Genomic DNA, 576,716 nt, shown 5'->3' on the forward strand with positions numbered 1-576,716 from the left:
GTGATAAGCAAGCAACAGGGGAGGAAGAGAGGGAGAGAGTTAGGTCCATGGGTTGCCAGCCGCTGGCCCTGACAAGGGCTCCCCAGGCATCTGGGGAGGGAGAATTGGCAGGGAGAATATGAGCTGTGGTCTGGACACATCTGTGGACATCCAGGATTCTATTAGTTCATTTTCCAGTTCTGATAAAGAGGGACTAATACACAAGCCCAGCCCACTAAAGTCCAGTCTGTATGCCAGTTTGTGAGTTTACTGGACAAGAGATACATTTTCAGTATTCAGAGCTTTAAAATTCTCCCTCCTAGGTACTCCTTTCTCAGGATAAAGGTAACCAGTGAGCCATGAACTCACTAAAGGCTCATGTACAGGCAGGCATTACAGGGAGGCAGAGTGCACACAGATAAGCAGTATCATGCATCGCTCAGCCTGGCAGTCCAGGCAGAGTCCAGCAGTCCAGCACTGCCATGCAGGTTCATTCCAGAGGTAAAACTGGGTTGGATGAGGTGGATACTCTCTCTTTTGCATGTAGGTGTATCTGCTCTCTCCTTTCAAGTGTGCATCAATTAGCATCAGTCACAAACCATCAAGAATGCAGTTGATCTCAAATTACGTGTGATGCTTTCTTGAGGAGATTCTAGGTGCAGTCTTGAGCCTTTAATTTAAGAAACCTCTCAGTCTCCTTATCCAAAACATTATTCTCCACTTTCACTGCCTTTATGGCAAGTGTCCCCATATTATGGGGTAGCCTTACTTTAGATCCCAAAAGTTCTTGAGTCTTCATTGGATCTTCATCTAATTCCTTTCTCTTGTATTTATCTTTCACCATGTATTTACCCTCTTTTGCAAAGTTATACTCTTATACAGGTGAGTAGGTGACTTCTCTGCAGCCCAAAGTGGTAGAAATGATTGGGACCCCTGTCAGTGATTTACATGGTCCCAACTAATATGTGAGAGGAGTCTGAGAGAGATTTTTGGGAAGATTTCTTGCTGACAATAGGAAATAACCTCAGAGTGAAGGGGCTCATTTCTTTACACCGAACAGTTTCCTTTTAAGGTGAAATGCATGGAACTGGAGAGAGACATGAAAAGCACAAAAGAGTGAAAACCCTCAGATTTGCTGAAGTCCAGGTCACTGAAAATGGTGAACCATTGTATTACTGAAGCCTGGTGCTACTCCCTAGTAGCATTTCTTAGTTGAGACCATCCCTTCATTGTTAAAGGTGCACTGAGTTGATATTTCTGACCCTTCCTGCGGGCAGCCTTCCCTAAGTGTGATAGATGGATAAGGGGTTCTCACCCTACGAGCAGTTATTCTATCTACCTGTCAAGGTCACTGTGGACAAATCATTTCATCTTTCTAGACCCTATTTCTTCATCTTTAAAATTGACAATTTAAGGAAAGGCTTTCAGCCTTCCCTTTTCACCTCGACATTTGGAATGTGTGATGACACTTCTGTGGTATTATGACTTAGATCTAAAATGTCCCACAAAAGTCTCACATGCTCGGAGTTGGGGCCTTTACAGGGTGATTGGATCATTGGGGTTCTGTGCTTATGGATAAATTAATCTACTGGTGAGTTTGTAGCTGGGTGTGTGGTTAGTGCTGAGAGTGCTGGTTAGAGAAGGGGGGTCACTGGGACTGTGACCTGGAGGGGTGTCCTCTTGTTCCTGGTCCCTCCCCTCCCCTCTTCTCTCCTTTTTTTCTTTTCCTCTCCTCTCCTCATTTCTCTTCTGTGTCTCTCTGTTTCTCTTTGTCTGTCTCTCCATCTCTGTCTCCGTATCTCTGTCTCTAGCTCTCCTCTCTCTCCCTCTCTTGCCGTGAGGTGAGTAGTTTTCCTCCAGCATGCTTTCCTACCAGGCCATTTCTGCCTTGCAGCCAATCAACCATGGAAATTTGTGAAAACTGCACAAAATAAACCTCTCCTTCAAGTTTCCAGTGCTTTGTCCCAGAGATGGCAAAATGACTAATACATATGGTGCACATGTAGAAGCCCCTACTGTATCTCTAACTTTTCTTTCTTGCTACCCTGAATTTTGAGGTTTGAATCCAATTTCCTCTAATTAAGTAATTTGTTCTTCTTCAACTCTATGGGGTCCTCTCTGATCCAAAACTGTAGAAAGTCAAAATGTGCCATCCAAAATACGCTGCTTGTCATAAGGGTTGTTATGTATTACAGGAAAAGGGAAAACAATAGATGTAGAGAAAGTTCTTTGTCCCCCTCTTACCGGCCCAAATCTGAGCATAGGTTTTCCTTTGAGGAAGGTGCTCCCTACGCTGTGCCGAAGAGGAGACTGATTTTTCCCACCAGACTCAAGCAGCCACGTCAGGATGAACCTGCACAGACAGACCTCATTTCCATAACCCTGACCTTCTATGCATTTCCTCCGGGTATTCCTGGTCCCTTCCGGTAGTTCCTCTCCCTTGTCCTTTGCTTAGTTACTTCTCCACAACTTATTGCCCATTTTAAAGTTGGGATACGCAACCTCATATGTAACTGCTTCTGAGTCTTGGCTTCTTATCTGTGAAGGTGTTGTGCACATAAAAATATTAATGTCAGTAAGTGTTGTGCTTTCCCCTTCTATAACTCAGCCTCTTATCAGAGTATTTCATGAGCTTCACTGAACATAGGAGGGCGGAGGAAATGTTTTTATCTTCTCACCAACTTTAACAGTCCCTCAGTTTCCTCGTGAATAAATACAAGGGCTTAATGACACCATTATTTCAAGCAAATCAGATTTTTGAGAAATAATGTTAGCTTACTCATGAGTAATAATTTCTACCCCATATCTCTATGGAACAACATCTTCATTTATAGTTGTAAACATTCAAGCAAAGGGTGAGTTCTAATGCCACCTCTTTCAGCTCAGCCAGGTGAGTCAGTGGCGGACTAAATGTTGATCACCACACCCGTTAGCCCTTTCCTCAGCTTTTCTCAACCACAGAAATGTACTTTCTCAAGAAGTAAAACCCAGCATGGAACAGTCAGTCTGGTCAGCTCACAGTAGACAATATGGCGCCAGAAGAAAGGAAAGTGAAAATGTCAAGTATGTACAACTGGCAGCAGAGCAAACAACAAATTAAAGAGGATATATTTCTGGGTGTACTGTAATTCCCAATCCCATAGTCCTCTTCACAGACAAAAGAGCAAAACTTTACCCTAAAAAACAGAAATACTCCCTTAAATGTCATCTCTCGCCTAATGACAACATCTGTCCTTCAGGGTACAACCACTTCACTGAGGAGAAACCAGCTGGATAAATGATCTTGTTAAGCCACAGAGAAAACCTAGCCATGCTAAGACCTGTATTTCCCTCACAGCCACACAGATGACTATTTCATTTTCACTTGAGAAAAAAGTCCTTTTTATCTAAATAAGGAATCTAAATGCCAGAGATTTAACAATAGCTTCAAAAGTATAGATTTAATATCCAAAAGTATTTTAATATCCAAAAACCATTCTTTTATGACCTCTAGTTTCCTTTGCATATACTGTACAAGACTTACACTCTTGCTATATTTTAGCTTATTCAAAGGATTTAGAATTTTAAGTATTGAATAGGCATGGTCTTAAAGGAGAGTTCAAAACAATGTCAGCAGAAAATAACATAATGCAGTGAAGCTAATAATTATTTTGGCCACTCTGATATAAAATCTGAAATTATGTCAGGGTTCTATGAATGTTTAAATAACAGAAATAACATGAGCCTCTCTTCAGAGATTTGTTTTTAATTTTGATGCTTGTGAATCTGTCCCAGATAGAATACTTTTGGCTCTTCTGCTCCACAAAGATGAGTTTTAGTGCAAGCAAATATTGACAATGGATTTCTGCTATTTAATCTATCTGGGGTAACATGGACAGGGGAAATTTGTAAGTGCAGGGCTGCTGCTGATTTTTGATATTCAACTCATGTGAAAAGATGATAGAAGGGCATAATTTAGTATTTTAAAACAACTATTCTCTAAAACTGAGGCCACAGGAAGCATAACTCAGAATACTCTTAGTTTTAGTTCTATAAATGAAAATATAAAAAGTTACATGTTAGTCCATTGAAATATTGGATGTCCCAGTGGAAGCTGATCTGGGCATCTGAAGAGATCACACTGTTGGTCAGCCCAGACTTGGCTCATGAGGACAAGACTACAGTGAGGATGTGAGGGAATGTGAGGATGTGACAGGCCTGGAGTCCCCCAGAAGCTGACCCCAGAGGAGTGTGTGTATGTTCCTCTTATATTTCTTTCCAGTCATTACTGTGGCCAAGTCCCATGACACTGGAGAGAGATTGTTTAACATGCAGATGGATTCTTTGATGATACAGGTTATCTGTGAAAGCATTTGAGATCCAGCCAGTTTTGGTCAGCCCACCAGAAAAGGGACCTCTAGCATCCAGGCATCTTGTCCTCAAAGATAAACCAAGACAAGGGCAGGGCAGATTAGAACTGGGTCACCTAAGCACTGAAGGCATAGGCAGGGTAACACCAGATAAAACTTTGTTTGTCCTTCTCTGCCCTTTTGTTTCCTGATTCGGATGCAGTTTTATTGCAGATGTTAGAAGTCACCATGTGCCCAACAGAAAAGGATGCACTGTGGAGGGGTAAGTGTTTGCAAAACGATTGGAAGGATAGTTCACTTCCTCAATCTGTACAGTGGGTATGATAACAGCAGCTTGCTCTGTGTTATGGTGAGAGGTAAATTAGATAGTTTATATAAAATTGTTGCAATTGTTGAGAGTGTTGTTCTTATCCAATACAATAGTTATGTGTATTAATTTCCTAGGGCCACTATAATAAATCATCAAAGTCCAAAATCAAGGTGTTGGCAGAGTGACCTCTGGAGACTCTGACAGAGAATGAAATCCATGCATCTCTCTTCAATTCTGGGAAATTCTGGTGACCCTTGGCAGGCTTTGGCTTGCCAAGCCACTCTAATCTCTACATCAACTTCTTCCCTGAATTTTTATCTCCCTGTGTGTCCTCTCCCCTTCTTATTAGGATGTCACTGTTAGGCTTAGGGCCCACCAACCTCAGTACATCCTCAACTACTGAGGCCTTTTTTCTGTCCCTGTTGGGAAGTTTATATTTGTAATACTTTGGAAACATTATTGGAATTCTAGCAAGTTAATTCCAAATTACTACCTCCAGTGAAATCCCTTTCAAGAGTAAAGATACTAACACACAGTTGCAGTTAAGGGCAGCCAAGAGATCTTGAGTCCAGTCCAGATGAGGGTTCATGAAACAAAGGCCTCAACCTAGGGCCTGACTCAGATTTTATTAATTTGTGAAGAAGTGAGTGGCTTGAAGATGAGTGAAACTGAGAATGGTGGGAATTATGTGAGTATCACGAGCTGAGCTAACTAGGAGACCTGAAAGCACCTCTGCAATATGCAGAAAGACCAATCTGTGTAACACAATTGAGATAGCATTTAACATTTAGGGGGCTGTTGCTTCAGTTTCTGCTGTGTAAACATTTGTGCCCTGGGAAGCCATAGCCTCTCATCTCAAGTCTTAAACCCAGTTGACAGCCTGAAGCATTGCCCCTGCCATCCCTCTGGGCTCAATCATTTAGAGGGAGACACTGAGGCAAGGAAACAGTCCTGTCACTTGGCTTAAAAGATTACACATCAGTACCTCAGCCAGCCCTATTTACTTTGCTTAGACACAATTGAAGGGTAAAGGAAATAACTTAGCCATCTCTTAGCCACACATCAGTATGTGGAGATAGGGCCAGGTTTATCTAAAATGGAGGTAATTGTTCTGTATTCAAGGAGGACTGTCCATATGATCTTCTCAATTTAAGGAATTGCAGTTGCTATGACCTTATTTCCAAATAAAGTCATGCTCTGAGGTTGCAGACAGGCATTGATGATGGCCAGTTTTGGACCTGCTACAGGAAGCTTCTTCATCTGGTTCTAGTGCCCACAAACACATAAAGGCCAAGGGCAAGGGAGGTCATCCTCCCAGGAGGCAGCCCGGAATCAGAATCAGAATCATCACTAGGTACGCAGTACTTTTTGATTTTCATTCACTGTTTTTAATAAAAAACCTAAAATGCCAAGGGAGGATAAATCATGAAACTCCTCGATGATCCAGCCTGTCATCCTATGGCAATACCATTTCATATAAATAAAACACAAACTTTTTTTTTACCACAACCAATAATAAACAAATATGAATCTCCCAAGTCTTTTGTAAACTCTATTTGTTTTCCCAGATTTTAATAGGCAAGATTCTGTGATACTTAAAGTTGCTTTTTAAATGCGTCACTAGAGGGAGAAAAGGTTGTGTGCTTATTTTTGAAGTGCATATTGCAGAATAATGAGATTTTCTTTGTGCAATTACTACAGATCTGAGCTCTGTGTTTGTGATTGCAGGGTAATTTCATCTTAATGTTGATGATGCAGACCGCACTGCAGATCCAGCGAACTCATATAAATCACGAACTGTGCTCCTATTAAAAGCATATTGTTTGGATAGAGATGGGAATCTGTAACAATCCAGATTCTGTAATCACTGAAGTTCAAACACCATCGTTAAGCTTGGACCTTTGCAAAGTGAGGATGGGCATTGCATTAGGTATGGAAAGATTTCTAAAATAACTATGGTACAGAAATTTAAAAAGTTGCAACTTGCAAAGTAAAAGGCTTTATGGTTTACTCTTAGAGTCTGAGGTGTGACCTCTTCACTTCCTTTTTCTGCAAATTTGGCACCAAGGTAGCTATGAAGGGTGATTCAGCCCTTAGAAAAATAATAGCAATGATAATTAACATTTAAGTACTTGACACATATTAACTCACTGAATTTTGGCAACCTTTTAAGATATATATTGCACTATTGTCCTCATTTTACAGATGAAGAAATGGAAGCCCCTGTTTGCAAAGGTTATAATCACAAAATCTGACTGAAGAGTCTGAATTCTTTTTCTTTTTAAAATTTTATTAACACATGTTTGCCATTCATATGGTTCACATACATCATAGGGAATTTGTACCTGTATGTAACATATTTTAATTCTTTTTTTTTCTCATTCCCTTTCCCTTATTTTTAACTCATCTTCTCCATTGACAAAATCTTTGTCTACCTTCCATTCTGCAGATAAATAAGGAGCAAAGTGAGCACAACTATTGGGGAGAAGGAAAAACTTGTTCAAATGGGAAAGGGAAAAAGGGAGGAGGAGGGTAAGAGAAGAAAGGGAAACTGGGTTGAAAAAAAGAATGGAGGGACAAGGGGTTCTGAATTCTTGGTTGTGATGCTCTGCAGTCCCTGGATGAACTTACATTATTCACCCGGGTCTCACATCAGTCCACACCTATTGGATGACTGCAGCAAGAAACTGGCCATGCTGGTGCTGATTCAGGTGTGGAACCAGCAGAGCTCTCATACACCACTGGTGGGAATGCACAATGACTCAACCCCTTTGGAACTCAGCTTCACTTTTCTAGTAAAGTGAAATATACTACATTTATCACTTGATACATAATTTCCACTTTTAGGAACTTGCCCAAGAAAAATAAAGACCATACATGAATGTTCATAACCTCTCAATTCATAACTATCAAAAACTAGAAAGAACTCAAATGTCTTTCATTTGGTGAATGGAAAAATCTACTGTCCATCCATCAGTAAAGGAATACTGATTAACAACAGGAAAGAAATGGATTTTGTGTACAAAAGCAAAGATGATTGTTTTAGGAGTTATGCTATGAGTAGTTATGCTAAAAGAAGACAAGCCAGGGCATGACAGTGCATACCTGCAATCCCAGTACTCTGGGATGCTAAGGTAGAAGGATTGCAAGTTTGATTCCAGCCTGGGTAAATTGTGAGACCCCCACCTCAAAATAAAAAATAGAAACGGCTAGAGATGTTGCTTATAATGAATGACCTAGGTTCAATCCTCAATAACATAAAAATAAAATAGATACAATAGCAAGGCAGACTCAAAAGGCTACATTCTATACTATACAACTTTCTGGAAAACCAAACTTATAAGTATGGATAATGATGAATGTTTGCCAAGACTGTGGGAGAGGAAAATTTAACTGTAACAGGCTTATGCCAGGAAGCTTTGGAATTGGAATGGAATTGTCCCTCATTATGGTTACACTGGTGGTTACATAACAGTAAATTTCTAACGCATGTAATAGTCCACAAAGGGGAGAGTTTTGATGTATGCAAATTAAAAAATGAAAACAAAATAAACAATGAGGAAAGAGCTCCAAGACAAGCTTCTGATCCCTATATATAGTCAGCCCCCATACTCACAGGCTCAGCATCCACGGACACAGACAAGTCAGGCATCTGTGTTGAACCCCTAAAGACATTTCTGTCATTGTCACCCAGTGCAATATAACAGCTTCTTACATAGCATGGCATTGTATTTTATAAATATTTTCTAGAGATGACCTAAAATATATCTGATGTTATAGGTGAGTTACACACTAATTCTGCCCCTATTACATGAAGAGCTTGAACATCTGTGGATTTTGGTTCCTGAAGAGGGGACTGAGAGATGACTGAATGGTCCTCTCCACTATTCCTAGACATGTGCACTTGGGAAAGCTACTCAAGATTTCTCTGTGCCATTTTTCCTCACCACAGCGTAGCTAAAGGATGCTGTAAGAGTCCAGTGAAAAAACAAGGCTCACAAGATATTTTGACAAAGACAAGGTAATTGCTAAGGGAAAGTAAAAAGGAAATACTGAGGTCATAACTGTGGAAAATAGCTACCATCCTAATGGGCAAGGGAACAAAGATAAGAAATCATACTGCTAGAACCCAGAAGCAATCTATAGACCCTCCAGGAAGGGCAGGCTAACTGCTACTGCTGGTTCTTCTTTACTCTCCATCTTACTCCCAGTCTTCCTTGGAATCTCTTATTGGGAGAACCCACCTGGTAAAGGAGCCATAGAATTTGTGGGCTGCATATAAGAAGACAGAGCAGAGAAGGGTGAAGCTACAGTGAAGAGGTGTCTTTCAAAGGTCACAGGTTAGAAACATTTCCCAATGCAGCAGTGTTGGGGTGAGACCTTTAGGAAGTGATCAGGTCATGACGGCGCTGCCTCTGTGGAGTGGCTGAAAGCTGTTATCACTGAGTGATGCTATAGAGAGAGGAAGGTTGAATAAAGATTGAATTTGGCCATCTTCTCTCCCTCACCAGTATGATGCCCTCTGCCATGCTGACTAAGTAAGAAGTCGTTTCTGAGATACAGCTTCTCAATTGTGGATTTCCTGGCTTGCAGAGGAAAGAATTGCAAGCCAATAAATTTCAATTTTTAAATAAATTGCCTGGTCTTATCTACACCATTAAACAGACCTGGATAGGTAGGTATGAAACAAAGAACATAATGAATATCAGAGGTAAATTCTCCATATTAATTTACTCACTCGACAAGTACTTGCTGAGGATTGAGTACTCAGATAAGCAAGATGCTGGTCTTTAAGGAGCTAAAAGTAATTAAGCAAATAAATAAAGCAAGCTAAGCAGGGGTCTTGGTGTGTAAATTGGGTTGGATACTGGGATTAGACACAAGACTATTTCTGCAATGAAACTGCCTCCTTCTGTGTCAGGTGCCCCAACCAACAAAGCCAGGACATAACTGCTCAGTATGACACTGAGACACTGGCTCTCTTCCCAGGGAAATAAAGTATCCTGTGCCATCTCCTGACATTCCTGAGTTATCCTGAGATGAGAAGGATTGGAGTGCTGGAAACTGTTCCATATGGAGTTCTTAGCATGACAAATCTTGCTAAACTTCCCTGGGATCTTGATCACTCTTAGATAGGATCCTTCATGATTCTAGAAAAAGAATCTAAAAAGTTCAGGTCCTACTTCAGAACCAAAACAGAGTTCCATATATGTGTTTGTCTGCATTTTCCAGCCTCCATGCTAGTCTGATTTTGCTAGCATTTTACTCTGCAGTCAATATACGTTTAGGCTTAGTTATCCCTCTTACATTCATGAGGGGCCTTGTTACCTGACCCTATAGAAAGTAAACTCTCTGCCAATGGAAGTGGGTGCTTTGGGGTCCTACCCAGATGACTTTCACTGGTCAGTGCATGCACCCCTAGAACCCCTAAAGTTGAGTACTAATACCTCCAACTTTCCCTCCAGGAAATTGCCTCTGATCAGACATGAGCCTTCCACATGTGAAGATTCCCACTCAAAGCAGTACAGACTTTGTTAAAAAGTGATTAGCTTGAATTACAAAGGGCTAACCCTATTCTCTAAACTAATGCAAATTCTGCTGCAATTCATGCTCCAGAACTTTCTGTAGGATCAAGTAGAAACCAGTCTCCAACGTAGACCATCACCTTGCTCAGCCTCTTCCCTCCACATTCTGCATCCCTGTCTGCCTCACACATGTGTTCCAAGAGCTCTCCCACTGCGCTACTCACACAAGGATTCCTGGCTCAGACTCTGCTTCTAGGGAACCTGAACTAATATCAGTTCTCATATGAGCTCCCAGGTGAATCCTCATCTATGCCCCTCAAAGCAATAAGCAGCCTGGTGGAATCATTTTCATAATGAAAAACATCACTTCCCATACCAAGAATGGCATCACCAGGTGTGCTTGGTTCTATGTCCTCAGACAACCGAATTCTGTGCTGGAAATCAGATGCAGACTGTGATGGGTGGGCTTCCTGGAATGGCTCTTTGCTGTGTTTTGGTCCTCAGTGGCCCATTTATAAACTGCTGTCAATGCAGCACAGTGACTAAATTAAACTGGTCACATTCATGTGTCAAAGCCAAAGACTTAATATCAAGGGTGTTCAGGCAATATCTGGCCTTCCTCCATGTTTAGATTTGGAAGTTTTTATTCTCAATAATTCTGAATCATGTAACATTCTGTAGCTGTAAGTGTGTGGGTTGTGGATCTACTTTTAAAATGCACAAGTGGTGACTTACAAATCACTTATTGTGCCTCAATATTCTCATCTTCCAAGTGGAATGATAACACCTAGAGTATAGGGTTCTTGAGAAACACCAAATGTGAGGCTTAAATCACCTTAAATTGCAGTAACCACTACAGTCTCTACTTCCCTTTGTCATTTCTGCCTGGTTTCATTATCACATAAGTGAGCACAGTTGTTGACAATATAATTGGCCTACAGTAGTACAAAGACATTTGCTAATACCATGAGCCACACAGGGCTTCCGCCACTTACACTCCTTCCTTTTCCTCCCCAGTGTGTCCTTCTTTTTCCTTTTCCAGCCCTTGTCTGTCTTCTTCTACTTCCCTTCCTTTTTGCCCTCCCATTCTTGAGCTCTTTTCCAATCTTATTAGGAAGATTGGGCAGAGGGTGTCTAATATTTGGGCCCAGGTAAAGCCCCTACTGCTTATACACTTGATTTGTGAAAGATGCTACTCACCCCTGTCACTATCCCCTTAGCACCTACCTTCTGCTGTCACGCACTACAAGCAACCAGGACCCTCCAAGGATTCATCTGTCCTGCTCACCTCTCACACCTGTCAATGCCAGGGATGCGCACCAAAATCAGCTGTCACAGGTAAAAGCTCAGTTTTGTCTCTTGTATCTGAAGCCACAGTCTTCAAGGTGTTCCCAGAGAGACTGAGTCCCAGTGGGCTCTGAGAGTACACGATCTTGTGTCCTTCAGAGTGGCTGTTTCCCTTCCTATCTCACTTACCCATTCCCCTCCTGTTGCCTTCAAATCCTTATCTTAGGTTTCTCTTCCCAGGGGCCCAATGCAACACTAGATGTGACCCCATGCCCTCAATAGCTTTAAGCTTGGTGTCATGATTTAAGTCAGGGACCAGGCAGCCCAAACTAAGGAGAAAAGAAAAGTAGTGAGGTTCTCTAGCTGGGCACCTGGTACCAGTTTCCTGGCCTCAAATCTGCAATGTGATTATAGTCATAACTCACTGGTGTTATTAGATCTTCCTGGCCTATGTTTCCACATGCATTTGTCACCCAGCATTATCTGGGTATTACTTAACCATAAGAGTCATCCCAGTTCTCAAAAGACAGAGCAACAGTTTTACAAACAATGGAGACAAAATTGGCTGATAGGGGAAATATATTGGAGGTATCAAAAGCTTGCCAACCAAGAGTTATTAAAACATCTCCCTGGTACAGTTAAGAAAGCAAACCAACAAATCGTTCCATTTCTGTTGATGTGAAGGAGGGAGGTGGGAGAGCAAGGGAGAAATTCATTACAGACGTTCTCATTTTTCTACTCTAGCTCTGCAGCAATTAGATGTCAGCCGTGAACACCCATTCTTCATTTATTCCCTTATGTATTTATCTCTAGTCAACATTCTTGTTGGAAATTGGAAAGCTGAAAGAGATATATTTTATTTTCTGGGAAACTAACACTAATGGTCAAATTTCAGTGACAGACAAACATTCCTCATGATAAAAATAAAGCCCAAAGCTCCCCCATAAGATATACTTTTTATTTTTTTGATTCACTTGAATCTTTAGTTTTAGCAGAACTTTACTTGTATAGTGGGTGAGGACTTCCACTAGATGTGGTCACTGTGAATCATTACAGAAAGTTAAGCAAAGTCATCAGTAATTTCCCCTGCTTGAAGTTTATGAAAAATAATATTACCTCTTCCTCCCCTCTCAGGGACACTGGACAGAGTCCAAGGTTTCCTGCCTAGAAGAGATCTAACTACCCTTAATTAACAAGCCTCCCCTGCAGAAAATGCTCTTGATTTGTCACAGTGGAGGGTTACAGGACACATCAGTGAGAGACATAGGGATCTTTATTAAACACAATCAAAGAAATACAGTCTCAGAAGAGAGTTCAGGTGCTTGAGGATGAGGTGAATGATGCAGTGGGGTTAGGGCTGTTCACACGGTCTTAGGGTATTCTGCAGATAGGTGATCTAGGATGCTTATTTCTGAGTGTTACTTTCTTAGTATCTGTTTTTTTAAGGTTAGGTGGCTCATTAGTGGGTCAAAGAAAAAACTGGTTTTATTAACTAGGTTGAGATGCAAGCTGTATGTCTTTGAAATTCAGAGATATGATACCCAAATACTACTAGTACTGTTTTGTTGAGAGTAGAAATATTTGCAATTCAAGAATTTAGAGTATCGGAAGAAAATGTAGACAAAATAATGGGCTTCTTCCAATCTTTAAGACTCAGGAATTTATGAAAAGAAACCTGGAAGTAAAAAGAAAAGGCATAGAGATGTAAAGGGCATTGTGACATTGGATAATTGTGCCTTGAAGCTGAAGTTTTCCCTGAAGTTCAAGTTCAGAATTATAATCTGTGTCTCCTTTGTCCTTATCTTTATTTCTTCTGCCCTATCTCACAACCACCCTTCCTGCCTGGTAGGAAGTAGTCTATCAATCTAATGTAACAGACAAACCTCTGGCCTCTTTTTGTGTCTACTAAGCCTATCTTCTTTCACCTACTTACACTTCTCCCTGCTATTTTTCCAATAAAAATGAAATAATTTATATGTTATTGAGAAAATAATGTTTTTACCCAATATGTCACAGTTTCCTTAGAAATAATGTATAAACTTATTTTTGTAACTTAATAGGTATGTAATATCGCAGTATTTGAATCTTCATTTCTCAAAGAGTGTCTAGTGACAAGTGACTCTCTGGCATGTATTTTTTGTCTCTCATTTTACATGTGGCATGAGTTATAAATTCAGCTTAATCTTTTGCAGATTTATAATGTATTAAACTGTTAGAGATTGACATGTTCTATAAGCCAAGTGACTTTTATTCTAGTGTAATGAAATGGCTTCATATAGAATCCTCTTATGGAAATACGTGTTTGTATTAATCACTTTCTCATCACTGGGATAAAATACCTTCCACCCTCAACCTAAAGGAGGAGAGGCTAGTGTAGGCTTATAGTTTTGGAGGTTTCATTTCATGATTAGTTCCCCAGTAGAAGCAGCATGTTGGAGGAAAATTGTTTGTTCTATAGCAACCAGGAAGCAGAGAAAGAGAAATGAGAGTCCAGGGACAAGAATATGCCTTTCCATGTCGTGGCCCTTGGAACCATCCCTCCAATAGTCCCCAACTCCTGACAACACATTCAACCATGAACTTATGAATGTATTAACCCTCTGATGAGTCTAGCATACTCCCAATGAGTACAGCACTCCTATGAGCCACTCACCTTCCAAAAGCCTCACTTCTGAACCAATTAGACTTTTGGGGAACAATTGAGTCTAAACTATAATGCTTATTCTACTGGAAAACATACTCTTAAAATGGTCTTTTAGTTACTTTTCTCATTGCTGAGACAAAATATTTGACACTCAAAGTTAAAGGAGAAAAGGTTTATTTCTCTTACAGTTTGTAGAGGTTTCAGTTCATGGTCAGCTGACTCCAAGTCAGAGTGGCATGGCTGAGGGGCATTGTAGGCAATAAAATAACACAGAGAAAGCAGACAGATGACAGCAGGCTAACCCTCTTTCTGTCCCTTATATTTTATGCAGGATATCTGCCCTAGGGTGGGTGTAACACTCACTCCCTTAATTCTAGCCAGAACTATGCTAAACCAATTGGTAGCCTGATTTAGTAATCACACACCCTTGATTCCAGTAGCATACACTCTACATCCAGCCACCCCTGAAAAGCTTCCCTCCATGACTGCATGAATCTCTGGGGGATATCTAGATACCAGCCATAACATCCTACCCCTGCTCTCCCACCAAGTCTCATACGCACCTCTTTATGCAAAAGGCATTTGGTCCATCTCTAAAAACCTAACATTTTCAGTATTGCTGAAAAGTCCAAGTCCAAAGTCTGATATTGAAGGGAACTTTGAGCTACAACCCCCTGTACAAATGAAAAGAAAGTTAAACACTTCCAACATTCAATGATATGCTATAGACATTTCCATTCTAAAAGGTACTAATAGGGAAATACGAAGAAATGGGACCCAAACAAGTCCAAAACCCAGCATGGCAAACATGAAGTCCTATAGTTCCATGTCTGACATCTGAGGTAATCTGTAGCAGCATGTGAACTCCAAAGAGCTTGAGTGGCTTTGCTCTCTGCTAATAATTGTAGCCCTCATGGATGTTCTCATGGCTCGGCTCCCTCTTTGCAATTTTCCTCAGATGATTCTTGGATTTTCCAAACTTCTGGGATCTCCACTGCACCTTTGGCTTCACACTGACAGTTTCACACACTACTCTCAGGGGCACACTGCCTGGCCTCCAAGGCCTTATTCTAAAATCTCAGTGTAAATTGTCCTGATCCTACAACTCTTGCATTCTATGTGCACCAAAAACCAGCACCATGTGAATGGTAATTGCAAGCTGCAGCAATAGCTAAGCTTCTTTCTCTTGGTTGTAAGGGTTCAGTGCCAGTACTACTGAGCACTCTGAACCCAATACCAAGGAAAAATTTTCTAAGCTCCTGCCATTCTGGAACATGTTTCTCTTGGGCTTTCTTCTCAAAACAAAGTCTTTTACCTTTGCAACTCTGAGTCTGCAAAGCATGGAGTCCTGCTGGTTCTTGTGATGCCCTCGGCTGTTCTTTTCTGTTATTTTTTTCTTAAATATTTGGCTTTTTCTTCTGGTATATTCAGTCACCCATTTCTTTATATTCCATCTTTGCAGGATGCAACTTTACTGGAATTTCCAAAAATCTTTCTGGTGGGCTCTTTTCTCTTAATTCTCAACATAAATCTGGCTAAAAAGTCCTAACAGTATGCATGCTACTGCCTTCATGTTTGACTGCCTTAAAATTTCTTATGCAAGATTAATTAGTCCTCCACTCTTCATCTAGGTCTCAGGCAAAATCTCTGGACATGGGGAAAGTGCAGGCAAATTTTGTGCCAAGCCACAACACACGTGTTCAGGAGTTAGATAGCCAATGCAGTCTTCTTCCCAGCAGAAACCTCCCACGACTGGTCTCTGCCAGCATCATTTCTGTCAGCATTCTGATATTCTGAGCTCTGGCCACAATCTCCCATCAAGCACAACCTAAGGCATTCCAGCTCTGCTTTTTCAGTTGGCATCTCCAAATCTTTCCTAACTCTTAACTCTTCCACAAGCCAGCTCCAAAGGTTCCAACTCCAAAGGTTCAGATACAATCACAATACTCCCTCTTCTGGTACCAAATTCTATTTTAGTCTCTTTGTTTGCTAAAGCAAAACACCTGACATCCAAAGTTAAAGGAGAAAAGGCTTATTTGGCTTACAATTCATAGAGATTTCAGTCCATAAGCAGGGTGGAATATTAGAGGGGCATCACAGAAGGCAAATAGTCCATAGTAAATAAGCAGGTGAAAGCAGATTAGACTTCTTTCTGTCACAATTTTAAGCAGGGTACCTGCCCTATGGTAGGAACAGCACTCACAATCTTAATTTTAGCCAGATTTTGTGACAAATCAATCAGTACACTGATTTAGTAATCACACAGCTTTAAACCCAGTGACACATATGCTAGATTCAGCCACCTCTGAAAAACATCAACCACCGTGACTGCATAATGCTTTGTAGGGAAATGTGGACATAAGCCACAACAGTTAAGGAAACACTTACTAAAGCTCCCTAGATTTCTTCTAAAATTAGAAGAGATTGCCTTTGGGCCATCTGGAGTGACGAAAGGAAAATCGAGAAAGGTCAGGAGCTAAAAACAAAGGACAAAATGTGGCTACGAACTGGAAGAGCAGCTCACAAACACTTGTGCTGCTTCCTGCCTCAAAAGTATTCTGAGCAGTTTTATCAGGTCCTCAGGTGTCCACCCGAAGTAACAAGCGTGAGAAAGCAGAAAATTTCTTTGAATGGATACTAATGACCAACAAAAAGATAACTTCTTGTTCATGATGCATTTGGGAACAGTTTATATCCAAGATGGAAAAAACCTGACTAGTATGTTGTGTTGCTATTTTTTTTTTTTTGCTTAATTTTTAAAAACTAAAGCTATATATACCAAAGTTTATGTGTACAGGCCAAAGCCTGCTTCATCATCTTCAATTGGCTTCACCTAATTCACCCCCTATTAGGAAATAACTTGCTTATTTTTAAAGAATGAGACCTGTGGGAGAGACTGGCTATTAATGAAGAAAATGTTTGCAGGCTTCTACCTGAAAATGAGGAAGGATTTTGATAGCACTGGGGTAAGGGAATTGGAGAGAAATCTGGATGATGCTTCTGCACATAAAGTTGGAGGAACTTGGAGGATCTGGGAGCAGCCTGAAGATGAAGAAAAGCAAATGCATACTTGAGATAGAACTGAAATTCTGGATGAGGGTAGTAGAGGAATTTGCAAAGAAAACCAACTGGTGAGAAAGTTTTTGTGAGGGACCATTTCTAACATTTTTCTTGAAGTTAACTTTATTCCTCTATGTAACAAATGTGTATTGTGTACCTCTTACTGGTGAAGGAATTGAAGGGACAATGAGACCAAATCCGTGCCTCAAATAGCTTCCTTCCCACTGCTTCAGCAAATAGTCACCACACTAAAGTAAACCTGCTGTCAAAAGACAAAATTACAACAATTTAATTTGCAGATCTTAATTGACTTCAGTTGCAATTATAGAATTGGGCAATACTTCATTCCATAAAATAAAGTGAGTGTTCAGATGGCCTGAGCAGAAAAGTTTGGTTAAATAGAAGTCTGAAGAGAGGAGAAGCTAAGAAGAAAAAGTGAATTGAGCCCGGCGTGGGCCAGGAGGAGAACCAGCGCTCCCGAGACCCTGCCATGGTGGGACTTAGGCAGCTTATTCTTCTACCCTCTTGGTAAGCGCCCCCAGAGTGGGTCAAGAGGAGAACCAGTGGCTCCTGTGAGCTTACAGGCACGCATGCTTAGAATCAAACACCAACCTCCAGCTACTGGGGATAGATATATCAGCATGTCTTGGGAGGATGACCATATGCAACATAGCAAATGTGGGGGATTTCCTTCTATCTTCTGTTTAAAGACAAAGGTTGTTTTCACTTGTTTTGTTATTTTTTTTTTCTCTATTTGATATTCTCAATCGGTTTTGTAATGTTTTGTTTTTGGTTTGATTTCACTATACCTAGTTGACTGGACAACTATTGTGAATTTAATGAGATATACCATAGTACCTATTACTACCACACCTGTATCCTACTGTGAAGTTCTGTACTGATTTCACTGTATTATCTCGATTGACTTTGTTCTGTTGTATTTTTACTACTTTCAAAATAAAATTTTTTAAAAAGTGAATTGATCATTTCGAAATCACTGTCCTTATAAGGTGGCGACAAAGAGACAGACTAGAACAGCAGTCCCCAATGTTTTTGGCTCCAGGGACCTATTTTGAGGAAGACAATTTTTTCCACAGACCAGCATGAGAGGATGTTACTAGTTCATTTTTGATTAGCATGTTTTCAATACATAATAATTATATTTCCCAGTATCACTGCTTCAGTTCCATCTCAGATTATCAGGATTAGATTCTCATAAGGAGTTTGTGCTGCTCAGATAGGGCTCACATTCTTATGAGAATTGAATGCTTCTGCTAATCTGACATGAGGCAACGCTCAGGCAGTGGTGTGAGTGATGGGGAATTGCTGTAGATGAAGGTTTGCTTGATCCTCTCTTGCTCACCTCCTGCCGTTCAGCCTGATTGTCACAGGCCATTATGGAGTGGGGGCAGGGATCCTTGGTCTAGAAAAAGGACTGATTGGTTAATGTCAGTTTCCTCAAAGTCACTTAGTTTGTATAAGAACTAAAGCAGAGGGAACTTCATTAATTTGAACCTGGCCTGGCAGGGAATTTGTTGGTTGGCTCTCATTTCTCCTGATTTCTTGTAAGGTCGACTTAGTTTCTGCTTGGTGACAAGAAATTTTACTGTGGATAGCACTATTTTGATTTTTATTCTGGTTTGTTGAGTCTCATGGAGGAGTCTTGCCCAAAACAATGGTCTCCTTCAACTTTACTTAACATTACCTTCAGCAAAAATCACACAATTATTTGTTTTGTGTGGTTTCCCCAGAAGCCAACCTGGAGGTAAGAAATATATTTGGAAGTTGATCTCAGGACATATCTATTAAGAGAAAAAAAAAATGAAGAAAGGAAGAGTAAAGAAGGGATGGAAATCAGTGAAGTGTGAATTGCCGAGTAGATTTCTGTTCGGGACAGAGGACTCAGTCCTATTAGGAACACTGAAAGGCAAAGTATAATGTGTCTCAAGTTTCCTACAGCAGGGCGAGATATTATTCACTGGCTGCTCCTCAAGAAACAAGAGGATGATAATTCTTCAGTATTTACAGCCACACATACCCAGGTCAAAGCAAGTACCCCAGTATAGAAAAGCCTTCAGTAAGAGATGGTGGTGCTGGAAGTTGGCAATTTATAAGGTTTATGATGGCTTCATGGTCTCTTAGGGTTCAACCCTGCCTAATTACTCCACCCCCATGACTTAGTCACTTTGCTTGTCACTGAGACACAGTAACTGACACCCTCAACTTAGAAGGGAGGACATTTATTTTTGGCTTGCAGTTTGCAAGGTTTCAGTTCAAGATTGGTAGGTTTATGGGAATAGCATGGTAGAAGGGCCTGAGCAGAGGAAGTCTGCTCATGTCACGGCAACCAGAAAGCAAAGAGGGAAGGGCAGAGCCTGGGAGAGAGAAAGAGACCCTCTCATGCCAAGCCCCCGATGAGCTATCTCCTCCTAAAAGGCCCACCTCCGAACAGCACATCTACTATGAACCCATCAGCAGACTTGTCTATGAGGAGTTCAGCACCCTATGGTCCAGGCACCTTCCAAACACATTAGACTTTGGGAGGCACATTTCCAATCTACACTATAACACCCAGCCACCATCACCACCCGTGCCCCCATCATGCCCTCAGTCTGTGTTGTAACATAGATTCTCAGTTTGCTAGACACTTGACATTTTTAAGTGGCCTATGGTGTGTTTCACCATCAAGCCTTTCTTCATTCCATTCCCTGTGCTTTCAGGGCCCTTTCCACATATCTAAGTAATTCTTTGTCAACGCTCTCCTCAAAGGCTATTTCCTTGATGAGTATGTTCTAGTTCTCCCATGTAAAAATCATGAAAACTGCCATTCCAGCCTTGTTCTTTGCACAGACATACATCTTAGCACTTGTAATGAGGCATTGTGCTCACTTCCCTGTGTTGTTCACACCTTTTTAATGGAAAACTTCCTTGAACATGGGGACCCTAAGAAACTCCTGAATACCAAGCAGGTGGTACAAAGTCAGCACAAAACAGGGATAATAAATACACAACATATAAGTGTAGGCCAGTGCATGAGAACTGGCGAATAAGCAAAATCATAAAGATGGGGAGTAGGAAACAATTGGGGAAAGTAATTTGGGTCCAAATTGTATAGTCTTTCAGCCTGTCTCAGCCTTCCTTGTACCTAGATGTGATGATGGGATTAAGTTCAAGGCAATAAAAGTTAAAATACTGTGTGCAACTCCTAGGAAAAGCCCTTAAAAGGCACGTGTCCCTGCTCTTCTTTGCCCTTTCTCCTTTCTGCTAATTGGACTCTGGGTAGAATAAAAAGAAAGGAGAAAATTGTGTGGGACTGAATGCCAATTTTTTAATAAAGGTGCATTATAGTGGGTGTGAAACATCCATGTTTATTCTTTAGAATATTTCTATTGATGAATTAGTAATTTCAATTTTATGAATTTTATTATATTGAACAATGAGTACTCAACAGGAAAAATAAAGTATTGCATTTTTATTATTTATTGAATGCTTATAAGACAGCATCAAAATTTTCAACATTGACTGTTTTCTAGTGTACAAAGCCTAAAAACTAACAACAGAAATAAATTCCTACATGAACTACAATGAAAATACCAATAGGACTCTACAAAAAAAACTTTATTTCAATTATCACACCTATGGCTGTCTTCATGTATAACAACAATGCATTCCACACACACGTATCACTGACTGACAGCATATTTTTTGTTTTCCTAGTCTTTTTGTGGGACACACTTGACATCTCGCTGGCCTTGCTGTTTTGTTACAAGGTTCTAACTGTGTTATGCAATGTGTAGTTAACAGGAACATAAAATATCACTGAAATAAAGTATTAAATTCCTAATATGTATTGTGTGTTTAGAATAAACATCACTATTTTTGCACCAGTTGTGTACTTGCTTACAAAACCTAAAAGATAACATCAGAAATAAATTCCTATATGAACTATAACAAAAATACCAACAGAACTCTACCACAAAAATAAGCTTTGCTTCAACTTTCACACTCAAGGCAGTCTTCACACATGACAACTGCGTGTTCAATACACAAGTGTCGCTTACACCGATAGCACATATGTTTTGTTTTGCTGCACTTTCCTGTAGGGCACAGTTGACATCTTTTTGATTTTCCTGTTGTCATCATAGGTCTTGGTGATGCTGTGCCTGCCTTTTCACCTGTCAGCTCAGCAGTGTGCTCTGTAAGTTTTTGGTAGTTCTCTGGGCAGAAACATATTGTTTTCCTCTGTTGTAAATAACTTCTTATGAGTTCCAGTCCCAACCCTCTAAGAAAATTTCTCCATGGTATTCTGCAGTTTATATTTTCTTTGCAAACTATGAAACTATTTATGTCACTTGTTTGAGTAAAACACAACCATTGGCCAATGCCTTGTGTTTCAAGTGACATCATAGCTGCTGCTTCACTCACTGGCCACACCTACTCTACCTTTGGATTTGCTGTAGGAAGTTTCCATCTCAAGCTTCTGTTTTGTTGAGGTTTCCTGATCAATATTTCCATCATAGTGCAGTGTTGACATCATCAGTACCAGTCTTGCTTTTCCTTGCCATATATGAGGCCAATATTATATCACAAATTGTATCATACAATTCTGTTTTCAAACTGCAACCTTTCATTTGGAATTTCTTTGTTCTGGCATACAGTTCCTATGCCGGTCAACTTGTATTCTGTTAGCAAATGTAACATCAATTGGAAATCAGTAAATCAATTGTCAAATTCACATTCTGATTAGTTTGGGAGATGGGAGCAACAAGTCTGTTTATATCATTCAACTTATTACTGTATGAATAAGGACTGGTGACTGAGTTCCAGGATAATTTCTAAATTGAAAGCTTAAATCTCCACATCTATAAGGGTATACATTTTATACGGTATTTTGAAGGTTTTTTTTTTTTGGTGTACACCACCTGAACCTACAGTGACCATGAAGTGCTAGATGTTCATCAGTAGTCATGTATTCAGATAATTTGTAAATTGACAATTATCCACAAATGTCTCAAGCAATGAGCAGATAGCAGCCAGATTATAAATTCTTTTTCTTTCATGGTGGGTCGTTTTGTCACTGTTGTACTAAAATGCTAAAAACTAAAATAGTTAAAAAGATAGTTATTAGCACTATTGTCATTCTATGCTGTGCTAGTTACCCTAGCACCAACCACATAGTTATAGATTAACTGACCACATTGTCCTCCGAGTAACCTGTTTGCTGTGTCAACCTTTGTTCCCTTTGTAAGACACAAATGATGCTGTGTCAACCATTGTTCCCTTTGTGAGAGACAAATGTGCCTGGAATTGGCAGACCAAGGGCTATGAATTGGCTAACCACCCACTGTGAAATGCCTCTGACCTCAAGCAAAGGGAAACAAAGGCCCACCTTGTTTCTGTTTCTCATCGCTATGTACTTAATGGTCAATGAACTAATCAGAAATGAACTATAAAAATCTGTCAAAATTATAACCTAGTTACACAGCTTTGCAAACTCCATCTGCATTGTGTCACTGGGTACCAGCTTAAATAAAGCACTCTTTTAAAGGTGTCTTGCCCCCACATTTTAACTTGGTGCCTTGTTTCGGAGTACAACAATCATCAAATCCTAGACAAATTTGAATGAAACCAAATCTCCTCAGTATCATTGTTATTCTGCAAACACAAGTCTACACCCATCACTTTTCCATAAATTTTTTACATCCCTGTAATTACTATAAGAAAGCCCTGTAAGTACAGCAGACCTGTAAATGCTTTTGGTGCAACTAGTAAGGTATCAAAATAAATACATTTTTGAGTATGGCTATTGGTGCATATTGTATTTGAGCATTTGTGTACTTCACAACATCTTGTAGCATTTCATCTGATACAATTTCCAACACTGAATGGCAGTGCTGGCATTCCATCCAAGAGGTTTCACACTTGCTGAGATCCTCACTATATTTTTTGACCTAGTTCTAACATTGGATCATTGCACTTGGTTGCATGATCATTTTGTACCATCTCCACAAGTTATGTACTCACATTGCTGTTTGTTTTCTGTGTCAAGAGGGTCTGCATTCCTTGTGTCTATATTGGCCAATTCTTGTTCCAGTTCACCACCACAAGAACTTTGGCTCACATGGCCAGCATCAAAGTTATCATCTTCATCATCCATGCATGAGTAATATGATGACTCACTTTTGATCACTTCCAAAACTTGTAAATCTGGTTTTTTATGTACTATTGTACTGAATTGGGCTAGTTCTATCAGAAAAATCAAAAGAAAAGTTTTTTTTAAAAATACTAAATGCATAGAAATTTAGCAGTGAGCATTTCATGGGTAAAGTCACCCATTGCTTTTTATAGATCCTGTACACACTTTGCTGTTTGTCTGGCAAGTGTGTGAATGCACAGATGGGTTTTTGCTTTCTCCAGGCATAGCTGCATCCCCCATGTGAATCACCCTCATGTTCCGTTATGGTAAAATACATGTTTACATAGCAGCAGAGTTGCGTGGGTGTATTTTACCCCCTATAATGCTCAGGTAAACATACGTATAAAACCTGCTAGATGAAGCATAATGTGGATAAAACTCCAGGTTTGACAGTTTTGCACATGGCACACACCTTGCCATTTGCCAAGTGGTATGACAAATACAAAGACTGCTTGTGGATCATACTCCCCAGGTGCCACTACTGTGATGCAAAGCCAGCAATTATTATGCTAAAGTACGAATTTACAGTAAAAATAAAATGTGGGATGGATTGTTGCAACCTAGTGTTATTCAGGGCAGGTTTTAACACTTAATGATCTCTCTCTCTCTCTCTTATCATGGTATGACTTCAAAATCTGATGTGTATTTAGCACAGCACCTCTCAGTCAGGATGAGGCATGTTTCAGCAGTAACACAGCCTTACACCACATAGAGCAAAAGACACTCTGGAAATGACTGAGCAACAAGCTAGACATAGCCTGAGTCCCTGAAGATTATAGTGCTGCTGACAGACTGACAGACTTCTATCCAGGCTCCATTTACATTAGAGGAGAAAAAACTTCCATCGTCTTTTATTTTTCATTTTCTGTGACCTTCAGCAGCACTGAATTCTAATGGATTCATTGTGAAGTTAGTGAGTCAAGGAAAGCTGCTCTGTGCTGCTGAGGTGGGGCACCAGAGACCACAGGAGAGTTTACTGGGTCTTCCTCGTGCTAGCCAACATTTAAATCTATCACTTTCATGTAAATATTCAGACTTCTGTTTCTTCTCAAATGTTAGGATGAAGCAGCAAAATGGAACAGCTGCATGTGGCTGATGCTGAGTTCCAGGTGGTTTTAGGAAATAGGACCCAGTGTCTCCATTTGCCACCATCCCCTCACACCTTAGAATTTTCACCACTAATGCACCTGATTCAGATATGTTTAGATGGTGGCTGTAGCCTGGTCCAGTGGCCCCATCCTCCAATTTCTATGAATAGCTGAGCTCAATACTGCTGTTTTCCAGATAACCATTCTCAAACAGGAGCTGCCACTCTGAGACATTATATACCCTTTTCTATTAGGGACACTCACAGAATAGACGTGCAAGAGGTGGGCCTTTGAGTATCAAGGGAAGTCCAACTCTGTGGTACAATCCACACTCCAGAAAGCCCCATGGTATCAAGCTAAAGCACAGTTCCACCTGAGAGGGTGCCCTAGTTCAGCATCTTCACCTCTTTACCCAGCTCCCCTTACTGCTCTCCTGACTATATTTCTGCAATAAATCAAATGTGCCAAATTCCTCTATCAGCTCAGCTTCTAGGGAATAAATTCCTTTAAAGACTGAGTTTTTGTGAGTCTCTGGCATGTGTGGGGAGGAGAACCAGGGACCTCACCAGAGATCCTCATTTGGAAAGCAATGCCATGCACCAGCTGCTGCTGCCGGAGAGGGGACAGCCACACCCCAACCTCTCTCAGTGAGTCAGTGCCATTCCTGGGCTATGCTGGGGGAGAGATCCAGGCCTTACTAGGAAGTGATCCCAGCCAGGAAACCATATCATTTTCATCGTTGTGTTGTGTTGTGTTGTGTTTTGTTCTCTTTTGTTTTGTTTGATTATGTTAAATCTGATGGCAGGAACAGCTGTTTAAAAGATGTAAGACATATTATGGCAGCCATTTTGGATTTACTAATGGCTTGTTTTGAAGGCCTTTATTGCGTTCACTATTTGGCTTTATTGTTTCTAGTCTATTCTGTTCTGCTCAATTTTTACTATGTCTAAAAGTATCTGCAGCTATTTTGGAAACAACAAAAGGCATTATGGTAACTATTGTTGGTTTCATAAGATTTGAAGTCCTGTATCACTTATACTGGTTTATTTTCTATGGGTTTTACTCTGTTTTATTTTCCTTGTTCTATCCTCTTTAAAATAAAATAAAATTGGTTATTTAAAAAAATCTGAGCTTTTCAATCCCTGAATCTGTTAAAATGTACCCTTTCTTCTAGGCTGTGCTGACCAGAAGAGCTCCAAGTAGTCATGATCAATCTTAGGAGATCAATACAGACTGTCAGACTGATGGTTATCATGAAGGACCCAGAATCCATTGCTGCACTGGCATGACAGTTATAGTTTTGGAGCAAGCACATGATTTCTTGTTCCACACACCGCAGGCTTACTTGTTTCCTAATTAGTGCTTATGCTGACTTGGATGTTCTTCCTTTATTGTCAACAAAAACAAATAGCTCATCCACAGCCAATGCTATAAAACCAATATGACTCCTGACTATTGCCAGAAAGGCCAATATGGGTGTGCAGTGAGGGTGCGGGGAGGGGGGGGGGTGATTTCCTCAATATTTGTTCTAATAGAAGAGCTTAGACTATAGGCATAGAATGGCCAGCCCATTGCTTTAGACTAATTAGATTTGACTTATTTATGTACTATAGGATAATGCAGTTCTGAGAGGCCTGTTAGAAGAATGTCCCTGGCTAAGTCTCTCTAGTGGATGCAGCTTCAGATCCACAGCAGTATTCCCACTGAGGGGCGGCCCCTCCAGCGCTTGAGAAAAGGATCAAGCAGTGGAGGGAGAGGAGGGGAAGCGAGGGAAAGCAGCCGAAAAAAGAAATAAAAATGTGCTATCAATGTATACCAATACCACACAGGAAATGCACACGTCATGTACTGCAAACACGTACAAATAAAAATAAAAGATTTTTTAAAATCATGAAAAATCTGGGAAATGAAGTGAAAAGCCATTGAAAGAGCTACCTTATGTCACACAAGCCACAGACTTATTTCAGAAACCACATGGGGTTTTCATTTGGAGAGGAAGCAGAGCCATCCCAAGTCCATCTTTGTTGGTGCTCAAGACAGAAAGATCGCGGCAGTCTTGGTTTTGCCCGCGCTCCCAGACCTGCCGCTGCGTGGGCAGGGATGCATGAGACTCCCCAGCCTGGTGGTGCAATTGGTGATTGAGACCAATTGTGCTCAGTGTCAGAGATCAGAATCTTTTTCTGCTATTGCAAATTATAAAGAGCTCCAAAGAGCTTCTACTGATTTGGGTGATAATATATATACTTACTAAGGTAGAAATGAAAATGGAACTGCTTAAAAATATTAATTGAAAGAATAATTATAAATTCATGAATGTTATATTCTTATAAAAATAACTTTTTTCCATAGTCAAAAATAGTGACAAGTGAGATGTTTTTCACATTTTTGTAAATCATTTTAAATGTCCAGTTCAACTGAAGACAGGCAACTATACTCTCCATCTGTTTATGCATTCAGTCTGGCCAGTCCTTTGCAACCCAGGTAACCTCCAGAGATCAACCGTGCCCTCGAGAGTCAGAGAAGTCTAGTCATCAAAAACAGTGTGTGAAGATCATGAACATTGTTTTGAACTTGAAGAACTTGAAAAAGCTCAGTCTGTGGACTGTTACTAGTCCGTGATGATGTAAGAACAGAAACTGATGAAATGTCTAGAAATTTTTACAGCTTTTTATGTTTATTGAACATAATGATAGGTTAAGGCTTTTGTCTTTTATTTTTTCCTTTTATTAATGTTATAGTTATTAAAGTATATTTTACTATATTTATAATTATAGAATCAATCTATAATAGATTGGTAATTAAGGAGAAAAAAGATCTTTTATCGTAGTTTCTGAAGTAATAGTTTAACTTGGTGCTGCTCAGCAGGTGGTTCTGGATCAACAACATCTGGACCAAGCATGAATTGTCAGGCTCCACCCAGAGCAAATGAATCAGAGCCCCTCCCCCACCCCCACACCCCCTCACCCCCGGGGAGTGCAGAAGCAGGGTTTTGATTCACCTTCCAGGGACTTAAGCTCACTATCATTCAAGAACCAGTAAACACCACGGAATTTTTTATCCACTTTAACAATTTAGGAAATTGGAAAACAGAGGCAGAAGACATTAAAATCAATATAATTGTTATCCTCCAAAGTATGCCGAGGATTGTAACCATAAAAGAAAGATAGGCTGTTAGGAAAAAAAGTTATTAAGACTCTGAGTGATTAAAACATAGGATCAGAAAAACGATTCCTTTCATATATGACATGTTTGTGAATGGACATGCACGTATGTATAGGCTCAATGCATTGAATAAGTGTTTGGTAGGAAATGCCTTATTGATAGGCAGGGCAAGAATGAGAATGTGTAGTTCTCCTCTTTGTACTTAAACACTGCTTGCTTTATAGCATGGATGGGTGTGGAGGACTACTGGATGGCTCTCCTTGAAAAAAGAGCATCTGGCCCTATCTCCATGTATTGATATGTACAGAGCTCACTGGGATATTTCTTGATTCCCTCAGATGGCTTTAAGTAACACAAGTGGGTCTAGCTGGGTGCTGATGTGTGATTTTTAAATCAATGCCACAGGTTGCAAATGCCCCCGCCTTTAACTCCCTAGTAGTATGTGTGAGCTAGGCCAAGTGGCACAGTGCTGTCGGGGAGACTGAGCTCTGGAAAGAATCTGTGCCGCCTTAGGGCAGGAAGAGTACACAGCAAAGTCAAAGCACTGACCCCTAAACAAGAGATACTTAGTTAGTCTGTGATATGCAGGTTAAACCATTCGCCAAGGTGCTATCTAGCCTCCCATCCTGTCCAGGTCACCGGACTCACGTACTTCCCGCCTTTCTCTCGGTCACTCATCCCTGAGCCACCCTCCTGGTCGCAAACCGTTAAAACCTGGGTTTGGCAGTGGTTCAAGACCTCTGTTCTCCTTTAGTCATTATTCCCACTGGACTTAGGACCCCCTTGGCGCCCCACACCCACAACTATAGATATGTATTTTTCTCTTTACTCTCACCGTGGATTGCACTGGAAGTGGTAGACTGGAATTATTTCTTGGAATTCCAATGACTTTTCTCTGGGATTACAAATAAAAATTTCACCATCTAGTAAGCAGCCTGGGGAACATGGCAGCTGGTGGGCCTTGGCCACGCTTTGCGCGCAGAATAGAAGAGCGCCTCCTGGTGTTAAGATAGATGAAAAACACTGTCCATAAGGATGGGGCCAAGTAGCTGGGCGCTGGAGTCTGTAGAAGGCCGGGAGGCTAGGGGAGCATGATCCAAGGAAGGCCCAAGGACGACCAGAGGCCCTCTTCAAAAGGTGGGGTCTTCATATTTTTAAACCAACGTCAAGGCAACAGTGAAAGGGGCTGTCAGGCAAGCACTTTAGCAGAGTCTGCTTTCCTCTTGGCATCAGGCATGAGACCATGAGAGACAGCCTGATGCAGGGTTCCAGCAGCCTGAAATCCCTAGTACACTTTTCCTCTCTGAACCACCTTGCTGGCATTTTGAATCTCTGCTGCATTAACAGGAACAAGTTTATTGAAAATGTTGGAGAAGTGATGACTCTAGAAGCAACCGCTGCTGTACCAGCAGAGCTGGCGCTTCTGCCAGCTCCCCAGGAAGCCATGCCTAGTGTAGTAGGTCCCAGCGACTGTCAGCTGACCTTGAGGAAAGCAGAGCAGGAGCTGAACCTCTCCAGATCCACCTAGCTTGTGAGTCTAGGCCAGTATCAACACCAGTTCCTGGCAACCAGCATACATCCTCAAGCCAGCGAAAGAACTGAGTGAGAATAAGCCTTTTCCTGTCTCTTCCCTCACCGCAGGGGGCTGCATGCCATTGGGCAGAATCTTTCCAACTGATGACTGTCCATGAGTAAATCCACTGATTTTAACGTGTGCCTTCATGGATATCATTTATGATAATTTTCCTATGAGAATCCCCATTCTGAGTTCCATACAATTGCTTTACAAACAAGTCTTTGGAAGATAAATACATCAGATCTAGCATCCATCTGAACCAATATGCATTTAATCCTTCCAGATTTGGAGAATAAAAGCAGATGGCCAAAGCACCCTCTGTGCAACATCTTTGAAACTCAAACTTGGTCCCAGATAACAGTTTAATGGTTTCTTATTTCTACCACTCAGTCCATTTTAGTGACTTCTCTGCCCTTACTTCGTCGTACTCCCTCATTCCCTCTAACCCCAACACTACTCTTCTCTTCCCAGTCACTTGTGCCAAAGCTAACAAAACCTCTGCGAAAAAGCAGTCATCACTCAGTTTAAGTGATCAAGACAACATATGCTCCCAACAGCTCCCCATTACAGGTCACAGCTGGGGGGTAGTGGGAGCAGTAACTTAAGAAAGCAGCCAACAGGCAGATCACCTGGGATGGTGGTGAAGGCAGGACCTCCCAGAGTGAGGCAGGATTTCTGGTCAAGCAGTAACTGGGCTGGGACCAAGGGTAGAAATCAAGATGTGATGACTTGCATCATTATATGTGCAAGTCCTAAAAGTGCAACTAAGAGAAATCAACTCTAGCTCATGGGACAAATGTAATTTATTAGAGGGATCTGATTCCCCTCCAAATAGGAAGAAACTCAAACTCAGAACTCAGTTCTGTCTCAGGCAGGAATCAGAATGGTTTTGAGTCTCTAGACAGAAGAAACCATTTCCTGTCTTTGTGAGATTCATTCCAGTTTTAAATGTTCCAGAGTCTGATTGGCCACTTCTGAGAGCTCAGCAGTACTCTGCAATGGAGGGAGAGTGATTTACCAAAGAAAAACTGAAAGGCTGTTATCAACAGGCAGCTATTAATTCCCCCCTGCACAGGCCACATTGCCAGGTTTCTAGTTTATACTCTAGACCTGCCACTCTGTGCTGTTTCTTTCTTCCTCAGTGAGAACCACAGACAGAAATTCATTCAACAGTGACATTCCCTAGGGAACTTACCAAGTGGCCCTGTGCTCGCAAATCAGGCATGACCACAGCCACTTATGTTTAGAAGGTGGTGATAGACATGGACCCATCCAAGATAATTGTGTGGGAGAGCTATGATCAGCCACAGCGGGGCTCTGGGGAGGTGAGGCCAGCTGCACTCGGACGGGGACACCCTCAAGGAAAGCAGAGGTTTGACAGAGGGACCAGGCCTAAGGTTGGTGGTTTGCAAAGTGCTAATCTAGATGCATGTAGACACTTCCGAAGCAGGGCAAAGGCACTATACATCCTGCATAGTTAAAAAGTAATATCTCAGATGCTAAGGGGAACATAAAGGGCAGCCAGAAACAAGGTTGGAGTGGAATCACAGGCCAGGCCAGGCCAGGCCAGGCCAGGTGAGGGAAGGACTGCACAGAACACACTGAAGACCTCAGACTGAATCTGCAGGCAGGGGTTTGAAACAAGTAAGTGATACAATCTGATTATTATACTAGAATAGTCCTTCTGGCTGGGATGAAGGAATAATGAAAGGGTGAAAGAGAGCTGGCGTGGCAGCACACACCTGAAATCCCAGCACTCAAAGAGGCTGAGGCAGGAGGACCACACAAGCCCAAACCCAGCCTGGGCAATTTAGAAAATTAGTGAAATTCTGTCTCAAATTTTTAAAACAAATTTTTTAAAGGCAGGGGATACAGTGTAGTGTTTCCACTATACTGCTGGAGTCAGTGCTCAGTGCCACAAAGGAAAGGGGAGGAAGACCAGTAGAGACAATAATTAAAAGATTTTTGCAAAAATCTGGGACATGAAAGGCAGGGACCACAAATAAGGGAACAGAGTGAGGATGATAGAGAAGCAACATGCAGGCACAAGGCTACACAGGAATCATCCGCAGGACTTAGAGCTGGTTTGTCGGGAATGGTAAGAGGGAGACCACCACTGTGGTTACCCCAGCTTTATGGCCTGGGTGAAGAAGAGGACAGTGACACTGTTGTCCAACACTGAAGTCTTCAGAGAAGAATAGGAGTGAGCTTCAGATGAACAAACATAAGCTTGGGGTTAGACATAGGGTCTTGGGGTGTCTGGGAGATGCTCAGGAAGAGCTCTGCCATAGGATGTTGGGGTTTAGCTCTCCAGACGTGGGAAAATCAGCATGTGGAGCGAGGAGAGAAGGTGGCTTAGGCTTCAGTGTGGGGAGCAGAGAACCAGGAACCAGTAGATCAGACCAGGGAGGAGCTGTCAGGAAGGTAAGAGGAGGGGCTGAGAAGCCAGCAGAGAGTGAGTGAAATACCCCACAATAGCTTTGAGAAATGCCCATTGGATTTGAGGTTTGAGTTTCAGAGAGCTTTCAGTGAGGTTGTAGGGCCAGAGTTCAAACAAGGGTGAATGCTGGGCAGGTCAGACAGCAGAAAGCCCATGAACCTGGGAATCTGAGTCCTAAGACACTTCCTTTTCCAAATGGCATTCTCAGTCCTTGGGTGCCCGTGGCCCCAGGCATGAGCTGCTATTGTGAGGATCACCTGGGGCTTGGATGAGGAGTGGCCATGAAGGCACTCATTCATTCATTTGCTCATTCATCACCCATCTGCTTATCACATGGATGGAGCAGGTAGCAGGCTACCCACCAGACCAGAAGATGAGTAAGACCCAGTTGCTATCTTTGAGATGTTTGTGATTTATTTGGTGAACACACATAGATCAGCCACATTGCCAGCTGATAGAGTCTTTATGTGCTAAATAAAAAAATAATCTTCATGGAGAAGTAGCATTGACTCACACATGGCCAGCCAAGGAGCACTTTGGATCAGGGCTGTAGAAGTGTGCAACATAATTAAATACTGGTGGAGGTTGTTTCATGCAGAAAAAGTGATGATTTTTCACAAATCTAACATCTCATAGCCCCTAAAAGCCTCTCATGTCTTTCTCTTTATCTGATCAACATTACTATGACTCACGTCTCTCTGGACCTTTTGCCTTTTCTCAGGTAAACAAGTGAACACAGTGCTCATCTGGGTCTGCTCTCTTTTGCTCAACATGAAGTTCATAGAATCCTTCCATACTGCAGCACACAGCAGAAAATGATCACCCGGAGACTGTTTTTATTTTAGGGAAATGCCGAAGATTCGATCTTGTAGGTAGATTATGAATATCAGCCTTTTCTTTCTTTCACTGTCCTGGTTCACTGACTTAACCAACCACCTTGGCTCCTAAGCACTCCCCAAGTTGGAGTGGGAGGAGCTGCCTCCCTCCACTTTCATTCCACCCTTCTTTAAAACTCATTTCTCAGATTGCTTACATGGTGTTTTTCTGAATGCAATTTCTCTTCCACGTCTGTGTATATGTGCATACATTCCTCTGTGTGTGTGTGTGTGTGTGTGTGTGTGTGTGCGAGCGTGTGCATGTGTGCATCAGCAAACAGAGGGGGAAAGAAACTCTGCAGGGCTTCTTCCTGTCTGTCTCCAGTTTGGGGGATGTGGGCAGAGTGGCTGTCTGCTTGTGCCAGTGAGCTAACAAGCCAGCTTGGAGGCTACAGGCTGTTGGAGCCTCCAGTTCCCTGCTGTGATGGACAGAGGGGAAGAAAAGGGGTGGAGTGGCAGAGTGTGAGTGACCGTGGAGCTGGAGCGTGGGCTGGCCCAATAATGAAGGGACCACCCTCAGAGGAGACCCAAGTCATTACTGTCATTCTGACTGCCACCCTCCCCGTTGCTCAGGCAACTTGAAAATCCCAGAGCAATCCATTCCCCTTTTCTGCTGGAAGAAAAATGAGAACTCATATACCAGGAGGAATAAGTAATTTCTGCCTGTCTTCTTAAAAATACATCAAGACCCCGATGAGAACAGCCTTTCAAATCAAGGTCTTTAGATACCGAGCAGTCGGGCAGCTTCTGCTGCTAAATCCATACTGCCTGACAGCTCCCCATAAAATTCCTGAAGGAAGAGGTTGTGTTACTAATAAAACCTACCCTCCAAGTCCCTTTTGGCTGGGCCTTGTTTTAGGAGTGCTTGCTTCTTTTCTTGGCCTGTATGAAGGTTAATAAGCTCGCATTTTCAAGGAAGCTATAAATGTAAAGGAGAGCTGGCTCTTACCCCCTCTGTCGAGGATGAAGATTTATTCTTTCCAGCCCCTGTTGTTGAGCCCTGGCCATCTACCACCACCATGGACCAGGCCACAGTACTGGCACACAACAAGTACCAGCACCTCTTGGCTAAATGGCAGGGAGCATTTGTTGACTTGAAGGGCACAGGAGAGTCCAGAAACAAAACCAGGCCACCAAATGCATATTTTATTCCCCTTTAGGGCCAGAAACCTCCAAGCCATGTGCCCAGGGACGCCTGCCTTGTGACCCTGTGATGGCTAGTTTATGTGTTAGCTTCACTGGATGAGGGAAAGCGTAGACAGCTGACAGAGCATAGTTTCTGGGTGTCTTCAGACTGATGTGCGATTTGCTGGACTAAAAGGAGCTCTACCCTCAGTGTGAGTGGGGAGCTTCTGAGCTTCTGGGGGCCCAGACAGAAAAGGATAAGGCAAAGAAGGCAAAAGTGAGAGCTCCTGCTTCCAACCCTGGTCTCCAGGGTGTGATGCCTGCTCCTCCTGCTCTGGAACATCAAAACCCAAGTTTCTTTAGTTTCTGAACTCTGAGACTCATGTCAGGGCCTCCTAAGGGCTTGTACCACTGGTTGGAGCCTACACTAAGGGGTTCCAGGGCTTGCTGACTTGGACAGAGCTATGCCATCAGTTCCTCTGGTTTTCTACCTTGCAGACGGTCTATCCTGGGATTTCTCATTGCCCATGACTATGTGAGCCAATTCTCAAATATGGTCCCTCTCTTATGTCCTATTGGTTTTCTCCCTCTGGAAAACTCTAATACAGACTTAAAGCATGATCATATAGTCCAGGGTGTAAGCAGATTTTTGAATTGTGCTTGGTATTCCTTTGTCCTAATTTGTTTTTTCCTTTTATGGGTTAAAAACTAACCAACAATTTATATTCCTTTTCTGTAAAAATTATAAACATATCTCTGCAGTCAGTGTTTTAGAGACAGGTAAACTGTCCTATATATTCTGAGTCCTTAAGTCCTTTGCTCATTCCAGTTCCAGAATTTTATCAAGAGTTTACTATATGCTCTCAGCATTAGTTCCTACTTTAGCATTTGCAACCTAGCAGAGAATAACAGTGCATTAAGAAGGAACTCAAACAAAATATAAGTACTGCATATCACCCATTTGTTACTGAAAGTCATAATGCCCTAGATAATGGAAGTTGTAGAAAGTACAGATGAACAAAGTGTTATGGGAACCTTTGGAAGCAATTGCCTCCTTCCAATGTGAAGGAAGTGGGCTTGTGACCATTGTTTTTAAACTCTATGATCCCATGGGGTGGGAGTGCATGCAGAGCACTGTGGGGATGGCCAATGGCTGCTCCTTAAACTTTTGAAAGATACTGAGGCCAACAGTGATGTAGTGGCTGGGACAGGAGACATCTGGAGGCTCCTTTGCTCATGTATGTGGAACATGGGTTGACAACATCAACTGAAAGGAAGCCTGAAAGGAAAGATTTATTTTGTTCACAGTTTCCCAGGTTTCAGGTCAGCTCAGCTGACTCCAAGGCAGGAGCATCATGGCGGAGTGGCATAGTGGAGCAAAGCTGCTCATTTCATGGCGGTGGGGAAGCAGAGGACAGGGGAAGAGTGCTAGAGGGAGATACACCCTCCAAAGGCACTCTCCCATTGCCAACTGGGCCGGAACATGAGGATTCATCCGCTTATGAACGTAGTGCTCCCATAATTCAGTCCCCTCTCCAGGAAACTCAATCCTGTCAATTTGACAAGTAAGATTAACTGGCAAACCATATATTATCTTTCACTCTTTCCCAAGAATTAGTAATAATTGATGTTGTTTGAACACTAACATGTATATTAAGATTTTCAGTGGTCCCAACAACTCTCTGAAACAGGAGCTATATCTTCTCCATTTCCAGATAAGGGACTGAAGTCAGGAGAACTTAGTACCTTGTCCAAAGAAGGTCATGGTAGGTTGAGTTTCCGTCTCCATGTCAGACAGTGTTGGGAACTGGGTCCCACAAAGGCCAGCAAGACGCAGGATCTGCGTGGAGATGTGGGGAGCAAGGATATGGGGACAGTTCAACCTGACACACAAAAAGGCCTGGGGGAAACAGTAGAATTGGAATCTTACTGCCACCAGTTGGCTGGGCTGTGCCCGTCACTTTATCATTTCTGTGCCAGTGGCCTTTATCTCTGCCTCTTCTCTCCTCAGGAGGCGTGAATTGACAGCTGTCTGCACACTTCTACCAGATGAGGCCCAGTACTTGAGACTCAGTGAAACCAAGCTCCTCGTCTCCTTCCCCATCGCCATTCCATTTCTGTTTCCTTCTCATTCCCTCATCTCCATTTATGGCATGAATTTCAGATCTGTCTTCAACATCTCTCACCTCTATCATGAAGTTGCTTGCAAGATGAATTGATTCCATTTCCAAAGGATCTTGTTTAACCCTAAGGTTATCTAATCCTGTGGCTCTTGTTCTTATGATTGTGTAATTCCAGAGTCTCCTGTGATATGTTTTCCCCTGCTGACAGCCCTCAAAAACCATGTCTTTATGTTTGAAATGCCTATACATTTGCCCCCATGCCGAGAACCAGATGTAAACCATTTCTATTTGGCATGTAAATGGCTCAAGTCACTATAAAGACCCCATGGGATTTATGAACAGAGAAGTGAGTCAAGTCCTCCTTTGGGGACAGATGCCACTGGTAGCAGGTGCACTACTTTTTAAAAATTTAACTTGGCAGTTCTTCAAGAACACTTGGATCTTCCCCAGTGGCCTGCTACCAGGCCTTCCAAAGAAGCAGCCTTCCCAGCTGTCCTGAAATAATCCATAAAGGAAGCCAGATGCTCACAGAATCCAAGGCCAGCTTTACAAGGGCCATTCCAGGTTCCACCTCTGTGCAATGTATGTTTCAGTCCCTGTTGATTTAAATGGAGGAGGCTATGTATATGTGCCTGGGTGAGTGAGCTGGTGGTAGCTAAACTGCCCGGGGAAGGGGAAAGTTGTCCAACAAGGAGAGGGATGAGAGTCCTAAAAACTTCTAATTGGGACACTTTTTGAAAGACTACATTTAAAAGGAAACCAATTTCTCCATTTATATCAAATATTTGGGGGGGGGTATTGGCAATTGAACTCAGGACCTCACACTTGCTAGGCAGGCGCTGGGCCACTGAGCTAAATCCTGGCCCCCTACATCAAATATTAACATCTGCCAGCATTTGCCAAAATTCAGCAGATTTAAGAGCATTTCACACAGAGACTCTTACTTAGTTCTTCTACAAAGTGCATAGGAGTGCTTATTATCCCACCGCAAGTGCCTTTTCTTCAGAATATTTGTCACAATGACAAATATTCATTTCTTCTGGGATTTCTTTAAAAGACTGCCTTCCCATTCACCTATAAGGACCAGGAGGACAGAACCTTGCATGTGCTTACTCAACATTCTCTGCACAGTATTTACAGCGTTGCCCTTGTGTTATTCTAGGTGTTTAGTTAATCTGCAGCGGATGAAGGAACTTGGTTTGTAAATGAATGGCTGTATGCAATGTTAGGAGGACAGTTCTGTCAAAACAGCATCTCAGGTTAAACACACCCCAGATAAATATGTATCCAGGACTTCATGAACCCCCATTAGTGAAGAAAGATCCCTTTCTTCCTCCTTTCCTCTTCTTCCTTTTTCTCTTCTTCTCTTCCTCATCCTCCTCCACCTCCTCCTTTCTCCTTCTCCTCTTTGTACTTGTACTTTATGGCACTATAGCAACAAATTATTTTTAACTTTGAAATAATTATAGATTCAGAAGAAGTTGCAAAGAAATGAGCAAGGAAATCCACATACCCTCCACCTTCATTTTTTCCATTGTTGAAATCTTGCGTAACAATAGATTTTTAAAATACTGTATTTAAAAAAAGAAGATGTGGTGAACCATATCCATCAAAGTGCTCTTTCTTTACCATGGAACTATAGGGTTCCATCTGAAAAGGCTCCTGGTGTGATGGAGAAGCTCCCTGCTCCATTTACCCAGGAGACCAATTGACAGAGGTCTCCAGAACCGCCATATGCACGTGGACCTGGGCTCCAGTAGCTCACACACATGCTCCCAGCTCCATCCCTGTGGCCTCCTATGCTCCGCTTATTCTACCCCAGGACTGAGCTGTGCCCTGGGTTTGGTTTTTCTGCTTTCTTGCAGTGATGGATCCTGAGGCGTTTACTCACAGAGATGTTGGTGGTGAGTTAGGGAACAAAGCTAAACTTTTCTCATTTTTGTGACAAGTGTTTAATGGATGGAAGGGTGGAGCTCTGGAGGCTGAGGTGTGGTGCACTGTGTTCCCTGGTCCTAACAAGCAGACCCTGGAGAACAGCAGAAGAATGCGAATCCCAGCATGTTTTTCCTTCCTGTGCAGCCACAGTGCTCTAAGCAAGGTCAGCAGACTGTTAGTCTGCCATCTCTGTCTCCACCAGCCACACCACAGCCTCCTTCACTTCACAGGGATGAAATTCAAAAATGGTTTCTTCAAATCCCTGCGTAATGTCCTGTTACCATAGCCCCTTTCTACAGTGTTACTTTGCATATTTGTCCCCTATACTCCTTCTTCAAGCAAACTAGAAGATGGGAGCACTGACCACACCTTCAACAGTTCTCTCAGGAAGTGTGTGTGGACTCAGGGAAGCATGTGTTTAACCTATTCTGAATGGAGAGTTTTGATTTGAAATGAGAACAATCCTTCATCAGCCAATTAACCTAGCCAACTTGAACCTTAGGCCCATTCTTCCCTCATGTCTCAACTCTCCTGGTGTCTTCTGGGCACTATCTGGGGACAGAATAGGCAACACTGGCTTTCTGATATGCTGTCTTTTGTCCATCTGCCTGCAGCTGCTGTGGGTCAGGATGCCAGGAAGCTATCAACTGCAGACCATGGGGAAACGGCTCTACCATTTTGGTCAGAACACTGGGGCCTTCTAGGTAGCTGAAGCTGCCGGAAACTTAGACACATGCAGGATTGTCTGTGTCCAGATGTCCAAGGGTCATTTGAACATGGTTGTTCCCCAAATGGGACTTTAAAATTTTTTCTGTTCTGTGTGTCTTAAATTATCTGACTTAGTTGTCCACCGGATGATCAAACTAATCAGGTAGCAGTTTGCTACTAGTTATGTATACACAATGGGCCAACCTCAGATTTTAAAAGGAAATTTGAATACCTTTTTTTTTCTGGATTATTTAACAGTTTTTAAATCATAAAAATGCAGACTTTTTCATTCAGTTTATTTTACTTGTGTCTACTGGGATATATTGTGATATTTCTGAATTTTCACCCCAAGGCAGTCTGCTAGGGTCACAAAACCACAAATGTAGACACTGAATAATCTTTCATCTGTATTTGTGATTCACCCAGAGATGCCAAAAATGAAAATTAGAAATTCTTCAGGCAAAGAAAAATAAACTTGTCAATTTATCTCCCCAAATAATGCTAAGTCATATTATTTGAAACCTTTTTTTTTTTTTATGTCTAGCTACCAGTCAGAATTTTGTGAATAAATGCTGGTCTTCTCTGCAGTGAGCCTTGGGCTGTAGGGAAACCCAGGACCTCTGAAGCAGTATGCCTCTAAGATGTGTCTCTGTTATTCATTTCAGGTTTTGGAAGTCTGTTTTTCTGTCCCTTTGGTATATTTCCTTGTCAGCCTTTTAAGTGCATGTTTGATTGACCTCATCCTAAATTTCAAGGATTTAGGAGAACATTGAAGAATAAAATACAGAATTCTGCGTCCCAACATGCTTATTAATTTACTATAGACTAAGTTACGCACATATACTACCACTACCAAGGGAGTTCTTCTAGAAAGGCCAGTATGTTAACTGTGAAATGCATTGGGTAGTAACTCTAACACCAGCCACTCCACATGGACACTTGCTGGATATTAATTGGTGAAAAAAAATAATGCCTTGTAGAAAGATGACACAGATCCCTGATTTGGATTTCGGCAATTTCTTATGTAACATGAGTCACAACTGACTGCTTTCTGTGACCCAAGAAATGGGACGGAGGATTCTTTTATTATCTTGATACCAGTGACTAAGTCCGTGTGGATGTGGACCCTATCTTTGTAGTGCAGTCATTTACTGATGGATTTTTGTTGCTGTCTGTCCCCAGTCAAGGGATAATAACCTCCTAAAGCATGTCAAACAGATTCTTTTTCATATTTCTTTTCTGGTGCACAATAGCCTTCTCTTTGAGGTGATTAGTACAAGGATTAAATCTAAATAGCCAGTTTGAGAGGCCTTTTTAATATGTGCTCTAAAACTCTTCCTGGTGCTGTTAAACATTGTTGGGATTTTCTTTCTCTTTCCCATGACAGTCAAGGTGTTCATGCGTGCAGCAGAAGGAGTAAAATATTTATTTCCATATTTATTTTGTGTGTCATTTCACCCCCAAGTGATTGAACATTTAAAGCAAGGTATTTGGCATCTCCGGTGCTAACTCTCAGCAAAGGGAAACAGAGATGTTAAAAACAAAATCAAAATAAGTGTTTTTATGTTGTTTTCATAGCAGTTTTACTGAGATTTATTTCACCTATCATACAGTTTACCCATTGAACATGTACAACTCAGTGGTTTTTAGTATATTCATAGACTTATGCAACCTTCCCATAATTTTAGAATATTTTCACACCCAAGGAAGAAACTTAGTACCCATTAGGTAGTCACTCCTGTTCTCTGCCTCAGTGCCCTGGAAACTATACCTGTCTACTTTCTGTGGCTAGAGATTTGGATACTCAGCACATTTCATGTACATGGAAATCATATAATATATGACCTTTTGTGATTGGTTTATTTCCCTTAGCATAATGTTCCACATTTCATTCATACTGTGGTTATATGTTAGTGCTTCTTTTTATTGCTAAGCAGTGTTCCATGGAAAGGCTATATCACATTTTATTCTTTCAATGCTTATGGATATTTGGGTTGTTTCCAACTTTTTGGCAATTATTGAAAAATGCTGCTGTGTATATTTGTGTGTGTTCAGAAGACATGTATTTATATATCTCTTAAATTTATACCTAAGCTAATTACTAGGTCATGTGATAACTTTGTTAATATTTTGAGGAACTGCCAAACTGATTTTTGAAGTACTAAACAACTTTACTGTCTCACCAGCCATGAAATGCAAGTTTCAGCTTTTCCCCATCTTTGTCAACACTTGTAATTGTAAATCTTTTTCATGATAACTGAATGGTGCATCTAGCTATGGTTTCATCTGCATTCTCCTAACAATAGTAATATTGAATGTTTTTTTACATGCATGTTGAACACTTGCACATCTTCTTAGAGAAACAACTATTCAGGCTCTTAACTCCTTTTTACATTGTGTTTTTTTAATTTTGCTGAATTTATTGTCTGCTTCCATTACTGGATACACAATTTGTAAGTATTTGACAATATTTTCTTTAATTCTGTGGATAGTCATTTCAATTTCTTACTTACATCTTTTAAAGCATGAAAGTTTTATATTTTCACACAATCCAATTTATTTTTTCTTTTGTCATTTGTGCTTTTGTTGTCATATCTAAAATTGTATTGCCTGACACAGGTGAATTAAGTTCACTAAGATTTACTCCCGTGTTTTCTTCTTCTTCTTCTTCTTCTTCTTCTTCTTCTTCTTCTTCTTCTTCTTCTTCTTCTTCTTCTTCTTCTTCTTCTTCTCCTTCTCCTTCTCCTCCTCCTCCTCCTCCTCCTTCTTCTTCTCTCTCTCTCTTTCTCTCTCTCTCTCTCTGTCTCTCTCTCTCTGTCTCTCTCTCTCTCTCTCTCTCTCTCTCTCTCTCTCTCTCTCCTCTCTCTCTCTTTTGTACTGGAAATTGGACTTACGACCTTGCACTTGCCTGGCAGACACTTAGATCTCTGAGCAAACCCCTGACTCAGTCCCCCTCCGTGTTTTCTTCTAGGAATTTAAAAATTGTTCACTCTAACACAGGTCTGTGACTCATTTTGAGGGTCTAAGGAAGGAGTCCTACTTCATCACAAGATCCTGAGCTCAATTCCTGGTACTAAATAAATAATAAAATAAAATAAAAACCCTTGTAGAGAAGTTGATGACTAGGGAGATGAATGAAAGCAATTTTGATTCTGCCAGGAATACAAGGCTGCTGCTTGTGTGGAGACGTAAGAAGCTGGGATGAAGCCAATAATTGGGAAGTCCCTAGATGGGGAAACCCCCTCTCAATGTAGAGCTAGCAATTTGACAGCTGGAAACTGGAGAGTATGTCAGGCTGTGGGATTCTTCCTGGGCTAGCAGGGGTAAGAATGTAGAGGGAGGATTCTGGGGGCTCTCTTCATTCCTACTCCTGCGTGTGAGGACCCTTCACTCCTTCAGCAGTGAGCACATCCATAACTCACCCTCACTGTGTTCACATGCCTGTCTCATTTCCACTGACCGCAGCTCCCAGGGCTCTCAGTTTCTCAGAGGTGGAACTACATATCCCCATGTGTGCTTGGGTCTGTGATGCAGACAGCTCTCTGCAGCTAAATGGGTGACTGCAGCAGTGTCTGTTTTGAAAGAGAATGTACCCAGGACCAGATAGACCCAGAAATCATTTCCTTTGGAAAGAAATTGGAGGTTGACTGTGGTAAGGAACTGATCTATAATTGTGACAGGTTAATATTGTTCCCTGGTTCTGCACAGGCTTCAAAGAACTCAGGAAACAATCTCTTTAAAAAAGATGAAGCACAGATAATGGTTTTATTTTGTCTGAACCAAATAGGAAACCACATTCGAAACCCTTTCAATCACTTTGCGATATCATTACTCTACTCTATCAGTGTTGCTCATAACCTCTGATGGCTACAGGAAGACCTCCATGATGGCTTTTATTTTGGGGAATAGATGGATTGGCTATTTGTGTGACCTCAGAGAGGAAACATCTGCGAGCTGAGAAGCGGCCACAGGAGCCATCCCTCTTGCTGGCTGTGTGTGGGAGTGAAGCTGACACTTGGTTGCTGGAATAAGATTTTTCTTGAACATAGACGCATGGGAGAAAATGCCAACCCTGTCTTTTTACCTCCCCCTTCTCCACTCAAGTTCTGTCTGATTCAAAATCTCTCTCTGTACCATCAGCAGAGAAAGAAATGGGAACATGAGATCCTGTGGAGCTTCACCAGCACCTGTCACCTTTTGGGGGACTTTGGTGTCCAGCTGTGTGGTGAGCCTGCTCTCATTCACCTGTACCATGGGCCACTGGTCACTGGGAGACCCAGAGAGAGCTCTGCTTGTGCTGACCCCAGGGAGAAGAAGACACAGTGGGCAAAGCCTTCCTTTCCGTTTTCTTGCTCTATTACTATTACTTTTCTACATGCAAAATCTTGCTCACTTTCCCAGCCAATATGAGGAATATAAAACATTGCACCTCCACAGTTCTCTCTGTAAAAGCTAGAAACATCCCTAAAGGGGTTTCCAGATCTAAGCTCTGAGGATTAGCATTTCCAAAGACACTTAAATGTTCCTCCCACTCACAAGGAAGAGGCAGGGAAGAAAAACACATACAGATCAAGTGAGGTAGACACAAATAAAATAAATGACAGCTCTAATTGTATGAGCATCATGCACATCTATATATTATATGTGTGCACATACATATTTATCATTTATCATGATTTGTTTATAATACACACATGTTTATGAGTACACTGAATAGGTATAGATTTATCACTTAAATCTGAAAAATCTTATGGAGCAGGTTATTATTTCTACTCTATGAATGAAGCACTTACAGTTTTGTGAGTGCAGACTACTTAACCAAGGATACTCAAAGTGAGACTGCAGTGCTCATGGCTCAGTGGACAGGTGTGGAGGTGCCTGCCCACTACTCATTCCCCTTCATCTAGCAATGACATCTCATCTGGCCTTTCAGGAACCACCCCTTCCCCGTCTTGTGTAGCCTTCCAGGGACTGTCACTCGAGGGTCTATGCCTTTCTCTGTTCATAGGACAAGTAGGTGAACAGGGTTAGGTCAAATATCTCTGTCCCCTGAGATCTTAGAAGGAGTAGCCTAGCGATAGTTGGTGCTGATCCAGTCCAGTGGCTGGTGTCTTGAGACACTGTCCTGCTGTTTCCATACAAGGCCTGTCAGATTGTCTTTGCATGCTGTAAACTTCCCTTTTATCTTTCCAACAAACCCCTCTCTGCTCAGGTAGATATGTTTAGATACCACCTCCTAGGACAGAGGCACTCATTCTCCCCCTGCCAACTGAGTCAGAAGCTAATGGTCACAGCTGACTCCCTCTGAGCAATTATTCTCAGCCACATGGAGCTACTCCTGCCACTTCAGACTCTCTTCCCTGAGACAACCGCTGGAGGAGAAACAGCAGCTGCCTTGCCTCAGTCTGGATAACCTGAAGGGCCATCTCAGCTCCAGAGCATCCCCTAGCAGTTTGCTCCATTGCAATCTCCAGTTCATCATTTCCTGGTTTCCTTTCCTCCCCACAGGTGCTGCCACAGGGAGCACAGCACATCTGTGCAAGCAGCTCTCCATAGCCGCAGAGTCCAGGAAACATGACCTAGGGCGCTGGACCCAGCTAATTACTAAGACTCACAACCAAAGACTTGTGAATTGATTCAGGTCTGTGTGCCACAACATTAGTTTGCTAGGGCCATAGTAACAAAGTACCCCATACAGAACTTGGAAGTTTCAATGGCAGACGCTTATTTGTCCATAGTTCTGGAGGCCAAAATGTCTTAGATCAAGGTGTCAGCAGGCTTGGCTTCTCTGAGCTCTCCGTGGCTTGCAGATTGCACCTTCTGTGTGTCTGCCCATGTTCTTCTGTGTGTGTCTGTGTCCCAATTTCTTTTTCTTTTTTTATAAAGACATCAGTCATGCTAGATTAGGGACTACTTTCCCGACCCTGTTTTAATTAGCTCTTTTAGACTTGGTTTCTAAATACAGCCACATTCTGGAGTCCTGGGGGTCAGGATGTTAATGTGAATTTGAGGGGGCCTAGTTCAGCCCATAATGACCTCTGGTCTTCCCCAGATGCCTCCCTGTAGTTCCTGCATTGTATGAGTCAGTATCTCAGCTAAGATCAGCTAAGTCTGAATGCTTGAAGTTCTCGTTGTCAAATTGAATATACTGAAATAAGTAACTCTAAAGCACAATGAATAATATCAGTGACAGTACAGTATATGTCAACTAGAAAGGGGAGCTAAGAGAGACTCATTTTAAGACAAAATGATCCATTACCTCCTTTATAACATGCAACCTAGATGCTAAATAAGTGAGGGGAGAGGAATGATTCTGAGGGGCCAGGGTACCCAGAAGCCATCATCAAATAAGTCAAGATGTAGGATTTTTATAGTTGGTGTTACTGTGAAAAAGAAAATCATGAGAAAATTTATTTCATAATGTTAGCGAGGGAAGTAATATTCTGAAAACCCAGATATGATTTTTAAAGAGACATAAATTCAACAGCTTCGAAAACAACTCCCCTTGCAATCCTGAATGCTGTGGAGCTAATTGAGCCTGAAGGCTGAGTGGAAGCACTGGAGCTGCCACCCCACTGAACATGCCCTGTAGTCCCCTTTGCCCTTCTGCTTTGGGAGGATCATTGAGCCCACATGTGACAAAGGCAGCATCTGCAGCCAAAAGGCTTGAATCACAGCATAAATTTCATTGTCGTTCCCCAGAGGGTGCGTGCCATGCTGCTTAGCATACGTCCACAGATTGGTCACCCTCTTGTTATTCCAAACTCATCTCTGTCATTACTGGGCAGCGGCGGTTGTCTGCTTTATCTGTGGAAATTGGTTTGCCCTGCTTACCTGAGGAAAAGGCCAGAGCTCCACCTGTATTTGTGGCTGCAGCCCCCATGGATCCCACACCTGCTGCAGCTGCAGCCAGAGACCCAGCCAAGGTCAGAGTGAAGGGGGACTCAGGGATTGGATGAGTTATGAGATTTGATTTCTTTTGATTAGACATCAAAAAGCCACTAATTAAGCCAACTTTGTTTGTGAAATAGGGAAATAAAGATTCCTATTTAAAACAAAAATAGTTTTTTTTCAAAGCTGTTGAAGTCTCAGCAACCCTCAAGGCTGATGCAGGAGAATTATATGAGGTTATGCATTAAAAACCAGTCTGGGCAACATGGTAGGACCTCATCATCAAAACAATCAAATGAACAACAGCAACAACAAACCTCAGATATCTTCAGGGAAATAAAAATATAATGAACCGAAAACTATGAAAATAATTATAATGAATAACAATGAAAATGTTTATTTCCGCAATTTATAAACAACTTCTACAGAGTAACAAGAATCAGAGGAGTAAAAAATGGAAATAGTTACAAAAATAAGGAAATACAAGTGGCTCCCAGATATTTGAAAAAGTTCTCAACTTCACTACAAATAAAAGAAAGACCTGTGAGTCCCAGTCTTAGCTGCCATATTGGTAATGATCAGAGAGCATAAACTCGCCCAGGACCACGGAGCATGTGGGAAAACAGGCACCCTCTCTCCTGACGTTGGTTCACTCATCCCTTGAATGTTTTCTTTTCTGAGATGCCCTTTTTCCCTTCTGGTTTCTGCTGAGAGTTGAAGTAGCTTAAGACTCTCAGCTAAAGTAGATGCAGATTTGTAGATTTCATGCTTTTTTTTTCTTCATGATCTTGCCACCTTCCAGCACTGTGAGCTCAAGTAAACCTCTATTTTTAGTAAATTACTCCAGTTTCAGATATTATGTTATAGTTACTGAAAATAGACTAAGACAGGTACACACAGATGAAATAACATACTCAGTTGTACATGTAACATGTGCATGATTTATGCATACCAGTGAAGGTACTTTATATCTTGTTTTCAAAAATAAAAAAAAAAAACTGCCTTGCAAGCAGGCCATCGTGAGTTCGATCCCTGGTACCGATAAAAAGACAAAAAAAAAAAGTCTGGGTGTACTTTGTACTTTTGAGAAAGGAGAAACAGGATGCTGGGGAAAGAGGATTAAATGGGCCCTATGACTCTGTAGGGGTGGCTGAGGTCTTGAGTATGGTGCCCGATAACAAAAGGAAGGAATGCTGAGGACACCAAGACAAACGTCACCAATGTCACCATCTTGCTTAATTAAGGTTGACTTTGTATGAATGCACACTTCTGTTTTTTTTCAGTGGCTTCATTTGACCCTGCTTCTGACATTGCTTTTCTATTGTTAGCAATTTCTCCAACACATCTGCACTGGACATGTGGGGCTGAAGAAGATCCAAGTCTTAAGGAGTCAGATATCTGGGTTTAGATCCAAGCATTCATACTTAAGAAGTCTTCAGAAATTTTTCCATAGTTTCCACCTGGCAGTTTCCTCTCTATGATTCACATATGTGTACATAAATCTCACTATCTGGGGATCTGCATAAACATGACAAATCTCTGAGCAAAGTCTCTGAAACACTTCATTTTGCAATCATACCCCTTTGCAACATTTGAAAAATTTCTGTAGTATATGTTCCAAGGCAGTAACAGTGAGCTCAAAGGATTCTGTGTCTTCACTGGCCAGTCTACACATGGTCAACTGATTTGGATAATATCAGTTCTGTTAATCCTTTCCTGGGGCAACAGAGCAGAGTCACACTTACTTACATAGAACAAAGAACCCAGCTTCTGGAAACATGCAGAAGAGCAGGTGTGTACCTGTCCCCTCCTGCAACCCACTACATTGACTCATGAGCCTGGGCGGGGGGTCACCTCTTGACATGGACACTGACTCGCATGACCTCTGAGACCAACAGGGTGTGAAAGTCAGCTGAATTCAATATGAAAAGTAGAATTTTTGTGGGGGCATGGGGTGAACAGAGAAAGAGAACTTAGTTCTAGGTTGTTAGTCACTTGAGTGTTTCTGAATCAGTGTCTTTAGGGCACTCATGTAAAGCAACTTCACAGTTTAACCTGCTGCCACCAGAACTTCATCCCAGAACTACAAAACGAGCTCCAGACCTTGGTTGCCTGACTTAAGCCTGAGCACTGCTTTGTTGTAAACAGTACCACTCTCCCTCGCTTTTGTCCCAGGAAGACAATGAAGCATGTTCCTTGGAATGATGCCCTCAGTTGCCATACCCAGTGTTTAAGCAGTCACTTGGCGGGTTAGCAAGGTTAAGTTTTCATCAGATGATACAGAGGAACATGTTATTTTGTTTCTTGGCTCAGTTTTGAACTGTAGCATTTGTCTCCTTATATAAAGGGTACAAATTACTATCCTGCTGTCTTCTATAGTGTATTGAATTACCAGTACAGTTGGAATCAGTGCCTCTGAAAAGTGCTGATGACCAATTTTGTACTCATTTGTGTTAATCAATGTTAATTACAAAGCAAGCACAAGGGTTAATGAATTATAATGGGCTTAATTAAAGTTGACAGTAACAAATGTTATAACCTCTCTGTTGTGGCCTGTTTAAAGGAACAAAAAAGGGACTAAATAGGCCAGAAAATCATCACATAGAAGTTCATGTTTGTCTACTGGTTACCTACAGAAACAGGATAGCACAAGGAGTTGTGCTGCATTGGTTTTGTTCATGGTCAAGTCGAATACGGAGGAACATAGAGAATTGTGAGGCCTGATCTTTATCTTTGAAGGATGTATATTCTCATTGAAGGGCAGAAAATAAAATTTTTAAAATGCTCCAAGGAGTCACAAATGAGTGAACCATGCTTCAAAACATTTAGAAGAGGGAGTATTATGGTTTGTGTCTTAATGACCCCCCCCCCCGCCAGCCTCATACAATCATGGACACAGCAGAATCCAGTGTTCATAACTGGTTCATTGTCTAACACTGGGATTGGTGATATGACCGTTACACCTTCCCAGGAGTGGAGCTGACATACAGTGTAAGGGCAGGAAAATGGTTTGTCTTATCTTTTTTTGTGACTTTTGCAGTTGCTGTTTTGCATTGGCCATGAATGGCAGCCCACCATGCCACCCTGTCAGCTGAGAATGGACTGAAATCATCCAAATTGTAATAAATAAACCTTCCCTTCCTTAATCTTGGGTGTCAGGTATTTTGTCTCAACAATGAGAGAAAAGCAACCTAGATAGGAAGTGATTGTCATGACTGGTAAACAGGGCTTGTCAGAAAACACAGTGTGTGTGTGTGTGTGTGTGTGTATGTGTGTGTGTGTGTGTATGTGTTAAAGTAAAAAAAGTCTATTACAGTAAAAGACACACTGCTGTGAATCTCCTATAAAATACAATCTCTCATTTCAACCCTAACTCTATCCCTATCATCCTCCCACTGGTTTTTGGTGCCAGGGATCAAACTCATGATCTCATGCTTGCCAGGCAGGTGCTTATGCCACTGAGCTACATCCCCAACCGTATCCCATTGTTCTAAAAGTTCTTTTTTAGGAGCTTCTTTACAATACATGCTCAAAATCTGATAAATACTGTTGCTGAATGTCATCCAGCAGAAGGGCAGGGTTGTAAAAACATTACAACGTGATCTTACTCACTTTGTTCACTAGCTGTCACACCGTGTGGCTTCTGGCTCTTTCCCAAATTTGAAATGACGATGAAAGGTCAACGTTTTGAAGTGATTCAAAAAACTAAAGTAGCTGAGAGCACAATGAAAGACACTCATGGAAGAGAACTTCCAGAACTGTTTCAGAAAATGGCAAGAGTAATGGGATAAGTTGTGTCTGAAGCAAGCGAGAATATTTGGAGGGGGATTCATGGCAATGTGTCTTTACAAAAATTTATAAAAATTCAAATCTTCACTGTATTGAAAAAAAATCACATCTGATAGCCAGTGGTGAACCGGGGAGGTAGAACTGAGAGAAGAAAAAACTATGTGGAGGAAAGGAAGAGAGAAGCCATTCCTGCTTGTTTGGAGTGCCGTTTTGAAGATGGGAGCTTGGATCATGTGTTCAGAGGTCATACTTGGTTCTATGAATCTGCTTCACTGATTTAAGTTTCACACTCACATTATTTTTCTGAGCTTTGGCATCCTCATGTGTATTTTAAGAAATAATCTTGGAGACTCTGTTAGTTCCCAGTTGCAACTCGAAGGGCTGTTGAGTAGGGTCATAGGTCACAGGTGTTTTTACATCACTCATATTTCCATGTGGTTATAAAGACTCCTGAAATGGCTTTTCTATTATATAAAATAGGATGTAATTGCGTGTGAGTAGTAACAAACACACCTTGAAAAAAATGTTCAGACAACAGCCACCCATTCATTTCTCATAAGACTGCAGGTCTGCCTGGTGCTTATCAGCCTAGTGCTTATGCTGGGATGTTTTCATTCATACATGTGATTTGCTAATTTGCCTGGACCAGTCTGGCCCAAGGTGGCCCTGTTCACAATCCTGATGGTTGAGTAGTTGTTGGCTATGGTGCTGGGTTTAACTGGGTCACATCATCACTCAGTGGCTGGCCTGAGCTTACTTACATGACAATAAGTAGATTCCTAGAGTATGAGTTCGAAGGCATTTGAGGCCTCTTGAGGCCAACGCTTAGAAATAACATGAAGTCAGTTCTACAGCATTATGTGGATCAAGGTAAATTACTGGGCTGTTTGTATTGAGGTGGAGTGAGAGAGAGATTGTATTTGTCTGTGGGGTTGCAGAGTGACACTGTAAGGCTTATGCACAGGGTAGGGAAGAATTCATAACTTATTTATGTATTCTATAGGTTGAATTTAGGCCCTCATGCATGCAGATAAGAGCACTACCAATGGGCTATATCCTTAGCCCCTAGGAATGTTTTTTGTACCAGGAATTGAATTCACAACTTCACGCTTGACTGGCAGGCGCTTACACAGCTGAGCTAAATCCTTGGCCCCTAGGAATGTATTTTTAAGCTTCCTATAAGATGCTTCAGGTGAAGAGGCATTCTCACTATCCCAGGAGTTGGATGTACTTTTTCAGCTCTGAACATTTTTTTTAAGTTACTTCTTCTGGCTCAGAAGTCTCTCTGTGCTTCTACCCTGGCTGTTCCAATTCCATCCCTCTGCAAGGCCCATTTCCAAAACTAATGAACACGTACGTGAGACTTTTCCCTATCATTTCAACCAAATGCAGTTTCTCACTCCTAAGAAACTGAAATGCTGCCACAGACTTTATAAAGCCTATCAATTCTGAACAATTTGTGACCATAGGTATAGTTCTACGCAATTGAAAATAATCTTTCTCATTTTAGGATATAAAATGACTATGATTTAGAGTGATCGTTTCTATTAAATCGAATCTGCTATGATTTCTTCATTCACTTTGCCGTAAGAGAATTCTGGTATTCATGCTCTTGCCCATAACTTTACCAAAATTACTAAGTACAATTTTTCCTATTAACCTTATAGTTACTTTAGAGGGTAAAATTTCTCCCAGGCTCCCGAGTATATTTTTCAGATTACTTTGAGTTTTAATGTTTAATATGTTAGAAGATTCTAAATACACTTTAAAGATTTATGACTTAAAGAACAAAAACTGCTGTACCTGGATATGACATCTATGATTTCTGTTTCTGATACTATCATACGTTTGTTTGAAAATCACGAGAATGCTTGTTTTATTGGCTCCCTGCATAGCTCCTAAATTCAGCTGAAGTCCTTTGTTATAAGATAACCCATATGGAGATATTAAGTGTTCAGTGTGAATAACGCTTATAGTCAGTGCTTCTAGCATATAGGGAGATAAATGAGTTCAGGAGATGCCAGTTATGTCCTGTCCCAAATTAAATGTGCCTATCTACAGTTTATATGCTTTAAAAAAATAGTGTTTGTGAGAGAGTAAATCAGTTTTATTCCTTACAGGCTAGAAAGTAAACAGCAAGGTTGATGACAATGTAGTATCTTCTCTCTGATGAGAGAATTTCCAGATGATGCAAATGTTTTGAGGCAGAGTGAACATTCCCTTGCAGTGCTCATTTTGAAGCAAGGAAGCTAAAATGCAGGGACTTTAGTGATAATAAGATTGCTAAGCATTTAAGAAAAAAAGCCCTACAATAAATGAAGATCAAAATAAATTACATTAGAATGAAGAAAAATTAATTTATATGTGCACAAATGCACACACTTATACTCATTTCTGCTCTATTCATATTTAACACCATTTGGGTTTTATTTTATTTTTTTATTTTGTGGTCTTTTTGAGACAGGGTCTCCCTGTGCAGTTCAGGCTGGTCTTGAGCTTACTTTGTAGCCCACATTGGTCTTGAATTTTCAACAGTCCTGCCTCAGCCTCCTGAGTGCTGGGATTACAAGCATGCATCACTATGCCCAGCTCTTAGGTTTCAAGATCTTCTCATTTTGCTTTTCTATCACAATTTGATTTTTTGAAAAATAGAAATACTCTCTACCTTCAATTAAATTTCTAAATTATGAGTTCTTCTTTTGTGAGACAGATTCCTTTGATTGTTTAATAAAAGCAAGTTTAAGTGTAACACTTTTAAAAACACAAAATAGATGATATGAGAAAGAAAGTCAATTACATTGAAACACAACTATCAAAATGCTGGAAAAATTAATTTATTATGGTGTCATACAGTGCTTATGTTAAATAAGTTCTAGTGGCAGTCTAATAACTAACGTGGTTGCCAAGTAGTTAGAGATTAATAACAATTCGAGCGCACAGGACCTATTATAATTTAACCCTCAAATAGCAGTGATTTCTGAAGGCATCAAAGTCTCAAGTTTTTCTAAAACTAATATATTTTCTTTGGGAGCAATTAAAGATGTGTATTTTTCCTTATACAAGTTCTTGGACCACACGATAAGATTTGTCACTTTTGTGTCTTTTAAGAATATCCAAGTGTTCCAGGGGTGAGTGTCCCCTTCCACATTGACCCTGGGCCTGGTCATGCGACTTCCTTTGGTCAACTGGACTGAACATAAGCAACTGTGATTCCAACAGCAACTCTAGCATTCTGGGAGGCTAGTGCAGAAAGACTGCAAGTTACAGCACAGTCTGGGCAATTTTGTGACTTAAGGAGGCTCTCAAAATAAGTATATAAAAAAAAAAAAAAAAAAGAATGGCGGTGGGGATGGGAATGCAGCTCAGTGTAGGATCTGGGTTCAATCCATAGTACTGTACAAGGTCAAGCCAAGCCAAGCCAAACCAAGCCCCAGTAACACCAGCAGAGGTTTGTGCTCTGGTCATTTCCCCATAGGAAAAAAATATGGTCTAATATTTTTAAAGATGAGAGCGGTACCATCTTTTCATCAGTCCTGGTGAACTGAACCCCAGCCCAATAATTTAGGCGAGATCCACAACCTAGGAAATCCTGAGAAATAATGAATTTTTTTGTTGTAAACAGCTTAAGTTAGGGCCATTTATTATCCAGCTATTTACTGCTACATGATATGGAATGTAGAATGCTGTTACCCACTGGACTTTTAGAATCCCATGGATGCTAGGTTTTCAAAAACTCCCAGTTTGCTTGGGGATCCTTTAATCCTCGCTCTTCAAAGCGTGGGGCGTGGCTAGGCAGCGCGCCTGTGCCCAGGAGATGGCTTCACCCCAGAACTACTGAATCAGATTTTGCAGTGCTACAAGATCCCGAGGTGATTTCTATGGCAAACAAGTTTGTAAAGCATGGTAAAGCGTGCACATTAAAGTTTGAGAACATCAGCCAGCCTTTCACAGTTCTTTTCAAAAACATTTTTCGTTCTCCAAAAGGAAATATTTTCTGCTGAGTGCTTGCCCTGTTAGACCCATGGCGTCATGGAGACACTTCATAAGTGTTCGGCTCACTGAGCTATACTTGTGACCGTCCCGCGCACAGGTCCTTAGTTGCTTTTAGGGAGTGTTGGGACCCTGCCTCGCGGGAGGAAGGTCCGCGAGGTTTGTCCCTACGCAGCCCCCTTATAAGGTCAGCCCCGCCCTCTCCCCGTCTCCTTGCGCTGCGCGGGTTTCTTCGCGGCTCCTGAAATCACTCTACTGCTAATGCGCATGCTTGATCCACCACCGGCTTCGGAATTCCGCACTCCGCGTTTTCTAGCTGCCCACTGGTGGACAGTGCACCCAACTCTGTGCTGTCCTTGGGGAATAACACAAGGTTTTCAGAGTTCAGGAAACGAAGCGATTGCCTATTCAGACTGATCGTAGAGTTCTGAGGATGGTGATGAAGTAATGACTTTTGGGCTACGTGCTTGCAGGCTTAGCATCTAAATGCATAAACTAAGGCCATGCAGTTGTCCAGATCCTCAGGCGAGACAGGTTTAGACGCGCCAAACTCTGCAGACTCGGGATCCTGGGCTCTGCCCCCAGATTGGCTTCCCGGGGCGCCAGCCTAGGCCTGTCTGGCAGCTGGAAGGGCAGCCGCCTAGTGTTGGGTTGGCCAGAAGGAAAAGAAAGGCAGGAGTAAGACTGAGCTGAAGCAGCTCATAGGGATTCATTTAACTTCAAGGGGTTCTGTGACTCGCAGGTGGATTCCTGGGCTGCGTGGAAGCCAGGCAGGAGCTCACCAACACTGGACACCTTAAATCCCTTGTGCTTAAACCGAAATTGCAAACTTAACAAGAATGCAGACACTCCCACGAAGAGCTGACTGCAACCAATGTGAGAACATTCCCAGTTTGAGTTTATAATGCCCAGTACCCTTTTTGTTTTTTTGGTGCCCCGGTTGCGAAACACGCTAGAAACTTCTTACACCAGCGGAGAAGGCCCAGTAGAGTTCAGCACTGGGTTCGGAGCCTCATTTGTTCATCTGTAAAATCGATGAGCTGCTAATTCACGCACAGCGGATAGCCTAAAATTCAGCGACCCTGTCCTCCCAGGTTTTTTTGGGAGATGAGGCTGTGTTTAGTTTTCCTGCAATCAGCGCACCAGGCTGCCCTGCCTGACCTGGGGTGTAGCCCAGGACTTGCACTGCCAACCAGGCAGCTCCAGAGGCAACCCTGGCCCCGCCCCTACCCTCCTGGTCCCGCCTCTACCCTCTTGGCCCCGCCCTCTATCCCCCCCGTCCGGGTCTTTCGGCCCGCCAAGTCACCATCAAAACCAGGATAATGGATTTATCCGTGGGAGGTTGTGGAGCCGACCAGCGCATGCTCAGTGGCCCAGCAGGTGGGGCGGCTGCCCGACTCCTTGTTCGGCAGTGCTCAGGGGCGGGGGCAGAGGGTAGTAAGTGGGCGGGGGCCGCGGCCCGGACGCCTGAGTCGCGGCGGTAGCTGCGTGCCGGCCTGGTGCGATCCGCCCGTGTCGGGCGGGATGAGCTATGGCATCCGTCAAGGTGGCCGTGAGAGTCCGGCCCATGAATCGCAGGTGAGTGGGGCCGTGACCCCCACCCATCCACTGTCCCCTGGAAAGTCAGCCGCAGATCCTGGGCGAGCACTTGGCCCACCCGGCCCGCGCCTGGCCCCGGAGCCAGCAGTACTTCGGCTTTGCTGCCCCTGGCGCACAGCCCTGGAGAGGGCCGGGCGGAGCGCGCACTGTCCCAGCGCAGTGACTTCGAACTTGCTTATCCCCTTCCTTCACAACCACCCAGGGCTCATCCGTGAAGATGTGGCCGCTCCAGGGGACACAAGAGGGGCCCAGCAGCTGTCAGGCGCGCTCCTCCCGGGGCCAGCTCCGGAGTTCCCTAACTATTAACCCTGTCACTGTGAATCTCTGAACCGTGATTTGCAGTCCCTGGATGTTGACCCCCAGCTGGTAATCCTTAATTCCTGACTTCTGGTTAAAAGGGGGAAGGAGGAAACTTGAACAAAGTTTTGACTCCTAGAGAAAAAGTCAAGGATGCTACACACATGTTTGAAATAGTGCTGATGTGAAGAGGGGAAAAGTTATGATCACCTTTAAAATCTAATCTTGTTATATGTCTCTACAAAGTAATGCTTTTCAGAAGGGTTCCACTCTTCCCTCACTCAAAAATAATCTGTGCTTCCTTTTGGGTGACCTTTGGCAACCCATTTAGAAAGATGCTTTGAAACAATTACTTTTAAAATTGGTTTAACTTTATAAAGAACGAAGTGGTTCTAACTAGGATGTCCAAATTGATGGGCGCAGGTCACACAAAGCCATTTATCTGTTTTTTGACGTCTCAGCCAGTTATTGGTCTTTGAACTTAGCATGTGATCATTCTCCTTTAGTCATGCTGTCAGCTGATGGAGGTATCAATAGCAGCTGATTAGGGCATCTGAAAACCCTAAAATCAAGATCGTTCCAGGCCTTTATATGATACACCTGAATCTGTTTTTCTGTTGACAAGGAGGGACGCATTTTTCTGATTTGTAACCAGTGAAAACAAGTGGTTTTAGAAATCTGTGATTTTTCAGGTTACTTCTAAAGGGGTTTAGGGAAAGAGCTTGACTTTTTAAATCTTTGTGGAGTTATTTATGTTTATTTGTACACTCAGTCATACAGAGTAAATAGACAAAGTCATTTTGCTGTTTCAAAAGAATTACTTTTTCACCTTTGGAATAATTTGAGCACATACTACAGAATTGTGTTGGATAACTTCTTAAAGCATTTATTAAGCGTCTTTCAAGGGCAAAGCATTGTGCTCAGTGCTATCTGGAGGGGATGTTGAGTTGGACTGGTGTAAAAGTGTCCTTTTGGACTCCACTGTCTGGTGAAGGAGGTGGTTTTTTTTTTTTTTTTTTTTTTTTTTTACATGACACTCATGAAACTGGGCCTATGGGAGAATGCTGTGAGTTCATTGTATTCCAGTACATATCTTGAGCCCTGGTTGGTGAAGAGGTGACAGGCCACAATGCACAGCCCAGGTGTTTTGAGCAGACTGATATTATCTGGAACTGGCCCATCCCTTTCTTGTCCTGCATTCTTTGTGCCCTTGCTGGAAGAATTCAGTCAAGATGCATTAAAGTAGCTAAGCTAAGCCTTCTGCCTTCAAGCAGAAGGTGGGCACAGAGTGCGAGCTTGAATACATTTTTTACACAAACAGAAGTTACTCCTGTGGCTCATAGAACTAGGATAATTAGGATGCTCATCAACATTTTAGTTTGAAATTACTTTGGAATTTACTTTGGAATGGCAGAATATCTTCCTGTCCTTTTTAGATGGTCAGTGTTTTCTCAGAGGCTTTAATCATGTAAGGAAGTTATGAAAAGTAATTTAGGAAAGGCAGATTGTTCATTTAAACTAGCTCCCAGCCCAGGGCAGGTGGGTCTTTGATGAACATATCACTGGGCTGTTGGCACTCACAGTCAGGAATGCTGGCATGGCCTGTTTTGGAGTGAGATGGCCAGGTAGTGAGGTATCGGAAGGACTATGACTAGCGTGTTCCATTAGAATGTCATTGTGCTCTGTGGGATCACTGTGGATGAGACCTGAGGAATTATTATCATCTATTATAAGCAGATGTATTTGTGACTTTACTCAACTGGCAATGCATGCTCTTTGGGAACCCCCTCTGCATTTGTCCCTCAGACTCACTGATGCCTAATGGTGTATGTTTGTGCTTGCCAGACAACTCTGGTGGCATCAGAGTCAGGACAAGAAGTCAGGAAGCAGTGGTCTGAGCCACAAGTGGGCATGGGAAGGTGGGCTGGATACACCAAGAGACTCAACAGGACTTGGCAGCTTGTTGGATGGGGAGGAGCGGGGAGGGAAAGTGTGCAGAGTCACTCACTGATGTTTGTTGCTTTGAAAGGTGGACTGCTTAGGGAGAGTAGATAATAAGCTTGGTGTACTCTCTCTCAAGTAAGTAGTGGCCCATGAGGCACAGTGAGAGTCAAGGACAAATTCAGTGTCCGGAGCAGAGTAAATTTTCCATGCGTATCTGACTCTGTTATCAGAAGTGTGGGATGAGGCCGAGCTCTGTGGCCCATGCTTGTAATCTGAGCACTTGAAGGATCAACAGTTTGACCCAATCAAACCTGTGCAACTCAGTGACTTAGTGAGACCCTTTCTCGAAATAAAAAAGGAAAAGGGCTGGGGATATAGCTCTGACCCTGGGTTTAATACCCATTATTAAAAAAAAAAAAAAAAGGGGAAACACCCATCTCGGAGCTAGAAGTGTTCAATAGAGGGTTGGAGACCTGGGTTTAGGTCTCTGATGACTCTAGGGCTGTCATTTGGAAACCTTTTGCATATAGACAGCAGTGGAAGAATGTTAGGTGAGAAGTCAGGGAATGGACATTGAGTCTGCTTCTTCAGGGTCCCACAGGGAGAAGAATGGCTTGCTGCCTAGGGGAGGACCAGCGCAGCAGATTGACAGATTGCGTGTGTGGGGACCTAACATAGTATTCATGGGAGAAGAGTCCATGCGAGGTGGAGGTAGTTGGTGATGTCACATGCTACCAAGATAATGATATGATGGTTTGTCTTAGAAATGAGGGTCCTGATAACCTTTCAGGGACCAGTTGCGGGAGAGACAGTGATCTGGAAGTTGGCAGTGAAGTAGGAAAAAGGGATACAAATGTCCAACTAAAAATACTTGACCTAATTCAGGGAAAGATATGCAAGTTGTAATGGCCATTAGAAGCAGTTTTACCAGTGAGATTGATAAATATTAAATGAGTATCAGTTTCTTGTGAAACAGACACTTCCAAAATTGTCCAAAGAAGCATGAAGGGTTAAAACTTCCGAAACATTCATTTCGGAAAAATTGACAGTAGCTATTAAGATTTGAATTAAACCCTTTGGGCTGGCAATTTTATGTTTAAGAATTTATGATATGTATTATATTCCTACCTACCAAGATATAAGTGTGAAAATAACTGTTGCCTCATTGTTTGTAACAAAAAAATTATTAATGACTAGAATATAAAAATATGGAGAATTTGTTAAAATTATGACCCAGGTCATTTGGTGGAGTTCTATATAGCACTTAGGAAGAGGTGTTGAATCCTAAGATAACCGAGAAAAATAAGGTACCCACACATACTGATGTAGTGCGTGGACAACAGTTGTGTGTATGTGTGTTAAAAATGGACACACCCAAAGAGCTGTGTCTATATAGAATGATATATATGGAATGATCTATAGGAACTGTTCTCTTTTTTCAGAATACAAATGCTTCCCACCAAAGCTTGGTGATTTTGTTCTTACCGCCTTATGTCTTGTGTGGAAGAAGTAGTGTACTAGGTGTGATTGTGTGGGATGCCTCTGTGAATTGTATTGTGTAGGCCTAATAGCAGCTGCCCTTATTGAGAGTCTGCAGGAGCCTGGTGTACAGAATCTACTCTTTGCCAACTATTTTAGCAGACTTACTGTGTCATTTTATGTACAAAGATTTATTTCTCCTGCTTCCAGAGGCTGGCAAAACCAAGATGAAGATGCTTGCAGGTAGAGTTAGGGCAAGGGGACCTCCCCACTGGGTCCACACAGCATCCCAGGGGCCAACTCCTGGGGCCTGTTTTACCAGAGTGAAGGTGATGATTTCAGGAGGGCACTGCTGGTCAGGACCAAGTCATTTCCTGGGGACCCCCAATCCCTTAATAACATTGTGTTGGGGGGTAAGTTCCATGCAAACTATAGCATATAGTTCTTAAAATGGATGAATAATTAGCAGAAACAATTTTGTTAGCAATTTTATGGGCAGAAGTTTTAACAATTTATTCTCTGAGATTTTTGTTCTTATGTCTACTCTCGTAAAATAAGGCCCCCCTTTGTTACAGTTTTACAGGTTTTAATTTTTTTTTCCTCTGAAGAGACAACTGAATAGCAATTTGGTAACTAATTTGTCCATTTCTTGTTAGTTCCACTTCCTTGTTTTTTTCACGGACACAGTACATGACCCTTTGGGTCATGTGACACTCATGTTGGCCTGCTCAGTGCTAGAGGGCAGGGGTTTAGGGCAGACTGCCTGGGTTTAAAGTTTTGGCTGTCATTTGTGAACTGAGTAAATTTGAGCAAGAGACTCTCATTGTTCCAACCTTCAGTTTTTGTGCCTCTAAAATAGTGTTAATAATCACTACATATCTTACAAATTATTATAAATAAAGCAAAGTTGTTTTTCTAAGTGTTTTTGACTTTGACCTTTGTACATAAGTTAAGGATTCATGAGATATTTACATTCATGGTGCATAGTTCCCTCATTTTGCATCCTGTCACATTGTGTTGTTAGAATGCTACTTCGTGATCATTGCATTGATTTCAGGGTGCACAGTCAAGTTGCGGTTGGTAGTGTGAAAAGCACATGAGGGTTTCAAATGGGAGAATGTGTGAGGATCAAGCACAGGGCTCCACAGGGCCTGGCACCTAGCAAGGGCACCATTATGATTACTTACTGTTAAGCTGGGAGTGTAGTTTGGTGTCAGAGTGCTCGCCTAGCACGTCCCAGGTCCGGGGTTTACCCACTGCACCATGCACATGTACGCATACAGGAAACCATTGTTTGTTATTACTGTTATGTTTGCAGTTTAATGATCATAACTTTATTCCAAAACAAATCTTTTCCCGATACTTACCAGGTGTTGGCAGTGTACCAGCTTTGGCTGTGCTTTGCCAGGTCTGTCTGCTTTAAAGCAGGTACTTTGCATTCTCCCCCCTTTCTGCCTCTGAGAGCAGCTCAGGTGGAATTTAGCCTTCTTAAGTTCAAAAGAGAACAAAAAAGTGCCAGTGGGATCTGCCTCTGCAGGGGGTGAAGTCTCCCCTTTCAAGAACAAGGTGATGTCAAGGGAGGCCTTTTAGGTCGAGCCTTGGGCACTTCCTGCATGAAGGATGGAAGGTGTCCACCCACACACTGCAGTATTCTGGCGCACACCTGTTTGCTTTGCCAGCTGCATTTCTTCTGCTACCAACTGACTGACTAAGAGCATTCATCCTTATTTTACAGGGAGCTGCAGCACTTTGTGTTCCCCAGCATCCTCTGTATGGACACTTGTTGCATCTGGGTTCAGGTGACAGAGGCTCAGCCACAGACACAGAGCAGTTGCCTTGGAGCTGCTATAGAACTGCAGGGAGAAGTCTCCAGGGTCTCTTAGATAAGAGCTGGAGTCTGAGTTGAGTCTCAAAGGGCCATGAGCCATATCTCCATCCCAAAGGAGGAATGAGTGCATGTGAAAGTGTGTGTGTTGGGGTACTGGAAGTTGAACTTGCATATGCAAGACCTTTCAAGTGCTGTGCAAATGCTCTACCTGTGAGCTACACCCCCACCAGGTGCATTTGCATCTAGCCCTTTCCTCCTCTTTGTGTTTTGTAGTTGCAAGAGACATTGTGAAGACCAGTCTATGACAGAGGGGCAGAGGAGTCCAAGGTGACTCCAAGTGCTTGGGGCTAAGTGGACGAGTAACTTTCCCGAAGGTGGGAAGGCTGGATGTGTTGCTGGCTGGCTTGGGTGGAGATACATGGTGGTGGCTGGCTTGTTTGATGATGCAGGTGGAGATTTAGGTCACAGGGTTGAAGGCAAGTGACTGGCACGTTTGGAATTCACTCCCTGGAAGGCAGTAGCTTTTGTGGGGTATTGTATGTGTCTCTGGGAATCAGCTCAGTAAAGAAACGAGAGCAAAGGAGGACCGCAGTGCTCAGTAACCAGCATCATGGATAGCCAGGGCTCTTCAGGTGGGCAGAGTGGTCTGGTGTACTGATTGTCTTCTGGAAGGAGAGTGTGTGTGTGTGTGTGTGTGTGTGTGTGTGTGTGTGTGTGTTTTGTACAAAAGCATTTCTTCAGGTGTGATCTATTGCAACCATGTTGTAAAGTCAAAACTACTACTAAAGTACACAGTACTACTAAAATGATATTTGCCTTTTTAAAAAAAAAATTCACTCTTTCTTGGGTATAAGGCAGAGTTTCCAGAACCTGTGTGATGTTCCAGCTTTGTGCGTTTTGGCTAAAACATTTCTCAGTTTTAATTTCTCATGCAGTAACTTTTGATAGCTATGGTTGATGTTCACAATGGCTCTTTGGACTCCTCAGTAACTGCTAAGAGTGTCAGAGGGTCAGGAGGCCTTGCTGTTGAGAACCAGAGCTGTATTGTGATGCAGCTCCGCCTGTCAGGGAGATAAGATGCAGTAGTGTGTTGAGTGTGGGTGTGTGTAGTGACCTACCAGTAGCCACATTTCCTGTCATTGCTGCTGTTATTGACAGCATACTAAGGTGGCTTGAGTGGAGGACCAAGCGGTGGAGAAGCCAGGGAGAAGCATAGGTGAATAGATGCCACATCCACTCTAGGCCCAGGCTTCAAAGTGGAGAGCTCTCCAGAAGTAGGCTATGCATGTCAAGGCCACCCAGCAGCTGAGGCTTCAGAGGGGAAGGTGTTTTATTTCAACCAGGTCGAGAGGGCCATAGCGGAGCCTAGGAATTATGAGCTGGCCTTTGGGGATTGCAGATGCCTCCTGCTGACTGCCTTTGCAACTGATGGACAGAGGGAGAGATGATGATTTCCTGAGGGAGAGAGTGGCTCTGCACTGCCATCTTTTCAAACTGCTTTGCTCCTTGCTTTATCCACACATCCTGGCTTGGATCCTGGTACTCAACCGGGCATTGCAAAACCAGGCCTGGCAGGGGATTCATGTTTTTGTTTTAAAAAAGAGAAGCAACTGGTGGGGATTGAGGGGGTTGGAAGAAAGAGGGTTAAAGGGTAAGGGGAGTAGAGGGGCTGGCTGGAGAGATGGGGAGCTGTGGCTTCAGTAGGTGCCTGTGGAGGCATTCTTTTTGGTGAGCTTAAAAAGTAATGTGAAGCAAATGGGTGATTTGGGGGCAATATAGTATTTTAAAATATCTCAGTGTGTTTACTGAGGTGTGGTGTGGTGGTGGTGTGGTGTGGTGGTGTTTTACAGTGCCACCCCTTAGAGACTGAGGACTTCAGTTTATTTCTTACCTGTGCTTGTGTTCTCTCAAGCTCAAGTTGTGAAACGATGTAAAAACGCTTTGAGGGAGGTTGGTCAGTGCTGATGATGCAGACCTGGGGTCCAGCCCCCTTCACCGCGGGCCCTGGGCTTAACAGTGTGTCTCCTTCTCCCTCTGTTCCAGATGAGTTCAGTATTCATTGTTGCTGCCCAGTGGAGGGAGAGAGCTGTTTCCATCATTAGCAATCTATCCATAGGCATTCCAAATAAGTTTTAGTAGGAAATGTAGAATGTAGAGTAAATTGAGAAAATTAGTGCTTTCTCAATTTAGAGTAAATTGAGAAAATTATATAATGGTCTTCGTAAGTGATTTTGGTTATTAATGACTTTTTGGCTACTCATTCACCTATTAGAATTTGCAAATCCTGAGCCATCAATATCTAATTCTTAATAATCCTATGGGGTGAATATTATAAGTTCTGGCTTATAGATGAGAAAATTGCAGACCAGAGAATGATGAAATCCTGGCTCAAATGGCTGCTGCTAGCTGGGCATGGTGGTGCACACCTGTAATCCCAGCACTTAGGAGCCTGAGGCAGGAGGATCACCATGAGTTCAAGGCCATCCTGGGCTACATAGTGAATTCAAGGCCAGTCTAAACTACATGGTTGGTCTTTCACTTATAACCTTATCTCAAACATAACACCAATAGCAAAAAAGACAGGGACCATATCATATGCTTTGGTCCAGGCAGATATATCAGTGGCATGGACCCTGCTTGAATTTGATTCCTGGTACCAGAATAACACAAATATTCTGCTTCTGAGATGTCTATGTGACATCACTCTAATTTGCTAGGGTTGGAGCATTGATGTGAATTAACTGTGTGCACCTATGAATTTATTTTTGTTTGCTGTTCCTCCTCTCTGTAGGCTCCACTAGAGCCAGTAACTGGTCTTGTTCATGGCTGTTTCCCCAGGCCTTAGCACAATGCCAGGCAGATGTGGGTGCTCACAAAGTGGCACTTGGTACTGCTCCTTCTGGCCGTTTGTGCTTGTAAGCAACTAGGAATACAGCCTCACCATTGAGGAGGCTGATGATGTCACCTGTGAGGAGGAGAAGGGAATCTCCACAGTACCAGTGTGAGGAAGAAGGCTGGGGTAGAAGAGCACTGAGGAGGAGATGGGTGGAGAAGGCAGCCTCAAGCTCTTTCCCAGGGAATCAAGTTTGTTAAGCGTAACTCACACTGCCAATGCTCCAGTATTTGTCTCTGAAGTTGAGATACTAGAGGTGCAATGCTGTGTCAGGTGTTGCATAGCGTGCGGGATAGAACACTGTGTTGTCCCTTTCTTCAGAAAAAGTGTCTTTAAACCTTTTACTTTGAAACAATTTTAGGTTTAAGTGCAAGAATGTACAGATTACCGTCAATATTTTAACCCATGTTTCACTAATGTAGACATCTCTCATATGCTGATCCAAATCAAGAAATGAGAATTGCTATATCAGGTGAACATCATTTGGATTTCACATGTTTTTCTTTTTCTGGTCCAGGATGCAGTATAGGACCCCCTGTTTCAGTCAGTTGGTTGTCTCTCCGGTCTTTCTGTTCTGTGACAGTTTTTCGGGCCTCCCTTGTTTTATATGACCCTATCTTTTGTAAAGTACTGGTCAGTTAAGTTTTAGAGTGGTCTTCAATTTGAGTTATTCTTTAGTTTTATTGTGATTAAATTGAAGTTTTGCCAAAAGTACTACATAAATGATTTTGTGCCCTTCATAAGTCTCAGTGGCATATCAGGTCAGTATCAAGGGCTTATTACCGATGATACTGACTTCAGTTACTTGATAAAAGTGTTGTCTGCTGAATTTGTGTATTGTAATGTGTGAGTTTCTCCTTTTGTAATTAATGCATTGGGGAAATTACTTTTTCAGTAGTGTTTTTGACTTCCGTTTGCCATTTTCCTTCCATGGGAACACGTCAGTTTTCCTAGTAAGTTACTATGGATGTAAGATTCATTTAAGACCTTTTTTCCTCCTTTGACTTAATGAATAAGGATCTATTCTATTGTTTGAAAGGAGACTCTTGTGTTTTGGAAGGCTTATGAAGTACAGAAAGGTATATTCCGAACAAGATTTGCAGCAATACCAGCTCAATGCATGCTGATAGTTTTTGCTTTCTAGTGCTTCATTTTTTTTAAAAAGAAAAATGGGTACTCAGTTAATTTTATGATTTGTAGCTTGAAAAATACTGATGTAGTGAATTTATTATCCAAAGATATTGGTAAAATCTGAGTTTTTAAAAAATGTATGAGAACACTAAAATTAGGATGCTATGCAGCAGGTGCCAGTTGTCTTCCTAGGAAGCCGGGGTGAGTTGAGGTAGCGATTAATATCCTAAGAGGATTAATGAAGCTCAGAGGGAGAGTTTCAAGTGTTTAGAGTTGGGACCCACCCCGGGGTGCCGGGCTCTCCTGAGCTTGCTTTCCTGGGCCCTGGTGGCCTCGTGGCACCTTACCTGCTGGTTCTTATTTTCCGGGTCCTCTGAGCAGAGTCTAGAGTCATCACAGCTGCCTCACTTGGAGACTGTGTGTGGGGCACAGGTAAAGTGATTGCCGAGCTCCTTCCAAAGGGGTTTTGGAGTCCCTCAGGGAATTTCTAAGAAAAAAATTGACTCAGGTTGATGGAGACTTAGCTCAAAAGTGAAAAATTTGCTGAGATAAAGTTTTTCAAAGTAGATTTTGGTCTATTTTCTTCCTTTTCTAAGGTTAGTATTATTATGTGGGCTATGTCTGCTTATAGAAAGGCGATTGTGAGAAAACCTGAAGTAGACCAGGGCTGGTGCCCACATGACATGATTTAATTAAGTGCTTCTCTTTCATCTCTTTTAGAAAAAAAAGTTACTGTTCATTTTGAAATATTTGCAAGTTACAAAAAGTTCTCATACTTTTTGTTCCTCTTCTCTAAATATGGTATAATGATCAACACAAGGAAGGTAGTATTGACACAGTGTTACTAATGGACATGCAGACTTCATTTGAATTTTTCAAATTGCCCCAGTAATGTCTTATTATCTAGCCCAGGGGCCAGGACTCAGTTTAAGATACCACAGTACATGTAGTATGATGTAAAACATCTCATTCTTGATTAAGCTTTTCTTGTTACCAGGGTTAACTTTGCCCATACTCCTGTGCTATTAAGGCTAAGAATAGATGACATTGTCCCCAGAATAGCCCTGCTCATTGAAATTACTTGTATTAAGGAGTTGCACCTCTGCCATTGATAGACACTTTGAGCTGTGATCACTGTGGTTGGGTTAATTGCTCATTTTCACAGGTCAAATGAGAAGGAGACTGGGGACTCTTAATCCTTGATGGGATGTGAAGGACTAGAGTTTAAGGGTGAGTAGGGGGAAGGCATCTCAGTGGTGTGTCGAGGATCGCTTTTAGGCAGAACTAGCTAAATTGTAGTACAGAGGCCATGAGCTTAATGTCTCCAGGGGCCATGCAGGCCACATCATAAACCTGAGCACAGAGCAGAGGTTACATGGCAGCAGATTCTCAGCACCTGAGTTAGGAAAGTGACAGGGTGTGCAGAGGCTTTCCTAAGGAATTTACTTCCACATTTTAGTGGCTCAGCACTGAAGGCACCAAAGAAAGGCATCTTTTGCTCTTGAAGGCAGACAGCAGCTGTGGTTCTAGGCCAGCCATGACTTTTCTTTTACTTCGTGGAGCCTCCTGCTCTGTCATCCGGCCAGTGCAAGGAGCGAGAGGGTGCAGCTGGCTCATCCATTTCTTGAGTGCTTTGGTGTGGGAGGGAAATGCATCATGGGTGCTCACCTGTTGGTAGAGACTGGTCATGCGGCCACATTTGGGTGTAAGGAAGCCTGGGGACTGTAATTACTGGCTCAGATTCACTTTCCAGTGACAGTTCTGTGCTATAAAAAGGAAGTTGTTGATTTCTTCTGCATCCTACATCTGGAGAGATGGTATTGCATTCTAGCGCTGCTGTTCAGACTCTCAGTGTTTCCTGTTCTATCTGCTGAATGTATTTTTTCCCTCACGTCCACATGTACCAGTCCTCCTGTCCTTTGTTCGGATGTCCCCTCCTCTGTGTGGTCTTACTTCATTAGCTTACCGAAAGTAGCATCCTCACTCCTGGCATTTTCTGTCCCTCTTGTCTGCTTCTTCTCTTTGTGGCACTTACCACAGTTTGACATATTTTATATTTTCCTTCCATACTAGTTTATTGTCTGAATGCTTTCCTGAGAACTGAGGCTGTTTTTGTCTTATTCTTGGATTATATTGCTGATACATGGTATGTAGCAAGCTTTCAAGTATTGACTGAAAATGGGGCCCTAGATTGTAAAAATCCCTAAAATTTCAAATTTTGGCAAGGATTACAACTAAAATAAACAACCAGACAGACTACTGTGCAAGCCAACTGAGTCATCTTTGTGAGTGTGATGCTGTTTGCTGGCTGCCAGGCTGGACCCTTGCATGGAGGCCTGGAGCCGGGAGCTGAAGCTGGAAGCTGTGGGTTTGCATCCTGGGTCTGCCAACTGCTGATGTCATGAGTGTGGGGACATTGTCTCACTTCTTTGGGTCTCAGTTCCTTCTTCTAAGACATTAGTCTAACAGTCTACCCCCTTCCTTCTCTTAGTGCATTACTGTGACACCTAAGAGAGGTGGATGATACATAAAAAACAGCCACTTATGGTTGAGGCTCAGCAACTGCTTGGTTAGTGGCTTTGTTCAGTATGCAGATGTGCCAGGGGCTGGGGGCAAGTCCAGAAAACTTCCTGGAGGAGGAGGCTTGATGTGGACACTGAAAGATGCAAAGATTTATAACAAGGGGAAGACTCTTCAGTTGTGAAATCTGTACTGGGTGCGTACACAGCATTGGGCTGCCCCAGGAGCTTATATTCTCATGTAATGCAGTCTAATAGAAATGCATAATGAGGCATAGATTTAATTTGTTTATCTGATGGCTATATTAAAGAAGTAAAAAAAATAAGTAAATTAACATTAATGATCAATCTAATTTAGCCTAATCATTCAAAATGTTATTTCAACATGAAATAAATATAGAAGTCCAATACTATTTTGCGTTCCTTCTCTTGTACTGTCTTTGAAGTCTGGTGTGTGTTCTGTGCTATAGAGCAGCGAGTCTGGAACAGCCTCATTTTAAGTGCTCAGTAGCCACACATAGCTGCCACATCAGACGGCACAGGTGTACTGAATAAGGGATCATACGATAGAGCAGGTTGTTATGGTTTAGATCTCAGGCGTCCTCCCCTGCCCGCAGTTCTCAGCTTTGGAGGTGAGGCCTGATTGGAAGGGGTCGGTCACTGGGGATGTGACCTGGAAAGGGCATATTCTTGTTTCCCTTCTCTGCTTCCTGGCTGCCAGGCTGTTCTGCGATGTCATTTCTACCTGGGAGTGTGCTAACCATGGACTGAACTACTGAAACTTTCAGCCAAAATTAACCTCTTCTCCTTTAAGTTGTGGTGATGGGTGTTTTGTCCTAGGCATGGGAAAGCTAATACACAGGTGTAAAATTCTGCGAAGAAAATGGAGTACAGTACTGTGATAGATAATCTTAAATAACAGTGATCAGGAAAGGCTACTCTGTGCAGATGATATTGATGAAAGAAGTAGGGTGAGGGATTGTGAGAATATCTAGGAAGATTGTTCCAGGTGGGAGTGTCAGGTACTAAGGCCCTATGGCCAAAGTGTGCCTGAGATGTGTAGTGGACACAAGCAACCTTTTGGGCCCAAATGCAGTGAGGAGGAAGACTCTTGTATGACCTAGTGACCCATCATAGGGTAGTAGGCTTTTTTCTCAGTATAGCTGTGGCCCCTGGAAGGGGATCATGGGATGACTGATCTAACTTATGTTGCAAAAGCCCACTTGGGCTGCTGGTACAGGAGGGGATTTCAGGAAGGCTTTAAGCAAGAGGTGTGAATGTGTGTGATTGGACTATGGCTGTTCACTGAGTGAGCATTTTTTGACCACCTACACAGTGTAGGATATCAGGCACTAGACACTAACCATCAGCGTGGTCCCTGTCCTCAAAAAGCCTAGGACAGCAAGTGAATAGGAAATTTGAGGCAAGGGGCCATGGAGAAGAGGGGAGGTCCTGAGGAGCCAGGTTTGAGGCCCACTGGCTGTGCTGGACTTTGCTGGACTAGTGAGCAGGCTGGAGCCTTAGGTAGCAGAGCTTGTGCTTAGGTGACCTGTAGGTTCCTTCTCGCACTGCGGGTGGCAGCTTCGATTCTATTGGCAATAGGCAGCCCAAGAAGTGAGCTTGGGAGCAGGGCTCCATGATGTTATCACTGTCTGATTAGGCTCCTGCTGGAAAGATGAGGGTGAAAAGGGAGGGGCATAGGAATGTATCAAAGGCAGGCCATCCCCTAAGCTCCTTGCGTGTGTCTAGTGTAACTTACACTGCTATGGTGGCTCAGAAATAGTTTTCAGATTTTCAGATTTTCTGCTCTTTCTAGCAACTCACAAATGAATTAATGAATCAGTGTTAAACATTCGATCCTTCTGAGTTGATTGTCTCAGATTTGATCTTTGAATTCTTTTCTCTTTTGACTTTGCAGGGTCAGTAGATTTTGTGATCATTTGTTTTAATTTTGCCATCTTCCTCTTTTTCCTCTGTTCTCTGACTTTTGAGAGGCATCTGTCACTCATCAGTACTGGATAAAGCTGATATATTTTCTGTATAATCTTCTTAGCCTTTGAAACATGTTTCTATAGTTATTGATTTGCTATTTTATATCCATTCATCCATTTGTTTATCCATTCAGCACACTCTTAAATGCTTTCTCTTTGAGAGAAACTTTTGGCTTTTGGACTGTGACTCAATTAAACAAATGATATTTCTTTGGGAATGTCACCTACCTGTTATCCTAAACTTTTTGTACTGAGTTCAGCAGAATGAAAGGTGCAATCTAGGCATGAGTCAGAGGGTAGGGAAATCAGATGGTCCTAAAGTTGCAACATGGCACTGTCACTAACTTCCTGTATCATTTTACAGTGTTCTGGTCTCATGTTTTCTCTTCTGTACAACCAGGAGAGTAACACCTTATTTATAGGGGTATATTGAGGGCTGAAAGAACTAACGATTATCAAGTGGTTGCCCAGAATCGACACAGTCATTGGGAACTGTTAGAATTTTGCCTTGTACCTCTTAGGATTTTCATGAATCTTGTGTGATGTGGGATGAAATCTTACATAACACAATAATGCATCATCAAGGTCTACTCCTCTCCAAGTACTCAGTTCTGCTGTGATAAAGTGCATAGCTTTTGGAGAAAAGAAGCTCAGTGTGAGCTCAAGTCTACAAGCAAAAAAGTATTGCAGGGAAGTTGAACTTCGAAGTCTGAGTAGGCTTAGCATCTGAAGAGTAGATGTTTCCTTGGTGGCTTTGTCATTCATCCAGCCATTGAGCTTTCACTGAGCCCTTTCTTTGACTGGGGATGAATAAGGGCATGATTTCTACTCTTAAGTAGCTCATGATCTTGTAGGAGCAACAGAAACAAAGCCTCATGGGTTCTCTGGATGGTAGAGTTGAGGTCAGAGCACAGTAGCATAGGTGAGGGGTGTTTGAGTGGAGCATCTTTTGAGCACCAGGATACATCCTAGAACATGCAAACTCTGGCCTGTGCCTTGGGAAGCTGCTTACTTTCTTGAAGTGCTGGAACTTCAGGTGGGTGGTGAAGAGGGATTGAAAAGGCAGGAGGTCCAGATATCAGGGCCTTGTTTGACCAGTTGTGCACTTCAGTTTTGTTGTTCCTGTGCCTTGTCTAAAGATGATGTAATGAACAGAACCCCAGTGGCACAAGAAATAGTACCACTAATCAACAAATGGGATCATATCAAATTGAAGAGCTCCTGGAAACCACCAACAGAGTGAAAAGAGAGCTTAGCTTACACAATGGGAAAAATTTTTTGTCAGCTATTATTTAGACAGAGGACTATTATCTAGAGTATATAAGAGCTCAAAAAAAAATTAAAGTTTCTAAAAATAAAAGCCCCAATCAAAATACAGGCAACTGAAATGAATAGACATTTCTCAGTAGTACAAATGGTCAATAAATACATGAAAAAATGTTTCGTATTGATGGCTATCAAAGAGACGCAAATTAAAGCAATCCTGAGATTCCATCTCACTTAAGAAAGAATGACTGTCATAAAATTAACAAATGCTGGTGAGGTGGGGGGAGGAGAAGGAACACTTCTGCATTACTACATTCTTGGTGGGAATGTAAACTAATATAACCACTTTGTAAGTCAGTATGGAGATTCCTCAAAAAACTAAAAGTAGAAATTCTGTTTCGCTAAAGTATCTCCCTTATAGGTCTCTTTCCCAAAGAGTTAAAGACATTGTATTACAATGATGCCTATACACCTATGTTTATAGTAACACAATTCATAATAGCTAAATCTTGGAAGCAGCTATATGTCCATCAGTAGATGAATAGATAAAGAAAATGTGATATTTATACACAATGAAGTATACACTGTGCCATAAAGAAGGATAAACTTGAGTCATTTGTAGGAAAATGGATGTACCTTGAGACAATAAGTGAGATTAATCAGACATACAAGCCTAAATATCACATTGTTTCTGTTATGCAAAACCCAAAATATGCATAAAGAGAATAGGAAGTTGGAGGATTTTATTCAAATGAAAAAAGAATCAAGAGGTGGAGGGTTAAGGGAGTTCAGAGGGAGGGGATTAAAAAATTAGTGTGTTGTGTCCATGTACCAACACCACACAAGGAGTGGAATCATTATGTAACATGTACTCATGAAAATCAAAACTGAAAAAAAAAGTGATGTAACTTTAAGTGGGTTCTGTAGGCAGTGGGACCCATTTTACAGATGAGTGTACCCAGATAAGCTTTGTGTACTCTTAAAACAAAGGAATGAGGCTGCCAGCTGCCAGAGCTGTAGGGGGCTGCTGTTCTGAAACTGGACAAAGATAGGCCTGAACTGGTACGCTGCAGTTGGATGGGTCCACTCACTCCATCTGTCAGCTCTCTACCACGTGCCCTACCCACCTGCCAGCCAGTTGTCTAAACCCCTTTCCCCTGTCTACCTAACCACTCACTTGTCCAACTGTCCAAATCTGTACAGAAGCCAGCTACCAGGCCAGCCAGCCATCTGTTATTTACTAAACTCCTTTAGTGGTGCCATGTGCTTGGGGGAGCATGGTATCCAGGGCCATCACTTTCCAGGTCTGCTGGACTTACTGTCTAGGGAGGGGGCACATGTCATGGGAATCTCACAGCATGCCTCAGAGGTTAACAGAAGTGCCTAGAAGATAAAAGGCTTGTACATAAGCCTACAGCAGAGGGACCTGATTCAGGTTGGGGAGAGGGGCCTCCAAGCTTGCCTCCTGCTTTCCAGAGATAATCGAGAGCTGCATGGATAGTGACTGCCAAGATGGAGGTGCGGGAGGAGGAGTGGGTGACAGCTGCCAGGTGGCGGGGGACAGGCTGGGTAACATGGTCTCTGCTAGTTTTTGAACCATCTAGGCTGTCTTGTTCATTGCACCAAGGCATGCTGCCAGAAGGCTGTGTGGTGGGTCGTGTGGAGTCCAGCTCTTACTGTAAAGCCCAGTGGTTCCCCAGTTCATGGTGGTTCCCCAGTTTTCTTTTGCTTCTTAACAGAATGGACTGACCTCAGATACTCCTTTTTCCTCTTACCCATAACAGACCATGACCTGGACTTCAGAGTCTTACAGAATTGATTGGTGGATCAGTTCAGCATTCATAAAATATTTAACTGCTAGATCTGTGCCAGGTCTTGTGCTTATCTAATAGTTCTTAAAGTTGTGATTTTGGGACTACTTCAACTCTTAAAATTATTGAAGAGCTTCTGTTTTGTGGGCTCTACATTTGCCATATAAATTAAAACAAAAATTTAAATTGTAGGACCCATATGCACAGGTTTCCTAAGTAGTAAGAGAAATGAGCAAGATAGTCATGTCCTGGCATCATTACAAAAATAATTCTGACCCTACAGGCCCTCCTCCCCCACCACCCGCCTTTCACATCTGCCATGCTGCATGTTGGGGCCCAGGGGTGTATGTGTCAAGCACCATCTTTGTCTTCTGTCTTGGTTGCACTGTGGGAGCCTGCAGTGGGGTTTGTCCCATACCTGGGCATTGAGGAAGGTGCTTGCAGGGAGATATCCAGCCAGACATACGGTGTGGGTTGGTCCTGAAGGATGAATAGCATGGAAGGGGCAGCTTGTGGGGAGCCAGCAACCTCCGTGGGACCTGAAGTTCGTACTACATTTGCTGGGGTAATGGCAGAAGCTTGTGCCTTCCTATGACTGCAGCAGGATGTGATTTTATCCACTTGTTTGATTTCACGAGCGCATGGGCTTCTCTCAGGTCCCAGCGAAAAGCCTGTTTGTGTCAGAGCTTCCTATTTCAAGTGTTGAACCAGGCTCATCAGGCTCTGAAACTGCAATCAGGCCCCATGCAGTGGGGTTCAGAGGCCAGAGCAGTGTGCAGGGGAGGAGGCTGAATGAAAACGTGTGGTTCATTGTAACATATGGGAAGAGTGACATGGAGAGCTGAGGATATGAGTGAGACAGAGGTGGCATTGCTCACCGATGCTATCCTGTCATTCGTGCCAAGGCCTCTTGGCCTGACAGTTGGTGAGTGCCATTGTTTCTGCCTTAGCTCCAGCCCCTGCCTCACCTTTGCAGTGAGTCCATTTAGAGGGGTAACTTTGCAAGGTGCATTCCAGACCTTTTTGAGGGCCCTCGGACGGCTGAGCCAGCAGGAGACCCTTTCTGGCTGAACACAAACTGGACAGTCAAAATGCAGAAAGGAGGCCAGTCCCATTGTGCCATCAGTCTCTGTTTTATTGTGAAGAACCCTGATGGTATCACAGAGCTTTATCTTACCTCAGGCCCTTCTGGCTCCTTGACAAGATTTTTCCTTTTGTTTCTGCCTGTAAGTTGTAGTATTCGGTTTCAGGCAATCTGGGGTGACTTGTTGAGTGCTAAGAACCTGCCAGAACCCCCCTGATCTATAGCCCTTGGGGATCAGCTTCCTTCTTCAGAGAAGTTACACCTCTCTGGGGTGTCAGAAGGTGAAAGCGAGTCAGAAGAAATAAAAGCGAGTTACGCACAGCTTGCACTACAAAGACAAAGTAAAGGAGAGGGATGCTCACTGCACTGCTGGTGATTTCCTTAATAAATCCTAAGTAAGAAATTGGAAAAACTAGGGATTTAGCTCAGCCGCATAAGCACCTGCCTTGCAAGCAGGTGGTTGTGAGTTCAATCCCCGGTACTGAGAAAAAGGAAAAAGGAAAAAAAAAAAAATTGGAAAAACCAGAATCAGAACAAGCCAGACCTTCTTTCCCAGCTCATTACTTGAGGCTGTATTCTGTTTCAGCAGCTTGGTTTATTTTTCCCTTTCCCGTGAAAGCCTCATGGATGGGAGAAGAGTGTAAAAACCAACAGATAGTTCAAGGTGGTGGTTTGAGTAATCAGCCAGATCTTTAGCTTTGCTGTAGTTAGTCATTCAAGGAAGTTTTTTTCTACTGGAAGTGTTGTCCCCTCTCTGAACCTTGGGTTTTCTACAGGGGCCTCCACTCTCATGTCTGGGGAGCCCGGCTGGGAACCTGGGGTGGGCCGGGTTGGACGTTGGGAGCTGAGTGCCCATTCTGGGGAGGTCACACTCAACACCTGCCCACTGCCCTGTGGAAAGTGGCCCTCCTGGGTCATGTTCTGTATCTCCCACTCTCGTGTTTTTAGAAAAGTTAAATTCTAGATTCTTATGTAAAATCTTCTGATTTTTGAAGTATTAGCTCCTAATTGCAGATGATTAAAATCATAGCTCATTGTTTATACCATTTTCAAACTTCTGGTTTGGAACAGATATTTAAAAATCTTTCAATTTGTTTGCTTTATTTAAACTCTTTACTTTTAGTGCTGCCTCTTGTACTGTCCTACAATACTGATGCTTCTTATGTCTTAGGAAGGTGTCTCTGAGTGGCCTTTGCTCATCCTCTGTTGGGCTACAAGTGCCCTTGGGTTTCACATAATGCTTTAGAGAAGCTGATCCAGTCCTGGTTGCCTGGATGATGTGGAGATTGGGATTTCTCAGGGGCAGGAACAGCCAGGAATCTGAGCCTCCCGGGCTGTGCTGTGAATTGTGCTAAGGATGCTTCTCAGCGCCCTGTGGCCTGTAGGAGTCTTGGCCTTCAGCAAGGCATCTACCTGAGGTCGGTGGAGCAGGCAGAACTCATCCCATCATTGTCAGCACCTTGGCCAGTGGCAATGCAGACCCTGAACAAGGTCCCTGATGCTCTCAGCTGCGCTGCCCCAGCACTGCACCCTCTGTGAAGCATGGTTTTTGCTGAGAGTCCTATTCCCCCTTTCACATCTGGTTCCCCTCAGGCCTGCCTCATGGTCAGTGTTCTCCTGAGATTATGGAGTGAGCCTCAGGTGCGCTCTGTGAAGTGTATTATGGGCCAGCGGAGAAGCCAGGACACACTGTCTTAGCTGCTCTTCTTTTCCATCCCACAGAGGCTTAGGGTGCAGCCTGGGGGTTTTAAAGCCCTCAGGAATTGCTGCACACAGCAAAGTGCTGTGCTGGAGTTGCTGAGGGAGTGGGTGCTCTGCCCTGAGTTGGGGCTGCTGGAAGAGGTCTCCTTGTGTGATGCCTAGTGTCTCTTGGTGCAGAAAAATGAGCAGGAGCTGAACCTGGGTGGCCTCATGCTCTAGCCTTGTTCCTTGGCTGTCATAGTGAGCACTCTGCTCACAAAGCCCCTATGGGGAGTCAGATAGGCCAGAGCAGGTCTTTATCATGTGAGGCTCTCTGGAGTGTGGGAGAAACTGGCTCAAAGGATGTCCTGGAAAGGACCTGTCCGAGGACCTCCTCCAGTATAGAGAATGTGATCTGGTTCCTTTTGGGAACAACTTTCTTACCAGGCCATCCAAAGTTAGATCTCTCCTTGGTCTGGGACCCATGCTGGTGTGGCAGATCCCTCCCTGGACCCCAAACTGGCTTTCATGGCCATTTGCTGTTACCCATGTGGCGTTGTTGTGGGCTGCAGAAAGGCACAAGCCATGATTATTTGGTCTGATTCCCTTGCAAGGCCTCATGAGGGGAAGCATGTGTTTGCCACCTGTCCTGCCTCTGTGGCTCTTACTGAATGTGTGAGTGGGCACCCAGGATTGCTGTGGGGAATAGAGGAGAAGGTATGACCTGCCTCAGTGCCTTTTACACTGGACACTTGGCATGCAGTCAGAACAACCAGGATTTAAAAATGAGAAGGAGCCTGGTATTTCTTACAGTCCTATCTTTTCAGTGAACTGTGGCCTCTGGGTTGTTTGGATGAAGAGAGCGTTTCATACACAAGAGGAAGATCCTTATAAGATCCTTCACACAGTGGCTCTTCATTTCTGTGAGATCAAGCCTGGAAATTTAACAAATGTGTTTTTTATTTTCTCACTGTTTCTACCCATTTCATGAAAGGATGGAAGGGTTATACTGAAATGACTTTCCCCTCAAGCTTTGGAGCTCTCTGAGGGCAGGACTCTTGATTGGTTATATTCTCCAATGTATCTTCAGAGCTTCAAATGGTGCTGCCACAGAGAGTACTGGCATAGTGCACAGTTGCTGGACAGATGGAAGGATCTTGATTTCATGATGATCCCGGGTATTCACTATGCTGACTTGCGTTGCTTGCTTGCTTCTGTCACATCTTACAGCAGAAGATCCTACATCCATGTAGCTCAGTAACCTGCACAGCTCAGTGGCTGTGTAGTCAGTACTCTTTGAGCAATAGTGTGTAATATATAGCCTTTATTTAGCATCATTAGAGCAGAAAACTAAGGGTTAGCAAAGTTATGTAGTGTGCCCAGTTTCTGAGTGGCCAGCAGTTGGGATTTCAGTGCAAGTCCCTGTACACAGCCCCCGACACTGAGTGCTAAACCACTGGGTGACAACTTACTAGATGCTCTGTTCCATGAAAAGTCACAGAAAACCATGATCACATCATATTCCACTGTGACTGGAAGTGAGGTCTTTTGAAGAAAAACTCGTGTAGTTTACTTGGGATTTATACCTAAATGGGGTATTTGGCAGTGGTGAAAAGGGATTCAAACTTCATTTTTTCAGGTCAGCTGTTGTTTTTTTTTTTTCAAAAGTTATCACTGAGTATATTTTCCTGAAACCCTTTGGAAGAGGGTTGTGGTGATGGCATGAAAGGCAACAGAGAGAGCATGCTTCCTGTGCAGTGTGCCTGCCCAGTGTGACTTTGGGTGTGGAGTAGATGACTTAATTTCTGAACACAGGAGGACGACTGAAGTATTAGTGGGTGTTCTCACATTCTGAGTGTTTACACTTACACTTCCTCTTTAAAATTTCACCTTTTAAAAGATTGCTTGCTAGTATAAGTTTTGGGGAGTACATTGAAGAATTTTGGGAATGTACACAGCCTTTCTTTCCCTCTTTCCTGTGACTTGAGAAGAGTTGAAGGCCCTCTACACCCTGTTTCTGGAGCCACAGTTGCAGGTTGCAGGTCTGCTGCACTGACAAGCTTCGTGCTGCCTTTGGAGTAACATCTGGCAAGTTCACTGATACATAAGAGAAAGGCACATCTGTGTGTGAAAATGCAGAACAGGTATTAAAGTCAGAAGTGCTGGCTTAAATTTACTGCTTGAGTTCACACAGGATCTTGTTTGCAGATGAACCACTGCATTTATTCATGCGCTTCTCTGTGGGGAGCATGTTCCGTGACTCCTGTGCACAGTCCCACACTCTTTATGTAAATATATTGTTTTTCTATACATCCATATCTATGCTAACGTTTATAAATTATGCCCATTAAAAGAATAACAGTAACTAATAAAAGCAAACAATTGTAACAAATATTATGAGTTATCGATCTGTGATCTTTTGAAAGAGTCAAGACACATTAATATTTTTAGACTGCATTCATATACAGGTAACTGAAACTTGGGTAAGAGGGGACTCCCATACATACATTCATTCATCCATCCGAGTGTTTGCTCTGTGTGGGGACAATGCTAGTGTGGTGAGATCTATAAAAAGCCAGGCACCATCTCTGCCCCTAGGAAGCTTCTAGGCTGGTACAGAGGATAAATGTTTAGTTGTGTCATAGTCAACAGGTCTGCTGTGTAACTGTTGGGGAATGTCACATGGAGATGTTGGCTAGAGGAATGCGGAAAGGCTCTGGAAGGATAAGTCAGATGGAAGAGAAGTGCATATCTTGGGCAAAAGGACCAGCATGAGCAAGGCCAGGGTAGGCCTTGTGGGTTCTGCAAGAAGGAGCAGTTTGCAGTGGGGGAGCATGGGCGTTGCTGGGCTGTCAGGTGAGAGGTGAGGCTGGATGGACTTCTTGTACCTCTGCCAGTGCCTGGTCCATTTGGCGACTTGCACCCTCTTGAGAGAGTGGCCTTCTTGTAATTGGCCCTCTGTGTCTCTGAGGCCCATGCTAACCTAATTCCCACCTTCCAGAGGATGTAGCTAACTCAAAATGGGGTGCCAACTCCGCTGCTGCCAGTTCCTCATCACTTTGAAGTATTAACTGCTTGTGTAATTCCTGTGACCTTCTGCAGTGTTCACTCTAGAGCAGCAACTCACAGTGAGTCAGAGACCTCCCTGGGCCTCAGTTTCTCTCTGAGGTGAGGCGATGGGCTTGATCTCTTGCTGTCTTTTTGTCCTTCTATTGTCAAGTGCTCCATTCTCCTGAGCCCCTTCTCAGTCCTTCAGCCCCCTTTTCTCTTGGTCCTCAGTTATTTCCCTGTAGAATATCAAAAATTTCCTGTGAAAATGTCAGCTTTAGTCTTGAAGAGCAAAATGTAGTCCTTTATCCATTTAGGCTTGAGTTTTGTGATGTATGAAATTCTGTAACTTGTCTGTCAGTTTTTCTCGGCTGGGATTGGGCTTCCATACTAGAATTAAATTCCCGTGGTCTGAGCAAGGCATTCTTGACATGTGATGAGTTGACTTCTCTCTGATGTTTTTAGAGTGGATCCAGTGGAGTACCTTGCTTAGGAGAAGTAGGAAATAGTCACTCACATACTTTTGATGTTCTGGGCTGGAGAGACTAGGTGAGAAGCGGGAAGTCAGCAGTGGCTATACAAAGGCTTCATCTTGTGGGGACTCTGCTGGAACGGGGCTGCGGTAGGTGAGCTTCATTCAGAAGAAGGGGTTGACATTTTGTCTGGCATTTTGTCTCCCTCTCAAGGGGAGTCAAGGGGACTCAAAAGGTCCCTGTCTCTTGGAGCTGAGGCATGAGCACACTAGACCCCAGGCAGGGCACCCAGGCCTGCTGTGATGGTTGGCCTGGTGCATTCCTTATCCCTGTGCTGGACAGTTTTTTAGGCTGGGGTTGTCCAGATGCTCAAGTCAGTTGGTCTCAAGCCTAGGGCATTACTGAGCTGGCGTGGTCATCATGGGCATGACTTCGTGTTCAGGCTCTGTGCCAGCATCCCTTGTGTGGTCTCCCAAGTTGTTCCGTAGCTCTGCCCTCATCCCTGATAGAGTCCAGGCAGTGCAACTGCAGGGGTTTTAGGAACTGTAAACATGACCCTGCTGCTTTTCTGTACATGAAAGCTGCCTCTCCTGTGGCTTCCCATCACATCTAAGTTCTCGGTTCAGCCATTCAGCCGAAGAGCTGATGCAGTCTGGCACCTGCAGCAAGGTTTTTCTGTCATATCCTGCCTCTGCTTCCTTTTCTTCTGTGTCCCCATCGTCAGCTTCCTCTTCCCCAAGGCTTCGAGCTGCTTCCCACCTCAGGGCTTCTGAACCTGCCGTTCATGTTACCTCAGCGGACTTCCCAGATCTCTGCCTGGCCCTGACCTCACAGGTCCTCTCCAGAGAGAGTTCCTTTCTGGCTACCTCCCCCTCGCACCCCAGCCTCTGCTGTCATCCCTGTTCCAAGACACCTATTTTATTTATAGTCCTTACCATTATAAAAATTGATACAGCATTTTCCCTTAGATAGTAATAGTAATTACTTTTTCTCTCACTGAAACATGGAGGCTGTGATAGCTGGGCCTTTGTGCTGGTGGCCACCTTCCCCCTGCACCGAGGCCATTCTCTGGTCTGGGAAGGCATCCCTAACCATCTGTGGGATGGACAAATACATGACTTTCTCTAAGGAGCCCCAGGCAAGGAAGGATTTTTTTCTAGCCTGCAAATGAACCTCTTTGGTGGCAACTGCATAGCTTGAGGCATATTGAGACAATTATTCTTTCTAGAAACTGAAAAGAAGGCATCCTCTTCCTTGCTTGGAGCCCCTGGCAGGGCAGTAAGGATGGTGAACGCTGCCAGGTGTGCCCTGTTTCCCAGCGGTCTGAAGAGGGTAGCTGGATGCTACCCTCCCTGGCCTCTTGCTGTCATGTCCCCAGGGATGGCACAGCTGCCTGATGCCTATTCCCAGGCAGCCACTGGTCCCTGCCAGTGCCTTGAAGGGCTATAGAGGCTTGGCCGCCTGGGCTGTGCGTGGTTCAGTTTTGCAGCCTCTTGTCCCTCCCTTCCCTGTGCTGACCCCAGGGCACACGGAAATGAATACTGTGCAGGCCGAACTCTTCACTGGGGCTGCTTTTCTGGGATCCCAGCCTGTAATCTGGACCAGCTGGCTCTTTGCCTCTTGTCTTACTTAGGTCTGTGACACCATCCCGGGGCTGGGGACAATGATAACGGCTCACCTTAACAGCCCCTGTCTCTGTGGCCTGGGTCAGCTGAGGATTTCACCTAGAACATGGCTTGTGATACCCACAGGATTATGACAGCACGTGTGGTCCTTGGCGCCTCCAGTGTGGCAGCCACCCAGGAGTGGAGAGGAGGTGGTGCCAGTTTCTTGATCCCCCCCCCCCCAGGTTGGCGTCAGGGTGTTGGTCACAGTGCCACTGGCCTGGCTGAGTGCTGAGGAGCCAGAATGAAATTGAGGTGGTGCTGGGGAAAGTACAATGGGATTCCTCTTCAGGACTCTCTGCCTGGGTTTTTTGCCCCCAAAATTGAGTTGAAGGGTTTTGGATTTCATGGAGAGCAGTGGAGAGAGCCAGCAGCCTATTCTTGCAGTAGCCTCTTGTCAAGTGTTGGGATCAGTTAGAATCGGGCTGTATAGGAGGCCATGGTTCCTGATGTGGGAGATGGGTATGAAGTGTGCTGGGTTCCCAGGGTGAGGCTCTGCCCACACTGGGAGGCAAAGCGCTGGGGGGCTGTGTGGTCCGAGTCAGCAAGCAGAGATGCAGTGTGAGTGTGCCTCATGCAGTGGGTAGGATGGAGTTACGCTAAGAGGTTCTTTGCTGGTGATTTAAGTTTCAATTTAATTGGGCACCATGTATTTTATCTGGAACCCTAATAAAGAAGAAAAGAGTCTTTTGGTAGAGGTGAGAAACAGTAATTTGTTGAGCGTAAGAGGTCAGGAATCTCCCCCCAGCCCACCTCAGAAGAATCACGCATGCCTTTGTGTCTTGGGCACTGTTTTGTCTGGTGGAAAGGCAGAGGTGTGGGAAGGGAGAGGCAGCGTCAGGGCAGCGATGCAGACAGGGAAGGTGAGGATGCATGAGGCCAGGACCCTGACTTCTCCATGGTCTAAAGCAGGAGCAGCCATCCACTGTCTCAAAGGAGGAGACTTTGTCTTTTAATTAGCTAAGTTTATTTTAATTATGAAAGTAATATTAAATCTCGCTAAAATATTTCCAGTAGCAAGATGGGTAACTTCATCTTCTCTTCCCCAGGGCCCTGCTGCCGCCCTCTCCAGAGCAGCCACTGCAGGCAGCTTCCTGTGTTCTCTTTCTGAGCAGCTCTTATGTATCTGGAAATGCAGGCACACATATTCTTCTGGCATCCTGTATTTATGGAACCGCAGACTTGATCATCTTCAGCGTGCTCTTTTGCTGCTTTACTATTTCTCTCACTGACAGTGTTGCTTGGCCTTCTTTCCATAATATAATGGAGAATGTGTGTTCTTTATGTTAGAAAAATAAAACTAGTTTGAAAAATTTTATTGTTGCTATTATGTATCCTGCCATTGAGATGAAGGCAGTTAAATACTGGCTCATATTATGCAATTTTTAAGGTGCTAGGAGGAGGAGAAGGAGGCTGGCTTCAGAGTTCAGGGTGGAGAAGCACCAGTGTGCTCTTCTGTAGAACTGTTACTGGCTGGTGGGATATAGTGTCCTGAACAAAGAACAGGACAAGACACACAGAAAAGGCGCAAAAATGTACGGAGGTGGAAAAGAGGTACACTGTACCTGGAAAGAGCAGGTCAATGTCAGATTCAAATGAGGAATTGAGAATATTAGGTTTTGGTTGGTTCTGTGTGGCAGGAGCAATGGAATCATCTTGGGTCCTGTGTTCTGTGCATGTCCCCTGGTTTTTATGACCTTTGACACATTCCACCAACTCAGTTGCATCAGCCCGAATCTCCTGCCTCATTTATGGTTAAGTTGGAGAAGGGGATCTCTACCCTTTCCAGTGTTCCATGTATTATGGAATAACCAAACACCATTAGCTGAACGGATGAAATCGACTTGATGAATAATTTAAAACATTTAAAAAACATATTTGGAACTGGCTCGTGGAATATAGCGTCCTGAACAAAGGCTTTTCTTTTTCCCAGTAAGTATTTTCCTGCTCACATGACTTGAAAACTGACATAGTTTATCTCCTTCTCTGATTGGATATTTTAAGTCTTTTCCTTCCCTAACCCTCTGATATTGATCTATAACTCAGTATACTTCAGCTGGCTCATTTGTGACATCTTATGATGTAGTTTCCAGACCTTTCAAATAAGTTAATTATTTATATGACAGAACCATAATTGACTTCTCAGTTGAGAAACCCAATTTACTAGAGTGGCTGGGGAGAGACATAGTTCATTTTTGCTCTATTATCAAATCAATGTTCAAATAATATTTTAGGATTATTTATTTTCCTGAATATAAGAAAAATGTCAAGATTTATTTCCCATGTTTCTTAAATGTCAAAGGATATTGACCTGAGGCCAGAGAGCGCTCAGTGCCTTGCATTGTACGGCTTGGCTGAGGATGAAAAGGCATAGCACTGGACAGCGCTGCCCATGTGTGACGGACACTGTAGGTATGGAGCAAGATTATTGCTTCTCTGGGCTCTCTGGACTGATCAGAGAACCAACGTAGCAGGGGCCAAGCCCCTATGAGTGGGATTCATTGAGAAGGGGCAGGAATGTCATTTCTGAAAGCCCTTTAGGAGGAGGGGGGGGAGGTGGCCTGTGGGAAATGGGTCTTGCATGGGGGAGGCGAGAACCAAGAGTGTTGGGTCAGTAGGAGTTCAGTGTTGGTGGATGATGGGCATTGCTGGGAGGCTGGCTCATTAATAATTCAGACAGCTTGTCCAGCACAGGCAAGCAAGTAGCTGAAGCATGGCAGAACTGTGGGCACTGTGCCCAGGCGGAGGATGTTAAAGCAGACGGACAGCATCCTTTCTCTTAGGTTCATGGTCCTATAGCAAGGCAAGCAGCAGTGCTGTCTAACCAGGTGGTGGGGCGGTGGGTGCTCTCCAGAGGGAGTATAGGCTGAGCTAGAGGCTTGATTGGGAGGGGGACTGGGAACTGGCTGGATAGGATGCAGTGCTGGAATGACAATATGAGTTAGTGTCAGATCACAGGGTCAGGTTAGGAAGAATTTTGCATGCCACCGAGACTGGACTTTATCCTGTAGCTTCACGATATTGCTGAAGGGATTTAAAGCTGGGGAGCTTCAGGAAGTCCCTGTCTTCACAGCAGAGGATGGAGTGTGGATGGAAGGGGCAGAACCTCAGGCAAAAAGGCCAAAAGTGAGAGGAACCTGTGATCTGACCTGTATCTGTGGGGTAGGGAGATGTGGCCACAGTCAGTAGGTGCTTAGGGGGATGGGAGTAAAGCTGTTTTGTGGGTGTCATACAGACCTTGAAGCCACCTTAGCACTTAAAGGCCTTGGGAGCGAAGAAAGACCATAAGCAGAAAGAGGCCAGAGTCTCCAGTGGAGTGTAGGAGCTGAGCAGGATTGGTCAACAGGGCATGGAGAAAAGAGATACTAGAGCCTTCTTTATCCTGTCATATTTTGATGTTTGGACTCCCATCCCCCAGTCTGTGAGGAATGCATACAGCAAAGGGTCAGTGTTTCAGCCAGCTGGGAGATTCCATTGGCTTTTCTATAAGTATCTCCTGGGTTCTTCTGGTTCGAGGTGGGACAGGGACGGGAGTCCTGTGTGGTGGTGGTGGGACTCCAAGTAGGACACCCATTAGGCATGGCTGTCTGTGGAGGTCAGGGTAGCAGCCCACAATGGCATTGCCTAGGGCCATAGTGATGAGCCTGGTGTGCAAGCCAGTTCATCCCAGAGAGCCAGGTCATGCCAGCATTGTCCTTGCAGCCAAGCATTCAGGTTTAATGGCAGTGTTGGCACTTTGTGTTAAATAAGTGGATGTTGGGTTGCAGTTTGGACACTCATCTCTAAAAGGTTCCCCATTACTGCCCTAGTGCCATCAAATCACCCACGGTAGCAAAAGAATGAATGGTGTTTTAATTGTCAGACCTTCTTCATCTTTTGCTGGTATATCCCTAAAATAGAAACAGCCCTGAAATAAGCAATTACTTAGGAACTGTGGTGTGTGTGGTTGGTTCTTTTTACTTACCCATTATTTTCAAGTTTTCATTAAGACTGTTTCTTGGGTCTTCCACCTGGACCATTGAGATCCTAGTTTTTAATTAAGAGTTTACATACTTCTTCATGTCGTTTGTGTTCTTGTTGCAATTTTGAATCCTTTGCTCAAATTTCTCAACTGCCAGTGGCAGTTTATTCATTTGGCACCTCAAGCCTTTTGGCATGATTTGCATATTAGTTTTCTCTCTGTGTTATACATTATCCCAAAACTTCTAGCAGCATTGGTAATCTCATAGTTTCTATGGACCTGGTCTCTGGGCCCCTCAAGGCTGTAGTTGGGTGGCAGCAGCTATAGTGACCCTTTGACTCAGCTGGCAGCGCGCATCTCCGCGCTCTCAGTGGTGTGGAGCAGACCTTAGTCCCCAGCACAGGGGTCTCCTAGCGATCCTTGCAGCATGGCAGCTGTTTCCATAGGGCTAGAGATTGATGAGAGCACAGGAGAGCCAGCAACGCAGAAGGGACAGTCTGTGTGTCATCGAGTCCTGGGGGTAGCAGGCTGTCACTGAGAGGAAGTTTTGTTACTTGTACACATTAACTGTATTCTGAGTTTAATATGCAGCCTGGCCATAGCCCAGGACAGTGGGGTGTGTCCAGCGCATGGTTGTCTCTATGGACACAGCTTGAACACTCCTTACCTGAAAAGCTTCGGATCAGAAATGTCTCGGAGTTCAGATTTTTGTTTTGGCTTTGGTATATTTGCATATACACACTGGATTATTTTAGTGATGGAAAAAAAAAGTTAACTATGAAATTAATTTGTTTCCTAAATACCATGGCGAGAGCCTGAAGGTATTACACTATTTTTAATGTGCCTGCATTTTTTAATTTGACTTTCAGCTCATGACTTAATGCTGATGCTCAGAGACTTGAATTTTGGCCATTTGGGTTTCAGATTTTTGGTATAGGGAAAACCTGTGAGTTTTTCTTGTTTTTCAGTTTAGGTAAAGTTCAGCTACTATTTCCTGTTCAGAGTTAGGATTATTAATTTTTATTTAAATATGTTAATTTTATGTATTGTCTCTTTCAATTTGCAGGACTTCTTTCAGTGATGCCAACATAATTGTGTATTATCCCTTAATATACACAAAAAGTCACAGAACAAACACCAAAGGCAGTTACTAAAACTTGAGGATAAATGTCACAACACTGCATAGTCAGACTCCGGATAGTCATAACTGAGATAGTTCTCTGCTTTATGATGTGCAGTTTGCTTCATTTGCTTCAATTTACATTTGAGTGTCAGATCATTTTATAATATTATTATTTCTGCTTACATTATTTTCATCTCTCTGAAAATGATTTACAGATTAAGTCATATGAAGAAATTTGGTTTCTATTACCGCCTCTTCTACTCTATTTTCTTGTTTCTCCTTTTAAAAAACGCTTAGGTTGTTATTTTTCTGATTAAGTGGTAGCATTTTATATACTGGTACTCCTTGACTCACAGTGGATTATGTCCCAAAGTGGAAAATGTCCACAGTTGAAAATGTGTTGAATGCACCCTGCCTATGGCTCATCAGAGCTGAGTGACACAAGATATTTTGGAGTCCTGTGGCTAGTTCACCCTTGTCAGCAGGGGCTGTGGTTGCTGCTGCTGCTCAACATTACAGGCAAGGTGTGGATCAGATGTACCCCTAACCTGGGAAAGAACTGGAACCCAAAGTATGGTTCCTACCGAGTGACACTGCTTTTACACTGTTGTGTAGACCGGAAATCCAAAGTCAGACTTTGTAAGCTGGGTACTTAGTAAGGATTTGAAGGGAATGCTGTTAGGATTACTCTTTAGATGCTTTTTTGTAACAAAAGCCTCAAATGTAAAAAGTAAATGAAATAAAATTTTATAGTTTCTTCTCTCCTAACCAATATTGTATCATTTACATTGCAGGGAAAAGGACTTGGAGGCCAAGTTCATTATTCAAATGGAGAAAAGCAAGACAACAATCACAAACTTAAAGGCAAGTGGTGACCTGGGCCTCCTGCAGCAACATGTGCCCCCCTGTGGCTCTCCGGGTGGGGTGGCTTCTTGCTGTTTATGTACCCCTCTGTCCTCAGTTAAGTGAGCCAGCTTGGCTTGCTTTTGACCAGGGCTCAGTCCTGCAGCAGAAACTGGTTCCTCTCCATCACTGGTTTCTTTGATCTGGAAGACAGACCCACAGAGTCACCCTGCTCTGTGTTCCTGAGTAGGCCAGCTGGACACGGGCATTTTCATCCTGGGTGCTTGAGGTAGAGTCAGCCTGCAGTTGAAGAGCCAATACTACATTATTCAGAACTCAGAAAATGAAAGCTCAAAAAAACAAAATAATAAAAACATGCATTATTTTTTGGAAAAAAATAGATAACTACGGTTTCCTAAAATGGCAAATTCTTCATTTTGCTCTTAAAATATCCTATTTGTTTCTTTGGTCAGCACATTTCTTAGTGGCCATGAGTGCTTTTCACTTGGAGGCAAGCGGGGTGTAAAGTTAATAAGGAAAGCGGGTGCTTTGGAGCTGAGGTGCCTTCTGCATTGATCTTTGTCCTCATGGGTTTCGGTTTCTGAGCCTGCTGCTCCATGGCCAAGTACAGGCCAACCTCACGATCACTGAGGAGTGGATTGCTTCTAAGTCAGGCCTAAGGGCCGGGACACACGGAATCCACTCTCAGAGCAGCAGAACTTGGTGTCCGGCAGTGGATGCTGGGGAAGCCCCCAGCTTCCTGGTGCATGGTGCTCTCGATGATGCGGTGGCCCCATCTGCATTGTGATGTCCCTCGACTCGAGGCATCTGCTGGTTTCTCGTTTACTGCAGTCCCTGCAAGCTGGCTCTGCAGCCATGCTGTCTTCCTCCCCTGGGCTCCTGTACCCTCTCAGCTTTCCCTCAGTCACCCTCTGTCCATTCTCTGCTGCTGGTTCCCTTTTCTTTGCCTTGTATGCACTTCCTTTGCACATTGTGGCATTCGTTTGCCTTGATTACTCGGTTAGTTTTTGTGTTTTATAAGCATTTCCTCCTCTGATGTTTGAGTGACTGGAATAGATGCTCAGATTTTTAAAAATGTTTTATGTATTGTTAATCTTTTACCAATTGTCTCTTTACAATATATAAATTATGTTGAAAAATATGGTGCTCATGGAAACTATTTTGCTATGTCCAAGGAACTATGTGAGATTTTGAGGTTCTAGAGATTTTTAAATATGATTTTTGCGTTCATTTGAAGCAAACAGCATGGTAGACAAGACATAAGAATATCTGTAATAAACTCAGAGTATGATGTGTCCTAGGAGACTTTCTCATCTCAGATGGGGGAAATTACCCCTGGATATAGTGCACTAGGGAAGCTTCCTGCGGAGACATCTGACCTGAGGTTTCCACAGGGGCCGGTAAGTGGCATGGCTCTGGGGGATCCCAGCCCCATCACAGTCTGTGTGAATAGCGTCCTGGAGTTGTGCAAAGCCCTGTCCTGGTGATTTCAGTGGAGCGCACAGTAAAATCACTGGAGATAGGAAAAGTGTCTGCTTAGAGTGCTGGGTTGGTAATACATGAATCATAAAAGGAAAGGCAAGAATAGTAGTCCTGGGTTGTAGCACAGTTTGGATTAGTAAGGTAGGGGGAGTTTTAAGTTGCATTTAAATTTTATACATTTGTTTATTTTTTAGACTGGCAGGAACTTCTTAGGGTATAAATATGAAAACATGTTGTAAATGATGATTATTTTGTATGTTTCAGGGATACATCTTTCTCTAGTGTGAGTCACTTATAAAAAAAGTAGCGTTTATATTATCGTTCTCTTGTCATTCTTATCATTATGATCTTCCTCTCTTTCTAGATACCAGAAGGAGGGACTGGGGACTCAGGAAGAGAACGCACCAAGACCTTCACCTATGACTTTTCTTTTTATTCTGCTGATACAAAGAGTCCAGATTATATTTCACAAGAAATGGTATGATATATTCCTAATCTTTGTTTTATTTTTCACACCAGGAAAACATGCCTGCTTTAAAACACATTCAGACAACTTGCTAATTTCTTTTTCTGAATAGAATTTATATAAAATTAGCCCTTTTAAACTTAACTTTTTCGGTTACTGTAGAAGACCATTTATTTAAGGCTAAGAAGTATGCAGTTCTCAAAGAATTATTTTTTATTTTCACCTTTGAATATGGTGAACATAACTTTTACTTGGTTTCAGAATTTGGACATGGCTACTATTTTGAAGGAGCTCTAAGCATTTAGAGGAGGCATTGTGCAAATACGTGTCATGACAGCAAATAAGTCACTTGGCCTAGAGTCCTGCTGTAGTACCGAGCTTAGGAAGTAAATTTCAAAGCCAGGTCATATTTCATGTGCTGGTGTGGAAGGGAGTCCAGAAGAATGTTTCATCTGCAGCCTTTCTGAAATGTAGAATGATGCTGGAGTCTGTCCAAGAAACTCGTGGAGTGAGCAGATGAGAGCAGACACAGGTATCCTTAGAGACTATCCTGTTGGACAGTGATGGTGCCATTTCAGAGGACAGGTGTGTTTCCCTGGGCGAGGATAAGTTGGGTGTGCATGCAGAGAGAGCAACACTGGCATAGGAGGAAGAACGCAGCCTCCTCTAGGCCTGTCACAGTTTTTCTGGACACACTGCCTCCGAGCTCCTCGTGCTAAAATGGGTGGGAGCTGTTATCCTGCTCACCTGGGGTGTGACCCAGGCAGTGGCTTCTTGAAAAGTAGAGCATGAAAAAGGTTCTGGTTCCTGGTAGCTTGAAATGTGACTGTGTAGCAGAATTATGGAGTCTAGGGACCTGTTCACATTTGTTGAATCAGAATCTTTTTTATTTTTTATTTTTGGTACTGAGAATCAAACTCATGACCTTGTGATTGTCAGGCAGGTGCAATGCCCCTGAGCTATAGCCCCGGCCCTGCCTTCTCTTTTTCTCTCTTTCTGTTTTTCTGTCTGTCTGTCTATCTCTCTTTTAAAGCAGACTGCTTTAAGGACTGTTTTTTAGGAGCCCAATGATTTGTTTGCATCCTAACAGATTTGAGAAGTGCGTTTTGTTTAGAGGCGGTTGATGGAAGAGGCTGGCTTTCTTAGTGTAAATGTGATTTTTGGAGGACTGGAGTGGCTCTGTTCAGAGGCTGACCCAGACATCAGGGAAGAGTCAAAGGGACAACAGCATTGGGCACAGGAGTCATACAGGGAGGAGGCACCCTTCAGAAAAATGAGCTATCATTGCCTGGATTTTAGCGTCAGGCACTCTGCTTCATGTTCGTTTGTGCTGCCTTATTTAATTCTCATAGTAGACAGTGGGGTGAATTTAAACTCCATTTTTCTTTTTCCAAGGGACTAAAGAAGCTTAAATAACTTGCTCAAGTTCATGTAACTGGTCAACTCTTTTTTTTTTTTTTTCCCTTTTTGCACGGTGTTAGGGCTTAAACCCCAGGCGGTTCTGGTATTAAGCTGTATTCCCAGCCCTTTTTATTTAATTATTGTTAAATTTTCAGACAGTCTTGCTAAGTTGCCCAGCCTGGCTTTGAACTTGTGATCCCCCTGCTTTAGGTACCTGGGAATGAGTTGTGCAATGACGCACATGGCCTGATCAAGTTTTAATAGTAGCAGAGTGCAGACTCTATATATGAAGTCTAGGATGGTTGGGGAGCAACTGGACAAATAAGGACTTGGGAGAGAAATGGGGCGTTCTAGATGATAGATGAAGAGGGTGGCCTGTTGGCCAAATGATGGCCAAGGGATGACTTTGGAGTCAAGGTGAATGGATTAATGGCAAATTTATGACACATGTGCCACCGCTGGCCTTTTGTTATCCTTGAAAGCTCTAAATGGTTCATCATCACTGGGTTAGTAAGTAGGAATCTGGTAAGGAATTGAATACTATAGATATTTAGATCTACATTTGGCTTTTAATGTAGAAAGAAGAATTAAGTGGCAGATAAGAGGGAATTTGTGAAGGGGAAACCAGTTTGGTGTAATGATCTCCAGAATGTCTTCAAGCAGGATAAATGAACAGCCTCAGAGGGCTTCTTTTTTTAACTAACATCAATTTGGAGGACTGCCCCCCACCCTGAACCTAAACTGAGGTCTTTTGGGGACTGCGGGTTGTACAGTGGGAAGCCCAAGGAAGCAGCAGTAGAGTGTTGTGATGGCAGGACCTGGCCCCGGAATTGTTTGCTCATCTGGTGACCTGTTTACAGATGGTGACTAATTTGTGGAAAACAGGTGACATTTCCTAGGCTCTACCAGGAGTCAAGATCAGGGGAGCAGGGATAAGTTTAGTTCATTTGGAAGTTAATAATAAATGCTCAGAGTTTATACATCATTCTAGATGGTGAGAAGCCTTCCCTGATGAGGGTGACATACATGCTGTGCTGGGGTGCAGGGCTCCTCTTGGTGCCCCACGCCCTTTGCTCCAGAGAGTGACCTGAAGTGGCTGTGTCAAGTTGCAGATCTCAAAATAGCCTTGAGCGGTGTCCCTTAGACAAATCCTGTGGAACCACTAGTTAATAAGCCAGTGTGACACGGGGAAATACCTGTCTTGACAATACTTTAAGAGTTCGTCCTTCACACTGAATTTTAGTATCTATTGCTACAAAAAGGGGCTTCAGTGTGACTATTGACTAAAACTGTCCTGCTGCGTTTGCAGGCACAAAAAGTGGGCAGTGGACAGGTTGTGTCCCCTGTAGTTTATCAGGGAAACACTCTGGCTAGGGTTCTTTTTTTAAAAAGTGAAACAAAAAAACCAAACAGTTGAATATAAATGTTCAGAAAATGTATCATTGCTATTCATATAGTTCAAATACACTTTCCCTTGATGTTAAAAAAAATAGTAGGTAAGATTACCATTATTTTAAAATTAAAGAAAATCAGTGGGCAATTTAAATTCAGTTATGTAAATTAAAGATCATTTAATAAGGTCTAATTTTCTCAATAGTTCTTCAAAACTCTAAAGGGAGGCTTTGATCTCACCAAACCTGTTTCTTCATTCAACCCTGGAGAAACTTGAAACCTGCAATTTCCAGTTCCAAGGGGGATGGGAGGGCCTTTGCCTCAGCAGCCCTTCTCCTGGGTGGGTCCCCTCTGGAGAGGCCCCTGCCTGTGTGTCCTACTCTGGAAGCAGCTATGAGGTCTGCTCTGTGCTTTCACAGGCAGCGAGGTGACTTGGCTAAGCAGGCCGGATGAGGGATTTTGACAGGTATTCAATGCCAGTGGAATTGCAGGTCTCTTAGGACTGTCCTCTCCTTGGTGGCAGATAATGAATAAGACCTTGGGGAAGCAGGATGGAGTCACCTGTGCCTGTTACCATTCTGGTCCCATGCTGACTATGGATGGATACCTGAAGCTGAGGGTAGGCCAGGCCTGTTTTCTAGGTGTCCAGACACGAAGTTTTTTGACTGTTCTTGTTACAGGCAGCTGATTTAGTTAAAAATATAGACAAAAGGAGTCAGTGCAGAAGTTTGGAAGAGACAAACACCTTCTGCTGTGAGCCAGATCTCAAGATAAAAGGCAAAGCAAATACAACCACATCCCAAGGATTGATAGTCCAAATAGTTGTCTGTCACCCTGAGGAAGCCGGGACTCAGCCTCCCACCCACTACAGAAGAGTCACTGCTGTTCACTTTTGCTTTGTTCAGCCTGCCCGCTCACTACTTGGCTTGCTCCCCCATTTGCTCCTAATGTAATCAGTTTTACCTGAGCCATTAATCTGATTGTTGACCACAGTTCTGTTCCCGCCTTATGCCCACCTTGCCAGTTCCCATTTTCCCCACCTTGGATCCATCTAACCTCATGATTTTACTCCATAAAAGTTCCTAGAAAAGTCAGAGTCTTTGGCAACCTGCTTGGGACTCCTTCTATGGGTCTCTCAGACAGCAGCTTTCTTTCTCTCAATAAATATAGCCCATTCTTAACCTCCATTGTTTCTAAAATTCATTCTTTAGTTTTAAAGAACACAAACTCATACTGGACATACAGTAGGTAGAGAGTTTCTCCCCCTGTATCATCCTGAAGTCATGACTTCCACTCTCTCTCCCCAGTGTTTGAGTCAGTCAGAAGAGCTCCTGGGTTGCTTTCTGCTGAATTAGTAATGAAATGATGAGTGTGAATTTTTTATATCAGTGAAGAATTTCATTGTGGAAACCTTTGGGTTTTGTTTAAATAAAAATATTCTCTATGACTTGGTTTTAACTCCAGATCTTTTATTCTCTGAGAAGTTTCTGGAAGGCTGTTTTTTCTAATCAGTGAAAGTGTAAAAATGATACCTGACTTGCTTTTTGTTTACTCGGAGAGTTTTTACCCGTATTCCACACAGTGGTGAAAAATGAGCTGTAAGCCGGGGGGCTGGAGTCCTGTGTCTCCCTGTGATTCTGACTTTTGCTTTGTAATAGACATGTGGGGAGGAGGCCTTTGAGTTAGGACTGGGGCTTCGTGGCTATGGGATGAGGACGTGTAATAAGGCCTTTGGAGCCCGTCAGCACTGCCACTCCTTGGAAAAATGCCCATCTCTCTCCGCTACCATTTCAGCTTCATCTGAAAGCCTAGCAGTGCTACCAACCCGGCAGTATTTTCATGAGGGTTAATCCATCACACGTGAAGGGGCTTGGCAAGTGTCCAGTAAACATGAGCTGCTATTATAGTCGTGAACTAAATCATCAGAATGTGAGAATAAGATTAGAAAATAAGAGCGCCTAAGCCGAAATGAGTAAACATTAACCCAGAATGAGTGGCTTTGGCCATTTGTGGAAGTGACTCACTTGAAACAGCAGTCTGTAAATCTTTTACTAATGAGAATGAGGAAATAAAGTCCAAGCAAGATGGTGGTGAAGAAAACCGAAGTCCTTTTGGTTGCATTCTTCTCGCATCCTTGGATGACAGCTCTGTTATTAGCAGGAATTTTTTTTTTTTTTTTTTTTAATGTAGCACTGAGATGGCCAGGTTTTTCAGTTCTGCAGAACTTTGAAACCACTTGGAAGGTTGAAAAATACTGCTTCCTGGGTTCACATGCTTCAGATTCTGGGCCGGGTTACTGGCCTGGCAGCTGGGACTCCTCAGACTTTTCCTGTGGGCCAGTGATTTTCCTGTGGGGCCAGTGTGACAGTCACAGTTGATGGTGATTTTCTGGTGGATCTAGCTGGCCTCCTGATTTTGCAGTGTGACTCCACTCTCAGAGCAACAGCACTGGGACCCCTCTGTCACTTCTTAATGCCTCCCTGAGCGTGACTGTTGAGATGTCTTTAACATCTCGTGGGTTGCTGGTGTTCCAACTTTTTGAAGCAGAGAGCTCTATGTGCCCCGTTGTGTGCTGGGCTTAGAGGACAGGAGATAACAGGACTATGGTTGTCTCTTCCCAGCTAGGTGTAGCAAGGATGACCTCTTGTATTGACTTGTTTCATTTATATCAATTGTCTTCCTGAATTATTTGTGTTTCATCCTCTTTTATTCTCAAAGTTGCAATTATTTTGTGCTTCTGACATGACTCAGGCGGTTGCAAGTGTAACCCCTGGCTCCACACAGCATGCTCTCCATCCCTCTCCCTCGCTCCCGCCCCATGCCATCCATCCTGGGTAAATACCAAAATGGGAGAAAGTGTCGGGACTCCATCATGAGAGCTCAGCCACTCCGGCATGGTTCCTTCTCACACACCACCTGGAGCCGGAGGAGGCCCGCCTGCGTGCATTGCGGGCCCTTGGAATGGGAACTTGATGTGGGCATGGTCCAGGCAGCGGTTCCTGGGTACCGTGACTTTCACTCTTTAATGTTTAGTTTCTGGAGATTCTGGTGGAATGAACAGCTTTGTGATCCTGGATGGTAAATAATCATGTTTTAAAATCATCTTCTAGACTTGAGTGTCATTTTGCCTTGTTTATATTTTTTTATATTTTAGGATTGATTTGTTAAGCAGGAAACAAGATGGTCTTGCTTAGAAAGTTTACTTTTGATGAGAAACTGGGGTACATGCATATTCTGTTGCTAACAGCTCCACAGTGATTTATTTATATGGTACAATCCTTAAGAGAGTAAAGTAACATTCAAGAATATTGCCAACCCTGCAGGGGCTTTTATTGGCATCCATAGTAATGGTATCTTTTGTGTTTGTGTTTTTCTGACTTTCAGGTTTTCAAAACCCTGGGCACAGATGTCGTGAAGTCTGCATTTGAAGGTTATAATGCTTGTGTCTTTGCATATGGGCAAACTGGATCTGGAAAGTCATACACTATGATGGGAGATTCTGTACGTTGTTTATGCTGTGTGGGAAGGAATCTTATTATTTTTCTCTAGACTGATAGAAATGTCTCTTTTATCTAGTCAGTCTGTACTAACTTGCTTTTCATGTTCTGATCATTTTTTAGTAATAAGATAAAAGTAATAAGTTGGAGTAAATTTCCTTTGAGAGATTTTAAATTAGAAATTGCTTTAACTTTATAAGCATGAATAATGGATGCAACTCCCAGTTCATTTTCTGTTTTTAAAGGCCTTATAATCTTATCAAGAAAGTATGCTGGGCCCACAAGTAATTTATTCTCCTTTTCTGCCAACACAACGGTTTGAATAAAATTACCAAAGTCTGTTCTTTTTAAAATAATTCAAAACATTTTTTTCCTCAAGAAAAATGTAAAAAAGAAATCCAACTTTTTGATAGAAAGGTATAACATAAATTTAGTAAATATATTTAAAAAGTTAAGTGCTACAAAGCCTATAAAGGGTTATGTGATTATAAACATAATATGGACAGTTTAGTAGTTAGTCTATGTAAATTAACAGGCATTCACATTACACTTGTCCCAAAGTATGGGGAGTCAGAAGTGGAGATTACTACAGAACTTCATCGCATGCTGTGTTTTCTGCAGATTTCGAGGGTGCTTGTGCATTTTATTTTTCTTAAGTTGCAGTGGAAGCACTCTTCAGTGATAGTCTGGCCTGCAGCACGACCCAGCCACTGTGGGCTGCTGGTCCCAAGGTATGGCTGTGTCCTCTAGCTGCCGGCCAATGGGCTCCCAGCAGCTGCGCAACGGCAGACAGCTGGATCTGGAAGGGCATGGAACCTGCCTTTCTCAACCCAGGCGTTTCTGTTTTACCAGAAGTCTGGTAGTGTTGTGCTGTATACCCTCATTGTTGGAAAATAGGAATGAGCAGATCATTTCAAAAGCTTTGTATTTGCCTTTCATTGTTACTTTCCTCCTCTCCTACTACTGTGCCTTTGGAAATAGGTTCTCTAAAAATGAAATATTTTTATCGATTCCCTGGAAGTTGTTTTATGTAGGTCAGACATTTATAAAGTACTTGTAAATTATGTTTCCCTGGGTCATAGGTAAATACTCCTTGGGTATTCTTTATTTTGAAATAAGGAACAAAAATATGTGAAAGGCTGTTTTCCTTGATAAGAATTTTCACTGACTGCATAGTATAAAGAATAAAAAAAAAATCTCCTGTACCAGTGATTCTTGCTTTGTTCTTTGGGTGGGGAGTTGGTCGGGTGACAGTAGGAAGGGGCTAGGAGGTGCTGAAGTTTTGGTTTCCTGATGAGAATACTATGCCTGATCTTGAGGGTCACTGTGAGGGTCACCAGCCTGCTAGTGCTGAGTGAGACATGTTTATGACTATTACACCCCCACTGCATAATCGATATGATGAACTATTAAAATCTTCTGTGGACTGTCAGTGTAGGGGTGCCTGTATTGAAAAGAGGGTTGTATCATGCTTTAATGTGGCCCTGTCACCAAAGTTTTAAGATGGTCATTAACTGTCTTAGGGACTCACAAAGATTTTCTTAGTATTTCTTTTTCTCCTTGTGTACATTTTTCCCTTTTTTGGTCATTTAACCAGATAGCTTAAACATTTATTCTAGAGCTGTAGACTGTCTTGTTTGATAGCTCGAGAATAAGTCTGTATGTTTACAAGCCATGATTTAGCTGAACAGCAGCTCATGGTCATATTTTACTTGAGTGCCACCATGTAGGAATGAGAAGGCTCCGTCCAGAGTGCAAGAAGCGGTTGGAGGGCCTGGAGGTGTGCCCGGGGCTTACCTGGTAGGATGGGTGTGGCAGGCCTCTGGAGTCAGAGGCCTCTCCTGCAACAGCTGCATTCAGGCATCACTTGATTGCGTTTCCAGTGACATCTGCATCACTTCTCTTTTTTGTACAGGGTGATTTGGGCTTAATACCTCGGATCTGCGAAGGGCTCTTCAGTCGGATAAATGAAACCACCCGGTGGGATGAGGCATCTTTTCGGACTGAAGTCAGGTAGGACTCATGGCCAGGCAAGCGCACAGCTGGCCGTAGCCCAGCTGGTGAGGAGCACATAGCTACCAGGAAGGGGCGAGGCCTGCAGGTTCCTAGTGGGGGCCCTGTCTTCTGTAGTATGGTGGTTGAAGTAAGGCTGAAACACTAGGTTTTCAGTAACTTTTTTGGGTACAACTTGGATAGGAAATAACATAAAGCTTGGTCAGAAATGGTAACATTCACTGTTTGTCTCAAATGGGGTGAGCCCTTGACATGTGTGGAGTATACCAGTTACTGCCTCTTTGGTTCGGCTGAAGGAGGCTTGTGTTGTCCTTTGTGATGGTAGGACCGCCATAAACCTAACCTCTGAAAAGTCCAGCTGTTCTTTGAAGTAAACTTGTGTGGGTAGCCAGTCTTTTCACTGGTTTCGAAGATGAAGTGTCAATCTCTGCTGCCCACCGCCGTGTGGCCTCAGTAGCTCCGTGACTTTATGTCCTTTGGATAAGCTGTTTAAATCACTTGAGGCCTCCTCCCTCTACTCCTTGTCTATCTGCCCTATAAAATGAAGCCAGTAGAAAGTGAGATTCTCTGAAGTGCTGTGTGTCCTGTGTGGCACAGCCACTGCCATACATGTGTGTGGCTGCTGTTGTAGGTGTTGTTGCTGTTGTTATTAAGATCTCAAAATTCTGCTTCTGAGTTCAGTTCTATTTAAAATTTTTAGCTACTTAGAAATTTATAATGAACGTGTGAGAGACCTGCTTAGGCGGAAGTCATCTAAAACCTTCAATTTGAGAGTCCGCGAGCATCCAAAAGAAGGACCTTATGTTGAGGGTAAGAGTGAATATTTCACAGCCTTATCCTTTGGGGATTTATTTAAATGTAAAACTTTCAAATAAAAGAGTGTAGCATAATGAAGATTTAAAAAGTTTCCTTTCTTCCGGAGTTTTATTACTGTCAAAATGGTGTGTACTATCACTACAGTGTTCATTTAATGATACTTCACTAGCATTCACTGATTTTTGTGAGCCTTACTAGAGATTTCTCCTGGCTTTATGAAATCTCTGGCAATTGTTTCCCAACATTCTCTGGCAAGGTAAGTATGCTTGTACCTATCTCTTTCAGGGCTTTATATCTTAGCAGTGTGGTGTTACTGATACAATATGACAAAAAAAAAAAAATGTATTCTAGATCTCTTGCCTGTTAAGAAAAACTTACAGGATTTCCTCTCAGCTGGTGCGTTGTGATGGATTAGTTGTGGCGCAGTCATTTGTGAGGAATATCACACCTAGTGATGGCAAGGACTGGCCCTCGCTAATTGGCCGTTACTACTCAGTGGTTGGCAGGAGTTGCACCTGGAAAGCGTGCTTTCTGGTGCATGGTGTCTTTCAAAATCTGTTCATCTTTTTGGTTCCCTTTTTCACTTTAAGAAATTGGGTACACCAGTAAGAGCTCCTTTATATTTTATTAAACTTCTGTTAGTGCATTTTCCTTTCTGTTGCCTAAAGTAAGCTATGTGCTTACATAGTTGTTTGATGGCATTATTGTCAATAGATTTTAGCTTAATACCGTGTTTGCGTAACATCATGTGCCCTCATGTTTGCCTTTTAATTGCCTTATCAAAAGTTAGAACATGTAAAACTGGTGTGTGAAGAAGAGACACAATCATCAAACTGGGTAAACCATCTAGAGTCAGACCTAGGTACATGGAGGTAGTTAGCTTTTATTCAAATGTTGGGGGAATATGGATTATTATGTTTTCTGGGAGAAAAATAAATTGGTATCATTGTGTAGATTTTACACTAGGAGAAATGATAAGTGAATTAAAGATTTAAATGTAAAAATTGAAATAATAAAATAACCAGACATCATAGGTTATGTTTTCCCAGAAACTTAGAGGATGGAAGATTTTAAAAACCTAAAAACCCAGAAGCCATAAAAGAAAAGAAGTTAAATTTGAAATAGTTTTAAAAAAAAATCAGAATTTTAAACTTGGTAGGAACATTGTAAACAAAGTTAAAAGCTTAATTACAAAATGGGGAGTTATTTTTAATTTGTGTTTCAGACAAAGGACTAACTTCCCTTATATATAACGAGTACCTATAAATAAGGACAGATCAGCAACCAAATAGAAAAATGGACCAAGGATGTGACTACATCGTTTAGGCAAATAGAATTACTCATGATTTTTAAAAGTAAGAGAGACTCGAACATAATCAGTGCCTTGAGGTGACATTTGTCAGCTGTCCTTGGCTGAGATAAGTCAGTGTGTAAGACAGTGTTGGGAGGTTAGGGCTAACGTTGTTCCAGCTGGGTGTAATTCACCCTTTGTGGAGAACAGTTTTGCAGTATGCAGCATTTCAAATGTGCATTTTTTTAACAGTTGCACTTCTAGGAATTTTTTCTGTGGAAACATTCCCACACATTTGAAAAGACCCCTGTGGACAATTATTTTTAGCTAGAAGCATTGGTATTGGAAACAAACTGTGAACAACTTCTACAGTCCCAGTAGGAGACTGGTTAAGTTGGTTAAAGTGCACACCTACAATTGAAAGCTCTGTAGCCTGAAAAATGAATGAGAAGTCCCCTTAAGTGGTACACAAGATTCCTTTTTGTTGGTTGGTTGAGTGCTTGAAGTGCTGGGGATAGAACCCAGCTTGTGCGTGCTGACACATACTCTTGTCACAGAGCTGTACCCCCAGTCCCAGAACATCCTATAATATGTCATTGCATTTGGAAAATCAAGCAAGGGACACAGTAATGCAGGGTGTGAGTTCTGCCACTGAGTTTTATTCTCAGCCTCAGATGATACTATCTGCGTGCAAGGGGAATAGGTGGTTTTGTGTGTATTCCATTTCCTTTAGATGTATGGGTTACTTTTAGAGGGGATGCAGGTACTGGTAACACTTGATGGCCTGAGAGAAGGTGGGTAACTCAGGTTTTTTTGTTGCCGTGCAAAAACATTCTGAAATGAACTTAAAGGAAAGAAGGGTTTATTTTGGCTCATGGTTTCAGTGCTTTCAGTCCATGGTCTTCTGGCTCTTGCTTTTAGGCTGGGGGTGAGGCAGAGTCATGGTGGAAGGGTAGGATGAAGGAAAGCTCACCTCAGGGCTGCGCAGAAGTGGCGAGAGCGAGGAAGAGCTTGTGCTGCCGGCTTCTTGGTCTCACTTTTATTCCCCCTGGGTCGGTAGCTGATGGTCGCGAATGGTGCCACATTCAGGCCATGTCTGCCCTGTCAGTGTGCTGTCCTGTTGGCTCAGGAAACACCCTCACAGCACCACACAAGTGTGCATTGCTAACCTCCTAGCGTATCTCAATTCATCAAGGTTGATAGTTGAGAAAATCACAAAAGGGACATGGGGTGCTGTAGGAGAAATAGAGGCTGCCTTGCACAGTGGAACTTTAGAGTTACCTAGATGAATGCTCCAAAAATCTGTTTTTTGTTTTGTTGTTTTGTTTTTCTGGCACCAGAGATTGAGTCCAGGGCCAGCCCATGTTAGGTAAGCTCACCACACACTAGGCTTAAACTTAGTGATCTTCATGGCTCATCCCCCGAGAAGTTGGAATTATTAGTTTACTTCAGTACTCCTGGCTCTAAAAATTTTTTAAAGGCTTTAAAAAATGGCTTTTAGCCAGATGTGCATCCTGTAATTGCAGTGCCCTTTGAGGTAGAGGCAGGACAATCCCAAGTTCAAGCCCAGCCTAGACTCCAGTAACCTAGCAAGACCTTGTCTCAAAATAAAAATCAAAGTAGAAAAATAAATAAAAATAAAAAAGAGATAAGAATTTGCTCAGTGCAAAAGCCCTAGCTTTAACTGCTGGTGTGGGATGAGGGTGGGTGGAATTTTAGTTTTTGCATAAAGGTAGTGCTTTTGCATTGTCTTTCTTTCTTGTACCATGATTAATCTTAACAGGTTGATGTTAGTACCTAGCATCTATCCTAAATACAGTATTGTATAATAGCTACACATTGTCAGATGGCATAATTGAGGTCAAGTGATGCTAACCAACTTGTCCTGGCTACAGTCTGTGTCCCTGTCTGTACCACCACCCTACAGAAACACAGAAAACCTTTGAACAGTCAGTAGAGTGGAAGTGAATTATTCTTGCATTATTGCGTCAAGAAGAATTTTTAACTCCATTTACTGTATAGTGAGAAAATTTCTTTCCTCCTTCCTTTTTTCTTTTTCTTCTAGATTTATCCAAACATTTAGTACAGAATTATGGTGATGTGGAAGAATTGATGGATGCAGGAAATATCAACCGGACCACAGCAGCGACCGGGATGAACGATGTCAGTAGCAGGTCTCATGCCATCTTCACCATCAAGTTCACTCAGGTAGGGGCAGCTCGCGGTAAAGGGGCTAGCCATCTCTGTCCCCATCCCCGCATGGTCCTAACCTTCTGATTAGCACCAACTGAGGACTCATCATTGTTGAATCAGACTTGGCAGCAAGCAAAGGTGACTGGCTGTCATTTTCTTGTTAATTAGAGCGGAACTTGTGCTGTGCTCAGGGTTTCATGATGGCTACAATCACAGTAATTTTTAATGTCCTGATGTGTACCCTTCAGAAATATTTAGCAGGCTTCCACTTTGTTCTAGACATTAAAAAAAAAAAAAAAAAAAAAGAAAGAAAGAAACCTTACTCTATGCCTAATTGAGCAAGAGTTTTCATTGTCATAACCCTGTGGGATGTGATGGATTATGAGTCAGACAGCTGGAGGCCAAGGTGAGGAATCTGGGTGGCACATTGTCACTCTGTGGAACTCACCCTGCCATGGCGGTTATGATTATAAGGATGACTTTACAGCGCCACCAGCATCTCCAAGTTCTTATATAAGAATTCAGTGTGATCCGATGGGGGAGCACATCATAAAACCGAGTGGATGTGATTGAGGGCACAGAGAGCAGAACTCACAGATACAAAAAGGAGGCACCTATCAGGCCTCACCCACTTTGACAGCTAAACACATCAGAAATGATGAGGAGGCTCAGGTAGCAGGGAAAGGGAAGGTTTCTCTGAGGTTGCTGTGAGCGCTCCTTTGTACATTCCAAAGGCTTCATCTCCGGTAGACTTGGCTTTGGCTTAGGCACGTTTGCTGTGTTTCCTCCTGCTTGCTTGTTAATGCCTGCTCAGGATGTTAGGTTCTGGTTTCTAAGAGTAAAATCATTGTAGTAAAATCTGTTTTGCTTTTTTTTTTTTTCCAGTAGTGTTCAAAACATAAAACAAAAGTCTTTGGAGAAGTAATATATGAGTAGACTTCAAAAGCAAAGAATATCCTATTTAGTAGTTTACATTTTTTTTTTTAAAAAGTGAGACAATGTTTTAACATCAAATAACAGTGGAGTGATTTTCACCTTGTCTGCATTTGTTTTGGAGAGCCTGCCATGCTGCAGTGCTGGAGATTCTAGCTGAGAACTAAGAAACTGCCTGTTTTCTTACACTCTGCCTTCTGGAGTGGCCCTTAGTGCCTGGTTACATATCTCACCACCCTTAGCTCAGCTGGGCACTGTTGCTGGTGACAGGAGGGTTTCAGAAGTGGGATGGTTCTCTAGAAGGCTTAAGAGTCCCACATGGCCAACTTCTGTTGTATTGGATTTAATTTTGGAAGTTTCTATTATCAGTGTGAAGGGCAATATAATAACAAAATGAAAAGATCCATGGTGAGAAATCTCAGCAAGGAATGGAAAATAATTAGAATTTGCATTGTGAGCAGCACGAGGGCTCCTTGTACTCCTTCAGTTTTACTTTTATTTTCCACCACAGGCAAAGTTTGACTCAGAAATGCCGTGTGAAACCGTGAGTAAGATCCACTTAGTTGATCTTGCTGGAAGTGAGCGTGCCGATGCCACCGGTGCCACAGGAGTCCGGCTCAAGGAAGGAGGGAACATTAACAAGTCCCTTGTGACTCTGGGAAATGTCATTTCTGCCTTAGGTAGGTGTGTGCTGGCCTCCTGCTGCCTCTTTTTCCTCATGGTACTGTATTAGTGTGAGCCAATTATGTTTAATGGTTGTCTAACAAATAGACAACGATGTCTTTAGTTTTTGAAACAAAATTGGAGGAGAAAGAAAATCTTTAATAATTATCTTTTCTTCTCCTTTGTTTTTTCCTTCCCTACAGCTGATTTATCTCAGGATGCAACAAACCCTCTTGTAAGGAAGAAGCAAGTTTTTGTGCCTTACAGGGACTCCGTTTTGACGTGGTTGTTGAAAGATAGCCTTGGAGGAAACTCTAAAACTATCATGATTGCCAGTAAGAGTTTTCAGTTATTTTCCTGAGCATCCAATGTTTTCTGTGAATTAACTGTAAATATTTCAGTTGAAAGTGTCTCATTAGGATATAGCACCTTTTATTTCTTCAAAATATAGTGGTTTCTCTAGTCATTAAAGGTGAGCAGTTTGCAGCTGGGGTCATTAGCTGTTGCTTAGCCCTTGTCCTGTGGTGGAAGCTGTGATCACATGCGGAGATGCTGGCTTCTCTTTGTATAAAGCATGTGGTAGAAACATACAGCTTCATACCTCACAGGACAAAGGCACCATATGAACAGGAAAGAAAACTCAACTTTGTTTTTCTACTTAAAGCAGTAGATGTGGAATTTAAAATAAAATTGGAGTGAAAAAAAAACTCTAATAAGTAGGGATGAATAATATACTTTGTTTAAAAATTTTGACCAGTTAACTAAAAGAAACACAAGAGAGAAAAATGGTTAGAGAATGTGAATACTTATTGGGGAGAACTCGGGACTTCTTCTGTATTCACCCTGCTCTCTTTCTGCCTCCCCTTTGGGGTCTCCCCTCTTGTCCCCTTCCCTCTTGTGCCCATGCCCTGTGGTTAACTAGAAAGCTGGGGATCTTGCCTGGAGCACAAGCTACATTTGGAATTGCCAATCAGCTCATCCTTAAACTTTGGTGGTAGGAGTGGGGGGCGGAGATTAGAGCCTTCCGGAAGGAAAGAATTAATGAGTCTATTGACTCTTTTAAAAATTGTCATGCTCTAGATTTTTACAGATGGTAAGCTTGGCCTGAAATTTTAAAATTATTTTAATTCCTGCCTAATGGTTTAGAAGTACTGATAGTCTTGAAATCCTCTTTTTATATTTGGAACTGAGAAAACTCTTTAACTAGGGTGGGATATCTCATATCTTATTTTAAACTTTGTTGAGTGGTTGATTCTTGAGAAGAGCAGAACTACATTTGGTTTGGTATCGTGAATGTGCTTTCCTGTAAGTCTTAAAAAACTTTTAATATTCATTACTGTTGCAATGAATATTTAGTTTACCCAGTGACCTGGGGTTAATCTGACTTTCAAATTATAAACCAACTTTGTGTTAAATGAAACATGGAGTGCTAGATAAATGATTTTCTGCATTCATTCTTCACAGCCATTTCACCTGCTGATGTCAATTATGGAGAAACCCTAAGTACTCTTCGCTATGCAAATAGAGCCAAAAACATCATCAACAAGCCTACCATTAACGAGGATGCCAACGTCAAACTTATCCGTGAGCTGCGAGCTGAAATAGCCAGGCTGAAAACACTGCTTGCTCAAGGAAATCAGGTTGGATTTTTCTGAGATTTATGGATAATTTTCTTTGAGTAATGGTGTCTATTTCTAGATCTTAATGAGACAATTATCTCATAGTATTGATTTGAGTAAATAAGTGCTAAGTAAAGCTTTGAATGAGTTAACCAGTCTCTCCTCTCCATCAGCCTTTTCTTAGCCTTTGCCTTCATTATGTGCTCTGTGAGGAAAATTTTATCCACTAAACCTGAAATGATTAACTATCTAATAGTTATCAATTATGAATAGAAATTTAGCATGCATAGGATTAGCAGCATAATCTCCATCAGTGGAAAGAAATTGAGATGCTCAGAGTAATATTTAAAATTCTACCCATGCATTTTATGACTTTAAAATGTGTTTTAATGGAATGAAAGGCTCCTTTGAATACCTTTCTGAGTCTCCAAATCACCCATCAGTGACTTAGTATTACGTGTGGCCTGGCTGTGATGCTTTCCCTGGGGTCCAGTTTGATTACTAAAATGGCCTCTCTTCAGGAGCATTTGGGGTACTAGAGAAGAAACCTGGTCATTTTGTGATTTTTATTTTTTGTGGTTAACTTTCTTCCAGGGTGAACAGCGTACATACATTTATGTTCTATGTACATAGTATGCAGGCAGTTGTGGTAGGGCTAGAAGAGAGACTGCCCTTGAAAGAGAATCACGGGTGCCTTTTTAAATAGATGAAGGCAGAATGGAGTTGGAAATTAATAAAGACATATTTTGTCATGTCTTTGTGCCTCGTGAATAGGTTTAAGTATATCATTGAAAGAAAGACTTCTCTTAAGTACAAAGTGATTTCTAGAGCAGTGCTTCCCATGTAAACAGCTGTGGCACTAGAAGCTCTTGACCTCCTGTAAGTGGTTTTGTCTGTGAAAATATTGACAGGAAAAGAAACTGCCCTGAGTTACCTGCATCCTGAAATAAACTTGGCTGTGCTTTCCAGAAAGATGGTGAACAGCAATCAGTAGGGATCCTTCTTTATGCTTAAAAACATTTCTGGTCCTTGGATCTGTGAGGCGGGGCTCCTGGGTGTGAAAGTTGTCAGCATGGACAGCCAGCTGCGTGGATGTTGCTGGCTGATAGATGAGCCCCAGAATGTTACTTATTTGTTTTGTTAGTGGGATCCTTTTCTAGTGTTTTAAAAACATTGTCATCTAAGTAGGCATTTAAAGATAATTTCATAATATCATTGAAAGAAGAAGAATATTTGGAAAATTGTTGGTAGAGCATCTTGTACTTCATCCTTTATGAGGTGAAGAGAATGAAGGGAAAAACAGAGACATCTTTTTTAGCTAAATTGAGAGAAGCCTCATCACACAGCCAGAAAAACTATAATTTATTAAAACTTTCACAAATTATCTTAAACTATCTTTGGTGGAATTGGTATGCCCTCATTTTGCCTTACATTTTGTGATCTTGTTTCTTTCACTAACAGTAGAGTTTCTGACACTACTGCTAGAGAAAAGGGAGTATTCTTGTTACTGTTGTTTTGGAGTGAGGATGGGAAAGCCTATTTTACAACATACTGAGGGTAGAATTCTTTGATAAATTTAATATCTACACCATAATGAACATGGGCATTGAATTTAAAATGATTTACTCTGAAGCTATAAATTATTGTGAGACAATAATAGAGGCTTGTTCTCAATTACATTTGCAATGCTTAATGAAATTAGCAGGTGTTCTTAAATGCTCATTAAAAATCTCTGTATAAATCTTACTGAAGACAATGCTATATTCCTGAAGTATTCTATGCCAAATGCTGCTCTGGTTCATCAAAAATTTCTCGGGTTATTTAAGCATACCTAAATCAAATTCAGCTTTTTACTTTTAATAATTTTATGTATTTGTCATTAGAAATGGTCACGCATCAGAGTTTTAAAAGCAGTTTTCAAAGTAGAAGATTCTGACATGTATTTGTTTTTTTCATTGCATAAATGTAGATGTGATAGTTTTTATGTATGTTTACATTAAATCTCTATTGAAGTATTATATAAATATATAGAAAATGATATCATTCTGTGAATTTTCACAAGCCGAATTCACTCATCTACTCAGCAGCCTTAAGAAACCTAAGATCACTGCATCCTGGAAGCTGCCCTTACAGCTCCTGTCCAAGAGCTTCCTGCCCTTCCTGTCAGGGGTAACACTTTCTTGACTTCCAGAGGCAAAGCCTTGTGTTTGTGCGTTTATCCACATTGCTGCACAGAGTTGTTGGTCACTACCCTTAGTGCTGTTTTGTATTCTATTGCCAGCACCTGTCCAAGCTCAGTATCTATCCTACTTTTGAGTGACATTTTCCTATGTGTGACTATTCATGCTGCTAGAGACTTTCTCCTGTGTGTCTTTCAGCAAATACACTGGTATGATTCTGTGAGGTCTGTGCGTAAGAGTGGAATCGGTGGTCAGAAGGTGTGTGCATGTTCAGTTTTAGTAGATACTGCCAGTTTTTAGAAATGGTTATACAGCTTTGCACCACCATCAATATATGGCGGTAGGCGGGTATAGTGGTGCAAATCCCGGCACTCATGAGGCTGACACACGAGGAAAGTTGCAAGTTTGACCAGCTTGGGCTACAAAGTGAGCTCAAGGCCAGCCTGAAACACATAGTGAGATCCTGTCTCAGAAAGACGTAAGATATACAAAGTGGTGCCAGTTGTAGTTGCTGCAGATCTTTAGTTGCTTGGTTTTGTCCATTTTTCATTGTAACCATATTGACAAGCATATACTAATACCACAGGATGATTTTATTTTATACTTTGCAGAGGATTAATGAAGCTGAACATTTAAATATCTTCTGTTATCAAGCATTTATTCTTTTATTATATTTTGACTTTTTAAAAGATACTTCTGTCTTTATATTGGCAGAGAGAATGTCTTGACTTGTCTCTTGACTGTATCAGGAAACAGATAAATTGAACAATACAGAAATGAAATAAGCAGGAAAAGTTAAGCAGCAAAGAAGATACTGAGGAAGAGAAGATGAAAGTAGAATGAATTCCTGTTTTTTTCAGCTGGGAAGAACAAATTTTAAATAATAGAAGTATTCCTGGGTAGAAACTTTTAAGATGGACACATCTGAGATAGTATCACAAAGTAGAACTCAGTTGTGTTTATAAGAATGAGTGGAGGCTTCTGGTCATCCAAAGGAGAAAAAGTGATGTAGAACCAACAGTATGAGCTTAAAAAATGATCACATTGTCATGACAGAGCACAATTCTCAAAACTAGAAATGACTTCAACTTTCAGAAGGGGAAACAACAACAAAATTATTGGAAAGAACAGGTTATAGAGCAATACAAATTTGCCACAGGAAACATTAACTTTTCTTTGGCATTCTGTCAGCAAAGGTAGATAGAAGTAAGTGAGAACATGACATATGTACATAACAGTGTGGAAATTATTTAGTAACATACAAAGTAGGGCAAAGGTTTTAGTTCAAATAATGAAAAACTACTTTCCCTGATACAACAGTGTCTATAAAAAGATAAAAACACCATAACCTGTGACAGGGTAGAGTATCAATTTGATTGACTGTAGGATCCACCTTGGATGTATCTGGGTGGGTCATAGAGACATGGCCTCGGTGTCTATTTCTGGTCCCTTCCTCCTTCCTCCTCATCACTTTTCTCCTGCTGTTTCCTGGCTGCCACAAACTAAGCAGTTTTGCTCTACCATGCCCTTCTGCCAGGCTGTTTATGCCTTGAAGTGAGCTGATAGTGGACTGCAATGCCTTTAGATATGAGTCAAACTAAATCGCTCTTGTATGATTAAGTTGTGAGTGTTCGATATTGTGTCTAGCAAATAGGCTTTGGTTCTAGAGAAGTGGAATTGTTGCTTGGCTGTACCTGAGGAACTGTTTTTCTGGTAGTTTGGAAAGGTTTGGAGATGTGGGCTAGAGAAACTTTAGAATGCTGTAGAGTCTGATAAACGATTCTGAGCTCAGAACACCTGAATACTGATGGGAAAGCAGACAGTAAAGGCCAGGTTCAGGAGATTTAGTTGGGGACAAGGAGTCCATTGGCATTTGGGCTTCAGGTCATTTGTCTTAGTCTGGCAGAAAAATTTGTCTGTATTTTGCCTATGTTCTGAGATTTTGTGGGAGACTTTGGGAGATTAACAACAGTGGACTAAGAGCTGATGAAAATTCAGAGCAACACTGTGTTTGGGCTGTGGCCAGATTTATAGTGAGAGCTGGAGACAGAAAGGCAGAGCAGAAAAAATTGGAGAAGTTAAACCTTGGCCTAAAAGGTATCATGTGTAAAGTTGTAGCCAAAGGAGGTACGGTTGCTGAATACATCAGCACCATTAATAAGAAACCAAGTACTTTGCACGGGGAAAGACAAAAGATACCTTGAGAGCATCTCAGAAATCATCAAGACTCATCTACTGAAAGCTCAAACTTATAAAAGTGTCACTCTTGAGAGCAGAGTCCTTTGGACATCTGCTTGAGAAGGGCAGACTAGGGAATTGGTTCCCTAGGATTTATTTCACTGTTCTCATTCATTCAGGCTCCCAGAAGCTGCTTCATCTATGCTCCAAGGGGACCCTTGCTGCATACTGTATTGGTAGCGGATGTTGGCATTGCCCAAATGAAACTGATTTTACTGGCATGCAAAATACAAGTATGGGGCTAGGAAGGCGTTTAGCCACATTTCCAAGCCCTGGGAGTCCAGGCAAGGAATCCCTGAGAGGGCAGTGTGAAGCTGTGGAAATGAAGCCAAAGTGCACTGGGGACTCCAGAAAGCTGGAGATGACAGGAAAATGGGAGTTGAGCTGAGGAAGGCTGTTGTCCAAGAGTAGATGTTGAAGAGAGAGTATATGGGTTGCAACCAGCAAGATCATAGGGATGCGGCTGCCTGAACCATCTGGAACTCACATTTATTCCTTTGTGCCCTGGACATACATGTGGAATTTGGAGTTACATGACTTAATGTTTGCCCTGCTGGATTTTAATCTTGCATTGGTTCATTTGTTTTCTGTCGTCTTCCTCCCTTTTAAGATGGGAATGTTTCCCCTGTGCTATTGTATCTTGTTTTTTATTTTTACAAAGACTCACAAATTTGCCTTGAGTATCAGAATAATCTTTAACTTTAAAAAAATGCTGAACTACTGTTGAGACCTTGGGGAATGGATTGTTGCATTTCTGAATGTATGTGGAATGGTTGTCTTATGTTAGTTGGAATAAGTTTATTGACTTTGATTATTAAGGGTGGTATAAGGAGATGTGTTTGGGCATGAAGTTGAGAAAGGGTGGGATGTGGTACTTAGGGGTGGAGTGTCAACTTGATTAGCTTTGGGATGTACCCAATGTATTGGTGGAACACACTTCTGAGTGTGTCTAGATGTGTCATGGAAGTGTAATCTCATGATCTGTCTGATCCCTCACACTTTGCTTTCTGATATTGGCCCCCTACTCTGGTTGCTAGTCTCGATGAACTGAGCAGCTTTGCTTCCCATCGCCTTCTGCCATGATGATCCTTCCTTGCATACAGTTGACAATGGAGGCAATTGTCTTAAAATATGATCAGGTATTGCATGCCAGCAATGGGAAAGCTGACCAACCCACAGCCCAACAGAACAATGTAGCAAAAGTGTGGTTCACACCAACAAGCCAGTAGCTGTACTTCTCCCTAATACCCCCTCTTCTCTCTGCTATGCACATAGGTGTGGCATTTAACAGAGCTTAACGAGATCACATTGTGGGTGTTTTTGTTTGAATAGAAGTTGGAAAGTTAAACAGTAATAAAATCTGTGCTGGAGTTTCTGGGTAGGACACCTTGACCATTAAAAAAGAATCATCCACATAGAGGACTCCCAAATATCCTGCTAGGAGTTTATTCTGTTGATACAGCTGTGTATACTGAAAGCAGTTGGTACAAGGATAGTCATTGTAGCATTGCTGGTAAAGCAGAAGATTAGAAAAAACTATGTTAACAGGAGAGTACAAAATGAATTATAGACTGTCTATACAGTGTGATACTATATTACTTCTTACTGAATTTTGTCTGTCTATTGAAAAAGCAATAGTCAGAGTAGTATTTTTCTTTTACTTATGTTTAAAAACACAACAAAAACATGTTTGCATGAGACTAGACTAAGTGCAGGTTTAGAAACAAGCTAGGAAGAGGGTGGCTGCCAGCGGGTGGAGAGGGATCTTCCCTCGTAGCTTCTTCACGTGATATCTCAGGGAGAAAGGTGGTCAGAACTGAAATGTATGGAGTGCAGTTGGAGCCCAGACGTGGTTCCACTTGCCTCTCCTGTCCACTTGTCCCTCTCTGTTCTAACCTGAACCCCGGTAAAAAAATAAATAGATAAATTGTGAGACACCATGCCGAATGCTAAATGCCATCCAGCAGTGAAAGTAGTTTCCTTCGCATGTTTCACCATGGATACAACTCAGAAGATGTGGTTCTTGCCTTTTGGATTTGCATTTTCAGCATGTTCAAGTAGAAAGGTCTTTAAGACCAGGGGCCTTAGGTCGTGTTTGATTTTTGCACTGGTAGCATGTCTGTTTTATAACTTTCGTGTCACTGATTCATATTGCAAATGTAGGTTTATCAGGAAACCCTAGTTTTGGATATTGTGAGATGTGTATACTACAGACCAGAGACTTGGTGACAACTGATACTTTGGGTGGGGGATGTGGCATTACTTTTCACCACCAATAGTTTCTGTGGAAATTTGTTAATAGACTGACTTTATAAGTGAAGCCTTACTGCACATGATTGCTGTTTACTAATTGCTGCCATCTTTTGTGACTTAAATTCTAGATCGCCCTTCTAGACTCTCCCACAGCTTTAAGTATGGAGGAAAAACTTCAGCAAAATGAAGCGAGAGTAAGTGATAGTTTGATTTGTTACTTTAAAAAACAAATTATTAGCACAGTACGTTGGCAACATGTAATTATTCTATTCACTGTGGAAAGTTAGTACATGTGTGTAACACATCTTAATCCTTTTTACTTTTCCTTCCCATCCTTTTCTGTTGTCGTTTTGGTGGTACTGGGGACTGAACCCAGAGCCTTTGCACTAACTGCATCCCCAGCACACCTCCCTTTTTTATAAGCCTTAGTATTTTTTTGTTAAGATTAGTTCATCATCACCGATTCTCTCCTGTACCATCTCTTTAACTTGTCCCAACATTGTAGCTTCAAAAGTTTTTTTATTGTATGAAAAAAATGAAACAAAATTTTTCAAAACAGTATCATAGTTAATACACTATGTATTATCATTTTCAAAGTAATTTTTTGGGTTTGTTTGAGAAAAGAGTTTCATGAAGTCACTGACTTACTCAAGTTGGTTTGAGCTTGTAGTCCTCCTGCCTCGGTCTCCCAGAATGCACCATTACGCCTGACTATACACTAGTATTTTTTTTGGTTCATACATTCTAGTACTTGTCTGAGACACGCTTTCTTTTTTAAATTTGTCCTGCACTCAACCTCATGGTCATTTTAAAGATGCAAAATAGTTGGCTATTTAGGTATTGGATGTGTTATCTATGACTTCATAAATGGGATTTGAGTGGCACAGGATGACGGAGGCCAGGCCCTCTGGACCAGGGAATAGGACCACCCAGGAGTCCCGGGGCAAGAGGCTGTGCTCAGCCATGAGCCCTGGTAGCACTTAGTCATCCCTTGTTCCCAGGGGGCTGGAGACCACCCTGCACTCTGAATAACCTGGGGAGATGCATAGCTGAGCTGCTCACCAGGGAGCCAGCAGAGTGTGCTGGGGCTTTTGAAAAGTCAATTTTGTGGCTAACCGAGTTCCAGGCTTTAAAAAACCCAGAAAACAGAACACTTCTGGGGAAAAAGAGAAACAAATTTTTGGAGTCAATTTTTTTTTTCTTGATGCTAAATGATTAAAACAGAATGAAGGGGGGAAAAACGGAGTCTATTGGTAAAAACTCAAAAATGCACAATATGGAGAATATAAAAGGAGTCGTAGTTCCGAAGGTCTTATTGACACGTCCTTGGGTAATTATGTTAGTTAATATGCTGATAATAGCATTAGTAAAACCATTAGTTTCTTAGTCTCAGTTTTTTTCTTGAATTGTCTAATTTAGTGCTTTAGTTCTAATTTTGAGTGCTATGAAATATCTGGATCTGGTCTTAAATTATCTCTCAATTATAGTTTTTAGGAATACTTGGCAAGTTAATAGAAAGTAGTAAACATTTTAATATGGATGCATTAGACATGCTGTGACAGAAATGACTGCTTATCTTGTTTATATCATTTTGTCTAGTTTCTTGCTGACCTTTATAAACTGTTTGCCATCTGTTTAACTATAAATCTCATATCTGATCACTTTGCTAGAGGTAGTATCACATGTATGCATTTTTTGTTAATGTTTCCAGTGAAGCATTTTTGATTTAAATACAGTGATAAAGTAAATCCAAGGCATACTTGTAACTTTTAAAGCTGGAGTTACCTGACTGAATTTGAAGAGTGTTGATTGGCGTGCATTGCTTCAGTGAGAATGTATCTGTCAGTGAAATACAGAATCATTTGTTGAATGATTTGTGTTACTGGAAAATGAATTATCTGTTCACTGGTTAGTATAAATTAGTAAGTTCACTATGCCAGTCTTTTTCATGCTGTGGGGAGAAGAAACACAAGTGAATCCTTTCTTTGATGGTTTTTAGAACTTTAAGTCCTAGTCCCCAGGGGCTTTCACTGTGGCCCAGAGCCTGGGGCTGGTTTCCGAAGGGCTTGTAATGTGAGCTGCTTCAGGTCAGTCAGAGTGGTTTTTCCGGGACCTTAGAGACAAGGAGACAAGCAAAGCAAAGTCAAAGAGGCTCTTTCTCTCCTTTTTGTCTGATGCAAAGAATAGAGTTTGATAGTAATAACTGGTAAAAGAATCATTTTTTTTAAACTCAGGAATCGCCCCCCACTCCAGTCCCCCTGGAGGTAACTAAGTTGGGGACAGAATGAATGGGCGCTGCGTGGCTGGCATGGGTGGGTGAGATATGTGCTTGGTTTCTTGCTTGGATAAACCATGGCTTCCCAGCCTCTGGTGTCAGCAGCTCACTTTCTGGTGTCAGGGCTTCCTATTTGCTGCCCCAGGAAGCACTTTCCTCTTCTCAGCGAGAGCGAGGAGCAGGAGGTGTAGGTGGGATGCTTTCTGCTGCTGGGAGCAGGAGGGGGGGTGGACACAGACACAGAAAGGCAAAGGCCCCAGGGGACAGGGCCTTCCTGGTGAAGCTGCTTTCAGCCCTCCATATTTCCTTCCCACAGAATGCATTTTTCATTCCTGTTTATTTCCTGCCTCTTGACTGAGGCATCACTTTTTGATTCTCAACAAATTAATCACTAAGATCATCTAAAAAGTTTTCTGAAACTAGCAGGAAATTCACATTAAGTTTGAGAAGCAGTTTCCAACTATGCTGTGTTTAATAACTGGTGATGTTTTTCCTAGGTTAGCGGTAAAAGCTAGAAAAAGCTGATTTTTATCAAAATGTTTTTGGTTTTACTAAAAGCCAATTGAAGAACAACTTTTGAAAAAAAAAAAGAATGAGATTTATAAACCCTGTTAGTTACAACAGCAAATTATTTCCTAAAAGAAAACTGCAACATCGAGGTGATTTAATCACCACATCTAATTAGAAAGGAAAGTAAATCAGTGTTTCTTAGGACTTAGAGTATAGTCAGGAAAAATTATCCCATGTAATGGGGCCCTGTCATCCTTGAACTTGCAATTTTGCTTAATAATCCAAAAAGCGGCTTTTTGTGAAGTATAGCATGAAAAATATTTTTCTAAATTTTAAGCAACTTGACAAATTTCTGTCAGCCCTTTCCTTTGTCATAACATGGGCTGTAGGTGAGATTAGCTTATGTGATTTATACTTGGTGGTGGTTCTTTCCGGAGTAGAAATTGCAAGCTAATTTAAAAAAATTTATAGTACCTCTTTCCATAAGGTTTAAAGCACTTGGAACCTTTCTAAAGAAAATCATAACTAATGTTTTCAATGAAGTGATGTCATCTGTGTGTTTTTCTTTTTAGGTTCAAGAATTGACTAAGGAATGGACAAACAAATGGAATGAAACCCAAAATATTTTAAAAGTAAGGACTGTAAATGGGTATCTCAGATATACTGTGCTGGCTTCAGTAGGTAAAATTTGATTTACTTATTGTAATCAAATGCAGCAGTTGTGTGCTTTGCTTAAGGTAAAATCAATGGAACTGATTAATGCCTGGCTAGAGGGAGTTTCTGGCTTGATTCTGAAGCAATGGAAGACAGGATAGTAGAGTTTAAAGCTGTGTCGTAATGTGCACAGGTCACAGAGCTCTTTCATGTTCTCCATTTTTGGCTCAGTGTGTATTAGGGCTATGCTGAAGGCTGTCTGCTTTGTCTTTCCGCATTTGTTAGAGTCAATATAAAAGCAATATATTACGTGAACAAACTTGTCCATGACAATATTATTGAATGTGCTTGCTTAGCATGGCTGGATTTCAGAAATTTCTAAACTCATAATTTGCTAGGAAAATATTTTTCTGCGTCTCAAGGACTAGACTGTGATGGTGTATATTTCTGGCAAGACTCACTGTGAAAGAATGTTGGTAATGGCCTTCATTTTTCATTGCCCTGTGCTTCAACGTAAGTCTTTCTTTTTTCTCTCCCTCCCTCTTTTTATTTTTCTTACCTGCTAGGAAGGTAAGAAAAATTACCTGCCTCTGTTATCTGTTGAGGGGCAGCCACTCCAAGTTTGAAGTTCAGGTTCTAATTTTTTACTTTGATGGTGTTGAGCTGACTTTATACACAAGAGAAAAGGATAGAGGGTCTAGAGGTTTTGAAGTCTGAGATTTGGTTTTGACAGCCATTGAGGTAGAGCAGCCTTACCAGGGTGAAAATCTCTGTTTGAGGTCGGGGAGTCTAGACAGATGAGCTGTGTCCAAAAGTGTTGGCAGAGTCCTCACTCGGATGTCCTTCATGTGACTATGGCACATTGGTCACCATAGGGACAGACTTGAAGGCCTACATTAGCTGTTGAGGTCTATATCTAACTCCTGTCTCGAAGGTCAGACTCAGCTCTTCACATAAATTTCACCTTCTGCCCTCTATGAGACTTGCCCTGCTCTGGGGTCAGAAAACCTGTTTCCCATGGGGTTAGAAGTTATGCTCAGGTTATAGATGACAGTGGGTTGGATGGTCCTAGGGAGTCACTCTGGGCTTTTTCATCTAGGTTTTCTTCTCCCTCATCTTGGCTGGTGAGTGTGTCTTAATGTTTTGAGTTAATAATTTTGCAGTATTTTCTTTGTTGATAGATTGAAGCAGCATGGTGGAGGTGGTGCTAGGTGTTGAACCTAGGGCCTTATGCATGCTAGGCAAGTGTTCTAATGCTGAGCTATACCCCAGCCCACTTTTTGTTGGAGAAGTTTTAGTGCGTGAAATTGAGACAAAGGCATGTGCCTTTGAGAATATTCAGGAACGAAGTATATTTATGCTCTTTCAGTTGTAGCCACCATAAGAAGTTGTTTCACAGGGCCTAAAGCCCAAGTTGTTTGCTCTTCTGTGGTTGCCAGAGAGAGAGGCACATGTCCAGTTCATTTAGGGAAGAAGCAGGCACTGATAGCACTTTGGAAGGTCACTGGTACGAAGTCCAGTAGCACTACAGCGTTCAGTGGAAGGATTTAAGCTGCTGCTGCTGCTGCACTGTCTACCTGTGTCACTGTGACGGTTTGTGTGGTTGTCTTCCAGTAGTGCTAGGCTGGTACACAGGGTCTTGCACATGCTCGGCAAGAGCTCTGTTAGTAGCTATCCACCAGCCCTGTCTCTGTGGTTTTATCCTGGGCTTTGTGACCTCTTGCAGAGTTGAAAGCTCTGAACTTTTTCTTTTGCTTTTTTCTCATGAGGTGGTTCTAGGGCCTGGAACTAAGTACTCCTCCAGTTCCATTTTTCATAAATTGCATTATCTTTGTTCTAACAACTTTTTAGATGAGAAGAAAAATATGATGCATGCTAGGCATTAAAGATTATGAGGGCTGGGGATTTAGCTCAGTGGCATAACCAAGCAGGCAGTCGTGAGTTCGATCCCCAGTACCGATAAAAAGGAAAAAAAACAAAACAAAAAAAAAAAAGATTATGAGAAAAGGAAATGCTATTTCATGCCTCTCTTCTCTCAACCTCACAAGCCCATTTTAGCCTTTTCTGCTGGTGTTTGTGCTTTGTATCTGTGGTCATTTTCTGCTGTCTTCATCTCTGATTAGAAGACAGTGCCTTACTTCTAAAGAAATTACCAACAGAGTGAAAAGAAAACCCACAGCATGAAAAAGAATTTTAGCTAGTTGTCCCTCAGACAAAGGACTTATATCTAGAACATATAAAGAATTAAAAAGCATCAGGCCCCCCAAATTCAGAGACCCAATCCAAAAATGAGCATCTGAGATGAAAAGATACTTCTCAGATGAAGAAATAGAGATGGCATATAAATAAATGAAAAAATGTTCAACATCACTGGTCATTTGAGAAATGCAAATTAAAACAACACTGAGATTCCATCTCATTCCAGAAAGAATGGCTGCCATAAAAAAATCAACAGATACCAAATGTTGGTGGGGCTACGGGGAATAAGGAATGCTTCTTTACTGCTGGTAGAAGTGTCGACAATCAGTGTGGAGATTCCTCAAAAAACTAGGATTGGAGGTCCCATTCAATCTAGCTATTTCCCTTCTGGTATTTTCCCAGAAGAATTGAAAACATCATGCTACAGCAATATATGTACATTCATGTTTATAGCAGTACAATTTGTAATAGCTAAGCCTTGGAAATGACCCAAATGCCCATCAACTGGTTAAAGAAGATGTAGTATCTTTATACAATAGAGTACTACTCAGCTACAAAGAAGGGTAAACTTGAGGCTTTTATAGGTAAATGGATGCAACTTGAGACCAAATTCATAAGTGAAATAAATCAGATTCACATGTGTAAATATCTTCCTAGTGTACAAAAACTGAGACAGTAATAAGATCCAAATTGTACAGTAGGTATTGAAAATGAAAGGGAGGGGCTGGGGATTTAGCTCAGTGGCATAAGCGCCTGCCTTGCAAGCAGGCAGTCGTGAGTTCTATCCCCAGTATCGATAAAAAAAAAAAAAGAAAGGGAAAGAAAGTGCTCAAAAGGAAAGAACAACTGGGATAGGGAAAAGGAGAAAAGAAAGGAAGAGATTATATGTATATAGGTATTCATATGTATATGTGTATATATGTATATACAAGATAGATACTAATAATATATGTATATACAAGATAGATATGCTACTAATTTCTATAAGTTCATCAAAAAAGGTTTGTGCTTTTGTTGATTGTTTGATCATTTTATTCCATGCCTGAATCTTGTAATCTGAATAACTACTTCTAAAATGACAGTATATAATATAGTAACTGGTGTTCATTTCCTATTTTTCTTTTTGAAATTCTGTATCCCTTCTGTCCATTTTTTTTTTCTAACAAAGGGGTTTTTAATTTTTATTTTAAAGAGGGTAAAATTAAACACAACAAAACGGAACAAAATAGGACATACTAAAGCAATGTAAGATATGAATTTTAAACCTAAATGACCTGAGATCTTCACTATCTATCATGTTGTCTCTTGTTTTCTTCCAAATAGTTGTCCATGTCTTCACATACAGAGAATTTATATAAAACAGCATAGTATAAAACTGATCCAAACAGAATGAGGAAGGCATTTTAGGTCTTCAGAACCAGACAATAGGGAAGTCACTAATGGCTGTCGTAGTCTCTCGTTCTCTTCAAAATAGCTGTCCATACTTTCATGTGTATTGAAGTTCAGCAAAACAAAACAGGCAGGCAGGGAGGGGTTGCTTGGCTTCCTGGTGCTCCAGGTCTCAGCATGGCGTGGGTTCCAGTAAATACCGGTGGCTCCAGTCCTGGGCCACTGCAGTCTGCCACACTCACAGCCGCTCATGGGGGCGGGGTGGGGAGAAGGTTGCTTCAAGCTGTTTCTTTCTAATGAATTGACCATTTCACTGCCCAAGTTCTGAAATGGCCAACAGACCATAGAAAGACATCTCTTTAGGCTCCTGCTTGAAACCAACAGTGTCAGGAAGCCGCTGGCCTTGATTCAGAGCCAGCGTTTTGTTTTGTTTTTAAAAAGACAGTGCCTGTGGCTGGGAGGAAGGAGCCTACTTTGTTCTTTGGAAAGCCTTCCTTAGAAATGGTTGTTCTGCCTTGCGCTTATCAGTTCACGGTTGTCGCAGCGTACCCACCCTGCCTCTGTGGCAGCTACTTGTGCTGTGCACTCATGTTTCCTGTGTTTGTGATGAGAGTTGGGGTTATTTTATCAGCACACATCAGGAATGGCTTCAGAGTATAGGGGACCCATTCCTGTGCATGAGTAGGCATCTGAAGTCAGTGTGGAGAGTGGAGGTTCCTTAACGTCAGGATGGCCTAGGAAAGTCTCTTCCGTTCACCTAGGCATCACCCATTGTGCTCTTGGGTGCTCAGAAGCAAGGAGAGACTTCATCCCCATCTTCTTCCAGCTTGTCCACAACTTCCCTTGCTGTGGATGGGTGAAACCTGTGGCCTGTCAGGTGAGGGTGGAGGGGCAGCAACAGGCTTCCGGCCACCAGTGTGCTTGGCTAACAGCACTGAGCGTGTGCAGCCCAGCTGCCTTCAGCGTGGTGCATTGGCGCCTCAGGCTTTGACCTGAGGAACTCAGAACTTGATCTCAGGATTTGTTTTCCATTCCAATTCCCTGTATCATGACACTCGTCCATCACCACCCTGTGCCCTGGCTCCTAATCTGGACTTCAGGTTGCCACAATAGCTTCCTCACATGCAGGTTAACAGTTTCAGAGTTGCTTTGAAAGCAATGGACAGCAAAACTGTGCTTGTCCACAATGGGCAGGGCTTGGGTGGTGGGAGTGAGGGGGAGTTGCATTATTGTGTTGTGTGTCTGCCTCTCTTGCCTCTTCATCTTTCTTCTTCATTTTTATTCATCTTTGTTTTTTAATATCCCCAGTCTCTTGCTGGCTTCTGAAGGCATGGGTCCCCAGTCAGCTGTATCTGACCTGTCATGGTTCTCTTGGCCCTATCACCCAACCTGCAGTGGCCATCTGGAGGCCCTCTGGAGGCCGGCAGGAGGATACTTGGGTATCTTGGTGTCCCTTGGCCTTCACTGTAGTTGCTTTTTCGTTAGGGACACTTTCCCCTTTCTGTCCTCTGTCGGAATCCGCCTTGAAGTCCCAGTCACCCCTTGTCTCCCTGCATCTCAGGATGAGTTGTGTTTCCCCTTGTGCTGTTATAGCCTTCGTTTTGCATCTGGCACAGTATTGGGCATCATCTAGGTTAGTGGGATCAGATTCTCCCTCTCTGTGCCAGCATCACGCACAGAGAGGAGCAGGCCAAGGATTAAATCTCCTTATCATCCTGTGAGCCCGTTCCTCCGGTTTGGCTTTCCAGAGTGGGTATGTGATGGAAATTTACAGGATTAAGTTAGTAACACGAAACAAAAATGAAATCCTGCAGATGAATCCACTAAGCCTGCATAACAAAATACAGCCTGGGTGGCTTAGACATAGGAAACCTGTTTGCTGCAGGCCTTAGTGTGGGCAGGCTTGCTTTCTCCCGAGGCCTCTGTCCTCGGCCTGGCTGCCTTTGCGTCCCACATCTTTGGTCTCCCTGTGCGTCCTTATTGCCATTGTCTCATCTTAGAAGGACAGCAGTTATGTTGGACTTGTGCTCCCGTTGAGGGTCACATTTTAACTTAATCCCCATAGTTAATTAATTTTAATTGAAGATCCACTCTCCAGATATAGTCACACTCTGAGGCAAGTGGGGCTTAGAGCTTCCACATTAGTTTTGGGATCACGAAGTGCAGCCCAGGGCCCCCCTGAGCATACGCATCTGACGTCCCTGCAGTGGAGGTGACGTGGAGAGCTGCATGGTGCAGTCTGCTGGGAACACTTGCTGTGCACTGCAGCTTACCTCCTTGTACTGCTGGACTATCTCTCACAGACTGCAAGGTTTATTCTTGGAAGGAGAATACTTGGGTTCCTCTTAAGGGTATCCCCATCCTGCATGGCATCGGTTCCATGCCAGGCTACTTGTGGCCCAGCAACATCTGATCTTCCTGGCACTGTTGTGGGGTCCAATCTACGAGCGCCTACATAGTTATGAGCTCTTGCAGTGTATGTACTGGCATCTCTGAGCGCTGACTTGTATATGCTGAGCATGGGTGGAGCAGTCCTGGGCCTCTCCTCCTCTGCCCTCTGCTGTGAGCAGTAACCACTAGGCTGTCCTCATGAACATTTGAATGTCAGTGCATGAAACCCTGTGAGGATGGGCTTCTAGGGCTGCAAGACCCTCACGGATGACAGGAGAGAGCAGTAGACCACACCCTCCTGGCCTGTACAGCCTCTCTGTGGCAAATGCTGTTTCTCCAAGGCCAGGTTCTATGGCCAGTCCGGGCCTTGGTGGCTACATGTCTGCCTGGAGACCTAGCCTTGGGCTCCAGAAATGTCCTTTGCTGTCCGTGCTCTTGTCCAGCAGTGATGCTGGTTTCTGCTGTTGCCTGTTTGTGAGTAGTCTCATGGTCTCCATAGCTTTCTGTGTTTTTCCTTAACTGAGTGGCTGATTCCCTGTATTGACATCCTTGGGTTTAAATACTGAAGTCCTTTCTGTGTTGTGGTTGGATGTTGTGTGGTAAACTCCATATCCAGTTTCTTGGCTGCATGGCCAGCCTGACAGGGGCTGCATATAAACCTTCTCTGCATGGTCAGACTATCTGGTCTTCTCCTAGCTTGCCATCTGGTGCCATCTTCTTTTTGGTTGACTTTTGTCTTCCACTGAGATGACTTCCTTGGGACCCGGGAGCCGATGTTGTGATAAATTCAGCTTTTACCAGCCTTGGTGTTGGGGGCCCCCTGTGACCAGCAGCAGAATGTGTGGACTGCATGGTATTTGAAGCTGTGAAAGTGGGTGCTCAGCACCCCTCCTTTTTACAAGTGCTGTGTGCTGTTGTATTGCTGGTGAATGTTTTCAAATGACCGTTGGAAGAGGAGGATTTCAGACTCTTTTCTCCCATCTTTGCTTCTCTTTTTGCACCCCCACAGTTATTCCAATTTCTGGTTTATCTGCTTCATACACATTTTGGTTTCTCTATTCCAGCATTTTATAGACAAGTGGTTAAAGAAAAATGCCCGAGGTATGTTATCTGACTCCCAAAGAACTCCTTGAGCTCTGTGCTTCAAAATAAATCACAGATGGCTGGGACTATTGCATGGTGCTGGTGGCCATCTGACAGATGGCTCGGCAGAAGGGGAGCGGCCGGTGAGCAATGTCTGCCCAGGGCACAGCTGCCTGGTGCTGCCTGTGGCCCTGCCAGGGTACTTCCTGTCCCAGGAAGCAGGCTCCTCCTTGCTGAAGACGTTGATTCCCAGCATGTACCTGGACTGTGTTTTAGCTGCCCTGCACCTGGCTCCTGACTGTGTCCAGGAGGGGGCCACAGCTCACATGTGGGCGGGCACCATAACCCGAGTGGGCTTCCTTTCCACTGGGTTGAGATTGAATGAGTCTGCTCAGATGAGTCTGATGTGAATACAAGGTGACTGTTCAGACTTGAATTCAGTGTCTCACACACAGTGACAGTTGGTGTTTGCTGAGCTGCATTTGGATGTCAGGGCATGAAACCCTGTGAGGATGGGCTCCTAGGGCTGAGGATTCCAGTTGAAGCCATGCTGGTGCCTTGCTGTCCCTTCCCCGGGGAGCTGAGAGAGGCAGGCAGGGCAGGGGTGGACGACACACTGACAATGATGAAAGAGAACATTTCACTCTTTCAGAGTGTTTTAATTAATGAGAAATAGAATAAAATGAAATTGGCTTAAGGTTTCAGGGTTCAAATTTCACAGAGAGAAGAGCTATCCACCAGTTATTTCTGTTTTGTGGTAGAATCGTTCAGTTGAACTTTTTGTCTCTGGAAGAAGATGGCAATCTATAAAAAAATACTTTTCCCCTGGCTGTTGACAGTTTTCCCTTTTGTGGGAAGATGCACACTGGGGGGTGTAATGGATTTGGAATCAGTGCTGTGTTGCCCACAGGTGTGTGAGAGCTTAGGTTTATGGGACAGGGTTCCTGGGGTCCTCTGCATTCCTGCAGGGCACCGCGTCCCCTAGTTTCTGTAAAATCTACAAACATACTTGGGGAAAGTATTTTTTTTTTTTTTTTGGTGGCCTCTCATCTTTAAATGTAGTTCATCTTGATCTCTTTCTGGTACCAGAATTCATCCTGGGTAGGTCTGGGTAGTATTGTATTTATGAACATCCGTTCCCCCAGAATTTGAATCGGGAAAAAGTCTCTTTCAGCCATGGGTTGTAGGCTTCCTTGTCAACAGATAGGCATTTGATGGTTCAAATTTCTGACTTTAATTACATATATAGTCATTTTTACCATCTTAAAAATATAAAGAACAATCATGCATTGCTTATAGAGAAAAATGCAGTCTGAAAAATACATGGTTAGACAGTTTTATCATGTTGCTAATGTCATAGCGCTACAGCTCTGTCATTATTAGGCCATGTAGTTAATGGGACCACTGTCATATGTACAGTCTGCTTTTGTTCTCAGTGTCATTACGCATCATATGACTGTATTGACTGCTGAGCTCATTTGGCCCCATTGACTTTCCAGGTGTTCAGGAAAGCCGAATTTGGCTGCAGAGGGGATTTTAGAAGTCAGTGGTCTTTGCTTTTTCATTGCACAAATAGCCCCCATCAGCACCTGCTTACAAGGCTAACCATGTCTGGGGCACCTTTAGGATCTCAGTAACTTTCTTATGAGCTGCACATTTTTATAAGTTTTTAAAATGTGATTTTTAAATTCCTGAAAGCTTTTTTGGGTAAGAAGGGATATAAAGGTGATACCCATACTTTCAGCATGCTGCCTTTTCTGATCAACTAGGATAGCTGCCTCTGTTGATAAAGAAGTTCCTAGAATTACTGTAAGTTTGAAAATATCCTCCCAATGCTAGCTTATACAGTTTATCCCTTTTGTCTCCATTAGTTCTTTCATCCTTTTCCATCCTTCATTGATTGCACGTTTATTGAGAGCATCCTATAAATCAGATGTAGCACTAGGTACCAGGCAGATCCAGTGAACAAAGCAGGTAGTCCCTGGCCCCCTGGAGATCGTGCTCTGCTGTGAGATTTTCTCCCATGCCCAACTGTGCTGTCTTGCCTTGTCCCCTGATTTCTACAAAACTGGCTTAAAATCCATAAATCAATGGAGTTCTGTTCCCAGGTTCAGTTCTTTGAGACCTCAGAAGGTGCAAAGTCAGTAAGTTTTACTTTTTAGTTTTAGTATTTATTAAATTTACTTAAAAAGATAACTTCTATTCATTTACGTGTGTATGTGTGTGGCTGTGGCATCTATATATATTCCTGCACACACATGTGTGCACATACACCTGTACTTGAAACACACTTGAAAATTGCCTGAAATATAGAAATCATTTCATTGATTTATGTCCACCTCTGTCCTGTTCACTGTTTACCAAGACATGCTGGCTGGGTGTTGCCAGAAGGCTGTGTGGGAGTTCAGTTCATGGATGTGGTGTGGATGACAGGAGTCCAGAGCCCGGAAGGAGTGACAGCTCAGTCTTCCTGTTGCTTCATAACTGTCGTGCTTTTTGTTAGGGGGTCAGAGACTACATTTTGCTTTTGTTTGTGTCTGATGAATGCTAATGTCTTATGTAATAGTTCCTTTTAAATAGGAAGTGTTTGGTGAATAATTATATTCTCCCATTTCTGAGAAGTTTTAGGCAAATGAAAAGATTTTACAGCCTACCAAACTGTCCTAAATCCTAGTGGCTTCCAGTAGAACATTACCATGCCTCATGATTTTGTGGTCCAGGACTGCTTAGTGAACTTCTCCTGCCCTCCCTCCTGCCATGGGGCCGAGTGGTCCAAGGTGGCCTCACTTCCATGGCTGGAGGTTGGCACCATGACAGGCAGGATGATGGGGCCTTGTGTTTCTCATCTACCATCAGGTTAGGTCTTTACATGGTGGTCTCAAGGTTCTCAGAACTGCAAGATCAGTGAGTGCCAGTGTCCAGGCATTGTTTAAGCTTTTGCTTGTGTCTCATTCATAATATCTCAGTGACCAAAGCTAATTATCTGGTTAAAATCAAAGTTAGGCTTAGAGGGTTATGCAAAGCTTGAGTATGGGAAGAACAATGATTTTTGCTATTTTTGCAAAACATCTCCTGGAAGCATCTTTTTCCTCCTCCTTTATTCTCTCAGGCCCTTGGCCTTCCCAACTTGCCCCTCAGCTTTGCAGCTGTATGTATGCATCTGCACCCCTCTCATCTGTAGAGGAGACTATTGAATGGAAGAAGAACTTGGAGAGAGACTTGAGAGAGGAGTTTTGGAAGTCATTTGTCTCCTTTAGGCTACTTTGGATCACTTTGTGCCTGTCTCTACAAACTCCTTGTCAGTACCCCCATGTGCTTTATCTTTTGCTAGTGCATTCACACATATTGTCTAAGTGGCTCTTCCTTGATTTAAAGCAGGAGAAAAAAAGGATGTCGCTGCACTTCCTGTACTATGCAGTTGCTAATTTGTCAACCTTTCATTAAAGTTAACCTCAGTTAATTTCCATCAAACTATGTGTTTTCCTTTTTCTAAACTGTTTTTGTAGCTTTTTAAAATAAGGATGAAAAGCAAAGTAAGAAACAAAGTTCATTATTCTCTGCAAGGAAGACTTGATGGTTATCAGAGGAGATGGTTGTCAGTGCTGTAGCATGCGGTAGAGTCAGGCTACTTCAGGCACCGGCTCTGATGTTATTAGTTAGGATAGGCCCACCAGATTGTCGATGGCAATTCTCAACTTGTGGGAATTGCTCGTCAGTATCAGTGTTCCAAGTGTGTGCTGTTTCTTTTGAATAATGTTTTTGTAGCATAAGACTCAGAAATAAGTCAAATGCATCCTATTGAATGTTGGTATTGCATGATAAATTATTTTGAATGCATAGGGATTTTCTTTTATCTTTTGCAGTGGAACCTGTTCAGTGTTGGGCTCTTAACACATATTTATTAGCCACAGTCAGGAAGGGAAGGATTACTTGGTCACGTGGACGTGTGCTTTATGTATACCTGTGCTCACTGGGTGCTAAATTATAGGAGCCTGGTTTTAGTTGGCAAAGCAGTCATTTCATGGTACAGATAAGTTTATTGTTCATGTCACTCAGGCGCTCCTTTAGCTTGCCTGGGGTGATTTCTAAGACTGGTGGAGGTGAAGTGACAGCCTGGGTGTGTGAAGCTTCTCAGCCTTCCAAGACTAACGCCCTACACCTATATAGTACTTTGAATCTGTCGCTTGTCACTTTGCTGAACTTGCCACTTTGACCTGTTTCAGTGGAATGTGAGCTTCTGCAGTTGTGCAGAATGAGGTCTAGCACAGCACTGGCATTGTGAGCAGTGCAGCAGTGCCAGCCAGTTTTTCTTACTTTTGTTTTACCTGAATCCATTCACTTTACTGTATGACACTGGGTCATCAGTAGTATCTAGTTGGGCTGAAAAAACTTATGTGTATGTAAACTCATTAAAGTGCATGGTTTTGGCCAAATACAGTGTGGAGTTACTTAGGAGATGTTTTATAGCATAGCATTTTGCATTGATTTGTTTACTTAAATAGCAAAATTCAATTCTAAACTGACTTAAATGGTGAGTTTAAGGATTTCATAGAAAAGCAATGGCAGGGTTAGATTTAGGCATGTCCTGATTAGGGCTTTTTTTCCTCTGATTATTTTTGGTTTTTCCATTTTCATGATTTGTGATTTTATGTTCTGGCTTCAGTGTATTAACTGGTGAATTGCCTTGAGAATTGCAAAGTGAGGGTTAGCAGTTCACCACACTAACCAAATTCAAGTCTGAGTTTCTGAATCTCCAAGCAGAATTTTGAGCTTTGCACTGACTGGTACATTTCTAACCGACCCTGAGGTCAGGAAAACAGTGTGTGTGCCTGGGGTAGACCAATGGTGTCTCAGCCATTCCCTGTGGTAAGGGGTAGGTGACCAGGGATAGGTGACCCTAACTGGCTGAGATGACTCAGAGCTGGGGTGAGGTCATACTTGTTACTGTACCTGGTATGTGCTGGATAGGTGGAATGGGTGAATCTTGGTGACATGGTGCAGTTTCCACCACAACCATGGAACCCTGTCACCAACTGTAGTGTGAAATACATTCAAGACAAGGTGGAGATGCAGATTAGTTGAAACATTCTTTTATTTCTTGAGAAAAGCCATTTTTGAGTACTTCCTTTATAACTCCAGAATTTTACGTTTGGCTGGAAAATTCTGTGAGAGGGCCAGCTGAATATCTATCATGGAGTGAATAATCCATAACTGGAGAAACCACACTACTGGTGTTAGAATTGAAAAATAGCACAAAATTAATTCCATGTATTTATTTGCATTTTCTTTTTTCTCTTTTGATTGATTTTGTGATTTAAAACCGAGTTCTAAATGTGGGTGTATTCTCCTCTCCATCCTTTCATATGGTGTTCTGAATTTGGCTTACTTTCCAGCTGACCCCTTTAACTTGATGTTTCCTAGCCCAGCCTCCCTAGCAACAGTTGCTGAGTGGCAAATTGGCATCACCCTGCATTCATATCACAGCAGCAGGTTTGAAGAGATTACTTTTCCTAAGCATTCTTGTTGATTTTGCTTTTGCATTATTTAAGGATGACAGTAGTTTCTCTTAACTCTACGCAGCAGAGCTCCAAATCTCTTAGCAAAAGTGATGGTAAGACATATATTTCTGTAAGACTGTATAATTAGTAAGTGGGCAGCTACTGAAAAAAGAAGTATAGACCTATGTGGATATTTACCACCAGGATATTGTGACTCTTGTGAAGGGGAGATGGTTATAAATTTCTTATCTATCAAGTTCTTTACCGCCTCAGCTTTGCCTGCGAAAAACAGCCTTCTGGAGCAAGTTGCCTTTCCACACAGATAAGAGGAACTTCCAAAAGGTTCTGCTTTCTCCTGGAAAGAATCTTAAGAGGACATCACTGCAGGTGGTCATTTTCATGCAGATCTGCCATGCTGCCTACCAACATATTTAAACCTTGCTTATGCTTGCAATTAAAAATCTGTTTTTAAATGAGTGCTCTGAGCCTCACAAGAAGGAACCAAAGCTGTAAAACATGGAAAATCATCCATTAAAGTATATCTTACATTCAGTGCATGGGCCTAGGCTCCCAGAATAAAAGGCTGCCATGTTCACACCCCAAGCTGTCCATGCATGCAGTCATTTAGCGACACAAGGTGATGCTGATGGAAACACACAAGTTCAGCTGAATCAGTTCACTTTTCTATTAAATACACTTTATTCACGAGATCTTTTTAAAAGACTATTTGAGTTTGCTTTTTAATTGCTAGTTTATATATACATAATGCTTATAATAGGTGCAGCTTATGAATTGTGACATCTGTTGCACTCATGTGACCTGCAGCCAGATCAGAATTTAGAAGCCCTCTGGCTTCCCCCAGGTCTCCTCTCTCTTCCTACTAGGTTGCTTTCCTTCCTCTTCCCCCAGAGGCAGTGACTGCTCTGAAGTGCTTTGTTGCATAGACAAGGTTTGCTGGTTCCTGGCCCTTGGGGTGGATGGGATCCTCCAGAGTGTTGTGTTTAGGTGTTTGCCTTGTCTGTGGGATTCATCCACCCTATTTAGTACCTTTGTTCTTCCTGTTTCCTGTTCTCTGATTAGTGATCCCCATGGGGTTGCAATCTCTAGTTTTTGGAGGTTATGCATAGTGCCTCTGGGTACATGCTTGAGTCCCCTGTGTATGTACATTTATAGGGCCTACTGCAAACACTCACCCTGTCTTTTCCTGCCAGTATTCACTCAGTCTCTGCCAGAGCAGAACCCATCCCAGTGGATCAGGTGTGGGCCCACCTCTATCTTCTGAGCAAACTCTTAAGTTTCCAAATAGCAAGCAGGCCTTTACCTTCATTCAGGTTGGTCCTTCTGTGTATGTTTTTTCTATTTTGGTCTGGATCTTGATTGTTTGAGTGATCTTTACGGTGGCAATCTCAGAGATTTTTTGGTGAATTGCCTGCACTTCCTGTGGACTTTTTCCCTTTGGAAGCTCTCCTTTTTCACAGCTAGGTATTTATCTAGGTTTTTTCACTAGGCTCTGAGGTTCAAAAGGCAGAGATACTTTATCTCAGACTCAGTCAAACTGCCTTGAGTTCAACAATTAATCATGATAATATTAGTCCAAATAATAACAGCTAATATTTATTGTTTTCTTAGCCTTTTGCAGACATTGTTTCAAATCATTATCTTTTATTTACACAAGTGTAGATAAATATTACTGTTTTGACATATCTTTAGTATAGAAAACTATTGAGGTGCTTTATGATTATTTTTTATTAGTACATCTTTGTTAGCTGGTATGAATTATATACTTATAGTGTATTCAAATTCAGACACTATGTTTGTATTAGATACATTTAACCTGTGTTTTGATTTTAGAAAATTTATATTTTAAAAGTAGTTCTCATACTAAATGCTGTAAACATATTTAAATGTTTTCTAGTAACTCAATTTTCAGTTTTAACATTTAAGCCAATTGTTTAAAAAAATCACTGTGCTTTAATTGTAAATGTTTGCTTATTTTCCCTAGCAGCAATGGGGGTGGTATTCTTATTTTCCCACTTTACAGATCAGGAAACAGGACTAGATGGCACATGGTGAAGGCGGGAAGAGGTGAAGGGAGCATTTGAACTGTCCTGAGCTGTGTGGTTTTGGCACTCTTCTATGTTGTCTGGTACTTACCATTTGCAACTGATCTGCTTTAATTACTGTATATCATTTCTACTTTTTCCATATTCAGTACACTGACTTTTGTTAGTCTTTTTTGTCCTATAAAGATTGGTGGGTAAAAGTAGATATTAAGAGTGATTCTGTATTAGTAGTGAATTTGGTTGTTTATATTTTAAAAAACGAAATATGGGATAGCCATTGCAGAGATAGCCCCATCTGCGCTGTTATCTCCGTAAATGTCAAGACGAGATTTACTTCCTGTGAAATAATGGCTTGGATTCCCCTTTGTGTTTTGTAATGCTTTCTTTAATCATGACTTGAGTTTTGCTTTTTACCAAGGTTGTGCTTCTTCCTTTCATTTGCCTTGGCTCATATCTAGCCTATTTCTTAAGCAAAGAGTCTTGGTTATTTACCTGGGTGTTATTTTGTTTTTCTAATGTTATTAGTATTTGTTCTTACTTTAATGGGGTCTCAGGGAATCTTTCAGATTTTATTTCTTTTTGTGAAATATATGCAGCCAATGCTGTTGCTTACCTTTATAGGTAATTTTTTATTTCATGAAAATTGCTTTCATGTAATTATTCTGTTGCCCTTCGCTTTGATGATGGTTGTTTCTAAAAGAGATATGAAGTGTGCTCTTTGGTGAGGCAGAATGGCCCAAATGTGCAGAATGCTATCACATGCCACCTCCAGAGAGTGGGAACTAGAGATGCCTCAGAGTTTGCTCTGCTTCCTTTGCATGGTGCTGTATTCCCAGCTGTTCCTTCCTGCCCCTGCTTTCTCTTTCCCAACTCGGAGCTTCCCCTTCTCCTCCATGAGGATATTGTGGGCCCCATGTCTCCTTTCACTGCTTTTCTCAAGAGAGGACCAAAGTGTGTCCTGTCTTGAGTTCCTACATATTCTGAGTGGTGAGCTTCATTCTCATTTTGAGACTGTAAATTGTTTGTCTTACTATTGCGCTGGCCCAGTTTTACTTCTGGCTCTATCAGTGGGTCACTGTGACTCTACCAGATTATACTTCTATTGGTCGCATAATCGGGGCAGGGTATCTAGGTGAGACCCGAGGACTCCTTCCGAGAAGGATTTGGGGAGTGCATTTATAGAGATTATTGTGCATTTTATAAGTGTCTCATTGATGGATCTTCATGAACTAAGCACGTCTGTGTAGCCAGCAACCAGGTGAAGCAATACAGTATAGCACTCAGAGTTCCTGCCACGTCCTCCTTAGGTGCTCTTTCTGAGGCTGGCTGGTCTTCTGTGTTGTGGGGTCAGCTTGGCTCTTGTATTCTCCCCAAGAAGATTGCTAAGGAGGTCCACAGATTGAGAGTCAGAGTCAGAGAGTAATTTTCAGCAGGCGTGTTTGATGAGGGACAAACGTAGTGCACTGTAGACAAAGCTAGCTTTTGTAAGGGAAGCTAGGGCACTCAGGGAAGTTCCGCTTGCTCAGAGCCAGCAGTGGCAGTTGCGGGTACTGAAAGTACATCATCAAGAAGGGTAGGCAGAGTCCAGGATGGCCGCTGCATGCAGATTGGGATATGTCTAGAATTTGGGGAGTGGCGAGGGGTTGTCCACACACCTTCTTTCCAGTCAGGTGTGATGGGGACTTTTTGAGTTTGTGTGCTTTTAGCTGAACTAGCATAGTAACCAAAACCCATGAGGAGGGTGAAAAGGTCACTGCAAGTGCATATAAATGGGGACTGCTTGGGGTCATCGGTCTCTAGTGTGTTGCATGTAGTTGTGTAACATTTCATAAGATGGCCCTGTCACGGATTCTTCGTTTTCTTTGTATGTGGGTTGTTGCTGGCTGCAGGGTCTAGAAGCAGTGCCTTGCAGGGCCTTCCAGATGTGCCTGTTGGCCAGTGCATGCGCATTCCTCTTACAAGAGGGCAAGGAGGTCTAGTGTAGGCTGTCAGACCTGCAAGTGGCAGGCACTGAAAATGTTTTGCAAAGCAGTCGTGTTGTTTGTCCTCTAGCAACTCCGAGGCCCAGTTACTCCATGTACTCACCAGTATTTGCTGTTTTTTGTTTAACCAGTTCAGTGCATGTCTTCTATCACACTGGGGTTCTGCTTTGAACTCCTGGAAGGCAGGAGAACAACTTCCCATTAATTTTAATTATCACCAATTCTCAAATGACTTCCCCCTCAGGCCTTGTCATCAAGTGAATTGTCCCTGCATTGAATGTCCTCCTCAGTGGATCACCTCCAAGCTTTCTCCTGCCCACTTCACTGTTGGATATGAACTGGCCCCTCTGTCTTCCAGGGGAGCTGTGGCAGGTGACAGCGACACTGGCTCATTGCAGCTGCTCAGCGGGGATGTGGGTTCCTGGGGTGTGCTTGCCCCGTGATCTGGAGCCACCACAGATGGTGTTGTGGGTTCTCCTTGCTTTGTTGATTCACCCATTTCTTCTGCTGCTCCCCATCTCTTCCCACTTTTACCTCTTTTTAGCTATTGCTTAGAGCCGTAGCTCTTTTAGCTAGATTGAAATTATTTCTGCAGAAGAAGAGATTGGTGACCATTACCATAGTAGAAAATCCTGGGTCAAGTACTTAGAGCTCTTTCCTTAGCTTAGGAAACTTTTTTGACAAGCAATCTCTAGAAGCTAAACAAAGACTTAAGCTTACTACACTCTCAGAACCTCACTTAGCTGGTGTTCATGAATTTCCTGGTTCAGCTGCAAAGCACACTTTAATGATGTATTCCTCAAGATCTTTATTCAAAGGCTTTTGATAGTCCATACTGGTTCAGAAAGTGCTGAATGCACTAGATGCAGTTTAATTAATGTGTCTTTGATCTAGGTCTGAAGTCATCGTGTAAACATGTTAGCGAGATCTTTGTATTTTCCATGCTGATTTCAATTCAGATTTTTTGCCTGAGTCTTAACTGTTTCCGCACTGTCTTCCTCAGAGTGCTGGATTAACAAAAAGCAATGCTTACAGAGATTTTAGCGATGAACTTGTTCATAGAAGGTAGAGTGTTAGAACAAGAGGCCCAGAAATGAGTCTTAGTCAGCCCCCTACATCTTTGCTTAATTTTTTTTTTTAAAGTGGAAATTGAAGCCAAGAGAAAGTAATTTGGAGTTCTAGATGTAGAACCCGTGCTAGGACTGCTTCTCAGTTTTCTCACTGCTAATCCAAATGCTCTTTATTTATGCCTGAGTTATTTCTAAAAATGGCATTCAAACACCTATATTCTTAAGACCAAATGGTCCTTCACTTCAACTGAAGAGAACATGGCTAACCTGCATCTTTTAGAATAGAATGATTTTAATATGTAGAATTGGAGACAAGATATACCTAACTCAGAAACCATTCTATAATAGGCTTTATTTGCATTTATTCTCCTTCAGAGATTTTGAAAGCTATTTTTGAATAAATGAATTATTATTGGTTATTATTGTATTAAACCAAAGTGCTTTTTGTTAAATTGAAAAAGAAGTCTTAGTATCTGCAGAATCTCCTAAAGTTCTGGGGTGCTGTTAGGAAGTGAAGAAGATATAGTTGCATTTAAAGCTAAAACCAAGAGAACAAAATGACTTCACCTCAACCAAACAGTTGTATTTTCTCAATGATTTCATTTTATGCAATATTTTAAATTTTGGGTTAGAAGACAATTGTCAGTGCCAGTTATGGAAAAAAAACACTTGTCTTAAGAACAGTACATATTCCTATTTTCTAATATGCATTTCATGTAATAATGGGAATAAATGTTATGTTACAGAGTGTGTTTTAGTTGCTCAGCACTAGATGTCACTGCAGTTAGAGAAAACAATTTCTATTTCTAATCGCAATATTTTTCAAAGTAAAGTCCTCTGGAAGGACATTGTGGATATTGCTAAGTGGAATTGGACCTGCCTATTGATGATTTGCAGATACTGTATCTGTGTGAGAGATAAATTATGGTGAATTAAATATAAGTAATTATTCAGATGGACTGTCTTCTTAAAGCTGTCTTGCAAATTTCTGTAGAAGATAAAAATGCATCTTTGTAGTAGTTTTCTCCTCATGCTGTTGAATAGTTTCTCTGAAGTTACTTCAAGAAATTAAACTTTCCCATGAAAAGGCTTTCTTAACTCAGGTGTCAGGTGGTCATTTGTAACTTACTGTTGGGAAACCTTCTTCATTATTTGTTTGTCTCTCTCTTTTTAAAAACTTTTGTTGTATTAATACTCTAACACTTTCCCTGTCTTCAGAAAGTTCGAATGAGACTTGAAATAGGTACTGCCTTATCCTCCCTTTGTCCATCCATGATCGGTTTGAGGTCTACTCTGCCAGAGAATTATGAAGATGGAGTTCTTTCCCTTGGTTTCCTGGGTTTCAGCCGGTGGCAGGAGCTCAGAATCTTCATATTTACGCAGATCAAATTTTCTCACAGCCTTTCTTGTTTACGCGGAGCAGGAGGAAGGTACTGCCAGAGACCCTTAACATTGAACTAAGGCAGAAACTCTAGAACCCAATTAAGTGTATAGAATCCAGTCCTAGCTCTGCGAGTTCTGGTTGTATGATCGTGAGTGACTTGTTTAACTTCCCTGTGCCTCAGTTTTCTGATCTGTGAAGTGGAGTTAGTCATGTCTAGCTCATCACAAAGAGCTTCCTTGTGACTGCATTGTGAGCAGCAGCTGGCACATTTGTAGCAGCTTGCTAGAGAAGTAACTTTAGTTCTGAGCACTCTGTGATCACTTTCACATATGGCCAATACACTAACTAAAGACTCTTCAGCTTAGAGAGGGAAGAAAGGACATCTTTTGTGAGGCATGAGTATAATGTTTTTCCTTATAAAAAACCGGAGGCAAACTGTGATGGCAATTATTGTCAATTCTTTTTTTTTTTTTTCCTGTAGAAGACAAGGCCTTTACACTGAGTTACCTCTCCAACCCTTTTTAATTAATTAATTTTTTGAGACAATCTCTCACTTGGTTGCAAAATTGCCCGGGCTAGGCTTGAACTTAAAATTTTCCTGCCTCGCCTCCCAAAGTGCTCGTATTATAGGCGTGTTCCATTATGCCTGGCTCCTTCAATTAACTTTTAACAAGCATTTTTATCTAGTAGAAAGTGTTATATAAACATAAGAAAGACATTTCTCATCTTCTAGAGAAGGTAAACTTGTAAACATGTAATGAAATACATTGCATTTGGTGCCAGGTTAATGATGAGAGTGAGCTGGGCCAGGGAGTACACATGGCTGCAGGTAACAGCCATCTGAGAAACAGCTGCCTCATCCAGTGGCTGTTGTGTTAAGTCCTCCCTGAATGAGAACTACAGTGACTGGTTGCTGGTGGCACAGGGTTATTGTTTGTGGCTGTCAGAACTGTGGTCTCTGTAATTCTCTTTGTCATCCCTTCTGGTTCTGACCAGTGTTTGCACCACTTTATTGTATCTGAGCAGGTAGAAGGGGCATCTGAGAGCTAAGTTTACTCCTCGTTTCATCCCTGTGCAATGCCTTGGGCCCCATTTTTTTTGCAGAGCTATGCCATGTGACTTTTGCCTCCTGCAAGGCTAGGAAATGGTTTCTGCTACATCTCTGACAAAGTCAGGTTTCTGTTAATAAGGAAGGCAGGAAAAGCAGGACAAGCACATGTTATGTGCCAGGTTTTGTTCTGAGTGTTTTACATGTAGTGATTCATTTTAGTCTCATAACAGTCCTGCAGTGTGGACATTCATTCTTCTGTTTTGGAAAGTGGAGGTTGCAGTAGGTGACAGTTAAGTGAGAAGTCAGAGGCAGCACAAATGGATATAGGAAGGTCAGCAGCTTGATTGTTTTGGGAAGTCATAGTGAGGATATCAGGAAGAGTTCCTATAAGAGTTATCCTTGATGATAATCCCAGAAATAAGCTGGAATGGGAGTCCTGGGCTGGATGAGAAAGGCTTTCTGATTGTCCCAGCTTAGATGACTCCATGGGCAGGGGAGAGGGGGTGACTGGGCCTCTGGGGAAACCTGGGAGAGCTGGGAGCATGGCCTGGGGGATTGAGGTGCCCGTACTGGGGAGAGATCATACCTAACTTTAATTTCCCCATTAAAGCTTTTTTGCTTCATTATTGCTTCAGAAAAATGTACTGAACTAATTTATATTCTGGACATATATTCTGAAGACATTCTTTCCGTTTAGTTTCATTATCTGAGCCATCAGAGTTTCTTTTGAAGTGTCTAAGTAGTGTATTGAAGTTTCTCATTCGTTTCTCTCATTTCACATTGAATTAATGGCAGGCTATTCAAAGTGGATGGAGTCTCTGATCTGATCTGATCTGATTTTGTCTTGTCCCATTGGGGATCTGAGACTCCACACAGTGCCTGCTTTTCTGAGTTCTTTCAGGTTGTGCGGGGAACCAGTGCCCAAACAGAGGGTGAAGTCTAGTTTTCTGATTCCCGGTTCAGCACCCTGTTACTCTAGCAGCATTTTCCAGGGGGTGCTCCAGCCCTGTGCTCTGGCTACTGCTATTTGTTCTGTAATTTTCAATTAGTATCTAATATCCATGCATCATTAGATTATAGTTCCAGTTTTTAGTATAGACACTCAGAAAGTGTTTGTCGATGACTTTTCTGATACTAATATTTTTCAAGCAAGCCTGGAAAACAACAGATTAAACTCAATTAAATAGGTTTGTGTAGAAAGCTGGGGGAACATGTAGTCTATGCTAGTGCTTTGTCGTCATAAGGAGGAGGGAGGGGGCTAAATGCCCCAGACTTGATTTGTCCTCTAGACTTCTGCTTGACTGTTAAGTCAGATGCCTTTCTGCAGTTGTGGTGTCCTGAACTTAAGTTTTATAGGGTTTCCTTAGCACAAAAGTGCTTTTGTACTTTTTTAAGGTTGCCTTTTAGTCTTTTGCTGTTATTAAATGGTGATGTTTTTTCTGTGTGAAAATATAACTGCTGTCTTAGAAGATGGTGGTGTTCTCTGTGGGAAGCAGTTACTCTGTTCAGCTTCTCAGGTCCCGAATCCAGGGTAGGTGCGCATGGCGTGAGCACTAGGATCGGCACAGGAAAGGCTGTTTAGCTCAGGGGAGGAGTGGTGTGCCCGAGTTAATGGTGCGCTGGTTCTTGGCCAATGGGTTGGCATGGTAGCGCCTGTAGTATAGGTGGACGTGGCCAGGGCAGGATGCAGAGGCTGCAGGCTGGTGGTGAGCATAAGTTGACCCGTGCTGGCCTCACGGGAGAACTGGTGATGCTGCAGTCAGGCAGTTTGGGAAAAGCTTCTTAGGAGTGTGTGGAGCTCTGTGTTTCTGGGGTTAGGTTGGCCTTTTACCTTTGTACTAAGGAAGTTATATAAAATTAGGATTCATCTCCTTCCCAGTAGAGCTTGGCAGTGTAGGGTCCATCCAGGAACCTGTGTTTGGTGTAGAAACCTGACTTTACTACAAATAGTTAAATCTTCATAAACCCCAGCTTCCACCTCCAGAAAAGGTGGTTGTGACCCTTTCTACCATTGTAATAATCTATGTAAAAATGTAACTTTTACTAAGTGCCCAGCACAGTATCTATAAGAGGAACTGGCAGCCTTTTTTTCTGTTGAGGACCAGATAGTAAATATTTTAGGGTGGGTGGGCTGTGGTCTGCTGCAGACATTCCATTCTGGGAGGGAGAACACAGATCCAGGCAGGGCATAAACAGACTGGCCCGCTGTGTCGGGAAAGTTCATAGTGGAAGGCAGAGTGCTAGAGTTGGTTCTCAGACCATTAGTTTGCAGATATTTTGCCTAGAAGACCAAGTGTGCACAGTAGATGAAATTTTTTTTTTTTTTTTTTTTTTTTTTTTTTTTTGTCTTTTTGAGACAGGATCTCACTGTGTAGTTCAAGCTGGCCTTGAACTCACTTTGTAGCCCAGGCTGCTCTCAAACTTGCCACGATCCTCCTGTCTCAGCTTCCCATCTGCTGGGATTATAGGCATGAGCCACTGTTCTGGTTACAAATTCTGTCTGAGAAAATCCTATTATCTTTCCTGTAAACAGGAAAGACAATTTCACAGGAGGCTGCCTGCTAGGTTGGTGGGGTTTTCTGTCAGTGCTTCAGATATGCCCTCCACTCTTGGCCTGTTTGAATGTTGGAGGAACAGTCTGAAGTTTTGTTCCTCTGTGTCAATGATGTCACATCTCATAGAGCTTTCAGTGGTAAGAAACAGTTGACCATGGTATATGTGCCGTAGGTTTGCCACCATGATTCCATATGTTGGGTGTTTTTTTTTTCTTTGAATTCTCTCAAGAGTTTTTCCCTATTTTTGATTTTTCTGAGGCTTACTTACCATTTTTCCATTTGACCTTTATCCTGCTGCAGGCTACCTCTTTCAGTGTTCTGGTGTCTCATGTTAACTGGGAGGAAACTCATTTGTCATTGCTTCAAATACTGCTTCTCTTTTTTTCTTTTTCTCTTCATTTTATGCATACCATAAAACTCTTGTTCTGGAATATCCTGTTCTGGATCCTCCTATCTCCCGGTTTTGCTTATTTTTTTTTAGTTCTGGAAATTTCCATAGACCTGTGCTCCATTTCAGCCATTCTTTCCTCTGCTGTGTCAGGCCCGCCAATGCCCCTGCCACTTTCAGTCTTCATTTCTGTCACAGTGCTTCTGGTTTCTAGCACTCCTTTTCCTGTCAGAGAATTTCTGTCCTCCTGCTCTTGTGATCCATCTGTGTGTGTATGTTGCATACTTTTTACATCAGTGCTTTTAGCATATTAATCATCTTTTATATTTCTTGGGCTGATAATTGCAACATTCTTGCTGTAAATATGGAACCCTGGCTCTCATGCTTATTCAGTCTTTTCGCACTGAGTTTCTTCACACAATGCATGTGTGTGTGCACATGTATGTGCATGTGTGTGCACATATGTGTGTGAAAGTGTGGAAACCCAGGAGCCACCCATGCTAAGACACAGGCATGCTGGTGGTAGTAGTGGCTGCCGGCCCTAAGGCCATTAAGCCTGTAGTAATGTGGATGTGAACTTCACAAGTGCTTCTCAGCCTCCCCTTCCTTGCTTGAGTGGGACAGTTAACTACAGGGGCGCCGTTGAGTTACTTCCTGTACTGTAGGTAAAATAGGCTCCAAGTGTACACCTGGTGAAATGAATTCTCAAAGGCAGGCCTGGTCCAAAAGAACCAAGATCTCTGTGGGGTTGGTTGGTGTTTGTCCCCTACCTCTCTGGGGGTGTGAAGGATTTCCTTCCCTTTCCCTGGGAACTCACAGAAGCATCTGCACTCCTGCCTCAGCTTCTAGGACTGGGTCCCCTGGAGTTTTTAAACGCTCAGACCTTTCACACTGAGCTTCTAGCACTTTGTCAATTACTATTTGTCATTCTCCCCCACCTCTGTATGCTTTAAAATGACATGTTTGAAGAAATTAAATTAAGGAAAACTGCACAGGTCATTGGAGCAGCTGTGTGCAGTGCTGCAAAATTCCTGGCTTGTGGCTATGGAGGACAGGACTGTCTGACAGCCTCCCAGTTTGAGAGGCTTTGGACTTCACAAAACTCTTCTATTTAAGGAACCTCTTGACTTCCTGTTCTTTGTAATTAAATACGAGGGCAGCCCCCCCGCTCTGTGGAATTGGTTTGTTCAGGTTTATCTAGAGGCAGGAAATACACTACAGTAAACTATGTCTAAAAATCCCTTATTCTCCCAATATTAAGCATTTCTAGGAGCTGGAAATGCTTCTGCAGGCATGTATTAATCCTCTTGAGGTTTCTTGGAGGTAAGGTGAGAGTTCTTATCTCATCACATTTATTTTTCAATAGACAGGTGCCTGCATGAAGCATCTGTGACTGCTCAGTGATTTACCAAAGGTCACTTCCAGAATTCACGGTGCTTAGAAGCTCAGCTCCTGGCCTTTCTTCATGTAGTCCAGAGTTCATCCCAACTGATCTCCTGCATCTGATAAATATTAAGCTTGAATGGGTTCTCAGAGAACCAAGAATTCATCTATAACCTTTGACAAATAGCAGTTTATTTCATTTTTAAAGACAACACTTGTAGATTGTTGGGATACAAGTGTGAAAAAATAAGCAAAGGAATTCGGAGTTCAATTTGTTGCAGTGGGTGCCAGTGTGCTCCAGGAGCACAGCTGAACCTACAGGGTGGAGAATGTGTCTGCCCGCCGTAAGGGTCATCTGTACTGGAGCCTTCAGACGTAGCTGCTAATGGATGGGGCCCCATGAACGTTTTTGTCTTTTGGCATCAAGCTATAAGGTATGATCAAAATACAATGTGAACGCTTCAGTTAAAAAAAGTATTACAGTAAAAGAGACATTGCCACAAATACTCCTCAAAATATTCCCCTTGCTTTGATCACACTTATCCCATTGTTCTTGCCATTTTCTGCAGCAGTTCTGAAAGTCCTCTTTCCATAGTGTCTTCATGAGGTATGGTGAAAAATACAGAGAATGCTGCTGCCCAGTGCCATGCAAGAGAAAGGCAAGTCTGCAAAAGCATTACTATGTGCCATGTGCCCACTTCTACCTTATTCACCCGGTCTGCCATCATGTGACTTCTGGCCCTTCCCTGCAATTAAAATTACCACAAGAGGAAAATGTTGTGAATGGCATTCATGAATTGAGGCAGCCCTGACTGTGCAACTAAAGATACGCCTGAAGGATGACTTCCAGAACTTCTTCAGAAAGTGCTAAGTGTGAAATAAGTGAGTTTAAAGTGAGGAGGAGGATTTTTGAGAGGGATTATTTTGAGGGCAATTAATGCCAAAGTCTTTTACTGAAGTAAGTTTTAAAAAACTTTTTAAACACTGGCCATATGTTGCATTCGTACCTCAAATGCTTTTAATGTTGAATGTTTGCACAAGATGGAATTTTGGTTGAATTTTAAATATTGATATTTTAAAATAAAATTTACATCACTCTTAAGGTACATCAGTAGAATCTAAAACCAGAGCTTTTTTATTTTATGGAAAAGTAAAATTTCTTATAACAGAGTAATAATAGAATAACAATAGTTAATACACCATGCATTATTATCTTTGAAGTTTTTACTCAGAGTACAAGACATAAACAAAGATTCTGACAAAAAAGAAACAATCATAAAAAACCTTTTCAGTGAACTAGTATAAACTAGTAGTAGAAATGAAATAAATTAGCATATATATTGACTTATTTTTGATATAACAGAATGTGTAATTTGGGAAAGCAGACCTCTCCCTACTCCCTATTTATCTCTCTTCTGCTTTGCTTTTTGTGTGTGCGTGTACATTTATTTTGTGTTTCTCATATAAGAGATACCATGTGATATGTGAGCTTGTGTCTGATTTATTTCACTTTGCATTACTTCAAGTTGTATCCATTTACCTGTGGATGCCTCAAGTTTCCTTATGACAGTGTAATACTCAGTTGTGTATTAATACTACATTTTCTTTATCCATTCATCTGTTGATGCACGGATATGCTTTTTCTAAGATTTAATATAAATTATGCTGCTATAAACAGCTTGCATATATTCCTGTAATCCGATGATTTTAACTCTTTTGGAAAGCCATCCAGTAGGATGATAACTGGATCAAATGGAATTATATTTTTAGAAAACCATAGAACTTTGATATCCACTGTTGCCCATGTAAGAATATGTTAATATTTCTAATTTTGCATCATTTTCTTTCCTTCTTGAACTTGTGCATCCAATTTAACCATACAAAAGATTTTCCTAACTTAACATTTTTGTGCTTTCAAGTTTTTCTTTGATCTGTTTTAATCCCTTGAAATAAAACCATCCAAATAAATTTAAATGTAATTAAAATATTTCTTATAACTGCAAGGCTCTCATTATTTAAACAATTTCTACCAGCGTGAATTACCATTATAATTATTAGTGGTATACACATTTTTAAAGCAATATGTCTTACACATTTTAATAACTAATTATTAAACATTTAAAATGCTGTTACAAACATGTCATTTAGCAAAATGTATGAGGGATTTTTCCCTCTATTATCATGAAACTGTTGATGGCACTTCCGAAGAACATTGATAGAGGCCCAGGTTTGCCCTTGATAAGCCTTTTCTAGCAAATGAGTTAATAAATTTGGAAGGAGAATTGCCTACCAATGTCTCTCAATTCTTTGAAATGTCTTTGTAATAAATTAAAAAGTCACATGGTGATCTGTCATCAGAAAGGATTTTGATACTCTGTGTGCTGCCAGCTTGAGATCTGGTCACCAGTTTTGTTGAAAGCCAAGGACTGGAAACCACCTGACTTCCACAAAGGCTTTGTTACCCAGTTGTTGGAAATCATTCACTTTCTTGGTTTCTGGAAAATTTACAAGGCTTTACCTAGATTTGTCAGAAGTCTATTAATCATACCTGTTATTTTTTTTACCTTGTTAAGTTCCATGTATTCTGCAAAAGTGGGAATGCATTTTTATATCATGGACTTTTTTTGTGTGTTTTTGTCTTTGTGGACCATGTGTTTGTGTATGTGTGTGGAGTGTCATTGGGCTGAAAAATTATTTTCATTTTAGGCTTTTTGAAAACATCCGACTTCACTCTTCAGTTTAAACAGAATGCTGATACACATTTTCCTGGTACCTGTGCCGGTTTTGTCTTCCAGCCTGATATACTTAGGAAAAGCTAGGTGCAGACCCACCCTGCACCTTTGCTGATGTGAAATAAGGAAACTGTGTCATCCCCATATCTGTGAACTCCGTTTGCCTTGCTCCCGAAGGACTACAAGGCCTCTAAATTCAGAGCATCTTGATACAGACCAGTTCCTGGCTCCCGTTACTAGGCTTGTTCTCAGGTGACAGGGACGACAGGGAAAGAGAAGTTCTGGCCTGTACCTTGATGAGTGAGGCAAAGCTTATAGCCAGCCAGTCTTGCTGTGTTTGCCATTTTGAGTGCACCATGGAGAATTTACAGTGAGTGGCAGGTACGGTTTCCTCTCTAGTAACACGGAGAAACAGCAGTGGGAAGGAGGAAGCAAGAATAGAAGAATAAGGGTGAGGTCAGCTGTGGCCTTGCAGGTGCCCTGAGCCAGATGCGTTTCAGAAGAGCGTGACTGTGGAAGATCTGCAAATTATTTTCCTTGAAACTACCTATTAGTTCCAGACCTTAGAAAATACCCACTTTGAAGATTACTGCTTTGGAACAGTGATTCTTAAATACTTACCGCTGTTTTAGTAGACTAGACTACTTCATGTCTCTTCTCTAATTCTTTGGCCCTATGGTACACAATTCTGTAGGTTTTTGTTCTTTTACTTCACTGTTCCTTCTTAATATCCTAGGTCACTAAACTTGTGTATTTATGAGGTTGAGTTGGGTTACTGAAAAATACTGTTGCTGCATATTCCATTAAGAAATCTGTAATTTTCAGATAGGAGCGCCACTGTCATTCTTCGTATTTTCAGTATGGCCTTGAGGTAATTGAAACATTCTTGTGCTTTTAATGTTCAAACGCTAAATTACCTTTTACTTTGGCTCTGCTGTGGGTTAAAAAATCCATAGGCAAAGTGGGCTTATTTTAAGTTGCGTTGATACAATTTTTTTATTCAAAGTTGTTAGATTTTTACAAGAGAAAGTGGAAGTACTGGCTTTCATGACTTTCTGGGTCTTTATTATAATTGGTGGGAGAAGATGAAAGATTTGAAAACTACTGCTCAAAGAGTATAGAAAAAATATTAGTAACAAAATATTAACACCTCAGATTAATATTTGTCTTACATAATATTTAGCTTAGGCTATAACTTTTATTGTTTGTATTAATTTCTGATTATATCTTATTTACCTACTCTTTTTGCGTATTTTAAAAGTGTGCTTATTCTGCCCACTGTGCTGCACACGTGTGACCCCAGCTCCTGAATCCTAAGACAAGAAGAATATTTGAGCCTATGCATTTGAAGGCAGCCTGGGCAACAGAGGAAGACTCTGGCTCAAAAACATTTTTTTGTTTGTTTGTTTTTAGTCCTTTGGATAAAAATAAAATTATTTAAAGCTATGCATTTTTCTTTTAGTATACATTTGTCAGCATCCTCTTCATCTTTGTATATAATACTGAGTTTTTTTGGTTGAGATTTTCTAGAAGTTTATAATTTTCCTTACTGTTCCATGCATTTCCATGACTTTTAGATATATGTTAGGAATGTAATTCCAAGTTACTGACATTATTACAATATACTCTGGATCTTTTCACATGGTCAGTGTTTTCAGTATTCTCTTTGTGTCTGGACTACAGTTAGATGAATAAACTCTATTCTTTCTGACTTTTGCAGCTTTCCACTTGAGCTCTTGGCTACTGGTTAACTTCATCCCCGCATCAATTCAGTCACCTTTTTGGATGAATTGGTGGTGGTGGCAGGGTCCTCTCTGAGATGACCTTGGCTTCTGTTTTGAGTGACAGCTTGATTGCATTCATGGTTCATAATGTTTTTTGTTAAGGCTTGGATATACCTCAGTTTTTTTCCCTAATGTTAAACAGAAGTTGTGAACTATATTTCAAAGTCAAATTGCATTTAATTTTATTTGTACTACTTTGTAGTGTTTTCTATTTATCTTGAAAGCATTTTGCTGTGATGTGTCCTAGTATTAGGTCACTTGGGTCTTGTTCTATCTGGACTCACAGCAAGAACAGCTAGAAATTTCTTTGGATAGATGTTGCCTTTCCTCCCCCATTGTCTTAGTTACTTTTTACTCACCGCTGAGACAAAATACCTGAAACCCAAAGTTGGGAAAGGAAAGGTTTATTTCTTACAGTTTTTGGAGGTTTCAGTCCATACTCAGTTGGCTCCAAGGCAGGCTGGCATGGCGGGGCCTCAGTTCATGGCAGTTGCAAACAGCAAGGCCGAAACCAGCAAAAGAGTGAGATACACCTTCTTCCTGCCATTACATCATATCCTGGCTCCACCCTATGTGGGTATAGCACTGACACCATCAATTCAAGCACTAGACAATGAACCAATCACAAATGCACAATGCGAACTCATGAGGCCTGGGGGCCACAGACATAAACCTTGACACCCATCCTGCTCCCCAACCTCCATACATGGTGGTAGGGGTCAAACTCAGGGCCTGGCAGATGCTAGGTAAGTGCATGTGTGACATCTCCAGGCCTCCCCATGTCTATACTCTGCTGTTCTTTTAAACCAGGTACTGTGGCACAAGTAGAAGGTCGGGCGTGTCCATCCTGCACATGTAGCCTCACAAGATCCTGAACTTGGTCACATCACATATGTGACATAATTATTCATGATATTTTTCATTCCTTTGTCTGTGTAGGTGGATAGTGGTGCCCTGTAGAGGAGGGCATAATGCAGGATTCACTCCATCTCCTGTGCCCACCATCCACAATCAGTGGGGAGAAGTATCAGATGCTGTGTGTATCAGATGCTGCGTGTACTGATGCAACTTGGGGCATAAAACTCAGAGATTACTGATAGTAGTAGTATTTCAGCCTGCCTACACATGCCTGCAGATGAGTGTTTTCTCATTTAGTTATTAAACTTGGACTTAGTATGTTATTTTGCAAAATAATTTAATAAGCTAAACTCTTAAGTTCTGTTACGTATATACATTAACTATAGTATGTATTTTATATGCGGTCCAAGACCGTTGCTCTTCACTCATGGTCCAGGCTAGAGAAGAGGTTGGATGTCCATAGGCTAGAAAGCATTGGAATGTTTTAGAAACATAAATTTATAGAAGAGACGGTGCATGTTTTAAAAGAGGATTTTGTAGTTTCTGAGCCTGCAGGAGATTAGTAAAAATCAAATTAGAAGTGGGATAAGAGTTATATGGAGCAAGCTCAAGATAGCAGGGATAAGTGACAACCTGCTGATTTTAAAAGAGGCAGCATAATTTAAAATTTGAAGCATTCTGATGGTTCCTTGGTTTGAATGAAATTAGCCCACATGCCGCCTTCACAGGCCCTCCCAAGACAGGACTGAACTCTGCTGCACTGCGTCATTTGAGGTCGACTGCTGACCCAGAGACCCAGGGATAGAGGACACTGTACTAGACCCAAGAGTCTAAGGAGGAGTGCCACTGATTTTAGGAAAATTAACCTTGAATTTTAAGTACATTTTAGTGATAGTTTGGGACATTAGAAAAAAAGTGTGGGCTTTTGGGGAATTTTTTTTTTTTTTGGTAGGGAACACCAGGCAACAACCCCCAGTCAGGATGTAAGTTGGGTGTAGTTTTAATGGATAGTTTTTTTTTTTTTTTTTTAATGTGTCATTCCCCTGTACTCACAGACTTGCTAAGGTCGGGGACTGTATATCATTCTCCTCTGTGGTTAGTCAATAAATATTTGTGATGATTATCTTGATGGTGAGGGCATCAGATATATCAGTCAAAAACATCAGTATACCTACAATTAAATTAGTTTGGTGAGAAGTCATGACGGCACCTAATAATGTTAACAAAAGCATTAGAGTTAGAAAATAAGTTTGTGTTTGCTCAGTGAAAGTTCTAAAAACTTTCTGATTTGATTAATTTTCATTGTTAACAGTAAGCAGTCTGGATATTGTATTGTGTTTCATCCTGCAGTGAATGGAAATGCCTTTCAGAATGAGAACACTAATACCTTCCATTTATATAGTACCTCTTTTCTAAAGAGTTCAGTGTGCTTTCCAGAAATCCTCTCATTAATCTCTGGTCTTCTTGCAGAGAGGGTAGTGGGAGTGTGTGTGTGTGTGTGTGTGTGTGTGTATTGGTATATATATTTCTATGTGGATTTTCCCCCCTCCATGGCTTTGTATTTGATATAACGGAAACTATTTTTCTGAATCTAATCTTGGAATTTTGTTAAGCCTCATGTTTTAAAAAATTGCATACCACTTTTGAGATATTAAACCACATTTATGTACAAAGAGTTTTCTGGAAAACAGCTTATGCTACCCATACACATCAGACCATTAATCAAAAATTGATATCAGAAATGTGGTCAGAACATGGATACCAACAGCAGCTTCCTGTTTTGACTTTTAAAGAATTCAGTTTCTTAATAACTGCTCTTATGTTGATGCCCACTCTTGGGTAAGCATTTGGCAAGGAGACAAAACCAAGTAATTGATAGGAAAAGTGAGAATTGTGAGAAGGTGAAATTATTCTTTATTTAACATTTCGTCTTTATATAGCACGATCGTATTAATTTTCTGTCTTCTTTGTTGCTTTGCCAGAACTCGCTCATTTGGGCAGTTGTTTATGCTGCCTGTGTCATTTCTGTAATTGATATTCATCTTCAGCAGCCATCAGTGCCTTTGCAGATCAGTCTTGCACCAGCTGTTTTGGCAGTAAAGTGGCTCACAGCAAAAATACAGCATGTTGATCTGGGTTGTGGCAGTATCTTTAATGGATTTTTTGATTGATTAGAGTAGAAGATCCTCATGAAGCCAAAGGAAAACTATCTCACTTTATCCATCTCCTAGAATACTGATTCTGATTCATATAGGACCTGTCCAGCTGGTGATGATGTGTTCTAACCACACCCAAGTTCTCATGAGCGACACAGGTGAAGTCTTCCAAAGACAAGGGATATTCACTCCTCATGCAACTTGTCATGTCTCCTGGAGTAGAAATGAAGGGCTATGCTGACTTTAAATCATAAGTCTATAACTTCATTTGAGTAGCATTAACCACTGGACTTTCATTAGCAACTAAACAGTACTGTGTGTGGTTTTGACAGAAATGCTGTCTGTCCTTCTTAGAATATGTATAACTTGTCATTTGTCACTGGAGCACACAGGTTATATGTGGAAACTATAGATTCTTGGCACAGTTTGCTAATATGTTTTGTATTTCCAGCAAAGGAAATGCTTGCATCACAATCTCGAAAGTAGACTCTGAGCAAAGGTCTTGTAGAACATGTTCCAAAATACAATGCTGTTTATTATTATCCTCTGCATAAGAGATGCTAGAATTCTAACCTTGGATTCTGTAGTTCTTTTGCTCTGACTAGCTTGGGAATAGCCTAAAGCTGTCCTTAGGCGGGGGCTTTGGGCATATAGTTGTGTGCCCTCAAGTCTAACCTGGCTGTGGAGACAGGTCTGGCCACCTTGGGAGAAGTCTCCACTGTCATGTAGCCTGCAGGGCACCCAGATTTGAGGTCTGTTACAGTGTTAGCATAGCACTGCGGTGCTCAGAAGATCTCACCTGTAAAAATCAAGTTGGTTGAGGCAGTACCTAAAGTGTGTATGTTTTGGATGGAGAGTTTATGTGTGTCTGGGGAAGGGAGCACACGTAAGCTTTCACTGGAATAAGAAAAAAGCAGGTCTACTTTTGCAAGATTGTGAAGACCTGTTTGCATTTTTGTTTAAAAGGGAAAAAAAGCAATCTACTGAAAATACATTCATGTCATGTTGAATTTCAGAATTTAAGTTTTGAAGAATTGTGTGTTCCAAAATTGGACCCCCAAAGGAAATGTGATTTTGCCAAGGGGTTATATGAGTAAAATATCATGAATTAGATTCCAGATACCCGAAAACCTTCCCTTTAGATTAAGCCAAATCATCGGAATCATATATCTGAGTGGGATCATACTACTTCCTAGTAGAAGTCTGTCCCTTGAACTAACTTTTGGAAAATTATCATTGACCTTTGTTGAAAACCACAGTATGCAATATGTAGAAATGAGGCTGCCCTGTGTAGTTTGAGTTGTCAAGGATAGGCAGTGCTCCCCTGAGAACCCATGGGACAATTCTGACAAATCATGAAGTACAACGGCATCTGGTGATGACTGTGTTCTGGGCGGGGTCGGGGAGGATAGGAAGGGCTCCTCTCACTGGTGGGTATGAGGGGGGTCAGAGGTTTGTCCTGCCCTAGACTGACACCTGCATAGAACTTATTGGCAAACATTTTGTAGCCTGTTCTTATTTCTTCATTTAACCACTGTCCCCTCTTTCTTTTTTTTCCCCTCCTTTTAATTTTTCTGTTTTTACTTCCTGAATCTTTTTGGAAGATTCAGTAAAGGCTGTGTGCCGGCCGTCACTTTAGCTCTCATGAACTGTTTATCAACAAGAGTTGATAATTCTTGCCTGAGTCAGTGATTATTCCTTAGAAGTTACAGGATAATGATTTATGAATGATACCAGCATTCTGCATTGACCACTGTTCTTTTCTGAGCTTGAGTTTTATCTTACCCTCAGGCACACTTTGATCCTCTTGACAAGGCAGAATAAAAACTTACTTTTACCCTTTAAAATTTTAAGATAAGAACTTGGTTTCACAGCCCTTTCAAATGATGGCAAATACGTTTACGCCCTCCTCTCTCTGCCTTTTTCTGTTTTTGATTATTAATGCAGAATCATGGAAGTTCCTAGATTCAGTGTTTTCCAGTCAACTGCACACATTCTTTTTTTTTTTTTTTTTTTTTTGTCTTTTTCATTTTTATCGGTACCGGGGATCGAACTCACGACCGCCTGCTAGCAAGGCAGGTGCTTATGCCGCTGAGCTAAATCCCCAGCCCCCACACATTCTTTTTTAACTTACAAACTCTAATAACTCTTCAGGGGCTGTATTTCAGCTGATGTCCCTGTACAACCTGGTAAATCTTTGAGCGCTTTCTTGCTTTCTGCCAGAAAAAGATGTGCCAGGCACACATTGAGCTTCTTCTGTCTGAGAGTTGGATCAGCCATTTCTTTATGAATTCTGGTTCCTGTTAGGAAGGAACAGTTTTGGAAACCAACTTCAGAATACTGGGTTCTATTGCTTCTAAAGTAGATCAGCACAGCATTTGTATTAAATCTGATTTCATAATCGTAAGTTTTTTCCTTCACACTGAAAATCTTGATTCCTGAGGCCATTAAAATGGTTTTATTCTGTTATTTGTTTGGAAGCATATTGACTAAAATCCTCCTTAATGAAACCATGAGTGCAGAAGATCCATAAGGATATTTTAAGCTTTATTCAATAGTTTTATCATTAGTCCTATTAGTAATGCTGTTTCAAAATATGTAAGTAATAAATAGAATGAATCATTTATTAATGGTCTTAGGAATGAAGGTTACCAGGTTAGTTGTGAGGTGAAAAATCAGATCTATTTGTACAACTTTTCTACATTGATTTAGACTATAAAATTGCATAAATGTATATTGATACATAATATATATTGAACCATGTGCTTCAGCAGTAAGCATATTTATTATTGCTTGTTTTATCTGAGTTTTCTTTTGGAAAAAATATATATACACACATTTAGAAAGCAAATTTGAATATGTTTTTATTCCCATACTTGCTACAAAAAATAAACTATACATTGTTCTGAATTTTGTCTTTATTCATATGGTTGTATAACCTAGTACTCATTAGCCATTTTACTTTTTTGTATTTCTGTTTTTACAACTTCATAGTACATCATTATCTGGATGTATTATAGATTACCTCCAAATTTCTTAATTCTGGACATGTTTGATCTCAATTAATTGAGTCTTACTGGTTTTGTAAAGAATAACTGCATAATTTGTGTGTTCTTGAAGTGAGATTGTTGAGTAAAAGACATATGAATCTTAATTTAGAAGAGTGTCCGCATTTCTTTGTGTAGGGTATCCCATCAGGCTTTGCCGCATCCTCTCAGCCTTGTAACACTAAAATTGGGTTCGGTCTGATAGATCCAGAATGGATCATGATGGTTTTGATTTGTATTTCTCATTGAGTGAAACTAAAAGAATCTATAAAGAACAAATACTTTCCTTTTCTGTGAATTGTCTGTTCCTGCAGATTTCCCGTTCTTCCACTTGCATTTTGGTCAGTTCTCTGTTCCAGAATGTCTCCTGACCAGGATTGTTCAGATGTTGTACGTTTCTTTCCTCTATTGTTTTTGGTGTTTTCATTTGTCTTTGCGGTAAACTTAGAGTACATAAGTAATGTAGAAGTTTACATTTATGGATGCATGTGTGCGTATGTATTACAATATACAATATAGTCACTTGGTTTAAGAATTAAACTTATATTTTCTTTTATGGCTTCTGGGGTTTGAATTATAATTGGAAACCTTTTGTTATTATAAGAATGAGCTTTATATGTGTAGTATTTTTCATATTTTAAATTTGTCTTTAATCCAATTAGAGTTTATTCTGTGTAAAGTTCATAGTCAATTTTATCTTTTTCTAAATGGCTGATGTCATACCCCATATATTTATGGATTGATCCTACTTACTGTTTTGAGATGCTATCAATTTTTTTTTAAGGTACTGGGGATCAAACTCATGACCTCACGCTTGCGAGGCAGGAGACTGTGCCGCTGAGCTAAATCCCCGGCACTTGATGCCATCAATTTTTAAAAATTTCAGATATATTTTAGTCTTCGTCTAAACTTTTAGGTCTCCTCTTTTGTCAATTCATCTTCTGTATCACATTTTTTTATTCTGTATAGTTTGATGTCAAGATACTGACCTATATATATAAACTTTTGTTTTACGTTTTTTCTTGTTTCATTGCCCCCTCTTAATTTTGAATCTTTGTGATTTATTCAGTGTTAAATGTCTCTTGTCTCTGACATAGAAAAAGATGTGGTCACTAAATTAAGACTTTTTGTATATATTGATAAAATTTCCTACGATTGGCTTATTAGTTCTATGATGTTAACTTATGCGTTACTTATTTATGTATGTATGTTTGCATATTTAATGGCTCTTTCCTTGTGTACAGTTTGTTCAGTCGTGCATTTTTATACTTCTAATACTTACGGGTATGGAGTTCCATGTTGATAGGTTTATGACAATAGAGTAAGGAAAAAAATCCATTAATCTCTGTCAGCACATATACTAGTCAGATGCCAGTGGTCACTGTTGACCCGTCTTCTCTTGGAGTCTGAGTTCTGTGGGGAAATACACCATCAGTCCTCCTCATTACAGTTCCTTGTTTCTTGGCTAGATCACGCTTGGCCTCAGGTAGATCCTCCTGGAAGTGCTCTCAGGTGAAATACGCCCCCGAATCACATATGCCTCTTGTCAGACTTTCCTTTTTTTGTAATTATGACTCATTTTTTTTTTCTTGCATTAAACATTGATGTCAAAGTTGGATGCCAAATTGATTTTTTTCTGTGCAAGTGGCTTGGAGATTTGCCCAGCTGTACAGGGTCCTTCGTCTTCCAGTCCATCCCTTTTTCTCATGTCTGCCTTTGTGTATCCAGGCATATGCTGAGCTTTCCAATTCATAGGTTAAAGCAGGGATCACTAAGCTCTTTATGTAAAGGAGCAGAGAGGAAATATGTTCCACTTATGGGCCATGTGGTCCCTGTCAAATCTACTCATCTCTGCCGCTGCTGTGAAAACAGCTCCAGGTGATGCATATGCAAAAGGACATGGCTAGATTGGCCCAGTGGACTGCAGCTTGCCAGCCCTGGGTTAGAGTGTTACTTTATTGCAGGGAGTTGTGCTTGCATTATTTTTTGAATATTTGAAAAATACGTATATATGTGTATGTATATTTCTTTTTCCTTCGACTGGTTTTGTATCTATCGCTTTTTACATTTCATTTTCACAGCTTCTCTACCATCCTTTGTTGTCTTCACTGTGTTCTCCAGGGTTCTTTCTCTCCCTGAGTATTCCCTGTACTTTTCATTTCCTACTTTCTTTCTCCTTTCCTGAGTTCTGTGCATTTTCTTCTTTCCTCTTTTGTTGTCTAGTTATATCTTCACTATTTTGGAATGTTTCATGGGAACTTTCTAGCTTTGCACTTATCTATTCCAATTATTTTTTCTGCTGATGGGAAATACTTTTTTAAAAAAATCTTGGCTATTTGCTCACTTTCTTGGTTGTATTCAAATCCTTTGTTTTCTGAATGATCTGCTGGCAGGAAGGCCCTGTGAAGGTGGAGGGCTGGGCCGCCAGCCTGGTGCTGAGCAGACTGTGGAATGGGTGATTTCTTTGCGTAGAGTGTGGACTCTGCCCTGGGGTTGCTTTCCTTTTCTCTCTACCTTTCTCCGTGGTATGTCGTGGTATGTCGTGTGTGTCGTCCCCGTCTCTCCCACCCCGCTGTATCCTGTTTGTCCTCAGCTCTGCTCAGAGCAGTTCCTGTTGAGCCTGCTGGGATACATGTGCCAGTAGTCTCTGGATTTACAGGCAGTAGTGCCCTCTGCAGCCCCGCCCCGTCCCCACCTCTGTGCTGCAGACCATGATGGATGGAGCAGGCTGCCTCCACTTGATTATTTGAAATAAACATCATGGGGTTTCATTTATTCTCCTAGTTGCTTTCCACAGTTTTAGAAGCAAGAGTTAAGGCTGGGAAGTCCCATTCTCCTTCCAGAGCATGGTTAGACTGCACGTATACCTTATAAATAAGGAAACGTGAACTTAATCTAAAAATACTGAATGGTGAAATAAATGAAGCCAAGATCTGAATAAAAATTTTCACTCTCCAACCTTTTCTCAGATGTTAGGGATATCCCTTTACATTGGCCTTGTGATCTTGAGCATAACATATAGGAAACCATGAATGCAAGGTTTGTTTAGCAATTACTTCCTGTTCTGGCTTCTGTCTGTGAAGTCTGCAAGATATATCTTGAATGTACTTGACTAAAATTTTCTAGGAACTAACACTTTTTACATGATAGTAATTATTTCCACTTAATGTAGGTGGTCTAGTGATTCAAAGAAAGAAGCTTTGAAATTACTTAGGAGAGCTGTTTTGGGCCATGTATCATTTCTCAGGAATCACCATTAGAGAAAATTTAATGCCAAGGGAAGTATATTTGTGTATGCTTCATAAACTTTCTAAGTGGCTAGAAGAGGTTCATTTTTCCCCTTCTTTCCTCTTGTCCCTCATTATTCTGAGAGGAGTTTTTATGTTTCCCAAGTCAAGCAACAATTTACATCTGGTGCTATAAATTTCTCCCTTTAAGAGACCAAATAAGGGAATTATGATTACAGAAATGTTTTCCCTAACCATATGAGCCACATGCGATGCTAAATAACTTGGTCTCATTTGTCATCTTTAGACCTACCTTCTGGGTGAGTTTGGAAAAACAAGAATGTGTGCTAGTGTGTTCACGTCTAGGAAATGGGAAGAAATGTTGGTACGGTTTGACCCGAGCCTGTCTGAGCCTGTGCAGAAGTGGTAGACGATGCTGCCGTCACCTGGCCATGCCACACTCCATTCGTACCCTCTTGTTACTGGTTACTGGAAACACATTCTGGTAATCTTGGGGAAGGTAAAATCTGCTCACATCATTTTACCATTCCTCCCTCTCCAAAGTGTAGCACTTTGAAGTTTTACTACTGAACTCCTGTCCTAAAAGTATGGATGTGGAATATGAAGGTGTTTGTTTCTAACTGTCCTGGGTATCTAAATGATCTTCTAAATGTTACTTAAAGCTTAGTTCACCCTGACTCGGTGTATCGAGTTTACACTGTAAACTGGGTGCTGGCTTGGCCTGGGTTGCAAATCCAGTGAGCGGTGGGCCCTGTTTTCCAGGCAGGCACAACCCAGGTGGGGAGATGGCATGTGACTGCCATTCAGCCAACCAGGAGGACCATGCGACGTGGAAAGTGAGAACTTGAGCACAGGTGGAAGCACACCTCTGGGTGTGTGTGTGTGTGTGTGTGTGTGTGTGTGTGTGTGTCTGTCTGTCTGTCGTCTGTCTATGTGAATGTGGGCCAGTTCTCAAGTCTGCTTGGTCTCTCCTGCACTCCTTTGTCTGTCTTGTACTAGAAAGCTTTCATAGCAGACCTTTGACGCCCCGAAACCCCATAACCCAGCATTCTGATACACAGGCTGAAGGGTACCTGATAAGCCTTGGAACTCTGTGTGGAAATGTTTGATGTCAAAGTTGGGTTTTTTTTTTTTTTTTGTTGTTGTTGTTGTTACATTCATTTCTGTTGAAGTCAATTTCAGGTTGTGGGAACACTAACCCTGGGGTATATGGTTACGTATGTGTGCCTTTTCTAGATTTATATTGATTTCATTTGTGATTTGAATTAATAAATATCTGTAAAATAGCAAGAAGTTAACACATCTAAACTTTACCACAGAGTGACACTGAAACAGGCTGGCTTTGCAATTTTCTCGTCTTTTTCTTTTTTCTTTTTTCGAGACAGGGTCTCGCTGTGTATTTCAGGCTGGCCTTAAACTCTCTATGGAGTACAGGGTGGCCTCAAATTTGCAGTGATCTTCCCACCTCAGCCTCCCTCCACCATCCTCAAGCCTGTCTATAGTATGTGAATTTATATAGTTTTCTTTTTGAAAGGTAGAACTTATCTTTTGTTTTGCCTCTTAATTCTGAAATTTTCTTCTAACATTTCTGCTTACTATTTAGTCTTATAGTGGCCTTTGTTTAAATAGTGTTTCTGGTCACCTGCATGTCTCATGGTGCTGTGGTCCTAGAGGTTCTCAGGGAATGTTTGTTGAGGCAAATCTCATCCCCTCGGTGCTGGCCCCCCAGCTGCCTTTCCAGTCTCTCCTTGTCACACCTCTTATGCTGTCGCTGACACAGTAACTGTCGAGGGTGTTGTGCCCTCTCACCCAGCTTTACTTTCCTTGTCTGCTGCATGCATTTGACACTTGGCATGCAGGGCGGAGTGTCAGTTTCAGCTGGCTTCAGCGCTCACGTGCCCGGGTTTGGGCTGCCATCCCCTTCTGCATGTTGTTTAGACTGTCTCTTGTTCATTGCCTCAGTGGCAGTGTTTTCAGAGTAAGAGTCTAGAGTATGTAGGGTTCTTTGGCTCATCTTGGTAATTTTGCAGTTGAAAAGCCATGTGAGTGGCTCTCATTCTTTTCCACTCAATATGAATATCACATCCTTAGGTGTGGGTTTGAGTTTGCACAGGCAGATTCTCCCATCAATAGCAGTCTTTTTCTTTTGTAAATATCGTTTTGTCTGGATCATTATAGAACTATTAAATTTATTTTTCATATTTAGAGTTTTCAACAGGATTCCTCCTTTTGGCTCCACATTTGGAAAACTTATTGTCAGCTCCTGGCATCTTTGGCTTGTTTGTGGTGACTGTGTGTAGCTTCTCTCTTGGTTGGTTATTCTCTTCCTCTCCTCTGGAGTCACCTTTCACTTCCATCACGTGCTTTCCTCCTCCTGTGTCTGTCCTTCTGTGCACTTTTCATCTCTTTCTTTTTGACAGTTTACATTCTTTGACTATAGCTCATGTTTGTTCTCTGATTTCACTCATTTGTATATTTGAAGTGTAGATTTTTTCTTCCCCTAAAACATAATTTTTAATTCTGAATTATCCTCACTACTCAACGGTTTCATTTCTCTCTCTTTTCTAGGATCACTTAATTTTGAATTAGCTCCTGTTTCTCATTGTACACTAAGTAAAACACTTTCTGGTACCTGGATGAATGTACTGTTGCCATTTCTTTGCTTTGCAGAGTCTGTGAGGAAAGGCCCCATGGGTCTTGCTGGGGAGTGATATTATTTGTTTAGGTGTTTTGCTAGTGGTCATTGCTTGTTATTGTCATGGATGCTGATGGATACTACCCCATGTTATTATTGTTGCTGCTTTTATATTCTGCTTGTTTTTGCTTTTGCCTCAGTGAAAAGTGGCCTCTCCAAGCTTTGAGACTTTTTTGTTTGTTTTTGTCTATGATAGTGGACAGTGTCTACCTTCTGGCTCTGAGGAATCTCTATCAGAACATGAATTGCAGGGCTGGTTTAAGTGGACTGCCCTACGCCAGATTCTTGGTGTCACCTAGTCATTGTTCAGCTTGGCTTGCCTTTGTGCACAGGGAAGATGATTCCCATTTTATTTTGTGGGAGGTTACTTAATGGTTGATGTATTCATTACATAGAAGCATTTGCGTTTTTTTTTCTTGATGTAAATGCAGTGTGAGAAACTGTCTTTCTTTTTCTGGTTTTGAATCCAGCATCTTTTTCTAGGCAAGTGCTCTACTGTTAAGCAACACCCTCAACCCAGAACCTCTCCTTTGTAGGACATTGCATGGAGAATCCCCTCCTCCTGCCCCTTCCTATTGTCTGTAGCATGTCCCCAAGACGCTGTATAAGTGCCCTGTTCCTCTCTCCCATGATGATGGCTATCAGTGAGTTGATGGAGAGAGAGAGAGGGAGCAGTGGGTGATGAAACAGCCCAGGCTACTTCAGGAAGAGGCTCTTCCTGCCAGTAAGTGGCAACAGGGACATGGAGCTGTGTGGACAGGAGTTTGCTTTTCTTCTTACTGTGCTGTTTTTCCTCACGCACCTGTCCATTGTCTTATTGATAGAGTCATCTTCTGGGATGTATACCCTCTGGGACCCAGTATTCCCAGTATTTCCAATTCTAGAGGATCTACTTTGCATGTCTTTCTGAGGTTCATTAGCATTTAGTTGATAGATGAGGCTTGAACAGTTGCCCTGTGGCACCTGAAATCCATAAGCCAGGTTTATTAAAGCTGCTAAGTGGATTGTATATTTTCAATGGACATTTTCTATCTGCCTTTTCATTTTCTAAAGTTTCAGGTCATGCTCTAGGATCCCCTCCCCCAGCCTCAGGGTCAGTGGACTTGAGGGCAAGTTTTTCTGATCCCAGTTCAAGACGGCCACCAAAAACATGAGAATATTTTCTCACATTAGTATCAGTCTCTGTGATTTGTTCCTTTGTCCGCAACATTTTTTGATGATCTAATTTAAGCGGATTTAGGCCATAGTAAATTTTTTTAGAGTGAGAGGACCTTCAAGTTAAAAGATGTTCAAATGGGTCCATCTAAGATAAATCAGACAAGTCTCCCTAGAGACATGTTTTTCTTTTCGTATTTTCAAGAATGGTCCTGAAGCATTAGTTTCTAAGGAAGCAGTTGTTTCTTGTACGAGTACATGCCCAGTGCTCCACTGGAAAGGCTGGTTTATGAGAGAGAAGGTTCTTGTTCAGGAAAAGTATGGAGTAGACTTGGGGAATATGGGTGGACTTAATTCAGCACAGAGTTGAGTTGAATCCTAATACTTTTTCCTCAAGTTTGCCTGTTTCATGTGGGTGCACCTACTGCCAAGTCTGCACAGCTTCAGGAATCCAGTTTTACCTCACCTACGGACTAGTGTTAAAGCCTGTTAAAGTGCTAAGCCTTTAAATGGTGTGTTTTCTTATAATTAGAGCAGCCTTTTCTCTGTTTTGTGTTTTGAACCTATGGACTTTTTAGGTAACCAAAAGTCTGATATATATATATATATATATATATATATATATATATATATATATGTATATGTATGTATGTATGAATGAAAGTGTCTATATTAAGGAATTACAATTTTGTAGATTTCCTTTACCTAGCATTTCTGTATTTTAATTGGGTTAATAAAGCACAAATTGACTACATTATCAGGGCATATGAGGATGCAGATGCAAAATGTCACCGTGGGCAAAAGTTAATGAAATCAAGATGGTGCAGGAGAGCATGCCACCGGTTTAGTTGCAGCCTCGAGCTTGGCAGTGACATTTAAGAAATGGCTGCTGAAGGCAGACAACCGGTTCATTAAATTAATTAAAGTAAAAACTAACCCTGATCCGGTTCCTTGATAATGACCACAGGGCTATTGCAGTTGGAATCATCTAATGTTTGACATTGTTCTTATTAAAACCACAATGGAATTCTTGTATGGTTTTCCCTAAACTTTTAAATTTACCTTTTAACATAGACAGGAATTTTCAACTTTCCTAATTATTTTCTCATGCTCTAACAGATGCACAAAGGTAAATTTTTTTCTTGTGAAAGACTACAACCTCCTTTTCCCTGCCTTAACTCTTGCACTGTTTCTAGGCCATTGGAGAAATCAAGGCAGCAAACAGACTTCTGCCTGTTTGGGCAGAATCCTGCAGAAAGAGAAAGTTATCAACATTATCTAAGGTCAAATGCAGGTCTTGTTATGTTTTTTCAATTTTACTCCATTGTCACCTTTAGTTCTGTAAAAGACAGCATAAATATATTACTGAAATAATAAAATGGAAAAAGAGACACACAAAAGTGTGTCTCAATATTTTATTAAATTCTATGAGCATAAATGACTCCATTAAATTTCTCTTAAAATTTCTGAATGTTTGCATTTCATTTGTGAACTTATCATGGATTAATGGCAGACCATACTTTGAGTCATTCTGCTCTGGACTTAGAACTTGTCTTGTGTGAAGCAGGACCTGACTCTGCCCTCCTGCTAAAAGTGCAGACTTGGATGAAAAGCATGAGAAGAACTTTGAAGTGTATGTTTTCAGAAAAGGGTCATTGAGGCTGCTTAAGATACTTGAGAGAATTTAGAATTCTAATCTATTTGTGACATCTGTTCAAATTGCTCACTTAAAATATAATTTGATTAGGTTCTGTGGAGTCCTTAGTTTGAATTGTAGATTTAAAAAAATGTATACATGTATATTATATATATATATATATATATATATACACACACACACACACACACATATATATGTATATGTACCTACATAAATGCTTATGTCATTAGAATGAATAAATGTATATGCTCATATATACAGTTATTTCTGATGGTAAAACCTCTCAAGGGTCTTCGTTTATGGAGTGTTGCCTGTCACATGGCCATCTTTTAGAGCTATTTTTGGGAAAAAATAGAAATAAGAATGAATAAATAAGTAAGTTCACATCCAGATAGTCTCTGATGTGCAGTGGTTCTACTTAGGAATTTTCGATTTTACAGTGGTTCAAAAGCAGTGCACCTTCAGTAGAAGCTGCACTTCGATTTGAGTTTTGACTCTTGCTGCACCAGCGCTGTGCTGTACTGTGGTCTCTTGGTGCTGGGCGCTGGTAGGGAGCTACCCCACACAGTCAGCTACAGGATCACAAGCGGAATTAACCAGCGCCCTGTGGGGCATTGTGTTCCTATGATAGGGTGCTCAATAGGTCGAGAGGCTGGTAACTGCATTTTGACTTAAAATATTTTCAACATGTGATGAGTTTCTCAGGGCATCATCCCATTGTAATTCATGGAGCATCTGTGCTTTTCTCTTCCCTTTCTTCTTAAAAATTATAATAAATACACGTATGATAACTTGACTCTTACTACTTTGACCCTGGGAACAGGAGATTTTGGACTCAGTTGAGCTACTGTAGAAGTTAGTTCGTGGAGAATGTAGCCCTGAGGAAAGTTTTTGCATTGTTTCTGATGTACAAATGAAAATTAATTATGAATGTCTGTGGTTTCCCTCTATTGCAAGGGTCAGTGATACTCATTTCAGCATCATGACAGTAGCTGCTGATTGACCGATTCTGAGAATAGCTTAAATTCCCATGAATAAGGAACAGGTTAAAGAAAATTAGGATGTGGTCACAAGATGGGATTTTTCATAACTGTAAAAGCTGAGGAGTATCTTTATGCCCTCATGTGGAATGAGCTCCCAAAGTATATTGAAACGGAGGGGAAGGGAGGCCTATAGTGCCATCAGCAGCGTGCTAATCTTTGTGTATGAAATGGGGAGACAGGCTTGAAGGTAATCTATGAACATCCGTGCCTGCGTCTCTGAAAGGATGCCTAAGAGCCTTATGGCAGCAAAGGAGCAGGAAGTAATCCTTTCCTTACAAACACCTTTATATAATATGAACTTTGTTCCATATGAATATCACCAGATACAAAGTTATTTGGAGTTGTATAATCTGCTGATTGAAGAGTAGATCAGAGTCATTGACATTCAACCTGCTGCAAGCTTGTGCTGAGGCTGCATAAGACTCTATCCAAGAGGATCACTGTTACAAGGTAAACTCATGTAAACCTTGGTTTTTCTGAGGAACCTTGGCCATGGTGAGAAAGAGTCATGTGTTACAGTGATGAAGACACAGGTACGTAAGGTCGCTGGAGCTCTCGCTGGTTCTGGGTGCTCTGCTCAAGGGCATTGAGTGCTTTCAGTAAGAACTGCTGTCCCCACTTTACAGAATTGAGCCAGAGGAGGGTTTAGAATCTACATGGGGTCTACCAGACTTGAGTGTGAGCCCAAGATGCTTCCAGACTGGGGTACAGTGGGCCAAGCTTGCTCGACATTGCTATGGTGGAAGGCCTGTCTGGAGAAATAATGCATCCTTGACACTGGATGTTGGATTTCATAACCCTCCTGGGGAGAGGACCCAGGCATTGGCCTGAGCATAGCAGCCCCGCGGTGTTTATCCAGTCCTGCAGTATACACTGGTCCAGGTTAAGAAGTGGCATAGGGGTCTTGCCCGGAACAGTGACAGAAGTATCAGGATAAGAACAAAATTGCTGTTTCTCAAAAGCAGTTGTTTAGACACAGCTGAAACTCTCACCCTCCTTATGTTAATGTTGCATCAGATCTTGTGAGAACCTATGATACCCATTCATTAAGCAAGTAACAGTGAAATGTGCATGCCAGGTGCTGCAGTCTGCAGGGTGTGGGCATCACCTTAACCTTGGTTAGCCTACTAATACAATTGGCTTGAGGTTGTTAAATATTTTTTTCTTTTCTTTTCTTGGTGCTTTTTTTTTTTTTTTTTTTTTTTTTTGCCAAGCATGTTGGCAAAGCTGGGAGACCCATCTTTTTTGATTGATAAATACAGGTCCTGTCCTCTGCTGGGTTGTTGTATTTTCTAGTTTTCATAATCTTCCATTTTTGTGTAGATTTATGCATAGAATGGATGAATATATTTCCTTGTTTTCTGTACTCAGCTGATTTTTTTTTTAGTCCAGTATTAAAAAGTAAAATTTAGGGAGTGGGAGGAACAAGTTCTTTAATACACAGCCAATGCTGTCTCCTTATACATTTTAGAGTGTACTACTAAATTAAAACAGACATGATAAAAGTGAGAGCTTAATCTGTTGATGCAATAGGATATTCCTCTGTATAGGTTGCTTCACTACGGGTGCATGGAGATACACTTTTTCTTCTTTGTTGGTTATAAAACAAACAATAGAAAAAAATGCTAGTTTAGTTTTAGATAACTTTAGTTCTGTGAAAATTCAGATTTTGAATATCCCAGAAGAAAAACAATACCAGTTTATAAAATTGTGAATGTCTTCAAGAAGCAAATAAGCTTGTGTTCGCTTTTGGGGCCCAGGTCCTGTCTGCTCTGGTGCAGGTGAAAGGGGGAACATTATGGGATGTCACCCGGTGACCAGGTCACATCATGTGGGCCTCTGCCTGGCAGCTGGAGAGTGTCCTGCTGGCCTGAGGGATAGGTTGCCCTTTGTGAGGACCTTTGGCTGGGAAGTTTCTGGGAGGACCTCTGGGAAGTTTCTGGGAGCTGACATTGTCCCGTAGATGACAACTGACTCAGATACCCCATCCCTCGCCCACACCTTGATGTAGTCCTGTGAAACCCTGAGCAGGGAACCCAGGATACCCACTTCCAGATTCCTGACCTGTGGAAACCATAAGATAATAAATTTTTATTGTTTTAAGCCACTGCATATGTGATTTGTTACATAGCACCTGAAGATTAATACAGCATACCCCGCAAAGTCGCAGTCAGAGTTACATCCTCAGTTAGAAAACCTAATTAATAATTGTTCACGGAAATCTTTTCAATTTTGCAGAAACCACAAATATCCTCTGCATTTCTGTGTGTGTGTATGTGTGTGTGTCTGTCTGTCTGTGTTGGAGGCTTGTGAGTAGCCTGTCCAAGAGCATTATGTAGTTCTCCTTGCTGCTATCAGCTGCCCTATGAGCACAGCTTTCATGCCTCATAGCCGTAGCAGAGCATGTTGCTGTACCACTTCATCCTCTTTAAAGCCCTAAAGTGTTCTAAGATGCTGCCAGAATGCCCTGCACCTTTTAAGGCTTTGTTAATATAGTGTTTTATCAAATTAAATTATAGAACTGTGAGAGATAAAGCATATTTAAGGTTAAACTATAAAATAGGCATTTTTCTGATCTCTCTGAAATTCAATTTTTCACATTTTGTAAGTGCTCTAGGAACAGAACACTGGCAAATTTCGAGGGTCCACTGTACATTCTTCATATGTACTTTTACCTTTTACAGAATTGCACATGATGAATTATCCAGTGGTTGCTTAATATCTGTAGAAGGAATTGTCCTCCTGTCTATGCAGAGCCTTCATTATGTGATGCTATTGGGAGTGAAGCATTTGCTCTAAGAATCTTTTGTTTGTTTCTGGTTGTAGGAGTTTACCCTTTAGAGCAGAGAAACATGTGCTATCCACTGGGGGTGGAATTTTTTCAGAAGATAGACCATGCCCATGCCTGTGATTCTGAAAGCAGCATAGCAGTAGAATAATTGCTTTGTACTTGTGATGCTGAGCTTGTTACTAATATTAATATGAACAAAGAAAGAAGCATAGAAGCAACACCTTGGCAAGGTTGGAAATGGTCTGATCTTGATGGGGACACCTGGAGAATGACCCTTGGCATGAGTGGGTCTCCTGCTCTGACTAGTTCTGGTCTGAGTGGATCTCCTGGCATGGATAGTTTTGGGGTATATAGGTCTCCTAGAGTGGGTGAGTCCACTGGTATGGGTGGATTTCCTGGTGTGGATGGGTCTTTTCTTGGCATGGAAATTATCTGAGAGTAGGTGGGTCTCCTAGTAGGGAGAGTTATGGATGGATGGGTCTCTCATTGTTGATAGAGAGGGTGTGATGCCCCAAGCACCACACTACCAAGAGGGATGGAGTGAGACCGTGCTAAAGGTCAGGGCACAGCCACTGTCATATAGTAACCCAGACCTTCATTATTGGGAAGACTTGGTACATTCTCTGTCCACGTCGCATATTTTGAAGTCATCATTAGCATCACTGTCTTCAGTGCTAAATGTCCTAGTACCGCCCTGCATTTTGCTCTTCACACTACAGAAGCAGCCATGAGTATGGATTGCATAAAGTATGTCTATCCTGTGCTCAGGAGTCATTTCCCTTGTGCTCTGGACACATGGCCTCAGAAGGTCCTGTTATTACCCAGCACTTACCTATCCTGGTCACACCCTTCCTCATTTCTTCTCCACCATGTCTACTCTGTTGTGGGTCAAGATTTCATATTGTTGAGATGGCATAACTTTTCTTTGAAAATTATGGGCAAAATCTTGTGTCCAGTTTGAGTCATTTTACAAAGTATGTGCATCTCATAACCAAAATGCAGACAAAAAGCACTAGAGCATTCTAGCTCTAGAAGCCCCTGCAGTGTCCCCTCCTGCTCACTGTTCCACTTTGAAAGGTGGCCATTGTCCTGATGTGAACCCTGTACAGATGGAGTCTCATAACATTTTTGCTCATTTGTGTGGCTTCTCAATGTTATATTTGGGTTATATATCCTTGCTGTTTATTCTCATTACACTTTTCCCTTGATTTCCATGGATGATTGAGTCCAGACTCCTCCATCTAGGATACCAAATTCTAAGTGTGCACAAGTCCCTTACACAGAAGGATAGTATTTGCTTAGAGCCGACACACATCCTCCCGTGCACTTTAAATTAGCCGCGGATTACATGTAACCTAATTCAGCATAGATACCGCGTGGGTAGTAGTTATTCTGTCTCATTTGGGGAATAATGTTGAGGATAAACATCTGATCATTTGATGCCTGTCACTCAAGCTTTGGGGAGACTGAGGCCGCAATGTGGGCTGTGCCTGTTCATCACCTCATTGCTAGACGCTCACTGTGTTTCTCCATGTGCAGCAAATTGTTTTGCCTTTTGGAACTTTTTTCCTGAATTATTTTTGGTCTGCAGCTTGTTGAATCTGCAGATATGGTCCGTATGGATGTAGAAGGTGCACTGCGTGTTTTTGCCTTGAGCAGTCACGAGTATCTGTCTCAGTGAACAGCGAGACAGATCATGGCCCCTTTTCAGCCACTCAGCCACACCTGTTGTGATCAGTGGCTATCATGCACAAGATACAGTGAAGGGATGAGGCCTTGTGTTTCAGTGGAACTTTATTTATGGACACGGGAAATTTGAATTTCTTGCAGCGTGTGCTTCTCACAAAGTAGTGTTCTTTTTATCTAAAAATGTCAAGACTCTTCTTAGTGCTTGAGGCATACAGAAACAGGCAGCCGGCCCAACTCAGCTTAACGTTGAGGTTGGCAAAGCACAGTGGGTCACAGGGGAGGAACTGCCAGGTGTCCTGGTGTAGGCACCATTTAGCCATGGGAGACACTGCCAAACTGAGCATTGTATCCAGTTTACAATGTGTAAGTAGGCTTTAAGCAGCGTGATTTTGGCGGGGAGGTGGGGTCCTAAGGCTTGAACCCTGGCTATTATGATACTAAGGAGCCACTTTATCACTGAGTTCTATTGAGGGACCCCTGTAAATGGTTTTTAATGTATGAAGTCTTCACTTTGTGATGGTTTAGGAAAGAGTTTGCTTTGATTTCCAATGGGTTATGGTTGTGTGAAGTTAGATGTTTAGGTAAGTGGCTTACCCTGCACCTATTATCAAAAATAAATGAAGTGTGTGATTGAAGAATGTTGCATTTACGTCTTGTATTTAAATGGTTTACTGCTTTACTATTAATAGACTGGATCAGCAAACATAATTCATGTTTTATCTTGAATTTGTTGTTTCCTTGACAAGGTCTATAACCTTAACCACATATGCTGTACTTTTGAAAAGCTTTCAAATGTAACTTCTCTTTTTAAAATGGATTGTTTTTTATTTTAGTAAACTTCTCATGCAGTCAGGATTCAAAGTTATATTTAGGCTTTGGAACACCCTCTCCCGCATACTCTGAGTGAATGTGCCCTTTTGATTTACTGCACAATTTATCCTGTTAAAGGTTTATTAATGTTTCTAAGTGTAACATGTCACTTACAGGAATGCTGTTTAACATATGGTTGACTATGAGTATTTACGCAACCAAGGTACACAGTGATGCTTCTACTCGTTGGAATCTTTGGGGGTTGGTGTCCATATTAAAAGGTTGTACTATAGTGTCAGCATGAACTCTGTCTGAGAGGCACAGACCTCCAGTGTCCGGTGGTTTGGGGAAGTCTGACCTCATTGGGTTTCTAGAGGACAGATTTAGTCATCTGCCTGGTCAACATTCTCTCTGTGGTGGATTCCCTCATAGCCAGACATTGACTTCTTGGCCAGAGCAGAAAACACTTTTCTTTGCTGAGGTGCATTCAGGACCTGCCCTCACTCGGCCTGGTGTGAGCAGCTGCTTGAACAGTTTCTCTCCTTAGACTGGTTTGGTTTTACTGATAGGACTGGACATTTGACGAATGGAGGGGAGGGGTCTTTTGTATGAAAAGCAGATGGTACTGCTGTCTCCGAGAAGCAGAAGCTGGTTCTTCAGGGTTGGCCCTTGCTTTCTAGCATATCTTGCCATGAGGCATGAACCCCTTTCAGAGAAGACTAAGAAGCAATTAGCCTTTCCCTTTCTCCCTCTTTCTACCACCCTTGTTTCATCCCCATCTTCCTTTTTTCCTAAATTCTTTTCTGACAATGATCTTATAAGTGGCTGACAAGCAAATGAAGTCTGTACCAGGCTAAAAAATTCTCCTCCTCTTAGAGAGGGCCTCCTTTTGCTGGTTTCCCCTTTCCCTCTTCTACTTTATGTAAAAAAAGTAAACACCAGCTTACCAAAAAACAAAACAATAAAAAAAACTTATCATAGAAGGCAAGCTGACAGACCTTTGCTTTAATATCTGTTTCTATGCTGTATAATTAAAGAGCTAGGAATCCAGATGTTATGTGATACCACAGCATCATGCCAAGTCTCTCAGATTCCTGCATAGAATTTTAAATTTTATTTTCACAAGTGTGTTTGATGTCAGTGAAGAATGGTAGATTTTTACTGAAAATGTAAATTGGTCTTGTAGCGATGATTTCTGCTAATAAGGAAGTGGTTGAAAGTTCCTTTGGTTTCAGGATACCTGCAGGTTTCCTTAATTGAGGGCTTTTAGAAAACTGGTCTTTGGGCTTTAATTTTTGCTGTGCAATTTTTTCCCTCTGCCTTATCATTTTAGAGTTGCAGCTTCTAAATATTATATACAATAAAATTTAGCCTTAGAAATACACTTGAGATTAAAGCATATTTTAAATAAAATGAAATAATGACTCAGGAAGTTTTTAACCTATTTATGCCATAGATGGCAATATTTTGAATTTTTGTATGAAATTCATATATGCTGCCTAGAAAAATTCAAGAAATAAGAACTTTTTTTTTTTTTTTTTTTTGGTACTGGGGATCAAACTCACAACTGCGTGCTTGCAGGGCAGGTACTTATGCTGCTGAGCTAAATCCCCAGCCCCAAGGAATAAGAACTTGAAGAGAAAAAATTTTTATTATGTTCCATTGTTAAGTGCATTCCAAAATGGAACATTAGGCATAAAAGGGTTAAAATTTTGTGTGGAAGTATGTGCCTTTATTTTAAAATTTTTTATTACTTGCAATGAATCATTTTGTTTACAGTGCACTCGAACTGGAACTTTGGAAAGTAAAAAAGTATAAAGAAAAATATTAGCCAGAGAGAACATCAGTTCTGTGCTGGAATATGGAGTGGAACATCTCTGTCAGTCTGTCTGCCTTTCCTCCTCTTATATATACTTATTGTAACTATAATATATTCTATATGTTGAATATAGAATAAATATTAGATACTTGTGCATTAATGTGTTACACACACATTGCACTGAGGTGTGCTTCAGTATGCACACACTGAGGCCCTCGTATCCATCATGAGTGCGCTTGGATACAGGGCGTTGAAGAAACAAGCAATTAAAGTTTAGTTGATCAGAGTGGGGCCTGATCCATGGAACAGGTGACCTGGTAAAGAGGAAAACTAGCTAACCCTGTCACGTACCCAGGAAAGGCCACTGGAGCACCCAGAGAGGTGACAGCCTACCATGAGCCAAAGGTGGCCTCAGACTGAAATTTACCTTATCAGTACCTTAACGAGGACTTACCTGCTCTCAAAACTCCCACCTGTGTTATGTCTGTGGTTTAAGCCTCCCAGTCTCTGGTATTTCGTTATAGAAGTCTAACCAGGATACAATTCATGTGCATATGTATGTGTGAATTAGACACACAAACACAGGCACACATGCACACACATACATACAGAGTGAACAGATTTTGAGATTGTTTTTTATGTAACCTAATGGACAGTTGTTAAATCATCTGTCTCATGTATCATAAATTGTGCTACGGTGAATATTACATATACTTTGTATGTGCCATGTGCTTTCCTGTACTAAACCAACTGAGGCATTGTTTCCTGTATTTAATCAACTGAGGAAAGTTTAGCTTTTTGTGCCATGAAATAAAGCATTAGGTAATATTAAGCCTGGGCATTATATTGAAAGCTCTGAATGTATTGATATTTGAATGGTTTTTCTTTACCTCTTAAAATTCCCCTTTATTTACTGTAGACTTAGAATACACATGACTGAGATCACTTAAAGACCAGTGTATCGTATGTGGGTGATATAAGTGTAGGAGTCATACATGGAGTGGCATTGCAGACCCTGGCCTGCACCTTGAGAGCCATTCTGAGCCCTTCTGCAGCTGTGGCATCAGCAGATGATGTGTGCCATTTAAGGCTTAGTTGCTTTATCTCTAAACGTGATAACACCTGGTAGTAACACCTGCCCTACACGCAGCCACTCTGAAGGCCAGCCCTGAAGCGTCCTGAGTGTGTCCTTTATTTTGACATTGGTGGGGGACCACATGGAGCCCCTTTTTCTCTCCCTGACTCTGGACTGATACAGATCGGCAAGTCTGTGGGGTTGGTGGAGAGGAGGCATCGCCCCATGCCTTGTGGCCTGTTGAAGCAGGTTTGATGGTGAAGAACTGGCATCAGCCTAAGCCATGACATTGCCCAGAACAGGACAGCAACAGCCTTTCCTCCACAGGGCAGTGTGGAATGAAGACACCTCCGCGTTCCAGTGGCACAGCACAATCCTTACTGGTATGCTGGCTGCAGCTAGTCCATGAATTCCATGTAGTTTGTGACTGGATGCTGGCAGCTTCACCCTGTGAAGCTGAACTTTGCCTCAGCTCTGCAAATTTCACAGGAGATAGAATTTTGGTGGATTAATAAATAGCATGTTTAATAACTCAGTCATGTTCTAGGACTTTGAAACTTTTTGGATGAACTAAAATACTGGTTATAGGTCTTAGGATTTTTGTTTTAATGATAGTTCAGTAAACCTGATTATTCATAATTGAAGGCAACAGAGTTTGTATACAGTGATAATAGCTACTTTCTATAATATTAATAAGTAGATATAGGTAAATCTGTTTAAAGGTTGATAGATTGTTACATAGAGATACATCTAGATATATTTATGCAATTTACTTATACTATAAATATAGATGTAGCTGTAATGATATACAGAAAATAATATGTGAGGGATATGTGTCTTGCTAGGTGATATGTCCCTAGTTTAGACTAGCACCTGACAAACAGTAGATGCTTACTAGGTATTGCTCGAGTTAATCACAGAAGCAGGAATGAGGTCACAGCACTTGTCCTTTTGCATGTCCTCAGAAATCACATAGGCGAAAGTATCTTACTTTGGCCCTGCCCTTGAAGTACTCATTGAAAGAAGCAAGCGTTGGTTCAGGCATGGTGATTTGGAAATCTCATTGGCAATCCACTGGTTCAGTACAACAAGCAAGGTATGGGTGTAGATCACTGGTTTATGAGTAAAATCTAGGAGATTACCCTGAGAGCTGTGATGAGTACAGAATGAAAGACCAGGGAGTGCCCCAGTAAGTTCCAAGTGATTCCTGAGGAGGTTCCCTGAGGGAGGGAGGGAAGGACTGGGTAAGACTGAGACCAGCTGGGAAAGAGGAGCTGTGCAAGAGGATATTACTCTGGAGCAGAGGCTCTAAGGCAGAGATGAGCTTGGTGCATTTCCACAGGTGACAAATGAGCTGGCCAGCTTTGAAGATCAGAGTTTAAGACCACTGCCAGATTGACAATTTCTGGGATACACCATCCCACTTAATCCTATCATTCAGCTATCTCGCTGTATGTAAAGTTTGTACCAAATGGAAAATGCTGTTGTAGCACTGCCTGGTGAATCTTGTTGGATATTTTAGGCTTCCATTTAGGTCAAATGTGCTGTAAGTACTTGTGATCATAAGATCCTGCTCTACTTAAAAAGCCTAGTTAAATATTAATGTGAGTAAATTTGCTCTTGCATATTTTCACACATAATTTCTTTAATTGGTATTATGTATTTTGCATAATTTAAATACCGGCATCTGGATGATTTGCTCAGCAAAGAGAACTGTTTCATCAGAAAGATTCCATATAGTCTCTTCTCGGAGCTGCCTGCCAGCAGTTAGCTGTTGGTATTTAAATAATGATGTTTCTGCAGTGGGAAGTGCAGTGGAAATTGAGCTGCCCCAAGAGTTTCTGTTCATTAAAAGGACGTTGATTGTACTTACTGTTTCGAGGCTGACTGCCAGTAATGCCAGATAACTTTGGTTTGTTTGTTCCACGGGGTAGGTGGGAGCCAGGCCCTTCTCTTCCTATGCTGTCCTGGGAATTCTGGGAATTCTAGGGCTGCTCACCATCTGTTCTAGATGTGTTTCTGTTGACCCTAGGAATGGAATATGGATTGTTTCATACAGGGAAAAAAGCAAGGCTTTTGCATTCCTATCTCAGTTGTTATAGCAGGTGCCAATCTTATCACTTTTGTGATAATAGGCACAGATACTTGGGACACATTAAATTATTAATGCTGATATTCAGTGGAATCAAATCTTGATATCATAGCTGATCTATCAGCTTCTGACCTGTTGTGGCCATTTCAACTCTCCTTTGAGGTTCAGTAGCTGCTTTTGCTCAGGAAGAACCAGAGACAGGACTGATTAGAGAAGTGTTGACCCTGGAGACTATCCTGACAGCTGGTCCTCACTGACCATGCAGATCACTCCTTCCCTGGGTGTGGTATGTTGACCTAGGCACTCTGTGTGCTTCTTAAGGAGGTGGGGCACACAGTACACTGCCACCTGAACTCATTGCCATAGCCTGAGTGCCCTGAAGACAGAAAGCCTGTGCAGGAGCAGAGTGGACCTGGGCCAGGGTGGGGCCTTGGGTGGGAAGTGAACTTTATCAGCACAAAGACCTTGTTGTCTCATCCACTGGTGCTTCTGCTCCACAGAGAACAGGCAGCCTGTGCAAAAGTGCAGGCTCACAGGCAGAGCAGCCACCATGGGCTAGGGGAGAACCCTAGGCTGAGGACACAGCTGGAGAGGTCTGCAGTGGGCGTGAGGAGATACTGGCTAGAGGGAATGCTGAGTGTGTGGAGAGCAGAGGGCTTGAGCTTGGAGATGTGAGGGCTGTCTTAGTCTACATCCATGGGAAGCCCTTGTAGAATCTGACAGCTGGTCTCTTGAGACTCTGATAAGGTGGCGCTGGCTGCCATGTGGTTAACAGATTGTAGGGTGACAAGAGGAGCAGCAAGAATGAACAGGAGATCTCAGAAGTGCCAGGCAGAGAAGGGAGTGGTGGGGCCCAGAGCAGAGGCAGTGGAGAGGAGAGGAGCAAAGGGTCTCATGTGCTGGGAGCCAACAGGAATTAGCACCAGTCTGGGGTGTGGTTTGAAAGAGAAGTGAGCGGTGACCCCAGGTCATCCACCTGCCTCCAAACTCTTTTCCTCCTGTGGGTTGAGCCTGCACCGCCTTCTTCCCAGAGGTCCCCTCTGTGGTGGTTGAGCTCCTCTAATTGATGGTAGCCAGGCCATCAGAGCTGTGCGCCTCTACTTCTCAGCTTTCACAGACACCACTTCTCTTATTTTGTTGCTGTTTGTTTTATAGATCTGATTAATCGTCAAATGGAATAATCAGTAGAGCCCTCCATGAAGGATGTGGCCCCTCAGTATTGTAGGCATATAGAACATGTCTGCAGATTATGTTTCTAACTCACTTGATTATTCTCTAGCTGAATTAAAGGTTCTTCCTGCAGGAATTTGAAGGGCCCTCAACCTTCCATGGCTTGCTCTGGCTGCTTGTTGGAGGCAGGGTGGGAGGTGGGGCAGTTGGTTGACAGCTTTGTTGACTTTTGATAATTTTGGTACCATTTCCTTTCTCTGTTCATGGGTAAGGTTCTATGTAGAAAAAATATGCAAGAATCAATAGTTTCTGGGTGAATTTCAGCTTGTGGTTTACTTTGAGGATTTTATAGCTAATTTTTTGTTATGACAGTAACTAGGATTTGTATATCATTTAAAATGTTAAGCTACTAGACAACACTTCTCAAATTGGTGAATGTATTTTTAATAAGTACACAGTATCTACTTACTGAACTGCCTAGGAAGTATTACAAGGAAATGTCAGTCTTTTTCCCTAGCACTAAAAATCTTTTATACATTTATCAGATTGTCTTGAAATTCTCTAATTTCCACATTCTCATTAAGAGGAATAAAGCAGTTGAGAATATCTTTACTGAATTGTTGGTCACAGAGTCCATCTTCCTGCAATGCCTCTCAAGCTGTTCCTCCTTTCCTAATCCTCTCTGCCTTTATTCCTATTTGTCTTACACATCTTCATTGGACTCATCTGAAGTCACAACCAGCTCTGACTTTGAAAATCCTCAATCTTCTTTCGGTCTCTGACTCTAGTAGTCACCTCTCTACCTGGCCTTCTGCACCATCTTTCCAGGTGTTTCAGGTAAACTAGATGCCCAGCAGTTCCTTGTGTTTATGTCATTGTTTCCAGCTTCCATGTCTGTGCTGAAGGAATCCACCAGACTTGGAGTATGCTTTCTTTCCTTTTCTTTTTGTAGTTTGCTGAAATCTTATTCTTAACTTTGATGCTGGAGAAGCAGCTGGAGAGGAAATCTGTGGAATCTTTCACAGATTTCAAAGAAATGAGATGACAATAAGAACCAAAGCAAACATGGAGCCCACAGCAGCATCATTGTGAAATCATGCTAAGGGGAGGCAGGTGGGCGAACGCTGCGAGCTGACCATGGAATAGAGGGAGGACTCTGATGAGGTCTTTCTAAGAGGGAGTACTCCAGAGGTCAGTCTGAGAGGATTCTACAAACTCTCCTCCATACCTTCCAATCCCCAGAGCAGTAATGAACATGGTTGTTGGTGGTCATTGGAATGAACATGGTGAATAGTGGAGCTGGCCTCTCTTGTAAGTGGATCCATGGTAAGATAAGGGGAAAGTAGGGGTTCCCATCCTGGTTCTTTCCCAGGGGACCGGCTCTCTTCCCAATCAGTAGGAGAGAATCCAGCAGAGGTTATTAAAGGACTTTTGGTAAAAGAGCAGAACCCAAGAACTTGAACAGGGGTTTTACAGCACCTCTTTGAGGTCTCCTGACCCTCTGTGATCCCATGTGGCCAGATAAAAGTCAGTGGGGTGCAGATTACTGTCTTCTGATGAGAAAGGACAAGAACCCTGTGTTATAGCATATAGAACTTTATAGACATAACTAACCACATACAAATCAAAGAGAAGTTGTACCAATAACTGAACATAATTTTGCAGCCATGAGTGAATAGACAGAAAAAGGAAGGAAGAAAAAGAATAGTACAGTATGGAAGAGGCCTTAACCTAGATGGAAATATCTTCAAGTATAGAAGAAAATTCCTTACAATCATTTCATTGCATGGAACAAGTTAATGAGAAACATGAATCCAATAAACAAAGATGATAATAAAAAGCAGAATGAGATGAAAAAGGGGAGATTACAGACTAAAGAAAGAATTTGAGGTTCAAAACAGCATCATCACAGAACTAATAAATAAAATTAGAAACATCAAGGAAAAGACTAGATGCTGCTGACAATTAAGTGAGTAAGAGAGTTTAAAAGCTGGTAGTCCTCACAGACAATGGTGATGTGAAAATAATTGTTATTCCCAAAGTACACAATCAAATGAAACAGAGAGGGAAATAACAGAAGACAATTTTTGTGAAATGTGAAAAAGGAATTGAGTTTTCAGATTAGCAGAATGTATTGTGTTCCAGGAAAATACAGGGTACAGCATGTTCAACACTGAGGCCTAGCCTCATTAAGCTACTGAGTTTTAAGGAAACAGTCATTAGATGTGTGCCGTGGAGTAAAAGTCAGACTAACTTAGTATTTTTTTAGCAGCATTCAATTTCTGAAGAAAATGGAGCCCTGTCTTCATCATTTTAAGGGCAATGAGAAATGATCCACCATGTGGCCTCAGATTGACACACCTGTGGTACCACTCAGTGTCAGGGTGGACCTTCTCAGCCAGGTGTTAGCTCAGGTAGTGGCACTTAAAGCCAGAGCCCGGGTGGCAAGTGTGAGCAAGTGGAGAGGCAGCAAATCGGTTTCAAAATGCCTTTCTTTAACTTAGAGGGATATTTTGGGAAATACCTCTTGTAGTAAAGAAACATTCGGTTGGTATACAACAAATACTTCAGTTTCTTTTCCATTTGTTAAAATTTAAATAAAATCACACGCAGTTTTTTCCTATATTGAAAAGTAGCCCTCAATTTTATTTTATTTTATTTTTTTTATAGAAGTCTGCCTGTCTGCTTGACTTTCTTCGACTCTGTGGACACTCACATGGACATGTGCTTCTGTACCCTACTGTGATACCTCCCTCAAATCACACACATGCACACACACACACTCAACACACCGACTTGTGTTCAGTGTTTGTGCGTGGGGTTGTAAAAGTTAGGTGCACTTAATAGATGTGAGTCAACTCTACAAAATTCCAATCATTAGTTACAAATGTAATTACCTGTAGAATAACGTTTCATAAAAAGATTATAGTACTTAATTTTCCTCTGTTGGAGGGGTATCCACTTAAAAAATCACTCTCTGTAGTACCAGATAATTAGCCATGATTGAATGATTGCCATGTACCAGTGCCACTGTGTCCACCTAGCAGACTCAGTGGGAGAAAATACACTTTCACCGAGTGTTCTTAATTTGATTGGGAAGACCTATTGCCAGTGTTTTCATAGTTTTTTGTGAGCCAAATGTAGCTCCCAGGTAGGAGCTGCAAAAGTGGGGAAATGTTTTTGTTGTTGATGAGTTGCTGTGTTGCTTTATTTGGCTTTGTTTTTCAGTGTTGGGGACTGAACCCAAGGTCTGGTGCATATGTTTAAAGCTTTGCTCTACTACTGAGCCCCACTCTCAGCCAAGTTAGTTTCTGTATTGGTCTTCACTTCCTCATGTATTTTAGAAAGTTGTCCAGTTGCACAAGGTACAGTGCTACTTTAGGCCATGTGATTGCTTAGTCTAAGGTACAAGCCTTGTTGTATGAGTGAATCTCCCATGAACCACGACTTCACCCAGAGTCCTCAGAGTCCCCCAGATATGGCAGAGGTAATTGTGTGTCTGCTCCAGCACTGGACGCATTTTAAATTCAGTTAGATTTTACGTGAATAGGGGTGTGTTGTGTAGTAGGGAGAAAAATGTATTGAGCGCATTATTTGCAGATGTGATGAAGTTAATGTTTAGCATAGGCAGATGCAAGGATGTTTCCATCGTCTTGATCTGTGTTTCCTTTTCATTCTAGCAGGGTTGTCTGCCGAAAGTTTTGTTTCTGTGCTGGGTTTGTGCAGTTCTTTGCCTTGTTCCCTTTGTGGGACCCAGTGAGCCTGTGGGAGTGCGGGCAGCTCTGCCATACCAAGTGCTGCTCTTACCCACGAGATGTTTCATAAATTATGTATAACAGTAGATGCCACTCAATAAATATTTTATACGTGATAGATATTTTCTTCTAAAATTACTTTTTCACTCGAGCAATGATTTAAACCCTCATTTTCAGTTTTACGAGATGACACTTTTATAATATCGTGTAGTTGAATGCAGCTTGAATGTCATAGAGCTTTAGGGCAACATTAATCATAAATTCATCTACCCCCACTTTCAGGCCTGAAAAACTTTCTCCTCATTCAGGTGCTATCCATTAAACGTGTGGACGAGCATGTGAGAGTGTATGAGTGTGTTTTTGTGTGTTGGGGTGTGTGTGTTGGGGATGGTTGGGAACAAGTAATGCTTTTGACCTAATGGCTTTGAAGTTACACATCTCCAGTCTCAAAGTCTGTGAGACTTGGTTCAAGGAAGAAAAAGAAGTGTTTTTCAATTTTTAAAAAAGAACACTAAGCTAAACTTGGATGGAGTCCAAAGCAATTTCCCCACCTTGTTGGAAGCTATTCTAGTTTATTATTCTGCCTTTCCTTTTTCTTCTTTTTTTTTTTTTTTTTTGAGGGGAGGAGAGTAGCATATTTTTGTACAGAAAGAAAATACATACGGCCCTAGGGTTATGAAGATAGTCACTGTCTTTCTCACATGGACCTGGAGACCTGAAGCAGTCCGTCTCATGGGTCTCCTCCCTTTGTGTGCACTTCTGACACAGTGAAGAGCCCCCACACCTTCCAATGGGGACATTGTGCGATTAAGTTCTCTTCCATAATATGTATTTTTAAAAGGAGAAAACTTTCTACTTATGTTTGAATTCCATGGGCAGGAGGGAGAGCATGAATTCTACCAATGTTTGAGTGGGAGGAGGTAGGGGTTGTTTTATGTAGAGTGCTGTTTTTAGCAAAGATTTGCAGGGGTCTTGGTGTAGTAAATCAAGGTCACTGAAGTCTCCCACCTCACAGCCTGAGGTTCTGAACCATGGAATGGGAGCCTGGCTGATAGGAGGAGTAATTGAAGAACAATGATACGCTTCATTTCCTTTTCTTGAATCTAAGTTACGCATTGGTCATTTTCTCTGCATATCTATTTAATGGTTGTTAAATTAAATTGCTTTCTTTCAAGTGGTGATTTTTATGTTTTTTTAAAGCCATCTTTTTTTCTCTTGCCACTTCATTCCATTGCCCTTTCCCATGACTCTACTCCAAGTCTGCAGCTGTGCATTTGAGACATAAAGGTTTGCAGAGAGGAGGTCTGAGGAAGTCTTCCATCACCACCCTGTGCTGGAAGCCCTTAGGAGTGCCCTTGTCCGGAGGATTTCAGTTCTGCTTTGACTCTAGCTTAAGCAGTTCTGAATCCTTTGCTAGAGCATGGTAGGCTGTGCGTTGTTTGCATATTTGAATGACAGCAGAATAACATGAATCCATGCCGGGAACATAAATAATAGTCTGCACCCTCTGGCAGGTAGGTGTGTAGGGAGGGGAGATTCACCAGGAACAGCTCTGACCAGTACTCTGGTTAGCAGCTCAGAACTTACTCCCAAAGTGCCATGCTTTGGGGTGTGATTCAGGCTGAACTCAGCATTGCTCAACCTTGATCTTGAAAATTTCACCATTTCTCTTACAGAATTTGTCTGCTTCCCACTTTGAACTCCCGTAATAGCCTGATATTAGAGGTTCTTTGTCCTGGGCCAGTTGGGCCCGACATTAAGACATCGTCCAGCCAGACTCCTCTGTGAGGAAGGCCATGCAGAGCTTGCTATGAGCCTCGCCCTTTACTGTGTGCTCTTCCCATTCATTTATGGGCTGGGGAAGTTGGCCACTCACTGTGTAATGATCCCTGGGGAGAGAGACAGGACTGCACATGAAGCCTGGTTCTTGCTGTTCCGTGCAAAGGGCTGAGGGAGGGGGCTTTGAGCAGATCATGAAGGAAGTTGATGGTCCATGGTGCATGTGTAACGGGGCAGTGATGCTCACCTGAGGCCTGTTTGACCCCCAAGGAGACATTTGGCAATATCCCCACCTGGGGGAAGGGCAGTTTTGCTACTAGTGTCTATGGGTAGAGCCTAGGGATGCTGCTAAGTGTCCTGCAGCGCCCAAGAGTGAAGACCTATAGATGTCAGCAGTGCTGAGCATGGGAGACCCAAGCAAGAGCAGGAATCAAACGACACAAAAGTAGGAGGAACAGCATCGACTGAGACCGTAGGAGGGGGCAGACTGATAAGCAGGAGGCCTCGTGAGCAATCACTGCCTAGAGAGAAATGAGCATTGGGGGCGATAGACCATGAGCAAGGCCTGAGGTCTGCCAAGCTTGTGAAGCATTGCACAGTGTGGGTTTTCAACTCAGTGAAATGGGTGGCCACTTAAGAGAGCTGAGCAGAGGAATAACCTGCTCTAACCTCCTCTGGCTGCTAAGTTGTTCTGTGTCATGGGATTTAAGTGACAGCCTGGATTACTGCGAAAGATGGTAATGATTTGGGCTGGGACAGAGTGGTCACAGGTGGCTTGACATACTAGATACAGAGCTATTTTCAAGGTAAGAGTCAGCACTATGGGTTTAAGGTTTGGACTAGAAAAAGAAAGGAACAAAATATAGCTGTGAATTTTGGTCTGAGTAGGTGCTGAAAAATTGGCATTTCCTGTGAATGGATCTGTCTGGGGGTCAGGGTTATGCTTTTTAACATTAAAGATGGGCTGCCTGTTGGCCATCTGCACAGGTATATCGAGTTATGTGGGCATTATTATGGTTTAGGTGTAAGATATTGCTCAGAAATCTCATGTCTTTGGAAGGAAGTTGGATCATGGGGATGCTGTAATCATAACCTGATTATAACCATAATTATAACCTGATCAGATGGGGCTGTGATCTCTCTGGCTGGCTCCTCCTTCCTCTTTGGATGCTGTGGTCTGAGCAGCTTTCCTTTGGCATGTCCTTCCACCATGCTGTTTCTACCTTGGAGTTGGCTACCCAGAGATTGAGTCCCTTGAAATTGTGAGCCAAAGCTGGGTGTGGTGGCTCAGGCCTATAATCCCAGCACTCGGGAGACTGAGGCAGGAGAATCGTTTCGAGTTTGAGACCAGCCTGGGCTACAAAGTGAATTCAAGGCCAGCCTGAACTGCATAGAGACCTTGTCTCAAAAAGACAAAAAAAAAAAAAAAAAAAAAAAAAAAAACAGAGAGAGAGAGAGAGGGAAAAAAGAAATTGTGAGCCAAATAAACCTCTGTGGCTTTAAGTTGCCAGTGCTGGGCCTCAAGGGTAGGATAGTGACTACTGTATAGATCTGTAAGTGCGGGGCTTTAGAGGAAAATGATCCAGAAGACAAGAGAAGCTGGTGACACAGGAGACAGTTACCTCTGGTGCCGGGGATGCCAAATGTGCACCAAAGAGTCACTTTCTGAGAACATGCAGAGTCCCATGGTGATGGGTGAGAAGAGCCACCAATTGAGGAGATTTTCATTTTGAAGTGAAGTAAAAGGTTCTGAACAAGGGAGAAAGATTACTTCGTAATGAGTGATCCTAAAATCTTTCCTGGGGAAAGTGGCCTTTGAGAAAGTTACAGATCAAGCTATATAATTCATTTTGTATTGGGCTTCTTATATGTCCTGTGTTCACTGCAGATCACCTGCCAGGATTTCAGTATGAAGTTTTAAGTCCATTTTTCTTGCATTTGTAAAATAAGAAATGAAGTGCTTTTTAAATTTAAACAATCTAAGGGACACTTAGTATGAAGTTTTCTTACTCCAAAATAACCTTTACCTTTTTTCCTTTCCCTAATTTCAGGAACAGACCTTGGCCCTTAGGAAGGAAGGGATTGGGGTGGTTTTGGATTCTGAGCTGCCCCATCTGATTGGCATCGATGATGACCTTCTGAGCACTGGAATCATCTTATATCACCTGAAGGTAGAACCTGCTTACATAGGACATTTATTATTATACTTTATGGCTATGAATACAATTATTAAAGAATCTATACAAATTGCCAAGCCCTTTGGGAATTCCCAGCAGTTCACTGGACTTCTGTGGTCTTTAACATTCCCAGGTCCATGTGCAGTGGTTTGAAAGCTAAATGATGAGTTGGTCATTTCGGCTTCATTTTGTAGAAGCAGGAAAAAAGATGGTAGGAAGGAAAAGGCAGAAAGACAGGAAGTAATAGTTAAAATGCCCAGGGCTAGGATGTATTGCATGTACTATTCCTGGGTCCTTGTAGTCATTATAAGTTTGCACTTCCTGCTGTTATTGCTGGGTTTGGTTCTGAGTAGTTTTATTCCTGTCCAGCAAGCAAAGTTCCACTTCGGTGGTTGTGCCTGTGACGTTGATTTTAATGTCCTCTCTGATCCATGACCTAAACTGGGAAAGATGCTATGTGACTTCCCATGTACCATACCTTCAGATACACACAACGAAAAGTCAGCCTGGGCCATGGGCCCTAGCACAGATTGGGGAAGTTGGTGACACTGTTGGCATGAGTGAATTGGTGACATGGGCCAAGTAGAAGCCTAACCATGGCCAAGCAGCAACCTCAGCAGTGACACTATCATTTTCCATACTTCAGGGCTGTGCGTGGTGCCTTAGTGAACTTCCCTGTGTGGAGAAAGTGCCTATTTCGTTGGCTGTTAAAAGTGCCTGTGTTCAGTGGGGAGAGGGAAGCAGGCACCCTGTTATCACTAAGAAACATTATTTCACTCTTCTTCCCAGGAAGGTCAGACATATGTTGGAAGAGAAGATGCTTCAATGGAACAAGATATTGGTGAGATTCATCAGTTTTCTCTTCCCACTGAATTTTTAAAGTATATTTAATGATGAGCTTTGTTTTCAGTGACACTGGAGTAATTATAAAAGAGAGTTATTTTCAAATATGGTATCGTTCAGTACAGTATGAATGTCTCTATAAGTGTGAACAGTATTCAATAAACAACAGTGATTCATTTAGTGAACAAAATGGAACTACAAATTCCTTCTGCCACCCTGCATACATTTCTCCCCCTTGGGTCTTTCATTTGTCGTAGCAAGATAGTGATTGATGAAAATATGCCAAAGGCTACAGAAAATCCACAGCCTTTTCCAGGAAGCATGTAGACACTTCTCTGTACTTAGATGGCGACATAGTAGAAGACACCATAGCCCTCAGATGCAGGAAGGTCTGCCTTGGTGCATTCTCAAGGGGTTCTCACAAGGCTCACACACAGCCAGTGGCTGGAGCTGAGCAGATAAGGGCCAGCCGGGTTTTCCAGGGCATCACGGAGGCAATTTGTAGAGGAGAAGCCAGTGTGGTAGATGCATATGTGTGTGGGGCAGGATGGGGATTGGCAGGGGAAAAGTTGTATTGTTTTGGGTGTTTTGAGAATTGCTGACTGTGAACCTGTAGTGTTGCCCAGTGTAAGCTATTAATCAAGCAAGTCCCAGAACGTTGCTATGTGTATTTCCTGTTAACTGTAAATAGCCTGGGAGAGCTGAAAACCAACCCCAGAAGCCCACAGGTACAAGCATTGAGTAGGCCTATTTGAATTATGCATCTGACTTTCAGGATAGCTGTAAATGGTGACGATTGGTAAGAACACATTCTCTCCAAGCCTGGAGAAGCTCAGTAGTGCAGTGTGTGGAGGGAGCAGAGCTGTGTGGCCTGTATTCCCGAGTTACTGACCAAGAACGTGGCTTCTACCCATACGTTTCCTCTGTGCTGGGCCATTCCACAGGCAAGAGTAACCAAGGTCAGCATGATGAGGGGAACCTTAGCAGCCCTGTGCTCCAAGGGGCCTCAGAATCGGCACAACTTATCGCCAAGGATCTCTAGCACAGTTTCTTGGGTGGCTTCTAGAAAATATTTATTCAATATCAAACAGAGCAGCTCAGTGGTACTGAGTTGTAACAAGCTACTCGACCCTTCTCTCCCTGAGGAAGAAATAAGTGGATGCCCTAGAACTTGTTTTCTTGTGCAGGTTCTTTCTGGACACTGAGCCAACAGTTAAATGGTTCTTCCATTGTCTCAGGAGTTCTACATTGTAATTCTCTTGCTAAACATAATAAATATTCTCTTTATAATCCTTTTGAAGGAAAGAGAGTATTCCAAATATAAAATCAGTAGCTAAGTGGTTGGGCACCATTGTGGTAGACACCAAATGGGAAAGTAAAGGCTTTCTTCTTCGTTTTTCCAACTTAGTTCTTCATGGCCTTGACTTGGAGAGTGAGCACTGCATCTTCGAAAACGTTGGGGGAACAGTGACGCTGATACCCCTAAGTGGGTCCCAGTGCTCTGTAAATGGTGTCCAGATTGTGGAGGCCACGCACCTAAATCAAGGTATGTATCTGGTCTTTGGTTTTCAGAGTTCTTTGTATAGAGTGTTCAGGAAAATACGGTGATGAGGCAGTGTGAGAACACGTGTTTTAAAATTAACTACTGAGTAGGTGCAGACTGTTTGCTGTATTGTGCTATTCTCTTCTGTTTTGCTGGAGGGCTATTTTGTAATATCCATTTTCTTCTTGAATTAAACATGAACATACATGTAGTCATCTTAAAAGTTGTTGCTGTTGTGGAAAATGATATCAGGTGGTTTTTTAAAGTTAAAACATATTTCTCAAATAGAGGATTTGGTGTTAGGTCTTTTTGTCTTTGGAAATAATTTCAATATTAGAGAAAAGGTGCAATAATGGAAAACAGTGTTTTAATTGCAGAACTGTTTGAAAGTAAATTTCTGTGTTAGCTTCCACCACTGTAACAGTCATAGAAGGTACTTTACCTGCAAAGAGAGAAGCTGTACTTTGGCGCACAGTTTTGGAGGATCCCATCCATGATCAGCTGATTAGATGGGGCCTGTAGAGAAGCAGCACACCTGGACTGCAACAAAGCAAATCTACTTCTCTCATGCCAAGAACTTAAAGAGAGGAAGGGAAAAGGCTAGGATTCTGCGGTGCTGACCAAGGGTGCACTCTGTTACCTGAACTCCTATCACTGGGCCCCACCTCTTAACACTTCTGTCATCTCTCATTCCTGCAATCCTAGGACCAAGTCTTCCAACACATGGGATTTTGGGGAGCACTCAAGATCCTACCTGTAGTGTTACTACATCACCTCTGAATATTTCACTGTATATTTTCTTCACAAAGTGACATTCTCCTGTATAGCTAGAAGACAGTGTCCAAATTATGAAACTGAAGCTAGAACATTTCCACCATCTCTAATCCTGAGACATTACTCACATTTTGCCATTTGTCTCAACAGTGGGCGGTACCAGTCCAGCACTTTGTGTTAAATCTGGGTGACACATCTCTTCTGGCTCTTTTGGTCTGGAACTGTTCCTTGGTTTTTCTTGGATTTTTTTTTTTACTTAGGCTGTTTTGAAAAGTATAGGCCAGACACACTGTAGAATTCCCACCTACCTAGATGTATTTATCTGATAGATTATCATAATCTTACTGATATATATATATCCGATCCTGTTTTTCCTTTCCCATCACATGATTCTTATGTGCTTACTGTGGTCCTTGGTTGAGGCAGAACTGGCTAGGCTTCATCAATGTGAACTTACTCTTTACCCCTTTTGTTGTTAATCAACATGTTGGTAAGGCACTTGGAGATCACAAATATCCTGTATCATACATTTTTTTATCCATTGGTTTTAGAATTTATGTGTTTTTCTTTTTCTGAATTATTATTTTGATGATTGTCAAAAGGTGGTTTTATTATTTTCTGTACATTTATCAACTGACCTTGAAGCTTCTTGCTATTTATTTATCTAAATCATCTATAGTCATAGAGTTTGTTGTCTTATGTAGTAGGCTCTGGTATGTTTTTCCATTATGTATTTTGATGTTCAAATTGTCCCAGATTTGGCCACTTGTTCCTTCAAGCTGTGTCCTTTGGGTTTGCCCTCCTCTGTGAGCCTTGTTTGCTTTCTGACATGTTGTATTCTAGGCTCATCTTGTGCTTCCCATGCTCATCCTGGAATCAACCAGATCTCCAAAAATCACTAGTTGCTTGTAGAGTATGTAATGTTTAATGTGTGTAATGTCTAGAACTTAAGATGTAGTTTGGGGATTATCTTTTTGCCCTTTCCTTATCCTATTTAAAAAAAAAAAAGGTTCTAGCTTATATTTAGTTTTGAAGAAATTGCTTATGTCTCTAAGTCTCTTATGAATTAAAGCTTGGCAGATAAATAATATATCTCATGCAGTATTTTACTAAGTTTTTTTTTATTTTAAACTTTTGCCTAAATGGAAAGTCCATATTAAGAATATACATACTCAGTTTAGTGACTCAGGTTAGAAGCTACATTTTGATTTTACTGTCATAGATACGACTTAAGCCACTAAGAGAGTGGTAGCACTAATTGATATTGAAGGTTAATTGTTGGACTTGTCTTTCCCTGAGGGGTGCTCTTAATTGTTTTATTACCACAGTGGCATGGTTTTCAGATCAGATGAGCTTGAGTTCCTCTGGCATTCAGCTGTGCTGTGAGCAGCTTTCTCAGTATCACTGTTAATGAAATTGATATAAAAATGCTTTGTTCCAAGGTGTTAAAAAATGCTGTGCACTGAGTATAAATGTCATTAACAAGTCTTAAGGCAGTGAGATGCAAGATGACTTCGTGATTCAAGGCATTATATGAGCAGAGCAAGATTGTAACTTTATTTTTCTAGTTTTACTTATGCAAACTTTAACAGTGAAAGTCCTATCCAAGGGAAAATATCTACAGTCTTTTAGAAATTATGGATTAGAATTGTCTACCTAATGTATCTCTGTGTTTAAGGACTATCAAAATGAGAATGAGAGCACATTTTTAAAACGCAATGGTATTCTGTGTTGTTTGTGAAAAGGACAATATATAGTTTAAAAAAATGTGAATGAGGCTGAAGAAGGGTGGCTGCTGGAGAGGAGGAAGTTGTATTAGGGTTTGCAATTCCTGGGTAAAGGTTGCCACCTGAATCTGTTTGATGTTACTAAGGAAAAAGGCAAAAGCAGAAAAGTACACAGACATTAGAACATAATAAATGTGGAACAAGATTAAACACAACAGGACTTTTGTACCCAAAATCCTGCCTTGGATTTTCCCCACCAAAAAAAATTTTTTTTCAAGTAAATCACAGCATTTCTACATAGTCATGCACTCACCTAGGTAATTTGTGCCATCCAATCTGCTGAATTAACAAGTGGATCCAAGACTTTTTGAGATGAACACTGGAGTAGCTATATAGCTGCTGTATTGGGGCAGAAGACTGGACCAAATAATTACAAATTATTTATTATCGCTCATGCTCACATGCATGCCTTATCCCTCTGAAATTTAATTCATAAGTCTGTACTGAATTATCTCTTTAGCTTTTCAGGCCATATATGCATTGTATCCCTAGAACTGAGGATCATGAAGTCCAGCCATCCTGGCCTCCCACATTTGTCATCCTAATCCCAGTACCTGACTTATTAAAGTGGTCAGTGGCCTAGGACCCTTCCTCATCCAGTGTCTCTTAGTACTTAGAATGAACCTCACTGGTATCTGGCCCATTGATCAAAATAGAGACTTCCTTTTATAGAAGGAAAAAAGTATATCAAGGACAGAAAATGCAGGCCCATGTTAACCCAAAATACAAGGATTTCTAGCTATATTGAGTGTACAATTAACTGGCTTACTGGTCTACCTCGTATTATCAGCAACATCCAGTTTCACTGCCAATTGCTAGTATATGCTAGTATTTTATGTTCAGATTTCTATTTTCAAGTAAATTACTTTCATTTAAAAATGTGTTAGTTGGGCTGTCCAAACCAGAATTAGTAATTACCACTTCTTTATTTAGGTCACTTAACACACAAGACTGTCAGGTAATAGATTTATCTGAATTTAACAGATTGTCACTACTAGGTACAAGTTTTGTTCCTATGTCTGTTAATTGTCTTCTAGATTCATGTACTATTTCCCCTGTATTACATTGCAGATTTTTTTTCATTTCACTAAAATGAAGAGCACTTGCTAATGCTGAGAGCATGGATTGAGCAACATATGTATTATATATTGCCAACACCGGGTGTATGATGCTTTTCTCCTTGTCCTTTTGGAGTGCATAGGAAAAATAACATTATATCTGACCACACTCTTTATTGATGTTTTCTGCAAAGCTTGGCTCATCTCACTCCTACACTCCCATAACCTGAGTCCACAGAATGGTTCCATGGAAAGAGAAAAGTATGAATTTGACCATGATGTTTTATCCATAGACTTGGAGCTCTTATTGGTGGAAGTTTAGACTCCAGAATTTTCCTTTTCTCCATATACCTAATATGAAATGGTACAACAGTCAAGCATATTGTAACTCAAAAACTATTTCAGCATTTGTCCTAAAATTGCTAGGAATAACTCTCTTGTTTTAATTATTTTTTCTTTTTACTATAACATTATTTTAAAGCTGATAGTTGTTGAATGTAATTAATTTTTCCATTCCCTTCAGTGGACTCCTTTGGTCTTCTAGCTAGTTTGTCAGATCCATTGAAGATTCATCTCTCATTTGAGAAGTGCCACAGAAACTTCATCTGGGAAATTCACACTTAGGTGCATTTGAATGTGTTATGCTTGAGTGCCAAAATATATTTGCATCTATTCAACTACTCTGAAAGGAGAAGCAGGTGATTGTCTGCAGAGTGGAGCTGAGGCGCCTTTGATAAAATTTTCATCTGCTGGAGGGCTGCTCTGAGTTGTTCAGTGACAAATTAAAAAAGACTTTTAGTGGAACAGAAAGAGAAATAGATCTTCTGGTGGTTTGGCTAAGGTACCTTGTTAATACAAACAAGCTTGTGTACACTATACAAAGCCAGCAGACACCAGTGTCTGCCCCAGCGGACTCCCTTGTACTCATTCCTAGGCACCCACCAGACGTTTTCCTTATATTGGAAACCTGAAAATCTGACACCATTGCTAACACGGGCTGATTGCAGTACATGTTTTTGAATACCAAAGCCCAGTTATCCTTATACCCAAAGTTAGGACAGGCGCCTCGATCAGCTATGTCAGCATTTCCTGAGAACCTGTCAGAATCACACATCCCCTTATGCATTCTATCCTAGACCTGGGAATGTGGCTCAAGTAGTCTGGTTCTGGCTTCTGTAGGTGATTCTAATGCATGCTTGAGCAGGGGACCTGACAAAAGCCAATCATATTGAAATCAGTTTCCTGTTGCACAGGCTTGAGCACATGAGATAATCACCTGTCAGCCTCTTTTTATGGCTTTCTTTCTTTGTCTCTCTCATATGTTAGTTATTATTTTTCTGTGCTTTTTAAGCTTCATTATCTATGTGGGGTTTTATAATGTGCTTTGGCATAGATTACTTGAAGTTTGCCTGTCTGAGGTTAATCAGGCTTCTGGAATCCATAGATTTTTGTCTGCACCAGATTTGCAGTTTTTATCCATTTACAATTTTTTTTCTGCTGAATATCCTTTTTCTTATTCTCAAACTCCAATAATATGAAATTCAGATTATTTTAGTAATATCCCTGGTCTCTGTCTATTTTTATTTTTACTAACAGTTAATGAGTAGTGTTGTTGGTAACACATGAATATGGCCTACTGACCTTGTTATGTCTTGCATAAAGATGCCTCATTCAGTTATACATTGGCCTTTTTCAGAACCTGAATCTAGAGTGTGTGATGCGGGGCTTAAGGGTATGTGTATTGTTGTTAATCAACCCACTGATTGGTTTGGCATCACCCTAATCTTGGTATAAAAGGAGCAGAAAGATGCTGTTAAGGTCCCTTCCTTACTTTACTTCCTTCTGCTTGCTACTGTCTCTCCTCTGTAATGTCTGTCTGTCACATCACCTTGCCTTGAAGCCAGCCAACTATGATTTGAAACCTCTACAAACTGTGAGCCGAATCTTTCCTTAACTTTGGGCATCAAGTATTTTATCTCAGCAATGAGAAAAGTAACCAAGACAAGGGTTAATGGAAAATAGGTCACTAATAATATGGTCAGTTATTATAAATCCTTCTATTTGGTACCATGCACATTATTGTGTTATCATCTATTGTCTTAAATTGCCCTCTAGTTGTTTCACACACTTCCTGCATTTCCTGTAGGAAGAACAAACCTGTTTCGTACTGAAAACACTCTTTACTTCTCCCCATGGAGTGTTAAGAAGGGAAAAAAAATCAGCCCCCAATCTCCAATGCACACTTCAGAGATTTCCCTTTGGGGTGAAACTGGAACACCTTGAAATTTTACAAAAGGCTATACTCAGCTGATGCACAGTTCATCAAATAATTCTTGATGGCTTGTCTAGCTAGAAAGATTAATAGCAAAGATTGAAAATCGATTTTCTTCTTTTTTCTCTAGAATTCTAGAGTTTAAATTTGCAATTTTTACTTTATCAAGAATAAACAGTGCTTGAATTGATTTATCTATTGCAGGAAATTATAAATCCATATTTGAATTATAAATATTGGAAAGGAAAGTGACAGGGCCCATGTGGCTTTTTGGTAAGGTGTCAGGTGCATTTATACTTTTGACAAATGCTGTCTGATAATATGGTGGCATCTTTTGATGGTGATGCCTGCTCCAGTATCAGATTGGTATAAAATGCCTGTCATTTATGCCCAATGCCATGCCATCAGGTGTCCTGTTTGAATCCATTTTGTGAAATTTTCTCATGTGCCACAAAACCATGCCAGATCTTAATTTCCCATTGTCTAGATAAAGTATTTTAATTCAGGTGCCTTACATAATAAAGTCAATGTTATGATATTTTAAGCGTATTACTTAATCTGTTCTTAGGTACTGACATATGTTGTGAGAAATTAAGACCCCCAAACGATGTCTTCATCGTAATTTATTTCAATAAAAGTATTTTTATGACGTTTTAATTTAGAAAGAAAGTCACAACACACAGTCTCCTTCCTGAATCTGAGGACTTACATATCCTCCACTCCAACGTCTCCATGATATTTCAGAAAATTTTATGTCCCTCTAGTGCCCAGCTTCTCCAGCTGCCACGTCTAAGATGAAAAGCTCTCCTCCTGAGAGCATTCTTCAGAGGCATTTGATTATGTCCTGTCTGGGGTCTGTGTGGAACTGGGGTAGGTTCTAAAGTGATTAAAATACAGTAGTGAAATAGCAAAGGCCTACTGGCTTTTATTGCTGCCGTGGTCTCTTAGTTCATGTTACATTGCACTTAAGGGAATGTAGCTGTCTGCTGTCACTTATAGCCCAGAATAATGTCTTTTGTATATCATCACCTTCAAAGTACTCATATGACAGCATTTAGCAGAAAAAAAAGAGTTTGTTTCTACAATAGCCTTTAGAAATTTTCATATAAAATTTGAGGAGGAAGATACAGTATTGTACTTAATGGTGATATTAATAATTGTTCTCTATATACTGATTAGAAATCACAAATATTTATATGCTTATTCTTTCAGTGTACTTGAAATACTAAAATTAGAAAGTCTCATATAAAACCAACAATCATTGTTCATGGAGATTTAAATGAAGCTTTTTATCTTACTTTTTTTTTTTATAATAAATGGCTTTGTCTCCCCTTTTACAATGTCATTTCCCCTTCATTCCTTTTTAAGACCGTCTGGAATTTGTCTGTCTTCAGGTACTTAACAAGCTCTGAAGTAATCTCAGAGAAGCCATCATATATTTCAAGGAGGTTTAGACATGCTTTCAAAATTACAAATTAAGTGTATCACAAAAAGTCCATCTGCTGGGATTAATCACATTAACCTCAGAGCAAGAAGCATTTCATAGTTAAAAAGAATTTAAAATCTGGAAGCGACCTTAGAAATTGCCCTATTTTTTTTTTTTTTTTGACATATTGCACCAAACCTTAAGACAAAGGACACTGGACATTAAGAAAGAGGTCCACCCCAGTCTTTAGGGTCTAGTGCAGTTACTTTTCTTCTTGTGTGTACTCTGCTAGCATTATTACAAAAGAAATTGCCCTATTTGATGAGTAAATGAAGAGACTGATTTCTGGAGTGGTTGCCACCCAACTTGTCTTGGCCAGCCCAAGATCACTGGGTAGGACACATACTCTTGGTCTCACTGAGAAACTTCACACCATTGGCCATTCTTATTCGTGGGTTTCATTCATTCACACATTTATTTATTCATTTACTCATTAATTCTTCTATTTTCTCCAGCTTACTTACTATTTTTTTAAAAGATACTCATGAATGTTAATAAAAACTAAACACCCTGTGGGGTGTGCCCTCCCCACCCTGACTACTGCCAGAACGTCTTTTTTCATGCCCGGTCTTCTCCGGCCTGTTGTACCCATCAGATCTGCATTTCCTTAACTCTCACTCACTTCTCAGCCCCTTTGTCTTGGTTTGGCCACTTCTCATTAAGCTCGCACCAAGATCATCACACCTGTGTGGCCTAATGTCTTCATTTTAGGAGCACTCTCAGCAGACTTCTGCATTACAGGCCTCTTCTCCCCTTGGCTTCTGAGGGTTTCCTTCTCTCTTTGATGCCCCTCCTCTATTTTCTTTGCAAGTTCTTCCTTTTTGGCATTAAAGGCCAGCGTTCTCCCAAGTGTACCCAGTCCTAGGTCCACCTTCCCTCTGCTTCCCTTTTCTCTTGTTGGGTGATATTCTCATGTTTGTGGTTTCATCTGTTAAAGCTTTGAAATAGATAAAAAGAAATAGTGTTTTTCCTAATATCTTTATACATGTATGTAAATGCTTATATAAACATACATCCAGTTATCAGATAGGTAGTAGATATCCCAGGGCTTATTTCTTAAGAGTCTTGGGCCCATAGTTTTATTTGCTAAAGGCATCTCAAATTCATTTAAAACCAAAACTGAGATTTCTTTCTCACCCTAGCCTTGGTCTTTTTCCAGTGTTCAAGTCTGCTTGGTTACACAGCTAATAGTACAATGCACAGGCAGTGTTCTACTCAGCCCCCTTCTCTTCCTTGTATGCAGCTATCATAGAATCCAGTAGATTTTGTCTCTTAGATCCCTTCCAGGATGTTTGCTTTCCTCCTTCACTACCTCTTGTCGTCCTGAAGTATCACCCTCTTTGACCCAGACCACTGTGTTAGCCCCTACATTGTCTCTCTGCTTCTACTCGTTCTCCTCTTTTGTCACTCTTCAGTTGAATGATCTTCTTGAAACTAATTATGTTGTGCCATTGCACAGTTTTTTGATTGCAGTTAGATAAAAGACAGATTGCTTTACCATATCCCGAAGGATTTGGGGTGTTCATCCCCCGCCTCTGTCAAGCCTCATCTTGCACACTAAGATTTGCTGTGTCCTCTACCAGCCAATGGCTGTCTTCCAGTCTCTTGTCATTGTCATCACTCTTGATTGACACAGCCCCTTCATGTGTGCCGTTCTCCTCACTCATCCTCAGAGGTTGTCTAAAACACCACTTCTCTCAGGGAACACTTGTCCTAGACACCCTACAACAGGCCCCCTTCCCTTGCTTTTGTGAGCCCTGAGCATGGCTCTTTCCTTCAGTTGCAGCTTTGTGTTTATCTTATTTTTTTTGCATTGCTGAGACAAAATACCTACACCCAAAGTTAAAGGAGGAAATATTTATTTAGCTCACAGTTTGAAGATGTTTCAGTCCATAACTGGCTGGCAGGGTGGCGTGGGAGACAGGCATCACCGAGCAGATGCAGTTTATGGTAGGCAGAAGCTAGCAAAACAACAAGGAAAGGACCATAATGGCACCTTTCTACCCCTTTTTATATTGTATTTAGGCTACCAGGATTAGGGCAATCCCAAACTAATCAGTAAAGTGATTTAGTAATCACTCACCCTTAATCCCAGTATCACACATTTTAGATCCAGCCAGCTCTAAAAAAGCCCCAGCTATAACCGCTTGAGAATTTGGAGGGCATCCAGACTCAAGCCATAGCAGCATTCATTCATCTGAATACTGAATCTGATTTAGTTATTTACCTCTCTCTCCTAGTCTCAGTTTAAGCTCCCCAAAGAAAACTGCACTGTATCTGGCTTGCTCAACTGTGTGTTCTTACAATGACTAGTGTTTACTAAATATTCACTAAGAATTTGCTGAATAAATGAATGAACAGCAACATTGTGCAAAAAGAAGCAAAATTTTAAACTTAGTGTTTATTGGCTGAAAGATCCATACAGGAAGGGAAGGCAAACCTTGCTTAATACAGTCCCCTCATGTGCTGCCAATTGACACCCATTATTTAGATGGAAATAATGAATTGTCATGGATATTTTTGCTTTCTTCTTTAACTCCTTAAAGGGCTTGTTAATGTGTATTTTATGCAAATACCATGGATGGCAAGATTATTTTTAGTGATTTAATACGACTTGAAATATGTCTCTGAAATACTATTCTATTTTTCTATTAACATATTTTAGCAATTTTCAACTTGCGTGGCCAGGCATTTGATTAACCGGGAAAAAAAAAAAGAATTAGATTAAATGTAATTAACACTAGAATCTGATTGCCTTATTAATCTTTAATGTAACTTTAAGAGCATCAAATGTACATATATTCTAGACATGGCTGCTTAACTTTTGATTTTCAGTGAGGCTCATAGCTCTGAGTCTTAGTTGTAAAAAGCATAGGAAACACCTTTCTTATAGTAATGTATCCTTCCCATTGTTGGAAAATACACAAATGCTATTGCACATGACAGGGATAAACAGATAGGTGAATGGCTAATAAGCTCTGATAATAAACAGATAGGTGAATGGCTAATAAGCTCTGATCGCCTTCTGGTCTTCTGAAATTGTCTTTTGATTTTAAAATGGGCTTTTGTTTGTGCTAAATAATGACAAGCACTACCAGACATAAGTTGCTATCTCTGGTGATGCTCTGGATGAGTTAGGTTCTAGCCATATTGCACATGAAAAAATCCTTTGAGACATCTAAAATATGGCATGGTGTAGGCAGAGACGTCCTGGCCAAAGCTCAGAAATGTGTGCCTGGATTTTGGATATGACCTGCAGGGTTGCAGTGCAGGTGTCTGAAAATGAGAGTTGGTGACTATAGTCAGCCAGGGTCTGGAGTCTTGCCCCCAGGAAGCAACCATCAAAAGCCCACAGACTTGGGCTGAATGGCAGCAGAGATCTGCTGATAATCCATATTCACATTTATCCAGGGTTGCTAGAAAGAAACCCAGAGTTGTATGTGAAATCACTAGGCTTTTAACTATTGGCATCTGATCTATATGGGACACCAAAAACATGTGTCTAGAAGGTGAGTTTTATCACTGTGTTCCAGTTTGTGACCTCTGATCAAAACTCTTTACCCTGCTGACCTGACCTATAATGTCTGTCTCTGCTCATCTTTCCAGTGTCAGTTCTTGCTGTTGTTCGGACATCCTGTATTTTGGGTGCACTTGACTCTCTCCACTGCCTCACATACAGCAAGCCATGCTCCTGTCTGACCCCAGCCACACTTTGACTTCTCTCCACGGAGCACATCTCTGTCCTCTGCCTGTCCAGTGAGACCCAGCCACAGTCCTTAGTGCACAAGTCTGGGTCCTGCTGTTCTAGCCTATACTGTCACTAAGATGGTACACATGCAACCACACTCACTGTACTGTATTTTTCTAGACAAAGACTGAATATGGGAATTTGTCCAGAGGTATAGACACCGGGGTGTAATAGCACCTTATGGGATAGCAGATCACTTCTGCAACATTGCTTCTCTTACTTCCAGTAACAGGGAGCTTACTGCCCTTCAGGCCTGTCTGCTAGCTTTTGAGCTGAGAAGGAGTTTGAGCTGAGAAGGAGTTTGTTTGTGTAATCAATTTGAAATCACCCCCCCACACACACCTCTTTGCAGTGCAGGCCCTTGACTTTGTTATCCTTATGTATTTACTTTGAATTCTTTTGCCTTCCAAACAGTTGTTTTCTGAATAAGGAGTCTTTCTTAGATGTCTAGTCAAGCCAAAGGAGCTTTTCTAGTTTATTGAATGTCTAATGTGGTCATCTAAATTTTAATGGGTTTTTGATGAGATTAGTTTGTGCATTTCCTTGAAAATAGATGATGCAAGTATGTAGAAAGTTTCTTTTTTGTAAAACTCTGAGGATCATTGTAATAATAGTTACCTAAACTGCCAATTTCACTGTTTCTTTTAGAAAGCACTTTTCTTTGAGAGTTCTACTTTTATCAGCATTAATATACATTCACTAAATTTGTAACCATATGCTTTGGTTGATGTTAGATCTCTTTGGAGAACTGTTTTTTCCTCCTTCCAAACAATCAAAAGTCTAATTACCTTTATATTGGGCTTTGAGTTTCATAATAGGTTGTAAGACTTAGATATTTCATATCTACATAGATTATCACGAGTATTGTGACATCCAGCTATAAAAATAAAAGTATTCACAGATTTGAAATTTAGCTTATCTAAGCAGACTTTGGAGACTGAAACTTTCTCTTATTATTTTGTGAAACACTGGAAATTTAATGTCAGCTTTAGAATTCCATCCTTCCTTAGTCTCATCAGCTGACCAAACTGCTCACCATAATTTATTGCTGCTTATGTGTTCTCAGGTGCTGTGATACTCTTGGGAAGAACCAATATGTTTCGTTTTAATCATCCAAAGGAAGCTGCCAAGCTCAGGGAGAAGAGGAAGGTAAGGGTGTGCCATTTCCAGGAGGGAGCTTCCTGTCTGGAGTGAGGGTGTAGGTGTTCCAGGTGGTTCCAGCAGCCTAGCTTTTCAGAGTACAGACCTCTGGAGAGGTAGCTCTGTAGACTCTAGACATTTGTTGATATAGTCAGTTTGTTTGCTGGCAGGTGATTGGCTGATAAAGTAGGAGGGCAAGCCAGTGGGGCCCAGAGAAAGCAGGGAAAAGCACTGTGCCAGAGCCTTCTCTTTGGTCTTCCTCTCCCTCAGTTAGTTGAGTATCATTTTGCATTAAGCGGAGAGTGACTTCCAGTTAGCGTCTGTCTGAGGAAATAATCAAAATTGGAATCACCTTCTTCCCAAATCAGCCCCGGTAAATTGGATTTTTCACTGGGATGTGAAGCAGAGCAGGCTGAATTAGGACAAGTGGCGGCCATTGGTTTGGGGAGATGGGGCCATCCAAAAGGTGCACGAGGGAGGAGATGGCCTGAAAACCAAGAGGAAGATGGTGAAGACCACTGCTGATGTTTGTAGGAGCTGGAACTGTGCATCTCCTGCCACTTGATAGGCACAGCTACCGTTGTGACGCCCCCGTTCCAGATTACTGAGAAACTGCATGAAGGCAGACTTTCTCTAATCTGCTCAAGGCAGAGAGTGGGGAGTCTTCCCCTAACAGTTACACAGCTTCTGCACTTGGCCTGCTTCAGAGACTGCCTTTGATTGTTAGCACTTGCAAGAGGTGCAGACAGAGAACCAAGCTCCAGCCTCTCCATGGCTGCTGGCCAGGTCACTGAAGCCGCTTGTCTGTTCTAGCGTAGGCCACCTTGCAGGTTCCCTCCTGGTAGTTTCAGAGGGAGGAAAACTTGTCTGCTGAGAGCTCTCACTAGAAGCCTGGTGGGTCAGACTGTTAAATTTTGGTCCCCTCCCCTCTCTCCTTGTCTTTGTCATTCAGTTAGTGCAGTTGGGCACCAATGATGGCAGTGGCCACTGCCTACTGGGAAGCAGAAGATGTTGTGGCTCTTCCTCCACTGTAACTGTGTGGACCCCGCCGTAGAGTTGGGAATCCGGTGGGTTTCTGTGTGCTTCGCACCCCCGCTCAAGGAGTGGGAAGTACAGGGCTTTGGCAGGCCCTGAGCTGCCATTCTCAGATTGACCCATTGCTCTGGGCATTAATAAGAATATGCGTGTCTTGTTACCCCTCGCAAGCTGAAGGCGGTGAGACTGGAGCACTGGCCTTCTCTTACCCACCTTGGTAACCGCTCTGCCTTGTGTCTGCTCTTAGAGTGGCCTTCTGTCCTCCTTCAGCTTGTCCATGACTGACCTCTCGAAGTCCTGTGAGAACCTGTCCGCAGTCATGTTGTACAACCCTGGGTGAGTGAACGGCTGTGTGCCTCCCCTGTGATTGTTTCTGTCATGGTATTTATTGTGCCAACTCTGTACAGACACTGGATAAAAGTACCACTTCTGCGATGGTGCCTTCCTAGCAGCTCAGCTACAGTCATTTTCCTAGTTCCCTTCCAGCCCTTTCCAGTATGTGCGCTACATAATTTTACTAAGTGAAAACCACAACATAAATGGGATTATTTTTTCTGATTTTTCTTTTTGCTTAACCACATAATAAGTATTGGTAGGAATCGTTACAAGCTTCATTATCATTTTCCTAAATGTCTAATATTTTACAGTTGGCACTTTGATTACTTGGTGCATGATCTCTTTGGCTGGTATGCAATAGGCTTTTTATCTCATTTTATAAATTATTTTTAATAACAGCCAGCCTTGATTCTCAGAGACTCCAATATATTGCTCAGGAAATGGTCTTTGCTACTTTCGAGCAGATAGTAGGAATACTGCTAAGGACCCAGCTGAGTGTTTCTGCCAGCTCAATTGCTTGGGTCCTCTGTGGCTTTGGGAAGATGTCAGTGATTGGGAAAACACCTGGGAACAGCACCTCCCACAACCCCATCCCTGGGCTCCCTCACCTCAGCTCTGCTGGGCCTGCACTTTGCATTATGGGATGCAGGGACCTGCAGAGAATCCCTCCGTGGATAGGGCCTGGGATCTGGCTCCACATTTGATACCTTTGACAGGCTGCAGCTGCAGCCTGGGTCCCCTATCTTTTTGGAGATAATAAAGGAAGAGTCAGGTGGCACAGCTCCAAGTCTGTGACTTCTACAGGCACAGGAGTTCTCCGTTGTGCTGCCTTGGCCTTCCCATTCCCCCTTTCCATCTTCTTATGTGGGGACTGAGGACCCTGGTGCTCACTGAGCAACTCCCTCTGTAAATATGCTTGTACCAGTAAGAACTGTGAGAGGTGAGAACCCTCTCGAAGGAATGGTGTAATCAATACTTCAGAAAGTGCGTTTGGTGAGGTCCTTGATTCCTTACTGCATTATTAACAGCTGCCTCTTGGGGTGACTAAGGCTGAGTCACTTGTTTGCTCATGTCATTTCCAATAAGGTGACACTGATATGTAGTTCTTGAGGGTCAGTTTCACCTGTGTGACACTGTCTGATCAGATCGTTCTGTGGTGTAAAAAAGTGCTTGGCTTCTTCTCCCAGGCTGGGCCTCAGCAAATCCTGAATCTGGATTCTACCTTTTTGGCCTAAGTTTAATCTGGAACCCTTTGCACATGTGATGGGGCTGTTTAATGCCTTTGGAATTCCAAAAGTAATCTTTAATCGGCCTTTGCCTGAGACGCAGGGTCACTAACTGCGTGCCCCAGTTTCTTTCACATTTATACATGCACAAAATTGAGGTCCTTTTTTCTCCCCCAAAGAATATATAGTCCCCTTAAAAGTGATGCCTTTTTTTATTGTTTAATTTTGAGTTCACATAGCTCTTCTCAGGGTTTTTGAAGGGCAGATTAGAGTACACTGGTTTCAGCCTCAGCACATTTCACTGACTTTCTGTGGTGTCTGACATACTTTCCGTCCTGTGCTATGTAAAGTCTGTACTCCCCGCTGAGGCATCCCCGAGGTGTTCTCCCCTCCCCACCTTCTGTACAGTTTTCGTGGCTCAGACACTCCTAGACTCACCTGTGTCTCTGGGGATTTTCCTCTGCAAGGTTCAGTGCCTGGGGTGCATTTTGCCTAGTTTACCAAGGCCCCCTAAAGCAGTCTCTTTTCTGGAAACTGTTGCTGACACATGCTCTCAATCAAAAGTAATGTCCCTCTATGTCATACTGGCGCATTGCTGCTGTCCTTATTTGATTACTCTTGGTAGTGAACCTTCATCTGTCAGCAAATCCTTTCTGAGCCTGCTGTGAATTAGACACAGTTCTAAGTTGCTGGTGATGCTGGCAAGGTCAGTGTACATGATCATTAGAGGAGAGAAGCAATCAGCAGGATTCCTGAAAAATAAATCCTGAAAGTAGAGTGGAATAGGAAGTCTCGGGGCAGAATTCAATGGAGTGTTCAGGGCGGGATTCCTGAGGAGGGAAGGTGAAGCTCCTGAAGCTGAGAAGAAGAATGGAGAAGGATGTGCCCAGGCAGAGGGCAGGACGAGGGCTACAGCGTCAAAATGGGAGGTGAGGAGGAGGTTGGGAGGAGGTGGGCATGGGGCAACACCTGGCCAGCTGCTGCACGTCGTGGCCACTGAAGTCTGGGAAGCTGCCGGAGAGCTTGGGTCAGGAGTGTGTAGAACGCTGGCCATGTGACTTGTGCAGAATGTGGCTCAGGTGCAAGAGGCTGCTAAGAAAGTTACTGCCATAGGCCTAGGGAAAGAGAGTAGTGGCCAGTGTCTGGGTTTTAGCCTTAGAGAGAGAGCAAGGTGCAGTTGATGCTTTAGAGAGCAGGGGTGGAAGGTAAGGGGCTCCCTTCCCTCTGAGGGGGGCAGTCTGCAGGGATGGGCTGAGCTGGTAGCTGGGTAAATTCTGCTTCCTGTTGGATAAAAGGAAGTCTTTTGAGGTCAGGGACCTCTTCTTACTCATTCTGTTTTTTAAAGTGTCAGTCATATAATGTGGTTAATAAAAATTTGGCAAACGGATATAAGAGTGAAATTTTAGCAAAATATATGGGTCCTGTGGGGAAAATATTTTTTCTTTTGTTTTAAATTAATTTTTCTAAGCATGAGTTCCATATGTTGAAGAAAGGCACAATATGCAAAGAAATGCATTTTTGTGACATAGGTCTAGGCCCAGATGACAGTGCAGTTACTGGAACAATCTTAAGGTCCTGTTGAGTAATCTTAAAGGTAGAAGGATGGGCTTGTGAGGACATAGAGTATTAGGCAGAGGCAATCGGAGTGCCAAGCAAGGAGCAGTCTGTTTCAGAGCGAATTGCAGCTGGCTGAGGAAATGGCTCTGGGTGTATCCAACACGAGCATCACGCTTCCCATTCACCTGGCCTCTGGTAACAGACACGTTTTTATCCCTGCTGTCTCTGCAATGCTTGCTGGTACAAATTCAAATAAAAGTCACTTAATAGTTGATCATACCTTCTTTCTCCCTGGCTTCCAGCCCCCCTCAACTTGCCACCTGCTGTAGAGAAATGATTACCCATGAATTAAAATATAATTGCAGAAAAATTGCTGAGTCTGATTTATGAGGAGCAGATATCGTGTTGTGAAGTTGTCAGCTGCAGCTACTGGGCGAAATGAAGCAGAATTAAAGTTAGCCTCGTTGCTTATCTGTCTGTCTATCTATTTGTTTATTTGATGTCACAGATATAAATACCTTCATCCTAAATTAAACACTGTGCTGTATATGGGAAGCGCATTGAAAGAAATATGTTGAATACTTAGGCCTTGGCTTGGTAATTGTTTGAATTGAGATATGAAACTGTTAGACCCAAGTGTGTGCTTGTTTCTCAACATGGAAACGTAGGGCCAAGGGGCTTGGGCAGAGCAGCATGTGTTTATTGAGGCTCTGCTTGCACCACTAGTCTGCGAAGTGTTAGGCACTGACTACAGAGAGCCTAGGAGAAGAGCACAGCTGTCAGCACTCCAAGACTGGTGCTACGAGGGGCCAGTTGGTTCTCTGGGAGGTTGAGGGGCAGGGATGAGACAAGGTGAAGGGATGATCTTCTTGGTACCAGGGCCCCTTTGGGTAGCCGTGCCATTATGTGTTGGGTGACTGAGAAACCAGAAGACTTAGGCTTCTAGGAGGAATCTTTATCAATATGGAGCCCAGTGCATTATGGAATTTGTGATAAGCCTGGTTTCTCAGGAGCCCATTTGTCCTCAACTGCATAGAGGCAAGGCATTTTTCCCTATCTTAATGTCTGCCTTGTTTGCTCTCCAATGTGGATCATTTGCATAGTACAACAACAGCTCACGATGAATAGCTAGAGCGCTTGTCTAGAGAAGAATGAGGCAGAGGGCATAGCAGGTTACACAGGGCCTTAAGTAAAAGACCCAGTAGAAGCCGTGGTCTGGTGCTTTCTTCCTTATGCAAGTACACCTACAGATATCAGTACTACCTGGCTTGGAATGAACAGAAGAATGCTAATTGGACCTGGCCCTGGACCCTCAGGGACCTGAAATCACTCCTCTTGGTTCTTCTGGTGAATTTTCTCCAAGATCCACAGATGACTGCTGTGCAAGTAGGAGAGACAGATTGGAGAGGCGATCTGCAGGGAAAGGAAATTACATGAGTAAAGTAGATGGATGTTTGGAGAGAATTGTGCTGAGAGATAAGAGGGCTCTGTGGGCTGAAGTCCTGGCTGGAAAGAGCTCTGAAAGCTGGGCAGTGTTCTTCAGTTTGCTTTGATTCTCTAGGAGAGCTGCTCCTTGGAGAGATGGGGAGATGTGCCTTCTGTTTGGGCAGAGTATGTTGGAAGTAGGAGAGACTGCAGCTCAGGACCCTCTGGCATGTGCCTAAGATTGCATGTGACATTTTGATGAGTTCTGGGCAGCTTGTTTTTAAGATGTATTCACAATTTGTGGTGAATATGTGTGACCTAAAACACAACTGAATTTTTCTATAATAAATGGGCGGCAACTAATGCCTTTATATTTTTTTAATAGTTGTGGTAAGATGAACTCTCTACAAAAAGTTACTATTTTAGCCATTTTTAAGTGTACAGCAGTATTAATGTGCATTGACATCACTGTGCAAGCAGATGGTCTTCAGAATACTTCTCAGCTTATGAAATGAAATTCTACCCGTAAGTAATTTCTCATTCTCTTCTCATCCTCAGCTCCTGACAACTACTAATTTTACTTTTTGTCTCCATGGATTTGATTACCTTAGGTACCTTGAATAAGTGGAGTCAGACAATGTCTGTCCTCTTGTGAATGGATTATTTCACTTGGCGTGTCTTCAAGACTTACCCACGCTGAGGTGTCAGAATATCCTTCTCTTCTCTTAGGGTTGAGTAATGGTCTGTGCTTTGCCTATGTTTCATTTCTTTTATCAGTTCATCTACTGATGGGTGTAAGTTGTTTCTTGCTTTGGGCTATTGTGAGTAATATTGCTGTGAACATAGATGTGCAAATACTTCACTGAAGCTTTGATTTCAATTCTGAGAATATACATTAGAAAGAAATTGCTTGATCACGTATAGTTTTCTTTGTAATTTTTCAAGGGCTGCTATACCATTTTCTACTGTACAATTTTATATCATCGTCAGTAGTATACAAGGAGCCTTCATTCTTCTATACTCTCCAGTACTTGAAATTCGTGTTTTTTTGCTAATAACTCTCCTAATACATGTGAGGCCGCATCTTATTGGAGTTTTTCCTTCACTCTTCTATTTTCTCAAGAATGTCCAATACATATTAAAATTCAGTAAATCTAGTAAATAAATGATGAGTGAACGTCTAATGTGAATTGATTTCCTGATGATTGCAAACAACTCATTCAGTATGACTTAAAACCCAGCCCATAGGCAGAGGTCAGGAAGTGTTAACAGCCAAGGTACAGCATGGTCATTTAGCATTCAAAGGGCTCCATTTGATGCTGCATAATGAGATTGTCGAGAAGCCACAGCAAGGACTCTAGAGGAGGCTGCTGAAACTGATGTAGTGGCCCAGGAAACCTAGAAAGGGGAGCTGTAGGGATAATCGAGGCTGGAACTTGCAGCCCTGGATTATTCATTGGCTATGGGATGTCACCAAAGATGAAAGAGTTCTTGTTCTTGGCTTTGATAATTGGTTGAATGGTGTGGGCTATTTAGACAAAACACAAATATGGAAGAGGAGGAGAAGGAGGAGGGTGAGAAGGAGGATCAGCTTGTGCGAGGTGGGGAGGTTGATGAGAACAACCTTGAAAAACTGGGCTCTAAGCCTGAAATTTCCTCCTGTGTGCAATTGAGGACTGTGTTATGAATCAGACACCTAGAGGGAAAAGTTGGGGTGGATGGGCCCTGTCAGAAACACTCTCCCTTGTCTTCCGGGATGAAGGCAGTTCCCCACTAAATAAAATCGATATGCAGTGCAGTTCTCTCATTCCGGCAGCTGGGGTTCAAGGGTCTGTCCTTTATTCTACTCTGATTTAGACAGACCAAGGCTCGGGCACCTCACACTGTTTGCATAGGTTCTCCCTTTCTTACCCCGACCTGTCCTTTGGTGGTGATCATGGCTGTTCTATCCCTTGGGAATTCTTTGTTTCAGATTGGCTGTACAAGGGAGTGTCCTGCCTACTGTCTTCTCACTGTCCTTTGGTCTATTCCACCCAAATCTGTGTGACCTCTTCACCATGAAGATTTTGACCTGTCATTGTGGAAGAACTAGTAGGAGGGACCTGCCTATGGATTTCTCTCCTAGCCTAAACCCAAGAAGGAGCAAATTATACTACCCTAACCCTTCATGGTGACCCCATTCTCTTTCCAGTGCCTGGTCTCTTGCCTTCAGACCCCACGGGGTGACGCCCAAGCCCCAGCATGATCCTCTGTTGCGGTGTTGTCTGACATGAGCTACCATCACTTTCCTCCTTAAATATACCCCTTCAGTTTAGATGACTGGAACACCTTTTCACACTTCTCCCCAGCTTTCTGCCTGTAAAGCCATCCATGAAACCCACCTTCTTCCTTTAGCGGGTCTTCGTCTCTAAACTCAGTGCGGACAATGTGGCCTCAGGAAGTTCTTCCTGCATATTCAGTTTAAGCTAAATGTTTTATCATTTGGCTTCTCATTAGGCTTAGGCAGGCGTTATGTGCATATCTCTATCATAGCTCTTTCTGAACTCATCTCATTGATCCCTGCATATTTAATCAATGGAGACCTCTGGAAGTCAGGGACTATGCTGCACCCATCTTTGAATCTTGCATATAGAAACTTGCTCATGTTAAGCTCTTAGACACTCGGCCATTGCGGTTTTCAGCCGGCCAGTGCACTGTCACACTTACGATGTCAGCTCATAGATCCCCAGGTGTCTCTTGCTTCAAACAGGTTGTGGCTACTGTTTAAGTATCTCCACCTTATGACCTGTGGTCTTCATGAGTATATCTACATGTTGGGGATTTTGTAGTGATTTCAGATTAGTGTCTATCTTGGTTTTTTTGTGTGTAGAGCTAAGTAAATTTTTTTTCTTTTTTCCAATCGACCATAAATTTACTGCTTCGTATTCAGTTTCCTCCAGAACAAAGCTCTACAAAAGAATTATAGCTATTTTGCAGATTATTGTAACCAGAAGATCCAGCTTACCTCAAAACAGCCAATTTTGTCTTTGCTTGATAGGCAACCCACTAATTTTCCAGTAGCCTATGTGCTGAAAAAACTTGTATTATGAATTACAGTAAGACTTGGAGTTTTAAAAAGCAAGTCCTTGCTGCCCAGGAGTGTTTTATCCCTCCAACTGGGCACATAAAGTTGAATGCAGCATTTCTAATGTAGTTTTGGAACTTACTGCTGGCCCACATCTCAGGCTCCCTGGAAGCTGATTTGTACACACACACGCGTGGTACTTAGTGCCAGAGAATTTTTGGATGGGGCAGAACAGCCTGGTGGCTTCCTCTGGGAACACGCTCCGCTTTGGAGGAGTGCCCAGGCAGGGCGTTTGCCAACAGATAACTCCCTGCAGGGAAAGCGTGCCACCTCAGCTGGCTCAGGTTCTTGAAGGAAAAGCAAGCTGACTGCTCGGCTTCTGAGTCTTGCATGGAGACTGCAAACAGGCAGCTAGCTTGGCAGGATGCGGAAGCTTCACAGCTTCTTGAAAACGCTTGAAGCAAAATTAGATACTTTCCAAGTTCATTTCAGTCTTGAAAATAAAAGAATTATTTTTTTTTTACTGGCACATTAGCCTCATTTAAGCATTAACCAGTGGTGAGCCTATTTAAATGGATAAACATGGATAATGACATTGTGAAAAGAAGGAACACCTCGGTTTCAAACCCAGTTAGACTAAAAACTGTCAAAAGAGAGGATGAGACCTGTATTTTGTGAGTCATTTTCAGAACTTCAGCCAATGAGGGAGCTGCCTAAGGTGGGCTCTGATTGGCTTCAGGGCCAGCACAGACCTCGGTGGCTATGGAAGGAGGTTGTCTGAAGTCATCAGTGGTCAAGGGAGAGGTAAACATGAGAGAGTATTGTGTAATTCGATGTTCACATCATGGGAAATTTAAAAATCACAACAAGCTGAAAAGAATTTACTGCAGTGCAATATGTTGCTATATATTATAATCTTTACCTCTGTCTGTTCCACTTGTCTCTCCCTATTCCTGTTTCTATCTGCATATGCAAAAATTATGTAGATAGATAGACATAGTTAATCCATATGTATTCATATATTCTGTTTTTCTAAGATGGGTTCAGATCGCAGTTGTAAGGGAGTTTTGCCCTTAATATTTTTTTCCTTCCATAACTATTTTTGATATCATGCTAAGGTCCATGTGATATTCTATTAGGTAGATATTGCAAAGGTTGTTGAACTTGCATTGATAGAGATTTTTTAAATCTCATTTTTACCTACCGCAGCTATTGGGGTATAGAGATTTACAACTAAATCTTTGTGCATTTCTGTGCCAATTTCTTCTGGAGAAAAGAAAGGGAAGGTAGAATTTCTAGGTCAGAAAGAGTTATAGTTAGAAATTCTCAGTGTGCCTTCACAAGTTATTCTTCCTGTAGTATTGGTACCCATCACCACCATTCCCACTGATCCTGTCGGAGAGACACATGCAGTGTGTGAGGGGATCCCAAATTGTTGAATGCATCTGTGTAAGTACCCGCCCTGGGTGCGATTCTAGGCTGTGTTTCCAGGAACTAGGATGAAGGTTTGCTGCACAGAGGTTCTTGAAAAGCAAGCCCTGGGCACCCTTGTTGTCAAGAAGTATCCATTAATCACCTTGTTCTTCTGTGCTGAGTTGTGTGCTCTGCTAGAGCTCTGTATGTGGTGAGCTCCAGCCTTCCCAGTGTTTTCCCATTCAAAACATGACTGTAGTCCAGCATGTAGTGCCAGAAGGAACTAGATTCAGAACAGAGTTCTAGAATTAAAATGCAGAAAGGCAAGGGTATCAGGATAGTGAAGGTTCCTCGCCAGTGGACAGTGCTTATGTAAGAAGAAAGCAGCTTTGCTTCTCCTGTGTTCTACCCTTTTCCTGGTTCTTCTTTATCCTTTCCTTCTGCCGGCTCTCCAAAGCTGAAAGGAGAAATACATCACATTAGGAGGAAAGTAAGGAGGCTTCGTCACAGTTACATCCTTCCTTGATTGGAGACTCAGCTTCACTTATGTCTTTTAGTTCAAAACTCAGGTACACAGCCTAGTTTGTTGCCCACTCAGTGCCCAGAACAGTACCTGGAGTTTAACAGGTATTTAGTAAATGCGATCCAGAGAAACTTGCTTTCCCCCTTTGCAGCAGGGCCTTGGCTGTAGCTGGAGAACTTGTAGACAGTGGAACTTCCACCTATGGATGAAGTCAGGGTCCTAACTGCACCACATGCGCTGGGAGGAAAGGGCACTTTCCTTTGTGAGTACTTCTCCTGCTGGCTACGCTTTTCTTTCTCCTTGTTCACTTCCTCTTACTTTGTAAATTGTCTTATCCAGTTTATCCCTGGCTGATATTGAGCATGGAAGTTTTATACATGTTGTTGGCGATATTTATGTTGCTGGTAATTTGGTAGTTAGCTTGTGTTTTCATTGATGGTTATTTACTGTTTGTCTCTGCTGTTTTTTTTTTTTTTTTTTTAGTTTAGTTTGCCTAAGTGCTGATTCCTTTTTCAGTTTTTGGTCTCAGTTGTCTTGCTGTTTTATGGGCCATCTACTAGCTTTAGAATTGCTATAGATTGGTTTAAATAGCTTGTTAAGACACACAGTGTTAGGAAACTTGTGTTGAAAGCAGTATTTCAAAAGAAGTGGGCTACTTTCTCCATTAAGTGAGATTAGTGTTAATTACAGAGTGGGCTTTTGCTTTCCTGTCCTGAGTATTAGTCCACTTTGAGCTATTTTAAATGATGTGTTCTATTTGTTTCCTATTTCCAAAATAGGCAGAAAGAGGAGCTGTTGAAGTCAAACAGCAATTTATCTTGATCGGTTATTTTCGATTGCCTTGTCTGAGTAGTGGACTATGTGTGTCTCTCCTTTTGTAATTGCATGTTCTACAGCAGAGTTTTAAAGGTCAGCTGAGCACATGAGATTTCCTAAGTGGAATGTTGAGCGATTGTTATGGGCAAGAGTAGAAGAGAGCAGGCTTCCTCCTAGTCCTGCACTCCAGAATGATCCTGTATTAACTTGATTTCCTGCTGTTAGTGCTCTGTTGCAGGTTAATTTCCCTGATTAGAGTATATTGCTGATTGTGTCAGGAGTTCCAGTTGTATGGTCCTTCCTGCTCCCAGGTCTGCATCTTCTGTTCCCATCCTGGAACACTGGCCCAGGTATCCACCACCTTGTCACCCGCCAAAATCTATATGATCTCCTAGATACCAGTTCAGAGATCTCTTTCTCAAGCCCAGTTTCATCTCCTTAACCATGTTAAGTATGTTTGTTGGTGCAACTGTTGGTCTTTGTATTTAGTGGTAAGTGAAAGGGTTTCATTTTCTCAACTCTGTGTCCCCAGCTCTAATTAGGTGTTTGAGGAAAAAAATTTGGTCAGAATTTATGTATTGTGAATTGTTCTCCAGTGAAGACATTTCTGTCCCTTCTTTGATCAGACACTGTACAGTACTCAACTTTGAGTGGCCTTTTCCCAGCTCAAATAACTTCAAATGTCCAGTTAGTAGCAGTGGCCCCACTGTCTTAGATATTCTGAAGTCGGTTGCCTTTATTGGTCAAAAACAGTAGGAATGAACTAGAGTTTGACAAAGGCAAAGCAAATGTGAAACACTTGCTACAATAAAAAATTTTAGACTGGGGATGTAGCTCAGCAGCACAATGCCCCTCTGGCAATTGTGAGGTCCCAAGTTGGGTTCCTGATACAAAAAAACAAAAACAAAAAAAAAAAAAAACCAAGAAGTTCTCATTATAAAAAGACATGCTTGTTGTAAAAAAGTAGTGCACTCAGAAATGAATAAGTAATCACAAATGTTTGTAATCCTTCCACTGAGAAACTGTCATCAGTTTACATTGATATATCAACTTCTATGGTTTTTTTTTGTACCAGAACTCAACAATCTTGTGCTTGCCAAGCAAGTGCTTACAACCCCTAGCTAAATCCTCAGCCCCCCTTCCACTTCTATTTTTTTCCACTTCTATTTTTAAGAGTACACTCTACATAACAGTGTACTGTATATAATAGCGTGTCAGATGTGATCTTGCATCATAATAGATAAAAACTTCAAGGGCACACTCAAGATACAATTCTGTCTTAAGCTTTTGTACTAACCTTCTATTGTAAGCTTTTTCTGAGGCCACTGTACATGATCATTCTGTTTATATCAAAATTTAACCACTTATCAGTACAGAATGACCAAAAATTGAAATTTTGTCCATTAATTTTTATAAGGTAACAGGATATATAAAAATGGGAATTTTATCAAATTTTTTCAATACAAGAATTGAAAGGTTCAAGTGACACCTGCCTGAGGGACACTCAGGAGGGTCAATGCATAAACTGACATGCTGGCCGGGTGTTGCTTGGGATAAACTGTGAAGTGATTGACTTTTGCTAATCATTAGGGACCCTCCCTCCAGACTATTTTGACCCCCCCATTTAAATTGTTGATAACATCACAATAAGTTATCTTATAAATCTTTATCCACTTTGCTATTTTGTGAGCCAAATCCACACCTTAGATTCTTTTGTTTGGGTTCTGACGTGCTGGAGATGGAACCCAGGGCCTCATACATGCTAGAAAAGCACCCTATCATGAATCTAGATTTCGTATTTGAGCTGGGCGTGGTGGCATATACCTGAAATCCCAACACTCGGGAGCCTGAGGCAGGAAGATCTCCCTTGAGTTGAAGGCCAGCCTGGGCTATGTAAGTGAGTTCAAGGCCAGCCTGAATTGCAGAGTGAGACTCTATCTCAAAAAACAAAGACCAAAAAATAAAAATTCCTTTATGTGACAGTGGTTGATATTTATATTATAGCAACATAGAGCTCAATGAAGCAAGATGCCAGGGAGAGTTGGAGCCCTGAAAAGGAAAGGTGGCAAGCTAGGCGTGGAGCAGCCATCGGGGCTCAGGACAGCCCAGACTTTCACCAGCTCCTTTGGTGCTGTGGAAGCTATGTTTCAGGCAGGCTCTGCCAGGTGCGTTAGCACTGTCTTTCTGCGTGCAGTGTCAAAGGCGTATGGATGTGCAGAGCACACTCGTAGAGCTCTTCACTCCTGTGAGGTGTGGTCACCACACGGGAACTGTGGTGCATCGTAAGCTGCCTTTGCATCTGCAGACTTCCTTTCTTTGCTCCTTTCCTTTGGCTTGGCTTTGCTTTTCGTAACTAAGCTCTTCTTGGGCTGTCCAGTGGACACCCACCAAACTCTTCTTCAGAATGGTCTACACGGTGTACCCATGTGGGACTTCAAGCTATTGGCCACGTTGTGCAATAATAGTCAATGACTTGGGAACTTGTCCCAAGTATGTGTTTTGAGCAAATGATTCCTTTGTGGACTTCTCTGTAGACTCAGCTATCTGGGGATAGGTATAGCTGATAGCAGTGCTGGAGCCTTCATGGTGCAGGGCTGTGTTTTACTCACCTGTATCTCTAAGTTTGCTGCAGTGAATTCCCCTCAAAAAGTGTGACGTGTGTCCAAAGTTACTTCCTGAATCAGGAGAAGCCTGTATCAGCTGGCACTGTCCTCTTGCCATTTGGTCTGATGTGACTCCTGAGAGGGGTTCTGTCTCTGAAGCTCACACCATTGTCTTCTAGGTGCTTTCCAGGGGAATTGTTGGTTGAGCACCTTTTGTGTGCCTTGCAGAAAAGCCATGAGCCGTGGTGGGGAGGAGCCCTAGTAGAGGGGGACATCCTTGCTCTGTGACCTCTGTGGCTCTGGGTCCAATTCTCACCTAGGGCCCCCTCCCCGGCTTCTTCCCTTCCCAGCTCAGTGGATTCACACCACACCATGTGCTGAGTCTCCTGGTCTCTGCCCAGCGCCCCCCCCCCCCCCCGCACGAGGCTATCCTCTGTCTGCTCCTTTGCTTGGGGCAGCTGTCTCCTCCATGTCCCCTTTTCTCTCTACCCTCTTCCTTGGTTTTACTCATTTCCAAAGCAAATGTCAGGTGATATAGTCAGCCTTTATTAGTTACCTGCTCCCCTTGGAGGATGGAAAGTTTATGGGGGCAAGGCCTTGGCTTTTTGTGACTCCACAATGCCCAGGACAGCAGCAAGCACCCTGATGGCATGGTGAACAAATGCACTGATAGGCAAAGGAACCCCCACTTCTGAGTGTCATGACTGAAGCTAGGATGAGGTTAAAGAGCAGCCCATCAGGAATCGGTCCCTGGAGAGCATCAGCTTGACCTGTGATGCACAACTCAGGGTCCAGCTTCCCACTTTCATGCCTCACCACATCTCTTTGTTTAATCAAAACAGTAGACAATTGGGGCTCCTCTCGGTTCTGTGTGGACTTTCCATTTGTATTCCTTCTCTGTCTTTCTTTCACTAAATCTGTCCCCAGTCACTGTCCTGTGCCTGTCCTCACATTGTCCCTTGCAAAGCCTGGCTCAGCCTGCGTCTCTTCCATGTGGCCTCCTATCATCCTAGTTGGACAGGCCCTCTCTGTCCGCTCCTGCCAGAGTCATGTGCCTTTGTTGGTGTGTTACCTTCCATGTGCTATGCGTGTCCCATTTGCTTTCATTTGGGACTCGCTGTCTTACAAGTGACAGTTCTTTTCCCCCAATTATATTCCCCCATACAGTCCTGCCTTGTATGCCCCAGGAGCTTGGTTAAAGGAGTGTGGGACCTCCTGACATGTGACTAGACAGTGGCAGGAAGCTGCCTGCAGCACCCCCTCCCAGCAGGGCATGTACATTTTGGAACCATTTTAAGCCCTTTTTAGCTTTGGGGAGGTTCTTTCTGGAGTGCCAGGCACTGTGGTTTGGTTGTGGAGGTGAGACTGATTCCAGGGTAGATGAGAATAGGTGCAGAATACAGAGGTGAGCTGTCCTGTGTCTACTCTGAAGAGGCGCTTACCTTGGATCTTACTCTCCTGTTCTGCGGACCTCTGTCTCCTGGGCTGAAAGGTAGAAGGGAGGCAGCAGAAGGGAGGGAGGGATATGTATGTGTAGAGGGATATAAAGGTCTGATCTCTTGAGTCTCCATCCAGTTTGAACCATCTGTGATCTTAGGCTTCGTCAGGAATGTCTCTGGTGTAACGTATATGGTCACCTTTTTAGAGCAGCTTACACCACTGTTATCAGAAATAGGCTGGGAGAAACTTGGCGGGAATGCTTTTAGGATGAAATTTTATTGCTTTAAAAAATGATCTTTTCTTTAGATACTTCAATTTGTAACAGAAGATTTCAGACTAGTTCTTCAGACAGTCTTAAGTTTTTCTCCTAGTGACTTGAAGCTTCATTTCTAGAAAACCCAAGTGCTTTAGATATTTATGTTCTAAACTCTGACTTAACCTAAAAAGAGTTTAATTTTACAAAGTTTTAGATTAAACTACAGTGCGAGTTCTCTTGATCCGAGAGTTGTGCTGTGGGCACTGTGCTGTTAGATACCTGACGTGTAGAGTTACCTAATTCTGTCTGGAAAAGGTGAGGGAAAGAGTGACCTAGAAACTTCAGTTATTTCCACAAAGCAGCTACTCTCAGCTTTCTAGAGAGCCGAGACCCAGAGGAAAGACCAGAAGCCTTCCTGTGAAGACTGAGCAGCCATGTAAATGGCTGGTGGTTTCTCACCTCAGTTTCCCTAGGTCTCCCCTAGAGGAGAGGCCTTAAGAGAATGTTGAGAACATCAGAGGGGACTGGACCATACCAGCAGAAACCCAAATACGTACAGCCAGACTTTCTTCAGTTTTAAGATGCCCCAGTCTCCTTGGGATTTGCCCAGCTGTGAAATTATATGAAACTGGCTGAAAGTTCCTATGCACGGCAGGGTGATGAGAAGCTCAATGGTTTTTAATTTAAATCATTGCAGCGCCCGCTGGGATCAGAACCCAATCTCCTGTAAAGGATCAGGGAGAAGGAAACCATCTTCTGCTGAGTTCCAGGCTGGCTCTAGTTCCTCACCAAGGAACACCATCAAACACTCCAGGCAGTGGAACCAGAGTTCATTCAGAGATAACAAATGTGTGACAAGAAATGGCAATATCCTTTGCAGGATCCAGTATTCCTATGGCTATTGTTCCAGAATTTCCAGTATTTTTATGAATTTCAAGATGGCAACAGCAGAGCATCACATGTGGGACTCATATGAGCTTAGACCCTGTACATCTGCATGGGTCATTTGTCCACAAAAGTCAGTCCTACATTGACTTTAACCTAAAGGTCATGAAAAGTCCAAGCCTACCTTTCAACTAATGATGTTTCCCTTAACTGATCATTCATCCTGCTGAGAAAATAGAGTAAAACTTCCACTGGAGGCTCTACCTTTAGCACTGTGCAGCCCACCTCGTGGCCTGGGAAGTCTCCCTTCCAGGCACTGGTACTGTGGGCCTAATTCTGTCAGTCTCTTTATCCATCTTGCTACAGTGGCTGGCACACGTGTGGTCGGCTTGGCAAGCTATCTTCCTGTGTTTAGGACGTGAAATTGCATCAGAGGCACTTAGTCAATCACCACAAGAATAACATAGGATTGGATATTCATCCTTTCAACTCATTTAATTTTTTTTCTTTTCTTTTTCATCAGTCTCACTTTCAATGCAATGGTATGAGCTGAGAAATTCCTACCCTTTCACTTTTTGCATTATTCCTACTAACAGGAATGTAAATTGCAAGATGTGCAATTATATAAAAAACTGTAGATATCTCTTAATGAGAAGAAATTATTTCTGATAAAAATGGGCCCTGTGCTCTGCTTTTCTGTTGGACCTAACACAGTATGTGTACTTCCAGATATCATTTTAAAATGCTAAAAGCAGCAAAAATAGCATCCTTTTGTGATTTTCCTTTTAATTATAACATTTGGAAAATTAGCATTTAGAGCCATGATCATTCTAGTAAAGTGTAATAGTGAGTTGTACTTAATTTAAATGAAGCTGCTTTCAAATACAATTATAGTTGATAGTTTACTTGATACACATTTGCATTTATATTTTATAATCTATTGTGGCTTGTGATGTAAATAATTATCATGGGGTATGGAGAGAAATGCATTTAAAAGTATAATTAGTAGATATGTAATACTTAATAGAAGTTATATGGTTATTAGTAACAATTCACATCATTTAAAATACCGACCCTGACTGTAATTATGACTCTTACGCTGTTTGTGGCTTTGTTTTTAAGACTGGGCATCTTTATGGGTTTTTTTTTTTTTTGTTGTTGTTGTTGTTGTTGTTGTTGTTGGTTTAGTTTTGAATTGCTACTCCTATATTTTTAGGAAATGGTAATCATTATTTGCCACAGGCTTTTAGTAGAAAATAGCAAAGCTCTGTTTAGAAACAGGTCACAGAAAAGTCACAGCTCTTCACTGAGAATTAAAATAGCACTCTCTGATTTTTTTATTTTAGCATTTTATATTTCTGTAGATCCAACCCATTTCCAGCAATCCTACCCAAAACTGCAGCCACTCGTCTGTGGACTCGGCAGCTGCTATTGATCCAAGGGTTCCCTGCTCCATGCCATCAAACACTCTAAGCTGAAAACACCTCCCTGAGCAGGGGCTGGGATCACCAGAGGCCTTAGGTCTCCTTCAAGCCTGGCCCAGATCACAGCACTGCTGCCCACTGCTCGCCCACTCTCTTTGCCTTTTCTTACAGTTGCTGTTCCCCTTCCAGCTCTTCACCCTGGTGTCTTTCACCTGCTTTCTCAGCACTGCTGCTGTCTTGGTGATTTTGTATGGATAACTCATCTTGCAACCTACTACTTAGGTAGTGCTCACTGTATCCTAGAAATGTGATTTCCTGCTCTCTCTTTGAAGCCTTATTTTATCCTCATTTAGACCCTCCTCAGTATCTAATCATTTCCTCATACCAGTTCAATACCAGTATTGAACCCTGCTCTTCTGGAATCCTCAATGGTCCTTTTGTCATCTGCCCGAGTCCCAGCTTTTGTGCCACTGAACTATGTCTTCCCAGGGTCACTGTCCAGGCATCTCAGCTCAGTGCTACAAGAGAAAAGCACATCAGCACAAAGATCTGGGCCTCTGGAAATTAATAATCTCAAAACTTGAATCATGCCATTGTTTTTTTGTTTTTGTTTTTTTGCCTCATTTTCTTTATGAGTTCTCTTAGCCCTGGGTGCTTTCACCTAGTACAAATAATTTCTCCAATCCCTGAAACACCACCGGCTATCTCCTTGCTTTTAGCAGAGGACCTTGTTTCTGACCCCGCAGAATACAGGAGCCTAGCAGAATAACACCCTCACCTCCCAGATCTGCCTTGCAATACCCTTTCCTCCTCCCTTCCTGTTCCAAGGGCGAGCTCTTGGTGTACCTTTCTTGGAGTAACTATATCCACCCGTAGAACTGATGGCTGGTAGCATTTATTCACTGTGGTCATGTGTGCTCTCACTGTAGCCTGTCACCTGGGGAAAACCAGGATCAAATGTGAATCTGTCTTCTGGTGAGGAAATAGAATTAGAAGGGTTAAGGGATTCTTCTGTGCTCCTGCAGGAGTCAGGATTCATGCTGCACTACACCCTGTGGTGTGTTCCCTCATCTCTGTCCATCAGAGCTTTTCAGCCTTCTCCCAGGTTTTTCTGTCCAGTCCCTCTCTCCTAGCTTCTTTATCCCAGAGTCAGATAGGCACGTGTCTTTCATTTATTAAAAAGAACATTGGTGTCTTAAATCTGCCACCTCCATGTCACAACTGAAACCATTGAGGAAGCTCCCTGCTGTGTTGTACCCTGCAGCCTTCCCTTTGCTCCCCAGCTTACCGCAGGCAGGCTGCAGCCCAACACAGGTCACCCTGTGGCCGTGTGTTCCAGGTCCAGGGCGTGCTCCCTGGGCCCTGTGTGTACTGCTTGACATTCCTCAGTCACTTAGTACCAGCTCATCATTGAAGCCTCCTCTTTGCTTTGCTTTTATGCGCGTCCTGCTTCCTGCCCTTCTGTCTCTCAGATTGCTCACCCTCTTCTCATTCGAGGGCTTACTCTTCTCTACCAGTGTCTGCAGTACTTATGGTCTTTGATACTTCTCATTTGTCCTGGGGAACTTCCCCGACTCTTACAGCTTCAACTGCTGCAAATCCCACATTGGAACCTCCAGCCTTACCAAGGGCCTGAGTGCCAGGTCACTGTCAGTTTTCCCCTTCTTACTGTACATCACCTTTAGATCAGCCTTCGGAATCCTTGGATGTGAGAAGGAGCGTGCCTTCCAGAAGGCAGGACAAGGTCAGTCTGGGGAAACGCAAAGCACTCTGAGCAGTGCCAGATGTGGAGTGAGTTGGTCAGTGACTTCAGTGGTCCCTACCATCTTGGTACATGCCCTTGACAGCTACCACTACTGCCCGCCCACCCCCACCCCCTGCCTCAACTCTCCTTGTCTCATTGAACCAAAACATTGAGAGTGGCTCCCAAACTAACAGTGACATGTGACACACAGCATAAGCTGGTGCTGTACAGAAATTTTACATGTGTTTATCTCACCTAATCCTGACTACAAACCCTCTAAGGTAGGGCTTGTTCTTTAACTTCCATAAAAATGACGTGTCCAAGGCTGGCTATAGTCTCACATCCACTGCTAGCCTCTGGGCAGTATAGTCACTTTTCCCTCTTTTCTCCTTTGTTTCTGTCCTTTCTCTGACATGGCAGAAGACAGAGACTCATCTGTGACTCTTAAACTTCCATATAACACATCACATCACTTCTGTACTCAATGACGAAAGTAAGTGCTCAGTTAAATGTCACAGGAAGTAGTACAAATTTTATCATTTCCTTGAGACCACGCAGCTCCCTAACAATTATAGTGGTTGACAGTGTAGATTTTAGCATCAGATTTGGGCATGAGGCGTTCCTGTGCTACTTATTTACCTGAAGCCTCAGTTTTGTGCTTTGTAATTGTGAATGATAAGGGTGGCCACCTCCTAAGGTTGGGAGGAAAAGTAAAATATGCCTAGTGTCAGGCACAGAACCTGATGAAAATGAGAACTATGTTATAAACAAGCCTCGGATGACGGGTTTTCATCCAGGTTCTCACTGTGGAATTTGCCTTGTAGCCACATACAGATGACATTGTGAGGCAGCATCCACTCATAGGTGCATTGGGCTGTTGTTCACAGGGAAAAAAATGAGAATAAAGACAATTCCATTAGGAAAATTCTATAGTTTTAAAAGTGTTTTATCCTGTAATACTTTCTGACTATGAAAATACGGCGTCTGAAAATAATCAATTGTGACGTTTCCAAGGATTCTATTAAAGAAAATGATCACATTTTAATTTTTTTTAAATTTTAAATTGTTTAATTTTAATGAAGCCTAATACCTACCTAAAGTGATGGCATAGGGGCTGAACCTTATGGCTAGAAAAAGTTCTTTGTATGTATTGACCTGACTGATTTCACATAGATAGCAATGTCTATAATAGGCTGCAGGTTATTTTCATTTGATGGAGGGCTAAATGCAACCCCAATAGCAAATTTCAGTAAAGGACTTAGTACTTATATTTTGTGTCATGAACTTGAGCATTGCTTATAAATTAAGTCAATAGAGGGTACTTAAGAAGTTGGATTTTAGAGGTTCTAAAGTTGGTGACACCAAATTTTACCTTGATATGTTTCTCATATGTGCAATGGAGGTACCATTTGCTACCTTAAGAATTTTCAGGTGGGTTTAAAAAGAAAGCTAAGATGTGTGAATTGGCACAGCACCTACCATGTCTTAGAACAGTGATGGCAAACTTTTTAGAGATTTCAGTGATACAAACAGCTCACTGTGGCACATGTACTGTAGGTTTGCCACCACTGTTGTAGACACTCTGCTTATAAAAGCCTCCAGGTATCTTCTTCTCACTATCAGCCCTAATTAAAATGAAGAGATTTTATTGAAGTATTTGTTAATTGTTAGAAAAGTAAGTCTTTTACCTATTTGGATTTCTGCTTTATTTAATGAAAACAAACTATAGTGGATTTTAGCTTAGCTATAATAGTTTAGCTTTTCACTGTGATTTCTATTTATGACAACAAGAAAATGTATAAGTTCAAAATTTATAGTTCATGCTATTTAACAGTAATAGTACAACATTGCAATAATCAAATCCAGTGTTTGGGAATCAGCTTGTGTTATCAGTATTTTTACAAAAATTCCCAAAAATCTGCCTCCTTTTATTCTATTGCCATTGTATAAATCTGTTTACAATCTCAGTACCTCAAAAAGTCCTGTGTCACCTGGTTACTAATTGCAGGAGGATCTTGGACCTGTAACCAGCCTAGCTACCTATATAGTGTTTACCATTATTACTGATACTCAGTTATTAGCAGTACTGTGATTATCATGAAAAATGTGCCAAACATAACAGAGCTAATTTTTTGAGGCGCTTGCTGAATGAATTTTGGGAATGTAATATTTAGAAAAAGACCTTTCAATTTGTGCATGGCTGTTGTCTTTTAAATACCTTACTGCTTTTCTCCTGGTGTTTCCTCTTGTTAAATTATCTTCTTAATTGGTGTCTGTGCTCTCTCCTTTTCTCTACCCCCTTGGCAGTCTTTTCCCTGTAAAAGGACCCATCTGTCTAAGGTAGAGATTCTGCATTTTTACATACTCATCAGTGACTAAGCTGCATGGCATAGATATGCTTGTTGTTTAGAAGTCATGTGTAACTCTGCTTTTTCATGATATAGTGACATTTGTTTTTTTTTTTTGTCAAGTCAAATTTATCCTTTTTAGTCTTGAGTTCAAGCATCTAGAATTATGTCTAATTTTTAATCATAGTTATAGAGCAAAGAATGCATATTAAACTTGCTAATCCATGGTAATTAAAAACAGTAGTTAAGAAACCAATGCTGTCTGTAATATATGATTTTATAAACAGTGAGAGATACAAGCTCATTTAGGAAGAAAGTGACTTTATTTTCATTTCATTTTATTAGACTTGAATTTGAGCGACAACAGCGTGAAGAACTTGAAAAATTAGAAAGTAAAAGGTAAGGAGTATGGGGCTCAAGGTTTGTGGATCCCCAGTGAATAACCTGCACCTTTCCTTCGCATCTGTTTCAGGGCCTGTCTTTCCCACAACTGAATTTACTTGTCTTCTATGGTAGTAATTATTTAAATTGTTGAATTTACTTCATGTTTAAATAGTTTAGACACACTAGTATATCATATATATATATATATATATATATATATATATGTTTGAATTTAACTCAAAAGCCTTTCTTCTCTTAATATTCCTTGAGTTTGTTTTTGAAAGGCCAAAAGAATGACTAAAGGTTGAATGCAAAATCAAAAAAAATTTTCCCTTATTGCCTGACCCTCCAGTTTTTAAACATCTTCCCATATTGCTGTTGTTCCATTTATATTTTCCATCTGTAACTCTTCATACTTTTTACTCATTTTTCTTTTAGGCTATACATGTATGTCTGATCTGGGTATTTGTTTACCTTGGAGAGTTCTTCATATATTCTGAAATTTTCTTTGCTTAATAAAACTGTATTTTCTCCTTTTTCTTTATTCTGTCCTGTTTAACAAGCTAAAAATTATACCATGTATAGGTATTGGAGTAGAAATTAAGCCATAGAAAATCTTCAGATTAGACCTTTATTTTCTAGAATCTGATGCATAAGTGTCACAAATGAATCTGTTTATTTCCTTGCATTATACGGGACAGATGTTTGGTGGTCAGGAGATGGAGACTATCTACAGTACACCCCCTGCTCTGTAGAGGCCATCCTGACCCCCAAAACCTAATTTAGCACTCTGTGAGGCAGGAGCATGTCACCTACAGAATCATACATTTGAGTATTCTAATGGGAATTGTGGTTATTTTCAGTGTTATGCATCAGTAAGCTAATCTTTTGGGCCATTTGGTGATCAACCTTTGTCCTAAACTAGTGATTAAGTGCTAAGTAGCATGAAGTTGAGCTAGATCAATGAATTGTCAATTATCTTGACTTTGATATTCGACCTCGGAGAGCTGAAGAAGGCATAGTGTTTTTATTGAATGGCATCTTGTAACTGAACCTCTGATGAGATTTGCTCTTTGCACCAAATAAAATTATTCACATTAACTTTAAGTGTAAATTGGACATTGTTTTTTCTCTTTGAACTCAGGGTTGTTTTGTTTTTAATTATCATACATAACACATTATAATTTTATGCTCCACAAAATAATGGTGCCAGAAGCTACTTCAGAAGAGTAGCCAGATGATAGATAGGACAGTTAAACAGTAAAAAATGTAAAGACCATGTTTCTAAAAACTTGAAGGGATGGTACTTCCTGTGTTATTTTAATGAAGAGTTTGGCTTTATGTTTCACATGTGTTCAAGTTAAGGCACCATCTGAATGTAGCAAGCCAGTCATGATGGGTCTGAAATTGCTTTGCAGGAAGCTGATAGAAGAGATGGAGGAAAAGCAGAAGTCGGACAAAGCAGCCCTGGAGCGCATGCAGCAGGAGGTGGAGACACAGCGCAAGGAGACGGAAATCGTCAAGCGGGAGATTCGCAAGCAGGAGGAGAGCCTCAAGCGCCGTAGCTTCCACATCGAGAACAAGCTCAAGGACCTGCTGGCTGAGAAGGAAAAATTTGAGGAGGAGAGGCTGCGCGAGCAGCAGGAGATTGAGCTGCAGAAGAGGAAACAGGAGGAAGAGAGCTTTCTCCGTTGGCTCCAGGAACTCAGCAGCAGTGAGCAGGCCGAGAAAATGGAGATATTCCAGGAGCTGGGCCGGCTGCAGCGGGAAAAAGATGAGCAGTGCACCAGGCTGGCTATGGAGAAGCAGAGGCTGGAGGAGCAGGAGAAGGAGCAGGTGCTGCTAGTGGCCCAGCTGAAGGAGCAGCTGCGAGAGAGGGAGGAGCTGGCCCCCCTTCAGCGAAGCATGGTCCTGCGGGCCCAGGAGGAGAAACATGAGCTCGAGGGCATCAGGGCAGTGCTGCTGCAGGCCAGGGAGGCGCCAGCTACAAGGGACATGGGTGGCCAGGAGCCAGAAGCGGGCCAGCTGCGTTTCCTAGAGTTCAAGAGACGGCAGCTAATCCAGCTAGCCACTGCAGAGCAGGAGCTGGCCCAGCAGGAACACCTCCTGAGTAAAGAAGTCCAGGAAGAGCAGGAAGTCCTGGAGCGCTTACAGTGTGAAAAAGACATGGACTCCAGGTTGCTGGCAAAAAACGGTGGTAGTGGCCCAGGTATCTCTCAGGTGGCTCACGATTTAGAGAAAATAAAGGCAGTAGAATGCAGGCTGCGGTATAAGGAACGCCAGCTAGAGGACCTCCTGCAAAATCAGCTGCCAGCTCTGTTGGAAGAAAAGCAGAGGGCGCGTGAAGTCCTTGACCAGGGCCCACTCAGCTTGGACAACACTTTGTATCAAGTGGAGAAAGAAATGGAAGAAAAAGAAGAGCGGCTTGCCCAGCACCAAGCCCATGCCCGCCAGCTGCAGCAGCTCCAGGCCACCTTCGAATTCACCACTAATGTTGCGAGACAAGAAGAGAAAGTGCGGAAAAAGGAGAAGGAGATTCTAGAGTCCCAGGAGAAGCAGCAGAGAGAGGCACTGGAGCGGGCAGTGGCCAGGCTGCAGCGCAGGCACTCAGCTTTGCAGCAAGGCCCTGCCCTGGGCCTGGAGGTTGAGGAGCAGAGCAGCAACAGCGAGCAGACTGAGCTCCTGGCTGGCCTGGAAGGTGATCAGGAGGCCTTGGAGACAGAGCGGGACAGGTGAGAGCTGGAACATAGATCGTGGTATACAGTGGGCACCAAATATTGTTCCTTTCTGCCCCTCATGGGGTATGTATCATCACCTTTTCGAGAAAGCAGCTCTCCTAGCTTTTCTAGTCTCTAGTATACGGGCAAACAGTTACTTCATGAAACTTGAGAAACGTGTGCCTGAACACTCTTTGGTTTCTTCATAGAATCCTTCTCAGAATCATTAGCCTAACAAAAAACCAAGTACCCAAAGCCTGGGTCATTGCCCCAGTGACTGTGGAATGCATAGTGGTTTGATAACTTCAAAGTAGTGGAGGGTGTGCTGTCAATTTGTATCCTACAGTGTGCAGTAGGAGTGAAGCAGGCGCTCTTAGCTTGATGTCCCTGGCTTTTCTTAACCAGTCCTTTAATATTAATACTCTCTAGTAGCAAATGCAGATTGCCATTTCCACAGAGGCTGTTAACATCAGCATTGCTGCAGAAGCTGCACAGAGGAAGTTGTGAGCTTCTTGAGTTCTGATGAAGCAGGCATTGCTGAGATCAGTTCAGGCCAGGCTAGGCTTTCTGCTCTTCTGTGAGGCCCCTCCAACTTTATCTGTTTCTGTTTCTGTTGAGTTTCATTTTCTTTCCAGTTTTTCATGGGCAAGCCAGGACCTGACACCTGGCCCCTTGTGAACTTCTAAAATATTAAATTTATCTGAGATAGGTTGGACAGAAATACACTGAACCTCGCTTTCCCATTGGCTTCTCAGTCCTGTTGACCTGGATTTAATTTATTTTACTGTTATTTTTTTCTACCACCTGCTCATTCCAGCTACCCACATAGCTCACATCAGGCAGCCTTAGGAGAAAAGCCCACCTGTCACTATAGCAGAGAAGCTGTTCATATGTACATTGTTATATTTTCTTATCTGATAATGTGATAATAGTCATGGTGTCAGCCATGAGGCATAATCCTGTGTAACTCAAACTGTTTTACATGCCACATATGTGTTGTCATTTGCTCTGCCACTAAAATGAATACCATCATCCATTTAACTGATGGGAGATTGAACCTGCATTTGTTATGCAGCCACAGGGGACTAGAGTCACACTTAGAAGTGGCAGAATGGCAACTTGGATCCAAGACTCTTTCCACTCATCTCTTAGCCACCTTGTCCTCTTCTCTACTGATCATGTGGGTGCTGTCCAGGGGGACCAGCTCGAAGCATGACATGTTGTCTTTGGGTTGCCTTGTTTGTTCCTGGCTACCTGATCCTAGGGGCCCCCGTAATCCCACTTTGCAGAATCATTTCCACAGTCCCAGCCTGACAGAGGTTTCTAAACAACCATACCTTTTTTACTGTGAACATTGCTGATGGCCTGTTTACAAGCTGCTGTGTTCTTTGGCATTGCTATGACCCTGTTGACATGGCTCCCTGATTTTTATCCATCTCTGGACTCCTGACTTCATTCTTTTATGCATATCTTTTCCTCTTTTAAAATTATTGTGTTTGGCAAGTTGATCTCAGGAAATGATTGCTAGTTAGTGGGCAGATGAAGGGCTGTGTTAAACTGGGCATTGCCTCCTATGAAAACCATGCTTACTTAGCTGGTGACTATGTGATCGCATTTCTGAGAGTTAAGAACTTGGCTTCCACATTTGGTTGCTGGCGACATCGTGGTGTGTCGGCATCTGAAGTTAGAATCTCTGATTTTGGGAACTGAATGACTAAAAGAGATTAGCTGACTCTCTGATTTGGTCCATAAAGTAATAAGAGACCCAGTCTGAAATAACTTGGTGATGCATAGCAGGTGGGCTACAGCCTTCAGATACTGGGCCATATGTTCCCTAGGGCCAGATTTACTGGTAGATGTGGCCCTAGTCTAGCCTGATGGTCCTAGAGGCAAACATGCCTCCATCAGTGGGAAAATGGCCTTATATTTTAAAAACTCCTGTCAGGTGAATCTCATATTTGATGGATTATCATCGGAGCTGATTTGGTTCCACAATTTATGGCTTATTTTAATTTCTCGTGGAATTTTTGTCCTGCTCTCCTTGGTCTGCCTGCCCTCCTTCCTCTTTCCATCGCCTCTGCCCTAGCCAAAGTGGATTCCTTCAGAAGAGCTCCTTTGCTCGCACTGCTTTCTGCAGCTGGGATGTCTTCCACCTCTTTTCTAAATCCTCACACCCTGCCTGGTATTTGAAGATGGAACTTAGAAATTCCTTGACCATGATTCCCCTCTTCAGTTGGTAGTTTCCAAAAGCTCTTTGAAATTTAGATCTCTTTGTCAAGTAGAAGTATTGATCAGAATCGCAATATATATCCTGCAACCATCCCTTGCTGAGGCAGGAGTTGGGGAACTCAGAATTCTGCACAGCTACTGCCAAGGACTTGCTAGTGTCTTTCCCTTTCTTGGTCAAACTCCAACTTTGGGATGCATTCAGCATTCATCCTGCACCCTTCTTATACCTCATTTTCAATTGATGCCCTACTCACAGGTGTGTGACACTTAGTAATTACTAACAGGGGATAAAGATCTTTGCACATAGAGTTCTTGTCTGGGTCTGCGGTTTGTTTTTCAAAACAATGTCTCCTACAAAGTATGTGCTCCTGAAGTTCATTACTGAGTGAATCCAGTGGTTCCCATCTCTGTAGATTGGAACATGAAATCCAGCAGCTGAAGCAGGTGATCAGTGGGGCCAACTTTGTACAGAGAGTTTTTTAGGGGAAGGCTGCACTGGCTAGTTTGTACCGTTGTTTCTACATAAACTACTTTGTAAATGGAGGTACTTCTTGTGCCTGAGAAATACTGTGTTTGCCGCCTGCTGCCTGGCTAGTGATGGGGTCAAAAGTCTTATGAAGGAAATCAGGGGCCTGAGAACTGGTCAGAAAATTCCATGGAGCTTTGGTGCAGCTAGTCAACGTGGGAAGGTGGAATTATAAGCTCTGGGGAAACCAGCTTACCCAGAATAAAGTAGTACAAGGCCAGATTGAAAAGAATGTAGCTATAGAATGAATTCACTCATACCAAGAAAGAACATTTGTGCTCAGAGTTACTTTATATGTCATTAATTATAAACAGATGAAGTTTGCTATAAAAACTGCACTAGTGTGTTCAGAATGACCATATTAAATGTATATCTGATGGTAGAATAATAAAATGATTTTCTGCTTAGGTGCCATTGTGAATTACTCTGTGGCTTAGAGCTCCCAGATAAATCAACTTCTTCATTCTCTGACTATAAGAAAACAATGATTCTTTTCCTGCCCGTCTGTGTATCATGGGGACATTTCAAACTAATGGTCAGTCCTGGATATGAGGAGATAAGTTTTTGGATATCACAATGTATTTAGATAGATGCAAGGTGCTGGTGCTTATTAAATTTAGGTTTGTATTTTCAAACGGAAGTGAATGTCAGAGAGGTGATTTATAAATGGCTTGGCCTCATGTTCAGTTTCAATACTAAAGGTATATACTGTACTTTATTTGGGCTGTTTATCGAAAATATTTCTTTACTGAGCACTTAAAAAATTTCCCTTTAGTTATACAGAGAAATGTTGACAGGATTATGCATGTGTTTAAAAATACAAAAGCAGATTTATCCATTATTTAGTGGTCACGCTGAGATGTAAATATGGAACCCATTTAATTTAACCCATGTAATCAATGCATGTAGAATGGTAGGAGTACGGGGGAGAATTGAATCAGACTTCACTTGGGCAATCCATGGTGCAGGAATCATTTTTAGTGTGACTTCAGTTCTCGTCTCACACTTCTGTCCTCTGAAGGACAGAACAGAGGATTGGGTTGAAATCCCCTGGAATGGGTCAGGCTAACTGTTAACACTTTACACAGCGTCTCTTACATCCTGGGGCGGGGTACCAAATAGTCCCTGCTAAGTGCTTCAGAAGTCAGTTGTCTCTGGATTCTCCTTGGAGGAGGTGGTCTGGTGCAAGGCACTGGGGAGTGTGGAGAACTTTATGATGGGGTCTCCCTGGCCCAGAGCAGGTAGCCCAGTTGGAGGCACAAGGCAAGCCAAGAGTGATACGACAATTCAAAAATATTTTCCTAGCTGAGAGTACGTACACTTTTATTTAATTTTTTTGGCAATTCTTTTAAATGACCTTGTGATTGAGAGATAGCTGTCATCTACAGTATCCTTTTCTGTGAGAGGAGACAAGGTGTTGTGTCTTAAAAGTCAGACCTGATGTTCAGAGCCTCCCAAGTCACTGACTGTAACTTCCACCTTCTCTGCAGTAGGTTTCCAAAGGGAATCCAGAAAAGGTTTGGATGGGATCTCTCAGTCTCCATTCCTGGCTCATTATACTGTTATTCATTCAAATCTACCTCATGTGGGGAACAAAACAGATAGTGAACACATGGCACTAGATTCCTTGGATAGAAGAGAATTGTTTTTGATCCTGAGCTGTTTTAATGTTTGGCATTTAGAATGAGAAAAATTGTATTAGTGGGGTATCATAAAGAGAGACGTAGGAACCACGTGTGGTTAGAGCCTTCAAATTTGTCCCATCTCCATGATTTTCAGAATCAATGCTTACATTGAAGAAGAAGTTCAAAGGCGTCTTCAGGATTTGCATCGTACAGTTGGTGATGCTCGGACTACTTCTACAGATATGACAAAGGTAAGCAGGAGAAGCTATTTGCTTTTCAGAATGACCTTGTTGATAAATTAGTGGTGACAGTGATAGTATTAAGAGAAAATTCAGTGTGGAAAGTTCTAAAAGCTCTTACCAAATATTGCCTGGAGTAAGCTTAACAGTTTACAAATAGTTTTAAATCAAGACTAACTTTATTTTATACTTTTGTAATTCTGAGAAAACTTAAATGAATATAAAGTCTCCTAAAATACTTTACTAGTTTTAATTTACAAAAATTCTACATGTAACAGGTATCTGTTTTCTACTAAAATATAGCCAATTTCCATGAGTATTTAATTTACTTTGCAAACTACTCAAAGTAGAAATGTATTTTCCCATTGACAGATTTTTATCAATTTTTGAAACTGTTCATTTCTAACTTACAAATTAAGAAATATCCTAAGAAACTCTTCTTTGCAGTATTACTCATAGAATTTTAAGATTAGGAACAAATGGTTCTATTTTCTTTCAAGCAGATGGATCTATGCAGTCTTGTTTACCTGGGGCATATAAATTCTATAGAGGGGTTGTCATTATTGAATGATAAGTATGTTTTTTTTAGAATTTTGTTCCCATAAATACTTCTAATCGAATTAGTTTTTCTCCCCTTTATGAACATGCTATAATTTAATATAGAAGGCTTTTTATTTTCTTTTCAGGATAATGAGAAACTTCACAATGGCACTATTCAACGTAAGCTAAAATATGAGGTAGGTAATGATTTTTCAGATTGATAGGGTCACTTAAATTATGGCATGCTTGTGTGATTAAATTTTCTTAATGTTTAGTTGCATAATTAGAATTTTGAAGTCCCAGTGAGATTAATGGCTAATGGGGAAGGCAAGCTATTATATGGACTTAAAATTAAATGAGATCCTGCAGGTTGAAAACAGCTCTGGCTTCACTTGAGTGGCATGTTGCTGTGGTGGCGCTTTGCCCAGGTTTTCCTTTGTAACAGTATCCTTTCCCTTGGTCTGCATGTGAAAGGCAGACTTATATAATCAGATACAAGGTTTGGAAACGAAACTGAGTACTTCTCCGTGTTTTAAAAACCTCTGTAATTTATAGACTATGAGTTGGAAGTAGTACAAAGGAATTATTCTTGATTCATTAGCTTATTTTTCTGGTGGATTGTCAAACTCAAGTTTATTTGGACATATAGTTTGTGAGATTTTGCTTGCTTTTTCTTGGTCTATGGAGTCTGTGCTTCCTGGGGTTCTAGGTTTAAAAACAACAAAACTGCTAGATGGTAGAAATCTTCCTACCACTGTCCATATATTACTGAACAGGGAGCACCAATTTGAATGTTCTGCCATGAGCATAACTCTGTGACCACCACCTGGTAATGATGTGCCCTTCTGGACACCATCTCTGGAACAGGTAACCCCAGGCAGAGCACAGTGTCACCTTTCATTATTTTGTGTCCATGCATGGTGTCTGGCACATAGCAGGCCTGCAGCAAGCTTTCTTTGATGACATGGAGGACATAAGTATGGATACCCAGGAAACAGACTGAAAAAAGGGAGGCGTATGCCCTGGGTTGAAATACCTGTCAACTTCCCATGGCCTTGCCTTTCCATTTTTATTATGTATGCCCTGAAGTTTTTACATTTTGAACATACAGTCATGCACTTATTTTCACATCTAAGTGTGGCCTTTTAAACATGGAGAGGAAAGTCTTAGCATTTATTTCAAAGAAAACAAAATCTTAGACCAAGAAATGGATACTGTGGATCAATCCTGTAGTATGTCCTTGTATAAAATGCTCAGTAATTTATAAGATATATAATATGGACGTTGATGTGCTGTATATAAATTAGATCTTCTTAAATCATGTATTAATCAATACCAATAGCTATTTAACCTCTGAATCACTCCTCCCAATGGAATCATTGACCACAAGAATCATCATGTACAAAAGAATTTCAAGAAGTGATCTACATGCCCATTTCAACTTTTTTTTGACATATTGAACAGAAAAGGCAGTCTCAACCAGCACAATGCGTTGTTTCACTTCTGCCCAAAGACTCCACTGACACTGCTCACCTCGTCATTAGAGAAGAGAATGAAGAGAAGGCACAGAGCAGCCCAGACCCCGCGGCATCCTGGCTGTCCACCGCTTCCTCACAGGAGGGAAGGCACCTGTCCTCAGGGGCTGATAGCGGGTGCAGAGCTCTCTCCCCAGAGCAGTGTGACCACCTGGAGCCAGAGTGCCTTCATCCACCTGAAAGTGCTTTTCTTAATGGGAAGGAAACCAGCGCCCCTGCAGGGGATTTGCAGGGCAGGGCACAAGATCTCAGTAAGCCCAGGACTCATGGAGATGAACACAGCCTGGGATCCGAGTCCAGGTGGACGTGGTTGCAACACCCATCCCAGCAGGCATCTCCAGGCAGCAGACATGGGCAGGGCGGGCCGAGTGGGGCTCTCCACTTTGTTCTCTCAGACACTGCTGCTTGGGAGCAGTGGGCACCGGGCAGCATCCCACAAAATGGCCTAGCCCCCACAGTTTGTGGTGAGCAAGATGAGAAAGCTTTGGCTGCTGAAAAGATTAGCTCTTTCATGTCCCCGATAGATATTAGGGCAGAAGGAAACAGTGGCCTGGGATATTTTTACCGTAAGTTCTCAGACCTTTATAAAGACAGCAGTAGTCACTTGCTGCATGCAGGCACTGCAGTGCTCAGCAGAGCCATGCATGTGGGGAGTCTGTGTTCCCCAGGTGGGCTCACCTCACACCTGACAGCATTCCTCCAAAGCCTGCCGGTGCTGAAGCAACTGCCCCTGGCCATGCCCTGGGAGTCACACAGGGCACCATCAGGACCCCAATCTGTTCCTGGAGCTCAGGTTGGTGGTGGCAGCAGCAATACAGAGGCAGAGAGCCTCGTGCGAGTGCCAGGCACCATGCCTTATGTGGCCTCTGCCTTCATGCCTGTGGGTTTACCAAGCTCCTCATCAAGTTCAGTTTTCCACCAGGAATATGAAGATGCTGGATGGAGCTGTGCATTTATACAGACTCTTGTGCAGTTCCCAGCGCTCATGCTGAAATTGCAGGCATGCCCTTTGAGAGACCTTCAGAAGCACATGGCTTCTGTTCTGCCTGACGCTCTGGACAACGTGAAGGAAATCAGGGGCATTTACTGGCTGGCTGTGGCCAATTGCTCAGACCCTGATCCCAGGCCAGCATGCCTGCTCCTGCTTCCTGCAGCAGTGTATGCTTTGGCCCTGGCAGATACTCACCCAGGCACATTGAGCATTTTTCATGCATTGCCTCTTTCTAGACTGCAGGAGATTCAGGTTGGCTTTGGCGGGCAGAGCATCCGGTTCCTGGGTTCCACGGAGGGTCTGTTGCTCACCGCGTTCACTTATAACAAAAGCCTCTGCCAGCAGCTATGCCGCGACCTTCTGCACATCCTGGTGTCAGAGGCCGAAGCTGCAGCCTGTGAGAACCATCCTTTGCTCCAGCAAGATTTAGTTCAGCTTTCTCTTGACTGGAAAGCAGAAATCCCTGACTTAGCTTTGGCAGATGGGGTTCGGGTATCCTCCAAATTCCAGACTACCTTGGTTGACATGGTTTACTTGCTTCATGGCAATATGGAAGGCAACGTCCCTTCTCTGGCAGAGGTTCAGGTATTGCTCTACACAACGGTCAGAGTTGAAGGTGAGCCAGGCTGTGGCCCATGCTGCTCCCTGGTCCTGCTGAGCACCCACCTCGCACTGCTGAGGGTTGATGGCGTGTTCTACCCTCATCCTGGGACTCTGAGCGTGCTTCCCTCACACTTGCCCTTTGACGTGATCCAGTGCCGTGCTCTGAGCGAGCTCAGGTGTGTTGTGGTTCCAGAGAAGAGCAATTCATCCACAGTGAAACTCTGCTTCCTACAAAAACAGGAGCTTGGATTGCACTCAGGAAATGGCCCATCCACAGCCCAACAGACAGCACCAGGCGCCAGGTTGTTTGCCAGTGCACCGTGGCCACAGGGAGATCAGAATGGTCAGCTGGAGGTCTGGACGCTCACTTTCAATTCTCAGGACGAGGCCCTCTGGCTGATCTCACACCTGACGAGACTCTAGAGGGGACATGTGTAAACTGCAGCACCCTTTTCATGAGATCTTTAATAAAATGAACTTTTTCTCTCCTATTTTTTATTAGTATGTGTTTGCAATGCATAGTAGATACATTTCATAGCGGGGAGCTGGTACATGTACATATTACTTCTTGAACCCAAAGAGGGAAAAAAATTCCAAACAAAACTAAAACAAACATGAAAACTGTCACGGGCATATGCCTTTTTTAGTATAGCCAATCAGATTGGAAATGGAAAGAAGACCTCTCAACTGAAAATGTAAATACTTTAAATGTTACAGTAGAATGAGAACAGGAACAGGGAGAACAGTGATAAAATACCTTTTTACCACCTGTGGTGTCCTTGAAACCCTGGCTTGTAGATGTTTCCGCCCACCCTTAACAAGGTGACTAATGTGTTTCTGATGGCTTGGCTGTGTCCTGATCCCGTGGGTGGGCTGATCTGCGCTGCCTGCGAGGCCGTGACCTTCAGTAGCACCCTCGCCCCAGCACGACCTGGGGCTGTGCTGTATCCTCTGTCACCCAGTGTGGGGAGGTGGGTGCTGCCTGCCCTGCCTCAGCGAATTGCTTTTCTTCCTTGCTCTCCGGCTTTTTGACTGTGCTTTCCCAGCGCCTTACTTGTTGGTTTCTTTTCTAGCTACTCTTTGCAGTTGCCCACTCCCTTCCTCCTACCCCAGTCCAGTCATTTATTTGAATTTGTATATTTCTGCCTTGGAAAGGCTGTTCACCTTCAAGGTTTTTTCCCCTGAGGAAGATTGCGCTCTTCCCTGGCTGACCGCTGTCTTGTCTCTTGCTAGCCTTGTCCTCCTCATAAGCTCTGCAAGGAGCTCTGCTGGCTTGGGTTTGTCTCCTCTGCCCAGGTGGGTCCTTCCTACTTGGAAAGTTCCCACAATTGCTTATCCCTTCTGAGAGATGCCTCCCTTTTCTCCGCCTTTGTGCTGCAGTCCTGTGCACAGTCAGGAACACCTTTCTGTTTAGATCACATTTCCTTTGAGCTCTGCTGCTGTCTCCCTGTCTCAGAGAGTGTGGCATACTGAACCCAGCATACCTCTGCCGCCCCGCCACTCCTCTTCCTGCTCAGCTGGGATCACATGCTTATTTTTCAGTTCTGCTCAAATTTTTGAACAATGTAGATGTAGCCTCCTCTTCTGTTACTCATTGGTGACAGGGAGGGTGTTAAAGTGTAACCCACCCAGGAGCTCACCCCCACCCTTGGGCAGGCAGGGCACATCTTCCGTCTTTCTGCATTGGAGCCAGTGACAAGGAAGTGACAAGCCACATCTGTGCTTTCACCTGGTGTCCTCCACCCAGTTTTGAGGAAGTGAAAAGGAAAACCCAGGGCTTTGGGATATGTGCTGGGATCTACACCCTGGTGGCGAAAGCCCTGTTTTCTTTGGTTTAGGGGAAGCATTGTATTGTTGGGTAACTTAATTATCTTGTTTTTAGGTGGAGCATGTTTTTTCCTTTCTGCAGCCTCCCTCCTCCATGCATATGCATCTTGTTCCCAAAGGCTGTTACCTCTGTGCTGAGGCCATGTTCACACTGAAGTCAGTGGTTTGTCACTATGTAGACTAAAAAGTCATCTTCTATCATGGGACAAAGCCTGTGTTCTCGAAAAATAGAATAAATGATCAGGAATAGAGATGAGACCTTGAGATTCTGCCAGGGAGTTGCCATAGTCAAAGAAAGGCAGTGATACTTAATTTGAACCTAATTTAAACAAAGAGTACTAAATACTAAGCCAACAGGCTTCGTATCCTCATAGGTACACATGCAGAATTCTGCCAAGTCACAAATTGTGGCTCTTAGTAGCTTTCTCTGATGGAGCGCGGCAGCCAGGGACCTCACACAGCATCGTATTGCTTATCGCCACTTCTCAGTCTGCTTGATGATCCAAGTAGGCCTCGGAGGGGATTGTGTTCAGATCTCACTGCACGGCGGAAGCAGCCCATGGCACTCACATTTTCCATGCTTCTCTATACGAAGCGCACTTTGTACCTGGAGATAAAATAGGTTCATGGGGCTGGGAGTTTGATTTAGCACCTGTGTAGGAGGAACTAAGATTGCTGTAATGCCTGCAGAAGCAGAGGAAACTGCTGTGCCATTCCCCACCATAGCTTCAATCAGCAGCTTCCGCTGGCTTTTTCAGGAGTTCCAAGGCATCCTCTAGCGGAGCAGGTGTGAGAGTCCCGGGATTGAGCCTGATGGAACAGCTCAGCTGTCATGAGTTTTGGAATCAGGAAGAACCTAAATTGATACATGCTTGGTTATGTAGTGCTTCATATTGTTGTAATATAGACATAAACATTTACATTATGGGATTCGATACTTTGTAGACAATACGTCTTTGAGTACTTTTGAAATAAGGATTGCATCCAACTTTGATTAAAATCTATTATGCTCACAGCTGCCTGCTTTACAGACTTGTGGTTGGCAGGGTGAGTTTATTTAGAGTTTGTTGAAAAACATTTCAAAACAGTTTGTCTCCCCAATCTCATTTCTTTAAAAATGTGCGTATTTCCCTTCAGAAGGGAACACTTAAGCCTTCCAGCAGTAATAATTACCGTAATTTTTTCTTACCTTCTTTTACCCAGATGATTTAAAACTAGATTTGAGCTTTTTAAAATTAAATTAATAGTGAGGCAGTCTTATTGGTTAGGCCAGTTTCTATTGAACTGATTTTGTTAATGTATCACACAGTCCAGTTTGTAGACAAGTCTACTTTATCCTTCAAAAATACCTACTATAAGGCCGGGAATTTAGCTCAGCAGCACAGTCACCTGCAAGATCATGAATTTAATGTCAGGTATCAAAAAAAAAAAAAAAAACATCTAGTACAACAGATGTTTTATCAGTCAGCTGTTGAAAAGTAACAAGCAACCCTCAAAGCTTCAGTGGCTTTGTGTTTGTACCAAACAAATGAAGGATTTTTTTTTTCCCCTCTCATTGCTGGTTTGCAAGTAGGAGGTAGTGGCTGTGCTGTGGAGGCTGCGGACCTGCCCTGTACGTCTGACTTTGTGTGGTCCTGAAGGAGCAGTAGGTATGATGGGGAAAGGCATCCATGCCAGCCTCTGCCTGTCAGCTAACATTTCATCGACTAACATGAGTCACCCAGCCAATCCAAGGTCAATACAAGGAAGTGGACTCCACCCATGTGGACGCCCACGCAGGAGAGAGAAGACTTGGACCAGTAATGCAGTCTACCACAGATGCTCTGTCAGGATTCCCGAGGTTCTACTGAAGAGTCAGCTAAAACTGGTGGGCTTCTCTCATGGGAACTTTCAAGTGCTGGAAGGACGTGTGTCCTAGGACCTTTAAAGTTGGTCCAGCTTGCTTCCAGTTCTGTCTCTGCTGGAGTGCATCCATGCACAGGCAGATTACTGTTAGCACTGAAGCAGATTGCTTCCTGGGGACTGTGCTCATCCTTAGGTCATTTTCTCCTAACCTCCTTGTGGTGGTTGGTGCTAGCAGCTTCATCTGGCAGAGGTACTCTGTAGCAGAGCAAAGCAGGTCTGTTAGAGCACAACCTCAGAGGACGGGGTCTTACTCTACTTCCTCGGAGTTGTTTTCACCAGTACCCTTCTGTCCCTCCTCTGTTCCATGCACAGCAGCTGCCAGACTGCCACTGTCTAACCTCTTGGTTAAGATACACATTTGCAGCGTGTCAAAGCCTCCTTTAACAGAACTGGAAACACAGTCTAGTTGATGAGAAGGATAGCGAATCTATTGTAAATCATTCTTCCCACCCTTATTCCACTGAAATCTCTTCTTGCTGAAGATGTAGAGGATTGCTATAACAAGGACAATTTCTACTGTCCTGTATATTGTGGTTAAGAGAGTGTGAAGGGTTTGTCCACATTTTGTTCCTTTTTATTTTTAAAATGACACTCTTAGAATGGATGGAATGAAAGAATTATGACTATCCTCCATTTCATATCTGGGAATTTAGGCCCAAAAAGGATTCCTGATTGAAAATTGGGAATAACACCTGAATTTATGTACTCTAGAATAGACCTTTTTTTCTACAATAAGAAAGCCACCTCCTTCCTAGGCACTGTTTCACTTGACATTGTCTTGGTAAGTTTTTTTTTTTTGTTTTTTTTGTTTTTTTTTTTTTGACAATGCTAAAAGTGGCTAAGTTAATTCTTCCCTGATTTGTCCTGATTTGTGTGTGTGTGTTTGTTTCTAATGAGATAGGGTCTCATTATGCAGTTCAGGCTGGCCTTGAGCTTACTTTATAGCGCAGGCTGACCTTGCAATCCTCCTGCTTCAGACTCCCGAGTGCTGGGATAATTTTTTTTTAAAATGCTTAGACGAGATGATTTTTGTGAGCTTGTTGTTCTCATTCTTGTTTTCATTGAGGGCCTTAAAATTTCTTTCCAATCCATTATTTCCTTGGAAAAATGTTATGTCTCGTATTTCCAAACCCCTACATTTTATTGCTTCTGCAGATGAAAAGCCTGACACAGTCATAATTTTTTTTTTTCTTTTTGAGTTAGGGTCTCACTATGTGGTACAAGGGTACTGAACTCACTATGTAACCCAAGCTGGCCTCAAACTTGTAGAGATCCTCCTGCCTCAGCCAGAGGTAGAGCTGGGATTACAGGTGTGCATCACCGTGCCAGCACACCCAACTCACAGTCACAGTGTGACCGGGGTAGAGATAACCTTGAAAGCTTCAGTAGCTAGAAAGTTGAACAATATTACTGTGTAGAAACCTGGAGGAAATACCTCTTCTCTTCCCACCTTTTATTTTCTCCTGAACTATAGAATAAGGCACAGTCAGAAACAAAGCCAGAGCTGCACAAACATCAGGGGTATAGATGTTTAGTTCTTTTCATGATTAATCAAAGATACTGTGAAACTAGAATGGAGAACAAGCTGAGTTTCCCTCCCAAGGATCCCAGACACTTACAAATTGTTGCCCAGTTGTCAGCCAAGTGTAGTAGATCCAATATTTAAGTCTTCTTAAGATAATCATATATGAGTTGTTCAGAAATGATGATCATTAAAGACACTTAAGCTTACATGAGCTAAAGATTGCAAAATAGTGACATTTTTAATAGTTTCAAGTTGAAGCATTCATCAGATATCCAGTATTTGCAAACCTTGAAATAGTGCTGGTCAGTTCAGATCAATAATTCTAGAAAGAATCATGGTTTGGAAAGGTCAGCTAAACTCAGGAATTCCACACACATCCATGTCCAGTGCAGTTTGTCAGTTGCTGGGTAATATATTCCTGTGGCTATATATTAGGGCTTAAAAAACTTCTGATTTGAATAGTTGTCTTTCTGTTTCTCCCAGTGTAAGTAACCTAAGCTCTTTTTTAAGAGAAAATAAGGTGAGCATTATTTCTTCTGCCAAGCTGCTGTAAGTGCTCACTTATCCATCCTGGATAGTGAGATGAACCTATACTGTGGGGGTGGGGGGGTATAGGTCTCAGCAAAATCCAATTGATTGCATTCATTAATTCCTACTAAGTCTTCAGAGAGAGAGAGTATCATTGAGACAAAGTCCCTTTGTGGCATCGGTAGGGTTCTCAGGGACATGAATATGAGCACATCTTGGCTGTTTCTTACACTTGTAATTTCCCTTGCTCATAGATGTCACCATCATTCCCTGCTCCTTATGATGTAGCCCATATTTGAAAATATAGCAGATCTTCCTCAAATCATCATTTTAAAATTGCTAGAATCTAACAGTTACTTAATCTATAATAGTTCTAGCTGGAACTGTCACCATGTGGTTGAAAATAAAGAGGACTAAGAAATACAAGCTATGCTAAGAACAAAGATAGGAATTGATGATTTTGTTGAATCTGATAGCCACCATCGTTTGCCTGTATTTTCGAAGCAAGCTTGGATATGGCTGCCAGGAGACGAGAAGGCAGTTTTGGGGTCTGACCTTTTCATGGTCAAACGTGTACTAAATTTCACCATCTGGTACATAATTAGAGTATATTCGGGGGAGAATGCTGATGGCTCCCTGCAGAATTGGGCTGCTCTGCATGGTGATCTGAGTAGATATTAATGCTGCTTCCTGTTCACTTCCTCAGTTGGCCCCTTTTGAAAGAAACAGCCCTAGCATGAAAAGAAGACTGTAATGCGATACTGCGCTGTAGCCTGTGTTCTGCCTGTTTATTTTGGCTGAGGATCTCACTGCATTCTTTCATCACGATAGAAAATAGCATATTTGTTGACACAAAACATTATTTCATTAAAAGCTATCAGAAACACAATTCTGTTGTATTTAATTTTTAAAGATGATATTTCTTATGTATAGTCATGTAATCCAAGTTAGTAATTACATTTCTTGACCTTTTATTTCTAAATAGAAGCACTCTGGAGTACACTTAAATTCCTCATACCCACCACACACAGACTTGGGTTTCTTTACCTCTGCTGCCGCCTGTCACCTGCTTGCCCACTGCAGTCTAACAGGGAGTGTGACTGACTCCAAAATAAACAGGGCCACAAATATTTAACAGCCCGCATAAGCACTGGGATGTGATAGGGTACAGTATGCTTTTACCTATCTAGTAGAAGACTCATGATACTCAAAACATAGCCACTTTCAAGTCAAGAATAAAGTTTGGGGACACTTATATTAGTTTTTTATCTGGCCTGCCCGATGTAAACATAGTTTACTAGGATGTCAAGAACCTTTCACTCTGTATCCCCAGACTTCTACATTTCCCATGTGTTTGCCTTCACAGAGTAATTTTTAAAATTTACATTGCAGCAGCGACTTGATGGAAAGTTCTACTTTTTACTATTTTTCTTCTATTAATTATCCTTTTTGCTCAAATGTTTTCATTTCCATGACTTACATTTCAGTTACTTATTTCTGTGTGCTCATTAACACTGAGTTCCTGTGAAGTCAGGGAGGCTGAGGTGCGCTGTGGCTGAGGACAGTAGTGGAGGTCTTGTCTCCAGCTTGCTGAGGGATGAAGAAGGCGTTGCTGTCTTCTCAGCCATGGAGTTGCTGCATGTACCTGTCTGGTCCAAGTAGGGCAGCAGCCCTGGCATCAGATCAAGAACTTTTTATCAAGGTGCCCACTCAAGAGTTGTGGAAAGGGCTGTCTCAGATTGCCCATGTGTTTGCGTACACACGTGCGCGCACACACACACACACCTCTCCAGACCAGCCACAGCTTTGGCCTGGTGACGTACCTGGTAGGGGCCCAGGCTCCCCCTGAGTTGTAGAGAATGGGTTTCTCCTTCCCCACCATGTATCAGTCACTAGAAATCCCTCATCTCCCCTCTGCTGAAGCTGTCCTCAGCTACAGTATTTCCCAGCCTCCAACTCCACACCCTGATTCCCTGAGACACCGTGTCAGATCTGGGAGGAGATGTTCTTCCCCTTGAGAAAATACAGTTATTAAACGACATCCGGGCTTAGGCAGCAGAGCAAAAACTTCTCAGCTAAGCCATGGCATTTGTAGGTCAAAGGCGTTTCTTAACGTTGACCCATCCTAATGACTAAAGCTACCAAATTACTTCTCTTTCTTCTCTTAAGTGGGTCAGCTTGTTCCATGTTTCAGAAAAGTCTCTGTTTAAAGTAATCTGGAAATGGACAGGCTGTGAGTTGAAAAATCTTCAGCAATGTTTCTGTCTAGAGACTTGTCCAGAAATTTCCCTTTTGGCATTAGGCACAGTGGCTTTGTGTGCCTTTGTCACCTACAGTGGCTCTTCCTGTGGGTGAGCAACTACCGGGAGGAAAATTAAGATGCTCTAAAAGCCACAGTAACTTCATAGCAAGTCAAGATAATCACACCCCTCTCTGTGTCATCCATCATGTGCCTAACTTGGTGACACCTGCCTGGGGAACTCCCTCCCCCCATTTTGAAATGGGGACTTACTGGTAAAGGAAGTAGTTTCACTACATTATCATAGAGTTCCAGCTTCTTGCATTCTGTGTTTGAATTTTCTCTTGGAGGAATTAGTTTCACATTTCATGATAGCAGAAGAGCAGAGTGATGATAAAAAGTGGGTTCTGATCACCCCAAGTTCGAGTCTTGGGCCTACCACTTAGTGCCATCAAAATGACCCCACCTGTGGTCTGGGGCATCTGCCTGGTAAACAGGGTTAACACCTTACAGCATCCCGAGGATTTGGTGGGCCAGTCCATGTCTACTGCTAGGGCATTTTGTTATCTAGTAAGTATTCAGTAAATTCAGCTGGCCATATTTAGGATTGAATTGTTTTATTGCTGTTGATCAAAAGCATATTTTCTTATGCTTTCTAAAGCCCCAGGTTAGCGCAAATAATAATTATGCTGAGATTTCTTCCTATTCACACTTGAGAACCCATTTTGAGTATTTTTATGCCTGTTCCTCAAGACTCTTCCATCCGAGCTGAGTCCATTATTAATCAAATAGAGCACCAGGAAAATACTTGGGGTTTGTTTTAGTTGCAGTTTGAAGAGCTCTCCACCCTACAGTAGCTTATAAAAATGGCTAAAAAACATGAAATAAATTTGAATGAATCTCCAGCTTTTGCAGCTTTATGCACAGCAGTCTGTGAAGAAAAAAGTTCGTCAAATGATCAAGACTTTTAGAAAAGAATCTTAGTTTGTACTGATTTTTTTTTTTTTGTTTAAGAAGCAGGATATGTAATCTGTCCTTGCTTTCACTTGTTCTTATAAATTGAAAGGAACTTCAAAGCCAGACAACATTTTGAACTCATTTTGCTCTGACTTCTTGGAATGATGTACCTAAAGAAATGGTCTTTTGTTAAAGGCTTAGCGTTGCTCTTTCAGAGAAAACCATCATTTTTCTAAATAAACTCCACTGGTTTGATGCTCTTTTTCTTTACTTGAAACACATTTTCTCCCTCCTGCCCAAGCAGGGTATTTGCAGCAAAGTGATCTTGGTTTCTCTTTGTTCTCTCCATCTGATGTGCCTTTGATAGCGGATGGTTTCTCGCTCTTTGGGAGCAAATCCGGATGACCTGAAGGACCCAATTAAGATTAGTATTCCACGCTATGTCCTCTGCGGGCAAGGGAAGGACGCGCACTTCGAGTTTGAGGTCAAGGTACGTGTCGCTTTGCTTTCCTACAGGACAGCCGTCAGAGGTGTGCAGCGCGCTCTCTGGCACTTTGTAAAAGAAGCCAGAGCTACCCCCGAATGTCTTGTATTGTAAAATGTTGTTGCACCCTTCATTTTTGTCACATCAGTTTGAAAACTTACTTGAAATTCATGAATTCCCTGAAAACAGTTCTGAGAGGAAAAATGTATCTCCACAGTACTTTGTCTATTAACAGAACTGCATCCATAACCTAATCATTTCTCACAATTTTTGTGTTGATTTTCACTAGTGAACTTTATAAGCATTCAAAAGCAAACTAATACTGGCTCATGCAAGCTCTTTCCGAGAAAAGGAAAGGTGGGGAAATCAATTCATTTTATGAGAAGAGCTGAATGGTGGTACCCACAGCCAGCAATGTCATTACAAGAACTGACGTTTGCAAGCCCCTTTCCTTTTTGAGGAAAATTTTTGTTTTCTGTTCATAATTGCAGTATATATTTCCAGAAGCCTATCTCATAACCAGACTTGATTTGTGAAACATAATTCAGTCTACTAGTTTCTCAACAAATAGAAATAATCTTTGGGACCTAAGAAAATACAGTAAACTTGAATCCATTTCCATAATGGATTCCATAAGCAATACCCAAAACAATTCATACTAAATTTTAAGAAGGAAACTGTTCCATAAGTGGTATTTACAGAATCTTAAAGTAAGAATCATATTTTGTGGTTCAGTGTTGAGAGCAGGAATGAAGCAAGAGTTCTCTGTATGAGCACTTCTACCAAACATGGTGCTGGAGGCCCTGGCTAAAGCAGTATTGTCAGGAAAAGAAAAGCAAATTCACAGTTGGAAAGGAAGGAATATAACTGGTATTTTCTTTTTCTTAATTTTTGTGTGTTTACAATGTATTTAATTTGTTTTGGGGAGTCAGTGCATGCATATGTTATTTTTTATTCCACTAACCTCCTTCCTAAACCCCCTTTTCTCTTTCTCCCCTACCCCACCTCCACAAACTCTGCCTTTCTGTTTCTTACATCTCTCCTTCATTTTACTCTTTTCTTATATTTTATGATTCTTGTGTAAGAGAAACAATGTGGTATTTAACTTTCTGTGTCTGAGTTGTTTCACTTCACATTATGATCTCATGTTCCATCCAATTTCCTGCAAATGACACGATTTCATTCCTTATGATTGAGTAATATTCCATTGTGTATATGAACCACATTTTCCTTATTCATCTGATGATGGGCATCTAGGTTGTTTCCCGAGTTTAGCCATTGAGAGTTATGCTGCTATAAATACAGGTATCCATATATCACTATACAATGATGTCTTCAACTCTTTCAGGAATATATTGAAGAGAATATATCTGGGTCAAATGGAATTTTTACTTAAAATATTAACAACTTTCTTCACAGAACTAACAAAAATCCTATAATTTATATAAAACCAGAAGAGACTCGTATTAACCAATACAATCTTGAGAGAAATAAAAGCAATTGCAATTACTGAATTTCAAATTACAGTGTAAAGCTGTAGTAACAAAATCAACATGGTACTGGTACCATATAGGCTTTTAGACCAATGGAATGCAATGGAAGACACAGAAACAATACTACAATGCACCTTCAACTATCTGAGTTTCTCCAGAAATATATGATAGAGAAAAGATAGCCTTTGAGACTGCTGGTGATAGCCTTTGTGAAGCCAGTCTGTGGGACTAGTCTGTGGCCCATGGAGGGAAGTTATCCCATAGACAGCAGCATCAGTCTGGGAGTCAGTCAAAGATTCTAGCCTCACATGGAGGTAACCAGCCATGCCAGGGTCACTGGGACTTTCCTGACTGTATGCCTGAAATTCTACATCCTGAAGGGCTCCTCAGTCCTGGGCAAACCTGTGAGTTTAGGCTCAATTTTTGTCACCTATAAAAATGGGAATAATGTTTCTGTCATGAGGTTATCAGTGCATGTAAAGTGCTGTGTCCAGGGGTTGAGAGATGATAAATAGTAAATTATGGCTAGTGCTGTTATTACTATTGCTGTTTTCTTTTACTAATTAGGAAGATTTCCTAATCTGTTTGAGGTACTATTTGATTTATACAACTTTTAAAGAAGAGATGTGCCTGCGTCTTTACATCATATCTTCTATTGTAAACCCAAGTATCCAGTTCAGTTATCCAAGTAATGTAATCCTCTTTCTAGAAGAGACATTATTGGAATCCTAGCAAGTTTATTCCAGTCTACCACCACCAATCCAACTCATGGTGAGAGTAAAGACACCAAGACATGTTCCAAATTAAGGGCAGCCAAGGGGTCCTAAGTCCAATCCTCATGAGGACATGTGGACAAAGGCCTTGATTCTAGGCCTCTCCCAGCATTTATCATCTTGTGAAGAAAGAGGGGTGGCTCAGGGATGAGTGATAGTGAGGATGTCAGAGATTACTGAGTAACTTGCGCTGGCTGGCCAGGTGCAAGAATGGCATCTCTGTAATTTGCAGAGATAAAGACATGCAGAAGGATCAGTTTACATAATCCAATTAAGGTAGCAATGGAATTGTTTGGGGTGGGGGGGGGCTATGCTTTGGCTTCTGATAGCAAACTCTTATGCCTTGGGGAGTTATAGCCTCTTATCTCGAGGCTCCTACCCAGTTGACATTCCCAGAGCTATTGGCTGTAACATCTTGCAAGCTCCATCCTGTATTGTAGAGAGCACCATGTGAGGAAACAGGACTGTCTGATGGTTATAGACTTTGCACATTAGTACCTCCGCTTGTCTTATTTGCAATGCTCAGAGCCAATTGAAGAGAGAAGGAAACACCCTAGCCAGCCTTTTACTTATCAATATAAGGAAATGAGTCTCCAAGTAATCAAAGTCACAGCAATTGTTTGGGTTCAAAGGGAGTCACTGGAGTTGTCTCCCACATCTTCCAAAATAATGACTTAAATCTTATTTCTAATGTGTTTCACTTGACTCATAACACTTCATTAAATGTTGCTGGCTATTACCCCTCCTCAGTGAATTAAAGATAAATCATACTTTCATAAAGATAAGCAGTGGTGTTAATTTAATGTTGTCTATGAGGGTCACCAATAGATGGAGTATCAAGGTGTCTTGGAAGTGTTTCATCAGATAAACACCAACCTTGGAATCTGGGCACTGAATTCCCTAGGTGTTGGCTCTGCCATGATTTGCTGAGTGACTTTTAGTCTTTTAGTTTCTCTGAACCTTAATTTTCTCATTGGTAAAAAGAGGAAATTGACAACATTAGTAGTCTCCAAATGTCATCTTATCTGATGTCTTAGTTACTTTTCTGTCATTACTAAGACAAAATACCCAACATCCAAAGGTAAAGGGGCACATGTTTATTTAGCTCACAGTGTGTAGAGGTTTTGGTGCATAATCACCTTGCTCCAAGGTAGAGGGGCAACAGTTCATGGAAGTAGAAAACAGCAAAAGCAACCAATGAGAGATAAAGTCTCTTACTGTCCCTTATATGGTGTGCAGGCTGCCTACCCTAGCATAAGTGTAGTACTGACACTCTTAATCCCAACACTTAACCATGAATCAACCACAAACTCCCGATACACCTCTGAGAAGCCCACCCCTTATGACTGCATGAAGCTTTGGAGGGATGCCTTGACATAAACCATAACAACTGAGAAGCACCTTTGCTCATAGGGAGTCTTAGGAGCAAGGAGACTGAAAGGCTATGAGCTTGGAGCTTAAAGGAAGGAAAAAATAAGGAGCCTTAGCCAGCTTCCCCATCTCCCCAAACTTGGAGGCATCTTGGGGGAGCCCTGAAGCTCACTCTCATGTATACTGATTTTCAGTATTAGCTGGAGAATTATGTAACTGGAGTATTACTGGAGAAATATGTAACACCAGATTTTTACATTTTTGTTACAATATACTGAGTTTTTTTCTTTTTTTGAAAATGGGGCAGTGATTTGTATATTTGAAGTTTTTTGTTGAGAGGAAGAGTGCTTTTATGGTGGTGATTTTTTTGTTGTTTTGTTTTAAGAATTCTTATTAAAATATTGTACCGTATCTTGATTGTTACTTCCCATCTCTCTGACCTAATCATGTCTACTGCTCATCCACTTTTCATTTGTTCTCCATCAGTCGATATGTTGTGTGTCTATGTAGAGTTCCCTTGTACACATATGTAATGTAACACATATGTAAAAATGTGAGGATATCTACCACATTTTCATATTTTCAGATTAGTGATTAGAAATGCTTTCACCCACCCAAGAATTACAGTTACCCAAACACTGAAATCACATTAGTGAAAATATATACAATGATTTTAGTTGGTACATGGATTTTTTTATATTAATACATATATCTGTTAATAAAAGATAACCATTATATTGATTTCATGTACAGAACTCAAATGAAGGTGCTACTCAAATTTTAAAACTTAACTGATTTAAATGGAAACTGAGCCAGTTGTAGCTTAGGTGGTGGTCTGCAGCCCTCACCAAAGCTGTAAAGATGCTGCTGTCAAAGCAAGTTAGAAAAACCAAATGCAGGCAGTTTAGGCAATCTATGTGCCTCTCACTTCAGAATACATAAAACCAAGTCTAATGAGTTCTTTTTTCTTTGATCTTACCAAAGCCAGCTCTGAAAACATGTCATTGTTCTGCTTCCTTTTGTGCTTATCTGAGTGTAATCACCTCACCAGGAATGGACTGTTAGTGGACTGTTAACATTAGGTTAGCCTGGAGGATGCCTAGTTCACGCTGTAGGGATGGTCTCTGCCGTTACAGATACAGGGCCAGGGCCTTCGCTTCTAGGGTGCATCCTGCTGCAGTAGTGCAGAAGGACTGTGCGTCCCCAGCCCAAGAACAGCAACTATCAGAACTGCCCTGGGTATGCAGTACCCTGTCCTGTCTCCCCAGATGACCTTTATCAGTCACCTAACTTTCTGCATCTTACTGGAGCAAGGGATTAATGAAGTCTCCAGCTGAGATGGTGAGTAGCATGTGACCTCGTGTACCCAGAGTGCTTCAGGCAGTGCCTGCCACATACTAAGGGCTGGGTGAGTGTTTGTTACTAAAGTCAAATAAAAACATAAAGGTTTAGGGAATGAGCAAAACTTTACCCATGATTTTTCCCCTCAGTGACTTTCAATGTGCAATTAGGTTTTTATTGAGTTTGGGGTTTTGCTTTTTTTTACATTTTCATTTTAGTTCAGCATTCTGACCTAAAGAATGAATGCATAAAAGGAAGCCCACAGAGAATAAATATCTGTTTGTCATTATTGCAATAGAGCTTTAGCTGTTTTACCCTGTTGCTAGAATCTTCTTAGGTACCGTCCTCTAACACCCTAGTAACTCTGCATTGCACTTTGGACCCTGTATGAGCAAAGCTATGCGTATACTATGTGCAATTTTGAAGGAACTGCTTTGTGACTTCCAAAAAAATTTCCAAAAAAATGTTTCTTCCAAAAATTTTATGTTGAAGATGTAATATAAAAATCAGTTTACTTTAGAAAAATTTTAAGTTTGCCAATGTTTTCCATCCATCAGTTGGCCATGTTTTCTCACTGTTGGTGATGTTTTTGCTACTATTAAATTCTTTTCTTGGTGACTCTGGATTTTAGAAGGCCAAGTAAAAGATACTATTTTGAAAGTAGATTGTGTTCTTTAGTTTTAGGCTTTTGTAAAGAGGATCTGAGGTTAATGTGCACAGTTAGTTTATATTATTGTACTTAGATCAACCTTCACAGCTTCTCTCTCTTTTTTTTTTAATTGGTACTGAGCATCAAACTCACGATCATGCGCTTGTAAGGCAGGCACTTATGCCACTGAGCTAAATCCCCAGCCCCAACAGCTTCTCTTAAAAAAAAAAAAAAAAAAAAAAACAGTATTTGTTGTTTAGTGTCTTTAAGGACCTCCAGGGTCCTGCAACCCCACAGCAAGCCGTGGTGTCTTTTGTGACCTGCAGGGCAGGTCCTGATGCCCATGGGTGTGGGTCCTATTCACTGCGTGGCTTGCTGCTCGGTTCAGTCAGTGGATGGGCAGACCTAGGAGAGATAAGGCTTACACCCAGAATTGTTGTACAATGTGAGCGACTCACACGTGTGGTGTCTATGAGGGTGACAGCTGGCAGGTGCCTCTGCTCGCTACCTGCCCACCTCCTACCCTTTCTGTCTGTGCTTCCTTAAGGCTCTTTTACCAGTCTAATCCCAACTGACCCTGTGGAGGTATCTGTCACTCATTTTTCAAATGAGAATTATGTCACTTTGCATTAAACAAAAATATGTTTAATACAGAAGAACTGTCCTTTACATGTGCTTTATTTTGGGAGACCAGAATAGCTTTCCTTATGAACAGCTTTAAGGCAAGGTAAGCAGGTAGGTTTTTATTGTTTGGCCTCATGTAACCCCAGCTTGTTGGAGCATCATTTATGTATGGTGGAAAGTACACACCTCAGGGTATTTGGTGAGCTTGGCTTAGGTACATGCCTGTAGCCCTCCCTGTGGAGATGTAGACCATCCAGGCCCTCCAGGGGTCCACATACAGTCAGTACCCACCTGCAGTCCGTGTAAGCATTGATGTGTTTGCCCCAGCTAACTCGTGCGCTGTGTCTGTTCTGTGCTGCCAGAGATCTAGTGTCACACAGCATTTGTCTCATGTGTCTGGCTGGGCCATTTGCTATTTTGCATTCCTTTCTTTCTGGTACTCATTTTAGTGGCCTTCCCTGGCAATGCAGAACGTTGGCCTTTGATGTAGTTCTCTTCTTTATTGATCCTGAAGTCACCTGCCTGCCTAAGAACCCCTGGGGCAGGAGTCATTTCCTTTGAGGGTCTCACTAGCACATCCTTCTGCTCTTGTGTCCCAGTGTCGGTGGGGAGATGCACAGTTTCATTGAGGAGGCAGGAAGCGGAAGGAGGGCTGGCCTGGCTTGTCTCTGAGCAGAGTGCATTTGTGGCTGAATATTACAGGATGTCACCTGCTGGTCAGCTGCGTGAACCTATAAAATGTGTGCTCACCCTACTGTAGCCATCACAAGTAATACCACTCAGCGGGGCTCAGCTGTTACCTTGAGGTGCCCCCTCCTAAGCTTCGGTGATTGATACATGAAATCAGTCACACTGCACTGTGCTTGCCATGTTCACTCAGCTAGGTCTAGAGTGGGGAAAATTTAATTTTAAATTACATTTCAATGTGATAGAAAACACCAGCCTGGAAAACTGGGGTTAAGGCTGACAGAGGATGTCGTATTTGCTTGTCATAGAAATATGATGTTAGTTTAAATTCCTGGCATTTTAATTGACATATCAACATGATAATACAAAGACATAAACTGACACTGGTGTATTTTTTCTTATTTTGTTTCCTGAGAGTTTCTGTTCCTGTAAAGCAGTGATCTTTCTAAGGCTTTGTCTTCACCAGGACTGGAGCTAAGGGTAGCAGTGTCTGCCTCCTTATTTTCCATCAGTCACCTAGTGTCCACCCTTCTCAGCTGCATCATGATTGTGTTATTTTTTGGTCCCAGTAGACACTGTTCATACTCCCAGGAGCAGTGCTTAGCAGGGTGACACATGCTGACCCACATTCTTCTAAGGCCTTCTCAGAGCTTCCAGGAAGATGAAGCAAGCCAGTGCCTTTATGATCAGGCCTCCAGACCCCTGCTTGCTACTGTATTGCACTGCTAGATTTGTCCTTGGGTTACAGGCTCACTCAGTGCCTCTCCTTGTTCAAGGCTGACCCCATGCAGTGAAAATGTGGGCAAATGCACTTCAGATGCTCTAGCACACACAAAGTACCGGTGGGCTAGCTTTGTTCTGGCTCTTGTTTGCAGGGACATAACCTCCAGACTCCGTGTTTGCCCTTTACGTGTTGTCTCGGCACCTGGGCTTTCCAAGCCCCTTGTTCATGGAATCCCTCCATCCAGTCTCATGTCCTCAAGTGGTTCTCAGGTGTGCTGGTTATGCTGCCCCTCTGCTGTTGAGGGAACAGTGGGTCCCAGCCTTTTCTCCCATCTTTCCTCTCGGCCAGTGTCTCTTTGGTCCACTGTAAACCAAAGAGATGTAGGCCTCATACATACCATATCCAAAACCTTTCCCAACTCAAATCATCTGATTCCCCGGTTGCCATAGTAACAGTCTCCTGGTGCTACCCTGAAGTGCTGCCTCATTTTGCTCTACCTCCCAGTTGGTGGCCTGAGAGAAAGGGAGAAGGAGGGTGACATGAGTAATGAATGACAATGAGGAAGTGTGACTGGGAGGAGAGTTTCCAGCACAACTGTGTGGACTGCCTATGGTTAGGAGGAAACTCAGATGTAATGATTCTCCGTTCAGTCATGGGACATACATCACAGAGGCAAGACTCCCTTCTCCTCCCAGGCCATTCCACCCTGGTGCTGGAGGTGCTCAGTGCCCAGGGGTTTCCCTGCTACTAGGATCTCACCAAACAGAAGACTCTGCAAGTGAAATGCTGTGAACTGCAGACTGCCAGGTGTAAGAGGGAGGGCATTCAAGCAAGAGTCCTGCTTTTATAACTGAAGGACCTGTGATAGGGACTGTAGGGCAGCATCTCATGCAGTTACAGAACACTATTGTTGTGAGGGGCTGACACAGATCATCGGCAGAAGATAGGTTTTATTTGGCCTGAACAGCTTTTAAATTCCAGAGGAGCTGTCAGCATTTGAACAGAAATGACTTGCCATAGAAACCTAGGTTCAGTGAGTTCCATAAAACATCAGAAGCCTTGGAAACCAAGGCCAGATTCCTGTGGGAGCAGTGGCCCTTCATGAGGTCCAGGCTTGCTGTCTGACCTCCTGATGGACCATAGGACTCCCCGTCACACAAGAAGTCCCTCAAGAAGCCTCTGGGGCCACACAGTCCTACTGTACCTCACTGGAAGTTCCCAGGCCAACAGCATCTGTTCAAAGTTTGCGAAGTCAGTTTACATGCACACAGACAAGCAAGGGGCAGAAGACTGGGCATCCTGCCCGACCCAGGTCTCACCACATTCATCTGGCCTGTTGCTGGTACCCAGGCCTTTCCTCTACTGGTGCACTGATGGGGGACCAGAGCTTTGCTGGGGCCCCTGTATGCACTTGTGCTGTGGGGAGCTATGTGGTCACCTAACCAGTAGTGGGTCATGCACAGCCCTATGTCCCCGCCTCTCTGGAAGAGCTCACCTAAGGCAGAACAGGACCAGGCCGGAAGTCACCAAAGGCAGTCAAGTTGGGTGACAGAGCTGGCATCTCAGGGGGACCACCTCAGGGCATACTGCTTTCTTTTTTGTCTCTAAGTAACATTCCTGTCTAATCATTTTTGTAGAAATTCTGTCTTATTAGAGAATAACCAGTGGCATCTTCAGCACCTTATGAATTTCACTGTCTCAAAGCCGCCTGGCCCCTCACTTCCTATTCCAGCTCATGCTGAGAGAGCCAGAGGCTCTTGGCTGACCAGTGAGCTGTGCAGGCCTCTGTGCTCCTTCCTGTGAGCACTGTTGGATGTTGCCACCTCACCTGGAGGATGCCCAAAGTGTTATACACGCACACACACACACACACACACACAGCTCCTCTGAGCTCTCTGTGTGCAGCTGGGCTTGCAGCCCCTGTGAAGGAACAGGTTAACCTCTGTTAAGCACCTTTACTGCTAGACTTTTTGCTAGGCCTTTCCATAAATAGGGGAAATTTGTATTTCCTGAATTAAGGAATCATGAGTGACTTATCCAAACTAGTAGTTGGGTCCCTATCCAAAATCCCTGTGTCATACCTAAGTTCACGGAGTCATACTGATTCCCTCTCTTAACTCATTTGATTGTACTTTCCAAATATCACTACTGTCTGCACTTTTTAGAGTTTGAGGACATATTTTACTATTGCTCTAGGCAGAGCAGCTGTTTCCAAATCCTTGTCTCTTTTCAAAATGTGCTCTTATTTTTTCCATGTGTGTTTTAACTTGCTATCTTGGGTGTTGGCCAAATCATAGCTACTTTGTAAAGTGGGGCTATTATTAAGGCTTTAGCAAACTGGGAAAATTTGATGGTAGAGAGGCTGCCAGGAGTCATGAAGAAGAAATGCCCAGGAAATCTGAGTATGCGGGTGGCAGTAATCACATTTACAGACAGAAAAACTCTCTATTTGGCAGAGTAGAAATAAGAACCATTCTGGGCTATTAGATAAACTCTACACACACGCACACACATCTGTTAGAAATACTCCCAGCTTGACAGGATGTGAGTGCTCAGGAGGAGGAGTGTGGTGGCCCTGAGGCCGTGCTTCTTAGTAATTTGATAGATGCTCTCCTGGCTTCCCTGTTTGTGCGTCGCTGGCACAAATGGAATGCTGCATGTGTGGTGGCCCATCCAGCGTCACATACTCTGTTGCATCCTATTTATAAGCGCAAATAGCAAGCGAAAAAGATTACATGAAGATTTGAAAAATCACATTTGATTCTAAGATTTTTTTTAAACTTAAACATTCCTTTCATTTTTCTTAAGAAGTTTGTCTTCCACTGAAAAGCTGAGGAGCAGCATTGTTTTTCCTTTCATCACTTTTGTGCACACCGAGTAATCTTTTGTATTGCCTTCACCATGCCAGTGGTGCTTGTCTTCCCGAAGTCATCGCCACTTAACGGAGAAATGATCAAGAGGAAATGAGGTTGAGCACAGAAGAGTGGGGATCCCCTCATAGTTGTAGCTGGAATTTCTATTCTGCGCATTACTGGCTTTCTCCTGTGAAGTTGTATTCCCATTCCTCGTCCTTGATGCAGTGTTGGGAGTTTTGCCTCTCCTCATAGAGTAAAATGTGTTTTAAGGTCAATGCACGATGTCGTGAGCTCCCCTCTTTTTGTACCCACCTTTGCTCCAGCATACAGCATGAGGCTTGTCTTTAGCCGCCACCTAAGGGCCAAGAGTGACCATCCCTGAGCATGTGAGCACTCAGTGAGCTGCTTTGCTTTCTCTCATTCATTCATTCACTCATTCATTTGGGTTCAACTACAGATTAAGTATTGTGCATCCATTCTAATGGTGAGAAAGTTAAACTTGAGGCTGGAAGGAATTCAGTAATTAGCCAGAGGTACACAGTTGAGAGGTGACTGGCAAAGCTAGGATTGAATCTATGTGAAGCCAGAGCATTGCAGTGACCTCTCTCTGGCAATAGCTAACTGGCTTTGCGTTCCTGGAGCACAAAGATGTTCTTATGCGTAAGTATTGTCAAAGGCTGGTTTAAGCCAGCTAGAAAGCCCTATCTGAGCTGGGACAGCTTGATAGCTGTCAGAAATGTAGGTGATGAGTCAGTGGTCATCCATGGGGCTCCTTATTATATGGCACAAACAGTTCAGAATGGGTTCTAAGCCTACGGCTATCAGGCAAGTTCTGTGTGGATTTTCCTGGAGAATATCACTAGAGAATTTTCTGATTGTATGGGTCTCCTGCTTCCCAAGAATCTCCCTTCTTCAAGCTTCCTACACGTGCCATCCATGTTATCAACAGATTGTACAGTTGCAGGATTGGAATCACACTTGTCTTGTGCAGGTTGCTGTCCTTAGGACCAGGCTCCCTCTCTGGAGCTCAGCATCAGGTGCCTGAGACAGACTCTCTGCAACTGGTCAGGGTGCTGGCTCATGGGGCTAACTCTGTTGGAGAGAAGATGCCTGCTTGGATGCTTGCTCCTTGTGCCCTTTCTGGAATGATCCAGATGGTAGCTATTCCTTGCCTCCACAGCCCCTGGGTGGCTGCCAACATCTCTTTTCCTTTATGTCTGTCTGACTGGAAGGTGCAGTCCTCCATTGGTTCACCAGAGAGAAGTAAGCAAACATTCCCCAAGTTTCCTTCAGGGAGCTTGAAAAGTGCGCACTGGCCATCTGAGAGCAGATAACTTAAAGTGTTCTTTATTATCCACACAGCACCAGCCTTTCCATTCCTCCTTCCCTGAGGGAGCTCCGACTGCTAGCCCTTACTAAGCCGTGAACTTAGTTCCAGCCCACTTACTTGGCTGGCTTTCATCTCCAAGCTGTGACCCCCAAAGGACATGACCCCAGAGAATAAGAGACTCCTTTGTTACAGAATGCACCATCTCAAAGGCAGCTTAGAGACTACCTTTTCTTTAAGGTGTCATCCATAAGCCTTATACCACCTCCACCACACTAATCCCCCACTCCCTTATCGCAGTGTTTTGTCTGAATCGGCCAAATGTTCTCCCAAAAAGGAATTTTGTAAATGACTTTTTTTTTTTTTTTTGCTTTACAATTCTTTTCCTTCTTTTTTATCTCCCCTAGTGCCTACTTGCCTACTTGCTAAAAAGCTTAAACAGTTGTCGATAAGTCAGAAAAAGAGGAAAATACAGTTCATGCTACTTGCACAGTTGAAGACAAAAACTTCATTTTATAACTAGTGACTACAAATAGTAAAAAAGCATTTATTGAAAAGAGATTCTGAGCTCCACTGTCTCCATGATTCATTCATTTCTTACTTTTAACAAACACATGCTTGTCATAACATACCTATTTTTAAAAGACCATGTACCGACATTAAGATACTAAGGAGTATGCACTGTGCATATTCAAAGGACAGCCATATGTGGGAGGAGATATGCATGCAGAAGACAGGGCAGCACAGAACATGTGGGCCTGTGGAGGGGTGACCAAGAGGTGTTGAGGTAGACTCTACTTTGTTCCCTGAGAGAAACAGGTAGGTCTTGTGCATGGAGAAGGAAGGGAGGCATGCTAGTCAGTGGGAACACAGAAGGCAAAGAAGTGCAAGTGATGTGTGGTAACTGGAAGTTAGTAGGGTTTGAGCCTTGGAGAGAGACTCAGAGGTAAGAATGAGTAGGAATATGAAGCAAAGATGGAAAGATTTAGAAGGAAGCTAAATCAGTGGAGCAGCATTTTGAGAGGCACCGAAAGGATGGTGAAGGAGTTGGTCTTGAGTGGCCCTAATGTTCCAGTAAAACAAGATCATTCTGAGAATTAAATCTCTAGAGCATCATAAAATATAGAGAATATGATCTGGAAGGATTTCCAAGGAGGAATGATTGTGCAGTTAGAGTACCCACGCTTCACATAATTGTATTCTACCTGCCTGGGGGACTGTCTGCAGCCATGCTACGCGCACAAAGGAAAGAAAGGAGACACTCCAGGCTGCTTGGGTTTGGGGAACTATTCTGTTGGCTCCACCAGAAAGTTGAAGGACCCTGAAGTTTTGAGGCTGTGATCTTCCAGCAGCAGGAAGACAGACCCAGCATCCTGCTGGGACCTGTGATTCCAAAGGGAACAGGTGTGCTGGGGCACAGGAAGAACCTGGCAAATGAAGCACCTGTGAGGTCCATCAGCCCGTGGGAAATCAGGAAGCATTGTATGCTGTTGGTCCTTAGTGACAGATTTGGTGAACTTGTGGGTAGATCAGAGTGAGGAGTAGATCAGAGAGAGGAGTCCTTGAATGGGCTGTGATCTCTGTGCCTTCCGTGGTGATGAATGAGGTGGTGATTTCATTTCCCATCCGCAGCATAATTCCATTTGCTTCAGTTCCTGAAAAGATTGTAATGAAATCTCATGCATGTTGCTCTACAGATCCATGTATTAGAATGTATTTCATGTTTCCTCCAACATGTTAAAAGTTGCATTGCTGCATAAGACATTAATGAAAATTAACTAGATTCTACTATCTTGGAAATAGTGGGACCTTCCTAAACTTTTTTTCCTCTATTCATGGCTTGGAAGAGTAATATATTTGTCACTACACGTACCTCTCAGTGGAAAAGTACTGAGCAGGTACAGCCAGTATGTCCACTTTTACTTACCTAAAATAACATTTACTAATTATGCTTATGTTTATTGTTATATACTGTACTTTCAGAAGCAGAAATATGAAGAGAATAAAATAAAAATAAACATACATAGAAGTTCGGTGATTCCTTTCCACACTATGGATCATCTTACATCCTCTACTTTGGAACCCATCAGCTTAGAGAATATGTATTAGTTTTTATCTTTATAGTGTCAGAAGAGATTTTAATTAAATCTTATGCATTAATGCTTGTTATCATACAGAGAGATACACTTGGAATATATTTTATGTTTCCTTAAACATTTTATAGTTGTGTTTCTGCATAAGATTTTATTTTGCAAGAATTGGACAAAACTTTTTTAACATATATTAGGTTGGTATTAGATCATTTCCTCTAAGATAGTACTAATTACAGGATTTTTTTGTAGGTTTCCCAAATGTTACTAAAAAATAAGTGCTATTGAACAGAACTCTATAAGTGACTGTTTTAGGAATATGATTAGAATATTTTTCTCTGGATGAAAAACTGTTGATTCTGCTCCTTACCCAGATAAATATGTGCAAGCAAATATATACCAATGACAAATTTAAAATCAACCATCCTGAAACCAGCAAAATATGTGCATAACATAAATTTGTGAGAAGCACTCAATTGAGAATTGTTTATAAGTAAATGCAGTCCATCTTATGGACATGTTTATAGAGTTTTAAGTTTCACTGGATTATTTTACGGCCCTGGAAAGATGGATTTGTATCAGCAAAACCATTTAGAAAGAGAAAAATGATGAATTTGCTCCTCAAAGTTACACAGCAGTAATACCTTCCATTCTCACCGTTAAAAACAAAACAAAACAAAACTGAATGTTTAGGTCTGATTGATCTATTGTACTGATCTACTCTCTGTCCCTTTAGACCAAAATCCCATCCTATGCTTAATGTTAAGCTTGGGCAATTTTTGCCAAACTTTATGAGCCAACCTCCAGCCTAGGCATAACTGCTATTTGAAAAAGGGATTTTGGCCATTTTCCTAGAGAGAGATCCCACCCATGTTCACCTTGTCTGTTGTTCCTGAAACAATTGCTAACGATCCTATCGATCAAGCTCATTGCCCTCGTCCTGTTTACATATTGATAGAGGAGGGAAGATTTAAATCAGGAAGTTTCAACACTGAAAGCTGTGTGTCTAGTTCATCTTACTTTAATTTTGTTTGAGGCCTTTTCTGCTCAGATAAACTCTTAACAGCAGCAAAAGCAAACTAGAGTGTGTATAAGACAAGTCTGTCTTGGTCTCGCTCTTCTAGCTGCTCTCTTAGGATGCCTGGGAGGTACCCTGCGCTCTCCCAAGGCACCGAGAGGAACAGTGCAAAGCCTGGCGCTCCTGCAGCTTACATGCTAGTGGAAAAGAGAGACAAAAACAAGATACATTAGTCAACCTCAGCCGTGTTTGGAAATGATGAGTGCTGAGTACAAAACAGAAAGAGGAGAAAACTGTCAAGTGGGGAAGAGAGTGATGCAGTGTTAGAGATGGTGTCCCCGAAAGCATCCCTAAGAGTGACATTGAGCAAGGGTGGAAGCCTGGAAGCCAGGGGACAAGTCATGTGAAAAACCTGGAAGTGAGCATTTCCAAGAGAACAGAGCACACACACAGTGCTCATAGCTAGGCATGCTGTGTACATGACAGTGAGGAAGAGGATGGTTGGAAAGCTTACATAGGGATCCTCCTAGGTCACTGAAGGATCTGGAACTTGTACCAAGTGAAGTAGGATACTGGGGAGGGTGTGTAGTCTGAATTGGCAGCAGCCTCTGTTATTTAATTGTTAGCCCATTTTGGCTACTGCATTAAACAAATAAAGGAACCGTGAGAAGAAGGGTGAGAAGAAGAGCAAGTGTGTAAGCAAACGAATAGGGAAGGAGGCCATTAAAGAGAGTTGGGGTAGAAGTGACAGTGCTTGGAAATGTTGACCACGAAGCAGGTGGGAAGAGACCAGACTTACACATTCAGGGGACTATAGAGAGAATCTGCTGACTGATAGCTGTGAGGTGTGATAAAGAGGAGCCATTAAGGATGACACCACCTTTTTTTACTGGCCCTCTACTGATCAAGAAGGGGATTAGACTTGAGTAATATTAATCTCCGAAAGGTACCATGTTAAGTGGAAGATGCATATTAGGTGATCAAGTAGGCAGCAGGACATAATAAGGATGGGCTCGGGCAGAGAAACGAACATCCCAAGAATCACTGCCTGGAAGTTTAAGCTCTGAGATGGGGTGACGTCACTAATGGGAGTACAGGTACAAAATAAAACGTGTTTAAGGATTAAGTCCTAGGGCACTTAGATTCTTAGAGGTCAGGGAATGAGAAATCCCAGCAATGCAAGATAAGAAGGAAAGGTAGCAACCTGGAAGCAGGTGAAAGGATGATAGAAGGAGGAGAGAACTATCGGCTGTGTCAGGTTTTTTTCAAAGATGAATGATGCAAAGCTAAGACTTACCCAGTGGGTTTAGCTCTGTGGAGGTTATAGATGACCTTGGTAAGAGTAACCAGGGTGGGGTGATGAATAGATTGAAGTGGAGGAAATTGATGCTATCATGAGTACACTTTTAAAAACAGTTTCATTTAAAGGGAATGACAAATGGAATGAATGGTAGCTGGAGGGGAAAACAAGATCAAGATAAGAGGTGAAGATATCAGAAAACCTGTTAAATGCTCACAGGAAAGACACAATAGAGGAAATATGTTGATATAGTAAAGAGAAGACAGAATTATCACTCGAGGTGTCTTTCTGGTGGGGTTGTCCCTAACTGAAAGCACTGTTGAGGAATAAAGATGACATTCAGAGCAGATGACAGGTGAGTAGCCGTGGTCAATGGCATGTGAAATGCTCTGACTGCTGTTCACTGCAAGGGCCACTGGGGAAGCCAGTTTTCCCTAGAGCACAGGTGGAGGGCTGTTCCTTGCAGGGAACTGAGGTATTTTGCTGATGGCTGACCATGTGTCCTTGAGGGGCCGTGGAAAGAGTTTGGGAGAAGAGCTGAGAGCCCAGGCCATCAGAGTCTAGATGAAACAGAAAGCCTTGGCTTCTGGTGGGGCTTTTCTGTGCAGTCCCATCCTGAGAGAGTCATACCACTGGTGAGGCATTTGCATCTGTCTACCTTCAGGTCACCAGCCTGGTTGTGTTAACTTTCTGGGCCTTCCTGGTGGCAGCTCCACCCCACTTCCAAGTCTCTCTCAGATACCTACTTAGTGACCTGCTAAGGTGGGGCACAGTCATGTTCTGGCCTGAGGAAGTGGGTCTCTGGGTTGTGGTAGGCTTGCTCACAGGCTCTGATGAAGAGCACTGGACAGGAGCCCTCCCAGTTTTGCCTTGAGAGCTGACTATAGCTGCAGAGCCCCTGCACTGTTGGTCACTGAATGATTTTGTGTAGATAAGCTCCTTTTTCATTGCAGAAATATTTTTAAAGAAAACTCATAATTAAAAAGTTATTATAAGTAATAAGTCTGTAATGAGAATGATGAAAATAAAAAGTGTACATCCTTATATAATGTTACGGTATCTCACAGCTTTGGGAAGTGCGTGACCCAGGGGCTCTGCCCCAGGAAACTGCCAGCCTAGGAGTCTCTCCCCATTGCTGTTCCTCCCCCCACAAGCTGGAGAATCGGGCTGAACTATTGCATTCCTCTAGTTGCAAATTAAAACTTCCCATACAGCAACAGGGCCTGTGCAAAGGCTAGGGGGGAGGAGACTGTGCGCTTAGGGTGTTCAGAGGCATAGAGACATCTGAGGGAGGTGGGCCCCCAGATGAGGCTCCTGCGGGCAGTGAGGGCCAGGTTAAAAATGGGGGTCCTTTTCCCAAGATCAAAGTGAAACTTTTGGAGATCCTTCAGAATGTGGGCAGAATAATCAGACTTAAGCATTAAAAAAGATCCCCCCCCTTCCACCCTGACACTTGTACAGAAAAAGGATTGGGGAGGGGGTAGATACAGATTTGCATACCTGGGTGAGTTCTGGAAAAAATTCACGCAAGACCTAATGGCCTAGAATAGAGGATGGGGAAGGCAAGGATGGATAGGTGGAGCTCTAAGAAATGCCTGGGGTGCAAAAGGAGCTGGACACATGGCTACTTCGACTGCTGTTGTTAAGAGAAAAAAGGTGAGGGATGGCTTAGGCTTCACTGGCCTGTGTGGTGTGGTTGTTGGTGGTGAAAATACCATGGATGAAGATAGCATGTATCAAGTGCTGTGGTTTTAGACAAGTTAACTGAGAAGTTCCCACATGTCCCATGTGACAGCTAAAGAATCCTATTTCCAAGCCTGGCCTACACATCTGGAGCTTAGAAGAAAGAAGGGACATGGAGCCAGCGGTTCCTAAGCCAGGAGCCCGTGCCTCGGAGCAGTTGTGTAGGCTGCTGTGTCTCCACCCTCACCTCCTCGCTGTGGTCAGCCCGTGGCTATGCAGCTTTCACCACCCCAAATTGTGTTCTGTGTAGTACACTAAGGATCATGGAGTGCAGTGCAGTTGTTTCCTTCTTTTTCTTCTCCTTATCCTTTCTTCCCCTTCTACTTTTTCCTCTGACCCCCCCCCCACTCATTTTTTCCTCTCCTGTCCACTCCGGTGGCCTCTGGTGATGTATACCCAACGTCCTGGGTGGCACATCACTGTCTCAGAAAGGATGCCATAGGGAATTCCCTTTCTGAAGCCAGGGAGCAGAGTTACGAACACTTTTTGTCACCATTTGGGAAGTGACCATCTGCCTGATACTTTACAAAGGCATGTGCTGCTTTTAAGAAGCTTCGGGAGCCAACAGGGCACGTTTCATAGAGCACAGTTGTCATCAGTCATGTTTATACAGCTAGATGAATGTTTTCAGCTCTGGAGAGATTTCACCTGCAAATCACTGTTAATTTCATTTTTTAAATTATAGTATTAAATTTTTGTTACTTGTTCCTCTAATGCTGATTCATTTTTTGCTTTCCTGGCTCATAGATTACTGTCCTAGATGAGACATGGACTGTATTCAGGCGTTACAGTCGTTTTCGAGAAATGCATAAAACATTGAAGTTAAAGTATGCAGAGGTAAGTTATTAACTCATTATCTCTAATTAAGAGCATTCATTTTATAAGGCAGATGAGCTGATTGCATTAGTGATGTCCACTCTCTGCTCTTTTCTCTGTGTCAGTATTAGCTTATATCACCTTCTTACGTCATTTATTATCAAAGAAAACCATTTAATGTTTTTCCTTTATTTCATTTTTTATTCTAGAGAATTTTCTGAACTCAAGATTTGGAAATAACAGTAAATAATCTTCATTCTTTTCATAAATTTTATGATGAATTTTATGTAAATATCTTAATCAATTTACAGCTTCTCCACTATCAGATCTATTAAAATTAAATAGTAAGCAATTCTTTAGTATGGCTTTTCCTTCTTTTGTCTTAGAAGGAGGCATATTTATGCTTAGACATCACTTAGTAAGAACTCAGGTCGTAAGTTTGTTATCAGTCATAGAAGAGGGTCAGATGGCAACAGGGAACTGTCCAGTAGGACGACCCGTTTCATTGTCAAGGTCGATTGCTGGGTTAGTCATCTTTTCCTTTTTGGACAAATACTGGCTTTTAGAATGACTTTCAGGAAGGAAAAGGGCTGCTATAGTGTATGGATATTTTCCAAGTGCTGATGATGGTGATGGTTTCACTTCCACAGAATGACACCTGGCTCAGTCCAGCACTGTGGGAACTTTGGTTTGAATGAGCAGCAAACTGTTCAGATGTCACCTCCCACTTTAACTAAGTAGCGCTTTTCAGCAAGCTATTTATACTTTAGTTTTATGTGCTAAAAAATAATTTAGTCAGAATTTTGTCCTTAATTGATTGACATTAAATAAATGTTTTATTGACATCACCGTGGCTTCTGCTCATTCTAATCTGTATATAGTAAAAAGATAAATGCTTTTTAGTAAATAGAATGACTACTTGGTGTGTAGACGAACCTCGTGTCTAGGCAAAATTAAGCTGGCTCTGAAGTTTCCTCCTCCAGCTTCCATACTAGTACCTGAAAACTGCAGAAGCTCTGGGTATGTTACAGTCAGTATTCTGGGAGATATCAGTTTCAAAAAATTCCTGCATCAAATTTGTTTGTTTCTATAGTTTACCCTCCATGTCCCAAATTAATGTTGACAATAAAAAGTGGACACAGTGTATACAAATCAAATGTGCAGAGCAGCTTATTTTCAAAGTGAGCTTTGTAGCTCATTAACCATTTGACTATGAGTTAGTATGTTGGTTCTTTAGTAATGTATAGATTTTATATGTTGTATTAACATCACTGAATTCCCAGAGTAATGGATGAAAAGCAATTTATTTGAAAGAAAGGATGTAAACTTTTTACACACAGATCTATTGCTTACTCCTTGATGGAACATACTTCTTATCTGTTTTGTGTTAGTTTAACCCATTACATCTAGGTATATTTTTATTTTAGAACCCAGTAAAATATTAGTGGAGAGAATCTTCTGTCTACAAGGAAGCATTATAGCATATTTAAGAGTAAGCATGCCATTTTTAAGTAAGTTATGTGTTTTTTGTAAAAAATAATCAAGAAAGAATAATGAGACAGTGTTGGACGCTAGTATGAAGTCATTCAAGGTTGAGCTCTCTGACAAGGTAGCTTTCTAGTTAAATATGAGCTAAGATATGTAAAAGAGTTTAGGAAAAATCACTGCACATTTCTAGTCAGTGTTTTTAAAGAAAACTTCAGACAAATACAACAGAAACAATCTTTTATGTAAGATGAAAACTTACCTCCAATTGCCAAGAGTGGTGGGATACAGCATTTGGAAGGCTGAGGTGGGAGGATCACTGTGAGTCTGAAACCAACCTGAATTACATAGTGAGTTCAAGAGCAACCTGAACTGCATAGTGAGACCTGCTCTCCCCCACAAAAGAAAAAAAAAACTTACCTGCAGTTAAGAATTGTGTGAACTTGTAAGTCAGAGTGACTGCCTGGTAATGGGAAAAATTAATAAACAGATTATCATACATGCAAAAATGTTATCAAGGATAAAAAGCAGTCGTGATAAGCATGATTTAAAAAATTAAGTGATCCCCAAATGCAGATGCTCAAATGGCATTCATTTTTTTCCTTGACAAATGTGTATTGAGCCGTTAATATAGTTGTGAACAAGATGGCTGCATTCTGGCCTCTCATGAGGTATAAAGAATAAACAATAAAGCAAGGCAACTTCAGGTAATGCCCTAGAGTGAACCATGCAGGCCACCAATCATGAGCTGGGTGCTGGGCTGCTTTCAGTGGAGCGGGCTGGGCGGGCCTTCCTAAAGGGAGGTAGTTTGAGCTTGGTCCTGATGATTGGGACAGAGCAGGACATGAAAACAAGAAGTGGATGTTGATGAAGCAGCAGATGCTAAGGCCCAGCATGGAACCAAGTGTGTTCTGTTCCAAGAGCGAAACTTGGAGGAGCAGTAGGAGGGAGGGCAGAGGGCTGGGCTAGGCGTGGACGTGGATTTGTATTCTTGTGTGTGGGGAGCCCCTGGACAGCGTCACGGTGACAGAGTCACCCACTCTGCCCTTTTAGAAGGCCATCTTAATGAGTGTGTGGAAAATGGATTGTAGGAGTGGTGGAGAGCTTGATTCCAGAATACTCAGACATTACTTACTTGAATGCTTTTAAACACCAGTTGAAAACACCAAGAAAAATGTAGGCTATAAACCTGCAGTTTACAGGAAAATGAACCTTCTCTTCGAAGGAAAGATCATTGCTTAGATCAACAGTAAGTGAGAAAAATCCTTTTATTTCTGCTTCAGTCTGTAGTTAAGCTTCAGTGTCCAGACCATTATATTTATGATTTCTGCTCACAGGGGCCCCCTTTCCTGAAGACAGACTCAGGATTGGAATGGTAACTGAGAGGCCCAATCCCCTTTCCATGTTGACTTCAGCTTTGGAACTAATAATCACTATTATCCTAAGAAACTGACGGAAAACTCTTGACAACTTCGGGTGCCAGTGTGTCACAGAGATGATGTGGGCAGTGATCGATAGCCATGCAGAAGTCCCTGGAAATGAGTACTGCATGTCAGAAGGGGAGCAGGGCTAGTCACAAACCCTGAGAAGGCAAGACGGATGCCAGGTGACCTTGAGTTACCACTGCTCACTCTGCCATTTTCCCATTATAGGCCAAGCACCTGCCCCGCTGGTACCATGCTCTCCAGCTCTTGAGGCCTCCTGCAGATGGCGCTGTTGCCAGTTGCGGCTTGCCTTGGCTTACACAAGCAATACAGGAAAACCAGTGTAGAAAACTAGGAATTTTCACTCCATGCCCTATTTCTAAACCAATAATAATAGCGACTTGGGATTTTTAAGAAGTCTAAGGGCACAGTAGCACATCCTCTCAACTTAGATGAATCTTATTTCAGTCCAAAGAGAACAGCCTTATTCTTGTAATGTTTTTGAGAAGTAACTTAAATATCAAGTTGAGTATCAGCTGTGTACTTTTCTGTGAACTTGGATTTTCTTTTGTGCAGCTCGGCTTCAGAGCTAAGAAGCGTGTGCTGGGAGTTGAGATCAATATATTTATTAAGTATGTGTCAAGTATTATTGTTATCTTAGTGCTCATATGACTAGCATACTATAATGTTAGTATGGAAGTACTCAGCTCCCTGCAGATGGTCTGTTTGGTCTGAACATACCCTAGCAGTCACTGGACTTGTTAAAGGGATAACTTCTTCAGGAAAGCCCAGAGGCTGTACAGAAAGTTCTTGGGAATTTCCTCTCGTGGCCGCCTGTTTCTAAGCCAAGTGGGAACCTGTTTTATTACCCTCACTCCTTCATCAGGTTGGCTTATCGTTTCTATGGAAGTAGAAAACTTCTCATTCTCATCATTGCAAGGGTAACAAAATGTTTGATGATGAATTTTAAACTGTGTGTATTAAATTTACCTAGTCATACAAAACTCCAAATTTTACATCAGTTTGAAAAAAATACTGAAGCACACACATTGGAACTTAGAATATTCAGAATCTGTAATATGCTTGCCAAGGTGGAGAATCTCTTTATCACCTTAAAACTTCACATCTAGTCACAGCCTGTAATATTTTGGAACTTTGTCTAAAATTATATCTTGTTCCTTCACATTTCCATTTGGAGTTTAGCCATGTTCTCCTAGGGGATATATTTTAAAGCAGTTTGATGTGCTAGTTTCCTTGGTAGAGATGTTTTTCTTTTAGTAATCTTTTTTTTCCCCCAAATAAAAGATTGTATGTTCATGATAAATGTTTGACATTAAAGGTGTGTGTGTGTGTGTGTATGTGTATGTGCAGAAAGAGACTGAAAGCTTGTCTTACTATGTCCCTTAGAGGTGTCCATTGCAATGCACATCAGGAGATCTTCTTGGGTCTAAGTGGACTTCCAGACACAAGGCTGTTGTAGCCCATATTCATAGTTAGGGTACCTGGGAAGGGTGCGCTACAGGAATCCCTGCTTGCTGGCAGGACAGAGGCCTTGGCAAGGGTCCCCCAATCTCTGCAGCACTCCAAACAGCTGTCTTGGAGCTGGGCCTCTTGTCCCATCTCTCCCAGGTCATAGCTTGGGTGCATGGAGGTGAGACCCACATGGGCAGGTTCAAGGACCCCATGCTACAGGGAGGCAGAATCTCTCAGACCAGCTCCCATAGGTAGAACTGCCAGAATCCTAATCAGAAGGAGGCACACAGAGCTACCTGTCACCTCACCTGCAAAAGCCTGATGTGAAACTGCTCACCAGGTAGCTGTCCTGATACACTTTGTCAGTGGGGGTGGCTGGCTTGAAATAAAGTTGGTATAACCCCTGGTTAGGGTTCAAAATCCTGCTGGTGGACTATTGGGAACTTTTTAGATTTTCATGACTGCTTTTCTGAACACTCTCGAATATCTACGTGTCTTCTGATCCCCACATGAAACTTCCTCTGTTAGAAAATTTGATAATTGCTCAAACATCTTTCAAAACATTTTAGCCTTTTGAAAGCTCTCAATCTGGTTTAACCTGAATTCCTAATCCATATTTGATATGAGCAGGATTGGGAGTAGTGAGAGGATTGATGCAGTTAGGAAAACCAGGATAAAGAAGGAATAAACAGAATGTGGGCAGGCTGAGCACTCTGAAGTCCGTCCCTGTTGAGAGAATATTGCAAGAATGCCGTATCCATCCCCTGATAAAGTCTGCGTGGCTGTTTGCTTACCGTCCGGGAGTTGGTGATTTACTGCAAGGTCTCCTGAAGGAGAAGGATGCGCTGGTCAGCTGAAGACTCTGCAGGGAGCTTTCTCTGCACATGGCTGGTGAGCCAATTAAAAGAACGGGCAGCTATGATCACTAGATGGTATCCCTCAAGAAAACAGGAGCTCAGGGTTATTACCAGAATGAACGAATGAATTGAGAAGACAAAAAACCACTGGGTTCAAAAAACTGCATGGAGCAGGGTGGGAGCAGAAAACTTCAGTTGTATGGCGATAGTAGGAATTTTTGGAAGGAAGAAGGAAAACTTGGTCCAGTGCTGCTGAAGAACTGATTCACTGCCCAGGACTTCAGGCCACATGTGAGTGCAGTGCCCTCTACTGCTTCAGAGACATCACAGGAGCAAGCAATGTCCTTCCCCGTGGACTGCTGTCGATACCTGGGGTTTTTCAAAGTGTCTATTTTTATTTGTTGTCTTTAATCCTAGCAGTTTCTTCCGGATTCCAGATAGGTTCCCCGTTTGGTTTTGAATTGACAGATAGCATGAAAGATGCTAGCTTCCTCTGTTCCTAATTCTCCCCTCTCTTCGTTGACCTTGTATGGAGTCCTCATCACATGAAGCCCTGTGAGAAACAGTGCCTGTCACGGTCTGTTTCTGCTGCTAAAACAAAATATTTCAGTCTGGGTGATTGAATAACAACAGAAATTTGCTCTCAGTTTTAGAGCCCAAGAGGTCCAAAGGCTGTGAGATCAAAGCAAAGCAGGTTCTTAGTCTGGTGAGGAACACTCCTTACGGAATCTACCACATCTGTAAGATGGTAGCACCGCAGCTACTTTGTAAAAGATTGTGAGAACCTCAGACAATGCATGTTAGTGAAAGCAGCTCTGAGTGGTCTTGCAGCATCTGCCAGAGAGCATGTCTTTGAAATTTTATCTTGCAAATCATTTCTATATGAAAAGCACACAATTTTTTACTCTATTAAAATCTGTGCAAGCTTGTTAAATATCAGTCAATTTATTTTCTCAAGAACAAAGCCCTGTTAAGTGTTTTGTTTCTCTGGAGGAGGCAGATTTACTATTGATGTCTTAAATCCGTGGAGTTTGCTCATGGATCCAGATCCCCATGTGGTAGTCCTGCTGCACACTCATCATGAAGCTGAAGAGAGAAGCTTTTAACACCATGTCCCTAAGCTTTCCTTAAGATGTATAGTGCAGACCTGGCCTCCCCACCCTCTTCACTGCTAACTGAGGGTTCCCATTGTGCTTAATAAAGTATGTGACATGAGGCCAGAAAGAGATGGCTGAGGAGCTGCTGCTTCTCCAAGATCAGAGAGGCCCAGAATTGTCTGGTCTCATAAAGGACTTTATTTTAGTAGATGTAACAGAAATTCTCCTTTCCAAGTGCTAGACCTCACCAGACTGCCAGGAATTGAATGTCTGTGTTCCTCCCAAATTTGCAGGTGAAATTCAATCCCCACTGTTGGTGTCAAGTTGCAGCCTTCAGGAGATTGCCCTAGGAGTGGATCCCTGAGGACCAGGCCTGAGGGGAGCTTAGCTCGGCTTCCCCACCACTTAAGGATGTAGAAAGCACTCTCTGTAAGGAGTGTCCCTCACCAGACTCAGAACCTGCTTTGCTTTGATCTCACAGCCTTCGGACCTCTTGGGCTCTAAAACTGAGAGCAAATTTCTGTTGTTATTCAATCACCCAGACTGAAATATTTTGTTTTACCAGCAGAAACAGACGGTGACAGGCACTGTACCTCTCGGGGAATCATTTCATAACAAACACGATTAAACACTGGAACTGAACATGGAGGACCTTTTTTATAGTGCTCTTGGCCAGAAGGGCTGTAGCAAGGTGTGTTCTGCCTGCAGATGAAAGGCTGAACAGTGACATTCAAATGTGCAGTGACAGCTAGTGCCAGGAACCTTGAAAAGAGGGTAAGTTCCAGGGGGGAATGGAGCACACTGCTGTCTGCATCATAACTAAATCATCAGAGTTCACAGAAGAATTCCATGAGTCACGAGAGTCCTGAGTGTCAAGCACGATCAGCCTCAACTAGATGCACTAGAGGGCTCTCTTCCCCGGCAAAGCTGAAACTATGTTGAGGACCTTTGAGGGAAAATGAAAGATTACTATGTAAGAGTAAATGTTTTTTCTTGCCATGGCATCTCTAGGGGTCCAGTGGTTAGCAGTGGGAGGGAAGAAAACAGGCAGTTATTTTATTTGTGTATGGACTTTTGGTTTGTGCTGATAGAACCATTTCTCACCTGTTTTATTTCCAAGTAATTTACCCAAAGTAACACCAAAGAAAGACAAGAAACTAGCTGTTGGGCTCATACCTGTCAACAGCTATTCACAGCCCACCATTGAAATGCATTCTGAGTGGTTTTTAAACCATCTTCATATTTAATATAAAAATTGCAAATCCACTCACCACTGAAGCAATAGCACTGCCAACTGTGGCCCCAGAGAGCATCCAGTGAGCATGAGATAAATTCATTTGCACCAAGCACTCAGATTCCTTGAGTTTCTAAACAGCAAGCAGCTGTGTAGGCCAGTAGAGGAGGCTGCCAGTTTTCTGACCTGTTATGTTACCAGAGGCCCAGGAGTCTCATTGTGTGGTTTGTTTCACACCATTCTCTTCAGTTGGTAAACAGTATTTAAATCACCACTTTCAAGGATCAGGGGAGAAGCAAAAAGCATCTGAGTTACTTGGGAAACATTTCCAAAAAACATGAACTCAGGCCCTAAACTAGGAAATTCTGATCCAGTAAATCTGATATGAGGTCTGGTCATAGATTGTTGGGAAAATCATCCCCCAAATGATGCTCGCTGGACCACTGATTAAGATACTGCCTGCCCTTTCACATCTACCCACTAGTTGATTTTTCTCTATTATAGATTACTAAATCTAAGACATGATATCCAGTTACAAATAATCCTGGATCTTGTAGACTTTACTGACAGACTAGTTTAGACCTAAAAAAAATGAAGGAAAAAATCTAGTCTCTTTGATTGCCGGAGATGTGGGCTTGCTTCAGATCGTCCACTCTAAAAAGCAGAAAGCAAGCCTGGGGCTTTTTGCTCTGGGTGAGATGCCCACGCTTCAGGGCCCTTAACTGAGTAGCCCAGCTTTGCATTTTTTGCTTAAGACAGGATCTCGTGGTGTAGTCCAGGCTAGCCCTAGACTTGCTACAAGACTCAAACTGGTTATCCTCTGCATCGCCTCCTGAGTGCTGAGGCTACAGGCATGTAGCCCACACCCAGCTCAGCTTTGCCTTATAGAAATGGGATACGAAGTCCTGGAGAGAATTTTATTCAAGGTCACATTAAAACATAGGAACGGGTGAGGTTCATGTCTCCTGATTCCTTGTCTCCTGTTCTTTGTCCAAGCCTCCTTGTATCATGACTATGTTCACTCTGAAAGAGAAGAATTTCAGAATGTGCTAGATGAGGCTGAAGATGAGAAAAACCTGTTCCCTATAAAAATCTGTTACATGGCGAGTCCTTGTGGATGCAAACTAGACAACCAGAAATTGTGTTCCATCTACTGAATGTCATTACAATGACATGTTCTTGGCATATCTCAGTCCCTGAAAGAGAAAATTAGCATCATAGTAAGAGATGGGAAAATAGAAGCAGTTGAATTAATTCTACTGCATATTTATTTGTAAAAATGCAATATTTAATATTCAGAGATCTGGATGTATTTCTCTCAAAGATTGTTGCTACATACATAAATATTCTTAGATCAGTTTCCACTGGCTCAGGGCTGAGCGAAATTGACACTGGCTTTGGGAAGAAAGAGACTTCATGTGGAAAAGCTGCAGTCTTTATGCCACATATAGCTGGAAGTTGACACAGCCCCAACTGCATTTCAGAGTAGCCCCACTGACTCCAAGCTGAGCGCTTCAGTGACAAGCAGACAGCAGCATCTGTTAGTGATATGTCCTGCTCATGTTCGTTGCTGCTGTGCATGGACCATTCAGTGGATGTCATGAGACTCTACCTTGCCCAGATCTGGCCAGGCACAGAGCAGGTGCTCATGAGTTTGGTGGGGCATGAGTTTAAGTGACCCTATCAAGGATCTGAAGATAGCTCATTGTGCCATAACCCATCCAGGGTGTCCTGAAGACTCACTGCTTCCTGCCTCTAACAAATCAAACTTGGAGGAGAATTGCTTATTTGTTGTGAGTGTATTTCTTCATGACAGCTGTTCTTATAAGGCTTTGGGAGCTGCTGTTAATTTTGAGTAGTCATGAAAGCTTCCATCTAGTCAGCTGTGAGAATTACAGCAGGCTTTTGATGAGTTTTCATTATTTGCATTTCTCAAAAGCTGGAGTAGCTGAAATTTACAGCTACAAACCTGCAGGGTGCAGGTGTTTCAGAAAACTATATGTAGGTTCATTCACTTATGAAAGACAGGATACAGCTGATTTGACCCATTAGAGTACCACATTAATTTTTTCTCTCTAATCTTTAGAAATAGAGTACTACTGTAGTTTGGTGGCCAAGTATCACAGAAGTAAAGAAAATGACTAGTAAATGAGGAATGGCTTTGAAGTACACTTTTATTGAGTGTTAACACAAGTCAGATATTTTCCTTGTGTGAGCAGAAACTCTGTAAGTTCATTAGTTCTCAGGTTTCTTTCAGTGATTTAAAATCCAGTTTTAGCTGCTTAATTGTTAGAAATCATAAAAGATAAGCAAGGTTTTTTATTACTCATTTTAATTTCTTGTCTGTATTAGACTGCCATTATATATATTCAAAGTAGTAACGATGGCATTTATCAAAACCTAATGCTGTCTTTTGCCTCCAAGACCACCTGGACTTAATACAGGATCTGGCTAACCTTAAAAGTGAACTTGGCTAAGAGAGAAAAGCTTTTAATTAAAGAAAACTTTTCCATTACATTTAATTTGTCTTTTTGATGGCAGCAGACTGGCCGACCCATCTTATGATAATGTAATAAACGTTGAAGTCAGGATTTGAGCTGTATGACTCTTAGAAGAAAATTGGGCTGTGTCAGTTCCCTGGAAATCAAGCAGAAAAATCAGCCTATAGATGAAACTTTTACTTTGTCTTGGATTGTTAAGAAATGTTGCAATATCAGGAGAAAACACTGAGAGTATTTCTATATATGTGCATAGATGGGTAGCCAGCTAACTTGGTAGACTGATAAATGGATTCTCAGTGCTTCTGTTTTACCAGACTTGGGATGCACAAATAAAGTGCAGAAAATGACTGTGCTAGTTTTAAGTAACTATTATGTGCTTTATTTTGTTGATGATTCTCATTCAAGTGTATTTGCAGCCAGAAACTTATAGGTCTGTTGGTTGAACATTCACAATAAAACTTATTACTTTGGTTTTTAGATTCCACATATACTGAGGAAAAGAAAGGAAAATTTCATGGAAAATCAGTAGACCTCAAAATTACTGATTCCATTTTTCTAATGGCTTATATTTCAGCTCTTTTGTCTCTAGAACACATTTTATTTACTGAGTTGGAGAATAAGCTTGTCTTTATGTTCCTCTTGAACCAAAAAATCTGTGCTATTTTAATCCTCGTTTGTTTCCTGTGTTTTAGTCTGCATAATCAAATTTCATAATTATGCAAAGTAGGCCATAGGGCTGTTTTAAAATTTCTTCCAGCACATTCTGGATCCATCATATCTTCCACAAATATTCAGTGTTTTTGACCTCAGTCATCATTTTTTACTTTAATATACAGTTTTCCCGTAAGAGCACAAATGTTTCTGCATCATTTCCCACTGCTGCTCTAAGGATAATGACTATCACAGGAAAAGATGCCATTTTGAGGGTTTTCTCATGAATACTGCATCCCCATTTATGCCTATCCTTTTTCTGTCCTGTAACCTCTCGAAGATTAGCAGGTTTCATTATTGTTACATTGGGCTCCATTTTCCCTTTGCACATCTGAGGCTCCCTTCAAATGAGAATGCAATGAAGATTTTACAGGAAGTAAGATACACTCCTCAAGAGTGATATAGGAGAGCCAAGATAATAGGTAAAATAGCTCCATGGTGCCTCAAGTGCCACTTGGAACTCTGCATTGAGAGATTTTAATCACCAGACCTGAGTTACAGAATTTCAGAGTGCAGGAAACTTAAACATCTTAATTCTGTCCCTTCACTTTAACAGATGATCAAATTAGGACTTGGAGTGGCTTTAGGTATTGTCCAACACTACACAACCAACTATTTACTGAGCTGAGATTTGAAATCTGATTGCCTCAAATCGCAGGTGATTAAAAGAAAGACATATGGTGTTAATTTAGCTGTTCCATTAAATTTGTGAAAGGAATAGCCACATTTTACTGTTTCTATAAAAGTGATGCATACTTTTTTTAAATAAAAATTGCACATAATACAAGGAATATAAGAAAGCAACAAATTCATTCTCTTTAACTAATGATACCACTTAATGAACATTACTTTATCCAAATGAATGAGTACAGATAAAAGGGTAGATACATAGATTGATAAAAAGGAATTAAAATGAGAGAATAAAGAAAAGGAATGAAATAATTTTAAAACATTTTTTCATTCTAGAATACTGTTTAAATACCAGTATTAAATTTAATTTTACTTGGATTTAATACATATGAAAGAAAATGATGTAAATTGAAATGGCTAAACTTCAAATTAAAATTGCTCTACCACAAGATGTAAGTCCTCTAAAATATATGACTTTAAGGAAGAAATTATAAAAACATTAAAATGTTGAAGTCACTGGTTTTCAGATGATGTATTACATTATCAGTTGATTTCCAGCAGAGATAAAATGTTCTGCTTCCCAATTTTTAAATTTGTTATTTTACACTGTCAAGATATATAGCATTTATATTCTTTTATAAGTTATGTATAATTCCCTCCATGTGTGAGTTCAGGTAGAGACAGTATTTACTTTACCCCAGATTTTTATGTGGTGGTGTCTCTCAGTTGGGGGTTTTTAGTCATCCGGTATGTTTTGAAAGATACACTCCAATGTGTATTATCTAAGTTTCTGTTTGCCTTTATGTGTCCTGTGTACTCCAGAGATACCTTGGTTAATGTTTTAGGCCTTTTTCTTATTGCTGAGACAAAATACCTGACACTTGCAATGTAAAGGAGGAGTGTTTACTTCATCTCACAGCTTTAAAGGACTCAGTCCCTGGCCAGCTCCAAGGCAGGAAGGACCTGGCAGAGGACACCTGCACGCTTCATGGCAGCCCAGAAGCAGTGAATGGAGGGAGAGAGAGGCACCCTTCCACCTCACAGCCCAACTGACCGTCTCCTCTGATCAGCCCCACTGCCTAAAGACACAGGCCTCTGTGGAATCCACTGAAGAGACCGCACCCCAGGACCCAGTTACCCTCCTAAAGCGTCACCTCTGAACACATGAGGCATTTGGGGGACCCTCTAGAACTTGAGCCATAACAGTTAGGTGTAAACTTCTTGGGTCACAGTTTTTAGACATTTCATTTTGTGTTATTTTCACAGCTCTGCGATATTACATGCTAATGTGTATTTTTATTGTCTTCATCTGCATTTATTCTTTCTACTAGCACTTTCATTGTAGTATTTTTATTTCTTTTATTTCTTTGAGTCATACTTGCTCATTTTTAAGTGATTAGGGGAGGTACAGTGGTACTGAGTTTTTATTCATTTTTTTTAAGTTTTAGAATAATTTCAGGCTATGTCTTTGTCTGGTGGCATACCTTATAGCATAGCAATGTTAAAATGCTGGATAAAGGAGTCAAGGTAGGCTGGCCTTTGGTATGAGGTTTTCTTTATCTGGCTGGACTACATCAGGGCAGTGTTCATTGCTTGTAGCTTTGGTGTTGGATGCTAGACTCCTTCTCCTCCCCTTGTTAATGTCTCCACTGTGGCTTGGGCTTCTGTGGAGAGCTCTTTTATGGGATCTGAAACTTCAGTTCTTGTAACCACAGTGCGTGTTATATAGCAGTGCTATAGAGTGAGGCTGGTGGGAGGGAGACCTGCTGCAGCACTGGTAGGGCCAGGTCTTTCAGTGAGTCTATGTTGGGCATCTCTCTTCCCTCTATCAGTTATGCTTTGGTAAAGAGCCCAGGTGAGGAGGTTCTGGTACAGCAGTCCTCTGAGGGCCATCCCTGTTAGGAGAACAGCACTATGGGACTCCTTTAGAATGGCTGCCTTGTTGTTCAGTGCTACAGGGATTTTTCTCCTCTCTGCGCAGTGTTGAGATCTCCCAAAATCCAGTCCCTCCAGGCATTATTAGCACTCACACCTGGCCCTGTTGAGCCACTTATACTTCCTGAATGATCCTTGGAGTTTCCCTACCAATCATGACTCTAGCTGCTGGCTACTGGGCCTGGTAAGCTGTGACTCTGTATCCATAACCTGCCCTGACCTCACCTTTCTGCTGGATCTAGGAAGAGTTGTTGGTTCATAGTTTTATTTAGCTTTTTTTCTTACTATGAGTACAGGCATGGTAATTTTCAGGTCCCTAATATGTGTTATCAGAAGCGGGAAGCCCTATTTTATAATAGTTTGAAGTTATAGAGAGAAAAAAGATGAAGTTAGTACAGATGTCATATACCTTCATAGCTTCCCTTATATAAACATCTCTCCATAAGTAAAGTACATTTGCCATAATAGTGAAATAAGATTGGTACATTATTATTGACTGTATTGCATTCAGGTTTCCCTAGCTTTTACCAAACATCCTTTTTCTATTCCAGAATCCCATCTAGGGTACCGCATTGCATTGCCCCTGTGCCCCCTTAGCCACCTCCTTGCTGTGACAGTGTCCTATACTTAATTTGTGTGTGTGTGTGTGTGTGTAATGACCTTGGCATTTTGGAGTAATACTGGTCAGGTATTTTACAGTGTCCCCAGGTGAGATTTGTCTGGTGTTTCCTGATGATTAGACAGTGAGGGTGATGGGTTTTGGAGAAGGAGACCACAGAGGTAAAGCCCCAGCATCACAACATTGTCATAATTCATTATAGAGTTATATGCTGTTGGAACAACAGGATGATTTGTTCCTGTTGGTATTGAACTTGGTCACCTGGCTGCTGTTCCTCTCCTGTAGCCCCCTCTTCTATACTGTGCTTTGTGGAAGAAAGTCACTTATATAGATACATAGATACATAGATTTTTTAAACTTAGTTTATGTTTCTATATAAAGCCCATCACCCTCATTGGCTGTCTGGAGCTGTTTCAGCTGATGCTTGTGTTTCTTTGAGTTGCCCCCCATCTCTGTGTTTGATTTAAGCACTTTCTTACTTTCTGGAAGTACAGCTTTTTTGGGCTCATACTGTATATTCCTAGATGTCGGTCTAACTATTTCTCCCAGAGATGGTTCACTTCTCCTTTCTCTCTACCCTTTATGCTCTTTTCTTTGAAGCTGTGTATCACTTGCTTCTTTGGATCTTTTTAGGACACACTGTGAGCCTGTGTGACTCTGAACAGATATTTGCTTGACCTCATCCCCATCACCTCAGCCTGGTCTTCTGTAGTATGTGTTCCGTGTCACCTTTTGCTTAGGTTTCATTCAGTATCACCTCACCGCACTCTTTTTATGCATAGTTGTGGTTTTAGTTTCTTCTGGTTATTACTCTTCCTTAAGTTAAGTGTACTAATTTTTGTGGGCAAATACCCAGTGTCATGGAAGTAAGGAGGATAGATACTGTGGAAGAAGACGGTGGCAAGCTGAGACATTCCCACTGTTACTTAGAAGTTTTCTGGAATGTTTTCCATCCATTATTTCCCTTCACTCTGACCTCTGTTCTCTTGCTTCTTGGCTTTCATGAGGGTGGTGGGGTCACTGGCAAGGGCCAATAAAGCCTAAGCGCTGGTCTCTTCTGACTCTAGCAACCTGTCCCCTGGAAGCTACCATCCCTAACCATTTTGCTTTTCCTAGACTTAGAATGCCTGAGAATTTGGGTGATTACTTTGGTGGATGGCTTGCGATACCAGAGGTGCAGGATGGGAGATGAGATGTGGAAGGGGAGACTTGGGCAGAGTGTCATCTTCCCTCATCTGGTCCCTTCTGCAGGGGGATGGCTCCAATACTGCTTAACCAGCGATTTGAGCTGTGGCCATTTCCTGCTTTGCAGACAGAATTTTTCCTTTTCTCTTACTACTTTTGCATTGTTTTGTGATACTTTTGGAATGGTGAAGGGGACATATAAAGCCTTTGTTCTACTGTCTCTATAACTAGAACTGGGCTATGTCCATTTTCATGGTTTGTGGAAGACTGTTTTTGTTACAAACTTTTCAACCCAAGATGTTCTCCATATAAGTTATGAGGGGAAATAATGATACTTGTGCTTTATGAAAATGAAATCTGATAGACAGAAAATTCTTTTTTCCTCATTACTGAATGCCAGGTACCTTGAACATTTTATATAAGTCAGAAATTGTTACTTGAGTCCCTTTAGAATTTAATTGTTGTGAAGACTGTAGAACTTCAGGGGCTTTAATTTTTTGAAATATAGAATGCTCTATTTCCTTTGTCGGGGCTTACAAAGGAAATCAAAGATGAGTCTGTGCACCTACAGATTGTTTCTGACAGTACTTCCATGAAAATCAAATCTCGACTATCTGCCGGATTGGAAAAATGAGGCAATAAAAATGAAAATGTGCAAATATAAAGTACTTGAGAGGAAATGAAAAGGTCCGGATAATATTGCTGATTTTATTTAAAATTTTCTGTTTAGCCTAAGAAACTAAAGATGTTGGAGTGGGGTGGGGGGTTAAGAGTGTATACGTCAAGGATGATTCAGAATCACCCTGCTCTGAGCCTCTCATATCCTCTTGAAGATTTCAAATTTGTTGGAAATATTACATCTAAGACAGCAGCACTTTGAAATACCATAGGAAGCATTTCTTTTCTTTTTTTTTCTTCAGTCTGGTCCTATAGGCATAATTATTTGGCCAGTTGCTCTTTTGATCTTGGTAAATTGTTCATTTTGTAAGCTATTTAGACAGTTTAATTAATTCACAATTGAGAAATGAAATCTAAAGAGCATTGCTTTGCTGTTCTATTCTAAGACAAACGAGGCAATTGCTTTGTACTTGTGGAGAAAGTTCAGGCCTTTTTCCCCCCTGGGCTTCTATACTGTTCTGAGGGTTTCTGCTCTATTATTATGTTCAGAATAAAACAGCAGTTTCTCCTGTCTTCTTCTTCCTTGTTCTATTTAGGCAACAGGTCAGCACCAGGTCCTCTTTTTATTTTGCAAGGATTCATTTATTTATTTGAGTCAAAGAAGCCAATCCAAATAAGGATGATGATGGGCTTTGTAACTTCTGGCAGATGAGTTTAGGAATGTGACTTTAAAATCTGTTATGTTGGCAGCTACCTGTCGTCCCCCATTATCCTCAGGATATATGTTCCAAGTTCCCCAGGGTATTTCTGAAACAAGTGCTGAGCCTAAATATGCTACACAAGTCATACATATGATAAAGTTTGATTTATAAATTATAAATGAATAACAGCAACATACTAAAGTAGAATGATTATATTATATATGTAATATATAACATATAATATAATTATATGTAATATTATATATTATAATACACTATAATAAAAGTATAAGAATGTATTTGCACATACTCTCCTTCTATCTCCCTCCTTCTCCATCTCTCATAGCTCAAAATATTGTCCTGTAGATCATAGCAAACTCAGCATATAAGTTTTTTCTTTCCTTATAGCTTTTATGTCGATGTTTCTCCAAAGCCTCATGAGCTCATAGATGAATGTTTTGGTATTTGATACTGGATTTTAAGTGTGATAACTGGATTAGTCCATAGATTGGTTTACCATAGTTGTAGGTGATAGATTTAGTGAAGAAAGAAGCCCTACCCTGGGTATGGGTGGCACCAACTAATAGGGTTGTGGCCTGGATAACATAAAAGGGAAAGCAGAAGGAAGGGTGCTGCCTCCTGTCTGCCCTGCCATGGACTGTTTCTACTCCGCCATGCCCCTCTGCAATGCATCCCTAGCGTGGAGCCAGCATACTTTGGGCTGAAGCCTCTAAAAAATGTGAGCTAAAATAGACCTTTCCTCCTTAATCTGTGTGTTTTGTATTTTATCCCAGGAACAAGAAAGTAACTGCAACATTTAAGTCAAGAACATTCACCTTTTCATTTAAAGGAAGTACTATAGATTTTCTTAGGTGCATCTTAATTGCTAGTGTCACCATTTTTACATTTTGAAGGCCATTATTAAGTAAAATAAGGGTCACTTGACTGCGGGAGCTGCAGTAATGTGGCAATTGATTTGATAAAAACAGTCAGAATGGCTGCTAAGCATCTCACAAGTGCATAGTTTAGACAGCATGGATATGCTAGACAAAAGAATGATTCCCAGCCTGGGCAGGACAGAGTGAGTTCATTTGAGGTTTCATTACACCCTTTATAGTGACATGCAGTTTAAAATTATGAATTGTTTATTTCTGAAATTTCCCATTTATTATTTTCAGATTGAGGGTAACTCAAACTACAGAAATTAAATCCACAAGTAAAAAAGAAAACTATATTTTTCCCATATGGTTTTCTATGCCTACTATCCCATCTCCTCAGCTATTTTAACATTACATCCTATTTAAGGTAGGATGCATCAGGTTTTCTTTTCTTTGAGTGTTTTGAGAAAACTATTCTTTTAAAATGGATTGGTTTAGATAGAGCCCATCAACTGTCTATCAAATGAGAATACTTCTACTTGGGAGATAATACAGCTGATGGAAATATAAATGACCCTGGGAATAACTTAAGTGTCTAGATTTATACAGGGATTAACTAGATGAAATTGCCCATATCCAGTACTTTTTAAGTTGCAAAATTGGCAGTTCATCACATTCATTCTGAGCTAATAGCAAGACCTAAACAATACTGTTATAAGATTCTCTGAAGGGGAGAGATGTAGGTAGTTTTCATTCTGTTAGAGGGAAGAGATTCTCTGGGACTGCAGTCAGAAAGCTGTTTCTGATGAAATATAATTACTGTAATGGAGGCATCTTTTTTCTGTGTATTTTACATTGTACCTTTGACTTTCTGCTTTAGTTTGTTCATGTCCCAGCCCGCTACCAGGACATGAACCCAACAGCTGTATTTCTGTTGTGAATCACATTGGAACTTCTGCCCTGTAACTACATGTGAGGCTATCCAGCCATATTCTCATCTTCTATTTTGTGTGTTCCTTAGGAAGAACTTGGGGAGCTCCCCTCAAACCCTTCCCTTCCGGCCACTCATAACTGTTGTTTCCAGCCCCTTTCTCCTGTTCCATTATTAGAGCACAGGTCCTTAGTGGGGTTCCACTGACAGCTCTTGGGATTGTTGATTACTGCCTAGCAGTTATGATTAACGTTTCTGGTTTAGTTCACTTAGGACATAAAGATGAATTTCTTTCTTCTGTCTCTGAGATCTTCAGAGGGTTCACAGTGGCTTCTTCCATCCACTGCAGACATCTTTTACAGCGTTGGCATCAAACACCTAGAGCCTTGACTGCACCTCCCCATGATTTTCTACCTAATTCACTTATTGCTGGACCTGTCTTTTCTTTAACTCTGCACTTAAACTGTTGCAAGTCATTGTCTGAGGATTAGATACATCTGAAAGTCATTTCATCTTTTCTCCCTAAAAGCTGAATAATCAGGTTGCCCACAGTTTTGGGGTAGCTATTTCCTATGCTGGATATTAGTTGCATGCAGGTGGTGAGCACCACGTGAGGAAGTATGAATGCCTGTTCCTTGCCTGGAGCCACTGCCGGAAGTTCACTTAGTGCATCTTTTCTGACTGAGCATGTGAGCATGACTGACAGTCTCCCCTGAGAGAATCCAGTCCTTCATGAACCACATAGGAAAATGACAAAAATGCCCCTTGTGAAAGTGTGTTCACCAACTTCCAGCATCACTGCATCTGGGGAGCACATTTATACCTGATGAAACCGAGGTTGGGCAAAGCTGAGAACATGGGCGGAAGCACTTGTGCCAGCAAGACCTGTTTCCAGAAGACTGCTTATTCTTTGGAGAGAAGGCACACAGGTCTCGGGCTTGCTTCGTAGTTATTTTATCTCTGGCACTGTTACTGTGATTGCGTGGTTCTCCATTTGTTACTACAACTCCCATGGAAACCTGTTCAGTATTGCATCTGTGTGTTCTATGATTGCAGGAATTACCAGGTTTAGAGAATCACAGTTTCTTGGCTAGCTTAGTGGTTGAGCCAAGATTCAAACTGAGCATCTTCTCTCAGTGCCCGTAGCCTTTCACTTTACCTGGAACTCATTTTAAATTTGAATGTCAGCCCCAGAATTGGAACATTGGTGAGCAAATAAGAAACCTCCCCTGACTGCTAACTGCACCCACTCCAAGGTTCCTCTGCTTTGTTAGGAAGAGCACTGGAGTCAGTATCTGTCTGGCTGTCAATTTTGAAATAAGACAAACCATCAGCAGTGCCATGTAGACAGTGAAAAGGTAGACAGAAGGGACACCTTATGAAACTGACCAGTTTGAATCTGTGGAAAGATGTTCACTGTCATTAATCATTAGAGAAATACAAGTGTGACCACGATACAAATTGCTGCATATCCACTAGAATTGTTAGGATGGAAAAGTCCACATTCCAAATGCTAGTCAGGCTCTGGAGGTAGCAGATCTCTCAGCTGCTTCTGGCCAGCTGGTGAAACCACTTTGGAAAATCTCCTTAGTAGTTTTGAACACAGCTGAACGTAAGCCTGCCATAGGTCCCAGCCTTTCCCCTGATAAGAGTAGGACCAACAGAAATGTATGCCTGTCAGATGACCAGTGTGAAAATGTTCACAGATGCCCTGTTCTTGATAGCCAAACACTGGGGTTGAAAAGAGAGCTCAGTAACAAAAGACCTGGGCAGCAGGTTGTAAAAAGTTTCTGTCGTGGAATACTGGAGTAAGAATGAGCCAACCGTTGCTACGTGCGGCAGTGCAGGCGGATCTCACAAATGGGATGCTGTGCAAAAGGAGGTGGACACAAGTGCTCCGTGCTGCACAGTGCCATTCATGTGAAGCCCGCAAACAGGAAGGACTGCACATTGCTGATGGAAGCCAACTAGAAGCGTTGGCATTCATGTTGGTGGGAGTGAGTGACCCAGGGAGCAGCCAAGCTCTCAGGATGCCAGCAGGGTTCCACTTCTTCACCTGGTTGCAGTTTACACAGCACTTTGAGAATCAGAATGTTCCTCACACTGTTCTCTCACCATATGCATGCTTTTCAGTATATCTGGTGTATCTTAGCACTGCTCTTAAAGTCTGATATGTACAGGTACCAGTCTTTAGGATTTGACTCTTAACAATAAAAATGTAAAACAACTTAGTGATTAACATAGTGTAGAATAGGAATTTCATGCCATAGTGTGGCCTATACATTCTGGGAGAAATATTCATCTTTTTTTTTTTTTTTCCTTAATAATGTTTCACTGGCTTCCATTTGTCTGGCTCTGACAATTTGGGAAAGTGGGGACTTGGTAAACTCCTACCATAGCTACTGCTGCTTAGCATTCACTCAGCCAGAGCAGTCCTGGTCAGGCAGGGTCTCATTGGATTAGAGTCCTTTCTAGCTTGAGAGTCTGCAATAAAACTTACGATTTTTTTTTTTTTTTTTTTTTTTTTTTTTTTTTTTGTACCCTGAGAAAAAAAGCATGAGGAAAATGACTGAAATTTCGAGATCAGCTAAAACTAATTCAGCGCCATCACTTCCTAGGAAATAGAGGAAAGCTTTCCTTGGCAGCCATCTTTTCACATGGGCAGTCTTCGGTGGCATCATCACAGAGAGAAAGGCAGTGTGGAATGTTCACAGGCCCTCGGCAGTTCCCTACGAATCATTTTTACAAAGTGTTAGGCTAACATGTAGGTTGGGTTTTCCCATTGTCCTTTCCACACAACTATAATTGAATTGTAATGAAGAAAGGGACCAGAAGAAGAGAATTGTGTTGTAAAAGCATCCCCTGGGCCTATTAGGTCCAGCCTTCCTGAGCATCCCCACCTGCTGTCTTGTCATTTGCCCCCTGAGGACTCTGAACCCCCACTGCCCGATCTGTTTGGGGTCCCAGTGAGTGAAGCAGAGCCACCATCTTTAAATTTTCAGCCTCTTCTTCTTTTCATTCCAGGACAGATATCGCAAATAATAATAGCCCAAAGATCATAGGTGCAACACTGACACATCTTCTGAAATGTTTGTTTCAGCTTGCTACTCTTGAATTCCCTCCAAAGAAATTATTTGGAAACAAAGATGAACGTGTGATTGCTGAGAGGCGAAGTCACTTAGAGGTAACAGAATTAAGCCTTTTTTTTCCTGTGTTTAGAGAGAATTTGCCATTTGACTGGTAAGAATTATTCCTGTTAGACACTATTGTTTCTGTTCATCATGTGAAGGTGCTGCTTCATTAACACAGGAGATGGCAGCAGAAGATTATAAAGGCTGCAGTGGTATTGGTTTACTTGAAATACAAGTGCTTATCCCCTTCTGGTCTAGTGGGACATTTTTCTAATTTTTGAGATCATTTGTTCTGAGGGTTAGGAAGCAAGATGTGAGAACTAAATATTCGCCACAGACAGATGGCATGTAATATAGAATGAGGGTATAAACTTGATGCAAAAAAACTTGGAATTAATTAACTGCAGATTTACAGTATTGCATCATTGTTGCTTTTTCAAGACAGTTGGAAGCAAAAAGGCAGATACCTATTTTAGTCATGGTTAGGCTTCGTTGGACTTACTATGTTTTAAATCTGCCAAGCCAGCTACACACAAAACTCAGTTTAACTAAACTCTTGTTTTTCTGACTGTCTTCCTGGCAGTACACATTGTTGACTGCTTTATTTAATCTGTGTTTCTTCTTGGGATAGATAAAATTGCTTATTTTGTTGAATCTGAGTTTTTGTGCTAAAAGGTGTGGACCAGCTGTCTTCAGGTGAGAACAGTGAAGTTACAGGGCACAGTCACAGGTTATCCTCAGCTGTGGGTCTCTCCCGGCCATTGTGTGCCATTGAGTCAAACAAGACTAAAGGACGAACAACTCAATACCATCTAGTATCCACATCTGTCCAGAGGCTTCTCAGAGCTCCCATTGCTACTTTAGGAAGAATCATCCTAAGACCTGTGAAGGCTGAAACCAAGTAAACAAAGTTTCGGAGAGCCTTTCTCAGCTCTGAGGTGCTACATGAAAATGAAGCATGTCTCACTCCTCACCATGGCCAGGTGAAAATGCCTGCCCATGGGGTTCATTTACTGCCCTTGAGGCAAGGATTAGGGAATGTCTAGAGGCCAGAGTTTCCTGAGAGCAGAAGGAGAGAAGTGGGGTACACAGAGGAGTTGAAGACTGGGACATTGCTGTCTTTGAGAGGGCACTTTAGAGTTTTGGGACCCTTGATACAGAGCTGCTCTAAGGAAGTGGACAGGTTTCAGCATGAGCCTTTCAGGTATTTGAATTAGACTGTGAAGTTATACATTTGAAGATCCTGGTCCTAGTGAGACTGAACTTTGTAAATTGCATGATTTCATAGTTCATTCTGTAGCAGATGACAGGATCCTCAAAACTGGCTGAAGAATTTTCCCTCAAGTAAAATTAGTGTTGATGAACGTGCATGTTCAAGTTCTCTCAGATTGTATTGTGCCACATAAAACTTTTTAAAAATAATTCTAGAACTAAGGATGATTTTATTTACCTAGCCCTTACCTGCCTCAGTTGTATAGTCTAGTCTTTGATGGATAGAAAATGGTGGTTTATGAATTTGTGTTCTGTGTGAACAGGAGACATAATTGTCATCCTCAGTTTCTCACTGCTCTGAATCAACCCTCACAGTGCCCTCTGTGCCACAGCAGATCGGGTTTCTGTGCATGGCTTGTTTGTGAGCTCAGCACTAGGAGACCCTTGGTTTCCCATTCCAACCACCAGAATCAGGGCAAAATGCAAGATGCTCTTTCATTCTTGGTACTTTCGTAAGGAGCCCGCATCTATTCCTTCATCACTTAGCCTTAGTAAGTCATCAAGTGCTGATGAGCAGAGTTTTATGTTAAATTCTCTGCCTTGTTAGTTTTCCATTATTGTACCAAAATACTTGGATAATCAACTTTTAAATGGAGCACTTTATTGCAGCCTAGATTTAGAAGTTTTAGCCCTGCTTTATTGGCCTTACCACTGTTGGGCTTGTGGCAAGGCAACGCATCATGGTGGGAGCAAGCAATGGAGAAAAGTGCTCACCTCATGGCAGCCAGGAAGCAAAAAGAGGCAGAGATCAGCAGGGGTCTCAGTGTCCTTTCAAGGGCATACCTCAGGGGGCCTTCTAGGAGGCTCAGTTTCCTAAAGGGTCTCTCATCTCCAGTAACAGTGAGCTGGAGACCAAACTTCAGCCTTTGGGAACACTGAGCCACGCTATGGCACTGTCTGCATTCTAGAATTCCTTGGATTGCCTGTGATGCTACTTACATATGCCTTTAGCCTTTATAGAATGCATTCTACTCCTCAGGGAAATAGGCACTTAAATTCGAAGATAAATGCATTTCACCTAATGTTGAGTGTTAAATCTTAGAACATTATCTTCTCTTCAGTGAGCAAGTGTAGTTCACCTTCATTTTAATGGAAAATTAATCTGATATTCTTGCATTAATTTCCTGTGACTATTGTGACTTTTCTTTTGATCTTCTAACATTAGAAGTCACTGCTTGACTGTATTTTCATGTGAAAACTAAACAGCTAGTTTCCTTGAGCTTCTTATGTGATTTAACTCAACAGACATTTGTTTAACTCCTAACACATGCTGGAGACAATGCTAGATGTTACATAGAATGCAAAGAAAAGAGATACTTCTTTCCTTTTGAGAGCATATGTTTAAATCCCTTGTAACGGAAGTTGTGTCTGGAGGTATAATATAAATACACAGGCACATATAGAGGATGATTTCAGTAGGGTGCCTTACACTAGCTAACATACAGAATCTTTGCTTAAAAGAAATCATCTGGCACATTTTAAAATCCAGAACTAGTTTATAAACCTGCTCATCCAAACAGAGCTATATAAAGCAGTATTTAGGCAACAGTTTCATCATGTTTTGATCTCTCTTGCTATTAAAATATTTCCAAGATTTGGACCTTGTTTAATTTATCAACAAAAAGTATAAAATGTTACACATTAAGTTTAAAAATACTGTTTTGTCACTTTCCAATTTATAAAAGTTACCAGCTCCACCCACACAGTGTTAGATTGGCAGCCCACTCAGGAGGCCCAAGGGAGATTTTGTGGGTGAGGTCCCAAGGTTAAAGAACACATGTGTGTGAGACAGCAGCAGCAGCAGGAAGCGTGGAGCAGAGCAGAGCACAAGAGCAAGAGCCGCCTGCATCTTTATTGTATAATTCTTACACAGGCTCTTATCTCGTGTGTGCATTCTTACACAGTGCTATAATCAGTGCCTGTGTGTTTACCTGTGCTAAGTCATGCTTACGTAACTCCACTATGTGTCTGCACTAGGCTAGTGGGGTCATGTCCTCCAGGTGTCCTTAGACACCCCTAAGCTTTGAAGCAGTCTGAAAGTTCACCACATAGAGCGAGTTTTTGCAGCATTTGACCTATTATTAGATATTGTAACCAAATGCTGTTTCATAGAATCTTGAGTAGATTCTTCTAACTTGAGTGGATTTCCCTGTTGCTGCCTTGCTGCCCAGAGGGAACCAGGTCCCTGTAAGTGAGGGCAGGCTCTGCCTTCAGGTGTGGGAGGTTCCTGCTAACAACACTCATCATGTGTGACTTGCCACCCAGGCTCCAGATGTTACTTCTCTTTGTCCTGACAGCCCAAGAGACATGTGGGCAGATAAAGCAGTGGTGGTAACAGGAAGAAAATCCCCTCAGACTCTGCCTGATGAGTTATTTTGAACAAAGACATGACTTTCAAGTGTGTTTGAAACTACACACCATTAGGCTGAACCTAGGAAACTGCTGTGGTTGTAGTTGAGAAAGGATGGAATATCAGGGATTTTATATGCTTCTCCCTAATACCTGATTCCTCACACTTGGCATTTACTAAGTTCTGAGTGTGAGGGAAAGATGCTTACCATGTCATGGCATTTACGCCTCAAAACCAGCTTGTGAGGTAAGTTGTATCTGTATCTCTTTTCTCTGGTGAGGAAATGATGGTTTTTTGTGTTAGTCAAGTTTTTGTCACTGTGACAGAATACCTGAGAAAGTCACCTTAAAGGCAGAAAGATTTGTTTTGGTTCACAGTTACCGAGATCTCAGTCAAGGGTTCAGTGAATTCATTGCATGGGCCCAAAGTGACACAAAGTGTCAAGGCAGGATATGATGGAGCAGAACTGCTCACCCCATGGCATCCTAAAGCAGAGAGGAGAAAGGGCTATCAAGGAAGCCTTCAGTAACCTGTGTCAACGAGTTAGACCTAACCTCCTGATAACCCCATTACCCTATGAACTTGTCAATGGATAATGCATTGATGAGCTTATAGGCCTCTTGATCTATTATTCATTTCTCAAAAGGCCATCCTTTCACCCTGAGTCTTAGACAACATCTTGTGTCCAAGCTGTGACACATAGGGAAGATAAAGTAAGCAACCAAGCCTCTGCTTCTGCTCAAATGTCCTCCAGAACAAGCCTCTTCTCTTAATCAGCCTACTCTCAGTGTGGAGTGAGTCTTCCGGTAAAGAAACATTGCTTCTTTGGAGAAACATCGTCTTTCAAGGCTGTGACACAATGTAAACAAAGGTCCAGTACCTAATTATTTATTCCTCACCATCCTGTCATTAGTGTGGCCTGTACTGAGCATCAGCTCTCCACCAGGCACTGATCAGTTGGGAATTCTGGGTAGCAACTTGTGGCCCTTTTCCTCTCCCCGAATGATCATAGCAGTACAGATGGGCTTGGATCATAGTCTTACATTATTTTGTCTGTGGTGGTTATTGAGTTTTAAGTGTTTATGGTATGGATAAGAAAATGTTTCAGATTTTAATTGCTTATGATTATTTGCTTACAATTTATTTTTGAAAGATATGAGGTGGCACATTGTTCCCATGCAGATTGATGTTGAGAATACATCAATCTCATGAAAGCATAAAAATCTCCATCCAGTGTGAATTGCTAAAGAATATAAATTAAGAATATCTTTAAAGAAATGGCTTAAATATTGTATCATACAAAATATATATACATATGTACATGTATCATATATAAATATTATATGTACAAATGGATACCAAAATGAGTTTTAATAAATATAATGTGGTATGTAGTATTTATTAACAGTAGACCTGAAATATCCCAAGTGGAACTACATGATTCCAAAAGACCTGTTTCTTAAACTGTTAGTGGTAAAGGAACTGTTATTTTTATTCTACCATTTATCAGTACTTTTAGATAGTGCTATACAATGAATAACAATTATACAGTGAATAACAATTGTTAGAAGAGTACAGTAAAAAGGACATACAAAATATAAGCATATATCTGCATGATTGCACAGAGATTCGGTTAATTCCATGCGTCATTCTGCAGCGGGAGTGTGAAGCACAGATCCCCCTGGAGCAGCGCTGCTCGGCAGCACCCCTGAAACCTGACTGCTGTCTTTTAAGACTGCTGTTACTCCCTTGCTTGTGTTTCTCAAACGTTCCCTATCATGCTCAGGTGACTCGAGGCAGCAGAATTAAAATCTGATTAGATTCTTCATTTTCCACAGTACTTCACATGTGCTTCACCTCCTCTGAACTATCAAAAACTCTGCCCAAATTGGCCTCAAATTGATGAGATTTTTTTGTTGTGTTTTATTTTTGTTCATTGATAATGAGAGGTGCACTTTGGATGACTAATTTCAGGGAACATTTATTATCTACCTGCAAACATTTCTTACTAATCATCCTAAGCGTCTGTCATTTCTTGGAATAACTGTAATTAAGGAAAACATATGAAATCCACTAAAACCATAAATCTTTCCAGAGTAATACACTTACCTTCAAAAATAAGAACCTGAGACATCTGGGAAGATTGCTTCAAAGTACTGGAGTGGGCAGCAGCTCAAGCTACCTCTCCCTTCCTGCATTTTCATGTCATTGACAAAGCACTAATAAAACAGGCTCAATACTGTGGTAGGTGAGTGTGGGCCTTAGAGTATGGGATGCTGGACTGCAGTTGGGATTCTGCTCCTTTGGAGGCTTTTAATCTCAGTTTCATTTATCTACAGTAGGGTAATGATAGCACCATCTTCTTAGAATTATCCTGAAAATTGAATGAAGCTATTTACCTAACACAGAACCCTGTGTGAAGTAAAATTCTCAGATGCTAATCAGCACAGTGATGATACTGAAGATGACTGTGCTGTACTTTGGGGACTTGGTGTGAGGTGAGGACAATGCCAATCTTGGAGCCTTGTGGTACCAGGTAGACCTTCTCTAACAGTCAGGGAAGGGCAGAGCATATCATACAAGGCAGCATAAAGAGTAGCAGTGAGGGCATCACTTTGCTATGCCCACCTGCAAAATCCAAATCTCAGAGCAAAGACGCTAAAATTATGACTATTCTCACTCATAATATTAGAAATCTGCTGCTATAATACCATCGTTCTTTCAGCTTATAAAATCACAAGCTGCAAAGTAGAAATGCCCGTTGAAGGCTTTTGTCCAGTGTGAAAATCAGCACCTTGGGAGCGTTATGAAAAGGGCTCAGTTCCTCCATATTTGCATGGCTTTTATTAATAGCTGGCTAGTTCTGTTTGCATATCTACCAGGTCACTGACTGTAAGACTGCCCACTGTTGCATCCCCAGGTGGATGGTATGTGCACTGGTCTTCTGCATGTAAAGAAACAGATTAGTGTCAAAGATTTTCAGTTCAAGACTCACAGGAACATACCATTTTTTCAAAAGAAAGGAAGAAAGTTGAATTTATTTTGACGGACCACAGCAAAGGAGAACATACTATAAAGAACCATGAGGGAAGTCTCAATAAGATGATGTTGAAAATAAGCTGTTATAAAATTTGAGTTTGTTATTAGGTGATACTGGAGAACGTGCAAGGAGTTAGGCCTTTGCCCTGGACTGAGTTCTGGGTGCTGTAACTAGGTGTATTAATTATTCTTACTTAGGAAGAAGAACATGGGGTGATATAAAATATTCACTGGAAAATAGCAGTGACCCTTATTAACCTGGATAAAGGGTTACTTATTTGTATTCATGGTGTTTATGGTGTCACTCTGGGGTCAGGCACGCTCGTGGAATTATGTCTGTTGTGTTGTTGTGTTCTGTGTGTCTTGCTCCTTCATGGTCACTCAGTAGCCTTGCCTGGTCCTGGTATTCCCTGGTTAAGGTCCACAGCCACATGTTGGGACTTAACTGTGAGTGGCAGGCCAGCTCCTGGCTGCTTTGCTGTGCTCTCTTTCACAATAATAGGATGCCCAGAGTTTCTAAAAGAAATAGTGACCTAAATGAAGAGTTGTTTTCACAATGAAGTCTTGGTAGTTCAGATGCCTTCTCTGCCAAATACACATATTAGTACTGCTGTCTGTGTTGACATATTTTCACCAGCTGTCCACTGCCCAGAGTTGCTTTTCTGGATTCTAGTGACTGCAATTCACATAGTCTAGTTTTTCCTAACAGTTTCTCGTTCCATTTCAGTTCAATTTTATTCTCAACCCTTGATTTTCCCACAATAGAATAATTTGGTTTAGACTTTTTATAGGGTGAGCCCTTTCAATTTCAAAGTGAAATTTCAGGATATAAAGATCCTCAGGCTTTCTGAGTTTTCTCATTCATTTTGCTGTCAGCAAGATTCTTAGCAATCCTGTGCTTAATTTAACATTCTTTCAATTTATTGCCTACTGATCTTACAAACTGTGTAATCATAGAACCATTATCAACATGGTGGAAGATTAAAGAATTAGAAATAGCCATAGAAATAGCCATTTCTCACTCACTGAAGCGTGCCCTCCTACCTCATCAGCTGATTCACTTTAGCAGACTCCACTGTCTGTAATTACCTTCGCTACCATTTCCATAGTGGAGAGTTTTTGAACAGGGTTAAGTGCTGTTGAGCTGGGGTTTGGGGGCCATTTCATATTGTTGCTTTCCAGAGAGGAAGGACATGGGAATACTGTGATCCAGGGCTGCACTAACACCAAGAAACCATTCTGTCCAATAAAGATCTTATCAGTGCACGTGGAGATCTTGTCAATGAATGACAGTCTCCACCTGCAGGGAAAATCCCACTTAGGTTTCCATGAGCTATCATTGGTTTAAGAGGAAGGAAAATGAAAGCAGATGTTTCCAGGGAGAGTAACAACTTCCAGGCCCAGATGGAGGCCTCCAGGAGGAAGAGGAGGACCCAGCACACTGCCGTCAGACAGTGGTGCTCTGCTGTGTTTCTCTCCTGCCTTGCCAAGTAGCATTCTGTACTGGGGGATGGCTGACCTCTCAGGGACTTAAGATTCATTACTGTGTAAGCTGAAAACTGCTCCTCACCCAAGAACTTCCCACCGAAACTCTAGGCACTCAGGATCTTCATCTCCTGCCCTTGATTCGGGCAGCCAGTGCTGCACAGAGCTTGCGAAAGCTGTCTCAGCTCAGATGTCAGCTCAGACAAGCCTTTCCTGCCAGCCACGTGAAAGAGCACTGTTCCCCTCACTCCACACCTGGTTCCCCAAGGCCTATTAACCTCAAATTCTGCAGGTGTTGGGGGGAGGGGTTGTCTGTGTTTATTGACTGACTAATTGTGTTTTTACAATATTTGATGTTTTACTCAAAGGTAAGTTCATGAAAATACGGATTCCGCTGCCCTATTGACCCCTGCTTCTTCCTGCCTTGGAAAACATACAGCCTTTAGTTGGTCATCAATCAGTGTTTTTTTGAATGATCAGTTAAAATTGTATGAAAAATAGCAGTTGGCAGAATGAGAGCACAGACTGGAAGAGGTTCTGTGGCATTATGGTATATGACTAGGTGCATTCCAGAACCACCCTGAGTTTACTGGTTCTCAGAGTAAGCTACGGACAGAACAGCTAACTTTCAGGATTGCTGAGGGAGAAAATGAAAATAGTGTGTAAAAGCACTGATAGAAAACATATCCCATTATGCAACCTCAGTCATTATAAGATAAAGGTTAAGGGTATCCACTCCAGAATCTCTCAGTCCAAGTTGTGAATCCTTGCTCAGCTGCTTACAGTGATCTTGGACAGATTACTTAACATCTGTGTGAATGAGTTTCTTCATCATAAAATGAGTGGTAGTAGTATCCACCTCATTGAGTTGTGATGGTTAATTCATATAAACAGTGGGATAGGTGTTGGTACATAGAAAGCACGAGAAGTTATTACTGTTTTTTAAGCTTCATTACAATGTGGCAGTTGTCCTGTAGTGAGAGTATATAATTTTAAAAGTAAATATTGAAAGTTCTAGTTAATTCAGTAAGACTTTAAAAGAAATTAGAAGTCTAATAATTACATCGAAGTCTTAAACTGTGCTTGTTCATAGATGATATGATTGTTTATAGAGCGAATCTGAATGGACCAAAATATCCTCCTGAAACTGATGTCATTATAGCAAGGTTGCAGAATTCAAGGTTAATATGCTAAACTCAAGTATTGCTTTTCTATATTTCAACAACACAAAAAACAATTTGAAATTAATAGCATGAGATATTTTCATTAATACTTTTGAAAGTTAAGCACTTAAATTTAATAAAATATGTACCTGCACTATACAAGGAAAACTGCAAACTGTAAAAAAAGAAATGAAAGGACTGAATGGAGAGATTCCCATGTTCCTGAAAAGGAAGATCAACACTACTAAGATGACAGGTCTTTGTACTTGATCAGACTGTGTAAACCCCACCATCATCTCAGCAAGTTATTTTATAAATTGTCGTGAGTGTCTAGAGCACTCTGAACTCCGGGCAAGGTAAACACGCACGCCTTGTCGGGACACGGGGGGTACAGCGCTTGGAAAAGAAAGACAGGAGAGACACCTTTGCTGTCTGCACCGCGTTACACTGCACTGCACTGCACTGTACGCACAATCTTTATTTTAGGATTCATATATAGTAAACCCGATCAATTCACAGAGCCCAGATAATTAAGTAGTGAAAAGGCATTCTTTGTGGCAAGCTACAACGTGACAGACTACAATGTTTATTCTAAAACTATCTAAGTGAAGTAAATAATCACAACCAGTTCTCACAACTTCTCTAGCCCAGGAAGAAATTCATTAGCTCAAGAATGTTGTTAATTTGTCTGCTGTTAGTGTCGCAAAGGGTGGCCAGCCACTTCCTCAAGACTTCTGCAAAACAAAGCCAGCTCACAGTATGGATTCCAGAGGGTGAGGGCTCACTGAGAACAGGCATTCCCGTTCTACCTCCTTCTCGCATACCAGGGCGGCTATTGTAAATTGCAGGTTAGAGGGGGTTGGGCCTACAAAGTGACACCTCATCCCCCACACTTCCTTCCTTTTTATTTTTTAACAACAATTTCCATAAGATCAGGTTATTAATAGCATTTCGTCTTATGCAGTAAAAATACACAAGAACTATGGCAATGAGAACTATAATTAAACTAAGTCCCATGCCACTAAAAGTGTGGGTAATGCTCTGCCAGATTCCTTTGGAATCTAATCCTTTCAAAGATTGAGCAAGCAATTGCGCGAATTGTGCTAGAGATTTATCATCATTTTGCTTTGCAAAATCCTTGTCAATTTGATTATGTAAAGATTTTATTTCCTCCTGGGCAGAGGTGTTTCCATTTAAATACATTCTAATCATTTCCCATTCAAGTTCTGTCTGATTATAAGGTCGTTGGGTTATACAGAAAGTAGTTGAATTCCAATCACATTTTAAAAACACTTGATGCTGAAGAGCCAATATTTTTCTACCCATCCATTTAACTGTTTGTTTAAGGAGGTCTATTTGTTGTTGTAGTTTGGCGTTTATTTGCCACTGAGTTAACCAAAGTTCATGAGAATTCTCATGCCATAATTTGACAACATGTTTTTTTTGCAAAGAGGTATGTAAAGCTACTCCTGAGACTGCTGCTAGAGAGGCTACAGTTATCAGACTTAACAGTACAGCAACCACTATTCCAATAAATCTTTTTGTACGTTTTAACAGATGTTTAAAAAATTCAGTAGTAACAGAAATTACCGGGTCTTGAGACCAAGGTCGAGTTAAATTTACAGGCAACCAAATATGAGTTTTTTGTTGTAACAGCATAACTGTATAAGGCTTAGTGAAATTTAGTGTGCTATTTAAGCATGTAAACAATTGACAATTTAAACAAGTACAAGAAAAATGTGTAAAATTAAAAGTTCCCACTAAAAAGACATAAGGTAGAGGTGCACAAACAGTAATATTATACATTTTAAACCTAGTAAAATTATAAGTAGTAGATACAGATCGACTAGTCCCTGAATATGAAACATTGTACAAGGTTACAGGTTGCATAGCGGCTGGGATCTTCCAAATATGATTTTGAAGGTGATGAGGGTATTCTTTGGCTGCAACAGCAGGGTTAGCGATTCCACCATCTCCCCACCACAAGAGAGCCGTCTTTTGTTGAAATATAGGAGCTCCGTCAGTTATTTTCTTTGGATCTGGAAGACTATACACAACAGAGAGATTACATCTTGTCTCATTCCATTCAGCACATCCATTAACGAATTTTCCAAATGGTCCCCAAATAATATACCCATCAATATTTTTAGCAAATTTTCCCATACATAGTTGCCAAATTATGGGATTATAAGAAATATTTTTATAAGTGAATTCAGGGCATACAGGAAATGTATTTGTATCAGGTGCTGTTAAATTTTTCCAGGTAACATTAAAGGTTTGAGCAGCCAAGGCTTGAAGCCTTGTCCTTTTGTTGCCTGCTTTTATTCCATGTTGAATCCAATACTGCCATCCCAGAGGGATGCAAGGCGGTTCCCCAATGCAAATAGGCCTTTGATTACCATAATAAGTAAAATTGAATAGTGTCCCATCATCTTGATTGTGGGGGGTTAAATCAGCCCACGGTGCTGACAAAATTTCTCTAGGTGTGGTATAAAGTAAAATATCACTAGTTCCCCATTTTACAGGTTCTAATAAAGGGGGGTTTGGAATATATGCCCAGTACGAATGCGGAGGTACCTCAGTCCCCGATGCAACGGTGAGCAAGGCACATAAAGCTAAAAACAAGTTTTCGGGGTTTAAAGGCTTTCCTGCTTGAAGGACAAGCCGTTGCCCTTCTATGGTCAATTTCTTTAATTGTCCCCATGTAGGGAGGGGATTTAAATTTGGTCGCTGTGAGCGGCGGGATTTTCTTAGCTGTAATCTGGCCATGGCTGCGATAGGAACAAACTCAGCATCCTCAGCTTCTAGCTGGTTTCGCGCTCGCTTCTGAAGGCACGGTTCCGGTTCCTTGGGGAGTTGTCTCCGGGGCTGGTGAACAGGATCTGGAGACGCGGGTCCTGATCCATCGTCCAGGGACCCACTGCTGAATTCCATTTTCTGTGGAGATATAACCAAAACCTTTCCCCCTATAGAGCAATGTGCCCCTCTCCCATTCAGCCTCTGGAGCTGTTTTAGTCCAAATAGGTTCATTAATCACAAAAGGCTGTTGTTGCTGTTCAAAATGTTTTTCAGCTCTTGTTAATATTTCACCTTGTGGTAAATTGAGAAAATTTAAAATAAACAATGCTTGATGCAGTAATGTTTTTGGACTGTTTTGCAATTTAAACAGTATTGGTATCTGAATATCCTCCTGACTCCTCCTTTTTAATTTTTTAATTTGCAACTTAAGAGTGCCATGTGCTCTTTCAACAATAGCTTGACCCTGGGGGTTATATTCAATCCCTGTAATATGAATAATATTATGGAGATCACAAAATTGTTTAAATGTTCTGCTAGTATAAGCAGGTCCATTATCTGTTTTGATTTTAGAAGGAATTCCCATAACTGCAAAAGTCTCCAATAAATGTACAATAACATTTTTAGTGGATTCTCCCTGTTGAGCAGTAGCCCATAGAAATGAAGAATAGGTATCAATAACTACATGTACATAAGAAAGCCGACCAAAAGAAGGTACATGTGTAATATCCATTTGCCATAATTCATTAGGTTGAGTTCCTCGAGGGTTGACACCTGCGGGAATAATTCTTAAATGTAATGGTCTACAAATAGGGCAGGCTTTTACAATCTGTTTAGCTTTTGTAAAAGGTATCTTATATTTAAGATGCAAATGTCCTGCATTTGCATGATTAAATTGATGTTCTTTAACGGGTGTGGTGAACATAACTAAGGAATCCACTGCATTGTTACCTGATACTAATGGTCCGGGTAACTGAGAATGAGAACGTAAATGAGTAATAAAATAAGAATGATTTCTTTTTTGAACATGTATTTGTAAATTTTGAAATAAAGACAATAAAGCAGGCTTATTAGAATATAACACAGCTGAATAGATATTTGTCACTACTCCAACAGAATAGGCCGAATCGGCTATAATATTAATAGGTTGGTTATGAAAATCTAAAAACACTTGTAATATAGCAAAAAGTTCATTTTGTTGTACAGAGTTAAAATTTGTCTGACGTACCCAGTAAGATTTTTGAGTCCAATATGCAGCTTTATTTTTAGATCCATCTGTAAATATAGTCAAAGCTTGTGGAATTGGCTGTACAGCTAATAAGGTATTAACCACAAATTGTTGACGTCTAAAAAAATCCCATAATTTACTTTTAGGAAAATGATATGAAAAAGTTCCCATGAAATCTGCTAAAGCAATTTGTAAGGTTTCAGTAATTGACAACAAATATTCCCATTGTTCCTTAGTTAAAGGGATAACTATATTGTTTATATCTTCTCCTATCAAAGTTATAGAACGGGCTCTACCATTCATAATTAAAGCTGCAACCATGTCAATATAAGGCATAACATTTTTAGATTGCTTAGTTTTAGTGAATACCCATTCTACTGGCATAGCATTTTGACCTAAAACTGCAGAGGGATATTGAAAAGTATTAATAATATATAAAGTTAGAGGCAATTTAGGATCAATCCTAATTAAAAATGCATCCTTAATTCGTTGTTCTACAAACTGTAATTCTTGCTCGGCTTTTGTTGTTAAAGAACGAGGGCTGGATGGATCTGAAGAGCCCTGTAGAGTAGCAAACAAATGCTGTAATGCATGGGTAGGAATACCTAGTGTGGGACGAAGCCAATTAATATCCCCTAATAATTTTTGAAAATCATTTAAAGTGGATAACTTATCTCTCCTAATAGACATTTTTTGTGGAATCACCTTTTGTCTAGTAAGAATATATCCCAAATAATGACTAACTTCTTCCTTTTGAATTTTATCCTGTGCTATTACAAGTCCAAACGGAGAAAAATATTGAGGTAAAGTTTTTAAAATATCTTCTAAAACATTTCTATCACTATATGAGAATAAAATATCATCCATGAAATGAGCCGTATAAACCTGAGGCCATCGTGCACGCACTGGTTTTAATGCTGCATCAACATAAATTTGACATATAGTTGGGGAATTTTTCATTCCTTGGGGTAAAGTCCTCCATTGATATCTTTGATAAGGTCTTTGATAATTTGTTTGAGGAATTGAAAAAGCAAACCGTTTTCTATCTTCTGGATGTAATGGGATGTTAAAAAAACAATCTTGTAAATCTATAACATATACAAACCAACCAGCAGGGAGCGCTGAGGGTAAAGGAATACCGGGCTGAAGGGCTCCCATTTGAATTAAGGATGAATTTACAGCACGTAAGTCCGTTAAAAGTCTCCACTTGCCTGATTTTTTTTTTATCACAAATATTGGAGAATTCCAAGGAGATGTGGATGGTTCTATGTGATGTAGAAAAAGCTGTTGATCAATCAATTCCTGCGCTGCCTGTAACTTTTGAGTAGTCATAGGCCACTGATCTATCCAAATTGGGTCATCATTTTTCCAATTAAGCTTTAAAGGATTCATTTCCCTAGGCTGTAGAAACATGCAAAATATTAAAAATGTATATAAGCTCCCCATTGTTCTAATACATCTCTTCCTAAAATAGAAACTGGTATCTCTAAGATATAAGGTTTAATAACAGCAACTTGACCCTCTTCATTTTTTATATGTATATGCATTGTGGCTTGTCCAATTGTATTTACTGGAGTTTTACTTACTCCTTTTATATTACATGGAATAATAGTATAAGTAATATGAGAAGGCCAATCAGTAGGTTTAACAATAGTAATATCCGAGCCTGTATCTATAAGAGCCTGAATTTTCTTATGCTCAATAAAAATATTAATAAGAGGTTGTTGTTGAGATAATTTAGCTGTCCACATTACATTAATAGGGTTAGTGCTGCCGAACCCTCCTGTTCGCTGAACAACAGAGGATCCTATTGGGATATAAGGCAGTAAAATGAGTTGAGCTATACGTTCTCCCTTTAATAATTTATAATCTGTAAGTGAGGACATCAGAATCTGAATTTCTCCAGTATAATCTGCATCTATAATTCCTAAGTGAACAGTAATGCCTTTTTGATTTAAACTAGATCTACCCGTGAGCAAGCCAAAAGTTCCCGCAGGCAGAGGACCAAAAATTCCTGTAGGAATTCTCACGGGAGATTGTCCTCCTCTTAATTTTACATCTTTTAAGGCTGGTATGTCCACTGCGGCACTGTGTTGGGTGGCTGGCTGTAGGGAGAATACGGTAGATTTACCCCATTGATTTGTCCGGGGCCCGGGGTAGGGCCCGTTCTCCCGTTTCCCTTTTGTTCAGCTGAATTAACTTGTTTACTCCTGCATTCACGAGCCCAATGATTTCCCTTCTTGCATTTTGGACATAAGCCAGGAGCTCTAGATCTCTTTTTTTGATCATTGCCTACAAGTTTTGGACAGGCCCTCTTTACATGTCCTATCTGACCACAATTAAAACATTTTAAAGACTGTTCCTTTTTAGATTGCCAATTAGTCCACGTGGTTGCCATGGTCTCAGCAAACAGTTGCATTTTCCTAGATTCTGAATTTAAATCTTTACATTGTTTTATAAAATTGTCAATCGTTCCAGTATCTTTTATTGGAATTAAAGCCCTTTTGCATTCATCATTAGCATTTTCAAAAGCTAACATTTTTAAGAGATGCTCTTGTAAGTCTTGTCCCACTACTGTTTTTTCTATAACATTTTGAAGTCTTGCAACGAACTCAACATACGGTTTATTGGCTCCTTGCAGAACTTTAGCCCAAGATCCATATTCTGATCCTTTAGGCCGTATTTTATCCCAAGCTTTTAAAGCAATATCTTTTAATTGAGCATGAATCTCTCTTGGAGCTCCTGCCTGATGCTCAACAGTATCAAAGAAACCTGTACCAGAGAGCATGGGATAAGAAAGGAGTCTAATATTCGGATCTCGATCGTCAGCATTTTGTCTTGCCTTTTCCGCACAACCTTCCATAAACCACATGTGCCACTGTAAATATTCTGGCTCATTTAAAAGAATTTTGGCCAAGGCTTTCCAATCATAAGGAGCAAGATTACCATAGTGATCTGCTACCGATGTTATTAATTCTCTAGTGTAATGAGCCTGAGGGCCATAAAGGGTTACAGCCTTTTTTAATTTTGCTAAATCATCCATATTAAATGCTTCCCATCTAGGGGGAACTGCCTCTCCATCTATTGGCTGAGGTCTGATTACAGGGAAAGCAAAGGCAGGCTTTTCCTCATCAGAATCCCCTAATTTTGGTAAATCAGCCAAAGCTAGCTTGGCTTTACTCCAATTAGGGTTAGATGGAGGAGGTGCAGAGGGAACTACAGGCGGGTTCTGCTTAACGGAGAGTTGTTTCACCTCTTGTGTTAAATGCTGTATAGCCTGTAAAATTGGGCGATTGTCATAATTTGATATTGCTGCGGCAGCTAAAGCTGAGTCGGCTGTAGTGGATTTTACTTTTAGTTTGGACGCCTTTTCACTACTTAAAGCGATAGCGTCATTTTGAACTACATTCTGCTCCTCCTCTGTGAGGGGCAATTCCTGAATAACTGGCTTAATTTCTAGTTGAAGATTTTCTACAATATGTTCATCTTCCATAGCTTTTAATAAAGAGTACACAACCGACCAAATAGCCCAAAAACGTAAAGGAATCTTTTCCTCCTGTTGCATAGCCCTTTCTATACTAACCCTTGCCTTCCTCCATACTTCTACATCCAAAGTTCCTTCATCTGGAAACCAAGGATTATATTCTTTAATTGTATCAATACACATATCCAAGTCAGCTGACCTGAGCGATATGCCATATATAGATAATAAATGTTTAAGAATTTTTAAGAAAGGAGAGGAAGCAGATTGTCCCATTTCCCCGTAATAAAATTATACTTACCTTCCTAAGCGACCTTCGGAGTCCCTGAATTCGGGCGCCACTTGTCGTGAGTGTCTAGAGCACTCTGAACTCCGGGCAAGGTAAACACGCACGCCTTGTCGGGACACGGGGGGTACAGCGCTTGGAAAAGAAAGACAGGAGAGACACCTTTGCTGTCTGCACCGCGTTACACTGCACTGCACTGCACTGTACGCACAATCTTTATTTTAGGATTCATATATAGTAAACCCGATCAATTCACAGAGCCCAGATAATTAAGTAGTGAAAAGGCATTCTTTGTGGCAAGCTACAACGTGACAGACTACAATGTTTATTCTAAAACTATCTAAGTGAAGTAAATAATCACAACCAGTTCTCACAACTTCTCTAGCCCAGGAAGAAATTCATTAGCTCAAGAATGTTGTTAATTTGTCTGCTGTTAGTGTCGCAAAGGGTGGCCAGCCACTTCCTCAAGACTTCTGCAAAACAAAGCCAGCTCACAGTATGGATTCCAGAGGGTGAGGGCTCACTGAGAACAGGCATTCCCGTTCTACCTCCTTCTCGCATACCAGGGCGGCTATTGTAAATTGCAGGTTAGAGGGGGTTGGGCCTACAAAGTGACACCTCATCCCCCACAATAAATGTCAGTAAACTGATTTTAATACAGAGAAGCAAAAAAGCCATCCTAGCCAGGATATATACAGATGGCAAATAAACTTTGAAAGCATAATTAACAGCATATCATTAGGAAATTACAAATCGAGTTAGCATGATAAACCTAGTAGAATAGCCAAAATGGAGAAAACTGACAACAAAAGATGCTAACTTTTTTTGTGGCAGCTTTCATTCATTGCTAGTGGAAAGACAAAATAGAAAGTCCCTTGAAATGATTTACCAATTGTTTAGAAAACTTAACTTGCTCTTACCATACAACCCAGTATTTCTTACTCCTTGGTATTTATTACCCAGAGATGTTGAAAACTTACATTTGTTAAAAAACTCCCACACGAATATTTATGTTTAATTTATTTATAATTGCCAAAATTTAAAAGTTACCAAGATATCCTTAGTAGTTGAACAGATTCTTTATTTTTAAAAAAGATACACCCAAACAAAAAATATTAAGCACAAAAAAAAGAAATGAGCTATTAAGCCATGAGTCATGGTGGAGGTTTAAGTACATGTTACTAGGTAAAAGAAGTCACTTTGAAAATTTTGCATACTGCATGATTCCAACTATGTGGCATTCTGGAAAACAACTAATTGTGAAGACTATAAATGAATCAGTGATTGCCAGGGAATGAGGGGGAATGGACAAACAGAGTGCAGAAGTTTTTTAAGGCAGTGAAAACTACTCTATGATGGTATGTAGTTGATACAAATCTCTGTGTATTTCAAAACTTGTATGAAGGATACTACCAAGAATAGATACATTAAAAGTTATGGACTTTGGCAACAAGGATATATCAGTGTAGCTCCATTGATTCTAACAAATATAGCAAATGGACCATTCTGCTGTGCAATTTTAATTGTGAGCATGATTGTGCATACAGGGGGAGGCACACAGGTATATGGAAAGTCTCTGCAAATTCATTTCAATTTTTTCTGTGGACCTAAAGCTACTAAAAGAAAATAAAGGATATTTATGAAAAGGGTAATATGAAGGTTCATATGATCACCATGAATTTATAATCATCCATTTCTCCTTTGTTTCCCCCTTTTTATTCTCTTTTAAATTCTCTCCTTTCTCTGTTTTTTTATTGTTTCCTTTTTGCTTTGCTGAAAAACAACAGGGGGTCATGATGGATGGGTGGGTAAGTGGGTGCACTTGACATGTTCAACACTTTTCCTGAGAGTAAAACACGATGCCCTTGTTAAAAGGGGGGTAGTCATGAACTTTGCATGCATCTTCAGTGTTTTAAAATTGAGTGTCACTATTGCATCTATCTTTTACCAAGCACCATTTTTATTCACTTGTTTTTCTAAACTCAAGGTCATTCTCTGTGAGTCATTGCTTTCTAGAGTTAAGTCATGAAGGAGGTGCTCACCCCTGGACCACCTTTCCAAATGAAAACACTGGAATGCAGAAGCCAAGAAGGAAATGTGTCATAATCACATGTGGCCATTAAGGAGGTGAAAAGTTATGTAGGATACTGATGTAATTAGATAAGAGTGTGCAGATTCTTCCCCACTATTTTAATTTATAACAAGGACTTTTTTTACATTGATCTGTGGTTCACAGAACTTTCATGTTCTTCTGTTTTAAAATATAATTCAAGATATTACATATAACTTATTTTACACTTAATTTTGGTGTCAGTACAATTTGTAAAAAAAAAAAAAAAAATTCCTTTAGAGATCACTTGAGAAATAGGTGGATTGTCCCCATGTCTGCCTTTTTTATGGTACAAAACTAAATTCCCCTTAGTTCTGTTACACAGAAAAGCCAAAATGATCTGCTGTCAATTCAGTGTGCAGAACAAGTTTGTAGATTAATTTTAATATCCAAATGTGCTTAAAACTTCCGCTGGAGAAGGGAACATCTTCATTAAAGGACATAGCCCTGGTTGTGGTACAGAGTGACAGTCTTTGGCAATCCTTCAACCCCATCTGGCTCAAAAGAGCAATTCTCTTTACCTAAGAGTGTTGATTTTGTTAATATTGGGTACAGGAAAGTTCTTGGGATCAAAGAATGCAGTCTTGTTACGCTAGCAAATTTTTATTAAGAGAGGAGGCCCACAGCCTTTCCAATCCTCCTTTGTCTAAAGGAACTTGAACACACCTTGATACTGGTAACTTTCTTTTAACTCTATTTTTATGAAAACACATAAAAGTTCACAGTACCAGGAAACACAATGTAAGGACCCCCAGAGAACCTTCCCCCATCACACAGCGCCAGCAGTCACTGAGCATGTCCCCTGTCTCACTTCATTTACCCTATATACATGTGTGCACATGCACACACATTACTTAAGTTCTGTTATTTAAAACGACAGGCATCATATTTCACCTATAAATATTGTAGGTTGATCTACTTAACAAACTACAACCACAGTGCCATCATAACACACACACACACACACACACACACCCCAAACAAACCAATCTGTCAGTGTGAGCAAATATCCAGTTAGTGTTCAGGCCCCATCAATTTTCTTAGTTTTTTCCCATACATGTGTTTGTACTAAGACTCTGATTATACCTGCATGGCATTGGCTGCTGGTCTGGAAAGTTCTTTACAGTCGTAGATTTTCCACTTGTCCTCCTCACCATCCCTGTGCTGATGCCACCACATCACTCATCTGTTGAGTCCCTCACCTCTGTGTCTGGCTGGACCTACCTCCGTGCTCCTCCGACCTGTGTTTTCTGTCAGCCTAAGGCTGGATGGACCTCAGGTTTGACTTTTTGGCAGAAGCCTTTTACAGTTGAAGCTGCCTTTGAGTGTGTTTCATAGATGCGCTTGATGACTGGTGGCCTCTCTGGGGCGGTCTTGGCTGTCGCTATTACAGCAGGCCGACACTACCCCTCATCAATCCCAGGATTATTTCCCATGTCCTGCAGTCCACTCTCTGATCTGTATCTTCCGAAAGCTCACAGGAATTCCAACAAATAACAACAGGACACTGTTGCGACCTCACCAGTAATAACGGGATTCTGCCAAGGCCAGAGGATCCCAAAGCAGTAGTTCCCAAAACTGTCCAATGTTGGCAATTATTTTCAGTAGCCTTTTGAAAGTACAGATTGCTGAGATCCATTCCAGTGCATTCTGATGCCATGTGTCAAGATCCAGAAATGTGGGTCTTGTGTGGGGTGATGAGATTAGTGAGAGTGGAAGGATCAGATCCCGCAAGCCGTGTCCCTGACTTTGGACCTGGACTGAGGCCAGTGAGGAATGTTGTAAACAGGAGTAGAAGGACTGGGGAAACCGGGGGGCAGGAGGAGCTGGCCTTTTCCTGCCTTCTAGGAGGACCCGATTTGGGCCTGTGACATGGTGGCATGTGAGTCTGTATGTGAGAGGTGGCTTGTCACTCAGGTGGATGAGGTCTGGAGGGCAGTGATGGTATACATGTGGACAAATCAAGGCCCTGGACATTAATCTTAATAGGACACTAAGATCTGATATTGAAGGTATTTGTGAATGTTATATTTCTCCCTTTGACCTCTACTGTTGAAATCACACTTTTTACCTCTTCACTAACTGGTTTATAAGCTCTTTTAGGCAGGGTTCTGAAAAGCAAAACCTATGTGTGTGTGTGTGGGAGGGGGGTAATAAAGGCTGAAAAGACCCGTGAACCACAGGTAAGGCTCCAAGAGCCTGTGGTGTTACCCCAGTCCCAAGCTAAAAGTTTGAGGACCAGGAAAGGTGGTGGGGTAGGTACCACCTAAAGCCAACAACTGTGAGACCCAAGGAAAGCAGTGTTTCAGTTCAATGTTAAAGACAAGGAAAGATCTGCAGTGCGTCAAAGGCAGTGAGACACGAAGAATTACTCCTTCTGTGGGGAGGGCCAGCCCTTCTGTCCTGGCCAGGCCTTCAGCTAGCAGGATGGGGACTACTCACATTGGGGTGGATAGTCCCCATTACTGAGTCCATCATTCAAATGTTAATGTCAGATGATTCAGAAATCACCTCATAGAAACACCCAGAATAGTGTTTGACAAAGTAAATGGGCACACCATGGCTTCCTTAGGTTGTCACCTAGAAATGACTGTCACAGAAGCCATTTCCTTTCACCCCAGATAGAGCTGCAGGATAATTTTTCATTTGGGCATTTGATACTCTAGTATCAGCCCCAATTGCAATCCCGCCTCGTGTGCAGCCCGAGTGTGGAATCTCGGTGACATCTATCATTACCCCCAGGCCCTCGCTCATTTTCAAGGTGTCTGGGACTTGGCAGATACGTGACAGGGATGCTCCAGCTCTCTCCTCTCCATGGAAATGGCTTCAGTGAGAGTCACACAGCAGAGCTCTCGGTGGCAGCCGGAGAGTGGCATCTGCTTTATACGGAGTTCAGTGCAGAATATTTTTTACTTGTCTGATTAATTTTGAAAGCAAAGTGAAGCGCAGCCTGAGCATCGCAGTGTTAAACAGCTGGAGGGTTGTTCCTGCTCACCTCCCTACAAGGCAGGGCATCCCTGAAGCACGTGCAGTGCACTCCTGAGGTGCAGACCAAAGGGGCATCCTGCACAGGCCACTTCCCTGTGGCCACTGAACCTGAAGGTGGCCGCCTGCCTTGTTCCAGGACAGATGTGAGCTTCGGGTGGCTGTTGACCTTATTGTTTACCCGGCTTAATTACATACCCTTCCAGTGTTTTCTCCTGCTGCTGCTGCTGCCCCTAGCACCAGCAAACCTTGCTGTGGCACCACGAGGGTGAGAAGGAGAGGTCTTTAGAGCAGAAGCACTTAATTAGCTCTGGGGCCCCAGGAGAAGCTTGAGATGGAAGTGCAACCAAAAAAGGAGGGAAAGAATAGCCACACTAGAGATGCAATGACCAGTAGCAGGAGAATACTGACCACCTTCCAGGAACACCTGAACCTATTCAGATTGTCCCAGAATCCGTGACCCTTCTGAGTCACACCCATGAAAGTGTCATGCATCCAGCTAATTTCCAGGGGAATTTTGTTTGTACTGCTGTAGAGGCTCAGGCTCATTTCTGCAGGACCTGACAGTGTCTATTTTTCTCCAGTGCTCATACTATCCTGTATGTAGATGATGGATGATGGCCCACCAGTAAGGTTCTTGGTCCCTTCCTGGCCCTGCTGGTGATCAGACTGTCACGAGAGCCCCTTAATTGACTTGTTTTAAATGTAGTCACTATCTGGTTGAATATTATTAAAAGCAAAAGTATGCAATGTTAAATTGTGAAATGAAACAATAAGATATAGTCATGTAAATATATAAATGTAATTATAGATGATATTATTTAGGTTTAATTATAGGGATGTTTATGTATTTGTAAAGATATACTTACATTGATTGTAGTAATTTTAGATTGTATGCAATATAGTTAAGTATTGTATATAATCATGTAAATAGACTAATCAATATTGTGAAATACTAGACCATTCATGTTGTAAAAACAAAATAAGTTTCTGGAAGTGATGAGAGTGTAGCAGCCCAGTCCCCCAGGGACCTCGGCGCCAGCAGCCCTGGGAGCTGTCTCCGCTGCTGCTTGGCAGCAGATACTGAAACTGCAAGCACATTGGAGGCTTGTGACTTCTCCTCATCTTCTCTGAGTGCTTCGGAAGCACTCTGATAATGAATTTGCATGTGGGTTAGCATATGATCGACAGCCATCCAAGTTTGTACTGTTGAGAGTTGTAGAAAAACTTGCATTTAAAATTCCTAAAAGTGTACGTTCATCCTTTGGAGGACAAGTATGCTGCTGGGAATCAAAAGATCCTCAGAACATTGAATGCCAAGAGCAAGGGACCACGCTGCCTGCCCCTTCCTGGCTCATCCTAAGCAAATGCACTTCTTTATAATGAAGATACTCACTCCAATCCCCTCAGGTAACAGATGCTGTGTGCTGTTGCTCCACCTGTGACCTTGCCTGTGGCCCCAGTGGACAGGTCTGGTGTACCCCGCTGGTCTCTCCACTCTTCTCTTCCACCTCTCTGAAGCCAGGGCAGCCCCAACAGGCCGATGCTCTGTGATCCATGAGGCTGGGGAAACTCACAGTCTAGAGGCAGAAATGTGCCTATCTCTCATCCCTCACAGGAACTGTTTGGAAGCACAGGCCGCCTGGTTTCCAGGGTGTTCCTATCAGAACTGAGCCTCTTGTCCACAATGAGGACCTGCTCTAAGCACCCTATTTGTTGGTTTTCTACCCACCCTGCTTTGCTCTGCCCTTACTTCTATTCCCAGGTTCACCCTTCACCATCTGCTGCCAGAACATCGCAGGATGAGTCCTTGCCCAGAGACAGCCGCTCCTTTGGGGTGGTGCATATCCTTTCAGACTGTTTTTCCATACACACACATGCGTGAACCAGGGATGACCAACCCCTGGGCATACCTGAGTGCCAGGCCTGCTTGGAACTGGCCGCACAGCAGAGGGTGAGCAGCAGACAAGAGGTGGAGGTCTCTTTGTGTTTGCAGCGGCTCCCCCTCCTGTCATGTCAGCATTGCCAACCATTCTCATGGGAGTGTGAACCCCACTGAGAACTGCGCATTGGGGATCCGGATTGTGGGTTACTCATGAGACTCTAATCCCAAACCACACCCCCTCCACAATGAAAAAATCATCTTCTGTTTAACTGGTCCCTGGTGCCAGAACTGTGGTGCCAGGCCAGCTGATATACCCTATGCCTATTCTTTCTCTATGCGTAATCTTGTGTGTGGTTTTATAAGCTCATCCCTTGCATTTCCCTTTCTCAGCCACAGCTCTTTCCACCTTTTTCGGTATCTTTTTCCAATTAAAATTACATCCACACATTGCTGCTGCTTTTAAAACAACCTTAAATTCTGCTTGTCAGCATCACACTGTGGATGGTGGTTCCCCCATATGCACCACGTCAGCTCTCCATCACCAACAAACAAGTGTTTGCTATTCACTCCCATTGCTGTTTCCTTGTCGTGTGTCAGGACTGCAGTGAGCTCAGCTTGGGAGGTTGTTATGTACTCATCGCTCACTCAGCCTCGGATTCTCAGTCAGTTGTGTGAGTCTCTTCTCACACGTGCACACCATTCACAACTGCGTTCTCGCTGGACTCTCCTGGGATGTTCTCACCTGCTGTGGGCACCCTGAGTCACACCTGCTGCTCCGTGATCTCACTTCTGCATTACCCCTGCTCCTGAATTGCTTCCATGCCTCTAGTTCCCTGCATCTCTCTTTCTTGATTTACTCCCTCACTTGAGGAATAACTTCTTGAGGTCTAGTATGCGAGGCCTAGATGTCCCGTGATATGTCTGAAAATGTCTTCATCACTTTCACTGGATGTAAAATGTTAGTTAGGCAAACCATTTTCATCTGAATTTCACAGGGCTGACTCTCATTTTCTAGCCCTGAGTGTTAAGCACTTCAGAGCCCTTTTCATTCTTGATCCTTTCTATATGACAGCGTCCCTCCCTGTGCCCTGCCAGAAGTGCTCTGTGCAGCATCTTCTCTCTGTCCTGAAAGCCCTTAGCCTTCTGAATTCTACTGTGGTCAGCACCATCAGTTCCGCTGGACTTTCTGTGGATACCTTCAGTTCCTCTCATGTGCTTTGTTTCTGGGAAATTTTGTTGATCATTTCCTCTCTTATGGTGGTTTCTGCTATTTCCACCTGGAATTCCCTTTCTCCAGTGCTGAGCCTCCTGGTCTGTCCCTCGCACTTTTTTGTCTTTTCTGTTTATTTTCCATCTCTCTCTCCATCCTCCTCTCTCAGTACATTGGTCCCTCTCTGTGGGTGCTTAGAGAAGCACTGCATGATGAAGTGCTTCTTACTTGTCTTTGCTTGTTTTAACAGTCTGCTTGCTACTCTTGCTTCTTCTAATATTATACACTTGCAAACCTAATTTCTTGCTTCCCAAAACAGCCCATTTTGTTTTGTTTTCCATCGATGTTGGTGCTGTTCCTCTTCATGCATTTCCTTTGTTGTTACTGCCCAAAAGACACATTCAGAATTGTTCCTGTACATTCATGTATTTAAAAGCCACAGACTCTGTCCCATCTCTACTAAATTCTCTACTCACTATTTACATCAACATTTGGGACTCATCCTTTGTCTTTTATGAAGCCCTGTCCAATTTGCATTAGGCTTTCTTACAGATGCTTCAGTTCCCCTAACTCCATTTATTCAGATTTGTTTTCCAACTAAATTGTGCTTTCCTGAGATAAAAGACACTCACTGTGGCCTTTGCCGGTGAGCCTGGTACTGTCCTTTGTCACTTTTATAAACTGCATCTTAGAATGCAGCGAGCTGCTTCCCTCCTGACAATCATATGTTCTTCTCTATGTGTCACTTATGTTTCATAATGTTAATGAATCACAGCATATGCTGCAGCCCTTTGAGATGATATGTAGGGGAAAATAATGGATAAGAACATCAGGTTTTTCCAATCCTGCATAACTTTTTACCTTTATTGTTTGCCTGTGTGAAGTTTCCATCTATTTTTAAATAGACTTATTTCTGTTCCCAGCAGTTCCCCGCAATGCATTTACATTTACATACATAATTTTCATTCCAGGCAACCAAATTTTTTTTAATTAAGGCTTTACCTAATCTGTTTTCTAATTGAGATCACCTGTTTCTATTATTTATGAGTGAAATTAAGAGACTGATGTTGGAATCAAGAAAGCACTTGCTAATCAAAGTTGAAAATGGTAGAAAATTAAGCGATTGCCTTTTGCTCGATGGATTGTTTAACCAGCTGGGAACACAACCCCAGTGGACGCTGTGGCTTGGATTTTAGAGCTCCCTTATTAAATACCGGGACAAAGGAGGATTGCTTCTGCTCTTCTTGGCCCAGGGCAGAGGGGTGCATTTTGGTGTATGTTCCCCTCTCCTTTTCTACTTACAGTGCTTACTTTCCAGTTCACAAAATTGAATTTATTCATGGTTTCTTATTCAAAATAATATGGACACATTCTAATAACAACCATCAGTGTACACTGACTATGTACCTTACTATGAAGGGCAGTTTCCTCTGGACAAAAACTGTAGTGGCCACCTTAGACCCAGTTAGCCAGTTATGTCTTAACATAAAGACCCTACAGTGTTTCCCAAGGTCCTGCAAGTGCTGAGGTTTTGCTTTGCTTTGGAAAGTCTCTCCGAACACATTTTGCCAATCCTTCTTAACTTGCACCACGCTACTTTTATTGCAGGTCACCTGGACACAGTCCATAGTGCCAAAGGTTCTGACTCTGGTGTGGATGCAGATCCTGGGCTCACGTGGTATCTTAATACTGTTCGGCTCCTTTGTCCAGGAAAATGATGCCCCATCCTCTGCCAGCCAACAGGCTTCTTCATTGGTTGTGTGCAGTGGTTTCTCCGATTTTAAGAGCTGGGCAGGATGGTTTTAAGAGTTTCTAAAGGTTGGCTTTGGAGCACAAATTAAGACAGCTGACTTCCTTCTCTACTCATTTAATAGCCTTCACTTGGGCAGGAGAAAGTGTGTCAGTGTGTGAGGTTTCACTACATATTCAAAGTCCTGAGGAAATAAAGCCCCTGATTATTAACATTGCCTAATGCAACACAATACAGTGCATCCTTGCCTAACAAATAGTGTCTTTTATAAAGTACTGTGCTGGAGATAGGTAGACAGATAGATATCAGTCTTAATTTCTCAATTCTATGTCTATTTAGAAAATACTTTTTATTTTCATTGCCATGTATGAAATATAGACCTAATTCCCTCCTTTTAAAAGTACAGATGTTACATTTGAGAAATTTTCTTTTCTTTCACTCTGCTCCATGCTCCTGATAGAGTCAGGTCTGGGCATTGTCCCCAGTGAAGGGGAACATTGGTGCTGATAATGCTAATCCCTGCTAATCCTCTCTGTTGGGTGGGGTCAGAAGGCCACAACTTCGTCACACCTGGGGTTTAAGGGTGGCTCCCCTGGTGACACAGGGCAGGGCCCAGACACTGGGGAGTAGCTCCCAAGGCAGAAGGGTAATCTGCAAGGCAAATAGATCCACAGGATCCTAGGACCCCCAGGTCTGGGAAGTAAAACAGGGGCCACACATCTGACCCCCTAAAGTCTGAAAATTTTACCCGCTTACCGTGCATTGAGGGGCTTGCTGTTCAGATGTCCATGCCCAGCTGGCTTTTAACCACAGGGGATTTGCTAATGACAGAAGCTACCTTCTAAACAGAAAGCATGTCGTATTCAGCCATAGCCACAGCCCCTGGGGAGGACCTGAGTGTCACTCAGGATTCCCAGTGTGTTTGCATCCAGTTCTGGGGTACTACAAAAATAATTTAGGGTACCAACAAACAGTGTGCAAAACCGCCTCAATGCTTGTCTTTTTAGCATTGGATTCTCTATGTTGTAGACAAAAGGTACCGAGCATCAGGAGTCTCACTTGAAAGTCTGTCAGTCACACTGGATGGTCATTTGGAACAGTGATTGGATCTCAAAACATCAGGAATCTCTGAAGTTTTAAACAGCGCTAGCAGCAACTATTGAGTTTAAAACCAAGGAAAAATAATAGATTTTGTTGCTGTTGTTTGTTTTTGCTTTTGTGTCTGCATTTTGCAGAATGCCAGCATCTAAAATGTGTCTTCTAACAAGCTTTCTGAGCTGGAGGTGCAGCTCGGTGATGGAGCACTTGTCTGGCATGTGCAAGGCCCTGAAATTGATCCCCAGCACAGCCAAAAAAAAAAAAAAACCAGGATTAGGCATTGGGGGATGATTCATTTACCTGATATGGGTTATCTTTTCAGCTTATCTTTAGATTTGATTTCTCATCTTGAAAACATACTACCTCTTCCTTGCTGTGAAGCAATTCTGGAATAAAAGGTCTGCTATGAAATAATTTGGGAAAAAGTTTCTTGTATTCTACCGTCCTTTGAAGAGGAACACCTATAAGTTATGTACAGTACGTCTGCATTTTAGGCCCATGTGTTTTAAACATGTGAAAAAGGAGAAAATTAACAGATCTGCCTATTACTTCCCAGGACAGTGCTGGATAGACAGTAATATTTCCTGCTTATTATGTAAATGCTGCTCATTAGTCCCTGCCCACAGGCAGCAGCTCACTTGGTCTTCTAATCCTAAGAGGAAGCTACTACAGTCAGATGAGGACACTGGGGTGTAGAGGAGTGAGGGGCTCGCTCAACACCACTGTGCTATTCTGTCCCCTGTCCAGCATGGTGGCTGCAAAGTTCTCAGTGCCTGAGAAGCACTGAGAAGCACCTCACAACGTGACCCTGGCCTCCTCACAGGCCAGGATGTGTCTCTAGGGTTCCTTTCTGGCCACAAAGCTGGGTCTTTGTGCATGGATACTGAGCCTGCTATAGCCCCTCACACAGAGCCAAGTGTATCCCCAAGGCTGCGGCCCACAGTGAGCCCAGAACACTGGGCCTCTTCCACCCAATCCTCCCAGGCTTGCTTTCTCCAACTGATGTAGACAGTGTCCTGGAGGCTGTTGCATCCTCCCCACAGCTCCGGTTGCCCTGGCTTCTGGCTCACAGATGCAGGACAGGCAGTCCCAGTCTTCCCTTCTGTGAGCAGAGGGGATGGGTTGGCTTTGTCAGTCAGCACCCCTGTCCAGGCAGACTTGGGGTCCCTCTAACATGTTCCATCTGGGGGATTTTGCCAAAGGCTGGATATGCCAGTCTAGGTCATTGTGGTCGTTGAAGCCATTTAATATACCGAGAAAGAATGTCAGCCTGTAAAAATGGAATATCACATGGACTTTAAACACATCCCTTATAAAATTTTTAAAGCTTTCTGGATTTTATTAGAATGTGTGAACCAGACTGAGTATATTAAATTTATGAATTCAGTTGATGCAGTACCATAATAATTCAATACAATATGCTTATGTCATTAAACTCATGAAGGAGATTCTCTGAATAGCTGTAATGAATAGTTCTGATTCTGTAATCACAGACTAACATTTTCACCCTGATGAATTTTAACTGGGAGCGCTCAGACTTCTCTATAACATCAAGAAATAAACGCCATGTTTCATACGATGACTACTTACTTCAACTATTTACTTTCAAAACTGGGATAGTAAAAGTAGGTGATGGAAAGGAAGGAAGGACCTGCTAACAGAGAATTATAGGTTAGAAATACTGAAAGAGTTGGAAAAGATTGTCATGAAGTACAATGGAGTATTAGTTTATATCTAGTCATCCATAGAAACTACAGGAACTTTCTCATTCCGCCTAATTGACTGATCTCATTTATCCCTTCATCTCTTACCTTATTCTCATCCCATATATTTTGATTATGTCATTGTGAAATTAACGACCTCAAAATCTAGTGCTGTAATGGTGGTTGGGAATCTGGACAGGGCTCAGCGTATCATCCCCTGCAGGAGTGATCAGATCAGGCCACTGCATGGCTGCTCTCTGGTCCTGCCTGCAGAGGACTGCACTCCGCAGGGCAGTACCCTCTGTTGGCTGCGGCAGATCAGAGCATCACCTGTCATTGATCCTAGAGTGGGAACCACACGAGGACAGAACCCAGGAAGAGGGCTTCTGGGAGTAGCAGCATCACAGATGCTCCACTTTCCCAGTCAGGTTTGTGTGAGCAACTCCCCTGCTCCTGATCTTCCAAGATCAGAAAAGGTCGGGCAGGTTCAGGATGGTGTGGCCACAGACTTGTTGCTGATCTTGATCCGGATATTTAGAAGTTTATATTGAATGGAAACAGCCCACATTTGGACTACAGTTATCTTTAAATGATTCCTGGAGTTCTGCACAGTAAGAAACTTGGATCTTGACATAGTCTTACCCAGATGGGATGGGTAAATAGATCAGAACAATATATTTTAAAATATATACGTCTAAGAATATGGAGGGATCTTCTCATCCACCCTCTGACATCTGTAGTTCCCTTTCTTTGTTAGTGAATCAAAGGCTCTCAAGATTCTTCAGCTGCCACACAGCTTTTATGAGAACAGGAGAAAATATTGGGTGACCTTCCAAAGATTTTTTTCAGAGTCTTGAGCCTCTGGTAAGGCAGAAGCATTGAGTATCTCCTCTGCAACATCACTGGAATGAGGTAGAGGGAGGATACAGTGGTGCAAAACCTGTGAAGGACAATGTGGCCTTATCTATCAGAAGTAAAGATATATATATATATACCTTCCAACTCAGAAATTCTGTTTTAGGAATTTATAGGTACTTGTATAGTGACTCCTTACCAAAATATAAGTGTATTATAATGTTATGTGTAATGTTATTTATTCTTTTATTCAGTAAATATTTGTTGGGCACCTCTTATGTGGCAGATACCATGTGAACTATGCATCTTGTGAAGAAAGTATTGAAAATCCTCTCCCTTGTATAGTTTACATTCTTTTTCGGCTACTGCAAAAGATTAGAACACTCTATATATTCATTAGTAATGAGCTAGAACAATCAATTTCAGAATGAGAAATGCTCTACTTGTGAAGAATATACTTAGTAGAAACTGTTAGGTAAACAAATAGAAGAGGGTGTCTTACATACTTGCTTATATAAATTGAAGTGGGGCAGCTTTGTTTGTATTTGCTTATATGATATAAAATGCTCTAGAGATACACAAATATCCAATAAAATTTGGGGAGTGTTAGAAATTTGGGGTAATAGAGATGAGTTGAAAAAAGACTTCAGTGTAGGCATACACACTTGTACATGTGCACACATACACACAAAAGTTTTCAACTAGTTGTGTGTATATTAAATTCTTCAGCTAATAAGTGGAAGTGTTACCCATTTTAAAAACTAAATTTAAACATTTAAATGCAGAAATATTAGTGCACACTGTGGCTTGGCACACACCATTAGAAAGCATGCATGCTCTGGACTCTTGAGTGCAAAGTTGTGTTGTCAAGTAAAGTGGTCGCTCTGTAAAAGTGTCCTCTTCCCAGCCATGTGGATATGCTTAATTTTTTATTAAAGTAAACATTTTTAAATTGCATCTGTCAGTTACACTGGCCATATTTTAAGTGTTTCATAGCCCCTTGGATGGGGCCGGCACAGTCCATCTGTCCCCTGGAGGGACCTGTTCAGAGGATCCTGGCTGCAACAGGGCACCACAGACAGGAGTACAGAGCCTGTGGGCCTGAGCAGGAGGCAGGAGGACATGCTCAGTCCAGGAGCCCAGGCCCTGCTGTAGGTGGCTGGCGGGACCTGCATGGGTTCCATCTGGGTGGGTTCTTTTATACCCGTTATCTGCTCTGCTGTGGCCTTTCTTGACCATGTTCTTTATATTCTGAATTACAGTTTGGGCCAGCATTGGACAAACTGCAGTTCTGTGCATGGGAGAGGTCTGGGGAATCACCCCAGTGACCCTTGCCCCTGTGAGCACATAAAATTTGTGAGTGTGATGAGATCCCACTCCTCTGATTGCAGGATGTGACAAGGCAGAGTGAGATTACTCCTGCATATCTAATATTATCTTGGAGCCCTTTAAGAGCAGCATTCTCTGGCCTGTAGCAGAAGGAAGCGTAGCAGATTGAAGCATGAGAGGAGTCTATGGCTGCCAGGTCCCAGAATAGGGGACCCGAGTTAGAGCAACTCCTAGCTGGACAACCTGCAAGGGGACCTAAAATGAGACCTCTGCCCTCAGTTGCAAAGAGCTGCATCTGTCCAGCAATTTGAGTTTGAAAGCAGTTCTTCCTAGCAGAGGAGAGCAGAGCCTGTGCCACAATTGAATTTAAATCTGCAAAACTCCTGCCTACTGATCTAGGTACTAAGAAGTGGGTATTATTTTAAGCTATGAAGTTTTAGTACTGTGGTATGCAGCTACAGAGAACTGATAGACACTCACAGGTCAGGTCCACCCTGCCAGCCATTTGCACACTGTGAGCAGTGCTCTCTCACATGTGCTACAGTTAGGATCCGTGAGACAAAGCAGGTCCATTTGCCTGTTCTCCCAGTGCCTGTGCCCTGGCTGCCACTCATGCCAAACTACTCCCAAGGACCTGTGATATCACACTGGGGGCCGTGCTTTTGGTTGCTACCAGTCCCTAGTGGAGTCTCAGTCTAAGAAGGTCCCTCACCACTGGTCAAGTGCCCAAGGTGAGATGGCTGCACTCTCTGAAAGAGAGAGAAGCACTGGCATGGGCTATCGCTGGACAGAGAGTGAAACTGTGAGGGTCACCTGTCCAGTACTGGGTACAGCATGTGCTGATGACCTACTCCAGGGATTTTCTGTCTCAGGGAAACAGGATGAGTTTGGGCAGGAAGTTGCTTTTGCATTTCATAATGTATCACCTTTTCGTCCCTCTGGTAAAATGCCTGAGAATAACAGCTTAAATGAGGGAAGGCTTATTTTGGCTCACAATTTCAGAGGTTTTAGTCCAGGGTTAGTTGGTTCCATTGCTGTGGGTCCAAAGTGAGCCAGAGCATGGTGACATCAGAAAAGGATGAAGAAAACCTGCTCACTTAGGGCAGCCAGGACCCAGAGCAAGGGAGCTGAGTGGGGAAGGTGCTAGGGATAAGATGTACCTTCAGTGGGACACCCCTAGACATCTGCCTCTTTTACCTGGGCCTCACCTTCTAATAAACCATTCAGCTGTGAAGTCGTGAATGGATTAAGCCATTGATAAAGCCACACCCTCATGATCCAGCCACCTCTCTGGTCTGTGTCCCACCTAAGAACATGGCTGCATTAGAGATGAAGTCCTCAGTATAAGAGTCTTTGGAAGATGCTTCATATTTAAACCATAACACATGAAGGCCTAACATATGAGGCATTAACTTGCCTCCTAGCCTAGGAAGTCCCAAATAGGTGATCCTATCTTTTATAGAAAAAACCTTGCCTGGCCCTGATGTGGCCCTGTAAAAACTGAGAAGAGTGTGCATATGTCAGCATTGCATGAAACATGGAGATACTCACCCTGCAGGTTCAAATGAAGGTGCTCATTGGCTCAGGGTGCTCTTGGGAAGATTACGGGTGGAGAAGTAGCTGTGAATTTACAGGTTTATGAAGGGTTATGGATCCTCTAGCGTCATCATCATCATCATTACCATCATTGTCACCTCTTGACCAATTCATGGCAGCCAGCAAAGACTCAGTGAAGGCCTGGTAGAACTTCATGTGTCAGACAGTACCAGCTCACAATGCCTGGGACCTGGGTGTGAGAACTGACAGAGCACTGACAATAGAACAGTCCCATGTCAGTCCCATGCTGTTGCTTGGCCCAGTCCTGCAGGCTTAGTGAGAGCCCAGAGCCACTTCCCACCTTCAAGCTTTGCAGCTGCTCTCCACCCTGCCCACAACTGCCTCCTGCCCTCTAGTGTCTTTGCCTATTGATTTCCTACTCTTCTGACGTGACATTTGCCAGGTTCTAGGACTAGGCAGGTGCCTTTCCTGTGTTCTCCGTAAGCATTTTTTTCCTGTTTTTTTAAAGCTTGTATTTTCCTCTCCATCCCCTGCAGGACCGGAAGTTACTTAGAACAGAAATTAAGTCTCACTCACTGTTGAATCCCCGACCCCTAAGCACCTAGCCTGGCTCAAGCATAAGGAAAACACTGAGTAGGTAGTTGGGTGCATGTGGGTAGTCAGCAAGAGAAAAGTCAATAAAAAACCTTGAGATGGTCCTTACATGATAAGATTTCAATGGTGGAGGCAAAGACAGCAATAGCAAGAAACAATCCTGAGTGATTAGATGGGCAGCTGACCCATGAGCTCTGTGAAGGAGACCGTGTGTGTTTCATTTGAGGCCTGGCACACTGCTCCACAAGGAGTAGCTGGACAGTAACTATTGTGGATGCATGAGTCACCTGAATCAAACTGTCCTAACTTCTCAGGGTGTGGGGGACATTCGAGGGCATTTTGGGAAGTGACCGTTGCATCATTGATCCAGTGCCATCCAGCTTTAGGATTTCTAAAAAGCCAACAAGAGGTGTTCAGACTGGAATTTGTGGGAGTATAGAATTGGTAGAGTGGACTTGAGGGGTCACACGGAACCCCCTGGATCACAATGTCCAACATATCTTCAGTGGTGACCAGACCTCTCTCTGATCTGGGTTCCTCTCAGGGAGTCTCCATTCAGAGCTGATCTGTCTTCAGAGCCCATCAGTCAATGATGAACTTTCCAAGTGCTGCCAGGTAAATGAGACCTCTAAGTCTTACTGGATTGATATTTTTCTTGAAGCTGCCACCACAGCTAATGACTTATGGGAATGAGAAACTCTCTTCCCTGTTAATATTTCACAATGGAGAGGCAGATGAGGTCCCATTACATTTTTAAAGAACATTTCAGTTTTAATAATTTCTATAAATTTAAATTAAATTATAGATTTATGTTAATTTTTTTTAAAATGCAGATGGTTCCACAACGATGAGTTGGCTGGGAAAATTGTTAAAATGACCTGGCTGGGGTGATCTCCACATCAAAGGAGCCATAGGCTGCAGTTACGGGGGGAGGTTTGTGAAACTTTTTCTAACAGGAAATGGTCATGACTCTGTTCCCTGCTAATGAAACTCAGAGGGAGAGAGCCAGGTGATCAAGACACTGAGGTCTTTCACCTGCTTAGGCAGACCCTTGTTCCATACACACATGTAGGCTGGTTGATTGAAATTCAAGACAGACCGTGACAGCCTCCTGGAGCATGGTGTTGACAAGCCTGAAGAAAAGCCATGCTGCATTTCAGGCTTAAAGGCTTGGCTCTTGAGAATGATCTTGGTCATCCTGGTTTTGAAGAACCACTCACCGCCTCTGCCTCTGATGGCCATTGACCATGGCTATATCACTGCACCTGGGGATCTCAGTTTCCTCATCTGCAAACGAAGGAAACTTAGATGTGTTGTCCTCTTCCCTAAGCATGACCTGGAGTGTTGCTCAGGAGATGGTCATTCAATGCACTGCAGACTCAAAACTAGAATTATGGCCTCCTTGTTCTGCTTCAAGCTCTGATTTACCACACAAATCTCCGCACCTGCTGACCCTGCTTCTCTGGCCATTGTTTGCTGACACCAGGCTTCACTCCTCCTATTCTCAAATCTTCCCTCCTTTAAAGAATCCAGATGTGAAAGAGAAGGGCTGTGAGATAACAAGGAGCCACACTGAAATTCTCTGCTGATTTCAAAGGTTTTTGCCAGGGTGGTCTGGAGAGCCCACAGTCAGTACTTATCACCAGACTGGCATTTCCTCCAGAATCTAGAGTTGAAAAGGAAAACCCAGCAGAGGCAATTGAGAGGCCGTTTTACCTGGTTATTCCGGTAACTTCAAAGCATATTTTTTCAGCCAGAGTTTACATTGAAATTTTATTATAAGTTGTACCTAAATCAGACCTTCATCAGGAATATCTAACATACAGTAGCAGGTAACAATATAGTCTTTTAGATCTTTAATTTGGAAGCCTTAATCAACATCAAAAAGACCAAATTCTTGCTGAATTACCCAGAGGTAGTGGATTTTGCCTTTCAGAACTCGGTAACAGCCAGTAGACCGTATCAGCCTATGTTTTGGTTCAAAAGATTAATAATGTTTAGTTCCATTTTGAGATGGTATTGAAATTTTAAAAATTGGGGCTGAGGATTTAACTCAGTGGCATAAGCACCTGCCTTGCAAGTGTGTGGTCGTGAGTTCGATCCCCGGTACCAATAAAAGAAAAAAAAAATTTCACAATTCGCCTGTGTGTTTAGGGTAACCTCCCAGCCTAATGCTTGACCAGGATGTGTCAGGAGGATGCCCTGCTCTATCTGAAGCATTTCTTCCAGAAGCCCCCTAATCAGCCTCTTCCTACGAGAGGAATGCCATGGCCAGATGCCTTAACCAGACAACAGACCAACCCCAGAAAGGTTTGGCCATGGTCTGTTCCAAAGGTTCCTTCTGATCCACACCAGTGTGTCCCACCTGCCCGTGTCCTGGGGCCAGCTGTATTATAGTAGAAGATGACTCTGGCCATTGTGACAGAGTTGTCAGCTCTCAGCCTTGAAATGGACAAACACAAAGACTGTCTTACAGCTCCCAGGCTCCCAGCGCATGAGCTCCCCCTTGAAAAAGCTCTGTGACAGCAGCTGCAGTCTGGAGCAGCCTGGGTCTCACCAGCCTCCTGTGGCAGCTCCTTTAGCTCTGGCTGTGATGTGTCCATACTGTAGTACCATGGGACAAATCCACCGGCATCTGTGCCAGGTCACCACAGAGCCAGTCACCAAAGTATGGCTTCCCAAGGAGAGCTGGGTACCCTTTGGGAAGGGGAGGGGCCAGTACCCCCCACAGAGCAGGAAAGTAGCAGGCATTAATGGAGCTCTGTGGACGTGAACTGGCGGAGGATCATACTTCCCCAGGCTCCTGTAGAGAACCCAGGTGCACTGGTCACCACAGAAGCAGCATCAGCCCTTGGGGTGGAAGTCTGTGTGGCCCAGCAGCCAGGGTGCCCAGGAGAGAAGCCTTACCCCGTGATGGACAGTGCCCCAGGCACAGGGGCTGTGTGTATAACGCACTGAGGTCAGACCAGCCTTGGAACCAGGACCTGGTGGCTTTGAACCCTATTGCTCGTGCTTGTACCTAACCTTCAGGCACAGCTTGGGCTTCCAGACATTTCACCACTGAGAAGATGGAAGTAATAACAGCCCCTTCTTCACTGGGCCACAGTGAAGGATTTAATAGGATACACCTTTACAGCGCCTGTGCAGTGTGCTCACATGAGAGCCCTAATATGTACAGAAGTCAGATGCGTGTGTGAATTTCTGGGGAAATGCATGGGATACTGGCAGGACAGGGTTTAAAGAGGAAAAGGCCACTTTGTAAAGAAGAGGCTGGGTGCCCCAGTGCAGTGTCTCACACCTCCTTCCTTCAGCCTGTTTCATTTGCCCTTTGCCTCAGCTCACAATCCTATGCAGGACTTTAACTTCTTTTGTCTTGGAGAGATTCTTTAAATCACAAGCCAGAGTCACACGTCTCTTGGCAGACACCCAGAGACTCATCTCTATGTTTTCTGTCCCCAGCCTCATCCCATACTGTCCCCTGCCTGCCTGAAACCCATCTGAGAAAGATGCTTCCTGACATGCAGGTGCTCCGTACCAGGCCTGAAATATGCCTTAAAGATTAGCCATCTAAATTTGATTTTCTGAAAGGATTGATAAGAAAACACCTTATTTATATTTCAGTGTTGATCCAAGTAGCAAAAAGTAAATAATGTAGATAAACATGTCTTAGACATTTCTCACCGTCCTTTAGTCCCGTCTGCCAGTTCGTAAGCAAATTGTGAGTGTTCATCTGTCATGTTGTCATGCTCTCTCCTGTCACAACCCCACCATTCCCTCTTCCAGTCCTTCCTCTCTGTCCCCCCTAGACACCCACTTTCCTACCTCTGCTTCCTTTCTGTGGTCCTCTTCCCTCACCTGGTCACTACTTTAGGAAGACACCCCAGAGCCCCTGAGGATGCCGTCTGCCCTGTTTCCAGGTGTGAAGTCTTCTTCTGAAAGGGTTTGATCTGACCCGACCTTCCTCTCCCAGCCCCTGGGGTGCACTTGGTCCCTGAGTACACTGAACTGGTGTCTCACAAGGCAGAGATAGATGCAAGCATCGCACCCAACACCAGACCACGGGGAGGTGGGGTGGGCAGAAGTTGCAGATGTTCCATGGTCCCTGAAGGCCAGAAAGATTTAAATATGCCTGCTCTGTTTCTTTTTGTAGTGGAGAAGATTTTCTGTGAAAGTCAGACACAGCTATTGGGTATTGGATGTTACAAATCCTTTTCTTGTTCGCCCTTCTGACCCTGATAAGTCACTTAAATTCCTAATGTCCTTCCGTTTTTGCAGTTTTCATCTATAAAATGTGCTGCTTTGGGGATGTGGCTGGGTTCCTGAATTTATCTCTCACATGTGGGAGCAGTGGGGAGGGCCAGTGTCTGGATCACAGAAAAGGGGAGCTTTTGGTTTCTCCCTTCAGCCACAGATGCTGTGGGAAGCATCCTGAATGCACACAGGGGAAAAAAAAGTGATTAAATATGTTTACTAAGTATTTTATATGTATATTTCAAATATGTGTGCTAGCTAAGAGCTAATACATTGGCTGCTCTTAGATGGAGCCTCAAATCCAAAGGCAGAAAGCTTCATTATTAGATGGGTAGTGACAAACTCTCCTCGCCATGAAAAGTGCCATTACTGAAGCAGAGTTCAGACAGAAGGGTCACACCAGTCACCGTCAATTATACATGTCCCTCCACCAGGCGATCAGGTGGTATGTACACACATGGAATACCACATGGCGGGGTTACAGAGCAAGCCCACCAACACACACAGGGTGGAAGCCAGACACAAAGCAGTGAGTGCACCAGTGAGAAGCTCCTGAGGTGCTGCCAGAGTCCAGGCAGGTGACCCTGAGGGGAAGGCTTGTGGATGCAAGATGGGCGATTATCATCCCTCGTGGATGATCACATAGGTTTTTTTGTTACATGAAAATTCCTTGGACTGTGCATTTAGAGTGCTGTTTTCTGTGCATTTATTTCAGCCTAAAACAATCATCAATTTCTTAGCACCTCTTCTAAGCTCTGCAGTGGAACCAAGAATGAGGTGATGGGGACTGAAAGAAGCATGAGTCACTGTTGTGACTGGGCAGCCTCTTCTGCCCCCACTGGCCTGGCTTCTTGATTTTATTATTCACCAGAATTTGCCCAGCCTGCTCCAAATATGTGGCCTGGATACAGCGCAACACTCACACCTTGTCTTGCAGACCTGGGAGGACTACAAGAGCTCTTCCCAGTCAGATGCCTTCTTTGCCCCCAAAGAAGCAGCCTCTAGAAATCAAGCTTCTTGATACTCTTACTAAGTAAGAATGTTTTGCAAAGAGAAGACTCTTCTGTAATATTTAAAAGTGGCCGAATCAGATCTTTCTATCTGGGTTTCATCAAGGCCTGCTAATGAATTTCTTTAAAGAAGAAAGCTTTACTACAGCTGATTTATAGTTCTCTCTTAATGGCTGTGCTCAAGCAGGAAAGGTGTCTCCCATACTTCCCCCTTTATTTATATTTTTAACTTCGTATACCTTTCAGGCTTTATTGACCCTTTAAAGGGTCCTTACTTTGTGAATCAACTATGACAAATGTTGATGCAACATCTGCTCTCAGATTTACATTGCCTCCCAGTCTGGTAGCGTTCATCTCGAGGCGAGTTAGTTGGAGACAGTAGCCTGCACCTTGATGCTGTTCTTGGGGTGCCTGAGGTAAACAGCGATTACACAGAGCCACCCTCCAGCCTCCGCTTAATTGTGGTAGGGTCACAGCTCCAGGCATAAGCAGGAAAGCACCTCCTTTTCCTCATCCTAAATTACTTCTCTCTGCTCTGCCACAGACAATCCAGAGCAGGCATGCGTTTCCTGCAAGCTGGACTCCCCAGGTACAGGGACGGTGTTTGCTGGTAACCATGTGTGATGAAATTCAGGTCCTTCTAGAGTTGACATCCTCAGGGTTCCTATACTGGAAACGCTGAAATGACAGCTTCTGGGTGCCTTTCTGATGCAATTAAGTGCTGCGGTTAAGATCTGCATTCATCAGCAGTTGGTTTCCACACTTTCTTAGCAGCGCCCGATTGCCTTTTCAGGATCCTTTCTAGGAAGGTTACACAGAGCAGCAGCATAGGAATCTGAAGCCAGGAAAGCAGGCCTGAATTCAGAATACATACAGTAGTTCCATTTTCTCATGATCATTAGCCCTTGGCCCATTTTCCAATAACAGCTTCCTCATAACATGATTACAGTGTGTAATTCTCGGCAGGGTTTGGGAACCATGTAAACTTGGTCCTCGAGAAACTTGTGGAGTGATGCATATGTGTGTTGTCTTGGCTTGGCAGTGATTCTAACATGGTTTAATACTCATCAGATTGTATATTTAGAGAATCTACAGTTAAAGCCTGTGTAGGGCCCAAAGATGTAGCTCAGCATGGAGCACTTGTCTGGCATGCACCCGGCCCTGAGATTGATCCTCAGCACTAAAAAAGAAAGAAAGGTTGCGTTTATTGTACTTCTGTTTTACTTATATTAGTGCTTTAGAAACACTAGTAAGTTATACAAGTGTTACTAATGGTAATCCTTGTTACTTTTTTAGGAGAGTAGCAGTTCAGCTTTCCTTGCACCAAGTGGCTGTGTGGAAGGACATTTCAGGGTATCAGAGGACAGTGGCAGCTGATGCTCTGCCTCTAGGAAGGTTTCTAAGCTGGGCACGGTTGACATTTGAGGCTGCACAGTACATTGCTGGATGTCAGCCTCCATGGCCTCCACCCACTGCACTTTCCTTCTGCACATGCAGTTCAGGAGTTCAAGATCTCTGGACAGTGCTTCTTTTCCCCTGTGGGCAGAATCACCCTGATTGGGGCACACCACCATTAAGCCCTGTCTTTTGAACCAAATATTTTTAGTCATAATCCAGAATTATTATATTTAATTTCTGAACCAGAATGGTTAACCTTTTTTTAAATGAATTGAGACATTAATGAGGTTTTGGTCTGATCCATTCCCTCTACTCAGTTTTCTGTTCTGAGTGAGATTGACCTGACCTAAAATATGCCCAGCAGACTCGTGAGTCCTCTTCCTGTACTGCATCCCTCCCGAGCCCAAAACTGATTTTACACACACACCTGACACACACGCATACTATGACACACATGCAACCCTCTCAGAGCTCTCCTTGGATGCACTTTGCTTCCTGGTGCCCCTAAAAGCGGTCATGGGTGCCACAGTGACAGGTGCTATGGGGAAGAGAAGGGAGGGGCAGAGGCACAGTGCAGTGCACCCGTGATTACAGGGTTTCCTCAATGATTTCTCAGTGTGTGGGGCTGATCCTCCCTCTCCCCATATTTCCTTTCCTTTGTTTTCTAAGATGCATTCAGAGCAGGTCCTGACTGGACATTTTAAAAATGTAATTGGTATGTTTAGCATTGCACAAATGGGCAGCCTTCCCTGCCCCCCTTTTAATTGTCATTCTGTTTTATGAGTGATTTGAGGAGGGAAGAAATTGACTTCTTAAGAGTGGGACCAGTGACACTGTGGCTACAAAGCCAGTCCCCTGTGGTCCACAGAGGTGGCCTTGCTGTGAACCAGGGCCCTGCGCCAAAGAAATTCTGCTGGGTACAGGGCTCTGTGCTTGCCACTGCCCTGAGATTCCTCAGGTGCTTGAGGACCTGCTTGTGGCCATGGGCTTCCTCTACTGTCACCTCCTTGGTACTGTTTATGAAATAAATACCTCCAGCTGGGTGGGTGGCGATTGTTTCCACACACTTCTCGATTCCACCTGTGAATACACCTTGACCGTGTTCCTTTCTCATCTCCTCCTCAGAAATATCTCAGGGACTTTTTCAGTGTGATGCTCCAGTCAGCGACATCTCCCCTGCACATTGGCAAAGTGGGGCTGACCCTTTCGAAACACACCATCTGTGAGTTCTCACCGTTCTTCAAGAAAGGCGTCTTCGACTACAGCAGCTACGGGACAGGATAGAGTTGGGGTGACAGGAACTGTCGACATGGGCCTTCTCATGGAAGCAGGTCCGCAGCAGGAGTGACCAGCGGGACACCTCGCATCGTTCTCCCCAGTGCCTGAGCCCAGCAGTGCCTGAGGGTGGACAGTGCCCTGCTTCAGTGAACAGGGCCTCCGTCACACTGCCGCCTGTCACACAATGAGTCCCTCCACCCCCTCGGAGCCCACCTGGGCCCCCAGAGCGGGTGGCTTGCCAGACCACCCCTCAATGACTTTCATCTGGTTTCCTCCTCCACCAAAATAGACTTTTGTTTTTTATATCCCTTCCATATGGCTGGCTATATTCCAGAAAAGGCATTTTAAATCATTTCATTATGTTTTTTTTTTTCCTCATTTGGATCATAACTTTTATATAATACTGAAACACTGATGTTTACACAGAATTTCATATTCTGCAAAAGGGATGGATGGTCCAATCATTACTAGAGTCTTCCATGCCTGACAGATTGGATGTAGGTGACATCACTACACATAGGACCTTGTATAGCCTTGAATACAGGAGGACAAATCTCCAAATCTCAGCGGCTGCTATGCATTCTTGAGCTTTTTCTGCTAAGCACAAAATAAGTGCAAAACTGGATGCATATTTTTAAACATTATTTTGTTCACATTTTTACTACAGAATTTACTGGAGCTAAAAAAATAGAATTTGCTGTTGATTATTAATAATTCCTTAAATTACTCAGGACTTAATGTACCATCACACATCTATGTACAGTCAAGCTGCTTTGTCTTACTAAAGAGAAAAATGAGTAAAATCCATATATATGTATATAGAAATATATTTAATTCTACCTATAGATTTATGTATGTACACACTCTTGTACAGTAGTTGTATGGAACTGTGTAATCATTCACACCAAATTTATTAAATGTGTTTGCTTTTTTGAAATTTAAATTGAGCTGCTATCAATATTAAATGAAATAACAGACTCTACCCTGTAGCTCAGTTTAAGTTTGTAACCTGCTCTACTCCTATTGGTCTGTTTAAAAATTGATCTGATGTGCTTGGAAAGATACATAATGTATAATTTAGCATTTGGGTTGCAGAAGATGCAGTTACAATAATCAGTGAAGTCACAAATGAATGGTTAACAGTCTCAGCTCAGTCTTTTAGAACGGACCTGCACAACAGAGCTCTCCTACCTCAGAAATATGATTAAAGATGCAATTATCCTATAAGGAGGAAATTATTGTACTAATTAAATATAGTTTTAGTATAAAAAATGAGAACTTATTTTTGTTGCTGCAAAAGGACTTGCTTCTGTCTGCACTCTTGTTTAGACATGGAGAGTGGAGGAATAATTGCTACCAAGAATTTAAAATGACAGATCAGAGGATAGGAGCTGGGAAGTTAGTTGTTAACCATAAGTCATTTGTTTAAAAGGAGTCTGAGCACTAAAGACTGTCCCTCGTTTGCTGGGTAAGTGATCTACTCGCCAGGTAATCTGTCTTTGCCCCTCTGGGTGTGCGTTAGAGATGGCTCATAGCAAGCATTCGGTTAAAATCTCCCAGGATATTGGGCAAAAAGAAATTAGGCCTGTATCGATAAGAAGTGTCGCCATCAAAAGACCCTTCTATTCCGATCCTGCCTTGAGTAATTTCAGTTGAATTTGAAGTTCAAGGATTGGCCACCTGGTGACAGCCAGCTATGACATAAATGAGTCATTTCACATGTGCAGGCCTTGATCTCCTCACCAAAATGAAGCCAGCCACGGTGCTAGATGACCCCTAAGTCCATGCTGGCCCATGTGACAGAAGGAATAAATTCTTGCCAGTAGGACTGTAATGTTCCTCTTATGTACCTGTGCAGTGCATACTTCTGGTCTGGCTTACGGGTAATTAAAGCTGAATAACATGTGAAAGAAAGTTGAAAAGCAAATGATAAGTCACATTTGAGCCGATAGTGGAATTTCTTTCTAGAACAAGGATAAAATAGGTGGCAGAACTAGGATGACAACATTGAAACTTCATTGATTTAGACTAACAAAGGAGTAAAAGGAAGTTAGAAATATTATTACTGTACTGTCAAACTACCTCAAATACCAAATAACACCAAATTGAGCACCTCGGGCAGTTCAGATCAACAAATTCTGATGGTTAATCTTGACTATCAACCTGATTGGCTTGGAAGACACATAGGATATCAAAGCACATTTCTGAATATCTCTGAGTGGCTCAAGGGAACTTGACTGGTTACTCTGGCCCTGACCCTTTCTTCTCTGGCTCCCTTCCCCTGTGCTCTGCTTCCTGACTACCGTGAAATAAGCAGCTTTACTGCATCATATGCTTCCACCATGATGTTCCTACCTGGAAGCCAGCTGCCATGAACTGAATTCTCTGAAACCACAAGCCAAATTAAAACTCTCCTCCTCTCAGTTGTGAGTGTCTTGTGTTTTGTTCCAGCAACAAGAAAGCTGACTCATACATGAACCATCAATTTAACTTTGGTAATCAACTGTACAAATCTAAGAAATTTAAACAGAACTCTTTCACGTAGTTTTAGCATTTCTTCCTATGCCTTGCTTATTAAATGAACATGTATAGCAATCTTATTTAAAATGGTAAGTAATAACCTCTCATCCTGTTCCCAATCAGATTTTGTTGTTTCTGAAGTAGTCAACTTCATCCCTGTGATTAATTTAAGCAGGTGATAGGGAGTAACCAAGTCATTGTGGTTCCCCAGTGCCTGACATCTAGGACTCTTGGATCCATAACATAAAGGTGCACTTTGAAGATACATGAAAGACTGGTCCGAAGTTTATTTCAATTCACATTTTGATGCCAATTTTTATACAAACAAAAGAGTGTGGGACACCTGTCCCTCTGACCTACTCAGAACTGTAGATGGCACATACACCCAAATCTGGTGGAAGCAAGAAACTTGCATAGGTTAGGAAGCCACTCGTGCCCAGAGCAGGAGCGCACCCCAAGGGGCCACTATATGACTGGTTCCCAGCCTGAGAGCTCAGGGTGCTGTTTGGTGTTCTGGGTGACAGCTGTGTGAGATGGAAAAGTGTTCCATTGTGATTGTAGCTCATTGTACCTCATGTTCTGAGCCTGCAAGGAGGCAGGCCTCATCAAATGCACACAGCAACTTAAGCCTGACCTGAGCAATGGTATTCATATCAGGGGGGCAGGATTCCAGCGGTGCTATTAGGTTTTCAAATACAGTCTCAAAAGTTATTTAAAACATTGTCTAGGGGTGCGTGTGCAAGTGTATCTACTAACAACAACGCCTTCCATGTGCAAGAAGACGGCTTGGTTATTGTCTTAACGTTTTTTTCTTTGTTGAGGCTGTGTTGCTGATGGTAATTCATTAGATGGAGTATAATTCTGTGGCATATAAATTTTCATTTTATACTAAGGGGAATCTTTACATGTTGAAAAACTGCCCACCATATAAATCTCCAACACATCCCACTGAGATTGCTGCTAGTGCACTGCATGTGAGTTTGAGGGGTCATGTTCGCTAGCAGCCAGCTCCTTACCTCCAGGGTGATTTCTTGGTAGCCCAGCAGAACCCTGCTGAAGGTTAAAATGGTGGGTAGACCAAAAGCAGTTGGCTGAGCTGGGATTCAAGGCTGAGAGTTACCCTGCTTGCCTGCAGGAAGTCCTGCCTGCCCTGCAGTTCGGGGCTCCACTGCAAGCATTGGTAGAGTCCTGAGAGGCTGGTGCTATAACCCCAGAAGGCTCTGTTCCTCTCTCTCTATCTCCTGAAAAGTGACTAAATACGAAATATGCTTTCTTGGACTATGCTCATTTTTCTCTCCTTTTACTTATGAATGGAGTAATGAGGGGTTTCATCTAAGAATCACCTCTGCAGACACTTCTGTGGAAATGTGAGGTTCGGCAACTTGGTTTTGCATCTTTTCTGTTACTAGACACCAGCCCCTGCCCCACTCAGGAAGGCAAGTGGATGCATTTGCAGAAAGATGCACTGGCTCGCTCTCACTAAGCATGGATGGAGGGAAGTGCACCAGATACAGAATGAAGAATGCATGAAGGACAGTGCTAAAAGCCCCCAGAGTCCACTTCTGAAACTCTTGGGTAACATTAAGATTTTCCAGATCACTGCAAAGACAGGATCCTTTTTCTGGATTTTAAACCTGGAAAAATACATAGGTGAGACATATAGCTGAATGCCCCCAACTGCTTGAAAGCAGAATTATTTGTCTCAGATTATCAGGATTCCTTCTGCACAGTTAATGTTTGCAGCAGGGTTTGTTTTTCCAGTAGCACTTAAAGTTGTGCATGAGAACGGCTCACTGAAGAACAGCCGGAGGTTTGCGGTTCCCGAGACTCTATCACCCCTTTGCCTTGCTGCAGGAAAGCAGGGAGAGAGGGAGGTGGAGAGGAGAGAGCCAGGCTGCAGCTGCTCCTTCAAAGCTGCCAGGACTCTTTAGAGAGAAGAAGCCCAATGAACAAGAATACCAGTTTGTGGTGATTAAGAGTTTCTTTGTTGTTGTTGTTTAATTTGCACTTTGATTGGTGTCTAAACTCTTGTTAGCTCTTCTAAAAACAGAAGCTCAAGTCCGAGGAAAAGCAGAGGGTGGCCTGCCATCCCAAATGACTTGGCCCATGTTTTATGCACAGTTTCAATGAATACAATAAGAGTGGATCCATGGAGGGTGTGAGACTTCTGTTGCAAAGTAATTAAAATCTTGGCTGTGTAGCATTTACAAGTCACTGGGGAAGGTCACATTTAGATTTTCAAAGCATTTTCAGGGCCTTCTGATACTCATGTCCCAGTCTAGAAACACAGCCCTCCTTAGGTGGTCTGGGGTGCAGAGTATTCCTGAAGTACCTCATCCAGATCTCACTGTCTGTCAGACGCATCAAGCATGTGTACAGCTCCAGTGGGAAAACTCTGCCGCCAGCTGGGTGGCCCCAGCATCAGGAAGGGCATGTGAATGCCAAAGCAAAACTGCTGGTGAAGTTGGAGATCAGGCCTTCAAAGTGGTCCATAAGTAACTCTGGGCTTAGTGCAAAGCCAAAGCTGAAACATGTGCTGGAAGGGCTGATTTTGACATTGGATTAAGTGCCACCCACCTCCAGACACATAAGCTATGATCTTGGCAAGCTGGGTGGGTGTCCTGACCAGCAGTCTCAAGGATCCACAGTGGTGGCAGGTGCCTTGTTAGCTTCCTAGAAAAGTGCAGTCACTCTTGCACTAGTGGCTATGCCTATCATTGTCTCCATGTCTTTCAGTAAACCTCACATAGAGCAGCCACCGCTGCAGATGAGGAGCCAGCAGCACTCACACTAAGCCTGAAGGATGCATACCTCCAGGGGGTCTGTGTTGTTCACAGCTACAGGGCAAAAACAGCAGTATTTTTTTTTTTTTTTTAATTTTTGCTGTGTCTAGGGCCAGGAAGAGGTTGCATTTCTTGTACTATCTAGTGGGACATTCTCCACGCTCCTGTGAAACTGCAGGCGGCTGGAAATGGGAGTGTCCTAACTAGAAGCAGCTTTTGGACAATCTGGATCCAGGATCCATTTAAGAGCCAGAGTGCCGGTATGAAATGGGAAGATGTGCCCACCAGAAGGAAGTCAGATTGTACCAGAAAATGTGCTCACAGGCCCTGAGCCACACTGTCACATCCGCAGGCTGCACCTGCCTGTGGTCAACATTCCCAGTCTCTGATGTAAAATGATCTGTTGTTTTACTAAAGAAAAAGGAGCTTGAAGGAGGCTGTGACTTACCCAAGTGACGCAGCCAAGGGACCCAAGGCTGAGTGTCTTGTGTTAACTCCAGACCTCGCACCGCCACCTGGCTGAAAGAAAAATGCTTCGTGTATCAGTCCTGGGAGAAATCATGCCAAATCTTTTCACAGGTAGAATTTAATGTGATTCCAGTTAGCTGATAAGGAAAAAAAAAGATGAAAACTTAAAGATGTCACAAAGCTAGTAACTACCAGAAGGAGTCTCCTCCTGGAAAGTAGGAAAAGCTGGGCAGCTGGGTGGAATCACTGAGCCTTGGAAACATGGGGGGAAAGCTCCCATTGTGTTGAAACCAGACCCCACAAAGAAGAGGTCACCCACCACCAGCACTAGTGTCAGACTGTGACCCCAGCCTTGAGGGAGGGACTGCTGCACTGCTGAATGTCAGTGAAGGTTGTTGGAAAATGCTGGGAAACCTGCATCCTGGATCCAGTTGCAAGCAAGGTGGGGAGGAAGAAGTGATGCTGAGATGATGCCTAAGAGAACAGGAAGTCATCTCGTTGGGAAGGGGAGCCAGACAGGAAGTGCTGCTGGGCTGATGCTCACGTGGGCAGAAAACAAAGGAGAGCAAACCGCTTCTTACTGCTCTAGCCCTGAGGTTTCCCTCCAGTGCCTTTGTCTTGGCAGAGCCTTCCAGGAAGCAAATGGCAAACGAGAATGCAGGTTGACAGATTCCAGCCCAGTATCCTAGGAGAGGGGCAGAAAAAGCTGGGTTGGAGCTGGGCAGGAAGTGCTGACTAATAGACACTCATAACTCATGATTCAGTGAGCCCAGACCTAACACTCAGCAGCTGTTAGTCAACTGCAAGACTGATCTGCAATTGAATGAGGCTTCGCCCCAATTCCGACCTCAATGGGACCACTCAGGGCATCCTTAACTGACTGTCTATGCTGACTGGCGGGCTCCAGACACCACAGCCCAGGAGTCAGTCTACACAGTCTCTGCTCTCTGAGAATTTACACTGCAGAGGTAAAATTCATCTCAGGTCTTTCCCAGTTGGCTCAGGAGGACAGGCACTCTTCTCTGGGAGAGGCCACCATGCCCACACACTGCCTGGATGCCTGAGCAGTACAGCAACATCCACATGAGAAGCCAAGGCTCCATTTCTTCACCAGACTTCAGCACAGGCTGCTTGTCCTGAATAGCAAGAAACATTCAAGGACTGCTGTGAAAAAACAAGGAAGCAAATATCCAGGACACCTGTTTCTGATGCATAATGAGGGTTGGTTTCTTGGGCTTTTTTTTCCTCCACTCTTCTTTCTTTAATGACCAAAAAAGTTGCTTTGGTGACTAAGAAAATGGATGTGGGAGGATCTGCCCTAATTCCATGGTTGTGTGAGCAGAGCTCCAGTCTAGATAGGTCCCAAGAGCATAAGATGAGGATATTTCTAGAGCATGTGTCAGGGGAGGCAGCTATGTGGGCCAGGCTTTGACACCCAGAGTTTATATTCTGTTGTTTAAACTCAGTGGTTTCTTGTGCTCTTTTTGCGGTTGGCAGTAACCCTTAGTGATCGGAGTTGACATCATTTTTGTTCCCCGAGGACTCTCCAGTCAAGGTGGGCAACTACATCTCTTGCTCCAGTGACTTGAAGCTCCAGTCACCTGAGAAATTACTCTGCTTATTCCCGCGGGAGGCAGATTCAAGCATAGCATTCCTGGTGCTGGGCTGTAACACTGACCTTCAGAGTTCTGAAGGTTTCCTGACTAGAGACTAGAGACTTGGAGTTTGAGAACAACTGTCACCTGAAGATGGTTCTGTCCCTGTGAGCTGGTGCAGGTGGTGCGATCTGGGTCCAGTTCTTTCCAGTGTCTGGCTGGTCTTTCCACGTGACTATTTTCTAATGTGGAGGCCAGTTCTGTTAAGCCACAGCATCCAAGAGCTGTCTTCCCATCTGAGCTTTTCTGCTTACCTGGGCCTTGAGGTAGAGCCAAGGGCAGTGGGAGGCGGTCAGGCAGGTAGGAAAGACGTTCTGGAAGGGAGCTGCAGAGTCACAAGAAATAACTCTTGGCGGCATCGAAACCTTTTAGCTCCAGGGCTCAAACTTATCTAAACACAGATGCTTCTCACCTATGATGGGGTTCAGAGAAACTCACTATCCGGAGTTTATCAGTAGAAACAGTGAAACCTACTATAGATGCCAGGGAATGAACTTAAAAGTGAGCCTTTCAGAAGGGAAAATCCAGGTAGAATGAAATATATTTTTAGCAATCTCTGGACCTAGGGCTTGATGAAAAGGGAATGGAAAATGTGTGCCTCTGTTCACAGAAGTCTGACTCTGAGTCTGCCACACTTGAACTGGGCCCCTGCTGCCTCCTCAAGGGCAGGGAAGACCAAGCCTCACAGCTACCCATACACCCAGAGTCTGACAGTTGTGAACTGTGAGATGCATCTTTTGCGGTTTAGGGGAATCACTGTTTCCTGAAATCCCCGTGACATCCTAGAGGGAAATTCAGGGGAGAAGTTGATTTAAATGTGGAGGCATTTAGGCTTAAGCCTCTGGAGGTTTTCAAGTTCTCTTGGGGAGATGGGAGGGCCCAACAGCAAGGCCATTCATGAGGGAGGGGCCAGGAGGGCTTTGCCCTGGTGTGGGGGTTCAGGGCCAGGGTGCTGTGCAGATAGCCCACCTCAGTTGTGTAGGAGTGCTGTGTGTTTGCTACATGCGTGTTGCAAATCCATCTAGCATCTATGTGTATAAAATTTTATTCAGTAGAGGACATTGATTACCTGTGCTGTACTGCGACTTTTTCCTCTGCATCAGAGACAATTAACAGCCCTGTGGGAGAGAAGCAAAACTTCGGTTTCCAAAACCCACTCTATGAGCTTAGCCCTTGCCTAAGGTAAAGACAGGAGTTTATTCAGAAATGTGTCACTGCCATCTCGGCAGAGACCTTTCCATGGCTCATTCAGTGTACACGTGGTACCCAACAAATGCAGCAGGATATATCTGTGGTGGCTGTGGCGGCTCACCCCATCCTACTTGCTTTGGGCTCTCTTCCCCTTCCCCAGCACACTCCCTCCTTCTCTCCCTCTGGGCCTCCTCCCCTGTCCCATCCCAGTGAGCTCTGAAATGTTTCTGTAAGGCCAAAGCTACAGGACCACTGGCCCTGAGTGGGTAGAGGGATTCTTGCAAAAAGAGAGTTTCAAGGTAAAAGTCAGAGGCAGCCTCTTCCATTTCTTTCCTGTCCTTCTGGTCCCAAGAAAAGACTTCCTGGAACCTAAGCCATGCAACTTACCTGGAAACTGGAGGAGTTTACCAGGAAAGTGACTGGTGGAGGCAGGGGTCCCTCCAGGTGTTCTGAGCACAGGAGAAATGGTCAGCATGCAAGGAGGACCTCAGTGTCTGGGCCCCATGTGGCCAGTGTGCTGCGCCTCCACACATGGCATGAAAAGCCTCGGGTTAGGGATTGCACACCATCCTGAACTCCAGGGGGAAAGCCATGGCATTTAGCACCAATCTAGTGGCCTTTGTTTCCTGCTGACTCCTTTCAGGAATGAGTTCAGGAGGCCAAGGCCACCTTCTGGCTCATCTTGGCTCCTTAGGGAGGGCCGAGTTGTCCTGTGGTCATTTGATGGAATGGATGTGTGCGTTTGCGGGTGGCAGGTACGGTGATAGGCGGTATAATGTTCTGAAAAGATCCCTCTGCTGCTGCCTGAAAGCAGACCAGAGCAGCCCCAGCAGGACAAGTCTCAGCAGGTGATGGGGCTGCAGCCAGAGCTGCTCACGGTTTGAGGGGACCCACAGGGTGAAGTCAATAAGATTGCTGCTGTGGCGTCAAGTGTGAACCCAAAGCACAGCTGGAGAGGAAGCAGCCTGCTTTCTAGCCCTGCGACCCAGCTAGCTCCCAGCGCACTGGTGTGTGAGGGCACTTGAGTGTCAACCTTCCTGGCACAGCATCTACAGATGGGAGGTGCCATCCCCAAGCCCCTAAGGTGGGAGGGAGCTGCTTCCACACACGGAAAGGGAAATTTAAAACCCAAGGTACCTACATTCCAGATGTGCCCGATGCCTGTGCCTGTCTGCAGGACACGCGGAAAGACTGTTGAATTTCTAGAAAGTCTGGAGCCTGCAAACCACAGCCAGATGGGCCCTGCCTGGGGGATGGTCACGGCACACTGGAGCATGAAATCAGATTTTGGAGGCTCACGGGGTGTGGTATGGCAGAGGCCCAGGGAGGGAATCTCAGCCAGAGGTCTGTGTGGGTGGAGACACAGTCCAGATTGACAAACAAGGAAACAGATGCAGAGTAGGGGAGGGTGTACACGAGATGCTTTGCTTCTGCCCTCCCTCTGCAAGTGTAACCCCTGCCCTTTGGGTGTGCCTCCTGTGGGACCCGCTGCCAGGCAGGCCAATCAGTCCTCCTCCTGCCTCTGTGTGGTCAGCCACATGCCTCTGTCCTTGCTGTTCTTCCTCTCTGCTGTACTGTCCAGGTGCAAACTATAAAATCCAGACCCTGAGTGCAAGAATAAGGCCTTCTGGCCACCAGAGGGAGGGACTTCAGGCACCAAAGACCATGTTCTGAAGACACAGAGTGAGAGCATGGGGCACAGATATCTGTGTAGGCAGCTATGTTTTGGGGGAAATCAGCTCATGCAGTCGTAGGTGGGCCGAGCAAATCTGAAACCCATCAAGCAGCAGGGAGGAGAAGATTATGGATAGGGTGGACGGCAGCTGTGACTCAAAGTGTCAGTCTCTCTCTCTTTGTCTCTCTGTCTCTCTCTGTCTCTGAAACTTTGAAAGTCTTCTACAGGCTAAATCAAGTGCAGCCAATTTCTCCATGACAGTTTTCCTTTCTTATAGTCTTTTGATTAGGGGAGTTAATTACAGAAAAATGCTTTCACAGAAACTCCTAGGTGAGTGTTTGGTTGAGCAACTGGAGCCTGTAGCAGCGCCATCAGAAACACATCAAAGAGGCCCATTCAGGGCCTGCAGGCCACTTAAGCCACTGTTCAGCCCACAGTCAGCCTGGAAAAGTACCAAGAGGCCACCTTCTCTACAGACAGGGTTGCTGTCGTGCTGAGAGCCTGGACTTGGCTTTGAACGTGGGAAAGGGAAGCCAGTGCCTTGTCAGTGCAGCTCTATCAGCATGGATGAAAATAGCGAGTGTCATTCCTGGGCCAGAGGGGCTTTCACGGTAATTTTGGGCATTGTCCCACAAGCTTACCTTAAGTCCCTGCAGGGTGATGACTGTGATCCATGGCTGAACACCCTAGGCTTCTTCTTCCCTTGCCAAGATGCAGTCTGATCCAGTCTGAAGTATGAAAGTCTCCAACATGCATGTTAGATACTTAGCAGGGTGCTAGTCATCCAGGAAGGTGCCCCGAGGATGTACCTGGGGGGAGAAGGTGTACAGAAGAGTCTAGACTAGAGGGGTTCACAGTGGCAGGGTTGTTGGTATGAGAGTATAGAGATGGTGTTTACATCAGAAACAACCTGAGACACAGATTGGAAAAGGAAGTCAGCAGCAGACGTGAGAAAGAATTATGTATTTATGTCTTTACCTCTTTTGAATTGATAGGACATGCAGTCCATTTTTGGGCTGCATTTTGAAAACCTTCTTAAGGTTTTCAATTGGAACAAAGAGGCTATAAACATACAGTTCATGCCAACGAAAAAATTTAAAAGGCCAACAAACATAACTACAGATAGTCAACTTTAGTAGAAATTAAAAATTAAAATTAAATCACCACTGGGATATCTCTGGGGCCATCCTGGACTGATAAAGTTTTACAGGGCTTCCTGGTACCAAGTTTGAGGAGGGAAAGAGGGTACAGCGACTCTGCCCCTACTCACTGCAGGCATGCCACAAGCGCCTTTTCTTTGGGAAATCCTACTTGTCAAAAGCCCATATAGCTTCCACATGACGACTTACACTTAGGTCACCTACAGGTGTAGCCAGAGCAATTCTTGCTGGCCTGTTGCAGTGTGACTTGCGGTTCCCAGCCCTGGAGGTTGGTGCGGGTAGGGAATGCACCAGAAGAAAAATATGCATCTGCCAAGACTGGGCCTTGAAACATTTAACTGTTCTGAATTCAGATGTCTTGAAACTCTCAGCTACCACTGATGTCATGGTGCAAATTCTCTTTCTAGAATTTCTATGCTGGTCTAGATGTGTTACTCTGGTAGCCATCACTTTGTTCAAACAACTAACCAGGAACACATTCTATTTTCCACACCCTTTACTGATTTGATGAAATTCATGAAAAGTTTCATTAGGTCATGTGTGTGTTCTCATGTGTCTCTATGTGTGTGTCTATATTCCTCATGTACAGTTCCATACCATATACCACCAGGTTGTTAGTAAGCTCTGGTATTGCTGAGTTAAATATATCACCTGTGAAACGTTAAATAAATCTGTGTTTCCAACTACAATCCATACAAGAGCTTCTTGTCTTCCTTGAATCTGGTGATAAATTGCTTAACAAAATGAAACCTGATTGTTTTTGTTTTTGTTTTGTAATTAGTCATTTGGGATACAGAAAATGTAACTGGATACAGATCAGCTTTTACTTTTAAAAATTTTTTAGCTTTTACTTTTAATAAGGAAATTATACCTTATTATAAATGATTAAGACATTGATCATATTTGAAGTAAAATATCACAAAAATAAGAACTCTTCCCTTTGTTAATCCTAAGCATCCATTTTCAGTGCTACTACAGAGTCGTAAGAAGCCCCAGCTAATTTTTCCCATACTCACACTGAAGTCAGAGGGATGGGAAGGGACAAAGAGGCACACAGGGGATTCAGTCCTGGAACGATTATGAGAGGGGCATTTTTTTTTATTTAAAAGGAAAAAGAGAAAAAAAGCAGAACAAAACAAAACAGTATAAGGGTATAAGTAATACAGAACTACAAAAAAAAAAAAAAAACAGTAAGCTACCACCAGTTAATAGATTACACACTATCATCTTAGAAACGGTGTTTCAGGTCACAGGATCAAAGCATACAAAGTGAACATTCAAACAGTGAGACTGCAAATAGTTGTGTTCAGTAATCTAATCAAAAATATTAATATGGTCATCTATTTAACACACCTAAATACCCTTGCTGTTGTATCCTTCAGGGCACTTTTTTTCCCTCTCTTTATTACAACAAAATTTACACATTTTGGGTTTTATTGCTCCCTTAGATCTTATTACTTTTTTTTGTAAGAGACTAAAATCAAGCGTGATAAAACAAAGCTGTCAGTCAAAACCAAGGATAGACATAGCACATGATGTAAAAACAGAGTACAAGGTTATCAACAATGGTTACCATAATGCCTCTTGCTTCCTTAAGAACTGTCTATCTCGTTAGTTATTATAAAGATGAACAAAACAGTAGAGAACAAAACCAATAAAAACTAAACATTGTAAATCTTACAGAACCTCAAAAGAAGATAATAGTCAAACCAGAATGGGCATCATAGTGAATCTTATTGCCTTCAAAGTAGTTGCCTATACTCTGATACTTGATACTTTCATACAGAGCAGAATAGAGTCTAATCAGTCAAAACAAGATAACGGGGGTATTACAGAACTTCAAGTTAACAGGAAATCAAAAAATTTACTATAATATATCCTGCTAGTTTTTTTTATTTTTTCCCCTTAGTTTAAAAAAGAAATTTAAAAAATTAAATAATTTTTTAATGAATAAGGGAGAGGTTGAGATAAAAGGGGGCATAACAACATAACAATACAGGTTAAAGCATGACACATTCAGCAACCTAGTGCTTCACTACCAAATAACCCAACTTAATAGTAGTTACCATAGTGTCTTTTTCCTTGAAATATTTGAATATAATTTCATATGCTATAGCATCAAACATATCAAGACAGTGTAACACCATTCAAGTGGATGAAAGCATTGTAGAGTATTTAGAACCAGCTAACAGAAAAATGAGCAATGGTTTCTATATTGTCTTTGCCTATAACAATTTTTGTTTATACTACCACATATGATAAAATCCAGCAAGATACCACATGATAAAATCAATGGAGACAGAAGAGCCATAGTTCGGTGCGGCTTCAAAACAAGATGGTATTAAATCAGCACTAGCTATTATGATGTCTTGTTTTCTTCAAAATAGCTGTTCATTGCATCACAGGCCATAATATCAAATAGCCCAAAATAAAGCCATTCCAATTAATGAGTGAAAACTTTATAAGGCTTCAAGGCCACATAATGGGGAATCATGGTTACCACATACTTTTATATATTTGAATCATTTCTTACACTAGGGAAACTATTTGGTGTTCACAGATGCGAGTTTGATTTGGTTCACTTATGAGTATGGTTTCAAGCTGTGCCCATTTATTGATAAATACCTCAATATGATCCTTCTTTATATCTGAGTAGTACTCCATCATATAGAAATACCACAACTTTTTTATCCATTCCTCAGTTGATGGACACTTGGGTTGTTTCCAAGATCTGGCGATTACAAATTGTGCTGCTATAAACATAGGTGCGCCTATATCACTGTGGTATGATGCTTTCAGTTCTTCTGGGAATATGCCTAGAAGTGGAATATCTTGAACAAATGGGACTTCCAATCCCAGCTTTTTGAGAAATCTCCAGACTGACCTCCACAAAGGTTGTACCAGTCTACACTCCCACCAACAGTGTAGGAGAGTTCCTTTTTCCCCCACAGCCTCTCCAGCACTTGTTGTTATTGGTTTTCTTGATCCTGGCCATCCTTTCAGGAGTGAGATGGAATCTCAGTGTGGTTTTAATTTGCATTTCCCTAATGACCAATGGTGACAAACATTTTTTCATGTATTTATTTGCCATTTGTATTTCTTCCTCTGAGAAGTGTGTATTCATCTCAGATGCCCATTTTTGGATTGGGTCTTTGAATTTTGGGGGTCTGAGTTTTTTTAATTCTTTATATGTTTTAGACAATAGTCCCTTGTCTGAGGGGGAGTTCACTAAGATCTTTTCCCAGTTTTTGGGTTTTCTTTTCACTATGCTGGAGTTTTTTTTGACTTATAGAAACTTTTTAATAAGAGGTGGTCCCAGTTACTGATTCTGGGAAATATTTCCCGTGCAGTTTGAGTGTTGTTCATGAATTCTCTACCTACCCCTATGTCTTCAAGGTTTCTACCTAATTTGTCTTCCAATAGATTTAGTGTTTATTATGTTTTAATATTCAGATCTTTGTTCCATTTAGATTTTAATTTAGTACATGGTGATAAGCTTGGGTCGACTTTCAGTTTTCGGCAAATGGAGAGCCAGTTTTTCCAACACCATTTATTCAAAAGACTGTCATTTTTCCAGTGAACCTGCTTGGCTCCTTTATCAAAGATCAGGTGATTGAGTGTGTTTGTAGTTGTGGTTGTATCTTCTAATCTATTCCATTGATCCTCTGCTCTGTTTTGATTCCCGTACCATGTTGATTTTACTACTGTTGCTTTGTAGTATAACTTCAAGTCAGGGACTGTTATAAGAGGGGCATTTTTTAAAAGCCTTTCATGGTTGTCCATGGTCATGTACATACTATGCTTTTTTTTTTTTGAAATTTACAAGGCATTTGACGATATTGAGGGGTTTTTTTGTAGTAGTTATAATAAAGAAAATTTTTATACAAAATTCTTGCCAAATGATTTAATCACAGAGTGTTTTGTTTGCTGACTTCTTTGTTTAATATGAGAAAAAAAGCTGACTGTTGTTTGAAGTAAGGCCTATATAAGGCTTATATCATCTCACAGAACACATTCATGCTTAAGAGGCAAGTGAATTAAAAGATGGAGAGAAGGAGGAGTAAAAGAAGGCATGAAAGAAGGAAGGACATAGAAAATGACATAGGAAGGGGAACAAATAAGGTACATAGTTTTAAATTCATGAATCAAGTCCACCCCAAGAATGCGCTGAAATCAGAACTTACTTTTTTTCCAAGTTTGAACCAGCCTCCTTAGTTGGAGAAACCTGACTGGAAATGATGCAAATTTTTTGTTCCATCCGTTTACTTCTCTCAATGGAAATATCCCCGTGTTTTTTGCTGAAGAAATGTTTCCATGAGTTGCCAGTAGTTTCATGTCAGTCTCTGATAAGCTGTCATAGAACCTAGCACGGCTCAGTCATAGCACCGCTTTCAAGCATGGAATACGCAGAAGAGCATCAGGAAAGGACTGGGCACAAGTCTGCTTCTGTATTTTACAGAGCTGTTCACAGCACTGGGCTCAATTCTTCACCTAGGGAAGGCCAGAGGGGCTCTCGTGTTGCTTTTGGAAGTGAAGTGTAAACATGCACGGATGTGGCAGATCATATGCAGTCACTGCCCTTCCCCACATTCCGCTGGCCATCCTCCCTGTCCTGCAGACAGTCAGCATCCATCCCAGACCATCCCATGGCCCAGGTGCCAGGTACATGAGCCTGAGCAGAACCCGACATCATCCCGCCTGCATCAATTCAGCCATCACAAGCTCTGCCTGGGCTTGTTTTGTTTTGCTACAGGCAGCTTTAATGACTTCTGTGTAAAATGTACCATTTTAAATTAATGAATGAAAAATTCAGAGGTGCATCTTCTAATGTAACAGAGATGCCATCTGCTGCCAGCCACTGTGTTGGCACAGCCATCCTGGCAGGGGTGGGCCCTGCAGCTGGCAGAGCCCCGAGGTGCCATGAATCTGAGTCCACAGCTGAAGCCATGTGGCCGGTATGAGCGGATCGGACCTAACCGACTGCTGCTTAGCTACTGCCTGGTTTATGATGATGCTTCCTGGGACTGAAGTATTTGGGGAAGGGATAGGAATGAGAATTCCCCAATCCTTGGTCTGGTTAAACCTGACTTCCTTCTTGCAGGGCTAGAGCCAGGAAGAGGAGCCAGAATTCAGGAAGAGTCAGTGAACACATAGTGATTTTAGAAATCATAACTGAGATTGGAGAGAGAGAAAGAGAAGGTGCACACTTAGGAACACAAAGGCCGATAACCAATGACTTTGAGCTTCCTTAGAACTACAGAGCCTGAGCACTGATGCAGAGAAATTCTTCACAGCAAACACGAAGCTCCTAGAGCTGAGAGCAAGGAGGGGCTGTGATGTGGCTTGATGGCCCATGAGATGCCCCTGACCCTCACAGCCATGACAGTTCACTTCTAGCCTGTTCCTCCTGGTACAAGAGCTTTACAGGGCACCTGCCCGTTGCCAGGTGCTGTTCTAGCACTGAGGAGATAACAGGAAACACAACACTGGGCTCTGCCCTTCATCACTGCTTCAGGCCAGGCTGCAAGGTCCAGTCGAGTATGGTAAACAGGTGAGGGGTTCTGCTTACCATCAGTCCCTCTGTCCCCATTTCTCTGAGTCTTAGGCACCCTACCTGTTTTTCATGTCTCTTCCTAATCATAAGCGAGATCGCTAGTGGTCCAGAAAAATTCATTTCCAGCTTTCAGATTAATAGAGTTGTAGCTAGGAAGTGGTTGCCCTGCCAGGCTTTGATACTGGATCCATATGATTTGTGACTACTTCTGACTGATGGTATATAAATGGAGGAGGTGTGCATCTTTCAAAGCCAGTCCTTTTAGGAAGTGGATGAACCTGCCCCAGACTTTCTATTCTTTCCACAAATGGATGCAGGAAGATCCTAGTGGTTGAATTCCATCCCTGAGTCTCCACATTAAAGAGCGCCACTCGCACCAGACAGTTTCTGGGCAAGAAACAGAGTACTACCAAATTTGATTGGCTGCATGTGGGAATATATTTGTACTAATATACATTTCTCATTCCTATTCTATAAGATATCACTATATCTCTTCTCCATGTTCCAATTTTCAATTCTCAAGGCTCTCTTGTCTTTTTTCTCTCTTTCCTAATTATCCTAATCTCTTCTACTTATTTTTTACTTTTGGTGGGGGTATGTTTCCACTCCCCTTGGGATATATTTATAGCTAAACTTCTTTTTATACATTCTGAAAGCTACTTAAAATTGATTTGATGCACATCTCAAAGATATTCCCTTGAGCTATAAAGATCTACAAATAAATAGAAAAATGAAAAAATTAATAAACATTTGGTTCATAGAAAAGGAAATACAAATAGTGCTTATATGGAAGGAAGAGGAAGTGAGAAAGAAAGAATTGAGAGATTTTATATTCAGCTAGAAATTCCCTATGATGAATGTAATCATCATGTATGTGAAAAGTATACCAATAAAATTAAACTTAAAAAGGTGTTGTTTTCTCAACATAAGAGAAATGTGAATAAAATATTCTTTAGGATACTTTTCTCATTATTCTGGGCAAGCAAAAATGTTCAATAATATAGTATGTGGGCAAATTTATAAGGAATAGGCACCTTTACACATCGACCTACAGAGCTTAAATTGGTACAACCTTAGCAAAGGGCAACTTGGCAGCATCTGTAAAAATTATAAATGCAATCTCCTTTCTGTCCAGAAATCTCATTTAAATGAATTTTTCTTTTTTTTATTAAGCCTACTGGTACATTTGAGATATGCATAATGATCATATTCATCATAGTAAATTTGTACCTGTGTATACCTGGGTTCTTCTTTTTCCCCATTCCTCTCCCCTCCCTTCAACCCCTGCTTCGCCTCCTTATTGACAAAGCTTTGTTTCCATTTTATCATTTTTTTTTCCTTTTCCCATAAAGGAGTTTTTCTTAAGATATTTTTACATGTATGATCTATACATAATGAACATTATTCATTGTAGCTGCCATAGAGTAAGATAAATTTTTATATAACCAAGATGTTTATCACTGAGGAACCAGTTAAGTAAGTTGTGGTGTATCCACAAATAGGAATGCACTATGACCCTTGAGAAATAATAAGACAGATGTTTATGTTGTAGTAAAGTCAAAATTATACCTCTTCCTTCTTAGGGTTTTCAGCTGGGATGGGAATCATATGGCACGAGACAGATTAATAGGATATAAAAGCATGTGAATTTACATCACTTATGTGACATGGAGCCTTCATAAGGGAAACTGAAAATCCCAAAAGTAACCAAACCAAATTCTTTTACATTGGTTTGATCAAAGAGAAGCAATTGTAGAAAAACAACCGAACTGTGCGAAGACGCTTGAGGAAGAGAGGAACTGTTTTAATAGGATCTGTTTGTAAGGAATTCTTTCAGCTGTGACTTCCTGTCAAAGAAAATCTCTCATGTCATGGGATAGGGAAGGCATCTTTCAGATGAGACTTTTCATCTTATTTGCCAGGAGGTAAAGGGAGGTGAGGATTTCCTTCTTATGTGTGATATTTTCCAAGTGTTTGTAACTCGAAATAATCGTTATGCCAAACTGGCATATGATTGGGTGGCATATTCACCCACTCACTCCTCAATGGCCAGGTTGGAGTATATTAAGTGAAAAAAAGAAATCAAAGTTGACATTAGTATGTGTAGTAGACTATTTTGGGATAAAATCTACACGTAATATCTATATGTGACAGTGATGGCAAGCCTAGAGTGAATGACACGAATAGTCTGCTGTGGCATGGGTGACACAGGTTTCCCACCTCTGATCCATGATAGATGCCCATATATGATATATATGTTTATGTTTGCTCATAGAAATACGTGCTTATACTGTGAGTGTGAGTGTGTGTGTGTGTGTGTGTGTGTGTGTAGTGGACATACAGAGGATGCATTAAGCTGCACAAAAGCTGGTAACAGAATTTGCTATGTGTGGAACAGCTAGGGAGATACAGCAGAAAAGGGAGGGGAACTTGTCAATTAATTTATATATTTCAAACTTTGAACCATTAAAACGAGAAATCAACCCAAAAAGGAAATATTTCCAAATCCTTTTTCTCTTTCTGCTAAAACTGTTCACTCACTAGAGTTCCCACTTGGGTTGGAACATTGGTTCTTAAACATTTGTGGTGCTATGGTCATTTTTTTTTTTTTTTTATCGGTACTGGGGATTGAACTCACGACCACGTGCTTGCAAGGCAGATGCTTATGCCACTGAACTAAATCCCCAGCCCCTGTATGGTCATTTTTAAGAACCTGCTGAATCCCCCCACCCCACCACCTGCCTGGTGGAAATGGGCTTGTGCCCCAAAGGGAGGCCACAAGCATGGTTTGTGTCCAGTTCCCAGGCTTCTGCAGCTCAGTGATGAGCCTCAGTTAAATATCCCTGTAAAAAAAAGTTAAACGGGAAATGAGAAAACTCAATTTCTTCTTTGCCTCATAGAAACCATTTGTACACATCTGGTCTTTTCTACCATGTTTTTCTTATTGTTCTTTGTTAAATTACCCAAGACCCTTCTTTATACCTAATTTTCTGGATTTCTTTGTGATTCTCCTTTAAAAAGAAGCCTTTGCAAATTAGACTAATTCTGTTATAACATTGTTTAAAAAAGACTTTCCCTTAATCTCTTATGTCTTCTTGGGAATTGCTTTTCCCTTGACACACTTTCAGAAACACCCTTGTGCTTGCCCCTGGGGCTTCCATCTGAAGGACTGCTCTTTTTCTTGTCCTTGAACTGATTTAATATACGATTCATGTCTCTTTCCTTCATTATAGTAAGATTTCTATAACCCAATTTGGAAAGAATTCTTTAAGATAACATCCTCCAAACCTTCATTTAAGTTATTCACACATTTCTTAATTATAGAATGTTAATTAGAATGTGAATTACAAAGACTCTTTATTCTTATCCTCTGGTACTTCCACATGTAGTAGAAGGAACATAGCATGGAACTAGGACACAGCAGATGATCAATAAATGATAGTGACTTTCCTTTCACCATGGTTTCAACACAGAGGTCCCCAACCAGCTGTGTCGCCCTAGTCCATCCTTAGGATGCTCCCTCCCATCCTAAGGCTGATGCATTCATTCAGGCTGCAGTGGTCCTGGTACCCACAGAAGTGGAATCTGCAGCCTCACTTTGAGAGTGGCCCCCTACTCTGGCTCCATGCCTCCCATTTGGGCATTTCTCTTTCTGGTGCTTCCCGGATTACCCCTTCAGAACAAGGAGTTTATTGTTACCCCAGATACTAAGACTGCTGACAGATGAGTCCCTCCCCCATGTATTTCACTTGACCGATAGGAGCCCCCCTCCCTCAAGGTGAGAGGAACTAGGAAGGAACTCCAGGGACTGGTCACTGCAAGAGTGGCAAAGGCTGCTGATGACTTCAGTTCAGAGTCACCTGGAAGGGAAGTGCAAGCCCCAGAGCTCTTTCTGGGATGGACTGAGGTTGGTATTACAGCTGCCTATTGGCCTAGTTCCTTCCTTTGCCCCGTTCACTTCCCTCCTCCCAAGAGCCCTCAGCAGAAATCTGTCTGTACCTAATTCTCCATGTCAGACGCTGCTTCCTCTGAAACTCTCATTGAGACATTCTGGAAAATTGTCCTCTTATGTTATCTAATAGGAAAAAACATATCAGTTGTTTGTGCCAGTACAGTATCCTATCCCCCTTCCTCTAGCATCTTCCAGATTGTTCTCTGGTGTCTGTACCACCTCTCGGCTCAGCCCATGTGGCAGTGCACCTGAGGCCATCCTTCCTCAGTCCTCCATGTAGATACACACAGACCTGACCAATCAGAGCACACTCTGGCCAGTGATTGTTTGGAGTGGCTCATGAGCTGGGCCAATAAGAATCCTTCCCAGGTAGCAATTAGCAGCAAAATTCAGCCTCTTCAAGACCTGGAATCCAAACACCTGGGAAATAACAACTTCACCAAGAGAAAAAGAGAAGTAGAAAAATAGAAGTGGAAAGGAAAAGGAACTGCCAGAAAATTTAGAAGCTATGAAAAAGTTGGGGAAATGTACCACAACATAAAGAACAAAGCATCCTGGAAGCTTACCCTGGCTCACGGGAGGGGAGCCTGTCTCTGTAGATGCAAGGTAAACTCTGAGGATCTGAAGTACCAGAGAGGAACTGCACCAGCTACCAGGCAACAGCATCAGCCCCAGGAGGAGCCAGGGCCCGGTGTGAACTGCAAAAGCAGTGTGGGATTTTGCTCCAACATGGATTCCTTCTACATAGCAGGCAACATCTGGAGCGGGGCCCCACTGTGGTACTTCCCATATTTCCAGAGAATGTTAGGTGCCATTTTGGAAAGGGATTGATTATGTAAGACTGAGACTGAAACTCAGAACAACTGAAAAGCAACTTCACTTCCGGAGTCCCAGTGCAATCTTCCTACAGAGACTGAGTGAGAGACAGACATGGGAGACAGTTACAGACAGCGACTATGACAATCTAGACAAGAAGCGTAAGCTTAGTGTAGGAAGGACATGCCCCCCCCCCACCCCATGTTGAGAAGCTAGGCCAGGCTTGTCTGTACTCTAATAGCTAAAAGTGCTGGCATTAAATATTGCAGGCTGCTTGAACCCTTGAGGTCTCATTGTCCTCCTCATCTACCAAAATGAGCAAGGGTGCATTTGGGCTTGGACAGTTGCCACAGCCTAGAGAACATGGACAGGCAAGCCTCTGGAGCAGAGAAACCTCACAAATGCACTGTCTATAAAGCTAGAGGAAAACCATGATTTGCTGGATTCCAAAACTGCAGATCCTGTTAGAAAGAAACAAGAAAGAAAGAAAGAAAGAAAGAAAGAAAGAAAGAAAGAAAGAAAGAAAGAAAGAAAGAAAGAAAGAAAAGAAAAGAAAAGAAAAGACTCACTCCAAAATACACAGAAATATTTTTTCTTTCTCTGGACTAATTTTTTTTTTTCTTGTTCTTTTTCACTAGTTTTTGGGGATAGGCAAATTTTCTTTGTTCCTGTTTTATTTTCTTTCTTTTTTCCTTTAAATATTTTTAAAATTTTCCTTTCCCTTTTTATTATGTTATTTTCCTTATTTATTCTTTCCTGTTACCTCTAATTCTATTAATATGTTTCTATACCTTAATAGGATACTTTATCTCACTTTTCCCCCCTCCTTTTAATCTTCCCTTGTATAATTTTTCCAAATTTTACTTCTTTCATTCTGCCATTCTCTACCCATGTCTCTTTACTAGTACAAAAGTTAAGCTTTATTAATATTTAAATAATTAATTAACTGTTATTACTGTTGAATTTTATCACTAGTGGAGCTAAAATTATTGCATTTAGTAGATATTTTCTGTGTGTCAGTATTTGGTTGTTTTAGTATTTATACTATATTTATAGATCAATTTCATATGGTTCAGGGTGGTGCATTCTTGCTTCATATGATATGTCAGTATAAACTTTGTCTTTGACAATATTATGTTGCTCATTTTCTTGTTATTGCCAGGATGGCATAATTGTTGCTATTAATAGGTTTCCTATTATGCCAATATGCAGGTTACCTTTGTGTGATTAATAGTATTGCAGTCTATTCTCAGAGAACTGGGTACTGAGCCAATTACATTGCATCCTTCTCTTCCAAATTATCAGAGGTGGTCAGATCTTGGGACAGAGGCAAAAACCAATATTTATTCTTGCCCAGTGTGCATGACTTTATAGCCAACACTAACTAAAGAGATCTACATACTAGCAACAAACTCTTTCCAGTATAAGCAGCAGAAAATCTCAGCACAAAACAAAAATAATCAAACTAAAACAATGAATATATGAGACAAGAAGGCAAAAGAGGGCAGGGGCGAGAGAGGACTTCTAGAAACTCATAGCTCTCCAAAAGCCAATTCATGGGGCCTCAAAGGGGAGGAAATTAAAAGCCACAGTCAAATTATTCAAAAGGATAACAGGGGAGATTTAAAAAAAGATCAATAAGTTGCTCAGTGAGCTCAAAGAGATAATTAAGCAGATAATGGATGTAATAAAATGGTCAAGGAGTTTACAGAAGACACTAATAAAAAGTTAGCTGAACTAAACAAAATGATACAAAACACGAATGAGCAATTTAGCAAAGAATTAGAGTCCATGAAAATGTTCCAAACAAAATCTAGGAGATTAAAAATTCTATTCAAATTATGGGCAGCAGAAGTGAGCAGTGTGAGGACACAGTGTCAGAACCAGAAAAGTGAGACTGTCCGCAGACCAATTAATCCGACCAATTACTCAGGTAGGTAAACTTACAAAACAACAAAAGCACATAAAAAATGGCCTAATAGCTGCCAGAGGTTCAAAGAAGACTAAATGAAGATTTATTGTAATTAGTGGAAAATCAAAAGGCAGCGCTAAGGCATAAAAAACCTGTTTACAGAAATAAAAGCAGAAAGCTTTCCAAATTTAGGGAAATAATTAAAAATACAGATATGTGAGGCATATAGAACTCCAAGTAGACATAATTTTTTTAAAAAACAAAAAACATTAAAAAAAATCCTTTCCAGGATTTTTCTAGTTAAAATCCCAGATGTCCAATACAGGACTAGAATCTTAAAAGCTGTTAGAGAGAGCAACAGAAGACAAACCAATTAGAACTACAGTTGAATTTTCAACACAAACCTTTAAAAGGCCAGAAGAACTTGGAGTGCTGTGTTTCAAGCCCTAAAAGAAAACCACTTCCGACCCAGACTTATGCATCCTTCAAAATTAATAGAAAATAAAGTATTCCATGACAAAGAGCACCTTATGAAATGTATGACTACCAAACCAGCCCTCCAGAAGTTTCTCAGGGATTATCCTAAGAAGAACAGTGAGACCAACAATGCTAAGCATTCTAATAGGATGAATACACTCGGCCGAGTGAGCAGTTAAGCAAAGGGGAAAAATCTAGTAAATCAGCATATTCCCAAATTAAGTCACAGGAAAGGGTGTTTTGTAGGAAAAAAGAGGGATTCTCATAGGCATATTCATAATTACAATTTAAGTTTGACATAGATTGGTAGGACCTAAAATGATTGCTTAGGAGATAGTTTTATATGCCAGAAACTTTTCTTTTCTTTTCTTTTTTTTCCTCCCTGCTTATAACAACTAGCATGCTACCTTTCACAAAGAAGTTGGAGAGAGGAAATCAGAGAGGAGTGGGGCTCTATCTCTGCTACAATTCACTTTATTTATTGTATCCAGGGTATACAATGAAAGTACACACCTGTGCTTTGTCATAAAACCTAATCATAATATCTCAAAAATGATCAGCTCGGGGAAAACCCATTCTATATGTTACCATTGTTTAATTTGAACGTAAACATTTTTTTCTTCCATAAGGTCCTTTAAAAAGAAATTTTAAAATATCTCTTATTGTCTGAATAGACATTATACCATACAGATAAGTTGCTTTTCTTTGAAATAAAAATGATGATAGCATCTTTATTACAGCTTTTTAAAAAAGTTTTTATTTCTGCATTGGTCCAGGATTGAGCTATGTGGAGGGACAGGAAGAGAATGCAGTACCTACAGAGAAGTAAAAGATAAAATGAAGGAAAGAATAGAGGAAAGAAAAACTTAGAAGGAATAATGAATGAATTACCCAACAAACCATGGCTAGTGCATGAGGAAAACATCGTGTTTGTGTGTTGCCAAATTGTTGGATTGAAAGCACTTGTTTTAAAAGTTATCTTTTCAAATATTTATTAGTTTTTATTGTTACCATCAATAAGAAAACAAACACTAGTATTAAAATACACATTTTAATCACTCTGTATCAAGTTCCTCATCTATAAAGTAAAAACACTCCATAAAGAAGCTACTCTAAAACAGATAAGTCAGCATAATTCAATGACAGAAATAATTTTCAGTAGTAAACATGAATGATCTCAAATTTCCCAATCAAAAATATAGATTGGTAGAAACAAACCCCAACAATATGATACACTTCATAAATAACCTAATGATGTACCTTAAAGTCCTAGAAAATCAAGAACAATCTAAATCCAAGCTAGTACAAGGAAGGAAGTTATAAAAATTAGAGAATACATTAATGAAATTGAAACTAAAAAATGCAAAGAAGCTCTTAATCAAAGCTCTTTGAAACTGGCTCTTTGAAAGATAAACAAAGTGTGCAGAACCCTAGCCAGTGTTACAAAAAAGGAAATAAAAGATGTAAAGTGGTACAGTTAAAATGAAAAAGGCAAAATCACAATAGGCACACCAAAGTCTAGAAGATCATTTATAACTACTTTGAGAACTTGTACACATATTAATTTAACAATTAAGAAAAAATTGATAGATTCCTAGATATACATGAATTATCAAAGCTAAACCAAAAATACATAAAAATCAGGAACAATAATAAAGCAAGCAATGAAATGCAAGAACTAATAAAATTAAAAACCCAACAACTAAGAAAAATTCCAATCCCAATTCTCTGCCAAATTCTACAAGAATGTAAGGAAGATTGGACACTGGTACTCCTCAAACGCTTTATGAAATTGAAAGGGAAGTCATATTTCCAAAGTCATTCCTGGAAGCTAGCAATACCCTGATTACAAAACCAGAAAAGGGCTCAACCAAAAAAGGAAACTACAGACCAATATTTTAATACAAAATTTCTCAGCATGCAAAAATTCTCAGCAAGATACTATCAGAATGCAAAATATCATCAAAAGAACCATACATCATGACCAAGTAGCCTTCATCACAGGGTTGCAGGATGGTTAAACATACACAAATCAATAAATGTAATACATCACATAAACAGAAGCAAGGTCAAAAACCACAGGACCAGAACTCTAAGGACAAGAGCTCCCCCAAATTGAACTGCAATCATTTTCAGCAACAACCAAGTTGTGAGCTCCTCTGACGATGAGAACAGCCAAGTTCCTATTAGGAAATCTCCACAAACCCCTCCAGGAGAACCAGTGGCAACAGGACAACCAATGATACCACCTTTTCCTTCAGGTCTCCTTTTTATGCTAGCCACAATCCTCAGCTGGGCCATCCATATCAGCACCAAGCTGATTCAGTTCAGCTAGTATTAAAAATTGACCACCATTTGTCAGTTCACCACATCTGGCTAAGGTTTCAAGTACTATATTGAACAGGAGTGGTGACAGGAAACAACCTTGTCTTGTCCCTCATTTTAGAGGGAAAACTTTTTCTTTTCTGTATTTCATGTGATGTTGGCAGTAGGTTTGTCATAAGTGGTTTTTGTGAGATTGAGGTAAGGCCCTTTTATATTTATTTTCTTCAGGTTTTTTCTTTTAAATATGAATGGATGTAGGATTTTGTCAGTTTTTTTCTGTGACTATTGAGCATCGCTTCCTGGCTCCGGAGGGGAAGATAATTGTGTTGCTGTTCAGTCTCCTGGAGAAGCTTGCCACACTGGCTTCCTGATATGAACTCAGCTATTCTCATCACTGGAAGAACTCAGGACCTCATTGTCACCGAGGATGGCTATATTGCTTTTGGGGGGAGCTCTAGTGTTTACTTTAAGTGTTGCTTCCTGGATCCAATGCAGAACCCTCAGTCTACTGGCACAGAACATTCATTCTTCTGGCCCAGACTTTCTAGTTTCCATGCTGACCTTTGGGCCTTCCCAGTGCAGATCTGTGAAACAGACTTGTATGAGACATCACTGTAAGCTCTAGCCTCCAGCTGGACACATGGAGGGCATCACCATGGAGGACTTAAGCTAGATTCTTTGGAGTCTTTAAATGTGTGGACAGATTTCCTGCAATTTTTGTGTTTCATTCTTTGGGTGCCAATTATAAAGTAATTCTATAAATTATGTATCCTGCCTTAAATTGTTTTCCTTGCAAACCCTTATTAAAGCACCAGAGTAATTAGGCAAGAAAAAGAAACATAAGGGCTAAGTGTAGAAAAGAAAGAAGTCAGCTTATCATTATTTGCAAATGACAAGTTCCTCTACCTAAAAAACTCAAAAGTGTTCGGCAAATGTCTCCTAGTATTCATAATCAAATTCACTATTATATCAGGGTGCCAAGTCAGCATATCAATAGGATTCCTGTATACCAGTAATAAACTCAGAAGAAATTAGGGAAACAGGACCTGGGGATTTAGCTCAGCGGCATAAGCACCTGCCTTGCAGGCAGGTGGTCGTGAGTTCAATCCCTGGTACCAAAAAAAAAAAAAAAAAATTGGGGAACAATACCATTCACAATAGCATCAAGAAAAATTAAATCCTTGGGAATTAACCCAATCAAAGAAAGATCTCTACAATAAAAATTACAATACTCATTAAAAAGAGATCAAAGAGGACGTCAGAAAATGAAAAGATATCCCCTATTTCTGGATAGGCAGAATGTTGTCAAAATGGCCATACTCCAAAAACTAATATGCAGATTTAATGTAATTCCAATCAAAATACCAATGGTATTCCTCAGAAAATTAAAGAAAACAATTCTAATATTCATATGGAGCCAAAGAGACCCAGAACAGCAAAAGCAATCCTGGGAAACAAGAACAAAGCAGATAGCATTACAATGCCATATTTGAAATTATACTATATAGTTACTGGATGTTATAGGCACAAAAACAGAAATGTGAATCAGTGGAACAAAGTAGAGGATGCAGAAACAACTGTAGGCACTTTCAGCTATTTGATCTTTGACAAAGGAGCCAAAAATATAAACTGGAGCCTTGTTAGTAAGTGGTGCCAGGAAAATTGTCTATCCACATGCATGAGATTGAATCCAGACCTATATCGGTCACCATGTGTTAAACTAAAATGAAAATGGATCAAAGATGTAAATGTTAAAACAAAAACACTTAATCTACAGGAAGAGAAAACAGATAAAACCCTTGAAGACATAAGCATAGGCAGGGACTTTTTGAACAAAACCCCAGTTGCACATAAAATAATGTGAGGAATCAGCACATGGAATCATACCAGATTTAACATTTTTTGCATAGTAAAGCAAACAGTCAACAGAATGAAGAGTCAAGCTACAGCATGGGCAATTTTTTTTTTTTTTTTTTTTTTTTTGCCAGCTATTCCTCAGACAGATGGCTAATAACTAGAATATATAAAGGACTAAAAAACTTAGATCTCCCAAAATAATAAAAAGAAACAAATTTTAAAAATGGGCAACTGCAATGAACAAACATTTTAAAAAGAAGTACAAATGACATATAAACACATGAAAAATAGTTCATCTCTATACAACTAGGGAATTGCAAATTCAGACAACACTGAGGGTACTGCAGAAAGAATGACCATCATCAAGAAATCATAACAAATGCTTACAAGACTTGGGGAAAAGAAATCCTTCTATTTTGTTGGGAATGTAAGTTAGTGCAACCATTATGGAAATCAATGTAGAGATTCCTCTAAAAGGTAAAACTAAAAATTTCATTTAACCCCGCTATTCCCCTTCTAGGTATCTTCCTAGAAGAATTAAAGATGCCTGTCTTAGTTACTGTTCTCGTTACTGAGACAAAATACTCAACACCCAAAGTTAAAGGTGGACTAATTTATCATTACACACCTTGATCCCAGCACCACATATTCTAGACCCAGCCACATATGAAAAGCCTCACCTATGGACTCTGTGAGGTCTTGTAGGAACACTGAGGCACAAGTCATAGTAATTGTTATATAAGGTGATACATGAATAGCCATGTTAATAACAGCACAAGTCATAAAAGCTGTATCTCAAAAATGCCTATATATCCAACAACAGAAAGAAAGAAAGAAAGAAAGAAAGAAAGAAAGAAAGAAAGAAAGAAAGAAAGAAAGAAAGAAAATTAGTATTAATACCCCACGGAGTACTGCTCTTCCATAAAGGATAAACTTTAGTCATTTGTAGGAAAATAGATGCACCTGGAGACTTTACTGTTAAGTGAAATAAATCACACAAATTTAAACATTTTTTATTCTCTGTTTTGTGAGAAACTTGAAATACAAATAAAGAGCAAAATAAAAGACAGTAATAGTAAGTAGGGAGACAGATTTTTTTGCAAATGGGAAGAGGACCAAGGCAGGGAAAGAGTGGGAAGGAGAGGAGGGTAAGAGGATGAAAAAAGAAGTAAGATGTGTACCAAATTTCCCACGAAGGATGTGATGGTTATGCTATACAAATATTGATAATAAAAATAAGAATAAAAAAAAAAATTCAAAAAGAACATATATTCTATAAAGTTTAAAGGATTCAGTACTTGTTTCTAAAAAATATATGCAAGTTTGCTACATTTCTAAAATTACACCTAAAGATATTCTTTCTCTGTAATGTTTTCAATACTAAAGAATGTTTATTCTTTCTTTATTCTTTAATTTTTTTTCTAAAATGACACTCTTTGGGATTTAATGCCGAAACCATGGAGACTGACATGCCCCTCGCCCTGAGAGTTGTTGAACTGACTGAATGGAAGAACATTTCGCAGGAAAGCAGGTCAGAAAGATGGAGATTCTTGATGATGTCACTGGATCGCTGAGTCCAGTTCAGCTCTGAGTTCATGCATTCCCTGGTTTGCTAAAGTTAATTTAAGTTAGGATTTTTTATTTGAGACCAAAGGAACCCTGAAGTATGCAGAAGATTTGTCCTTTAATTGTCATCCATCAATACTAATGATAACAATAGTGGAGTTTTCTAAAATGTATCTTTCCTGCTTCTTAACGGGAGCTCCAGAATACAGCTTGTTCCTTGATGTCCCAGAAATATTCCTCTTACTGAGTGTTGCTTTATGCTGACACCCACAGGGCTGACATGTGCTTGGGCGTCTGTACTCAGGAAATTGGGCTCCCTGAGTACTCATATCGAAGTATTTTGAATTAAAAATCTTTTCCACTGCTGCCAGGATGTTGTTGTCTTCTATCTCTCTGCTGTTACTGTGCTTGCTTCGAGAAGTCCTCCTCCTTCTTCACTACTGCTCTGGCGCAGACACTTGGTCTCTAAATTCATCAGAATTATACAGAAAGGATGGAAACATAGGTTTTGAGCGAATTCCTGACACACTTTCCTATGCCTTATATGCATGGGCTTTTTATCTGTAGACACTGAATGTGAAACGTGGCTGTCTTGGTTACTTTTCTGTTGTTGCTGGGACAAAATATCAAATGCCAAAAATTAAGGAAGGAAAGGTTTATTTAGCTCGCAGTTTGTGCAAGTTTCAGTCCATAATCAGCCGGCTCCAAGGCAGGGTGGCATGGCACAGGGGCAACAGTTCAAGGTGGCAGAAGACAGCAAAAGGAGCAAGAACAAAAAAGGTGGAGAGAACAAATCTCTTTTCTCCCTTATATTGTAAGCAGGCTACCACCGCTTAGGGCTGGTGTAGCACTCACCCCATCTGGGTGCCTTCCTCTTACACAGGATGGGGATGTTTACAAAGTAAGGACCCTGGTCTCTGGCGAGTTGCTTAGTTAAAACTCTAAATTTCCCAAGTTGATACAATGTATCAATCATTACAGTGGCCATTCAAATATAGCCATCTTCTGATTGTTAGACTCCTCATGGGATATATTTTCAATCTGAAATGTATGGGCTAGAAGACTTTGATATAGAATAGATGGGATGCTCATCCACACAAACAGAAAAATTGCTTGGTAGAAGATGCCCTGCCATCTGGAATATTACTCTATTCTCTAAATAATAGTCTCAGATGAACTCAGTGCACATACAGCTTTTTGGAGTGGAAAAAATTTGAAGACAATGACAGGAAATAGATCTATATACACATTCACTATAATTTCTACAAATCCAAATTGGTAGTTATTCCAAGGGACCTTCCCTTCTTTTGGTCTATGAGGGGGAATCTTTGATCCTAGTCTTGAATAATATATGCATGAACACAACCAGAGATGAGTATGAAATTGTCAGCATCAGTTCTATTGCTCAGCTTGGCCCTAATCACATTTGTTACATGAACTCGATTTTGCACAGTCAGGATATGTGCAGTACCAGCACGGCAGCAGGGAGTATATATGTGAGACTGGGCACATGGCCTGGCCAAGGAGAACTTTGCTGCTGTGTCCCCTTTTTCTGTAAAACAAGAACAGATGTAGAAGGAGGAAAATGTTCCTCTGGAAGAAGGAAGTTTGACGGTTCTAGATAATAAAATATCCTCAATGAGTATGAAAATAGCGTCCATTATTTTTGCACAGAGAGCTGCTTTTGCCAATCACCTCAGCTCCTCTTCATCACTTTTGCATATATCTATTTTGAATACTTTCTATTTTTTGTTTTTTGCCAGTGGTATATCAGAAATATGGCCCCATCTGTAGACAGTGCACAACCTGATGCCTTTCATGGCCCTTCCAATCAGGAGTAACTACAGCTGTCGGGGGAGCACTGAAAAAATGTCAATTAGCTATAAAAGTTCCACAAACAAGCATTATGTCTTCCTCTTATGAGTCTCTAGGTGCAGCTCAAAATTGAGCAATAATGTCCACAGTTAAAAATGGCTGTTGGGGGCCTCGGCACTCTGCTTTCCCATTAATAATTACTCAGCACCCACGCTGGAGACCCGGCAGCTAACCAACGTGGGAGACAAAAATAGCTACAGCTCAGGTCACGTTCCCGAGTAGCGCTGACACCCGGTGTTCATCTCGCGTGAGGAGCTGCAGGGAAGAGGCCCTGGGCCTCCTAAGTGCCGTCCCTTCTCTTGGTCCCTGTCCCCACTCTCCCCTTAGGGAGCCTGTTTCCTATTTCTGTTCCAAATTTATATTAGGGTTGCGGTGGCTCTGAAGACAAATTGAAGTGTGTGATCTGCCTCCTGGTATTCTTCTTTGTGATTGTCCAGAACCTTAATTTGCATGTGGCCTTTATTTACAGACAAGCACTCTGTTCCTAGGCTACAAAGGAGTTTCTTATGTGCAAGTGAAACCAGGTTCGTGTGACCCACATTGACAGGTGAAATATAATAAAGCCTTATTTGCAAACACAGCAGCCAGCCCAAGGGCAATAACTGACCATTTCTTCAATTTATTTTCTTTTTTTCAACTCTAGATATATAACTCAAAAAACAAAAATAAAAATCGTACATGTATATATGTATTGTGAGATGGTTGTCATTATCCAGCTAACACAGCTGTCATGCACAATGACTTTGCACGTGTGTGTGATGAGAATATTTTAAGAAACAAGATACACGCTTTTAGCAAATTTCAAGTATATATGCTTATTAATTATAGACACCATGCTATGCATTAGCTCCCCACAACTTACTCAGTTTGTAGTTGTAGATTTCATAAGGGACAAAGGAAATGGGTCGTTAGCCAAAGGCTCTTGTAACTTGATGTTTTAAAGCACTGTACTGAGATATCACTGATATGGTTTACTGAGGCTTGTGGTGCCCTCTTGAGTCTTTCTCCTGATGTCAGGACCTCCTTGTCCTCGCTCTCCTAGCCCCAGCTCTGATGCAGTGGCATGGAGACCCTGCCGTGTGTTCTCCAGGTACAACTGTCAGCGTCAGCAGATGAGATCTGAAGGCCTCAATGGACCCCATCTGGAAGTGGCATCAGCAAAGAGCAAAGAGACCTGGGCTCCAATCCTCAGTGCACAGCCCCATGGTCCTCACCAAGTACTGCCCTTCCTGGAGCCCCAGGCTTCCCATCTACTGAGCCAAAATTCTGGTATCGACTTCAGACTGTGGCTGTGAAGATTAAACGTGATAAACCACATCAAGTGGCTGGCACTCGATAAATGACACTCAGCAATGTCTGTGGGGTGAATAATCAATACACAGAATGGTGGTTTTAGGCACAGGAGGGTTTTATATCATCTGAGCACTTTCGTGTCAGCTGCACCCTTTTTGTTTTTTGTGTTTTTCCACTTTACTTTCTACATCAGTCAAGGTGAGGTCTGCACATATTTGTATTTCATGCTGGACTAAGGGTAGGATTAATATGTGAATCTTTTCTGTGTCCCCCTGAAGCATCTGATGAGCATTTGTTGTGGGAATGGAAAGAGTTTATGTATGAGTGGACAGTGGGACAAACGTAGAACTAGGGAATGTGGTTCTGGTGTCCGTCACGTAGGTGACAGAAGCCATTTGGGCTGCCAGCTATAGGCCTGAAGAGGTGAGACCAGGAGCCTAGAAGGCTGCAGTGGCTCCCATGACCTTAACTGGAAAGTCAGTGTCTTGGTTACTTTTCTCTCAAAACCTGTCACCCAAAATGAAGGAAGGAAAAATTTATTTATCTCACTATTTGTGGAGGTTTCAGTCCATAATCTGCAGGCTCCAAGGCAGAGTGGCATGGCACAGGGGCAACACTTCAGGGAAGCAGCCAGAGCAAAAGGGGCAGTGCAAGATGCCTTTCCTCCTTTATACTATACACAGGTACTCCCCTCCAGCATTCACAAAATCTCTTGCACAGAGTGAAGATATTTGCAAAAAGTAAGGATCGGGGCTCCCTGTTGAGTCTCTTAGTTAAACTTCTAAACTTTTCTCTAGTTGACACAATGTATCAACCATAACAGTGTCGTACTGCTGGCAGCTTGCAAGGTGGAAAGCCCACTTGTCACAGCCTCTGCAGTCTGGCTTGCCTGGTGGCCGCAGAACAGTTGCAGCTCCCCTTGCCTGCTGAGCTCTGTCTTTAGCTGGATGCTGGGTCCCTGAGCCGTTTGCTGCTCACCCGCACATGCGAGCTTCTCTGCTTTGTTCCTGGACACCAGCTCTCACAGAGCGACACCTTGCAGGACTCTGAACAGCAGAATCAGAAGAGATGAATCCAGCAGAGGCAGGAAGTCAAGGCTGCAAGCCCTGTGGGGAACCATCTTGCTCTGAGATAAACAGCTGGTGTTAGCACAGGGAAGAATTGAGGTAATCGCTGGTCCTAGTATCTCATGTAATCTCCTGTCTCTCTACTTCAGTTTGCTGTTGAGGAGGCAAAAGCAGAAGAATAAAATCAATGCCCAAGTTGATTAGTTCTTCCAGATTCACATTTCTAGCCCACAGCTGTTCAAAAGAGTCCGGAACAAACTATCCCAAGGTCTCCTCACTATCTCAGGAAACAGAAATATCAAATACAGCAAATGTGGCCTCCTGACCTGTCCCAGTTCTGGCCTGCCCACAGCCTCCTGCCTAGCCTGGGGCGGTCTTTTTTTTTTTTTTTTTTTTTTGGTTGCTCAGATCAGAAATCCGGGTGATGTCCTTGGTTCTCTATGCACAGTACCAAGGCATCTGCTGGGAAACGCTGCTCAGAGGACACACAGGCCCCTACGGTCTCCTGCTTGCCTCTGATTGCTCCCACTCCTGTCTCCCCACACTGTTACACTGACTCTTTATAAGCCAGAGGCAGATCGCATCTCTCCTCTGCTCAGAAATCACAGAGTAGCTTCCCTCTCACTCAGAGTCAAAGCTAAAATCCTTCCTCAGTCCCGCAAGCCCCTGCACGAACAGCACCCACCCCTGTCCCCAGTGCCACCTCATTTTCCAAGAGGAGGACCCTTGTCCATATACACTCAGCCCCTCTGGACTCCTTGTTCTCGAGAAATACCAGGCAAAAGCCACCCTGCCTCCGGACCTTTGCCTCTCTCAGATCCACTGGGGTGAATCCTGCTCTGTTTAAATCTTTGCTAAAATGTAAGCTTCCTTTCAAACTCCTACTCTTCGTTTCCTTTTCCCTGTTGGAGTTTCTGCAAAACATTTGTTACCTTCTCATAAACTCTACACTTTGCTTATGACTTTCTGCTTCTTGTTTGTTTCTTCTAAGTGGAAATTAAGACCTCTGGAAGCAGAAATTTGTGTTTTGCTCCCTGCTGTGACATCCCAGTCAGTGCCTGGCTCCAAGCAGGAATTTGATAATGTGGGCTGACCGGTTGCTCTCAGCAGAGCCTTGTCCTGTCTTCCTGAGTCAACTGTACATGAGGTGCTGCAGGGTGACAGCCGGTACTTTCTCCTGATGTGACCTGGGGTTCAGTCGGCGGCTGAGCTCTGAAGTCAGGCCACAGTGCCTGGCAGCCATGAGGATGTGGGGTGTGGGGTGACTGTTTTGCCACACGGGGGAGTGGAGTCAAAGCCAGTGATGTTCCCTGGAGCTGGCTACACTGGGGTTGGACCTTGAGGAGCCGGGAATTTTACCAGGCTGTCCCTCACATTTTAGGGGGTTTTCACTCTGCATACTGATCAGGGGGGGAGATGTCTTGGTCCCAGGAAGCATGCATGAGGATTTATTTGTGCTAACCATGCTGTTCAGATAGCACATCCTGCCTTGTAAGACACAAGGGTAGCCTGGAGGTGTCCCAGGGCATTTGAGTCACCTGAGGTGAGGGGGTAGGAGCCACTCCTGAGGGCACGATGGGAAGGTGGCCAGAAAGCACCTGCCACGGGAATCCAGTTCTTCCAAGTTCCCTGGACTCCCGGGGAGTCTTGTTTTGGGGGAGGGTTTTTGATTTGTGACTTATTAAAATACTTTTGCTCAAGTCAAATAATTATCTATAGAATTAATGTATGCATTTGCACTGATTCCAGATGCCTCTGGAATAAAAGACCCATCTGGTGTTGAGAGAGAGAGGAAAAAAGAAGGGGAGATGGGGAGAGGGAGAGAGAGGGAGAGAGAGAAGGAAAGGTAGGGAGAGAGCAGACATCAGGCACAGGTTGCTTTGCTTTCTGGTGCTAGCCCTCGGGACTGTGGACTGCTCTGAATCCCCCCTCTGCCTGCAGAGGTAGTGCCATGGTGCTGGTGGGTACAAGAGTATACCAGTTGGCTGCTTCTGTGTAACCAGTCACCAGGCTACTTAGCAGCTTAGCAAACAGTTTGTCTCTCCTCATAGCTGGTCGAGCGGGCTGGGTCAACTGTCTGCCACTTTTCTCTGAGCCCCTACAGAACTGCATCAGGCCTCAGCCTGACAGCTGGGGCTCTTACTGCACACCCTGATGTCTCTTCAGGGATCCTTGTCTCCCAACAGACCAGCTTTTTTTCAGCAAGGAGAGAACAAGCTGGAAGCAGGTGACAGTGAAATTTCAGGGCACACAGAGGCCCAGAGAGGGGGACCCAGTAGCTTTGCATCCTTTACAGTCCACTGGACAAGCCAAATCCAGACCCCAGGTCAGAGGAGATCGGACCTCCTGATGGGAGGTGCCACAGAGATCCTGAGACCAGGACCATCACCTACCCTCACCTCAAAGTTTCCCTCTGGCCACAAGCATTACCATTCTTCAAATGCAAATAAAATTCTCTTCACTCAAGATCTTCAAAAGTCTGTCTGGGATACAGGGTCCCTGGAGCTTATGATATCCATCTGATCTGAGTATAGATTGAGCCTCTCATGTGCCTCAGCCCTGGTGCACCCAGAAACAACCTGGATCCAACAGTGCATCCCTAAAGGGGACAGGAGAGGCAGAGTGCGTGCACTGCTCTCGGCAATCCTGAAACCCAGCCTGCTCCTGTCACCTCAAGGCAGGCAGCATTCCTCACTTGGACCTGGCTCTGCTCCTTGAGTTTAGCTCTGTAGTCAACTGTTTTGCTTAGCTCTTAAATTCACCTTCCAGGCTCTTGACTTTCCCCTTTGAGTTCTTTCTTCTTTACCCAGGAGATGGTCTATGTTTGTAGCATTCTCTGCCTTGCTTCCTAAGTGTAGATTTTTGAAGCCAGAAGCCTGTTTTTGTTTTCAACTGTTTCTGTGTATTGTAGTCTAAGTTGCTACAACCCCCTTAAAAATGTTTTGAGTTTTCTGTGTATTATATTGTCATTGGTTGAACTAAGCTATACTAACAATTATGTTTAAAATACTTTCTCTACTCAGATGGAGTTAAAGGTGTTACAGGAGACTGGGGATTTAGCTCAGTGATGGGATGCTTGCCTACCAAGAAGGAGACCCAGGTTCAATTCCTCAGTACCAAAAAATTAAAAAGCTAAACACACACACAGGGTATTGTGGGATGAGGCTATTAGGATTCCTACTGCCTTTTTGTATAGCTGAGAACCTACCTCAATTTTCTAGTAAGTCTTATATGTATATGGTTGATTTGATCATGACACTGAAGCCAGATTTTCTTTTGAGAAACTTTCACCTTTTAGAAAGACTAGAAATGTTGAAAAACAGCTTTCCTTGCAAACTCAGCGCGCACTAGTCACCCTTTGTTTTCTTTAAGTTCTTTTCACTGACCTGCATTTCTTAATTCATGTCTCCCTCTTCTTGTACCTTATCAGGCTTAGAAAAGCAAATCACCATCTTCAACACTCTGTCTTGTCATTTCCTTAACCAAAGACACAAGGTCAGTATACATTTTCTGTCTTTCACATGACTTCAGACAAAAGTTTGGCCTTGGGGGTCCCCTTTTATAGACTCCAACAGCAGTCTCTTCAAAATATTTCCAGCCTCTAATACTTCCCTCACTGCTCTGTTGGCCTCCATGCAATGGGTAGTTGCAAAGCTAATGCACATGTGTTAGATATTTCTTTTTCTTTTGTAACATCCTCAGCCCTCTGCCCTCAGTGAAGCTTTTTTGGAAGGGAGGGTTTTGCTTCCAGTTTTGATTCTGACTTTAACTATCCAAATTAATTCCCTGTGCATAAAAAATACCCTGCTATCTTCCCTGAAGTCATGTATAACATTTTTTACACCACAGAAATGAAACTCCCTACTGGAGTTTGCCTCTGACATGTATGAGCTCTGCATCTAACACAGTAAGACCCCTCCATTCTCTTGCTCCAATTTCTCCAAGAGAAAGGTCTCTCGTCCTGTCATGGTCCTTTCTAAAAGGGTCTTTAATGACCCCACCTCCTGGTATTGCTGCCCTGTGTAGTCTTCTTCCCGTGAGTGTGGGTAGGACTTATACTGACATTTTTCTAACAGTAAATTAAAGTGATGTGTTGTCACTTTGAATATTAGGCTATAAAAAGGCTATGGCTTGATTTGGGGTTCTCACACTCTCTTGTGAGTTGCTTATTCTGGGAGAAACCAGCTTTCTTGACAGGTCTACATCTGTGAGCTTCAGAGTTGAGGTCTCTCCAGTTCACATGAGTGAGTTCAGAAGCTGACCTGCTTCAACTACACCTTGAGATGATCATAGCTCTGGCTGACACCCCAAGTGTAGCCTAGTTAGAAACTTGAGCCAAACTACACAACTAAAATGCTGCTAGATTCCCAAATCACAGATTCAGTGAACATATACATGCCTGTTGTTTCCAGCTGCTGAGCTTTGGGATAATTTGTTACACACCAATAGGTAACTAATATCCAGTCCTATTATTATTTTTAGACACAGCCTTTATAGATATATGCATAACACAGGAGCACCCCAACTCCATGCCAGCTGTTACAAGACTGGCAGAGGCAAGAAAGAGAGCAATGAAGGGGACTCTGAAGGGGAGATGCAACTCTCAGCCATTTGCCCCTGTGTTCCTTCCCTGGATGGTCTTTCAGAACAGTCAGCTAAGAGAAACAGTCCTCTGGGGTAAGGAGGCAGCAACAAGTAATTTGATGCTTTCTTTTGATTGAGTTGGTAGCAAAGGCATTGACTAGTTCCTCCAAAGAGACAAAGAAACTTCAGCCCAACTAAATTAAATCTCTCAGCATCATTGGTGTAAACAACCTACTGATTTTTGCTCCAGATGCCCCCGGTATTTCTGTTGTTGTTGTTGTGCAATGGGAGAAGCAGAAATGAATACTCTTTGCTTAGGTAGGAGGACTAGAGCACTGATCGCCTTGACTTACCCAGCATGATTATTGCAGCACATATGGTTTAGAGCCACTGAGAAAAGTAATGGATCTGCCTGAATTAGCACCTGACTTGGGTGAGCACCGAAGCAGAAATTCTCCCTCCTTTTAACACGCTGGCTCAGTGAGGCGGGCCAAGCCCTATAATCATCATTGATTATCTCATTCGGCATGACTCCTGGGAAATCTTGGGCAAAAGCAAATTGAATCGGATAGTTGCTGCCACTCTTGTAAAAGAGGCCTCTTTCAGATTAATTTCAGGGATGAAGGGAGCCCAGAAAATGAAGCCTCAGAGCCCTGTGGCCAAGGGGGCTGTCTGGCATTGTGAGAAGTGGCAGCTCTCATGAGCAGAGGTATATAAAAGGTGGCTTTGGAGCAAAGCACAACCTTTTAGCATAGAGGATTAGTCACAGAGGGAGGCTCCTTGGTAGAACACATCTGCCCAGCTGGCATAGCAAAAGCCTGGTTGTTAAGGAAGATTAATTAAATAAGACCCAGATCCCATTGTTCTTGTAGGTGTCCCAGGCTCCCTAGGGAGAAAGGAGCCCTCTTAGGTAGGATCTCAGGCACAAAGGAGAAAAAAGCCCTTTTGTGAACTCTAGGTCATTCCAAGGAATCCCTTCCCCTTAGGGGAGGAAATTGAATAGGCAGAACTTGAAAAGGCCAAGGGTTTATTTACTGAGAGGATTTAGGCTGGCAAGTTCTGCTGGAAGTCCATCGAGGTCGAGGTCAGCTCTGAAGCTCCATGTCTCAGCTGTCAACTTCCCTGGAAACCTCTCCCTGTGCAGTAATTGGGCCTCTGACCCTGGTAGATCCCAAGCACATGGTGGTCCTGGGCAGCAAACATGGTGCCACATTAGAGAAAGCTAATGATGTGAAACCAGCTTGTAGGTTCTGAACAGCTCAGGAGCATCACCAAGGGCAGTCAGCAGGAGCTCTAGCCAAAAGAACCTCTTTGGGAAGATGCAATGGACATGTTCAGTTTTTGTTGAAATTTTAATCCAGTGGCCAGTGGATTTGTCCTCGGAAAGTACCCTGAGAAACACTTTCCTTGCAGGTGGATTTGTAGCTTCTTCTACACTTCCGTGCCTTGGTATGGTCACGTGGGAAATAGCACACTGAAGATTTGTATTTATTGCTTTGTAGTTATTTCCTTTGGAAGCTAGAGGATGGGCAGCCACTGTCATGATCCTGTCACTGTCATTTGCCTGCTTATGGGGAAATAAACGTTGGGAGCTCTGCCATGGCTCAGGCACTGGATTTAAGTGCCAGAGATATTATGGATGCCTAAAAGTTGATCAGGGAGATAAGTTACATGGTGGGCAATGCTCGAGGGGTAAGTTGCCATAAATTAAATGTAAGCTTCAGAAAAATAACTTACCTTCTAGGTCTCATTTCTTCCTCCATATAATAGGGATTCTGATTGCCACTGAATTACAGAGTTGCTGTGGCTTTTTAATGTAAAAGCCCAATTCAAGGTTGGTGTATAACATATATTCAGTGATGATCCCTGTGCTTGATTAATAGTTTAATTATAAATGGATTTTGCTAGCATTAAAAAGGAGGAAGTAATAAGGAGAATGTATAAAACATAGCTATCTGGTATGTTAGTACATCTCAGGATATCCTTGAAATCTAACACACCATGCCTGCTCGCAAAGTGGTTCTTATTTGGTGCCTGTGATCAGGAGGAAGCAAAGGCAACATCTGTGCTCTGAAAGCTCTGTTTCCTCATAGGAACTTTGCCTTCCAGAGTCAGTTCAGTGATCACTGCAATATATGGAGCCATGACTGTGAACTTCTATAACTTCAGGCTTGCAGACAAATATTTAATGTTTAGGAAGGAATTGCTCAGCTAGGTTGGGCTCTGTTGATTTGAAGGTCACTGAAATTCATTCTTTACACATGCTCAATTAGCCTTCTAGGTCTTAAAAATGGATGCTCTGAGTTTTACTGTATAATTGGGACAAAGCACCCTGACACTACCCCAAAGGACACCTGGAGGTCCCTTTCCTCTATCTTTAACAGCTAATGTTAAAACTAAACAGCTAATAAATAAATACAGTCTTGTATATATCATGAGTTAATGATTCATAAAGATATATATAGGCAGAAAGACAGTCAATGTTGCTGCTTAATTTAGGGAGATGACCTCCAAGATTCCATGACAATTTCTTGAGCCATGAAAGATTTCTTATGCTGGGTTTTGCTTGTTGGAGGTTTGTTTTTGTCCCTTAAAAGATCTTAGGAATGGCTTTTAGCTTAGAGCTTTCCTGTAAACACGGATCACTCCATTTTTTCCACTTCTGAAAGCCTAACCAGTAGGGGGCATGCTTCACAGAGGTAAGGGCCTTGAGGGGGTGCCCTCCTGGGAAGAGTCATGGGCTGATGGTCATGGGAAAGGACTGAGCTAAGGCTGTTGTCTTACCTCTTGGCTGAGAGACAACCCTAACTTCAAATAAAGACATTCCAGAAATATTCAGCCCCTGCACCAATAAGCTTGGAGGTGTGAAAGCAGGGCTGCTCTCCCTAAAGGCTTCCAGATTTCTTCTAACAGTCATGCTTGATCTGGTGATTAAAGGCCTTGGAAAAATGTGCTTGTGCTTACATTGTCCCCATCACTTACAGAGTGCTGGGCAAGTTCGTGATAGAGTACTTGCAGGATTTGGAAATGCTAACTCCACTGAGCTGCTAGGAACAGGACAGAAATAAAATAAGCCTTGACAACATCGATCCTGAGCTCCACAGATGAAAAATGCAGGGCGATACAGCCAAAATGCGTGTCTGAAGTGCAGTCTCTGTATGAAGCCTTTATTTACCAGAGGTCAAAAGCTGGCAGTCCTGGCCCAAACTAGATCAGCAGATTTCTCTGATTCAGCTGGTAATGGTGTGTATACTTTCTGTTTTAGGAAGTCCTCTCTAGTTCGCCACAGCAGTCCACCCTTGCTGCTACCTCGCCTTTCCCTCACCTGCACGACTGGTGTCTGTCAAACTCCAGGGCTGACCCTAGAGTAATTAAGGGTACAGCCTCACGTTCCTCAGCTGCCCAATGTGAACAAAGTCCCTGTTGTGAGATTCTAATGCAGCAGGGTGGGGACCATGGTAGCATGGGTTTATACTTTGTGAACTCCCTTTGCATCTCTTTTCTTTTTTCCTTCCTTTACTCTCTTTCCCCTTTTGCTTACTGCATCTCTCATTCCTGTCCCTTTTTTTTCTCTTTCTGTCATGATGCTGTGACATTTGTTTGATCTCTGCTGTGAACTTTAAAAACATTTCAGAGTAGTTGAGACATCTGAGTAATTCTGCCTTATTCTAGAATGAAATTTGTTTATTAAATGTGTCTTCCAGTTTCCCACAATGTTGGGGTTTAAAGAGACATATCAGCAGGTATAAAAATGACTCAACACCAAATCTGTCATTTTCTGGGTTAATGGGTCTATCATCCCATTGTGGATTAATCCAGAAGGTGATTGGAGATCTTACATGAACTTGCTTGGAGGCCTTACACAGGGAAAAGTTAAACTCCCTCACCATGACAGTACAATCCACATAAAAAGGCACACGGGCTAGGGATAAAATAGCAGCAGAGAAGTCATCAGAGACTTTTAAAAGTTAAAATGGAGTCCATTCTCCTCCCTTCCTGCAATGCCCTGGGATGGCGGTGCCAGGAAGAGGAGTATCTAAGCTTGCATTCTTTCTTTCCTCTATTGTCCTGGGACAGTGTGGCTGGTGAAAGGAGTATGAGTTCATCCTCCTCCCTTCCTCCATTGTCTCAGGATGGGGCAACTGGTGAGATGAGTGAGAGTTCAGCTCTTCCTTTCCTCCATCAACTCAGAGCAACACAGCTGGTGAGATGAGTGACAACACTACAGTTGTCAGTCCAGTACCAAACCCAATAGCTAGTCAAACAGATAACAAATCCTCAGCCTTAATATGTTGGAAAGGTAGGTTCCAGGGACAGACCTGTAAACCAAGCTAGAAGACATCTGGAGGAACAGACACCACCTGTGAAAGCCTTAACATCATTGATAAGGATATCTGACATAAGAAATCTATAAGCATCAACATAGAAAGCAAAATAAAATAGAAAATAATAAGACAGAGAAGCAAAATACAATCCCAAATGCCCAAACCACCCAGAACAAGTCCAGAGCACAATGAGATCAAGAAAATTGGAAGCCAACAAATGGAGCTCTCTGAAATGATAGCAGCAGAAGTGAAAAAACAAATGAAAGAGGCCATAGAAAAAATCTCTAGGGTGCCAAAAAGAAATGACTATCAAAATAAAAAACATTAAATAAGACACAGATAAACAAATACAGGAGCTCAGGAAAATCATTGAAACCATGAATGTCAAAGATAGAAAAGAAATGGAAGTGATTAAGCAGATTCAAATAGAAATGTAGGAAATTGGACACTCCACTGAAAGTATATGCAGCAGACTAAATGAAGGTGAAGATAGGATATCAAATCTAGGAGACAGGAATGTGACAGTGACCAGAAAAAGAAAGATATCTTTAAAATTGCAAGAGACCTGAAAAAAGCAATCCAACAGCTACAAGATGAAGCAAAGAAGAACAACAAAGGATCGGCTGAAATCAGTGAAAAGGCTGGAGACAGTGCAAAAGTCATTAAAAACCTTTTCACAGAAATAATGGCAGAAAACTTCCCAAGCAAGAATAAACTTGACATGCAAATAAATGAAGCATACAGAACTCCAAATAGCCATAACCAAAATAAATCTACACCAAGGTACGTAATAATCAAGATTCCAGAAATTCAGAAAAAATAAAAGGTATCAAAACCAGCTAGAGGAAATAAAGCCTATCAGAATCACAGCAAACTTCTCAACAGAAACCTTCAGTCAAAGAAGGCTTGGAGTAAGATACTTCAAGCCCTAAAGGGAAACAAATTTCAATCCAGATTGATGTACCCCACAAAACTATCTTTCAGAATTGATGGAGAAATAAGGTACTTCCATAACAAAGAACAACTGAAGAAACCTATGATCACCAAACCAGCTTTACAGGATGCTCTGAAGGATGTATTAGAAAGAGATAGCAAAGACCACTAACACATAAACATTAATAGATAGAAGCTTCCAGGCGGAGTAGGCAGTTAAATAGAAGATAAAGGTAGGGAATGAATAACAAGAATACAACATGAAAAAGAAAAACCGGGCTGGGGATTTAGCTCACTGGCATAAGCACCTGCCTTGCAAGCGTGTGGTCGTGAGTTTGATCCCTGGTACCGATAAAAAAGAAAAAGATCAAAAAATAAATAAAGAAATAAAGAAAAAGAAAAAGAAAAGCCAACACATATCAATTATACCCAGCCACATAAATGGTCTCAATTCACCAAACAAAAGAAACAGTCTGGCCAAATGAATCAAAAACAAGATCCTGCAGTATGCTGCATTCAAGAAACACATTTAACCCAAAAAGAAATTCATAGACTGAAAGCCAAAAGATGGAAAACAATTGTCCATGCTACAGGAACTCAGAAAAAAAGATAGAGGTATCTATTCTGTTTGCAGACAGTGCAAACTCTAAACCAAAATTGATCAAAAGCGATAAAAGAAAGTAACTGTGTACTTGTTAAAGGAAAATTCCAAGAAGAGATAACAATCATAAATAATTATGAACCAAACACGGGATCAACCAACTACATAAAACAAATATTACCAGACATGGAAAACCAAATAAGCACTAATACAATTGTAGTGGGGGACCTTAAGCACAAACAGATAGATCAACTAGACAAAAAAAAAAAAAAAAAAAAAAAAAATCAATAAATAGTATTAGAATTAACTATCTGTGAAGAAATGAACTTGGTAAATGTCTACAGAGTGTCCGACCCCAAAATGTTAGAATACATTCTTCTCAGCTTCATGTAGGATGTTCTCCAAAACAGACCCTCTATTAACTGGCAAAACATGTTTAAATAAATATAGAGAAATTTAAATCATCCCATACATACTATCTGAGCATAGCACAATAAAACTGGAGATCAACAACAAAGGCAATCACAAAACTACATAAATTTATTGAAATTATAAAACACCCATATGAACAACCAATGGATCACAGAGAAAATTAAAAGACTAAATTAAACTGTAGATACAATTAAACAATAATGCCAATACAACATATCAAAACTTATGGGTCACAATGAAAGCAGTCCTAAAAAGGAAATTTATAGTGATGAACTCATACGTCAGGAAAACAGAATGACTTCAAATAAACAACCTAATGTTGAACCTCAAATTCTAGAAAGATAAGAGCAAGTCAAAAACGAAGGTCATATGAAGGAGGAAATTATAAAGATAAAAGCAGAAATTAATGCAATGGAAACAATGCAAAGAATCAAAGAAAACAATGCAAAGAATCAAATGAATTGAAAAGTTGGTTTTTTGAAAGAACAAATAAAATTGATAAACCATTAGTCAATGTTAACAAAAAAGGGAGAGAAAAAACACAAATTCAAATAATAAGTAATGAAAAGAGGGACATAAGAAATCCAGGAGATCATCAGTACCTACTGTGAGAACATATATTCTGATAGGATGGAGAACACAGAAGAAATGGACAGATTCCTAGACACAATTGAAGTGCCAAAACTAAGCCAAGAAAATATAAAAATTCTAAATAACCTGATATCAGTCAATGAAATTGAAAATGTAATAAGAAATTTATCAACAAGGACAAACCCAGGCCCTGAAGGACTCACTGTTGAACTCTACAAAAAACTGAGAGATGAACTAATTCCACTAATACTGAAACTCTAAAGCAATTGAAAGGGAAGCAGTACTTCTAAAATTATCCCTGGAAGCAAGTATCCTGATTCCAAAACCAGAGAAGAATGCAACTAAAAAAGAAAACTACAGGCCAATCTCCCTAATGAATATAGATGCAGAAATCCTCAATAAGATACTGGCAAACAGAATGCAACAAATCATCAAGATTATACACCATTACCAAGTAGGATTCACTCCAGGGATGTGGAGATAATTCAACACACACAAATTAATAAATGTAATATATCATATTAAGAGAACCAAAGACAAAAATCGCATGCTCATCTCAATAGATGCAGAAAAAGCATTTGACAAAGTCTAACATCCATTCATGACAAAACCCTACAGAAAACTGGAATAGATAGTCTTTACCTCCATCTTATAAAAACCATCTATGACAAACCAATAGCTAACATCATAGGAAATGATGGAAAACAAATTTTTTTACTCTAAAATCAGGAACAAGACAAAGCTGTCCATTATCACCACTCTTATTCAGTATAGCTCTGGAAACATTAGCTAGGACAATTAGACAAGAGAAAAAAATCAAAGGAATAAAGATAGGAAAGGAAGAAGTTAAACATCAGTATTTGCAAATTACATGGTGCTCTACATTGAAGACCCCCAAAACTTCACCAAAATCTTGTAGATTTAATATTCATATTCAGTATTGTAGCAGAATATGAAGTCAGCACTAAAAAAATCCATAGCATTTCTGTACACAAACAACAAACTCACTGCCAGAGAAATTAGGAAAAGCACACTCTTCACAGTAGCATCTAAAAAAATGAAATACTTAGGAATCCATCTAAAAAAGGATGCAAAAATCTGTATTGTGAAAATTACAATATCCTAAAAAAGGAAATGGAAGAGGATATAAGAAAATGGAAAGATATCCCTTGCTCTTGGATAGGCAGAACCAACACAGTGAAAATGGCCATACTCCCAAAAGTACTATACAGATTTAATGCAATCTCAATCAAAATACCACTAACATACCTTACATATCTAGAGAAAACACTCCTAAAATTCATTTGGAACCAGAAGAAATCTAAAATAGCAAAAGGCAAATCAACTAGTGTCACAATCCCAGACCTATAATTATACTATACTATAAATTATACTATAAAGCTACTATGATAAAATCAGCATGATATTGGAAAAAAAATAGGACTGAAGATCAGTGGAACACAACAGAAGTTGCATATACAAAGCACATTTGGCTGCCTTATCTTTGACAAAGGAGCCAAACATGTTCACTGGAAAAAAGATAGTCTTTTTAATAAATTGTGCTAGAAAAACTGACTTTCTACATGATGATGATTAAAATTATATCCATATCTATCACCATGTACTACACTAATGTTGAATGGACTAAAGATCTAAATATTAAAATAGAAACGCTAAATTTACTGGAAGAGAAAATAGGTAGAAATCTGGAAGACAGTGTAGGCAGAGATCATGAACAAAGCCCAGATTGCGAGGGAAATACTACAAAGAATCAACAAATGGATACTCACCTTATTAAAAAGCTTTGCGCAACAAAAGAAATCACCAGCACAATAAAAAGACAATACAAACAGTAGGAAAAACTTATAGCTAGCTGTCCCTCAAACAAAGGACTTCTCTCTAGAACACATGAAGAACTGAAAAAGTTAAACCCCTAAATTCAAAGACTCAATCCAAAAATGGGCATCTGAGATGAATATACACTTCTAAGATGAAGAAATATATGAAAAAATGTTCAGCATCACTGGTCATTCAAGAGATGCAAATTAAAACAACACTGAGATTCCATCTCACCCCAAAAAGAATGCTTTTCATCAAGAAATCAACAAGTAGCAAATGTGGTGGGGCTGTGGAGAAAAAGGAACCATTTTCCACTATGGGTGAGAGTGTAGACTGGTGCAACCACTGTGGAAATCAGTGTGGAGAGTCCTTAAAAAATAGAATTAGAGGTCCCATTCAATCTAACTATTCCCTTTCTGAGTATCTTCACCGAACAATTAAAAACATCATACCACAGTGATATACATGCGCCTGTGTTTATAGCAGTACAATTTGTAATAGCTAAATATTAGAAATAACCCAAGTGCCCATTAATGGAGGAATGTATAAAAAAATGTGAGCTTTTATGTAATGGAGTACTACTCGGTCATAAAGAAGAATAAACTTGAAACTTTTATAGGTAAATGGATGCAACTAGAGACAATACTCATAAGTGAAATAAATCAGACCCATATGTATAAGCATCACATTATCTACTACTGTGGGAAACTGAATAAGTAAATAAGATCCAAAATGTGCAATAGATACTGTGAACTGGGAAGAAACTGTTCAAAAGAAAAGACAAATTGTGATAGGTGAAAAAAAGAAAGGGAAAAAAGAAAAAATATATGTATACATGAGATAGTCAAGATAGTTATACCACTAGTTTCTCTTAGTTCATTGAAAAGAAAGATTTGTGCTAATATTGTCTGGACAAGGTATGATGTCTATATCTGGTACTCTGAATAACTACTTGGCAGCCCACAAAACACAATGTATTAATGTTGTAACTGTCCTGCTAACCTGTTTTGAAACTCTATTGCATTGTTATTTTTATCTTTTCTCTTTTTAAAATAAAAAAAGTCAAATTGGGTGCAGTGATAAACTCTTCTTTTGTTTACAGTGTAAGCATTGGTGGCTTAATAGGCTAAGGGACATACTCGGGCCATGAGGGTATCTGGTGGCAGGCACCTTTGCTTTACGTGTCTGCTTTTCTTTGCGTGTCCTGCAGCCTCATTTACTGCAAGCTTCCAGAATATTTTCAGTGTCTGCATTTGGAGTAACAGGAATTCAACTGGGGATTATTAGGGGCAAAGGTTACATCAACAGCGAAGAGATTATTGAGTAGCAATCCTGACCTGGCACTGTGAAAAGATCCAAGAGGGCACAGCGCTGCTATTCATATGTCCCCGATGGAGGGACGGAGGATGTCTTCAGTCCGTGAGATCTGGCATAATTCCTCATTTAGATACTCACCAGCTGTGAACTCGGAACACACCACTTAATTTCCTTCCACATTACCTCTCTTATTTATAATGTAAAGATAATTATTTCTGAACTGCCTCCTTCAAAAGTTTACTATGCATTTCCAAATATAGATGATTTTATCCCAACAAAAGTACTTAATGGACACTCACTATGTATAGGGTATATTATCCCAGGAACTAGATAAATATGGCAACAATATGCTTGGAAAAGTATCTGTCTACCCCTCTATTAGCACATAGCTTGAGCTCCAGAATTTATTGTTCTCATAATTACAGTGGCCAATAGTGTATTATCCAAAGGAGATTTTTAAACTAGTGCTTCTGAAATCATTATCCATATATATGGATGCATAAATGCATGTACAGGAATTTCAAAGCAACCTGCATCTTGCATTGAGAGAGTCATGCCTCATGTGGAGAAATATAGCACAGAATGTTACAAGGCAAGGGCTGACTTCTTATTTTGCTTTATCGTCAACTTGCTTTAAGTTCTTGCTTGTTTGAGTTTGAATTTGTTATGTTCTATTCCAGGAAAAAGAATCTTGTCCTGAGTACTGCATGTCAGGATGGCAATGGATTTAGAAGCATTTTTAAAACATTGGCAGTGCTGGTGTAAGGAATTTTAAACATTCCCTCTGTAGATTCAGCGATTGAAGCTATGTGCAATATGTGCTGAAATAATCTGACAATAGGCAGATTAAGAGGAGAAAGGTGTCCAGATTGTCTAACATGCAAAGGAACATGGGAGCCACACAAAATAGAAAAGTAGAAAGGGCCTGGTGTCTGAGGCTTACATGCACTCTTCTTAGGGACAGGGACATGGGGCAGCAGGTGCCTTTAGAGAAGAATATGTAACTGTTAGGGACAATCAGTGGGCCTGAGGAGCAGAGAGTGGCCTGTGTGTGACAGAGTCCCTCGGACTGTAGGAGTGGTGTTGGGGTCCAGTCTCTTCCTAGGTGAAGAGTTTAGTCTTCCGTTGTTAATGAAAATGCAGTAAGGAAAATGAAGACAATTGTGTCCTCTGACAACCTGTATCCTGGGAATCCGGAGAAATCCCTTGCAGACATTTGCCTCTTCTCAGACCCTCTCACTTTGAGGTCCAAAGTGACATAACATTTTCTGAGCTACAACACTGGAAAGAAAAAGATTAGCAGCAGGTTTGCCATGTGTGTTTGACCTTTCTTTGGGACATCTAGGGAAAGAGAGACAGACAGACAGACAGACAGAGACAGAGAGAGACAGAGACAGACAGACAGAGACAGAGACAGAGGCAGAGACAGAGAGAGACCAAAAAATTCCCTTGCGAATCTCTAAAAACCAGTCTTCCCAGAAAACACACAAATAGTATTCATTAGCAGAAAGGTAAAGGAGAATCGTGCTACTTTTGCTGGACACATCAAATCCTTTTCACTTATTTACTGTAACTAAGTCTGCAATTCATGGGTTTATGGGACATGGCCCACTGGGAAATCTCAATAACCTATGTATTACTTTTTGTTAATTGCTGTGTTTTCTTATGGTTTTTAAACTTTGAATTAAGAGTAAACTTCATATGAGGTAGGTATAGTGATTCACACTGAAGTGCCTTTGCCTGGTCTTTGTCCTACGTCGAGTGCCGTGACAGGTTCAACGTAAACAAGCTTGAGTATACACGAGAGATTCTTCATAGCTGCAGTGACTCTTCCAGTTAAGCTCTATTAAATACCAAGTTCTTGAGCCTCTTATGGGAAAGTGGAGCCAGAGCAAAGATAACACAGGACAGAATAGATATTTAGGGAGCTGTGTTTGGACCTTTGGGGATCACTGCTCTTCTGCATCTTGCATGTCTTAGAAACTTTGAATGAGAAGTAAGTTTGGCACTAAAAACTCTCAGTGATTTGAATCTCACGTGTGTTATCTTTGAGCTTTCTTGGTGTCCCTACAGACAGAAAATTGCCATTATCTGATTTTTGACTGTCATTGAATAAGCTTCTGTAAAACCCAATCTTGATCTTCAGGGTGCAGATTCCATGTTTCACTGGGTATAAACAAATGATAAAGATAAATTCAGACTCACACGATGGTATCTCACAACACAGGTCTAGGAATTAGGATTTTGGCATTCTCTGGGATTTACTGATTCTATAACAATCAAATAAGCAACGCTGAGCTCCTGGGACAGCCCACTGATTTCTTGCTCAGGAGAGCGGGTGAGGTCTACAGCTTGTCTTTAACTCCACAGTCGGAGGAATTCCACTAGTCATTTTTACTGTCAAATCTCTCCCTTCCAGCTAGTCCTCATCATCCCTGATAGAATTTACAGTCACTTTCGATGAATATTGGGGCAACAGCATTCTGCACCTTTGCTTACTTGTTCTCTGTCATTGATCTTGACATGCCTGTGTCCCCCAAGAGCAGCTGGACCTCAGTGAGTCTGGATACCACTGAAGTGTTCCATCCCTCCGACATACTGTCTGTTGCCATTTTGAAAGCTGAGAGATGGAGACACAGTCAGATGCAGGAGATACATATTTTCTTTCACCTAAGTGAAAACAGAGAAATCAACCCAAAAAAAGAAAATAAGGTAAGAAAGAAAGATTTTATCAGGGGCTGGGGATTTAGCTCAGTGGCATAAGCGCCTGCCTTGCAAGCAGGCAGTCATGAGTTCGATCCCTGGTACCGATAAAAATGAAAATGAAAAAGAAAGATTTTATCTTCCTGGAACCTAGAAAGGCTCACTTTCACCAACCCCTGACAAAGAGGGTTTGGAAACAATGGCTGTCTACCTTGACTGCAGAATTACCCAGGGCGCTTTTTAAAAATACTATACCTAAATGTCATGTCTAATTTAGTCTCCCATGCTGGACTACACATTGGAATTTTTGAGCATGTGGCCCAGGCATGCCATTTCTAAGCTGTTTCCCAGGTGCTTCTAATGGGTAGTCAGAGTTGTGAGTCACTGAGGTAGGCTTCTGTAGTCATTTGTTAGGCTCCTTGTAAACAGGAAGTACATTCAAGGCACAAAATATGTCAGGGCTAAAATAGTTACCATGGTGAGATCTGCTGCAACCAATGGCAATCCAGCTGCAGACCAGAATATAAAGTCAGCCCTCATATAAGATAATTTCCCATGATGCTTAGGGAACAGATCCTGAGATGGCATTTTCTGTTGAGTGTGTGCTTAATAATCTGTATCCATCGATGAACCAGAGAAACATTCTGAATAGATTTCTCCCTTTGCAAGTTTATCGACTTGAGAAGCATATTCATATTTTTACCACTTAGCAGAATGACACACAGGTGGGACTTTATAAGTGTGACATCTATATCATGTCAGGAATGTGACCTTTTCCACTCAGAGCTGACACCTCTGTTGTAAAAAGAAAAAGCCCTAAATTTATATTTTATTCCAGAATTTCTGAACTCTGAAGTCAACTGGATCACTTTAAGGACCCAAGTGGGAGACATATTTGTAGTCAATGTCTGCACTTAAGGAATTTCTTGCTGCACAATTTTCCTCTTGAGGATGACAGAATGAGGTCCACTTTAATTAAATGTGTAGGGAACACTAATCCACTTTGAAAAGCGCCACGGCTCCACGTATTGGTGGCCAAGCCATGTAGATACTAGAGGGACTTTCACAAGGAACAAGATGAAAGAAACATCAGGTTCTGGAAGCATCCAAGGTCCAAACATGCACTGTCTTGTGTGTATCCTTCATGGCCAGCAGCTACCGAGCAGCTCCAAAGCGGGTCCTGTACACCCTGCCTCGTCTGGGGCTGTTTCTCCCCTAGGGACTATGTTCAGAATGTAAGCAGAAACTGATAAGCAAAGGAAAGTCAGAAATTTTGGATCTATTTACAATCTGGTTCCTATGCTCAGTTTTACGTTAATTTAGTCTTCTATTACAAAACTTTTGTGCATATACTCCAAGCCTCAAGTTATTTCTGTACCTATTTCTAGGAATTTGCATTTCAGTCCTGTGGGAAAGTTAAAAGTAAATTATATGCTACTGAATTTATTATTGTTATAAATAGTTTTATGTTTCTGTATTTATTTTTCTCCCCTAAATATTTAAAGATAGACCTATCACAAATTATGCACTCAGAGAATGTAATTGTTTAGGAAATGTGTGAATATTTTCAGCAGAGCAACTAAAATTATATCACCAATCAGATTGGCAAAATACCTGAACTGTCTAAAAAATATTCCATGGGGAAGATCATTAAAAATACAGCAAAAATACAAGTGCATCCCTGATCTACACCAGAATCTGTGAATCTTTCAGTGATACATTGAAACAAACAAACAGAGCCTCCGGTGATTCTGACAGACTCCTAGACTGTGTTTGGCAATCAGCCATGTGCTCATTTAGGCTGAAGTGGGGAGAGTAAACTAACTTTTATTGTGGTACATTCACTCATCATTCATAATGATTTTATAAGATGGGGATTATTATGGTTATTTTATACTTTAGAAAACTGTCCCACAGTCACACAGCTACCATGAGTTGTCAACTAGAGTTCCAGATGCAGAGTTGCCTTGAAGCAGAAACTAAGGAGAATAAAGTAATATGAATTTAACAAGTGTGCACGCACACACACACACACACTCACTGAAGGCACTGTAAAGTACTCAGAAGCTGGAATGGGTTCTAACCTGACTAGTAGGCCAGTACTGAGTTTCTCATCTTTTTACAACTTTTAGCCCAATGAGAGATTCCCTCACTTGGTACCACATAGAGAGGCTAGAACTTGAAATCCACCATCTTACTGGCTTCAAGAACTAGAAGAAAGAGCCCAGGACCACCCCAGTCACTGCAAAGAGCTCATTCCTTCATCTCCTGGTGACTGCCGAACCATGGATGCATGGGGCAGCATCTAGTATCCCAGAAGGCCTGATGTGAAGTCTGCAGGGAGAAGAAACGATGGAGCTTGAATGTGGACAAGTCAATCACCTCTAAAGCACAGAAACATTTGAATGAGAATTATGAACTCTTGGAGGAACATAACAGAAACAAGCAACTTTAGAATATAATGCTCACGGTGTTTAGAACACAATCCGAAACTATGAGCCCTGCAAAGACATAAGAAATTGTGACTTTCAGTCCATAGAAGAGGTGTTCAGCAGAATTCAGCCTCAAGGAAAATGAATTTTGTGAGACAACGTGGCAACATAATAGGAAAGGGGAAGTAAGCTGATGAAGATATTCAGGCTGAGGGATCACCTGCTTGAGAAAGGGATCGCTCTAGGGAGGGATTATCACTCAAAATCACAAGTTCCACGAGCGTGTGCAAAGATTTAGCTTCATTGGCTCTTTTAAATATATTTGAGTTTTTCATCCCTCAGAGCACCAGCTCACCAGTTCATGGCACTACTGACAGCCCTGGTCAACCTCCTTGCATAATTCAAACATCAACACTGATGCAGAACCCAGGCTTCATCTCCTGTACGCTGTTGCTGTAATGGCCCCAGAGGCAAGTTCATCCATCAAAAGAAATTTCCCAGTAAGAACTTCTTGCTGAATCATTAGTTTGGGAATCTTATCTATGATAAATGACACAACCAATAAAAATGATTCCTGGTTTTTTATCCACACTGTTCAAACGATCTACTAGAGTGTCTAGTGTGAATAATGTGGAGTCTATGGGATGTTTGACTCTAGAGTTGGCAAGGCAGAAGGAAGATCACCATTGCTAAATGTAGGTAATTCTCAGAGATTTTATTTTGTGTTTTATCTTAACCACCAACTCTCTACCAGCTAAGGAAAGCACTCCTGTGCTCTAGTCTTTTCTCAAATCCTATCATTTTTGAGCTCTCATTTGGTATAGTTCCATGGATTTCATATGATCCCTACCTTCTTCTAAGTATAACCAGGCTTCATTTTTAATAATTATTAAATAAAGCTGAACAAGAGTTGACATGCCCACGTCTTGTTATGATCAGCCTTCTCATATTTTCAAACACAAAAGTGCTGCGGCACAAACAGGAGTGCTGAGGTCATCCTTATCACAGGCAAACTGCTCAAAGGTTAAAGCTGGTCTGCCACTGGTCGTGCCCATGTGACCTCTGCTTTCTTCAGATTGCTTTTTCTCTTTCTAAAATGCCTTTTCCAGGAAATACACTCAGCCAGATACTGTGTCAACTTCTGACATCTGACAACATGCATGATCTCAGTGGACAGATTCTATGTGGTTGCCTACAGCACAGATGCAAGGTCTGGAACCATAAGAACCTCAACACACTTGAGGTATCTGTAAGTTTCCTAGTAGGCAGTTTACTCTATACACTGGAAAACTTCAAGTACAAACATGAAAGCTAGTTTCAAATATTTAAAAGATAAGAGGAAGAGGGGATAATATTGTTCTGTGTCATCTGAGAGGACAAAGCTAAGAAGAATTTTGGCAGGGAAAATTTTAGCTTCTTTCAAAGGAACATCTGATAGCTCTCAGAACTTACATGGCAATGAGCTATGACATCACAGGGTCTGTGGTTAAAATGAACACCTAGCACGTGGTCAGGACGAGGGTCCTCCAGTACCACCATGTTTAGAACAAAAAAGCTGAGACACCAGGATTTACAAATTGACCTCTTGCTTCCCTGGGTCTTACAGATGACTCATAGTTGTCTTCATTAAAGGCAATGGATGAATTCTCACCAGCGTGTTCTCAAATGGTCCTCAAAACTCAGTCCTGTTATTGACGCATGATTAAAACATCCTCGATCACAACTATTTAGAACCCCAATAAAGCTGATATTTCTTTAGAACCCCAATAAAGCTCATTTTTCTCTGAGATTCTAGTGGATACATCTTTGATTCCAGTGCAATAGGTCTTGTGAGAAATGTATGCATGCCAGTGTGACATTTCTATTTTGGATTATTAAGCAACCTTAAAAAAGAATCTGATTATGCAAAGTTTATGGTCAAGATATTGTGTTCTGAAATTAATCCCCCGTATCTTTCATTTCTTCTGTGGAATAGTAAGAGTACATGACTACTGAAGAACTCTGGGGATGAATCATGCTCTTTTTAGGTCTCTTTAATATTTGTCAGCCCTTCTACTCAACTTCAAATGTCATGCCTAAGCCTATGTGCAGGCTTTACTCTGAGGCTTTGCTTGCAGGATAAGCAGGCAAGTGCTTATCTTTTAAGTTGTTGCAGGTTTGCAGCAGAGCATGTGTCATCTCTGAGTGGTGAGTTGATTTTATTATTTCATTCCTCCTGGAAGTGAAAATTAGCCCCTTACAGATAGAATGAAGAAGAAATGAATGACTTTTAATATAAAGCAATCTCGTGCAAAGTATGCCTTTATTATTGTTGTGGTTTTCAAGTGTGGCCTTTACAGGGCTCCTCCTTCAAAGTCTGCTAGACTAGAAACAAGCCTGGCTACTGTGCTCACCAAGCTGTGGTCCTGGGCTGGTCACATAAACTGCTTGAGTCTCATTGATAAAGTGAGATGTGAAATGCCACATGATGTTTTCCCCCCAGATAGCTAATTTCTAACATTACATAATTCCAATTTTCAAGCTGTGTCCTGAGGTCATTATATTTTATTGTTCTCTTTGCTTTTGTCATCATGTAGAAGATATCACTGAGCTTAGAGTCATTATTCTTGTTCTGTTAAATTTTACTTATATTCATGTGAAGTTTTCTGCTTCCAATTCCCTGGTGAATGTAGACCAATTTATGCAATTTGTGGTTTCTACAATGTGAACAGAATGACAAACACAGCTTCCAACATTAAGTGTGTTTCTTCTCTACTTCGCCATCTTGCTGATCTGCCTGGCATGGGTCTCTGAAGTCTCATGGAGCAAACTCTTCCACGCATAACAATGAATATGAACCAGAAATACACTGAAACCTAACCTAACCTGTTCTAGCTAGCATGCTTCCCCCATCCATGTCAGTGAATTATTGACTAGTAGCATTTGAGGAAAATTACTAATTGTCACTTATGTGAGAATTGATAGATGAACCATACCTCTGACTTCCAAATACTTTAAAGTCATCTGAATTAAACAAACTGTTGACTGCCAACTAGTATCATTTTTCATCTTTCCATAAAGCATTTATTAAAACAACATTTTATTAAAACAATTTTTAATCAACAGTGAATTGTAAGGGACCACCTATATTCTTAAAATCTAAGCAAATGTCCATAAAAACAATCATTAGAAAAAAACAAACCACTGTGCAGGCTGGAGATATTTTTGCTGTTGTTTCTTTTGTTATGCATTGCTTTTGAATGGAAAAGCATCTGCTACAAGGAATTGATTCATTTTGAGGGTGAAAGACCTGGTTCTGGTGTAAATTTACCAAAATGACCCATAAGTTCTCCACATTAGCTGTTGAAGATAATTCCCTTGAAAACAAGACTTGGAAGTGTGCATGTTAGAAGAAAGGAGAGTTTTTGACATTTGCTAATGGTTGCGTCATGGCAGGCATTCTCCTGAGACTCTTCTCTCTTCTGGCTCTGTGTGCTCTCCCTGTGTGGTCTCACTGCTCCTTCAGTTTCTAATAAGGCCTCAATAAAAAGGAGGAATGTTCCTGGTCAGCCTTGGGTGGCACAGCTCAGGACAGCGGGTGCCACCAATGGAGGTTTTGCCTTGAATGTACTGAGCATTCCCAGGTGGGCTCAGGAGGGGAAGTGTGGAAGACAGATGACTTAGGGAGCAAAAAGAGAGAACAAAATCTTTCAGGGAACAAAAGCAGATCTGAAGGCCAAAAGGAAAATGAAATCAGAGCACCAGAAGTGTAGTCAGGCAGTTGAGAATAAGATTTAGCAACAGAGACCCTGGAGCATTCTACAATGCAGAGAATGAATTTCCAGCCAGCCTTCTGCTGGCTTCTTCCAGCTGTAATCTCTGCCTCAGTATCTCTGAGCCACAGTGTGGTTCTTCTGCAACTCAGCTGCCACTCTGCGATCTGAAGATTGACCTCTAGCCTGAGCACCAGGCCTGGGTTTCCACACCCTTGGTCCCCACTGGGCCCCCTTGTACTCTTCTTGACTCAGTGAACAGCCTCCTTACCCATCAGCATTGCAAAAATAACCCCTGGTTATCCCCAGTGGCTTCCTGCCCTCCCTTCTCACATGGGATCAGTCTCCTATCCTGATAGTCTTACTTGAGAAACTAGTCTCTCTTGGCCACTATCCCTGGTGGGTTTTCCTGACCCAGACTTTCCCTGCTCTGTGTCATCAGGTACCCAACAGTAGGCCCCTTACAGAGCAAGCCTATGTGTTGAGGTCTTAGAAGGACAGGATGGGGAAGAGCAGGCTGTGTTTATCTGAAGAACCTGTGAGCCCTTGGGAAGTTGACAGAGGGTTTGGGGACTAAGAGGTGTGGAAACCCGAGGTCCTTTCTTCCCAGGAGCCATCACAAGGGGGTAGATGTCCTCTGTGTTCTGATACACTGAAAGTTAAGTGTCCTTGCATCCTAACTGCCTTGGCCCAGAGGTGTGAGACCAAGGGAGACATGGAGGCATTCCTCTCCAAGAGCTTCATGCTGTCTGTGAACCCTCCATGTCCTTGAAATAGTTGATGCCAGAAATAGTTGTGCATTTCAGTGAAGACCCCACCTCCAAACCACAGGGGCTACAGGCTTGGAGGAAATACAGTGTACTCAGTACCTCTGGAAATGACACAGAGAAGGGAGGCAGGAAATTGGGAAAATGAGGAAGACTTTGGCACTCAATCTAAGATTACCAAAGCCCTCGTGTATACTAGGGACACCCAGTGTTTCTAACACTGAACCCAGTGTTCTAACCCAGGGATACCCAGTGTTCATTCTCATAGTGGGTGAAGCTGAGTACTCAGATCAGCTGGGCACAGTGACTGTGTGAATGGAGTGAAATAGATTTTGCTTTACTGCTCCCACATCCCTGTACTTCATCTAAGTTAATACCCACATGAAGAAGCAATGGTACAAAGAGATTAGATGAGCAGTTCTCAATCCATCCTAAAATTTACTGAGAATCCCAAAGAGCTTTTGTCTACGTGGATGATTTCTATCAACATTTATCATATTAGAAATTGAAGCATAAACATTTGAAACATGAAAATGCACAAGTGTACATCCAATTAGCTATCAGACGGATGACAACTCACATCTTGTAACCATCAAGAAACTGGAGAGATAAAAAGTAAAAAAGACAACATTGTAGTACTCTTACAGAAATAATTTTGATTGTGTAGCCAGCTCCTACAAGGTCTCAGCCACCCTCACGGGCACCTAATGAGACTTTAAGAACCACTGGATTACACAATTTTTCTGAGATGTCCTGGCTTGGTAAGTGTGGAAGCAGTATTGGAGTATAGATTTATGTGACGCTAGAGCCCATCTTCCTTTCATTTCTGTCAAGAACTTGACACCTTCTACAAAAGAGTTGGAGGATGACCCCCACTTGAATGCCTGGGACAAGAGCCAGGGATAGGAAACCCATGCAGCAGACAGTAGTAGGCAGTAGGTGAGTGTCACCTCTACTGGAGAACAGGTTTCTTCGGATGAATTTGGCATTGAGTTTGGGGGACTAGCGAGCTACTGTGCTTGGTCCTTTTGTGTCCTTCCTTGGTGTGGAAGTCCTCTGTGTCCTGATGCACAGTCTCAGGCCAAGCAGACACTTGGCCATGGGGTAGCAGGGCTAGCAAAGCCCTGCAAGGGACAGGGGCCACCGCTGCCACTGCTTTTGATGCTGGAGGAACAGGTGGGCTCCTGGCTCAACTGGTTTTCTGAAACCACCTGCGACACTCACTGATGTGTCTCTAATGAACAGCATTTAAATTAAATCTGACAGCTCTTTCTGAGCACTTTCAAATTCACAGTGCAGAGCAGCATCCAGCGACTGTGCCCCTGCACAGGAAGCCTCCTTTAGCTGTCTATCGTATCACTCCGGTCATCTGTGTGCCTGAGGGAGGAACCACAACCCAGAGCTTATTTCTCACAGTAATCTGGGTGTCTGACCAGACATGTGTCAGCCCCCAAATGGTGCAAGGGACTCAGGGGGCTTTAAGAACTTTGCAATCACAGCTTTGAACTCAGCCTGAAATGGAGCCGCCTCAAGTCCTCAGGTGGCTCTGTTTCAGAATGATTCTGCCCACGTTCGTGGCTCAGAGGAGATATTTACCAGCTACATTTTGTGGCCTGGCCCTCCTTCTGTGAAAGCCCCTTTAGGGGTTGTCATGTACATCTGTAAATGCCTGGAAATCAATGCTATTCAGTCAGTGGTAGTGACCTTTCCGACACAGACACAGAGATGAGTTTAAAATGGCACATGAAAGATAACATTCAGCAATTCCAATACAACACTCAGATTTCCAATTGCACTTAATTACCCTCTCACACAAAAGAGGAAAGAGCTCAAGTGATTTCAAAGGCAGTTCTCACAGCTAAGGTGGGCAGGGAGTCTGGCCTGGCTGGTGAGGAAAGTGCCGAGGGCCCTGTGTGTGCCCGCTTGGGTGACCATGGCCTCCCTAGAAGGTAAGAGCAACTGGGATTAGGAAACAGCCAGGCCTTGGGCAAAGCTGCTGGGTTTTGGTCTTTGTTCAGCTTTGCAACGCAGCATGAGGATAACTGCTCTGGGCCTCTGCTTCCCCAGCTGTAGAAATGGGTAATAATACTCTTGGCTTTATTTAATCAGAGAGTCAGGACAAAGCTTGGAAAACTTCTAAGTGTTTTTTTGTTTTTTAATTATCCTTTTGAAAGTAATATATATCTATTTTTTGAAAATTGAATCACAGTGCTTAGCTAAAATAACAAGCTAAAAATAACTGGGAACCCCATCACCTTTATTTCTATGATTTATTTATTTGTTCTTCACTTGGGTGTTACCTACTTTGTCACTTAATACCATATTGAATATCATCTTCCAAGTTATTAAACATTTTCTCTTATAGCATCACTTTTTACTTTGGTGTAATTGTCCACTGTGTATTTGTACAATAATTTATTGAGCCAGTTCTCTGATATTGGATATTTACCTTTTCTTTGTCTCCCTTCTCTGTGTCTTCCATTCTCTCTTGCTCTTTCTGTTGCTCTCTCTCCTCCATCCCCTCTGTCACTGTCTCTGCCTCTCTGTCTCTGCCTCTGCCTCTCTGTCTCTGTCTCTATAGTTATAAGTCACCTGGCTGAGTGCTGTTCTTAGCCTGCCAAGTTAATTGATATTTGTTAACAAAATGTATTAGTATCTTGGCTAGAAACTATTAGAGATAAGTTTCAACCCAGACTTGGTTTTTATAGGCTATTTATGAACCTCAGAAAAGAAAGATTTACTACCATTTTTATGGAAATGCTGGCAAGACCGTAACTATGGGAACCCAGATGGCATGGCTGTAAAATATGTATGTACGTGTACAAAGGGGGAAGCGGAATTAGGTAAATGGAGTTGGTTGTCATTGCAGTAGAGGAAATTTGCTGTGGAATCATTTCTATTTATCTATGTGACAGAATGACTGCTCATTGAGTCTTTGGACTCGCTTAGACCTGGCCCAGAGAACTCTGAGGCAGAAATTTCCTGGGAAGCAAATTCTGTTGAGAGCAGGGCTTGGGAACCCACCCACAGTCAGGCAGTGGCTTCTACCTAGAGCCAAGAGCAAATCTGTGACTCCACTGTCAGTTTAGGCCCCCCCCCCCCGTCTTGCTCAGATGGGTGGTGAAGATGCTACATAGAACTGAAGAATGGATCCCAGCTGCAGCAAAATGTATGTAAGAATCAGACTGATGTGGGATTAGAATCTAGTACTGAATCCAGTTCAGCCACTTTGAGTGGAGTTTGGGTAATTTATCCAACCAACTCCCTAGCATTTAACATTCTCACTAAGCACTTGGTGTGCTCATCTGTAAAGTCTTTCAAATTGTGAAGATTTATAACATACTGATGCCTAATATGTAGTCAGGACTCCTAAGAGTGGCCATTATTATTTGCTAATAATTATACTTGCCAGTATGTTATTTTGGTGCTTAAGGAACAGTATAAGCCTCAAGTAATGGGTTTACTAAAGGCATGCATGTGGGAGTTAGAAAAATAATTATTCTAGCTACACTAATAGGAATGAAAATGGTAAAGTTGGACAAGCAGCTGCATCTCAGCCCCACAGGGTGAGGAGCTGTGTTATCATGGCCCAGCTCCACATGAGAAACTGGTTTTTCCTCTTTTAAATCCTCCCATAGCTCCCCTGTAGCTGCACCTCCTTCCCCTCCGTGGGGTTCCCTCACTCTGGGGGTCTAGGAGGCACTGTCAGTCAAGCTGTCCCTCCCCCTGCACGAACCCTCACCCAGAAGGAGGTGATGTGATAGAAACAGGCCAGGACCTGCTCCTGAGACTTTATACTGGTAGGAAGCAGTTGGTCTGGGAAGATGGCCCACTTGTTCCTGCAATCCAGATCGGGGAATCTGATTGCCTTGTTCCTGTTGCTGTCTGGAGAGGTGCTTACTTTTTATTTGTTTGTTTGTTTCCAATGGGATCATTTAAATTCCAAATGATTATTATTTTCTATTGTTTGGAACTAAAAATCTCAACTGAAAAATTGTTTCCCTCCTTCTGCCCCCATACCTTTTGTTAGTTTTCCTGTTTTCTCTTCCTCTCTGATTGCTTCTTTCTATTTATTTCTGTGCTTTTTCCTTTTGTATTGTCTCTCTTCTTCCACGTGCATATCCATGCATGTTCCCTCCCAGGGTTCTCTCCCAATCTCTTTGTCCTCCAGGATCTGTTTCTTTTCCTGTTCAAATCAGACTATTTTTATATTAAACTCTCCCGGGCCTTGCTTGGGCTCTGCCAGTTCCACGTGGTGGTCAGTGGGATGGTAACAATGCTGTGGGCTCTGCTGTGGTTTTTTGCTTTCTGTGCACCCTGCTGACCTGCAGCCCTTCCAACTCCCCCAGACAGGTGACAGGCTGTTTTGGAAAAGAGCAGCCTTTTCCTGCTGCATGGCTTGGCTCTGAAAGCAACAGCCACTCCTGCTGGGTTTGTAGTGGGGGCTGTGCATGGTCTCCTATCTCATGACACATCTTTGGTGCTGCTTTCTGGGAGGTCTTTTAGAAATTTGGCTGATAGAGCTGGCTCGTGGCCTGGTGTTGAAATAACATTGGAAATAGGAGATCTGGTCTTCATTTCCAAGCTGTGGTTCCCTAGCATCCGTACTCTTATCCACTACATATGCAGGTTAAGCATCCCTAATCTAAAATCCCCAAATCTAAAGTGCTCTGCAGCCTGCACCTGTTTCAGTGCTGACACAATGCTACACTAAGACACTGTTTCATGCACAACATTATTAAGCATATTTACAAAATTACCTTCAGGCTATGTGTACAACAGCACATAAATTAGTTTTGTCTTTAGAATTGAGACCCATCCCTAAGGTTGCTCATTATGTGTATGCAAGTCCTTGCAAATTCAGAAAGATCTGAAACGGGAAGCACATCTAGTCCCAAGCTTTCAGGACTGCGCTTTTCAGCCAATGCTGCCTCTCCTTGACTTCCTGCCTATGTCTGCCCCTCTTCTGATGGCCAGTGTGGTCCTGGACAGGGCTATGCCCAAGGCAGAGTATGAGGAGGTTCCTTGCTGCCAACGTCTGTCTCTGAGCACTTGACCACTGGGAAGGAAAGGACAAATGAGAAGGGCCACTCAGGAGAGCCTGTGATCCAGGAGGTTTATGCACAAAGCAGACTCTGTCAGCACCCTGGCCATGTTGCCATTCTTGCGCCATTCTTGTGTTGTCTTAGTTACTTTATCCTCACTGACACAGAATATCTGACGCCTGGAATTCAGAAGAGGAAAGTTTACTCTCACTGTTTGCAGAGGCTTCAGTCCGTGCTTGGCGGGCTGTGAGTCTGGGCGGCATGGCAGAGGGGCGTGACGAGAGCCCCTCTGAACTGATGAAAGCTGCGCCTTTATAGAGGAGACTGAATGTAGGGCATGGCACTGATGAGCAGAGAGACACGTCAAGGAGGAGGCAGAGGAATGTCCCCTTCCAGGTCAGGGCCCCAGTGATCCAGCTCCTTCAACCAGGCTTCACCTCCCACCATGACGTTCATTGTGAACTCATCAGTGGAGTAATCCACTTCTTGAAGTCACCCTTTTCCCTCCCATAAATGATTCACACTTGTCTTAGGCTGTTGTCTAGGAGACCCTAACCTAGGGTCTGCATACAGTGGGGCCAGTAGGTGATGAGAGTAGAAAGGAAGTAGCGATAGCATCAGTGGATATGTCAGGCCTAACGAGTTCTTATTAAATGTGTGCAAATGTGGGGTGGTGTGTGTGTATGTGTGTGTGTGTGTGTGTGTGTGTGTGTGTGTGTGTGAGAGAGAGAGAGAGAGAGAGACAGAGAGAGACAGAGAGAGAGAGAGGAAGGGAGACAGAGAGAGAAAGAGAGGCAGAGAAAGAGGTTTCTGGGCTAAATATTGTATAATTTATCCGAGGCTGAAGGATTGATGATAGACACACACACAGATTCCACTACCCAAAAAGAACTAAACAAATCACTGAACTTTCCATATTAAGTTGTCTTCTGAAAAAGCAGTCCCAGCTGACCTCAGTAAGGGGCCATGCTAGGAATGCATCAGCTGACAGCTATAAGCCATTTTTAGCTTATTGCAAATGGTAGTGGCACCAGGGCATTTAGGTTCCTTTACTTATTAAGGATTCTTTTTAGTTTTTATAGTAAAACAGTTTGATAACAATTTCTAAAATGCCAGCATTATGTGCTAAGCTATAGCCATGAATAGTGCTGATTTTCAAATGGCTATGTTCATTATAAATTCACTGACATAAAAAGTGCCATCGTGATGAACTTGTGTGTCTTCAGCTCTGAAATCATGAAAATTTAATGGTTGCACTTTTGTTGCCCTGAATCTCGTTTCCATTGTTGCTGTTCAGTCTCTGTTTAACATGCTTGAAGCATCCCACAATCTAGCAGGCCATCCTTTCAAACCTTCTTGTCTTTCACAGAGCTATGCCCTGGGGCTTTGATCATTCCTGCACCTACCCTGTTGACCAGGCTTTGTGTCTTCTTATAAAGCAGGGAGGCTGCTGTGGGATGCTGGTACCAATAGTGATATTTTATTCCAGACCTGGAGAGGGTGATGGATTTGTTTTGAGGTTCGGGATTTAGGCCTACACCTTTTTTTTTTTTTTAATCAGCATTTTGACTTCTCCCAAGGAGACTCTGCAGTATGGGTCCAAAGAATAGAGAGAGAAGACCAGTTGGTCTTAAAACCAAAAGAAAATATACAGAAAAGTTTAGTGCCACTCACTAGTTTGTGTAGCTTCTCCATGATTGTTTTGTCCAATTTTCATAGAAGTCCTACATGCTTTTGATAATCCTTCTCTTCCCTTGAAGTGAAAGTCAAGTTTAGAAATGTAAAATGGTTTGCTCCAAATGACACTATGTGTGAGCGCAGGGTTGGGTCTCCAGCCTTGTCCTGATCTTGTCACTTAGTCTTACAGAATTGTTTGGATATTTAAGGCAGGTATTGGATTCTTCTATAGTCACATAACCTCTCAGAGCCTAACTCTCCCTACCAGTGTGAGTGTAGATGGAGGGCTGGGACAGACTCTCACTAAAGCTGCTGCTGACACCTAAACATGGCCATGAACTCTGAAGATGACAGCTTATGCCCAAGTGTTCCAGAGCTTCTATTTTGTTGTTCTTGTGATAGGCTGGGTTGATGGACTCCATGAGACATTTCTAAGATCATGAGTTGTCTTCATCATGGCTGCATTTGAGGGCTCCTGTGTAGACTGGCTGAGATCTCTAGCGGAGTGTTCCCAACAAGACCCACCCTACATTGGTCAGCTTCTAGGGTTAAGGAGAAGTGCAGTTTCCCACATGCTACTGATCCCATCACAAGACTACTTTGTTCACTTTTCTACTCACAAACTCCAAAGGTGACCTAGGGAAGGCTTTTTATGGAACTGACATGGACTTGCTCTATACTTTTCTCAAGCCTGCATGCTAGAGCTTGGTGAAGGTCATCAGAGACTGTGCAACCTTACTCTTCAATGGCAGCCTGGCACATCCACCCCAGTCACGTACGGATCTCCAGGGTACCTACTGTGCCATATTCTTTTCAGAAGTAGCACAGTTCTTCTTGGCTTTGGGTCTAGCCCTATCTTTATTCAGGGCTCCAGGTTTTGTTTTCTCTGCCTTTGACATTTATTTCTCAGGATATTGATTCTGAGTCATATTTCTGGCCACCCTCATCTACACAGAATATCCAGCTTTCATTCAAGTCACTTTTGACAGAGCCCATCCTACCCAGGAGTCAGTGGGACAAGAGCCTGGTTTGTGCCTTTCCCACTCTCAATGATGGGTGCAAGCCTGTTGCAAACTTATTTCCACTCGAGCCAGGAAAATGGGATATGTAGTACTTGTCTCTCCAATTAGAACTGGAACACAAATGTAGAGAAGATGAAAAACTTGCTACTACTATAATGACATAGGACTTACCTTGTGGCCTACTTCTGCCTCATTTTTTCTGGTGCATTTCTCTGCACTAATACCCAGAAGAATTGGTTTTCTAGTGCTATGTAGTAGATGATCACAAGATTTAAAACAACAGAAATCATTTTTTCACTTTCCACAGCTCAAGTTGCTGGGTATGGGTTAGGTAGTTCTGCTCAGGTTTTTATTGGGATGGAGTCCAGGTAGGGCCCAAGACTGTGATTCTCATCTCAGGCTCAGTCTTGTTCTAAATTCACTAGTTTGTGGCAGAATTCATTTCCTTGTGGTTGTATGATGCAAATGCCCTTCTCTTCCTCCTCCTCCTCTTCTCCCCCCCCCCTTTTTTTTGTTATAGGAACTGAACTCATGCACTCTACTACTGAGTTACATCCTAGCTTCAAGGCCCTCTGCTTGCTAGAGATCAACTGGGGATTCTTAATACTTAGAGTCCTCACAGTCATTTGCCGTATGCCCTGGACTGTATTTCGTGGCATGGAAAGCATCATGTGGATGTCTCTTATAAAGCTCCCCTAATTAACATTTTCATGTACATCAGGAGGCTGAGAGGGGTGACTTAGGGCGTTTGCAGGTATCATACCTGGTCAACATCTGCAGCAAGAGTAGCTCTGGTTTTAGTGAGTTTTATATCTTACATTTAATTTGGGAATTGACATATGACAAATATTTGAGAGTACAATTATGGAAACTACTAATTATAATCACTGAATACCTGGTCTTATCATGCTTGTTTGCTTTTGGTTCTGTATTCACAACTGTTATTCATTATCCAAAAACTGTAATTCTCCTTTGCCAGTTGCTCTTCTTCCATTGCAGTGCAGCTGGCCACTGACAGTGCTGTGTGGACACAGGGAAAAGAGCTGAGTCCTACTCCCTCCTACAAAGACTTTAAATCAATCCTCATCTTCCATGCTCCACCAATTCCTCTCCATTTCCGGAGTTCTTGGTGCAAACCATTTCTGAGACCATTTCTGAGCCTTTGGGGAATTCTGTGATGCATTTCAGATTCTCCTTGCCTAAGGATTCAAATTTCTGAACTTAATTAACATTGATCTGCTTTCAAAACTCCAACATTCTATTCCTGTTGACTTCTCTTGTTTTCTTACCATTGCTTTAGTGGAGTTTGGGGAGGAAAGGAGCTAAAAGAATGCAACATTCCACGTGCTAACTTTTCATTTGCATAAAAAGCTGTAGATATTCTAGATATGCCTGGTGATGTTTCCATACATGCCTTCATAGTGAATTATGGGTAAAGCCATGCGAATTAACATATCCTATGTGTCACTTTTAACCAGCTAGCTTCTTTACTTGGTTATTTGGTGTCCATGAGTGACAGAGGCAGCCTAGGATAGAGGACAGTGGAATCTCTGAGAGTCCAGTGACCCAACTTTGACAAAAATCAAGCACATAACCTTGAGCAAGTTTGCTGCCTCCTGTTTAAAACAAAAAAGTTTTCATATAAACTTTTTGTTTCTGTGAAATAAGGAATTAGATTAGACAAACATGCAACCCCGCCAGTAATCTTGCAGGATGCCTCCATTTCCTAGGACTTTGAGTTGCTTAAACCAACTTCATTTACTTTGTGTTTCCAGTGAAAGAAACAATTTCAAATAGCTTTCCATTACTTCCAAAGTAAGACAGAGATCAAATTGGGCTTTTGTCAAGATGCTAGATCTTGAGACTTCTCCCCAGACTGAGAGTCTTAGCTATCCACCATGGTGAAACACGTACCATTTTGTGGATGATCAAGTTTATTAGGAAGCCCCAAGTTAGCCATACCCCTGAATACTTTGCTGTTTCCAGTGTTTTTCTGACTCCTCATTTGAAAGACCTCTCATAGGGCTTTTGAATCATCTCAGGCAATGTCTAAATTTTTCTGTACTGTAGATTGTCTCCTCAAACAGATGATCTTTGAACAAAGCCTAGTGGTGCTGCATTTCTGGCTAGGACTACCCCACACTAGCGTTGTTGCCTGCATTTATCCTGAAGAATGTGAGACAAGACTTTTATTCTTAGACCTGTTTATTTTGGGAACAGGGGCTATGATTTGTTTTATATGTGCCCCCAAAACCCAGTTATAATAAATAATGTAATAAAATAGTACTTTGGGTTGCTTAGGACAAAATCAAATTGTTTCATCGTATGTGTATACTTGTCTCTTATATGTATATGTATATATATATATATATATATATATATATATATATATATGAAGTACATATAGCCATGACATATGCATGTATATACATAGACACATTCATGTACCGTGTACATGTAGGTTTGTATATTAATCAGAATTCTTTGTACATGTCTTATGAACTGATTCTTATCCAGTTACAATCTGCCTGGGTTTCCTCCTTAGTCAAGGCAGGAAGGAGGGGAGTTAAAAGGATTCTTACCTATCATATAGATCCTCTAAAGTCTCCCAGGATTTACAAGAAGCAGGAGACCTGGAGAGGCCTACAGTAGATGGGCTGTGAGGGCACAGATGAATTGAGGGACTGTGTCCCCTACTTCCTCTTGAAACAGGGCATATGTGTGCACAGTGGAAGACAACAGTAAAAGAAGCAATGATATATAGTATCTGACAGTTAAGGAAGGCAGTTTAGAGAAGTAGAAAAGAAAAGAGACTGTGATCTCCATGTAGCAACTTGCTGCATCAAGTGGATTTATACTAATAACTCATGAAGCTTTGAAGAAGCACAGAGAGCTTTTTGTTTTTATCAGCCTCACCAGTCAAGGTCAAAGCCAATAAAGCATCCTCCCTGGGGGTTTTAGGAATATTCCATTAGGCAATTATGTTAAATAGAACAGTCACCCCGCCCCACTCCTCCAGTACCTTCCAATCTCTAGAATCTTTTAACATGAAATCATGTCACGTTACATGGTGAAAAGGATTTAAGATTGCAAATGGGACTGAAGTTGCTACCCAACTGACCTTAAAATAGAAAGAACAGCATGGATTTAGCAGATGGGCCCAGTCTAATCACAGGTGCTCTTAAAGAAGAGTGAGGAGGCATAAGAGTGGATGAGAAGGATGACACGAGCCAAACTCGATTTGTCATCACTGGTTGTGAAGACAAAGGAAGGGATGGTGCTCTTAGGAATACACCTGATTCTAGAAGCTGGGAACAGCTATCAGTTTACAGTCAGCAAGAGAATGGAACCTCTGTCCTACAACCCCAAGGAACTGAACTCTGCCAGCACAAATGAGCAGGAAAACCATGCTTCTCCTAGAGCACCCAGATGTCTGCTCACATCTTATTTTTAGCCTGTTAAACCCCTACAGGAATATGACCTACAGGACTATAAAATAATACATTGCTACTGCTTCAAATAACTAAGTTTATTGTAGTCTGTTTTGGCAACAGTAGAAAAGTAACTTAATAAAAATTTAAAGATCCTAGCAGTTTTCTGTTAAAATTTTTCTCTGCATCTTTAAACTCTGCTCTCAAAGTCATCTCCAATCTAAGACCTCCTTTTCTGCTTTTATTCTCGTATTCAAGTATAAGCTTGAAAAAATATTCCTTTCATGTCTTGCATCTTTTGTTTGTTTGTTTGTTTTTTTTTGGTGACTCTACCATTTTCATTCATTAGTAGATTTTTCTACTAAAGCATAAATTGACAGTTGTTGATTTTATGATGTTTTAAATTACACTCTAAGTTTAAAAACTATGTGAATAGAATCATTAATCCTAAAATGATGCACAATGTCAAATAATCATGAAAATAGATGTACAAATAATGTAAGCTTGACCCATCTGTCATATGCCAAAAATTGAACGATGCACAATCAGAAGTGTGGATGAAGTGTTAATGAGTGCGAAGGGAATGGTACCTTTGTACATTGTAACAGGGAATAGAAACGTATCAATTCTTATGTAGAAAAGCAAAATGACAATGTCTTCAGAAATACAAATATAATTTCCCTGTGAACTAGAGATGCATATAGAGTAGAGATGCCTATTCTGGCATTGTTTGAGGTTATATAATGTGGGAGTCTAAATGAGTAGCCAAGAAAGCAGACTGATAGGGCACTGGGAAGACAGTAGGGATGGGGAAATGAAGAAGACCATTTAGCTTTTGCCTCTGAGTATTTCTATATTGCTTAAATACTTCACAATAAGGATCTGGCTTTGAATCCCTGAAATAATTTTTAAAAGGAGTGATAATTCCTATTTTTTTCCAAGAATAATTCTGCTTCCACTTATCAAAATAGAAATGAAACCAGCACATTGTTAAACCGAAAAAGATCAGGCAGCAGGTGGATAATTTAGTCATGGAGCGGGCTGGTTAGTTATTTGGATAATTGAATTTAAGCCATCATGGATAATGTAGTCCAGTTTAATTTGCAAAAATGTCAGGCATGGAGACAGATCAGAAGAAAAACATTGGGTGATGCAGAAACATCTTTGGCGAGATTTGCTTAGTGTTTTGAGCTGTCTATAAGAAGTGACCCTTTCACAATATAATGGCCTAGACTGAGAAGATTTGATTAAGAATCTTGGCAATCTGGTGTATGTCATTAATGTTAGTGTTACACAATGCACATTACTAATTTATTTATGAAATGCTTGATATAATAGCCCATTTTCCCCTTGTCAAAAGCATCTGGGAATGCCTTCCTTTTCAGTTTATTTACTTGAATAATAATTCAGTTTGGGTTTTCCCATTTGGCACATTGATTTTGATGCTGGTATCATCTACAACAAGAACTCATGGTAGATTCTCTTTGCTCTCAAAAATTTGCCCCCATAGACTTTAAAAAGGGAAGCATTAAGTAAAAATGGCTTTTTCTCCATTTACCTCCTGGATCTACAGAAGAACACTTTTCTGCCTTTGCTGATCTTTGCCTCAGTCTCACCTGTGACACTGAGCATGTCCAGAAGGTTTGGTTTGGCTGGTGGACCAGTGAGAGGGCTCAGTTGGCCTTTACTTGCTTGGAGTCTCATTGAGAAAGTTCATCATAAGAAAGTACTGTGGGAAGCATCTTGGATAATGCAGGAAGAAAGAAGGCTTTGTGAATATATGTGGGGCCTGAGACTCAAATTTGGTTTGTATCCAACTGACCCATGAATGCCCGGGTTCTAAATGAAAATACTGCAATACCAAATCACACTAGGGCACAAGAAGCTCTCAGGGATCCTCTACTCTGTAGATGACCTGGTGCCTGTGGGTAATATTGCTGAACTGCAGTTCTTAGTGGCTCCGTGTCACAGGAGATTGGACCTGGCAGGGCACATTTGAATACATATCAGAACCTTCTGCACATCTCAGAATGAATTTGCTGATGTCTGAGTAGAAGTTGGCATTCATCCCAAAGTTGAGATTTGCATCTGTGCTCACATGCTGGTGATGATTGGTTAAACTTGACCTTCCCAAGGAACCCTGCATCTGGGTTCTGTGTTGAAACAATCCTTTTGTTGGTTTCACCAACACCCACATCAATGTGGAAAAGAGGATGCATGCAGGAGAAACCTGCCATGATGATGAGCTGCAGGTTAATTTTATCCAGCAGAATCCAGTCCCTGCAGTGCTTGTTTGGTGCTCACGAGGTTATCTCATTATTCCATAGTATTAACGGATTATTCCTTAGAAGTCATAGATAAGAGATAAAAATAAATGGAAGAAATGATAGCTTTAAATTCAACTGTCTAATGAACTGTCTTGTAATGTGATGAGTTATAGCTATAAATCCAAGGTTTCCTAAAGTGAGTTAGTGAAGGGGTGTTGTTATGCCTGATTCCAAGCCAAGGTACTAGAAACCTCAATGTGCCCAAGGAGTACTCTGCATCTAATACCTCTTTCCTTAGCTGTCTTCTTAGCAAAATGTTTTTCATAATGCCTTGCTCCTGTTGTACTTATCTTCCTTTTAACACATCCTGGAATCTTGGGTGGCTTATACAGTATTTGCCTTCATAGGTGGAAGTATAGTGTAGGGCTCTGCAAAAATCACTCGCTGCCCATGAAATCCTGGGGAGCACAAATTCTTCAGATTTTTCAAAGCATCAGGAGTGTTTATGTTGTTCTATATAGTGAAGTTAGAATACTGCTTCCCTTCAAGGAGCAGAGGCCCTAGACTCACTCCTAATTACCCCCAACTCAGTCTACTTGGCCTCAGCCTTCCCATCTGGAAAATACAGAAACTGCCTCCAGAGTTTGTGTGTACAGTATTTAAATCAGGTCAAAGATATGAAGCTCTGAGATTCTCACGTGCAACCTTAGCTTATGTGTGTGGGAGTCATGGACTCACATGTGCTGGTTCCAGGATAAGTGGGAAAGGGGGCATAATTATTTACTTCTCTGGATCATCTTTAAGTACATAGGTGACATAGTAATTCTGTAACAGTATATAAACTTCAGGCCACAGACCCTGCCTTGAAGGAATGTCCAGCCTAGATCTGGACTGTCTGACAGCTGGATCTTACCCTAGACAACTCACTGGACACTTCAGTTATGTTTTGAGATTCTCTAGGGCATTTTATATACTTCAGACAGTCAGATCACCAGCCAGACTGATAAAATTGGAACCTCTGGGGTGGACCCAGAGAGCTATGCTTTTGCAGCTCCTTAGGAGAAGTGGCTGGTAGAGCCCAGGATGAGGACCGTGGCTCTAATCTCTGCTTCTCCAAATGTGGGCCTTGGACCAGCAGTATTGGCCTTACTGGAGCTTGTTATCAATGCAGAAATTTTGTTCTATCTTGGACTGATGGACCAGAACAGGATCTTCATTTTAAACAAGATCCTTATGCAGAATCACACACACACACACACACACACACACACACACACACACACATCTCAAAAAATATTCTCTGGACAAAAAAATAACAATGCTTGGGCCACAGAGTAGGCAACCCATACTTTTTAGTGTAACAGAATAAAATAAAACAACTCCCATAATACACAGTGTTTGAATGTGTTGGTGATACTACTTAGGTATGTTCAAATTGTGGAGAAGACTGCTTAATAATTTTGCAAGCAAAATGTGATTCAAAACTGTAGCCAGGACAGTATTAAAGAAAAATGATAAGGATTAGACTTGGGCTGAGCCATGCTCTTGAAAGTAGCTCACATAAAGGACACAAGTCACAAGAAAGCAATTTTTAATTCTTCTCTTTTTATAAAAGACTGTCTCTGTTGGGGGAGACATTAGTTTTTTCAGGAGTAGTTTAGAATGGGGAAGTTTGGATATAAAATGGTGATTGAAAACAATAAATGAAGGCTTTGCTGTTTGTAGAAGTACAAATACAGAGAGGTAAAATGTATTTTCAAAGCTGATTCACTCCGTTGGTGGGTGGAATTTACATAGAGCTTGATCAAATATGCACTCCCAGCCTAAGTTCAAGACTGCTGCCCAGCACACAGCCTTTTAATGTGGAGTGTTGATTCTTGGAAATAGCACAACGAGAGGTCAGCCGCTGCTGAAATTGGGCACCAAAACTCAGTGCCCAGCTGTGGGAGGTGTGGGCTGCCAAGAAGTCACCACGGTTGGACCCGCATGTGCTGGCCACTTGGCCAGAGCTCTGCATGCAGAAGGTGAGGAGGAGGCTGGGTCTGCAAAGGCTGACTCCTACCTGAGGCACGGCAGAGGCTTCTGTTACACCAGGTTTTCTGGAAGTTCTTGGGGACCTAGGTGAACAGTGTCCCTTTTTGAACTTAAGGCTCAGTGTCCATTTTGCCACTGCTTAGTTCCTCTGAAGCATCACAGTACTGTTGCATCTGCCCTCCCTCCATCTTCCAGACCTCCTTTTTTCTTACCTTGCTTGTTATTTGCTGGGTCCTTGGATTCTTACAGACCTTCCTTCAGAATTCTGTCTCAGTAATCTGCTTCTTTATTACAAGTATCTTTATTCAGATACTTGTTAACCCTTAGTGGATTTTGAGAATGAAGCCTATTCATTTAGTCTGCCAGTGAGCCTGGCAGCAAGAGAAACCAAGTTATCCAGATTTTTTTGCATTGATTGTGATTTTTTGAGAACTGTGTAAATGTCCCAGTGTTCTATTTACAGTATTTTTTTCTGTCCCAGGGTTTTTCCATCAAAGTTCAGTTGAATTGCACAGAAGTTCCTTGACGTGAATGTGCTTGGTTAGAGGTCAAGGGCAGTTTGTCTATAGAATACTAAGGTGGCAGTGAATCTCCAAGTTGCCTGGGAACCACCAGACCCATCCCCTACAAGTTCTGTTCTTCCTGTCACAGAAGAGACTCAGCTACCCCAATGTCCATGCTATAGTCACCTTCTGTGCTCTGGACTCTGCCCTGCCTGGGATGATCCCAGCCATGCTGATCTTTTCCATCACTTGGAATCTAAATCCTACTGTCAGTGGTCCTCTAAGTGAGGTCACAAAGGGGCTACTAACCTTACAGACCTGTTTGATTTACTTTACTTTCCAACATTCAACAAATCAGAATTTCACCAAAAAACTCCTAATTCTATTTTCTCATTGAAATTGAGAAAACAAATCAAAGCAGAATATCTGTCAATCTGGGCCAAGCTGATGGCAACAACTAGCCCTAGGCTGCCTGCCTCTGTTGGCCCTTTACGCCTCTTCCTTCCTTTGGTCTGTCTCTGTATATTTTGACTAAATAATGGTCTATGGCAGGCCATTTTCTTCACTTACTATTGTAGTTTGTGTCTGGATGTCTCCCCCAAAGCTTCATGCAGCCATGGGAGGAAGGACTGTTGGAGGAGGCCGAATCTAGAGTTTACGGTTTATTTATGGTGCAATGCTGGGATTATGGGTGTGAGTGCTATGCCCACCATAGGACAGGTAGCCTGCTTGCATAAGAGTTATAAAAAGGCTACACCTTCCCACCTTCTCCCTTGTTGTTTTTGCCATCTTCTGCAGCCATGAGCTGTTGCCCCTCTGCCATGTGCCTGCCTGTCTGAGAGCCAGTCAGTTATGGAATGAAACCTCTACAAACCATGAGCTAAATAAATCTGTTCCCCTTTAACTTGAAGTGTCAAGTATTTTGTGTCAGCATTAAGAAAATTCTTACCCTCTTTTTTCAGATGGTCAAATCTTTTGTTTAATTCATTAAAAATTTTCCATGGTTATATATTCAATTACTGTTTTGGAGTCATCTTGGCTATTCTGATGGGGAGTGGCTGAGTTGGAGAACACAGAGCTGCAGAGGCCAGCTATGTGGATGCTTTGCTGGGACCAGAGCAAAACCAGTCCACAGGTGTCTGGCCATGGTGCTCCTCCCCATTGACTACATCGAAGAGAGCTCTGAGAATGTTTGATTTTCAGTATTCTCAGCAAAACACTGAGACTGCATTTTCAGCCCCATCGTGCACTTTTCCTCTTTTTACTGTGCATAAATAAAGTTGCAGACCATGCTGAGTTGTCGCTGCCTCCCCATCAGAGAGGTCTGGTCTCACTCGGTCACAACTTTTCTTTTAGTATGTGTCTAGATTTTTTCCTTGTCGCCCATCACCCTCACTCATGATCCCACTGGCTTTGCGATTACAGCAATTCCCTACAGTTATCTAATTTCTTTTTTATATGTTCAGATTCCTCTGATTTCTTTAAACAAGAGCACTTATTCTGTACAGTGGTAAGCAGGTTAACTGTGCATGGTGGGACAGCCAAAGGCTGCGGGGTTCTGTTTCTACCTCTGCTGCCATTGCTGCTGGCATCTGATCTGTGAGCTTCCCATTTCTTCTGGAAACCAATGTTGCAGTTGAATTTGTTCCATAAAAGATTTGTACCTGTTCCTTCCTGCTAATAGAAATTCTCCACCTTGAGCCCATTTATGTCAAATTACCTCTTGAGACCTATGGAAGTGCAGAGCCATACCTGACCTCCAGCAGCTCTGCTCTGGGATGGCCATGGGAGTCATGTCCACTGGACTGCTGTGAGCCAGGCTTTCTTCTTGAACTACTGACCCTTTACCAAGGCTTTGGAAGTTTTCCACTGAAGATAAACAGATCAGTGAGTTGTTTCAGAGCAGAAGGTGGCACCTGTCGGCACTGGATGGTGGTAGGATTTGTATTTGGAGGGGGGAGGTGAGGTGAGGGGCTTTGGTTTCAGTGAGCAAGCTCGGTCATGTAGGTAGAATGTGCCTGTAAGAGACCCCCACATCCACATGCTTTCTGGTACATGCATGCCCTCCCACACATGCACACATATACACATGCTCCACCAAACATAAAGACACATACACACATACATGCACAAATGCACATGTGCTCTGGTGCTGTCAGAAACTTGGAAACAAAGCTCCGCTGTAGACTAAGCCTCTGGAGAATGAGATATATATGGCCCGGTCCTTTCCTTGCAAGTGCTGAATGCTTTATGATAAAGCCAGTCTGTGAGGAGGAGCTGGGTCTCCAGTCTTCTCTGTGATGGCAACTGGGACAGCCTGACTGGCACGTAATCCACACAGTGGGAGGCTCGGTGTGTTCTTCCACCTTGCTTGGGCTGAAGCTGCATCTTTCTTCTCCTGGGACCCAGCACAGACAAAGGGAGTTCTCAGTGCCTGTCCTGGTTAATGTGCACCTAAAGGGCTTCTCCTTTCACTCTGGTTCTGTGTTCTTCTGAGGATTCTTACTCCAAACCCAGATTGGAGACACATTATTTTATCTAAAAATTGAATTTTCAGTGGGAACACATTCAGTATATCACTCTTCTATAATATGGCAAGCAATGGAAATCCTGAAGTATGATATATACATATTATGTATAACTTACTTGTATGTTATGTCAACATGTATAAATATCTATACATATATGTATGTGCACATGTTTTATGTTTGCATATGCATATATACATATATATATATATATATATATATATATATATATATGCACTTAGCCTGGATTCCACTTCATCTGTATGCTTATCTTTAAATTCTGCTGTTATTGAAAGCTTCGTTTCCTTTTTTAGCCTACCCTATCTCTTTGTACTTCATCAAGTTATTGCTTGGCCAACTACTGTTTGTCAGCCACATGTGGCTCCCTGTCTTTTTATAAATACACTTTTACGGGTACACAGGCACGTATTCAGGTATTGTCTGTGGCTGCTTTCACTGCTAACGGCAGGGTCAAACAGATTTGACAGAGACCGTCTGTCCCACACAGGCCACAAATTTGCTCATTTCCCCTTTCTAGAGCAGGTTTGCTGACCCCTGCCCTATTTTATCCATGCCTGTGACTCTGATGGTCTCCGATGTGTTACATCCTTGTATTCTTTGTGTCGTCCTTTGCTATCTGCTGTTATTTAAAGTTGTGCATTTTTTTTCACATGGGAGTATGTCCTTGTTACTCTTAAACATTCTTCAAAGATAGCCTGGGTTGGGATGTCTTGGTACTTCGTGTTAGGTAAATGTATATGAAAGGAAAAATCTCTGTACCCTGTGGGTCTCTAATGGGAATCTGTGAAGTATAGGGAAGGTTTACAATTATGGACAGTAGAATTGCTGACCTGCCTGGGACTGTCTCTCACCTCTGACAGGAAGAAGCAACAAATAGGGATGGGAATATGGCCTGGTGACAAAGCACTTGTTTAGCATGAGTGAAGCTCTGTGTTCCATGCCTAGTACTGAAAGAAACAAACAAAATTAAGCAGTGAGACAAAAACCACAGGATTGCTGAACCAGGGCAGGAGGCTGAGGTAGACACGACTGCTTCTTAATCTTCCTTGGAGACACCGCTGGAGGCTGGCATTGCTTTCTGGTTCGCACACAGTTTGCATGACTCTGAAGTCCAGTAGAATCCAGGCTGCTGGGATCATTTGAAAATCTCAGAGTTGTGTGGCCATTGCTTCTGCTTCCAAGGGACCACACAGCAGGAAGCCCTGGCTTTAATCATCCTGAAGACCAAGGATTAGGAGTTGGAAAGATGACAGACTATTCTGTGTTTCTGCTATCCACTGTGTCCCTAAAACCAGGCTCCCGTTTGGAGAGCTTGGATGTCGAGAAGGTTTAATCCAATCACTCGCAACATGGATTAACAGAGATGTGTAAAAGCTGCCCTTGCTGAGATCTGCCCTCTTTTCAAACTCTCCAAAGACCTGAGGGAATCAGCTGTCAAACATTCTGAAAATATCAGAGCCCAGAGTTTTGAGTCAAATTGGAGATCAGGGCTTGAAGACTGTATTTTCTGAAGCAGTTTGAGGAGTGAATCAGGAAATGTTCCAAGACTATGAGAGTGCAGCTATGCAACATGCAGTGAGCAGTCTGAGGTTTCATTGATCAGGCCATAGGTCAATAGGCAAAGGGTAGCCCTGCTGTTTTCCTGGGCTGTGTCATCTCATTTACTTACTTCCAGGGTCCACCTGACCTGGGGTCACATAAAGCACATACTGATGATCCCAGAAGCAAATCTCTCAGTCATCTCTCTTGGAACCAGATCCAGGTGGACTGCTCCATGGATGAGATGATAGCTGGGTGAGCTGTTAGGACTTGGGGCCTGGTTGAAGAAGGTGGGTCACCATTAGTGTGACCTGCAAGGTGTATTGACCCCATTCCTTGCCTCCTGGCTGCCATGCAATGCAGCAATACTTCTCCTGTGTTCTACCATGCATTTCTGCCTTGGAGCCAGACAACTTGGAACTGAACCCCTGGAAACTGTGAGCCCGATAAACTTCTCTTCCTCTAAGTTGTAGGTGTCAGATATTTTGTTCTAGCAATGGGAAAATGTCTCATAAAATATCCTTTCAAGTCTTATTTTGTGATGTTTTGCCTTGAAGCTTAACTAAACTCTACTCACACCCTGGGCTTTCTGAGAGGCAAAGTATTGCCTTCCTCAGCACTGAGCCTAACTGTAACCACTTCACGCACTCTGCCCCATACCCTGCACTATATCCTCCCCACACTATACCTTACCCACTCTGGGTTAGTTCCTCAACTCATCTTGATTTTGCTTCCCTAAGGCTCCATGCTGGAATCTAATGCCTACCTTGGTCAGGGGTCTTTGTTTTATTCACTAACCAATCCTTGCAGCACAGAGCTCTGCTTCTCACATAGTAAGTGTGCAAAAAGCATTTGCTGAAGAATGAATTTGCAGATTTTTTTCTTTATAATCCATTGCAGTTCCTAATAACCTTTCTTACCAGCATTTTTTCTTTCCATTCAAACTAAATCCCTCTTCTTACTAAGCAAGCCTGTTTCCCTGTCTGGGCTTTGTACAGGGCTGGCAAACCACTTAAGCTCCTTTTACCATAAAGAGCAGCAGGCTGGACTCTGAGGACCTGTTCTAACATTAGTCTCATCCACTCTGAATAATTGCAATTCTGTGAATATTTCTTCTGAAACTTTCTACTATTTTCATAGACCAAGAAGGGGTCCACATTAGGTAGGCAGTTTATGATGTTACACAATAGTATAGTGTTGGAGCTTTTATTTTCCAGAGTTTACAGTGTTCTTGAAAGCACCTTGAAAACAATGCCTGGCATTCAACTGGACCCACAGTGTGCTTTGGTTGGGGAGGGGCTGTAAACCTGAATGCCTGTGGGTTTGGATCCTTTTCTAATGCTTACCATCAGGGAACCAAGTGGCCATTTTTCTTTTTCCCAGCTGGTAGAGAGCAATTTGTTGGCAAATGCAGCCCTGTATGATTTATCCTCCCAGTGCTGGCTCACAACGAGATGGACTCTGAGCCCAGAGGAATGGTTGTCTTCAGAAAGGAGTAGAGAGATCATGATACTTCACTCTCTTTGGGGTGTGGGAGTAGTGGGGAGTAGGGTGTGGGAGGAGGATTGGGAGAGGGAAGGACACACTGTACTCTGGAGCAGTTACTCCCTCAAAACACAGCATGTTGGCTTTAAGATGCCTTAGGAACTGAAGAACTGAATTACTGTGTTTGATCTTGTCCAGCATCTCAGCTGGCCTTGAGGTGGACCTAGTACCAATGCCCACCTGTGCTGTGCACCTGCAGAGGAGACAAACAGCCTTGAATTGCCACAACTCATGGCTCCTAAGTTCTTTCCTTTGCCCGAGCTGTACCTCTGTGTATCCATGTCTATTCTGAAGCCTAAATAATCTTTCTAAATCTGACCAAAACACTTTTTTGCTTAAAATCCCTCAATCTTCCCATGATGCAAAAACTGAAGGCTCAGCTCCATGGTTCTCCATGACCTGGCTCTTGCCTCCGACCTGCCTTCATTTCTACTCCCTATCATCTGCATATGTGGGGCCCACCCAAGGATATCAGAGCATACACCTTCCTGTTTCTCCTGCTCATGACTCCCTCCTACTCGCTTCTGCCTGGGGTACACTTCTCCTCTTTTCCCTTACTGGATTAAACTCTACTTATCACTTCTGAGGCAGTTTGTGAGTCTCATTGCTGCGCACTCCTGCATGGTTCAAGTGGGTGCCCCGAAAAATCATGTGTTGGAAACTTAATCCCCAAATCCATATGTTAACTGGACTCAGAGATGGAGAATTTAGGATTAGGTGAATTTAAGATGGTGGGGCTTGATGGTGTCACTCGTGGCTTTACAAGAAGAGGAAAAGAGACCAGAAGATAATTGTTTGCTTGGTCTCCCAGCCATGCCCCTTGCTGTGTCCTGCTGTCTCTAGGCCTTCAGTAGATGCCAACTAGATGTCAGACCATGCACTTGCATTTCCTAGGTTCCAGAATTGTGAATCAAACTGGCAATTTTTTTTATGTTTTGAATTTTCTCCCCATTATTGTTTAAAAACTATTATGGGTAGATATTGAGGTTTGTGATGGTGTAACAGTACATGCATATAGCATATTTTGATTCCTTACATTTTAGTTACTTTCTTTTTCTTCTTCTGCCTTTTAGCTAGTTCTCTTCACTACTGGAAACTTCTAGTTTCCTGTCTTCTCTCCTTTGATTTGTCTTTATTTTATTCACTGATTTTTAGATTTCTTATATAAGACAAAGCACTAGATTTTAAACTTTCTGATCCTGGTTTACTTCACTTAACAATAGATCTCCCATTCCATTCATTTTCCTGCAAATGACAAGATTTTGTTCTTCTTTATGGCTAAATAATACTCCACTAATAGATAGTACCACTTTTCCTTTATCCATTCATCTGCTGAAGATCATCTAGATTATTTGCATTAGGCATTGTGAATTGTGCCACCATAAATCTGGGGATGCATGGAACAGTCTTTGGAATTATATCATGGAGTGGTATAGCTGGGTTAAATTTGTATTTTTAGTTTTTGAGGTCTCCTCTTACTAATTTCCATGTGGTTGTACAAATTTACATTCCCACCAACAATGCAGAAGAGTTCCTTTTTCCCCACAGCATTGCCCGCTTGCATTGTTGTTAGTATCCTTGATGATAGACATTACATCTGGGATGAGCTGAGATCTCAGGGTAGTTTTGATCTGTGTTTCTTTAATGACTTCAGATGTTGAACATTTTTTCATGTACTTATTAGCCATTTGTGTTATTTGTTCTGAGAATTCTCTGTTTAATTCCCTTGCTCACTTATTGGGCCATTTGAGTTTTTGTTTTCTTGTGATCTTTTCGTATTGAGGTTTTTTAGTTTTTTTATGTATTCGAGACATTAATCTTTCATCAGAAGAGCAGCTAGCAAATGTTTTCTCGCATTCTGTAGCTTGTCTCTTCACTGTGTAGATTTTTCTCTTCTGTCACATTTGTTGGTTCTTGCTATTCTTTCCTGTGCTTCTGGAGTCCTAGTCACAAAGTCTTTGCGTGTACCAACAGCATCAAGTGTTTTCCCTGTATTTTCTTCCAGGAATTGCAAGATTTCCAGTCTTCTATTGAGGTCCTTGACTCATTTTGACCTGATTTTAACATAATGTGAGATGTAAGGATCTATTTTTAATCTTCACATGCATATCCAGTTTTCTCAGCACCACTTGTTGGAGAGGCTGACTTTTTCCCAGATGGGATTGTTTCTGTGTCTTCTGTTCTGTTCCATTGGTGTGCATGCCTGTTTTTAGTGCTTTTTTTTAAACCTTAGCTTTGTAGAATACTTTGAAATGAAGTATTGTGTTGCTTCCAGCCTTGCTGGTTTTGCTCAGAATGGCTTTGGCCATAACTATTCTTTATAAATAACCTATTCTGAGCTATTTTGTTACAGCAACAGCAAGTTGACTAAAACACACATTTTATTATTTCAGTGTTAGCAAGATATGTCTGTTCAATTACACACATTTACCAGTGCCTACCGTATGCCAGATGCTAAAAAGAGAGCAATGACAGAGATTTGGGTTTTCTTCTTCAGGAACACAAAGACCGGATATCCAACTATTCTTTTCTTATTCCAGGGACTCCAAAAATAAGAAAATCAGATCATCCCTTGTAGGCAGTGAGAATTTAATCATAACATAATAATTTTTTTTAAAAGTTAAGAATGATACATGAGCTTTCAAAGTCATAGGAATCTACTATCACCATATCTCAAAGTATAATATTCCTTTTTTATGATGAACATGGATGGTGGTATTTTTACATACCTTTATTTGCATAATGTGCTGTTTTATAGCATTCTGGTTTCCAGTGTGAACAAAATTGGCTATTTTTCTCCAATATGAATATCTCATCACACTCTGCAGAATTTTCTCCTTCTGGCTCAGAATAGAGATTTTAAGTTTAGAACTTATATTTCATACTATCCTGATGGTCTGCCATCATTACTAGAGAAATTGCATTTTAAAAATGATTAATAAATGAAGAGCAATAGTGAGCCCAGTAAAATAAACATATAATGTTAATTTTAGGCAATCTTGATTGCAGCTATTTTGTTTTTGCCTTCTATACTGATCAGAATACAATTGAAAAGAGGTTTTTACTTAATGGAAAGGCACACTATTTGCGTATCTGCTGGCCCCATGAGGTAATTCATTTTTGATAATAAAAAGGAACATTACCTAATTCAAACTTTTATTATGCTAGTGTATTAGATAACCATAAAATGCACATAGGCAAGTGATTTATTGATCACCTGATAATGAGAAGACGTGCTTAAGCTACTGGAAATTTCCCCTAGGTCCTTGGAGACTGACCAGTATATAGAATTGATCACTTTTAGAATTCAGGTGTTGATACAGGAAAATGATTAAAATTCAGAGTCCAGCCACCTGATGGCTCCCATTGATATCCAATAGACTCCTTGTTACAGAGGTGTACCCAATAGGAGATCAAATGTCATATGTAAAATTTTTTCTGTCCACGCCCACTACAAATAAGGTGATTAACAAAGGTGAAAAAGACTCAAGAGCTGCCAAAATGACATCAGATGGCTCTCAGGAAACTGGAGAAGCTCACCAACTCTACAAGGGCCACTGGAAGAGTTTTAAGGGATAATAAGATAGTTGGATGTGAATGGCATGGCCCTGGCCTAGAAAAAAGCAAGGCATTTAGTCTGGTTTTAATTTGCTGAGAGACAAGCTCTATATGCAGTATAAGGACAAATCGTTGCAGCAGGCCCTCCCAGCCTGTGGGACTAATTCCTCGAAGTCAAATGAGAGTAAGATGAGTTGTCTGTTGCCCTTTAGCTACTCCACAACTCAGTGGCTTTACATAACTATTTTATTGCTCATATTTCTGAGATGAGGGCTTCTGAGGCAGGGGAGATGGCTCATTTCTATTCCAGGACGTGTTGGCTACAGATCTCAGCTGGATCTGCAGGAGCCAAAGTGGCTCAGGTCACACATCTGGTGCTTTGGTGCTCACTTTTGGCTGTGATGCCTGAATTCTACCCTATGTGGCCTCTTTCTCTCTCTATGGTCTTCCCATTCAGCAACATAGTCTGGATTTCTTATTATATGGCAAGAGGACTTTACAAAGGACACTTCCAAGTCTCCCAATGCCCACCTCAGAAGTTCTACAATCTCTGTTTGCCACCTTCTTTGAGTCAGTGCCAGTCTCACAAGGCCTGCTGAGGCTCAAAGAGAGGGGAGATTGGGAAGTCACACTGCAAAGAGAACAATGGGTGGGAGGCACTGATGTGTCCATCTGGGGAAATAATCTACTAAAGATTTTGACATTTTAGAAGCCAATGCTATACTCTTCACCCCTGAGCATCACAGTCAAGGAAGTTGAGCTGAGATGTGTTGTATCTCTCCAAGAACACACTTTCACAAGTGTAGCTGTCACCATGGCATGGTCACTAGACAAGGCAATTGCTGGAAAAGCGATGCTAAGCAATGATCAGTGTCCTCAGTGGCCCCTGAGCTCATCTACTTGCCCATCTCTCCATCAGCTAGTTTCAAGATAATATAAAAATGGTGAATGATTGTCCCAATCTTTTAGAGCCGCTATAACAAAATACCATAAACTGAGAAGTTCACAAAGAAGAGAAATTTATTTCTCACATGTCTAGTGGTCTGGAAGTCCATGATTAAGATGACAGTGGATTCAGTGGCTAGTGAGGACTCACTTCCTCATGGTGGAAGGCCTTGGGCTGTCTTTTATAAGGTCATTAATCGTACTCATGAGATATCTTTTTTTATGACCTAGTCACTTTTCAAAGGTATCATCTCCTCGTATTATCACCTTGGATGTTGGGTCTGCCATAAATGGAGTTTGGGGAAACACAAACACCAGATAATGCAAGGATGAAGTTAGTTCCTAATATCTCCTAGAAGGATCATGGGAAGCTGTGTGGCTGGATAATTAATTTTGAGACATTGTGTCATTACCCTGGATTGGACAAAATTGTTTTACTTTATTAAAATCTTGAAAAATATATTTATGTTTCACTCGGTTACTAAAATATATATTTTATCCTTGCCATTGTTTCTACATATCACACTTACTCATTAACAATGAATGACCTTGGGAATTTATGTACAGTAATCCATCTGCAATATACTTGGGGCCAACAACTACTCCTCCCCCTAGAAACAGGGCACAGTCATATTTAAAATAAGTTTTCCAAAGGACAAGGAATCTTTAAGAATTCAAGGCCCTGGGATTGAAGTTTTTATGAGCCATCTAATTTATTTGTCTGTGAATTCCAGCCAGCACTGGTGATGTTCATTTTTTGTTCACTAGCCCTGCCTAGACAGGACTACCAATATACTCCTACAGCTAAAATAGTCAGCTGTATCTCCCAGCCAAGATTCCTGTAGAAAAAAAAAAGACATGAGAGTATGTGCAAAAAATTTGATAGGTATTTTTTGTATATTTAGGCCCAAGGGTAACTGTTAATTTTCATGACTGAGCATGGTTTGCCACCTTCTTTGAGTCAGTGCCTGAGCAAATACATCCATATTTAGATTTAAAAATATGCTCAGTGGACAAAGCATACCTGACTCCTTTGCCTAAGAGTGAGCATGTGAGACTTGGCCTGAGAAATGAGCACCATCCCTAACAAGAGTAAGAGAAATAGTGGTTACATGACCCTGGAAGAGCCAATCAAAGACCTTCTGTAGAACTGCTGTGTTGACACTGGAAGAAAGAAGCTGTGTCTGACAGTGTGGGCTAATTGTTGGCTTTTTTCCAGTCTCATGAAGAAGGTCCCATATGTTAAACAGGCTGTCAAAACCAACTTACAACGAAAGAGGGAAAGAGAAAATTGGCGAATACTCTGAATATTGCCCTGGAGATTCTGAGTCCTGTGCAGTTTTCTTTTATTCTGTACGACACTCCGCATCTTCCCTCGGCATGAACATCAACACGAACTTCTTTCTTGATACTCACAGAATTTTACTAACATTCCTTTTGTCAACCTATTGCCATATAGAATTGCTATGCTTTAAAGAGTGTGACTGATACATAGGTTACTACTTCCATTCCATAGTGAAGCACAGAATGGCAGCATAGTATTGATAATGTCTTTTGTAGTATTGCCATAGGGAGAGAAAAATATTATGTAGGCAAAATAAATAGTTTACTTATCTGGAAAGGTTTGTTATGAAATGAATGTTAGTGTTCCCTCCAAATTCATATATTGAAGCTCTGAACTCCCAGTGTTCCTGCGCATGGATGCATGCCTCCGAGGTAAGAAAACTAGGATCTGATAGAATTAATGCCTTTCTAAAAGGCACTAGAGAGTTCTTCCTCCCTCCAGAACTGTGAGACATTGATTTCTGTTGTTTAATCCATCCATCCTGTGATATTTTTCTACAGCAAACCCATGCAAATTAATAAAGATTTTGGCACACTGAAATTGAATGTAGCAGTACACGTACCTAAACGGGTGGATGCAGCTTTGGGAGTGGTTGATAGGCGGAAAGAAGATAGAGGAGTTTGAAACTTATGACAGGGAAACTCTAGATTGTTCTGAAGGGATGGATGACAGAAATAGTTACGTTAAGGTGAGTCTGATGATGGCTCAAGAAGAAGTGGAGAATTTCTTCAATCTTTTAAGAGGATACATAAGTAGTAATGAACAGAATGTTGTCAGGAAAAAAACCTCAATGCTTAAGGTGTGAAAAATATCAGCCTATCCATATTGCAAAAGATTTAAAATATGTTCAGAAGAGAATACCAGTGGGTGGCCTGATAATCACTTGATGAAGAGACAATGGGGTTGTATGCACAGAAGCACCACATTTGGACTGAAGGAAGGAGACAGGATGAAAGGAACAAAGGCTGATGGATTTGGATAGGGTGGGACAATGGAGATTTTGGTTACAGATGTAGGTTATTCTTTCAGAAAAGGAAAAATAATCCTAAAAATAATTCAGAAATGTTGGGTCTTCCTCTTTGGTTTCAAAATTTGGGTACCACTGACATTCCAACAATCTATACCCTGAAATCTTGGGGTAGGGTTTTGTGGAGTTCTGGGGAACAGGATACTCCCTTAACAGGGCTCAAGGGTACCATCCCCATACCAGTGAATCCAGAAGGCGAAAATGCAACCTGATGTCTGGCTATTCTGAAGAGCTGGGAATCAAAATGAGGGGGATTATTCTTGGGCCGTTAGATTGAATTGAACTTGCCTTTGCTAGGTTTTGGATTTGCTCAGGATCTGTTAGCTGTTTCTTCCTTGCAATTTCTCCCTTTTGGAATGAGAATTTCCCGCTTATACCTGTCTACCACTGTTGTGGAAAGCCGGTAGCTTGTCTGCTTACATTGATCATAGCTGGAGACTAACTTTGCTTAGGATGAATTGTAGCCTGAGTCCTACCCATATTTAATTTAGAGGATATTTAGATGAGATTTTAGACTTCACATTTCAGAGCTGATACTGAAACAAGAGTTTTGGAGGTATCAGAAATAGAATAAATGTTTTCTGCATACAAAGAAGTTGTAGATTTTGAGGTCAAGGGACAAGGGGTTATGAACTGAATGCTTTTGTTCCCTCAAAATGTGTATGTTGAAGCCCTAATCTCCACTATTTGGATATAGGACCAATAAGGAAGTAATTAAGTGGTCATTAGCGTTGTTAGGTCTAAACATGGAGTCTAATCTAATGTAGGATTAGTCCCTTGTAAAAAGAGATACATCGGAAATATTGATCTCTTTCTCTGTTCCTTACATACAGCAAGGAAAGGCTATGTGAGGACAAAGGCAGACAGTAACCATTTTTAAACCAGGAAGAGAACCCTCACCAGAAACCCAACTCTGATGGAAACTTGATTTTGGACTTCTAGATTTCAGAATTGTAAGAAATACATTTTTCCTGTTAAGTCATCCTGTCTGTGGTGTATCATAAAATTCCACAAAGATTGATAAAAGGCTCAAGTAAATTATATGAACAAAATTATGCCTTAATATAATACAACTGCCATCTGGCTTGATAGCCCTGATGGCATTTTGGCTGTAGTACTTTCTCCCATGTATTCATCTATAACGTGACGTTGAAATTTCTCCGATCAAGATGTTCTTTCCCTGTGGAAGTTTGCAGGTTTGTGTTTCATTAGAAACCAAGAATGTGATAGAAGTGAAACTGGGTGCCTTATGAAACTAGATCCCGAGGGCAATAAACTTCCAACTTGCGGGCTGCTTGCTTTTGGAGTACAGAGCTATGGAGGAGGAGTCTGAATACCTTGGAGATTCCATGCTCTGAGGAAGCCCTGGTGAACGGAGAGGTTGTATTTGGTATTCAGCTTATTCTCCACCACACAATGAGTTGACAGCCAAGAGAAAGACCCAGATGAAAGTCAGCACCTCCTCTAACACCTAATGAAGGCATCTATTGATGCCCAAGGCCCAACCATCTAGTCACCCTGCATATTATTTCCAGAACTCCAAAAAAGGTCTATCACGTGCACCAACAAAGCCCTCTCTGTTTGCTGCCATCCCAGAATCAGTCATTATCACTGTCCCTCTTTTCCAGCCCATGGCACTGCCAAAACTTACTCTGTCCTGCTCTTGCCCTTCCCTTACTCTTATTTCAAGGTTCCTGACAGAGAAAAATAATTTTATAGATTGCTGCACTCAGCCACTCCAGGCTGGTAAAGATTCAGTGTTGGGCACTGAATTTCCCAAATTTTAGCCACTTTTCATCACTTGAACTCCAAGTGGACCAGAGTGCTGTTCCTTAGCAGTTTGTGCCAGCCCTGGTAGTTGCACTGCAGTACAATTATGTACAGCTTGATGTGGGATGAGTGCTATTCTAAGCACTTGGCATATTTACTTTCACAATAACCTCATGAGTTTTGCTTTTATACTAATGTAAAGTAAGGCATCTAACCAAGGTTACTGTGTTATGATTTTTATCTAGATGTCCCCCCAAAATCTCATGTGCTCATAGGAGAGCCTTGGGAGGCAACTGGATCATGGATGTGGGGTACTCATTATTGGATTAGTTCACCAAATGGTTTATAGCCGGGTGTGATATTGGGAGGTGGAGCCTGGTGGGAGGAGGTGGTCACTGTGGCATGGCCCGGAAAGGTGTACATCTCTCCTCCTCGCATGAACCCTCACTGCAGCCTGCCTGCTGTGCCATGATCTCTTTCCCCTCAGCTGTGCCTCCCTACCTTGGAGCCAGTCAAATATACATGAAACTTCTATAAACTCTGAGCCTTTAACTTATGTGTGTTGGGTATTGTGTCCCAGCCATGAGAAGTAACTAAGACACCCAGCCAGAGCCAGGATGTGAGAAGTAGTTTTTCTTTTATCCTCTAGCTTTCATGGCTCCTTATGGACTCACATGTACCATTGCCAGAACAGAGATCATGCTCTCCTGTCATGTTTCTTATATGTCTAATCTACAAAAAGTATTTTCTCTCCTTGATTTGTAAAACAAGAGCTATCATGCTGGTTTATCAGTCTGTGTGTGTTATGTGTGTGTGGGGTGTGCATATGTGTGTGCATGTATGTGTGCACTACACACATGCCCATGTGTGCATATGTACTTGTGTCTTTCTCTGCTGTGTGCACTTGGAAGCAGATTTTTCACTTGGTGGAAGAAGGAACAGCCAATGTTTGCTACAAGAGGTGAACAAACCCTATTCCAGCCAAGCTTAAAAGCATCTAGGTTTTTTTTTTTTTTTTTTTTTATTGGTACCGGGGATCGAACTTACAACCGCCTGCTTGCAAGGCATGTGCTTATGCTGCTGAGCTAAATCCCCAGCCCCCCACCTAGGGTTTTAAGAGCTGCCTGGGCCCTTGACAAAACCCAGCAGGACAGAGAAATGTTGCCGTGGTTTGCCATTCATTCTCCTCTGGTGTAATGAAGATAAAGGGGATCTCTTTATGTGTCCAGTTAGGCTTAACAAATTAACCAGGCTGCTGAGAGGGTACATGTGAACAGACTATTTGTCCTCATCATGTTCATTAGAAGGAGGAAAGTTAACTAACCTTTCTTTCAGTGTTTCTTTCCTGAGGCCTAGGGAAAGCCGCAGAGCTGAAACGTTATCCCTAACCTTATTTCTGATCGGCCTTTCCCTCACTTCTTTTATGATCATTTCACGGCCGTTACATTGAATCAATATCATTATGTGTTTAAAAAAATATTTTGCTCTGTGCCTCAGAGCTAACTGTCCAGAACTAAATATCTTGGCCTTTTTAGGGAACTGACAGGCTGTTAGAGAGCTGGAATGGGTGGCGGGTGGCTGTGGGCTGGCTTCTTTCTCATGTCTTCCTGGCAGCCTCTGGTGCTTGAATGAAAGTGACTCTTGGGTTTTGGTTATAGGTTAACAGGATGGCAGTGAGCAGCTCTCTATAGCAGCTGCCAACATGGCCCCAATTCCCTGCCTTCTTTGTATACAACTTTGTAACATAACAGAGTAACTTTCATCAAGAAGTGGTATCTCTACCCTGCATTTTGAATCTGGCTTATTCATGTGATTTGCCATGTTCAATGAGATGTGAGCCAAGATTTGAAAGATGAGGTTTGAGCTCTCATGTTGGACCTAGAATCTTGAGATTCTTCTGTTACCTGCCTGAGCCTGCTAGAAGATGAAAGACCTTAAGGAGAAAAAACAAAGGACAACAGTTATCTTGAGATTCTTCTGTTACCTGCCTGAGCCTGCTAGAAGATGAAAGACCTTAAGGAGAAAAAACAAAGGACAATAGTTGGTGGTCATCTTATTAAGTTGGCCAATAGCCTTGGATCTTCCAGGCAAATGGGCAAGATCCTCCTGGACCATCCTATCCACCCCTAGGTACCATCCACATCTGAGAAGGCCCAGTGGCACTAAAAAGGACTCCTTCACTGTTCCACAGAGTCACACAATAAGCAAAACGGTTACTGTTTTAAGCCACTAAATGTGGAAATGGTTTGCCACATATCCAAAGCTAACAGGTAACTACCCTCCTTAAAGCACATGGCAGCTTATTTGAAAAGGACGCAGTTTATGCCAGGAAGTTTCTGAACACTGTTAAAAGAGGCTGAATACTGTTACTAAAGAGGCTAACTTCTAGAAAATTCATGCCCTCTACATCAAGGTGAGTCAAGTCCACTTGACTTTAACCTGGGATAGCAACCATTTGAAAGAACTGCATGACACATTGCCATGTTCCTGACTGTGTGTAGATTTCCTCCTCACACACCACGAGTAAACTGAAAGATTTTTTGGCTCTGCCTGGCTTAGATAATGGATTTTTATTCCTAAATTGGCCTTGTAAACCAGTCCTTTGGAAATAAGTAAATTAGCTGAGAAGAACTAAAATCACTGGCTGATGAACCATATTCATACAAAAATCTATTACACCATGACAAAAATGTGAATGAGGGTCTCATCGAATTGCCATTCCACCTCAGTTTGGATGTTCAAGCATTTTAAGATACAGATGGTATGCTGGATATCTACTGCTATGTAAGAAATCCTTCCAAAATGTAGTGCCTTAAATCAACAGGAATTCTATCATCTTCTGTAGATCCCGAGGGCCTAGAACCCAGGCGAGGCCTGCAGTGTTGTTCTGACTCAAGCTTCTCAGGAGGTAGCAGGATGTGCAGCAGCAGTGACAGCAGAGCTTGAGGCAGCTGGTGGCTGTCAGCTCTCCCACCCTTTGTGTTGCCCATAGCCTCTCTGGGGGAGTCCCTGGCTGGGCTATGTGGGGCCTTCGGATAGTCAGGTGACTGACGTGCTGTGGTAGGTCCCATGGGAACACTGAGTGGCTTTCATAACCTCAGAAGTCACATAGCCTCATACCTCCCTAGCCTCTGCCCCACTGGGAGGACAGGGACAGACTCCTCACATGCTGATGAGAAGAGTGTCGCAGTGTGTCTGAGGGAGCCGCGGGTGGGAGACACCATGGTGACACTCTTGGGAAACACAGTCTACCACATCTCTGACTAGACCCTGGATCTGTAACATTTGGTCCACATCTCTCTGGGATTGATGGCATTGACACAAATGTTATCCTTTGGTTCCTTTCCCCAGCTCCCTGCTTCTGTCAGTGTTCAGGTGCAGGAAGTAACTTACAAGAAAAGCACAATCCAGCAAGTCATTAGCAAAGTGATCAAATGTCTAAGACAAAGGGGTTTTAGCTGTCATTGACAGGTTCTGCCCTGTTTAATAGTCAAGCCTGCAAGAAACTAGGGTTAAACAAAACATTCAGATTCATGAATCTGAATACCCTTGAGGCTAAGGGCAGTGAGGAGGAAAGACCTCAGATGCCACCTAACCAAACTAAGCTTGTGCACACCCTCTCCTACACTTTAGATCTCTTGTAGGGAACTGATTTAATGCCTATAAAACTTTTATGAATGCGGGGTTTAGAAACACCATGGAAAAGCTGTGCAATCATTATGAAAGCTAAATGCAAAAGAAAAATGAGAAGGTGGAAGTTGCTCATGGTTTAAACGCTCTCACTTTTAGTTACCCATTAGATGGGGCGTGAGATAAAACAGCAGCAGGCAGCCAGGGCAAGTCGCGGCAGGACCACTTCCTTTGCACTGAAGGGCAGCCGGCTCCAAGTCCTGGATGGGGGAGTGGCTCTCCACAAATGTGCTTTTGGGTCTTGCAGCTGTTACTACAATTTTCCAGTTAGACCAGACTGTTGCAATCAATGTTCTTTTGAAAGATGCAGCTCATTGTGCAAACTTTGTAAGTTTTAACTTGTTTCAAGATAAACAAAATTTTAAAATTTAACTCCTTGGAAAGCACCTTAAAACATTTACCCCAATCCACAGTTTATCAAGACTGTGGGCATCACTATAGATTAAGAAACAATGAGAATTACAAGTACTTAGGTTTGTTGGTCTCTTGAAGGTGGATGGTAATTCTGAATAGGCTGGTATTTGTTAAGCTGAGGATTTTTAAAAAAATAATTTTTCAGTTTCTTTTTTATTAGGTGTATTTGTGATATAAAATAATTATATTCATTTTTGGAACTTGTGTATAGACAATTGCTTTTCTTTTTTTAAGATTCAAGTCATAAATCTTACCAAACTATAAAAGAAACTTGGTCTTAGCTTTGGTAGCTGTTAAGTTTTTATTGTGTCATAATCCAAAAGGTAGCTCAAGGAGTTTTCTTTCTCCCAAAGAGCATTTCTAGAAGAACATTTTAGAAACCCTTCCCTGCCACCTCCTCAGGCCTTGATCCCTTCTCTGGAAATGTTTCTAAATAGGCTTAGCTTGGAACTAGGTTTTGTTTTGTTTTGTTTAGTGTTTGGCCCTCTCTAGCATTTCAAAACTTTTATGCAAGCAGCCTCAATGCCATCCACGGAGTTATAATGCATTAAAAATCCTTTTTCATCATCTGAAATTACACAGCATTGAAACAGTGGATGATCTCTTCACCCCGATTGGCTAATTTTAATGATTAACTGAGGAACTGTTAAAATCGTACTTCAGTGCTCCACTGTGGTTATGGAATTAGCAATAGCAGCCATGGTTGGGTGGAATTCTAATAAGACTGAGGGGGTCAGGGGAAGGCTGGACAGGATGTCTTTGCTTCCAAAGTAGCTAAAGCTTAGGTCTTCTGAACACTAATCTTGACACTTGGCATCCTGCATGGGGAGTTTTCCAAACAAAATGTGTGTTCTTTCCAGCCTCTAATTGATACTGGAATGGAAAGGGAAATCAGGGAGCCAATGTGTACAATACCCCATTGTTAAGACCTAGTAGCTCATGTTGCAAGTCATGCGTGCATATGGATAAGCGGGTCACGCACCCTTTCAGGACAAAGTATCTACAGTATGGGGCTCCAGACATGGAAAGAGAGGTGTGGGCAGTTGGAGTTCAACTGTTGTTTTTCCTAAGGCTTCAGGTATGTTCTTTGGGGGAGGCTCATTGGACAGTGAGGAGGGGACTTAAACATCAAAGAGTGGCCAGGGGTGAGGGTTTTAACATTGCTTCCTACTGAGATTTTTTAAATTAAGTTTTCTTTTAGTGCTTGACCTGCATCTCTGTCTCTTTTCACCATTGGAAGAAAACAAAATTGTGTTTCCAATGAGGATTTTTTGGGTCATTTGTAGCAGATACTTTTGGTACCTTCCCTCTGCCCCATCAGCACTCCCTATTCCAAGATTCCCTAATACAACTATTTTTCACTCTTCTGGACTTGTCAGGGAGTTAGTCCTTCAGCTAAGGACTAACATAAGCTATAGGATGAGCACTCTACTTCTCACACCTGGGGCAAAGCTGTTCTGGGCACACTGTGTATCATGAGCTTCTCAGTGAGCTTGGCCCCAGGTGACCAAAGTAGAAATCTCATTAACTCACCCCATGATGATTTCTTCCCCTCCTTGTTTTGCTTCCTCACCCCTACAGGTACTCCCTACAAGAAGCTCTCAGACTCATGGAGGTCTTTTGTAAAGGTCTCAGGCTAAAGATATCCAATAGGACACATTTTTAAAAAGACAGACCCAATTATTTTTATTCATTGTATTCACATGCATGGGTAAGGCACAGTGCTAGGAACAGGGAAAAGAAAAGTCAGAGAGATGTATCTTCCTATTTCTTAGAATTTTCTTAAAACAAGGACCACAAGAAAGAGGTGAAAATCTTCCTTTCCTCAAGATCTCTTGAGAACTCTCAGAGTGATCTTCATGTTCCCCCAAAGCAATTATAAATAGGAGATTGCTACAGAATTTATGTTGACTTTCCCCATCGTCAGTGCTGCTTGTTTTGTTTTTGAATACATCCATATCTCCTTTGAGAATCTTCACTGTAGTGTGCTACCTATACCGAAAAATGCAAGAACTACCTGAGGTCTCCCTGAATGCCCGTGCCCTTTGTCTGCCCATAGTCACACATCTTCGCTTTCCACAGCATCCTTCTGTTTATGCTGGTGAGGTTTATCCTGCAGCTTTGTAGTAACTGCACACTGTTTGTTCTCATCATTGTGTATTGTCCCAAGTATGAATGTACCATGATTTATTCAGCCACTCTGCTGTGGATGGGTGGTTGGATGGTTTCCAGTTAGAATCTATTATGAACGGCGCTGCAGTATGCATTCTAGCTCTTTGAATACATGGATGCATTTCTGCTGGACATATGCTCAGCAGTGACATTGTGGGTCATGGATATGCATATATGTTCAGCTTCAGTGGGTGCCAAAGTGAGCATGCTTCCCCCAAAGGAGTGTGCTTGGAAGTATTCAGACAAATGGAAGAGTTCCATTGTTCTGTATCTTCAGTAACATTTTTTTTTTAATGTCTTTTTCATTTTAGTTGTTCTGGTGAGTACAGCAGAAAACTCTAAGTCTCCTATGAGGGTTTTGCAATGAATAAACATTTATCCTGCTATAAAATTCTCTACTTTGCACCTTTTTGTCCATAGTGTTTTGAAGTCATCTGGGGAGCTGCCTTTTGCTAAGCCAATTTGAATGCTGTGGCCAGCTAATCCTCCCCCACCCTCTCTGGAAGGTGTTTGCATTGCATCGTGAGGTATTTACATTGTTTCTAATGAAATGTGGTCCACCCATCCCAGTGTCCCTCTGTCTCAGTCCTTTCTGCCTCATTATCTTCCAGATACTTTCATTTTTCACTCACCTGCTTGATCTTCACTATTCTTTTGAAATCTTTTTTTTTCTTTTTGTTTACAAAGCAAAAAGCATTTTTTTCCGTTTCTTTTGACTAGGTATGCATCTTTTTCACAGAAAGTCCTTGAGAGGACACTCAAGGTACTTTGCATTCTTAAGTACTCTTCTTCTAAACATTCTTTGGTGCTTAAAAGAGAGGCAATGGTTAAGAGTGGTTAAGGGTAGGAGCTGAGGTCAGATATTTTTTAGGTCAAAAGCCACCTCTGCTACTTGTCAGTTCTTCAGCCGTAGGAAAGTCACATAACTACTGTAAACCTCAGTGTGCTCCCCAGAAAAAGGAGTGGGTATTAATTCTGTTGTAGTGTCATTGGGGATTAGATGGGACAGTCACCTTAGCAGCCTGTCTGAGCACATACTTCTGTGGGTATTACTATTAGTTGAGCCACACTATGAATTTCTTAATCAAGTCATTTGGAATTTCCATCCTCTTCTCTCCTTCCTCGGGTATTTTGTGTGCTCCCTTGAAGGAGCTGGGATCAGTGTTGAACATAATGATTATGTTCCCTGTCCTCACAAAGTACAGAATTTAGTTTCAGTGGTAGGAAATAAGACATTCACAGTGCTTCAGGATGACAAGCTGTGCCATGTATGCAGGAGCAGGGGATGGGTTCTTGGATGATGGCTAACAGGAAGATGTGACCTATTCTCAGATGAGTGCCCTGAGAAAGAGACTTTGTCCTGCGCCTAGGGTAGGGGGAACTCAATAGACACTCCAGGCCCACTGTGGAGTGTCTAACAGACTATGATTGTTTGTTCATTCAGCTGTTGTTCCCTTCTTGACTCAGGAAGGTCACGCTGCAGATGGCTTAGGGAATGTCTTGTCATTCATACATTTATATTCTTGTATAGTCTCCTCTGACACCAGCATGGGGGTATGTCACATGCTTTGACTAATGGCAACTGGACAAAAGCAGAAGCTCTTTGTTGAGGCCTTAGACTTCCACACCAAAAAAATTTTTTTTATCCTACTTAAGAGAAGCCTAAAAGATTGTGAAACTGTAGGGAAAGTTGGATAGGAACACAGATGAGGCCAGCTGGTCCCTAAGTGGCACCAGCCACTGGCACTAGGCCTGCAAGTGATGCCATCTTTGCTCTGTATTCCTCTTTCAAGCCCACTCCAGATGGTAGCATATGGGATGGGGTGGGGCCACCGCCACTGTGACCTGCCTAAAATGTAGATTTCAGTCCACCAAATTTTGAAATGATTTGTTATGGGGCAGTAGATGCCTGAAACATGTTTCTCATTCTTTCTGATTTGGGTACTTACAGGGTATCTTTCTGTTTGATTTGGGTACTTACTTGGCATTTTTCTGTTTGACTTGGGTACTTATTGGGTATCTTTCTGTTTTATTTAGGTACTTAAGGGGTATCTTTCTGTTTGATTTGGGTAGTGTTTGATTTGGGTACTTATTGTGTATCTTTCTGTTTTCATGTGGGTACTTACAAGGTATCTTTCTTTTGATTTGGGTACTTGGTATTTTTCTGTTTGATTGGGATACTTACTGGGTATCTTTCTATTTGATTTGGGTACTTACTGAGTATCTTTCTTTTTGATTTGGGTACTTACTGGGTATCTTTCTATTTGATTTGGGTACTTACTGGGTATTTTTCTGTTTGATTTGTGTAATTACAGGGTATCTTTCTATTTGATTTGGGTACTCTTTGATTTGGGTACTTACCGGGTATCTTTCTATTTGATTTGGGTACTTAGTGGGTATCTTTCTGTTTGATTTGGGTACTTACAGGGTATCTTTTTGTTTGATTTGGGTACTTAGTGGGTATCTTTCTGTTTGATTTGGGTACTTAGTGGGTATCTTTCTGCTTGATTTGGGTACTTACAGAGTATCTTTCTGTTTGATTTGGGTATTTGCAGGGTATCTTTTTGTTTGATTTGGGTAATTACAGGGTATCTATCTTTCTATCTGATTTGGGCATTAAATACTTAGTATCTTTCTATCTGATTTGGGTACTAACTGGGTATCTTTCTATTTGATTTGGGTACTAACTGGGTATCTTTCTATTTGACTTGGGTACTTACTGTGCATTAGACAGTGCTGTGTGGAGTCAATCCCTTTCCTCACAGAGCCCAGTCATGCTGAAGAGTCTTAAGCACAAGTCCATGGACCCCCTGCAACCCTGATTCTCCATGTGAATTGGTGCTACTTTTTCCAGGAGAGAGGACTGTTGAATTTTACTATGCTACCCTTAAAGGGACACCAAACTCCTAAAACTAAAATGTTTTGGCAAAAGTACAGATGCACAATGTGATCTTTAAAAAAAGGTTTCAGTAAAGTGCCCCATGGGCACAAGAAGCAGAGTGATGGTGGTAACTGGAAGTGGGGGTGCACCCACCATGGGGGTGATACAACTTTGTCTCCTAGAGACTGCCTTTTATAAAATTGAAATTCATACCACATAATTTCTTTTTCCTTTCATGTTACATAGAGTTCATTGTACTCTTAATCTTTTAATTTGTGCCAATTTCCTCATTCTTCCTAAAGAAAAAAAAAGAATTTAAATACAGTAAGGAATGAACAGGATCAGGTTTAGCTCTAGTATTTCTGGGGTTCAAGACAGGAGTAAATCAGAAGTTTACAAGTTATATAGAGAGATTTTAAGATACAAATTAGACCAACAAACTCTTAAGTGAGGACTACTCTGTCAAATATATTCTTCTATCTTGTCAAATGCAATCTCACATGGAGAATTCTTGGGTGCCTTAGAGCTCTAACCTGGTGTGAGATGGTGCGGAGGGAGATGATCCAGTTTCCTTGTACCAGTGGCCGACCTCCTCCTCTCTTGTTCTTTCTCACTTTAGCCTGTCCTGCATAAAGATCAAACTGCAACCAAGCTCCATCCACGCCTCCCACTGTCACCATGCCTTGGGTCTCCACATGGCTAGGAGCACATGGTTCATCAGGAGGTGGGCCCTTCCCTGCCCATCCTCCCACACAGCAATGGTCAGAATCATACAATGGAGGACCTTCTGCATTAGCAATGAAATGATATATTCTTCATTGCATTTTCTTTTTTGCCAACCTAAATAGATGATCGTCCTTCTTTCTCAGGGAGACAGGAAAAGCTGACCTTCGGTAATAGGAATCAGTAATAAGAATGTTGACCAAGCTCTGCGCTGGGCGCTGTCGTGAGCACCTCACAGCCTTGATGTCTGTCTGTCCTCACAGTAGCCCTGGAAGCTAACTCTTTTCCCTGATGCAGAGATGAGTCCCTGCAGGGTCCTGAATGGTGAAATGATGACAGCACTGTGTTTTGAATCCAGGTAAATCTGATTCCAAACCCTTGCTCTGAACCATGTGGCAGTATTGCCCTTTTTGCAGCAAATCTCAGCCATCCTCCAAAGGTAGTTGCTGAAATTATTTTTCGTGCTTAACTTATTGTGATATTTTTCTTTAAAATACACTCTTCTCTAAGAATCTTAGTCTTGCTTTAGGAACCCTCAGTGTATTATTTCAAACATAAAAGATGCTGCTGCTAATAGGTTTACATGAGAAACAGTCTCCTCCGTGGGTTCCTACTCCCAGAATTGCAGTATTTTTATTCTTCCTGGGGTTGCATTCATTTTTGCCTCTTTCCTTCCCTAACTCCATCTTTAGAATGTGCTTCCTGTCATGAGCAATAATCATACTGATGTTAGTTTGCACCATTTCACATCCTGCTGCTGCTACAATAACAGATCACTCACAATTCCAAACTTGGTGACTTGGTGGTATGAATTTTTTAAAACTCTTACTTGTTCAGATTCTGTGGGCCAGGAATTCAAATATGTCCCAGAGAATGAAAGACTCTTTCTGTACAGAGATTGAATCCTTCTCTGGGACAACAGCATGGCCAGGGGAGCTTAAATAGCTGGAACAGCTGGGAATCAGCTTCTGAGTCACATTCTTCTCTCTCTTGTCTGAGGCTGGGTCTGGAGAATGGGCTGTCAATCTGAATGCCTATATGGCTGGGGCTTCCTCACAGTGTGGCTGCTGGGTCCAAGAAAGTATATGGGGGCCACAAGCCTGAAAGGGCAAGGCTCCCAAGAGAGTCAAGGGGGATAATGACGGCCTCTTCTGATCTAGCCTAGTAGTCACACAGTGATGGTTTTGCTTTATTGTCTTAGTTACAGTGATTCATAACTCTAACGCAGACTGGAAGGGGAAATGCATTCTACAACCCGGAGGAGTTTCAAAGATTTTGTAACCGTTTACAAAAGCAACACAGGTGATAAAGGAGACCTCACTTGTACATTAATATTCTTTATAGCAAACAGGTATATTCCTCAGAAAACAGAGGACAGGACAAAACATGACAACAACAGCAAAAGAAAAAAATGAAAATTGGTAAACTGATTCATGATACAATCTTATGATATAGCAGTTGTAGTGTTGTAACCATTAAAATGACCTTTTCCAATGATATAAAAAGATAAAGAGTAATGTATTGATGAATTACAAAGTGGAGAGATGTTTCAGAAAGCATGAAGAACCTTCTCATCTACATCACAGTCTGAAAGGATCTGGTACTTTAATGCAGTTTTTTCCTCTTGTTATCTGCACATATATTTTTACATAAAGCATATGTTGTTTCTTAATAATGAAAAAGTAGTCAGGTAAGAGTAGGGAGAAATTTGGAAGCTGAAGACATCTAAATTCATTTCAAAGGACAAAGAAAAGGTTTTGAGTCAACACACTTTGCACAATCATGTGCAGTAAGGTAGACTCTGCTGACTCCTGGGCTCAGGGGTGTCTGGTGGCTGGGGAGACTGAGGGCCACCTTGAAGCTGGGATGGAACATTGAGGACTCAGCAGGGACCTTGGCTTTGCAGAGGAGGACACTGAGTGGGGATGAATTGTGCAGGGTCAGCCTGGCAGGAAGTAGCAGGGTCTGAGTTGGAGCATAGCCTGAGTCCCTGGCCAGGGAGATTTCTTCTCCACAGGCTGTCATCTGCTGTGAGCTAGCAAGCTTCAGCTGTGTGCCTCACACAAAGGACTGACGCTCTCCCATTCTGAGTAGGTGTATTGCCTGCAGCACTGTCTCTATGAGGAGTGTCTTGGGGATGGGGTGTGATTTTATGGAAATTAGACTGGGTATTGTGATAAACTTAGTGGTTGTTGATCATGTCCAGTGACAGTTGACAATTTTATTCTGAAAGTATCGAGCTCCACAGTGAAGAAGTGGGGCAGATTTCAATGATAATGAATTTCTTCCTTTAGGCAGAAAATGAGAAAGTGCTGGGGAGGAGTCCCACACTTTGGTTGTTTTCTCTTCAAATCTTTCCAGAGTCCAGATGGCCATGTTACATCTATAGGTAGCTCATAATGAATGAATCATCCCTGTCATTTCCCATCCATATTATCAGACTTTGTAGAGCCCAGGAGAGAATAGAATACTAATATTTTGTCATCAGAATATATTTATATCCAATTTCCATCCTATTGGGGCAATCACATGTCCTTTAATCATTTATTAATCCTCTAAAAAAGAGAGATTGGCTGAGGCAGATGTAGGTGGAAATATGGTGGTGGTGGTGGCAGGGTGCGGTGTTTCTGGAAGAAGCCAGGAAAGAGAAAACCCTCACAGACAGGACTCAATAATTCAGATGGTTCCCTGGACAAAACTACTGTCAAAAATACCCCAAGGTCATGGGCTCAGGAGAAAAAGAGTTTTATACTGTAATGGACAGAGCTAAAAGTTGGTCCCCTCTGTACTCCCCATTTTAATTCAGCGAGGTGTAACATTTTATCAATTGCTTTCATGGTTTTGCAGGCCATTTTCAGACAAGCCAATGAATGGTGCTTTTTTTTCCCCATAAGATCAAAGGCCCATCTGATCTGAACAGTTTTCTTGAAATCCTCTTCTGTTGTTGAGAGGCTGTCTTTTGTAGACTAGTAATGAGACCTCCCCTTCCTCATGCTCCTTCTCTTCCTCTATTGAAAGCCTCCCAGGCATCTGCAGAGCACAAAGAATATTTTTAATTATTCTAAGAACTTATAATTATGACCATCTCATTCATATGAAGGAACCTCTAGTCTAGATGTTCAGAAAGGTTATGCTCTAATCCAAAGACAGTCAGCTACTAAGTTACTGAGGTGAAAAATCCAAGCCATGATGTATAGTGTGTTAGTCAGCTTCATGTTCCTCTAATGAAATATCTGAGATAATTAGTGCCTGAAGAAAAATGATCTGTTGTGGATCATAATTTTAGAAGTGTCAGTTCAAAAATAAGGTACCCATAGCTTTGGGCCTCTGACAAAGCAGGATATTTGGTGTCAGGAAGCAGAGAGGTGGAGGAAGAGTCCAGGATCCCACAGTCTCTCCTTCAAGAGAGCTCTCCTGGCTCCAGAGATCTCAGGACATTCCTCTAGGGCCACCTTCTAAATGTTGCACCATCTCCCAAAGCACCACACTGGGAGCAAAGTCCTGGTTACCCAGATCTGTATCCCATGGCATCAGGAACCAGTAGGTGTCCTACTGTAGATGTAAGGTATCCCAGGAAGAGTTTGAGTGATGTGGATTACAGAGCCAGGACCCTTTCTGGCAGAGACAAGAGGCCCCTGTCAGTAGAGCAAAACTCAGATCTGCCTGTGAGTTATAGGGCCAGCCAAAGGGCCCATTGGTGAGCAGCGAAAGGGCCTGGGGCCAGGACCCTGGGCAGTGTGAAGGGTCCATCATGCAGCATTGCTTCATGTAGGGATCTCTTAGGGTCCAATCACTTTTGATCTTAAATTTACATTTAAAGTATCAATTAATAAAAAAAGTTCTTTAAACAAGTGGTTAAATATCCCTACATGGTTGAGATGCACATAAAATAGCAAAAAGACATTTTCAGAATGATGCAAAATTGGTATTTAAAATATAATGATAACTCAGAAGCTCCTGTAGGCAAAGTCATTTTAAAGTGAGTTAAAAGCCAAAGAAATTTAAACTCAAAAAGAAGGCCAGAGAATGAAAGATTCAGAAAAGGATTAAGTATCAGATAACTTGATCATTAGATCCCTAACCATTAAGTGAAATATCTCTAAGAATTAGTTCAAGTCCAGAAAGATGTGCTGCGTTCTGTGGGTGCCTGTGGGACTTTTGAGTGGGGGCAGGACATTGCCTGACAGTGCAATCTCCTCAGACATCATATTGTGTGTAGGGAAGAGAATATTGGGGAACCTAATGACAAGAACTCTTATTTCTAGATGGAGAGTTTTTCTGGCCAGAATTCCAAGGCATAAAGGTTGATTTGTTTAAGAAGAAAAGAAAACACGGGCTGATCAGAGGGACCTGTTGGGGAGTAAAAGGAAGTTTGGGGTCACATAAGGCAACAAGAAAGAGGGGATGGTGCCTGGCAGGTGTTGAGTGAGAGAATCCAGGCAGATGAAATATCTAAAAGTGACTTTTGAGAAGAACTGAGAAGAACTGCAGCCCCTTGGCAGGGTTCTTGTGTCACTCTTTAAGATTTGTAATAAAAAAAAAAAACAAATGTTGTTCTTCAGGAATCTAAAGGCACATGTTTGTTGATCATTGTGGGATCCCTGGATAGGCAAAGACAGACCTTTGCGCTGCCCGGCTGATTCAGATCACAACTGATGGAAGACAGGTTGGGGTGTTGGTGAGCGCTGAGCTGTGTTGTCCTTCTTTCAGTGTTGTGATCAGAGACAGTGTGTTTTCAGCTATGGAGCAGAAAATGTGTTTGTGGAAGGCTTCACACCACAGGACTACAAACCTGAAAGCCTGAGCTACTAGTCAACAGGGCTGCTGCTCATCACTTGTTATTTTATTGAACTCAAAGACAAAAGTCTAGAAATTTCATATTAAAACTGGATTTCTAGTTTCTCATGAAAAACTAGAAGGACAGGAGAATTAGTTCCCAAGGGTCATGATTGACGGGACCCAATGAGTGGCTGTCCCTTTTTGGTGGGGCATGTGTCCCCAGCTGGCCACAGCCCACCCTCCAGCACTGCTCACTGCACTGCCAGGCTGGGTAATTCTTGATGCTTGGCTCCCAAAGGCCCCACCCTCCACCCTGAGTAGGAGCCTTGGGCACCACAGCTCTTGGGGGCTGTATAAGAGTCGCTGTGACCAGGCATGACACACATGAGGATGGAGCCCGAACATGTGTCCTCTAGGATGCTGTAGAGTAAGGAGAAGAAGGACTCCCACTAATTAACCAGAGCCTGGCAGTTTCCCCAGCAACTTGGGAGGAAGCGAGCGGTGGGACATGTGAGGCAGGGAGCAGCTTCCCTGGAATAGGACACTTTCTATGGGAGGCAGTGACGAAGCAGGCTATACCCAGGAAGTAAACTTCCATAAATATTTGATACAGAGTTCTAAAATAGCAATGAGGATGAGAGAGCACAATAAATAAGGACACAAAAAGATAAAACCCGCTCTCAAAATGTATGCAAATCAAGCCCGCCATGCCAAGGGCTACCACTCCATGTGACGATGGGAAATAAATGTTATACCAGGCCGAGAGCGCTGTGCTCTGAATTAAAAATTTTCCTTAGGCATCTATGAGAAAGCTATGACACCTTTCCTTGCCGTGGATTCAGGTTGGAAACTCTGCCAAGAATTATTTCTTTTGTTTTTTAGTGACTCACAGCTGGAGGAGGGAAGAGCAGGGAACCTATCATAGCATTCTTTTTCAGCATGTCATGTGCTGCTGGAGAGAACCCTAATTCCCTGGAGGCACCAGCTCCCCAGGACAGCATGCTGCTGCAGCTGAGAGAGCTGAGTGATTAACCCAGCAGGACCTTGAATCTGGTGTCTGCATCTCCAGGAAAGTGAAAGTTCCTCTGAAGTCAGGGAACTTTCCCAAGAGCCTGACCTGGATCCAAGCAAGCCTCTCTTGAGAGGGAAGCCCCAGGGAGAGCATTTTCCCACAGAAAGTGCTGGAGTGAGGGGGGACAGTGGTTCTAAGTTTAATCACGTGGGTACGGGAGAAATCATTCTGAGATTTCATGACAGTCACAATCATGTAATTAGAGAAATAAACCGCTCAGATGGCCTTACTAACTGCATAAGGGATGCAGATGAATTGAGATGCTTATAATTGCCATTGACATCACTTCTATTATTTTAGCTCTTGAGGAGGGAAGATTAGAAGTACTTTGCATTAAAAATGGTTTCCAACGAGGAAAAAAAAATCTCAGTTCTCTGAAATCACATGCAATAAAACTATGCTGAATGCTGCTATGGAATTTTCCTTGAGAGAATGACATGAGAAATCCATGAACTCCTTTATTTACCCACCTACTTCTTTGAATTTTGTCTTTCCTGGTATCCTGCTGGTTTTCTATCCCATTCCAATTGCACCAGTCTTACAGGTCTTACCTTTTTTTAAAAAATTTGTATGTATATATGTATTTATATTTTGATACCAGGGATTGAACTCATGACCTCACATTTGCCAAGCAGGCGCTTACGCCACTGAGCTAAATCTCTGGCCCAGGTCTTACCTTTTAAATAGCTCTAAATCTGTTTCTTGTCCCCGTGGTCAGCACTTTTCTCTGTTCTTCCATTTATAGCTTATACCCAAGCTACCATCCTCATTGTGAAACAAAAATTTGTCCCTTGAAATCCCTCAAGAACTACTAATGGTTCTTTGGATAAAAGTAAAAACGAAACTTGTTAACATGTCCTATAGCCTTGGTTCTTAAAGTCCAATCTCTACTGTAGACCAAGGGCAGCTCCTGGGAGCTTGTTAGTCTAAATGGAGAACTGGTGTCTACATTTCTGCCAGCTTTCCAGGTAATTCATGAACACATTAATACCTGAGAAGTCCTTACTGTGTGGTACAGTGGTCTTTACCCAATACCAACCTCTCTAGCAAATGGCTTATCATGTAAGCATCCCTGTGCAAGAGAAGAAATGAAGTCCATGTGTCCTATGCCTAAATGTTTAAAAATAATAAATTAATCTAGCCACTAAATAAAGTATGTTTTATCCTTTTCTCTTGACAAGCAAACCTTCCCAATAATCTGGAAAGCCAATTTTCCTTTAGAATTTCTGAACTCCTTGTGATTCTATACTGCGATATACCAAAGAAGCCTTGAGCATGAATAGACCGTCCACAGCCTACAGCATCCCTCTAATGTCTGCCCACATACTCTGCAGACCTACAGGTATATACCCTTTAGCATATCCATCAACACTTAAAAGTATCAACCAAGGGACAGGTTAATCAGGCTTTGGCAGCAGGGTGGTGTCCTTTACAGAAGGAATTCTGTGCTTAAGAGATGGCTCAGAAGGACAGCTTCGTTCCTTTGCCCAGAGGTCCTTTCTTTCTGAAGGGAGATGCTGCTGAATCAAAGTCTTCTAATGTCTAGGGCTTTTCTTATCTGGGCTCAAGGTTATTACTGCTCTCTAAACTTTCATGTGTGACCTTCATCACTCAATGGCACATGAATCCTCATCTTTTTAAAGTCCCTTAACCTTTTTCTCCCTTACTCTACCTGTAAGATATTTGCATCCCATGATACCTCTGCCCAATGACATGTTTGTCCTTTAAATTTTATTCTTAATGCCATAGGCCCTTGAGATAAGAACTCAACCAACTGTTCTCCAAAAGGAAGACCTGATGGAGCCAACTTCCCATTTTGGACTTGCATGATAACTTGTGTGACACTTGTGATTGTCCCTGCAGTTCCTGTTTATTGAAGTAAGTTTTCCTCATAGTAACCCAAGCTCTATTGGGGTAGGAACTTTGCTGTAGCATCAGAGCAGGTTTTATCATGGGAAATGTGGTGATCACATCTATGCAGTGAATGTAGGTGCACTCCTTCTGGTTATGAGAACAATTAGGCAGAACATGCTAGGGTTGAATGATTAAGCAAGAAGTTTGCTTCTATTTTTCACATGGGAAAGTTACAGGAGGTCACATAATGCTCAGTAATATTATCTAAAACATCTCCAGTGACATTTTTAATAATCCACAAGATGGGTTTAAGGGCTTGCTCTGTTTATCCTAGGAAAGGTCATTTGTTCTTTTATAGAAAACATTATGTTATTAAATTTTCCATTATTTCATCATTTTGCTTTGGAAAATGTATTATCTGTGCTTTTACTAGGTTCAGGTATGATGTAGAGAAACGTAATTCACCACTTTCTCACTTTTTGTAAGTTTTTTTTTTTAAACTGGGGATTGGACTCACGACCTCATGCTTCCCAGGTAGGCACTTACTTCACTGAGCTATATCCTTGGCTTTTGTAAGTCTTTTAAATCATGTGTTTGGATTCTTTACATCTTAATAAGCATTTTTTAGAACAGTTATAAACTTGTAGGAAATGTAATCAAAAAGAACAGAGGTTTCTTACATGACTCTTACCATACCCAAGCAACACCTCTTGCATTACCAAGATCCCCCACCAAATAGCATATTTGTTACATCAATGAACCTACACTGGCACCTGATTGCCACCCAAGGCCCATAGTCTACCTTCAAGGTTCATTCTCGGTGCACCTTGGAGTCTGGAGAAATGTGTGATAACATGCATCCACCATTATAATATCATCCAGGGTATTTTTACTACCCTGAAGATCCTGTGGTCTTCTCAGCCATTTTCACTCCAGTCCATGCCAAGGACAAAGCTGACGTAATTCATGTTTTCATTTTCTATAGATAAGGTGAATTTTTTTCCTTTTTTTCTTTCAAAATTTTTTCTCTTTGCTTTTCAGTGCCTGGGAAATGATACTAGTAGATGTGTTCTTCTTGGTATTTATCCTGCTTGGTATTGTCACAGATTTTGGATTCATGGTGTGATATCTGATATTAATTTGAAGGAAATCTTTTGTCATGACTGTTTCAAAGGCAAGTTTCCTTTCTCCTGAAATTATCACATGTGTATGTTATACCATTCGCATTTGTCCCTGGGTATTTTGTTTTATTGCTTTCAGTTCTGTTCTCATTGCTTTTCAGTTTTGGGGGCTTTTATTGATACGTCCTCAAACTCAGTCCTTCCTTAGCCACATGAAATTTACAATGAGTCCTCAGAGATTTTATTTCTGTCATGGCTTTTGTTAATTGCTAACATTTTTTTTCATTCCTTCTTAGGATTTTCACCTCTCTGCTTACATTGCCTATTTGTTCTTGCAAGCTATCTACTTTATTCCTTAGCTACCTTAGGATATTCATCCTAGTCATTTTAAATTCTCAGCCTGATAATTCCAGTTTCTGATGCTTTCTGTCTTCAAACTGAGCCTTTCCCCCTTCGTTTCCCTTCCACCCTCTTCTCTCTGTCTCTCTGTCTCTGTTTCTCTGTCTTTGTCTGTCTGTCTCTCTTTCCATTTATTATGCCCTATAAAGTTTCTGTCAACAGCCGGATGTGAAGTTGACTATTGTGAATAGCTTTCAGTTCTGTGGTGGTATGGTGTGTGGTGGGAATAGCCTACATTTCTACAAGTATGTCTTAGTGTTTTAATGACCTTACTCTTTAAAGGTGTCTCAGTTTTTTGTATTCCATTTTTCCTCCTTAGGTGGAACGGAATGTTAACTATGAACTGGTATTTAGTACATACACACCCCCACCCTCACACCAGGTTTGTTAGGCTCTGAGAACAACCCAGAATTCTAGTCTCTGGTGGATAGTTTTTCCTGAGGCCAGGCTTTGCAAACAATAACAGCATCCTGGTGTATTTCAAAGCCATTTCTTTTCCCCTCCACTTGCTAGAGTATGAGGGAAATTTTTCTCTAGTGTTTACTGTGAAAATATGGTTAAACTCCTAAGGAAACATTTTCCAAAGTGTTATGGGCCTCTGGTACCTAGCTAGAACCGTCTGGATTTTTAACTCTCAGTGTTGTCCATGCAGACCCTTGAGCAATCCATCAGTTACAGTTAAGGTCTTTCTGTCCTTGCAATGATCCTTGCATTGGTATTCGTTTCCAAATCTCTGACCCATAACTTGTGATATCCTATATTTAATGGTTCTACAATCTTGGAACAAGTGATTTGCTCTGTCTTCACTTCTCTTCCAGATCCAGGAAGAGTAGTTGGTTTGACAGTTCATTGACTGTTTCTTGTCAGTAAGATGGAATGGTAACTTCTAAGCTCCTCATCTGTGGAACAAGAAACCAGGAGAATTTTTTTTTTCAAAATAGTTACTATGGCTGAACTGTTTTTTTAGTCTTTGGGGTATAACAAATGATTCCAAATCCCTGTGGTCTGTGGATTGGTTGGGATGTTCTGCTGGACTGGACATGCTGGTCTGCCCTCTGCTGACCTCCACTGCGTAGTCGTAGTCACCTGGTAGATCATCTGACAGCAGATGGATCTAAGTTGGACTCACATGTCTGACAAGCCTATGGCTGTTGGCTGGCATATTGGTCAGCTTTTCATCACTGTGACCAAATGCTTGAGGAAAACAATTTGAATGAGCAAATATTTATTGAGATTTATGGCTTCAGATCATTGTCTGCTACATGACAGAAACATCATAGCAGAAGGATGTGGTGGAGGTAAACCACTCACCTTGTTGCAGTCAGGAAACAGCAAATGAAAAAGAATGAGTTAAAGGACAATGGGCAAAGGACGAGAAGACTCTTCAAAGGCAATCCCCAACTGACCTCCTTTCTCTAACTGGTCCTTTCCTCTTCATAGCCCACTCAGCTGTAAAGTCATCAGTGGATTAGTTCACTGATGATGTTAGCCCCTGTGGTCCAGTCACCTCTCTAGTTTCCAGCTCTGAATACTAAGGGGTGCTTCACATTTAAGCCATAATAGCTGGGGAAGCTGCGTTTTCCTCAGAGGCAGGAGCCCAGCAAATGTTTGTTTATATGGTGGTCTTAAGATTTAAAGTACAACCAGAAAAGAAAAAACCTCAAAGCATACTCTTCAGTCTTCAGTTTGTGTCCTATTTGCTAATGTCTCATTGCTCTAAAATGTCTCAAAAGAACAATTTAGATTAAAGAGGTGGAGCAGTAACCGCAACTCTCTGATTGGAGGAGTTACAAAACTGTGACCGTTTTTTCAGTATACTACATAATACCTAGGGCATGATTTCTTAAGATAATCCCTTCTTCTATAGGCTTGCCCTGTAGAAAGATACTATGGTGGCATCTGCAGTTCCTATCTCATTCTCCAGGAAACCTGTTACAGAGTATATTTTTGGAAGATAATGCAATCTGCTCTGTCAGATGGAAGCTACCACAATTCATGCCTGAGGGCTATGAAACTTTGGAAATATCACATTTGACTGTATTGCCAGCACAAAATACATCCAAGGGAAACAATGTAGTATCTCTTAAATTCATCTACCTTGTTCTTACATTGCCTATGGCGTGATAAAACATTATCAATTTAGGGCACCACTCTGGACCCAGAGCCTGAGTTAGAATCCAAATTTCATCATTAATTTTCACAATTAGTTTTATGAAGTGAGTCAAATAATCTATGTAATACCTCATTTTTCTCCTATATAAGATTGAAATAATGATAGCACCACCTAATTGGTTATTTTACAGGTAAAATGAGCACATGGGTTTAAAATAGTTGTAATTCAGTTGTCATATACAAATAAATAATGAGTGACAAGGAAATAAATGAAAAAAAGAATTTCTATGATGAAATTCCTAAATCAAATGAGCTACTTCTGTATTATACTCATTTATTCTCCTGTACTCAAGCTGAATACTTAATTAAGCATTCTTTTCTTCTTTGAGATAGCTTATATCCCACCATGTTAAGGAGATCTAATAATAACATTCTTCTAGGAAGAAATGGGAAATAGCAACTAAATCTATTGCATGTATAGTCTCTCCCATATACATTTTTAAATCTGTAGCATAAATTTGTAGTGATTATCCAAAGCAATTATGATATTGCTATTTGAATTTTTGGAATAATAATCAGAAGATCAGATTACTAGATCTGATCTTGCCACAGATTAGAAGGTGGTTTGGGGAAATATCTTTAACATTTCTGAGATCTTTAGGAAGTAAAGATGATGAAACAATGTAGATTAGGGAAATGTACATGGACCAGTTGTGTTTAGAAATTAGAACAAGTGGGCCAGGGAGTGGTTCTTGAGAATGAGACATGTTCTATGGTGAGTGGCAAAATCGTGAAGGGGTAGTCTACGTGCTGTTTATTTTCTTGATTTTTGTATAAAGATGGAAATGCGGGGTTGGTGTTTGATCCTGAAAAGTAAAAATAAAAAGAAGTTCTGGTGAAATGACGATAAGTATTAGAGACTCAGAGTCTAAAGTAATCTTGCGAGGCTGTGGGAACTGAGCCTGGGGATTCTAGGTAGAAACAGATTAATCTATAAAGTGCCTAGAACCATTGCCTTACTCAGAACCTGGATAAATAATTTTAACTTGCAAAGACGTCAGTAGTACATTCTTTCAATTCAGTAAATATATATGTGTGTGTGTATATATATATATATATATATATATATAGAGAGAGAGAGAGAGAGAGAGAGAAAGAGAGAGAGAGAGAGAGAGAGAGAGAGAGACTATCTACAGGCATGGACATTGTGAAATAGGATAGCAATTCAAAAAACAGTAGTTTATGAATTCATAAGTGGCCACAAATGCCTCGTGCCATCCTAAACCTAGGGCCTTAGCTGTCTTAGGGTACCAAGTGGAAATTCTTGAACATGGAAATGACTGTGAGGCAATAGGTCTTGACTGGAGCTTTGGTGCCTCTTACCTACATTGTAGGGCTTGATTATGATGGGTATAAATGTGTGCAATATATGAATTCTCAGTTAAATCCTGATGCTTGTACAAGCCTGAGAATCTGTGTATGGGTCTGAGGAGTGTTAAATGTAGTATTTTTGTTTATTTTTCAGTAAAGTGTAACTGCAGGTTGAGGACACATGTCAGGAAACTATAGTTAGAGCTAGACACAGACAATATCATCTGGAGCTAGTCTAAAAAATAACTATCAACTGTTAGTAGGATAATAAATTCCAATTTCCATACCAGAATACAAGCATTCTAGTTCTCCAACCTAGGCATATATCTAAATCTGTATGTGTCTATACCTATAATCTATGCAATTATCTGCAGTTTTCAATGCAGGGAGTTGGATTTTGTGCAATCTTGTATAGTACATCATCTGATAAAACCCACAGTTACTCCTAAGGAAATGTCCTCTTCCAGGGCATAGTGTGGCTAAAATATCATATTTTCTGCCACATATGTTTTCTTTACCACAAAGTATAGAGCTTACTTTACCAAAGTTAAGTCTTCAGTAGTGGACAACCAGTCTTTTGTTACCCAGGAGGTTACTGGGTGTGGAAATTTGAACAGTTTAAGGAACAAAGAATGAGTTGGTTGAATCCTTTGGTTATTGTAATGGTCAGCCAGTGTCAAAGGCCAGCACTGGAATATGAGTTCCTCCAGGCCTTAATGAGCAGTACCCAAGAAAAATCACCACCTGTTCAGAGTCTCTAGGTACCTCTAGACTTGGGGAGTGGAGCTCCTCTCAGCTTGCAGGTTGGCTTTATAAGGGCCCTTTCCTTCAAATTCTAGTCTCTGTCTTTCAAGCAAGGTCAAGGGTACTACAGAGACTCACTAATAGCCCACGTGTATATTAGAACAAAGCACCAAGCGATGCTTGAGTATTTAACAGAGAGAGGTAGAAGGTTGCTCTTGAGTATGTTTCGAAGCAATATAGCCTGAGGTTTATTTTTATTGTGCAACAATCCAAATCTCCAGTCTAGATGTTTAGGTCCAAGTACTTAAAGATGGGCAAGAGCTTTACAGAATCTAATTGTGTTTAACTTAAGCAATGATCAGTTCTGAAAGTGTGGGAAGTAAGTGAAATGAAACACATCTACTTCCCTAATCTGTAAAATGAACAAACCAGTACTTCTATCTTATGGTTAATTGGGAGGACTAATCACATATAAAATATTTAGGTGGCGCCTGATGCATAGTAAGTCCTTGATAAATGAGACTGCTTATGTGAATGATTTAGGCTTTACTGGGATTGTCCTTTAATTAGGTAACATAAAAAATTGCATAGCACATTTTTTTAATGGTGTTAAGAGATATAGTGTTTAAAAGCGAGGATTTTGCTCTTTAAGTTGCTGTTATTGGTATATGTCTCTAGTGCAATTAAGTGAATTGTTTTCCCTTTAATTCTGCATTTTGTCTTTCGGTGGGGATAATGGGCAATTGCACAGTGATTGATGGAAGTTTCTGAGCTGCAGATCTAACTCAGGTATTAAGATGAGCAAACAAACTCATCTACACATTGTTCTAGGAGAATAAGGCCTACTAGACCTAACAGAAAACATTTGACTCTCGCCCGTAGGGTGATTTTGGCTTCTTCTATCGTCCACTAACTTGTGATCCTTTTTTTAAGAAAATACAGAATGTATGTTTTGAACTTGGAAATCGAAGAAATTCTGAAAATAATAATTATGATACCTCTTTTATAATTGGTTATTCTCTTAAGCTTAGATAAATTCAGGGATATTTTCCATTAAGTAAGGAAGACTGGAAAATAGGCTTTAAACAGAGGAAATACAAGCACAAAGACCACTTGAAATCTAAACATGGGAGTCATGTGACATGAAAATAAGTTAAATGCTAGTCCAGGATCAAGTTATAAGAAAGTGACTACCATTTAATGCAAAGGATTGTGAAGGCATTATAGCCATTTTAATCTAATACAGGTATGGAAAAGAAGAAAGAAAATCATAGGAGATGGGTAACAGCAGTGTACCACGTGAGATATTTTTCAATACTAGTGGCATTTGTCGAGGGATTGTTGCCACATAGCTTGCACTCAAAGTTCTTAGTGATTTTACTCCAAAATAAGAGTTGACCACTGCATTCTTGCAAACCTCATTCATGCACATCACACAGCAGTTGCAATCCCAAGACCTTGCATTTGAACTGTGTTTCCATTTCTTTCTTTAGTTGGAGGAAAACCCAGAGTGAAAGTGTTGCTTAATTGCTCCCTGTATGGGGATCAGCGCCTCATATCTGACTACTGTGTTGCAGCTTTTCCCTTAAATACAAGCCGCGCATCCAAGTTTACCAGTGTATAATGTATAGCTCTCGGCTCTAATGTGCATTATCCACAGTGCTTTTAATTGCTCCTTGTTAAAAGGCAATGCAGGTGTGGAGGGTCTTCTGTGGGCCTCCATTCATAAGGTATCTTTTGGAGTGCTTGTAGAGTTTTCTGATGTAGAAGGGGATTTTCTGTAACATCAGCTTCATAAGTGTGACCTGCAGCTTTCTCTGAGGCACTTTGATACTCTCTTCTGCTAGCTTGTAAACATAAGCCTCATGTTCTATTCCAAGCGCACCTACAGTAGTCGCAGCCCAGGCACCGTGACAGTGTGCGCCCTGCAGTATCAATCGTGTCTTGAAACTGGATTCTCCGTCTGCATTAAGAATGTTAGAGAAATTACAGAGGCACAAATTTCTGTCAAGCTCTGGCCTGAGGAAACAGTTGATTGAAATTAAAGGCTTAGAGCAGACCTGATTTGTGATTATAAAATAAATTAAATATATCACTTAATTCTTTGAGGCAGTGCTTCCTTGGGCTATGGAGGCTGATTCTCTTGAGAGCCCATTATCATAGGCTTGAAATACTAAAAAAAAAAAAAAAAAAAAAAAAAAAAAAAAAAAGCTGGTGAATAGAAACTCCCCTGCATTCTAGAATGATATTTGAAAAAGACTTATAATTGTGTAATGCTTTAGTTTTCAGCTATAAATGATATTATGTACAAACATATTTTAGATTATAAATGTTTAATTGGTGGTTGTGGATTTTTCTATATAATCATATTATCACTACGTCAAATAAGATTAAAAAACTAATTGTTTTTCCTGCTCCAGAAACTTGCCTTTGCCTTTTCCCACTCAACTCCCTTTACATCCAGAGCTCACCTCTTTCTGACTCTGATCACCGTAAATTAGTATAGCTCATTCCTATGCTGTTTGGGTGAATATGCCCAACTGTCTTTGCTTAACATAACGGTGAGATTACATTTTATTGCTGCTAGCAGTTCATGTTTATAAATGCTGAATAGGATTCCACTGCATAAATATACCACCAGCGTCCTTATCTATTCTGTGTGTACATTTAGATTATTTCCGGTTTGGAGCTAGTTCTCCTAAGGCTTTTATGAATATTCTGGTACAAGCCGTTTTGTGGACATATTTCTCCATTTCTTTTGGGTAAATATTGAGGAGTGAAATTGTTGGGTTACAGGGTAAATATACGTTGTTTAATTTTATAGGAATCTGCCAAACAACAATTGTAACATTTAATACTCCAACCAGAAATGTGTTTTCTGAATAGTTTTTAAAAATTAGCAGTGTCTGCTCTCCTATTCCTCTCTGACTGTATAAGATATTGTAAGCATTTATGAGCAGAATTTTTATAATTATTGTCTATACAGACAATATTTTCTCTTCTTTCTTTTTCATAGTGCTGGGTATTGACTCAGGGCCTTCACACTGATCCATCTCTGCAGGACCCTCACCCCATTTTTTATTTTGAGATGGGCTCTTACTAAATTGCCCAGATGGGTTCAAACTTGGGATTCCACCTCTAGGAGTGCTGGGATTATAGGTATAGATGCCCAGCTAGAAGTACTGTATTTAATTGGCAATTCAAAAATATCTTGATGTAATATTTTCCACATTTCAAAGTTCTTTCTTGTTATTATATCAGGAACATTTTACAATCAAGATGAAATTCACATGCCATAAAAATCATCCATTTGAATTGCTTACTATAGTGATTGTCCGCATATTCTGAAGCTTTGTGACCCTGGCCACTTTCTAACTGCAAAACATTTTTATTACAGTGTGGATCTTGAATGCTTCTCAAAGGGAAATGGGTTGAAAGCTTGGTGCCTGGTCTATGGGGGAAGGTGGGTGTGGCCCAGGAAAAGGAATTCATGGTCACTGGGGAATGTCCTGCAGGTGGGGTCTCCTGCGTCTCTCCTTCACTCTACAGCTGCTTTGGGGTGAGCAGCTTCCTCTGCCATGTGCACCCACTGAGATGCACTGCCTTGGCACAGCCCAAGAGTAATGGGCTGACTGAATATATTCCAAAATCCACAAAACTGTGAGCCAAAATAAACACTTCCTCCTTTTAAACTGGTTATCTCAGGTGTTTTGTTACAGTAATGGAAAGCTGATGAATGCAATTTTTATCGAACTGAAAGGCGACCTCATATGCATTAGCAGTCACTTTCCATTCTTCCCTTTCCCTGGCCCATGGCAACCATTATTTATTCATGTTTTTACTGGTTGGCCAATCTTGGACATTTAATACAAACATTTTCAAACAATATATGGGCTTTCATATCAGGCTTTTTCATGTAGTATATTTTTTGTAGAATTTTATATATGTTGTAGAATATGTCAGTAATTCATTCTTTTATATGGCTGAATAACAATGCACCATATGAATACCCTGAATTTTGTCAGTTCATCAACTGGGGGACAATTAGGCTGTTTCACTTTTTGGTGAATATGAATAATGCTGCTATAGACATTTGTGTGCAGATGTTTGTCTGGACCTATGTTCTCAGTTTTCTTGAGTGTAGTCTTAAGAATGGAACTCTACCTTATGAACCCTTTTCCACAATAGCAATGCTATTTTGCATTCCTATCAGAGATATGTAAGGCTTCCAGTTTCCCTGCCTCTTTGCCAATACTTTTTTATTTTCTGACCTTCTCACTGTAGCCATCACAATGGGTCCAAAGTGATAAATTATTGTGGTTTTTATTTGCATTTCTCTAATGACTAATAATGTTGAGCAGCTTTTCATGTGCTTAACGTCCATTATGTGTGTGTATTTTCCAGTCCTTTGCCACATTCAAAAAATTATCTTTTTGTCATTTGATTGTAAAAGTTTTAGTACCTTCCCAGATATATACACATTTTGCAAAAATCTTCTGCATTCTCTGGGTTGTCTTCTCAGTTTCTGAACTGTTTGAACATAAAACTCTTAATTTTGATGAAGCCCAATTTCTTTTTTTATTTGGTTGTTTGTGATTTTTTAAAAAAAAATTATCTAAGAAACCTTGCCTTATCTAAGGCCATGAAAAATTTAAGCTTAAGACTTAAGATCTTTAGCTTTTACATTTACGTTTTTCATTCATTTTGAGTTAATTCTTGCATATTGTATGAGGTAGGGATCCAGGTCTATTTTTGTTTCCATGTAGACAGATGTCTTAATATTATTTGTTGAAGACTAGTCTCTCCCCATTGTTTCTTTTTCTCCTTACCAACAATCAACTGGAAATAAAGGCAACTGGAAATAATCAACCAACAATCAACTGGAAATAAAGGCAAGACTTCACTTTTTGAATCCCTATTTTATTCTCTTACTAAGTACTGAACGATTTTTGGCTATTGCAGCTTTATTGTACATTTTTAAAGTAGAAAATGTGACTCCTCCCAAATTTGATTTGTTTGTGTGACTCTTTTATTTCCATAAGAATTTTAGAGTGTTAATTTTTGAATCAACTGTGCTTCTCACAGAGATTGCCTTGAATCTGTAGGTCAGTTTAGAGAATATTGTCAAGTTAGCAATAGAAATTCTTTCTACTTGTTAGCAAAGGACATCTCATTTATTTAGCTCTTTATTTTATTTCAGTGATATTCTAGAATTTTCAGTGTACAAGCTTTGCACTTTCTTTAGTAAATTATTCCTAAGTATCTTATTATTTTGTTGCCATCCTCACTAAATTGTTTTTGATTTGTCCATTGTTATTACTTAGATACTCTCTGGAGATTGGTATATTGATCTTACATCATGAAAATCTTGCATTCCTTGTAAATGGTGTATGATCCTTTACGTGTGGATCTGCAGGATTTTATTGAAGATTTTTGCAGCTGTATTCACAGAGGATGTCCTTCAGTTTACATTTGACGGAATATCTTTGTTTGGGTCAGTTTCAGAGTAATACTTGCCTTATGAAATGAATTTTGAGATATTCTCTCTTCTATATTTTGGAAAAGGTTTTAAAAGGTTGTTCTTTAGGTGATGCATGGAATTTTACTAGTAAGTCTGTTACTTTTCTTTTGAGAGAGTTCAACCTCTTTGTTTACCTTAGGTCTATTCAACTTTCTAAAAGATTAAAAGCTTTAGTCTAAAAGATTAAAAGATTTAGTCTAAAATATTCTTGATTTTAATAATATATTTTTTGTTAGTCTGACTAAAAGACTGTCAGTGAAACCTCAAAAAATCACTTTCTTTTTTTGATTTTTTTCCTATTTTATTTTATTTTGGGGGGAGCATAAGGGATCACACTCATGACCTTGTGCTTGCCAGGCAGGCACTTGTGCTGCTGAGCTATATCCCCAGCCCTGAATGTTATTTTCTATGTTCTATTATATTTACTGCTGCTCAATCTTTATTATTTCCTTTCTTTAGATTTCTTTGGATTTAGTTATTCTTCTTTCCTGGTGCTTTTAGTGGAAGTTTAGCTTATTGTGGTGAAATCTTCCTTTTATTTCAATAGAGAGTTTTAGAAACAATTTCCCAGTAATTACTGCTTTAGCAGAAGCTTCATTTTCATTCATATTAAAATGTTTCTCAATTTTCCTTTGATTTCCTCTTTGATGTATTGATTTGGGGGGATTGAGATAGAGTCTCATCACATAGTTCAGGCTGGCCTTGAACTTACCATGTCACCTAGACTGGCCTTGAATTTGTGGGCATCCTCCTGCTTAGCCGGCTGAGTGCCAAGATTACAGGTGTGCTTCATCGTGTCCAGTTCATAATTTATGGATGTTAAGTAGTATGTTTTTTAGTTTCCACATATTTGTAAATTCCTCAACTCACAGAGATTATTCATTTCTGATTATAATCTATCTTAACAAAGAACATGTTTTGTGAAGTTTCAATCCTTTTAAAGTTATTGAGATTTACTTTAGAGCCTAACACCTGTTTTATGTGAAGGCTGCTGTGTATATTTTCAAGACAAATGTGTGTTCTGGTATTTTTGAATGGCATGTTCTGTTAGGTTTCATTAGATTACAGTACTGCTCAAGTTTTCTTTCTTCTTGCTGATCAGTAGTGAAAGGGAGGCATTGAACTCCTCTACTGTTATCATTGAGTCATGTGTGTCTCACTTCCAATCTGTCAAGTTTTTCCTTTATGCATTTTGGGGGCTCTGTTGTTATTTTCTTGTGTTTATATATATATATATATATATATATATATATATATGCTTTATTAATATATATATGCTTTATTAACACATATACATGATGGATTAATTCTTTAATCATAAAATATTTATAGTAACATTTTTATTTATAGTAAAATTTTTCTAAAAGTATATTTTTCTTGTATTAGTATAATAACTCTAACTCTTTTTTTGCTGCTATTTGCCCTTTAATTGATTTGTATATTTGAACTTAAAGTGTGTGTCATATAGACAGCCTACAGCTGGGTCATAGTTTTTTGATCCATTCGGCCAATTTCTGCTTTTAAAAAATTAGCACTAGAGATTAAATGCAGGAAGCTTTATACGGAGGTACATTCCCTGTCTTTTTAAATTTTGAGACAGGATTTCACTGAATCACTAAGTTCCTCCGGCTCTGCTCAGTCTTGCAATCCTCCTGTCCTTGTCTCCCAGAGTGCTAGGATTATAGGATTACAGCCACATCTGCCTAATTTCTGCTTTTTTTAAAAATGAGGTTGCTTATTCTACTTAAAACCTAGTGTGATTATTGAGAAGGTATTTATGCTAGCCTTTTTGCTATTTTTGCACCTGTTTTTTTCCTAGTTTGTTTTCTTTTCCATTGATGTATTCTTCTGTAGTGAAACTTTTTAGTGTACAACTTTTCTCTTGTCATTTCTTGTGTGTGCTTGTGTTTTCTCTGGAATTGCAGTAATTTATAAGAATCAAGTTTGGATTAATACTATGTTAATTTAAATAGTTTTAAAAACTTTTTTCCTCCTCTCGTTTTTACTATTTTTGTATAGTTGTATCTCTATAAATTTTCACCTATACAGATTTATAATTATGTTTCATGTACTTATCTTTATAATCATGTAAAATAAAAACATGCTCTTCACTTCTTCATATGGATTTCAGTTATTATTTAGTGTTCTTTTCTAGCTAGTAGGGCAGTTCTGTCTGTGACAGAGTATCTCAGATTTTGTTTATCTAGGTACATCTTAATTTCTCTTTCATATTTGAAGGTAGTTTTGATGGGTACTGAATTTTTGGTCCACAACCTTGGAACATTTTGAATGTAAAGCCCTACTGCCTTCTAGCTTTCATGGTTTCTGATTAGAAATCATCTGTTAGTCTTACTGAACATATTTTGTTATGTTATGTTAGTAACTTACCTCTTATTGGTTTCAAGATTCTTGCTTTGGGCTTAATGTTTGGCATATTGATAATGATGTACCTGTGTATACATTCCTTTGTGCTTATCTTACTTGGAATTTACTGAGACTCTTGGATATGTACGTGAATATATTCAAGCAAATTTGGAAAGATTTTAGGCCTTCTCAGGTCTTTTTCTGGTACTATTTGTATAACTATGCCTGCATGTGGCCATCTAGATTTTCAGAAACATTTATGAAACCCAATGGGCATCTCACAATTTCTTTCTTTTTATACTTGTATCTCCCAAAGTAGTCCTTGCGTATCCTCTGTATTGAACAGACTTTAAAGTGATGCCAGGATTCCTGCTTCCTAGGTAGTATTCATGCTTTGTTTAGTCTTCTCTTCTGGAGTATGGAGAATGCCTGAGTCTCTAGTGAGTAGTTCACAAAAACTTTGTCACTGCTATGACTTCATTTTAGCCATAGGAGTTGGCAAAATGGTTAGATATCTTTCCAATAATTTCTATCACAGAGAAGGCTATTTTCTTATAGATACTTTCCGTGTGCTTGTGTGTGTAAGTATGTGGGGTGCAGGAAACAAATCTAACCCTCTTTTTTCAAGTTTAAACTTTTTCAGTTTAAACTTTATTTTACTTAGCTTGATTGAGGTATAACTGGCAGTCTCTGTTGTTAGTTATGAAAGGCCCTTTTCCATGCTGTATGGTATGCCCTGGCCTTTGGAGCAGTGCAGATGGCAAGAAAGTATAGAGGCCTGAAGGAGCTGAGAGTGGCCTTTGGTTAGTGGCCCTTTTTTGTGGTCACAAGGAAATGAATTCTGCCAACAACTTCAGGAGGTTAGAAATAGATACATGAGAAGTCAATGACTCTGACAGAAGATAGAATAAGAATGATGATCCCCATTTAGAAAAGCATGTTTCCAAGATAAAACACACATTTTGTCTGATCTCTACTCCTTGCTGTGAAGAAAGTTGTGGGAAATAGTAAGCAACCTAGTTTGCCTTCCTGAGGGAGAAACAGAAAGAGACTACTTTGTCCTCCAGAGGAAATTACGAATCTCCTTCCAGGCCTTCCTGTAGTTGGCATCGGCTCCTCTGATTCCCAGCCCCTCCGCAGCATCCGATGCTGGGCCTTAGCTGGATCCCCGTGAGGTCTGCTTAGGAGTACCATGCCGTTCCATGTCCCTCACAATGTCCACAGCACCAGGAACAGAAAGCACACTTCTGGCAGAACCATGACCAGCAGGCTTCTGCTCATGAATTCCCCTGTCAGGTATGGAATAAGTCTGCATGCTAACACCAGGGAACACATCATTACACCTGTCTGGTGGAGATGGGGCTGCTGTCTCTCCAGCTGGTTGGTGCATGATTACCCCTGGTCATCCCAAATAGCCTATCTCTAGGGAGGCCAGCTGTGCCACAGCAAATGACAAACATTCCCTGAAGGCATCAGAGGTTAAAGAATCTGACTTCTCTTGCCATCGCTGTTTTGGGCTCTATGACCTGCATCTCACACTTGAGAGAAGCTGGCACACAAGAACACAGCTCCAGGAAGAGGACTGGTCTCACTTTACAGCAGATATCATTCAGCACAATTCCTGTATTACTCTCTGGATCTCATCACCTGGCAAGTTAGCATCAATGCCTGTACAGTTAGGTATCAGTTTGCCATTTGGTTGTTGAAGGAGCCCTCAGGACTGCTGATCGCTATCTGCGAGGGAAGGGGAATTCTGTGCTAGCTGTGAGCATTCTTGGGACTTTGGAGCCAACCCAGGGCTTGACATGCCTTTGTGATACCTTCACAGCAAGAGCTGAGCCCTTGTTGGGCTTCAGGGAATCCTGTACTTTCTAATGATGCTATTGAACTCCGTGAATGTGTTTATTTTTCTAGCAAGAGTACCAAAGCTTACATTATATTTTCCAGTTAACAGCTACTGAGAGTTTTTCCCCCTCAAATAGTGTTCTAAGCACTTTTTATATATTTATGGCATTTAATTCTTATAGGAACCCATTGAGTTGTGTATGTATCATTGGTACTTCAATTTTATTTTTAAATTTTATTTAAAGAAAGACTAAACAAAACAGAAAATGGGTAGAAATAATACATAATTTCAAAGAAAAAATAAATAGTAAGAAATCACTAGTTGATGTTTACATATTGTCGTTTTACAAATAGTTGTTCAAGATACAAAAATGGGACTTGTAAAGTGGGAATTCAAACAGTGAGACCACAAACAGTTCTGTTCAACTGTCCAACAAAACTTAATAACATGGTTGTCAATCCTATACACTTAAACATACATGCAGTTATCCATATCTTCATTTATGTTTAGACTAAACAAACTAAAGCAGGTTAAAATCATTCTGAACAAAGAATGATAGTATTGCTGGATTTCACATCATGACACTCCATGATCAGCACTGGGTATTGTAGTGTCTTTTTTTTTTAATTTAATTTAAAGAATGACTAAACAAAACAGAAAATGGGTAGAAATAATATATAATTTCAAAGAAAAAATAAACAGTAAGAAATCACTAGTTGATGATTACAGATTGTCTTCTTACAAATAGTTATTCAAGCTACTAAAGTGGAGTTTATAAAGTGGGGATTCAAACAGTGAGATTGCAACCAGTTCTGTTTGACTATCTAACAAAAACTTAGAAATATGGTTATCAATCCTATACACTTAAACATACATGCAGTTATCCATATCTTCAATTATGTTGAGATTATATAAACCCCAGAAGGCCAATATCACTCTGAACAAAGAATAATACTATTGCTGGGTTTTACATTATGACCCCTCCAGAATCAGCACTGGGTATTTTAGTGTCTCTTTTTCTTCAAAGTATCTGTTCATTTCATCATGTGTCATATGATCAGTTCTCATAAAGTGTTTCTAGATTCTACACATGCATGAGTCTTAACATGTATTTCTATCCTTTCTATATTAGAGGGAGAAACAAAACAAAGCAAGGCAAAACAAAACATATACCTATAAACACATGAAATGAAATAAACATAGAAGACCATTGTACAAATTGCTCTACCACGGTTCCTGTGTTGTCTTTTGTTATCTCCAAGAGAATTGGCTATATCATTAGACATAGTATAATTGAATGTGTCAGTACATAACAGTATTAATAAAAACACAATTTTGTATATAGTATAGAATTGCAAAAACTGGCAGTTATCAAACCAAAACGTGTATCGTAGAGTCTTGTCATCTTCATTGTAGTTGCCTATACTCTCAGACTTGATACTATCAATCATATCAGTTTTGAATAAAATCTTCTCTGCCTCATTTCTGTTATGCTCTTTTTCATTCTGTTTTATGCTCCATTCATTGAGGCCTCTCTGCCACTGTTCCTGGAATCCTAGTACTTTTCTTTCTCTCTAGAATGCCCTAGAGTATTCTCTGTAGAGTTGGATTGGTGGTTGCAAATTTTCCAAGTTCCTCTTTGTCTTGGAAGCATCTTGTTTCTTCATTAATTTCTAGAGACAGTTTATCAGGGTATATCAATCCAGGATGGAGGTTATTTTCTTTCAAGGCTTGGAATATTTTGCTCTAGGCTCTTCTTGACTTGATGGTTTGTGTCAAGAAGTCTGCCATTACTCTGATGGGCCTTCCTCTATAGGTGATCTGTTTCTTGCCTCTAACGGCTTTTAATATTCTGTTCTTATATTGACTTCCTGGGATCTTGATTATTATATGCCTGGGTGTAGCTGTTTTGGTTGTAGGTGGCTGGAGTTCTGTATGCCTCATATATCAGAATATCATTTCCTTTTCCTATGTTTGGGAAGTTTTCCTTAATTATTTCTGTGAATAAACTTTGTAGTTCCTTTGTTTGTGTCCCAGCTTCTTCATTTACATTCTTTATTCTCAGGTTATAGATCCTTTTGTCATCTTCTAGCCTTTGTATTGTTACTGTTTGTTTCCTTGTTATTTTTAAAAAGTTTTCCCTTTCATACTCCCACACTGCAAAATTGTCCTTCAGTTTGGATAATCTGTCCTTAGTTTCTTTCAAGCTGATTTGCCCTCTTTCCATAGAGTTTTTAATTTCCTGGTGATCTCTTTGAATCTGCTTCCTGTATTCTATATTTTTTTATATTTTTCACCAAACGGTTCTCTCCTTTGTTTGAGTTCCTCCCTTCTTCCATCTGTGTCTGCTTGAGGGGTACTTAGTATCTCTTTTATTAATCTTCTTATGTCTTGCTTTATTTGGCTAAATATTTCACTTTTGAACTCATCTATGAGGTCCTGAATATATCTCTTTATGTCCACTGGCACCATGTCTGATATTGCATGTTTGCTGTTCTCATTCTCCTTGCAATTTACCTGTCCTGGGTCAATGTTCTCAGGGTTGGGGCCTGGGGACTTTCCATTGTTGCTTCCTCTTCCTATCTTTTTTGCTTCTTCCAGGAGTCCCCAGTTTCTTTCTTTGTTGGTTATAATTCTTCTAAAGTGTGCTGGCTAGATGACTCTTCATACTGCAGTGTGCCAGTGAGTTGCAGACAGGGACAGCGTATGCTGGCCCCTCCCCTCTGGATCAGTCAAGCTGCTGTGGCCTACACTACTGTATTACTTTATGCTGCCTCCCTTCCAGACCAGCTCCACTGGGCCAGTGTGGTTAGTGTGCGCCACTGCTGCAGGGACTTCACCTCGGATAACCTATTGGGTCTCAGCCAGGTCACATGACTCAGGTCTAGCTCACTCCACCAATCCCATTTGGGAAGGGAACAATTAACTGAAGTCACTGCTGCCCCGTCCTGCCCAGTCCCAGAATGTCATCCTCTGGAGCCCCTCTATTTATAGAATGGCTCCACTCCCGTCACTCACCACAGGTTGATGTAGGCACCCTGCCAACTCAGCCCTCCATTCTGCTTGCTGACCCCTGAACTCAATGTAACTGCTCCTCCAGTGAGTCGAAGCGGCGAGGCCTCGGACAACTTGGCAAGTCACAGTGGGACCCTGGCCAGTCACGGCATGACCTTAGCTTAGCAAATCACAATGGGACCTCAGATGGTCAGCAAGTCACCTTAATTTCTTCTTGGGATGAGAGAATTCATCTCCCTCTGTTTGGGGCTCCCCACTCTGTATTAAGTTGAATGCTAAGTTGACTATATCAGTACTTCAATTTTACACATAAGAAGTTGATGGCTAGAGAGAGGAACAAGGATTCAAACTCAAGTTGCATCACCAGAGTATCTATGACCTCCAGAGTGTTGAAACCTTGTTTCATTCAGAAACTAACATTTCTTCTGTCTTCTTTGTCCCTTATAACTCAAGACAACATTATCGCATTATTGCTCACTAGATATCTATTTCCATCTAGCTGTTTGGTACATGGCATGACCTTTATAGATGATTTGCTCTTAGGCACATTTGTATACCATTAAAGGATTCTTTCCTCTCTTCTTTTCTGCCCTCCTCTCATCATAGAACCATTCTTAATTTATGTGTAACAGTAATTGAAAATACATAGCCTTATGAGTTATTTGTATATAAACATGTCTATTACATGCATGGATGGTGGACTGGATTTTACTTATGACCACACCTTCCTGAATCCTGACATAAACTATTCCTAATACCTCAGAATACTTCCTTGCACCCTTTCATAATCAATAATAATGCTTCTGACCCTTCCAGGGATCACCATTGTTTTGACATCTCTCACAATGTATTTGTTTTCCTTTTCTTCATGTAAGCAGAACCACATAAAACGTATTACTTTGGGGTTTTTTTTTTCACTCAGTGTCACCTGTGTGAAGTTTATCCATGTTGTTGTACGTTAAGAGTTTTTGTTTATATGTATTATTGTTGCCTGGCAGGATTGCATTGTGATAAGTAAATTATACCATAGTTAAACTATGCCACAATTTCTCTGTTCCTTCACTGATGGAAATTTGGATTGTTTTCAGTTTAGGACTATTGGAAGTTCTTCCTTTTGGTAATTCTTCAGCTCCTTTTGACAGCAAAGTAGAGCAATAGCTGGGGAATATCTTGATCGGTCACCACGCTAGTTAAATTAATAGTCTGTTGTGCTGCACACTTAATGCAATGTAGCTAAGTTGATGCAGGGTCCAAATCCTTTTTTACATTATTTGCCCTCCAAGGCTATGAAAGGGGATTCCTTTAAACTTCTTTTGTGGACTGTAAAATGGTAAGAAGAAATGTGCAAGTATAAAAATGTAAACTGCAAAATGCTATTCACTTCTGAAGTTATATCATTATCATAATATATATGACATATTAAAACATATATATCTTGTGTTAAAAATAAGTATAGGTGTAATATTCTTTATCCAAAGTGCTTGGGACTAGAAGTGTTTAAGATTTTGGCTTTTTCTGATTTTGAACTCTGTGTAGTGTATAATAAGATATCTTGGGAATGGGGTCCAAGCCTAAACCTGAAATTCATTTATGTTTCACTTTCACTGATTCTCATAAACTGAAGGAAAATTCTGACAGTATTTTGAGTGCACTTGTGTTTTGAGTGACCCATCACTGGAGATAAGAAATGGAGTTTTTCCAATGGAGGTTCTGAGTTTGGGTCTTCAGATTAGAGATGTTAGGCCTACCAGGCCCCCAACTGCAGTGTGTAATCCTGTCAGACACCAAAGCCTGAGGGGGGCTCTGTCTCAGGAGCAGGCACAGCAAGATGAGGGTGGTAGATATGGCTGAGTCACCAGGTCAAACCACAGGGTCAGTGAAGGACTGGATGTGGGTTGTGATACAAAAGAATCAATAATGATTCCAGGGAGTTTTACCTGTACTATGTGATGGATAGAATTGCAATTGACTAGTCTGGGAAGCCAGAAAAGATTTTTGTTTTTCTGAGCTGAATTGTGAGGATAGATAGGATTTCCCTAAGGGAAGGATCTAGGAAATTCCAAATAGCAAGTGCATCAAAAACAAAGGGGGATGAGGGAATCTGGGGAGATGAGATTGGAGAGAATATGAGACAAAACTGCATGAAAAATAGTGACATCTCTGCAGTAGGCCTTGCTGAGGAATGTGGCAATAATCTTACACATGGGAGACAGCTGGAGCTTTTGAGTGACAGGACATGACAGCCTTGGGAATAAGTTAATAAGACTAAACAGCCCCATGGAATCTTTCCTTCAGGCCAGCTTTCTCAATAAGTAATTCTTTAAGGGTCATCCAGCTGTATTTGTGAAAATAGGAGTGAGTGGTGCCTGTGGTGTTGATCCCCCTATGTCCCATGCTGGTCACAATAAGCCAATGCTGGAGTAATTTTTGGAGTCATGTTTGTGCTTACCAGGACAGAAGTGGGGAGGCCACTCTTAAGATGGCCACTCTTGGGGCTGGAGATTTAGCTTAGCGACATGAGTGCCTGCCTTACAAGCAGGCAGTCATGAGTTCGATCCCTGGTACCGATAAAAAGGAAAAAGACAAAAAAAAAAAAAAAAAAAAAAAAAAAGATGGCCACTCTTGAGATGACGCCATTCTTAGAGTAATAGAAAACCATATTTCCTCCAATTATTTAAGAATCAGGGTATGCAAGGAGGGTCAAACATAGGAAAAAATTAATGATAAATAAAAATAAATTATAATTCCAGAACTTGGAGTGTTTTGTATCCAATCACTGAATTGCTTGGGGTAAGTCTTCCACTGAACTCTGTACCTTCATCTGCAAAACAAGGTGTCCCTTCTTGATCTTACTGTCAGCTTGTAATAAAAGTATAATAAGATGCTGTAAGTGAAGTACCTCACATGCTACAATTCACTGATCAAAGTCTCCTTGTCAGTAAAGTGAATCCTTGTGGCATAAGCCTGGGTCCAATGGATCCGCCCCTTACTTTGTACTGTAAATTTGTACCTTAGCATTATAGTAGCCAGCTATGCATCTCAGTAAAGGTGGGAAGCCATCTTTTACCCACTTGGTATGACAAATGGCAAGAAGTATGCACAGATGCAAAAGTGTCAAAATGAGATCTGGACCCACCTTTATGCTCAGTTTAACTGGTTTTGCATTTGTTTACTCGAGCATCACTCTAGGATTTGTTAAGAAAAAAATTTTCTTTTGATTTTTCTAGTAGAAATAACTCAGTTTAGAACAATGGCACATGAAAAACCAGATGTGCAAGTTTTGGAGTTCAAAAGTGAATCATCAAATTATTCATGCATTGATGAAGAAGATGATTCATTATGGTAAAATACATGCTTTCATAACAGGAGAGTGGTGAGAGTGTATGATTATGATGATGACTTTGGCATTGGCCATGTGAACCAAAGTTCCTGCAACAATGAAATGGAGCAAGAATGAACTGATACAGACTCAGGGATTGTAGACTTCCTTGGTTAAGATGGCAAAACAACAACGTGAGTACATATTTAACTAGTCAAAATGTTGCAAAATGACTATGCAACCAAATGAAATAATCCAGTGTCAAAACAGTGATGTTGATATTTGGTTTCATTCAGAATTGTTTTAAGATTCGATGACAAAACCCAAAGAAAGAAAAAGAACTGATAATCTGGCTGCTATCATTGCTTGAGACATTTGTGGGTAATTGTCAATTTACAAACCATCCGAATACATGACTATTGATGAACATCTTCTAGCATTTCATGGTCACTGTAGGTTCAGGTAGTATACGCCCTTCCCCCCAAAAAACGTCAAAATATGCTATAAAAAGTATGAGCTTGTAGATGCAAAGATTTATGCTTTCACTTTAGAAATTTCTCCTGGAACTCAGCCATCAGCCTTTATTCATACAGTAATAAACCAAATGAGGTGAAGAGACTTGCTGCTGCCATCTCCCAAAGTAATCAGAATGTGACACTGCACAGTTGGATTACTGGTTTCCAAGTGATGTTACATTTACTAACACAGCACAAGTTGACTAGTGCAGGCACTGTGCACAGGAACAAAGCAGAAATTTCAAATGAAATGTTGCAATTTCAACACAGAGAATTGTACATTACAATCTATGAATCTTTCAGAAGAATATAACATAGGCCTCATATATGGCAAAGAAAAACAAACTTGTACTGTTGATGCCAACATTTTTCTATGATGGAAATATTGATAAGGAAACCTTGACAAAATGAAAGCCTGAGATGGAAGCTTTTTACAACAAAAACAGACATGGAGTAGAAGTTTGTTAATGAGTTATGCAGCAATTATGATGCCACTTGAAACACTGGCATTAGCCAATGGTGATGTTTTACTCTTAAACATGTGTGACATGAATAGTTTCATAGTTTACAAAGAAAATAACAAGTACAAAATATCACAGAGAAATTTTCCTAAAGGATTTGGACAGTAGCTCACAATGGTGGTCATTTACAGCAGCGGAAAAGCAAAATGTTCCTAGGGAACAATGAATAAAAGTTGTGGTGTACACTGATAAGCTGCAGTAAACTGGCAGGTGCAGTATCACCAAGAGATACTAGGACCACAGGAAAACAAAAAAGATATCAACTGTGCCCTATAAAAAATTACAGGAAGCAAAACACATTTGGGTTCAGTGTACACAAGTGATAGTTGAGCACAGAACATGCAGTTGTCCTGTGTGAAGACTGCCTTGGATATGAAGCTGAAGCAAAGCTTCTGTGTAGACTTTTGTTTGTGTTTACACCGTAGCTCACATAGGTTTTTGTTTTTTAATATCTTTCAGTTTTGCAAGCAAGTAAACAGCTGATGTGAAAATGTTGGTGTCTATTCTAAGTACTCATTATACATTTGATATTGTATTTTATTGACATCTTATTTCCCTGCTAAGTGCATGTTGTACAATATTTCAGGAAGCTTCTGACAAAACAGGGAGAGAAGAGAGGTGACAAGACTGCCACATAGGACAGAAAGCTAAGCCCACGTGCTGTCAGTATTAGTGAGACATGTGCGTGGAACATGCAATTGTCATGTGTGAAGACTGCCTTGGGTGTGACAATTGAAGCTAAGCTTATTTTTGAGGTAGAATTGTATTGATATTTTCACTGTAGTTCATATAGAAATTTATTTCAGATGTTATATTTTAGGTTTTGTAAGGAAGTACACAGCTAATGTGAAAATGTTGATGTCTAATCTAAATGCGTAGTATATATTAAGAATTTAATAATTTACTTTATTGATATTTTATATTCCTTTTAACTACACACAGTATAATACAATAGAACCTCCTGACAAAACAGCAAGATTCCACTGAAATATCAAGTGTGTCCTATAAAAAGGACAGGAGTGCAAAAGACAGGTGCTATCAATATAAGCAAGACATGTATATAGAACATGCTGCTGTGTGCACCTTAGGTGTTATTATTCAAGTAAAGCATTTTTTTGTGTGTGTGTAGACTGCTATTGGTATTTTCATTGTATTTCATATGAGAATTTAGGCTTTATATACCAAAAACTAGTCAATGTTGAAAATTTTTGATGCTTTTTCTATAAACAATAAATACTAAAAACTAAATACTTAATTTTTGTGATATTTTCCCCATTAAGTATTCATTGTTTATATAGTAAAACTCATAAAATTCAAATTAGTACTTCATCAATAGAAATAGTCTAAAGACTGTTCTTTGATGGCAAAATTAGTCTTATGCTCCAAGGTCTACGGCAGTGAACTTGCTCTGCTTTTAGGCCCTGCTTGCTTCCTATAAGTACAGCTGATCAGGCTCTCCAGACTGTCACTAAAAATCTATGGCTTAGAAATTTTCAGGCCATTGCTAGGACAGGGTTGAGACAGACAGAGCAAAGAGGGGACATTTAAAGGGCTTGCTGTAGGGAGGGCCTTGGTGCAACAGTGACTTTTTTCATGCAGATGAAACCAGGCAGCTGGGGACCCTAGTTTCTTGTCATTGGATTTCTCATCTAAGACCCCCCCCCCAAGTGGCCCCATGTCACCTTCTGAGCTACTTCAGCAATCATGGTCCACTCCCTGTTACCAAAACAGAACATCAGAGACTGATTAATTAATAAAGGAGGCTTCTTTTGCTTACATTTCTAGGGGCTGACTAAAGAGTATGGTGCCATCACTTGCTTGGTATTTGGTTTTGTCACACCCTGCTGCATCAGGACATGCCAGAAGGTGTCACATGGAGCAAGAAACACTGAGGGAACCAGGGAGAGGATGCTTTTATAACAAGGATGACCGGAAAAAGAGAGAGAAAAGTAATTTCAATCCAGCATGGACAATATGTCTAAAAATGTACCTCGATTCATGCGTTTTATAATTATTTTTAGTCTGTTAGTCTGGCTGTTAATCTATATGTGTGACAATTAACTTTATAGTGATTTATATAATAAATAAATGAAACTGATGCTTATAAAAGAGAAGGCAGGAAATAGAATCAAGGAATGTTATGTACATGTACCAATTCCCCACAACGAATGCAATCATGTACTGCAAACGTGGACTAATAAAAATAAAACCAAAGCACCCCCGTGAAACCCATCAATGCACAAGTGGATTAATCATCACCAGTCATCTCCCCAAGGTCCCCTTTCTCAAATACCATCAACACCTCTGGGAGTAAATTTCCCAAACACATTTTGTAGGACACATTTCATTGACAATTTGTGATTAGTCCTCCTAATTTTCCATTGGAGGCAGGGAAGCTCCAGGAGGCTGGCTTTGACAGGTGGAAAAGTGCAAAAACACTCTTTCCTATTTGCAGAGTGTCTTCTGTGCCCGCAGGCAGGCCTGTAGCAGCTGAGGGCTGCCAGAGGGTGCTCACAGCTGTCCTGGTTAGAGGCTCCCACGCCCACCTGCTTCCGTTTCATCAGATGCCTGAGGCCAGAGCGGGCGCCTTTGTATTGGCTTCACTGCTGGGATTCCCTGACCCTTGAGGGAAAAAACTGCTCTTGAAGGAGAAACATCTGCCAGCGGCAATGTATGCATAGTAATTACCATATTTTTTAATGAAATATCTGATGCCTCATAATTGAAAAAGATCTGCCAAATCATTAAAAAAAAATTATTAGTTTATGGGAAATGGAAGTTGTGTAATAGCATGTGAAGAGCCTGAATTTGGTCTCAAATAGCAGCTCTGACATTTATGGAACCAAAGCAACACAGGGTTATTGTATAGATTGCACAACATACCAAATGCTTCGGATGATGCGTGGTAGGAAATCAAGAGATCATGTTTTTTGGAATGAAACAGTGCATGTGGCTTCCATTACAAAGTCCCTATGTTAAAGTAGCTAAAATGATATAGTACGGGTACATTTAAGCTGTGTTAGAAAATCAGATTCATCAGTTACAGTAGATTATTGCAGTAATTTGCCCTGACATTGAAAAGGTTTTGGCCCAGACAGGCCACTGTAGCCAGGAAAACCTCAGCCGGAACCAGGACGCCCCTATCTCCCCCGCCCCTAGGAATTTACCTGTGATGCCATCTTCCTGCCCCTGGGAATTTGCTTAAGGCACAAAACCTAGGACCAATGGGCTACCCGTGCATCCCTGATGCCCCCTTAGGTTCCATCCCAAACCAAGGCTACTTACATACCCCCCAAGCCACGTGTCCATTGGAGAGATCGCCAGACACCAGCGGTGGGGAGTGCCGGTCATCTCTCTCCGTGTTCTCAGAATAAAGGCCGCTTTTTGTTTTACACTTATCATCATTTGGAAATATTTTTCATCTTTTGGAAATAATCCTATCAGACATAACTGAGCCTCCTGATATTCCTGGCTTTGAGTAGTTCTCTTCCCTCTGACACACAGTTTGGTCATATGACTTCTGATGACCAACAGGACCAGAACACACCATGATTTGAAAAGTGCTTGAGCTTTAGCACTTACCCTTCTGTGGCTCTTGGAGCCTTCCTGAGCTGCTTTATGAATGAGTCAGGGTTCTCTTGCTGGAAGACTGTAGGTATATGGAGAAAAGATGAACTGTTTCAAGAGAGGACACTCTAACTTAAGAGACTGCCAACAGGCCTCACAGCTGACTTCAGATGCATGAGCACACCCTGCTGAGACAAGCAAAAGAATCAGCTGACCCCAGCCCGAATTGCCAGCCCCCAGAACTAGGAAGGAAATAAATGATGGCTGAGCTCAGCTACTGAACTGTCATTGGTTTGTCCTGCAGTTACAGAGCATTCACTTGTCAACCTTGAGAGTCCAAGAGCGTTAGTGGAACTTGAGTAAGAATTAGTTTGAGTTTTCTTGAGTCTAGGAAACCAGAGAGTCTACAGATAAAGATTTGGCTGCCCTGACAACCTGGGCCTCTCTGGTCACAGAATTGTTCATCAAAACCATCTGAGAGGAACTGTAATAGACCTTCCAGCTTGCAGTGTGAGCATTTATACATATCCCATGAAATCATTATGAGGCCCGGCTCATCAGCTGCGGGCTGCAGCAGAAATCTTAGCTGCAATGATTGATTAGTACTGAGCTGAGTATAATCAATAAAGCACTGCTCATAGGAGATCATCATTTTAGACTTAATTAGAGGTGGCTTGGTTGTTACACAGAGGCTATTTAGAGGCTGCAGATGGATTCGATTTGCTTTTTCATTTACAGCCTGAAAAGTTGAGCTCCATCCTTTTTGCACCTCCCAAATTTAAGAGTGATAGACTAAGATTAGATGTATGAGACTCAAAGGTGACCCTGGGGAAAACCAAAGGGCAAAAGGGCCTGAAAAATGGACTGAGACTGGGACACCGCTGGTGCTTTTCAGAGGTTGGTGGTTGGAAAGTAGTCTATATTCCTCACTTGGCAGCCAGAGTGCTCCTCTACCCTGGGCTAGCTGCTGAGCACCGTGACCAGCACAGCTGCTGCAGGAGCGGAGAGATCTTTTGCATTGCAAAGCCCAGGCAGCAATCTTTCTCATCCAAGCTTGGCAAGATAGAGGAGAGACAGTAGCACTACAGGTGCATCAGTTTATGAAAATACTGTTCAGCTGAGCCCTCTGAAGTGGGACTTTTACTGAATACAGCTGGTCTGCTGAACACACCTTGCCACATAGCAAGTTCAGGATCAGTGTTTCCTCTTCTGACCTCATAACTAACTGGGAGCTATGGTTCCAGCCACTCCCCAGCATTGTGAGTGTGTTTTGGACCACATATCTCTAGCCCAAGAAGAGATCAAATTTCCAAATTCAAAGTAAGACTTCTATAGTATGCATACCACTTTGGCACTAATGTAAAGTTGAAAAATCATTAAGTTGAACCATCCTGAGTTGGGGACTGTCTATAGTAACATCAATCTCTGGACAGACTCAATAATCAAGCCCCTTATAAGCCTGGTCTGTAACTGTCACCACACTATAGATGTCATTATTCCTTACTTACTGAGGGAGACCTTACCAAGGATGTAATGTAATTTGCTCAAGGTTGTGCAACACATTGAGAAGGAAGCCAGGAGGCAGAGACCATTCTACTAAAACCTACTCTCTCTTATAAGCCAAGCAGGTGTAGCAGTGCCTCCGAAGGTCATGAAATTCAGCTCCTGCTCCCAAATAACTTGAGAGAATCTTAGCTGCATACTGTGCAAGGCCCTGAGTATGATGAGTGAGAGACAATATTTCAGTTTCTTTCTTTTCTGGAAGAGAGAGTTTTCTATAGTAGCCTCTGCCATAACATCTAAGTCCAGTGTTGCCCAGTAGACATGGAAAACCTATTTACCTTTGCCTTATAGAAAAGCAGAAACAGAAGCACATAAGCAATATAATCTGGAGGCTCCTCAATTGGCCTTCAGTCATTCATCCTACAAGCGTTTATTATTTACTAGCTTTGCTTGAAGTCTTGTGGCTATTCTTAAACTGATTGCCACATTAAAGTCTCAACTCACTTTATTTAGTCCATAAAACGGGATAATAAAATGTGCTCAAAAGAATTCATAACCCTTGGGAGCAGCACCCTTTCTGTAACCTGGGGACATATGTGAGCATGTGACTGAGAGGAGAGCCAATTATGCCTGTAACAGGTGATATTCGTGGTCCTTAAGGCAGATAGAAGCAACAGCCATCAGGATTTTGCAAGGTGCCAATATATAGCAGCTACTCAACCAAAGATGACTTGGACTGTGACCTAATGTGCCAGTTAGGATTAATCCATTGAGTTTTGAGAAATAAATCTTTTGCTTCACAGGGCTGAGGGCACTTGTGATTTACAGAATATGAATGTGAATACTGGCCTGGCCTTTATTAACTTTCCATCCTTGGGCAAACTTTTCAATCTCTGTGTTTTCATCTCCCCACTGTAGGAACATTTGCTGAGCATTTTTGATGAATTCAAAACTTTGCTAAGCTCTTACAAATATAAAAATACAGCTGAATTAAGTCAGCCCTCCTTCCTGCTCCAGGAATTCTTACAGTGTGGCTAGGAAAATGAGAGGGCTGGCCACAGGTGAGGCCCCAGGACTGAAGAACTGTGCAGGATGGGGTGAGGTACAGACAAAGAAGAGGTGGAGGAGGGTCTCCTAGCTGGTGGCACTTCATCTGTGCCTGAAAGGTGAACCAAGTGCCCATCACCAGCCACTCAGAAGACAGGCCTTTCCAAGGAAATGGGGGACCACAGTGAATTCTGCGTGAAATTTAGGGTGCATTCTAGTGAATCTGAAAAGACTGAACTGGCCAGAGCAGCGTTTCTTAGCTGGCAGCAGTGAGTGACGAAGGCACACTGGAGACCTGGGTCGTTTTTATAAGGATCTATAAATGCAAGCTATGAACTATATTTTTCTTTTTTCTTTATGGTTCAGATAACTTTCGATGGGATGAAACACAAGTGCCTTTGTTTTGTGTTTGCTTTGATAAAGTCTTCAAAAGGGAAGCAATAACGAAGTGGTTCCAAAGAGAAATGTTTTTCTTTTCTTCAGAGATTAATCAGAAGGCAGCTGAGCCGGCTGGAAGCGCGTTGCCCGAGTGTGGACAGCAGGAGTTGGTGTCTGTAGAGCTCAAACCCGATCCACAAAGACAGAGTTTGGTCTCAAACAACTGAAGATTCCTGATTTTCATTTCTGATAGCTCTGTTTCTGGATTTATTAAAAATTTAAGGTACTTGAATTAAATTAACACTCCTTGAAGATTTTCCAAAGAAATGTCAATAGCGGTGTGTTCTCTTTTCTTTCTTATTTTTGTGCCTGCATCCTTTTGGGGTGGTCTGTAATTGCTTTTTAGAGGTGGTGGTAGTGGTGGTTAGTGTTCAGTGGGTGTCTGTTTCACCTCCATAAAAGAATACTGAGGGAGCAGAATTACTTTGACACATTAGAGTCAGGATTTCTTGAAACAAATTCTGGCTACCAGTTAGAAGTGACCCAAATGCTTTGCTTGGCTTTGGTATGGTGTATACCACAGCTATCACTGTGGGAAATGCATCAGGTGAATTCTTTTGCTCGATAATTCCTTTAATGCTTCTTTTCAGCTTTGATGTCCCATGTCCATCAACACATATAAAAGTAATTTGGAGCCCCAGGGGCATTTTAGGTGTGAGATTAGTGATTTTAGCTGCAAGCTTCCTGGACTGAAAGGCCATGTTCCCAACCTTGATTCTGTGAGGGCACAGAAGAGATTAAAAGATGAGCTAAATTTGATCACCAGCTATGAGCAAATGAGGTCCCTGCCCCACCTTCCTCACATTTCCCTGTTTATCAGCTGGGATGGGCATAGCTTTAAAAAGGGAAAAACAGGCCTGGAAAACTATTTTACAGTGCCCTGAGTGAAAAACAGCCCAAAAACTTACTCCCCAGTTCTATTACAAAGATGAGACTATGGACCCCCAAAGAATACATGTTCCCAATTTGAAAGACACTTTCCTTTGGCATGAGATTATCCAAAGGAAATTATCCAAATTACAATAGTAATTAATCCTGATTCCCTCTGCCTCTGTTCTCCCCATACCTGTTAAAAAGAAGAATTTTTAGAAGCTTCCTCCTGCAAAAAATTAATTACACAGAAAGCCTGGACAAATATTAGGTGGAGACAGACCAAGGACTGTGTCTTCCTGGTGTGTCCCGTGCATGCCTGGCCTCTCCATCCCAGAGGTGTACTCAGGGGTTACCCCTCTGTGCCTCAGGCACAAAAGGACAGAAGTCTCAAGTACATGGGTTCTGTGGCATGAGATTTGAGAGCCTATTTACAACTACAGCTACTAGGCAAACTGTGGCGTGGCCATATGGGGAACATTTACTTAATAAGTGAAAAGGAATTAGCATAAGGAAGGCTCAGGTACCTTTGCACAGGTCTTCTGACTATTGTTCTGAGCCCCAAGTGACTGCTTCTCCTAGATAAGGCCTTAGGCTGATCCTTGCCTATGCAGTGACCATGAGGGAGAAAGAACATTTTTCAAGAAAGAGAGAAAATACTCAGGCAACCAAGAGTCACATTTTATTTTGCCACAGGCAAATCAGAATAGATTCAGTAATGCAAGCCAATTTATTCTGGCTCACAGGAGTTGATTGTTAAATTTTAAGGAATTTCATGAGCCATTGGTAGCTTGGAATTGGTCATGGTAGAAGCAGTCATACCACAGAAATTGGCAGATGCTACAAATCAGGACTCTGTTCTACCCCAGCCCAGAAAACTTACTATCTTTAACAATATGGCAATGAGAATAATCTTGGAAATGTCATTTCTCATTCAGAATTGCCCCAGGGCTCCCTCATTTCTTGGGAAAGGTCAAACAGGTTTGACTCAAAAATCAGTCAAATGAGCACATGTATGTATGTGTGTGTGTGTGTGTGTGTGTGTGTGTGTCTGTGTGTCTGTGTGCATGTGTGTGTGTACCCACATGCACACATACACATAAGTTCCTTTGACCTGTGTTGTGCCAGGTCATTTTCTGGATCTTGTGATTGCAGTGAAATTCACATTCAAAATTCTAAGGGCAAGTTGCAGGCTAACAGTAGATACATTCATCATCAAATAGAAAAACAATGACTGCAGGCACTACTCTTGCCTTCAGTTTATTTATCTAAATGGTCCTGAGCCCTAAAGAATGTATTGGTCACTCAGAGTTTGGGACTAAGAAGAGAGGGCTCTTTGTCACAGCCACATGTATGAAAGATGGTAAAGCCAAAAGTATTTCCTTTTGCTCCTCCTCTCGCCCTCTTTCTTTGCAGTGGAATTCATGGGTCCAACCCATAGTGAAATACAGCTCTTTGTGCTTTGTGAGATGAAAAGGGGAAAGCATTTTTATATTTCTCTATGAAGGCACATAGTCAAAGAGAGTGAGTGGGATCCCTAACTGTAAGTATTTTAATTGGGATATTTGCAGCTGTGCTCATGTTTCCCTCAGGATGATTGTAATACCAATGTCCTGTGACATTTATTGAATACTTATGGTTTCTGGCACTGCTTTGTGTGCACACATTCATACACTGACATGCAAGGAGTAGATAATCAGCCTACACTTCACTGAAAGGTGCAACATCATTGCCTTGCTTAAGACAAATTGTCCTTCAAGTAAGGAAAGTACAAGAGGCTCCTGGGGGGACCAAGTTCATTTGGGAGTTTTCTCCCAGTGGATCCCATATGATTGTATGGTTTTTGCCATTCAGATTTCTCTTGATGAGCTACTTTTGTTGGCAGTGTGTTTTTGTTTGTTTGCTTGCTTGCTTTTAATTCTTTGTGGTATCAAGCAAGCACAATATACTGAGCTATATCCCAGCTCTCGATGGTGTTGTGAACAAGATAGCTTTCTCATGGACCCCTAATTCCATCTTCTGGTCAGCCGAAGCTATTGGCTGACACCCTCTAAAGGGTCTTGGGAATTGTACCTGCAAAGCCTTTTCCCTCTGCCATGGGTGGCTAGTTTTCTCTTTAAGGCCCTGTTCTCTTGTGACAGCTCAGCCGTGGCACTCTGAGCCCAGCATGGGGGCGTCTTTTCAGCTTCCCACTCACATCCTTCAATTCTTTTGCAGATGCAGGAAGCCCATGCCCACGTGTCTAAACTCAGATCGGGTATCTATGAGTCACCCCACACCTGTCTTTTCAGCCTCCTTGCGTCAGGGTGTGTACCTTCCCCTCAAAAGCAGTGATCTACGAGCAAGCTCTGGAAATATCACTGGGTCATCCACCACTCCAGAACAATAGTCACACGGTGACCTCTCCAGAATTAGCTCTCTTGATTCAAGGACAGTTCTGACTTTTTTTCCTATCATTGAACTCAACTTCCACTTTCTTTTGCTGCAGATTCTTGTTCAATCCTGGACACTGTAGAACACAGCCTTTCTTTTCTTAGACAGGCTTGCCTTGCTTCCAAGGGTAATTGCACTTTAGCTGATGACATAAATCTTCAGAGCTATCCCATTAAAACCTAGCATAAGAGTGGATTCAGGAGCACTTATTATTTTCTCCACCTGCACTCTTGCCAGAGGCTTGCTGGTTCTCTGGAGGCCAGACCACCGCATCTTTGGGTACTTGCAAGGAGGTGTGTCTTGTATTTCTGTGTGACTCCAGCTAATTGTCCCAGGTCCTTCCTAATCACTTTTTTGTTTCCCATTGCCTAAAGTGTTTTTTAACCTTGACAGAGAGCAAGTTTCTATCTTTAATATAGCAAACTTAACTTAGAGCCTTTGTATTGCTATAGGGTCTTTATCACCAAGAAGTTTGGAGCAGAGGGAAGACTTTGGAAGATACCATTTGCCAGAAGAGTCATAAAGAATCTGAGGCTTTACAAGAGAGTGATCATGGGTCCTGTCCACAGATTGGGAAAGGATTTCTGTGACCTGCACAAAGCTACAAGCAATGCTCTCTGTTGTTTTACAAACTTAAGGCAGTGCAACGCTCTTCTGTGATGTTCCTTGACCTCACGAAGATATTTCCCAAAGCTACCACCAACTAGCTTCATCTTTCTGTTTTAGGTTGCACTGCAAATTATATACTTAGCAGTAAGTCATTTTGGTTCATTAAGCAGTTATGATTTCTAAATATTGTGAGGCTCTAAAAATGTATAACTGAGAGTTGAGGTTTTTATAAATGTGTATCATCTTTCTTTGGTAAAGTTTGAGGGCTGCTAAAGGTGAACTGGAGGACTAAATGATGTAGAGTTGAACAGTCCCCCAAATGACTAAGGGATTAGGGCAGACAGGTACTAAAGGAATTCTGAGGAGAGAATATTTCCACTTAGACTGAGCACAGAAAGGTTTATGATCAGGTGGTGCCTGGGGAACTAAACGGTGGTTTGAAGTTTTGAGATGAAGGGTGATTGTTTGGGTATTTAAGAGGATACAGACTTGAATAAAGGGGGTACAATCAAGAGTGTTATGGTAAAAAGAATCACATTTGCTATACTGAAGGAAAGTTGAATAACACACAGGAAAAGAGGCTGTCCAGATGAGATTAAAGTTAAGCATGTTGATGGGGGAGATTTTCTGACATTAGCTGAGGTGATGCAATTTAATCACATGATTCCTTGAAATTAATCTTTCCTGATGTGTTTGGAAAGAAATGTGATATAGGAGGAAGCATCAGAGATGTGAGGCCGCTGGCTTTGAGATGGAGGACAGGGGCCAGGAGCAAGGAATATGGGTGATTTTAGAACCTGGATAGGCAAGGAAGTGAACTCTGCCTTCAGTCTACTGGAAACAAACACACTAATTTTTGCCCGGTGATCCAGTTGGACTTGTGGCCAACAGATAGTAGGACAACAAATTTGTGTTGTTTGAAGTTACTTCAGGGTGATTTCTTCTGGCAACAGTAGAAAATTAAAACATTGATATTGAGAGACAGTGAGTGGGTAAGCCAGTGCAGAATTTCAGGAAGATGGCAGAGAAGAAGTTGGAATAGAGATCTGAAAAGGATAGAAACAGATTTTGGTGATGTCTATGATTGTGCTATGGTTTAGCTCAAGAATGTCCCCTAAAGGCCTTATACACTCACAGATAGGGCTTTGAGAAGGTGACCAAACTCACTTGCTGGTGGAAGTCAGGCCTTCTGGGAGGGAGATGGTTGGAGGCATGATCTGGAAGGGGTTTCTCCTTTCTAGCTTGTCCCTTCTCTGGCTTCCCCATGGCTACCATGGGGAAAGCAGCTTTCGCTCACCCAGGCTTTTCTGCCACCTATTTCTACTTGGACTGAAACTGTGCACTGAAAATGTGAGCCATGATAAGCTCACATTTTAAGTTGTGGATATCAGATACTGTGTCCCTGTGATAAGAGAGTGACTAAGACGAATTGCTTAGAAACTATTGACTGTGTTGAGCCATTAAGATGGGTTTCAAAGCATGTATGTCTAAAGAGCTTCTCAGAAGCTACTGCCTGCATTTTTGTGATCCAACTAATTGTTGCAGAACAAAACCCTTTAAAGCAAAACCTTAGTTTGCAACAACTAAATGTCACCAGATCCCATACAACAACAACAAAATTATAGTAAAAGGATTAGAGTCTGATGGAAGACCTGGACCTAGACCTATATAGGTTGTATTTTTAATCATAAAATCTGTTCAGGTGCCAACTGTCTAGATAAGATCAAATGCAACTTAAAACTCAACCCCAAGAGGGAGCAAGGAAATGATTGAGATGGGTGAACCTTAAGGACAACTGGATCCTGGGCTCTGGTCATTCTCCAGGAGTGTGGACAGATTCTAGGAAGAAGGATATTGGCTGTCCTTTGGCCCAAGTCACTGGATCTCCTGCCAGCTTATGACAGCTATGATGAAAGGAACAGACACTGTTTCCTTTAGAGCTAATGATGACGTCAAGCAGCACCCTGCACCTTTTCCTTCACAGAGGAACCCACTTAAAGACCTTCCCACTCAGTTGTAAATGGGCTCACTTCTGGGATATGCTGAGGAAAAATAGCAAAGCATAATGTTCCCTGCAATGATATTTTGAAAAATGAATGAACTCGGCAAGTTGAGCCCTACCATATGGCATGTGGCTGGCTGTGTCACTTGCTCCAACCACACTTTCCTCTTCTCTACAGCACCGGGAGGTGGTGGGGAGTGCGATGACAAAGTTTGATCTATATTTGATGGTAGAAAGTAGTGTTGAGAAAATGATATGACTCGACATAGTGTTCTGTCCCTTTCTTTCCAAAGGCAGTCATACTTCAATATAATGTAAAAGAAAAATAGATTTTATTATGTCTGAAACTACCATTTATAAAATGGAAAGTCACACTTTTCTATTTGCTGAGGAGAAGCAGTTAGAAGATGTGCTTAAACTCCACTTTAAAGTGAATTTGTTGGTACAGGTGACATAGACAGGTCATCTTATCACACAGTAGAGCTAAGTGACCAGAAAGACAAAGATTGTCTGCACTGAGTCACAGCTCGCGTTTTCACTAAATTTTTCTCCCAGATCTGTGGTATCAACCTAAAAGCGGTGAAGTTAATACTATGTATCAGAAGCAGTAAAATATTTAAATTACTTTGCCCCGGGAATTCCACTTCTTAAGATCTTTGCTAAATAAATAATTCTGAGTATGGAAAAATGTTGTATGTATTAAAGATTTTCCTCAGGGTTTATTTATAGGAATTCAAATTATAAATAATTTAAATAAACAACCAAAGAGGAGTCATTAGCCATATGTCCACTTGAAGGAATATTATAAAAAGTGAAATTATGTTTATATGTCTAATAAGAAAAATTATCTTACTGTAATGAAAATTATGAAATAGAATATCAGCTATAGCAAAAATCAAACATAAAATACATAGAAAGAAAATCCCAGTGCATGCATTATTGTTATTCGGGAGATAATGGAACTATTATTGATTATTTCTTCTTTCTTCTACCATTCTTTCCTCTTCTTTGAAAGAAAAGCTTGCTTTTTAAGTTAAAAATAATCTGTTGAAAATATTTTAAATCAGGAAGCATAACTCACCTCCAGAATTACTTTTTACTCCTTTCTTCTGAATGAATTACCTCGCGCGGTTATATACCTTTTCTGAAGTTGCTTCACACTGCAAAGTTGTTTCGTTATTTTCTTTACAGTTTGGCTAGGAAGACATTTCTTTTCCTCTAAGTTCCTGTCTTAAGCTATGAACATATAAGGACTGTGCTTTCACATAGCTAAGATGTAGACAAGATGTTTTTCCTTCCATTAACTCTGATTAACTCTACCATCAAATACAGATCATGCTCCATTTCCCCATGAAAGTCACCTTTTCATCCCAGAATGCACAACATTCTTGTTGTGTGGGAGGCTCTGGAAAATGGTACCGTAGAGCAAGATAAGGTATAGGACTTCCACAAACATGTGAAGCTACTGCAACACACCTAGCTCAGTCCTTACATCGGGACCACACAGAGGTGTTGCGAGGGGCTATAGTCTGGTCCCAGAGGTGAGTATGCTGTGGCCAAACAGATGGTGAACATGACAGGCAGGGGAATACTGAACTTTACCCAGGGGCTGGGGAAAATGGAAAAGCTTTCTAGAAGGGCAAAGAGGGAACTGTCTCCAAGCTCAGTCTAGCACCAGTGCTGGGGGATACCAGGAAGAGAACTGCAGGTCACACCGTGGGGAGTCTAAATGGCAGATGAGGAGTTTGGATTTTAATTATAGGTGAAGAAGAATGTCTTTGGATTAGAGGTGGAACCAGGTCACATCTGAGTTTAGTAGAATGGAGATTATGAACTGGGGGTCCACAGCTGAATGAGGCTAGAGGAGGCATTTGTTTGGCTCCTACTTATTTTGTTCTTTTTTTACCTCTAAGAATAGTTTAATATTACAAGCATGTTTATGTTTCAAACTTATTTTTTAAGAAAAAGTGGAAAGGAGCTGTGCTAGTGGCTGGCCCCTGTTTCTATGGCCTGTGCAGTGTCTGCATCCCTACCCCCCACCCCCCAGGTATCCTATGCTACCTTTTGCCCCTTGCCCTACCCGGTGAGGTTGCTGTGAGGACATCAGCTACACATGCTGTGCAAAAGCCACTGCTCTGCATCTCAGCTTGGCTTCGATGTATGTGGCTCTTTCAGTTTTTAGAAAGTAAAGTTTTAAAAATCCAATTTCTCGGTGGCATGAGCTGCATTTCAGGTACTCACTGGCCATGTATTACTCAAGGCTTCTATGCTGTACAGTGCAGATAAAAAACAATGTTGACATCACAGACATCTACTGGATGCAAGGTTATGAGGGTGAAGAAGGCCACGGCAGCAGTCCAATGAGGCTCGTGAAACAGGCAGTGGTGGCAACTCATTACAGTACTATTTTGGTTGGCTTCTCCTTGATACAATTAGAGTGAAGCCTGCTGTTGCACTCTCATCTTGTTGAGTGTTTAAAGTACATTTTCATTGCCTGTGGGACAATACTTGACAAGTGTTCTGGGAGCATGTATTGTGTGTATTTAACAATGCCAGTGATTTCTATCCTAAATTGGTGTCTGGGCAACATGAAGAGCTAAGTGCTATCAACACTCATAAAAGTACCAAGTGCGAAGAGTTTCAAGTGCTTTAGAGGAATAGTGCTCCAAATATTTGAGGCATTGTTATTCTCAAAAATGTAGTGGGAAGCTTCTATTGGTGACCTTTAGTCATTAAGATCATAGATTGAGGAAACTGCTTGTAACAACAGAGCGATTCTGTGAAATTTGTTATCTCAGATCTGATTGCTCACAGTGCTTCTGTGAACCCAAGACCTGGGCACACAGATGTCATGTGCTCAGTCCTCAGAGTTGTGCCAGAGCTGGTGGGGGCAGAGTGAGTGTGGCTGAGCCCTGGCCCTCACCAGGAGTCACAGCTGACAGTGCTTGTTGATTGAGACCATACAAATCAATGTGATCAATGTGAGGAGGTGTAAGCTGGTGGTGGACAGACACAAAGAAAGAATATACGGAATACTCTTTAGGAAAGGCTAAATTGTAAGACAGAAGAGGCAGTGATTACTTAAAGGATTTCTAGGGGAACTCAAATTCCTTACACTGTCCATCTGTCCATCAGACTCTTCATAAACCTGGTGGAAGCTGCACATGAGCCTCCTGGGTACAGATAACTGTGGACTCATCCATCTTTCTAAGACTGCTTTCTCAGAGCATACTGACTACCAGACTTGCTCCCAATGTACCTTCTCTTTTGGAGAGTAAATTCATCATCTTTGTACAAGTAATAATCTTCACAAAAGCTTGAAAACTTTTTTATCCCTTCTGGAGAGAATATTTCTTATTTCTTTAACACATCATGTTATGCATTGTGTCCTCCTTCATTAGATAAAATATTCTTAGAAACCATGTCTTCTGGTTCATTGCCTCTCCCTCCCAGCTGTGTCCAATGGGGAACATGACATTTGGAAAATTAATTGAAAATACACAATAAATGTTTTATTGAAGTATAATAGGCCTACAGAAAAGTGTGCCAATGATAAATGTGTGGTTCTGTTAATTACAGGGGTACCTCAGTTCACCAGCACTTTTGTTTGTGAATAATTTGGTTCACAAACAGACATGTTGGGCAAAAAGATTTTTTTTTGTTTGTGACCTCTACATCAAGTGACAAACACCGGCAGCCATCTTTCCTGCATAAACACGAATGTGGCCATCTTTGCCAGAATTGTGGAACGAATTAAGTTCATGAACCAAACTATTGTATTAGAATGGGGTCTTGTGTCTATCTAACACCCAGGTTAATATGTAGACTATATTATCAGTACTCAGAAGCTCCTTCACACCCTATTTCATCTGTATCTCATCTTCTTTTATCCCTGAGACTAACTCATTAGCTAGAATTTAACATCAGGATTAATTTTGCTTGTTTTTGCTTTTAGCATGTGATCATATTTGATATCACCATATACCTTTTGTGGTTGACTTTTACAGTGCACATTATGTTTGTGAGATTGTATGGTTTAGATCTAAAATAGTGTTTAGAGATCTTATGTTTTCAGAAGGTGATTGAGTTATGAGGATACTATAGTCATCAGCAAATTAGTCCACTGATTACTTCATATTTGCTTTGCCATTAGAGGTGGACAAGCTAGAGGCAATTCACAGGAGTATAACCTGGAAGGGTCTGTCTCCTTCCCTGGCTCCTCCCTTTGCTCTCTGCTTCATAGCTGCTATGACATAAACACCTTTTCTCTGTTATGCACTTCTACCATGCCATTGATGCCTTGCAGCAAGCTCAGTACAGACTGAAACCATGAGCCAAAATAAACCTCCATTTCTTTAAGTGCTAGGTGTTAGATATTTTGTCCCAGTTATAAGAAACTGAGTAAACGATATTGGTACAAGAAAAGTGAGGTCTTTGCTGTGACCTTACCTGTCCATATAGTTTAGAAGCTTTTGGAAGTGGTTCATGGGAGAAATTTGGAAAGGTTTGGAGAAACTAGCTAGAGAGTTTAGAATGCTGTATGTTGAACTTGAGTCATTCAGGTTAGAACACAGAAGACCAAAACACTGAAATAAATGCAGATAATAATGCAAGTCCAGGAGATTTCAGTTAAGAACAAGGACTCCAAGTCAATTGGGCATGTAATTTATACTGTTTCAAAAAATTTATCTATATTTTGCCCATATTTTGAGATTTTGTGGAAACTGAGATTAAGGGCAGTAGACTTGGTAGAGGAAATTTCAAGGCAGCCCAGCATTCAGGCTGTGGCATGGATATTGTTGGGTGCTTTTAGCTAGACCTATACTAAAAGTCAGGATGAAACAGCAAAGCAAAATGATTTTTAATTCTTCTAGTTTTGCCAGAGTAGAAGTACCTGCAAAATTTGAGCAAAGGAGAGCATGGTTGTTGAAAAGCTTGGCATTGCAAAGAAGTCAGATATTGTGCATACTCAATAGTAGAAATGATAGTTTGAGATCTTCTCAGGAATCAGCAAGATCCCATATTTCACAGGCTCAAGAAGACAAAACTGTAAAACATTTATTTGAAAAGAGAACTCCTGGGTACTTTGATCAAGAAAGATAATGTAGTTAATTGACTCTCTGAAATTATTTTCACAATGTTCAACCATCTGTAGGTAGTGTAGTTAATTGACTCTCTGGAATTAGTTTCACAACGTTCAACCAATTCAGAGGTCTCTGAAGCTATGCTTCAAGGGGGTCTACCTACTGCTTAAGCTGGAAGCAGACTTTGGTACCATCCATGTGGTGATGGTTTTACAGGCATGAAGAATGCCAGCAATGTGGGGCTAGGGAGGCTTTCATCTAGATTTCAGAAGAATGCCTGGAAGGCTAGGTGATATGCCCCAGAGAGGGTAGTATGAGAAGCTGTGAAAGTAAAGCCAAAAGCATGATGGAAAGTTGAGAAGCTTGGAATGTGGAATGTGCTGGGGGAAAGTCAGAGACAGTGGGCAAAGCTGTGCCAAGAAAGAAGCCATGAGTGCTCTAATTGGCAATGCCACTGCTATCCAAGCCTTTTGGAGCTCACATCTCACCCTGACCTTACCCAGCTGCTTGACAAAGAGCTACAGGATTTAATGTTTATCGTGCTGGGTTTTACTTGCTTTGGTCCAGTTCTGTTCTATCCCTATATTTTCCCTTTGGAATGGGAACATTTATCCTGTATCACTGCATGCTGAGAATATTTAACTTTTTTATTTTTATGGTGGCTTGCAGCTAAGAATCTGCCATGAGATTTTGGATTTGGACTTTTCAGCAATGTTGAAACTGCAAAGACTTTTGCGATATTTAGGGATATGGATTAAATGCTTTTTGCATAACAGCTGTATATGCTCTTTTAGGGACATGGGCAGAATGTTATAGTTCAGATCTACAGTAGTCCTCAAAAGCCACATGTGTTTGGAACATGACAGAATCATAGGGGTGTTACATTGTTCTCATGATTAGTCTACTGATGAGTTCATAGCTAACTTGCAGTTAGGAGGGGGGGGCCTGGTTAGATATGGGTTACATGGAGAATGACCTGGAAAGGTCTCCATTTTGCTTTCTCTTTCTTGGCTGCCAGGACATTACATAAGCAGATTTAATTTGCTGTGCCCATGTACCATGCCATTTCTACCTTGGAGCCAGCTGACCATGGACTGAAACCATGAGCTGAAATAAACCTCTTCTCCTTTAACTTGTGGGTATTTGGTATTTTGTCTCAGTGATGAGAAAGTAATTACAATAAAGATTTATGAATATCATTGTATAGAACATTCATTTTAATTGCATTATAGCCTTATAGTGTACTAATGTCATAATTTAGTTATTTATTTCACTATTTATGGGTTTTTACCATAGGGTGCTGTTATAGTTTTATTATGCTTCCATTGCTGGCTCATAGGGTATACTTAAATTTTAGCTTTAATGAATACCTTTAACCAGTCTTAAGTTGCTGTACACTTTGGTACCATCATCTATTCTAACTGCTCCATATCTTCTCCAACACTTGGTATAACGAACATTTTAAATCATTCTAGAATGCATATGGTGGCATCTTTTGTGGTTTTAAAGAGCAATCTCTTGTTGAGTAAGGAGATAATAATCACCGTTTTATATGTTTATGGATTGTACAAATAGCCTGTGTTATTAAGTGCCTATTCATATATTTTGTCCACTTGTCTACTGGACTGTCTTTTTCTTAGTGGTTTACATAATTTAAGTATGAACCTCTTATCAGTTTTATATGTTGAAAATATCTTCCCTCACTCTGTGACTTGCCTTTACTATTTTAATGGTGTCTTTTGATGAATAAAATTTTCTAATTTTAATGTAGTCAACTTAAGATTTTTTGCCTTCTGTGTAGTGCTTTTATTATACTGTTAAAATAACCATGGCCTACTGAAAGTCATGAAGATATTCTGTTTATTTCTGAGAATCATTACTCCTTTCCCCTAGATCTATAATCCATGAAGAATTGATTAACTGATTTTTGTGTGTCATACTTCACTGTTTCCATATGGATATAAATACTTTATTGACTTTATTGTCTATAAAGCCTCATTTATTGCTATATTTGTGTTTAGTTGATCTGGCCCCATTTAATGAAAAGTCCATCCCTTTTCCACTGCTTTGTACAGCAAATTTCCTCATAAATGAAGTATCCATCTGTGCTTGTATCTGTTTCCCAATTCTGTTCTGCCCCTTTGTTCTATTTTTCCATTCTTGCTTGCTTATTTGCTATAGGTTTAGAATAAGTTTTGGTATCTGGGAGAGTAAATCACCCATCTTTGTTCTTGTTCAAAATGATTTTGCCATTTTGGCCCTTTGCATCTGCATATAATTTTTAAGTCAGCTTTTGAATTTGACATGCACATGTACACCATTGGGAAATTGATTGAAATTACATTGAATACAAAGATCATTTTGGTGAGAATTTACATCTTTACAATGGGGATTTAAAAATCCATTTATTTAAATATTCTTTAATTTCTCTCAGTAAAATGTCTGATTTTTATGGGTTGAAATCTTAAGCATCATTTATTAGATTTATTCTGAAGGATTTCTTGTCTCTCACACCATCTCAAAGAGAAAGCATTCATCATTTCACCATCAGAGCTGATGCTGGATGGATTCTGGGTGTTGTATTGCTGTTATTAAATATCATTTATCAGATTAAGGCATGAGGACATGGCATTTTGACATTTTGTAATGTCAGTTTTCACCTTGGGTGTTTTCAAAGCTTTGAAAATAAGCCAATAATGTTCCAGCTATGATAAGGTTGTATGTACAATGTGCTGCCTTCAGACAGTATGCTTCCCCCTCATTCTTGCTCTGTCCCTGAGCCAAATCATCCCTGTATTTTACATTTCTGAGCTTCAGTCTTACAGACTATCAGGTTAGAGTGAGGTAGGGATAGTTTGAGAGGACTTGTCACAAATGTTACTTAATAAAAATGTTACGTTTGTTTTATTGTCTATATTTAATTACCATGTCAAAACAGGTATCTCAAAAATCTAAGGCTGATGGATTTCCCTTAAATATTAGTTGACATACTGGTAATGGCTTGTCACATGCTATACATCTAATTCTTTGAATCATTTCAATGGTTTTCCTTGGTTCAATCTTCATTGATTTTTCTAAAATTCATTTGCTGTGTTCTATTTGCATGTCTACATCTCTGCTACACATATCTAGGTTGCCTATTCTCTTTTGGGGCTCATGGCAGCCACTTGCCAATTTTGTCTCAAGAAAATTCCCGTAATTTTGTACATAGTCAGGTAGATGTAACAGAAATAAGTGGGTGGAGTAGAGCAGTTAATCACCATGACGAACTAAAGGACCACACTGAAAGCACCAGACAGTGGTCGCCTATCAATAACTTAGTGAAATTCTTGTAATCCTCTCCGAGTAACCAAGAGTCATATTAAAAATTAGTCCCAGGAGACTCATTTTGCCCCTGGCCCGTACAATCCCTAACATTTACTCTCTTTCTAGCCAAAGAGAGGCACGCATATTTTTATGTAGGGAGGATGAAGGCAAAGGGAAAACTGGGTAAGGGCCTTGAAGAAATCTCCTGTTTCTTTCTTTGCTACTTGCTTTTCTTTTCCACATTCACCCTTTTTACTTCAAAGCTTCAACTCAAAGAACATCCTTCTCTAAACATGCTCCTCCTTTGCCTTTTTGGCTACTCCTTGTAAACAGGAGGAGTCTCCACTGCCAATTTCCAACATAGCCTCCAGTAGTTTTAGTTGTTTGGTGTTAATCTTTATGCTGCCATCTCTCATACTGAAGAGAATACTGAAGACAATAAGAACTGTGGCTTTGATTATAACTTATCTTCCACCCTCTACCTTTCTCTCTCTTGGGTCATTCAACTTGGGTGAAGGTAGTTGCCATGTTACAGGAACACTCCAGCAGCTCTTTGGAGAGGTCCACTGAGTGAGGAACTAAGTAGTTCCTCTAGGGGAGTCTCCAGCCTGGCCGTGCCTTCAGGTAATGGTAGCTCTGGCCAAAATTTTGCCTGGAAAACATTGAGATGCTCCCCCTAGGTTTCCAGCCTACAGAAAGTATGCTAGATAACATATGCTATTTGTTAATCAAAGCCATAATGTTCTGGTATTATTTGTAACACAGGTGATAGGTAAGTAGCACAATTCAACTTGGGCATTTTTCTTGTAGCTTAATTCTCTTGATGATTTCTTTCTTTTGGACCATTCCACTTGCTCTATAAACTTTTCTAATGCATCTTCAGCATTCTTTGCATCTAACAATTTTTATACTTGCTTTACAATAGGGGATGCTGATATTTTTCTACTTAGCATTTTTCCTATTCTCCTTTCTCCAGCCACTGTCATGGGCACAGCAGTCAGCACAGGGCCCAGGCTAGGTACTTCAATTAGGATGCATCATACTTCAAGGTAACAAACAGATTCAAATGACAAAGTAATTATGCTATGTACAGAGAAGGAAGAGTCCAACCATGGGACAATAATGACTTTGGCTCTGACTTTGTCATTTTCTCAACTCTGCCTTCTTTCCTGTAATGATCATTTTCAGACTGTCCTCTTTCATGGTAACAAGATGGTTACACAGAAACTGGAGTGTTGTGTTTCATAATGAATGTTTAGAAAGGAAGAGAGAGTGGGGAGGGCAAGTGAGATGGTTAATGTGGAAATGCCAGAAGACAGAAAGAAGCTACATCAGGATTCTGAGATGCCTGAGAGTTCCTTATTCCTACAGCAGGCTTTATGTAAGTGAGAAATAAATGTTCATTTTGAAAGGCCCTGAGGCTCATGGATTGTGACCACATGTAACCTGGCCTGGCCTTTCTGACACACAGTAGACAGACAGGGTCAGCTTCCAGCAGCCCAGTGATGTCTCTGCACGGCAGATTCCATCCCTTCCTGCTGTGATTCTGACAGAGTAAGTCCCTGTTGCATGGTCCAGCCACTCATTCTCCTGGAAGAGGAAGAGACATGGGGACCATTCAGCCTGGAGTTACCATCAAGTTGTCTGAAAGTGTTGTGGTCCCACCTGGGCTTTTCATAGTCTGAAATGGTTAAACCTTTTCTATTCAAATTGCCCTGGACTAGCAGCAGCAGCATGGGGTCTCCTTCAAAATGCACAATCTGGGTCTTATTTGACCTTGAAAACATAATCTGCATTTTAGAAAGATCCTTTGGTGTTGGGTATAGAATGCTGGCTTAACTTTGGCAGTGAGCAGGACAGAGTGACTCGGTTTTCTCCTTGTGAATGAATGATTGGCAGCCCTCCTTGAGCTCTGGATTCAGGCCACCCTCTCCCAAAGCCTTCAGAGATGCTGCTGTAGTCCCTGGTGCACAGTGAAGGTAAACCCTGAAGTACTCTGTGTGTCATGTCCTGAGTGAGAGGGGACACTCAGCATAATGGCTGAGTGTGCAAAACTGGTTCCCTGTCCATGAGATGCTGTCACATATCTCATGCCTGTGTGGTTTCTTCCCACCTTGTCCCCTGCTCTTGACCTTGCTCAGGCTCTCAGTAAGCAGATGGCTCTGGCATGTGCCATCTCCTGCTCCTCCCTCCTAATCTGTCTTCTTATTTTCTCCCTGGCCCCCATCCCTGCATCTGCCCTTCCTCTACGGTTCCTACACAAGGTTCCAGGGACAAGGTAAAACTGCTCCCTGGCCCTGCTTCCAAGTGATGAGAAGCCAGAAACTGAGTCAGGAAGTGTGCTGAGCTAAAAACAAGGCCAAAGCTGAGGAATCCAGGAGCCCAGGCAGTGCATTCTGGGTGAGGTTACTGTGTGACAAAGCTCAGGCTTGTTTCTGCTGTGCCAGTCCCCTGCCCTGGGCTGCCCTTGTGCTTGGAACCTCCTTTGCCACTTTCCACACTCTGCTGGCAACTCCACACTGGGGGGCTGCCAACAGGAGGCCACTGTCTGCTGCTCCGAGTTGCTGGGGCCCTGCTGTTTGTGAACATTCTTCTTCAATGGAGCATGGCCTGATGCCTTCCACAAAGAACGACTTTCATCAAGGCTGTCTGGGGGCTGTGCAGCAGAGGTCGCTGGACCCAGGGCCAGGAGGGAGGAGAGAGAGTTGGCCACAGTGGCAGATGGGATCTGGCCCAGGGCGGATGTCGAGTGCCTTCTTCAATATGCCATTTCCCTTTTAATCTCCTCTTGAGCAGAGCTGATCAATTAGAGCTGTAATTATTTTAATCTCTGCTGTCCTGCCTGCCACCACCCACTGACTCCCTCTGCATTCTTGGGTGGCAGCTAGGCAGAGGCCATCTTGGGCCAACAGCTTTTGGGTTTTGTAACAGCCCAGTGATGATGAGAGGCTGCCTGGCCAGTGGCTGTCCCTTGCCTGGCCGGGTATTCTTGGGCAGACCTTTCTCCTGCTGTTTCCTTTGCAAAGCAAGTCAGCTCTGTGGGGTAGGTGAGAGAAACAACTTGTCAAAAGCAGGGCTACATGACATGTCTGTGACATGTGTACACATCATGGGCAGTAAAGAACTGATGTCTAGGGACCAACAGACTGGTTCTTCCACTGTGCATAGATCTGTTCAGTTTAGTCTCTGAGACTTTGTCTGTTAAATGAGTATCACAAATTCCCCAGAGTAGTCATTTGTCCTGAGCAGGTTAGGGCTGCAGGTATAGCTCAGGTCACAATCAAGCTCTGTAATGGCCGGTGAGATGAGCTTTAGAAAAGTCATTACTCTGTCTGGTTCTTCTCTGGGACTGAGATAAACTGGTATAGACAAAAAAAAATTTTTTTTTTATAATTTTGGATTTGTGTCAGATTATGCATGGGTAAATAGAGTCCCTTTCTCTTTAATCATGTGCAGGAAAATAATGAAAAGTAAGTAACTTTTGAGTCTTCGGATAAGACTCTTACCTCGAGAGGGGAAGAAGGCCTGGGTCCCAGTTCCCAAGACACCTTCCTGGGCTGGCTAAGCATCAGGTCATCGGCATTACACAAGCTTGGTGGACAAGGGTTGTTCTGGGGGAAGAAGATTCCATATCCAACTTGTGAGTGGTGCAGGATGTTGCTGGCTTTTTTCTCTGCTCTCCCTCCTGGCTCGTTTTAATCCAGTGCTTCATTTGTTCCACTCCGCATGATAGAGCAAGAAATGAGTTAGGGGCTAGAAGTACAAAGACACCTGATTCATGGCTTCTAGTTTTAAAGTCTCACAAGGGGCGAGGGCAGGTAGATGAGCATGAGCAAAAATGATGGGGGCAAACACTAGGTAGAGATAAATGTTTATTTTGTAGATGATTGTAAGAGATCAACAACATAATGACTAAAGACACACAGGAAGTGGATGTGCGGGGAAGGCCTCTCAGAGAACTTCTAGGATGATTTTTCCTTCCAGGCAATTTTTAGATATAGTTAAGATAATGTGAAGTATAATCAAGTGTACTAATTATCCCAATGATTTATGTAGTTCACAGTTCTCCAGGGCAACTGGGTGGTCCTTCTGTCTGGCCCAGACTGGCTGATATCTGTTGGACCTGCTCATCTGTGTTCATTTGATAAGTTGGCTGGCAGTTCTAGGATGCTGTCACTCACAGCTAGAGACCATTGTCTCCATTCTGCGAGGCCTCTTATTTTCAGACCACTAACATGGGCTGATTTCCATAGCAAGGAAGCAAGTCCTAATGTTTACATTTTTCACATCTCTCCCTGTAGTACGGGTTCTAATGTCCCATTAGCCAAAGTGAGTCCCAAGCCCAAGGTATGCTAAAAATAGACTTTCCTTTCGAAAGGAGGAGTAGAATATTTGGCCATTTTTGCAATCTACTATATTGACTATATCAAGGAAACAGAGTGAAAGGGGACCAAGATATAAAATCTGTGGCACCGAAAGCTTGATGCCAAAGAAAGACATAATTATCTAAATGATATGATCTGTTTCTCAACCAGGCCAAGTGTTCAATAGCCCATCTCTGAATACATGTTTTATAGTGTCCTTCCCAGTCATCCTGTTTTGGAGCGAATATACCTGTGGGAAGTGGTGAAATATTTGAGTTTAATTGGTCATTTCTCTGATCTGTCCTTCAGGGCAGGAATAGCAATAAAGGCCACAGAAACAGCTCCTTTGGCAAATCAGTGGCAGTGGATGGAACTTGGAAGAAGTCTAGGAAAGCAAAGAAAGAAGCCCCAAGGTTGGTTTTACGTTTATCCCAATTTTGCTTGAAGGCGAATTGTATCTGTGTATTCAGAAGTAAAACCCTTTACAAAGTCATTTGCAGAACTCACAGAGTTTAGAAACCAGATGTCTCCATAAGTAAAGGATGGTAGCAGTGTGCCGTGGTACCTCCTTGACAGCCTGATAAATGGTCTCCTTCCTTGTCCTTCAGCCACCTCTGCTACTGACTGAGCAGTTGGTACCGCCAGCCTGCTGTGGGTTCTGCCATAAATTCTGCCCCTAGACAAGAATCTGACTTCCAGGGAGTCATTTGTATGGAATATAAGGGGATTGAGTAGTTCTCAAAAGTAGAAAGCCTCAGATTCACCGGGGAATGTGTTCAAACACATGACTAAGACCCATGCAGCATTTCTGATTCTGGGGACTGGGACAGGGCCTGAGAATTTGCTATTCTAACAAGTTCCCTGAAGAACTACTGGTGCTGCTGACCTTGTAATCAGAAGTTTTGAGAATCCCTGATCTAGAGGTTTGAGAACCTTATAATTCTATACAGCGTTCCTCTTACTGAAGAGGTAATCTATCTTGGTTGCACCTACAGATCATTTTAAAAAAAGTCAATGCCCAGGCTTCACCTGGAGTGATTTAATTGGTCTAGAGGAGCCCATTACAGTTTCTAAAAGAGCCCTATGTGGTTCTAATGTACAACAACAAGGGCTAAAAATCACTGTCTTATTGTAGCAATTCTGGAAGAGCGATCCCCAAAACACAGCAGCAGTGGCATCACCTGGGAACTTGTTAGGAATGCAAATCCTCAGACCTTAGTGAATTCCCATTCCCACTAAATAAAAAATTCCAGGGAATGGGGCCGAGCAACTTGTATTTTAGCAAGTCAGTCAGATGATTGTGATGCATACTAAAGTTTGATGAACTAACTTTTTCCAAATGCAATAATAGGGCCATGAGAAGACATTAGAAGAGCCCCCACATTATCCCCATTCTTTGGAAGGTGAGCTCCACATAGGTGACACACAGTTTGCAGAGTTAGGGTTTCATTAAAGATATCTGAATTAGTATCTTAGACCTGAGGAGATTTCTAAGGCTGGTTGGAGGAGGAGCCTACACTTCTGCCTCAGTGTGACCTCAAGACAGCCCCTGAGGCTCCTCTCCATCCCTCAACATGGAGCAGAAGCCCGGACATCCAGCCCTAACTGGGATGCTAAATTAACAGTGTGACCAAAACTGTGTCTTTGCTTCTTGCCCTTAGTGTATGACATGATTTGCATCAACTGAATCATCTATCTTACAGTGCTAAGGAAGTGAAATGAAATTTTACAGGTAGATCTTTAGAGTGTTTTATGATCACTGTTCTGTAGGAAGAATATCAATGCAAGGCTTGTTCTTCTCTCATGTCCACACTTTCCTTGGCTGGGGAAAAAACAAAGCCCTGAGTCAAAGTTCTTTTGCATTGTGCAATAATGGTCATGAGACCTGCGTGTCACAGTAGTGAGGATCCCAGTGGTGCATCCCTGGTGTCCCCCACCCCTGACCATCCCAGATCCACTAGGATAGCTTTAGTTTAAAACCAGGCATTGTGGCACAATCATGCACAGAGTTGGGCATAGTCAGTGCTTCATGTTGCTCTTGCCAGAGCCTAGGGATGCTCCCTTTTGGTCCCCAAAGATACTGTACTTTCATAGACACCACCCCCCACAGTCTGAACCAAGATCTCAAGTTAGAAGGTCTGCATTGCAGGGCCCTCAGTCTTTGTCCTGGCTGAGTTAGGGCCAAGCTCTCTTCACAAACCTGGAGCACAGTACACTAACCCATACACTTGCTAGGAGAGGCAGGGCACGTGAATGAGAGAAACAAGGCTGGAAACTACAGCAGATATGCAAAGACGCACCTTCTGAGGTACTCACTGCCTCCTCTGGTGGCTTCTCTTGGCAAACATAAGGACAGGCTCAGCATCCAAGAGATTTCATGGAGTCTAAAGGGCAGCAAGGCACTTTCTTATTCCACTGACTGCTGTCATTATTGGAGATCAGCTTCTTGGCACACCGGCTTTGCAGCCAGATTGATGAGATAAAAAGCACCTTCAGCAGAGTGTTGGCAGTAATGCAGGAAATCAGTGGTTTGCACAGGGTGGTAATCAGGCCAGGCACATCACATTGCCTGGGAAGTTACTTCCACTGAGGCCTCAGCTGTGCCCAGTGCCTGGGACTGGGGCTCCGTAATCAAGCCACCTAGGCAATTCTGAGGCTGCTAAATTTGAGAACCATTGCTTTTAGCCAGAACATTTCAAGCTTGGTTGCATATTAGAATCATCTGGAGGGATGTAAAAAGTGCCCAGTGCTCAAAATATAACCTAGACCAATTAAATCAAAAGCTCTGCAGGTGAGACTCAATAAAAAACACTTTAAATGATGTTAGTGTGAACTACTGCAAATAATCAAATTAAATCCACTGGACTAGCAATCATAACTATTGAAACTGATACTGATGGCTGAAAGAAAAGACCATGACACAACAAAAGTGTCCTAAAAAGTTCAAAAACACACTGAGTCTTATAGGCAAGGTAGAGCAAGGAATTGGGGGTGAACCGTGCATAGCACCACTGATAAAACAGCTTGCTTTCCCTTTTGATCCCTTGCAAGTCTTAGGTTGACAATTACTTAGAGAAAGAAAAAGGGCAGGATCTTGTGGGAATAAAATGCCATAATCAATGTGAATCTATTTTAAATAGAGACTTAGTTCAAGGTGGGACTTTTTTTGTAGAAACCAAAGTCAGAAAAAGCAATTCTTACTCATAACTGTTTTTGCCTATTAAAGTCCATCAGTCCTTTTAGCACCACTGCATTTAATCAAAAGGTTTATAAGGCAGGTTTTTATTGCATCTCTGAGTGAGATCATCTGGTTGGGCGCTTGTATCTGCTGCCTCTGCTGTGGCACAGTGGGTAAAACATCATGTCTGACCTTTTGACACAGACTGGCTCAACTTAGCAACATCCTGTCTCTACAGTGACTCCAACCTTCAGAGCTGCATGAGGTCATTTCATTTCCAGTTGGAAAATCATGTCCTCTGATTTGGATAGCTGCCCATTGGGCAACTCACCTGGGCGACTGATCCACAAATCTGCTCTGTTTCTTGAGTATTGTGAGCCTAGAGGCTCCAGAAGGAAGAGGAGGGAGGGAGGAAAAGACTGAAGTCTTAGGGGCAGTTGTGTGTATGCAGAACTGCAGGCTTCCATTCTAACTCCAAGAGCTGCCTTTGACAAATGAAGATCTCCAGAGGATACCTGACCTTTTTGATCGCTTTGTCCACAGTGCTAATTCTGTCTGCGGGGTGTATGGTACAGATATCATGGCACCTTTGAGTACCTTGAAAGGTATACTCTCAAAAAAAGCAGTAGTCTGATAGATTTTGCTCAATAACCTCCACCAGAATGGAGCATTGCTTCCCCCTGTGGCATACTCCAAAGCACCTGACTTAAAATCGCCATAGAACTTTCTGTTCTCCAAGCTTTCTCTAACCTCAACACACTGTGTTTTTGATTTGTTAGCAGCTTCAAGATTTTCCCCTGAGAATTTCGATTTTTTTCTCACCTCTAGTTGATTTTCCTAGGACTGCTGGAGGAAGGAAGGTAAAATGATCGTAAAAGGAGTCTGCTGCTGTTCCCACCTGCCCTAAGCCCCCAGTGATTTTTCCTTTTGTCCCTTTGACAATGATACTCTTGGATCTGGCTACTAACCAGAAGCTCTGGGCAACTGACTTTGGATGTGTCTCTCGACTGGATTTGGGAGGCACCTTCCCTCTCAGGAAGACCCATCTGCTGACCTTTGCTTTTGGCTTACTCCTCAGATGCTGGGTAACATTTACTCACAGAATTTCAGCCCGGGGATTTGGTGATAGCCTAAATCCCTGCTATGAGTTGGATCAAAAATATCCCCCAAAGGACATGTGTTGAAGGCTGGGTTGCCAGCCAGGGGTGCTCCTGGGAGATGGTGGTACTTTTAGAGAGGGGGCCTAGCTCCAAGAGGAAGTGAGATCATGGGGGTGTGTGGCCTGGAAAGGGATATTAGTATCTCAACCTCTCCTGGCTCTCTTTTGAAAGAATTTTGCCTTAGATAGGACAGTACAGCAGTGAGAGGCGGGACCAAGGGAAGCTTACCTTGAGGTCATTTTCCCCGCCCCTAGGCAATTTACCTGTGGTGGGAAATGAATTCCAGTGGGCTGCTTGCACATCAGTAATGCCCCTTTAAGCACCACCCCAGACCACAGCTATATGTATGCCTCCCACACCACATGTCTGGCAGAGAAAGCCAGACCCCGGCAGTCAAGGTGTTTCTCTCTACATCCTTAAAATAAAGGCCACTTTACTTTGTATTTTCTGTCTTCTAATTGCACCAAAAATCCTATCATCTTTACTTCCTGTCTCCATGAGGTGAGCAGCTTTGCCCCAGGACACACTCCCTGCAGTAATGTTTTGCCTCAGGCCTGGACCCCCCAGACTAAGCAACCATGGACTGAAACCTCTGAACCTGCTACTGAAACAAATGTTTCTTTCGTCATGTTGCTTCTTCCTAGGTATTTGTCACAGAAATGAAAAGCTGGCACAGTCCCTCTGGTTGTGGCCCAAAGTCCTTTCCTGTTTGTTTGTCCATGATAAGGAGCAAGCCCATTTTTACAGCAACTCCTCCCCCTAGATGGATGAAAGGAGGCTCTTGTTTGTATTAAAAAAAATAAAAACAACAACAACAACAACAAAAAACAAGTTCTCATCTGCCTTATCTCAGATAAGGAATAGCTAGAGATCTTGGGTCATGTGAATGAGATGGCATCTCAGCTCTTGTGACATTTGTCACCTTATCGAAGGCACCAGGTGAGTATCCCCAACTGTGTTGACTGAAACTATATATCACCAAGGAAAAGAGACCAAAAATAGACTGAGTAGAATGACTTCTCTAAATGCTATCTCTTGACCTTGTCTTTTGTGTTAAAGGCTTAAAGGAGTCAAGACAAAAATGTATCTTCTTTTAATGCCAAAAGTAAAAATGCCATGCCAAACTGCTGCTTTTGATAAAATTGTGGCAAAAACAAAGTGACTTTTATGTCTTCTAACCAAAGCATTCTAATGCTTTTTTTAAAAACTTTTAACTTTAAAGAGAATAAAGCCAAGCAAAATAAAACAGAATAAAACCAATCAAAACATAACAGTATAAGCGATACAGGGTTCCAAAACAAGATAGAAGGACATGAACAGTGGCTACCATAGTGCCTCTTTTGGTCTTCAAAATAGCGGGCCATACTTTCAGACATAGGAAAATCAAACAAAACAGAATAGAATAGAATAGAATCAATAAAAACAAAACAATGAACACAATACAGGATTTTAAAAAAGATAATAGTAAATACAAAATAGCTACCATAATATAATCTTGTTATCTTTGAAATAGCTGCCCATGCCATCAGATATAATAAAGCAAACAAGATAAAATAGTATACAACAAAACCAAATCAAACAATGAAAATGATACAGGAGTTTAAAACAAGATAATAGGGAATTAACAATGGCTACCACCTTCAGAAGGAGATCCCCATAGACTCTATGTTGCATGTTGTTATCCTCTAAATAGATAACCAGATTACTGGCTTTAGCCCTGTAAAATCAATAAAGTATTAAACACTACAAGCATTAAGTTGTTGTCAATAGCTATCATCTCAGCCTGTATTTCTCTGAATCAGCTGGTCGCTTATGGTGGGGGAACCTTGGCTCTTATCTCAGCCCTGGCACTGGTTGGGGCTGGCATCTGGTTGTCCACCCTTTGTCCCTTGCATGGCACTGACTTACAGGAGGTGGCTGGTTTCTTGTTCTCCCTGTGGCCCACAATGGCACCGACTCTAACCAGAGCTTTCTTGTAATCCAAGTAAGTACAAAAGGAAAAGGAAAAATGTTAACTTACAAAATAAAGTTGAAGAACAGGTATGGCCCTGAAGCAGCGTGTGAGATGTGGCTTTGAAATGCAGAAACAACACTCTCTTCTCTTTTCCACCGGTGGGAAACAGGAAAGTAGTTGCAACACATGAGCAGGGTACGATTTTTTGCGGGGGTGGGGGAGATAAGACTTCAGCGCTAATAGGAGAAAACACGAACTACCAAATCCTACATTCGTTTGAAGAGAGGAAGATGAATGCGAAGGGCCTTTCACCCACAGCCGGGTATTCATGAGCACTGTTCAAATCAATCTTCCCCCAGCACTTGTAGCGCATCTCTTCATCACGGGTGCTTCCTTCCCGTCTCTGCCCCTCAGCACCTCTGCATGCAGAATTGCTGCTCTGCCAGAACTGTGGTTTTTTAAAGAAATAAAGCCTAGCTTTACATCTTGCAACCAAAGCTTTCTTTTAATCCAAGTAAGTGCAGGGGCTCAATTTCAAAACTGTTGCTAGAGTGGGGTGTGAAGTGCTTGCTGCTAAGGTAGGGTCTGGCTGCAGGTTACTTCAGGCCGGGCAGGGAAGGGCAGGGAAGGGCAGGGCTGGCCTTTCAAGCACTCAGATGCCTCCCTTTTCACTTTCTAATGAGGACAGCACCTGGGGAGCTAGGAAACAAATCTAGGCGTTATGGGGAGATGTGCAACAGGGCTTTGCAAATTGGTTTTCTCAGGTGTAGCTGTGGACCCTACTTGTGGGGGCTGGGCTGGGCTGGGCGGTGTTTGAAGCTTTGCCAGAAGGTTGGAAAAGAACAGAGGCCTCTAATCCCATAATCTGCCGTTGTCTCAAGTATAAGGAAGAGCCTCCCAGATGTGTGCATCAGAGCTCGTAGACATCCTGGTCTCTAAACCTTTTGGCTTCTTAAAAATGATTGCAAACCTCAGTAATGATCTTTTGCTTCTATAATTTAAATTTAATGATTTTGCCATATTGGAACTTAATATTGAAAGAAAAATTTAAATGCTACATTTAGGAGTTTCATTTAAATAATACCTTTACATGGCAACAATAATATATTTTATTAAAATCACTTCTAGTTTTTCAAACCAAACACTAAGTAAAAAGAGCAGTGTTGTTTCAGCTTTGCAAATCTTAATGTTCTACTTAAAAGAAGGCATCTAGCTGGATGCTTTTATCTGCCTTTGCCTTCAGCCTAGCATGAGGTCACATCATGCAGTCTCTGGAAATCTTCACTCCATTCATGGGGCCAATGAGGGAGGAAGGGCACTGAGCAACTTAGCCTTATAATGAATATAGTTTTGACTCTGAGAAGTTCTTGCAGGCCCCAGGAGCCCTGGTACAAACTCTAAGAGCCACAGTCTCCTTGGACACAGGTGGCTCAAAGGTGATTTTAGGTGGGTAGATAGAGGCTCAGTTTTGGCTGTGTTCTTTTTACATGTTTATGCAAGTTGATAGATGTGTTCCCTTCTGGGCAATTGATATGATTTTTATTTATCCTTAGTGATAGCATGTTACTTTAAAATTTAGCTTTTGAAAAATTATAATTTTATTTTTATGAAGTTTTAGAATCGGCAAGGGTAGTTTAAACTCAGGGCAAAAGTTAATCTTGGTAGGTTGAGAATTGATATGAAAAATGCTCTGGAGTGGTAATGTTCTGTGTCTTAATAGACATTTGGGTCAAAATTAATCAAATAGGGCACTAAAGAATTTTCCACTTCATGTTATATAAATTTTATAAGAAACATTATATAAGGTATTTAAGTCTACTCAGTGCTATGCATTCTGAAGCAGCAAAGGGGAATTCCTGTTATCTACAACCCGCAAATTCATCAGAAATAAGGTGAAGTCATGGAAGGACAGAAGTGCGGACAGGCTTATATAAAGCAAATCTAATGAAATGTTAATGAAATTTAGGTAGTAGATGTATAGTTTTTTTTTTTTTTTGTAATATTCTTTTACCTTTTTCTTGTGAAAAGTTTCATAATACAATGTTGGAAGGAAGTAAAAGAAGAGAAATAGGACATATTTGTAAAATACCAGAGCTCCATGGATGGAGGGAACACTGATACTTGAGTGACCCTGGCGGGAAGGAATGATGGTACTAGCAGATGGGTGGACGAGCATCCATCCTCTCCACAAATCCACCATGGTGATGTTCTTTAGCTAACACAGGGATAGCATGGAAGGGGTGGTCAGCTGGGATCAGTGTTGAGGCAAAGTATAAATGTGAATTTAACATGACTAATACAATAGATAATAAATATAACATAGTCTGTTCCCTTATGTAGCTTACAATTAAAGAGGGTGGAGAAAGGGCCATAAAAGCAACTGTGTTCTGAGCATTTGTTTGAATCTTTATAAAACCCTGCCAAGCTGGACTTCATCATGCAAGTACAATAGAGAGATTGAGTATAAATAATGGCCACTCCATCAGTGTGTGATGGAGCTGGTTTGGACTTGTAACTCTGTGGCTCCTGCATGTGACTAACTACTTGATGAACTAACCTTAGCTAATAGGCTGCATACTAGTCTAGGGGAGTTGGTAGAGAAGTCCAGAGGTAAGGGAAGTAGATTCTGATCTCATAAAGAAACCTTACATGAGCAAAGCTTTGAAGAATAGGCAATATTTAATGGCAACGAAAGGGAACAAGGAAAGGCAGTGTGCACAGCAGGAACAGCCGTAGTTACTGAGCACCAGCTACCAGAGAAAGCCTCCTATGGATGCCAGCCTTCCCTCCTGCCAACTGTGTGACCTTTGGAGCCTGCCCAAGGTTTAGTTTCTTTACCTGTAAATGCAGCAGTAACAATCAGATTTCAAGTGGTGGTTATGAGGATTCAGTGAAATGATGTGTGAAAAGTAGTTAATTCAATGCTTTTTAAGGGCTCAATGAATATGAGCTGCTATTATTGCAGAGAGAGGCAAGAAAGGGCATATCATGTTGTGATGTTTGTTTCTCGTTGGATTAATTTTAGCTCAAATGTATGGAACCCCATGGCCCACCTAGGGGTGGGGAAACACATGTGGCTGAGCACAGAGCTGCTGGCCACCAGCACTGCAAGTGCCTGGATCACAGATCTGAGGATGTTCGAGAGGGAGGAGCTTTGCTTTTTGTGTTGCAGCTCCCATGGGAGCCGGCCTGGGGCTGGTGCTTAGAAAACAGAAGTTTAAAACTAGTTATCAAGTTGTGCTGTGAATTCCAAATGTGTCTCATCAGTCGAGGGTGCAACTCCAAAAGGCAGGAGATATTTTCATGTCCTCTTCATTCTGATCATTATTCTTCTGCTTTGGCTCGTTTCCAGCATTCTTCTCTAACCCTCCCCTGTTGCCTCTGGTTTTTCCTGTATCTTCACCTTCATCCTGATCACATTCTTGAAACTAGTCACCTTATGAATCATTTGGTGGCTCCTTTGCTTCTTTCTTTCCTTTCTCCTCCAACACTGAGATGGGACTGAACAGGAGATCAGCTGTTGGGCTGGGGTGGAGCCTCAGGAATGCTGGATGGAGAAGGTTAAGAAGATGCTGGAGTATCCATGGTGGCTGAAGGCAGATATCAAGTCAGGATATTAAACCAGAATCCAGGAACAAGAAATGAAAACAGGTGCTTTTGCAGTAATGGGGGTGGAAGAATGTTGGGGCAGAGACCGGAAGCGGTCATCTCCCTTTGCTTTTCTTGTTTACTGGCTGTTACACTTGGAAAGGTCTGAGCTATGGGAACCAAATGTCTGTCCCATGGAGGTTGCATCTTGGTGGAAGGCTCAGGCTGTACACTTTATGAGGAAAGAACAATCTTGAAGTCCAGCATCAGAATGAGTTAGGGAAGAGAAAGGTGTTCAAGTGACTTCAGGGATAGCAGGCCTTGATGTAGCCAGAGGAGCTGAAATCTGAGCGACAAGAACAGACACATCATAAGGGGAAGGGCAACTGGTAAAGAGAACACAAAAACACAGACCCTGGAATCAAGATAAAAGTGGCATTGTCAGGAAAGAGCCAAAAGGCCCAATAGCCATATGTCATTTGTCGCTGCCCTGAGCCCATTTCCTAGTTCCAGGGCATCGCCCCATTGACAAGAGGCACAGCTAATTTTTCCCACGGAAAGAAGAAATGGGGAGATGCTTGCTCTCTCCCCTTCTTGGCAGCTGGAGCCAAGCATATGGTTTAGGGACTTATAGCCAACTGAATGCTCCAGATGGGTCTTTGAGCCTTGAGCAAACGATTCAAAGATGAAAGGGCAGAAAGATTAGAATCTACACAGCCCATAGTTGGTGAATGCAAATTGAATGGAATCATGTTGAAAACTTCTGCCATTAACAAACAGGAATGGGAATGCCAGACACCTATATGGCTGGGAGTGATGGGAAGGTGGCCACCAGAAAGTTCTCTTCCTCACATCTGACCTGGCCTCCATCCCCTTCCACTTAACACTGGCCTTCTCTAACCCATCCTTTGGCTTAGGAGTACAGCAGGACAGACCTTCACTGCTGGATACCTGGACTAGGATCATCTATGTGCCTGGGGCATTGCATGGATTAATGCTGTGTTGAGTTTTCTTTGCTCATACATTGTGGTCAGCCTAGGGGGGAGGGAGCAAATCTAAGTACTTTGCTGCAGTAAAGGTGTTTTTTCACAATTCAGCTTTCTTTTTTTCTAATGATTTTAGAAATGTCTATTTTATAGCTGATTTGAAAATGTCATTGCTAATGTTGGAATTTAGTTCCCATCTTGATGAATTGGCAGTTGTTCCATTGAACAATATGATAATTTCTCTAGCAATGCACATTTCCGTGCCCACAATTTCATTCATTGGGCTTTTAAAATGTGAATATTTACATATGTCTTAATATATGTTTAAATCTTTATTATAAATAAATGTAAATAAGAAATTGCTCTCTCACCAACATATGCAGATGGTAAATAAGTATATAAAAAGGTGCTTCAACTCACATGTCATTAAGGAATTATAAATTAAAATAATAATGGGATAACATTCACACTTACTAGAACAGCCAAATCCCTAACACCACCAAAGGCTGGCAAGTATGTGGAGCAACAGGCAACTCATTTCTTGCTGGTGGAAATGTAAAATAAGAGAACCACTTTCAAAATGGTGTGGCAGTTTCTTACATTCTAAATATACTCTTACTATATGAGCCATAACCCACATTCCTTAGTGAAATAAACTGAAAAGTTATGCCCACATAAGAACATATTTATGTTTATAGCAGTTTTATTCATTGTGCCAAATGTTTGAAATAACCATAGTGTCTTCAGTAGATAAGTGGGTAAGAAAATGGAGTTATTCCAGAAAATGAAATAGTATATGGCACTAAAATAATGAGGTATCTAACTGTGGGGAAAGTTTAAGTGAAATTGTTAAATGAAAGACACTATAAAAAGGCTATAAATGTATAATTTCAACTACAAAAGGTGTTGTTATGGCTTATATGTAGATAGCCTTCCAAAGCCTCAGTGCTCAAGGATGAGGCTTTTGGGAGGTGGCAGGACCACTGGATGTGATAACTGGATCACCCCCATCCAGCATAGTTCTGGGTGTGGATAATGGGAAGACTGACCCGGGCTGTGGGTGGCATCAGCCAATAGGATTGTAGTCTGTGTAGAATGAAAAGGATAGGAAGGCTTGCTTGTTGCACCTGCCATACCATGGACCGTTCCTGCTCTGTAATGCCCCTCTGCCAAGTTGCCCTGCTTTGGACCCAGCCAGCTATGTATTGAAACCTCTACAAACTGCAAGCAAAAATAAACCTGTCTTCCTCTAACTTGTTCATGTCAGGTATTCTGTCTCAGCAGTGAAAAAGTAACTAAGACAATAATATGAATGTTTAGGAATTTAAAAATTACTATAAAAGACACATTGATGTTACTGTCTTACAAAATACCACTCCTTGCTTTGTGCATGCTTGTGAGATCATTCTTGCCTCTCTGAAGCAGTTATAGAACATCTCTTTTGTTTCTTTACAAGGAGTGATCAAAAGATCAGGATATGCTGTTGAGTGCCACCCAACAGAAACACAGACTTGTGAAAAGAATACAGTGTGCCCCCATCTGTCCTATTCACCAGATCTAGCACTTGAGACTTCTGGCTCTTCCCCTAAATCAAAATGACCCTGAAAGGTAAACATCTTGAATTGTCTGAGGAAGTCCAGGCAGCCAGGATAGCTCAGCTAGAGGCACTCATGAAAGATGACTTCCAGAACCACTTCTGAAAGGGGCACAAAGAATGAAATATGAAGAAGGCTTTGAGGGAGATTGATGGCAAGGTGTCTTTCACTGTAATATTTTATTTGTAACTTAAATGTTCATTGCAGTTTTTCATCACACCTCATATATGGCATTTTGGAGAAGACAAAACTATTTCAGAGAATGTGCAGAAATATCAGTGGTTGCCAGCAGGGAGGAGGGATGGATGTGCAGTACAGAGGATTCTGAGGGTTGTGAAAAGATTCTGTAAGATATTACAGTGTTTACAAAGGAGCATAATGAAAAGGTGAGTGGTTTGTGGGAAAATGGATGCCTTTGAGCTTGTAGTGTTAAGTGAAATCAGGTCACACAACCTTAAACATCTCACATTTTTTCTTGTATGAGAACGCAAAATGTAAACAAAAAGATTACAGGAAGTTAAGAAATGTTTCTCAAATTGGATGAGCATTAAGAGACGGAGGGAAGGGGTAATAGGGAAGGAAAAGGAAATGAAAAAGAGAATTTAGATGTGTTGTATAGCTGTGCCAACTCCCCACAAGGAAAATAAACATTGTGTACTGCAAACATCTAATAAAAATTTAAAAGTTAAAAAGGATATTACAGTGATGGGTATATGCTCTTATAGGTTTGTTCAGACCCATAGAATATACAGTCCAGAGTGAACCCCATATAACAATGTATCAAGGTAAATTCATCAGTTATAGCAAATGTACTGCTTTAGTCAGAGATGTTCCTAGTTGGAAGAAAAATAAACTGTAAAAACTAGAAAGTTAACCTTTTAAATACTTAAAATATGCTGTAAAGTACTTATGTATAAATAAGAATTTTTAGAATGTTGGGTTTTTTGGGTTCCAAGCACCACCCAGATCACCTGACTTCTGGTTATGTGAACAGCCCCAGTGGCCCTGAAGGAACTCTGGGGATGCTGAGGTTAGAAGGTGCCCTTCTCAGGCCGGGGATTTAGCTCAGTGGCATAAGCACCTGCCTGGATAGCAAGTGCAGAGTTGGGAGTTTGATCCCTGGTGCCAAAAAAAAAAAAAAAAAAAAAAAAGAAAGGTGCCCTTCTGCAGGCTCTCCACAGGGGTGCCATTTGATCCTGTCCTGCTAAATAAGTAACAGGATGAATTAAAAGCCAGGGTGAAAGCAAGAGTTTCCTCTAATCCTGCCTTTTTATTAGAGCTTTGAAGTTTGGAACACCCCCCTGCCGCTGCAGTAGGACAGTGGCTCGGGAAGTGATAGACAGGATCATTTCCAACCGCAGCCACATTCCCATGTTTAATGAGAACTGCCCTCCACGCTGACCTTCACCTCCTAATTCTTATCAATGCCAGAAACCTGGCTCATTAATTAAAGCCGCTCTTGAACTGAGCTGCATCCAAAATGATAATTTGCTAGAGGAAAACAAAAAAGGCTTGATGAGGGAAAAAGAAATGCTTGAAAGGTCTTCTAGGAGATAACAGTACTGGTGCAGCTGGTCATTTGAGGATTTTGATGCCCTAGTCTGGCTGCCAAGGGCACAGAATCCTCAATTTCATACAGGACTTTTAATCATAAAATCCTGATACATAGAAAAATAGTCTTTGAACACAGAACAGACTCCATATCTTTCAAGAAAAGCAGAAGAGTCTCATAGGATAGAAAAGTCAAGTTTTGGTAATATTTCAAATTCATGCAGCACTTTGTTAGGAATTATGGGAACATTAGAGTTGAAGATCAAGGTCATATGATCAATAGGTAGTGAAATCACAGTTCGAGCCCAAGTCTGTGTGGCCTGATAACATCTATACAATGAAAACACTTATATGGTCAGAAGAAAAAGCATCCATGAGTAGCAGGTAGAGTAAGAGGCCATCATTGAAATTCTGAGGGTTTAAGTCAAAAGGTGATGATAAACAGCAACAGACACTGTGACAACTGTTAATACTACTGTGACCAATTTTAAATGTGAGAAGTACAAATAATATAATTTGCACTTAGTGTTTTTTAATGAATGATTCTGTAGCTTTTTCATGGGTTTATTCTCACTTTCTGTCCCCCATGAAATACTTAAGTTTCTAAGCTGCTCAGTGTGAGTTCTTCTCACCGTTTTTAGAAACCTCATGTCTGAAGTTGGACAGAATGTAGGATTTAGGCAAAGAAAGATAAGCCAGCCCCAGCATCCAAAGCATTTAGTGACACTGCTCTGAGAATTTAGCTGGAGCAAACCTTGAAAGTGTGTTTTTCTCTTCAAATATCATCAGCAGGTTATTTCCGCTTTTCAGGATGGTATAATTGCATTTTTCTTTGGAAATGTCAAATCAAGCTATGAATACAGTATAATTACCATGCAGGAAAGAAGCGGAACAGGTGACAACCAGTGTTAGGAGAGTTAGAAAAACTTAAAGGGTGGTTTTTCCCAGGGCAGCTGGGTAGCAGGCTGCAAGCCAGCCAGGGCCACGAGGAGAGGAGGGTACACGGGCTGGGGGATCAGCCCAGGGACATCAGGTGCCCAGGACTTCATGAGTATGTAAATGAGGAGAAGGATACAGCCTTAGCCACCCTTGTGAAGTGGGCAATGTTTCAGGCTGTGTGAAAATCAAGGATTTGAGAATCAGAACGAGAACAGGCAGGACTGCGTCTGTTGAGCCTGTTTGCACACACGGGTGTGATCAGTTCTTGCTCTTGCAGCCTGCGGCATCACTTTTGTTTAGGCTTTTCTCCAGAGTAGTGTGAGGCTGTATTTAAAAAAGCCATAGAGATGGCCTCATCCAGTTGGTTTGCTTTATATAACTTTGAAACTGGTTTTGACCAATATGGTCTCTGAGGAATATTGGAAATCTTGTGTCATTTTTGACAGTAACGGTTTTATTGAGGTTATATATAATATATATATAATTCAACTCACCCATTTAAAAAGTCCTATTCAGTGGTTTTTAGTATATTTGCAAAATTGTGCCAAGAGCAGCACTATTCAACTTCAAAGCATTTCATCACTCTAAAATGTATACCTATGAGAAGTTAATTCCCATTTTCCTCTAATATCTCCTCACGCAGCCATTGGCAGCCACTAATTTACTTTCTGTCTCTACAGACCCTTTACCTGTGAGTCCATTCACAGAGCATGTAGCCTTTTCTTTTTAGCTTCTTTCACTTTGCATAAGATTTCAAGGTTCATATGTTTGAGCGGGCACTGCATTTTTTAAAAAGTTACTGAACAGTTTTTTCACTTGTGTGTATGGTTACAAGTTGCCAAAAATCTGAAAGAGTTAAGATCTAAAATGTACATTAGCTATTATGAAAATAAAAGGAGAAGAAACTGCTTAAAGGGAGAGAACTGGGATGGGAAAGGGGAAAAGAAAGAAGGGAAAAGACTATATATATCTATATATGTCACATATATCTGACAGGTAATTATACTAGTCTCTGTTCATCAGAAAGAACAGTTTGTGCTTTTATTATTTGATCATTGTTTCATGCTCATAACTTGTAATCTGAGCAACTGATTTGAAGACAATACACAATATATTATCCATTGTTAATCTCCTATAATTTTATCTTGAAATTCCATATCATCATTTTTATTATTTTTGCATTTAAAAATTAGAATTACTGAGCAATATGTCACTGCATAAGAGATTTTGTCTTTATCAGCCATTATGAATAATGCTGCTGAAGTGGTAGTGTAAAAGTGTTCATGTGGACCTCCATTTCTATTTTTCCTTGAGTGTAGAATTGAGGACAGGATGGCGTGGTTATCAGAAGCTCTGCATTTAACCTTTGAAGAATCGCTGTACTCTTTTCCACAACAGCTGCATCCCTTGGTGTTTTTGCCGCAGTGTAAGACAGTGCTGACTTTCCTATATCCTCATCAACACTTATTATCATGCCTCTTTTTACTGGAGTCCTCCAGGTAGATGTCAGATGGTATTTACTGTGGCTTTTGCTTTAATTTATAAGTAATCACATTTGATTTGCATTTTCCTGATGGCTAATAATATTGAGCAACTCTTTCTGTGTTTATGGGCCTGCAGTATATCTTCTTCGGAAAAATACTAAAATTTTTGCTCATTTAAAAAATGGACAATTTATCTTTCTATCAGTGAGTTGTAAGTTTCTCCTATATTCTGGATACAATCTCCTTATCACGTCTATGATTTACAAATACTTTCTCTGATCTTGTGAATTGTTTTTTGCATCTTTTCTTGTGTTTTATATGTTCTCTGGAGCACAAATTAATTTTGATGAAATCCAATTTACTTGTTTTTTTTTTTTGTTGTTTTGCCTTTGAGTTCATTTGCAAGAAAACATTGCTAAGCCAAGGTTATGGTGATTTGTGACTATGTTTTCTTATAAGACCATTATAATGTTAGTTCTTAATGGTAGGTGTTGGATACATTGCAGTCTAATCTTTCTATATGCTGTGATTGGAAACCCAAGTGTATTCTTCAGTAGCTACTCAGTTCCCCCAGTGCCAATTGTTGAAAACACTGTTTTTTGTAATTGAATGGCCTTGGACTTTGAATCTGCAGCTTTATTTTTGAACTCTTAATTCTGTTCCATTTACCTCTATGTCTATTCTGCTGGTACCATACTATTTTGACTAGTACAGCTTTGTAGTAACTTGTGGGTTCAAGAAGTATAAGTACACTAACTTTGGTCTCTTTCAAGGTTATATTAGCTATTTTTGCATTTCTATATGAATTTTAAATAAACCAGTTGAGACTTTGATAGAGTATAAATTTGGTGCCACTTGTTAAATTTATATTGGTTATTTGATTTTACTGTAAATTGCACTGTTTTCTTCATATTGGTTTTTACTTTTGTTTCTAGCTCCCTGATTGGCTTGTCTGACTCTCTGAGAACAGCCATGCTTTCACATTCTCTATTTGACTTCAACATAGAAAACAAAGGGTTAGTTTTATTTTAGCAATATTATTTCTCTAATCCATGCACATGGTATAACCTTCCGTTTATTTGGATCATTAATTTCTGTTAACAACATTTTGTGGTTTTTAGGGTGTAAAGTGTACCCTCTGTTAAATTTATTCATGAGCATTTATTCTGTGTTGCTATTGTAAATTGTGCTATTTTGTTTGTATTTTTTATTTCCTTATACTACTGTGTAGAAGTGTAGTATTTTTGATGTATCAGTTTTGTATTCTGCAAACTTGTTGAGTTCATTCTGATTTTTTTGTAGTGGATCCCTTTCTACATATACAGTCATACCATCTGTAAACATATGTAGTTTTACTTTTTCTTTGCAATCGATATGCTTTTTCTTTATCACCCAGTTGCCTTGGCTGGAAATATCACAACAGTATTAAATAGAAGTGATGAGGGCAGGTGTGGTGGCACCCTCCAGTCATCTCAGCACTCAGGAAGCTGAGAGGGGAGGACCACAGGAGTTCAGTATCAGTCTGGGCTCTGTAAGAGACTTCAAGGACCCTGCCTAAAAAAGGAAAGAAATGATGCAAGCACACATCTCTGTTTTTGATACTTTGTGTAACCTCATTTTTTAATGTAACTCCCATTTTCTAACTATGACATCAGCTGTGGGCTTTTGATAGACACCCTTTTACAGATTTGGAAAGCTCCTTTACATTTCCAGCTTTTTGAGAATTTTTAATCAGAATGATACATTTTGTCAAATGTTTTATTCTGTATTTGTGCAGATCATTATGATTTTTACTATTTTTTCTATTGATACCATACATTCTGTTAATTGATTTTTGGGTGTGTCTTTTGCTATATGATAAAATATGAGAAACGTAGAGAGGAAGACTCAATGGTAGCATCATCAATGGGATTTTCTAGAAGCATCTTGCATAGTTAGCATAGATATTGAGAAATTACTGTTAGGAAGATGCTGTTACATCTAATTAAAGTTAAAATACATGGCTTGAAAAAGAAATATTAGATACAGGCACTTTTGTCTTTGGGGACTCTTTTAAATTAGACCATGTGATGTAACACAGTTTAAATTTAATTTATTCTAGTGATAATACAGCTCACCTATCATAGTTGGTTTTTTTCAAGGTTGAAATAAGGAAAAATGGCACTCACATGGAGCTGGGCACACATCTCTGTAATTCATTCACTGTATGCAATATAGCAGTCAATATGACGAACTCATTGAGGCCTTCTTAGCATATGTATATCCATTCAGTTATTTTATTTGATTACTTAATCATAAACTATTTATTCAATATGTAATGACTTCTACTTGGCGCTCTACAAATTCTTTGCAGGTCTGCAATTTTAACTTTTTTTTTTTTTTTTTTTTTTGTCTTTTTCCTTTTTTATTGGTACCAGGGATCGAACTCACGACTGCCTGCTTTTAACTTTTTGTTATAAGACATTTAATACACAGTATTTATTGTAACTTACTGCATGACTCATACACCGTGATGTGTTCTAAAATGAGAAACATCTGATTTTACTTGATAGCCCCAGATTTTTGGAGTTCAATTCTGTCTGATGAATAGTAGGCGGGCAAAGATGTTCATGACAATGCACCAATGAACAGTGGGTGATTTGAAGAATGCACAGCAGTAGGTGTGATCCTATCTGATGTATGAAAGCACCCTTCGTGGATGCAAAGATGCTTGACCCGAATACGGGAACTGAGACATCCGTGTGATGGCTGACTTGATTGTTTGCCTCCCAACAACCATCTTCCCTTCATCCCTGCTCATTTATTTTCTCAGGTAGTAAAAGGCAGACCCTTATTGTCATGAAGCCTACCCCCCTCCCCAGGAATGATTTGCTTTAGGTCTAATCCAAGCATAGCCAACCCATTCCTCTCTTTAGGTGATTGCTCCAAAAATAAACAAGTGACACAATTTGAGCCAATAAGAAGAAAGGAAAGTCTTCTGGAGATTTCAGTCTTTCCAAATAAAATATAAGAGATAAGTGAAGATGAAACCTTTTGCCTCAGGCCCTTTCTGCTGCTTGGAGGGCCTCACATGTGCTAGGCATACTTTTACTTTTAAGAATGCAGTGGTTAAGCCATCAGTGTCTCATCTTTCATGCAGATTATAGTGTAGTACCAAAATCAGAAAATAATGACATTTATGCAAATAGATTATGTAGTATGAAAAGAAATAAATGATGGTCACTTGAGAGAGAAAGATGAAGTGGGAGAAAAGGCGTATTTTAAAACTGAAATGAAAGGACATCTGTGGGAAGACTACTTCAGCACATGAAATGGTTGTTCTAGAAACATAAAGATGTCCAAAAGGGAGAGTGCAGTGTGAGCCTCAAACTAAGATGTGACAGAAAACGAGGTAAGAATATAGACAACAATAGATATTAGAAGCCTTTCCAAGGAGTTCGAATTCCATTCTCAAAAGTGATGGAGGCCACTGGAGGGTTAACCTGTGCAACTATCTCTAGAAAAGTGTTAACACAAACCAAGCTTTTGATTAATTACCATGCATTTCAAAGGCTTTGAGTTGAAAGAGAATAATTTAAGTGGGAAAGATCTAATTTACTAGCAATCCTAGGCCTCTTGATTTATTTACTTACTGGCATTTTCTATTCATCTTATTTGATAATTTGAGAATTTAAAATGTTTGATTTTATTTCTCATTCAGATAAAGTTAAGGCTAAATATAGACTTTTACAGGTAATAAGAGAGGAATGGATTTCACAGACACTGTCACAAAATTGACCAGTTTTGGCAGCTTAGTGGATGTGGAGAACAAAGGAGAAATGTAAAGACCACACCTTGCTTTCAGATCTTCCTTCTCTTGTAGCCTCATCCAGTTTTACTGCTGAGAAGTTTTTCTCATAGTTTATTTTCTTCAAACTAGATTGTGGATTTTGTAAATGAAAGATCTAGCATTTCTACTACTTCAAAGCCCACTTAGACACCCTATAAGAAAAGAAATGGTAATAAAAAGTGGCTCGCTGATTGAGAGTCTAAGCACATCTTTTTGTTCCATGTATAAAAGCTCTAGGAAGAGCTGGGAATTTGTGTTTGGGTCAGGTGCCAGCCTTGGGCCCATCTGGGGAGTGTGGTCCAGCTTGCATTGTTGTGTCCACTGCCTGCTCTGAGATAGAGGGGTAATGCCTGAATAAAGAGGACATCTCAGTTTAAACCACCAGGTAGGAGCCGGGGGTGGCAGCTGGAGCACGGGATGTCCACTGTATCTCTCTTCCCAGCTCCTCACCTTCCCATGGGACTTTTGCTTGACTATTTCATAAGCGATTCAAAGTCAGCCTCTTTTCCTTACTGTTCCCAAACTAGGCCCTCCACAGTGCACAGTCCTACCATATATACGGTTTTCCAGACCAGACACCTAGCAATAATTCTTAATTCTATCTCCTCTCTCATCCCAAAGTGCCCTTGTATTCTGAGCCTAGCATATTATTTTGTTCCATTTCTTGCTGCCAAGAAGTATCGTCACTCTCCTGAAATACAGTGCTGGCATCCTTTTATATACATTTGACAATTTCCAGTCAACCCATTCTCTGTACCTGCACTGCCTAGTATGGTAAGCACACAGTTGCCTGTGGGTGGTTGTATTTATAATTAAAGTTGAACAAAATTTAAAAATTCAACTCAGCAGTTTCCTATTTCAGGTAGTCATTCGGTATTGCCATGTAGAAGGGCTTCCATATGGAGACCCCTGGAAAATGTCTAGATGTAGCATGTGATGTCTCAACTGCAGGAAGAGAGCTTAGCGGGATGTAGGTAGACATCAAAGATTTCACTTTACACAAGCTTACAGCTCACACTTAACACTCGTTTCTGCATCTTCCCAATTTTGTTGACTTGTTTCATTTTCACAGCACAGTACTTGCCCTCTTTTTTTCATCAGCTTGCATCGCTCTAACAATGTGTAGGTGGTGAGCAGCTCCCCAGTTTTGACTTTTTGCCATTACGGTGATGTGAAAGCCATTCACATGCAGTGGAATTCTTACCTCTCATGTTGAATTTTCTCCTGGAGAACAGTGTGTGCATTATATTTTCACTGCTCTGAGTCCTCACCCTTATTATGAGGATAAACTAGTGACACTGGAAGTGTGCCCTGTTTTTAAGCTATGAAGTTGGGTAATGGAAAGCATTTTTACTGTGCTTTTATTGTGCCTTTTAGGTGTGCTTGGTCTGTAGTTGATGTTGGCCTTGAACTCACTATGTTCAAGGTTGGTTTCGAACACATGGAGAGCCTTCCTGCTTCAGCCTCCTGAGTGCTGGGATTTTAGGCATTTGCCATCATCTCTGATTTACCTTTTTAAATTGAGACATATTTTTTGTACATCTTTATGGAGTACAGTGTGATATGATATAGCATGAAATTCAGCATGACCAAATCAGGTACTTTCATTTATTCAAACATGTATCATTTCTGTGTGTTGGTGGGCATTCATACTGCCTGGTTACTTCTTTGTTTGTTTGTTTTTTGAACTTTTTTATTTTTAAAAAGCAAAACAGAAAAAAGGATAGAAATAATACAGAATTTAAAAAAAGTAAAAAATCTACACTAGTTAATATATTACACATTGTTATCTTAGAAGTAGTTGCTCAAGTTATAAAATCAAAGCATAAAAAATGAACAGTCAAGCAATGACAGCACCAACTGTTCTTTTTGATGAACTAGCAGACAATTAGTAGTATGGTTATCTCGCTTGCACACTGAGACATACATGTAGTTGTATGTGTATTCCTACCAGCTGTTCTTTCCTTTTGAGCACTTTCTTTCCCTTTGTTGAAGTTGATACATAGGTCACTATGACCGAGAGCGACCCTTCTATGCTGTAGTAAACAAGAGCGATAGGCCCCAGAGTGCAGCTCAGAGGAAGCACCCTTGCTTAACACATATGAACCCCTAGATTCAACCCAAAGCACTGCCCGTATTCACTCAAAAACTGGAAAAGGAAATGAATCAATCGGTTTTTTCTTGGTGCTTTGTATCTAACTCTTCTCCTCTCCACCTTGCCCGTCCCTATCTTTGGCACCCACTATTCCTGTTCATTCATTTTTTTCTTTTTTTTTAATCGATAGCAGGGATTGAACTCATGACCGCTTGCTTGCAAGGCATGTGCTTATGCCGCTGAGCTAAATCCCCAGCCCCAGCTTTTCATTCATTTTTTGGAACTGACTTACTGGTTTCCAAAAATGAGTGAGAAAGTGTGATGTTTTTCTTTCGGTGACTGGCTCATTTCAGTTAACATGTGACCTCCTGCTCCATCTATGGGGCTCCCTTTACAGGACTCCATTCTTTTTCGTGGTTGGATCCACACTGTGCATACTTACCACACATTCCTTATTCCCTCACGTCTTGAGGGACACCCCATTTGGTTTTATATCTTTGCTATTTGAATAGTGCTACAGTGAACATGGGAGTTCAGGAGTCTTTGATGCAATAATTTGATTCCCTTTGGATGCATACCCGGGAGCGGGCTTCTTGACCATATGGTAGCTCATGTTTCTTTTTTTTTTTTTTTCTTTTAATGCATCTCCATAGTGTTTTTTGTGACAATTGTGCCAACTGATGTACCCGCCAAAATATATAATTTCCCCATTCATCATATTCAGGGCAGTAAATTGTTTTTGACTTTTAATAATTGTCATTCTAACTGAGGTGAGATGTTTCATGGTGATTTTTAAAAATTAACACATTACCGCTGCATATTATGGGAATGAGTAGTATTTCTATACTTGTGTATGGGGTGTACTGATCAAATGCAGCCACCTTTTTTTTTAAAACCCTCTTCCTTGCCCATATTTTCAGTCCCCAGTGGTCACTCTTCTACTTTCAGGTTTATTTTTAGGTTTCTACATGTGAGACAAAGCACGTGGTACGTGTCCTTTTGTATCTGGCTCATTTCACTTAATATAATAATATAGTCCAATTCCATCGATCCTGCAGCAAGTGACAAAGTGACAGGAGTTTGTTCTTTTTTCTGGCTTGACTAGTACACCATTGTGTATACACAGGTATGGGCCCTAGGGTCACACCATATCTCATAGTTTTGATTTGCATCTCCCTAATAAGGTTTATCATAATGTGAGCATTTTTAATGTATTTGCTGGCCATTAATTTTTTGAAAAGTATCTATGCAGATAATTTCCTATTTTAAATTGGCTTACTAGTTTGTTACTATTTTTTTTTTTTTTTTTTTTTAGGTCTTTATTCTTGATACTTACCCTGAGGCAGGTGAATACTGGGCGGATGTTTTCTCCCATTCTGTAGGTTGTCTCTTCACTCTATTATTTCCTCTGCTGTGCAGACATTCTTTTTCATGTAATCCCCTTTGTCATTTTTGCTTTTATTTCCTATGCTGCTGGAGTCTTATCCAAAAATCATGACCTGTACCAACATCCTGAGGGATTTTCCCCTATGACTTCTTCTAGTAATTCTTGGAGAGTTAGGTATTATATTTAGGACTTTGATTCATTTTGAGATGGATTTTGTGCATGGAGACAGGCAGAGATCTAGTTTCACTTTTCTCCATTTGTATGTGCATTTTGCCAGCACTGTTGTGAAGAGGCTGTCTTTTCTCTGTGTTTTAGCATGTTTGATAAAAATCAGTTTTCTGTAGATGCGCAGATTTATTTCTGGAAACTGTATTCTGTCCCATTGGTTTGTATGTCTGTTTTTACACTACTACCATTTTATTTTGGTTACTATGGCACTGTCGCATGTCTTCAAATGGGGGATTGTGATGCTTCCAGCTTGGTTCTTTTTGCATAAGATTTAGCTTTTCAGGGTCTTTTGTATTTCCACATAAATTATAAGTTTCATTTTTCTAGTTCTGTGAATAATGTTTTTAGTATTTTGATAAGAAGTGTGTCGAATCTATAGGTCACATTATGTAGTATGGACATTTAAAAACTGTCCTAATTTGTGAACATGGCATGTCCTTCCATCTTTTGTGTGTATTATTTTCTGTTTCTTTCATATTTCTTCTGTAAGTTTCACTGTAAAGACCATTTCTTGGTTAATTTTTTCCTAGATAGTCAATTTTATTTAGTAGCTATTACAAATGGGATTGCTTTCCTGATTTCTACCTTACCAATTTGTTTTGTAGTGTATAGAAAAGCTACTTATTTTCAATGTTGCCTTTATATTTTGCTGCTATACTAAGTTCCTTCACTAGTTTGAATAGTCTTGTGATGGGGTCCTGAGGTCTTTCCATGTTTAAAATCAGATCATCTGCAAATGGTATAATTTGATATCCTCACCTTCTGTTTACATGCCATTTATTTATTTATTGCCTAATTCCTCTGCATAAAATTTCTAGTCCTCTATTGAATGAGTGAAGAATTACTGCTAATTCTTCCTTAAATTTTGATTAAATATAGCATGGAGGTCACCCACTCTGGGCTTTCCTTTATGTGGAGGCTCGGTCTCATTACTTATTATTGGTCTACTAAAATTTTTATGTTCTCATGTTTCAATTTCAGTAGGCTGTATGTGTTCAGAAATTTGTCCATTTCTTTTTTGATTTCTTATTTTTGACAGTTTTTCAAAATAATCCCTGTGTGGTTCTTTAAGTTTCTGTGGCATCAGTTATGTTTCTTATTTTTAAAATCATATCCTATTCATTCTCTCATTTTCATGGTTAGTCTAGCTACAGGTCTGTCATTTGTTTCTCTTTAAAAAAGCAAAGATTTGCTTCCTTGCTCTTTTGCATTTTTTTCAGTTGTGGTCTCGTATCTTTCTACTTCGATCTTACTTCTTTGCTTCTAGTGTCGGGTTTGATTTGTTCTTGCTTTTCTAAATCCTTGAGGTGCACTATTAGGTTGTGAAACCTATTTAAGTGTTTCAAATTTTTAAATTAAGTTTATTAGTTCAGTTTAGATACATATAATGATCATATTCATCTTAGAGAATTTGTACCTATATATGATACATCTTGATTCCCCTTTTTTCCACTAATCCTCTCGCCTCCCTTCAAACTTTCTTTCTCTTCGTATTTACAAAAATTTGTTTGCATTTTATCCTTCTTTTGTGGTTGTTTTTTCTTTTTCCTTTCTTTCTTTTCCCCTTTCCCCACTCATGTTCTTCTTGTTTTAGAACAGTTTCTTCCTCTTTCACAATATCGATTATAAACTTTGGTCCTTATTTGGTCTCACACCAAAGAGACAATGTGTGATATTTATACATGTGTGTCTAGTTTATTTCACCTAAAAATGTCTCAACTTCTTTATAGATGGTAGGACTCCATCGTATTTTTTTAAAAAAATACATATTTTTGATCTATTCATCAGTTGATGATCATTTGGATTGTTTCCAAGATTTGGCTATTACAAACTGTGCTGTTATAAACATGCATGTGCATGTATCACTGAGGTATGATGATGTTTTCAGTTTTTCCAGGATGATACTCAGAACAGAAATAGCTAAGTCAAATGGGACCTCTATTCCTAGTTTTTTAGGACTCTCCACCTGATTTCCACGGTGGACTCATGATTCTACATTCCCACCAACAGTGGAGAAGGGTTCTTTTTCTGACACAATACCTGCAGCGGTTGTTATTCATTGATTTCTTGATGATAGGCATTTTTTTTAGGAGTGAGATGAAATCTAGGCATTGTTTTAATTTGCATCCCTCAAATGACCAGTTATATTGAGCATTTTTCTATATATTACTTACCATTTGGATTTCTTCCTTTTTTTTTGTCTTTTTCCTTTTTATCGGTACCAGGGATCGAACTCACGACCCCCTGCTTGCAAGGCAGGTGTTTATGCCGCTGAGCTAAATCCCCAGCCCCGATTTCTTCCTTTGGAAAGTGTGTATTCATCTCAGAATCCCATTTTTAGATTGAGTTTTTAAATTTGAGGAGTCTAATTTTTTAAATTCTTTGTATGTTATAGATCAAAGTTCCTTTGTCTAAGGAACAACTGTTAAATTTTTTTCTACTCTGTGAGTTGTCTTTTCATTCTTTTGGTGACTTATTTTGCTGTGAAAAAGCTTTGTAATAGGATGAGACCCAGTTATTTCTTCTTTGTAGTGTTTCCTGTGTAACTTGGATTTTGCTCATGAAATATTTGCTTACGTCTATGTCTTCAAGAATTCTGCCTATTCTCTCTTCTACCACATTTAGTGTTTCCGTTTTAAATATTTAGATCTTTGATCCATTTCTATTTTAGTTTAGTCTATGGTGAGAGCCATGGGTCTAGTTTTAGTCTTCAACATGTAGAAAGCCAGTTTTTCCAGCACCATTTATTAGAGACTATCTTTCTTCTAGTGAATGAATTTGTCACTTTTGTTAAAGATAAGATGGCTGAGTATGTGTGGAGTTGTTTCTGTATCTTCTAATCTGATCCACTGATCCTCAAGTCTGCTTTTTTCTACCAGTACTATGCTGTATTTGTCACAATAGCTTTGTAATATTATATCAGGTATTGTGATGCCCCCTGACTTGCCTTTGTTGCCTAGAATTGTTTTTTTGCTTCTCTAGGTCTCTTCTGGTTCCAAATGAATTTTAGGAAAGTTTTCTCTAGTTCTCTGAGATATGTTAATGGTAGTTTGATTGTGTAGTTTGATAATGATAGTTTGATTGGGTAGTTTAAATGGTAGTTTGATAATAATTTTGGGATTGTGGCCATGTATTGAGTTCTTCCTACCCATAAGCAAGGGATATCTTTCCATTTTCTCATACCCTACCCTTTTTGGTCTCCTTTTTCAGAATATTGTAATTTTCTTTTTTTTTTTTTTCAATTTAAAGAGAAAAAAGAAAGGAAATAAAAAAAAAAACAAAACAGTAACAGGGTACAAATAATACAGAATTTCAAGAAAAAAATATACAGTAAGAAATCACTAGTTAATAGGTTACACATTGTCATCTTAGAAACAGTTGTCCAAATTATAAAATTAAAGCATATAAAGTGGGCATTCATACAGTGAGATTGCAGACAGTTCTGTTCAATGATCCAACAAAAGCTCAGTAATATGGTTGTCCATCCTACACACTCAAACATACATGCAGTTATATCCCTTAGTCCACCTTCCTTTCCTTTCTTTTTTACAATAACAATTACACTTTTTGGGTTTTTTTTACTCCCATAGTCCTTATTCCTTTTTTTTTTTTTTTTTTTTAAACTTTTATCAATACCGGGGATCGAACTCATGACCGCCTGCTTGCAAGGCAGGTGCTTATGCCGCTGAGATAAATCCCCAACCCTCTTATTACTTTTTTTTTTTGAAGAGAATAAAACCTAACGTGACTAAAAAAAAAAACAAAAAAAAAAACAAAAAAAACAGAGTTGGTTAGAACAGAAGGATGGGCATAGTACATGATGCAAAAATAGAATATCAGATGATCAAAAATGGTTACCATTGTGCCTCTTGCTATTTTTAAAAGGAGTTGCCTATATCATTGGGTATAATAGAATCGATCAAAACAGTACAGAACAAGACCAATAAAACCTACACTGGAGACCTTACAGGACTTCAAAAGAAGATAATAGTCAAACCATAAAGGGCATCATAGTAAATCTTATTGCCTTCAAAATGGTTGCCTATACCCTCAAACTTGATACTATCAAACAAAATAGAATATAGTAAAATCAGACAGAACAAGATGGGGAGAGCAAAACTGGGGTTCAAATCAGGTTAATAGGAAAACAAAAAAGTTACTATAATAGAATATTGTAATTTTCAATGTATAAATCTTTTGCTTTCTTTGTCGGATTGATTCCTAACTATTTTTTTTTATGCTATTGTGAAAGGTGTAGTTTCCCTAATTTCTCTCATGGTGAGTTTGTTGTTTGAGTACAGGATTCTATTAATTTTTGAATGTTGACTTTGTATCTGGCTACACTATTGAATTTGGTTATTAATTTAGAAGTCTTTTGGTCAAAATTATGTAGAGTATCATGTCATTTGCAAATAATGATAATTTAACTTCTTCATTTTCTATCCTTTTTGCTTTTATTTCTCTCTCTTGTCTAATTGTTCTGGCTAATGTTTCCAGAAATATATGGAATATGAGTGGTGATGGTGAACATTCTCATCTTGTTCTTGATTGTAAACTGAAAGCTTTCAGTTTTTGACCATTTAGTATGATACTGGGTATAGATGGCTTTTATCAGATTGAGATAAAGATCATGTATTCATATTTTCTGTAAGGTGTGGTTTTTCATGAATGTGTGCTGGAGATGTTAAATGCTTTTCTGCATCTATTGAGATGATCATGTGACTTTTGTCTTTGTCTCTGTCAATACGATGTTATTACATTTATTGACTTATGTGTGTTGAACCATCCCTGAATCTTGGGATGAAATGTACTTGGTCATGGTATGTAATATTCTTGATGATTTGTTGCATTCTGTTTGCCACTATCTTATTGAGGGTTTTTGTGTCTATGTTCATTGGGAAGGTTGGTCTGTAGTTTCCTTTTCTGATTGGGTTTTTCTCTGGCTTTGGCATTAGGGTAATACTTGCATCCAGGAATGATTTTGAGAGTACTGCTTGCCTTTAAATTTCATTAAAGTGTTTCATCATTAATAGCATTAAATCTCCAAATTTCTTGTACAATTTGGCAATGAATTCATCAGGAAATAACATTTTTTTTTTGTTCTTACGTTTTTAATTACAGTTGTAATTTCATTGACTGATACTGGGTCATTCAGAATTTTTATATCTTTTTGATCTAAGCATCCATTTCTTCTTTTTTTTTTTCCAACTTATTAGGTACAGATTCACAAAGTAAGTATTGGTGATCTTCTAAATTTCTGCAGGATTCCTTGTGATTTCACCGTTTTCATTCTTAATTGCATGAATTTGAGTCTTTCCCTTCTTCTTTTTGTTGAGGTTGGCTAAGTGTTTATCAGTTTCATTTAATCTTTCTAAGAACCAGCTCTTTGATTCATTGATTCTTTGTATTTTCTTTGTCTCAATTGCATTCATTTTTGCTCTTTGCAGTTTCCTCCTTTTTATGAGCTTTTTATTTGTTCTTCTTTTTCTAGAAGTTTGAGGTTCAACATTAAGTTGTTTATTTGATGTTGCTCAGTTTTCCTGATGTGAGAATTCAATGCTATATATTTCCCTCTTAGGACTTTTTTCACTGTATTCCATAAATTCTGGTAGGTTGTATCCACATTATTATTTAATTGTAGATACTGTTGAATTTCTTCTGTGACCCACTGGTTGTTCAGGAGGGTATAATTTAATTTCTAAGTATTTATGTAAGATTTTGGTGACTGTTGCCATTGATTTCCATTTTCATTACATTATGGGTCAGATAACATGCATGAAGTAATTTCAGTTTATCTGCATTTACTTAAGTATGATCTTTGGGCTAGTATGTGATCTGTTTTGGAGACTGTTCCATGTATAGCTGAGAAGAATGTATATTCTTGTGTGGAGTGGAACAGTGTAGATATCTGCTAACTCCATTTGTTCACAGGTTTGTTTTAGTTCTGATATTTCTTGGTTGATTTTTTTGTCAGGTTGATCTATCTATTTGTGACTATCAAGTACTAAGGTCTTCCATTATAACTGTGTTAATATTTAATTTTCCATGTCCCTTAACATTTGTTATTTTGTAATTCATTACAACAGTATTGGCATATGTATAGTTATGATTGCTATCTCTTCTTCTTGGACTTTTCACTTAACAACTATGAAGTGACCTTGTTTGTCTCTTGAACAGTCTTGGCTTGGAGTTCACATTGTCCACATATAGCTATCTCTTCTTGCTTTTTTCTTGACTCCTGTCACATGGGTTATTGTTTGTTATCCTTTGACTTTTAGTCTGTGAGTTTCTTTCTGAGTTAATTGTGTTTCTTCTATGTACTACATTGTTGTATCTTTCTTCTTTATCCATTCTGCCAGTTTGTTTCTTTGATTGATCATTTACATTAATGGTTATAACTGATTTGTGTTGGCTTATCCTTCTCTTATTATTTATCTGTTGATGATCCTCTATGTTTTCCCACTGTTTAATTGTTTGCCCTGCCTGGTATATTTTTCTATTAGTGTTCTTGGAATTGTGGTCTTCATTATCTCTTTCCAAAATGTCCTGCAGTACATTTTGGAGAGTTGGCTTGGTGGTCATGAATTTAACTATTTGTCATGGAACTACCTTATTTATCCATTAATTTTGAAAGATAGTTTGTGGGATACATCAATCTGGGTTGGAAGTCAGTTATTTTAGGGCATGAAGTAACCCACCAAGCTCTCCTTAATTTGAAGGTTTGTGTTGAGAAGACTCCTATGATTCTTATGGGCTTTTCTGTATAGGTGATTTTGTTTCTTTTCTTTAACTGCTTTAAATATTCTATTCTTATGCTGAATTTCTGGAGTGTTGGTTATTATATGTAGATTTATTTTGGTAATGGCTATTTGGAGTTGTATATGCTTCACTTACTTGTATGTCAAATTATTTATCCATGTTTAGGACATTTTTGTAATAACTTATATGAAGAGATTTTTGAATGCTATCTGCACTATCTCCTTTTTTCTTATTGACTCTGTCCAATCTTATGTTGTTCTTCTTGCTTCATCTTGAAGCTGTTGGATTGTGTTTTCATGGTCCCTGGCTATTTTTAAAAAATCTTTTTTTCCATTGTTGTCACTCACAATGCTGTTTTGTAGATCTGATGTTCTATCCTCACTATTGTTCAATCTGCAATGGAATTTTTAACTTCCTGGATTTCTCTTTGGATCTGCTCCATGGTTTATATTTTTTTCTCTTACTTGGGGCATTCATGGTTTCCATTATCTTTGTAAGTGCCTCTGTTTTTAAAATCTGTATCTATTCTAATGTTTTTCATTTTGACCATCATTTTTTGTTATCTGAGAGATTATTTTTTCTATAGCCTCATTCGTGTTTCCACTTTTGGTGCTAACATTTCACAAAATTGCAATGGGTGACTTCCAGTTTCTTCTACCTCATTGTATTCTGGACTTGAGCTAGGTGAGCTGGAGATATGGTATTGTATTTTCCTTCTGTCTTATCACTTTTTGTCTTGTGTTTTGATACTTGTAGATTTCTTATGGTTGATAGCTTTATCACTAGAATCATGACTTCCATAGGAAATATCTATTCCTCAGAGATGTCTTCTAGATGTAGTTGGTTCTTGGTCTTTGTGTTTGTCACAAGAACCTACATTCCTAATTTATTAAAGATGAGAAATTGCTATTTGGCTCCGCACTCAGTCCTTTGATAATGAACTATGGTGATGTTTATGATTCCAGACAATCACACTATTGTTATACAAGGGTGAAAAACTGATTATAACATGCCTGACATCCTGACTAAAGTATAGTTAGCAGTAATAATAATACTAGCAATAATAATAGAATCAAGCACAAAGTAGCAACTGACAAAGTGTGGTACACATAATTTGGTACATTTAACCATAGGAACAAGTTCTATAATTGTATAACAAAATGCAACATATATCATGAATTTGTATGCAATGAATTTTCCCTTAGTAGAGTGATTTTACTCTGGAGGTGGGGTTAAGAAACAGAGGGATGAATAAGAACAAACATAGTATAATCAAGCCCAAAAGGTTGATTACCTATGTTTTGGGAACTGAAAAACACATGTGACAAAGAATGAAAGAGAAAGCAAAAGAATGTTGAAGTGAACTGAAAACAGGCAATGTTGACTCACATGAAATTATCATAAAATCAAGTGGGATAGCTGAGGAAAGAGAAAGATGATGAATAGAAGAAAACAGAAAGAAAGGTAAGAAACCTAAATATTGAACATTCAAAACAAAATAAAAAGGACAAAAACAAAAGCTCATCTGGACAGAAAAAGAAAAATAAAGAAAAGGAAAAATAATAAAATTACTCTGCTGTCCAATTTCTGTGCAAGTGTCCAGGTGAGATCTCAGAGATGTGCTGTGTAGTCCTGCCAAGTTTTCGGTGGGAATTGTCCTAGGTTGGGGCTGATCTTGGCCTCTGGTTGTGGGATCTGGGTCTGGTCTTCAGTTGATGATGTTCTGGATATCCACTTCTCCTACCATGATTGTCTCTGTGGTTCTCTCCCAATTGCTGCCAAACTCACAGGTAAGGAAGTCTGGGATTGCTCCTAGACTGTGTGCAGTTGGCTCCTTCTGTACCTTGAACAGCTTACTCTGTTCCACACCACTAACTCTTCTTATGTGCTGGTCAAGCAGTCAGGGAAGTGCTCTTTTCTTAATGCAAGCCAAGCTGCTTACCTGCCCATGTTGCTTGGATAAGGCTGCTCTGTTGGTCATAGACCAAAAGAATGCTTCCAGGCTTTTGAATTTATGGCTATGACTGGATTTTGGTGGCCACCAGAGCAGTCTAGGTGGTCCCAGCTCCTACCTCTGAGTAGAATTTCACTTAGTGTGGTTGTCACTGGCTGGAAGTCTACTGTAACTGGATAGCTCTTCTTTCATTCCACTCCAGGACTTTGTCAGTGAAAAAGCTGGGACTCCTCTGCTTCCAACTTTTGCCCTGAACCTTTTAAAATAAAATGATTGCCCAGTCACCCGCTTCTCTTTCACATGTCTATGTGCTGCTTTACCGTGCTCATCAACCACTGGCTCTGTGTGGCCCCTTGGAAAACAGCGTCTCATATTCTTACTGCTGCTTCAAACTTTTCCATGTGGCCAAGATATTGGTGCCACTTGTGCAGCCAGGCTGCTGGTCTCTTGTAATTTTTTGACGTGTACATTTATTGCTGTATATTCTCTGTTAGTACTTTTGCTGTGTCCCAAAGATTTTGATATATTGAATTCTAGATTAAATTTATTTGAAGATATTTTAAACTTCCCTTTTAATTTCTTCATTTAACCATGGGTTAACAGCATATTATTCAATTTCCTTGCATTTTTATATTTTCTATTCTTATTGTTGATTTCATTTTTTTTCTGTTGTGATAAGAAAAAATGGCATAATATCAATTTAAGTTATTAAGAGATGATTTTTGGTCTAGCATATGATTTATCCTAGAGAATACTCCATGTGCTCTTTAGAAGAATTTATATTTTTCTGCTCTTGGGTGAAATGTTCTGTAAATATTTGTTAGGTCTATTTTCTCTGTAAGATTTTTCAACTCTGTTATATTTTTGTTGATTTTCTATCTGCATTATCTTGCAGTTGCTGAAAGGTGAATTTTGAAGTTCCTAACTATGATTGTATTGAAGTTTTTTTCCTAAAAAATAACAAACAAAAAAACCCCTTTTTGTCCTTTTTATTTTAGTGACTTTTTAAAAATATGATAAAGTGTTTCAGTACTAGAAGAATATATATATATATATATGTATATATATATGGATGGATATACACACAATTGTTATATTTTCTTGTTGAATTGATCAATTTATCAATATATAATAACCTTCTTTTCTTATTAATGTTTTAAAAATCTATTTTATTTAATGTAAGAATAGTTACTCCTGCTCTTTTTTATACCTATTTTCATAGTTTATTTTTTTTTTACAACACTTCATTTTTGTTCTGTATATATTTACTATCAAAGTAAGTTTCATATAGGTAGCATATAATTTGGTCTTGTTTTCAATATAGACAATCAGTTTATGACTTTTAATTTGGTGAGTTTAATAGTCAAATTTTTTGATAAGCATTAAATTCCTTCTGCCATTTTAGTTGTTCTTTGATTATTTTGAATATTTAGTTTTTGATATTATTATCATTATTATTATTATTATTATTATTATTATTATTCTTTTTTGGTGCTGGAGATCGAACTCACAACCTCATGCTTGCCAGACAGGCACTTATGCTTCAGAGTTAAGTCCCTGGCCCAAGATAATCTTGTTATTGAACCTTGCCTGGTTGTTTTTAGTTGTAATAAGGTTTGATTGTCTTCTTTCTATTTTGTGTATCTGTTCTACTGGTGAGTTTTATACATTTGTATTTTCATGATAGTAGTTATCTATTTGTATCTAACCCCTTAAATGTTTTTTCTTATGTGTAATAATCCTTTAAATGTTTCTTGTAGGATTACTGTGGTAGTGGTAAATTTCTTCAGTTTCTGTTTGGGAAAAACTTTATTTCTCCTTTATTTCTGAAGGTTAGCTTTGCTACCTATAGTATTCTTGACTGATAAGTTTTTCTTTTTCTTTAAGTATTTTGAATACATCAACCCGTTGTCTTTTGACCTATAAGGTTTCTGTTGAGAAATTTGCTGTTTATCTGATGTAAGTCTGAATATTCAGGACTTGATGGTTTTCTCTTGTTTTAGAGTTCTGTCATAAACTTTTGACATTTTGAATATAATATACTTAAGTGAACCTGTTTTAGATGAATCTAGTTGGGGTAGTTTGAGTTTTATTGATTTAGATATCCATATCTCTTTTTTAGACTTAAATAATTTTGAGCTATTATTTTGCTAATGAACTTTTCAATAGTTTTCACCTTTTTTCTTCTTTGGAAATCTAATAAATATTTGTTTGCTTAATTGTGTCTCATAGGCTTTCTTCCTTCTTTTGTCTTTTTTTAAGTTGATTTATTTCAAGAGTTATCTTCAAATTTGAAATTCTTCTGTCTGCTGTAGTCTGCTGAGGAAGCTCTGAATTGTGTTTTATATTTCACTGATTCAAGTTTTCAACTCTAAGATTTTTGTTTGATTTGCTTGAGTGACTTCTGTCTTATTCTTGAATTTTTCATTTATATAATGCAATGTTTTTCTCATTTATTGTATTGTCAGTCTATTCTCTAGCATTCCATTAAGTACACTTAGAATCATAATTTTTAATTTTCTAGGAATTTCATGAAATTTCTTTAGATTGGGATTCATTTCTGGAGAATTATTGTGCTCCTTTGAGATTGCTAGGATTTTGACATATGAATTTTAGGGAGACATAAACATTGGGGCCACACCACCCTTTCAGGTACTTCATGGTTCCTTAGTTTTCTCTCTCATCTGTTCACTCATTCTTCCAATTGACCAACCAGTTCATCTTGACCCTTACAGCCCACTTCCCAGGAAAACTTTCAGTTCCAAGCAACAAACAATGATTGCCCACCTGCTTGTGATCTGGCCATCTCTTATTTATCTTTCAGGTCTCAGTTTAAATTTCCTCAAAGGTCTTGCTATCCAAGCAAGAAGGTCTTGCTTCTTAGACTAATACCCCCAATTTTCTCAACTAATTACAGTTTAACACTACACCTAGGTGATATGGGTGGACAATGGAGGTTACTTGATTTCAGGGAGCTTTTACTTCTCTGAGCAGATCGTGGACTACTGTGTTCCCCAACAGATTGCAAATTCATGAAGGTGGAGCCCTGAGTATAGTACCAGATAAAGTATAAAGGTTTAAAAATTTTAGGGGTGATGACATGAAAAACCTAGAGTACTTGAGTAAAAACAAACTGTGGCAGGTGCAGTTGGGGCCCAGTCCTGCAGCCCTGTCACTCATCTGAATTCACCTGATGCATCTCAAGACATCTCAGCTTCCCTAAAAAGGCTTTTTTCTGCCTGAGAGTATTCTGATTACAAGGATTCTCAAATTTCAGTGGACATCACAGTCCCTGGCAAGGCTGCTTAGCATAGACTGGTGGACCCACCCTCAAAGATTCTGATTCAGGGGGTCTCAGATGGGACTTGAGAGTTGGCATTTCTTACAGGTCCCCAAGTGGCACTGCTGTTGCTTCTCTGGCAATAACCTTTTAGGATCTACTTTCCAGCAAAGTAGTTCAGCTGCTTGAAAATAAGACCTAGGAGTACAGAGGAATTAATGTGTCTGAGTGCTATCAATCTGTGAGGAATGTAATGATTGCATAAATGTTTCTGCTGCCCAAAGTTCCTAAGGGATGGTTCCAAAATGTGTCCCAGCTTTTTCCCAGAGGGTCCTCAGTGAGCCCCATTCCCTCCCTAGTGTCTCTCTCCTTGGCTTCTCTCATTTCTCTTCTCCATCTCCTCCTTTGTGTTTCACGGAATATCTTCACACAGAATCTCTCTTTACTTAAGTCCTTGTTTCAGGGTCTGTTTGAGGGGAACCCAAATCAAGTCAATGCTTTATATCCAAATCTATGTAGATCCCTCGCTCCTAATCACTGATGTTCTCTGGTAAGTTTCCGCACTACCTGGGAAGGAGCTCAGAGTAGTAATATCCACTCAGTTGAGACAAAGAAAAGTGAGTGTAGCATGTGCTGACAACATTGGTCGATTGCCTTTTATAGCATTCATCAAGGTATATTTTTAACTCATTGTGTAATTATGTGTTTAATGTCTGTGTTTCCTGCTGTGCTTTGAGAACTGAGTCTTTCTTCTTCACTATAATCTCTTTTGAATATAAAAGGACACACAGTCACTTACTGAACTTTTTGGAATAAATGACCTAGTGAATAAATCTTTGTACTTTACTTAATAGTCTACTTGCGATAAATTTCCATTTTATTCTCCAAACCCACAAGAATCTGAATAGTTGTTTTTATTACTTTTGTGGGATTTATCAAGCACTTTGCTAAGGGCTGTGATAAAATGGTAATTCTCAAATTTCAATATGTACTCAAATGACCTTGTTAAATTGTAGATTCTGGTTTAGTATATGTGGTGTAGAACCTGAAATTATGTGCTCCTAACAAGTTCTCAGGTAATGCTTGAGATATTCATGTGGAGACTAGGTCAGAGGTTTTCAACTCATGTTTCATATTGTAAGCCCCGTAGGTTTAAGAATACTGACACCTGTGTTCCATTACCAAAGACTTAGTTGGGTCTAGATCTTTGAAAACTTCCCATTTAAGTCTAATTGCCCCCATAGGTCCTAGATAATGGTTCTAATACCTCACTGTGCATCACATTCCCCTGGAGGGTTTGTTAAAATGTATTGCTGGGCTCCCACCCCAGGCTGTCTGATTCAGTCCAAAATGAGACCTGAGAATCTGCATTTGTAAGTACTTGTAAGTACTGCTGATGGTGTTGGGCTGGTCTAGAAATTGCTAGTCTAGAAGCAAAGACAGACGTGTATAGAGATGGCTTGCAGTAAATGTGCATGTTCAACAGAACCATGCATGGTCCTTACAAGGAAAGAGGGACCTGGGTCTGAAAGGGATTCATGGAGAAGATTTTGTCTGAGTTGGGTTTAGAAGGACATAGTGCTTGGGGAAGTTATAAAATAATTTTAGCTTGAGAAAAACCATGTGAAGTTCAACTAGGGTGAAATCACAGGGTGCATTTGGGAACTCTATGAAGTTTGATATTGTGAGGGCACTCACTCATCAAGGTAGTTACTTCAGGACACAAAGCTTGATCACAGGCCAGGAACAAGCCCAGCAGGGCTCTGCATGCCATTCATATTGTCTTCTTAAGGAAATGGGGAACCCTTGAAAGCCAGGTCCAAGGTGACCTTGAGAATAGGCTCTAGGACACTGGCAGTATATTCAAAGAGCAAAGCAAAAAATGTGTCCAGAACTTATTGGAACCTGTCATGATGGCAACACTGACATAAATGTAAGCAGCGGGGTCCTAAAGAATGCAGAGGGATGGACAGAAGCCAGGGATGTCAGTCTGCCAGCAGCACCAGCCTAATGTTGGAGTTGGGATCAGGGAATGTTGGCTCCTACAACCAAACTGATGGCACACCAAATAAACATGGAAAAGGTATTTGGGGGTAGGCAAGGATGAATATAGGGCAAGCAATACAGATTTGTGTACTGGGGCTGCAGTATCTGGTAGGCAATTACATACACACATACCTTAGGAGAGGGCTCTAAGAAGACAGTGATTTAAATAATGCGAATGATCAGATATGCAGAAAAGGTATTTAGAAAGGAAAGACCTAATTTATGCATACTCTTGGTACATAAAAATAGCCCCAAGTAGAAGGCTCCTGGGACAATGATTTATTTGCTTACAAGTCTACCCACTAAGTAGAGTAGTGAGCATAGCTTGTCTGTCACATAGTTTCAGATGGGGCAACCTGACTAGAGGTAAAGCTACTGCTTCCTAGGATCCTGGGGGTTTTAGATGTACAGCTCACTTATGCAGCTTGCAAGTGATGCTGTGGGATAGCTGGAGGGTTGGCTGGGCCTGTGGGCCAAGATCTCAATTGCTGCCTCACTTTCTCGGGATGATCGAGTTTCTTAGGATGGTGTTTCCTTAGGATGGCGTGAGCATCCCATGGGAACCACAAGAAACTGCACCAGCATTTATCATCTACCCTTAGAAGTCAGAATATCACCTCCTGCCTTTCACAAGCCCCATACATCTTAAGGAGAGGGGACATAGGCACTTTCCTCCGTGCTCCAGGTGCAGAACTCTTAGGAGTGCAGAATCCTAGCCTTAGCCCTGCAGCCTCTGGCAATGTCCATGGAGGCATCTGTCCTGCAGATTAGAGAAGAGAGTCCTCTGGACAATGTTGGCTCCTCCAGCTGCTAGTGCTCAGGGAACTGTCCCAGTCCTTGATTGCAGTGTGACATCCCTCATGCGTCCTCTCCAAGTCCACACCACACAATGTGTCAAAGCCGAGTTCCACAGAGACACCTCAGAGGCAGGTGCATAGGTTTATGAAGCAGTGTGTACACACTTCTCACACTCTAATCATTGGCAGGGCTTTGCAGGGAGAGCATTTTTCTAGGACACGGCAAACATCCTCTGACAACAGCTAGTCCCAGATGACTGGCAGACAGGCACTCGGAGAGAGCTGCTCAGTTCATTGCCTTCCTGCTTAGTCCCTCAGCTTGGAGAGCACACTAGAAGCATCTTCCTAAGTCCCATTAACCTTCTGGGCCAGGACACAGACCCCTAGGCCATCTGCTCATGGCAGCAGAGTATAAACAGTGAGAACAGAAACAGAGTTTCTGTTCTCATTTGTCAGAGTTCTGTAAAGCAAGGGAATGTCAACATGGCTCCTTTGGAACAAATGAAAACCCACAGGCCTTCTGCTTGCTTATACAGAAAGACCACCAGTCGTTATGGGTACTTGGGACCTGAAGATGGAAGCCCCCAGAATTGAGAATCTTGCTTTCTGTGTCTGCTTATCCTCTGAAAAATTGTTGAGTTGTGATGCTTTTCCAGGTACTGAGCCGGCCACCTCCCTGCCCGGGGCAGGGCTAGACAGAATTGGAGAAAGCCAGCGTAATGGAGTCAAATGGGTGGGATTCAGTAGCTCCAGGCTGTCTTGAGTTCTGCAGGCTCATGGTAATTGTCCTCAGGCTCTGTAGTTGTGCAGCTGCAAACGGCAGCCTGGCAAAAGAGGGGTTGAAGCTCCTTGGCCAACAAAATGACAGCAGGTGGGAGCCAGCCTCAAGCCAGCTGAGGACACAGAACCCAGCACCTGCTTACTGGACAGCGCCCTCTTTGGCCAGAAGCCAGAGCTTTTGCTCCCCCCACTGACAATTCATATTCTGTTTTACTTTATACCTTTCAAAGTTCCTAAACAGGCAGAGAGCCAGAACGATCCCTGTATGAATGCTAAGGACAATTTTAAGGACAAAAGATTTGGTGTTGCAAGACTCAGCCCAGCTCTCTGAGCTCCCAAAGCTGGACATCACTTACTGTCCTCAGCTTCATGCCTGCTCCTCCCATTTCAGAGTGCCATTGTCATCTGGGGACCTTGTTAAAACACCAGATGTGATTCAAGAGGGTGCTGGAGTTTGGGATTCAGTGTTTCTAATGAGCATCCTTGAGATGCTGCTCCAAAGATCACATTCTGATCAGCAAGTGTCAAGAGCAGAGCCTGTCAATTAGTGTTCTGTAAATGAGCCCTCTACACACAGGCACACCCCCTGGCATTTTCTCGGGCTGCACAGAGAAGAAACAAAGCCTAAAATACTTACTTTTCTTTCCTCATACGGAGTTTGCAGGCAGACCCCTGATCTACAGTTTAGCAAGCCTGCTGATTCAAATTGCCTGGGAAATTCTCACACACAGGCTACCTGGGCCCCATTCCACAGTGATTCTGATGCCATTGCTCTAGGGTGCAGACTGAGCATGGAGATGTTCTAAGGCTCCCTGGCAGCGTGAATGGGCTGCAGGCCCCAAGGGGTTAACCAGGGCGCCTCTCAGTGTCCTGGCTCCCTCCTCTCCCAGCCTCCTCCTCTGTTCAACCCTGTGACTTTCATTTTTAGATCTGGAATTTGCAGCTGATTCCTGCAGCTGCTTTGGGAACAGATTTTAAGGAGAAAGTTAGAATGCGCAGCTGAGTACTGCGGCTCCCCCACCTCCAGCACATTTATATGCAAATAGTCAAGAGCCTTGTTTTTGCAACCACTAAAATTGAATCAGAATCCAGAGATCTTTTTTATGTTGTATAACCTTCCATGGTTTTTCCCTTTGCTTTTCTGGGCACATCTCTCCCTGTCTTTTGTTTTCCTCTTGTATCCTCCAGTGCATGGCTAGCCTTTTGCTTCCTCCTTATTAATCAAAGCAGATTAAACCTCATTTTCTTATAGCTGTATTTGCAGAGAGTCAGTGGTATTTAGCATCTGCCGTTTCCACAGGGAGAGGAGCGTCCTGCAGTGTAGGAACAGGATAAAATTGTTAGCTAGAAACTGACAGTAGAGGTAGTTGTCTTAGGTGGGGATTTTGAGATGCTACCCAATCTCCCTCCTTTTCCCAGTAGTGTAGGAAGGCTTTTGAAATAACAGTTACCTTTCTTAGTTTTGGTCTTTTCAGGAAGGAGCCTCCAATTCTTTAGAGAATTCAGAATCAGCTCTGTAGCTTTTATAAAGAGCCTACAGAAATGCCCTTGTCTCCAGCATATTGATGTGGATCTTGGCTTGGGGGATGGTAGTTATTCACATTTTATTTAGAAATGACTTAAATCCTTATGAAAGATGCAAAAAGACTAAGAAATAGGGATCTGTATCTTTGGGCAGCTCTCCCAAACGTTCATCATTTACTTGACAGTGTCAGGATCAAACTCAGGGAATTAATTGATGTCTGTTCTACAGACTTACTCAAAGTTTGCCAATTCTTGTCGATGTTCTTTTCTAGCACCCCATTTTTATGTCATGGGCATATGTTAGACTTCTTTAATTTGGAATGATTTCTCAGTCTTTCTTTGTCTGTTGGGACCATGGCATGTTGGATGAGTACTGATGAGTTAAATTGTAGAATGTCCCTCCATCTGGTTGTGGGGAGCCCACCCCAAATAAATTCTAATAGGAAGCTAAAATGGAGAACACTGGTCACAGGTGCTGGGGACAAGACCGTTGACTTAGTAAATGACCGCATAAGGCCACGAGAACCCTGATGTAGGACTCTGCTAGACGGCAAAGGCCAACAGAACCTCGAAGCAGCTCTGCTTTCTCTTTCCCTGGGTCCTCCTCTTAGATCTCTGCTCTTTATTCTCTTTTCCTCTTTCTATCTCTCTGTCCAGGACTGAAGTTAGAAATCCAGCTATTCGGCATCAGCCCAACTTCCTCATGCCACCAAGATATGGTGCCGCTTTCAAAGCTGGGTCCTGTCCTGCTTTGCAGGAAATCACAGGATGATGTCTCAAGGTGGACCTGTTTCCCTGCATGGCTCTGCACGATGGGCCTGCTCCTGCTCCAAGCTTCCCCTGACCCAGCATGTGTTTCTCAGGCCTGTGCACTTGCCACTGCCTCTGCCAGATGCCCCTCGTTCAGATGACAATATGAATATGATAGGGTCCTCATTCCTTCCAGGTCATCTTCTTCTTCTTCTTCTTCTTTTTTTAGACACAATCTTGCTAAATTGCCCTGGTCAGACCTTGAAGTTGCCATCCTCCTGCTTCACCTCCTGAGTAGCTGAGCTTACGGGTGTGTGTCACCATGCTGGGCTTCTTCCTGTCCTGCTCTGCCCTGCCAATACCTTTCCTCCCTCAGCCTTCTCATTCTCTTCCCTCCCCTGATCCACAGGAAGAGAAATTTTCCTGTTTTGCTTAGGGTAGTGGCTGATATAAAGCAAAGGCTCAATGTGTGTTTGTTGAATAAATGAATGGAACAGTTAATGAGAAGATGACAAATAATTTAATAATTGAGAGGTGATCCTGTTTCTAACACTGATGGAAATTATTTCAGGCTCGTGCTCTCTATTAGTTTCCCAGCTTCCTGTCATATAAATTACCACTGCCTTTGTAGGACTTTCATTTCATAGGCTCATCTGTTTGCTATTTATTTATTTTCTTTTGGTACTGGAGGTTGAACTCCTGCTGAGTTATATCCACAACCCCTCCCCCCCTTTTAATTTTGAAGGACCTTAGTAAGTCACTAAGCTGCCCTGGCTGGGTATAAACTTGCGGTCCACCTGCCTCAGCTTTCCAGAGTGCTGGGATTATAGGCCTTCACCACCACCCAAGGCTCATCTGTTTCTTTGTGCAGGGAAAATTGCCCTTGAGATGAACCAGCCAATACATTTCATTCCCTTCTACAGGAGTGGGGCAGCAGTAGAGGATCAAATACACAAACTGTCCCTTTATCCTTGTACCAGTGAAAGGTTGTAATGAAAGTTTGAGTATCTTCCTATGATGACTTCTCGAAGTTAAACTTCTCTTCTGGCTTCTTACAAGAAGGCAAAAAAAGAAAAACAAAACAAAAACAAAACCTTGTTTTCTGCTACTTTCCTTTCCCCCAGCTGGGGATGGGACCTAGGGCCTGCTGAACACTAGGCAGCACTCTCCTGTTAAGCTGTCTGCCAGTTGTTTTGACAAAGATTGAATTTCTGACACAGGGTCTCGCGCAGGTGTCCCGTGCTTGTGATGCATCTCAGGCTCCCCAGTCGCTGTTGAGTGCCAGATAATGTGGGTGCATGCGGGTATGTATATAAAATTTACCATCATTAATTCTAATTAGTAATAATTATCACTGCTTTATCTATGTGGCGACTGAGACGGAAAAAGGTGGAAGAAAACAGCAAGCTACAAAGTTGAGATTTATATCGTCGCTCTTTTATTTTTTCGGAATAACTAAAGAATTGTATTTTTTTCTCTTTTCTACTTTAATTAGGAGCTTTCAAAACTATTTAACTTTGAGTGTTTTTATACGGAAAGAATTTTTCAAAAGTTCATTATTCATGGAGTTGTAAATATTTCAGACCAAAGTAAAAGATGCCTTAATGGAATCTTATGAAGAATATACCCCAGCTTAGGACATCATATAAATTTCATTTTTTAGCAACACAAAAGGCTATGTTCATTAAAGTTTTTACTGTCTTAACAATTTCCTCTCCTCCTCCAACTAACTAGTCATGGATGATAGTTTATAGCCCCATTTTTCATATTATTGCTTACATGAATAAAAATTATAGTGACTATTCCTAGCAAACTTGGCAATGTTTAAACATTTTTTAAAGCAAGGACAATATTGCTGTCAAATTGGATTTTATAAACAGTCTTATTTGGGATAACAATTTAGTTTCAGCACAGAATTCTTTCTTTTGTCCAAAATAGCACCATAAACACCAGAAATATGTAAACCTATATATAAAACATATATAAAATATAGAATATCACTAATCTTTTTCCTTTATATGGTAATCATACCATATAAAAAGAAAGTATTGTTGATGGGCCAAGTAGGAAAGTGATTTGGGCAAATGACCTTACTGGCTATGTATTAACCTTCAAACACCAGGTAAATGTCACCTTTCACCAGGAAAGCAATATTAAAGAGTTCCTACAAAGCTGGGATTTGTGTATTTATTCTTCAGGAAATGCTGGCTTTTTGATATTTCAGCCAGTGCTGTTAGTGCTGTCCTGCATTTAGACAGCTGCCTGAAACCCTACAGAAACAGGAGAGAGTTGGCCCCTTGAAAGGTGGTACAGGTTTTAGTTGCTTTAGGAACTGAAAGAGCACAGACATTCTGACTTAAAAACTAGGACGTAGCTGCATGGCATAAACATCCTTGTAGTCTGTTTATCCTTCCTGGCTTCAAGGGAATACACCTGCCAATCATCTCAGTGCAGTGCTATTGTTCTCAAAGTGCGATCCCTGGGGCCACAGTAACAACTGCATCACGGAGAAACTGCTAAAAGTGTAAATTCCCAGCTTCCAGGGTCTGATTTATGAAGGCCTCCAGGTGATCATGGGCCAAAGTTAAGTCCCTGAAGCAGCAGTTAGGATAGTAATGGTAGGCTCCAGACTTCTCAGGTTCAAATGTAGCCCTGCTGCTTGCTGAATAGTGTCTTAGTTTGCTGATATATAAGTTTGGAGTAAATATGGCCCCTGTCTCATTTTTATCAAGATTGAGCTAACATATATGAAATTATTTGAACAATGAAGAATGCTATTTGACATTAGGTATTTATATCTTTTCTATTTTATGCTTTTCTATTTACTAAAACTCCAAAGCAAAGCCCAGTATTTGCTTGCCCCTTGTCCATCTGCATCCTTGAGGCAAGAACCTGATATCTCTGAGGATACAGCTGCGGCAGGCTTTGCCAGAGCAGGCTACTGGTGAGTGCAGGAAGAGCTGTATCAGGCCAACCCATGGAATAGGGTGAAAGTTTTAGAACCAAAGACATTTCACTTTGCTTTGGGAAGAACCTCTGCCAGACCTCTGCTGTGGCAGCAGGAAGCATTTGATAACCAAGTGCTGTGTTCCGGTGTTTCGGACTCTGCAGACGGAGAATCCTGTGGACCTGCTCTATCAAGCTCTTTAGCTCTTGTTTGCAAAGTGGGTGATTATGTAAAGAGGATGATCACTCAAGACACCGTGACATTTACCTAGCTTTTGCCTCCTGACTGCACAGAACCAAGTGACTCAGACAAAAGATTGATGCATTGGAGGCTGAGGCAGTCAGGAAAGGCTTCAGAGCAGAATATTTGGAAACAGATTGTGATTCAAACCACAGCCTAGGCTTGTTGGGAGGCCAGGATGAGCAGGGATGTTGTTTTCCTCTGGAACGTTTCAAGAAGCTGCATTTATACCAAATGGCCTTTCCTCTTAATGTCCCAGCTCAGCTGGCTTTGCAAAACTGATTGGTCCTTTTTTTTTTTCCTTACCCTAGGTGTTAAGAGAGGGAGATTTGGAAAAAAAAAAGGGGGTTTCTGTATGTACTAAGTATGATAAAGCTATTTTAAGGTTTATCTGAAACATTAAACAATAAGTAATAGTCCACAAACATTTGAAAATAAGAGTAGAGGCATTGAGTTTGCTTTACAAGATATCAATGATTGTTAAACTACAGTAATTAATATGGAGACACTAGAAAAAATGGAAGGAGTTGCCAGGAAAATAGATTCTTTGATAAATGTAAAATAAGTACATATTGAGGAAGCAAGTCCAGTCTGGGAACCAGTGCCATGCATGAGCCACTGGCAGACTGGGAACAGCCAGACCCCAGCCTCTTCCAGTGCACTGGCCTGCAAACAAGTAGCAGTCCCTCCATCCCTCTTAAGTGATCAGCTTATCTAGAGAAACACAGGCTGTGATGATAGCTATGGAGGTGAAATGCAATTGGATGCCTGTGGTTTTGTGGTGTTTCACTAACATTGTCGGTCTGTGGCCTGTGGTCTGATCATAGGTTCAGAGGATAGCCGTACACAGTGTGGCATCTAGGGGGGAAGCTCTTTCTGGGGGTTGCAGCCATTGTTGATTCCCTATGATCTTATTTTGGAAGTCCTATATCGTTTTTATTGTTTTGTTGGGTTGGGTTTTATTCTCTTTTGTTTTGTTTGATTATGTTAAATTCAATGGCAGGAGCAGCTATCTCAAAGATAGCAAGATATTTTATGGTAGCATTTTGGATTTACTATTACGCTGTTTTGAAGTCCTTTATTGTATTCATTGTCTTGTTTTTATTGTTTCTATTCTCTTCTGTTCTGTTTGATCTTTATTATGTTTGAAGTTATCTGCAGCTATTTTGAAGACATCAAAAGGCATTATGGTAACTATTGTTGATTTCATAATGTTTTGAAACCCTGTATCAACAACACTGGTTTGTTTTGTTTGGCTTTATTATGTTTTATCTTTTTTAAATAAAAAAAAGTATGTGTTAAACTCAGGGCAAAGCAATATGGATATATCATCATTATTGCATTATTATTATTATTGGTGCTAGAACTACTTTGAAAGCTACTCAGTCAAGTTAGTTCTCACTAAATACCAAATGCCAAAATAAATTTAAGGTGCATTGAATGTGTGTGAAAATGGAATCACGTGCAAATACTGAAGGAAAGGAAAAGTAGGTGAATATCTGGGCAATTTCCCTGTCTCTAGACAGAGGAAAGACTTGAAATTCAAAGGCAATATCTTTGGCACATGGGAAAAAAAACTGTTTCCTTCCCATGGACTGGGTTTTCTTTTGATTTTCTTAATAACAAATGCAAATCCAGTTCCAGGAACTAAGGCTATACAAAATGTCTTCAACCACATCCTCAAGTTTCTATCCAAGAAAATGCAAGACATGGAGCAACCTGCAGATTTTTGGTACCCTCCTAATGGACCCTCTCTCTGACACAGAATTGCTTGGCTCACCCAAGATATGCATGTGACACTCCTCCCCAAGCTAGTGCGGCTCCCTGGGTCTTGAGGAATGGAAATACAGGGCTTGATCATAGCATCTTCCTCAAAAGAGAGAAAGCAGAAGCAGTTCTAGGGTCATCAAACACGTCTCATTTTCCTGCCAAGTACTTGGCCAAGCTTTGTTCTCTTGGCATTGTGGCCCATTAAATGTGGGTGGCAGTGATGTGGTGTCGCCCCTCCTGCATCTGACTATCAGCAGTCTCTGTCTTTTCCTGTTCCACGGTGACCTTGCAAGCCACATACTGAAAGCCACAACACCATGAGACAGCAGCTACCCGGGAACTTACAAGAGGCTGAGTGCAGGTGAGAGGCAGCCTTCACGCTCAGCGGTAGGTAAGTCATTGTCTTTTGGAGGCATGTCAAATCCTAATGGCTCCCTCTCATTGACATCCACATTTTAAAAAATCATGACATCAGAATATAATTCCTGCTTTGTTTGGGGAAGAATCCTCCCTCTCCTCTTTCTTTTCTTTGCATAAATGGGAAACAGGCCTTTTGAACCACAATACAATGTGCTTGGCTTTGTCTGCAGTACTGAGGACTGAACACAGGTCTTGCCCACACTAGGCAAGAGCTCTACCACTGATTTACATCCCCAGCCCTTTGCATTCTTTATACGGAGACAAGATCTCACTAAGTTGCTTAGGCTAGACTTAACACTTGCAATGCTCTTGTCTCAGCTTCCTGAGTAGCTGGGATTATAGGTACACAACACTGTGCCTGGCCTCTTACAAAAATTTTGTGAGCAATTTTTTGCCTTTTTTTAATCTGATGTTCGTCTTATGGGATAAACTGCAGAGTCTCTTGCTAATCGCCACAGCTTAATCCATCTTTGCTCTGTTTCTTCCCAAAAAGAAGAGGAAAAAAAAGAAAAGAAAAGAAAAGAAAAGAAAAAACTGCAGAGGTAATCACAAGCCTCACTGAAGGGAATTTATTTGCCATGACTTCCCAAAACAAAATATTGAACAGAATTCTTTTTTGTACTCAACAAATATTTAGTGAACACCTATATGTAGTATGTGCTCTGATGCTTGAGATATTTCAGTGAACAAAACACAAAATTCTTGCCCTCAATAGAGTCTGTCTTTCCCTCTTGCAGTAGGGAGAACTTTTCAATGAGCTTTTGAAATGAATTTAATGAGTAAATGAATTATATAAGTACCAAGGAAAAAAGCTGAGTACAGTGGTGCATGCCTGTCATCCCAGAAGGCAGGAGGATGGCCATGAGTTCAAGATCAGCCTGGGCTATACCATGAGTTCATAGCCAGAGCCTGTCTCAAAAAATAAAAAATAAATGCTGTGAAAAAGGAGATAAAAACAGGGCCCACGGAGAAAGTAAAACCTAGATGTCACCTGCAGCATTACAAAGGGTAGTCATGTAAACCTTGCAGGGACAGCTTTGAGCAAATCCCAAGGTGGTGAATGAGCAGCCCTATGTCTAACAAGAGGAAGAGAGCCCTGGAAAGAGTAGTACATAGCTTAAGGGGAGACAGGGCTGTGTGTCTGAGTATGGAAACCCATGAGGGGGTAAACACAGATGAGTTTGTGCTCAGAGAGAACAGTAACGTCACATGGGCCCTCTGGACATTGTAAGAATTTTGTGCTTTGTAGTGAAATAATTGTAGAGCTCTCCGTTAAAAGCCTGAAACTTATCTCCAATTTGCTAATAAAGGGAACTTATCGGCTCATATTACAGTGTCAGTTTACATGAAATTCACAAGTCAGCCCACTGTGACTTGTGAATTTCACCCAGCCACCACAGATCAAGTCTGAGGGAAGGCACTGATTGGTCTAATTTGGGTCACATGACTTCTCTAAACCAATCACTATTATTGAGATAAAGCTGTATTATTGGCCAGCCTGAGTCATGTGTTTATCTCCTAGCTAAAGAGTAGGGATGGACTGCTAGCTCCAGAAAACACATGAAAGGAATTTTCTACTAGGCTTGAAAGGCTTTATCACCAGAAGCAGGAATGAATGCTCAGCAGGCAAAAGTAATAAATGTCAACTACAAAAGTAATGAAAGTCAACACAAAGGGGGAGAGAGATTTGACTCCATAGAAATATAAAAAGTCTGTGTGACAGAAAATATTACAATCAAAATTAAGCAAAACAAACAGAGAATTGTATGCAGGAAACATGATGAAAAGGTAATATACACATACAAAAGGCTCATAAATTTCAATAGAAAATCAAAATCTCAGTTTGACAAGTGATCAAAGGCCATAAGCAGATTAATTCTGCTATCAGAAAATATGATTAGCTGCCAGAAAATCTTTTTCTCCATTGTAAATGAGATGAGAGGAAACATAGTGACAAACTATTTCTTATACTGATATGTATTTATGTCCATGTTTACATAGGATTCTCCAGGAAAGGTTCTAAAAAATGGAGATGCTCATTTTATAATTTCTAGAAGAGGACTACAAAGTAGTTTGTTGATAGCCAGTGGAAGTGATCTGGATGTACTCCCTGATGTAAACAAAAAATTTGTGGCCAGAAAGGTTCTTAGAGACTGAGAATCAATCAAATGAAACCTTCAAGTAAGCTAAATGTCACAGCATAGAAAAATGATATATAAATTACAGTCATAATAAAACATTTTTAAATGTCTTGGGAAAATGGTTGATGGATAAGAAAATGTCTATGATACAACAAGTGAAAAGGCAGTGTACACAAATGATCTAAAGTGTGATTCACTCATGAAAATAATATACCATGAAAATAGAGGATAGGACCTGACTATCCACAGGTTTTTGATAATTTGTGACTATTATTTTAATTCATTGATTAGGACAATTTATCTGATGGCTTCTTGGTATTTCATTTTTGCCATTAATTTGTTTACTGTGAATTTTCTGCTTCTGGGTTATATTTGGGTAAATTTTACTTTTAAAAATCTTCAACTGATGTTATAAAGTTATACATTCAATTTTATCTTATAATTTGGATATCCTTTTAAAATTATTTGTGATGATTGCTGAAGATTTGCTTATTTTAACAGGGTTTTTTAACAACCAGGAGATTAGTGTTCTACGGTTTTAAGAAATATCTCAGTTTCATGTAGTGTCTGAGTATGGACACCTTTTTTTTTTTTTTTTTTTTTTTTTTGTCTTTGAGACAAGGTTTCACTATACAGTTCAGGCTGGCCTTGAACTCACTTTGTAGCCCAGGATGGCCTGGAACTTGCAGCAATCTTCCTGCCTCAGCTTCTCAGGTCCTGGAATTATAGGCGTTCAACACCATGCATGCCTGGATTTTCTGCTTTTTACTGTTTCTAAAATTCTTAGTTTGAATGTTTTTAAAATTTTTTTGTTAGATTTTTAATACAAAAGAGACTAAAATATAACTAGAGACTGTAAAACTATAATTTCCTTTAAGCATATCATGGTTTTATCCTATATTCTATATATTATTTGTCTTAATTCATTTGGGCTGCTACTATAAAATAGTTGGTTATTTTGAACAACAGAAGTTTATTGTACACACTTTTGGGGAGTGAGGTCCTAGATCAGTGCACCAGCAGAACCAGCTTCTGGTGAGGCCTCTCTGCTCTATATGGGGCACATTGCTCCCTGTACTATGGCAGAAGGAGCAAGGCGGCTGCTGTATCATCTTTTAAAAAGCACTGCTCTCATCCTTAAGTGTGGAACCTTCATTTGAGACATGATTATTTCTCCCCAAATCCCTACCTTTTAAAATAATTACATTGGATATTAGATTCCAACATTTGAATTTGAGACATCAGCATTCAGATAATAGCAGTGTTCATTTTTGTAGTCAAGTTTATTCTTAAAACTTATTTGATAAAATAATTAGAAAATTAATTTTTAAATCTTACCTTTAAAGTATTATAGTATATTACATATTGTCTAATGACTAGTTTATTGCATAGAGATTAGAAAGTAAGGCTTTTATCTAAAGGGGTACAAAAATTCGTGGCAAGAAATAGCTTCAGTAGGGAGTTTAAACTTTGAACAACTGAATATTTATTCTCAAATGAGTATTTTACACTGAAAAAGAGATACTTGTAATTCACAGACTGAAATTTTTTCTGGAACTCCCAGCTATTCAATTCTTAAAGAAAAAAGGCTACATTATTTTGTCCAATGGAGTTACCACATACAGATTTTTGTCTCTGGTCTATGTCAAATAAGCAACTACAAGTTGTTAGTGTTCCAAGTAACAAAACTGGGGTTAATTAGAGTTTGGGAAGGGGATCTGCTTTGAAATACCATAGTTGGAAAAGGCAACTCGAGGAAGTGACGTAGATCAGAGAGTTCAAGGATGCTGTGAATCGGGTGAAAGAGCTTTTAAGGTCAAGGTCTTGAGGCTGAACAGGCTTGTCTTCTGGGAATGGAGAAAAGATCAATACAAAGTCAGCATTGTCAGCCAAGCTGAGAGTCACACAAGGTAGGGTTAGTGAAGCAGATGCTATAGAGTCTTGGACTTTTTATTTAAGAGTTGATGGCATATGTATCAGTTAGTATAGGCTGCACTCTGCTATAGTAACAAATCACCCTCCACTAATTTCAAAACTTAGGTTTATTTCTGATATATGTCACTTTCCTAATGAATTTCCTGAAATTCTACATCTTCACTCCAGGATCTATGCTTTTGGAGCAGCCTGAGGTTTTGCTGATTGTTACAATAATGAAAAAAGAATGAGAATCTTCAAGCTGCTGCCAGACATGACACATGCCATTCCTACCCACATGGCTTTGAAAACAAGTTACACAGGTATATCCTTTTTCATTAGGGGAGGATGTAATCCTAACCCAGTGAAGGTAAGTGAACTGAACATTGATATAATTCTCTTTGTAAATATGCTTCCTTCCATATATACTACTGCAGTGGTAAAACTGTACCCGCTTTATCTTTACTTACAGAGTCACTCTAATTATTATCAGAGAAAATATGTCTCTAACAAATTTACACCAATATTTAGGATGTACATATTTTAAGAACTCAAATTCCCAGTAGCAAAAAAAAAACACAATTTCACCTTCATGGGTCCTTAATTTGGAGACAAAGTTTAAATCGACTTTAGTATAACAGGATTTCATATTTACTATTTAACTGTAAGGACCATTTATTCTTTTTGGTCCTTTCTCTAGTTTAGAGCTAGAGAAAGAACCATTTGCCTAGAGTATTAAACAGCAAAATCTAATGCAAATAACTTACCAAGTTCTTTTGCAAATAATAAAGTCTAATATCTTGGCACTTTATTCATGTTTAAATTTAAGAGTGAGTTCCCATACCTATTGGTATGTCCATTTTCTGCACCAAGAAGTGGAGGCGCTTTCTCCCTCAAATCTCATGACTAGGCCAGAGTCTTAGCAAGGAGAGTTTAAATGGGTGTCACTATCCTTTTGAGCCCTCAGAGCCATCGATGGAATTAGACGGGAAGCCAGCACAAGGGTTGGGAGAGAAATACGAGTGACAGAAAATGACAGGAGAAGTTGGGTGCAGATTTATAAAACTCTATCTCACAGTGCCAGGCTCATGCCAAATTACCTCCACTGTCACCCTGAAGCACTGTGTTGAGGTTGTGCATTGTAGCATGAGACTCTCATCATATATTTTTTTCTCATCAAGCCTTGTTTACTATTGGGAAAATGCTCCTCTCATGCAGCAGTTCAGAAAATCTTCTCCTTAAATAGTTACCTCTCTGGTTTCACTTGATAAAAGAATGATTTAATTGCCTTCTAGGACAATCACCTTGATAGCACCTATTCTGTAGGAGATAAAGGGAATTAAATTTGATATATGCATTTGGATTTTCAAGAGAATGTTGAATCTTTTCCTAGTGATTTTTGGAGGGCTGTTGCCACACTTTAAACACCTGTAAAATTCTATCAACATCCTGTTGACAGTAAACTTTGGAGGATCATGGTCACCATAATCACATGGCCAGCATGGAGACTCTCATTGAAGAAGCTCAGGAAGAAGTCCAACATTGAATGGTTCTCCCCAAAAGATGGACCAATGTTCAAGGAACCACTGGCTTTCTCTCAGAAATTTATACCTGCTTCTCAGAAGCTGTAGTGAAGGCAGTTAATTACCTAGTATTTAAAGAAAATTCAGACATTGTGATTTGTGAGTATGCAAACTATTCTGAGTTTAAAGCTTAAAAAACACCTTCAAAACACTGACTGACCAGACTTAATAAGGAAAAAGTATTAATAGGTGAAAGTTGACTTACAGACATAATCTTAAATACTCCACATATTTACAACCAGATAGTATTAAATGAATAATACTGCCTAAATAATACACTTCATGAAACAGATAATTCCACATTATCCTCTCAAACCAATTTTTATTTGCACTCTGGCTAACAAATATAATATGAAGGCAACAGTTTAAGTGCTCTAGTGTATGGCACAGATGAAACAGATTCAGAAGCAAGCCAGCATTTCCAGGCTGGTTTAACAAAAGAGGCACGTATTATCCTATTTAGCAGTTTATACCAGAAGACATTTTTCCCTTTGCAAGCAACAGACTACATTTATTTGCATTAAGTAAAAACATATCTTGATCAAGAAAATTACTTTTATTCTGATTTTCCTTTATATCACAAGTGTTAGGGTAAGGCAAATCCTTAATGAATCATATGATAAAAACCCTATTCTCCAAGAAAATATATTGGACATATTCTGCTAACTTTGTTATTGTGCGAAGCACAGCCAACATGCATCACATACAGAGAAACATCTTTTCAAATCAAATGCGTCAAGCAGAACTGTATTAATTCACAAAGAGGCTTTTCAGTGTTTCATAGAAAGGTTTACAATTAGCTGTGGTGATTAATATGTGACCCAATATCACAGACAGTGTTTTGGATGCCCTCTTTTTGGCTTTTATGAAAGAAGGCTTGTCGATCCTCTGACTAGTGACCAGCTAGAGGAATAGGCCCTTTGTCTCACCCCAAGTGAGTACCTTCTGAATTAGGACTGTTATGCTGAAGGCCTACTTTGATCCTCTGTGTGCAAACATGACTCACCCGGGGCTGTTTCCCTCCTTCCCTCCTGTAACCCTTCATACTACATACCCTGACTGAAGTATGGTTGGAAAGTAACACCCAGAATCCATGTGCAAGAGAATCAATTAGCTTTTGAAATGTATTTCATTGTATGGCCCAGGCACTGACAACCCCAGAGAGCGCTGGCTTCCTGCACTGAGATATCGTCCATCTGGCTGATGGCTAGATTACTAATATATTACTACTGGAATGGAAACTAGTATTTGTTTTAAAGCATAAAACAAGATAGCCCAATAGTAACCAAAAGCATAACAAAACCAAAATGAAGCTGCAATCTAATTATAAAATGAAGTTTAAAGAAATTCAGGAATGAGATGATAATATTTATGCTTCAGTGTCTTAGTTTTCAGGATACAGAGATTACTTTCCTTTTTCTACCACTTTTAGACCAAGAACTTATTCTTTTCATTCTTTATTTACCCACATTTAAGAAGAATGACTAAAAGGGCTGTCATTGGTGATAAGGAGAACGCCTGGACTCGGATAATTGTAATTCTGGCTGTTCCTCACAGGAATATTGGGTGTCTTTCCTCTTAGCCCATTAACAAAACCTCCGTCCCTCTTCCCTCCTTGTTTTAAAGTAGAACTCATTATAGTAGCTGAGTAACAGTAACATTGGGAGTTGCTGGAAAACAAGTTCCTAGCAGATTGCACTCATCAGGTACTTCACAAGAATGACAACTTTCAACTGAGTTATAAATGGCATGAAATGTAGAACCTGTCAATATTTGGATGGCATCAATTCTTGGATGCTGCAAAATAAGGCTTGTCTTTGCTCTTCCAGAAAGCAATGTCAAATGTCAATAAAGGACATTTATGCTTCAAACTCTAGAATAATAGGAAGAGAAACGGCTATATCCCAACTTCACAAAATCACTTAAATAGCATCACTGCTGTGTTGATGAACAGCTTTAAAAATATGACATACACAGAGTTATAATTTGCTAAGCATTCCAATATACCAACCAAACCATCTAGGAGGGGTAATAAATTCAGAAAGCTGAAAAAAAATCTTCAGAAGATGAAAAGATGACTTTTCCAAAGAAAGGACAAACTTAAAGAACTGGATGGGATATTTAGGAAACAGACATTCTGTCATTTTAGAAATACTTATGGTGATTTACTACTTTTCTCCTTCTATTAAAGCCCTAAATAGGAAGGAAGGGGGATTTAAGAAAATACACAGTAAATGTAAGTTTCCACAGAAAACAAGGGCAGGGTCGTGGGATCAAGCATTTCACTTTCTGTTGGCCCGGGACAGATGCCTGTGATGACTTCTGTTCATCAGTGCATATGTCCACCTTTTCCAGGGCATCTTTTGTCATTACTGTGCAGCTCCTCTGATAGGCCTTATTCAGTGGTTTTAGGGTAAGGGAGCCAGAAATGTCAAATGAGCCTGGAATTGGGTGTGAACAAACCATGCCACACACTGCAGAGCAGAGAGCTGGCAGTGCAAGCAAAAGCTCTGATTATTTTTAACTGCCAGTGGGGTTCTACTTTGTGGCCATGCATCTTTGAGTACAACTGGCCTGTTACTGTGTGAAAAACATGAGACTTCACGTGGACACCTTGAAAGAAATAGGAATATGTTTAAGTCCTAAATGCAGCAAACCCTCTTAGTTCTCGACAACACCCAGCAGACGCATCCTTTACCACTGTTACATGGTATGATTGAAAAATAGTGTTTAATTTTCATATAATTTCTTACAGTAAAAGACACATTACCATTAGTTTCTTTAAAATACTGCTCCTTACTTTGAACACACTCATTCCATCGTCCTTGCCACTCTCTGAAGCAGTTCTAGAATTCTTTTGCATCTTGAATTCTGGCATCATGGCTGTCCATGACTGATTAAAAGTGTTCCCCTATAACGTCATTCTGAATTTGAGGAAGCCATAAGTTCTACCATGCCAGAGCTGATGAGTGAGGACCCACACTGATGTTTCAGCCTACCCTGTCTACAGGATGGCTCTCAGCAGCAGCAATCATTGGGTTTTTTAATCACACCTCAGAAAAACTTGCAGGAAGAGGGTGTCCAGAACTGCTGCAGATAATGGCAAGAATGACACGATGAGTGCGGTCAAAGCGGAGGGAGTATTTTGAAAGGAATTATTAATAGGGTGTCTTTTAGTGTAATTTTTACAAATTTAAACTTCATATATTTCAGTCATACCTCATACATCTCAGTGCTAAAGTACATGGTAAAAGTCATGAAGCAACTGAACTCTGCTGAAAATCAATATGGCGGGCTGCTTGACCATGAAGGAAAGACTCCAGTCGCCACCAGAACCTACATTCCTTGTTACACCTCTGTGCTCTTGGTTGAAGCCTCTCTCCACAACCCTCACTAGCGACATGGGACAAATGGTACTTTGGAAACTCTGAAAACACATTTTAAACTCATTGTTCAGAACTTTTCAAAGTGGACTCTGAGGGATCCTCCCCCCCTGCCCTTTCTAACCTTCTTCCTTTACCTGTGGGTTACACTGACATGGCGTGGTAATTGCTGAAATTTGGCCTGCAACTGTCAGTCATCTTCCTTTTCGAAGAAAGCACTGTAGGCCAGCTTTGTGAAATAACTGAGAAGGCAGATGGGCCAGGAGACACACATGAGTGTTAAACCCTGCCACCAGACAAAGTTTGAGAGAAAACAGAAGTGACAGGGACAGTGTCTGAACAATGCATTAACAGGGGTCCTCCCACCAAGATAAGGAAACTTATTTTTTCTTTCATTTTTGCCAGGTAAACAGAACAAAATGCAGGTGGAGAAATTAGAGCAAAGGAGCCCCATCCTTCCTCTGAGGGACTTTCCTCCCCCCACCCCCACCCTCCTGCACAGGGCAGTTGTCATCTCCCCAAGGCCGCCAGAGGCCTGGCGGGGCTGAGGACTGTCCTTGAGTTTCATTTCTCGGTTCCTTTGCTTCACCTTGTGCCCCTGCAAAAGACAAAGAGAAACCATTTGTTAGATGAAAGATGAGGCATCTTCATAGACTCAGTAAGGGATATCTTGTAAGAATATCTTACTTGACTATCTAAGAGCTTTGACTATTGGGACTGTAACTGCTGGTACATGGTATCTTTAAAGGGCATATGAGTCACTGCTAATATACAGTGCTGAGTTACAAACATCACTGATGATTGTGCTAGCAGCTGAGACCTTCCTTATTAACTGTCTGCTGTGTTCTCCACCCATGAGAGAACTCTTAGACACTACTGTGCTCTAAAAGTCTATACTCTATCTTTTAGAGTTTTAAAAATAGAATCCAATTATAGAGAGCTTAAGCATATAGTTCAATTTTGAGAAATACATATATTTAATTCACATCACTATGAAGATGTTAAAACATTTCCATCACTCCAGATGGAATGCACTAACCCCATTTCTTTTGGAACCAACAACTGCTCTGATTTCTATTACCACAGATTAATTTTTACCTGATCTAGAACTCCATACAGATGGAATCACACAAATATTTCATTTGTGCTATCTCCTTTCACTTAGCATAATGTTGCAGAGTTTCATTCAGGTTGCTACTTGTTGACCATAATATGTTTTTATTACTAATCAGCATTACATTGAAAATATATTACTTTTTTTCATCCCTTCTGAGATAGTAGGGTTACATCAAGTCTTGGGCTTTAGTAATATTACAGTGAATATTCCATTAAAATATTTATTGTATCGATGGGGATCCATGTGATCTCTCTTCATGTACACAGTGTGCACTTATCATAGTCAATCACTCCACCCCCCGCCCCCACATTTCTAGTTCTTATCTGGTATTCTAATTTCAGGTTGACTTTTTTCCATATATGAGAGAATGTTCTATGTCTGCTTTATATGATTTAACACACCGTCATGTCCTCTAGTTTCATCTATTCTGTTGCAATGACAGGATTTTCTTCTTTATGGCTGAATACTCCATTGTGTATATGTATCACATCTTTATCCATTCATCTCTTGATAAGCAGTTAAACTAATTCAATATCTTAGCTATTGTAAGTAATGCATCAATAAATATGGGCATGTAGTTATCTCTCTGATATGCTGATTTCATTTCCTTTGGATATACACCCAGGGAATGGGATAGCTGGATCCTATGGTGGTTCTGTTTTAGTTTATTAAGGAACCCTGGTCTCTATAGTAATTGTTCTAATTTACATTTCTATATAAGAGTTCAATTTTCCCCACATCTTTGCCAGAATTTTTAAAAATAATAGTCATTCTGAGGTATCTCATTGTAATTTTGATTTGCATTTTCTTGATGGCAAATCATATTCATAATTTGCATTTCTCCTGAGAATTAGCTGGTCAGATCTCACTGGTTCATTTTTAAATTGGATAACTTGTCTTTAAAAAAAACTTTTTGAAATCTTTATAAATTCTGAATATTAACCCTCTGTCAGGTGAATAGCTGATAAATATTTCCTCTTGTAGGTTTTATTTTTACTCTGTTTCCTTTACTGGGCAGAAGATTTTTAGTTTGACATAATCCCATTTTTCACGTTTTGTTTTTTGTGTTTTGCTGACCTATGGACAAAACTGCTGTTTCTTTGTCTTCAGTTTGTTTGGAGTAGTTTCAGAGTTTCAGGTTTCATATTTAGGTCTTTGATCCATTTCGAGTTGGCTGTCATACTGAGTGAGAGCCAAGGATCAAGTTTTAAATTTCGGTACATGGATGCTGAATTTTCCGAGCAGTGCTGTCCTTTCTCTAAGGCATGTTACCGATGCCTTTGCTGAGCACCAGTTGGCTGTGGTGTATAGGATTATTTCCGGGGTTTCTATCCTGTTCCATTGGTCTGTGTATGTCTATCTTTAAGCCCAAAGATACTGTTTTGGTTACTATGGTTCTACTTGTATCTGGCAATTAGGTATTGTGATGTTTCCAGCTTGGTTCTTTTACTTAAGACTGATGAAACCATTAATCATGGTTGTCATGATTAGACTGACTGGATTAGAAATGTCCAGCAATTACTAAAAAACATTGTCATGTGTGTCTGAGACGATTTGCATTTAGGCCAACAAACTAATGGAGGAAGAGACACTCTGATCATTGTGGGGAACCATCCAGACAATTCATCCTGGTTATCTTTGAAAAGATGAGCAACTGTCTCCATTTTTATAAACTTGGCCCTATCTCCATGTATTGATATGTATAGAGTTGGCTAGGCTATTTCGTTCCTTCATAGGCTTTAAGCAATGTGAATTGGGCTGGCTGAGGAGCTGATGTGTAATCTCAAGCAAGGTGAAAGGTCAGCATTTCCACATGTAGTGACTCCCCTAATATATAGTTGAGCTTGGCAGGATGGAGAGCCTTTCTCCACACTGTTGGCTGGGACCAAACCTTGAGAAAAAGGCTATGATCTCCCAGGACAAAAAGGATTGAACATTAGAACTGAAGCACTCACCCTAAGTTATTAAATTCTATGTCAGTTGTGCTATGCAGATTACTCTCTCTGCATTTCTTGCTATCTACATATTGCAGAGGTGATCTCAGACCTTCTACCTAGTCTGGTTCATTGTATTCATGGCAATCACGTATTTCTTGCCACTGTCAGTCATTCATCCCTGAGCCACTCTCTTCATGAAGAATTAATAAAATCCAAGTTGGGCTCTGGGTTGTGGCCTTTGTCTGGTGAACAACCACCATCTTGGCTGGACTTAGGGCCCCTTGGCTCCCCATAACTCTATACATGTCTTAGTGTCTTTATTCTGGCCTTGGGTTGTACTGGAAATGGTAGATTAGAATTAACTCACTAGAATTCCAATAATTTCTCCATGAGATTACAAAATAAACTTCCTAGTGGCAACAAGTACAGGAAAGGGTTTACTATAACCATGGGTGGCACTACTCAGTAGGCTTGTAGCCTTGATAAATATATCACTTGAACATTAACTAGTAATTTTTGTCTATTATTACAGTTTTTGCCTTAAAAGTCTTTTTTTTCAGATATAAGTGTAGCTACTCCTGCTTGCTTTAGGTTACTATTTGCGTAGAGTACCATTTTCTATCCTTTAGCTTTCAGTCTTGTATATCTTATCTTGTGTAGTGCGTTTCTCATAGGCAGTAGGTTGTTGGGTCTTATTTTTAATAAACTTAGCCAATCAATAATAAATTGCCTGTAAAAGACTTAATATTTTATATCCTTCACTCTTTGGCTTGGTTTGTTGACTTTATAATGTTCGATTCCTTTCTATTCTGCATATCTTTTCTAGTGGCACTTATAATTTCTCATGGTATTAGGGAAGTTACCTTTCTTTCATTTATGGAAGTAGGAGTCCTTTGAGCAACTTTGGTGGAGTTTGCAGCTTTGAAAAGTCTTAATTTCTGCTTCATTTCTATAGGAGATCCTTGCTAGTGTACTATAATCTTAGTTAGCAGATATTTTCTATCAGGGCTTTAAATATATCATTTCATTCCCTGATGGCCTATACTATTTCTGCTGATAAATCTGTTGTTACTCTAATGGAGCTAACCTTGAATATGACTTAGCACTTTTTTTTTTTTTTTTGCAGATTTTAAAATCCTCTTTTTGCCTTATACTTATCAGAATAGCTTCCTTGTCAAGATATTGCCTGACTACAATTGCGTAGGTGGGATCATTTTTCAAAGTAAAGATATGGAATAGATTTGAAGTTACTTAAGGGTCTGCAAACTTGTGAGAATTGTGAAACTTCTGGAAATCCTTTACCTTTACTCCTTTAAAAGAGAGGTCCTTTCTTCCCTGATTATGAAGGTATTTTGTTTCTCTTACTACATTGATATCCCATGGTCTCTGGATCTCACAATGTTCCAATTTCTCTTATAGAGTTCTCCCATGGTGATTGTTTCTGGTTATTTCTGAGGCTACCTACCCCTGTGCTGCTTAAATCCCTTATATAAATGCCTTGGTGCATATAATTTAGGCATATCTTCCCATGTACTTCAAGACATATTTAAATTACTCATCATACCTAATACAATATAATGCTATAGAAATAGTTGTTTAGGAAATAATGACAAAAAAGCCTTTATTTCATACACATATACTTTTTGTTTTTTAGAATACTTTTGACACGTTTGGCTGAGTCTGTGGTGCAAAAGACTGGCTGTATTACAAAATATTTAATTATATTGGGTCCTGGCAAAATAGAAGAGAACGTTGAATTCAGAAAACTAGTCTGATAATAGTGACCCAGCATGTGAAAGTAGGTAAGTTAATAAATTTATCTTGCTCTTAGGTTAGTCACTTGTACAAGGAAAAATAGAACAGATGGTCTGTAAGTTAGCCCTGTGCAAATGGCCTTTGAACTTTTAGAAAATATTCTGAAGTGTTTATGCATATATAAAATCAAAAATGCATTTATCATAGACAGGGTTCTAAGTATTCAAAAGCAGGTAAAAGAAAACTGAAATCTACTTCTGCCAAACTATGTTTAGAAATTCATTATTCTTTAGGGAGTAACATGGGATCATCAAAGAATTCTGGACTGGGGGTGTTTAAGCTTCCTGTCATTACCAGTGGCCTTGTGCAAATTGTTTCATTCAAATTCTTGAAACTTAGCAAAGACTCTTCAGTTTTTACAACTCATTCATGTAATGGTCAAGAAAGAGTTTTTGGACAAGAAGGAGATTTTGATATTACCTCAGGAAAACAAAGATCTCGGTGCTCTACTTTATATAGTAATCACTTAGGAAAATAATAATGAGGGTTTGTTGGCAACAAAAGGTCAGCAAGCAGTAAGGAGCCTGCATGGAGTTGTTCCGAGCAGTGCACTTCATAGCTTTTTATAGTACTAGGTACTTCTTAACCCTTCAGGGCCTTACATGAGCAGGGTAGAAAAGGTTAGAAAGGCCCTGTTTGTATAAGTTTGTATTTTTAGTAGTCCTAGGTTATTCATTCATGTTTTACATATATGTATTATGTTTACTTTTCTCTAAAGTTCAAGATGAAAGACAGATGCGTTTTTAAATTTTATTCTGTAATGTTTCAGTCTGGTGCAGCCTAGCCTCTGAAGAGAACGCATAGACCAAGACAACTGTGTAATACAGGTCATGACCATGTCAACAATCTGTGTCTTACTTTCTGTGGCTCATAGTGCCTTATTCCAAGGGTGGTTTTTTAAAATCAACAACCGAATATTTTAAGATAGGGATTGGAACAGTTTTAAGAGTTAGGCTGACTTCATTATTCTTAGTAGCATTCTCAATATATGGAAAAGGGTAACAGATCACTCATCATGCTAGATCTATTTCAGTTTCTAGTATCATGTTTGTTTGAAAAGTCCTAAATCTGGCTTGATACAGACTTTTTATTTTCTTAGGAAATTTCTTCAGGCTTTTTCAATTCAACAAACCTTGTGTAGATGCACATGTTCCCAGGTAGTGTTGCAGAAGGGAGGAAGGACTCAGGCAGACTTATTTCTGTTATACATATGCATATAATTTTGTGCCTTCTCCAGGGCAAAGATTTAGTGTTATGGTTAAAAAGAGAGATTCCAAATAACTCAGCAGGTAACTTCTGGAAAAGCAATGCTTCAAAATCAGGTTGGGGTTGCTGAAATAATTTGATCACTCCAGGAGGCCAAGGGGTAAGACAAAATATTTTTTGTTGTTGTTAAAGTACAGAAAACTAAGGTACTGTATGATTTAAATATGCCTTGGCTTATCTTTTTCTCTTCAAGATGACAGGCCTGTAGGGGATAGTCCTCGCCTTACAGTGTTCTCTGGTTTAAAGATTTTAAACACTTAGCCAAACCCATATGTAGGACTTGGAAAGACCAACAGTACTACAATATGTTATTTGCAAATAGTTCCTTACAGCTGATGAATCAACCGAACAGTCCTACCACAGTGGCTTCTTACCTATTGGTGATCTTGCTGACTGTGCTGACTCTCTGTTGGGTCACTTACACTGTCAACTTGACTACTCATTTCAACTGCAATAAAAGAAAACAGTGAATATTAAATATTTATTAAACATATCCCTTAAATATATTAATTTGATACTTTCCTGATTTTCTGTCTTATGCCTTTTCTGTTTGTCTTCATTCATGACACTTATGAGTTTACAACAGTGTTGTATATTTTTACAGGTGAGAGCTGGGCTGTCACTTCACACTGGATTTTCTGTTTGATAATTCTGACATGTTTATTGTCCATAAATAAATAGGTCTTGATAGCTTAGAAAATAAAGAGCAAAAGCCAAAGATACATTGACATGCAGAGAGGCAATCAGGTCCCTCTCCAAAACTGCAGTGTCAGTGGACCTGAGTGGTTTGTCATGTTTTCATTTTTACAGCGCAAAACAGACCCTGCAGCCTTGCCAATGGTTGCAGCAGTGGATGTTGTGAAATAGAAAAGCAACACATCTAACCAGATCATACAGCCATGAAAAGAATATATACTTTTACTTGAATGCATGCATTCTCTGTGAGCACCTGCATTAAAATAGAATGCATAATCACTGCCCTTCTCCAGAAGAAGCACAAAGCAGTCATAGCTGTGACTCTGGAAACTTTCAAGGGTCAGCAGTTTTAATGAGATTAATATTTTTAAAGCCTCCAAGTGCATGCTATAAACTGAGAGACTAAATATACAAATGAACAATGGCCAGATAATCTCTAACAATAGAACTGATTTAAAACCTGTGTAGCAATGAGCCTGGAAACCAGTGTCAGCTGTGACATACTCAGAATATCAAGGACTTGGTCAGTGAGCATCAGCTTCCCTGTTTTCCATTTCTAGCTGAGGACTGACCAGGGAAAGGAAAATAAGCTCCCAAATCAATAACTTAGAGTGCCCTACTTCTAGTTGGCAGTCTCCAATTGTGCCATGCCAGTGACCTCCAGACACCGGATGCTGGTTCTTTCCTTTTGTTTTTATGAAGGTTTCCCACTTCCTTGCTTGATTATATCAAACTCAAGTGATGATCACTGATATTCTCACCATAGTAACCTCTGAATAAGAAACCTCATTTGGGTGATTCATTTATTTGCACAAAACCCAAAACAAAAATCTTTTCCTTGAACTCTATTCATAATAAAATAGTGGAAGATGTTGATGTCACATTTCAAAGATACTTAAAGAGGAGGTGGTATTTTATAATAATCCATTCCACTTTCTCCTGATGAGCAAAGTTTGGAGACCAAGTACCCTTGTTATTGCTTGCAAATCACTGGGGTTTCTGCAGAGATGTGAGCTCATCTCAAACCCCATTTGTAAACTGGCCACATGTAGCAACTATAAAGTATTTTTTTTCCTACAGGTACACAGGTTAATTCTAGAGCTGATACATAAAGAGGTTTGGTGTGGTAAAGTTCATACCAGTTTGAGAGATTACAGAAAAAATAGGAGAGAATTCTCGTTCTGTTCTTTCTACTGAAGGACACTGGTTATAAAACCTATTAATAAATGTTACTATAGAGAAAAACATTCTATGCTCCAATAAGCTTGGGGAAGGCAATGTTAAATTTCATTAAATAAATTTCTCTACAGCTGTAACTGCTAAGAGCTTCTAATCCTCACAGTGCATGGTGAATCTCCAAGAACTAAAATTCAGTATTTCAGTTATTTCCATATTACTGAGGAAGCATTGTGTAGACCTGATATTCTTCAGAACTTTCTTTGTCAGAAGCAGGAAAGAACCATGTTTGTAGTTTTCATAATCAGGCTGAAGCAGATTGTAGGTTTTGATGGATGAGTCTGGGGTTTTGAAACACTATCTCCTAGATACTACATGCCCATGAGTTAAGATCAGTTTGTGTAAAAGGGCTTATGATCAAGGAAGGTAGGAATATTTGGTATATGAAACTATTTAAAACCAATGTATAACTTTCAACATTGGCTGAACTTTTCTCAAGGTAATTATCAATGCAGTAGTTTACTTTTCTTTAGCTAAAAAACTTGGTATAGCAAGATGGCAGCTGTGTAAAGTCCTTCCATAATCATCTTCCCAAAGATACACCAGGTTTAATAGCTATTTCTTGACCAGCTAACTTTACAAGATGGAAGGAAATCAAGTGAGACACCACAGTGCCTCCATTTAGTATAACAAAACAAAAAGATACACTGAAGAAGGCAGGAAGGAAAGAGTTGCCTACATCACCCCTCCCTTAACTAGTTCATCACAGAGAGAAATGACTTTTAATAGGAGTGAGGGTTAGGTTAGTCATGGTGAAATTCAGTACTGGACAAAAACCTGTGATCCTGATTACAAGTCAGTACCCCTAGACTGAGCTTCTACAATTATATTAGGCCAGGTGACATCTAGGGTGACAGAGTAAGTGGGAAACAAAATCCAAAGCATGAAGGGCTTTGTCATGGAGCCCAGTGCCAGGCCTACTACAGTGAGAGCCAGCACATGGTAGAAGCTGAAGGCCCTGTATGCAGTTGAGAGCTCAAATACAACCTCTAGACCAGCCATGGTGTTAACCAGTCATCTGTGTGCCAGTAAGGGAGACTTGAGATTTGGACTGCTTGAGTTCCAGCCCTAGAATGGGCTAGTGTTATGCCTGCCCTCCTTCTAAAGAAAGCATGCAGGCCCTTGCAGCTGTGTAAGATACAAATTTGACCCCACTTAGTGTCAGCCTTGGTAGTCAATGGACTGTCTTAGCCAATTGCTCAAGCAGTGCAGCTACCACCAGGAGGGTGCTCACAGAAATAGTTCTAGAATACCCTAAGTATCAGACAAGACCTGTGCCATAGTGGAATACACTCAAGTTTGGCCTGCATCACTCCCAGCTGTGGTGTGAGCCATGGTGCACACCAAGACTTGCTCTTTGTAACTGTGAGACTTAGGCACATCCCAGTTTAGTGCCAGTTAGGTAGCCAAGGAACTGACTTCAACATTACTCAGATCATGAGTAACATATGGAGTGCAAGACCACATTAATATGAGAGATTGGTAAGCAAAACACTTTGTCCTAAATCTTAGTGCTGGCCTCATGAAACCTAATAGTGACTGGACTCCCCCCATTAGGCCTGTCATTGCACAAAGTTTGCAGAAGAACTCCAGAACCAGGGGACAACAGGTGACTTCTATTGGGTGGCTATTCCAGCCCATATCACTTGTGGTTAGCTGCAGCAGTCACTGCTAACAAATCTACTTCACCTCTAGGCAATGAACAATAGCATGGTGGTATAGTTTGTGTTTAGAGCCTTCCCTACCCCGCAAGCTTCATGGAATCATGGAGGCAGTTGAATCTAATGTTTGTGATTGGTTTGTTGTCTAGCACTGGGATTCGTGGCGTGAGTACTATACCTGCCCAGGGTCAGGGAGCTGGCATACAGTGTAAGGGCTATAGGAAACATACTTCCTCTTTTTGACTTTTTACTCTTGTTGCTTGTGGATGCCATGAATGGTTGCCCTTCAGCCATACAACCCTGAATAAGAGCCAGCTGAATATGAACTGAAACCTCCAAAAACTGTAAGATAAATAAACTTTTCCTTGCTTCACTTTGGGCAGCAGGTATTTTGTCTTAGCAATGAGAGAAAAATAATCAAGATATGTGGGTTAGGGTGTGATATACTTTTGTGGCAGTGTCAGTGGCCACAAGTGTGACACAGAAGTTTGAGGCTGATCCATCTACAGTGAATTTTCTCAGAGCTGGGCAGAGACCTTTAGAACTTTGCTGCAGGGGGTAATGATGGATAAGGCATCTTGTTTGACCCTGACTCCAAGGAGAAGGTTGTGAGGACAGATTTCTTCTAAGTGTTCTACTGCTTATGATCTATACAATAGAGTATTTGAGGCAAACCTGGGTTTGGATTGCCCTGTAATACTAAAACAGCTACCACACCACCAGCAGATTCCTGCCACATCTACACTCTCTGCTATATACTGCTGAAACATAGGAAATAATCAGCTTAGAATTTCTGGAAAGGCTAGCATACATTAGAAGACTTGCATAAATACCTGCACCTTCAATGCCAGATTGATGACATGCAGAAAAGCATCAATAGCTTTCAGGGCATAATGGCTTCATCTAATACTCAAAATAAGATACCAGAAACTGACTAGGTAGTAACAGATGTCAGAGAACTCTGAGAATTTGAAAGTTGTTTTAAGGATATCAGTGAGCTTAAAGAAAACAGAAATTTAAAGAGATTAAATGAATTAAAGATGTCACACAAATTATTGAGCTGAAAAATACACTCAGCAAAATTGAAAGTATAATAGAAAGCATCCAAACAGGTTAAACAAGAATTAGCAAGCTTGAGGATAGGTAGGCGATATGAAAAGACACATTTGGAGGAACGAAGAAAACTTATGAAAATTTGGGGACAGTATTTAAAAGCAAATATTCAAGTTACTAGAATTTAAGAAGGATATTATAATGTGAAAAAGGTAGAAAGCCTAGTCAAAGAAATGATAGAAAACTCCTCAAATACAGAGATTATGAATATCCAGGTTAAGGAAGGTCAAATGTCACTAGACAAATGTAACCAAATTTATATCAAGAAATGTATAGTCAGACTTTCCAAGATGAGCAGAAAATTCTCAGATCCAAGAAAAAACACAGACAGGTTACCCAAGTTCTTCTTACAGCAAAGTTCTCATCAGAAAACTTACAGGCCAGAAGACAGTGCATGAGATTTTCAGAGTAATGAAGGGAAGAAACCATCAACTGCATCTGCAGTACGCGACAAAGCCAGCCTTTGGAAATAAAGGAGTAAGAAAGACATTCCCAAACTAACAAAAGCTGAGGTGACATGTCTCTGCCAGACCTAGACTACAAGAAATGCTAAACTTAAGGGAATATTGAATAAGAAGAAAACATAAAAATCATTGGTCAGTTATTATGCAAACAAATTGGAATTCTCTAATATTGTAAGCATGGTGTGTAAACCATTTATATCTTTAATATGAAGGCAAAACAGAACCAGTAAAAACAATATTTTAAGGGCCAAGTACCATAGACAGATGTAAAAAGGGACTATAAAAATGTAGAGGAAAGAAATACAAGTTCCATTTTATCACTATAATTTCTCTTTTTCTTTTGTTTCTGTTCTCTATGATCATGTTATGTTATTATTTTAAAATATATTGTTGCAACTAAATGATTTTTTGCAAGCCTAGTAATAGCCATAAAAAATGTTTTACAATAAAAAATCAAAATATTCAGGTTTCAAAATATACATTAGTAAATTACATGACAATCAAAGACTGTAAGAAAGAAAGAAAAAAAGGAACTATAACAAAATGAGAAAACAAGCTACATAATGGCTATAGTATTGTCTAACCTAGCAATACTTATCTTGAATATAAATGGATTCAATTGTCCACTTAAAAGAGTAACTGGGTAGATAAAACAATAAGATCCTTCTATATGTTGCTTACAAGAAACACTTGACATCTAAGAACATAGATACTAAAAGTGAAGGGATGGAAGAAAATATCTTATACAAAGGGAATCCAAAGGAGAGGAGTAACCGTATTTCTGTCAGATAAAATAGACTTTTAATTAAAAGTAGTAAGAAAAAATACCTTCATTTTATGACTAAGGGATTGATTCAGCAAGACAGAGTAATTCTAAATATACATGTACCCAAAATTGGAGCAAGTGAACTTACAAAGAAAATACTAATAGACATAAAAGGATACATAGATTTCAATACAATAATAGTTGTGAGTTTAACACTCCACTTTGAGCAACGGAAAGATCATCTAGACAGAAAATAAGCAGCTAAGTTAAGCTATATCCTCGAATAAATGGATCTAACAGACATCTTCAGAACATTCTAGTCAACAGCTGCCAAATATCTGTTTATCTTCTTAAGACATGGAAAATTCCCCAGATAGATCATATTATAGGCCACAGCCAAGACTCAACAGATTTTGAAAAATCAGAATCATGTTAAGTATGTTTTCTGACCACAATGTAACAAAGCTAGAAAACAACAAGAAAAATTTTGGAAAATATATAAATGCATGAAAATTAACATACTTTAGAATAACCAATGCTTCAAGGAAGAATTAAAGGAAATTTAAAATGTTTTTGAAACAAAAATAGAAACAACATATACAAACGTATGGAGTATGACAAAAATCAGAATTTGTACCTACCAGTGCTCACATCAAATACAAATAGCTTAACCTATCACTACATATCAAGGAACTAGAAAAAATAATCAAGCCCATCAAGAGTAGAAACAATAAAGATCAGAGCAGAAGTAAATAGAAATTAAGAATACTAAACATGAATGAAACAGCTAGTTTTAAAAAAAAAGATAAAATAGAAAAATTCTTACTTACACTAAGAGGAGAGACTACTAAAATTAGAGATTTAAAAGGGAAACCTTACAGCTGACACCAGAGAAATAGAGGCTGTTGAAAACAATGTATGCTATATATTTAATAAATAGAAGTGAACAAATTCTTAAATACATAGGCCTTATTAAGACTGACTCACGAAGAGATAGAAACCTTAAAAAGACAAATAACATGTAATGAAATTGAATAATAAAAATTATCCCCCAAAGAAAAGCCAAGGTCCAGATGAAGTCTACCACATATTTAAACAGCACTAATTCTTCTTAAATTATTCCAATAGATAAAAGAGGAGAAAATTCTCTAAATATATTCTATCAGGCCAGCATTACTCTGCTACCAAAACCAAATAAAGTCACAACTAAAACCAAAACTATCCTTGATAAACATAGATGTAAAATTCCCCAAAAATGCTAGAACAAAGTCCCACAGCTCAATAAAATGATTGTTCATCATAAGGAGATGGAATTCATCTTAGAGATGCAGGAATGGATCAATACGTGCAAATCAACATGGTAACCACAACCACAGAATGATGCACAAAAACTGTATGGTCATAGTACTACATACAGAAAAGTCATTTGGTAAAATTCAGTATCTCTTCATAAAAATACTGAACAAATTAGATATAGAAGAACATACCTCAACATAATAAAGGCCATTTATAATAAGCCAGCCTCTAATGTTACACAGAATGGTGAAAATCTGAAAGCTTTATAAGATCTGGAACAAGACAAAGATGCCTACTTTCATCACTTTTGTTCAACACAAAGCAATCAGGCAAGAAGAGTGAAGAGGGCATCCCAACTGGAGAAGCCAAACTCCCACTGTTGGAGATGGCAAGATCTTGTATGCACATAACTCTAAAAACTATTAGAAATAATAAATTCAGCAAAGTTGAAAGATGCAAAGCTAACAGAAAAATCAGTGCTATTGTTATCTTTACAATAGTTACAAAAATAAAATTAAGCAATTTGGTAATGAAAGAGTTCTACAATGAAAATTATACACCAGGGATGAAAGCGAAGACAAATTGGAAAGGTTTCAGTGTGCATAGATTTAAAATAAAAAACAAAAAACAAAAACCAATATGGTTAATATGCCCATACCATTCAGAATAATTTAAAGATTCGTTTTTATTTTATTTTGTTTTTTTTTTTTGTCTTTTTGAGACTGGCTCTCATTGTACAATTCAGGCTGGCCTTGAGCTCACTTTGTAACCCAGGCTGGTCTTAAATTCGTAACAATGCTCCTGCCTCAGCCTCCCGAGTGCTGAGATTACAGAGGTGTACCATCACACCTGGCTAAAGATTCACTTTTATTCACAAAAAATACTAATGGTAGTCTTCACAGAATTTGAAAGGATGTAAAATTTATATGGAACTATAAAAAATAAACCTAAAATAACCAATCTCGTTTTGAGCAAAAATATCAAAGCAAAAGGTATACTGCTTCACTTAAAAACATACTTCACATCTTAGTAATCAAACAGCATAGTTTAGGCATTGAACACATAGATCATAGGAATAGGCTAGAGAGCCTAGAATTAAGCCCAGATATCTATATCTCTTTTGACAAAGATGTTAAGGCTCTTCATTGGAGAAAGAATGGTCTTCTCAATAAATGGTGTGGGAAAAATTGGACAGCCACATGCAGAAGAATGAAACTAGATCTCTACCTCTCACCTTATTCAAAGATCAATTCAAATCATATAAAATTTAAATGTACGATCTAAAACTGTGAAAATCCTGGAAGAGAACATAGAGGAAATACTTTAAGACACTGAGTGAGCTAACTTTATTTATGTTTTTTAGTAAAGGATTCCCCAAAAGCAAAATAGACACACGTGATTACATCAAATTAAAATTTCTGCACAGGGCCAGGGATTTAGCTCAGCACCATAAGCGCCTACCTGGCAAGCACGAGGTTGTGAGTTTGATCCCTAGTACAAAAAATCAAAAACAAAAACCTAAAACACTTCTGCACAACAAAAGAAATAACAAAGGGAGGATGACATACACAATGGATAAAAGTATTTGCCTGCTATGTATATGTAAGAAACTCCAAAGACTCAATAGCAAAATAAATAAAAACCCCAAAACTAATTAGAAACAGGTAATACATCCAAATTCCGCCCCCCCCAAGACACACAAATAGTCAAGAGTTACATGAAAAAATGCTCAACATCATTCTTCATCAGGGCAATGCAAATTAAAACCACAACACCATCTCACTGCAGTCAGAATCGCTGTCATCAAAAAGACTAATGACCACAAGCACTATGAGGACATGGAAAAAAGAGAACCCTCAGTCGTCGTTGGTAAGAATGAAAATTAGTACATGCATTATAAAAAGCATTAAGAAAGTTTCTCCAAAAACTAAGAGTAGAACTACCACATGACCCAGAAATCACGATGGGATATATACCCTACAGAAACAAATTTGATGTGTCAAAGAGTCCTCTCCACTTTGTTGTTCATGGTAACATGATTAACAAAGGCTGAGAAATAAAAACAACCTAAGTGTTTGAATATGTGATGAATAAGTGGATGAATATGTGGGACATAGACACAGTGGAATTCTATTTGGCCATGAAACTGAAGTGTGTCATTAGTAACAGCATGGATGAAACTAGAGATCACTATTTAAGTAAAATAAATCACCCATAGGAAGACAAATGCACAGTGATCTCATTCATATGTAGCATGTAAAGAAGCTGATCTCATAAACTGAGTGTAGGATGGTAGTTACCAAGCAGAGTAGGGGCAGATGGAGGAATGTTGACTAGTTAGATTACAGCAAGAAGTTCTACAGTGCTATTGCGTGCTAGGGCGACTAAGAAAACAATGCACTGTGCATTTCAAAAACTTGGAAGAAAGGAATTTTAAAGTTCTCATAATAAAGATTTGAAGAGATATACTTAACCTCATTTAAACATTACACAATGTATACATGTATTGAAACACAAAACATATGGTATTCTATTAATATATACAATTTTTATATGTATAACTTAAAATTAAACTAAGATAGTGTAAACAGTTGACTACTTGACTAATTATGGTTGTCCTAAACTACCATTATTGTGGTACCTAAACTAATAATGGTTTTGCCTAAACTACTATTATTTTTCTAATGTAAGAAGTGGTACTTCAAAGATGCTCGTAATTGTTTAGGGGCAAGGGATAGTAACATGTCTGAAGCTCAAAATCTTAAGATGCCTTCAAAATTAGACATGAATAAAGATTTTTATAACCTTTTTTTGTTTTGATTTTTGTTACCAGGGATTGAATTCAGGAACTTGCACTTGCCAGCAGGTTCTTGTGCTGCTGAGCTATATCATTGGTATATAATCTTATTTTTAAAGTGTTAAGGAGCCACTATGTTTTTGGCCAAGACATGTGATACGATACAGTGAAATAAAGTAATAATGAAGGTTCAAGAGCAATTTCAGTCCTAATTTGAGTTAGGGTTCCCTAGCAGTGAGGCCAACCTTCTGCAGAAGTGAGTGATACTCTGTGAATTTCACCAGGTAACTTTAGTTGAGCCTTGGAATTGCCCATTGTGGCCTCAATATTACAAAGTTTGTTCAAAGCAAGGAATGTGCTATTTTAAAACACGCTAGTGTTTAAAAAAAAAAAAAAGCTGCTATTTTTGTCATTTCCCAGCAGAATATGGTTTTTGATTCATAGACTAGTGTGTTCTCTTACTCCTGGATTGCGTGCAGAAAATGTGTCAGATTTACGGTTCAGAGACTTACCATCAGGACTTGTACCAGTTTCTGTGTCACTGGAGCCCTGGCTTTTCTCGGAAGCTGCAGGTGTGTCCTCACCTATAACAGCAACAAGGAAAGATGATCAGCCTTGATTAGAGAATTATAACAGCCTTACTGCCAATTGTTCTGTCACCCTCCATTGTCCTCTTACATTTAAAAATACTCCTGGGATTCAGCTTCTTTTGCAGAGAAGGTTAAAGGAGGAAACAGTGGGTAGAGTTGCCTGAATACTTTAACGCTGTCTTCTACGTTCTCTTTAATTTGTGAGACAATCACATATATTTATACATACATACATACATGCATACATAGAGTCTCTCAAATTAGAAATCTGGCAGAATAAAAGCAAGAGAATGTGGCTTAATCAGCACAATGTACAATTTAAATTTAGGGAAGTGAGTGTGTGTCTGAGACAGAGGGAGAATTTAACCTTTGAAAAGAAGAAAGTAAAACTTATTTTGCTGTAGGCATGTCTGAAAATGGAAAGATCTATCCTCTGGACAGGGAGGCTTTTGGTGGCTATTGTTTAGACACAAATGAGAGATGGAGTTGGCTTCCTAGGAGACCTTCCCAGATGCTTGCGGATGGCTGATGATCCAGTCTGAGCTCATTTCACAGTGACCACCCTGCCTGGGCAGCTTCACAAGGTGAGACCCCATTCACCATAGTCAGAGCTGCAATGTGCTTAAGTTTAGCAGGGAGGCACTGTTTTCCTACCCTGTGAAATCTTCCAGATATTCCAAAGGACAACACCTTTTTACTTCTTAATCATCAATTACATTTTCATAATTGATGAAAACAACCAGGAAAGCAAGTGCATTTTAAAAATCAACCAGGAAAGCAAGTGCATTTTAAAAATAAATATGAATAGAGATAAAATGCTAGAAAACCATTTCATTTTTGTTATGTACAGTATTATAGGGCAGAGAGTACATTAGGCTTGGTGTCCCTGCTGGCGAGTATTAAGGAAGGATGCAAAAGATCCATTTGGTAATCTTTTCAAAGAGGTGAGCTTCAAAAGTAAAATCTGCACTCTGTAATTCTTTGCGGAAACTAGCAACTCAGAGGTGGCCATACTCTGAGCCTGAGAGGGTAGACAGTATATAGGTCAGGAGAAAAGATGAAGAAAGCTGTTTTAGATTTGAGGTCTCAAGAAAAGGATCACTCTGAAGGGATGTTTGCATTGCGTGTGAGGCGGAGGACTGGGAAGTAGAAGAGTGGACATTTGGGAGACCTTAATGTAGAGTAACACTGATGAAAGGAGATTAGATAAGATACCCAGGAAAGCACACACAAGATGGAAAAAAATGACCCAACACCCTTCAGTGGCAACAGGACAGTCACTGGGCCCCTGAGTTCTTTCTATTAGTTCCTGAGGATGAGATTGGGAAAGGAAAGCAAAACTTGAGAGCTCCAGCTAAATCTGTGGACATTGTATCACACATCTCATAGCTCTGACAATTCCGGAAGATATGTCAGTTTCCAATTGTTCGTCAACACGCCCCTTTGCACAAAACAACACTGATGACCTCCTCTAACCTTGGGAAAAGTTTGCTACTTAAAACATAGAACTAGTCAGGGAAAAAAAGGGAATTACTTGCCTTCAACAATTTTGGAATAAATATACTAATAATATAGGAAATGTTTATAAAAAGTTATAAATTGAAAATATTAGCACCTTTATCATGAAGGGTTAATTATCATTAATAAACAAAGAGCATCTGAAAATAGAAATAGAGATCGATAACTTAATAGAAAAGTATATAAAAAATTTGATAGTTCATTTGAAAAGCAATAGTAATGACTTGCAAAAATAATGAAAAGATGATTCACTTTACTAAGAAGAAAAGAAATAGAAGTTAAAATTATTTCCGACCAAGGTTGCCTGTCATACAGAGTGATCCTCCTACAAAGGACAGCTAGAGGCACTGGACAGATTATTACAAACAGTGGTGCCATCAGAGAGCAGGGAAGGGGAGCTGACATCTCACCTGTACTAAAGACAGCTTCCGGATGCCTTTGAGGGTGGAGAGGACGCCACATCAGTATGAAGTAACCTGATAAAGTCCTCAGGCTTTGTGTGGGGTCCCCTGAAGGACTATACCCTGGGGGTGATGATGAACTCAAACTAAATCAGCTTGTATAAAAATTTAAGACCAACTTTTAACCAAAATAATTCCTGCTTGAATTACAGTTTTCTCTTCTACCACCTATCACAAGTGAAAATAAATCTTCTTTGGAGGAAGATTAAAACTATTTGAAGCTTAAATTATCCCTATAGTTTTTCAAACACAGTGACTAACATTCAATGAAAAATTACTGAGGATTCCAAAGGTTGAAGAACAAATCACTGAAAACTAAGGAAATAAAAAAGACAACACAGAGAGACACAACAGAGACCCAGTTGTGTAGACACAACTTCAGTGGTTAGTGTGCTTAAATTGAATGCAAAGTGTAAGAATTTTAATGGCAAAGAAGTTTATTAGAAAACTGGACCTATTGAAGTGAGAACTGGACCAAAAAAAGTTCAATAGATGAATCTGACAGCATACAGACACAGTCGAAGGGATCAATAAATTGCAAGCTAGATCAGAAGAAAACATGAAAAATACAGATAACAGTATTGAAGACACACGAAATAGGAACTATCCTATGTATAATCCGGTAATTTTTTTTTTTTTTTTTGTCTTTTTCCTTTTTATCGGTACCAGGGATCGAACTCACGACTGCTGGCTTGCAAGGCAGGTGCTTATGCCACTGAGCTAAATCCCCAGCCCCTGAATCCAATAAAATATAAGAGAGACAATTTGCTAAAATCAATGGACAATGTAGTAGGAAACCTGTTTGATAAAATATATCAAATGTTTCAAGGATCTCATAACACTAAGGAAACTTAATTCATAACAAACCACTCAGGCCAATCACTGTAAAATTGTTGAAAACAAAGCTTAAGAAAAATATAAAATTATGTTGTGAGATCATTAACTTTAGAACCACAATAGTACCTTAAATGAGTTGCAACTGAATTAATTAATGGAATCCAGAGGCCATACAATGGCATCTTATAAGCACTGAAAATAGAATCTTTGCCATCAGATTCCATATTCAATGAAAACTTTTCAAATTTGAGTTTGAAATAAACTTTTCAGGGCAGGTAACCTGAGAACTTGATATTAACAGGTCTCTACTGAGGTAATACTTCCCTTACACTAAAAAGTTCCAGGTAGATTATAAACTAACTGTAAAAGATAACATAGAAGAGATGACTTCACATCATTAGGCAAATATTCCTAAATGGAAAAAAAGCATCCACTAACTATTAAGTCTTTTAAAAAAATGTTAAATTAGCAATATAATGTTTATAAAAACACATCATTAAGAGTGGTAAAGATTCTTGTACAGAGTACCTGAAGAAATAAATATACCATATAGCATAAAAGTCAGAGTACTCAGCAGAAAATGGGCAAGACAAAAACAAGCATGTCATGAGACAGGGTATCTTGGCTAGTCACTGAGGTTTCTGAACGACTTAGCAATTCTCATAGCATGTGAAAAAAAAGCCTGGACTTTTTCACTAGTGAAATGACTATAAACTGTTAGGACTCCTTGTCTAACTCTCCCAGGTGCCATCAGAACTAATTACAACAGAACATTATTGTTTTTTAATAAGAAATGATTATGATAGAAGGAAAATCAATATAACTAATTTTACCTAAGTATTACTTCCTTGAATGTCTTGTTAGGATTCTTGCTTTTGATGGAATCTACAAGATGGGATCCACAGGAATGTCTAGTTAGGATTCTTGCTTTTGATGGCTGACAACAAGGATTTTCAAAGCAATCTCTTAAAACAATGAATACTAACAGCCCTGGGGCCATTACTGTGACAGACCCCTTAAGTATGATGCAGAACTCTCTTTCAGATAGATAAAATGCTAATCTATCAAATGCTACTCTGTGAAAATGAGAGGATGCGAAACACTTATAGGACCTACTTAAAACATGGAGAAAGTTGAAGAAACCAAAATCTAAAAGGCAAATTAGTAAACACTAAACTTTTAAAGTTGCTTGCCTTCTCTCTGTCTTTTTTACCTCATTATTTTGTAATAGAATGTGAGAAGTGTTGAGCTTTGCTACTGCATTGGCACAGATTAGCATGACATGTGATGGCAGTTTTGAAATCACAACAGAGAGAAAGAAAAGCCACAGAACAAATTGTAGCTCTACATACTGCTAAATTCCTGGGGCAAGGAAAGACATTGTTTATTTGATCTTCTTTCATGGAGCCTAAAGGTCTTTCTGGGAGATATTATCTGCTTAGCACATAAGTATACATGAGGTCTGCTTGTATGAGTGTACATGTAACATGACTATATAGCTTTATGTACACACTGGCAATACTTACATGAATTTGCATGTGTGTATGTGGATTTTTGTGCATATATGTGTTGTGTATTTGAAAAAGGGGGAAAAAGTAACAGTTATTTTTTATTTTGACATAAATGTGGAACTGGCTTTTATCCTACTGGGTCCTGGAGAAATCAGTCCATTTTGCATAGACAACAGACTCTGATCAAAACACAAATTGCCTGTATAGCTCATTCCAGTTTGCATGCACCCCCAACCTCCGATTTTGATGGCCACTGCTTGGAACACACATGAGAAGTATATTTCAGGGCTCTTAGCAGGAGATAAAAGATACTGAAACATGAAGAGCCTGGGAGGTTCAATACCATTTTCATTTTCAATTACCAACTGCAACTGTACTCCACAAAGCCTTGATTACGGCAACCTTTTGTAGGTCAGTGGCAGAACACAAAAAGCAATAAACAGAGCAGTACCATCGCAGGAGAAAAGATACCAAGATGCAAATGAAATATAGTTAACCAGGTTTTTAAAAATACATGAACATGTAAAGATGTTAAAGGGTCCTCCAAGATTTTCTTTGGAGATTTGTATACTTTATACAGCAAATAACAGTGCAAATAATTATTTTTCAGAATATGTAGCTACATAGATATGGGTGCAGACAGCAGACCTGTCCGGGTTCAGGTGCATTGAAACAAAGCAGTGGTGATTCAGACGAAGTGTGCTTGCATCGTATCTACATTACAACTTTGTTATTAACATAATAACTTACATAGAAATGCTTACTGTGTACTTACCAACCCCATGGGAATTCACTTCATGTTTCTTGACATTCGTTTTAGCCACAAAATTTGTTTTGGCCAATGAAATATTAGCAGAATTGAGTCAAGGGGAGACTTGAAATATACTTGTACATTTCGGGCTTTTCCTTTTTGTTCCTTTCATCCCAAGAACATGACTTTGGTTGGTCCAATGAGGCTGACACCAGGATTCAATACGTCTGACAGACTGACTGGCCTGGGTTACTTGTATTGATGCTAACGTTACTCAGCAAAAGAGTAGGTATTTTACAGAATCAACCTTAAAAGTAGATAATTCTTATTTTAAATCTCTGAAATTAAGGATGGTTTGATATGCATCATTATTGCATACATGCATCATTGTAGCATGTTATTACATATTTTGCTAACATACTTTGTACATTTTAATGTGTTTAATACTAAAATTGTTTCTTACTTTCATCCTATAGAAGTTATAGTTATAAAACATTATGATTTGTGCCTGATTTGTTAGCTCACAATAATAATATATATAATTTCTATAATAATGAAATAATCTTCCTGCAATAATTATGCATGAACAAAACTTTGAGAAATATTGAATTAATTTACACAGGAGCCACACAGGGTGGTACACACCTGTGAATTCAAACCCATTTTAATGACTTAGCCCTGTCTCAAAAAAAAAATATTTTTAAAAGTTTTGGGAATGTAGCCAAGTGCAGAGGCCCTAAATTCAGTCCCCTGTGCTGGGGGGAAATAAGTGCACAGAGGTGTAGCCATTTGGACTAACTTTGTTGACTTCTTATGGTACGAAAAGGAAAGAAAACGAGCTCTAAAGTGTAGGGCCTCTGTCGCAAAGGTTTAACTCCCCAGCTCAGATGGAAGAGGCTGTTATTCCACATGCATAGGCACCAATTTAGTACTTAAGAGGCTTTGGTTCTTTTCAAGCTACTGATCGTTAGGCAAGATGAGCTCAATTAGACCTTACTTTACCCTGGACTAGCAAGTTCACTGTGTAGGTGTAGAATCCAAGTGCAGCTAAGTAAAAAGAGATCAAAGACCAATTTAATGGAGAGAGACTGTCATTGTAAACACAGGACTGGAAGAGAGGCTGAATTTCTGGGCTGCACTATGTAATAATGCTACCAAATTGATCTATGCAGTCAAATCATCAACACTGTTTAACGTTATCTAAATTTCAAGCTATGTTAAATCTCAAAAGTGCTATTGGTTTTCTGCATTGTATTGTTCCTTTATAACTTCTTATCTAAAACTAGCTTTCTTATATTTGAGATTAAAAAAATCAAAAATAAAATGTCACACATCTGTTTTCTGTTTTTTGTTTTGGAAAGAGACTCACTCTTTTCACCCTGATCAAGACACATTGGTCTCCCATTAAAAAGATCAAATTTCAGGCTAGGCACAGCGGTGAATGTCTGTAATCCTAGCACTCATGAGGCTGAGGCAGGAGGCTCATCAGTTCCAGGCCAGCTTGGGCTATGTAGCTAGCGCAACAACCTGGGCTGCACAGGGAGAGCCAGTCTAAAAAACACAAGCAAAACTAAAAATTCAGATACAAATTTCCTTGACATGGTTCTATTTTCTTTCAGTCTTTGTTTTTTAATGTGTTTGTGATGCCTAATGACCACATTCTTTGGGGGAAATTGGTACAAATGCATGTCCCATCTTCATTCTGAGTTCTCATCATCCTCATCTTTAGATCCTTGTCCCTTCTTCAGAAAGCCTACATCTCCATGTACTTATTTATATTATTTAAATCATTTACTTTTAATGACATTTTGGATTTCATGTGCCAAGAGTGCATTATTTTTTGTCAGAGGCTGATCTTTACATTCTTGAACTACAAACATAATAAGTCAACTGCTTTTAAACCTGATCTGGGTATTTCCGGTTTCACTTTTTGGCAGGTAGGGTATCTGGATTCTCTCTCTCCTCCTGTCCTTTTTTCTTCCCTTTCTCCTTTCCTCTGCTTTCTGTCTTGCATTTCTCTTCCCCTCCTTTCTCTAATCTTTTGCTCCTGAATTTAAGACTTGTTACTATGGAGATGCTCATGTTTTATGAAAACTTAATCAAATAAATTACAATTTAATCAAATATATACTAGTTTTTTTAAAAAGTTGCAAATTTTAAATAGAAATAAAGACAAAGTTCAGCAACATGATCCTTAAGTTTAGTGATACTAAAAGACAAAGCCAAGCCAGACATGGTGACACATGCCTGTACTTCCAGTACTAGGGAGGCTGAGGCAGGAGAATCACTGTGAGTTCAAAGCCAGCCTGGAATATATAGTGAGTTCAAAGCTACCTTGAACTAGAGCAAGACCCTGTCTCAATAAACCAAACCAAAACTAAAATAAAAAATTATATTTATACATGACAACTTTCAAATGGCTCAAAAAATGTTAATAAAAAATGACTCCAAACAACTCTCTGGATTTGTTAAATTTTCCCTAAAATCTTCCCCGAAAAATCACTGCACACAATTTGATCTACTGTTCACTTTTCTATCTCTGCCTGGCTCCTTGCCTTTGTATCATTTTCATTTGTATAAAATGCAGATGATACTTTATAATCTCCATAGGTTTTCATAGTCTACATAAATGTATTTATAATATATGCTATCATTTTAATATGTATTAAAGTCTGTATGCATTGATAAGCATATTTGAAGGGATACATTCATTTTAATGCTTAAAATTTACATTTAATAAACATGAGTACTGCATCATAATACATTTTAATGTCCTACTGCTGAAGTAGGTATATATCATAATTTCTTTGAGCAGCCCTATATTGACAGCTTTTGATTATAGTTCTATATTGTTGCTTCTACAAAGAACTTTAGTGAATATTCTTGCATTTAAATGTTGGCAAAATCTTGGGCCTGTTGCCCTAGCTGGACCAGGTATATGTGCACCTTTAGTTCTCAAAGATGTTCCAAAATTGCATTCCAAAAAGAGTCAAATCCATCTACGCTCCAATTAGCAAGGTTTGAAAGTGGTTTTCCCACTATCCCTCAGCATTGTCTTAAAACTTTCCAAGGAGAAAAATGGCAAGTTCTCAGTGTTTAATTTCTATTATAATGAGTGAGGTTACTCTCCTTTCCTCTCTTGTTGATTTTGGTATCTCACCAACCTTTTCCTATTTATTTTTTTCTTTATTGGCTTTCATGTATTCTTCATAAACTAAGAAAATTAACTTTTGCTCTGTGGAACATATTACAAATATCTTACAGACTTTCTTTTATTTTCGTTAAGATAAACTAAATCAACTATGCTTCCATCTAAAAGTTTTAGTTTTCTTAAAAAAATCATGTGTCAACATAAGTGTTAAATTCATAAATTATCAAAGCTCTGTCTTTGATACAGATTTCTGTATTGACAGTTTTGCACATGGTTTACCTAATACATTATCAATTCACTTTTCCCTCTATGTTAGAGAATTTTAATTTTCCGGTGGGTATAAGATCTTTATCTACTCTCCCTGTCTTCCTCTCTCCCTTGGCCGCACTGCATTTGCAGGGTAATAGAAAGCACCTGCTCAGTAGCACCCTGCGACTTTCCCACTGTGTCTGGGGCTCCCTAGCTCTCCAGGAGCTGTCTCCAGGCAGCATTTTCTTTGGGAGGTTTTCCTGGGGAAGAATAAAGCAGCTAGAGCACCACATTAGCTGTGTTGGATTTGTCAGTGGGCGTGTAAAAGCCCCCATACTCAGCTAAAATGCACACTTCGTCTGCACTATTGTCTATCACAGGTAGGGGCAGCTCTTCTGAGAACTTGAACAGTGTTTTCCATTCAACCAAGACTTAGAACTTTACAAGAGAAAGACCCAGCTGGGAGCTTCTCCATTGGCTTCTGCTGTTTTGTCTAGGCCTTCTAAACCAGAAAGTGATAAATCTGCAGACTCCGTGTTGTGAGAAGGGTCTTTCTAGGAAAGAGAGTCGGGGAGCGCATCTTTGGCTATGCCAAAAATCTTGCCTTATGGTTTCCTCTTTTGTTTTCCACCTGGTGAAATTTTTGTTCTGTTTTAATTTTGCTCGAGGTAATTAGTTTTAGACATTTGCTTTTGGTCTGCCTCTTTTTCCATTTTCCTCCCAGTAGGAGATATTGAGATAAGAATTACAGCCAAGTTTTCCTGTCTTTTGGGGAAAGGAGAATTAAAAGTGTTTATGGCCAGCCATGTTGTGATGCTGTTGTAAAAATCCCTCTGGGCTCCTTCTCTGCTAGTTGGAGAAGTAAATAGCAGCCAGTGAGAGTTTACTCAGAATTATTTCTGAGCCTTCAAAGTTAGGAGATGGGTTGGGGCCATACCAGTCTCGGTTCTTTTGCATTTTTGGAAATTTCCTTTCCTTTTGCAACCGATAAGCCCTTTTTTCTTGTATTTGATTTTTTTTTGGTTGATGCTTGTTTTTTTTTCTCTGCCTTCATATTGCTGTTGGAACAGGGTAAAGTTTTGAATTCTGAGCCCAAGATCAGGCATACATTCCCTTGATTCTGGTCATTGCTACAGGTGTCACATAGTCCTGGTCTTTGCCAGCAACTGGCTTCAAGAATATTTTTCCCATGATGGTTATCATTAATTTGATATAATGGACTGAACACTTTTACCTCCCCAGATTCATAAGTTGAAGCACCAATTCCAGTGTTGTCAGAAGATAAAGACTTATGCAAGTAATTAAGGTTAAATGAGGTCACAAATATGGGACTCTAATCTCATAAACTGTGGCCTTATAAGAGGAAGAGTGACATGTCTCTTTGCCACATAAGGACATAGTAAAAAGGAAACTGAATCACAAACGAGGCCCTCACTAGAAACCAAAGCAGCTACTACCTTGATTTTGGACTTCCAGCTCTAGAAGGATAAGAAGTCAATTTCTGTTGTGTAAACCATTCCATCTATAGTACATTTCTATGGAAGCCTGAGGAGATCAATAGACTTGATTTAGTCCATTTTGTTTGGGACAAAGGTGCAATCAATTGTAAACCATCTTAATCTAATCTATTTTCTCCCAAATAGCCTAAAGCAGTTACTCAACCACTGTATCTCTCCATCACTTGGACAAGCACTGCAAACCCACACCTGTGGACCCCCTCCAAGTTGAGATAACAAATGATTAAGCTGACAAGAAGATATTTGTGGAAAATTGGTATGTGTCTCCAAAGACTCTTTCCATGGCAACGCATCTCTTCATATATCCAGTGGGAACGTTCCACCCTAATGATAATCAAAGCTGTCTTTAGAAGGAGATGAAAGGCAGTGATGGTAGCTGAGTATGGGGACATGATCCAGATGTGGATAAAGTCTTCTTTTATGTTTCATCAGACAATGTGCACCATCGCCCGCATCATTTGAGAGTGATTTGGAAATTCTTCACCAGTTATCATTAGAGCAACAATAAATTCTACTCTACAGAAAAACCCCATGTTTAGGATGGAAAGCAAAACAAAATATCTACCAGATATTTTCTGGCCTATTGTTTGTGGGGATCCAAAGTGAATAAGAGATACCTGTACCCTCAGGGGTTCACAAGTCAGTCAAGACCTAGAAGTCATCAGCTACCCTCAAGTCAAGTGGCAAGGGTGCAGTATGAACCACAAATACGCAAAAGAGAGAATGAGCATCTTTCCTGTGGGGATAAAGAAAAACTTTGATGACATAGAAGTTGGAGATAGATGGATGAGTCATTTCAAGAATTTTGCACCTGGGGCTGGGGATTTAGCTCAGCGGCATAAGCGCCTGCCTTGCAAGCAAGCAGTCCTGAGTTCAATCCCTGGTACCGATAAAAACAAACAAAAAACAAACAAACAAAAAAATGAAGAATTTTGCACCTGTGCTAAGAATTTAGATAAATAAAACTCTCCTCCCTGCAAACCATCTGGGGGACTCAGGCAAAGCACTTCAGGCCTGGACCTTTCTGTCCTTCCTTGTTCCTGCTTGGTATGTAGTGCTACTTCCACTGAAATCGAAAGGCAGCCTCAGCTCCTAATAAGTGGTCATGACCACCAAAGTGCCCCAAGTCTGGCTTCACTGAGCCGGATTTGAACATTCTACACATCTGGCTTTTGTTTTCCCCTTTGCAGGCTCCAATTGAGCATCTAATTCTCATTCAGCCTCATCATACTTTACCCCATTCTGCAGGGCTTTGGTGGGAGTGAGGGCTAGGAGCTGCCAGAGCAGGTCTGACAGCAGGGTCTTTCCAGCTGGAACAATACAAATTGGTGTCTCTAAAACGCCCTCCTATCCGCCACACCCCCCTCGTGGCCTTTGTTTAGCTTCTGCAACCAGATAAATCCGTACCCAGCAGGGTCCTGGGGAACACAGTTTTTTTTTTTTTTTTTTTTTAAACTAGAGGAATTTCTTGATTCTTCTACTCTAATAGGGCTTTATCTATGCAAGGAGCCACAGCAGGGCAGCTTCGCTCTTTTCAATGGTTCTTTATGTGAGATCTTTCATAGGGAAGAAATTTACTGCTGGAAATAAGCAAGGCTGAATTAGCAGAAACTTTGTATACATTTAAGGCTCTTGAAAGAAAGCACTTCTGCTGCTCGGGTTGAAATCCTGCATGATTATGTATGGAGCTCTTCAGTCAAAGGCTAATTTAATCCTCTTCCCCACCTAATTATGGATGTCCTTATTTCCATGAGATTTTACCCTCTTTGTGTGCTACATTCTCCTTAATCACACAGATCTGAACACTTAATAAAATCTAATGTACCACTGTGGCCCATAAACAAGGCACTAAAAATCTATACCCAGGAACGAAACCGCACCCAAGAAATAACGTGTGGATTCAGAAAAGCAGCTGAGGAAGGATGTTCAGAGCTGGAAGCCTGTCCAGGCCTGCCACGCTAATTCCACTTCTGATCCTGGTCCCTTAACACCAATTCTTTCAGCTTTAAGGAAAAGTGATAGAATTTTAAGAGGAGTTTTCAAACACATTTGGTATTAACCTAAAGCCCACTTTCTCTGCAGCTTCCCGGTCTCCATCCCAGACACTGGGATTGCACTCTCTGAACTCCTTTGGGTTTAATCATTTTGATGCCTTCTCAGAGTTCTATCACTAGCAGCGCGCGCGCACACACACACACACACACACACACACACACCTTAAAGGTCATCTACACCTTGGACTTCACTAACTACAGAACTAAAACTCAGCCCGTTGTGTTTTGCTAAAGAGAATTCATTCACTTGTGAAAAGTTGATGTGATTGTCAAGTTCCTGTGCATAGGGGTATTATTTCCCTTTAAAGATCCAGAGGCTTATAAACATGTTGTCTATTATTGCCTGAATGAGGTTGCCTTCCTCAAGAAAAAATGATCTTTGACCAATTTAGTACAAGTAAACACCTTCGCAGGTGTAAGCCCTAGGCCCCAGAGAGGTGGCATGACTGCTCCCTGCCCAACAATGAGGCTAGTACAAAGTGACCCCAGCTCCACTCCATGGTTCCACTCTAGTGACAGTGTGACAGGGCCCTGATGGGGCTGATGACATGGAACTAGCATCTAAGAGGTGGCCCAAATTTACCTTCACAGGCCAGCTGAGTCAACATAAACCTACTTATAAGTAGCAAACCCAAAGGTCTTTCATGTCCCTGAGGTGGGCGAGGAGAGGCACAGATATGAACTCATTCATAGGAGGGGAGTCCCCACCCCACATCATCGACATAGGTGACAGAGGATGCAATTCAACAGCCACAGGCTGAGGTGCTCCCCTCCAGGGTGGTCAGAGCCCTAGCACACAGCCCAATTCCCCATCAGCAAGTGAGGATGGAACTTTGTTCAAGTCTCCTTCCTGTGATGGGCTCATTCTGTGTCCCCACCCTAGAAAGCCAGGTTACTGTCATTGTGGAACATTTATCATTGGCATTGGAAATGTACATAGCCTGGTTTGGAATGTCAGGAGACAGATTCCACATCTGAGGCAACCCAAGGCTTGCTGGCATCTTCAGACAGCAGAGCGCTGGCTGTCACCCCTGCAGCACCCAGGAATTGTTTAGGATTCATACTGTGGTGCCGCCCCCACTCAGAGAGGATCTTTCCAGAGCCCGAAGTACTGAGCATCTTAACTGCACTGTTCTCCCAAGCTTGACTGACTTCTCACTGCTGGGCTTTGCTTTTGTCTTGATTGCTAATGTCTCCTGGTACCCTCTAGTCTCTCCCAGTGCGGAATCCACCACTTGCTCAAGAATTTTGACAACTGAAGGATTCTCAGCCCTGTGTTTGGGCTTTGCCTCTGCCTCTTCTCCCAAGCTGTCATGGACACTCCTGGAACTGGCAAACCGACTTCAATCTCTGTGTGAAAAAGGCGCCTCAAACAAGAGAATGTGTCCTGGCGGCACTAAATAATGGGCCCTGCACCTGCTTTATCTCTTGACATTTAATCTCTTGTTCTGGGAGACAATTCAGGAAACTCTCCTCATAATAGGGAAAAAAATAGCACCTAGAATTTTTCCTTCAGTCAAAGAAATCTTAATCCTTTTTTTGTTCATGTATTTTACCAAACTAGAGATCCTGTCACATAACCTCTTCAACACGACAACAATCCACCTTTGAGGACAGGCAATCCAATTTTGATTTATTGATCATGAGACACAGGGCTTTTCTTTAAAAAAAAAAAAAAGTGTAGACCAATCCATACGTAATTGTCAAATAAAAGCACAAAGTCCAGGCTTTTCAAAGGGGGCGAAAACCCAACAGAGTTTAATTTCTTTCTTTTTATAGAATTAGATAGACATTTTTGGCTGTGAAAGAAGTGCTTGAAAATTCACAATGCAGCTAGAGGAAGGAACATCTGCCCTGACCTGTTCTTCCTGTCCAGATGGAGTGATAATAAGTTGCCCTGTGGTTTCCATTTTTTGGTTCTTTTGCATGTAATCTACTTACTATTTATCTGATTTCAATAGAACATTGATTATTTGGGGTCTATATAAACCATGGAGAAAGAAACAAGACAAGTTCTCAAGCACTAGGATATAGCCTGTTTTGTTTTATTTGTAGGTTTTTGAGACCGGGTCTCACTAGCATAGGCTGGCCTTCAACTCACTATGTAGCCCAGTGTGATCTCAAACTTGTGATTCTCCTGCCTCAGCCTCCTAAGTGCTGCCATCACAGGCATGTACCACTATGCCTGGTAATTGTTTCATATTATTTTGTTTCCTGCAGTTCTGGGGATTAGTAGCCTCCATTATTAAGTGGTATAAGATAAATGGTAGGTTGTGTACCGGCATGCAAATGTGCATACTTTGTAAGAAACAAAGGAGCACCCTTTACATTCCCTTACATTCTCTTGTTTTATGACTAAATTCTGACAACTGTATATCGCTGATTAGAAGACACACTTTTTTACCCAACCTCTTTGCATCTGAGGAGTTAGTATGGATTGAACAATCAATGGATCTACAATAGCTATTACCATAGATTGAAATTAAGTTCAGACAGAGGGCTCGTATTTGCCTGGTAGTTATTGGACAGTGTTACTAACCCCAGATCCTTTACATTGTGTACCTGGACTGCGTTTCTATGGACCTCACTGGCAGAATCCTCATGGTCCGAACAAGCTTGTAGTGAGATTTTTTTGAAAGCCTCCATTCATCAATGCCAAAATTAAAACACCCAGGTCTCCTAGCTTTTTGGAATCACTTTTGTAAATACCTGGCCATCACCTGTGCTTGTGGCACATGGTACCCCGAAGGTGGGGACACTCTGATATGTATCCCTCAGGTGTCTGCACATCTACTTGTCCACTAGTAGCCACAGGGTAGCTTGTCCATGTGGTGCAGAGGACAGACTGGTGTTGACCATGTGGAGTTACAATAGTTATTTGCTTACTGATTGCTCTTTACTCAAGAGCGCTGGAGATCTCATGAACCTGCGGCCCTGGCCAAGTCACTTCAGCCCAGAAGGAAATGGGGCCTCTGGACACACCCCAACTCCCAGCTCCCAGCCTGTGATGGGCAGGTCCAAAAGTGTTCAGCATGGCTCCTCAAAGGGTCCTCAATGGGGCTGAGCACCCACTGCCCACACAGCTGGCTCCCCAGCAGCTGCCTCCCCATCTTGTCTCACTTCTCCCTGTTCTTGGAATCATTTCCTAAGCAAGCTGTCTACATCCCAGACATAAGCAAAGACTCAGCCCCTTGTCCTGAATTCTCCATTCTGAGACTTTTTTCTTTCTCTGACACATATTGGAGATTCATCCTAATGAATTCAACCTTCAGTTGAAGGCTTCTTAACTTTAATAGCATATTTTCAATAGAAAAATAAAACTTTTGGGATGATGTAAACACATTGAATATGCAAAATGAATCATTAGCCTTTTCTCTAAAAACCAATATCATATTATAAATAATTGTGCAATACTCTGAGCACCCAGACCCAATTAAACTAAATTGACATATACATGCATCATGCTTTGGGGCTCGGGTATTATGCCATTTTAAACATCGCTGTAGGAAATAACAGACCTCAAACCCTTGTTCTCATAGTGGATCGCTCTTTGGAGAAGCTGTGTGTTTCGAGGTTTCTCACATGGAAGCTAATTAACCAAATAACAGCCCCATTGCTGTGAAGATCCCAAGTTCTTCACATGGTGCTTTGGTCATCTGCAGTGGACCACTCTCAACAACCATAAAGTGCAGCATTCAGGCTTCCAACCAGGTATGCTGAATACAAACCCTCAGTTGGCAGGGCCTCAGACTCTGCAAAGTAACAAGCTGCCTCTGCAGGCCTCTGCTACATGAGTGCCTGAGAGACACCTGCTGATTAGCTGCTTTGTGCTAAGTGAGCAACTTGAAGGTTGGGTTGCTGAGTCTCATTTAGTGTGTATGATTAATGATTTTATTACTAGAAATTAGTATCTTGGATCAAAACTACAGCTGAATTTAAAAAGAAAATCACAATATTGGAAACAATATTATCTTGATAGTGTGTTTGTTTGTTTGCTCCCTGGCCCAAAATTCCAGACAGAAATTCTGGAAAAACATTTCATTTGTTCATCAGCAAATACTTTATGCAATAAGTAGCTCTCTATAAATAATTGAGTGGCTATGATTTGTTAGGCTGTATGACTACAAAGATGTGTAAACTATCTTAGCTCAAACAACAGTATGAAAGACTATCACGTCAGGGTGCAGAGCACAAGTCCGAGGCATGCATCTTGATTCTGCTACTTGGTGCTGATTATGGTCATGTTATTTAGCCACACTGTGATTCAGAGGCCTCATAGGTAAGAAGAAGAATAATCTGAACCTCCAAGACAGGTACCTAATGCACTACCTGCCAGGGAGGGGAAAGACCGAAAGCAGACAAGGCTGGGGTTTTGCCTTGGATTCTGGAGTCAGATTTGCTGGCTTCAGTGATTAGTTGCAAAGCACTGGTGAGGTGATGCCACCTGTACCCCCAGCCCCAGCATGGCCTCCCTGGGACTTCCCTAGGTTCTGTTCCTCAGACTCTTCACTGTCTGAACTCTGCCCATACCTGTATCTCTAAGGACCCAGCCACACACTGTTTCATGGGCGTGCTTATTAGGATGGGAGAGGAAGCATGCTGGTGGTCTGAGAGTTATCCCAGTGGAGGGGCAGATGGGCAAATCGAGGAGAGAATAGGACCAAGTGACTATCAAGGCTGAAACAAAGGGAAGACTGGGGAAGAGGGCTTTTGTTGCTCCTGTTTTGGGCACACAAATGACTGCAACCTGCTGAGGCCAATATTACTTACTTCCATCCTTATGAAGGGTGTTGTCATAATTTTCAAGTTCACATCCTCTGAGCCTATCACTTGCGATTAAAAATTAGTCTACCAGGATGAGTCATGGCAGAGATGTTGACAGGAATAGGGGCCTGATTCATCCGCTGGATGATTAAGCTACTGAAAGATCTTTGTTAACCTACTGACACCAGTAAGCTTTATTTTTCACTGTTTTCTAAACAATGTAATTTGATTACATTTCAAGTACTGTGCTTCCTTATTTTCCTATTTATTATGTAAATTACATATGTAAATTAATGTGGGATGAAATCATGCAGACTTTCATCTGTGAAAATGCTGGACAGACTGTGGCTGGGGCTAGAGTTTTAAATGGTTCCCTAGTGGTGGGATGGGATTCCGTCCTTTGGTTCTGCCTGTTCATGGTGGCAGCCTGACAGTCACTGTTGAAGGTCTTGGCTGCAGATAAGGCACAGGTCCTGACCCAAGGAAAGTAAGCTTGAACTCAAAAGATTCCAGCCAAGTACCACATAGACATACCGCATTCTTCTCTATAAGCACCCACACAGCCAGGTCATCTAGCAAGCCACTTTGGCATTCACTGCTGAGACATTCCATAAGTATCTGTCCCATACCAAGTTCTTGATGGATAACACAGAAGCACCTTTACATAAGATCGTCTCTGCCTTCCTGAGAGTTATGCTGGTTAGTGCAAGGAAGCTGACTGGTTTCAAGGAGAGATTTCTAGACAAAGATAGATCTTGGCTGAACTGTTAAAGCTTACTGGGAATGGCTGGAAGGACCAGGGTAGGGGCAGCAGCTGCAAAGGTCCAGGGAAAAGGGAAGTGGCCCATCACAGGATCAGCCAGTCATTACTACAGTCACACAGGATGACCAAGTTCCAGACTATCACATCATGAAGCCAGAGAGGCAACAGAGAGTAGCCTTGAAGGACTGGGAAATGCCACTCAGAAGCCTGTGATACCCATGGGGCTGGGGGGTAGCATAACACATAAATATTTTAGGAAAATGAGCCTGGCTATTGAGGGGAGAATGAATTTAAGAGGGAGAGACTAGATGAGGGGAGCACTTCCCTTTCCTAGCTTCTTAAATTGTTAGGCAGGATGTTCTGACTGGGTAGCAGTGACTGGGAGTAGAAGTGATGTGTGCTAAATTGGGACTGGTGCCTTAAAAGCCTTCTAATGAAGTCCTTGCTCCCTGTCCTCTTCTGCCAAGCCTTGGGCAGGGTTCTGTGTAAGCTTGAGTGACTTGTGAAACACACATGACATGATGGCATCATCTCCCAAAGCCTCAGATGCAGCCAGTCTGTGGTGGGCCTGAGACTTCACCCTTCACACAAGTTATCAGTGGTGCAGTTCCTGCAGAGCTAGGATGTGCATCTGGGACATGGAAATACATGATTATAACATTTGCAAGGAAGACCAGTCCTGAGCTCCTGGAGGGCTGAGTGAAGCAGTACCCTCTCTCCAACTGGAGCACGAAGTGAGCACAAAATATACTTCTCTCTCCTTAAGGTATTGAAACCTTGAGTGTGTGGCTACTCACTAAAGGAGGCATTCATGGAAGAAACCATAATGTGTGCAGTTGTCTGCGCAGTGTGGACTGCATGGGGCTTTCATTTCTATCAGGACACAATGAAAGGCAACTGGTGTTCTGAGACTCACTTTTCCTTCCTTATCTGCCCCAGCCTAGGACTCACTCTCCCCTCTCACAATTCGACTATCATCACCCACTTGTTCATTTCTGTCCAGAACCCTGGGTTCTTAATACCCCGGGGGCCTATCTGAAGTGTTATATGACACAAGGTAGTCAAAGAGATTCTGGGTACACATGGAAAGGACTCAAAATCAGTGTGTCAGACATCTGCAATGCCATGTTTTCTGTAGCACTGTTTACAGTAGCCAGAAATGGGATCCACCTAAGCATCTATCATGTGCAGATAAAGGAAACACAGTACATAGACACAGTGGATCATGACTCAGCCTGAACAGGTGAAGTTCTGTCATTCGCAGGAGCATGGAAGAGCCTGGAGGACAGTAACAGAGGTAAGTCAAGCATAGAAAGACAAATACTACATGGTCTCACTCACATGTGAGAAGGAAAGATGGGGACAGGGTATGGAAGGAAGATATTAATAGGTTTAAAGTTATAATTAAAAAGGAGGAAGGAGTTTTAATGCTTACAGCACAACAGAGTGACTACAGTTAACAATGTGTTATACATTTTAGAATCACTAAAAGAAGATTTTGAATATTTTTAAAGAAAATGATAAATGTTTTTCATGACAGATATGCCAGTTACCCTGTGGACATCGCATATTGGATACATGTTTTGAAACACTGCATGGTAACTCGCTAGGCACATGCAATTATTATGCATGTGCCAATTAAAATTAAATAAGACATCAGAAATAACTGTCAGCTATCTCAATGGGTTAGTCGGGACTCAAGTGCCCAAAGAGTGAGAGAGGGCATCAGTGATGTCTTCTCCTGTGCTCCTTGGCATGATAGCTTCTTCTTCTAGTGATACTCAGCACATTCCCACCACAGCCCTAACTTGACGCATGCAGCAGATCCCAAGCCCAGCCAGTGTTTGCACTGCCACAGCCTCCCAAAGAAATCCTGCTAGCTGCTCATCTACTGGTCTCTGCATTACACAAGAACATATATTGGTACATATGTATCATCCTATTTTCTAAGCTATTACTCTAAGTTAGTTTGTTCCTTTTAAACTTTCCAGAATTTTAGTTCTCTTCACTTCCCTGTGAAACCATAACCCAGTGGTTATCTGAAGAGCTCCATGTCCTATGTCTAGGACTCATGTACATATTTGACAACTAATGCTCAGGGCTTGGCCCTCAGTATGCTTCAGGGAACATAGAGATTTCAATGGGAGAAGTCTTCAAGGGAAATTTTTTAAAGAGAAAGAATAGAAGACCACTTTAGGTCCCATATCAACACAGCTGGGACCTGAAGCAAGAATCAGACTGTGACAAGGGAAGGACTGGATGGTGAAACAACAGAGCGGGGTGGCCTCTGTGTAACATCTGCAGCCACTATGCAAAGTGCAGGGCTGGAGGTGGGGTCCAACAGTAGCAGCCGCTGGTTTTCAAGGCATGTTTGAAGGCCCAAGGGGGAAAACGCAGGAGGAGAGAAAAAGTTATGGATAAGGCTGGAAAATCAGAAATAATTGAGGCAAGAGGCTATTTGATTAAAAAAAAAAACCGGGGGATTTCTCCCTTCAATTACCCCTTAATTTTCTCAATAATTGGGATACAGGACAATTTGCAAGGAAAAGGGGTTTGGAGACAAAGGTTTGGAATGGCTATTGAAAGGACTATGCTTGGGTAATTTAAAAAAAGAGTGTATACACAGGAAATATTAATGCAGCATATTAAGAACATTATGTTTTAGCCTAGGGGGAAATTTTCTTGTACAGAAGCTTGGCATTTGTCTGAAACGAGAACATGAATTGATGGTATTTCTTCTCCCTATACGTTAATTCTAGGCGCCTTATTCCTGTACGTCTTTACTTTAGACACTCTGGGGTATCTCTTGTTCATTTCATAATATTCACTTTTCAATACTGTACTTTCTGTGATTCATATTTCCCATTTCTCGGTGATGTGAGCTTGGTGATGGGGCCTGTGGCTTTTCCACAGCTTCCTGCAAGCTTAGCAAACATCTGGGTGATATCATGAGAAGCTAGAAACTGTGCAACATGGTGGGGAAGTGACTGTGAGCTCGTCATCCCTGCCTTGCTTCTTACTGAATGCAGGAGACAGGCTCTCAGGTAGGTCATTTGTGCATGGCGTGGCTGACGCCGTCACAGAGCCTGATGATCCTCAGCAGCCAGGTTCATGACATTCGTTCACCCTCCAAACATACGGTGAGTCTCTGACAACACAGTAGTAGAGGCTGGTTGTTGAGGTTAGTAAAACAGAGTGGTGTGGTATGGAGACAGGATGGGGGAGTTGTTTCACCTGAATGACTGAAGAAGGCTCACCTCGGAGCAGGAAATGTCAGACTGGGCCCTAAGTGAAGAGCAAGTTATGCAAACATCCAGGAGCAGACATTTCTGTCAGGGAGCACAACCACTAAAATGTCTGAAGCTAAGAGTCCTCCTTGGCCTGATCAAGGAGCAGAAAAGAGGCCAGGAGAGTAGAGCATGAGAAGGCTGAGAAATGGGGAGAGTGACAGGGCAGGAATTTGAGTTTTATTCTATGTAATAATTCTACACCTGGGCAGCAGCTTTGTAGTTCTAGGAATTTAAACCAGCTCTGAAAGACACACACAATGTGGCAGAATGACCTTTGTAACACAACAAAACACTTAACTGCTGGTGGGCATGGTGTTATGCATGTGGTTAGTGTTAAATGCAGTTAAACCATTCTAGTCTCTGAGGCTATAGCAGCCAAGAAAATAGAGTGTTTATTTCTAAGGATTTGTGGGGTGAGCATTTCGGGTAAATGACTGCAAACCAATGGTAGGGTTATAATCTTGAAGGAAAACCATGAGGAAATTGATGTTAGGACAAAAAAGTCAGAACAACAACTTCAACCAAAATTCTGGGAAAACAGAGACAATGCGGTCTATCCAGTTTTGATGAGATAAGAAGCATCCTAAAGATGAAGCTGTAGATTCAAAGAGGTTATGGTAATAACTGAGGTGAAAGGTTAGTTAAGGGAATGGTGGAGATAAAAGATGTGATTACTACTAAATACATTTGAAAATAAACCAATAGTGTTTGATGATGAATTGGACTGAGAGTTCAGAATAATGACAGCAATCAATGACAACTTCAAAACCTTGGCTCTTACCATTGAGAAAAATGGATTTGGCATTTTTCAGGTGAGAAAGGCTAGGACTTACAGGTGGAGGAACAGCTATTTAAAGCTCAGTTTTGAAAAGGTTAAGTTGGAGATGCCTATAAAGTGTCCAAGTCAAAAACATAGTTAGAAAAATCTAGGATCCAGAGAAGAGATCACTAAGATAGTGCGTGAGAACTAGTACTGTATTGTGACTTTGAATCAAATCAAGTAACATCATGAAGAGGAAAAACAAATTGGAGAAAAGTGAGTGGGACAAAAACCTCTAAATAAGGAACCAAGAGATGGATTTTAGTTTTGATTAGCAACTAAATTTCTATATGAGAATACAAAATACATCTAAATTTCTTCATCTCTAGACAAATATGGTGGGATATGATATTGTGTTCCTTCCCACCTCTAAACTAAAAATGAAAAAATAATAGCCACAAAACATAAGGTGCTAAAGGAAAAAAAAGGAATGTTCTATTTTAAATGTGAACAAAGGATATTAACATACAGTTCCCTAAAGAAAAATGGTAATGAATGACCAAAAATAGCTGTCACTTAGTTTCAATAATATTACTAAAATTTTTAAAAATTATTGTATGAACATAAAATATATTTTAGAAACTAGGCAGTATAAAAAAAGTAAATGTCAAGGGAGATTTATACAGAGGCTACTGTGGAAAGGAAGACTCATTTTGGGGTTGCCTAAGTTTAGGTTGGAATTTTGGGTGGGGAGTTATTTTGCTTTTTAGTTTTTGTCATTGTTTTGTGTGTATGTATGTTTGATTTTTTGGTAGTAAAAGACAAAGTAATTACGGAAGTTGTTTGGAAAAGTAAATATTAAAAAAAGCCAAGAAAATTCTTTAAGTCAACTTATTTTAACACATAGCTCTTTTTGTTTAAGGTAGGTATAAGTAGACCTGTGTATTTCAATCAGGATGTGCTGAGAGGGTTTCCAATAAGCCACTGAATGCAGTGTCTTCTCCAGTTTCTTATTTTATTATTTACAGATACAACAAGGATAGGAAAACCTTGTATGAGCACTATAAGTATAGAAGGATTTGACTTATGGAAAGAGTGTTTCCTCTTGGTCTGTACTTAGACCATGGTGTTTAAATTGTATTTAAATTATCTGTTTTAATGATTTAATGTTTGAATGTACAGTAAGCTCTAACAATATAGTTGAGTAAAAAGAAATGAATGGAATGTAAATGTGTGTAAATTCTGCTTCTTAGTCATCAAAGACAAATCTAAGGTTAAAAAATAAAAATCACACACAAACACACACACACACACACACACACACATACACACACACCCCCCTTTTGAGGGTCAGAAGAGGTATCACCTCTATGCTGAAAGACACGCAACCATGCAGAGGAAGGGATCCTGAACAGCAAGTCCATCACTGCCACTGGGACACAGCCTTCTTTCCAGCCTCTTCTGCCTCTCTCTGTCCTTTCCATAGACAGAGGCAAAAACACAAGACCCAGGTTCATGGATAACCTGAGCAGTCTGCCCTGACCAGACAGACAGCATGGAGGCCACTGGCTACCTGGAGAGGAGAAGACAGATCCTTACTTGGCTAAAGGGAAACTGCCCCACAGGACTCTTCCAGCCCTGGATGAGCGTGGAAGGACAGCAGCACTGAACACCGCTGCAGGTGCTTCTGCCGGGAGAACAGCCAGCAATGGGAAAGGGCTGTGCCCCAGGGAAGCTTTATTTCCTGTCCTGTTGTTTCTCTTGACTGCTGTTGAAACTAAATGGTGATCAGGGCTGTGTGCTTCATGTGGCCTCATTTTCTGCAGACACATGCAGGACCTTCTGTGGGTTAAGGATGACATGTCTTCCAAACTGGGGAGCCTGGCATTATGCCATTAATGCCAAGTCCTTCCTCAGTGGCCCCACAGTTGCCATTTATTGAGAATCTTTTGGGTTTAGAGCACATATATATATCAAACCTTCATGGAGGAGTCAAGCTTAATTATATGATAAGCAGATCTACATTTTAAAGCTGAGTCAAAGTGGTAGAAAATTAAGGAACTCAGAGATAACACTAACACTTCCTCTTCCAAACTCTTGATGTGTAAAGTGGTAAAGCTAGACAGGAATTGAAGTCAGTGCATCCCCTTTGCTCTGCAGATCCTTCAGAGGTTAACTGATAGTTAAAGGTGCAGATCTAGCTGACAACAGGCACAGCCAGGACAGGATGCTCCTGCTTCTCCACTGAGTTTGTCCTCTACCTACCTATGGTCTGTCTCTGTAGATATAGTTCAGAATCTCTAAACACACCTGGCACACACAGGCCAAACCATCTGCTGGAACCTTCTGGCACTAATAGAATTCCATTACTCATAGTTATGGTCAGAAGAATCTGCAAGGTGGTAAATTGGAATGCTACTCTGTGGATTCTCCATAAATGTTACTTTCCCTATATCCCCCTTGAGAGCCATACAAAATTTTAAAGACTATAAATATAGCAACACCGTGGAGGACCATTTATTACTAAAACAGGGCTGTGCTGTGTGGAATCAAGCACTGTCACCTAGGCATTTAACACTGGTGCAGGCAAGGACTCAGGCTATAGAGCCTGTGTGGACAGGGACTGTCCACCACGTGGCCTTGATGCAGATGTTCTCCCTGGCCCTGCACCACTGTGTGGAATCAAGATGGTATTTTAATCTAATCTTTATTAGATACATGCTCATGGTAAAACTTCAGAGGTATGGAGCTTCCTTATTCCTAGATTACCCATATGTCAGCCTTTAATGTCTAATTTTTGTTTTTCTAGTGGTCATCTACTCCACTTAAACACCATGTTGTCACGTTGTTCATCTACTTTAAGTGACTGCCAGTGCCTCTCGTAATGCTCAAAGGTGGTATCTGTCACTTATGTCAACCCTGTAGATTTTCATAGCTAAATAACATTTCAAACTTTTCACCTGGTTACTTTATTTATTTGTCTTTTTCATTTTTATCGGTACCAGGGATCGAACTCACAATCGCACTCTTGCAAGGAAGGCGCTTATGCTGCTGTGCTAAATCCCCAGCCCCCAGCTGGTTACTTTAAATCTAACTAATGCACCCAAAGAGCACATGTTCCCTCATGCTTGCTCTAGCTCTCCTCCCATTAGTCTTCCTGCCTCTGTCACATTCACGCTTCTGTGATCCAGAGGGGATTTCAAGATGGCTAATATGGGTACCTAGCATTCATCCTCCCCACCAAAAGGAACCAAAGCAGCAGGTGTAGAGTTGCATTTTGAGGTAAGTTACTGTGAGAGAACACTGTAAATCAGCAAGAGAAGGGCTGGGAGTTTGTCAGGTTCAGGGACCTGGAATAGTCATGTGGGAGAAACTAACATTCCAGCACCTTCCATCCTGGCTCCATGGCTGAGGGTAGGGAGTCTCTCCTCTGCCTAGGTAAGACTGAAGAGCAGAGATGATGGTCACTGGGACTCCTGGGACATCTTGTCACCCTCAAAGGCTCACAGTCCACTGAGATAAATAATCAACCATGTGCATAGTAGGGGCCTTACTTTGGAAAAGGATCTCACAGGATGGCTGCAGTAGGAAGTCATCTGCAGAAGACACAAAGTGAGTGTCCAACATGTAGCTCACCTTTTCTTCTTGTTTCTTTTTAATGTGTAATAGAATGCCTGTTAGGTGAAATAAGCTAGAAATAGAGGGGAAAGTACCATGTATTCTCTCCCATATGTGGAAATTTAAAAAATGTCAGCCTGAAAGTAGAACATTGATTACTAGGCTGGGAAGGGTGCTGGGTGGGTGTGGCAGGCAAAGGTGGCAGAAAGGTAGTTGGAGATGAGCAGCACACTGTGTGTGTCCCTATGGAAATGGCACCCTGAATCCTATTGACATGTAAGATATATGCTAGTAAAATGTTAATTTCTTATGGTCATAATTAATGCAAATAATTTTTACTGAACATGAAAACAAAGAGTATTTGTATGACAGGTGCTAAAGTGTTCCATTAACAGATGAATAAAGGAAAAGGTATTTATACACAATGGAGTAGTACTCTGCCATAAAGAAAGATAAAACTCGAGTCATCTGTGGGAAACAGATGCACCATGAGACCATTATGTTAAGTGGAGTAAACCAGACACATATGCTTAAATATCACATGCTCTCTCTTACATGAATAATGCAAAGTATAAATAAAGAGCAAAATTACAGACAGATAATAGGAAGTAGGGCAACAGATCTTTCTCAAAGGGGAAGGAAATCAAGAGATAGGTGGAAGGGAGATGAAAGGAAGGGAAAGGGAATGAAACATGGCATAAATTGTGCAATGTGTTTGCACCTACTCTGCACAAGGAATGTATGCATTATGCACATTAGTGAGTCCCTGGCTTAGGACTGAGGTCTGCTCAGGGAAAATATAAGTCAGATTAGTTAAACTGGACAAAGTGAATCTTATAGACTTTTGACACAAATATACAGTTTAAAGCATAGGAAAACCAAGTGCATGCCCCAAAACACTGTACAGCATCACACTGCCCAGTCAGCACATGGAATAACAGCTGTGAATGTCCAGCAAACAGGAGAGCTACTTCTGCACTTTTTTTGGCATTTTGAATGTTTGTATCTGTGAAAGTTCGTAACTTGAATGGTCATAAACCGAATTTACTGTACAAACGTGTGCTAATAAAGATAATGATCTGAAAAAAATATTACTGTATTTTTACTTCATTCCTTAACCTTATGTATCACATTTCCTAAATAGCCAATTAACATTTTGGCTGGTGGAAACTCAGAAGGGCCCATGTCATCCCAGGAAAGAGGACTACAGCAAAATTTCTAAACCTTGGCTACTCACTGGAAACCCCTGGGAGATTTTTAAAAATCCCAATGTCTGATTCCTACCCCAGGAATGTCTGATTTATTACATCTGGCCTGTGTGGTGGGGATTTTGAAAGTTTGCCTTGTAATTCTCATTTACAGTAAAAATTGAGAACCATCAATGCAGAGGAAATGCCAGCCAGAAAAGTAAAGTAAATACATTATCTACTTCTCTTGGTACCCTTTTCTAATATAGAAAACAAGCCGAAGACCTCAGAGCAAGGAGGCTTGTCACCAGCTTGGAGGAAAAGCCAGAACTGAGGAGGGTGTTTATCCCACTTCTTATTTGGAATTTAAAACGTGCATCCCTAGATGACACCTGGCCCCATTTCCCTGGGAGGATATGGGGGGGGGGCGAGTGACCCCAAGCAAGATGACCATGTGAAACAGTGCAGGCCATGCATGGCACATCTCCCAGGGACACCGCTGATGTGAACTGCAGTCCCTGGAGTTGTAAGACATGGACCTGAGTCCTGAAGCAAAACGCACCAGCTGATCCTTCCCTCTGGAATCAACACTGCCCTGAGTCCAGGATCACACTTCACACAGGCTGTCCCCAGCTAAGGGCTGAGCACAGCAGGGACACCAAGACAGGGCTGTTGGTGCCCTCATTTCCCTCAAAGCCGCTGGGCACTTTGCCAGAACTTTCTTACACTGCTCACTTCTCCCAGCTTTTCTCCCAGCCTCCTTCATTAAGGATTCCCATTTACATTGTGTGCTGGTGACGCTCCCAATCTCCTCCTTTCTTTTCTCCTGCATTAAGCATTATGCTTAATGCCCCGCAATCCTCAAAGAACTCTCATTTTCATATCTGCTCAGGAAGGGTCTAGATGGATGCCCTGAACCTCAGAACAAACTATACCACCTGAAACCTCTAGAATCTGCCAGTATTTCAAATCTGATTTGACCCTGAGCAACTGGGACCTTGTATTTGTTTTGCAGACATATGACAGAAAAACAGTGGTGGCCAAAAGGGTGTGGTAAACTGGTTTATTCTAGGACAACAGTTATCATTGTGGCCTCACAAGCACCAGGCACAGCTGGTGCAGTTTTTTCCCATCATTGAGCAATGACAGCTTTCAACAAACAAGTGTCACACTGTCAGTATTTGGCCTGCTACTGCCTTGATCTATAGGGAGAGGATCTCCATAACATGAATTAGGGTTCAGATTCCCAGTTCTCCAATGACACCAAACACCTCTGCCCCACAAACATAGTCTCAAACTAAGTCCACCCAGAAGAAGCCAGACTTTTCCATTTGGGACAGGAGAGTCCCCACAAAGCACTTCCTCATGGCTAGGCAAATGTTTGAAATACATCCCCCACCATTAAGAAAGCACTGGCTTGGCTTGTTTTTTTTTTTTTTTTTTTTTTTTTGTACTGGGGATTGAACTCACAACCTTGTGCTTGCCAGGCAAGCACTTATGCCACTGAGCTAAACCCCTAGCCCTGTCTTTGTTTTGAAGGTAGACAATAACATTATGGGGAAAAGGGCTTGGTTTTGATAAGATTGCATAAAACAAGTGTTAAGCAGGAGCAGTTTCTGTCTCTGGGCTCCTGGGCCTTTGTTCCCCCATCTGACTGCTTTTATTTCAGTTACCAGGTTGCTAGGATTCCGATCATGTGGAACATAGATTTACAGGTCTCAAAATGTGATTGGAAGAAAGCAATTCCCAGGGGTATCCAGGTCTTTCTCCTACAAGTGATGAAGGAAACAGCATCTTCTAAAAGGATTCTCACAACATAACATTATTTTTTCAGCACTAAGGATTGAATTCAGGGCCTTCACACTGAGCTCCATCTCCAGCTTTTTTTAAAACTTGAGATAGGGTCTCACTAAATCCCTAAGGTGACCAGACTGAGCTGACTTGTTATCTGCTTTCATCAGCCTCCCAGAGTCCTGTGATTATAGGCATGTGCCACCACACCTAGCCCCTAACCACCCCAGGACTAGAACTCAGGTGCAGCCTACCACACTCGGGGAACAAGCTGCTGGCAAGAACTTTTAGAAACCTCCCCACAGCTGAACACAAGATAGACTGTAAAGAGGGCAAAGCCCAAAGCGGCTTGAGGTAATCAGATCATGGTATCCTAGAGCTATTTCTACCATTCTCTAGAGCTGACTATTGTTACAATGCAGCTGGTACAAAATACAAATTCTAAGAGGAAAAAATAAGATAAAATGGTGAGGCAGAGTACTATTCTTTTATATTCCCCTGGCCTCTGTGGCTGTGATCTCTGACATGCACTGAGATAACAGGTGAACATATGCAGGGTTCTGTGCCCAGAACAAAATGTCACCAGTCACTCATCCTGGCAGAGCCCTGCAGCCAAGGGCCTTTGAAGGTCAGCTCTCCACAGTTTGGTCATGTGAAGCTGTCGGGGTAATCCACATGGACGAGAACTTACATCACAATTTTAGAAGCAGAATTATCCTGAATATCACCCTCTAAGATACATACACATACTGTCTCTGGTTTCCTTTCCCTCTTCTTTGCCTCTTCCTTTTCTTTGTCTTTTTCTGAGATGTGCTTTTCATAGTTATTACTAGTCCGAATAATGCTTATGGGTTCCCTGGAGATGAACCTTACCATGAAGCAAAACTCTTAAGTCTGGCATTTAAAATCAAGTGTGGCAGGAGAAAACTTAGACCTCTACCGTTATCATTTAAGATTAAACCCATCCAACTGACCTAGAAGGATTAAGAGTTCCCATTGTCAAAAAAAAAAAAAAAAAAAAAAAAAAAAGAGTTCCCATTGTCTCTTTTAGCAGTTTCTTCCCCGGGGAGAGATTTGCCAGAACCTAAATATCTGCTTGTCCTCAATCCAACGCTTCTCTGAGAATGTAGCTCCTTTGGGGATGCTGAGTTTCAGTACGGGAATGCAGTGGGGAGAATGATTCAGAGAAGGGAAGTTGTCTCCTACTCTAGAATGTGTCACAATCCCAACAGCAATGGTTAGAAGTTCTAATAAACACAAAACTACATGAGGAAGAGAATGCATAAGTATGAGTAAGAGCATTAATGACGAATCTCAAAGGTTTAAACTAGCAAGCTGTCTCCAGGTGTCTGTGTCCTTGGCTTGCTGAATTTCTATCTGAACAAATGGGTATCACAGTCAGATTATGCTATTGTAACTGTTATTACTTGCAGTCTAAGAATAAAGCCACTGGGAGTATGCAGATACACCTGCACTAATGATTTATTCCTTAACAGTCCTCCACACCTTTGGCCAGATTTTGGGGTTGTTTTCTATATGGGGACAAAGGTAGCTGTGCCAAATATGTTCCTATGACACAGCACATCTGCCAGAGGCTAGAGCCTGGAGGGACAAAGACATTAACAGCTAAAGAGAAAGCTTCTGGGGCTCTAGTGTGGGTACACAGGGGATGACAGTAGCTCAGCTGCCTCTCTGGCACCCTCATGATCCCATCCTGTGCTTGTAAGGATTAAGGAAAGAGGTTAGCTGAGTAATTACGGGGCAGAAGTAACACTTCATCTAGTATTCTTAGGTCTCTCACTGTTTATCACAAAATGTGAGGTTGTACTATGGAGTGTGGGCGTCTATGCAGATCAGTGATGATCAAATATTCACTGATCTTTCCCATGATGCCCAACCCAATTCCTGGACCATTCTCCATACTAAAATCACACAGTGTCTTCTGAGGTAGATATGACAATAAGGGAACCACATTAAATAGCTCTCTAAAGAAGAACCTGGCTGCAAATCCAGGCAGGCTGGCTTCACAGTCAGGCTGGAGCTCAGTTTCGTCACCACCCTGAGGGAGAAGTCCTACATGGGACAGCCTGGGCCTGGAGCAATCTCTCTTAAAAATAAGTTTCCAGCCTTGGACTAGAGAAATGAAGATCTCAATCATTATATTCATATGCTGAGAGAGTTTGGCCAATCTGGCTTGCCTAGAGGTACACAGTCAAAATGATAAAAGATCATGTATTATGAACAAAATTTGAAACAATATTTGGAACAAGTGAGAATGCATTAAATGACTCAAGGGAAGATGACATAGGAAGTGGCTACGAAGACGCTGCTTTCAAATATCCAAGGGGCTCTGGCCACAAGGACTAGATGATTTTGGTTCCAACAGCAGGGCAGGTCTGGGATGAATCTGCAGGAGCTCCAGGAAAATCGAGTTTTTCTGTGAATAAGCAGAATTCTGGCAGGATTAAAAGTAGTGAGTTCCCTATGACCTGCCCTCCCCGCCAAAGCTACCATATCAGCTGGGAAGGAAATCATAGGACTTTGTGCATCAGAAGAAGGGCCTGAATAGGGTCAATTCCAACTCCAAGAGAGGCAGGTGAGCTACTGTACCATCTCAGAGAGGGGGTGAGTGAAAATACAGCACCCCGTCTGGAGTGTCACAGTCTCCTATGCACAACTCCTTGCAAGCAGATCATGGGGGAAGGGTGAACAAGTGCTGGATTAGGCTGGACAGAAGTGGACAGCTAGAGTACCTTGGTCAGGTGCAGCTACACCAACCACATGTGCATTTCACTCTTTATCTTCCTTAACTTCTGGAATTTTTAATTGGAGTCAATATCATTGTTCGAGAAAGCTCTCAAAATATTAATAATTGGTCCTTGATTTTTCTGATTAAGCACATGTTATTTGGAAAATGAACTGAGCCACACTAATCCAGACACTACAGTAAAGTGCTTATGCCATGTAAGCCCCATGAGAGACCATTTCTCTTTTTGGACATCACCTTTTTGGACATTGCACGATCAGGTGTACCGATAGCTCTTATGCCTGACTTTTGCTACAAAGTGAAATTTGTATCAGCAATTTCTCTCCCTTTTTTCTTCATCTTCCCATTCTATACCAATACAACTAGCTTCTGTGATTCAGAACTGTTCCCTTGGCAGAGATCGTCTCATCTTTTTGGGCCTCCTATAATGAAGAGTAGCAATAGTACAGCTTTGGCATTCTCTGTAATTTATCATCTCCCATGCAACACAAACATTTATGAGAGGCCACTATAAAAGACCAAGCTTTTCCTCGTCACACCTACAGGAAACATACTCCCGCTTCCACCTTTTTGTTAGTCAACGTATGCTCTGAATATGATGACATGTTTTATAGATAACAATAAATTAATAAGTGCCTAGAGTTGCCTAGCAAGCCAACACACATCATACTACTGCTCAAAGCATACTTTCTATATTTTAGAAGGAGATTTCCTCTAAGTTGTGATTGTCCTCTACAGTTGCTTTTATATACATATATTTATATGTAATTTTTTTTTCAATACAGGCACAGCTCCGTATCCAGGCAGCACTGTTCAAAGAGAAACTGATTAGTGCCCTGGAGACAAAGATTGTTCTAAACAAATGTTCGCATTCATTTCCTTTTATCT

At 41.1% G+C, this 576,716-nt stretch overlaps 2 protein-coding genes, 1 long non-coding RNA gene and 2 other non-coding genes across 19 annotated transcripts in view; 2 read left to right on the forward strand and 3 right to left on the reverse strand.

Annotated features, from left to right (window-relative positions):
• Nucleotides 1-54,453: 54,453 nt before the first annotated feature.
• Kif16b (kinesin family member 16B) lies at nt 54,454-453,422 on the forward strand. 14 transcript variants are annotated; one of them, XR_010047480.1, is made up of 28 exons: nt 54,466-54,630; nt 85,638-85,707; nt 87,554-87,667; nt 93,833-93,949; nt 95,861-95,958; nt 96,659-96,768; nt 100,131-100,273; nt 101,703-101,871; nt 102,058-102,189; nt 103,319-103,494; nt 110,273-110,338; nt 113,502-113,561; nt 177,429-177,548; nt 178,344-178,395; nt 179,806-179,943; nt 192,132-192,214; nt 193,488-193,576; nt 214,260-214,292; nt 214,646-214,699; nt 216,103-217,416; nt 221,936-222,032; nt 222,707-222,757; nt 235,038-235,160; nt 253,897-253,986; nt 275,345-275,428; nt 423,648-423,776; nt 445,612-445,758; nt 448,386-448,506. XR_010047480.1 is itself a non-coding variant. In XM_063248662.1 (27 exons), exons 1-26 carry the CDS (start codon nt 54,584-54,586, stop codon nt 448,518-448,520), a joined length of 3,765 nt encoding a protein of 1,254 aa, XP_063104732.1. In that variant the 5' UTR covers nt 54,466-54,583; the 3' UTR covers nt 448,521-448,549; nt 453,201-453,422. The 14 variants fall into 14 exon arrangements, 13 of the variants coding, with proteins under 13 accessions (XP_063104727.1, XP_063104728.1, XP_063104732.1 ...); XM_063248662.1 differs by lacking the exons at nt 423,648-423,776; nt 445,612-445,758 and adding an exon at nt 453,201-453,422 and having other exon boundaries at nt 448,386-448,549; XM_063248665.1 differs by lacking the exon at nt 445,612-445,758 and having other exon boundaries at nt 448,386-448,479.
• Nucleotides 117,453-117,589, reverse strand: LOC111753454 (small nucleolar RNA SNORA2/SNORA34 family). Its single transcript, XR_002788245.1, has one exon. It is a non-coding gene; the product is annotated as a small nucleolar RNA SNORA2/SNORA34 family (small nucleolar RNA).
• On the reverse strand, nt 187,440-187,594 carry LOC111753499 (small nucleolar RNA SNORA81). Its single transcript, XR_002788287.1, has one exon. It is a non-coding gene; the product is annotated as a small nucleolar RNA SNORA81 (small nucleolar RNA).
• A 61,209-nt stretch (nt 453,423-514,631) lies between the features above and the next one.
• On the forward strand, nt 514,632-526,918 carry LOC134476046 (uncharacterized). Its single transcript, XR_010047486.1, has 2 exons — nt 514,632-519,035; nt 523,309-526,918. It is a non-coding gene; the product is annotated as an uncharacterized LOC134476046 (long non-coding RNA).
• Nucleotides 524,998-576,716, reverse strand: part of Macrod2 (mono-ADP ribosylhydrolase 2) — a 1,970,011-nt gene continuing 1,918,292 nt past the window's right edge. For both annotated transcript variants that reach the window (XM_063248672.1, XM_063248671.1), the window contains 3 exons: nt 544,762-544,833; nt 534,595-534,668; nt 524,998-528,683 (listed from right to left, as the gene is read on the reverse strand). In XM_063248672.1, the coding sequence (XP_063104742.1) occupies nt 534,595-534,668; nt 544,762-544,833 (146 nt within the window). In that variant the 3' untranslated portion in view covers nt 524,998-528,683. The remainder of the gene's footprint in view (nt 528,684-534,594; nt 534,669-544,761; nt 544,834-576,716) is intronic.

Source organism: Cavia porcellus, unplaced genomic scaffold (assembly GCF_034190915.1).
Source record: "Cavia porcellus strain 051 isolate PalLab524CR breed Dunkin Hartley unplaced genomic scaffold, mCavPor4.1 scaffold_5, whole genome shotgun sequence".
Taxonomy (NCBI): domain Eukaryota; kingdom Metazoa; phylum Chordata; class Mammalia; order Rodentia; family Caviidae; genus Cavia; species Cavia porcellus.

What these genes read in the sequence shown, in the direction of transcription:
- Kif16b (XM_063248657.1), top strand. Translation starts at nt 54,584, where the DNA reads ATGGCATCCGTCAAGGTGGCCGTGAGAGTCCGGCCCATGAATCGCAG. An exon ending in CAACAATCACAAACTTAAAG is followed by an intron (nt 85,708 to 87,553) that starts GCAAGTGGTGAC and finishes CTCTCTTTCTAG; the next exon opens with ATACCAGAAGGAGGGACTGG. An exon ending in AAAGGACCCATCTGTCTAAG is followed by an intron (nt 214,293 to 214,645) that starts GTAGAGATTCTG and finishes TCATTTTATTAG; the next exon opens with ACTTGAATTTGAGCGACAAC.